The sequence below is a fragment of the Eschrichtius robustus genome, chromosome 12 (assembly GCF_028021215.1).
Source record: "Eschrichtius robustus isolate mEscRob2 chromosome 12, mEscRob2.pri, whole genome shotgun sequence".
Classification (NCBI taxonomy): domain Eukaryota; kingdom Metazoa; phylum Chordata; class Mammalia; order Artiodactyla; family Eschrichtiidae; genus Eschrichtius; species Eschrichtius robustus.
In genome coordinates, this window is record NC_090835.1 from 48,959,605 (window position 1) to 49,536,320 (window position 576,716).

General features: G+C 43.8%; 3 protein-coding genes and 1 pseudogene across 7 annotated transcripts; all 4 read right to left on the reverse strand.

The window, feature by feature from the left end:
• Positions 1 to 29,170: 29,170 nt before the first annotated feature.
• ITGA9 (integrin subunit alpha 9) lies at positions 29,171 to 383,592 on the reverse strand. Of its 2 annotated transcripts, XM_068558926.1 has the most exons (28): positions 383,147 to 383,592; positions 366,836 to 366,963; positions 364,532 to 364,638; positions 354,252 to 354,375; positions 341,260 to 341,327; positions 335,646 to 335,775; positions 332,936 to 333,021; positions 330,205 to 330,273; positions 325,071 to 325,208; positions 321,778 to 321,883; positions 320,906 to 321,000; positions 316,875 to 316,965; positions 314,604 to 314,649; positions 308,659 to 308,813; positions 298,630 to 298,790; positions 211,051 to 211,200; positions 190,714 to 190,790; positions 165,685 to 165,835; positions 110,821 to 110,907; positions 107,566 to 107,645; positions 100,151 to 100,240; positions 97,924 to 98,032; positions 92,457 to 92,564; positions 67,080 to 67,205; positions 65,185 to 65,304; positions 60,992 to 61,093; positions 45,040 to 45,159; positions 29,171 to 33,613 (listed from the first exon to the last, which is right to left on the reverse strand). In XM_068558926.1, exons 1-28 carry the CDS (start codon positions 383,329 to 383,331, stop codon positions 33,515 to 33,517), a joined length of 3,108 nt encoding a protein of 1,035 aa, XP_068415027.1. In that variant the 5' UTR covers positions 383,332 to 383,592; the 3' UTR covers positions 29,171 to 33,514. The 2 variants fall into 2 exon arrangements, with proteins under 2 accessions (XP_068415027.1, XP_068415028.1); XM_068558927.1 differs by lacking the exons at positions 29,171 to 33,613; positions 45,040 to 45,159 and adding an exon at positions 58,795 to 59,731.
• A 20,979-nt stretch (positions 383,593 to 404,571) lies between these two features.
• GOLGA4 (golgin A4) lies at positions 404,572 to 516,349 on the reverse strand. Of its 4 annotated transcripts, XM_068559245.1 has the most exons (26): positions 515,968 to 516,349; positions 501,465 to 501,554; positions 490,098 to 490,196; positions 485,999 to 486,064; positions 477,148 to 477,462; positions 473,216 to 473,263; positions 471,878 to 471,934; positions 462,834 to 462,932; positions 461,755 to 461,884; positions 460,034 to 460,221; positions 459,662 to 459,745; positions 457,318 to 457,465; positions 446,258 to 446,436; positions 443,021 to 443,149; positions 440,341 to 440,496; positions 434,342 to 438,567; positions 433,666 to 433,787; positions 433,134 to 433,264; positions 426,654 to 426,767; positions 424,477 to 424,497; positions 424,229 to 424,297; positions 422,863 to 422,938; positions 420,720 to 420,823; positions 415,260 to 415,346; positions 408,149 to 408,211; positions 404,572 to 405,276 (listed from the first exon to the last, which is right to left on the reverse strand). In XM_068559245.1, the coding sequence occupies exons 1-25, from the start codon at positions 516,037 to 516,039 to the stop codon at positions 408,182 to 408,184; spliced, it is 6,840 nt and encodes a 2,279-aa protein (XP_068415346.1). In that variant the 5' UTR covers positions 516,040 to 516,349; the 3' UTR covers positions 404,572 to 405,276; positions 408,149 to 408,181. The 4 variants fall into 4 exon arrangements, with proteins under 4 accessions (XP_068415346.1, XP_068415349.1, XP_068415348.1 ...); XM_068559248.1 differs by lacking the exon at positions 490,098 to 490,196; XM_068559247.1 differs by lacking the exon at positions 459,662 to 459,745.
• Positions 475,100 to 477,139, reverse strand: LOC137773250 (ATP synthase F(0) complex subunit C2, mitochondrial pseudogene; annotated as a pseudogene).
• A 22,728-nt stretch (positions 516,350 to 539,077) lies between the features above and the next one.
• On the reverse strand, positions 539,078 to 555,158 carry DCLK3 (doublecortin like kinase 3). Its single transcript, XM_068558836.1, has 4 exons — positions 553,308 to 555,158; positions 543,332 to 543,464; positions 541,911 to 542,078; positions 539,078 to 539,271 (listed from the first exon to the last, which is right to left on the reverse strand). Exons 1-4 carry the CDS (start codon positions 555,024 to 555,026, stop codon positions 539,078 to 539,080), a joined length of 2,214 nt encoding a protein of 737 aa, XP_068414937.1. The 5' UTR covers positions 555,027 to 555,158.
• Between the last annotated feature and the right edge of the window lie 21,558 nt (positions 555,159 to 576,716).

Consider the following 576,716-nt stretch of genomic DNA (forward strand, 5'->3'; position numbering starts at 1 on the left):
TATGATCCGGCAATCCCACCCCTGGGCATATATCCGGACAAAACTATAATTTGAAAAGATACATGCCCGCAGTCTGTGGCATGACATGTTTCACAGGCAGGTCTGGTGACATCTTGGCACACACAGGAACAAGCTCATTCGTACACAGGCTCAAATTCATGCCAGGACACAGGGCGCACCCGTGACAAGGTTGTCTCTGCCCAGGCTGGTTTGTCCCACCTTGGCACTGCCCTCCCTTGCCCTCTGGCCTTCCCTGGCCCAGAAGTTCCCCTGGAATCCTGGTCCTCTGCCCTCCTGGTCTTGGATCATCCCTCAGGCACATGAACACAAGTGAGAGCAAGGGAGCGTCTGCAGGCAATTTCTATTTTTTGCGCAAACTTCCCCAGAGACCTGGGGAAAGAGAGGGCTGGGCTGTCTCCTTTGGAACTGGAGGAGTGGAGAATACAGGGAGGAAAAAATAAGATCTCAATAAATCAGCCCATCTCTGACTCCACTCTCCCTCTCTCCCCCTTTCTTCCCGCCCCCAAGCCTCCCCCCCTTAGTTCCCTACCCCCGCATGCTTGGGCGCCTCTGCCTCACCTTGTCTTCCTGCACTGCTGCCCCTGAAGCACCGCTAAAGCTTCACCCCAGGGAACCCCCACCAACTACCCAGTCTTGTGCTCCACACCTGAGTGCTGGGCTGGGGTAGGTGGAGAACGGGGGTGGCGTGTGGGGACCGGGGCTGAGGAGGCCCTGTCTCTGCTGAAAGAGGCCATGGGCAAGTGCTCCCTCTCTCTGGGCCTCCCTTTTGCAGGCAGGAACACGCAGATGACGGTCTGTTGCCAGAAGGCTCTGGAATGAGTACGGACCACAAGGGGGCACCTGTCCCGGTCTGAGCTTGGAGCTGGGACTGAGGAAGTGAAATTTCTGGACATTTTTGGATGATTAAAATTATTTTTAAAGTAGTAAAAGTAAAATATTTTGGAGAAATGAAGGAGATACTAGCCACCCACATGGATTTGTCCAGACCTTGAGTGTTCACAAAGCTCTTTAACATTTTCTGTCTCTGTGAGTCCCACGATGAAGGCAGGTGGGTGTCCCCCATCCTGCTTGCTTACTGTATGCCAAGCTCTGGCTGGGTACCATGTGCCTCCAAGGGTGAGAGGCTCCCTTGGCTGCAAGGAATGGAGACTCTCTTGGGGAAGGATTAGCATGAGGGTCTCAGAGCAGGGCTCTCTGCCCCATCCAAGACCGCACAGGAGCCCAGCTCAGACCCTGGAGAAACCCACTACCTGAAGGCCTCAGGAATGATGAGGTCCTACTACTGACCTCAGGAAACTGGATCATTCAGGACCAGAGCCACTCTAGCCCAGCACTCCTGTTATTCCAGAATAAGTCATGTGTCATGAATGAGACTCTCTTAGGGTCTAACCACTTGTCTCCTGCTAGCAACTCACTCATTTCCCTTTTCTTTTTCTTTACTTATTTTTTGTGGCCATGCTGCGTGGCTTGCTGGATCTCAGTTCCCCCACCAGGGATTGAACCAGGGCCACGACAGTGAAAGCACCAAATCCTAACCACTAGACCACCAGGAAACTCCTGACTCACTCATTTTCCTAAGTCCCAGTTTAAATTCTGGAAAGAGAATTTGTTCAGCTTAGTTCATTACCATTGTTCAAGTTACTATAGTTGTATAAAAATTACTCTAAAACTTAGTGACTTAAAAAAATATTTCTATGCATACGACTTACAATTTGGGCAGGACTTGACACGTGTAGCTCATCTCTGCTTTACATGGTGTCACCTGGGCTGCTTGAAGGCTGGGGGCCAGAATCATCTGAAGGCTCACTTTCTCACATTGCAATTGATGCCAGCTGTAAGGCTGAGCCCTTTGGGCTCTTGGCTGGAAAACCTACAAATGGTTGTATTAGCCATGGCTTTTATTTACTATACTCTGATGTTTTGACATCTTGGGGCCTTGCTGACTCTAGAGCGACTGCCCATCCCAGGGCTAGAGAAAGCAAATAACTGGCTTATAAACATGTCTTTCATATGCAAACCGATCAACCCAGAGCCCATTCCCCCAGCCACCTCCTTTTTGGAGCTATTACACTCCAGGCCATTATTGCCCTAATCACCTTAGGATCAGGTACCAGACAACTAGAGATAGTCCCTACATCCTAGAGCCCACCGAAATTATTCTAACTAGCCAATCCTAAACCACTAACCCCGTCTCACCTGTTCCTTTCCATAGAAACCACAGTAAAGTCTCTTGCTACAGTTTCCCTTTCTCCCTCTGCCTCCTGACCCACCCTGGTGCTTCCCCACGTGGCATCCCCCTTCCTGTGGCATGGGGCACCCCCTTCTCTTGGAAATTCTGAGTATAACAAACTGTCTTTTCAATGGCAGTCTTCTTTTGGCCTTTCCAAGGCCCGATCATCAGGGAGCCTGCTCTGAGTTCAGTATTCCTGGGCTGTGTTCCCCTTGGCCTTTGGACCTACTAATCAGGAAAGTACAGTTGCAGAGTGAGAAGGGAGAGGTGGCAGGAATGTCCCCTGGATCAGTCTGCAAACTGCTTTAACACATCCTGGCTCTGGCAGATTGGGCTGCACCCTCAGATGAGACCATCCCATATACTGCACAGGGCCCCTGAAGGAGGCCCTGCTACTCAGAAAAGTTTGATGTGCCAAGAACAACATTTCCCTCTCATATATTGAAACACATTTTCTTCTTTCCTAACTTAATTCAACTTTAAAGTCTCTTTTCCCCCTTTACTGATATAAACACATTTTCCTCAACAGTGGGGTTCTGAAAGATGCTTAGATACCCCCCTAGTGCTGTGTATGACTGAGACCAGGAAAACCAGGCGACAAGTTTGCTTGCACCTCTCCAAAGGCAGCTGATGAAATGCAGGACTTCCGCGGGGGAAGACTGTCTGGACCACAACCGCTCTTCCTCGTCTCTGAGGATTGGGGCTGCGTCCAGATTGAAACTCCTTTATTAGCAAATTGATTATTTATATGAGGGCTGTCTCAGCAGCTTCCTTGTTGGTGCTAAGCTGGTTTAAAAGTTCCAGATGCAGCAAAGCACTCTCCAGCCCTGGCAATGGTAGTTATCAGCAAGACCTCACTCAAATCAACTCAAGAAAATAGCTTTAAACTGGAGACTGCAAACTAGCAGCCCAGGGGTGGCACCCAGCCTACAGGTCCGTGCTGGTGGCAAACATGGTTTGTTATTGTTTTGTTTTTGCTTGTACAGCACAGACTCTCACACATTTTTGTTTATAATTATAGACTTACAGAAACTTTGCAAGAATAAAGAATTCCCATATACCCTTCAACTAGATTCCCAAATGTTAACTTTTTATCCCCCCCTTATTATTATCGTTTGGACCATTTGAGAGTAAGTTGCAGACTTACTCCCAAACAGTTCAGTGAATATTTCCTAAAAAACAAGAATAGTCTCTTGTATAATCACGTACAGCTATCCAATCAGGAAATTAACATTGTTATACAATTATTATCTAATCTGCAGACCTTATTCACATTTCACCAACTGACCCATTCTGCCCTTTACAGCAAAAAAGAAAATATATTTTTTCTGGTCCAGGATCCAATTTAGGATTATGTTGTCAGGTTTCTTTTCTTTCCTTTAATCTGGAACAGTTCTTTGGTCTTTCTTTGTCTTTCACGACCTTGCCAGTTTTGAAAAGTACAGGCCAGTTATTTTATAGGATATCCCCTAACAAGGGTTTGCCTATTGTTTCTTCAAGAGTAGATTCAGGTTATGCATTTTTGGCAGGAATGCTCCAGAAGTGATGTTGTATCCTTACCAGGATATCATATGAAGAGGCATGTCATGTTGCTTTACTGTGGCATGATTGGTAACATTTTTGGTAACAGTTACTTTGATCACTTGCTTAAGGCAACAGCTCTAAGGTTTGTCCACTATAAATTTTGTCCCATTGTATTTTCCCATTTCTAATTAAAGAGCTTTATGTGGGGAGGTGCTTTGAGACCATTCAAATATCCTTACTCTCATCAAACGTTTAGCCTCTACCTTTAGCATCTGTTGATGATTCTTGCCTGAATTTGGTTACTGCTATTAGGATTTTCCCCATTTCATCAGTGGGAATCCATTCAAGTTGGTTTTTGTGTGCGTTCGACATCTCCACATTACTCTTTGAGCTCTTCCTCACTTTCTGGTCCAACAAGATGTTCCAGGCTCATCTTGTCCTTTCCCTGCACTACTACTGGAGTCAGCCATCTGTCTAAGGAGCCTTGATTCTTTTTAGTGGAGAATGGTATTTAGAGACCAAGATCTGGGGGCTAGATGTGTGTTCATTGCTACTGGGGTGTTATTGATTCTAGGCTTACTCAGTGGACACAGCTATATAAATTTATCTATCTATCTATCATCTACATCTACATGAATTTCTCGATCTATATCTGTATCAAGCAGTCTATCTCTTTACCAGTCATCTATCCATATTCAATCTGCTAAAACCATGAGTTCCTATCTAACACCACAGATTTCATTCTAGCCTCCCCTCTTCCCATATTTGTAACTCCCATTTATGGCAGGGAGAAACTTGACTCCTGTAATCCACCATATAGCTGTGTGCTCAATCTTAGCATACCCAGAGAGTAGCTGCAGAATTGCTAACCCATTCCACAGCAAAAATCCATCCCACTAAGTAGAGTTCAGTATTTGTTTACAGTCCTCTGTCTTTTTTTTTTTAATGTGTTTTATTTTACTTTATTTTATTTAAAGATTTTTTTTGATGTGGACCATTTTTAAAGTCTTTATTGAATGTGTTACAATACTGCTTCTGTTTCATGTTTTGGTTTTTTGGCTGCAAGGCATGTGGGATCTTAGCTCCCCGACCAGGGATCGAAACCACACCCCCTGCATTGCAAGGTGAAGTCTTAACCACTGGACCGCTGGGGATGTCCCAGTTATCTTTGTCTTTTGTCAAAATAGTTTATTCACATGTTACTTGGGTTTGTTCTTCCAACCTCAAGTTAGGGTCATTCTTTTCTGTTTATTCTATGTTAGGTTTTTTCCCCATTTGTGTAGATTTTTTTTTTTTTTTGGTAAGTGGAACGTTAATATGGTCCCCAAAGTCAGAACTATATAGCAAGGTATACTCAGAGAAGTGCCACTGCCCCACGCTTTGTATCTCACCCCTGACCCCATATCCTCTCTACTCTGTTTCTACCCTAGAGCTTTAGCTGTTTACTCTCATTAGTTTCTGGTGTATCCTTCCTGGGTTTTGTTTTCTTGTTCTGTACAAAGAGCAGATACATGTATACATGACTATTTCTCATGTCCTACATAAAAGGTAGCCTATAATACTCACTTGTACCTTTCCTTTTCACTTAACAATATAGCCCGCAAATCACTCCATTTCAGTTCATAGAGATCTTTCTCATTTTTAAAAAAACCACACTGCATAGGAGTATTTTAAGGGTAAATTCTTGGATACTTTTGACCCAAATTCTTGGGTCAAAAGGTAAACACACGTGTAGTTTTGCTAGGAATTGCCAATCTCTTCGAAGAAAGATTATGTCAAGTTGTATTTCCACCAGCAACAGATGAGAATGCCTCTTTCCCCTCAGCTACAACAATATTTTCATATTTAAAATTTTTGCCAATCTGCTAGGAGAAAAATGGTGTCTCAGATAGTTTAAATTTGTATTTCTCTTATCATGTGAGTTGAACATATTTTCATTTATGTATAAAGTAAATTGTCTATTCATGTTGCTCACCCATTTTTCTATTTTTTAAATCTGACATCCCTGAGGTTTTAGAGTTCTTTCTATATGAGGATATTGGCCCTTTATTTGCAAAATAGATTGCCAATATTTTCTCCCATTTTGTCATTTGACTTTGCTTATGGTGTTTTTTTTTTGCCAAGAGGAAATTTTTATGTAGTTAAATTTATCAATCTGTTCTTACTGCCACTGAATTTTGAGTCATAGTTAGAAAGCCTTTCCCTACACCCAGGTTATGAAGGGATCCATCTAAGTTTTTCTTCTAGTACTTGTATGGTTTCATCTTTTACAGTTAGATTTCTAATCCATTTGGAGTTTATTCTTTTGTAGGGTGTGAGATAAGAATCTAGTTTTTTCTTTGTCCCATGGCAACCCTGTTCTCCCAGCACCATTTATTAAAAAGTTAATCTTTGCCCCAGTGATTTGAAATGCTACCTTTATTGTATATTAATTTCCCATATGTACCGAAGTTGATTTCTGGGCTTTCTATTCTGTTCTGCTGGACTGTCTGTCTGTTCATGCACCAATACCACATTGTTTCAATTATAGAGGCTTTAGAATATGTTTTAATGTCTAGTAAGGCCAGTCCCTGACTCTCACAATAGCTTTTATCCCCTCAGTATTTTCCTAGATATTCTTGCATGTTTTTTTCCATATAGACTTTAGTATCAACTTATCTAGCCCCATTGAAAAATAATCTGTCCTCAAAATGTTCCTAAAAGTTTGAATTAGTCTCCAACATTTAAAATGGGGAGATATCACATGAAAATATGGATTTCTGTTTTTTTTTTTTTAATTGGGGATCTATCAACAAGGACCTTTTCTTTCCACACGATCCAATAGTGTAGAGCAGACCAGTAGCTGCAGCCTTTACACAGGCCTTGTGGTCTCCAGGACTACATGGTGCCCACTATGCCCTCTGACGTCTCACCCGTGACCTTCACACATTTAAGTTCCCTGTGTGGCATCTGAGTTGGTGACTCAGGCTTTAAATGATCAGGAAAGTTATATATCATGCCCACACTTAGTCATCTATTTCTCTGTCTCACAATAAAATATTATGAAAGCGGTATGTCTGTTTTGTTCACTGCTGTGTCTCCAGGGCCTAAGAAGAGGGCTTAGGGCATAGTTGGCACTTGGTAATTATTTGTTTAATGAATAAGTGTTTATATATAGGAAACAAGAAATGATAAAAAAATGTGTTCTCTCTTCAAAAAACCATTGAAAACACATCAAGTAGAACCATTATGGGTGGGAGTAAGTTGTTACAGTGCTTACAGAGAGCAATTTGGCAATATTTGTCAAAGTTACAAAGGGATAGATTGGTTTTCCCTGTGGTTCTACTTCTAAAAATTTATCCTAAAGTATATTTGCACACAGGCAAAATGACGATTTTTCAAGGTTATTTACTGCAGTAATAATAAAAGGTTGGAAAGAAATTACATTTCTTTCAGAAAGGGACTGATTATATAAATTATGGTTTACCCATACATTAGAACAATGGAATAATAAATATACAGTAATAAAAAAGAATAAGAATGCTTTCTGTGAACTGAGACAGAAAAACACAAAATGCAGGGTAGTGTATATAGCAGGCTGCCTTTTATGTATAAAAGGAAAATAAAACAAAGATCCATATTCGTATTTGTTTGTAAGCATATGAAGAAAATCTGGATGGACTCATAAGGAACAAATAGCAGTGGTTAGTTGAAGGGTGGAGGAAATGTGGTGAAGACACTGGACAGATGGGGACAGGGTGGGAGGGGAATTCTCTCTCTCTCTCCCTCTCCGCTGACCCTGAGGAGTAGGTTTTAAATCAGATATTTCCAGGGACTTCCCTGGTGGCGCAGTGGGTAAGAGTCCGCGCTCCCAGTGCAGGGGGCCCTGGTTTGATCCCTGGTCAGGGAACTAGATCCCACGTGCATGCCGCAACTAAGAGTTCACATGACACAACTAAAGAGCCCACGTGCCGCAACTAAGGAGCCCGCCTGCCACAACTAAGACCTGGCGCAACCAAATAAATAATAAAATACATAAAATTAAAGAAATCAAATACTTATATATGCGCACATAATGTATACATACATACCAACAGACATGTATAAAAACAACTATTAAACTAAAAGGACAGCAGAGGAAGCCATTAGACCCTGGAAACCACAGCTATCCAGCTAGGACTCTGTCTGGACAACCATGTGATGGAGACTCTAGGTCACTCACTGGTATTTCATCTCTTCTTGCTAGAAGATGATATATTGTGCCTGTTAATTCCATTTGACAGAAAGGGCAATGAAATATGTTTCCCCTCCTACTATCTTGTGTTCAGATAATCCCAGAGTGCACTTTACAAATTGACAGTCAATAAACCACTTCACCCAGTGAAGAAATAGAGCACATTTCAAGATGGAATGGTGATATCCATGCCACAGTCCCCCTTCCCTGCCAATGCTTCACAATGAAAAAGTGAAATATTTCAGCTAGTGAAATTGGGAATTTAGCAAAGAAAGAATTTATCAACTATAGTTCTAGAATGATAGAAAGCAAGATCTTCTAAAATATTAAAATGCAAAGTCAGGAAATCTTCAGAGAATATAGGTTTTGGTACATGGCATATGATTAATGTGAAATGAATTAAAAAAAGAAAATGTATTAAGTTGAGTGCTGTTACTCAAATAAATTAAATGGATGAATCTGTATTTGTCATAGAGTTTATCAAAATATTTTAAACTGGGGAACCCACAGAATAATTAGAACTAACGCTGTGGCAAATAATATTTTGGATGGATGCATATCTCAATAATGTTTCTCTTGTCCTGTTTTTTATTTTTGGTTTATAGATTTTTTTTTGTTTGTTTCTTGGGAGTAATTAGCTTCCTTTAAAAAAATTCTCAAATGGCAAGCTATTCTGTTTTACACTTTTGCAGATGTCTGATAACAAATTTTAACATTTTTGGTAGGCAAAATACTGGTGTTTTAATTCAGTATGCCATAGCTCAAGGCCATATATTCAAAGTAGAAGAATATTAATTTTAAATAAACCTGGCTTCCCTGGTGGCGCAGTGGTTGAGAGTCTGCCTGCTAATGCAGGGGACACGGGTTCGAGCCCTGGTCTGGGAAGATCCCACATGCCGCGGAGCAACTGGGCCCGTGAGCCACAATTACTGAGCCTGCGCGTCTGGAGCCTGTGCTCTGCAACAAGAGAGGCCGCGATAGTGAGAGGCCCGCGCACTGCGATGAAGAGTGGCCCCCGCTTGCCACAACTAGAGAAAGCCCTCGCAGAGAAATGAAGACCCAACACAGCCATAAATAAATAAATTTAAAAAAAAAAAACCTTAGCATAAACCACGTGAGAGTAAAGATACGTACAATGAAAAGCGTTTTCAACTCATGGGCTCAGAGCATACACTGAAGCATTCATACACACATACATAGACACAGACATGGAAAAGGATCTATATTAAACACCACAAGAAGAATATAAACATCTTAGAATCAAAGCTCGTCTCTGTTGCCTTTATAAGATGTGTTTAAAGTTAAGATTTTTTTCTGGTAATTGCAATGACATTGTAGAGAAAATGTTGCCAATAGATATCCATTGATTGAGTGGCATTTCACCCATGGTTACAAGGGGATTATGAGTGACTCGCCTTGACAGTGATATAGTTTTGGAGGGGAGTGGGGAAAATAGGTTACAAAACAGTCCACAGAGAACAGCCCCATCTCAGTAAGGATCACGTTCTATGTTTCACTGTAATTCTCAATTTCTCAACAGTTCTGCAACTCGAAACGAATGCCAAATTCAAAAATTGCTTTTATAAGTTTATGATTGAAGTATTTTCGTTGTTTGTTTGTTTGTTTGTTTATTTATTGGCCGTGCCTTGTGGCTGTGTAAGCACAGAGCCCTAACCACTGGACCACCAGGGAATGCCCTTGTTCTTTTAAAAAATGCTTGCTTGCTTTCCTTTCCTCATTACTCCCGCTAATTGCATCACTTAATTTCTTGATTATTGTTGCCCCTCAGCCCTATTCCACTGATGTTTTAGGAAGTTAAATGTTCTGTTCCCATAAATACCAAAAACATCCGCATACCTTCTGAGCAGTTGTTAGAAAGGCTGCCCTGACGTTTCCTGACCACCAGGGGGCAGCCAGGAGCCAGATTCTTTGCTTTCCTCCCAATTCATTCAGAAGCAGGTTCCAAAATTCAATTGTGTAACTATATCATGGGGATTAGAAATTTCTTAAATGTCCACTAAGACTGGAATGAATAAATAAAATGCAGTAATATCATATCATGGACTACAACATGATTGCTTTAAAAGGGAATGAACTAATTTTATACAGATATTTCTTGACTTATGATGGGGTTAAGTCTGGATAAATCCACTGTAAGTTGAAAATATCTTAAGTAGAAAATGCATTTAATACACTTAACCTACCAAACATCACAACTTAGCCTAGCCTATCTTACATGTGCTTATAACACTTATATTAGCCTACAGTTGGGAAAATCATCTAACACAAAGCCTATTTTATAATAAAGTGTTAAATATCTCATGTAATTTAATGAATACCATTCTTTTTTTTTTCTGGAGAGTTTTTATCATAAATGGGTGTTGAATTTTGTCAAAAGCTTTTTCTGCATCTATTGAGATGATCATATGGTTTTTATCCTTCAATTTGTTAATATGGTGTATCACATTGATTGATTTGTGTATATTGAAGAATCCTTGCATCTCTAGGATAAACCCCACTTGATCATGGTGTATGATCCTTTTAATGTGTTGTTGGATTCTGTTTGCTAGTATTCTCTTGAGGATTTTTGCATCTATATTCATCAGTGATATTGGTCTGTAATTTTCTTTTTTTGTAGTATCTTTGTCTGGTTTTGGCATCAGGGTGATGGTGGCCTCATAGAATGAGTTTGGGAATGTTCCCTCCTCTGCAACTTTTTGGAAGAGTTTGAGAAGGATGGGTATTAGCTCTTCTCTAAATGTTTGATAGAATTCACTTGTGAAGCCATCTGCTCCTGGACTTCGGTTTGTTGGAAGATTTTTAATCACAGTTTCAATTTCATTACTTGTGATTGGTCTGTTCATATTTTCTGTTTCTTCCTGGTTCAGTCTTGGAAGGTTATACCTTTCTAAGAATTTGTCCATTTCTTCCAGGTTGTCCACTTTATAGGCATAGAGCTGCTTGTAGTAGTCTCTTAGGATGCTTTGTATTTCTGTGGTGTCTGTTGTAACTTCTCCTTTTTCATTTCTAATTTTATTGATTTGAGTCCTCTCCCTCTTTTTCTTGATGAATCTGGCTAATGGTTTATCAATTTTGTTTATCTTCTCAAAGAACCAGCTTTTACTTTTATTTATCTTTGCTATTGTTTTGTTTGTTTCTATTTCATTTATTTCTGCTCTGATCTTTATGATTTCTTTCCTTCTGCTAACTTTGGGTTTTGTTTGTTCTTCTTTCTCTAGTTCCTTCAGGTGTAACGTTAGATTGTTTATTTGAGATTTTTCTTGTTTCTTGAGGTAGGCTTGTATAGCTATAAACTTCCCTCTTAGAACTGCTTTTGCTGCATCCCATAGGTTTTGGATCGTCGTGTTTTCATTGTCACTTGTCTCTAGGTATTTTTTGATTTCCTTTTTGATTTCTTCAGTGATCTCTTGGTTATTTAGTAATGTATTGTTTAGCCTCCATGTGTTTGTGTTTTTTACGTTTTTTTCCCTGTAATTGATTTCTAATTTCATAGCATTGTGGTCAGAAAAGGTGCTTGATATGATTTCAATTTTGTTAAATTTACTGAGGTTTGATTTGTGACCCAAGATGTGATCTATCCTGGAGAATCTTCTGTGTGCACTTGAGAAGAAAGTGTAATCTGCTGTTTTTGGATGGAATGGCCTATAAATATCAATTAAATCTATCTGGTCTATTGTGCCATTTAAAGCTTGTGTTTCCTTATTAATTTTCTGTTTGGATAATCTGTCCATTGGTGTGAGGTGTTAAAGTCCCCCACTATTATTGTGTTACTGTCGATTTCCTCTTTTATAGCTGTTAGCAGTTGCCTTATGTATTGAGGTGCTCCTATGTTGGGTGCATATATATTTATAATCGTTATATCTTCTTCTTGGATTGATCCCTTGATCATTAGGTAGTGTCCTTCCTTGTCTCTTGTAACATTCTTTATTTTAAAGTCTATTTTATCTGATTTGAGTATTGCTCCTCCAGCTTTCTTTTGATTTCCATTTGCATGGAATATCTTTTTCCATCCCCTCACTTTCAGTCTGAATGTGTCTCTAGGTCTGAAGTGGGTCTCCTGTAGACAGCATATATACGGGTCTTGTTTTTGTATCCACTCAGCAAGCCTGTGTCTTTTGGTTGGAGCATTTAATCCATTCACGTTTAAGGTAATTTTCGACATGTATGTTCCTATTACCATTTTCTTAATTGTTTTGCATTTGTTTTTGTAGGTCCTTTTCTCCTCTTGTGTTTCCCATTTAGAGAAGTTCCTTTAGCATTTGTTGTAGAGCTGGTTTGGTGGTGCTGCATTCTCTTAGCTTTTGCTTGTCTGTAAAGCTTTTGATTTCTCCATCGAATCTGAATGAGATCCTTGCCGGGTAGAGTAATCTTGGTTGTAGGTTCTTCCCTTTCATCACTTTAAGTATATCACGCCACTCCCTTCTGGCTTGTAGAGTTTCTGCTGAGAAATCAGCTGTTAACCTTATGTTAACCTTATGGGAGTTCCCTTGTATGTTATTTGTCGTTCTTCCCTTGCTGCTTTCAATAATTTTTCGTTGTCTTTAATTTTTGCCAATTTGATTACTATGTGTCTCGGCGTGTTTCTCCTTGGGTTTATCCTGTATGGGACTCTCTGCACTTCCTGGACTTGGGTGGCTATTTCCTTTCCCATGTTAGGGAAGCTTTTGACTATAATCTCTTCAAATATTTTCTCTGGTCCTTTCTCTCTCTCTTCTCCTTCTGGGACCTCTATAATGCAAATGTTGTTGCGTTTAATGTTGTCCCAGAGGTCTCTTAGGCTGTCTTCATTTCTTTTCATTCTTTTTTCTTTATTCTGTTCCACAGCAGTGAATTCCACCATTCTGTCTTCCAGGTCACTTATCCGTTCTTCTGCCTCAGTTATTCTGCTACTGATTCCTTCTAGTGTATTTTTCATTTCAGTTATTGTATTGTTCATCTCTGTTTGTTTGTTCTTTAATTCTTCTAGGTCTTTGTTAAACATTTCTTGCATCTTCTCGATCTTTGCCTCCATTCTTTTTCTGAGGTCCTGGATCATCTTCACTATCATTATTCTGAATTCTTTTTCTGGAACATTGCCTATCTCCATTTCATTTAGTTGTTTTTCTGGGGTTTTATCTTGTTCCTTCATCTGGTACATAGTCCTCTGCCTTTTCATCTTGTCTTTCTGTGAATGTGGTTTTTGTTCCACAGGCTGCAGGACTGTAGCTCTTTTTGTTTCTGCTCTCTGCCCTCTGGTGGATGAGGCTATCTAAGAGGCTTGTGGAAGTTTCCTGATGGGAGGGACTGGTGGTGGGTAGAGCTCATGAATACCATTCTGAAAGTGAAAACAGAATGGTTGCCTGGGTACAGGATGGTTGTGTGTGTATCGGTTGTTTACCCTTGTGATTGCATGCCTGACTGGGGCCTGCAGCTGCCCAGCATCTCAAGACCACACCTTACTGCATATTGCTAGCCCAGGAAAAGATAAAAATTCAAAATTCGAAGTATGGTTTCTACAGAATATGTATTGCTTCTGCACCTTCATAAGTCAAACCATCATAAGTCAGGGACTGTCTGTATGTGTCTCCAATGGGGCAAGATGTTTGCTTCTGACTACCCGAGAGTGCTCCATGAAAATGTCTTAAAAGCAAAATGTTTAGCAAAACCAGCAAGTAAAAATGATGCATACGACATGATAGCATTTTTGTAAATTAAAAACCTATAAAACATATAAACATTGTTCATAGATTCATATCTATAAGTCTCTGAAAATGTAAAAAAAGGACTGAAAAGATGCACTCTGAGCTCACAGTGGTGGTTCCCTGGAAAGGAGAAATGGAGGAGAATAGGGCTAGGAATTGGGGACAAAGGGGCTTCAACTTCATCAAGAATGTTTTGTTTTTATATTTGAAATAGCTGACACATTGGAGCAGTTGGGACTTTCATAGGCAAAATAATGAACCTTGATTCCAACAATGAGATACCACTACATACCTATTAAAAAGATGAAAATCCAAAATGCTGACAACACCAAATGTTGACAAGGATGTGGAGCAACAGGAACTCTCATTCACTGCTGGTGGGAATACAAAAGGGCACAGCCACTTAGGAAGACAGTGTAGCAGTTTCTTACAAAACTAAACCTACTCTTACCATTTGATCCAGCAATTTCACCCTTTGGTATTTACTGAAATGAGTTGAAAACTTTTTTTTACACAAAAACCCGTACACGGATATTTTAGCAGCTTTATTCATAGTTGCTAAAACTTGGAACTAACCAAGATGTCTTTCAGTAGGTGAATGCATATATAAGCTGTGGTATATCTATACAATGGAAAATTATTCAGCGCTAAAAAGAAATGAGCTATCAAGCCATGAAAAGACGTGGAGAAAACTTGTGTTAATTTAGTAAGTGAAATAAGCCAATTTGAAAAGGCTATGTGCTGTATGATTTCAACTATATAACATTCTGGAAAAGGCAACACTAGGGGGAAAATAAAAAGATAGGTCATTGCCAGGGGTTGGGGGGGATAAAGGATGAATAGGCAGAACACTGAGGACTTTTAGGACAGTGAAACTATTCTGTATTTTATTATAATGATGGATACATATAATTATACCTCTGTTAAAACTCATTGAATTCACAAGATCAAGAGTGAACCCTAATGTAAATTATGAACTTTGGTTGATAATGATGTATCAGTCTAGATTCATTGATTGTAGTAAATGTACAACTGTGCTCCAGGGTGTTTAAAGTGGGGGAGGCTTAGTGTGTTTGGGGGCAGGGAGGATATGGGAATTTACTGGACTTTCTGCTCAGTTTTGCTGTGAACCTGAAACACTCTAAAAATAGTCTATTTAAAAAGCAAAAAAGCCAAAAAACAAAAAATGCAAAAACCCCACACCTTATACAAAATTAACTTAAATGGGTCATAGATTTAAATATAAAATACAAAACTGGAAAACTTTTAGAAAAAAAACATAAGAGAAAATCTTCACCATCTCAGGTTAGATGACGTGTTCTTTCACACCAAAAACATGATCCATAAAAAAATTGATAAATAGATAAGTGAAAAACAAGTTACAGACTGGGAGAAAATATTTCCCAACTACGTAGCTAACAAAGGACTAGTACCTAGAATATAAAAAGAGCTCTCAAAACTCTGCAGTAAAATATCAAACAGTCAGTTAGAAAATGGGCAAAAGACTTGGAGAGACATTTCACCAAAGAGGATATGCTGACACAAATAAGCACATGAAAAGATGTTTGGCATTGTTAGCCACTAGGGAAATGCAAATTAAACCCACAATGAGATATTACACCTACTAGACAGCTCAAATAAAAAATAGTGATGATACCAAATACTGGTGAGAATGTAGAGAAACTACATCTTTCATACATTGCTGGTGGAAAATAATTTGGCAGTTTAGTTTTAAAACTAAATATATACTTACCTTACAACTCAGTAACCTCACTTTTAGGCATTTATCACAGAGAAATGATAACTTATGTGCCACAAAACCCTGAAATACAAATGTCATAATACATCATTATTTGTAGCAGCCAAAAACTGGAAACAACCCAAATGCCCTTCAGCAGTTGAATGGTAAAACTGGGGTACATCCATATCATGGAATACTATAGAAATAAAAAGGAACAAATGATTGATACTTGTAACCACTTGGATGGATCTCAATGGAATTATACTGAGTGAAAAAGCCAATCTCAAAGGTCATATATATATATATATATATATATATATATATATATATATATATATATATATATATATATATATATATATACATATTTCTTTTTTTTTACCACAACTGAAAGAAATGCGAATATTTTTGTTTCTCTGACCCCAGTTAGATAAAAGTTACTCCAAGTCCACACAATGTTTGGCAAAGCAAAGTTGGGCACACAATTCCAACACAACGTTTGCAAACACCAATAAACGGATTGTTTTCCAGTTTGGACTTTGGGATATATTTTTTCACAGGAACAATGTTATGAATAGTACTTTGTCTAGTCAAAAAAGTCTTTTGAATCCATAATGTGTCCACAGGATGATAATAGAATAGTAGTGCTACCCCTATGGAAACTTAATACCAACTGCATTTTCTCAGAGAAAATTAATTCAGTTTTCTCAGTGGATTTGGGAATCTCCCTCCTCCTGCTTTTCCCACCTGGCTGAAGAGGGCTTTCCACACATATGTAAAGTGGGTACTGCCTGCAGAGAGGAAAAAGGGACAATTTCTATGACTAGAAATAAATCTGACTAGAATCTACAAATGGAGAAAAAAAGTTGTATAATCAATGATTCCACTTACAAAATAGTCTCTAAAAGACAGAATTATAGAGGTAGAAATTAATGATTGTTAGGGGTCGGGTTAGGGGGTAGCATGAGGGAGTCCCTTTGTGGTGATTAATCTTTAAAAAATTTTTTTAAATTGAGATATAATTGACATATAACATTATATTATTTTCAGGTGTGCAACATTATGTGGTAATTAATCTTTTTTTTTTTTTAATTAATTTATTTATTTATTTATTTATGGCTGTGTTGGGTCCTCGTTTCTGTGCGAGGGCTTTCTCTAGTTGCGGCAAGTGGGGGCCACTCTTCATCGCGGTGTGCGGGCCTCCCACTATCACGGCCTCTCTTGTTGCAGAGCACAGGCTCCAGACGCGCAGGCTCAGTAGTTGTGGCTCACGGGCCCAGTCGCTCCGCGGCATGTGGGATCCTCCCAGACCAGGGCTCGAACCCGCGTCCCCCGCATTGGCAGGCGGACCCTCAAGCACTGCGCCACCAGGGAAGCCCGGTAATTAATCTTGATTGTGGTTGTGGTTAAAGGAATCTGTACATGTGATCAAATTGCATAGAACTATAGATCACACACATGCACACAAATGAGTGAATGTATATAAAAACTGATGAAATCTGAGTAAGATCTATAGATTGCACCAATATCAATTTCCCCTTTTTGATATTGTATGTATTATAGTTATGCTTGATGTTACCACTGGGGAAAGCTGGGTGAAGGGTACATGGGACTTCTTATTTTTCAACTGCCTGTGAGGTTATAATTGTTTCCAAAAAAAGTTTTAAAAATCCAATGAAATACTTGAAGCAAATGTGACAAAGTGGTGGTAGGTTCCCAGGCATTTGTTATAATACTGTTTGCAGTTTTTTGAAATATTTTTCAGAATTAAAACAAATGGCATCGGGAAGGTCTTTTCTTTTTTCTTTTATAGGAGTGAATTTTAAAATACCTAGGAGTTGCCCACAATCTTAATATGAGTCAACGTGGTAACAAAGCTGCCAACAAGACACAGATAAAAATTCTTGTTACTGAATTTAGTTCTATGCTGGCAGCTCAAAGCAAGGAGGGAAATTTGAGGGGTAGCTTCATTACAGGGTGACAGTTATTTTCTTCTTTATGTCAGAGATGGTACAGGATGTGGAAGCTGTCATAAACATAGTTTTAGGAACTAGAGATTTCTTTATGTAGGAAAGAGAAATTTTATAGGTTATATAGCAGCTCTTTTCATATGCTTTGAGTGCTGTCATGGAGACAAAGTAGATGTTTTACTTTTAAAGGGAAACTTGTGACAGATGGCTGGGAAGTTTGGGGATACAGAGGGAAGAATAGAAATATAGACCAATGGAATAGAATAAGGACCCCAGAAATATACCCTCACATATTTGGTCACGTAATTTTTGACCAGGGTACCAAAACCATTCAACACTTTTCAACCAGTGGAACTAGGAAACTGGATATCCAGATGCAAAAAAATGCGGTTGAACCCTTACCTAACACCATATGTAAAAAGTAACTCAAAATGGATCAAGAACCTAACTGTAAGACCTAAAACAATAAAACTCTTAGAAGAAAATACAAGACACGAGCTTCCCAACGTTGGATTTGACAATGATTTATTGGATATGACACCAAAGGCATAGGCAACAAAAGAAAAAATAGACAAATTGGACTTGATGAAAATTTTTAAAATTTGCACATCAAAAGACACTATCCAAACTAAAAAGACAACCACAGAATGGGAGAAAATATTTGCAAATCATATATCTGACAAGAGTTTAAGATCCAGAATATATAGAGAACTTCTAAGATTCGACAACAACGACAACAAAAAATCCATTCAAAAATGGACAAAGGAAAAAAAAAAATGGACAAAGGATTTGAATAAACATTTCTCCAAAGAAGATATACAAATGACAATTGGCCCATGAAAAGATGCTCAACATCACTAATCATTAGGTAAATGCAAATCAAAACTACAAGGAGATACTACTTCACACCCATTAGGATGGCTACTGTCAACAAACAAACAAACAGAAAACAACAAGTGTTGACAAGGATGTGGAGAAATTGGACCCCTTGTACACTCTTGGTGGGAATGTGAAATGGTAAAGACACTGTGGAAAACAGTATGGTGGTTCCTCGGTTCCTCAAAAAATTAAACATAGATTACCATATGATCCAGCAGTTCCACTTCTGGATATATATATATATCCAAAAGAATTGAAAGCAGGGTCTCAAAGTGATATTAGTACACCCACGTTCAAAGCAGCATTATTCACAATAGCTGATACATGGAAGCAATGCAAGTGCCCATCAACTAGTGAATGGATAAGCAAAGTGTGGTATATTGATACAATAGAATATCACTCATCCTTAAAAAGGAAGGAAATTCTGACACATGCTACAATATGGGTGAACCTTCAGGACATTATGCTAAGTGAAATAAGCCATTCACAAAAGACAAATACTGTATGATTCCACTTATATGAGGTACCTAGAGTAGTCAAAATCATAAAGACAGAACATAGAATTGTGATTGCCAGGGACTGGAGGGAGGGGAGAATGGGGAATTATTATTTAATAGGTATAGAGTTTTGGTTTTACAAGATGAAAAGAGTTATGGGGATGTATGGTGGTGATGGTTGCACAACAATGTGAATGTACTTAATACCACTGAACTGTACACTGAAAAATGTTTAAGATGGTAAAATATATGATATGTGTATTTTACCAGTATTTTTAAAAAAAGAAAAAAGGGAGACGTGACATAGATGGCTGGGAGGGCTGGGGAGACAGAGGGAGCTCCAGGGTTCAGCAGCACTGACCCAGTGGGGCAGAGAAGTATGGTGAATGTTTCATCGATGAGAACGTTTGAGCAGAGACTCGAAGAATGCAGTTTCAAGGATGCCAAAGAAAAGATTCCTGTAGCGAGTGATCTCCAGAGAAGGTGACAACTCCAAGATTCAGATTCTAGGTGTAACTGACATATGCTAGACCTTGCTATTACAAAAGCATAGAGGAGCCATAATCACACAATACCCAAGAATCTATACTCCAGCCAGAATCACGCAACCAAGCATTCCTAAATCCCCTCCTTGGCATGATCATGATTACGTGCAGCTGCATTATTCCCTGTGTGCATGGTCGGGGGGGTCCTAGGTGAGCTCATTTTCTTTCTAAGGTCCCATAAGCAAGGTTCTGGGACATGGTGGGGCTGTGGTGGTGGTGGGCATTGTCTCACCACTGACCAGGGCTCCTCCTGCTGCCAACCCATCCTTTAGGGGAGATTACAGGCACGACACTGTGGTGCTGATAGTGGGATTGTTTCTCCAATGACCAGGGCTCCTTCCTGGCCCCTCAGGGCCCTTGTGGGGGTGGCCCTCTGCTGTTCATGGGTATTTCTCTCCTGTTGGCTGTTCTCCCTATGATCTGCCCAAATCAAGAGCTCGCCCTCTCAGCCATGCCCCCATACTGCACTCACACATCATCTACCAACAGGTTTGGACACATAATGAGAAAATGATAGATATTTGATATTACAAATATCCTGGGAAAGTCTTACATGGAGAGTCCACGGACGGCCATCATTTCTCAGAAGAGGTTGATAAATAATGTGTATTTTACTTGTGGAAGGAGTTACAATATTCTAATACCTAACGTATAGTGTCTTAAGAGCTACCTCCCGCCCTAGGGTAGCTCTAAGACACTATAAGGTAAGGTAGGGTCCCTTTAGGAAGTTATACCATTCACTATCGTTGGGTTATGCAATATATGTTGTTATTCCCATGTTTCAAGCCCCCACACTAAGGAACTAACTTAGCAGAGACGAAGGAGGGTCAGAGAGAAGATCTGAGGATGAAAACGCAACCCTGCGAATCACCTTTGCTCGATCTTGCCCATCCTCTCAGAGGTCTGACTCTCAGCCCATTAGTCGGAAAACAAGTCCACACAGAAACAAAATCACATCACAGGGCACTGGTATTCTAAGATATAGACTAATTCTCAGAGGCCCAGGGCCACCCAGTCCTCATGGTCCTGTATAAATATTATTGTTTTTGTCTCAAAAGATTTCAAGGAGCACTCAAGAAATTATTTGGCTTCTGTTAGGGTGTACTTTCTCAGCCTGGTGTAGGGAAAGACCATCTACTTGTCTGAAGTTATATATCTTCTCAGATCCCAACCTTCTTAGTCATTTCTAATAAGTCTGGGTTTACAACATTTCCTATGGACACACAAGCATCATAAAAAATAAATCCTAATAATTATTGCTGCTGATATTAAGCAATGACAAGTAGGAAACTAATTTATACTTATTTCCATCAGCTCATATGTTCATACAAGTTTCAACACACAATCACAAGTATAGTAAAAATAAGTTTTACTACATAGTTACTGCCAATAGCTACATTAACAGCAGTATCATTAATAAAACCTTCAACTCAAAGGTAGATCAACTTAAATGAAAAACCCAGAGGGAATAAATAATTCATAAAAATGTTGAACAGAGCTTTTCATCTTCTTGCTTTCAGTATCTCGTATAATCAGTTTTCACATATGTTAGCGTTTAAGTGAATTCTTAATAGAGCACATGAGAATTACTTGAGAGTAGAAGTTTCTAGATTTTTCTTTTTATTAGATTATTTTAAATTATGACATATTTCAAATATATAGAGAAATACAGACTTCTATTTCCGATAGCATGGCTGACTTTTCTGCTGATATCATCTAAATGGGCAAGATGAAAATATTATAGTTGCTTTTCTTAAATTATTGACAAAATGTCAAGAAAAGAAGGCACATCCAGGATAAGCACTAAGTTCAGGGGTGGGGGGAACCCAGGTAGGGGTGGTAGGCAGAATGCTGAAGCCGACTTGTGCCTTGGAAACATTTGCCAAACTGGGAAAACTTGGGTCTGAATTTTTATAGCATCATAGGGAAGGGGGCACAGGAGACATAGTCCTGGAATCACTCAAGGAGGGTGATCTGAAAGGGGTCTCTCCCTTCCTGAATCTGGGACACCAAACAACTGTACCATCAGCATAAGGCTAAACGAGAAGTAAACTTGCTGCTGCCCCATCCCAAGGAACACCAAGAAAATGGCCAGACTAGAATACTGGTGTTGAATAGAGGAGAAAAAAATATCTCCCCAGAGAACTTATAGCCTTGCTCCTGCTCTGACATCAGTTTGCAGGCTGCCTACAACACTCCCTGGGTGGTCTGAAAAAAACTCAAGGCAAGAATTTAGTTTAAAACAGTCCCAGATTATTCATTCTCTCATCCACTTTGCAGAAGCACATGAAAATCTTCCCTGGAGGAAACTACCTCAAATTCCCACAGATAAGCTCTGAGGGGAACAAGCAATTGACAGGAAAAAATGGCAAAACACAAAGGAAACACGGCACCACAACTGAGAAACAGACAATGATAACAAAAGACATCAGCTATTGGAAATAACATACACATCATAAAATAATTAAGTTTAACATACTTTAAAAATAAAAGCTTAAACATATGTGCAGGGATGAGAGACTATATAGATTAAAAAAGAATCAAATAGAACTTATAGAAATGAAAAATATAACTGGATTAACAACTCAAACAAACATACAAAAACAACTGACATTCAGGGGAAAATGTACTAGTATATGCCACCTACTTTGAAATATGTAAAAATCAGACATGTGAATGGATGGAGAGAGGAATGGATAGATCTGTGATAAACTAAGTATAGTAAAATGCTAATGGACAGAATCTAGATGGTGAGCATACAGGTATTTACCATAAAACTATTTTAACTTTTCTGTTTGCTTGAAATTTTTTATATAACGTCACACACACACACACACACACACACACACACACACACACTCACAAACTGATGAGGAGATTAGATACCTAGAAAATAAGAAATCTAGGCTTCTAATCCATGAATAAAGGTAGATCAAGCCTCCCAACAACAAAAATATTAAAAATGAAGAATAAAATATTTTCAATAGCATGCTCTTAAAAGCACAGAAAACATGGCAAATGTAATAGGGAAGAACAAATCTGACTCCATGTTGGATCTGTTTCTTTTACTTTAACCTTTGTATTCTATTGCCTTTGCTACAAGTTAATTACTCAAGGGATGTTGCCTATAGCTCAAAGTATACATAATGGCCCACCTCTGGGAACCTGGTCTCCCAAGCCTTAGCATAAAACTAAAATACCTTTGTTTAGCTCACAGCAAACATCTTGACCAGGCCCACCTATGAATGGCTGCAGGAGAGAAGAAATTAACACATCCCCTCTGGAGTCTGGCCAGAACCAGAAAATAGTTACAAAAACTTACTGCCTTTTTGACTTTACCTCCTCACCAACCCCCCTCCACTTTGTTCTATAAAAGAAACTAGCACCCAGCCCCTGGCAAGATGGTTCTATGGGACAGTAGTCCACCATCTTCTTGGTCTGCTGGCTTTCTAAATAAGTCACTATTCTTTGCCCCAACAACTCGTCCCTCCATTTATTGGCCTGTTGTGTGGTGAACAGTACGAGCCTGGACTCAGTAACAGTATGAAATTATCAAGCCAAAATCTGAGTGAAGGTGGCAATGTGGGGAGGTAAGTGGAGGATTGCAGTCACTTTAGTCCTGAGCAGGTGTCAACCTAACAAAGTTGAGGTTGGTTTTCATGGCTTTGCAGGGTTCATGGGCCCATAAAGTGGGAGCTCAAAGGGCTACAACCTCCATGTAAGAGAAATAGAAACATCATTCCTACCAGTACTCAACTGAGGGGAGTTGCCTCAGTGCTGAGTAGGGCACAGGGTGGGCAAGGGGGTGATGGAAATATCACTGCTGAGAAGTAACGACCACAAGTTGGCCTTAACATGGATTTGTTCAAATTCACACTACATGGGTGGTCCATAAAACCTCAGTGTATGGTCCCAGACTGGCTCCTGGCAGAGGCAGAAGCAAATGCTCTCTATAGGAACACATCTCCATCCTAACTCTCAAAGAATTACCACAAATAATTTTCCAAGGAAAATAAGCAGCTAATAGTAAAAAACATACAGACCAACAAAAAACAATCAACCAAGGAACAAAAAACCCCACTATTTACACAAGGAAACAAGGTAACATGAATGAGAATCATCAGGGAAAAAAACCCCAGAAAGCAGAAAACAGAAATAGACACATAACAATGACATTGCATGTATTGGATATAAAATAGAAACTATGATTACCATGTGTAATGATACAAAAGAAACTTGAAAGCACATGTAGTGAACAAGAAAATACAAAGAATTACCAATCATATTTGAAGGAGAACCAAATAGAACTTTTAGATATGTGAATGTAATTCAAATGAAAATCCCAATAAACAATTCTAGAAGCAGATTTGACACAAGCTGAAAAGATAGTGAATGCAAAAGTAGTCTAGAAGAGATATTCCAGGATGCTGCACGAGAGATGATGAGATGGAAACAGGAAAGGTAGACAAAGAGGCAAGAAGGACAGACAGAGTCTCACACTTAATCAGAGTTCTAAAAGGAGAGAAAGTGAAAATGAAGCATGGAGAATATTTACAGAGATGAAGAGAATGGATGAAAGACATCAAACCACAGAAGCTCAGCAAATCCCAAGCAGAATAAGCAGAAATTGCACCTTCACATCCGAGTGAAACTACAGATCACTAAAACAAAGAGAAAACCTTAAAAGAAGCCTGAGAGAAAAAACAAATCCCTCTTAAAGAAGTGACAAATGGATTGACTGCCAACTTCTTAATGGTAACAACAGGAGCTAGAAGAAGATGAAATGATATGTTTATCCATCAAGAGAAAATAACTGCTGAATTCTATGCCAGTAAAAAGTCAAGAATCTGGCAGATTAAAGAAGCTTCAAATAAAACAAAACTGAAATAGTGCCTGTCAGCAGTCTCTCACTAGAGAAAATTATAAAAGATGTACTAGGCATAAGGAAAATGACCCCATGAAGAAAGACCTGAGATGAAAAAATGAACAGAGAAGGTGGCAAATACATGAGCAACATTTTACTACAGAATATTCAACACAAAAAAACAAAAACAAAAGACTTATGATGTTGAAGTATAAACTTAAAATGCATTAAAGGAGAGTTATTAACTTTAGACTGTGGTATGTTTAGGCAAGTAAACTATGGTAACTCTTGAAGTTCTAGGGTATCTGGGTATCCACTTAAAGAACATAAGAAGAAGGACTAACGGGGGGAAGAACGGAATGTGAAAAAGACAAGGAAGGACAGAAAGAGAAACTTAAGATAGGCAAAAAAACCACACAAAAATCCCACAAAATAAGACAGAAATAAATCCAATTATTTCATTAATAATGGTAAGTACAGACAAACTAAATGTTCTAATAAAATGACAAACAGTGTTAGAACAGATTTTAAAAACCCAACTATATTCTGTTTACAAGTGATACACACAAAATATAAGGATATATCAATAGAAAGGCTATAAATAAAAGAATGAGAAAAGATATATTGTATAAACACTAACCAACATAGACTTGAACACAAAGTATTACTAGAGAAAAAGAAGATCACTGCATAATGATAGAGTGTGGATCTGGAAAAGATAGATAATTTAAACTTTTAGGTACTTAATAAAATAGGCTCAGTCCTAAATAAAAGGCAAAAATGGACAGAACTAAAAGGAAATCAAGAAAAATCCACAGTCATAGTGGGTATGGACAGAGACACAGCATGGTTCTGAGTGATCCTGAAAGCTCTTAAGGTTGCCTGGCAATGAGTGCTTTACAATTTTCAAAAGATTCACACAGATGATTTCATATCACCCCATAATAACCCTTTTTTCCCTCTACTCCTATATTGTCCTTCCCCCCCTCCCCACTGGTAACCACTAGTTTGTTCTCTATATCTGTGAGTCTGCTTCTTTTCTGCTTTATTCACTAGTTTGTTGTATTTTTTAGATTCCACATATAAGTGATACCATATAGTATTTATCTTTTTCTGTATGACTTATTTCACTTAGCATAATGCCCTCCAACTCCATCCATGTTGCTGTGAATGGCAAAATTTTCATTCTTTTTTATGGCAGAGTAATATTCCATTGTATATATATGCCACATCTTCTTTATCCATTTATCTGTTGATGGGCACTTAGGTTGCTTCCATACCTTGGCTACTGTAAAAATACTGCTCTGAATGTTGGGGTGCATGTACCTTTTTGAATTAGTGTTTTTTTTTTTTTTTTTTAAGATTTATTGATTGATTGATTGCTACTTTGGGTCTTCGTTTCTGTGCTAGGGCTTTCTCTAGTTGCGGCAAGCGGGGGCCACTCTTCATCGCGGTGCGCGGGCCTCTCACCGTCGCGGCCTCTCTTGTTGCGGAGCACAGGCTCCAGACGCGCAGGCTCAGTAGTTGTGGCTCACGGGCCTAGTTGCTCCGCGGCATGTGGGATCTTCCCAGACCAGGGCACGAACCCGTGTCCCCTGCATTAGCAGGCAGATTCTCGACCACTGCGCCACCAGGGAAGCCCGGTTTTGTTTTTTTAAAGACCATTTGGCAGGGATTTCTGATGGACTGGTTGTAGTGTGGGAGAAGGCTGAGTCAAGGATGACTGCAAGCATTTTGGCCAGGGCAAGCAGAAGAATAAAGCTGCCATTTCCTGAGATGGGGACAGCAGCAGTCCAGCTCTGAACATGCTCAGTTTGATAGGCCTGTGATCTAGCTGAGCGAGTGGAGAATTCAGGGGAGAGGACCAGACTGGAGGCACCTGGGTCCTGTAGGCGACACGTAAAGCAAGGAGCCTGGATGGGGATCTCCAAGGAGTACAGATGCAAGAAGTTCCAAGGTCTGAGCCCTGGGCTCTTCCAACATCAAGAGGCTGGGAAGAAGAGTGGGAACCTGCAAAGGAGGCTGAGAAGTGGCCAGGGAGGTGGTAGATGTGCTATTCTGGAAATCTAATGGAGAGACTGTTCAAGGAGGTGAAACTGATTCCAGAAGAGGAAACCCAGATGGCCAATAAGAATATGAAGAGATGCATGTGTACGGCTGTCAAACACATTCAAACCTAACTCCATACAACACACACAAGACTGGCAAGAAAGTCAGATAATTCCGTGATGGGCAAGGATGCAGGGACATGCACTGCTGCTGAGAGCATCCACTGTGTGGTCATTTTAGAATCTGGAAAAGGAGACTGTAACCAGGTTAAGATGTAATATATGTAATATGTACCACAAGAGATTCTAACTCAGGCCCAGCGGGGGACATGGGAGAGGATGTTCATTGCAGCAGGAGGGTGCAAGCAGTCAAAGGTCTCCTACAGAGGGGCTGGAGTAGTAAAATGCGGTAGAAACAATGTAGGATGTAGTGCTGCATAACCACAGCGACATGAATACATCCTCAAAAAATGAAACACAGCCTGAGCTTTTAGGCTCAATACCATTTAAGTGAAACACACAAAATAATACTATGTACATACATTTCTAAGGACATGTATTCAATTCATTAGACTTGGTGCCTCTAGGAGAGAGAGGAATGTGAATGGGGATGGCGGGGGATAAAGGAGAAAAATAACATAAAACAAGAAAGAGCTTTTCGCGGACATTAATATGATTAACCAACTCTGTTGTACCCTAGGTACCCACCCCAAATAAAGGTGTTCCTCTTGCTCAAATCCAGTCAGACTCAAGGATTTGAAGGGTACGTATTTAGGGCTTAAGGAAGCTATATTCTGAGTATCTTATACCAATGGGTGTGGCAACTGTTAGTTGTCTCCAATATGTATTCTCCTCTATTCCTTAAAAATCCATTCCCCAGCCTCCTTTGTGGATGGGTGCATTTATATGACTAATTTCTGGCCAGTGCTCTATGGGACTTCTGGGAAGGCCAGTTAAAAGGGAGGGGGCATTGCCATTTTATCCTCTTCTATTGTTGGCTGGGAATGTGGACACGGTGACTGGTACACTGGTAGCCATCTGGGACCACGAGGTAACTTTAAGGATGGAAGCCACATGCCTAGAGAGGAGCTGGTATCCTGATCATCCATGAAGCTGCTGTTCCAGAACTTGATGGCCCACACCTGGTCTTCTTTTATGTAAGAGAGGAACATACTTCCAGCATGTTTAAACCATTGTTATTTTGGATTTTTCTATTATATGGAGCCAAATATTCTTCTAACTGATAAGGTGGGTTCTGAATAGACGTAATATTGGAGAGGATTGCATTTTTTCCAAATCTGCCGTTTCTTAGAAGAAAGTTTTCCTGAAGATCCTTTTAAAAATGCCCCCTGCTTATTAATCCATTTGGTGTCTTCAGAAGGTAGTACTTATACCTCTATTGAGATTTGTTTTAATTTTTTAGGTATTTTTTCAATTATAGAAGAATCACATCAAATAAAGCACACAATGATCTGGACTAGACTTTGAGGCGAAGCAGATGTTTGGCAGCAGGCCCAGATGTCACAGCCTCAGATTTCAGGGCAGAGCTGGCCATATCTCATTATATCCACTTTAGTTGGATGTTACACAGAATGAATGGACCTGATCTCAGGGTCAGGTGGCCTTGCTGGTGGAGAGCTGCCAAGTGGTTTGATAGTATAGACAGAGCTCTAACTAAGCACTCCCATTAATTCTATTACTAAGCAAAATACCCTGATGAATAGACAGACTTTAAGGACCAGAGGTAAAGAACAGTGGACTGCACAACTCCTGATTGAACGGGAGACAGAATTTACTAATTGGCCATTTTTCTTCCTCTTAGTTTTGTATCTTTGATTCCTTTGAGTTAGTCAAGGCCTTTTCCTGGCTGAAGGAAACAGGTGGAGCAACACAAGAGAAGCATACTTAATCAGCATTAGTGATCTGGCAGGTCTTGTTAAGCCAGGAAGCATCCGAATTAAAAATCTTGGGATTTCTCACTGGACCATCGTCCTAAGTGTCAGGCTCATCAATGCTCTTTGTTGCAAACAAAGCTCTTTCTTTCGAGACCTAGAATTTGGGATCTCTTTTGGCTTAGCAATTCATACTCTCCCAGAGGTAACTTTATTTTAAAAGTAATTTGCATATGTTTCATTGTTACAAAAGACATACATGCTCACTGTAGAACATGAAAATTCAGACAAGTAAAAACAAAACAAAATGCAAAGCAAAAACATTGACAATCCTACCCAGTTAAAGACAACCAATTTTATCCCCTTGGTGTGTGTCTTTTCAGACCCCCTTCTATACTGTGTGTGGGGTGTGTGTGTGTATGAATTTTAACCACAGGGGAGTAATATAAATCTTAACAAGTACAAAAGCAGCAATTAATGAAATAGGAAGCAAAAACCAGTACACTTGATTGGTATAGCCAAAGGCTTATTCTTGAAAAGACCAATAAAATAGATCTTTGTTGGTCTCATCTAGAGAAAAAAGAGAAAAACACACAAATGAACAATATTTGAGATAAGAACAGGGACATAACTAGACAGATGGAGGGGATCAAAAATTAAGAGAACACAATGTTTGTAAATGTGTAAGGATGCTACCAAAAGGCTTCCGGGAAAATGCTTCATGACTGGAGGACACATGAGGAAGCAGTCTACTAAAAACGAGGAATCAGCCGCATTTAATTTGGGCACATTCATCCTAAGACCAAGGTCCCAGGTGTGGCCCTGGGCAGGTGGGTGATGCACAGAGAAGGTGGTGACCATGGAGTGGAGGCCAAAGACTAGGGACAGTTCGGACACATTGAGTGGGTTCTTTATGTGCAATTAGATGAACCTGCATGGGCTCTTTAAATGCTCATGTTGTATTACACCGAAACCCCATCTTTAACAGCCTAAAAAGGCTCAAGTTCTTCAGTAGCAAAAGAAATTACAGACTGAACTCCCAAATCATTTGTAGCCATTTTTTTTTATTCCAAACACGTACTTTTGTAAACCTGCATTTCCCAAACAGTGCAAGTGAATTAGAAGTGACTGCACAGACTTGAATACATGTGACTTTGTGAAGAGGAACACCCCTCCCACTGAAATTCCTCAACGGAAACGTACATGGATGCATCAATCAAGTTCTGGAAGTGAAGTTAGCGTGGGTGCCTGCCATGCAATTAATCACACTCTTAAAGCTTTTAAACTTACTCTGCTGGTCACACCGTGCACATTAGAATTTGAAAAAACCTTAACACAGTCTGAAATCTAGATCATGCTACAAAGCATTGCATCACGTGGGACATTTGTTCATTGTCCCCCTCACATGCTGAAAATCAGAAGACATTCTAGAAGGTTCATTTTGGCCCTACTGCCTTTGTATCCTAACCCTTCAGCCATTCTTTGCTTCAGAACATATTCTCCACTGTGTATATTCTTGCTCTATATAGCAAAACAACACATGGACTAAAACACCGCATACTCGGAGCATTTCTAAGGGACGCTCATTTTCTGCCTTTTATCTGCTAAAAGGCCATTTCCCCCAAATACCAATCCTTTGCTTTGCCTCTACATTTCGGGAAGTCTGAATTAGGTGCAGGTTTCATCAGGTGTAGGTTTTACACGTAACCTGAGTGTAACTGTGTTGCCCTGCCATGATGCCTTATCCAAAAATAAAAGTAGAATAAACTTTTTAAAAAATGACATTGCTACGGTTCCACAGGTAGCATATCAGCACCCATCACAACCACCTAAGGGATCTGCTACACATCCACATTGAAAACAGGTCCCAGATGTTTCCAGGAGGCCCGCTGGTTTTGTTTTGAACCTCCTTGCCTCTGGCTCCAGGGCTGAAGGTTGCATATGATTTGGTGAAGGAGGACTTTCCATCAGATTTTCTACAAAGGTTACTCAACTTCAGAATGCTGATGGAAGTTTCCTGAAGAATTGACTGAGAAAGCCTCAGTGACCTCAGTAGCAAGTGATTCTGGCCGTGTGCCTGTCAGTCACCGTAAAGCCACTGGACCCACTCACTCCTGCCAGTGTCCCCTCGTTCCTGAACCTCATGGCCTCTTCTCTGCGACAGGTCCAGGGCTCACTTAGGCGATGTTCCAAACTCCTGAGTCCCATGTAAACTGAGCATAGGTGAATCATTTTTGAAAAGGGAGCATTATTTCACTTAATTTCTACAAAGGTCCTTTCTTCATATTTAAAAAGCACCTCAATCCTTCTGACAGTTGATTATAACCCTAGTGAATACACAACCAGAAAGCTGAAGCAGACTTAAATAATGCTGTGCAAGAGAACATCAGATAGCATTCCACAGTGAACCCACAGAAGCAGGAAAGATGGAAATTGGAAGGCACTGTGGAATTTTAAAAGAACCCTCTGGAGAAGGAACAAAGACACACCAACCCATCCTGTCTGCTTCCCCCAGGAGCCTACTGAGGGCTTCTGAACTGGATGGAGCTGGTGAACTGGCCAAGCTGAGAGCGCTGACAACCTGCTCAACTTCCCTCTCTATCTCTGTGCTAAATGGTCAGCTCCCCAGTCCCTGCTGCCCGGCCTACTCAGCATCAGGAGATAAGCAGATGTACCATCCTCCCCAAACAGGTTCCAGAGGGGCTGCCAGTATTTCCTCCAGTGGAGGCCAAGCGAGATTTTCTTAAAAACTGCCCTATTTAGCCTTAGTAATCTCCTGGGTATGTGACCACTCGTGTGCCGACCACTCAGAACCACCCAGAAGCACATGGATCCCAGCTCTGAGACTGGCTATGGAGACTGCCCCTCCCCCGGTGAGGCTTTCCCCTCTGGCTGGCAGAACCGCGTGCCCGCCAGTTATCCTGCTACACTGTCTCCCATGCGTCTGCACCCCTTGCGGGAGGCTGGCTGTGGCTATTTGTGCATTTGGCCAAAGCCGCTGATGGAGCTGTCCCAGGCCTACCACCTAAGAATCCTAAATGATTTATTAAAGGACAACATGAAACAATAAGCAGAAGTCCGTCCAAGGAAGGCTGCAGATGAGGTCTCGTAAAGGAATTCACGCTCTGAGCGCCACTGTGGGAAGATCTGCCTCCCCTGGGGCAAAATGTGGGGTGGTGTTCACTGGGGAACCCCCGGCACTTAGCACAGGGTCTGACGCACAGCAGGGGCCCCATACACATCTGTCAGAGGTGAACCCTGAGTGAGAACTGGAAGGGGAGCATGATGCATTCTGTATCTTCCTGTGTCAGAGTCAACTGCGTAAGAAACGAAAAGACACTTGTGCTCCCCGCCAGGTTTGCAACCGCCCAGCACCCTCATAATTTTGCCAAAACTTTAGATATCTTTGCAAGCATTAGCCAACTATGTGTCTGGAAAAACCTGTCTCCCCTGAAGTTGAGTTCTGTGTCTTTTCAACAATACTCACAGGCCCCTGCACATCTTAGCTCCCAGTCAACAAGGCCCTATGAGAAAGATGCCTGGTCTTGTTTCTTGTTTCATTCTCATCTGATGCCATCTGTTTGTACCCGGGGCTTGAGCAGGCTGTGATAAGTGACTAAGGACTCTGTCAGACCCTGCTCTTAGGCACGTTTTCCCCTGTACCAGATGGTTTTCCAGCAGCCAGGGCTGCTCATGGTTATTGAATGTTCACTGCGGGCCAGGCATGGTGTTGAGCTTGCTACATCCGTCACCACCTTGCCCTTTCAGAGAATCACACTGCACTCAAACCTGGACAGCACTGTGCGTCTGGTAATAAACACTGTCAAACAGAGAGCTTGGATAGCGAAGGCCATAACTCAGCATTCACCTGTACAGGGGATAGGCGAGGACGTCAGTGCTATGCCCAGATCCCTTTGCATCATTTCTTTTGCATTATTTCTGTGCGCTTCCCAGGTTGGGCGTGCAGCCCTCTTTTTGAGGACCGCTCCTGAGCTACTGGGGCTATTTTGCTGGCAGGAAGTGAAAGCAGAAAGTTTACATCTCCCCTGGGTACAAGACTATGAAAGCTCAGCTCCCTTGCCCCAGGTTGGGACAACTCTGAGGCATAACTTACCCTCCAGAGCCCCCCCTGCAGGATCAGGCTGAAGACCCCCTGCACGGGACCTGCCCTGAAATGGCTCCCTTACCTGTCTTCCTCCCCTTCCGTGTCCTGCTTCCCTCGTGTCCTTACTGGTGTGCCCTGGGGATACTTCCTTAATAAGTTACTGCATGAAAATCCTTGTCTCAGGGTCCACTTCTTAAGAACTCCACCTAAGACATGATTAAAAAAAATAAGGACAGGTTGAATGGTCATCTCTGGGAAGGACACTGCAATTACCATTAGCTGGGACAGCACGAGTGACGGGGACAATGGAGACCTCTGGACTCAAATTAACATGAAAAGATAACACATCACAGCACTCAGACACAAGTCTCTGCTTGGTGGGCACCAATTCAGTCCCGGTGGTGTGCGGACTCTGATGCACGATGTCCAGGATGAGATGCCATTCTGAGGTTTACCAGTGATGAAATGGCATTGCTCCAAGCTTTCATGTCTTAATTTAAGTGGAAGGAGGGTGAAATGTCTGCTCTATAAGGTGATGCAGAACAGACCTCAAGAATCAGGTTTTTCCATCCAAATTCCTGCTGGGAATCTTCCAATGAACGGTACAGATGAAAAAACTCTCTTGGTTCTTTAGCACATTATTCCACACTTGACTCCAGGCAACAGAGATGTGAGATGCCTTCGGGCTCAGCCCCAAACCACAGCTGATATACAGCACCACCCGCTGGGTGGATTCATCACGTGAGGTTTCTTCAGATGATTTCATCTGAGAGTCTTCTTTAACAGCAAGTTCCAAAGTACAGTAAGATCTTTATCCTTTAACATTTGTATGAATATACAAGTATTTCCAAGATTTCAGGCCAGATATCAGTGCTTGAGTGAACTATATAACCATTTAATAGAAATAATAAAACATCGATACAAATATAAAGACATAATCAGTATAAAAGGCTTATATTTATAAAAATACTTTTAGGTAACAGTTTTCCCCTGAGGGTTGACCACGCATGTTGCATCCATAAATATCGCCTGGCTCTGCAGCCGGCTTTCCAAAGTTCCGAGTTCAGCTGGAAAAGGAAGTGGTGGTGGTTCCAGTCAGGTGACCTGGCCGAAGTGACTGCCTCAGGTTGGCACCTGGGCTTGAGAGAACGAGGACGAGAACAGCATCGTGGGGCCTCCGAAAAATCTGGAGAAGATTCTTTCTTCCAAATATGGAAGATACAAAGATCAGGAAGACAGGCGAACCACTGGGCCACATGACCGGGGTGGGTTGGGGTGGCAGGTCACTGGTTTTTCTGGACCCAGTCCCAACTGTCTTCATTCTCTTTACGGTTCTTCTCAGCTTCAATAATTTCTTTGTACCTTCTGCGAAAGAAGCCCATCTGAAAGGCAGAAAGAGGAGAGGCCAGGTTAGAGATGCTGGGGAATCAACTGTTTTGATTCCCAAGCCACCTGGACCCGGAGGAGGCATGATCTATGCTCACAACTCCTCAGATTGGGCTGATTTAGAAAAAGCATTATGTGGAACCACTTTTCAAAATGCATGGACTTCCTGCAAGCTTTCTTATGATAAGTTGTTTGTTCCTTGTAATGTGCTTCTGGTGGAGTGTTTCCCAAACTGTATGCTGGAGAACACTAGTTATTGAGCTATTCATAGGTTGTTTGGGAGTAAAACAGATTCCACGGTCAAATAAGTTTGGAAACGATACACTCTTTCTTTAAGAGATTCGTAATGTACAGTAGAACAGTAAAGGATCAAATCAACCTTTTAGGAAAGGATTAAGAAAGTCAGGGACTTGATATTTCCCAAGCTTATCTGGCTTTTGATAAACCTATTAATATCCTGAGAGAGATTAGCCATTGCAGAATAATTTGATAAGTGTTGCTCTCATACAATAGGAGTTTTAAAGTATCTGCAGGTCTGCATCCTATCTTGCTGTCCTCTAGATCTTTCGCTCAAATCTGTGACCCTCGTGAGCTGCTGAGCTGCCGTGCACACAGCTGGCAGTGTGTACCCCCCTAAAACTGGCAACTCCTCCTGAGCCACGATGGCAGTTTCTTTTAGCTTAGTTCTGAAAAGACCTTTCCTTCCGATGTCTATGGCTTTTCATACAGGGTAAGATGAATTTCCATTTCTTTTCACATAGTCAGCATAGGCACTACTGCCATATAAAAGTAACTTTTTGTAGCCCAAAGCTGACCTTTTCTCCCAAGCTCAGGAAGACCTGGTATCTCTTGTCCTGTGCTCCCTAGCATTAGTGGCCTCTGTTTCTGAGATCAGACATCCTCCTGCATCTGCCCTTAAACATGGCTGATTGGAGTTGGTGTACAAATACCCCAGCTCCCTCTCTCCTTGGGTGCGAAACCCTGAGGTGCACGCTCTGCGTGGAACTTTCCCGCAGTGGTAACCAGCTTGATAACACATCCTTTATTAGCTTCCTTCCCTGCCCTCTCTTCCCTGGTCCCCTATTACTGTTTCCTGAGATTATCTTCCAAATAAATGACTTGCCCTCAAATCCTTGTTTCGATCCTCTTGAATAGGGGGAATTGAAACAGACATGCACACTTGGCTCGCTGCTGGGAGGCTGTGCTGCAGGTCTGTGGTACCACACTGTCACTGGTGTATACTTTCCATAGTCATATTTGAAAACCCTTGAGACTAATAATCTCTGCAATCTGCTGCCAATGGGGGATGCATATACAAAACCTGCCCTAAACAAATTGTCAAGCAAACCCAGGCTTGGGGGCACATCTAACTCCTTTGTGCATCTTTCCTCACACTCCTTCACCATGAACCAAGCATCCACAGTCTCACTGCACCATCTTCCTACTCCTTGAAAGGGGCTTACTGGCCCAGGTGAAAATGAGAACAGTCAAGAGAGCTGCCAAGACAGCGCTGGTCACCTCCACCCACATTGCCAAGGGAGTCCTGAGAGTTCCCTTTGAGAGCAGTCTGATGGCTGGGAGGGAGTGGAAGCTTCCACAGAACAGCTGGCAAGGGTCTTGTGCTCTGAGCTTCGATCCTCAAGGCCCGTTTCACAGACATTGAGTTCCTTGGATATGTCCTCCCAGCATCAGACCACATCTGTCAGAACCCTACTTTATGACACCCCTATATACTTTTCTCTCATTAAATCTCTTACCACCTTCTCCCTTCTGCAAGGGATGTGCAAAGGAGGCTTGGCTTGAATGTTCTGGATAATTAGAAAAAGGTCATTGTTGTCATCCTCAAAGCATACCCAAGGGAGGCCAGGAAAGCGACCCAAGACTTCATGGAAATGTCTAACTCAGAAGTTACTGCTTGAAATCTCATTCTTGAAAGATAAAGATGTGGTTGACAGGGCGAATGTGTCATGTGCACCTTCTGAGCTGAGGAGAACATAATCATAGAAAGAAGGCTGGATATAACATGAGAATAAGATTCTTTAGCACATGACTCTACCTGAGGATAGTGTGATGTTTCAGTGATCTCCAGTTACTCACTTTAACTCTAGAGAAGTAACATATCTCTAATGTGGCACCAATCAAGCAGAGCTTTAACTGTCTGCTCTCTTATCATCTTTCACATTTGTCTTAGGACTCCTACGGATTTGTGCTTTTTATCCCCAGAGCTCAGCATCTCACCGCTACTTAGTGCCAGTGATAAGTTGCAAAAATGCCCCTGTATCCACGTCCTGTACCGTGGCTTTGCAGCAAGTCCTATCAGGAGACGGAGTCTATTTTCCACACCTTGAATCTGAGTCGTGACTTGCTATGACGGTTGGGTGCATGGGAAGTGATGCCCTGTCAGTTCCACACTTAGGCCTCAAAGGCCTTGCACACTTCCACTTGCTTTCTCAGAACCCTGCCTGGCTTCCGAGTGAATGAGTTTGGTCTCGCTGCTGAAAGATGAGTCCACCCAGCTGAGGTCCTCTTAGACTCGCCAGCCCCCAACTGCTTGCAGGTGTAGGTTTGAGCCCTGCTGAGACGGGAGGACCGCCCTGTTAAGCTCAGTCCAACCCTCAGAATTGCGACCTATGTAGATGGTGGTTGTTTTTAAGTCCCTAAACTTTGGTTTGTTACATAGCAAGAGTTAACTGATACAGAACTCCATTTTTTTTTTGCCTGACTTACTGAATGAATCAACACCCACAGGAAGGGTGGCAGAGGGGCAGCCTGACAGGGCTCCAGATGGAAAGAGCATCACTGTGCCCTGTCCTGCTGAACAGACTTTTCTTGTTCATCTCTAAGGAGGACGAGAGTCGGCTCACCTTCTCACAGCTATGCTGGTGTAAGGATTTGATACAGCGTGTGCAATCTAGCAAGGATTTAGAGTGCCTGGCCCAACTCTCACAGGAGGCTCTCCTGTGCTCATGTTTATGTGTGTCATACTCGTTACCAACAAAGTGATGGCATATCATCTCCTGTAGGCATCCAAAAGCAAGCTCTTTTGTCTCAAGTGGTATGGTGTCAGCATTAGTCTTTTTTTTTTTTAAATTTAATTAATTAATTTGGTTGCACCAGGTCTTAGTTGCGGCAGGCGGGCCCCTTAGTTGTGGCTCGCTGGCTCCTTAGTTGTGGCATGCAAACTCTTAGTTGCAGCATGCACATGGGATCTAGTTCCCTGACCAGGGATCGAACCCAGGCCCCCTACATTGGTAGCTCGGAGTCTTAACCACTGTACCACCAGGGAAGTCCCTCAGCATTAGTCTTGAAAATTCTACCCCGGCTGGCAGTAACCGTAGAGCTTCTCTTAGAAACAGCCTTGCAAACTCTCCACCCCACTCCAGTGCGGCAGGGTATCCAGAGCCCTGTTCCCAACATAACCTGTGTGTAGTCTCATCTTTAGATGGAAGCTTGGAGCTGCCACTGGTGTCTGTCCTTCTTCTTTGGAGCCCATGACCGTTTCTTAAAACACAGATCACTCTCATGACTAGGGAGTGCCGGGTACAGTAGCGCAGGCTGTGCACTGCATATAAGGGGGGAGGGTGCCACTCATATCAGAGAGATCATGGACGTGTAAACTTATGACAACTATTTTCCAGCAGATGGCAGTCGGGTGTCTTTTTCTAACAAAATCAGTAGATTTTCTGAATTTTCTGACAGATGGAAGTAAAGCTTCTGGAGGAAGGGGCGCTGTTTACTCGTTTGCACAAAGGTGCCATATAGTCTAGAGGTGGTTCTGTCAAATTAATATTGTTTCTTACGTGATCAAACGAATTCCATTTCAGAAAAAGAGAATATCACCTTCGTGCTGTTGTTTAGAGCCCGGTTTTGGCTTTTGATATAGAACCCAAAGCCCAGGCTCTGAGTTTACCAAGCCAGGGTTCCCCAAACAACTGTGTCATGCCAGGCCTGCCCAGTGCCATAGGACCTACTCTGAAGGGTTGGACAGGAGAGGTGCCCCATGGCGAGCCTGGAGTTCTGAGTACTGCTCACGCTTGGCCACAGGGCAGGTCATTTCCTGGCTCTGAACCTCAGTGTCTTTGTCTCTGCCCAAGAGATCGACGGCATTCTCAGACCTCTTCTAGCTCTGAAACACAATGAAAGCTTTTTATGTTGGTCCCCAAAGCAAACTCGGGACTGCAGCCTATGGGCCATACAGCTGTGTATCCAGTCCTCACACGCAGGAGGCACAGGGCACAGAGTCCTCGCCTGGTATCATTTTTTCTCAAAGAGTTTTTGGAAAATTAAATTTCCAATTTTTATATTAAAGTATGGATATGTTATAAAGTATAAATAAGTCTAAAACTCTTAAACACTAAGATAACTCAAGACTTCAAATACATTTCTCTCCTGCAGCAGGCCTACACTCTCACCGTCACTAGTACTCATGGTTACTTTGGGGAAAACCTTGGAGAGATGCTGGGCAAACCTACATTTTCCCACTCAGCTGAGCCCACACTGAGGGTGCTGGGAAATGGGCCGTGATCAGTTAAGCCGGACCCTCAGCAGCCCCTCACTCAATTCCAGTCCAGTGGAGTATGTGTTTTCCTGCACTTTTTCTGGATCCTTCCAGGGCTTGCTTTGCCACTTGAGGGGCAAAAGGCTCTGTAAATAACTGCTGTCTGTAGCGGAGGGAACACTCATGAAAACCCTACAGGAAGAGAGACTCCAGCCAAACTTGGCTCCCCTGCAAGCTGAGGGAGCAGGGGTTTTCTGGCTTCTTGTCTGTGCTGCTCCTGAGGGGGAGCTGCGGCCCCACAGGGCAGCTCCCTCAGCCCTCCTGACAGATTCACACAACTTTCTGATATAAACTTGTGTCAAAAAAGCTGCCAGAAAACTCCTAGGGAAACAGAAGGTTTCCCCTGAATGGCCCTAATTAGGAAGATTCTGAGAGGGGCCTGGGGCCCAGGAATAAGCGAGAATGACTGGGTTCTGGGGTCCACAGCCTGCAGCACCAGCCTCCTCCTTCCCAGCCCAGTTCGGGGTGAGTGAAGGGCGGCCGCACACCCCCACGGCCTCTGGTCTCTGGGGAGATGCCCACCCCCTCCTCCCTGGCTTTTGGATTGCCTCCTGGGCAGCTATTCCAAGGGCCTTGGACACACTCCTTCTTTGGACTAACACAGAGACTCATGTTTATGGGTCCTTTCAAGTTCCTTGACTATTTACATAGCACGACTCTGTCTCGAGATGTCAACAGTGCAACATCAGCCCAATATTTACTCCCAAACATAAATAAGTCCCCACTGAGTGTCTCTGGCACATGGTCTTAATTGAGACAGTGCGAAGGGTGTGTGTGTGTGCTGTATGTCTGTGTATTTTCATTTTCTCTGCAGGAGAAACAAGGATGGGTTCTCACAGCCCAGCTGGAGGGCAGGTGATAACCCCAATGACCCCTGGAGGGGCTGCCAAACCTACCCATCCGCTGGGCCATTTCACAGATTTATTTTTCCAAGTATTTCTGCTTGAGGTCAGCAGGAATGCTCTTAAATGAAAACCAGGAGCCCAAAGCCAGCTCTGGAGCAGCAGGCTCTTGGAACAGGCCCAGATGACAGAGGGTTCGAGACAGTCCTTCTGAAGGACGGTGGCAAACCCACTGCACAGCCCACCTCTATACCACTTGTGAGAAGGCAGAGCTGGCAGGTCCTGGGCCTTTTGGGAGGAAGCTGGTCATGGGGCTGGCCAGGCCACGGCACTGCCCTTTGCTCCAGGCCATCTCATTGGCAAAAGGGGCCAACAGGAGAGAAGGGAAAGGTTCCTGGGCTGGAAGCAGTAGAGGAGGATGCAGAGTTTTCTCCTTCACTGAGTGGTGGCCTGCGTGTTTTGGCAAACTGTACAAGGGAGCAAGGAGAGGGGGAGAGAGAGGGAGGGAGAAGCCTGGGGCCCTAAATGAGGCTTTTCCTCTTGAAGGAAAAACATCCCAGCATCTCCACTCTCTCACCACTTGACTCAAAGGCTGGCTTGATGAGTTGAAGGCACTTTTTAAAGGTGCAAGTCACATATACCCTCTGAATAATGAAATTCCTCCTATAAACAGGCCTTTACGATTGTCTTGAAGAGGCACAGGGCCCAGGCCATTTCAAACCCAAACAGGAGCCAAACGAAAGGAGAGGGGACTCATTTGGATTTTTCTCCCTTAAAAGAGTTTCCTATTTCAAAGTTTTCTTCCTGCACGGTGGCTTGGCAGGCTACTGTAATCCTCGCACAGAAAGTTTAAATTATGGCTCCCAGTGTCTGCTAACAGCGCAGCTCTGGGAAGGCTGATTAGGATCCATTTCAGAATGTGAAGAAGGGTCTGGTTAGCTCGGGGCCCTCGCTGTGGATTTTGCACCGGAGCCAGGACCTGCTGCGGCCAAGCATGAGACAGCGCCTGATGTGCCACCGGCCGACCCTCTGGAAGGCCCTGGAGGAGAGAAGGAGGCTGAGCACTAGGCAGGGAGCCTGGAGTTCGGCTCTGGAGAAGGTATTTGCTGACCCTATAAGGGGTTTCTGTTTCAGATAAACAGGGGATGATGGGCATGTTGGTGGCACCACGGCGACATGTAGGAGGTGTGGCACAGGCTCTTTGACTGGCCAAGTGCTGCTTACCCCTCAGGATGTGCTTGGCTCAGCCTCGGTCACTTAACTGCTTTCCCCAGTCTTTACGACGGAGTGAGGGCTCTTGCTGCTTACCACCTCTGTCCCTTCACCCCGAGCCCGGCCACTTCGCAGGGATCTGTTTGCTGAGTGAAGGTACCGGCCAGCTCACAAGTGTAAAGCATGCTGACCCGCAGGCCTGCAGGGCACAGAAAATCCATCCGCACTGGGCCAGCTGCCTTGTTCTGTTTTTGATAGCACGCCACCATCCTTGTACATTTTGGGGAACAACCATTTTGGGCTCATGAGCTCAAGGCAATGGCAAGCAACCATAGGTAGCAGTGTCAGGAGCTACACCAAAGGGAACTTTAAGAGACGTGGTTCTAGAAAGGAAGGAGGACTTGAACATTGCCCACCTGTCTTCAAAGGCTCTAGTGAAGTGTTTACTCATTAGCAGTGGCAACTGGGTACCATGCAGTGACTTTCCCCTTGAAAGGATTGGAGGGAATGATATGTGAAATACGGTAATAAGCCAGAAGCAGTTAGACCTCCCATCTAACTCAAATATTAGGCCCATTAATCAACAGATTTCTGTGCACTGAACTGTCAATATATTACACCTCTATACATAATGCATGTTTCTTAGGTTATAGACATAGGAATCCAAGTTGACAAGAGGTCTGTAGTTGACTCACAGACATAGAGAACAGACTTGTGGTTGCCAATGGGGAGGGGGATGGAGGAGGGATGGATTGGGAGAGTTTGGGATTAGCAGATGTAAACTATTATATATAGGATGAATAAACAACAAGGTCCTACTGTATAGCACAGGGAACTATATTCAATATCCTGTGATAAACCATAATGGAAAAGAATATGAAAAAGAGTGTATATATGTGTATAACTGAATCACTCTGCTGTATAGTAGAAATTAACACAACATTGTAAATCAACTACACTTCAATAAAATAAATAAAAAAACAAAAGAGGTCTGCAGTTGAAGTTTTAGGAATATGTAGGTCTTCAGAATAATCCTACATTTCATTTGCCCTTTTCAGTGTCCTATAAAGTCATTCTATTTAGTTAGTCCTTCAGGAGAAAAATATTTTTCCTAAAGAAACTCCCTCTGCCGAGCTCCTTACTGCACTGTCGCTGTGCCTGAACAGACTACCCACTCTGAATGTTGAGTGCGTTCATGAACCCTGCACCGAGGTTTACTTTTTTTTCCTCCAAGGAGCTCAATCATAATTTTATCTATGACACGATGGAAGAGAGATGAGGTTTCATCTACTTCAGAACAACAAAACTTCCAGTTAGGCTAATCATCCTTTGCCATAGTGAGTTTTACAGAAAAGATTAAGATTTTGCCCATATTTCTGAATATCATGTATGTGATAGACAAAAGATGGCCACTAATTCTTCGCTACTCCTCCCATTGGGAGGCAGAGTCTCTTTCCTGTTCCTTGACTCTAGGCTGGCACGTGACTGCTTTGAGCAACAGAGTACAGCAGGATGATGCCATGCCAGTTCTGGGCCAGCCTTTCAGAGGACTAGCAGCTCTCACCATGCTCTCCCAGAGCTGAAGCCACCACGTAAAACGTCAGCACACTCTGCTGGAAGGGCCACATGTAGAGGCCCTGAATCTACACGGAGAGAGGGAGGGGCCTGGCAGAGTCCGGCCTTCCAGCCATCTCCACCCAAGGTGCCAGGCATGTGAATAAAACTGTCCTGTGAAGTGAAGCAGACCAGCCTAGCCACCAGGTGAATGCCCTTGTGTGACACGACTCAGTGTCACTTGGAGCAGAAGAATCACCCAGCCAAACCCTTCCTGAATTCCTGACCCATACATTTGTTAGGCAGAAGGGAACTCAATTTGGTGGCAATTTGTTGTGCGGCCATAGCTACCCAGTACCATATAAAAGACTGTAACGTAGGCAATAGCACCACTGACAACTGTGAAACCCTGCTGGAGCGAAAGCCTTTAGGGTATCTGCCTAGTTTCCTTCTAAGATTAGCCCCCATCCCCACCCCTACCTAGCCTCCCCAAACCTCCACACTGCATCTTTCTCCTGCGCTGGCCTTAGCTGTCTGGATGTGGAAGACACGTGACCCAGCCCAGGCTGGTCAGATTCTCTCTCTGCCACCTCCTGGCCTCTTGCCACAGTTGTAGACATTTGACTCGAGCTGAGCCAGTCAGATTCTCTCTCCCAGGCTTGTAGGATTGGGACTCAGAGGGGGCTGATCAGTCTGTGTCTGTGGCTAGAAGTTTTGATGGCATCACTCGCCAGCTTTCTCAGAGCTGTTCTAGACCCTTCCTTCCTCCAGCAGTTAAGATGACCTTGTCTGGTTAAGGCCCCTCGACCGCCACCACTCTGCTTTCATGGCCAGTCCATGGCAGAGGGTGATGTCTGCCTTCTCGGGCCCTGGCTCTTTGGATCACACACAGCTGGGTGGCCTCAGGGTGCTGGCCACCCCATGACACCCCCTCCTGACACACCACATTCTTTAAAGAAACACAGCAGAAGCAAAGCGAAGCAGATGGCAGTTGGAAGGAGGTGGGAGGGTGTGCTCAGGAGAGGGGACACTCCTGAGTGGCAGAGCCAAGTGGGGGGCCCAGAGGGAGGGGGTGGGACACAGCCACCCGGCTCCCCACTCTGTGTCCCTGTCTGGTCCCGTGCACCCAGCCGTGGAGGACGGTGCCCCCTCTCTTCTGATATGTCCGTACAAAGGCAGAAGGAAGTATCTCTCTCTCACACACACACAAACACACACATCCCCCCCAAAGCCTTTACTGTCTTCAGATCCCAAACACTGAGCTGGCTTTGTTCTCCACCCCCAGACCAGCCGTCTTGGCAGGAAGGAGTTAGAGTTGGAGAAAAGGGAGAATTAAGACTCTATCTGGCCACGCAGATTAAACAAACAACAAATGGGCAGGTTTTTCAAAAAAGGTAATATCCGCTCCCGGTAAATATACAGGAAAATGGGCACTTTTGATACACTGCTTGTATAACCTTTCCAGAGGGCAACTGGCAATATGTAATAAAAGGCTTAAAATACGCATTTCTTTTGACTCGGTAATTCCGTTTCTAGGGTTTCATCTTAAGGACATAATGAAGGATTTGTGCAAATATTTGGCTCCAAGCATATTCACTGTGGCACTGTTACAAGAAGTGTGAAACCAGAAGCCATGTGAATGAATCCCAACATCCGAGGACTGGGATCTGCCATACACCTGCAGCCTGAGGACAGCGCTGGACACGGGTTTTTAACAATAGGGAAAGACTTTCACAATTTTGCATTCAGGGAAAGCTAGCCTGTAAAATAGTAAATGGGATGTCCAAAAGGCATGGGAACCTGAGATAAACTAATTTTCAAGTAATATGCTCAATATATTTTTCTTCAACCTCCAATACTTTTTTCAGGTGAAGTTGCTCTTAATTTAAAGTGATGAGTCCAACTGTCAATCTGAAAAGATGTACAACAAAAACACTATTTTCCCTGTGTTTCTAGATTTCTTGGATACTCTGAAGTATATTTACTATAGTTTTTTCAGATTGATAATTGAACTCATTGCTTTAATTTTAGAGGTCCTGCACCTGAAAATGTATTGGGTATTTTACTGGAGAATTTAACACACTATTCACAAGTAAGTGGGTGCTAAGAGAATGCCTGGTCTCTGTCTATTATGTAGGGAAAAAGTTCAAGAAGAGACAATGCTGGTCTCACCACGGTTATTTCTGGGATGGGGACTCCTGAGTATTTGACAACTTTTTTGCTTACTGACATGTGTCTATGTTTGATCAATAAATACAAATTATTTTGGAATCCCAAAGAAACTAATTATTTGAATTTAAAGGATCCATCCATAATCATGTTAAGAGGCTGTTTCCACCTGCCTCTGAAACCTGGAACACTGGAAAATCAGGGACTTGGTGTCAGGAAGTCCCAGCTGTGGTCCCTGGTGCTGCTGTAGGAGCTGGGGACATGGTGGAAACAAGAACAGACAGGACCCAACTCACGTGGCACACTACCATCCCGTGGAAGAGACAGACCTTCCTCAGATAATGACTCTGAAACCATTACTGATGAATACAGAGGCCCTAAAGTCAAGGACGCCAGGTGTCTGAGAGAAGAGCGCAGGGCAAAGAAACCATCCTAGAATTGGGGGTGAGGACACCCCTTTCTTCCTGAGAAAGTGACAAGAGGCAAGATGTGAAGGATGAGCAGGTGCTCCCTGGTGAAGGAGGCAGGGCAAATCTACCCCCTGGGGCACCTACGAATGAACCCCCATGGGGTTGGGAGAACTTCTGATGAAGCTACCCAGGCAGCACTCCAGACATACGGCCCATCGCCATTACTAGAGTCTTCTGGGCAGAAATCTTTTCCATATTCCACATGGGAAAAGAACAAAGAATGGCTCTGTAGTTTCTTTTCTTGTTTTTGTGCCAAATAAAGGAGTTAACCATCCCCGTCCCAGTCCCAGCTGTTACTCCCCAAGCTTGTGCGTTGGAGTGAGGCTCCCACCACCCTGTGTTAGGACTGGTGGCAACTCTGCTAGGGAAGGCAGGAGAAGAGGGGTAAGATTTTGGGGTCCCCTCTAAAGCAGTCCAGTCCTCAGGTGTGAATGGCCTCAGGAGGAGCCTAGACTCCATTCACTGCCTGGAGGGGACCCTGTCCTCCTTCATTGTACCTGCACTGGGAAGGAAGTTCCACCAGGAAGCCTTTTCCGACGACGAGCTCTAGCCCTGCTGAGGCAGGAGAGCTGGGTGTCTGGTCAGGGACTCCCTGGCGACCTGCGCTCTCCACTCACCTTCCAGAGCAGCACAGCCAGCAGCAGGAAGATGAGGATTCCCACCAGCAAGCTGATGGCAATGATCCACCCCACGACGTAGCCTCGGGGCTCCAGGTTGTGCAACGCCTCGAAGACCACCTGGGAGGCAAAGCAGAAGTGAGATGGTTCCCAAACAGAAGCACCCACCGCATGAGGGGACCCAGCCTGGGCTTGACATTGGGACTGAACTGGAGAGATGTGTCCAGACTGCTGTTACTCTAAAACGGGCTCTGTTGAGTGCTTTCCTGGTTGTATACGGATGGATTTTTCACAAGGACCTGAAAAGGCACTTGAAATCACAGGCCCAGTTCTTCAAAGGGCTGTAACGACAACAGGCCTGATTTAAGTATCACGAAGTGAACACAAGCGTGGTGAAAAACTGAGAGGACGCACTTTGTTCTTGATTCAGGACAGTAACAGTCTCTGTTTTATTATGGTTTTGAAACAAAGGGCATGGGCGTGCCCTCCAGGTAAGACAGTACTTCTTTCTGAGTGTTCTGTGCACTGTGTAACTTAGTGTGATTACTCAATTAATGCCAGTTTCCCCAGTAGACTGTGGACCTCAAGGGCTGGGCACAGTTTGCCTTGGGTCTCATGGCGATGCCTAGCACACTAAAAGCACTCACTCGAGGAGCGGAGCCCTGGTCTCCAATGGGAGCCATAGGTCCTCAGAGCCCATGTCTCAGTGGAGCAAGTTTTCCCAACTTTGATGGAATCTCAGTGGTGTGTTGGCTCACATCAATGGTGCCAACGGTGTGCATCTCTTCCCAGCCCCACATCTAAGGATGTTACAATGGTATTTTGAACTGGTCCATCACAGGAGTATTTATACCACCAAAAGTGGCGCACAAATCAGGGCGCCCCCACCCTCCTGCCAGAGAGGTGATAGCTTAACACGTGCTAGCTCAACACTGACTGTACTCTTTGGCTCTATTTTCGCCCCACTGGTCACAGCGGAGTTTATTTTTGTAGAATTCAAAGCATCCATTGTGCCCTCTACAGCCAATCCCCTAACACCCCACCGTCCCGTTCAAGCTCCTCTTTGCTGAAGAGACAGAAATCTCAGCTCTGGGCAGCCATTGTCTCCCTTGGCTGCAGACAGGCTGGCCCAGCCACAGGGCTTTGTCCAAGCTAGGCCGTGTGCTTGGAATGCCCAGTCCCTCCTTGGAGAAGGCCTATGTAAACCTGGCTCAACCCTGAAAGCCAGCTGAGTTTTTGCCTGGCAGGAAGCCTCGCTGGTTATGGGAGCCCCTTGCTCAAGCCTCAACGGTGACTGGGCACAGGACTGAGTTGATACTAGCGCTATTTATGTTACCTTTTTAGGGCCTGGCTTCCCTCTCTCTGTAACATTTCTTGAATGCTCCTCTGTGTCAGGCTCTGTGCTTTTCTTGCAATCTCTTGTCTAACTCACACAATCACCCCAGGAGGTATTTAGCACCTATTTTACACGGCAGGACATGGAGGCCCAGAGAGGACAAGGGATTTGCTCTGGGCCATGTAGCTTACAATGCAGAGTCAGGATTTGAACTCAGGTCTAGCCAACCCCAAACTCCCAACCTAAGCTGGTCACTAGCACACCATAGAGTACCTGGCTGACAGTGGTTCTTTAAAGATTATCTGTCAATTAAATGGATCATTTACTGTCTCTTCCCTGGTGATAAGGAAAGCAAACACAATCACCTTTGTCTCAACTGTCTTCATTCCCACTGGTGGGGTGGGGGGGTGTGCTGGGGGAGGGGAGGATGGTCATCCATGAGGCAGATCCTGAATCCAAGACATTATCTCTAGGGAAATCAGAGCAGAAACCATTCCTTCCTGTGTTGGGACAGATCAAAGAGAACTGCCTACAGAACACAGTAGTCACTTCTGGGAATGGAAATAAGGCCTCTTTTCAGCACATACTCACTAGCTGTGTGACCTCGGACAGGGTACTTTCTCTCTCTGAGCCTCAGTTCTCTCCTCTGTAAAACAGGGGTAGAACAGCACCTCCCCAGAGAACTGAAGGGGCTAACGCACGCAGGGCGATTGGCAGAGCCCACCCCTGACACATGGCAGGTGCTCCCATCAGCATCATTAGCACTGCTGGCAGGGAGATTTCTTTTGAGGTTGTGCATGGTTGGCTGGCACCCTTTTTAATTTTAAAAAACTATTTATTGAAGTCTAATATACATAGAGAACAGTCTACGTAACCTAAGTGCACAGCTCACTGCATTTTCACGAACTGAATGTGAAATGCATCTGTGTAGCCAGCACCCAGATCGAGATGCAGGATGGGACCAGCTGCTGAGAAGCCCCCTTCACGCTCTCTTCCAGTCACAGCCCCCACGAAGGGTACTCGTTGTCCTGACGGCCGAGAGCCTAGATGAGCATCACTGCTTTTGTCCACGCTCTACCTGGAAGGACTTCTTTCTTCCACATTAGGTTTGGGAGATTCCTCCAGGCTGGAGCATGGCATTCTCATTGCTGTGTGAATATCCCTTGATTTATTTATCCATTCTACCCGGTTTGGGGCTATTACAAAGAGGGATTTTCAGACATGAGGCGATCCTGAAGGAGGAATACGTGGGGGTGAGAGGTGGTGGGACAGAAATGGGCTGTGAAGTCTGTCATCTTAAACCTACTCTTTTCTATCTGGTTCAGATTAGAGACTTCTGTCTTTAAAGACAGATAGATTCATGTCTTTGAGTTACTGCCCCTAAAAAGCTGTGGATCAAATCACCTCCCACGTTCAGAATCTCTTGTGGTGTCTTGCGCAGGTCAACTATGAAGCACCGTGGCTGAGAGGGGCACCCTTGGACAACCAAGACAAACTTCTCGGTTTCCTCCTCTGTGAAATGGGGAAGTAAGATAGTGTCTGAAAGTTCCTGGTCTCTGGTCGCATAGTGAAAATCTGCTGAACCTTCCTGTTGACAATGAGACAGGCTGTGGGCTCCGTGGGGTCAGCTGTAAAGTCCAGCCCCTTGGGTCGCCCCGAGAGCCGCACAGGGACGCTGCCTGCCCGCGGTGTCTGAAACGCGTATCCTGGCAAAGCCACCTCGGAAGTCTGGTTTTGTAGATACAGAGACAGTGAAGAGTATCCACTACAGTTTAGTCTGGCAAATTCCACAAGAATGCCCTGGCACTTCCCCGGAATGTGTGCTTAATCTTTTATTATTTTTAGTGATGCCGTTCATCATCTTGGACATGTGCTTTATGCTTTGGCAAAGCTGGTTCCTGCACATCGCGACTCTAATAAACTCATTAAGTGGAAGGATCTGAGCAGCCTGAAGTTCTAAGAAGTCACATCTTAGATAAAAACCCAAAGGAACAGCAGCATGGACCACAGAGAGAGGTAGGAAGCACCGACAATCCAGTCTGGTCGCCACCAGTAAATAGCAGGATGATCCTGGTGAAGCCCTTATACCTCTTTATTTTAATTCAAAAATTAAAAAAAATTTTTGAATCAGCCCATGGTATTTTTTTAATGTTTTTTTTTAAAATTGAAGTATAGTTGATTTACAATATTATATTAGTTTCAGGTATACAGCATGGTGATTCAGTATTTTTACAGATTATACTCCATTAAAAGTTATTACAAGATAATGGCTATAACTCCTTGTGCTACACAATAAATCTTTCTGGCTTATCTATTTTATACATAGTAGTTTGTATCTCTTAATCCCATCCCTGGTACCTCTTTAAATATCTTTTCTCCATCTCCCCAGTTACTGCTCCAGTTCAAGCCTGAGCTTCTGTCACCAGCACTATTTCAGGAGCTTTGGAGGAGACTTCCTGCTGCTAGAGTTGTCTTCCTAAAGCACAGGCCTCATCACGCACTTCTCAGTTTATACTACAGATGGTTTCCCTTTATACCAGATATACATTTCAGGGTACCAGGCTCTTTACAATCTGGTCTCCTTCTTACCTCTCCAGCCCCTGGCAGGACCTGTACTCACATTCTAGCTGGTTAGAGTTATCTCCCTGTGGGACCTGTGGCCTCCTGCCTCTCTGCAGCCTGCTTTTGCCACCTTGGAAGACTCTTCCATTCTTGTCCAGATGACAAACTCCAATACTGCTTATCTTACAAATGTTCATATCCTTTGATCCATTAATTCTGTACTTGGAAATTTACTCATAGGCAAGAAACATAAAGTACAGGAAAAGTTTTATATTCGAAGATGTTCACTGCAGAATTATTTACATTGGTACAGAATTAGGAATATCCTTAATGGAAAAGAATACAAAAAAGAATATATATGCATAACTGAATTAGGTTGCTGTACACCAGAAACTAACAAAACATTGTAAATCAACTCTACTTCAATAAAAAATAGAAATATCCTAAAAGTCTAAGAGATGAGTAAATTACGGCAATCGCGAAGTAGAATACCACAGAGCCGTTAAAATGATAATACATCTGGCTGTCAAAGTATGATTTTCAAAAAGTTAAAAACATGACTCTCATACAAATATGCAGCAGATACACATTAAAAATTTATTTAATTCATGACTGAGGGAATCAGCAGGATGGTAAAGCTAGTTCAAAAAAGGATCTGAGAATGCGGGTAGTTACAGGAAAAAAAGAATAGAAGAATGTTGAAATCAGACACAAAACTGATTAATACCTTACACGGCAATAAACTATAACCTTTGGGATTATATCTTCTGCCAGACGGAAGTCATTTTCATCTTTACCGGCAAAAGGCATTTGTAACTTAGTTTTCTATAAGCTAATATGTAACTTCACAGAATATGGGCCCTAGGGAGTTAGGCAGGCCTATTAGAACAGCGTTGTTTTTCTCAAATTTTAATGTGTGTAAGAATCACATGAGGAACCTCGTTAAAATGCAGATTCTGAATCAGGGAGTCTGGATTGGGGCCTGAGCGTCCACATCACGGTTACGCTCACTGGCGATGCTGATGCTGCTGGTCCAAGGACCACACTTTGAGTAGAAAGGGGATAGAGAACGCTCCAGGTGTGAAAGGACACACAAGCATCTTTCGCCTGATTTCCGAGTTTTACATACTTTAGAAAACAGGATAATAAAATGGGAAAAATGATAAATGCTATAAAGTTATACGAAAAAATCAATATCAATTTAGCATACAGAAGACTTCAGCTTTGCAGAAAAATACAGGAAATTTTTTAAGTAAATAGGTGTTTTTTGATACTACAGGTATTGTTTTCTCTTTTCTACTTTTAACTACTTTTTAAAAAAATTGAGCATTTTAAAGCCAAGTTAAAAAAAAGTTAAAAGGAGAGACTCTGCTCCAACAGCTTCTGTTCCAAGAAGACTGACCTACTCTGCTCTTTTCAGCAGAGTTAATCATTCTCTGAGCTTTTGGAAACAGCAATTTTCAACTTCTCTTAGCAGAGAAAATCTGCGCTAGCACCCCAATGTATAAAACAGGAAAAAATGGAGATTCTCTGTTTATAAAGAAGGTGGGCAGCTCGAGCCCGGTCTGATCGGTCCCCCTTCCCAAGCCAGTCCCTTCTACCCCAGGCCCAGCAGCCCCAGAACCAACTCAAGGGAACCCACGGCTCCACAAAGCTTAGCTTTAAAACCACAGTGGAGCACTTCATCATCATCCCAGTCCTAAGTCCTCTTCACTCTGTAAGGTAATGATGTATCTTCCTGTCTATGGACTCCAGTAAACTGTGAATTCTTACAGAACAAGGATTTGAATGCATGTTCTCCCGTCACCTAGACCAAGGTAGTGATTCATCATGTGATTCATGAAGGCACAGATTAATAAATTCAATGTCCTTTTTGCCATACCATTGATGAAGTATGACTATGACTCAGTCTGCAATGAAGAGAGGATGAGATTTGAAGCTGGAGTTCCTGAGTGTGCTTCTCTTTTTTCTACTTCAAAAATATATCGGCAAATGTTATTTCTTTTGGGAGAGTTCTGGCCATCCATCCACACATGCATCCATCTGCCCATCCACCCCATCTGTCCATTTGTTTGTCTATCCATCTGTCTGTTCGTCCGTCCATCCATCCATCCACCCATCCAACAAATGTGTACACAGGACCTACTATGTGCCAGGCACTGTGGGGATTCATTGATGAATAAAACAGGCAGTCTTTGCCCTCATGGAGCTTCCAGCTTATAGAGAATACTGGCCAGTTAGACATAAATGCAAAATTATAACTTTAGAAAGTGCCCCAAAGGAGAGATTCATGGTTAGAAAAGACTCTAAGATAAGCATGGCAGTCAGAAAGTTTTTTGAGGGACTGCTTGAGCTAAGAGTTAAAGGGTAAGCAGAAGTTAACTAGTCAAAGAGGGAAATGAACAACATTCCAAAAAGGAATAGCACGTGCAAACCCCCTGTGACAGAAGAGAGCCTGGCAGAGGTGAAGTACTGCCAACAGACAGTAGGCATGGAGCAAATGGAATGAACAAGAAGCCACCGGAAAATGTTCAAGGTGAAGCTGGAGAGATGGGAAGGCCTGGAGGCTGTGTTAAGAATTATATCCTTTATATTAAAGAAGCTTGTGGCTTCCATCTGAAAACTGGCCCCATCTAGCTTTTTGATGGCTGCACTAAATCAAACCAAACCTGCAGTTATTTTGATCTTAATGTCTAATTCCTAAATAATTTAGTTTAATAGGTTACTTTCTTTTCATAAAACACTGAAATTCAAGCTTCTGACTCTCCTTCTCCATTCAGGTAGAGAGGAAATCGCTCTGAAAAGCAACGTAGAACCTCTTTTGTCTTCCTGAGGCATGGCTTTGAAAATTACTTATAAATAATCCCTGAGAATCATCAGATTCATTCATAAAATTACCTGAGAAAATTGTTGATAAGCATTGGAGGAATAAGGGCTGCTTTAACTATGCCATTAAAAATACTGTGGAATTAAACCTAAAAAAAAAATAATAATTATACGCTTTATCTTAAGAGGCATGGGAGGTCAATGGAAGGTTCTAACTAGGGAGTGACATGGTTTGCATTTTGCAAAGAGCACTCTGGCTGCAAAACGCATCGGGAGAACTTTACGTGGGGGTTCAAGGAACAGGCCCGTTAAGAGGGCTGCAGTGGAAGTGGTTTCCCCAGCAGAGATCCACACTCCCAGTATGAAAGGAGAAAAAAGACTGAGGCTGAGGGGGAGTCTGCACGTTTCAGAGGGTGGTAGGAGGCTGAGAGATGGGGCGGCAGAAGTTCTCATCAACGAAGGGATAAATGATCACACAGCAGCAGACTGAAGCTGGAGGGCTCATGTGTTGGATGTTAACTAATAAAACATAAGAGAATTGAGGAGCACGAGGATTTGCCTCAATAGAGTCCTTGAGGAGGACAGACATCTGGCAGGGGCGATGGCAGGCCCACCACGCTGGGCATCCTGCCTGCTACTGTAAACTTGAACACACCTGAGGCTGGCAAGCTGGCGTCAGGGAACCACCAGGAGCCAACTTCCAGTCTGAGGCAGCTGGTAAGCCTGAACCACAGCACTTGATTCACTTGTATGTTTCTGGAAACTTTTATGTTCTGACCACTGTAAATATGCCCAATGTCATAGCTGGAAATGCTCAGGTCTCCAAAAGGCTTGAGAACATGACCACAATGGGGTACGGCTGGCCCAGGCCTGGCTGGACGGAGGGCTTCCACGGCTGAGGGGACAGCTCAGCATAAGCAGCACCCGAATGGAGGTTCAACCCCAGGCCCCACTGCCTGAAGGTCAATTACAAGGGCAAGATGCTTTCCACAACTGACATCACACACAGGTCTCACAGAGGGAAGGAATTTATATAAAATAAAAAGTGGTAAAAGAAGAACATCTGGGACAATGAAATGCCATTTTCATCTGCTTCTAATTACATCTAGCAGCCAGTGGGGAAGGGGGCAGGGATAAAGGGTTGTGGGAGCTGGAGGAAATGTTCTCAGCAGAGCCATGTCTTAAATCACTCTCAGAACAGAGCCTTTAGAAAGCATCCCCACTCAGGGGAGACTGAAGACTTATGGAGATGACATCAATGAACAGAAAATAAATTGCATTTGGCAAGATGGACATTGTAAGTCTGTGCTGTGATAAACAAAGATGTCAAACTTGCCCCTGCCTGCTAGGTGCTGGGTTTCAGGAATTCCTTGCTCTGTTAGAATTTGCAGAGGAATGAGCTGGGCTGGTGCTAATTCCTTTATTGTTAAGAACGGGTCACATTTGTTGCGAACTTACCGTGTGCCAGACATGGTGCTAAGAGGTTTTATATCTATTACTCCTGAGAAACCTCATGACTGCTCTTTAAAGGGAGGAGGGGAACGCAGCTCCTTTACCGCAGGCTACGGAGGGCCCTCGATGAGTGCTAATTCTCTTGATGAGTAGCTGTGCATCTGGTTAGTGACCAGGCCACAACAGGAAAGAGTTCCAGAATCAACAGACCACTAAGTCAGAGCATGAGGTGCTTCTGAGGTCACTGGAGCCAAGGGTCGCTCCAAGGACTAAGGGCCAGCTGTCACCACCCATGGCTGCATTCCTACCATCTGCCAGAGTGGTGCTCCTGCTGTGCGAGGGCCAGGCAACAGGACAGCAGGGGTCCAAGGAGCGGAGGATGAAGGGAGACTCGGGCTTGCAAACAGGCAGCCCTGCACCAGACCCAGCCCTTCCACTGACAAGCTGTGGCATCTCAGGCTGGTAGGTCCCTTCACCTGGGGGTCTCAGTCTCCTCATCAGAAAATGGGAGTAATAGTATCTCATTCACAGGGGTGATGTGAGAGTGATAGGCGATAATCACATCAAATGCCCAGCACATCACAAGAACTGAGCATATACGAATGAAAACAATAAAATCGTTAAGCAACGGGACGCAGAAGGGCACGTCGAGCCAAGCCCCCAGTGTCTGCGTGGAGACCACTGCCATCTGTACCCTACACTACTGGTTGTCCGCCCACATCCCTCGGGTCCCTCTATCAGTTCCCTATGTCCAACCCCAGCTTTACATGCGTTCACTTCTAAGTGGACGGCACTGTCAGAGGCCACCTGCCCCCAGGGCACGTGGGGAGAGGAGGACCTTGGCGTTCATTACCTCCTGGGCAGCCCCTGGCCAGTGACTGACACGTACAGGAGTGAGAAAGCCCAGCTCCCTCGCTTCAAGGCAGGATGAATTCTGAGGTGGTATTTGTGCTCCAGGGCTCCGCTAAGGCTGGGGCCCCTGGAATCTCATCCTTGGTCCACTTGTTCTCTTTCCCTATCCTGTCTCCTCACTTCTTTTCCCATCTCTCTGGGAGCATTTCCTTACTAAAATCCTTGCACCCACATCCTCATCTGAGGGTCTGCTTCTTGAGAATCTATCTTAAGACACCATCTGACTCCATCTGGAGCCTGACCTTCCCCTGTCCACTTAGAAAATGCTTTCAATACTTGTTCAGGGGTCACTCTGTCCATGCAGCCTCTCCTAACCTCTTCAGCTCAGGCTTTCCCAGCACAAAACCACACTACTGTGTGTGTGTGTCTGTGTGTGTGTGTGTGTCTGTGTGCTTGAGCACGTGTGTCTGCACACGTGTGCAAGTGCAGTGTTCACCCCTTGAGGCTAAAATTTTTTTTCTTGTTCATGTTTACCGGGGGGTCCAGTTCATGTCTAGTCAAAGAATTTGAGGGACTGGACAGCAGCCTTGTCCTAAAATACAACCTTCCATAGCAGTGGTTTCCTTGGCTCCACAGAGCCTAGGGGTTTGGTGAGGGGATACAGAGGCCCCCAAGGGAACATGGAAATACAAGTTGGGGGAGTTCCAGGCATCCCACCTCTGACTCAACCAAAGCACATTTCAATTTAGAAATGGGTTGTGTTGTTTAAAAAAATGATAATGATAATCATGATGACAGCTGGAAATCATTGGTTTAGAGTAAACTGATCATGACTCTTGAGGTTTTGAGGGAGGGAGAAGCTATTCTTCATTTGTTTCCTCCCATCCTTGGCCATCTCTTCATGCAAGGGGAGCCACTATTAACTGACTGCCCATGCGTAGGCACCAGGCAAAGGGCTTTGCACCAAGATGTGACCTGATCCCTCCCAACCCTTTAGGACAGATACTCCCTACATGTGACTGGCACAAACTGCTAGACCTCTACTGATATAAAGCTACCTGTCTACTTCTAGCTCCTCGGCCACCATCATCTCTAGCCAAGTGACGGTCACAACCTTCTTGCAGCCCCCTACAATCCACTGTCCACACAGTAGCCTGTGATTGTTAAAAAATATATATTGGATCATGCCATTCCCCACTCAAAACAGAAGCTTGCAATGGCTTCCCTTTGTAACTGCTCCCTGGTGTTATATGGTGTGACCCTGCCTATGTCTCTCATCATGGATGTCTTCACACGTCTCCCATCATGGATGGCTTCACCACTCACCAGGTAGCTGCCACACTGGTGTTTCAGCCTTGAACACGCTAAGCTATTTGGGTCTTCATATGGCTCTCCCTCCTCACTGGGACACTCTTCCCTGCGCTTGGCAAGCTAATCCCTCCTCACTCTCTAGATCTCAGCTTCCTTGGAGAAACATTCCTTTAGATTCCCCTCAATCTAGAGCAGGTTACTCCCATGGAACTCACCTTGATTTGAAATAAAACCCTTGTTTGCTTCCTTGTTTACTCTCTGTCACCCCCTCAGTCGCTCTGGGAGGGCAGGGGCCATGGCTACTTTGTTCCCCATTGCACCCACAGTGTCTCTACACTGCCTGGCCCGTAGCAAGCCCCCAATAAGTATTCATTGAATGAAACTGCAAATAGTGACAATCAGCAAACCACACTGGGATTTTTCTCAGTTCCTTATGGTTAGAGCTTAATTCTCACATTGGGGGTAGTGGGTGAGGGGAGAGGACCGCCTGCCATCTTTTGATGATGACAGGGAATGGCGGGGGGGTGGTGGTGGTGATGACTTTCCAATGACCCTCTTCTTCATCGTATCTCTCAGTGTAAGAAGGGGGAAAACTCTCTTGCCGGGTATAATGTAATTTTTCACATAAATGGTAAAGTACAAGTCACAGTCTATTCGGTGACAGAAAATTGTAAAGTTTGCTTCAAGATGCAGTAAACAACAAAAGAACTATAGGTGGCACCTTTCGAAGTAATCTCATTTACCACCTTAGATGATGCCCTCTGGGTTGGGGGGCAGTGGCAGGGAGCAAAACGGAGGGGAAACCTCCAGGAAGTAGAAAGCAGGTTTCCCATGTTACAGATGAGGAAATGGAGGCTTACAGAGCTTACCTGATACCCAAGATCACACCACTGGGATGGGAAGGAGATGGGATATGAAGCCAGGCTTTTCTAATTCCAAAGGGCGAAATGCAGTGCTCCCTGTTCACAGAGGACAAGGCCAAACTAGAAGTACTGACTTCCTGGAAGGGCCACGACTGGGAACTGAACTTGAACGGCTTCAGAGAAAATGAAGCTGGAACGTGCTCTCCTGATCAATTCGTGCGTGAGGGGGAGGTTTATTCAGAAGTGAAAGCGTGGCTGCAGGCTGGAGGCTTTGTTCTGGAGTCTGATTGAGACTGAGCAGGGAAAGCCTCCACTGGGGTGAGGAGAGCCAGGTCCAGTCTGAAGGGGCTGGCTGGGCTCCAAGGGTACCTGGGCAGTTTTAACAGACAGACTTTAAAACAAGTCAGTCCTTTCCAGAGTGGACACTTGCACTTGTCGGGGCCCTTTCATCCAAGAAGGCCCAGTGCCCTCCCGTGTGACTGAGTGGCTGCAGGTCAGGGAAAGGAGTACCAGGCTGGGGAGTCAAGAGCTCCAGACACTATTCTTGGCTCAGCGATGTGAGATCCAGGGCAAGTCACCTATTCTCCCCGAGCATCAGAGGCCCTTTGTTCACTAGAGGAAGAGGCTTTGTGGTTCTAATCCAGGCAGGGCACAGCAGAATCTCAGGGGACTTGTTAAAGTTATGACCCATCTCCCCACCTGCAGGGTAAGGGATGGCAGAGGAGGACCATGGGAGGGAGGTGACCGCCTCTTTGGACATATGATTCCCGGGGCAGAAGGTGAAGGCCCCAGACATTTGCCCTGTCAAATCAGCAAGGAAGTAGCTCATTCCAGCATATTCATCCTAAAAACAAAACAAAGCCCAAAGCACAAACACTCCTAAACCACCTATGGACAAAGAGTTTCATGTTCTCTCATTAATGGAGCTGACAAAGTGGTCTAAATGACTGAACAAAGACTGGCTCAGATGGGAGCTCTAAGATGCACCAGGGGTTGGCTGGCCCCATGCTGTCTTCGGTATTAGAAAAGCACATGGGAGGGGGTATTTGTCACTTTTTAGCATCCTTCCAGTGCTGGGGAGTCCTCCTCTAGGTGAGTCTTGGGGTGAGGGTGAGGCTCTACTATAATAGCCAAAAATGCCAGCCACCTGCTCTTTCTGGGGTGCCTGGTACCCCAGGGACAACGGTCTAACCTCAGCCAGTGAGAGGCTCCTGCCTGACTCCAGAGCAAGAGGCTGAGAGAAGCCAGGGAAGCAGTGTCCAGAGTACCATGCCAGGCTCTTTCTGGGGCCTGACCCAGCCTGTGGTCCTGGCGCCGCAGGTTTGTCATATCCCCAGCCTTCCTGGCAATTCTGAGAGCTACCCAATAGCCTTCTAATCCATTCTGATTCCGCTAAAATGAGGCGGAGTCAGTCTCTCCTGCTGGTACCTAGAATCTCAGCCTGGTGCCCACTCCACATGGCAATGACTTACTTATCCATCTGTGGATTTCCATGTTCATCATGTATTCCACTATTTCAAAATATCAAGAAAACAGATTTGCTCTGTAACTCATACAAGCTTCTCACACAGTCTGAGAAGGGAGTTTGGGGCGGTGGCTCTCAGGAGCAGAGCTGGTGTGCTGGAGATTCTTGGTTTGCCCCCGGGGAGTTTCTAGCCTCAGCTGTTGGCAGCACTGCCGGAAAAGCCGGAAGGGTTGGGTTGGACAGGATGGGAGTTCAGCGTGTTCTCAGCACAATCAGCGCTGAATGCGGTGACTCAGATCTCATCCACAGTTCTCAGGTTTGGGTCTGTACAAAGCCAGGTAAGCTGGTGTGGTTGGCCTTGGACACGTGCTAATTAATACCCCACCTGGGAAGGGCACCTCAAATGTATTATTAGTAAACAAGGAAAATGCCTCAAATATCTAGTACATATTTCTAGGTATTTAACTGTACGCCCTGTAAAGCACTCCCCGTACCATGGCATAAAAATAAAAGACACAGAGTCCCAAGAAAATTATTTGATTTGCCTGTCAGTTGAATTATCACCATGTGCACTTTATGTGGTTAAAAACTGGATTGTTTTCCTCTTCTCACCCACACCCTGCTCGTTGCCAGCAGCAAATACACTTCCTGTTCATTCCAAGGCCATACAAATGTGGCGTCTGATCTAAAAGCCTGCGATATTTTGCCCGATTTAAATTTGGTGGCTAGCCTCTATGGAAATTTCCCTTCCAATGAACAACTAACAGAGCGCCAGGCATTCAGAAGAAACATGTAGGGTGGAACGTGTTTGTCCTAAAAAGGCAAACCTTCCTACTCAGAAAATTTTTTTTTTTTTCCGGCTAGGAAAGTTGAGAACAGATTGTAGTACTTCATCTTGGCTCATGGATTGGAAGGCAAAGTTATGGAAAGGAGGAAGGTGGGGGCATTGTGGGATTCCGACGGGTGCCTTTTTTTCTTAGAGTACTGGAAAAAAACCAGTTGAAAATGAGAACTTCTTCCAAAGAACTCTTGATAATGATAATATTACCATAGTGCTCAAAATGGAACAGTAACCAATGGAAGTGGTATTTTGGGGGCGTACAGATGACTCAGAATCCAACAATGGGGTGTTAGGCAATGTTTTCCTGGATCCCACAGCTCCGTGTTCTAATCAAGGGCAATGCGCCCATGATAATTTTTTCATTTACCCAAGGGATTCCACCTGTAGGAAACCTGTAAATTACTTCCGTTAACTCTTAATTGGGAACACAGTGGTCTACCAGAACATTCCAAACCTCTCATGTTGGGCATGTATCTCATCCTACGAAACTTTTTAACCAGAGCTGTGACAATGAGCAGTGAATCTCCATTCTTTTTCAATCCCCAGGTAAAAGTCTGAATTAGCAGTTAAATGGCCAAAAGGCAAGGAGGAAAAGGCAAAGGCCAACTCCAAATATTTGATCTTCCATAAACACTGACCCTAGGAGTGAAGGACTCCAGCATCATTCCATTTCATCCCATTCAGTTTCTGTTATTAAAATGACTGTGTGGACAATTTCTCGATGTGAGTAGAGGAGTTAAGGTCTGCATCTGACAGTCCTTCCCTGCATCAGGCATGCAATACCCACGGCCTGGGGCAGCTTTAACATCCTCACAGATTCTTATTCATTCTGTACCAGCTGATGCTTTTTTTTTCTTGCTCAGGACTGAGAGTTCATGGAGGTTCTGGGCATTTCTTTTTTTTTTTTTAAAGATTTAATTTTATTTATTTTTGGCTGCATTACGTCTTCGTTGCTGTGCACGGGCTTTCTCTAGTTGCAGAGAGCAGGGGCTACTCTTCGTTGCGTTGCGTGGGCTTCTCCTTGTGGTGGCTTCTCCTGCTGCGGAGCACGGGCTCTAGGCACGCCAGCTTCAGTAGTTGTGGCTCGCAGGCTCTAGAGTGCAGACTCAGTAGTTGTGGTGCACGGGCTTAGTTGCTCCGCGGCATGTGGGATCTTCCCGGACCAGGGATCGAACCCGTGTCCCCTGCATTGGCAGGCAGATTCTTATTCACTGCGCCACCAGGGAAGTCCCCAGGCATTTATTTTCTATATGAACCCTTCCTAACCAGGGTCTTATAAGAGTGGGCTTTGCTCTGATCCTCATCCTAACATTTAGACATGTGGTGTCTCCATTGTTATTGGAAAATAAGCTAACCATTTTTCCTTTGTAAGTAATTAATCTTTGTGAACTTTTCACTTTTGTAAATTTGTCACAGCAATATTCACTCTTCCAAGAGAGGGTAAAGTCTCCCTTGAGAGAAGTAAATTCCAGGAAAGGAGATGCAAAAAGCTAGCATCATTGCATAGCTCATTGGCCAAACCAGTTCAGAGGCTGCTGTGTCCCCATGTGCCTAGGACCTCAGTGTGGGTGTCAGAGAATAAGCCTCCCCCCTGCCTCCTGCCCCTGAAAAATAATAAAAGGCAGAAAATTTCCAAGAGCACCCCTTCCCCTCCAGCCTCTCCCACACCCCACATCCGAGCTCCCAGTTGCCACATATTCCATCTTGAGGCTGCTTACCGACTGCACTTTACAGAGCAGGGGTTCCCAACCCCCGGGCCACAGACCAGTACCGGCCTGTTAGGAACTGGGCCGCACAGCAGGAGGTGAGCGGCAGGCGAGACAGCGAAGCTTCATCTGCCGCTCCCCACTGCTGGCATTACCACCTGAACCCTCCCCCCATACCCTGTGGAAAAGCTGTCTTCCACAAAACCAGTCCCTGGTGCCAGAAAGGTTGGGGACTGCTGTGATAGAGGATACGGGGTTAGGTAGGGAATGAAAGAGGAGTTTCTAGGACTTGGCAACTAGGATGTGACCCCTTCAGGTTACTCAAACAACTTGTTTTTGAAACACCCAGCGTTTATCCATGGAGCAATGTGACTGTGAAGGCAGATGAGGTTTCAGGGAAAGGTCTGAGAAAAATTAAAATAGTCTTGGCTCCAGAGTGGAAATGCAAGCCCTGTCAAGGGTACTTCCAGAAGATTTTTCCTTTGTCTGGTCATAGCCGGGAGCTTTCACATAACAACAGCATCCCAGAGAACATGGCTATCACAACAAGAGCAGACCGCAGAAGTTCTCCATGGGGGCCTGGAAGCCAAGGCAGGCAAGGTCTTGGGTCTACCACAAAGCTGACATCTTGGCTTAGAGACCGCCTTTACCCTCAAATGCCAGCACCAAGTCTCCCAAGTCACCCAGATTCCCTCACCCTTGGAGGAGGGCTGTGTGTGTGGGGGGTGACCGACTCACCGTCATCTCCTCTGAGTTCCCACTGGCTACCTCCACCACCCTCAGGGCAGGGTCCACCTTCACCTTGGCGCGGGTCATGAACTGGATGACAGATGAACTGTCCTGAGGAAGAAACAACACAACTCACTGTAAGACTTTTCAATCACAATGGCTGGGCCCCGAGGTCCCAGGCAGAACTGAAATTCAAAGATTCCATGTGGACCAGACAAAAATTTCTATCACTGAATGAGACAAGAGATTTCCGGTCTCTCTCTTGAGGATTCTTTCATATCATAGTGGATGGCTGAAAAGCTCTGGAGTTTTGCTGAGTCATCAGCACATGCAGGCTTGTGTGCTGTGGTTTCCAAGTGGCAGGAGCCAGATATTTGGATCTTGGTATTGACATATTCCCAAAGAGCAGAGAATAAATAAAGCTGTTAATTGTGTACGACAAATCTAGGCCTGGCATTCCATAGAAGGTATCTGATTTACATTTCTCAAGCATCTTCCTGCCTTGACCACAACCCTCAAACTCTCCACATGAGTTCCTTTTAACTCTTTCTTTGCTCTTAAATGAAGCTGGTTGGGGGGGGTCAAAGCCATTTAAGCTGGGAAGAGGGTACCTGATGGAGAGATGAGAGGGGGAGAGCATCTAGCTTATACAGTAAGTCCCCCCACATGTGAACGAGTTCCGTACCGATAGTGCGTTCGTAAGTCTAACAAAGTTAGCCTAGGTACCCAACTAACACAATCGGCTATATAAATAGTACAGTACTGTAATAGGTTTATAATACTTTTCACAAAAATATTACATGAAAAACAAACACAAAAAAGAAAGAAAACATTTTAATCTTACAGTCCAGTACCTTGAGAAGTACAGTAGTACAAAAGCTGGCATGCAGGGCTGGCATCGAGTGAACAGGCAAGAAGAGTTACTGACTGGAGGAGGGAGAGCAGGTGGGAGATGGTAGAGCTGAAGGACCGTCAGCAATAGGAGACGGAGGGCAAGCTGCAATTTCACTCACCCCTGATGCTGATGGAACGCACGTTCACGTCTTTGAAAGTTCACAACTTGAGGAAGGTTTTTATGTAGGGAACTTACTGTAATTAGGTGATGGCCCGATGAGAAAGGGGATGGGGGGAGGGAGGTTGGCCCAGGAAAGTCTCAGGAAGAGCCCACCAGCCATTGCAGGCAGAAGCCTTGGTGTGGGCTCAAAGCCACCGATCCAGATAATGAGAGAATGGCTCCAAGGCAGTGATGGAAGAGTTTGGAAGAAGACAGGCGCTGGCAAAACTACGGCTTAGGGAAGGGCCAGAACGTCGAGCCGGTGGTCCAGATGGGGCTGCACTGACTGTGGAGGGAGAGGCAGGCTGCCTCCCATGGTGGAAACAGAGGGCAGAAGGCATCCCACCTGTGGGGGCAGCTGGGCTCTGCCGGCAAGGTGTCTTTCTACATTTACTCAGCATGCCTGCCATGCAAGGAGGTACCTATCAGATGCCAGCTTTGACCCACTTCTGGTTAAACCTACCCCCCAAAAATGAAAGTAGAGGACTCTCTCTACAGAAAACAGTTCCAAGGGGCTCAGCTCATCTTTTCCAAGGAAACCACAAACCTTCCTGGGAGGACACCCGGGGATGCCACTCTGTGTACTTTACCTGGGAGTTACACACTAATTATTGTCTTTCTTTAAAATAGCAACAAAACACAGTTGAAGTGCTTCTGGGAAGCTTGTCACTCAAAAAAAACTGCTTCAGTGAGCTCATATTAAGCAGTAAATAATTTTGTATGCAGCAATCTTTTACCAGTTTAACAGTCCTGTAGATTTGTGGTTTCATGAGTCAGGATATACTGTCTTTTCAATCTTAGATCATCATCATCACCATCATCATCATCTCGGACATTGCTAATGACAATAATAATAATGATGATGACGATGATAACTGTCAAAGTTAAAGGCCGAGCAGATGAGGAGCCTGGCACAGAACAGGCCCCTTGTGGTTGTAAAAAACAAATACTTTGGAAGAAACTGGAATCCTCTGATGATTAAAAAAAATCAGATCCTACATTTCAAATGAAAACTTGTTAAGGTCAAAACAATAAAACCTCAAATTCCCTTGTCTGTGGCCAGACCTTCAGGTCAAAGGAAAACTAACAGAAGTGGTGGCTCAGGGAACCACAAGGCTGGTTCTGCTCCATATCCTTAGGGAGGCGTGGCTGGCCTTGGGGGCCCGACAGAGGCTTTCCTCTGCACCTGGGATTTCTGCTGGTTTCTGCTGAAAGGGCACCAGTAGGGAGAACGGTTCTCCAACATCCGCATACGACACCCCATGGCTTCCTGCTGTCTTGGGATGCAGACTGGGCTGGATGGCCCACGGGGAAAGCAGTCACTGGGACATGTTCCTTGGCAAAGGGTCACCATTGATCACTGAGAGAGAGAGAGAAAGCTGCACAAGACCAGGCCAGAGCTGGGGACAAGGAAGGCTTTGAGGCTTTGCGATTAAATTAGTACTAATGACTAATTTGTAAGTGCAAGCATCAGCCAACTGGGTTGAGGCTGAAAGAGAAATCAGAGTGGCTTCCCGCCATCAGTGCCGTATCAGGGTTCTGTCAACAGTGGCAAGTGTGGCACAGGGAATAAAACTGTCACCAGGGCCGTTTATCAAGAAGATGAACAGGATGGGTAAGCATACAGAATCATAATCCCCCAACCTGTCCTGGGGACCCAGGACAGTAAGGCACTTCCTGTGATGTGACATTCTGGAATCATAGGGTGACCAGGGGTGCTCTAGTTCATGCCTGGTCCTCTCCCAACACTATCCTTTTCAAAGGGAGAGGTACAACAGGGAAGCAGTGCTGTGTGCACCCAACTTGCCCCAAACCGGTTTCCCTCCAAAGAATCCAGGGAAAGCAGAACTGTTCACAGCTCTCCACCAGCCGGAGACGGAGAGTGGGTAAAACATCCTGTATCCCCCTGTGCCTGTGACTTATCAGGCCAACATGTTACTGCCATGCCTAATTTAAAAAATAACACTGGAATGACTTTTCTAAGGATATTCATTTATACACTGACAGTTTTATACAGACTAACACATTTAGTTTTTCCGAAGGAAAATAAAGAGAATCTCTGTGGCTAACATGCCTATTTTGTTTTAGCTTCACATGTGATTATTTTAGAAGCATCTTGTTGGATGTAGCCTTTCATACTCAGCAGCGTTTATGTTAAAATAAATCATAGTGAATGTGTATGATTTTTTTAAGGGCCACCAATTCACGGACTGAGGTATTTTTTATGAACCACTTTTATAAACTTATAATAGTAAAGTGATCTGAGATTCACTGCTCAGTGCTCTGTAATGGTCTATGTGCAAGGGGAATCTAAAAAGGAGTGGATATATGTGTATGTATAGCTGGTTCACTTTGCTGTGCACCTGAAGCTAGCACAACATTGTAAATCAACTATACTCCAATAAAAGCTAAAAAAAAAAAAACCCTAAAAAAACAAAAGTTATCTGAGATTCAAAAGTTGGAATTCTGAAAAACAAGGTGTCATCTAAACAAGGGGTTGGCAAACTATGACTCATGGGTCAAATCCGGCCCTCTGCTGGTTTTTGTAAATAAAGTTTTATTGGAACACAGCCACACCCATTCATTTGAGTATGGTCTATGGCTGCTTTCACAACACAATGGCAGAGCTGAGCAGTGGCAAGACACTGTATAGCCCGTAAAGCCTAAAATATTTACTACTGGCCCTTTAAGGAAAACCCCTGATCTAAAACGTGGTCCCCAGAACAGCAGTAATGGCATCACCTGGAAGCTCCTCAGAAATGCAGACCCTCAGACTGCCCCCTGAGGAATCTGTGGTTTAACAAGGTTTCCAGGTGATTCTGACGCAAGCTAAAGTCTGAGAAACTCAACTGTGCAAACAAAACACCTAGGGAGCTTGTTAAAACAGAGATGCTGATTCCTAAAGGCTGGGGTAGAGTCCACGATTCTGCAGTTCTAAGGAGCTCCCAGGTGATGCTGATACTGCTGGTCCTCCGACCAGACTTTGAATAACAAGGGTCTGGTATGTTTCCCTGGCATCATCTGCAGCAGAATTACCAATGGTGCTATCCAGGGCAGTTTTTTAAAGGGGGCAGGCAGAGTTTTTTCTGAGGAAACCAATTCAAATGCTTTTAAATGAACCCCAATAGTACAGCTTCCCAGGACTTACCTTCTTCAGTATTTCTGTGTTCAGCAGCATGTAAATGTCTATAGCACGACTTTCTTCTTTAGCCAGCGCACTAAGATTACAGTGCATTGTTAGGCAAGAAATTCCTGGCTTTTCGCAGTCCTGAGAAGAACAAACAGAGAATGATCAAACCGTATTAAGAAAAGACAAGAGCACAGCATTTATAGCACAGAGGGCTCTGTGAGCTTCTATTCTGAGGACCAAGGCCATTCCAGGTAGAGGAAATCCATAGGAAGATGCAATCATTCCTTCTTGCCACCAGAGGGCAATCAAGGGACTTCCTGCCTGGCAGGCACCAGAACATGCCTTCAAGTCTAAGCTCACTGGTGCACCCTACCAAAAAACTGGATTTGCAAGGAGAAAGAAGGGTTTTTTTTGTTTGTTTTGTTTTTAAAGAAACACATTTACATATTTTGGGAGCATTCCTCTTATGAGTTTTGAACACAAGGTGCATGTCCTAGATTATGTGATTTCTGCCTGTGAAGTGACAAATACACTTTCATGCCCAATTTTTAGGTTGGGCAAATTTAAAGGGCTACAAAGTCACATGACTCAAGAAACCACAGGAGTAAAGAAAAACACGTTTAACCACGAAAACACACGAATTACAGCTAGAAACCTAAATTCCAAATTTAAGTTACAAAGGAGGAATTCTTTTGTATTGTAGGATCCAAAATGTGCGAACATACCTTCACAATGTTTCACATGTGGGGTAAAAATTTCAGCCAGATACAGCGTTGCATCCGTCAAACAACTAGATATCAATATATCTAACAATTCTAAGGGCTTCAAAAAAATAGCTGATCATCAGCATTATGTAAGTAAAAATATTCCAACCTTCCAAATGGCAAACAGTCCTACAACTTCCACCGGAAAAAAAATCGAGGAAGGAAATGTCAGTGAGACGTGCCGTGGCCGAAATAAGGAGCTGAAGAGATGTAACCAAAGACACGGAGAAAGGAGGTTGTGGAAAAGCATCTGATTCCATCTTTAATACCTTCACTTTTTAAAAAGTTGAGGTATAACTTACATACAGTAAAGAGAATAAATCTTAAGGATCCATCTTGATATATTTTTACATACGTTTATAACAGATCAAGATATAGAACATTTCTTGCACCTAAGCAGGTTCCCTCATGCCCATGACTGTCAGTATTCCTCCAAAATTAACTGCTATCCTGACCTCCATTGCCATGGATAGCTTTGCTATTTCTGAACTTCATGTAAGTCAAATATTACAACATGTGTCCTTTTGTCTCTGGCTCCTTTCACTTAATATTATATCTGTGAGATTTACTTATGTTGTTGGTGTAGCAGTTTTTATTGCTCATAATACTCCAGTGTATGGGTACACTGCAATTGTTTATATATTCTCCTGGTGATGGATATTTGGATTGTTCCCAGTTTCTGACTATTATAAGATTGCTGTGAACATTCTTGTCCATGTCTTTGGGGGGATACAAGTACTCGTTTCTCTTGGGGATATACCTGGGAGTGGAACTGCTGGGTCATAGGGTATAGATATGTTTAGTTTTAGTATATACTGCCCAATAGTGGTATACAAAGTGGTTGTACGAGAACCATCACTCTTGATTAGACTCATACTAGTGGGAGAAATGTTTAACTTCGTGCTTGGTGGGTTGCAAAGGTTTTCCCTGTGCCAGCCAATGGAATTTGAAATGTAAATTTAACACTTTGATAGAAACCTCAGGCTGAAAAATAGGAGTTGACTACAGTCCTTGTGACTTCCTAAGCCAATTGATTAAAACCAGATTTGGGAAATAATAAATGCCAAATAGAAAACTGGCTTCTCATCTCAGACTTGCCTTCCTAATGAGGACCACCCATGTTAACCCAACAAGTAAGCAAATTCTTACCAAGACTTTTCTTCCCGACTTTGTGAAAAAAGCAAATATTGTATGGAAGATATTTTCTGGTTCTTGAGGGATGATACAGGGGGTTGGGTTTTTCTGGAAAGAACAGTTTCCCTTCTCCTGGCCCACCTGAAAATGAAAAGAAACCTGTCAGAGTGGTCCATCCCAAGAACGGATCATGAGCCTGGAATCCCTTATTGTAGTTGCGGTAGAGCCCAAAGTCAACTGTTCCCCCTGGTCCATTCTCCAGGGGACACTAATGGCTGAAAAGCTGACAGGCAGAAGTAGTAGCATCAACAAGGCCAAATAATAAAAAACGTGGATGCTAAGTCGTTAAATAATTGAGATGGCACACAACATGCAAGTGAGTTGTGACCAAGGAAGAGTAAGACTTAAGGAACAAAATAAACTTTAAAAACATCCTTATAGCAACTCTCTGAGATGAGCATTCATGTTCTTTGTCTGGAGAAAGAAAATGAGGCTCAGGTTAAATTACTTGCTAACAATCACACAGACCAGAACTCAGGTTTTAAACTGAGATCTTCTGAGTTCCAGCCTTTAGGCATGGTCCACTGCCAGAGGTTTTCAAACTGTGTTCCACGGAACCTCTAGGTGCTGTGGAACCCCTCAGTGGACTCCCTAGAGAGGAGAAGGGGCACCAAGCAGGACTGCTCTGGGCTCCCATCTCTGTTCCAACTAGAGCATCAACCACACATAATGTCATTTAAAACCAGGATTCTGCTACCAAAAAAAAATTGGCATCCACTGCATTGAGCCATACAGGAGCTTATATGCCCTGGGGAGCTCTTGCTGAGTTACCTGATTTTGCTTCTGACAGCTTTTAAAAGACCAGTGGAAAAACAATGCTGAGCAACAGCAACATTAAAAAAAGATCAAAACAACAGTACATAGTCTTCCATGTTGGTTTCTTTAAGAACAATACTATTTTTTTAAAATTAATTAATTTATTTCTTTATTTTTGGCTGTGTTGGGTCTTCGTTTCTGTGCGAGGGCTTTCTCTTCTCTAGCTGCGGCGAGCGGGGGCCACTCTTCATCGCGGCGCGTGGGCCTCTCACTGCCGCGGCCTCTCCTGTTACGAAGCACAAGCTCCAAACACGCAGGCTCAGTAGTTGTGGCTCACGGGCCCAGTTGCTCCGCGGCACGTGGGATCTTCCCAAACCAGGGCTCGAACCCGTGTCCCCTGCATTGGCAGGCAGATTCTCAATCACTGCGCCACCAGGGAAGCCCAAGAACAATACTATTTTTGATGCCTAAACTGGGGAAATGTTGAAAAAAACAAAGCCTTCTTTATATATTATCATATCACACTGTGTGTAGTTGAAGCTTTGACATGACTTAAGGTCAAGTTGCAAAATTAATCGTTAGTAATTCATAATTTAGGATTGTGTTTACAATCTGATTTCTAACCAGAATCATCTACTTAAACTACACTCTCCTTTCTTTAATGCCTTTGAGTAAAATATAGTGTGTTTACACTGATTCAAGAATGTTTCAGCTTCTCATTCATGGTAGGGAGCAAGGTCTAGTTTAAATTTTTTACATGGAAACTTCTAACTTAAGCTAACAATGCTAATCTTTGAACAATGAACTATAAAACAAGACCTCTAAATTTAATCTCTATTTTATCTTTGGTCTGAACACATATGCCAGGATTTACTATATATGCCTGAAGATAAATAAGATGAAGGTTTATTTCCTCAAATTAACTCTTAGAAAATAGAGTGTTGCCTTTAAAGGTCTCTCATAGTTTGGGGACTTACTGTTCTTTAAAATGCATTGCATTTTGTTTGTTTGTTTTTGGCTGCGCCTCTCAGCTTATGGGGACCAGGGATTGAACCCGGGGCCACGGCAGTGAAAGCGCCAAGTCCTAACCACTGGACCACCAGGGAACTCAAGGGACTTACTGTTCCTTAAAACAGTAAGTAATTTGGTACTCTCTCAATTGCTTTATTCGAACCACAAAATCTGGGAGGACACACCAGTCTGAAATGGTCTCAATCAGTGTTGGTTTTGGATGCTTTTCGAGGTCACTAGAAGAATTAATGGGAAGGAGGGCAATGAGATTTAACATAGATGTGGTGATTATTCCTGGGGTGCAACTGTAAGTTGTGATAAATATTTTAAAGCTCATTTTTGGAAAGCAAAACATTAGTTGATTATGTCGTGAGAATCAAGAACAATCACTTCTAGGACAAATGAGAAAAACAACTGCTGTAATGTTATGCAAATGGGTATTTGTGTCTTGCAATAAAATTTCAGCATCAAACATGGATTCAAAATGTTCCGCATTTCAAATAAATTAGATGAATTGAAGATGATATGCTTTGGAATACTGTCAACTAAAAAAGTGGCTTTAATTATGCTATCCATTGATCTCAAAAGATGCACATCTGCATAAAATCATTTTGTGAAATGTGTGAGTAAAAAGAGTAATATAAATTAATGTGGTATTCTTTTATAATTTTAAGTGCGCAACTACATGATTAGGTTAAGTATTACAACTAGGTATTTACTTTGCTTTTTTTTAAATTGAGGTTAAAATGTACATTCCCTAAAAATGTCCAGATCTTAAGGGTATAATCTGATGAATTTTGACAAATGAAATCACCCACATAACCACCACCCCAGTGAAGGGACAGAGCACGTCCATCCCTCCAGAAAGTTTCCCCTGGCCGTTTTCCAGTCAATTCCCATCCCCAGCCCAAAAGCAATCACAGTTCTGATTCCTGTCAAGTTGGCCAAAAAAGTCTGTTAAATTTACCTCTTTAGAAAAGTGGTGGATTGTGTTCTTTGGGGGTTGCCCTCTATTTGGGCATATATGGCACCTCGCAGATAGAAAACATTTTGTTCATTGAACATTTGAGAACTTGAATGTGTGTGCTCATGTTAATTCCAATCATATTTTACTCGGAAGCATGTGGGTCTCCGTTTTTCCTGTTTGTCTTCTGGAGTGGACATTTGCTGAAAAGCCACTGGAGAAACGGTCCTTCTGCAGCCCTGTGGGATTCATGTTCTTCTGTGGAGATGACCAGGCCTGGCCCCCCAAACACATTTGGTCTGGGTTGAGAGAGACGGAACTCTGAGTCTTGCAGGATGCATCCGTTCCTAATTAAAATCAGGGATGGGGCAGAGCTCCTCCTGGCTCTGCAGTGGGCGATTCGGGTTTCCAAGCAGGGAGGGGAAGCGTAGGAGCAGAGTCCCAACCCAGCCAGGTTCACTGTCATGCCCACAGGACACCAGCACCTTGGGGGAGGGTGCTGGGAACCACAGGGTGAGGTGGGAGGAGCAACCGGTGCCAACACGTGGGGCACAGACACAGCTTGGAGCTCCATCTTCCTCTTTTCCCCTAGAGTCTTAGGGGCCTGTGAACAGGGTGATGACAGGGACGTGATGTGATCTGATGTGACATCTGATCTGCCTCAGGGGAATCTGGAGGAGGGAAGTGGAGGCTGAGTCTGTGGTGAATGAAAGTCTCAGCCAGTCGTGCTCCCGACTGTGGTTACATGGGAATCACTTCAATCGGGGAAAACGACGTTTTTCCGGGAGGTTCAGGGTGGTCCTCTCTCAAAGGAGGCCGAAGGTTGCTCCGTGCTGCATGGGTCTGGTTCAGACCAGCTAATCTGGTTGTAGACGCTCCCTCAGCAAAAATGAGCAACTTGGTCCCTGGCCAGGGTCATGAGGGTGAGGGACTGTTCTGTGTGCATGGATAGAACGTGTGTGATGGACACAATGGTACCCGACACTTGTGCAGCCCTCACCGTGCACCCCTGTGAGGCGAGTGTTGTTACTGTCAGCATTTTACAGATGGGGAAGCTGAGAGGCAGGGGGGGCCAGGTCTCCCAGAGGGCAGGCAGCAGAGTTGGGCTGGAGCGCAGGCCATCCAGCTCCAGAGATCTGTTTGCAACCACTTCCCTGCCTCTTAGGTACAGAGGCTGAGGATGGGGCTGGGGTGGGAGTCATGGAGGGGTTGGGGGTGGAGGTGGAGGTGGAGGGAAACCATCCTTTCCTGTTCTTACCCCGGTCAAAGGGAAGGAGCCACGAGGCTACAAGCCCAGGAATCCCAAAGTCCTCCATCCTGACCCACTTCTGCTCCATGGGAGATAAAGTGCCTGCTGGCTGGGAGGCCAGGCCACTCCATGCTGTCTCAGGCTGGAAGGGGAACAGAGCATCCTGGAATGTTGTTTCTGGAAGGCAGCTCCAAGATCATACAGTCCCATGGCCTCGGCTGACAGATAAGGAACCAGAGGCCCCGAGTTCTGTGACTCGTCCAAGGTCACGTGATTGGTTGGTGGCAGCAAGCGGCACCCAGTGAAGGAATCCTCGGGCACAGATGGCCTTGATGAACTTGACGGTCCTGGGCTCCTAACAGCTGATGCAGTTCAGGTCTCTGGGGCCTCAGTTTCCCCACTTGTGAAATTAGGATGGTGGCCTACGTGATCACTAAGGTTGTCCTCAGTTGCTAAGTATGCCCCTTGAGGATTCTCCTGCATTTTCATTAGAGCAGGGGGTCACCTAGTCTCCTGCTACATAGATAAGCAATTACTAAGCATCCACCCCCCACAACTGGGTTCTAACCACCCTGTCTGGTGGTGAAATCATCAAGGAGATGCAAGGTTTTCTTCTCGCAGACAATCCAAGCACTATGGCACTCATATCCAACAGCTTCATTTCCGTGGCTGGCCAGGGACTCTGCGGCCATTGCCCCCTGCTCATCCCTGTCCACCCACTTCTCATCTGTTTTCCAGACTCTCTGAGTCCAAATGCTTCCCATGACACGGCTGCTCATCTTCCAGGACCTCTGGGAGCTGGAATAGGCCATATCTACTGGAATGTGAATAAAAGAACTTTACCAAACACACAAAAAAGGACAAGAGGATACGGGACACAGTGTTAAGGCTGAATTTGGCAAAGGCAGCTATTGAGGGTTTGCTGTTGCCATTTGGCTTCCGCCTCTCCCCTCATCCTGACCCCAAAGAAAACATTGTGCAAGTTGAAACCAAGAACTGGTGGTGATTTGGGAAACTGTGGGGAGCCCAAGAGAACGTGGACATCACTTGGTGGCAGAGTCTGGGTCAGCCTGGGTCAGGGGAACCTTCGTAGTCAGAAGTCTCCAAGGGCCCAGGCCTGTCTAAGGATGAAGTGTCCTCAGTGCACTCCAGGCAGCCTGGCAAAGCCTCATTCATGAAATACTGGGTTTCAAGTATGAACTGGGGCTGATTCATGGGTAAAATACTGAAAAAGGGAATTAACTCTCTGTGTCGAATTTATCATTACCTGCCACCAGGTGGAAAAGGACATCTAGAGCTTTTACTAAAGACTCTCTAGGGTGTGGTGGTCTGATAAAGGGGTTGTAAGAAACAGGGCATTTCCATGTTGTGGCCTCAAAAGAGGGGCCTGTACAAGGTACTTAGTGTTGTCGGCTGACCTAGAGTGAGAGAGAGGACACAGGTCTCTCCTAGGTTCCCAGAACACAGCAGCTTTAATAGAGTCCCTGTCCCTGGGCCTGAGGGACAGGAAAGTCCTCCAATGTGCTTTCTAAGTCCCTTGCTCCGAGCACATCACCTTGGAAACCAATTCCAGCTGCTTAAGGCCCCATCTCTACGCAGATATAAATGGGAATAATACTAGCTAACATTGGGTGCTATTCTAAGAGCTATGGGATACACTGAATCCTTATAACACCCACTCACAGAGGGTACTATTATCAGTAAGTGACATATAATTTATTGTCTAAACGGGGATATTTTTGAGAATGAAGTCGGGGAGTCAACCAGACAGAATAGCAAGACAGAGACATAGATCAGGTATGAACCAGGCACACTGGGACATCTGGTCTCCTGAAGTTTCACCCCCATTTTACAGATGAGAAAACCGAGGCCCAGAGAGGTTAAGGAACCTGTCATGTACCTGTCAGCTTTGACTGTGGAAGGAGTACCATCTCCAAAGTCTCCACCAGGAAGCTCCCTGTCCAGCCCCACCTTCCTTGCACCCAGGATGCACAGCCTCTGTTCCATCATCTCATGGTTTATCCTTTCACAGCCCTCAGAGCAGGGCTCCTATTGTGATTGTCAATCTTGTTTACAAATTTCTCTCTCAGCCAACAAGTCAGTCTCTGTCATGAACTGCATCCCTGACTCAGAGGAGGTGGCATTGCAGGTGAATTCTGGAGGAAAAGAGAACCTCTAGAGAGTAAAGGGAGCAGGGGAAGGGAATTTCAGGCAGAGGAGAACAGCATGTGCAAAGGCATGGAGGTGCAAACAGTAGGCTTGAGTCTAGAGAGTCTGGGAGTTCAACGTGGTCAAGCGTTGGATGAATGTTGGGGAGTAGTGGCCAGAAATGAGGCAGGTGAGGTGGGCCTGGACACAGAGGAGGGCCTTGTAGGCAAATCACAGAGGTGGGAAGTTATCCAGAAGGTGGATTAACATGTCTCAAAATTAAGGAACCACTTTTCCTTAATTATTGGTGTATTTTTGGTGTTATTGGTATATTTGGTATATTTATTATTATTATTAATTTTGGTATTACTGGTATAATTTTAACAGGCTAAAGCATGGATGTCCCCTTTCTACCAGCATCAGCCTCATTCCTTAACCATATTCCAGCTGGCTGGGTTCTAGGGATGGGAAGCGTCACCAAAGTGTCCCTGGTTTGATGCTCCCTGGACATAGTACATAGGAAATAAAAGAGAAATGGAAGATTAAATTAATAGAGGAATAAACTCAGTGACAACAGTTCTCCCCAGGAGCCAATCCTTGTGTCTCCACCAATGTGGGTCTTGGGCAAAGTTTGGTCTAGAAACTATGTTTGTTGGAATGACCTGGATTAAAGGGGGGCATAGGTTCATTTTTTAATAACATGTGTTTCATGTTAACTCACATTTATCTGTTAATCGTTGACTTTCTGTTCTCTGTTACATCCCTGGGCCACTTTTCCATATCATGTGACACCGACCACAGCTGATGGCAACTGGGTAAACATGACCCATCCCCTGACTTACCACCTGCTCCTCTGAATTCACACGCCCCTTGAGCTTAAAAAACCCAGAGAATGTTTTGAACGCCTACTTTGCTAATTCAATTACCTACTGCCTACTCTTGGAACCAAGGTATCCGAAGATAGTAAGTCCCCTTTCTGCCACGGGAGGCTGAACGTTGACCACAATGGCTGTGGCGATATTAATTTTAGGACTCCAATGTTTGAAATAAATATAGCCCTCATAAAAGGGTCAAGAAATGACACCAACTGGTTACTTAGGCCGATCTAAGATGTTTACTACTAGAAAGAGAAATAAGAGCTACATATTTTCCATTCAGCAAAACGTAAACTGTGATAGCTTTTTTTACAGTCTTAAAGAACCCTTTTTATTATCTTTTATGTTAAATCACATTGCTATGATTTTCTAAGTGTTTCTTGATATTGCCCAAAGAACAGTGAAAGATGACAACATTTTAATAATAAATCCTAAGAAAAATACTTTTATGTATCACCATTCATTTCAAGACTGTATAATGCTGACCCAGAAAAACCTAGAAGGGTTGGGTGCTCAAAGTCTCCATTTATTCACTCTGATTTCTTCAACCACAAAGACATTATAAGGGCAGAAAAACAGTGATAACCATCTTGGGTAGTTCCTTATAATGGATATGCCTAGCTCTATGTTACCTATGTATTTGAAAGGTTGAGAACACAATTTTTGTGTATGCACATCATTTAAAGGTAGGAGTTGTCAAAGGCATCCTTTGGTAGACCTCTCTCAAGAGTTATGAATTCTTTTGCTTTGTGAAAAGGGGCCCCTTGCTTATCAGTTTGGCAAGTTCTGATTTTCTGATATTTACCTCTGTGTGTAGCTACAGACTCCAATGTGTTCCTACAAATAGACAAAAAGGAGAAGCATTTTGATGATCACAACAATACAAGGTAAGTTAATATGAGGTTCTAGCTTTGGACAGGCCCTCCTAGCCTCACTCCGCAAGTGAAGAGCTGAATTCTGGTTTCGAACTGAAGTGTGTTAATGAGAACGCAGAACAGCCGTCCATAAATAAGAGCCCGGTGACAAACCTGCAGAGTTGGAAATGGAGCAGAAGGAGCAAGAAATGTAACAATAACCTAGTGCCTTTTAATTTCTAGAAAGGGAAAGACAGCAACTCAAAAAAGCCTGAAAAGACCATAACTTCAACTCCAGATGTCCTCTCTCTTTCTGGCTGAAAAGTTATCTTCTAAATAAAAGATTTGCCTCCCCAACCCCCTTCCCCATCCCTTAAGGCCATCACCACTGGGAAAAACTGTATTTGATCTGAAAGGTCAGTGTGTTACTGAGACCAAAACTGAAACAGGAAATAAAGGGGCAAAGCCTCAAAACCAACATTCCAGAGGAAAAAAGAGCACGATCCATCATACAATCTTGTCCTCTGTATGAATATGCCATTATTTCATAAAAGATACCACTTCTTATGATAAAAGGCAATGATTTTTTTCCCACCAGCTCTAGGGTTTGGCTAAAATAATGGTGTTCCTCCCCATCCCCCACACCCTTTTCCTCTGGGTGTCACAGGCCAACATGCTGAAAAGTCAAGAGTGCAGGCCACCACCAGGCTGCCCTGTAAAACAGCATTCATTTACATTTTATCAGAGAAAGCCAAGTCTCCCCCACCCCACCCCGGCCCCGCCCCATGAAGCCCATTTCAAAGCACTGGGATGGCCTTTTGCTGGAGTTAAAGTGATACAGATGGGATGTAGTTTCAGAGAAGCAGTGACACCAAAGAATTTCCAGATGTGGTCAGATTCTCTTTAGCAAAAAAGAGAGACATAAGAATGTTATCTGAGCACTTGATGTGCATGCCAAAAATACTTTCCTTCCACAGATAATGAAACATTTTGGAAGCAGAATGGTTTGTTGATTTGAATAATATATGAGTCAGTAGCCCTGATGTGGGACATAACACAGTCCCTGGAATTGTACTGGCTTCTTTAAGATCCGGTTCTAGCTCTTGGACCCATCTTATAGTGAAGAATGAAGCTCATACCCACCTTACGTTAAAGGATAAAGCAACACACCTATGGAATCACTGAGTTATCTCTGCATTTATTAGATGCATCACTTTATTATTGCTCTTTTACCAAAAGGTAAATAACAGTCATTTTCTGGATGCTATGTTTCAGGTGGAAGCATCTGTCTAACCTCTTACACTGGTTTTCTGAGGGGATACGCATCAGAGCAGTGGGAAGAGAAACCTAGATGTCACTCACTGAATCTAAAGCTTTAAGACTTCGTGAGAGGCCTGAAACATGCTTTCGGTCATGTGTTTAGGAGAAGTTAAGTGGAGTTAGCACCCTGACAGCTGGGGAGATAATGACTTCTCAGTATCTAACAGTGCTAAGAAAGTTCCTTTTGGTCAGAAGAGGCTTGGTGGGTCTATCAGAAAGGAGTTTTCCTGTTTTCGTGCTTCTGATACACACACAATTAGTCCTCGGCAGGTTCAATGAGAACCATGTGTTTCTGGGCAATGGCTGATGTGTTCTGTTTATCCTCAGTGAGATTTCCTGTTATCAACTTTGCTAACAACCCATCGCCCCTGCAGTGACAGGGCTATGTTGCTCTTAAGGAATGAAAAAAGGAAGAAGGAAAGTAAACTGCATAACCACCAACTTCTAAGGCCCATTTGTATTGGGAGACCAGAGAACACAGGCACCTCAGCATCATCACGCGCATGCTGCCACAAAGCGTTAATGCTTCCAGATGTCACAGCAGCCGTGCGCACGAGCCCCGCAACCCCTGATAGGTGCCGCCCTCAGCCAGCGGGGAGCTGGCCCTACTGCCTTGATTCATTCGCTCTGTCCACAAGGGCTAAAGGGCAGTCTCTGAACCACAGTGTGCACGCGCAGCCCAGGCTGGCGCTCATCCCCACCTTCCAGAGGGTGCGGGTCAGGTGTAAGCTTGCCCAGAAACACACACGCTTTCTCCCTCCCACCAAACTAAAATTGACCCACGAGCCCAGGAACGTAACTCTTGCTCCATAATTCCATCAGCCATCTCCCCTAAGTGTTTGGCTTCTGTTGAGAAAAAAAATTACAGCCAACCTAATTCTGACCCATTTCAGGACCTGATTATTCAGCTCACGTTCAGACATGTGCAGAAAGAAGGAAAAATTAAAAAAATGGTTTGAGGCCATCGCTGAAATCAGCAGACGTGTGTGTGTGTGTGTGTGTGTGTGTGTGTGTGTGTGTGTGAGAGAGAGAGAGAGAGAGAGAGAGAGAGAGAGAGAGAGAGAACGTTTTCATAATATCTCTGATCAAAATTTGTGGAGTTCAAGTTTGCTCTTCAAAGCCTTCATTTCTAATAAGTGATTCAGCCCCTTATTTCAAAGTTTTACATTTTTACTTTCTCCTACATTGAAATTAAAGCAACCTCTGTTGTGGGTGAAGGGAAATTGTCAAAACATCTCTACTCAGGGATTGAAATTCAGTGCACATTTTCCGAGTTCCTGGAACGTATGAGGTGCTCATTAGATGTGCGGCAGGGTGTGTAGGTGTCTAAGGACACACACCCTATCCTAACGCCCAGAGAAATATTTGTGATGGTGATACTAACAGAGTGGGAGTAGCCAATGCTTTCATTTATTTGAGCACCTACTGCATATAGTGCATATGTGCATAGAGTCCGGGCACCAAACACTAGGGATGCACAGCAAACAAGGCAGCCGTGACCTTTACTTCCATGGGGTTTTTAGTCTTCTGGAAGGAGACAGACAATTAAAAACAGTAATTTCAGATAGTGGTGAGTGCTATGAAGAAAACAGCACACAGGGTAATGGGACAGAAAGTTGATAGGGGGTTTGCAACTTTAGCTAAGGTGGTCAGGGTAGACCTTCCTGGAAAGGTGAACTTTGGGCTCAGATCTGCATTATGAGAAGGAACCAGCCATGCAAATATTTGGGGGAAGAGTGTTCTCAGCAGAGGCAGGTGCAAAGGCCCTGAGGCAGGACGATCTGGGAAGGCATCTGGGAGGGCTTGAGGGAAGAAAGGATGTGTAAATTGGGTCTGGAGGAATGAGTGGGCTTTCCACAGCCAGAGGGAAGGGAGAAGCATTAGTAAGGTCAGGAGGCCCAGGGAAGTGCATGGTGGGTGGGTCAGCAGCCTTCGCGGTCCAGAGTGGCTGGAAGACAGGGTCAGGGGTGAGGTTGGGGCAGAGGAGGTTGCAGAACATGGCCTGGAAAGGTGGGAGGATCATGCAGAGTTTTGGACCTCATGGTTTTGGCCACTAAGATCTCCTTGTTGATCTTTTTACAGAGAACCTCAGGGTGTCTCTGAGAGCTACACTGGGGAATTATTAAGAGTAGAAGCATGTTTTCAAATGGTAAATCAGGTCCTCCCTGCCAGAGTAACAACCGTTTGTTGATGAGGAGAGCTTGGATAAAAAGGCATAGTACTTGGGGCTCAGTTTTGTTTTGTTTAAATAAATTTGTTTTGTTTTGTTTTGTTTTTTGGCTGTGCTGGGTCTTCGTTGCTATGTGCGGGCTTTCTCTAGTTGCGGTGAGTGGGGGCTACTCTTCGTTGCGGTGTGCAGGCTTCTCATTGTCGTGGCTTCTCTTCTTGCGGAGCATGGACTCTAGGCAAGTGGGCTTCAGTAGTTGTGGCACGTGGGCCCACTAGTTGTGGCTCGTGGGCTCCAGAGTGCAGGCTCAGCAGTTGTGGCACACAGGCTTAGTTGCTCCGTGGCATGTGGGATCTTCCCGGGCCAGGGCTCGAACCCGTGTCCCCTGCGTTGGCAGGTGGATTCTTAACCACTGCGCCACCAGGGAGGGGCTCAGTTTTGAATTTTTATTTATTTGGAGGTACTAAGAGAACAAAGAGAATGGCTTACGATGGGAAAAAGAGAACTAAAGGAACTGTGATACTTTTTGGGAAGAGAAGTGGGAAGAATGACTAAGTAACAGCTCAACTTCTCCACAGAGGGAGCTAGGCAACTGTTTTCCATTTTAACTCAGAAAAGGTTGGGAAATTAGGGCATGATGAACTGAAGATCGTCATAAAAAATGGGATTCAAGGGATATCAGAATGGTTTAACCCGGAGAACTTGCTGGAAGCACGGTTCTGTTGTACTGGGGAGATGTCTCGACTGTATTCTGTCCAAAGGCAGAGGGTTGGATCCCATAGCACCCCACCCCCGCCCCATCCACCCCAGGGCTGGAAATCCATCTGCCCCTACTGGAGAAGGGTTTCTTCCCCTCCCCCCTTATCTCCTCATCACATAAGCTGTATTATTAACAGTTAACTTTACATGACACCATTTAAGTTACAGGATATCAGGGAAAAGAGTGAATATCACCCAAACACTTGGCATCCTGAGGAGGGTTTCTAAGCCTTGAATTCTTGTTTGCAGGAACCTCCCAACCAGGATGAGCGGTGATTTGGTTTACGGTGAGCCCTCGAATTTCTACAGAAAAAACTGAGAATGAAGGAGAGGAAGAAATTTCTACAGAAAAAACTGAGAGTGAAGGGGCTTGTGTCTCAGAAGACAAACTTACAGTTACCAAAGGGGAAAGGGGGGTAGGGGGAGGAATAAATTAGGAGGCTGGGATTAACATACATACACTACTATGTATAAAATAGATAACTAACAAGGACCTACTGTATAGCACAGGGAAGTCTACACAATATTCTGTGATAATCTATAAGGGAAAAGAATCTGAAAAAGAACATACATACATACATACATATATACATATATATATATATATATATATATATATATATATATATATATATATATATATATATGTATATATATAAAACTGAATCCTTGTGCCGAACACCAGAAACTTACATGATATTATAAATCAACTACACTTCAATTAAAAAAAAAAAAAAAAAGCATGTGTTCACCAAGAGGGAAAGTAGTAGACACCGAAAAAAAAAGTGAGTTTGCTTTGGGTTATTTGCTGGGTTGCTTTAAAGTGCCAGGCTTGGCTTATGTACAGGTTATGTCTTGGCCTCCAGCAAGCCTGCTGCAGGGAGATTTCTTGTTGCAACTACCCTCCAAACATAACTAAGTCATAAAACCCAGGACTTTCCTCATGCAAAATGTGCCTTAACAGCCAGCCAGCTTCAAAAATCAGTGTTACTGTCAACTGCTGTGGCCGGCGAGATAAGTGATTCACTCTGGGAAGAGACCTCCCCCAGAGTGAGTGCTGACGAGTACACACAAAGAGACTCCTGGTTTCCAATTCGGACACGGACACCACCACGCAGGGGCAGCATGCGGGGTTGGAATTGTAAAGGAGAGAAACCAAGTAGCGCCAAATCAAGGAAAGAGAATGATCAGAAAACACAGGCTTGGCAAGGCCTTATGAACAAAGATGATCACGTTACAAACTCCTGCGACAACTTGGGTCCTCCCCCGCCCCAACCCTGAATGAAGGTCTCAGCAAGACCTGCTCTGACAGCTCTATTTAAAACCACAAACTTCCCCACTCTCACCCCCTTGCCTCCTTTATTTTTCTCCAAAGCATTTCCTATCATGCAATGTACTATACATTTTACTTATTTATTACTTGCCTCTACCAGAATGTAAGCTACACGAGGGCTGGAAATTATTATTTTTTGTCTGTTTTGTTCCCCGTAGTAACCTAGTGCTTGCCATAGGGTGCATGCAAAGCATTTGCTGAATAAATGAAGGTGTGGATTAAACCCCACCCCCCACCCCCCAACAGCCTTTCGTGGCAAGGACTGTCATCACCATTTTATAGATGAGGAAAGGGAAGCTCGGAGAGAATTAAGTAACATGCTTTAGACCACGGCTTCTTAGATATTAATGTGCAAAGGAATCACTGGGGATCTTGTTAAAACACAGATTCTAATTCACCAAGTCTGGGTGGCACCTGAGATTCTACCTTTCTACATTTGTCACTTCCAGGTGATGCTATGGCTGCTGGACAGCTACAAGTCCAGACAAAACGGTGTTATGAGGCCTTGTAGTGGCTGTACAGTTTAGTGGTCAAGAGCAGACATCAACCTAGCTATTTACTGACCCTGTGACCTTGGCCATCCCTTTGTCTTTGCCTCTGTTTCCTCATCAAACTATCATGAAAATTAAAAGAATTTGTCCAGGTAAAGTATTTAGTACAGTTCCTCAACTATAGTAAGTTCTTAATAAAAATTTATTATCATTATTATTGTTGTTATTAATATTACTACTTTTTTTAGCCTAAACCTAATAGCTCCTTCTCAGAATACTAATGGAGTATTATTATTTTCTACTTCACCAACACAAGAAAAGCCTACGTTTAAGCTGAGAACGATGACCACTCACATCTACTATCAAAAAGTTAGCAACTTCTACTATATATACTATGTGAGAATTCTGAGGCAGGATCTGAAAAGTGGAATTGTTGGTATTCGTATTTTAAATTCTGATAGTTACTGTCAAATTGCCCTTCACACCAACAGTATTTGGGAGCGCCCATTTGCCCTCATCTTAACCAACAATGGATATTAACAGTCTTTTAGATTTTCGCCAGTTTAATGGGGGGAAAGACCTCATTTTCATTTGAGTTTGCGTTGCTCTGATTACTGGTAAGGCTAATGTTCATTTGCCATTAAATTCTTTTATATGTTTGTCATTAAAATTTCTTCTTTTGTGAATTTCCCGTTCCTATCCCTTTACCCATTTTTATAATTTTTGGCATTTTCCTTATTGATTTGTAGAAGTTATTTATATATTATTTGTCTGTGAACTATGTTGCCAGTATATTCTCCCAAATATCTTTTAGTTTTGTTTATGATGTATTTTGATCACACAAGATTTTGGTATTTGTATAGATTTAAATTTGTCAGCCTTCTCTTACGGGTTCTAGAATTTATGACTTGCTTATGAAGAAGAGCTTTCCCATCTAAAGATTATGAAAATATTCAGCACTTTCTACTAATACTTCTTCTTCTTTACATGTAACTTTTTCATCCATCTATTTTTTTTTCTAAGTGAGGTACAGGTTTTCCGTAATTTCTTCCCAAATGGATAGACAATTTTCTTCATTTATTGTGAAGGAGTTTATATATCTCGATTGTTTGGGGTGATTATTTCATCAGATATTTCTTCTGCTCCCTCCTCTCTATCCTCTCCTCTGGAACTCTAAATATGTGTATTTTGTTATGCTTTATGGTGTCCCCACGTCTCTGAGGCTTTACTTCTTTTTCTTTACAGTTGACCCTTCTTATCCACAAGCTCTGCATCTGTGGGTCCAATCAACCACAGATTGAAAATATTTGGGAAAAAAAATTCCAGAAAGTTCCAAAAAGCAAAGTTTGAATTTGTTGCCTTCCAGCAACTATTTATGTAGCATTTACATTGTATTTACAACTATTTATTACATAGCATTTACTTTGTATTAGTTATTATAAATAACCTAGAGATTATTTAAATAATATGGTAGGAAGTGTGTAGGTTATATGCAAATACTATGCCATTTTATATAAGGGACTTGAGCACCCATGGAGTTTGGTATCCATAGGGCAGTCCTGGAATCAATCCTCCACAAATACTGAGGGATGGCTGTATTCTCTTTTCTTTCAGTTCTTTTTTGGTTTTGCTCGTTTGTTTACTGACTTGCCAGGACTAACTATTCTGTGGAGCCTGTTTCTCATGAAGTGTGTAGCCTTTGATGTCTCTGCTCAGTAATTTTTTCTACACTTGTTTTTATTTTTAAACCTGTTTTCCTAGAGGTTGTCCTGGATCAGTATAGCTTAATTATCAGTCAATGTTTGGTCAGAGGTTGCAGAGAAATATCTTGATCCAGTAAGGCTTCCACCCTTAGCTGATGGACCTGTGTGTGGCTTGGGGAATGCATTCAAAGGTCAGGCAGTTTATAAGTGTGCCCAAGCTTTTACTTGCGGCATTCACAAAGCCTCATATTGAGTCAACTGATTCTCTTGGATTTTCTAGGGAGACAATAACATTGTTTGCAATAGGGATACTTTGGTTTCTTTCTTGACAATAAAGGTTATTCATTTCTTTTTATTCCTATGACGTCCAACACTGCTAAACTGGAGAGACAAAAGCAGGAACTCATGCCTCCACTCCGCAGGTGGGACAGCTCCTAATGTTCCAGCATCAGGTGGGAGTTTTCTATAGGTTCTGATAGGGGACCTTTGTCAAGCCAAGGAAGTTCCCTTCCATGCCTTCCTTACTAGAAGTTAAAAAAAAAAAAAAAAAAAAAAGTGGATGTTAAATTTAATTTTTGACTTTTTAGAAGCCCTCATCAAGACAATCATCTGGTTATATCATCTTTCATCCCTTTACTATTAATAGAGTGAATAATGTTAATCAATTTCTTTATGGAGAATCAACCTAGCATTCCTGGATTACATCCTTCTTTACTCAGGATAGATTCTTCTTCTAAAAGGAATCGATTTGCAAACATTTAGAATTTTTGTTTCTGTTTTCAAAGTGAGTTTGGCCTGCAGTTTCCTTTTTTGTGTTAATGCCCATTCTCCATTTCTAGTTTTGGAATCACGGTTATGTTACTATCCTAGAATGAGCTGTTCATCTTTTTCTACTCTCTCGAACAGCTTATATAACACAGAAATTATCTGTTCCTTGAAAGGTTGGTAGAGCTTACCTAAATAGCTATCTGGGTCTGGTGCTTTTTTAAGGCACAAGTCTTTGACTACACTTCATTTTTCTTTAATTATATAAGTTTCAGGTGTACAGCATTATAATTTGATGTCTGTATACTACTCATATTTTTTCCTGAGGTAATTGGTCTAGCTGGATTTTTTACCTCATAACACTTCTTTTAGGCTTTTTATATTTGCGGGCATTATATTGTGAAAATAATATCTTATAATTTAAAAATCTTCTCCATGTGAGTGTAGTTCTTTGATCATTTCTAGGGTTTTTTGGCATTACCACTCTTTTTCATTTCCTGATCAAATTTGCTATAGGTTCATCTATTTTACTGGACAAAAAAAAGCCCTCGTTTTTAGTTTTATTGATGTAGAATACTTTTGATTTTTTTCCATTTCACGACTTTTGCTTTATCTTCAATGATATCTTCACTTTACTTTCTTACAGTTGAATTTATTTTATTGTCCTTTTACTAGCTCTTGTTGCCAGTTTAGGTCACTTATTTTCAGTCTTTCCTGTTTTCTGTATATGAATAGTGACATTTTCTTCTGTGTGGGTTTTGTCTACAACCATTAGTTTTGATATGAACAAGCTTTCACTGTCTTTCATTTCTAATTTGTTTATTCCTTCCTCTTTGATTTCTCTTTTATCTAAAAAGTAAATTAAGATGGTGTTTAAAAATTCCCCAATAGTTCTGTTTTTGGTTGGTTGTTTGGCTAAACTTTTGTTGTCAACTTCCAAGTTTATTGCATTGTGGTCTGAGAATGTGGCTTGTATTACTTTGACTTTTGAAATTCTATTGGGATTTGCTTTTGTGGTGCAATACATGGGTAATTTGTGAATGTTCACTATGTTTGAAAAGAATGTGCATTCCCTTATTTACATACCAGGAACTCTACTAATTGCTCCATATACATTAACTTCTTCCATCCTCACCATGTGAAGTAGATAGTCCATTTCACAGAGGAGGAAAATAAGCTTGGAGAATGTAGGTGACTTCCTCAAGGTTACCAAAAGCTGGTAAGCAGGCAAGTACTAATGAAACCCAGACATTCTGACTCATTCTGTCTTGGTCTTTCTCTCTCTAAGAGATCACAATTGTTAGTTGCATTATTCAAATACTCATGATTTTTGAGCACAGTGTATTAAATTTTCCTGTAGTAACTGTGAATGTGTAAATTTCTCCTTGTTTTTCTGTCAGGTATTACTTTATATGTTTTTTATAGCTATGTGATTGGTTATATAAAAATTCATTTATATTACAAATTATCATTGGATTGTATCTTTAATCATTCTGAAATACATTTTTTTGGCCCTGTTTAACAATTTTTTTGCTTCAATTCTATTTTGTTATTAATATTCTTATGCCTGCTTTCTTTTTGTTAGCATTTGCCTTATCTTTTTTTGAATGCCTTACATTATGGGTCGTTTTTAAAGGTGTGTCTCTTACAAGTAACTTATGCCTGGGTCAAAAAAAAAAAACCCATCTGAAAGTCTGTCTTTCACTAAGGCATTTAATTCATTCTCAATTATTCTGATTATTGATATATTTGGATTTATTCTTGCCATCTCATATATATATATACATGTAAAAAATTTTTTTCTCCTTCACCTGCTTCTTCATGAGTTCTTTCTTTTCAAGTGCTTCTTATTCTTTAGTGGTTTGGATGTCCTACATTGCTTTTATTCTTCTAAGTTGCCATTAAAATTTTTGCATGTTTAAAGTTTATTTTTATCAAAGCCTTGAGTTAATTGGTACACAAACTTTTCCCCCAAACAAGACAAGAATCTTGGCTTGCTTTCACTTCCATCTTGCCAGCCTCCTAACTCTTATATTGAGAGCATTTAGATCCTCATTCCAGATTGTTAACAGTTTAACTGGCTTTTTTTGGGTCCTTCTGTACTACATTCTTGAGAAATCCCTCAAGTTTCCAGTCCACTACTTTATTCTTTTATATTCATTCTACTACACAGCTCATATACTAAGGTTTTTATTTGAATGATCAAAATTTTAAATTTATAAAACTCTTGTTTATTCTATTTCATGGGAATACTGTCTTTTTGCATCTCTCTGAAGACATCAGTCTTGTCCATTCTAAAATCTTCTTCTGTTTGCCTCGTTAATATAACCTCTGGTGTTAGTTATTCTTTTGATAGCAGTTGGTGCCTCGCTGTCCTGGGGTAGATGCTCCTCATTAAGTGGGTGATTCTTGGTGGTCTGCTCATCTTCTGTCTGTTCTGTTGACTGAGTCTACCTCTGGTGACTGGGGAGTGGGCAGTGCGCCCAGGAGGGGTGTGCACAGTAGTACAGGGGGAAGTACCTGTGCTTTGAAGTCAGACAGATCTGACTACAAACCCAGCTCTATTACTTACCAGCTGTGTGATGTTGGGCAAGTCTTTGAGTCCTGGTTCCTTAACTTGGGATAATGACCTTACCTTATGGAGCTGCTGTGTGGATTAAATTTAACAGCACATAAAAAAAGCCACTAAAGCCTCAGGACAGCAGTAAGTGGTATTCATTTTTTGTCAGTTATTCAGGAGAAATTTGTTCACTCCTTAGCCTTTGATCAAATGTGATGGATTTGATGGTCCCAACACCACTTTCATTAAGCAGATCTGTCTTCCCCAGATCATCCTTGGGGAAAACAATTCAGTCTTCCATTTCTAAGTTCAAGCTACTGTGTGGTCACTGATATATCAGGTGCATCTTTTCTTCATAGGGATACGGAGATCCTCATCACAAATTAATTAAGGTTCCAGTATCAACTGACTCATTTTGGCAGAAATTAGATCACGGGCAGCCTTGTCTGGTGCACATGCACTGGCGAGGGGGAGGGGGGAGGTTATAATTTACTAAGATATAAGTCTTGCCACCAACTTGGATATTCTAATGAATACAGGTATTGATATTATATTGATATCAATATCCTAATGGTACCCTATGGCAAAGTTATTGATGTGTCTCCTTGGAATATGATCCCTCATTCCCACCCAATTTTACTTCCTGGAAATCATGTCAGTTCTTTAGAATCACTGCCCAGTAGTAGGGACAGAACAAACCAGAGAGGTAAACCTTTTCAGATAGTTTTGCAGAAGGAAGAAAGAAGGGTATGGTATTTATTTCATGTTTCTTCTAGATTACTTTTAGAGCTTTTTGAAAGACCCAGGACTTTCACCTGGAATAAAGTGCCAGCCCTTCGCTCTCTGTAAGTCATCTGTAACTTTTTTCTTCCTGCATATTATTAGAAGCCAAACCCCTAAGCCTCCTTCTCCAGTGTTAGAAAGTTGCTCACAGACAGGTTTTCAGTGTCAACACCTGAAGCTTGAGTCCTGAGACGACCTCCCATCCTTTCCCCTGAACCTTCATCCCCTGCGAGTAAACTTAAGTTTGGAGCAGGATCCCACTCAAGTTCAAAAGGTCTTGCCTTCATGAGCCATAAAGCTTGTGACACATGTGCTACCTTGGCCCTCTCTTAGGCCTGTGCTCAGGGGCTCTGCTAAAAGGCCCATCTCTGCAGCAGGCCCACAACAAAGTGAGGTCGTTACATTTTCCAGGCAGGTTCCTATCAAGCTGTGTGAGAGAAGCTGTATCCTCAATCCAGACAGGAACCTTCCCTCCGGAGCAAGTGCCTATGGCTTGTCTCACACGGGTAGTCAGGCCCACAGAAGCCACTCTCCCCTGCAGCAGCCCGATCATTTGCCGGCAACGTCCACGACGTGTGCTTAGCCTCGGGGAGCAGGGCGCCTGGCCTTCCCCAATCCTAAGTCAAGAGAAATGAAGGTGCGGGTCCATGAGCAAACACAGATGATGCACCCCAGAATGAATGATGCACCCCAGAACCTCACCAACTGTCACGGGAAGTGACAGTGGTTTAGCACTCCCTGTCACACTGCCAAGAAATCCATCTGCTGTACGCCCTGCAGAAGGTGTAGAGAACAGTCACCTTTGCCTGTATGTATAAGAGGTGGGCAGAGAGAATGGAGAACCAGGTAGGGCCTCCACTGTACTCCTACACACGCTGACCACTCCCTCTGTCTGGAATGTTCTCATCACGTGTTCTCCTGGTGAACGTCTACACATCCCCTAAGCCCTGACTCCAAAAGCCTGCTTCGTCAAGCATTTGCTGTCCCCTCCCCAGGGTGGGGTCCACACCTCTGTACATCCCTGGGTCTGGGCGTGCCTCCATGACTGCATTAGGTACATGGCACTGCAGTTACATTTCACAGATCTGCCTCCTGCTAGACTGAATTTCTGCCAGTGTTGCGTGATTTATTCCTCTTAGTAGAGCCTGGAACATCACTGGTGCTTTCTCTGCCAGTGTTTGCAGAATAAATCAAGGATGATCTAGCACTTGTGATGATTTTTATTTATTTTTATCACTTCAACTATCAACATGCACTGTACCTCTGGGGGAAATGTCTACTCTGCTATAACTTTTAGTTATTCATCTTTATTTTATTTATTTATTTATTTATTTTTCGCCTGCACTGCGCGGCATGTGGGATCTTAGTTCCCCAACCAGGGATCGAACCCGGGCCCCCTGCAGTGGAAGTGCGGAGTCTTAACCACTGGACCGCCAGCGAAGTCCCTGTGATGATTCTTATTTTAGATGGGCCGGAGAAGTCTGTCATTCTTCCCCTCTCTCACTCTCTCTGTTATTTTCATGGTCCTCCCACTAGGCCTCCTGATGGTCTCTAGGGTCGTGGTGGCCTGCCCATGCTTTGGCTGTGCTGTGGGGAGTCGAGCGTCCCCACAGGACTCGGCACAACCCCAGTGGGTGGCGGGCAATGGAAACTGCAGGTCGTTCCTCAGGCCACCACCAAGGCTGTTTCTAAATAAAACACAAGCAGGGTGGTGGGGCTTGGAACACTTGCTCTGAGGGAAGGAGACCAGGAACCTCAGCTGGGTGGACACAGAAAGGAGTCCCACTGCACTAGGCTTCCTGTACTAATCTCTCCTACGTGAGCAAAGGCACTCTCCACTCACAGGCAGCTTGACCTCAAAAAACACTTCGGGAGAACAAAAGACTCTCTGGTGAAGTGTAGAGGCAGGTCTGTCCTGTCCAGGGACCCTGGCTGCAGCCCCAGACACTTCTGAATGAATTCTGAACCAACAGTTAGAAAACTGTGTTGCAGAGTCAGGGCCTTAGGTGGGGTGATAGCTCAGACCCGTGGGGTCAGCCAGCACGCCCACCCTCAGCAATCTATACAGATGATGGATACCACGGGCACTGTTGAAGGGAGAGAAACAATCTGAGGGTCCCGTGGTGTGTGGGGAGGGATGGAAGATATGTCCTCTCTCAATGCCTGCTCTCTGCTCCTGGGCTTCAGGTGGCTGAGGAGGCAGCTGGCTCCTGGCTGCCCAGGGGCCTGTCCAAGACTGGGGGATGGTGGTGGCTGAGGGTGGGGTACGGGGGGATGCCACCAGGCCTTAGGGGCCTCTCCTAGTGTAATACAGGGAAGGAGTACTGGTTTCTCCTAATAGGAGTGAGTCTGACTTGCACCAAACCACCCAAATGCCCAGAACAAGAGCCCCACTCTATTCAAAGTCCCGAAAGGCCAGAGTGGAGGACGTCGCGAGCTGTATGACCTGCCCCAGTAGGCATTCTCGGGCGCTGCTGAGCAAGGGAGGGGCCGAGGCTGGGAACCTGGCTGAGCTGCAGGACGCCCTTGCTCTCAGCCCTGTGGGCTTTAGGGTAGAGGGTGTGCTGCCCACCAGCCTCTGAAACAGTACCTGGGACTCTTGCCTCATCACTGCATCCATCACGCACTGGCTTTTACGTTTCTAGTCTCATCATCGCTCTGGTCTCCGGTGATGACTGTCCATGAGAACACAGTACTTCACTACTTGCTTAGTGAGAATTTGCCAGTGAGCTTGATTTTCCATACCACACAAACGCCAGGGGCCTCTGAATACGGGCTGGTGTATCCAAGCAAAGGCTTGGCCGTCCTTGAGAATTCTGTTACATACTTTTGAAAATTCTCAGTACCGGTTTGCAAATCCAAAGGGTCTGCTTCTGAGAACTCAAGAGAACGGAATGCAGGCAGCTCACAGCACTTGGGTTTTCAAGAGTCCACTCAGCTGGATGATCAGTCAGGCAGTTCTGCAAATCGTCAGAAAAACCACTTCTCATGCCTTCCCGCCAAGCCAGCTATTTACAAACACGTCCCAAAGTCCTTTTGAGTGGCTCCTGCTCGGTCTGATGATCAGTAAAGAGAAAAGGGGGTGGACTTGGTGCTGAGATACTTTCAGAATCCGAGTGACTTACATTTCTTGTTTTGCTCAATAAATAATTTTGTCCATGGGGGAGCATTTTTCTCTATGACATTATAGATGTTTATGTGAACGGCTCATAGAACATGCTCTGTGAGGAGAGCATCCCTAGCTGTGGGGACAAGGTGGAGTGGCTGGTGAGATGAACATTATGTAAGGGGGCAGATGGGAGCACGTGGGTGGCAGGAACCTCACGCTAAGCTCAAACCGTGGTAGCTGTAGGTGCAGAACACTGGGGGGCTTTTCTACCGCTGTTTCAGCAGAGCGCCCAGGCACGGGCACTTTGTGGAGCAGGAATGGAATACCGTGAGCGGTGGGGATGGCCAAGCAGGCAAGCCAGGAGGGGCACGTGTTCCGCGTTCAACATTTCCCGTGGTCCAGGGTTTCAGCCCACGTGACCCAAGAAGACAGCAATGCGGGAAACCATCATCGCCATCACATGACGCTTTCTGAGCCTCCTGTGCGCTCAGATGTGTCACATGCCGTGGGTCTTGCTGCCCTGATTTTCAAGCTATCCATGGAGAGACTGTCCCTTTGTCTGGCTAGCTGTCCCTCATGTGCCCGTGCAAGAGGAACAATTCAGTGGTGCCCTCAACGTGGACCACACTCTCTCTCCTTATGTAGTGACTCTCTCAACCATCACACACCCTCCCTCCCAGGAAGGGTCACCCTCACACCCAGTCACTCCAGACTCTCAGGCACACCGAGGCGATTTTTATCAGCATGAAACTTTTCCTGAATTCATGTAGAAAGAGTAAACGACTCTTCCTTTTGTTTTATACTGTGGGTTTTTTCTTTCAGTCCAATATCAAATATTGATTGAGCACATAATATATGCCAAGCATTGCATATAGGAGGCCCTGGAAATACAGCAGTGAGCAGACAGAAATCCCCGTCCTTATATTGTATGGGGCCAGGAGGAGGCAGATAATCTAGTCAAATAGGGAAATACATGGTATGTCAGCTGGTGATGAGGGTGATGGTGAAATACAAGCAGGAAAAGGGGGTGAGGGGTGCTGGGACAAAGGCTGGCCAGGGAGGGCCTCTTTGAGGAGGTGATATCTGAGTAAGCACCAGGAGGATGTGAGGGCGGAGGTCACGTGGCTCTCTGGGGGAGGGCGTGCTGGGTAGAGGGAAGATCCGGTGCAAAATTCAGGAGGTGGGAGAGTATCTGCCATGCTCTAGGGCCAGCAAGGAGGCAGGATGACTGCGGTAGAGAGAGTGGCGAAGAGGAGGAGGAGGAGGAGGAGAGGTCAGAGGGGGCAGGAGACAGACTGTGAGGTTGGCTGAGGTGCTGGAAGAATCTGTGGGGTAAGTGAGCCACTGGAGGGTTTTGAGCAGAGGATGACATGACCTGACTTAGATTTTGGAAGGCTGGCTCTGCCGCTGGGGCAAGAACAGATGGCAGGGGTGCCAAGGCAGGAGCAGGGACCCGAGTGAGGGGGCCGCTGCAATAACCCAGATGACAGATGACAGTGCCTTGGGCCAGGGTGCTGGCAGTAGAAGGGTCAAAAGCGGTAACATTCTGATTTGTTGAGAAGGCAGAGACATCAGATTTTCTGACGGATCAGGTGTGAATTGTGGGGAAAAGGCATCAAGGGTGACTCAAGCAATTGGAAGGACTGAGTAGCTGTTGCTGAGATGCAGAAGGTCGTGGGGGGAAGCAGGTTTGGAGGGGTACTGTTGAGAGTTCAGCTGTGCAGAAGACTGAGATTCCTGTTAGGCATCCAGGTAGAGATGGCCTGAAGGTAGTTAACTGTCAAAGTCTGGGATTCATGGGAGAGATCTGGACTGGAGAGAGAAACATCTGGTGTCATCAGCACAGACTGAATATAAAGCCATGAGTCTGGGGGAGATCTCTAAGATTAAGGGTGGTAAAAAAGAGACCCTGGGCCCTGTAGAAGTTGGGGAGATGAGGAGGAAACCAGTGAGAAAGGAGAAACCAAGGGAATGTGATGTCCTAGAAGCCAAGGAGGTGGGCGGAACGATCATATCCTAGTTGAGAGAAAATCATCTACAGCTGACTTAGGATCAAGTTGAATGGCATATTCTGCACATGAATTTGAGTTTCAACCTACATTTCTGTCCTATGAACGAATCCTTCACCCTCCAGGCATCAGTGACCCTATGAGAATCTTTATGAGTGCTGGGGATCTTCCCCTTAGAAAAACACATTCAGATACGCACAAGACTACAGACAGTTGCTGGTGGTTCCCAGAGCCAGTAAAGTCCATCCCAGAAGTCAGGTTCATAACTGACGCTTGCCCATCCCCAAAGAGGTCTTCTCATGGCATGAACCAAGCTGTCTCAATGTAGAAATTCAGGTGTTGCAGGTCTCCTGGCTTCTCCAGGTATGTTTCCAAAGGTAGAATGAGTTAACCTTTCTGGGCTCTTGGGTGGAATACAAAATGTGAATGGCCTGGCTTGAGCCTGAAAGCAAGTGTGAAAACAAATGAGAACTCACCACCATCTCCTGCACATGAAACATCTCAGCTCCTCCAGGTGACAGGCGACTGGGGAAAGAGATGCTGACAGATGACCCAGGAAGGGTGCTTGGCCCAGTGTTATAGACCTGTGGGTGTGAGACACACACGGCAAGTTTTAATAGAAATAGAGATCTTCATTTCACGTCCTGCAATATATACTCTAAAATCCTTTGAAATGATACACAGAGATACTAGGGTTTAGGATACAGAAGGTCATGACTTGAAGTGAAGTGAAATATCAAATGATAAGAGATTTCAATGAAATAGAAATTTTTCGAATATGCATTTAACATCCCCAAACCTTCAAATTACCTTCTTACCCTTTAGCATTTTCTTGTATTCTTCCAGCTAAAAATTATATTTCTTTTTACACACCTGGAAATTTACTCATAGACTATTACACTTGGTGGGGATTCAGAAATAATCTAGACCAGTATTTCTCGAACTTTAACACATATCAGAATAACCAGATGGGCTTGTCAAAACATAGATTGGGGCAAGGTCACGTCCAGAGTTTCTGCAGTTGTAGGTCTGGTTGGGAGGGGGTGGGTGGAGGCTAAAGGATTTGCATTTCTAATGAGTTCCCAGGAGATGCTGATGTTGCTGGCCCAGGAAACATACTTTGAGAACCACTTATTTGGTCCAACGCCTTTCCTTTTACAGTTTGAGGTAACTGAGACCCTCGAAGAAAAAGTGGGTTGTCCCCAAACCAAATGACCTAACTTACAGAAAGGGCTGTTTTTACTATACTATCTAGCTGGTTTGGTTTCTCCATAACTTACAGCTTATCACTTGCTAATACTGTTTGATGACACCTGTGCACCTCTTTTCTGTCCCAGCATTTGGTCCTGTAAACTTTACCCCTCTCATTCCCACCACAGTCCTCCCTATTTTCTGTTTCCAGCAGCCCATTATCTCCTGAGAAATGAGAGAAAAGATGGCGGCCACAAAAAGACCGATACAGGAAAGGAGATGGAGCAAAGGCTGAACACGAAACTCAAGGAAGAAATGGAAGATGAAGGAGAGTAAAAGAGATGGGTAGATGTGTAGAGATAGAAAGTAGATTAGTGGTTGCCTAGGGCTGGGGGGAAGGGGGAATGAGGAGTGTGGCAGGCAGAAGAATGGCTTCCCAAAGATGTCCATGTCCTAATCCGTGGAAACTGAGTATATCACATGGCAAGGGGGATTTCAGGTTGCTAGTCAGCTGACTTTAAAATCGAGAGATGATCTTGGATTATCCAGGTGGGTGCAATGTAATGGCAAGGGTCCTTATATAGGGAAGTGGGAGACAGAGTCAGAATCAGGGAGATGTATTGTAAAAGAGATCCAACTGGCCATTGTTGGCTTTGAAGATGAAGGGGGCCATGAGCCAAAGAATGCGGCAGCCTCTAGAAGCTGGAAAAGGTAAGAAAACAGATTCTTCCCTAGAACCTCCAGAAAGGAACGCAGCCCTGCTGACACCTTGCTTTTAGCCCAATGAAACCCTTTCAGGCTTCTGTCCTCCAGAACTGTAAGATAATAAATTTGGCATAAAGTTCACAGTAATTTGTTATAGCAGCAGTAGGAGACTAATGTACGGAATGACTGCTAATGGGTATGGAGTTTCTTTTTGGGTGATGAAAATGTTCTAAAATTAGATTATGGTGACAGTTGCACAATTCTGTATAAACAGAATTGTGGAAAAAGTCATTGCCTTGCACACTTTAAACAGGTAAACGCTAAGGTACGTGTCTCAAAGATGTTGTTATTTTTTAAAATTAATTTTTATTGGAGTATGGTTGCTTTACAATGTTGTGCTAGCCTCCACTGCACAACAAAATGAATCAGCCATACACATACAGATGACCCCTCCCTTTTGGACTTCCCTCCCATTTAGGTTACCACAGTGCATTAGGTAGAGTTCCCTGTGCTATACAGTAGGTTCCCATCAGTTGTCTATTTTATACATAGTATCAATAATGTATATGAGATATTATTTAAAAAAAAAAAAAAGATGGGTAGGAGCAAGAGAGAGGAAGAAATGAAACACTGCTTGGTGGCCTGGGGGCTAGACAGAGAACTCAGGGATTCAGGGCATCTCTGAAGCTGAGGTCAGAAGGGCAGAGCCAGGAGACGGGCTGGACAAGTCACCGGGTCTTCACACTTGACAGAACGTATAAGGATCTAGCTCCAGCAAGCTCTTCCCTAGAAAAGCATGTTTTCGTTTTTTGCAATAGTGAGTTCTGCTTCAGAGAACAGACACAAAAAACGGTTGAGTGGATGAGCAGTTGTTGGCAACTCTTGATTCAGAAAGAACACAATTCACCCATAACAACAACCCTAAGGCACAAGAAAAGGAAGGAATATCCAACCACGATGGAAATAGCTAATTTGAAGTGAAATGTGACAGCACAGAATTGAAGAGAAACCCATTGACCTGTCTGGGAAATCCCAACTAAAGCACAAGTGGGGGGAAGAAAAGAAGATTATGATTTTGTTTTGCATGATTTCATCCATCAAAACCAGATGGATGGGAGAGCTTACATTACCTTATTTATTTATTTTTAACAAATGTCTTAACGTCTGACTCTCTGCAAATGTTCTTGTGTAACATCTGTATTATTTTTCATCATTTTTCAGGTGAGGGAAATGACTGATGGTGCAAAAAAAAAAAAAAAAAAAAACCGGCCAACTATCAATGGTCAACAAATTATTACGTCTCTGTTAAGAAAACTCTGATGAAACTTTGAAACCAAGACTAATATCTCTGCCTTTCTTCCATCAGCATTTGCAGTGGAGTCTTTAAACAATGACGCAGCTTGTTGAATATTAGCTTTGAAAAGACACAGAAAAAATATCTTTATATGGAAAGACTTGTGCTTTTCTTCAGGAAGGATGTTGCCAGAATAAGGAAACATAGAATTTTATCCATATCCCTGACCCCATTCTCCCCCACTATCTCTACCTTTTTCTGGGGGTCACTATCACCATCAACCTGGTCAGTGGCTTTCCTGCAGGATGGTCAGAATAATGACAGTTATACCAGAAAATTAGTCGTCAGAGAATTCTCAAGGAAACTGTCAGCTTTGCTAACACAAGAGGATTTCCTTCCAATCAATGACACACACTATCTATCTTTCAGACCCAGCCAACTTTCTTAATCCTGAACGGAATGCTATGTACTTCCTCAGGCAACTGATAATCACGAGGAGAATCTAAGGGTCATGCCAATCACTCATTTCTGGCACCCCTATTCCCCAGCCTGTATCTACGTCAGGATACAAGAAGAAAGCTCTTTGCCTGAATACGAAACTTTAAGCTCCCTGCAAAAATGCATTCAGAGAAACATGATGTAACCACATGCCCTCAGATTTCTTTCTTTCTTTTTTTAAAGAGGGGGAAAAGAACATTTTGTGTATCTTTTGAATATGTTTTTGTATAATTGTTATTCTTTTTTGTCTTCTCCTTTCAACATCTATACCCTCTTTTAAAAAAAATTTTTATTTTACTGAAGTATAGTTACTTTACAGTGTTGTGTTAATTTCTGCATATACCCTTTTCATTACATGATGTGTGTCATTTGACCCCTTCTCAATAATGTTTTTGACTGTATATTTTATTGTAAGACACCTCCAAAAGTTTAGTTTAAGTAACTAAACTTACTTAATTTGTAAGTAGTTAAAATTAAAATGATTTAAGCAAAATGAAATAACTCCATCTGGCCTTTATCTGTTTTCTATCCAATTACAAAAAAGCAATGGAGAAAAAGAAACTAATTCTGAGAAGCAATTCAGAACCACTGAGGCCCTATTCCCAGCAATCACTCTAAGGTCTCAAAAGCAAGGCTAACCTCATCTTTCCCTTTTTCCCTGTAAATCAAACATAGAGTGTGACAGCTGGGGCTTAGCTGGCCGGCAGGCGCCTCCTCTCTGAGCTGGGATGTGTGCTATCCATCATGGCTTCGGAGGCCTCTTGCCTGGGAGAATGCTTTGGAGAAAGGAAGACCATTGTTTGTGAGAGGCCACAAATATTTTACTGCCTCCCTCTCTGGACCCTCACCCCATCTTTATTCGTCATCCCCTTGGTCCACCTAGGAGTGGCCACAGGGAAAAAAAAAAAATAATTATTTGGCCATAGCAGCAGATGCCAGACCGGGAAACTATCTTCTCTGTGGGGAAGGATGGAGGGGAGGCAGGGGAGGGCTTCGGGAGCTAGAGCTGGAGAGATGTGGGATGTGGATTACGGTACACTGTCTCCATCACTTCATCCCCAGCTCCTGGCAGGTGCTGAGCTACACAGGGGTGTCCAGGCAATGCCCGCCCAGTCCTGGCCCCAGCCTGGCTGATCCCAGCTCTGTGCCCTGCAGCATGTCCTCTACCCGCTGGGCCTACATTTCCCGCATTTGTCAATTGAGGAGAATGCCTGGATTCTCTAACTTTATGTCCCTCTAACTTTACGTTCAAAGACCCTCCTGTTGAACAGCACTGGCCTGAAGGGTCTGTACTTAGAGCAGGGCTCAGCAAATGATGGCCTGTACACCAGATCTGGCCCGCCACCTGCTTTTGTACAGCCTGCGAGCTAATATGGTTTTATATTTTTAAATGGTTGGGAAAAAAAATCAAAAGAAGATGAACATGTCATGATATGTGAAAATGATATGAAATTCAAATGTCAGTGTCCACAGCTACAGTTTCGTTTGTGCATGGCCTATGGTTGCTTCCATGCTACAGAAGCAGAGTTGCATAGTTGCTGCAGAGACTGGATGGCCCGCGAAGCCTAAATACTTATCTTCTGGCCCTTTGCAAAAAAAGTGTGCCCACCCCTGGCTTCCAGAAGGATGCTGTCCTTCACGGTGTCCACAGTCCACACCGAGTGGACCTGCTGGACACAGTGCTTATGTGATGGAAGAGCCAGCCCTGTTCTTTGGGAGAGCAGCGTGTTTCCCCTGGGGGAGTTCCCATCGCTCACACTGCTTTGCTCTTGTAAAACCCCACTTCTGAAAGGCTGTCCCTCTGTGGGAGGAGTGGGCTCCTGGCTGAGTCAGTGTGGAGAAGTCCAGGATTAAGGAGACACGGCAAATCCTTGAGGCTGCCCTGTCCACAATGTGAAGAATGATGGAGAACTGAAAGGGGTCCTTTGGGGCCATTTGGGCAGGGATGCTGGCCTGGCCTCAGCATTCAGAGCATTCATGCAGCTCTCCCTCCAAATACTGAAGAGCAGAGGGGTCTACACAGCAGAGTACCACACAGCAAAGGGATTAATTCTGTGTGTAGTTATGGAAAACACAAACACACACACACACACACACACACACACACACACACACACACACTGCTCCAGCCAACCAGGCTGGGAAGAGTTTCTCTTGGAAGGAGCCTGGCCCCTTCGTTGTCTTTCATAGAAGGCACATCCCTTGGGCCCTTCCATTGGTCCCCAGTGACAGAGAAGGTCTCCAGGGGTGGATACCTGAAGGGTAACATTGAGAGGCTGGAAATGACATTCCAGGTCTTCCAGCTGAATGAAGTTGGATGCGTCCACAGACTCGCCGTACACAAAGGAGGTTGGAGACATGATTCTGAAAGAGGAAAGTATGAAATCTGTCATCCCAACCCAGGGTCACTGTTATCCTGAGAACCCAAACATCTGTCCCTATTTAATCTAGAACCTGGCTCCCCCCAGTGTCCTCCACCAAACACTTCCCTTCTGGAACTGTTCCTTCCCTCTCCTGTAAATGGACACAGCCAGACCTACGCTTTCTAAACAGACATTTCCAGTAATGTCTTGTCATCTTAGGTGAAATCAACAAGCTACTTATACAAACATGTACCAGGATTACATTTCTAAAATGAGGAGGAAGACGATGGTAGCTTTGATTTCTGTTTTTTTTTTTTTTTAAACTGGATTATAAAATTACACATGTTCTGTTTTGTCATTTGAAAAACACTTTGTGGATTGAAAAAGATTATGACAATTTAAATGAATTATATATTTGGCATCCTAAGCCCCACTCTGTGACAAATTCATTTAAAAAAAATAAAGATTTTCCGACTACCAAAATTACTAGGAATTAGGTATTAAAAGTTGAGTCCTCTCAGCGATAGCCTTTTTCTTCAGATTTCAAACAGTGGCTACGTAAGATGTGATTAAGAATTCCGGTTCATTCTGTAGTGATGCTTTCAACGTTGCCCGCAAAAACAAACCCCAAGATGAGACAAAGCCAGGCTTACTTAAATTCCCAGACAAATAAATGGACTCTAGAGGAGATTCTAGAAGCTGCTCACTTGCCTAAACACAATAATGTAAGATTTTTGGTACCAAGTCTGAATGGATAGCAATTCACCTATTTTCAACTTAACGTATATTAGTTTGGAAATGCAGTGAGTTCCCAGTACCACCCAATGGCAAGAGCTGGTTCATTTAAATGAGCCCCGTTTTATGTTCCTGGAAGTATCAGCGGTTCACTTGTTTGTTTAACTGATGGCTTCATCGGCGGGGGGGAGAGGGGGCTGGCGGGGGTGGGGGGGTGCTGTTAACACCTCACAACGAGGTCTCTGAGGGCCGGATAACGGGATCAAGTGAGCCTGTGTTTTCTCTTTCATCCCCCAAGGACGGGCTTGGTCTTGGGGATATTCTCACTGTGCCTCTGAGGAGACAAGTAAATAAACTACAGGGTTAAAAATAGAGCCATGGACAGAGGCAAATCTGTGTTAATTTGCAAATATATTCCACCAATGCCTCATGTCTAAAGAACGTGCTGAAAAACGCCAAGAGGCAGGAACGCCCACCGGAGACTCATTCCTGACACCCAGCAGAGTGGGGGAGCTTTGCAGGGATGGTTCCTTCTTCAAAGCATTAACTTTTCTACTTCCAGCCAAGGCCGGGACCCAGAAGCACTTGAAAACTGAAAAATGAGAAACTTTGAACCTCCAGAAAGTTCAGCTTGCCTGTGGGGCAAGGGTTCAACAGGTCCTCATTTGATCTAAACTAATTGTGCAAATCCTTTTTCCACTATCAAAGAAGTATGTGCTCTGTTTCTGAAGCCGGAAACAGGAACTGACTTCTCATTTTTCCAGGCCTGGGTTTTGGCTGAAAACCACCCCGGGTTGTTTTGGGTGCCTGCCTGCAGCCCTGCTTTCCAACAATGCCAGCAGCATTGAGTGGCCAAGGACTTCAGCCAGGCAGATGGCGTGCCTGCTGTGATCGGCCCTGCCTGCTGGCTCTGCAGAAGGGTCGGAAACACGCAAAGTCAGCGGTGACTCGAGGCTAATCAGAAAGCAGCCCAGGCTTCCTGGGAGCCAGCCAGGGCACTGGGACGCATCTGGCCGTAACCTCTGGCCCAGGAGCCTTTGGCTAAGATTTTAATCTCAGGAATCAAGCTGCCTCCTATCCTATGACACTCTGGAGGGGTGGGCACTGGGAAGAGATGCGTGTAAAGATGTACAGAATATTCAAAGAAATTATGGGGCTTATATTTGTCATCACACTTCCTGTGTTACCTACCAGGTGGGTGGGTAGCTGGGAAAGAGGAGAAAATCAGGGAGGAGGACACGAGTCACTGCAGCTAAAGCTTCATCCTGCATTTCAAAGCTGGGCAGAAGAGGAAGTGGCAGGGCTGCTGGCTCCTGGCTACACAAGCAAACATAAGAGAAGCACAGGGTTCCGCTCCAGGCAGATCTGTGTCCCGGCTACTCACCCAGTGATGGATGTGTCCACCTCGTGCATCAGCGGCACCGTCAGCGTGAGGGTGTTGTCGTGCAGGGACTCAGAGCGCTCCATGTTGCCGCTGCGCAGGGAGAGAGGAGGGGACACTGGTCAGCACAGCCCGCCCACAGAGGGCGTCTCCCCTCCCTGCAACAGGTCTCCGTTCTGCACCTTTTTACCCTCCGCTCTGTTTTTCGTCCCTGTATGGCATCCCAGTGCCCTATGGTCTCAGTTGCATTCCCCCCACAAAGACATGAGTGGGGAGTGGAGAAGGGAGACAGGAAGGAAGGCAGGCAATCAGGGCATGTGATCCAGGAGGTCAGGGCTGTGGGCAGCTGGGCTCGGTCTGGCCGGGGAACTCTGGGAGGCAGCGTGGAGCACCAACCCCAGTCTCCCTAACTGAGGCCATGGGAGCTGATCCACTGACTCCTGAGGCCTGCTGGGGGGCGGGGAGGGGGCATTAAATCCCTGGCACCTGCCCTATGTGCACAGGTGGGGGGGGTGTGGCCAGAAAAAGCCTCAGGCAGAGGGGCAGGTGCTGAGAGCCGGGAGCTGTCCAGTGAGTGCGTGGTGGAGGTGAGTGCTGAGAGGTTATGGGTGGGCACCAACAGTGTGTGCTGCTTCTGCAAGGCTTGCTCCATGAATAATGGACCAGCAAGGTTAGGGCACTGCAGCTGGGAAGGGGTCTGCTGGACTTTAGCAGCTGTTTTCCATCTACAGGCATCACCCATCATCCACTGACAACCAAGCCCAGGAGAGAGGTCCTGGCCAACCCCGTCCTGATAAATATCATGGGAGCTCCTGTTATGGACTTCTGGCTCCAGCAGGTTCACATACGGGCCTCCCCCTCGGGGTGAGGAAGCACAGAATGGGGAGTCTTGCAGGGTCATTCTGGAAAGGTGAACACAAGGGGGCTGATGCTGTTGAGGGCTACCATGTGCCAGGCACACTCCTCAGCATGACTGAGCTGGGTCCTCAGAGTAACCCCGGAGGGAGGGGCTCACCCACCCCTGACAGGTAAGAAGCAGCTCAGACAGATTAGGTAACTTGCCCCAAGCCCCCACAGCAACCAGGTCAGTCTCCAAAACCAGTGCTTTTCCACTGTGATGTCTTCTCCTGATACCAGATTTGGGGGATTGAGGGAGGGGAGAAGGAAGAGGAGAGGAAGGGAGGAGGAGGAGGAAAAGGAGGAGAGAGAAGACCTAGTTTCCCTTCACTACTTTATGAAATTTCAAATATGAATTGTGATCATTATTGTAGGGAAGCAACCACCTTGGGAAAAAGCATGGCTACTGGGTACATGGTGCTGAACCCAGCACCTACACTTGGTTCTACCACAAAGAGTGAACACAGGGTCCCAGTTGAAAGCTAAGTTCACCCTCCAGGGGTGGAATGTAAAAGTCCCCAAGGCCCGCTGAGGTTTGGACACAGCTCATCCGGACCACTCCCCACCCATCATTCCCTGAACCTGGGCAGAGTTCCTGCCGGCTCCCTGCCCTCCCTCCGCCCCCACTGCCTTCCTCTCCCCACCAGCGAGTGCTGAAAGCAACCATACTTCAATAGCTCACATCCCCTCTCCTCCTCTCTCCTATTGTTCTGAAACAATGGTGCTCTGTGACTCTGACCCCTGACTCCTCATCTGTCTTCCGCATATGGGGTGAATCCATCACAGTTTACAGAAGCAGCAGGATCAGGTGCCCACCTGGCCTCACTTCCTTGCCCTTCCTTTCCCAGGGGGGACAATAAAAGCTGTACAATCACTGCTCAGGGCAAACCAGAGGTGACTCCTGAATGGATGGGAGGATGGCAACGCCCGGGCCTACTCCCTCCCCTCACCCAGCATCCCGCCAGGTCTGAGTAATTGGTTCCTGATGGAAGCGCCACCCCGTGCCCTGCCATTTGTCCAGCCACCTGTGGCCGCTGGCAGCTCTGGCCCAACAGTCTCATCTGTCATCGGGTGAGTGCTCCAGACTGAGTGAAGTTGCAAAGTTGAGATAAAGAGGCTGAACATCAAAAGGCCCCCAGTTATTTTGCGAGCTCGTGACTTGGGATGCTTCCCATGGTCTGCAGAGCCAGGCTGCTGAGACAGGAGCTCTTGAGAAACTGTTTAGTCTCAACTTTCTGTCCTCCTAAATCCACAAGTAGGCAAGAGATCTTCAAAGGGTGCTGACGGGAAGAAAAGGACGACTGGTATTTTAACTGTGGCTTTCAAGATAAGGAGCTTTAAGGATCTTTCCGTCACAGTAGGGAATCAAGTGCTGTGGGTGCCCTCTGGGACAGTAAGACCAGATTTTCACCAAAGTCTGCAGAGAAATGGGTGCCTGAAATATTCTGCTGCAAGTTTAATAGATAACACAGCTTCCTAAACATCTGTGATTCAAGAAATTAGAAGATTCTGATATTTAATTGTTTAAGCGACCAGTACGAGGTGTTCCCTAATGCTATACAGAAATATTAATGTACATAAAGGGATGTTCTTTAATTAAGTTATTAGCGTTTTCTTATATGCCCAGCACTGCATCTGGTAAATAGTAGGTGCTTAACAGATGTGTGTTGACTGAAAATGTGCCCAGTATAGAGCAAGGAACTACACAGAGTAATCATTTGATGAACCTTTAAAAAAATCCCAATGCCCAGATCTCACCCCAGACAAATTAGATGAGGATCCCTGTAGGGTGGACCAGGCATCGGTAGTTTTTAAGGCTCCCAGGTGATTCCAGTGGGCACCTAAGATCAGAACACCACTGGTCTATGGACATGAGATTCTAGTAGATAAAGTTTCTGCCATTGTGTTGTTTGCTCCCCTTCTTTGACACCTCTGATTAGCCCTAAATGGGATTGGGAAGTAGGTGGAGTTTCCTCTTTTTGACAAGGAAAAGTCTCTTCCATGTCATATTTCCTGCCCAAATGTTCCTTCCCATGAATATCAGCTGCTCCAGGTGTTGAGAGACCCAGACAGCACACTGATAGATCTGCCCAACAATGGTGAGTTTTCTGTGGATCCTAGAAACAGCAGGAGAATGAGAATTTTCAGGTTGGAATAAGCATCTGCCCCCCTTTATTAAATCCAACAGTCTTGTGCTCTGTGGGCAAGCCATTGCATTGTATCACTCCCCTCTTCAGAAACTTTCAGTGGCTCCCCACTGCCTGGGGAATGCAGCTGAGGCTTTCAAGGCCCTCCGTGGCCCAGCCCAATCTCCTCTTTCAGCCTCATCTTCCTTCTACTGCCCTTGTATGTCCCCCACCCTTCCTCTGAGATGGTCAGGAATCCCCAACGCACTTCAATGCCCACCAGTCACATGGGTGTGACAGAGCAGGCTGTGCCATGCACATCCTCACCACTGTGCCTAGGCTTCTTCAGCCCAAAACCAGACTCCTCTGTGTAAATGCCACCTCCCCACTGAAGCCCTTCTGGATTCTAGCAGTGGGAACAAAGTCTACCTTCTCTATGCTTTGCATGTGTTTCTATTAGATCACAGCCATGCTTTATGTAAACATGAATGATGTGATATTGAAAATAGTGTGAATAAAAAATAATCACATCTTGCACGATTTCAAAGCTGGCAAGCTCAGACAATTGTCATCTGTGTTGAAATGCTATTATTCCTGTGGCAATGCTACCCTGACAAGACAGCGGGAGCCAGGCTGCACTGGAAAGTTGTGCAGGAGTTGGGGGATTGCTGGGCTGTATTTTAACATTCACTGTGGTTCTTATTTCCATCTGGTTTGCATGTCCTATTGCAATATGTAGGATATAATTAGTGTTTGTCCCACTAGTGCTGAACTAAAGGCCAGAAAGTCATCACCTTTGGAGTGGAGGATGGAAATGACAACACAAGGTAAAGAGGGTCAAACAACCACTGTGACGTGCTGTGCTCTCATTTTTAGGAGAAAGAACATTCTCTAAAACATTAAGGAAAGTGCTAAAAAAAAAAATAGAGAAAGCAGCATTAAATGCAAAAATATGCTACAGTGGTGGTGGATTGAGGGGCTCTGAAAATGGGTACTTCCAGCTTCACAGTGGTTCCCAAACAAAAATTAATCTTAATTCTGTGAGTTTTAAATAACATTGAGACTGAGGAAGGACTCCAGTGAAAAAATAAAACAAAGCCTCGTTAAGTGTGTGCCCCACCAGTCCTGCTGCTGTCTACTGTTGGGTTGTATTTGTTGGGGCCTGACCTGAACCTCCCAAATGCCCAGTGACTTCAGGCTTTGGGGGCAAAGCCATTAATTAGTAAGAGGCAAGAATGGACCAAGGGTGATATTGAAAGATTCAGCACTTAGGAAGAATCTTAGTCTAACCTTTGACTAATTGGTGTTTTTGTGAAAATTCAAGAATCACGCAGGCTGGGGTGAGTATGACAGGGTGTTAAAATGCAAGTTTTGGCTGAGGCATAATAGATGCCAAAATTCAGAGGAAAGCACTAAACCAGGATTTACTATGTCTGGTGGCAACAACCCAAACTATAATGTCAAGGATGTAACAAGAGTCGGGAAAGGAGGATTCTTGGAGACAGATTTTGGAGAAAATGGTTTGTGGTCAGGGGAGGGTGACTGCCTTTTAAGTTAAGCTTCAGGGGACCTTGATCAGGACAGTCAGATGCAGGCCCAGGAAGCGTACGGGGAGGGGGCTGCTGGCTTTCCCCTCCTGACTCCACAAGGATCACCTGCCTTTCCAGAGACTGTCAGGGCAAAGATTCCTGAGTGGGATCTACATGCAAGAGCCAGGGTGGGGCCACCTTTGGTCCTGTCCCAGGGCACAGTCTCGGCAGCAGGAACTGAAGGCATCTTTGGCCGCCTAGAGGCTGAGGTTGGAAGATGTGGTGAGGGAGGAAGCACAGGTGAGCCTCCCCAGTAGTGGGAGGGCGGAGGGGGTCCCCAAAGGGGAGGAGCCAGCTCTGCATACCCAGACTGAGTGAGTGCCTGCAGCAGTGCCTGGTAAGTAAGACCTTTCCTGTTTGCCTTTTACCTCTCACAACCCCTGCTGTGAGCCTGGGGGGCTCTCAGGGAAAGGGGGAGGGCCAGTAGAAGCACCACTGGAGGAAAGCTAGACTATTCCTGGAGAAAGGCTTCCCTCCTGCAGCCTTGCCCTGAAAGAGGAGAGGAAGCCTTAACTTGAAATCAAGTTTTGATTATTTCATGGGACAGGAGACACTTTGATTATGGATTTGTGAATTTGCTTTGAGGCTTGAAGCGACTGTAGGACTTTGCATTAACCAAGAGTGACCTGAGAATGCACAAGACTGTCCTAGACTGTCTCCAAGGACAAGGAAAGAACAAACCCCCCCAAGTGGGCTTAAAGAGAATAGGGACGAAAATGAAGTTTCACACTTGCCAGCGAAAGCGCTGTCTCCCTCTGAAATTTATGTTCATTTGTTCATTATCTGACCTTTGCTGCCAGCACACTGCTCCCCAAGAGAAGGGCTTTTACCAACTTTGGTCCCTGCTGTTATCTCCCCTTGTCTCACACAGTGGCTGGTCGTAGTAAGTGCTCAAAGGTTTGTAGAATGAGTGAGGGACAGTGCCTGCTCTGGGCTGTTCTGCCCTACTTCCGCACTGAGCCGTGTCTGCCTCTGTCTCTAGACTGACCCTGTCTTGATGAGGTTTGAGATGGAAGACTTTCTCTCATTCATCCCTGCTCCCTCTCAGCTTCTGCTCAGTGCTTTACATTTGATGGACATGAATGGGGTTGAGAGGAGTGGTCCAGAGCAGGACCCCTTGGCTCTACCTGGGGGTCAGATAGATGGCTGAGCCAGCACCTGTTATCTTGCACAATGGGGCTCATCTGAAAAGTCCGGGAGATGACCTTCTCTCTCAGAATGTGGGACCAGGAGCTCCTTCTCAGTGCCCGAGGGTGCAGTCCTCCTTGGAGGAAGTCTTGGGTTGAGCACCCTCATTTCAGAGGTGACCATGTGGGTGGGGGCCTTAGTTTTACAACGCTTAGCCCCTTGCCTCGCTCTGTACCCTGGATTCAGTGGGTCTCCAGACTTGGCCGCATGCTAACCTGTGGCTGCACAATCGCCTTTCTCTGGTTGACTTGCAGCCCCTGGTTTCATGGTCTGCTCATCTAGTGTCTGGCCTTCCATTTTCCCGGCCTCCATTAGCCATGAGGTTCCTGATTTTGTTATCTCACCTTTTTTCTGTGGATCGTGCCTGACCTTGGGCTTCAGAGTGTTTGGTTCAGATCTCCAGACCACCTCTGGGATAGACTCAGATCCCTTGGCATGAAAGTTTGGCTTGGAGATTAAGGCAACTAGAGATAAGACACGGTAACTGAATGCCTGATCCTTGATCAGACTCTGGACCAGTAAAAAAGTGGCTACAAAGTCATTTTTGGGACAACTGGAACATGGACTAGAGATTAGATAATAGCATTGTATCAGTGTTAAATTTCCTGAATTTTATAACTATACTGGGGTTATTTAAGAGAATGGCCTCATTCTTAGGAAACACATGGAGATACTTATGGGTAAAGAGGCATGATGTCTGCAACTTACTTTCAGATGGTTAAGTGGAAAAAATCATACATAGAAAGAGAATGATAAAATAAATGAGGCAGAGTGTCAAGACTGAGTGAATCTGGGTAAAGGGTATACAGGAGTTCCTTGCACTATTCTTTGCAACATTTCTGTTAAGTTTAAAATCATTTCCAAATAAAAATTCAAATAAAAAGGTTGCCTTGGGTATCCAGCCTATACAGTCAAAGCTTGTATCTCCCTATTCACCCACCTAAGTACCTCTCCTTCCAGCCCAGCTATCGGCCAAGGGCTACCCAGATGGCACTTCAAGGCACGTCTGGATTCTGGCTTGTGGAGGCAGCTCATGACCCCAAAGTCTCTCTCAAGCACCCTTGGCTATACTGGAGAGAGAGAGGCAGGAGCACAGTCCTGAGGGAAGACATCGCTACTGCACTGTCCCCTTCCCTATCTGCCCACTCAGCTCCTAGGACAAGCCCTCTCTTGAGGACCATCTCTTGGGGGCCTCCACCAACAGGCTTGGCCAGGCCCTCAGGCTGCAGGTGCCCTGTCCCTGCATCAAGGGATGCTGGGGTACATCCATGAGAAGCCACTGACCACAGAGGACACTTGTGAACTAACCAACCACATAAGCTTGGGCTGGAATCCTGACCTCTCCAGGTCTGTCTCTCCTCAGCTGTAAAATCATTTACCTCTGACTGGATGAACCCCTAGTCCTTCCCAGCTCTGTCTGAGCTGGTGTCTGCACAAGTGGAACTAGACAAGCACCATCCTTGAGAGACCCGATTCTATGCAGCGGTTTGGGGCTTTATCACTGAGCGGTTCCTTCCTCCTCGGCATTTTGGGAATCATCATCAAAGCATGACCAGGGCATGACCTTTCTTGGTCCCATAAATCTTTCATCTTTGGAAAAAATTTAAATCCCCCTTACCTCAGAGCAGTAACGATGAAGCTGAGAACTTCCTCTTCCCCAGACAGGTGGCTTGTATCAAAGATCACGCTGAATTCATACTATGGGAAAAGAAAGTGACATTTGGCATCAGCCAGCATTCCAAACTTAAACACTACAATCTTCTGCAGTTTATGACCTCTGGATGCTCATTTGCACGGCAAGCTTTATGCTGTGTGCATTTCTCTCTGATGGTCAGGCCAGAGATACAACTTTAGCAATAAAACGCAGAGCCCACTCTGGCGAGAGGTACGCTGTCCTTTTCAGCAACTGAGGTTTTCGTTAGGAAGTGATACGCTTGAACTCTTAAACCAGGACTTCCTAAATTTCACTCACACACCATCATCCCAGTTTTTGCCACATCTGCTTATCATATCACCTGTGATATGTACTTTGTATTTTTATTGCCTCACTCTTGCTGTTTAAAGACTATTTTAAAGAGAAGAATTTATATCACTATCACAGATGGGAATCCAGGATCACTTGCCATAAAGAGGAGGTCATCATAAAAATAGACATAACGGAAACAAAGGGGTGTTGAATTCTGTTGCCTGCTGAAGGCTCTGGGCCTAAGGTCTGCTCTATTTTGATAAAAGGGAGATTAACGACTGATAGGGAGGTGTTAGAGATATTGTAGAGCTACCGGAGAATTTCTCCCGCAAAAAGTTAGGATTGAAAGAGTATTGAAAAGGTAATAAATTTCTCACCGTTAGAGTCAACGTGGTTTAGTGTTATGTCCACGTATCACCTAAAATCATCTCATGAGCCACCCAAAATCATCTCAGGTACTCCCAGTGGTGGGCACCCTGTGATTCAGGGAACACTGTTCCAAGCAAATGGTTTTCACCATATACACACCAGGCAAGTGTGGGAATCAGGAAGGACCCCTCGGGTAGGGCTTATAGAGCCAGGCTCTACCACAAACTATGTGATCTTGGCCAAGATACTCGATCTCTTTGCATTTCAATAAAAAAGAAGAGGGTGGACAAAATGATCCTTAAATTCCATCAAGTTCTGAGAGTCTATGACTTATTTAATATCTAAATATTTGTTCCTTTATGATGTCATTTTGTTCCTTTATGACGAATTCTACGCAATGGTCTAACTTTGCAACACCGGATTCTACTGAACTGAATGCTACCTGAAAGTAATGAACGCTGGATCACGACATTGGACCATCAACTAGAATGGATGCTGGGCATCCCTTTCTAGACAGAAATTTCTGTTGCAGTGAGACCTGTCAGCTTACAGTGAGGGTGGGTCATGAAGATAGGACAGGAAACAGAGCTGGAGGACCCAAAGGAAGGGAAAGTCAAGGGTCTCATTGCAGCAGAGAGTCTGAACTGGCAGGAGATCTGAATTAAGCGTTCTAAAGATCAAAGTGAGGTAAGAAGCAAAAGATTTGGGCACAAAGCCAAAATGAGAGCCAGAGGCCTGGGAGAACAGAAGGTCAGGGACCGGGCAGGCTGGTCATGAGAGACAGAAACATACGGCCAGTGAAGTAAGCAGATAGTGTGGTCATGAGGCTTAGCAGGTGGTCTGGAGCCTGATGACCCACAGGGTCTGAGGGCAGGGGAGGACAAGTCGGGCTGTGGATAGAGGGAGCCCCATCCCTGCTGGGTCGCTTCTGGGGCTTTCTCCAGGGACTCACCCCCAGAGCCCTGCCTCCAGGACCAGCCTTGCTACAGGCCTTGACTTCCGTATGTGGAGGAAGGCAGTGACATTACCAAGCTGGAAGAAAAATCCAACATCCAACATCCATACTTCTGTTGGCTCTGTGACTATTTTGAGAGAGAATGAATTTTAACAAAATTTAAGGCCCCATAAGTCAAGATTACTTTATTTTCACTGTATTCATTTATTCACTTTCTCTCTATGGGAAGTATTCCTGGATCCATCTGCAATGATAAGTTTTCCTTTTAAAGGATCTTTAAAACTAGCAAGACGCACCTTAGGTTTGAGGGAGGGAGGCTGGATTTTACAACAAAATGGCTACTTTTAAAGTGTTTCAATTAAGTCTATTTCCTGTTGCTCAAAAGATTTCAATAAAATGTGTGTGTGTGTGTGTCTGCATGTGCGTGCCACATTTTACTACAGGCAATGATGCCCAGCATTCAGGGTCCTCCTGCTGCATCCTCACCCTACCTGGAATCTCACAGGACTTGGCCCATATTCTGCCAGCTTTTCTGAGGGCAGCCACCACTTGGGGCTTCCCTTCTCCTGGGATGAATGTGGACAGAATGAGGATCAGAGCCAGAAAAAAGGCTGAGGAATCACAGATATAAGAGCCACCACAGTTTGGAGCAGGTACAGTCAACGAGGCTGAGGGATTCAAGTGATTTGCTAAGAAATGAGCAAATCTTCCTTACTAGAACATTCTCACAACTGGTTTGCAAAACAGCTACTATGTACTGAGACCAAAAAGCCTTAGAGATTAAAATGATCCAATTCTATGACATAGGCAGGATAAAAGGATTAAACTTTCTTTTTTTTTTTTTTTTTTTTTTTTTAGGAAGGGAAAAAAGGTAGACAAAGGAATATAAAATTTCCTTCAAATCATAGCAGGGAAAACAGCTTCCATTTAAAAAGGTGGAACTGGTCTTTTAGAGTCTAGTTTCACCTCCAAAAATCACATCTTCTACGTCTTTGCATCTCTTTATAATGATGGCACATACTAGAATGTTCCATGAATCTCCGAATATGCTAAACCATATTATTGTTTGAGCTTAGAAAATCTGGCTCCTTATAAATACCAAAGTGACTGTACTTTCTTGTACTTTTCTGAAAAAATGAAGTGCAATACAATTATTTATATTTTAAGAGGTCTCTTCAAAAAATTGTGAGTTCCCGGGGGTCAACAGCCAGGACTGTAGATCACTAGCCCAGACCACATCTTCTCCTATGTTGTTCCAGGGACTCAAAGTGGCATGGGATGTCCCAGAACATAAAATGTTAAGAGGCCAACCAGATGGTGCTTGACAAAGTACAAAGGCCGTGGCGTGTGTCTCACATCTGCGGTATGTCACGTGGATCAAGGGGAAGGACCACATGTCCACAGCCCCCGGAACAGACTTGGAGATGGCCATGGACAGGGCTGGCTGTGCCCAGGCAGGGCTTTGCTGGCCACCCCGCTGCAGTGGGGTGTGGACGAAACCTCGGGGAGGCAGTTGCAGAATGAGTGGCTGGTGGGAAGGGCCGGGGGCGCTGCCAAGGAAGTGCCCCGTCCCTGCCCCTTACCTTCGACTTCGACCTCATGAAAGGGAATCCCACACTGCATTTGAGGAAGTCTGATTCCAGCAGTTCACAGGAAATGCCCATTTCCTCCTGAAAGACAAAAAGTACCAACAGATGGGCTGGCTGCACCAGGACAGGTGTGTGGAGGAGCCCCAGGGAGGCAAATCCAGGCTTCAGCAGACATGGTCCTGCTTTAAGGAAGTTCTCAGACAACAGCCACTGTTGGCTGTGCTGGAATGAGGAGTCTCTGACAGGCCAAGTCCCCATCCTCCTCTGACTGCCCACTCGCCCCCCCGCCACCCTTGCCAGAGGTTCTCTGGGAAGACAGTGCAGAGGACAAAACCACTCTTCATTCTTTTTTTTTTTTTTTTTTTTTTATCATGTTTGTTCTTGTATATCAGAGTTTCCCTAACTGTGTTCCGTGAAACATTAGTTCTGTGGGTATTACATTTTAAAAAAGGGTTTTGGGGTCAAAAAGTTTGGAAGATGTAGGGATAAAAAGGGTTAAAAATGTGATTTTTTAAAAAAGCAATTATTATTATTATTTTTGGATTTTATTTTACTTGTTTTTTTTATACAGCAGGTTCTTATTAGTAAGAACACTCTTCATTCTTAATCAACCCTTTGGCTCTGAACCCCAGTGCTCTCCTGGTGAAACGGGACAGCCCACACGTGAGCTGGATGCCTCCTTAGGTTTGCATTAAAAGGCATCCAAGTTGCCTTTCTGGCTCGCACCCTAATCTTGCCTTTCGAAACCTTACTAGTTGAGGAAAAATAAACGCTAAGAAAATCGCACCAAGGAAAACACAGGGATTCTTTACAGCATGAAGCAATGAGGGCTGAGCTACACCCTCAGCAAGCCTTCCCAGGGTGGGGGTGGATGCAAGGGCAAGGAGAGGGCTCCCAGCATAGCTGGCCTGGGCTGGACTCTACAGCCAGGCATGAGAAAACCAGGAAAGGGGCCGCAGGGAGCTGCCATCTTTCCACCTGCACACATGGTTTACAACCAAAGTCAAAGGAAAGCAGGAGGCTCTTCATAACCCACAGGGCCTCTCCGAGTCACTGAGGCCAAATCAAGACTTCTGAGGGGAGACAGAATGTTTGCAGATTTGGGAAAAGGAGAAGGCACAGAACAGAACTAGCACTGGCTGAATGTCTAGAAGCTGGAGTGCTGGAGTTCAATGAGGTCATGTGACTTCCTCAAGGTCATTCTTGGCTGACTCTAAAACCTATCTCCTTCCCCTACCAAGGCCCTGATCTTCTCGAGTGCCTTGGCAACTCTGCAACAAGCAATGGCAGCCAAAAGGAACCAACCTGTGTGGATTCTGGCTCTGAAATGTCACCCATGCTCCCTCCTCCAATTTCCAGGACCTGCGCCTCAGCCCAGACCCACACTTCCAGGTAAATGGGTGAAATAAAAAAAGTTTAAGTTGTGTGTCTAATCAGAAAAAAAAAAATGTGAGCACTTACCACAACATACCTACTTAGTTATATGTTATACACATATACTATTACACTAATATATTATGAACATTATCAAACACAAAAAGTAGAAATGACAAAAAATAAATAACTCATCTGTGGGATTAGAAGTCAAGATAATAATTGGCGGGTGGCAAGTGGAAGGGAGTTCTCGGGGTGCTGGGGATGTTCTCAGGTGTGATCATTGTGAAAACTCACTGAGCTGGGCACCTAATGATTTGTGTACTTCTGTCTGTTTTTTGAACATCAATAAAACTTTATTTAGAAAATAGCAACAAAGCAACAGCAACACAAACAACCGGAAATACAAGGAAATAAAAAATAGGAGATATATAAATATAAAAGGAAACTGTAGCTTATCTTTCAGCATCCAATCTAGATATCCAATGGGGATAACTGATCTCAGTGACTGTTAAGTTTTCTAACGGTTCTCCGTGACCTTGGTCAGCATCCCTCATGTGGGCTTGGGACCTCCTGCATTAAAATTGGTTTGGGAGCGCCTTAAAAAAAATACAGATTCCCAGGCCACGCCCCAGTGGTCTTAGACCCTGAGTACACTCTGAGATTGTGGGACCTGAGATAAGCATTTTCAATACACGGTAGGTGATACAGTAAGTGTTCCACTGTGCAATGCTTTGGGAGCCACTGCTATGAGTTTGCCTTTTTTTGGTCCATTCTACAGGCTGCTTGAGCAATCTTCTTAAAATGCCTCTCTCCATTATGAACATAATAAAGCTCAAAATCTTAACACTGGCATACATTTGGCCCCTACCTCTCTGAGCACATACGTCACTATTCTACAAACATCCTTTTCTTGGTCTCATTTCCACACTTTCCACACTTTTGCCTAGTTGTTCCCACTGTCAAGAACACCTTTCCTCAGCCCTTCCTCCAAGGTTTCCTTCACCCATCTTGCCCCAAACACTCGTGGGTGGTAGGTAAGTTTGCATATCTAATATGGGCATGGCACAGGATTTGGAACAGACCCTGAGCATCCACTGAGTGGCTGAGTCATCACATCACCTCCCACGATCAGCACTGAGGACACAGGTCTGAATGACATTAGTCCCTGTCCTTGCAAGAGCTCACAGCTTAGAAGGGGGACATCTTCCAGCAGAGAAACAGACATTTACAGGGCAGTGTGAGGGGCTGCTCTTGGAATCTCGAGAACATGCAGCGGCAATCTCAATAAGGAAAACCAGTGAATAATTTCTCAAATGCTGTCTCACGAACTGCATGGCCCAAAGATTGGTCCTGATGATTCACTGTTGGTGGCCTCTTGTCACCATCCTCTTCCTTATAATTCCTCACCCAAGAAGCAATGTCCACAATTGCCCCAAGTACAAGCTACGCTAAATCCTAGCTAACTGGCCTGTGGGCATTAGAGGCAGCGAGCTCAAGCCTAGGTGACCTTAACTCCCTGGGACAGTCTTGGTTTAAGTCTGTCGTCCTGGTGTAATTACTCTCAAGAGCATCCCAGGATATACATAAATTATATTACTCAACCCAGTTCCAAAGCTCAATATCTCACTGGAAATCCCTTTCAAACCAGGAGAGAGGTTTTCTATTTAAGTCAAAGGTCTATCCGTTCTCAAAGATTTATCACCCCGAAGACTTCTTCAGGTTTTACATGGATGTGAAGGACTCATTGAGGCTTTAAAAATTTACTCTGGAACTTGAGGGGACCTCCGTTTACTCAGCTTTGATCTAAGACTGCTTTTGATTGCCTGAGAACTGCTGAACTACCTTATTTTTGTTAATTCCAAAATGCGAGGAAAAAACATTTAAACCAGCATTTATTGCATTATTCCACATCTCTCTTCCACCCTACTCAGTCTAATAGAAATGACAGAATTCCGGTTGGATCTTGGGGTGGGGGACAAGCAAAAAGAGTGAAAACCAAAGACTTCTGTAGGAATGAGAGCGCTCAGTGTACGGTCATGACTCACGCGCTCCTGGACGCTGCAACAGGAAGGAATGTCATGGATCACCCTTCTGCGCCTGTCAGCACCAGAACAGCCCTCCCATGGCTGTGTAAGTCCCCTTGACTGAAAGGCTTTAATTCCGTTTTCCACTCTTCACTGCAGCTATGAGGCAAAGAGGCCCCCAGAGCATGGGCTTCAGCAAACACTGTGACTGCTGGTGTGGACGGCACAAGTGCTGCACCCAGAACCCCTTTACTAGATGACTTCCAGTCCCTGGCTGAATGGGAGCTGCTTTGCCTGGGAGGTTATAACACCCTTCCTCTGCAGCCTATGATTGACATGGGTGCAAAAGGCTGCCCCTTTGCCTCAAGGTGAGACCAGCTGTGCTGTGCAACTCATGTTCCAGAGCCCCCGTGGGATTAGGCTGAGAGCACATCCCTGTTTGCCTCTGTCCTCTGCCCCATTCTGTTCCCTTCACTCTTTTTCTCCCAAGAGCATTTCTGCAGTAAATCATTTGCCCAGGAATCCCCATCTCAGGTTCTTCTCCGGTGAACCTGACCTCAGACAATACTCTTTATAGATGAGGCTGCTGGCACTGAGAGCTTCTGTTAAGTACTGGGCATTTGTTCCCAGGTGGGGAGAGGCAATGGAAGGGGAACCCTCACATGCTAACGAATGTTGTTCAAATCCATACTAACCAAAGGAAAGACTTTCTAACTACTGGTTATAAAGTCAGCATAGCTGCCCCCATCAGGGGAGCACTTAATCTCAAAGCAGTATCAGCATCCCCTATGCTCTGGTTTTAGATCCTGCCTGGGGCATAACCTTAAAAAACAGGGTCACTATGGAGCTAGGTACCACCCCCGCCCACCTCCACCCCCACTCCCCATAGTCAGGCAGGCATCCTGTAGTCAAAGAAGTCTCAGGGAACCTTTAAAAAATGAATGTTGGGGTGATGTGGCTAAACTAGCTGTGCCCTGGCTTTAGACAGCATCAGGAATAGTGATCTAGTGGGGGGAGGGTGCTTTGTACCTCCGCCAGGCACATGGTACCCCACCAGGAGGTACATGGGAGAGATTCTAGGGACAAGGCTTCTCCTTGGCTCTGATTCCTTCTGTGCCTCAATCATTGCTTACATTGACTTTAGCTTGGAGAACTTACCTTCAGCACTGTTGCAAGACTTATGATTACCAGCTCTCAGCTGACAGGGAATGTGGACCAGTGAACAGACTGTCTACCCTTTGTCCCTGATTGCCAGACAGTGTAGAATCTGATTATCCAACTCAGATGCAGTGCAAATCTACTAAAACCTGTTGCAAAGGTGCAGGCTTTCATGAAATCAATGAAAGTGATTCTCAGAAACTGCTCAAACCACTCAAAGCCTCTAATTAAGTCTGGATCTGGCAGAGTTAGATCAGTTAACTGTTGAAGAAGTCAAAATTATCCTTGGATGATAACACTTTAAGATGCTTGAGAAGATAAGGCTTTAAATTTAAAAGATCAAGAGAAGCGTTTGGGAAAAATGTACCATCATAAAAACGACCTTTCTGTGATTGTCCTAAAAACAAAAAAAAAGGCAAAATATGAAGCAAAGAATGTTACCTTATAATAGGAATATTCACGTCCAAAAGCTGCCTACCCAGCACTCAGTTACTTCTTTCATTTCAGAAATTAATGCACTGCTACTTTAAAGATGCTAATAAAGCAAATAAACTTTTGCCTTGGGTCTAAGTATCCTTGACCATTATAATTACAATATTACAAGAGCTGTTAAGTGTAGAATAACATAAACTTATATTCATAATCTTTAGTTTCATTTTTCAAGTAAAGTCCCAATCAAAACTTAAAGAAAAAATTTTAATATGAAATTCTGGACCCTAGTTTAAGAAGATTCACAAAACTGGCCTTTTTCCCAGTCCCACTTTTCCTTGGCTAGCAGACACATCCAATTCCATAAAATGCTATCAAGGTTTCTCCCCAGAGATTGAGTGATTCAGCTTAAATTTTCTAAATTTTTTTTTTTTATTAAGACACATTACTCTCAGGATCAGAAAAACATCAATTAACATTTTTTTTAGAACACAAGATGAAAGCCTACTTGGTTTCTGCACGTTCGTCTCTATATTCTCAGTACCGGGCACTCAGTAGCTCCTGAGTTTGCACTTAGTACTTCAACAAGCCTTGGCTCCTCGGGGATTCAGATGAAGGGACTTCAAGAGGCAGCTTACTTGCTGGTCTGCCTGGCATGGGAGATGCTTGCCTTGGCAAAGGCCCTCTCTTTTCCAGACATACCTCAGCTGTCCTGGCCCTGGGAGCTTGGCCAGCGGAGCCAAGCTCTAGCCCTGCTTGTAATATGCAGTGTGGCTGGCAGGAAGAAATCCGATCATGAAGTTAGTGAGCCTCCTTGGCCTTCAGGCTCCTTCCTCCCAATCACACAGCATTCGATTTTATTCTGGAGCCACACTTTCTCTGACCACCAACGCAGTGCCCTGTGGGAGCAGCAAATCCGCAAATCTGGTCAGGGCTTAATGCTGGGCTCCAGGGAGACTGTGAAGTTTACCTTCCCGTTTGCTACTTCCTCCTGTGTTTGTCAAACTAAGATGACCCTTCATGTTCTATGTCAGACTGAAGCTTGGTATTCATCTAAGGACCCCTTCCTTTCTTCCAGCCATGTGAGGTGTGACCCCTGTGACCTGATAAGCTCTGTGTTAACTCAGTTAATAGAGAATTCAGGTAAATTTTGGAAGCACTTGATCCCAAATTTTCTAATTAACTGAGGAGTCAAAGGTGAGCAGGGGTTCTCAATAACCTGGCCCAGTGAGTTAACAGAAAGAGTTTATTCCCCGGAAATACTTTATTGGCCCCACTCAAGGATGAGTCAGCCTGAGCCTCACCAGAAAAAACAGTGCTATTCCTAGAGAGGAATCCTTTGGGACAGGGCCCATGGAATTCCTCAGCACGCAGAAAAGCACACGGGCTTGCAGCATAGCAAGTGCACAAGCTTTGGCATCGGTGTCCCAGTTGATTTGCTCGGATAGGTAACAGCTATGGGTCATCAGACAAACAGGCTGGCCTTTCTAGAAGCCTCCATTTTCTCACCTGAAAAATGAAGCCATAACACCTGCCTTATAGGACTGGGGCTGGCCTGCCAGTGTGGATGGTTGTAAAGACGGAGTCCACAGATGGCCCCTACTCAGTAATAGCTTGTTACATGCCAGGTAGCTCCTCTTTTTATGCCCATTTTACAAGGAGGAAACTGGAACACAGAGAAGTTATAGCACTTGCCCAGGATTTCCCAGCTGCCAATGTTAAGAATGGACCAGAGGGTGCCTGAGGCGAGGAACCCCAAACAAGGCACAGACAAGGTCCCCTCTTCCCCATCCCCCAAAGAACCCACAGAAACTGAGCCTGAGCAGGTGAGCAGCATAAACCCAATGAATGAAGCGCGCGGCCTTTAAGGAACCTGGAGCACAAGGGATGCCAGGACAGATGCCAATCGTGGCTGATGGCCTGGCAAGGCTGGGGCAGCGGTTTACAGGCCCTGCCGGATAGGGGCTGGCAACCAGCAGTCTGAGGGAATAGAGGTGATTACCGGCACACGTGGGGGTTCCAAGGCAAGTGCTACAAAGCAAGTGCCTTTTTAAACTTTTGTCTAAACCCCCATTTGGAAGTGAAGGCCCAGACTATTCTGGGTTTGTTCTTTCCAAGCTTAAAAAAGTAAAGCAAGCAGGAGATAGAGTCAAAACAAATGTTTGAGACAGATGAACCACATAACTGTTAAAGCCAGAATCTCCCCCCGAAGCTAAGGAGTGCTGAATTTGGAGCGTGCACTTTGAACAACCGTGTACCCATCACAGGCAGTGGGAAGTCAGCTGTCCCAGGAGGAGCAATTTTCTTATCAAAGTGGAGACAAGGGAGGCTCCTCCCAAACAGTCCTCTTGGCGCTAAGGATGCTTTAAAATGAGTAAAAATAATATTGCATTTAAAAAAACCAACACAAATCAGAAATGACTTGAATAAGCTTATTCCTGTAACATGCCCCTCCTGTGCATTACATCAACCCCTAATCTTTGTATTTTCCCAAGATGAAGACAAATCAAAACACTTCCCCAAATGCTGATGACTGCCCCCCTTCGGGATGGCAGGAAAACAAACTTAAGAATCTAAACAAACAAATAAATAAAAATAAACCCACCATCCCAGCCCCCATCCACCCCAGCAGGTGAGCAGACAAGCCTCTCAGGCTGGAGCTGTCCATACTTTATTTCTGGTATGGAGCGATGGAGATCTCCTCTAGCACCCAGTGCTAAGGCAACATTTCCAATTTGAATACTCCATTGGTCAGGCTGCTGCAGGCGGCCTGGCTTTAGCAAGACCACCTGGGTGGCTGACAGAGTCTTGGTGCTCCAGCCGGGTGTCAGGCCCGTGCCTCTGAGGTGGGAGAGCCGAGCTCAGGACATAGGTCCACCAGAGACTTCCTGACCCCACATAATATGAAACGGTGAAAGCTCTCTCAGAGATCTCCATCTCAACGCTAAGACCCAGCTCCACTCAACGACCAGCAAGCTCCAGTGCTGGACACCCTGTGCCTAACAACTAGCAAGACAAGAACACAACCCCACCCATAGCAGAGAGGCTGCCTAAAATCATAATAAGTTCACAGACACCCCAAAACACACCACCAGACGTGATCCTGCCCACCAGAAAGACAAGATCCAGCCTCATCCACCAGAACACAGGCACCACTCCCCTCCACCAGGAAGCCTACACAACCCACTGAACCAACCTTACCTACTGGGGGCAGACACCAAAAACAGTGGGAATTACGAACCTGCAGCCTGCAGAAAGGAGACCTCAAACACAGTAAGTTAAGCAAAATGAGAAGACAGAAAAATACACAGCAGATGAAGGAGCAAGGTAAAAACCCACCAGACCAAACAAATGAAGGGGAAATAGGCATTCTACCTGAAAAAGAATTCAGATTAATGATCGTAAAGATGATCCAAAATCTTGGAAATAGAATGGAGAAAATACAAGAAACGTTTAACAAGAACCCAGAAGAACCAAAGAGCAAACAAACAATGATGAAAAACACAATAAATGAAATTACAAATTCTCTAGAAGGAATCAGTAGCAGAATAACTGAGGCAGAAGAACGCATAAGTGACCTGGAAGATAAAATAGTGGAAATAACTACTGCAGAGCAGAATAAAGAAAAGAGAATGGAAAGAATTGAGGACAGTCTCAGAGACCTCTGGGACAACATTAAGCACACCAACATTCGAATTATAGGGATCCCAGAAGAAGAAGAGAAGAAGAAAGGGACTGAGAAAATATTTGAAGAGATTAGAGTTGAAAACTTCCCTGATATGGGAAAGGAAATAGTCAATCAAGTCCAGGAAGCACAGAGAGTCCCATACAGGATAAATCCAAGGAGAAACACACCAAGACACATACTAATCAAACTATCAAAAATTAAATACAAAGAAAAAATATTAAAAGCAGCAAGGGAAAAGCAACAAATAACATACAAGGGAATCCCCATAAGGTTAACAGCTGATCTTTCAGCAGAAACTCTGCAAGCCAGAAGGGAGTGGCAGGACTTATTTAAAGTAATGAAAGGGGAAAACCTACAACCAAGATTACTCTACCCGGCAAGGATCTCATTCAGATTCAATAGAGAAATTAAAACCTTTACAGACAAGCAGAAGCTAAGAGAATTCAGCACCACCAAACCAGCTCTACAAAAATTCCTAAAGGAACTTCTCTAGGCAGGAAACACAAGAGAAGGAAAAGACCTACAATAACAAACCCAAAACAATTAAGAAAATGGTAATAGGAACATACATATCGATAACTACCTTAAATTTAAATGGATTAAATGCTCCAACCAAAAGACAAAGACTTGCTGAATGGATACAAAAATAAGACCTGTATATATGCTGTCTACAAGAGACCCGCTTCAGACCTAGGGACATACAGACTGAAAGTGAGGGGATGGAAAAAGTTGTTCCATGCAAATGGAAATCAAAAGAAAGCTGGAGTAGCAATTCTCATATCAGACAAAATAGACTTTAAAATAAAGACTATTACAAGAGACAAAGAAGGAGACAAGAGACTACATAATGATCAAGGAACCAATCCAAGAAAAAGATATAACAATTGTAAATATTTATGCACCAACATAGGAGCACCTCAATACTTAAGGCAAAAGCTAACAGCCATAAAAGGGGAAATCGACAGTAACACAATAAAAGTAGGGGACTTTAACACCCCACTTTCACAAATGGGCAGATAATCCAAAATGAAAATAAATAAGGAAACACAAGCTTTAAGTGATACATTAAACAAGATGGATTTAATTGATATTTATAGGACATTCTATCCAAAAACAACAGAATACACTTTCTTCTCAAGTGCTCATGGAACATTCTCTGGATAGATCATATCTTGGGTCACAAATCAAGCCTTGGTAAATTTAAGAAAATGGAAATCATATCAGGTATCTTTTCCGACTACAACGCTATGAGACTAGATGTAATTACAGGAAAAAATCTACAAAATACAAACACATGGAGGTTAAACAATACACTACTAAACAACCAAGAGGTCACTGAGAAAATCAAAAAATACCTAGAAAGAAATGACAAGGAAAACATGACGAGCCAAAACCTATGGGATGCAGCAAAAGTTCTAAGAGGGAAGTTTATGGCAATACAATCCTACCTCAAGAAACAAGAAACATCTCAAATAAACATCCTAACCTCACACCTAAAGCAATCAGAGAAAGAAGAACAAAAAACCCCCAAAGTTAGCAAAAGGAAAGAAATCATAAAGATCAGATCAGAAATAAATGAAAAAGAAATGAAGGAAACAATAGCTAAGATCAATAAAACTAAAACCTGGTTCTTTGAGAAGATAAACAAAATTGATAAACCATTAGCCAGACTCATCAAGAAGAAAAGGGAGAAGACTCAAATCAATAGAATTAGAAATGAAAAAGGAGAAGTAACAACTGACACTGCAGAAATACAAAGGATCATGAGAGATTACTACAAGCAACTCTATGCCAATAAAATGGACAACCTGGAAGAAATGGACAGATTCTTAGAAAAGCACAACCTTCTGAGACTGAACCAGGAAGAAACAGAAAATATAAACAGACCAATCACAAGCACTAAAATTGAGACTGTGATTAAAAATCTTCCAACAAACAAAAGCCCAGGACCAGATGGCTTCACAGGCGAATTCTATCAAACATTTAGAGAAGAGCTAACACCTATCCTTCTCAAACTCTTCCAAAATATAGCAGAGGAAGGAACACTCCCAAACTCATTCTACGAGGCCACCATCACCCTGATACCAAAACCAGACAAAGATGTCACAAAGAAAGAAAACTACAGGCCAATATCACTGATGAACATAGATGCAAAAATCCTCAACAAAATACTAGCAAACAGAATCCAACAGCACATTTAAAGGATCATGCACCATGATCAAGTGGGATTTATCCCAGGAATGCAAGGATTCCCCAATATACGCAAATCAATCAATGTGACAAACTATATTAACAAATTGAAGGAGAAAAACCATATGATCATCTCAGTAGATGCAGAAAAAGCTTTGACAAAATTCAACACTTATTTATGATAAAAACTCTCCAGAGAGTAGGCACAGAGGGAACTTACCTCAACATAATAAAGGCCATATATGACAAACCCACAGCCAACATCGTTCTCAATGGTGAAAAACTGAAACCATTTCCACTAAGATCAGGAACAAGACAAGGATGTCCACTCTCACCACTATTACTCAACATAGTTTTGGAAGTTTTAGCCACAGCAATCAGAGAAGAAAAAGAAATAAAAGGAATCCAAATTGGAAAAGAAGAAGTAAAACTGTCACTGTTTGCAGATGACACGATACTAGACATAGAGAATCCTAAAGATGCCACCAGAAAACTACTAGAGCTAATCAATGAATTTGTTCGAGTAGCAGGATACAAAATTAAGGCACAGAAATCTCTTGCATTCTTATACACTAATGATGAAAAATCTGAAAGAGAAATTAAGGAAGCACTCCCATTTCCCGTTGCAACAGAAAGAATAAAATATCTAGGAATAAACCTACCTAAGGAGACAAAAGACGTGTATGCGGAAAACTGTAAGACACTGATGAAAGAAATTAAAGATGATACAAACAGATGGAGAGATATACCATGTTCTTGGATTGGAAGAATCAACATTGTGAAAATGACTATACTACCCAAAGCAATCTACAGATTCAGTGCAATCACTATCAAACTACCAATGGCATCTTTCACAGAACTAGAACAAAAAATTTCACAATTTGTATGGAGACACAAAAGACCCCGAATAGCCAAAGCAATCTTGAGAAAGAAAAATGGAGCTGGAGGAACCCGGCTCCCTGACTTCAGACTATACTACAAAGCTACAGTAATCAAGACAGTATGGTACTGGCACAAAAACAGAAATATAGATCAATGGAACAGGATAGAAAGCCCAGAGATAAACCCACACACATATGGTCACCTTATCTTTGATAAAGGAGGCAAGAATATACAACGGAGAAAAGACAGCCTCTTCAATAAGTGGTGCTGGGAAAACTGGACAGCTACACGTAAAAGAATGAAATTAGAACACTCCCTAACACCATACACAAAAATAAACTCAAAATGGATTAAAGACCTAAATGTAAGGCCAGACACTATAAAACTCTTAGAGGAACAGAGTTCATAGGCAGAACACTCTATGACATACATCACAGCAAGAACCTTTTTGACCAACCTCCTAGAGAAATGGAAATAAAAACAAAAATAACAAATGGGACCTAATGAAACTTAAAAGGTTTTGCACAGCAAAGGAAACCATAAACAAGACGAAAAGACAACCCTCAGATTGGGGGAAAATATTTGCAAACGAAGCAACTGACAAAGGATTAATCTCCAAAATATGCAGGCAGCTCATGCAGCTCAATATCAAAAAAACAAACAACCCAATCCAAAAATGGGCAGAAGACCTAAACAGACATTTCTCCAAAGAAGATATACAGATTGCCAATAAACACATGAAAGGATGCTCAACATCACTAATCATTAGAGAAATGCAAATCAAAACCACAATGAGGTATCACCTCACACCAGTCAGAATGGCCATCATCAAAAAATCTGCAAACAATAAATGCTGGAGAGGGTGTGGAGAAAAGGGAACCCTCTTGCACTGCTGGTGGGAATGTAAATTGATACAGCCACTATGGAGAACAGTATGGAGGTTCCTTAAAAAACTAAAAATAGAACTACCATATGACCCAGTAATCCCACTACTGGGCATATACCCTGAGAAAACCATAATTCAAAAAGAGTCATGTACCACAATGTTCACTGCAGCTCTATTTACAATAGTCAGGACATGGAAGCAACCTAAATGTCCACTGACAGATGAATGGATAAAGAAGATGTGGCACATATATACAATGGAATATTACTCAGCCATAAAAAGGAACGAAATTGAGTTATTTGTAGTGAGGTGGATGGACCTAGAGACTGTCATACAGAGTGAAGTAAGTCAGAAAGAGAAAAACAAATACCATATGCTAACACATATATATGGAATCAAAAAAAAAGAAAAGGTTCTGAAGAACCTAGGGGCAGGACAGGAATAACGACGCAGACGTAGAGAATGGACTTGAGGACACAGGGAGGTGGAAGGGTAAGCTGGGGCAAAGTGAGAGAGTGGCATGGACTTATACACACTACCAAATGTAAAACAGATAGCTAGTGGGAAGCAGCCGGATAGCAAAAGGAGATCAGCTCGGTACTTCGTGTACACCTAGAGGGGTGGGATAGGGAGGGTGCGAGGGAGACGCAAGAGGGAGGAGATATGGGGATATATGTTTATGTATAACTGATCCAGTTTGTTATATAGCAGAAAGTAACACACCATTGTAAAGCAATTATACTCCAATAAAGATGTTAAAATCAATCAATCAATCAATCAATCAATCCACCAGCTCTAACTGAAAAGCCCAAAGTGAAAAGACTAGTAAGTTGTGTCTTCTGAGGTTTAAGAAGTAATCAAAGTATTTGATTTTCATCCAGCAAGTTTTTCCTCCTGTTACACAGAGGCAAATGACTTATTCTTAGATTTTTTTTTTTTTTTTACTATTAATTAATTAATTAATTTATTTTTGGCTGCATTGGGTCTTCATTGCAGCGCGCGGGCTTTCTCTAGTTGCGGCCAGCGGAGGGCCACTCCTTGTTGTGGTGCGTGGGCTTCTCATTGCGGTGGCTTCTCTTGTTGCAGAGCATGGGCTCTAGGTGTGCGGGCTTCAGTAGTTGTGGCACACGGGCTCTAGAGCACAGGCTTCAGTAGTTGTGGCACGTGGGCTTAGCTGTGCCGCAGCTTGTGGGATCATCCCGGACCAGGGATCGAACCCATGTCCCCTGCATTGGCAGGTGGATTCTTAACCACTGCACCACCAGGGATATCCCTATTCTTAGATTTTTAAAAAGTGGTTTCTATTCTTAGATTTAAAAAAAAAGTATTTCCCAGAGCCTGCAAATTCTTGATCAACATACTAGAATTCAAAGTTGAATTCCATCTCATGAATCAAATTATTTTGATTTTCTATCATTTTTTCCTTTGCCCTACAGGCTGGATGAAAACTCTACAAGGTGGCGACCTCTCCTGAAATGATCAGAAAGAGTTTAACATCATGGCATAAAAACAATTTATGAGTGGTGTTTGGATGAAAAGGTTTTGTAGGAGTCAAGTGTATGAGGAGTACTTATTAAAAGCCTGGCCAGGAATCTTGATATTAGAAATGTACTTACAGTGAAGAGTTCCATCCCACCTACCAGCCCACTTGTACCCCCGCAGCCTTAGAACTCATTTGTGAAGGACCTTGCTGCTAAGGGCCTTGCTACTCAGTGTGGTCCTTGGACCAGCAGCATCAGCATCACGTGGGAGCTTGTTAGAAATGCAGATTCTCAGGTCCCACACAGACCTGCTGAGTTAGAATCTGTATAGTAAGCAGATCTCCAGGTAACCTCTGTGCACAGGACCATTTGAGAAGCCCCGCTCCACATCACTGACCCACCCACTCAGGAAACATATGATGTTGACCCATGGAGACCAACTTCCTGTGCTCTCTGCCCTCCAGGAAAAGATATACACAGCCGATGCATTTGAGGGCTCCTGTCTTAGTGAGGACACACTTTTCTGGAGCTGGAGATCCACCCATTAACATGCCCCATTGTCTGGATCCCCACCAAAGCAGACTCTGGGACAAGGACTGGGGTTCGAGTTGTTTGGGAGGTGACCTTAGGTGCTCCCTGAAGGAGTGGGGATGAGAAAGCTGGGTCACCTCTCCGCCAACACCTGCCTCTCCTTGGTTGAGAGTTGTTCCAGGGACATTGAACTTCCCTTGGCCACAGATGAAGAGACAGGGTCTGAGAGAGGACCCTTCCCCAGCGCAGCACCCTGGAGTGCTCTGTGGGCTCACGCAGTCCTGTTTCAGGGGGCATCTGCTTACTAATCTCTCCCCCCGGGTTGGCACATCCACTTTACTACTTCTATACACAGCTCAGGACTATCCTTTCTCTTTCCTTGCTGCCACAACAGATCAGCTCCAATCTCCTCCCACCTAGGCCAGTGTAAAACAGCTTCTCTGTGGATGCCCTGTTCTCAGCTGTCCCCAGTCTGGTCTACAAGCTGCCCCAGGTGAATCTGAACACACTACTCTGTCTACTTCTGCCCAAAAGCCTTCAAAGGTTATTAACAGCCACACTTGTCACTGCTTCCTAACTGGGGTGTGCACTGGAACCACCTGGGAGCCAGAGATACCATGCACAGCTGTGCACACTGTTCACTGCACAAGAGACCTGGCTGAGGTGGGGAAGGGGCTGAAACCCACCCCATGCTGCTCTCCCCAAGCCCTGTACCCTGGCAAGAGGCTGTGGCCCACCAGAGGGGGCACTTCTCTGCAATTTGTAAAATGGTGCTAGACAGACTGTGATGATTTTGCGGAGAGCTTTGTAAAAAAGCCCCCCGTGGAAGCCCCACTGAATCAAAGCACACAGCATGGGCCAGCATTTGCTGAAAGCTCCCTGGGTGCTTCCAACACGCACCCAAACTAAGAACCCTCAGAAGTTAGGTTACATTAAAATCCTTGTTAAAGATGCAGATTGCTGGGGCTTCCCTGGTGGCACAGTGGTTAAGAATCCGCCCGCCAACGCAGGGGACATGGGTTCGAGCCCTGGTCCGGGAAGATCCACATGCCGTGGAGCAACTAAGCCTGTGCGCCACAACTACTGAGCCTGCGCTCTAGAGCCTGCAAGTCACAACTACTGCGCCCGCGAGCCTAGGGCCCGTGCTCTGCAACGAGAGAAGACACTGCAATGAGAGCCCTGCGCACTGCAATGAGGAGTAGCCCTCACTCACCGCAACTAGAGAAAGCCTGCACGCAGCAACGAAGACCCAACGCAGCCAAAAATAAATAAATTAATTAAAAGAATAAAAAAGATGCAGATTGCTGAGCCCACCCTCAAGAGTGGAATGCTTTAGAGCAGAAGCAGGGTCAGGAAATCTGGATTTTGAATCTGAGGCAAACTTTCTATACCAGCCTTTGAAACCCTGGCCCCAAGGGCTAGCCATTTTGGAGGTTAAGAGATGGAGACCCAGACAGAAGGGAAAAAAGTGCTTTCCCTGGGGTTCAAACCATGGTGAGGACAGAATATCTTTTATTATGGCCCTTCCTGCCTACAGGTCCTCAGACTGGAGCCCTGCCCACCATGCCCCCAGGGCAGTGACCCAGAGAGATGATGTCTACAGAGACCAAGACCAGCTCCCACACGGGTGCCCACCCCCTGCGGCCCTGGAGGAAGCCCATCCATCCACTCAACAAGTGTTTCTTATTTTGTCTCAAATGGGAAACAGCTTCTGTAGAATAATTCTTATGCATGAGACACGTATGTTTTCTGTTACGTCTTACATTCCTTTGTTCACGCCCTCGCTTAATTATTTTTTAAGCAGCCTCGATGTCCTGCATTGGATAACATACCTTTATAATACAGTCCTTGCTGTCTCCAGGGGATGCTCCCAGCCTACGAGGAGGGAGAAGGACCAAGCTGTTTGAGGGAAGACTCCTGTGACGAGTGTTTGGGTGAGGCGCACTCACAGGGCTAAAATTGGTCTCTCCTGACAAGAGAATCTTCACTCCCCTCAACCTCATTGCCATTAGTCCTATTTCATTATTATTACATACTTTCATTATTGTTACTCATTATTATTACCACTGCTTTACCTTTCCTTTTAATTAACTAAAAACCTCTACCAGTTCTTAAATTTTTATTTTTTTTATTTTTTGGCTGTACTGCATGGCTTGTGGGATCTTAGCTGCCCGACCAGGGATTGAATCTGCACCCTTGGCAGTGAAAGCATGGAGTCCTAACCACTTGACCACCAGAGAATTCCCTACAAGTTCTTTAATTTATGGAATTCAAGACCTGACAGAGTGATTTCCAGACAGTCCCATCAGTGCTGACTTCAGTGGGAAAATTCAGTTCATCATGTGAACACACGGGTCAAAAGCTATTATGACAATAGTCAAAAATACCCTTCATAAAACAGCAAGAGCCAGCTGAGAGTCCTCTTGTTCAGAACTGTTATCTACATTCTATGAAGCCACCATCAACCCTGATACTAAAACCAGACAAAGACACTACCAAAAAAAGAAAATTACAGGACAATATCTTTGATGAATATAGATGCAAAAATTCTCAACAAAATATTAGCAAACCAAATCCAACAACACATAAAAAAGATCATAACCACAACCAAGTTGGATTCATCCCAGGGTCACAAGGATGGTTCAACATATGCAAATCAATCAATGTGATACACCACATCAACAAAAGAAAAGACAAAAACCACATGATCATCTCAATAGATGCAGAAAAAGCATTTGATAAAATTCAACATCCATTCATGATAAAAACCCTTAAGAAAGTGGGTATAGAGGGAACACATCTCAACATAATAAAAGCTATTTATGACAAACCCACAGCCAATATAATACTCAACAGTGAAAAGCTGAAAGCCTTCCTGCTAAAATCTGGAACAAGACAAAGATGCCCACTCTCACCACTTCTCTTCAACATAGTATTGGAAGTCTTAGCTACAGCAATCAGACAAGAAAAAGAAATAAAAGGGATTCAAATTGGTAGGGAAGAGGTAAAATTGTCATTATGTGCAGATGACATGATAATATATATAGAAAACCCAGAACTGTTGTCTAGTGTACTAAAAAGCCTGAGAACAGGTCCCTGTAGTGGGTGCAGGGCCTGTGCTCTGTTACTAATTTAATCAACAGATACTATTAGACTAACTTCATGTGTCAGGCATGGAGGGACACAGGCATATCCCTGTCCTAAGCAAGCTTTTCTTTTAAATACCAGACACAGAATAATTGCCTTGGCGGCTGACCTAACAAAGAAACATATACCAGCTGAGGGTTCGAACTTTAGGGAATGTCCACGAGAAAAGGGCAGAGTCGGGAGCATGGGCTGTATCTTAGGTATTCAGACTGTGCACACATCAAAAAAAAAAGCCTGACGCCAAGAACCTCCAGGGTCAATACACAACTACAACAATTACCAGCACTGAATTACCAGCACTGAATTAAGCACAGCATAAATAAATGTTAAAGTTATGTGTCCTTTTCATATTGTCAAGGACAAAATAGACAGGTTTTGTTTTCTAGGATGATACTTGGTTTTCTCTGTATTTGGTTTCAACATTTTCAATTAATTGGTTAGTTGTTTAAAATGACTTACAAAGAGGAGGAGTTGCTTTTGGTTATTTTAATGGTGAGGTTTTATATTCAGACTTGCTAGAGTTGTTTATGAAAAATTTATGATTTTTCCTGGTTCTTTAAAAAAAGGATGGGCTGCAGGTTTATAAGACTGCCTAAGCCCTGGTATGTGTGTTCTGAACTTGTTGGAATGAACTAAATTTAGGATTGTGTCTGAAGGGGGCTTGGTTGTGGGGGGAGATGACGGACTGGTTTATTTCTTCCTTCCCAGGCTCTGAGCCTGCAGAAGTAAGTGATGGAGCAGCATTTTCTGTGTCTCTCCCCCACAGGACAGTTTCACTCATTCTCTACTCTCCTTTTTAAAGTGTTTCACTTGTCTTGCTTCCCACACCGGTTTTTAGTTCCGCTTCAGTTGATGAGGCTGACACACACCACCTCGCTCACAGCAGGGGGAGGGGAGGCTGGGGACACAGTGCTGGTGGGGCTCCGTCCAGGTCCCCACCGGCCTCTTCACTGGCATCTGGGTGTCTTTTGTCGGAGGAGGGCCCTTGGGCTGCTGGAACGCTCTTTGCCTGTGAACATGGAGAGATGGAAGGGCTTGGGAATTCAAACCCCCTTGGGGGGGGACCCTCAACCAAGCTCCCTAGTCCCTGACTGGGACCCTCTGAGGTATGACCTATATTGTGGATTGTGCCCAAGTTACTCACCTTCTTCCTCCCACCCCCCTGGACTTTGATATCATACCTTTGCTTGGCCGCCTTCCCTGTCCCCCTCATGGTTTCTTCTGGGAACACATCCTAGTAAATTACTTTGAAATGATGTCTTGTCTCAGGATTTCATCCTAGGGAACTAAGACTGAGGTAGTGGGAACAGACCATTGCAGAAACATCCAGCTCCCCTCCTTGCTCGGGGCCCTCAGGTAGGGGGATGACAACCTGGCATCAGTGGAGCATTTCAGGCTTCGAGCGAATGGCCTCCCAGGTCTTGGAAACCTCTCACCCTCTCTAAAGCACGATGCAGGGCAGAGCTGCTTCCCTGGGACTGGCAGTTCCAAGCAACTCAGGATCTTTTAAAACAAAGAATCCCAGCCGCCAAACATTAAGGATGCCAGCGTAGACGGCTGTGCAGACTTAGATGACTCACATCTTGATTTTAATTCACTTAAGTGCCTCTTAAACATGGACTCATTTAATTATTGCTCCTCAGCATTTTCTCTTGGTCCATTTGGGAAGGATGCCTCCCGCACTGTCCATGCCAGGCTGCAGGCAGGGGCCCCTGAATGGCGAGTGAAAGCTGCTTTCCTCTTTACAGAGCTTCCCAGGGGAAGGAATTGAGACCCTGGAAACTTCTCAACTTGTGATCACATGACTTTTTTCAAACCGATTTAGGTTCAAATCCTAGTTCTACCACTTACCAAGTGGTGCCTTAAGTTACCTCCCCATAGAAGCACAGATAGTAATTCCTACACCACAATTTCTCTATAAGGATTGAATGAGTTACTACGTTAGCTGCCACCACAGTGTTTGTTGATGCTATTAGGCTCCAGAGCGGGACTTTTCAAGTGTTTTCTTTGCTTGGCCACCTACAGTTGCTGGCAAATCCTTAGCCTTCAAACCACCTCCAGAATACGACCCTCAACCTGGCTGGGCTGCCTGAAAACTAAGACAGAGCTAATGTGTACCGGACTTGGACCACGTGGCAGACACTGCTTTAAGTACTTTGTGAGGATGAACTGATTTATGCTCCTCAACCACCCTACAAGATAAGTATTACTTTATCCATTTTGCAGATCAGGATTCGCAGGCCCAGGAGGGTGAAGTAACTTGTCCGAGGTCACAGAGCAGCCACGTGGTAGAGCTAGAACTCACGTCAGCAGTCTAACCAGAGCCCGTACTGCCTCACAGAAGTCAGTCTGCAAAGGGGCCTCAGGGTGCATGGTGATAGTGTGTTTTTCCTTTGCTCTGCCATAACCTGACTAGTTCTCAGACTTTTCTGCGCATTGGAGCCACCTGGAGGTATATTAAAATGCACTCTGCTGGGATTCACCCTCAGAGTTTCAGATTCAGTAGATCTGGGGAGGGGCCCGTGAATGTGCTTTTCTAATCAAGTTCCAGATGATGTGGATGCTGATGTCAGGAGACCACACTTGGAAAACACTGACGTAGATTCTTAGAAACACTGGGCCTGAGGAGGACCCACAATGGAGAACAGTCTCACAAGCGAGAGTGGGGCTTGGTCTGCTGAGCCAGTGGACACCTGAGTGGCCCCCTCTGGGGATGCTGTGAAGTCTGCAGGGCCCCTGCCACTGCTGTATGGGAACCCTTCACAGCCACCGGCTGTCACTGTGACACCTAGATGTCACCTTTCTCCAGGTTGCCTCCAATCCCCCATTCTACAAAATGGGGCTAGAAAATGAACTTCCTAGTGATGCTATGGTGAGGAAGTGCTAAAGAGGAACCAGAGGGGGAGGAGGCAATGGACAAACATTTACAGAGTGCCTTCTTCATAACTGGCCCTGGAAGTACCATCTTATTCAATCCTGACATTGTAAGTAGGCCTCATAATCCCCACTTTACAGGGGAGGAAAATGAGGCTCCGAGAAGCTGGGCAACTTGTCAAAATGTGTCCAGCTATCAAGCAGCTAAAGTGGGATTCAAACCCAGGTCAGCTTGGCCCCAAGACCCCTGCATTTCCTCTGCCCCAGGCTACGTCCCTGTGACTGTCTGGATGGTGGTCCCCCTGCCCCGGGCACAGCTGGCGCTGAGCAGGCTGCAGAGAGGCCTGCGACCCCATGCAGAGTTCCTGCCAGGGAGGGAAGTGTTTCACAGGCAGTGTTTTAAGCCATGAAACAGACTCTGGTCTGTGTGGGGTTTCCCAACCAGAAATAAAAAGGTCAGATGTTGTCTCATCGGCTCCAGGATCCAAGGCTCGTCCTTAGTTCAGACAGAAACAGCAGTGTGACCGCAAGTGGAGTGGCCCCAGGCCTTCAGAAATGGCCGGGAGACCCCTTGCTGGCAGCCAGTGTGCCCATCCGTGAGTCCCAACCCTTGTGAGGAAAGCTCAACAGGCTTTTTATAAAGAGCAAAGAGAATTTTCTTTGGCACGAGGTTCAGATTTCCTGCCCCGTTCCAGTGACCTCATGAGGGTGTGTGGAAGCAACCCCCGGACCCCTCCCCAGGGCCAACAACCTCGCCTCGCAGCTCAAGCTTCCTGCTTGTTTGGGGATAGAGCTTGTTTCTCGCCTTCTGAATGTGAGGCCCTCCTCCTCCTCTGTCTGTGGCTCAATCCGCTGCCCTCCTCCACGTTTGGAGGCAACAGGCAGCCCCTTCAGCTCGAACCTTCTAGATGAGGGGGCCTGGAAGAGGGAGGCCTTGTGTCGTGAGCGCCAGCTCTGCATCTCCTCAGCAGATGAAACTTTAACTGCTGAAAAATGACACGTGGGAAAAGAATTCTGGCTTTAAATCTTATGACCAGGCAGCACTAAAAGGTGAAAGGAAAAGTCACATGAACTTGGAGACGACAAAAGATCCCAGTGTCATTGTCCACGGGGCCGAGGTCTCTCAAGGGTTTCTGAGAAGGGGTTTCCCTAACTAGAAATTCTGTCCACTCCATCAGCGGGCCATCATCCCATGCCACAACCTCCAGCCAATGGCGTTTGAACCCAGTCACTTTTAGAGCCACTGGTCATGTCTTAGAGTTCTAAGTGGACACTTAAGATGGTCACAGGGCACTGGGGCGTCAGGACTGGGGTGGAGAGAGCCTCTTTCTCCATCAACATAAGCAGGACTGGAGGATTGGGCTCCGTCAACTGCCAGCTGGGAGACTTTTGCCCAAGTTACTTGCCTGAGCCCAATTTCTGCTTTGGTAAGTGGGGTAATGAGACTGGAGCAGATATCTGTTTCTTGCCACCTGCATCATCCAGGTTTCTGATGACACTCCCTCCCCCCCCCCCCCCCCACACACAAATTCCCTCTGGGGAGCCACCTCCTCCCCCCCCTCAGCCCAGGGGCTTTGGGTGGCATTCCACCTCACTCCCACTCCCCTAAGAGGTGGGCCACATGACCTAGGTGTAAGCTAATTAGACCAATGAGACTCAATGAAACTTCTGCTAGGACTTTTGTGAAATGAGGTTCCTTGTTCGCCATGGCTTGGCAGCCACTTTGCCACCCCGAGGGGACAGGCTGTCCGAGAACAGGGCCAAAACAAGAAAGAGAAACTGACCAGTAGAGAGAGAATCTGTGACACTGCTCTGTGGCCCAACAATAATCTGTGGCCAAGGCCAAGCCTAGGTTTTTTCAGTTTGAAAAACAATTCTTTTTTCACTCAAGCCAATTTGGGTTGAGTTTTCTATTTCTTGCCACAAAAAGCATTAAAACAGGTACAAATAAATACCTATCTCATAGGGTTGTGAGACACGAATTAAATAAAAGTCCTTGAAAGGGCCCAGCGGAGGGTGGGCTAGAGGACAGCCCGTGGAATAGGCCTCTGGGCTACAGTTCTGGGGCCCAGCTCCCCCGGGTTGGGAAGGAGGCTCAGCCATGATGGCTCCATGCACCAAGGGGGGTTGGGGGTGCTCATCAGAGGATTTTAGGAGGACACATGTGAAAGTCCAAACTGAGGCAATCCTCTGGCCACCCAAAACTCCATGGAGGAATGACCTATATCTGAAGAAGCCTCAGAGCTGACCTGATTTTCTCAGGCCCTGAATTATAAAGGTGACTTGGGTTCATTCATATCTGGCCAAGGTGCTCAGGCTTACTGCACATCAGACCCTGTCCTTGCCCATCCACATTTGGGAATGCTGCTGCTGGACCTTGGAGGGCCAAGAGATTCCTTCTGTTTTTAATGAGTACCAGGTACTGTTACAGGCACTTTATCTACAGCACCTAACTTGTAAATCTGTAACATCCATCCTGAATAGGTACAGTTGTTTTCAAATATGTCCTTAAGTAATTTGACACTCCTCCCTTCCAAAGGTGGAGCCTAATTCCCCTCCCCTTGAATATGTGCCCAACTTAGTGACTCGCTTCTAAAGAACAGAACATGGCAGAAGTGATGCTGGGTGATTTGTGAGAGAAGATCATAAATAGGTGAGCTTCGGCCTGGATCTTGCTCTCTTGGCTGGTTCCCTCTGGGGGAAGCCAGCCGCCATATTGTGAGGACACTCAAGCAACCTGCTGGAGGAGCCCATATGGCCAACCACTACCACCAACGTGCTGGCTGTGTGAGAAGCCACCTCAGAAGCAGATCCTCAAGTCTTCAGACAATGGGGGCCCTAGCCAACATCCTGACTGCAATCTCATGAGAGACCACGAGCTAGAACCACCCCTGAATTCCTGACCCGGTATGAGGGGTAATAAATGTTCACTGTTGTTTTACTAGGTTTTTAGGTAACTTTTTACACAACAGTAGATAATGAATACTGTGGGCATCTTTAGGGTTGCTATACAGATCAGGAATCAGACCCAGCAGAGACCCAGAGTCAGACAGAGGGGAGAGGGGGTTTGAATAGGGCCCAATTCACTTGGCTCCAAGGCCAGAGTCTTGCTCCTGTGTCCACTTCAGGGAGCCTACAGAGTCTCCAAGGCTTCCTTGTATTTTGGCCATAAGTAGGGTGACTGTGCATCCCATTTGCCTGGGACAGCACCAGTTTATGCCTGTATTCCTGGGGCTAATTATTAATAATGTTCCCTTTAAGTCCCCAAAGTGTCCTAGTTTGTTAGATTGCATGCTCACCCCTGAAATAAGGAATCCACCTCTAATGTTCAGGCCTCAGGGTCCCTCTTGGAGGACAGCCTGTAGCCCAAACGATTCTGTTCAGTGCCCAGGTGAGAGGCCTGCTCACCCAGATGCCTTCCCACATGAACCACACTCGTGAGCTCAACCTCCAACACTATCTTTTATTGTTATCTCTTTATTTTTGTATGGGCAGGGGAGGACAACATTTATTTCTTGACAGGATTGACAGTTCCCTGATGTCAGGATCAGGCTCTGTCCTTACTTACGAGGCAGGATCAGACAGATGGGGGGTCTGGTCCCAGACCTGACACTTACTAGCTTTGTGACTTGGAGCAAATCACAATCTTCTTGCTAAGTTTCTGCCTCTGTAAAATGGAGAGGGTCATTGTACCTCCACCGGGTCACGTTGAGTGTCCCTGAGATGGTGCAGGTGGTGATGCCTACCGCAGCTTCTGCATACAGCTGGGGGGAGGGGGGTTCTGCTCTCCCCAGCACTGTCTTGTGCTGAACATCTGTGAGAATCAATCCAGAACAGTTAAGTACAACCCTGTATGTGGTTTTCTCTCTCACAAGAAAGAGTCAGATGGAATCCTTTCCTCCTTCCTCTGTCAGAACGGAATTTTCATCAAGGGAGTAGGGCGATTCTTTAGAAACACTGGATTCTCACTCTCCACCCCAGATTTCCCAAAACCTTGCAATGGCGGGCTCCACTTTCTCCCCACTGGATGAAGCGTGAGGATGATGAGATCTCCCAGTAGGCTCTCCATCCCTCCTGCATCCACACCTCATGCAACTCAACTTTGCAGCTTCCCCCACGAGGCAGACTTTATTTCTCCACCTTGAACCTGGGTAGAATTTATGACTTACTCTGACCCACTGAATGCTGCAGAAATGATGCTGTGCCTGTTCCAATCCTCATCTCAAGAGGCCTTGGAACTTCTATCCACTCTCTCGGACCCTTGCCGAAGCCACGGGAGCCCGGGCTAGCCTGCTGGAGGATGGGAGCCTCCGAGCTCCATCGCTCCCGCTGGCCCAGACAATAGCTGGGCTCCAGATGACCCGCCAGCTCACTGCAGACACCTGAGGGAGGTCAGCCAAGGGCAGCCGAGCCAGGCCCAGAGCTGAACAACTGCTCCGAGAGTCACAAGCAATATTAAATGGTGGTTGTGCGAAGCTGCAACATTTTGGAGTGGTTTTGCTACAGCAATGGATACAGAGTCACTGTGTAGAGTAAATGAGGGCACCTGCGAGTTACCTAAGCCCAGTGGAGCCGACAGGAATTGCTCAGGAAGGGGTAGCCACGACGGTGTGGTCACCCATGTGGAGCCCGTGCAAGGGAGCCAAGGGAGGGCCCTGCTTGTCCACACTCCACTTTGTAAGAAGCTAAGGCCAACCCTTCTTTCTTGGTTAAACTCTAAAACGAGGAAGGTGAAAACAAAGGTGAAAACCTTCATCCAAAGGTGAAAACAGAAAAATTAGAGAGAAAAAGAGTAAGAAAATAACTGAAGAACAGCAGCATGGATTTCATCAGGCTGTGAGTGGTGGGACTGCACGACTGAGCCCATCTACTATCGAGGAGGAAAGATGGGGCCTGGGGTTGTGGAATGTGCACAAGAAGCCCTGGCATCACCTCATTTCACTCTTAACTGTGTCCCCTGGGGGCTGAGGAATGAACCTCTGGAACACAGAAAAACATCCCGACTCAGAAGACAGATGACAAAAAACGGCCATCAATTTTATTTACCGTCCCCAGACTTTTAAAGCACTTGAGGGTACTGCAAATAGAAAGAAATATAAGAAGAACACAAATGTAATAAAAACAAAAGAGGTGTTTCATAAATTCCTTCAAAGAACTTGTTTTCCTCATCCACTGATGGTGCAGCCACTCCCAGAGAACGCACTTTAAACAGAAATAGCTCCTTGGCAAGACTGTTCCTGAACTAAATATCTGTAAACTGTTGAAGCACACTGAGCTTCTTATTTGAATTGCACCGACCTCTCCGTTAAGATGTTTTTAAAATTTTCAGTATTAATCTCCCTGTAAACAGAAGGAACTTGTGAGTAAAGTAATCAGTTCCTTATTTACCTTTCTTGAAGTCTGGATTTTATTTTATTTGTTTAGCTCCCAGTAAGGTTTCCTGCACACTATAGTTTAAATGTCATAATTTTCCAGATATTTTCATATTTATTTATTTTTCTTAATGTATGTCCAGTGTCAAGAATAGGTAAGGAAGAGTGAGGGTCCAGACTCAAACTCCCACCCTCTTCCCTCCAAAACACAAACTCTTACTGGCTCACCTCTACTTAGAATTCAGACTGTCTTCCCTTTGGGCTCAAGGAAAATCTCAGTCAACTGATTATGGCTGAGAGAAGAGCTGACCCATGCTTTTGTTCAAATCGCCAAAAGCAATTAGGGCCTGAACTCAGGTTTTGGGAGCCTGGGTTGGGACTGGGGTCAGAAATAGGTTTAGCGGGCTTCCCTGGTGGCGCAGTGGTTAAGAATCTGCCTGCCAATGCAGGCGACACGGGTTCGAGCCCTGGGCTGGGAAGATCCCACATGCCGTGGAGCAACTAAGCCTGTGCGCCACAGCTACTTAGCCTGCGCTCTAGGGCCCGCGAGCCACAACTACTGAAGCCCCCCGTACCTAGAGCCCGTGCTCCGCAACAAGAGAAGCCACTGCAATGAGGAGCCTGAACACCGCAATGAAGAGTAGCCCCCGCTCGCCACAACTAGAGAAAGCCCGTGCGCAGCAACAAAGACACAACTCAGCCAAAAATAAATAAATAAATAAACAAATTTATTAAAAAAAAGAAGAAGAAATAGGTTTAGCAAATGCCTCAGATACCCTGTGTGGTTTCCTCCTGCCCCAACTCTGATTCCAGCTCTGGTGTGGTGGACAGTTCCATGGGCCCTCACTTTCAACTGCATCCCTTGCCAGGACAGAATAAGCCACTCCTTCGGAGGCAACGTTCAACTGGCTGGGAACAGGAGCCCGAGAATGAATGCTCTGGTCTCCTGTCCTCAAGCAAACATTTATGGGTGACTTTCTGTACTTCTCAAAAGGTCCAGGCACCACCAGCAGTGACCTAAAAACCACACACATTCATGGTGACTTTTCTTCCCTCCTTCCTGAGGCCCTGCTCCAATAAACCACCTGCACCCACATCCTCGTTTCAGGCTTTGCAAATGGCAGGCGCCAATGGCCTGTGGCCAGTAAATCTTAGGAAGAGGAATGGTCTAAAAAAACAGCACTTTGGGAAAAAGCTGAATCAAAAGGCCCAACAGTCCAACTGAGGCTGAGACGGAGACTTCCAGAGGGAGCTGATGGGGAAGAGGCCTCCTGACAGCTTGAAGGCTCACCGGCAACGTTCTCAAGGACAAATGACCCTTCTGGAACAGGCCAGTGTGTGTGAAGGGGGAAGGAGAGAGAGCAAGGGTGTAAGAAACTAACCTGCGTGGGTTCTTGCTCTGCAAAACCAAACTTCCTCTACTCTTACCTCCACCTTACGTTTCCACCCCGATAGCAAGCCCATCTCATGGAAACTGCTGGACCATCGGTCAATCTTTTCATTTTCTGTTGCTTCCATCCTTAAGTCCCCATTAAGAAGAGAACGAATGACTGACTTTGGAAAAGGAAGATACCACATGGGGCCTGGTGCTGCTAGAACACTCCTTCCTTCCTGAAGAGCAAGCTGGGTACTCAACACCTGGGTGAACTGTGGCTTTAAAAGAGTACAGATGCCCACCAGGCAGGCTCTTTCCTCTCACTGCACGATTAACTCATGAGGCACAAGCAAAAGAAAATGGTTGCTGTATACTTCCAGCCAAGTAAAAGAAACCTCATTTTCCAGAGCCAAAACTAATACTGCACGCAGAAACTGGCTGAAAGCTGATGCTGAGTGCAGGTAGAGGGGTTCAAGGAACACACAGCATAACCCTGGGCTGGGAAACGAGGGCTGGGGGGTCAGGGTTCTCACGTACAAGCTACACTTTCAGAGAAGTTGAAGAAAGAAGGAATTACGCTGAATCTGGACTTGGTTTTCTTAGACAAGGACCAAAAAATCAATATGCTCTTTGGCTCTGTGACTTTCAGTAGACCATCTCCTTCTCCAGGGGCTTGTCCAATCTGTGAAAGGTAACCTTTTTGGGCTTCTACAGCCTGAGGGTCCAATCTCCTATGACAAGTTCAGATTTAAAGCTTGGAGCCATCAACTGGCTAATGACCATCAGCAGTGACCAAATGTGTAAATGGTTCTTTTATGATGACAATTCTGGTCTCAATGAAAAAGCTTCTGTTTTCATTAAGGACAGTGTTTTATGGCTTCTCTTCCAAAGTAAGGAGAAATGATTAACTGTATGTCCTTTCTTCCCCAGATTTAATTGTTAGATTAAAGCTTTAAAGTAAATAAGTACAGAAACATTTTTATGGCATTTTATAAACAAATTTGGAGGCTCCAACATTAAGGCAAAACAGAAACTGAGACACTTGCACAACAGTCCTCCCTGCATTTGCGTGTGGACATCTCCCCGTGGGCTTGCCTGGTGCTTCCACCTCCCCTCCGCCTCTCCTCTCACGCACTCACTCCGTTGCAGCCACACTGAACTTTCCTGCAGTGGCCTGTGCTCCTTCTGGTCCCAGCATCTTTGCTCTTCCTGAAAACTGCCCACAGTGCCTCGGGGAAACCTCCCGTGGCACCCAGTGTGCTCCACTCTCCACAGTTACAATCAGCTTCATGAAGAATCCAGCAAATATCTAGTCCCCAGTGGACTGGATGCAGACTGAGGGCAGGGCCTATGTCTGCTTTGCTCATGTATCTCCTACACCTAATATGTGTTAATCACACAATTTATACCTGATGAATGAATGAATGGCATCCTCACCCTCCTCATGATTGAGCCAGCTGCCATTTACACATTCTAAGAACCCACTTTCCCATATGTAAGTTTGGTTCCTTTACACCTTTAGGATATAGGTTAATGGTTATCTCCCCAAGATCTAGTTGTAAATCATGCAAACAAGGGGCTCTTGATTCATGATTCATTTAGTGATTCATTTAGTCTCTTACTGGTAGAACTTGCCTTTGACTATTTAGAGTAAAGCAAAACAAAAACAAGGGCTTTTATCCCATGAAAATCACAGCTATCTCTAGAACCCAGCATCACCCCATTGTACACTAGGAAATTAGAACATGTCACAGGATTCCAGTTGTTATGTGATACAACCTAACCTACTGATTTCCTTGGTGCCTAAAAGAGCTTCAGACCCACTGTGACCACCAGCGTCTCTTCTTCCAGACATCCAATGCTCAACAGGTAACCGTTAAAACAGGAAGGATTGTGCTATTTCCACCTTCTTAACCCCACATAAGGACAAAGCTTTCATGTGTGATCTTCTTTTTATTTTGAGTTCACTTGGGGACAAATTAATTCCAGAGAGGAAAACCCAAGGGTGAGGCTGCTGCCAGCTCTGCAGGATCCAGGGTAGAGACACGCAGGCACCACAGAAAAGCTCGCTCCAGGAGGAACTGGTTGGGAGCTGGGTCTGTGTGCCAATATCTTTGGGATACTGAAGAGAGCCTTGTTCAGACAAACTGCAGCTGTCTCTGAAAATTCATCAATGCTTCCTTGCCCATTCCCTCTTGCATTAAAAAAAAAAACAAAAAAAAAAAACAAAACCAAAAAACTGGTGATGTAATGAAAAAGATCTAATTCATGAAGCACCTGGCACTCCAGAGGGTAAGAGCCACAAAGCCACGCGGGCAGCCCGCACACCGCATCAAACATGTAAATTAAGCCTCTTTCTGCAAAGAAGATGCATTCCAGCACCCTGGAGTCAGCCTGTCTGCGCCTGAATCCCTGCTCCACCACTTACCAGCTGTGGCTCTTCCTTAACCTTGCTAAGCCTCAGTTTCCTCACCAGGAAAACGGAGATCATAATTGGACATTGTTGTGAGGGTTAAATGTGTTAATAACAGTTAAGTACTGAGCATAATGCCTGGCACATTAATTAGTGCTCCAGAAAGGGCTAGCTCCTGCTGTTGGATCATGCCCTGTACGTCGCGAGTACAGAGAAAGAATGCAAGCTTCTTGCTTAATTTTGCAAAAACCAACAAAAGCCTGACAATGACAAATAAAAGAAAGAAAACTAAAGACAAATCTCATTTATGAAAATAGATACAACAATACCAAATAAAATATTAGCACCTTAAATCCAGCAACATAGGAAAAGAATGATACACAATGACCAAGCAGAGGCTGGAACTTTAAAAATATAATTGATCTTATTCAAATGTCAAAAAAGGGAAGCAATATGAATGGCTTAATATCTCATTATTTTAAGTGTTAATAGTTAATGAAAAAAAGTTATATCTTCAGTGACCCAATTGATCTAAAACTTTAGATTTTAAGTGAATTAGATTGAGCCTCATTCAGAAGAAATAATCACTCAGAACAAATACTTACAAAGTAGATTTATATTAGGTTGTGTTACAAAGATAAACTACTCCATACTGGGTCATTTGAGGGAAAAGATTGTGGTTACAACAAAAAAAATCAAAACATACCTGACTGGCCCAATCAGTAACTTGAGACGTTTCTGCTGTAATGAACAAAGCCTATTTATGAAAAAGAGGGCCAGCCTGTTTTAGGTCTGGGTACCCAGAAGCAGACCCCTGAGATGAGGATTCATGATCAAAAGATGCATAAAAATGTCCTCCCAGGGAGACAAGTGAGGCAGTGGGGGAAGAAGGATAGGGGCTGGGGAGGAAATGAGGCAAGGATGTGCCAGGGCAGGGGGTGGTGCTCACCTGATCCCATGGGGAGCTCTGGAGTGAGTCACACCTCAGAGCTGTCCCGACCTGGGGTGCTGGGCTTTCTTTTTTTTTTTTTTTTCTTTTTTTTACCATCCCCACCCCACCGCAGTTTTCCCCCCTTGGTGTCCATATGTCCATTCTCTACATCTGTGTCTCAACTTCTGCCCTGCAAACCGGCTCAGCTGTACCATTTTTCTAGGTTCCACATACATGCGTTAATATACGATATTTGTTTTTCTCTTTCTGACTTACTTCACTCTGTATGACAGTCTCTAGATCCATCCACGTCTCAACAAATGACTCAATTTCGTTCCTTTTTATGGCTGAGTAATATTCCATTGTATATATGTACCACCTCTTCTTTATCCATTCGTCTGTTGATGGGCATTTAGGTTGCTTCCATGACCTGGCTATTGTAAATAGTGCTGCAGTGAACATTCGGGTGCATGTGTCTTTTTGAATTACGGTTTTCTCTGGGTATATGCCCAGTAGTGGGATTGCTGAGTCATATGGTAATTCTATTTTTAGTTTTTTAAGGAACCTCCATATTGTTCTCCATAGTGGCTGTATCAATTTACATTCCCACCAACAGTGCAAGAGGGTTTCCTTTTCTCCACACCCTCTCCAGCATTTGTTGTTTGTAGATTTTCTGATGATGCCCATTCTAACTGGTGTGAGGTGATACCTCATTGTAGTTTCGATTTGCATTTCTCTAATAATTAGTGATGTTGAGCATCTTTTCATGTGCTTCGTGGCCGTCTGTATGTCTTCTTTGGAGAAATGTCTATTTAGGTCTTCTGCCCATTTTTGGATTGGGGTGTTTGTTTCTTTAATATTGAGCTGAATGAGCTGTTTATATATCTTGGAGATTAATCCTTTGTCCGTTGATTCATTTGCAAATATGTTCTCCCATTCTGAGGGTTGTCTTTTCGTCTTGTTTATGGTTTCCTTTGCTGTGCAAAAGCTTTGAAGTTTCATTAGGTCCCATTTGTTTATTTTTGTTTTTATTTCCATTACTCTAGGAGGTGGATCAAAAAAGATCTTGCTGTGATTGATGTCAAAGAGTGTTCTTCCTATGTTTTCCTCTAAGAGTTTTATAGTGTCCAGTCTTATATTTAGGTCTCTAATCCATTTTGAGTTTATTTTTGTGTATCGTGTTAGGGAGTATTCTAATTTCATTCTTTTACATGTAGCTGTCCAGTTTTCCCAGCACCACTTATTGAAGAGACTGTCTTTTCTCCATTGTATATCTTTGCCTCCTTTGTCATAGATTAGTTGACCATAGGTGCGTGAGTTAATCTCTGGGCTTTCTATCTTGTTCCATTGATCTATGTTTCTGTTTTTGTGCCAGTACCATATTGTCTTGATTACTGTAGCTTTGTAGTATAGTCTGAAGTCAGGGAGTCTGATTCCTCCAGCTCCATTTTCTTCCCTCAAGACTGCTTTGGCTATTCGGGGTCTTTTGTGTCTCCATACAAATTTTAAGATGATTTGTTCTAGCTCCGTAAAAAATGCCATTGGTAATTTGATAGGGATTGCATTGAATCTGTAGATTGCTTTGGGTAGTATACTCATTTTCACAATGTTGATTCTTCCAATCCAAGAACATGGTATATCTCTCCATCTGTTGGTATCATCTTTAATTTCTTTCATCAGTGTCTTATAGTTTTCTGCATACAGGTCTTTTGTCTCTCTAGGTAGGTTTATTCCTAGGTATTTTATTCTTTTTGTTGCAGTGGTAAATGGGAGTGTTTCCTTAACTTCTCTTTCAGATTTTTCATCATTAGTGTATAGGAATGCAAGAGATTTCTGTGCATTAATTTTGTATCCTGCAACTTTACTATATTCATCAATTAGCTCTAGCAGTTTTCTGGTGGCAGTTTTAGGATTCTCTATGTATAGTATCATGTCATCCGCAAAGAGTGACAGTTTTACTTCTTCTTTTCCAACTTGTATTCCTTTTATTTCTTTTTCTTCTCTGATTGCCGTGGCTAGGACTTCCAGAACTATGTTGAATAATAGTGGTGAGAGTGGACATCCTTGTCTCGTTCCTGATCTTAGAGGAAATGCTTTCAGTTTTTCACCATTGAGAATGATGTTTGCTGTGGGTTTGTCATATATGGCCTTTATTATGTTGAGGTAGGTTCCCTCTATGCCCACTTTCTGGAGAGTTTTTATCAGAAGTGGGTGTTGAATTTTGTCAAAAGCTTTTTCTGCATCTATTGAGATGATCATGTGGTTTTTATTCTTCAATTTGTTAATATGGTGTATCACATTGATTGATTTGCGTATATTGAAGAATCCTTGCATCCCTGGGATAAATCCCACTTGATCGTGGTGTATGATCCTTTTAATGTGTTGTTGGATTCTGTTTGCTAGTATTTTGTTGAGGATTTTTGCATCTATATTCATCAGTGATATTCGTCTGTAATTTTCTTTTTTTGTAGTGTCTTTGTCTGGTTTTGGTATCAGGGTGATGGTGGCCTCATAGAATGAGTTTGGGAGTGTTCCTTCCTCTGCAATTTTTTGGAAGAGTTTGAGAAGGATAGGTGTTAGCTCTTCTCTAAATGTTTGATAGAATTCACCTGTGAAGCCATCTGGTCCTGGACTTTTGTTTGTTGGAAGATTTTTAATCACAGTTTCAATTTCATTACTTGTGATTGGTCTGTTCATATTTTCTGTTTCTTCCTGGTTCAGTCTTGGAAGGTTAATATACCTTTCTAAAAATGTGTCCATTTCTTCCAGGTTGTCCATTTTATTGGCATAAAGTTGCTTGTAGTAGTCTCTTAGGATGCTTTGTATTTCTGCGGTGTCTGTTGTAACTTCTCCTTTTTCATTTCTGATTTTATTGATTTGAGTCCTCTCCCTCTTTTTCTTGATGAGTCTGGCTAATGGCTTATCAATTTTGTTTATCTTCTCAAAGAACCAACTTTTAGTTTTATTGATCTTTGCTATTGTTTTCTTTGTTTCTATTTCATTTATTTCTGCTCTGATCTTTATGATTTCTTTCCTTCTGCTAACTTTGCGTTTTGTTTGTTCTTCTTTCTCTAGTTTCTTTAGGTGTAAGGTTAGATTGTTTACTTGAGATTTTTCTTGTTTCTTTAGGTAGGCTTGTATAGCTATAAACTTCCCTCTTAGAACTGCTTTTGCTGCATCCCATAGGTTTTGGGTCGTTGTGTTTTCATTGTCATTTGTCTAGGTATTTTTTGATTTCCTCTTTGATTTCTTCAGTGATCTCTTGGTTACTTAGCAACGTATTGTTTAGCCTCCATGTGTTTGTCTTTTTTACGTTTTTTTCCCTGTAATTCATTTCTAATCTCATCGCGTTGTGGTCAGAAAAGATGCTTGATATGATTTCAATTTTCTTAAATTTACTGAGGCTTGATTTGTGACCCAAGATGTGATCTATCCTGGAGAATGTTCCGTGCGCACTTGAGAAGAACGTGTAATCTGCTGTTTTTGGATGGAATGTCCTATATATATCAATTAAATCTATCTGGTCTGTTGTGTCATTTAAAGCTTCTGTTTCCTTATTTATTTTCATTTTGGATGATCTGTCCATTGGTGTAAGTGAGGTGTTAAAGTCCCCCACTATTATTGTGTTACTGTCGATTTCCTCTTTTATAGCTGTTAGCAGTTGCCTTATGTATTGAGGTGCTCCTATGTTGGGTGCATATATATTTATAATTGTTATATCTTCTTCTTGGATTGATCCCTTGATCATTATGTAGTGTCCTTCCTTGTCTCTTGTAACATTCTTTATTTTAAAGTCTATTTTATCTGATATGAGTATAGCTACTCCAGCTTTCTTTTGATTTCCATTTGCATGGAATATCTTTTTCAATCCCCTCACTTTCAGTCTGTATGTGTCCCTAGGTCTAAAGTGGGTCTCTTCTAGACAGCATATATATGGGTCTTGTTTTTGTATCCATTCAGCCAGTCTATGTCTTTTGGTTGGGGCATTTAATCCATTCACGTTTAAGGTAATTATCGATATGTATGTTCCTATTACCATTTTCATAATTGTTTTGGGTTTGTTTTTGTAGGTCCTTTTCTTCTCTTGTGTTTCCCACTTAGAGAAGTTCCTTTAGCATTTGTTGTAGAGCTGGTTTGGTGGTGCTGAATTCTCTTAGCTTTTGCTTGTCTTTAAAGCTTTTGATTTCTCCATCGAATCTGAATGAGATCCTTGCCGGGTAGAGTAATCTTGGTTGTAGGTTCTTCCCTTTCATCACTTTAAGTATATCATGCCACTCCCTTCTGGCTTGTAGAGTTTCTGCTGAGAAATCAGCTGTTAACCTTATGGGAGTTCCCTTGTATGTTATTTGTCGTTTTTCCCTTGCTGCTTTCAATAATTTTTCTTTGTCTTTAATTTTTGCCAGTTTGATTACTATGTGTCTCGGCGTGTTTCTCCTTGGGTTTATCCTGTATGGGACTCTCTGCACTTCCTGGACTTGGGTGGCTAATTCCTTTCCCATGTTAGGGAAGTTTTCGACTATAATCTCTTCAAATATTTTCTCTGGTCCTTTCTCTCTCTCTTCTCCTTCTGGGACCCCTATAATGCGAATGTTGTTGCGTTTAATGTTGTCCCAGAGATCTCTTAGGCTGTCTTCATTTCTTTTCATTCTTTTTTCTTTAGTCTGTTCCGCAGCAGTGAATTCCACCATTCTGTCTTCCAGGTCACTTATCCGGTCTTCTGCCTCAGTTATTCTGCTATTGATTCCTTCTAGTGTAGTTTTCATTTCAGTTACTGTATTGGTCATCTCTGTTTGTTTGTTCTTTAATTCTTCTAGGTCTTTGTTAATCATTTCTTGCATCTTCTCAATCTTTGCCTCCATTCTTATTCCGAGGTCCTGGATCATCTTCACTATCATTATTCTGAATTCTTTTTCTGGAAGGTTGCCTATCTCCACTTCATTTAGTTGTTTTTCTGGGGTTTTTTCTTGTTCCTTCATCTGGTACATAGCCCTCTGCCTTTTCATCTTGTCTATCTTTCTGTAACTGTGGTTTTTGGTCCACAGGCTGCAGGATTGTAGTTTTTCTTGCTTCTGCTGTCTGCCCTCTGGTGGTTGAGGCTATCTAAGAGGCTTGATGGGAGGCTCTGGTGGTGGGTAGAGCTGCTGCTGGGCTTTCATAATCTGGCCCAGAGAGTCTTTGGTCAAGGGCTGCCCAGGTTGGGAAACCTGTGGCTTTTCATGACTACAGGTAGAGCGGCTCCAATAGCCTGAGGTCAACCCTCCAAAAAAAAAAAAAAAAAGGATCACAGGTGCTGGGTGTTAAAAGCAAACCAAAGCGGGGTGTGTGCAGGTGGAGTGGCAAAAACGGCAGGGAGGGATTGGAGAGAATCAGGGTGGAATGCCCACCAACATTACTGGCTAAGAGGGCCAACTGGATAATAGATTAGGGTAGAACCATCATGTCCCTGGTCCACGTTGCAGGCTTGAGACAGTAACCCTAACTCCTCTGGGAAAGTCAGTACAAGCGTAGCTCCAGGAAGAAGTCAGAACCACATTCAAAATTAGAATCAGACTAGAGATAATAAAGAAATTTAAATCCCTGGTAGCAGCACTTGCGTTAATTGGTTTTTAGTGTTAGCCTATTGATTGGTGAATCATGATTTGCTTTTTAAGGTATTGAAAGCATTTTAGAGAGACTTATGAAAAAATTCAATTGATTTAGCTTGCATTCAAAGCTAAATAGGAAAAATCTATTAGGTTGAGCCATTTGAAATTGCCAATATTCAGCTATCTTAGACCTAAAACAATATCAATTTCATATGGTTCAATGTAAACCACTTAAGTTCATGTTTTTATTACAAGTTATATAAGTATTATGTGAATATCTGTAAAATGGTAGTTCCTTCAAAATAAATGAATTGGATACCAGACATAAGACTAATAGAAGTAACCATTCCTTTTCATGCATAAAAGCTCTTCAGAATTGAATAGATTGAAAGCATATTTGACAAGATGTCAGCATCCATTCATGTTAATGCACTTCCTTAATATGATTAATAAAATGCAGAACTCAGGTCTACAACCAGCATCGTGCCCCATTAAAGGTGAGAGTGAGAAGGATGTTCACTAGGTCTGGCGTTGCTCCCTATTGCCATGCAATGAGAGGAGGAGCATTGCTCCAGAAGAAGTGAAGTTTAATATCAGAAATGACGGAGTAAAATCACTATTTGCATATGACATGATTTCTACCTAAAAAAGGCCTGGATTAATGAAACTGAAAAACTAGGATATAATTTCAGTAAAGTCACCAGTTAAACTTACGCCAAACTTGAAAGCTTTTTTTTTTTTCATATACATGTAAAAGCCAGCTATAAAGGAAAAGGACCCCATTTACAGCAACAAACATCCAGGAATAATAAAAACATGCAGGACAAGTGGAGAAAATGATGATGCTTTTTTGAGGGAGAGAAAGGAAAAAACGTAGGTGAACAGACAGAGCAGGTTCTTGAAGGAGAAACCCCAAAACTGAAAAATGTATATATATTCTTCCAAAATTACATATTTAAAATAATTCCAGTCAAATTGCTATGGAATTTTTCTGAACTTAAATGAATGGCTTATTTGAAAGAATAAGCATGTGACACTAGGCAAAAAAAGTTGAATGCTAAGGGAGAAAATTCTTCTTCCAGATATTAAACTGTCATATAAAGCTTCAGCAATTATGGTTCATGGTATGACCCCGAGGTAGAGAGATGAGGGGACAGAACAGAGAAAACCAGAAATGGATCCAAATGTAAATGGGAATTCAGAACACAAAGACAAGAGTAACTTGAGTCAGCGGTGGTGCGGGTGAGTAATGGAGGGTTTAACCAATCTTTTGGAAACATCTGATGATTTGTGACTATTTGGAAGAAATAAAGTTGGAGCTCTTGGACCTCCCTGGTGGCACAGTGGTTAAGAATCCACCTGCCAATGCAGGGGACACGGGTTTGAGCCCTGGTCCGGGAAGATCCCACATGTCGCGGAGCAACTAAGCCCACGAGCCACAACTACTAAGCCTGCGTTCTAGAGCCCGCGAGCCACAACTACTGAAGTCCACGTGCCTAGAGCCCATGCTCCACAGCAAGAGAAGCCACTGCAATGAGAAGCCCATGCACCACAACGAAGAGTAGCCCCCGCTCCCGCAACTAGAGAAAGCTCGCGTGCAGCAACGAAGACCCAACGCAGCCATAAATAAATAAGTAAATAAATAAATAAATTTATACATAAAAAAAAAATTGGAGCTCTACGTTTTTCTCCTTACACCAAAGTAAATTCCACCAACAATAGATTAAAAATATAAGTGTAGAAAAAAAAGGAAACCACGAAGCATTAATAAATACTTGGGTAGATATCTGGAGATGGGGAGGAATTTCTAAGCCAACACCAAAGTTAGAAGCTATGCATAAAGGAAAAGATGGATGAATTTGACTATATAATAGCTAAAGTCTTCTGTTGGGCAAATTGTGACAAAGTTAAAAGAGAAAGGACAAATTGGGGATAAATGCCATAGGCAAAGAGTTACTATGTCTAGTTTAACATCCATAAAACACTCCACATGTTCCTTCACATAATATATATTCAAATACATAAGTACATAAAAATGACAAGAAGAAATTTGGGACAAACATACGCCAACAATTCCTAGTGGTCATAGCTGGGCCATGGGGTCACAGCAGATCTTTCTGCCCAGCAGAACTGACACCCCTCCCAGGCTCGGGGAGCAACAGAACCTCCTCTTAGCCCCACACTAGGAGCCTTCTGGGAGGTGAGACTCTGCGGGGCACTCCCCCAGGGCAGGGCCAACATCTGATCCATCTTTGGGCCCTTGGGTGTCTCGTCATACAACCTAGGCGGCTCAGGGGATGTCTATGAAACTCTCACTGCTGAGATGGCATAAGGAGAGAATGCTTGGCCGAGGGGGACTCCAATGACACCTTTCCCAACTGCGACTTTCAGGAGAGCGGCATCCTTGGAAGGAGTGCCGGTGACTCCTTTTCTGTAGCTGACTGCATGGCAAGGGCTCCAGCATAGTCCCTACCCGGTCCACATAAAGCCCCACCTCTCCTTCCGAAATGGTGATCGGCTCCACTAGACACCAGTAGCCCAGTTTTCTTCCTTCTGCCTCTGGTAAAGCTTTAGAGAGTTGCATTTTACCTGCTGAGTTGAGTCAGGGCAAACAGGACAGAGCTCTTATCCAAAGGTTGCAGGCTCCACAAGGTCCTCCTTTAACTCTCCCGGAGGAAAACTGAGACCTCTTCACATACAGCTCTAACCACCTGGCCACCCACAGGAACACACTGGGGGCCATCGCTGTGCCACACAGACACATGTCGGGTCAAGGCAAACCTTCGTTTGGAGAAGTGCACACACAGTGGACAAAACACAGGCTTGGCCTCCAGACAGACCAGGCTCAGATCCCAGCTTCGCTGTTTCCTAGCTGCATCATCCTGGAACCACCTGTGCCTCTTGGAGCCTCAGGTTCCTCATTTTAAAATTGGGCTTAAAAATATAGTGGGTGATTATAATTACTATTATCCCCAGTTTCACAGGTGGGTCTGTACTCGCGCATATGCACTGTCAGCCCCCTCATGCATGTTGTCTGTCTTTGCTAAAAACAGGCCCCTTGAGCACCAAATAACTCATCCATTCACCCCCCAGAATCCCACCTGGGCCCTGAGCCATGCCTCTGGGGGTCCATGTGCACACATGAGGGGACATGACCTGTTCCATAGTCTTTGGGAGCTCCCTGAGAGCAGAGGCGGCCTCACTGAGGCCAAAGCTCCCAGACGGCCTGTGTGGTTTGAAAGCTGTATCTACTCTAATCTCCTTCAATCCTACAGCCTGTGGACTGCTGTTCCGTATCCTTCACTCTATCTCAGTGAGGAGCAGAAAGAAGCGAGTGAAAAAGAAAGAACTGTGGCCGGTGATTGAGTGTGGTGTGATGAGGGAGCCCATCCTCGCCTGTGAGGTTGACACGAGGGAGGGGGTGGAGGTGTCACAGCTGACCCTCTTGGTCCACATCCCCACCCTGTCTCTCCAGCTGCCGGCATCTGCATTTTTTCACCAGAGAGCTTTCTCTAGTGACAAAGCTCCTCTGTCCCCTTTGCAAGGCAGGCCAGAAGTGTCAGGGTATTAATGCCCCCAGGAGCAGCCCTCAACCAGTGACTGTTGAGAGGTGGTGGGTAAAGCCCCGGCCCCATCACCGCTTGGGTAGCATCACTCTGAGATGCTTGTTCTATGGACCCCGAGTTCCCCAGTGGGAGGAACCCAGTTGTCCAACAGTAGTACTTGGCTTCATAACCTGACCGTTTTCAGCTGCTTTCTTTCTTCTCTCTCACTTTCCCATTCCCCTACCTTCACCTCCCAAACAAACTACTTGCGTTTGAATTCTTCTCTCAGGGTTTACTTCTGGGGAAACCTAACCAAGACATGCGTGTCACTTTTGGTTCTTGTAAAGAACCCATAGCACAGATGCTTTTCAAGCTCGTGGGGACTGTAGCTCACATTCTCAGCCCTACCATAGGCCTGCAAACCTGGGGCCATTGCAGAAACCCACTTGGACAAAGGACTGCTCTGCTGGAAAACAGCTGCTGGCTTCAAATGAGGAGGGTGTGCTGGAAAACCTGCAGGCATGGCCTTGGTCTGTCGCCTGTCACCTCCAAAAGGCACAGACACAAAGCTGCCCCTCAGTGATGAGTTTTAGCACCAAAGGCCTGATCTTACACAGCAAGACTCTATCACTATGGGGGGGGGGGGGCGGGGTAGCATTTCTCCATTTCTCTGATTCTTGGTGGTTTCCCTTTCCAGGGAGATAAGAAATTAGCATCTCTCTCCAAACTATTAGTTGTTTAAAAAGAGCATTTAATACTTAAAAACTACTAGTGCAATGTAAAACCTAATGGAACTGACACAGTAGTCATAAAGTAGGTAGAAAGACAGAAATATCCTTCATTTATCTATATATACATCCACCATCCATACATTTGTTCATTCAACAATATTTAAGATCCGACTACATCCCAGGCATTGTAGGTGTCAGGGATGAATCAGTGACTAAAAAGTCATTCAAGACAATTAGCAACAATCAGTATGTCAGATGACAGGTTTGATGAAGAAAATTAGGGTACAGGGATGAGATGAGGATGTCTGGAACAGTAGGATATTTCTAGTCAGGTGCCATCTGATCGGAGGCAAGCAGGAAGTGAGGGAGTGGGCCATATGCACATCTGAAGAAGAGTCAGCGCAAAGGCCTTGAGGCAGGAACAAGCTTGGTGTGTTGAAAGGAACAGCAAGGAGGCCATTGCGGCTACAGTGGAGAGGGCAAGGAGGAGAGGGGTGGATATGTTCACAGAAGCAGCAATTGGGTTGGGTCTTATGGAGCCTTATGGGTACTGAACGGAACGAAGCTTTACAATGAGATGGGAAGCCATCGGAGGGTTGTATGCAAAGGAGTGTAACAGAGCAAGGGTGGAAGCAGGGAGTCTAATTAGGAAGGAAGCCACTGCAGCCAATAATAGGCAAAGAAGATGGTGACCTGGGCCAGGATGGAAGCAATGATGACGGCAAAAAGTGGTTGCCTTAGGGATGGACTCTGCAGGTCCAGCCAGCAGGCCATGGTGGGACAGCTGAGGGGTGAGAGAGAAAGAGGGAGCCAGGAAGAATGGAGTTGCTGTTTCCTGCAAATGGAACTGGTCTGGGGGGATTAGGATCCCACTTTGGACATCCTTCTCTCCTGATAGAAATGTTCTCACTCATGATGTGGGTGATGGCTAGATGGATACAGATATATGCAAAAAATTATTGATCTGCACACTTAAGATGTATGTATTTTAATCTATGTAAATTGTATCTCAAGGGGAAAAATGCTATTAAAGACTAAAAATGAAACCCCAAAAATGAAGTAATTAACTATACTAATAGTTGCTGATGGATCCAGAAAAAAAAAAAAAAAAAAAGAACGGAGAAATGAGCCCTGGATTCGGCCAGGTGGAGGTGATGCTTGTCTGCATGTCACCTGTTAGTCACACAGCCAGTCTCAAGCACAGTCTACTCTCTGGCTCAGGGAACCTTCCCCTTTTCTCTAGTTGTACACACATTCTCTTTATCTCAGTCTTAGTGTGTGGCAGCTGTGCTCACAGCTCAGTGACCCTGTCACCTCTAGGAAGGGGACCACCCCCCCCCCCCCCGCCCCCCGCACACTGTCCTGAGACCTTCCTCTAGAGGCCTCAGGACCCCTCCCTGTTCGTGAATTTCTCTGTTTTCTCCAGCAAACGTTCCTTTACGGAAGAGCTCACCTCGTTGCTTCCTGCATGGTGGAATGGCTGCCATTTAAAATTTAGCACTAGAGAGAAGCAGCATCACCTCTAGCCACGGAGACAGAGGCTGATTTCCCCAGTCGGCCAACCAGATTTTCAGGAAAGCATCTGAGAGATTTCCCGGCGGCTCAGACAAGGAAAGCTGGGCCAAAAGGTGATGTTAGCACCAGCTCAGCCACTTACTGGTTGTGTGACCTCAGTCTCATTAACCTTTATGAGTCTTGAACATAAAATGATTGTGTTCCCTTAACCTTGGGAGTCTCGATTCCCTCATCTATACATTGGGAACAAGAGCCCCCATCACACAGGGATGTGGTGAGGGTTCAATGAGATAAAGCCCCCAGCCCCGTGCTTGAAGGATGCTTCATAAAAGCCTCCTCCTTCCCTCCCCAGGCACTCCGTGAGCGGCTCCATGTCTGCCCAGAGGGCATCACAACCAGAGCACCACCAGGCCTCTGTTCCAAGTGCATTTAGGGTCCTCATCAATGTCTTGGTAAGTTACCAAGTTAGATGACCTAAAGTCAGGAGCTCAGACCTCCCTCAAATTTTGCTATGCAGGCAAATACCTAAGGATCTTGTTAAAATGGAGATACTGGTCAGCAGATCGGGGTAGTCAGGGTGGAGATGCTGCATGTCTAACAGGCTCCTAGGTGAGGCTGTGCTGCTGGTCCATGACTGTCTTTTGAGTAGCAAGGCTATAAATGACACAACTTCCAAACAGCATAAAAAGACCAGAAAAAATTAGAATAAAGGCATCACAAATAAATACAAGTGTGCTGTGGCTGCCACGTTAACAGAAATATCATTTTTAGACCTGGGGCAATAATAACTCTATGCTGGGCACACTGGATAACAGTGCAGGCCTGAGTTTTACATTTTAAGAAGGAAGATGCCAAACTAGACACAGCACGGAAACAGATAAATAGAACAGTAAAGAAGGGGCTGGAAATATATATACTAAACAGTCAGAAGGACAGGGGTACTGGACCTTGACCTTTCTTGCACAGATTGGCCTGGATGTAGAGCAGGAGCACCTCTGTTGGAGGCCCTGAATCCAAATACAGTGACATCTTGATTGGAATGGCTTCATCTTGTGAAAATAAGAAATGCAGGTATCAGTGATGATAGATAAGGTGGACAGATAGAAATTATCTTATACTTTATCAGGATCCAACGTCTACTATAGGAGTAGTCCCCTTGGGCACTGCTTATTAGACAGAACTGGGTCACATCACCTGCTGGTTCTCACCAGGGGCTCTGCTGCACCTGACTATGGCCAAACTAGATCTCCCCAAAAGGTATTCTTGAGGGCGACTGCAAAAAAAATCCTAAATGCAGTAATGCAGAGCTTGAAAAAACTTTGGCAGAAGGAAAATAAGACAGTAATTGTGCCGGTCACTTGCCTGTTTGGCTGTGATTCATTCCCTGCCCTTCCCTCTTTCTTCTTCTTTTTTTAAAAAATTAATCAATTTATTTAGTTTTGGCTGCATTGGGTCTTCGTTGCTGCGTGTGGGCTTTCTCTAGTTGTGGCAAGTGGGGGCTACTCTTTGTCGCGGTGCCCAGGCTTCTTGTTGCGGTGGCTTCTCTTGTTGCGGAGCACGGGCTCTAGGCGCGCAGGCTCAGTAGTTGTGGCGCACGGGCTTAGTTGCTCCGCGGCATGTGGGATCTTCTCAGACCAGGGATTGAACCCGTGTCCTCTGCATTGGCAGGCAGATTCTTAACCACTGTGCCACCAGGGACCCCTCCTTCTCCCTTTCTGCTTTGTATCTCAGAGACACTTGCAAACGACCGCTCCCAGGTTCCTGCTGTGGCTGACTCTGCCGATGCATCCCAATGCCACTCTTCTCTTCCTCCCCGTAAACAGAACCTGGCTGTGTTTGGGGTGGCAGTGTGTCCAGCCAGCAAAACTCATCTCCCAGCCTCCCTTGTGGCTGGGGTGGCCATGTGACATGGTTCTGCAATGAGATGTACATGGAAAATGCTGAGTGGAGCTTCAGGAAAGCTCTTTAAAAGGGAGCAGGCCTGTTATCTTTCTTCTTCTTATTGCCTGGAATACAGTTGCAGTGTTGGAAGTGGACACCAAGAAGCAAGGCTAAGTGGAAAGACAGAGGAACCGGGTTTCTGATGGCATCGTACAGTTACTTACCAGTCCTTACCAGTCCACTTTGAGACTTATTATTACAAAGGAAAAATCAAAATCTCATTAGGATCACTTACATGCAGCCAAACACATTTCTAACTGGTTTTTAAAATCAGCCGCTTAATCTACTTGCTTAGGAGAACAGGACAGGCTGGCTAGTTATTCTCAGGTGCCTGGGGAAGAATGATGCCAGTGGCCATCAGGGAGCAGGGATGTTCCTTGTAAGGCTGGCCTCAAAGTGATGAAATGACAGTTCTGGAACACTGGACTGCAGTGGACCACAGCTGTGCATTCATGTTCTCTCTTAAATTCCAAGGGCCTCCACAGTTGCTGATTCCCTGATTCAGGAGCTGGCAGAAATATCCTGTGTGCAACTGACATTGAGAACATCACGAAAACACCTCATGAGCTCAAAGATCTTTGTCCATATGCTTGTAATATACTTTCAGATCACAAAGAGCACCCATTGATGGTAATCCTGCTGTAGCAAGTGCTTTTAGTGGTCCACGCCATCCCCTGGGTCCCCTTGATGTGTCCACCCTCTGGCTTCAGTGCGCATTTGCTTTCACGAGCCAGCACCTGTGGGTTTTCTGAGGCCTGCCCTCTGGCTTCTGGAGCTGCTCCATCCACACCTCACCCCCAGAGAGTGGGAAGTGCCTGGGACTTCATTTCCTCCGTAACTGGCCCTTAACCAATGACCAGTGCTCGCGGGAGAACCAAAGCCCAGGTTCCTGGCCTTGAGAAGTGGCAGTGCTGAGGTGTGGCCCCCATTTCAGAGCTCAGGCGAGGCCACCCTCTTCAGGACTTCTCCTGAGACGCACCCTTTCCTGCCCTGCTCCCCCCACTCCCCACGTGGAGCTCCCTGGGGAGCACATCCCTCATAAACCACTTGACACGAATCCTCACCTCGGGATCTGCTTCAGGAAACCCAGCCTGAAACACCTAATTCTTCTTGATTTTTTTAGTTTTCTTTTGTTGGACTTAGCAGATGAATTTCATGGCTTTCTTTTTAAGAGGTGCTGTGCTGCTTTATAAAAAAGATTTAAAATCCAAGACTCCCCCTTTCCTCTTAAAAGAGGAAATTATTAAATTGCTGTTGTGCAGTTCATTAGGAAAAGAAATACAGAGGTTTAACACGTGTTTTCTAAACTCCCCCCGCACATATCTGCCCAAGTCCTGCAGCTCTGGAAAACTTCTTCCGTGAAAAATCCTTGCCGTAGCTACAGCTCTGTTGACATTTCTCAAGCAAAACGTAGCTTTCCTTCCCAACGCAGTGAATACACAAATGCTGCTTTTCACATACGTGAAAACTGAACCCCGCCGTGGAACACTGAGGCCACGGTGTGATTTGAAATGGGTGTCTGGGTTTCTCCCCCACTTCCTCGCTGCTGGCTGTCACAGAAAGGGCCCAGCCTTCCTCCCAGGCACAGCTTCACTCTGGGTTAGGACAGCTCTGATGGGGTCAGAAAAATGCTAGCGCGATGGCCACAGGTAACCCAGGTGAGGACCTGCAAACCTGGCCTGGTCCCTGCTCCCCACCACCCACGCTCCTCCTCTCCAGGAGGAAGGTCAGGGCTGGCAGAAATAAGTCAGAAACTCGAGGGGCTCTAGGGAACATGGGATTTGCCTCTGACAAGCGGGATGGGGAAGACCATTGGAGTGAGAATGTGCTCTGTGTTAAGAGCTTCAAATGGCCTTGGATCCAGGTGAGGTCTTTCTGCCTGGCATTAAGCAGGAAGTTCAAGGTAAAGCACCAGGGGGCTTGGGGCACTGGATTAAAAACAGGAAAGGGGCGGAAAAGACTTATTATTTTCTGAGTATCAATATCCACCCTCAGGGCTCTCTTACAAGGGCAAGCAGCAAGTTCATGCATCATCTTAATGGCCTGGCCAAGATGACTATAAACATCTAAGGGTTGCATTTTACTCGGGGCTACTATTAACTTGACAAGAGACACCGGAGAAAACAGAACACAATGAAAATCAGTTCCTGCCATGAATGGGGGCAGTGGCAGGGTGCAGGAAGGCTGTATGAAATCTGTTTACACGCTGAATGATGAGGTGCACGCACTTCCGCCCACAAACCCTTCCAAAGCACGATGCTGGGCTGCCCAGCTCCACTTAATACATTTCATTTTGTCCCTGTGTACGGATGCAGCTTCTGTGTGGAACCTTTTGTCTTGAGAACAGGCCAGGGCACTCTCACAAACATAAAGGTATACAAACATGGCAGGGTCTAATCTTTCCTGATCTACCTGGGTTAGAAACTGGATCAGTCTTATGGCCTGGCGCCACCTTGAATGGTTTGCCTTGAACTTTAGAAGGGGTTGCCCTTTCTGGGGTAAATGTAGATGTAGCTGGAAGAATCACTTTACAAGAGAAACAAGCTTGTTAGCCCTCTATGTGTCTTGTCGTAAAGAATAAGCCACTGAAAGCTGCGGAAGCTGCCCTGCAGCTTTTCCCCCCCGAAGCTGAGTTTAATTCAGAACTCAAAGCACTCACTCCTCAGAAAAAGCAAGACTGGGCTTCCCTTCCAGCATCTTTCTACATTATTGTCACACCTCCCATGTTAGACCCTGTCATGGAGGAAATAAACGGACACAGGCCCGTTCCTCTATTGCAGCTCCTCCAGAAAACTAGGAGGTGATGCAACAACTCATCAGTCGAATCCAGTGACTTACAACCAGTGGGTGATGAGCAGTAACTACACTTCTTACGAACAGAAAGTGCTCCGAATGCGATCAAACGCATCACAGTGGAGGGTCTATGTTCTCCCCACTTGATTCATGATCACTCATCCTCCTCACCTGTCTCCCTCCTCCAGATTATCATATTAAGTGAAGTCAGAGAAAGACAAATACCCAATGATATCACTCATATGTGGAATCTACAAAAATGTTATTTACAAAACAGAAACAGACTCACAGTCATAGAAAACAAACTTATGGTTACCAAAGGGGACAGCGGGGGGGAGAGAGGAGAGATAAATGAGGAGCTTGGGATTAACATATACATGTTACTATATGTAAAATAGATAAAGAGGGAAGAGATATGGGGATATATGTATATGTATAGCTGATTCACTTTGTTATAAAGCAGAAACTAACACACCATTGTAAAGCAATTATACTCCAATAAAGATGTTAAAAAAATAAAATAAAATAAAATAAATAAAATAAAATAAAACAGATAAACAAGGACCTACTGTATAGTACAGGGAACTATATTCAATATCTTATAATAACCTATATGGTTAAAGAATCCAAAAAAGCATAGATATATGTATGTGTAACTGAATCACTTTGCTGTACACCTGAAACTAACACAACATTGTAAATTAACTATACTTCAATTAAAAAAAACAAGGTAAGGGACTTCCCTGGCGGTCCAGTGGCGGTCCAGACTCCATGCTTCTGATGCAGGGGCATGGGTTCGATCCCTGGTCAGGGAACTAAGATCCCACATGCCGTGCAGCACGGCCAAAAATTAAAAAAAAAAAAAAAGTTAAAAAAAATGTCATGAACACCACATTTGGGTTGACCCTCTCCAATTCCCTCCTTCCCCTCAATACACACTCACACTCCAGTCTCTGGCTAGCTGATCTGCTGCCCAGGGGTAGACCTGAAGTGCCATCAAGGCTGCAGACAAACTAGGTTCTACCAGAAATCCAGGTCCATGTGCCAAACAGGCAGGCAAGACAACAGGACTAGAACATGTGGAAAACAGCAAAGCGGGAGGTCACGACTGGTGGCCTACAGGCTGTATGCAGTCAAGCGGACATGTTTTGTTTGGCCCATAAAATGTTCAGAGAATATTTTAATTAGCTGCCAACACCATGAGATTTCACATAAAAATGTGGATTTCTGGCTTTTGTTGAAAAATAGGAAGTCTGGCAAACTGGCCCTCACTCCCACCTGGCAACAGGTGACCGCTGCTGGGCGTGGGCTGCCTTCTGTGCAATAGGCTGGAATTCTCCATTTTTCCACAGTCTCCACTGCTTCCTACTGTCCCACACCCAGCCCCCTTCACCCATTTACAACACCTGCCTTGCCCCACTCCTGTAGACTGTGAGGTGTGCGCCTTCAGAACCCCAGTGAAGTGCTATGAGGCCAACTTACAACTTCTGGAAGCCTAGAAAGTGAGGTGCTCAGGGTGGAGGTGCTGGTGAGCCCTGCTCAGATGGCTTGCACCTTTCAGGCTGCTCCAGCCCACTTCCAGCTGCCAGGGTCTGCATCTCTGTGCCTGAGAACATTGTTCCAGAACCATGTAGATGGCTCTGGCCATGCGCATTATTAGACATTAGTACTGGCGAATGAACACCCAGAGAAGGCCTCAACCACTGACTCTTTGGGAGGGGGTGTAAATCCCCAGCTCCCTCACCCCTGAAGCTTGTGTTCTGTCCTGTTTCCTGAGTTGCCCTGCAGGATGAAGCCCCATCACCCACTGTGGTAGCTGGTGTAAAAGCACCCTCTTCATTAGCTGCCTTCACCTGCCTGTATCACTTCACTTCCTTACCAGTGTTTCCTGCACCTCTCAAATAAATGAATTGACCTCAATTCCTTGTTTCAAGGTCAGCATCTGGGAGACCCAAATCAAGAGTGCACGCTGTGGAGAAGAGACTAGGTCAGGAGCCTGCCCTTCCTCTCTCTTCTTTCCCAGCGTGGGCTTCCCTAACTCCAAGGCAAACTGCTGCATCCCCTTTGTACCCAAAAGTCAGCTGGGAGCTCTCCTGCACCTGCTTGAAGCTTACAATGTCCGTGTCCATGTCTGTTTCCACGTGTGCATGGCAGTCAATATCATAAAGATGTACTCATGAATCCAGCCTCTTTTTTTGAGTTTCTCTCGCTCATGTGAGTTATTCATGAGTGCAGGAGTCCTACCTGACAAGCTACTTCAGCACAGAATAGCAGGTATCAGCATTCCTAAAATGTCCTGACATCACCCTGCCACTAGGAATGGTACTGGTCCTTTGTCCCTCATGGGCAACCTCTTTCCATCTCGCTGGATTCCTTTTGTCCCTCCTCCTTTGCTCTCCTCTGCCGTCTCACCCTTACTCCAGCCCAGCTCTGGACTTCACCTCCCAAATAAATTCACGCACCCCACCCACCGACCCCAGGTCTGCAATGTTGGCACCGGCTGACGCCAACTCTTCAGAGGCCCATCCGTCTACCCCTAGCATTTGTCTAGGGATTTTGTCCAACCCAAGACTAGCTGTCACAGTAGCGACTTGCTTCACCTTTTCATCTCTGTGCTTCAAAGCAACTTCTCCCACCTCTGTAGAGCAGTTGGCATCTTGTACTTTAAATGCTGCCTGATATGTCTTTCACCCTATTAGGCTCTGAGCTCCCTGGGAGCTAGGACCAGCGCTTATTCCTCCTTGTGTCTCCTAGCAGCTGGTACAGTCCCTGGCACTTAGCGGATACTTAATCACTGCTGTCCAAACAACTCCATTCCTGTTCCACGGATGCAAGAAGAGCTAAGTCCCTTTGTGCCAAGTAGCACCAAGGCAAGAAATGACAACTCAACTTTTATCTTGATTCCAGTGCCACATAGCTGTATGACTCCAGAGGGCACCATTCATGTTGTATTCTGTGGAACTGTACTCTGAGGTGTCGCTCACATAGAGCCCAAGGTGAACGTGACCCTAAAGTTGTATGATGCAGTGGTATTCCAAACCATGTTTTCTCCATTCTTATTCTCTCTTTTAGCTTTATGTAGGTGAGAGAAAAGTCATCCCTGTGCAGCCCACATTCTTATAAGCAGTCTTCCCTTAAAGGAAGAACAAATTCATGAAAGAAGCCTCGCACGAGATAGAAAAATCCATCTCAAGGGATATTTTTTTGTTCAGTCTCAGAAACTGATATATCACTAATTGTGTGATGACAGAGAAGATTGGAGACCTTGTAGTCAGGGCCTGGGCCCTGAGTTGCTTTGTGACTCTGGACAAGGGGGACAGCTAGTCAGCCACCCTTCCACCCAACTATCCATCTACCCACATCACCTGTGCAGCCAGGCGAGGGGCCTGCATGGGTGACCCCTGAGCTGAGATGTGAGGTTGGAGCAGTTCATAAACAAACTGGGGCTGGGGTATTCCTGGGTAAAGGCAGCTTCAGTAATAAAGTATGAATGGATTCAAGCATGTATGTGGGGGATGGTGAACAACGAGGCCAGGGAGGAAGGGAGGCAGGAAGGACCAGGCCGGGAAGGGCCTCTCATGAACAGCTGAGGAGCCTGAGCTCCATCCTGAAGAATGTGAAGCAGGAGGAGTGACAAGATTAAGTTTCTTCTCAAATTTTTATGGTAAAACAGATTATAGGCTTATTTTTATTAATCTATAAAATTATGTATTTACTGAGGTAATAATTTTTTTACATTTGCTTAATATTTTCAATATTTGTAAAAATTGTTTTTGCTTACTTTTTTTATTTGGCTTTAATACACTTTTTATTCAACAATACGCTGTATCTGTAAGTAACTGTTTCTCAGGAAGAGTTTCACGGCTATTCAAGTTTTCATGACTTTTGTGGCAGATGCTGCCAGTGCCTTGCTCATGTTCCCTGGAAACGCCCGGAGGGCTGGTCACTTGAGGCCAGTCCCCTTCCAGGCCCAAAGCTGCCCCATCTCTCTGCCTGAGTTGTTTCCTGGCCCCAGGAAGTGTGGCCCAGAGCCAGGGAAGGCTGCAAAGGCTGGACAGTTAATGCCTTTGGAGTGATTCTCCATGGATGAGCAGCAGGAGTTGGTGGATAAACCCTCCAGCAGCTTCCTTACCCTGCAGAGCAGTGAGTCTGAGGGGTGTTCTAGGCTCTGTCTCTCAGAGGGTCTGCAGCAGGATGGAGCCCGAACTGCCCACAGCACCACCTGCCCCTCCGTGTACACTCTCTGGTCTCTCGTCCCTTCCCATCAAAACTCACCACTCCCACACCATGCCCCACCCCCACCCCCGGAGACCACTCTCTAAACTACCTACACCACCATCAGTGTGTCTAGGTCTGCTCTGCAGGGAATCCAAAACAGGAGAGTTAGTAGACTTTACAAATTCTTATATATTCAAGGATATCTTTATTTTGCCTTTACCATGGAGGGCAAGTTGGTTGGGTATAGAATTCTTATTTCACCATGGAACAATAATTTCTAATTATTGCTATTAATGTTACAGAAATCTGTAGAAAATGGCTTTCTTTGTTTTCTGTTAGGTACGAGTAGTATCATTTTTATACCTGTAAAATTAGAAATGTCATGAGGCTATGTGTAAACATTAAACTGTTCTTAACACTTTTGCCTAATGTCTGCAGCACCCATCCAAGAAAATGGAGATCCTTCTTTGCTATCTACTCATGTCTTCTATTCCAGTGATTCTGGAACTGTTTCTATTTGCTGATTCTCCAGCCTCCACCTTCCATACCTAGTCTTCACTGCCATCCTTCTCCACTGCTCTGTACTTTTCTCTGAATTATCAGAGACCTCCTCAAATATACCCTCTGCAACAATGAATCAACTTCCCGTACTGCCAATTCTGCTCTTTCCTGATCATAACACATATTTTTTTTCTTTTTGGCCATGCTGTGTGGCATGCAAGATCTTAGTTCCCCAACCAGGGATCTAACCCAGGCCCCCTGCAGTGGAAGCATGGAGTCTTAACCACTGGACCGCCAGGGAAGTCCCCATAACACATATTTTGATTCTCTCATTGTCTTCTTGGTTTCATTATAATATTTCCTTATCCCACTCAAAACCTTTATTTTTGCTTCTCTCAGCCCATTCCCTTTTCTTCTCAGTCTGTTGTTCTACTATCTGATCATTTGCTGGGTTCATTTTTTTCTTGAATTTTACTAAAAACAAAAGCAGATGTTCAGTAAAATTTACTTTTGTTTTCTATTAATAGTCTTTTAAAAGGTATGCTTTCCCTCTGTATGTGGAGGTATACTTTTCTTACTTAATGTGCTAGAACCTTTTTGTAGGGCCCATGTTGGTTCTGGTAGGTGGATCATGGTGGGTGGGCCCTCTCCTGTCTCCCTCATTACCCACCTGCGTGCCATTAAAATCTTGCTCTGAGCTGAGTGATGCCATTTATATTCCCCAGTTGCTTAACTTTGCAGTTGTGGTTGTAGTCACAGGAAGGGAATTTTTTTCTCTATTATTCCTTCTCCTGCTACACTGAGGGCCATCTCACCCATCTGCTTTTCTAGCCAGTCCTGCCTCTGCAGCAGCTGCATGATATAATGTCTCTGTGCCCTGCCACCTTTACTGGACTAATGCCCACCACATCCTGAAGGGCCCCTGATACCCTGTCAACTTTCTGCCAAATTGAAACCTAGTGTCCCCTGTGCCAAAGGTTTTAAAGGTTGCTGGGACTCAATGCCAAAGAGATAAAAATGTGCTCTCATTGGCTCCATAATCAGTTACAGTAGCCAGTGACACATCTGTGTCCTTCTCAGGTGCATCGTCCTTGACTGACCAGAGTCCCCTCGTCCAGGATGTTGGGGAGGCTACTCACCACCGCCCCCAGTGGTCAATGATGATGACAGGGTGGAAATGGTGCTCCCCTTCCACTTCAAGGGGGGACAATTCTGCTGAGTGATTTATGCTCTAGGACATTCCCCCACCTCTTTCCACCCCACAACCCAGACCAAGGCTGGATTTTACACCCTTACTCAGCCCTTTCTGCCCCAACCTGCTTCCCTCACTTCTTTTCTCCTGAGAACATTCCTCCAATAAATCAGGTGCACCTGGATCACATGCAGTAAGGAGGGAATGGGAAAATGTATGTAAAATCCGTGGTGTGTAACACATGGTCAATAAATGCTACCTCCCATTCCCCAAATAATTATAAGATTAAGGATATAACCATTTGCTCATACTAATCTCTGTAGAAGATATTCATCATAATATTATTTAAAAGAGAATAAAATTGGAAATAATCTAAGTATCCAATAGTAGGAATTCATAGGCAATCCATACTATATCCTATGATAGAATATTATACAGTCTCCAAGCCAAAAAGAAAAACATGGTGAAGGGAAGTAAAGCAAGATGCAGGAGGCTACTTAGTTTATAAATTATACCACCAAGTCCTATGTACTAACAGAGTGGGGCAAGCTCTGAGCTTCCTAGCAGACAACAGAGACAATGAAGCTTAGTTCGTTATAAGGATGACTGTGTCCACAGATATGAACAAGCCAAAATGCTCTGGAAAAGCAAAGTTATTCCTAATTCTGAGACAGAGAGGAAGTTCTCCCATGGGTCCTGAGTGACAGGAATACATTCAATGTGATGACCCAGTCACCAGCCACATCCTCTTAGTTACCATAAAGGTGAGTTCCACAGGTCTGGTCCCTGAGTGAACCCCTCTCCCCCCATCCACCCTCCTACGCCCCACAAGAAGACCCATCACAGCACATGACATTCTGTAAAAGAGATTCAGTGCACAGCCAGGTAACAGAACCCTGAAGATTCTTGGCTCCCTCTGGACTGGGCTTAAATCAGGGACAATTTTGGGGGTGTAGAAGTGGCTGGAAAGCATGCCCTTCTTGCATTCAGTGCCTCTGTGGCCTCCCCTACCCTGGAGCTTCAGAAGCTACGGAGCATCAGGGAGTCTGAGATGACCTCTTGGGACGTTCTTGAAGCACCTTTCAGGATGTCTCCATATGCCCCAGCTGCCCCCTAAGCCGGGCAGGGTTGGCACAGTCCTGTCCAAACAACTGAGCCTAGCAGGACCTGTGCCTGGACAGAGGCTGCCCGCCGCCTGAAGGCACACCAAACGCTCACCTGTGGGCAGGGCCAAGGTTTCCCTTGGAAAGGGATTCTGGCTCCATTTTTACACAGACATCAAGGCGCTGCAGTTCAAATCTGTGAACACTTTGAAAAGCTGCAAAACTTCCCATTGGAACAGCTGCCCACAGTCAGACAACTACCAGGTAGAAGACGGTCTATCTGAGTCCACTCATTCCTCCTGCCTCCTACGGTTGAGACCCATTACTCTTTCTTCCCCAAAGTGGTTCACTGAGGGGGATTATGGGACCAGAGAGAAACCCAGCTCCTTTTTCCTTTCTGAGACATGCTATTTAAACATCAATCATGCAAATAAATTAAGTCGCTCTTTAAAACTCACTCAATTCATGGAAATAATTTAATTTCCTCAATTCACTACAATATCTCAGGACTAAATCAATATGCCAAAGCAGAGGCAGATGTTCATGACCCTCGAATGGAAAACATCAAGGGCATCATTGGTGATAACGCGCATGATAAGCAGTGATCTGTTCTCATTTCCTATCTGGTTTTTCACAACAACTACTGACCTACAGTGGGAATACTCCAGAACATGCGTGTGCTGCAGATGATGACTGTATCATCTCAGAGAAGGGGCCAGACATAAAATTGTGCAGAGAGGGTTTCACAAGAGAGACGGGATGGGAAACAGTGTGAGATACGGATACGGCTCTGATGCACCGTGGGTATTTACGGTTTCTTCTTTGGCTTTACCAACAATGCTTTCTAAGTTCAGGAGGAAAAAATTATAATAATTCCAAACGATCCTCCACATAAAGGAATAATCTCTGCAGAATCACTGCATATTCCAAGGTACGATGAAAGTCAGCAAATGCACTAGATGTGGGTCCTTCTTACCTTCTGCCACATGTTGATGAAGAAGAGCTCCCGGGAAACGTTGAAGGACACGTTGGCATCATAGGCATCGTCCCCGAGGTTGGAGATGGAGATGTTTAGGGAGATATTCTTCACAGCCCCCAGAGCTAGATACAGGGTTCTGTCATCAACACTGCAAGGAAAAATGAACAGCAATGAAAAGTTTTCACTGAAAGCTTTCTGAAGCTTTCACTGATATAACATGAGGCATCAGGGGACAGCTGAGAGTGGGGGCAGAAACTCTACTGGGATCAGAACCACAAGTCCCAGGAAGCCCAGTAACTAGCCATGCATCTCGGGGCACTCAGTCAGCCCCCATGGGCCTCAGCTTCATCATCTAAGCACGGGGAGTTCTATGGTCCTGTGTTGCCTAACTCACTAAGCTGTCCTGTGGCTCATGTGAAATTTAGTGCATCCAACTTGGAAAATTATAAGACATTTAATAACCTATACATGGAATTTGGTCATATAGTAATTCATTCAAATATTTCTGAGCACCTACTACATGCCAATCACTACTCTATGTGCTAGAGAAAGCAGTGAACAAAAGAGAGCTCTTGCCTTCCTGTAGCTTCAAGGAGACAAAAAACACATACACAAAGAAGCAAACATACAGGTCAGATTGTGATAAGAGCAACGGAGAAAACTTACAAAAGGTAAGAAGGATAGAGGACACCAGAGTTGGAGGGAGAGTGGGGTGCAATTTTAAATAGGCTGGTCAGGGAAGCTTCACTGATGAGGTGACCTCTCAGTAGAAATCAGAAGAAAGAAAGAGAGCAAGATACCCAGATATCTGGGAACTAGCAAAGGAAAAGTTGTGTCTGGTGTATTCAAGGGCAGCAAGTAGACCCGTGTGGCTGGAGAGGAGTGAGTGAGGGGCAGAGTGGGAGGAAATGGGCTTAGAGTTGAAGGGAGTGGGGGTGGGCAGACCATGCATTGTGGGCCATCCCTAGGCCCATGGTTTGCCTCTGAGACAGGAGCTCCTGCAGGTCTCTGAGCAGGGCATGGTGTGACCTGACTTCAATGTTTAAAGGCTCACTGGATGTGATGTGAACAGTCCGGAGTGAGTGGTTGGTGGGGGGAAGGAGAGAGCCTGGTTTGAAGGTTCTTGTAATAATTCAGGTGTAAGAAGATGGCAGCCTAGACCACAGTGGTGGAAGCTGAGGTCGTATTCTGGATGTCTCAAAGGTTGTGCCAACAGATTTTGCTTATGGATTGGATGAAGGGTGTTAGGGAAAGAGAGGAGTCATGGACTCCTCTCTTTCCTCTCTTTCTTGCATAGGCTGCAAGGATTTCAGATTTAACAACCTGAAGGGAAGAGGGGTCACTTATTGAGATGGGAAAGACCATGGGTATAGAAGGTCAGCAGAGAAAATCCAAATGCCTATTGGATTTTTAAGAAGAGATGCTGAGATAGTTGAATGTAAGGGTCTAGAGGTGGAAGGAGGGGTCAGGGTTGGAGATATGCATTTGGGTGGACTAGAAATGATCAATAGGGAATGCATGTAACTAGAGAAGGGGGTCTCATGTTTAGGAGCTAAAGATGACGAGGAGCCAGCAAAGGAGACTGAAAAAGAGTGGCTAAGGAGATGAGAGGAAAACCAAGAGAGACAGTCTCCAAGCAGCCACATGCTTCAAGAAAGGAGTAATCAGTTTCGTCAAATGTGGCAGTCTAACATGAGGAATTAGAACTGGCCACTGGAATTAGCCATCTGGAGGCCATTGGTGATCTTGATAAGAACTGCTGAAGTGCAGCGACAGGGATGATCGGAGTTGGTCTGAGAGAGGTAGGAGGAGAAGAAATGGAAACAATAAGCACAGCTGACTCTTTGGAGGAATTTTTCTATAAAGGAAAGCAGAGAAATAGGATTGACAGCTGGTGGGGGAAGTGGGCTCAAGTGAATTGTTTTTTTCTTTTCAGATGGGAATTATCATGGCATATTTACATGATCACAGGAAGGATCTACTAGACAGGGGACAATTAATAAAGACATGACAGGGCACAGTTGCTGGATGGCCTGGTGAACAAACGGAGGGGCTGGCCTCAGCTGGTGCGAAGTGAGAAAGTGGAGCGCATGGCCCAGATGCATCAGTAGAAGGGTGGTAGGAACAAATGAAAGTTCCCCTGTGATTGCTTCCACTTTGCAGTGAAATAGAAGCAGCGTCAAAGACTGGGAAGGGAGGGGGGAGAGGGGAATGTTTGAAGGGTGAGGAGATGGAGGGAAATGTCAGCCCAGGAGAGCGGGGGAGTAAATGGACCATCAACGGGATGAGGATGATGGTGGTGAGGATGATGACAAGGATGAAGATGCACATGAGGCTGAGGATTATTAGATAATGTGAGTTTTGGACAAAATAAATTCACACTGGAGGCCGATCTTTGACTGGCCAGCCAGTTAGTGGCAGATGTGATCAAGCATATGAGGGTTTGAGTGATGGACAGTTGTTACTTTTGGCCACTCAGCATCCTGACACGTTTTTGTTTGGGGGGAATCTCAAGAGAGGTGGAAGAACTATCAGCGGAAAAGGGGCAGACCCTCCCTCTGCCCTCCTCTTGGTCATTCAAGTGTGGGCACTTAACTAAGTGCAGTCACGTGATCTAAGGGTGGTCAAGTGGCCTCGGTGTGGGGGGTGGATGCTGCCAACTGGGGCCACGAATTTTGAGGGCTGCCCAATGACACCAGGGCCCTCTGAGATCATCTGAGGTGGTTGCAGAGGAGTTGAGAGCCCAGGGTTGGCATCCTGGGCTAAGCCTTGCCTCTCCCTCCTGCCTAGGCTCTGAACCAACCCATATCCTTCCAATAAATTCCTTTTCCACTTAAATTAACAAGCACATGTTTATTGTTGTTTGCAACCATTAATACAGCATGAAAGAGAAGAGAACTCTCCAAAATCTCAGTAGGCTATAAAACTTTGAAATATGCATTTTTGTGGGGGAGGGGATCATCATTACCCATCCATGAAGAGAGGACCTCACTTTCCTGCATGCCTGGCACGTCAACAAGAATAACGTGCAATGAGAGATCTGATGGCCTTGTCTTTGGAAGCAAGAGCTCTGAGGATCCAAACAAGATGTGAAAAATTAACTTGGAGAAAAGTTTCAAATTCTTGAATGGCCTCCAGTAAATGAAGACCCTGACTTCAAGCTATTGTGGCAATTATTTATTATTGTTGGCCATTTTCATTTTAAACAATTGATGGGTTATTTCTGTCCTCCTGTTTGCTTTTGTAAGATTAAAGAAGTAATCCTCAGGCCTTGAAGAGTTATGAGAGAGCATTAACTTTGCGTTATCTCAAGAAGGAATTGCCTAAGCACCCACAAGTAGCCTCAGAAAGTATCCATAGTTTCCAAATGAAATATTAAGCAGAGAGACAAGACAGAAAAGCCCAGGACCACGGGGCAGGGGCTGCCTGCTCACTCCAGTTTTGTCATTCATGTGATCAGCGTCCTTCCCTTGTGTGTAAATGGCAAGGGATCAGGCCAAGGATGTCTAACCTTCTGCCAGCCCCTAAAGCCTCTGTCACTTAATCAGGCAGCAAGGTCACTCCCAGGTTTTCAAAGTCAAGTAAGGCAAACATGGCTCTATGATTAAGGGAAGCCAGGGACCTTCCAGGGCTGAAAGCAAACTCAGACGTTTTAACAAAAGAAGCCTCAAAGCTGTTTTCACACTTTCTTCACATCTAAAAATCCACGTACAAAACAGTACATCTCTGCTTCCAAAGCTATTCTTAGAAATGAAATGCAATGTAGTCTGCCTGGTGCTGGGTACTTTCAAACAAGTTGTCCTGAAACCTGCAACAGCATGACAGCATGAAAGGTTCTTGACGTCAGCTGTATTTTTAGAGATGAGGAAATCGAGATGCAGGGAGATAAGGTGGCCAAGTTGCTGAGCTTAGAACTCAGTGCCTACTGTGCCTTCAAAGCCCGTCCCTCTCCACCGTTGCCTGCGTTCTCCAGCCCCTTGCCTGTCACACCCTTAGGATGCCCTTTCTGGTCTCCTGTCTGGGTGAAATAAATCTCCCTATTATGAGCTTCTTCAGCCCCGGGGCTCCACCAGCCCTTCATGGCATTTCCCAAGGTTGTCATGACACATTTATTTGTGTGGCTGTTTGATTAAGGATGATCTCTCTCCCCACTAGGATCTAGGCACCAGGGGGCAGGGACTTCTGTCTGGTTTTGCTCATCACTGAACCCTCAGAGATAGAATGGTGCCTGGCACATAGTAGGTGCTCAACAAACCCTTGCTGAATGAATGAATGGCATGCATGACCTCCCCACAACAGATCATGAGTTCAACCTTCACATTTACAGGTGAAGATGCTGAGCCCCCCACAGGGGAGCCCCCTCTGATCAAGGTCACCGGGCCATGGAGGTGCTGAGCTGGAGCTGGTGCCAAACTTCATCATGAAGGCTGTCTGAGCTACAACTCTTATATAATCTCCAGCTCAGCCAGGAAGGGCTTTGGCAAGAAATGTCATTTAATGACATCTGAAAAAAACAGGATTCCGTGAAGACCAACCTCTCGGACGGGACTGCTAAAAGAATAAAACAATGAGGCACAGTGTTTTTGTGCCAAACATTTCACAGGTGCTTTCTGATTTATTGAAGAACAATCTTTCTAATTTTCAAGGCATTTTAGTCCCTGAGAAATTTTCCCATTAATTCTAATTTGATCTTGCAGTCTTTTAAGTGGGTCAGATTTCTATGTACACCAACGACTCTGGTGTACTTTTATATGAAAAGCATGATTAGTCACTAACATAAGGTACAAACTGTACAGTTTCTATAAAGTTTATCTTACAGCACACATACAGCCTGCTGGAAACATCTTGCTCATGTTTTATCAAAAATAATAAATATAACTGTCCTAATACATCTTACAGCAGCTGTTTGTGAACATGTTGGGTTTATATTGAAGTTTAGCGCCAATTCATTCAATACTCCAAATGTCAGATGCTGCTACAGGCGTCTTGGTGGCCGTGTGGTACCTGAGGATCACTGTAGAAACTGTACTTTGACCTCACTCATTACTGTACATTAAAAACACATACCATTCAAAGTTCCTTATTGGGTAAATGCAATACATTTCCATACCAAATCATCCTATGCTGAACCATTAAAGGTCACTAAAGCAAATTCTTCCTTTTCTACCATCACAGAAACAGATTTATGCACATAATTTTTTGGTGAAGATGCTAAGGAAAGAAACTAAAGCAGCTAAATTGGTGTTTAATAATTTTCTATTAGATCATTTTAGACCTTCCTTAAGTCTTAAAGATATAAACAATGACCTTATTTAAATAACTTGTGGTTATAAACTATCTTTTATGGAATATAACACTTTTATTTTCTTTTGTTGCTAGTTTAAATTTAGCCTGAGTAAAGGATGCTAAGACAGGGGTTAGTCAAGCACATTCTAGTCAACTGTACTTGAGTTCACAAAACTTCCTGTTATACTGGCATTAAGATTGACATTATATTTATGAACCACAACTATATTTGATAATGACAACTAGGATAATACTACAGGGCAGCCAAATCCACCTACTCTTCCTTTCCTGCCTTCCTCCTTCCATCCTCCCTCCCTTCCTCTTTCTAATCATTTATCCATCCATCACTTTTTAAAACTACCTTCTCAATTTAGGCACCAAGGATACAGGTTCCAGCCCTCAAGGAATTCACAGTCTAGTGGAGGAAACAAACATGTGTGACATAAGTTAATGTCAATATGTGCTACGTGCTGACCCTTAGGGATAAGGAAACATCCTTATGAGACCCTTATGAGACCCTGTATGCGACGAGAGGACAAAGAAGGGATTCTGCAGGGACAGTGGGGTTAGGGGAGGGCCATTGGGGATATTACGCAAAGTATTATCAAGGAAGTGAACCGTGAATCCTACAATTAATGGAATGATAGCCCTCTCAACAAAAATTTGGCTAAGATCGATTGTCCACACCCACACCCACTAGCTTCTCCATTCATGGAAATCATATTAAAAGGACATTGTGAAGCAGAACATGTTCTCCCATAGGAGAAATGTCAAAATCGGGGGCCGCGTTCCTGAGTAAGGATTCAGCATCCAACAAATCACAGATATCTTCAACGATGTCCCATAAAAGCAGTGACATAAATTACAGCCACTGCAATTTAAAATCATAAACAATTCCTAGTCTTAAAAATGAGCGGACATCATAAAATCAGAAATGGAATTTGACAGCTGGATGGGAACTCATTTGAGTCATCATTTTGCAGATAAAGGCCAGAATTAACCACTTCCCTGAGGCCACACAGCAGATACTGGCAAAGCCAGGCAGCCCTCCTAACTCCTGGGCCAGGGATTCTCCCTGTGTGCCCATTGCTCCTCTAGTACATAAAAATACAACTAAACGGTATAAAAGTTACATAAAACTTATTTGGGTATAGGATGAGAAATGAAATCGTAGTTGCCTTCTTACCATTTAGAATATTTAGAATACTTGCTGGTGTCATCTCTTTACAAAAGCTATTGTGAGTGCTTATTTCTCCTCTTGACAATTTTCCTTGAAATTGGTGGAGGCATTCAGGATGACTCCAGATGCCTTCAGCAGCTCTGTTGGACAATCTCCCTCTTGGAACTTTGTTGACAACTATCAGAGCTTTTCAACTATTAGTGCTTAAAATTACAAACATGAAAAAAACCACATAAAACCACGGTTGTTCATCGGATGTCTTCCTATGAGGAATATGAGCACAAGGCACCAAATAAATTGATTATTATGTGAAGGAGATGCACCATGAAGCTGATAAGACAAGTCATGCCAAAAGAACCGGTGCAGTATAAGAGGCAAGAGAAATCCAGAGCAAAGAAATCACTGTAGACTGACGTTGCTGTAAGAAGTTCCCTAAGAGATGTAGAAAATGAGCACATTTTAAAGGATGAGGAGCAAATGGGGGGACAGACAAATAGGAAGGACATTCCAGGCAGAGAAAAAAGTAAACAAAAGATAAAGGGATGGAAGTGACTCAGAAATAACATGGAAAGAGGCAGGAAAAGGACATTCTTAGCAATAACATGTGTAGGAGGACAATATTGATAGAATATGTAGGCTGTGTCCAGATTCCCATGGACCTTGAATGTTGAAGTGCTGAGTTTATCCTCTAGGCCAGTAAACTTAACAGTTATCTTGAGTCACCAATGCCAGGTGTGTTGCAAATAATTTGTTAATAAATAATAAGGCACCAAAGTGAAGGTATTGCAAAACATAGTAGGCTATGTATGGGTGGTTCTGCTCCTGTCCCTGGGCGTCTTATCACTACAGCCTCCAAGGCTGCAATTCCATCTGCCAGCATCCCCATCTTTTGCCGGAGGACCTTTTGCTGCAGGCCAGCTAAATGCCTAAGAATTAAGCCCCTGACATTCCCTGTAGCAGCCCTCAAACAATGACTGATGGGAACTGGTGTATAATTACCCCAGCTCTCTCATCTACTAAGTGAGACAACACAGTATGTTCTAGACCTGTGCTGTCAGATATGGTAGCCACTGGTCACATGTGCCTTTTGAGCACTGGAAAGGAGGCAGGTCTGAATTAGTGTAAAATACACACCAGATTTCGAGGACTTAGTGCAATAAAACAAAAAAGGATTTAAAAATCTCAATCACTGCTTTAGTATTAATTACATGTTTAAATGATTTTTGATACACTAAATAAAATTTGTCACACTAGTTCCACTTTAATTTTTCAATGTGGCTACCAGAAAGTTTAAAAAGTTTAAAGCCTATTGGTCAGCACTGTTCTAGATTCTCAGCAAATTCTACGTATTGTACTTTTAACGTATAATATGGTTGTCTGTAATTAATTTTCAATGGCACAGATTTGCTCATGTTACTTGCAAAGTAGAGGTCTAGGGAAAATAAACTGGGGTAAAAATAAAATTGAGTATTTAAAGACATAAAATTGATAATATTTAGCTCCTGAAATTCACTTGCTTATAAAATGCTGTAATGAATATTGTAAAATTTAAAAAAAAAAGACAAGGTGTCCCACATATGTACTTTCCTGCCCCAGAAGATAATTTTGACTTTTACCAAAATGTGATGCCCCAAGTTGTACACTGGGCAGGGGAACCTCATTGGTTACATGTGATGTGGTGGGAAAAGGAGGTAAACCACGCAGATCTAGGCCATAAGGAATGTCCTGAGTTGTCGCATCTGTGCAATGAAGGAAGAATTTATGTGCCGACTCCAGTCACTGGTTGAAGGATGATGTGGGAAAGGGAGAGCATCTATTCCCAGCACCTCTGGCCTGCTACCTGGTCTGCTACCCGGTGGGTAGAGTAGGCAGAGAGATGCAGTTCTGGGAGCCGGACGCCAGGCCACCACATAAGGGTAAAGGGATTTGACAGCGTTGACAGTGCCTGTGGTGGGGCCCTATGCCAGCTTTATGACCTGGTGAATAAGGCCTGTTTCTGGCAGGTCAGATCAGCTAATCCTGTTATCTCTGACCATCTGAAAGGGGCTCCAGGCCTTGGAGAAACCCCACTCCACTCCTTGTGATCCACATCCTGTTCACTTTCCTTCTCATGCCACTGTCACAAGGATCCACCTCAGATGCCATAGTCTCCGTTTCTTCCCATGGTTCCAGGAAACATAGGTATGGGTGACTGAACACACCCCTAACCCAGGGCTGACCGCCAGTGGGTTGCACCAGGGGCGCTGTTCTGGTTGTCTATGCCTGGCGACTGCTTCTAACAGGTAGGTATGCCTGCTGTGCAGGTTGTTAACTATTTTTAATATTGTCCCTGCCCTAAACCAGTGCACCTTAAGGTAAGTCACATAGCACACCACCCTTGCTGAATCTGAGGAGTATATATTTCTGAGCTTCCCCAGTGCAATTCACTTTGGGGAGAATGACTAGGGACCAATTCGAGAAGACACAGATGGCAGCAAGCACAAATTTCTGAACCCATTTTTGCAGGGCAGGCACTCTGTAAGGGGCTGTCCTTGGCTTCCCAACCCAGGAAGGCAGCTGTCAATACCTCCAAGGCGCAAGTGTTGACACCACTTTGTCCTAGAATGTCATTACAGTGATTGGTCTTCAGCCTCTGTTCACCTCTACAGGATGAGAGTTTTTACGGTCAAGCCTACTGCTGCATTTGAGAGTTGCTTCAAAGCCCCTGAGATTCTTCATTACAGAAGCACTTGCATTCAAAGAGCCAGACTGGAGGCCTCTCCTCTGTGACACAGGCAACTCCTTAGCAATCTATACAAAACTGTATAAAAACTCATTCTCAAAATCCCAACATTTCTATGTCTCCAAAGGAAAAAGCTGCCAACATCAGCCTTTAGAGGTAAGAAGCCACTGGGAATGCCTTCACCATATTCTGTACACATAGAGTATTATGAAGGCTAAGCCGTGTCCTGGGGAGTAAATGATAAAAAACATCTCCGAGTCAGACGTGGAGTGATACACACATTTTTATAAGATCAAAGTTTAGAGACTCATGGTCTTTTAAAGCTGAAAAGGACTTCAGAATTGATTACAGAGCAATCTCCTCCCTATTTTGCAAAGACATTGAGTACAAAGTGATATAAGTGACTTAGGAACTTATTGGGTAATTAGTGGTAGTACCAGTTTACCTAGTGGCAGTGCCAGGATTCAAACACACTGTATCAGTCAGGGTGCAGCTAGGAAAACAGAGTCCATGCCAGGTAGTTCACTGGAAGAGATTAAAACGGGGAACTAGGAACAAAGGTGCTAGAAGAGCCAAAAGAGAAAACAAGGGGAGATGAGGAAAACCAGAGATTGGAAGTAACTATTATCCATGAAGCTGGAGGGACTGAGGGAAGAGGTTGTGACCAGAGCTGGGACTGCCAAGAAGAGGCTGAGACCACAGAGGGGATGTAGCTATTACCAGAGATGCTGCATGAAGTGGGTGAGGTTGGGGAGAAATACCTTGACTCTTCTCCTTCTCCCTCCCTTCAACCTCTCAACAGTGCTCTCATCGGCCAAACTTAACAGGAAGCCTGTTGGCAAAGGGGCCTGGGAAATGTAGTTTTTCAGAGTCAGGCTCCTATGAACAGAGCAAAGAAAGCTGCGGAACAGATAAATGCACTACGTTTTTAGATTCTTAGTCCCTTACTCTCAGCTTGCAATAAGTTAGGGAAGCTATCCTTTCCCCAATTTTCATGTGATGGAACTCTGGACAAGGAAACCTTGAGTCCCAGCAAGGGACTACAAAGGATTCAGTCCCCACGGGATGTTCCAGTGTAAGCTCCAAAGTTCCTCCTTCCTACAGGGATGGGAACTGTTTTTGTATTGCTGGCTCATTTTAGTTAGTTTTACTTTGTTAGTTAGTTACTTAGTTTAATTAGTTTTACTGCCTATTCCTATAGAACTCACTGAAACATCAAAGTATATAGAATCCAAATACCAATGTTCACTGCCATGAAAAGTCATTAAAGTTTCCTGATTTTGAAGATTCTAGCTATTGTGGCAAACATTTAGGAATTTATTTTATTAACTAAGACCACCAAAAAAGATATCACTTTTTTTTTTGTAAAAACATTTTTTTTGGTCAAAAGAATCACCAAGAAATGCCCAAAAAAGATACTGTACCTAAAATGTACACTTTTGAATAGATTTAAGAAATCAAATCTAATCTTGTTTTATATTTTAATATACTCTAGAATGGTAGGAGCTGTTACTTTTGCCCAACTATTCATCTTGTCCTGTGGTTATCCTACAGCTGGCCCCACATAAGCCCAGGCCAGGGGAAACTTCCTGTGGTTTACAGCCTCACCCCACAATCATCTGCTCTAACCCATTTGATGATCCTAATACCGACCAGCTCAGGATCCCCTCATTTTATACCCTGCAACCTATTTTGCTTTGTTCAAAACTCAGTGCCAGGTCAGGGACCCACCTGCTTCTCAGGTGTGTCCAACCCACATAGCTCTGTCACCACTCAGCTTCTCCTCCTGACTTTGGTTTCCCTGGATACACACCCCAGTCACCTGGCTGGGCTGCAGCTGAAACCTTGGGTCACTTACACAGGTTGTCCCAGACCCCCATCAGCATCTATATGGGCATTTGTCTACTTTCAAATACACTTAAAAAAAATCTAAACAGCAACAATCTACATTAATTAATTTCTGCTTTTGTTTTAAATCCATAACTTTAAGGAGCTTTAATATTCATATTGTTTACATCCTCAAAAACTGCATAAACCAATAATACTCTGTTAAACAGAATTTGCTATCTGTATGGGTGTAGGTTTCAACCTTCTCCAACAGTGGGCTATTATACATAGAGTTTGAGATGTGCTTCACATCTTGCCATGCTTTATAAATCCCTTCTAATCATGCAAAACAGACCCACATGGCTATTAACTCCAGACAGAGATCACGGGGCACCTCTGTAAGGCATGTCAACTAAAGTTTACAGCGGGTCAGGGAAATGATTCCTGGGAGTGAATTTCTGCTTTGAAAACCACTTATGTGAAACCAGAAATACCTCTATCTCCCTCATACGTACCCCCTTTGGATGGTTTTATGCTCATAAAGTAAGAGAAAAGTATTTACTAAGGTGATCTGAACTAAAATAGGTTTCCTTAGCAACATTCAGATCGTTCATGTAAATATGTGTTACTTAAAAAAAAAATAACATGTCTATATTCTCACTGATTTTGCTAGCATCAATGTGGTCCCAGCTCTGGTTCATTTAATAACTCATTTAGTTATAGAATCAGTATTTGCGTCAAAGGCTACCTTCTTTCTAACAAGGCAGACATGAGAAGCCCGAGGGCCCTCCCTGCCCCTCCAAGAAGCTTAGGCTCCCTCCTCCTGCCCCATCTGCTTAACTGTGAAAAGAACTGCTGGTTTCCAGCGAACAGCGGAATTCAAATCCTCATCAGCCTCGACTTGAGGAGTAGTTTCCGGAATCACTAAATCTTACAACATCTGGAACAAATCAGGTTCACTCACTGTAACAACTGGATTAAAGACAAAGAGTACTTTGGGGGGCAGAGGAATTCCCCAAATTTGCGGGCTGCCCAGAGGTCTGATGTCATGACGGGGATGGTGTGCAGCGATGGATGACCTGATCAGCAGCGGCCCAGTGCCACCCTGCACCACACACACCGCCCGTTAAACTCGGCCACAATACATTTAAAACACAAGAAGCGAACCTGCATTTCATGACGCTGGCAGGCCAGACAACTCAAGAGAGCCCAAGTCGGCAGGGCCACCGTGGTCCCTCCAAAATAACTCTATCATGGCCATCATTTTTCCCTGTTTCTAGCTCAAGAACCAAATGGGGGATGTAAATGGTCACAGACAATAAAGTGTATTGAAATTACAAGCCTCCCTGATTTGGAACCTTCTTCCTGTGAGGTGAGCAGTCATAGGAGCCAGAGGAAAGTGGCTCTTCCCACCTGGGTCCCCAAAGGTAGAAACAAGAATAGACACTCCAGATGCAGCACTTCAAACAACCACATATGTGCCCATTTGTGCACAAAGTGGCTGCCACATTCACCACGATGCCCAGTTTCTCTGCTTTGGGCCTGAAGCGTTGGTTTTCTTGAGCTCATCAAAGCTGTGATAGACAGTTACCCGTGTCTTTAACAAACCCAAACAAGGAATGAATGTTTACTTCATCACCAGCGATCACAGACGCTGGGAGCTACAGGGTCAGGGAAACACTTCCTCCAGCGGCTTCTAAGTTTGGTCCCACGTTAAAAAAAGAGAAAAATGTATAATAATATGACACCAGCCTTATAATAAAGTCTCAGTTCTGGATATTATAATAAAAATCTTTTGTCTATTCCGGTAAGCAGAGCAAAATGTTTGTTTCTCCAACATGTATCTTTTCCCCAAATCAGGGAAAACTTCTAGAACAGGGGTTTTTAACCTGTTTTTGTCACTAGATACTCTTGGCAGTCTAGTGAAGTGAATGGACCCCTTTTCAAAATGTTTTTAAACGCATAAAATGAAAAATAGAGTTATAAAGAAACCAGCTATACAAAAATACAGTGATAACTATGTTTAAAAATATGTGGTTTATGAATATGGGTTTTTAAAATAACACTGAATAATAAGGTTTGGCGGTAGATCACATAGGTACCATAACTTTGAAGTAGAGATGAATGTGAATGATATTTTGAAATACGTGCAACATTGTAACTTGATGTGAAAATATCAGTGATTTCTATGTGTGACAGTCACAGGTCCTGCTAATGTTACTCTGTTTTGTCGTCTACATTGACAATTGACTACGATGCTAGATTTTACTTTGAAGTTAGTGAAAATAAAGCTGTGATTGTTTTCCTATCTAAATTCACAGACCCCATGAATTCAAAGTGCAGACCACCAAAAGGATATGAACCCATATCCTCAGGTTAGGAACCTGTGTCCTATGGCAGGTGAGAGGGAGGGACTAACTCAGTGCTGATGAGTCACCAATGACGATGAGAGGCCAGGTGAAGGGAGGGATGGACAGCATGCTTAGCCTCCGACACCAGGAGGAAAAGGAAGACGTGCATTTCTGAAAGGTGTAGAATAAGAGATTTGTAACTGCTGTTGGTTTCCTTCATCTCAATCCTACTCTTCCAGGTCTAACCATGAGCCATCTTTAAAATCGACGAACCTGGGGAAGCTGGAGAGAGGTGCGTAAATGAGAATTTTCTCCTTCTTGGCTCAGGAGGTTAAATGAATTGTGTTCTCCCACACAAAGAACAATTTTCTTCCAGAAAAAAAATATGAAAACTTGGGATTTCCCTGGTGGCGCAGTGGTTAAGAATCCGCCTGCCAATGCAGGGGACGCGGGTTCGATCCCTGGTCTGGGAAGATCCCACAAGCCGTGGAGCAACTAAGCTCCTGTGCCACAACTACTGAAGCCCACGTGCCTAGAGCCCGTGCTCCTCAACAAGAGAAGCCACCGCAATGAGAAGCCTGCACACCGCAACGAAGAGTAGCCCCCGCTCGCCTCAACTAGAGAAAGCCCACGTGCAGCAATGAAGACCCAACGCAGCCATAAATAAATAAATTAATAAATAAATTCTAAAATATATGAAAACTTAAAAAATGTGTCTTTTTTTTCCCTTGAAGAAACACAACTGTGGGCTGAAACAATGGCATTCACCTCTTGTTCAAATCTCATTATCACAGTAAACGTTCTCAAAAAAGAGCCAGCGCTCCTGGCAAGGAAGGCTGCTCACTTCACCCGAGCAGCATGTGACTTTTATGCCCTAAGGCCTGTATCTGCCCTCGGCTCCCACATGGAGGACATTGTGCAGTGAAAGCTGTATCTCACAGGGGGCCCCTCTCCTTTTATCCCTGCGTCTGGATAGTCCTCTTTAAAAACAAAGTCCTGGGGAAGAAGCAACCAGAAGTAATCCTAAAAGACACAAAGTCCCACTCACCCCCTGAAGGGACCTCCTACTCACCCCCTGAAGGGACCTCCTACTCATCACTCCACAGTCCTGGTTTTTAAAAATCCAAAAACCCTCCAATTCCAAGAGGGCAGATAGAAGCCCACCAGCAACTGTTTTCCCCCACTTATATCTGATAAATACATTGAATTTGGTTTCCTTTTGAAACTCACGGTTCTGAAAAAGATTCAGACTTCCTGGCCAGGAGATCTGAGAAGGAACAGATGGTGAAGTGTGAGCTCTCCAGCATCTCAGGTGGGGTCCCCTGGCAGCAAGGATTCGGGTGGTTGTGAGGGATGCCACGGGAAGCAGGACTGGAGTGGGGAAGAGTCTGAGCAAGTAAGACCAAGGTGGTCTTGGGTAGAGTCTAGCCTTGGCCTGATTCACAGGGGGCTCTGGAGCACAAAACACAGCATAGAGTTACTGGCACTTGAGGCAAGAGGCTGGCTTTTTGTACCTTAAATCAGCAGTCGTTGGAGAGGGCTGCCCAGGATGGGTGTAACCTCTCAGGCAAGGCGACTTCCATGAGGCAAGATAAGAGGAAGGGCAGCAGTGAGCCTTGGCAGGGGACACTTAATGACAGCTGGGAATGGGGCACCTGTACCATAAAACGATCTGGGCGTGGCACCAACAGCCTCCACCCAGCCTCATCATTTTTGGATCAAGATCACCTGGAATGGAGTCAGGGAGGAAGGCTCATAAAATCTAGACATTCTTTACCTAGTACCTTCCCTCTCATGGCAATTGCAATGAGCTGTGATTTTATGGGCAGCTCATGTTCTACCTAAGCCTGTCACCTTGGCCCTGGGGGGAGGGGCGGTGACCTCTGGGGAGAAAGCCAAAGTGGTCTTTGGTTTTCCACCTACCAAGAGAAGCAGGGCCACTTTCTGATTTGCCTGAAGTTATATCAGGTGGCTCTAAACAAATTTGGGAGAGATGCTAATAAGAGGGCATGTGCAAGAAAAATATGTGTGGGGGAAGATTTACTTCAGAAAACAAAACAACTGTGCATCTTTGGAATTTGGCTTTTCTTCCAGTAACTAAGTCGCCCCAGGATGGGTGAGTCTAGCGTTTGTGGCAAGAGACCAACACCACAGTCACACAGAATAAACTGCAAAAATCTTAGCAAAAACAACAAACCAAAACAAAAAAAACCCAACAGCATGTGGCTCCCCCGTTTGCTCTTGATCTGAGAGAAGTGAAGGATCCATTTGCTACATTCTTTTGGTAAATCCTTTTCTTAGGTTGAATGTCCAGTGAGAAGGAAAACGACAGCCATATCATTTTGGCACTGCTGGAAAGACGCTTACGCATAAAACCTCTGATGGTTGGCTCTATTTGGAAGCCAAGGAAAATATTTAGCAAATAATATTTTCTTAGGTACATCTGTCAGGTAGATCCAGCCTTCCTGGGTGGCTGGGGAGGGAGCTGTGAGCATCGTCCCAGCCTCTGCTATGGTTGCCATGGTTACCCCTCAGCTCTGTCTTCAAGGCTCCTCTACAGATTCCCCATCCTCTTACCATCCAGATGGAAAATCTTGGTTAGAATCTGCTCAGCAGGGGGAGGGCTGTCCCTGAAACCCAATATTCATTGGGATGGATCTCTGCTGCTCATGTGTGGTGAGGCCTCACACCAAGGCTGGTCCACCCTTTAGGAAACTACAAATCAGATCCTCCTGGAGATAGGAAGGTATTCCCCAAAGTCATTCCAACTAGTTAGCAGCGCGTCAGAGTGGGAGCAAGAAACAGGCTATTTAGAGACAGAGGCCACAGGTCTAATGGCTAGAACACTGGACTTGGCCTCAGGAACCTCCCAGCAGGTTTTCTTTCCTGCCACTGCTACTGAGCTTTCTTTCTGACCTCAGAAAAGTGACTCAAATCCCTGCCTATCAGCTTCTTGTTCTGCACCTGAAATGCTATGCTATCCGTGAGAACCACCAACCATGAAGAAGCTTCAAGCTGGGCTTCTTTCCACCCCGCCTGAGTTACTGTGTAGGACAGTGGAGTCGCTGTCTGTGCTCCTCCTGGGGCTGGGCTGGAGCCAGGGCTGCAAAGCAGCACAGTTGCTTGGCCCAGCTCCACCCAGGTCCCTCCTGGGATGATGGAGCGGGCAGAGGCCCGATCCTCTCTGCCTGGGATGTGCCGTGGACACTTCCCTCACCTGCCATTGCAGCTATCCTCAGGAAAACAGGAACAAAGCTCCCAGCCCTGTACCTGGCTCATGGGTTTTCACTACGGCCAAATGCCCTTCAGCAAGTGGGTGATACACAGTGCCGCTCGGGAGAGAAGGGGAAACGGAGTAAGTTGCAGACACATACAAGAGGAAATCAAGTTACCACAGTAATGGAGAATGTTAGGGGTTTGGAAATGCGGAAAGCAAGCATTCCCCGCAAGTTAGTGGAAAGAAGCCTCGGTGTCAAAAGGTAGTATGACACTCCTGCTGGAAATTCCAGAATGAATTCATCAACTGAGATTCTTTGAGAAAGTGGGTGTAGAAGACGTCGTCCACGCCCTTGCCACCCCCCTCAGACTATTTCAAATGATCTTGCTGACTTCCAGCTGCCAGTGTCTGAATCTCTGTAGCTGAGGACCTTTCTTCAGAACCAGACCCGGCTGCTGTCTGTCACAGGCTGGAAGGGCACACCCAAACCCAGAGTAGTGCTCAACCAATGACTCTCCATAGCTGGTGTACAAGCACCCCAGCCCCTTCACCCCTCAGAGGCAATAATTTTAAGCTGTGTGCTTCCCACCGTTCCCTAGCGTTTCCCTGCAGGATGAAGATCCAGTATCCCCTACAGCAGCGGGGTATGATGGGCTGATTGGTAGCCTTTCTCTATTCACATCCTTTGTCTTATGACACACAGCTCCTCCCAGCAGTAAGCAGAGTTTATTTCCCCATCCCTTGAATCTGGCTGGCCCTGTGACTTTGCTTTGGCTAACAGAATGTGGCAAAAAGTGAAAACAGACCAGTTCTATAATAGGTCTCATGAGGCCTTGTGCACTGTGTTCTAGATTTTGGACCCCCAAACAGAGACACCTAGCCAACATGAAGTTGGCTGCAGGTCCATGAGGGAGCCCAGGAGACCAGAAGACCCAAACAGATGAGCCACAGAATCTGGAGTTGAATAAATGGTGGGTCTTCCGAGGCATGAAGTTTGGGGTGATTTGTTACATAGCAATAACTAACTGATACACAGGTGTATGGTGCACCCTATAGGCAGGCTTCCCTGTAAACTTCTTTACTCCTCTACCTTTGTTCCCTGCACTCTCAAATTTACTCTCAAATCCTTGTCTCAAGGTATGCTTTGGAGAAGACTCAAACTCAGACAGGGTGGGCCTCTTCCCTTGTGCTTCCAGGGAACTCCCTCATGTTCCCATGATTATAGTGATCACAGTGAATTATAATTACTGTTTTCATGTGTGTTTCCCCTTCTAGACCAAGAGCATCGTGTGCAGTAGTTTGTCCCTATCTGTTTTCACCAAGCCTGGTACGTCCATGGCAAGTGCTCCATCGATATTTGCCATATAAATGAATACACCAGCAGTGTATCACTTCTTGTCAGTTGAGTAGAAGTATTCTGGAAAAGTACTGCACCCTTCAATACCTCTTCCAGTGTGTGAATGGCTCTTTGTTTGCCTTACTCTGTTGGTCACCTTCCCAGGGGGTTACATCTCACCCTCCACCTAGGTAACTCCAACAGAAGGACCACCCACACACCCATTCATCCTTGATGTGGTCCTGAAATGTGGGGGAGACACCTACTGCCTCCCTAGGGAATCCCCATCAGAGCAAGGGAGAGAGGAGAGTGAGGATGAGGAATCCTACTCTCATTCAAAAGGTTCTATTCATTGGAGCATTTCACCTTTCTTTCAAGAACATACCTTTGGAAAAAACCATTCCTATTTCCAGAGATTCCAGAAACAGCCACTACAAAAGCCAGCTGCTCCTGATCAACAAACTTCTGCACTTTTTTGCCCCAGATTTTGGAAAGACAGTGGAGGAAAAAAAATAAATAATGAATCACATGGCTAATATTCTGGTAAGGGCAAAAGTTTTCCAAGATTCTGATCAGCTCCCACTCATCTTCCTTCATAAAATAATAATAATAATAGTGATGATATTACATTTGAGGAAACTGCTGACATGCCAGCCACAAGCTCACGGTCAAATCTGAGGCCCTCCAAGGAGAGAAAAATCCAGCCTACATGTATTAAGAATAGCCTGACTCGATGCTTGGACCACCATTTTGGCCCAGCAGGACTGGAGTCTGTGGTCTCCAGCGAGAAAAGCTTTTGAACAGCGCCTCACATGTCAGACAGCACAGGGGAAGCATGACTGGGGATGGATGGGAGGCATCTTTGAGGATGGATTTTTTTACCCATCCACGTCCTTTCTGAATTGGGGCTTTTCACACAGAGGAAGACTTTTCCCCCAGCTCCCCAGCCTTGGTCCTTCTGGTTCAGAGCCAGCCTCAGCAACTGAGGCCAGTGTACTGGAAGAGAGCAGGATGCAGAATTGGACACTCCCAGCTTTAATCCCCACCCCCAGCCCCGACCACCATGAGTCCTTGAGCAAGTCACCTGCCTCCCTAAGCCTCTGTGTCCTCCACACTGAAAAGAGTGTAATAATACTTACTTCTTAGTGTCACTGACCGGATTAAATGAAATAATAATGCTAGCTCTCATCTACTGAGTGCTTACTATATGCCAAGCTTTTGGAAGCATGTTTTAATTCGTTAAGTACTCAAAACAACTTTAATAATGTGTTGCTATTATTTCTCCCATTTTACAGAAGAGGAAACAGAGGCACAGAGGTGTGAAGCAACTTGCCCGAAGCTGTGCAGTTGTGCAGACACTACAGTGGACTATAGTACCTAGAGTCCTAGTATAGGGTACCTAATACATGATGGGAACTCAATAAACAGGGGTCTCTTCCCCTTCATAAAAGAAGACAACTTTACTTCTACGCTATACTATGCAGTTGATGATTTTGGTCACTGTACCATTTTTAGGAAGGTGAATGATTTGTTTCAAACTCTAAATGGCGCTCTGGGTATAGTGATCCTCCTCTTGAAGGCTGGTTTTTCATGGATGGAGCCACCCATCTCCCAGCCAAGTGTTTTGGGAAATGCACTTGGTCCCCCACCCACACCACAAAAATAGCCTTACTAAGGCTACTACCAGAAGACCATTATATGTGGCCACTAGATGGTTCTTCCAACTTCATAAATATTCTTACTGTGTCTTTTTACCTCCCTTAAGAGTTCTTTCATTATTGGAGTTGGCTAGCCAGAAGGCACTGAAATTTCCACTGGTCTCCTATAGGATGCATCAAAGAAAAAAATTTTTTAACTTAACTGCCATAGTGTGTATTTCTCTTCTTTATCTTAATCACATGTGATATATTCTTAGGTACTGTGAGTAGTCAGACAGATGAAACAAAACATAGTCACATCATTTTACAAATGGAATTTTCAGTCCTGTTTAAAGAAACTAAACAGCTTCATCCCTATCCCTGGACATTTTGGAAATGGTGTGTTCTGGAACGAGGCTCAAGACCATTAAAAACTGTAGACTTTTAATTGAAGAGTTGGTTGTTTTAAGAGACAACAGGCCTGTCAGAATTCATGCTCTCTGGAGAGAAAAATAAAAACATCCGTGAGTCCCAGTCACAGACAGCATTTCCTGGCTTGATCCCTGGCCACTCAAGGTGACCCAATCACTCCCAGGTATCTTTCCCTCTGTTTTCTCAAGACAAAGGCTCCTCAGTCTATGGGTACTTTGACTGCTTCCCACCACAACACCTTGTACAGTGCTGTCTACCCTGTTGTCGGAGGGACTTTTCTCTGTTACCCCTTGGCTTCAACCTTATAGCACAGTGGATGACAGCCAACAGGAGAGCTAGGCTCTAAAGACAGCACGAAAGGCAAAAATTCTGTCCAAATTGTCCTTTTGAAGCCCTTGGGGAGGCACCACGGTGGAGATCAACACAATATCTCTCGTAAGCCCAACCCTGCCCAAGGTGCTCCTGCACTGAGACCAAGGGCGGCCACTCCATGGACCTGAGCCAGGGATGCAGGAACTGAGATGCTAGAGAGAGTAATTGACTCAAAACTCAAGCTGGACCGTACTTTCACTCAGTGGAATAGAGAACCCAATGACCCACAGCATCTAAATCTCAATCCCCACCCCCACTCCTCTCTCCCTACCCCTTCAGTGTGCCTACCCGCATTCTTATCAGGTTAAATCCATTCATGCTACAATCCTGCTATACCTGCACTGGCTTCAGGATGAAACCCAAACTCATAGGTGTGTCACAATACAGTGTTTCTCTCTCTCTCATCTCTTACTGTGTTCTCCTGGCCTGTGTTCAGTATTTTGGCCATAAACATCTTTGCCACAAGCATTTTTGCAGCAAATATTTTTGCCACATAACCAATTGACCATAAGGCCATTTTGCCATAAAAGATAAAAGAACTGGTTGATTTATATTACATAAATCTTAGCACTCATAACACTCTACACGGTGACAAGGAGACAGGCAGTCTTAAAGCAGTGGACGAAAACAACTACATATGTCGACTTGATTGGAAACACGGTGATAAAACTCACTGGAAGTATGAAATAAGAGAGGGTAAAGCCAGACTGCATACTCTACTAGAAAATGATAACATATCAGTTTGCAAATCCTTCGGATATTTGAAGGTGGAGAGTTGAACCCACATTTCCCATGAACTTTGGAACATCTATCAATGAACATGTGACAAGATGCCAGGAACACACAACAGTGTAGAGGCTTTCACAACACAAAGCTCAGTTACAAATGTGCATCTCAGTATTTGGAAACTGATCCCTCTCTTAATGGAAGAAGAAATCTTAGCAAAAAAGAAAAAGTGCAACGCTGAATGGGAAAACGAATCACATTTTAAATGTATTCAAATATTTTGTATTTTGCAATAAAGTCTTTTAATCTTCGTTATTCATTTTTCATGTTTCATTATGTCCTGTTTAATGATGCTCTTTTATTTTTTATCTTTTACAGGAGAATTGCCTTATAGCCAATTAGTTACATGGTGAAAATGTTTGCAGCAAAAACTCTTGTGGCAAAAATTTTACAGCAGAGAAGCTCATGGCAAAAATACCTCCTGACCGACTCCTTCACTCCAGATGCCTGCAGATTTGCATGGGAATCCTGCCTTCCATGCCTCTGTGCCTCTGCTCACATTTTCCCTCTGCCCCGAATGTCTGGACGCATTGCCTTTAATTCCTCCTCTCGGAAGCTGTTCCAGGGCCCCATGATAACCCATCTACCTCTCTTCCAGCACTGACCAGGCACTGACAGCACCCAGCTGTCCTCTCCCACCACACTGGGCATCCTGGGAGAGAGGGGCCCACATTTCTTCCCTGCCTTGAACAATAAAGAAATGTACATCCCATCCCTGGCAGTAATGAATCAAGAAAGTTACACGATAACCAAAACAGCTCACTTCTGGTTCAAGCTACCGAGCCTTCCTTTGTCAACCAAGTTCAGACCTTGGCTTCCATGAGCAGTTTACTGACTGTGCCTTCTCTCTCTCTGTGCCTGGCTCTGTGCAAAGATCTGGGGAAATTCAAAGTAATTTAAACCCTGGGCTTGGTTTTGTATCTCTACTTAGCCAATTACCAGTTAATGTTTCTCTGATGGCTCCCTTGGGGACATTTATGGGCCCAAGAGTATAATGAAGGTTTGTTTAATGGGGGATCCAGCCAAAAGGCTATTTTGAGAGACCAAGGGGCCTCCTGGGAAATAACTCATCCTAGGGAGATGCTCAGAGCTTTGGTCCAAGGACGTTACTTTGGAGATTTGGAAAATCTCCGCCCACAATCTCTAGGTCTCATGTCTGAGTTGTAGGAAGATGGAATTGCAAGAAAGGCTTAAATAGTCCTGAAAATTACAAGGCACCAGGAAAGCGACACAGAGACCCTGTTCTTTACATGGTAGAATAGATTGCATTATGGTTCCAATTTTCACCCCTCCCTAAATTTGCCTCCTTTGCTGTATGACTGCAGTTCTCCTCACTAAAAGGGCACAGAATAGTTCCCAGTCCCTTGACTTTGAGACTGGTTATATGACTTGCTGTGACCAGTAGAATAAGGCTGAAGTAAGAATGCACCAGCTCTGAACCTAGGCCTTGAGAGTTATCACATGTTTCTGCTTGCCCTCTTGCACCAGTGCCATGCCATGAGAAGAATACACCTAGGCTAGGACACTGGTTCCAGCAGGACTGTGAAAGACACATGAAGCAGAGCTGAACTGGGTCACCTGGGCCTAGCTGAGATCCACCTACCCTCTGTTGAACCCCAGATGCATAAGCAAGTCAACCAAGATCCAGTTGAATCCAGCCTGGACCAGCCAACTCTCAGCTGACCTGCAGTTCCAGGAGAATAAATGATTGCTGGTTTAAGCCACTGAGTTTTGGCTAGTTTGTTATACAGCACGTTCTTGTGGTTCTAGCTAGCTGATACATACGGGAGTCTGGGCCCTGGCCACCACACCAGTTGTTCCCATATTATTGATTACTGGGCCCAGAGAACAGACCTGGTTCTGACCAACAGTCCTGAGAGGCCAGGGTAAGGCAGTGGAGGCAGCTTTAGGGATAAGGTGCCTTACTGACCATGAGCCTCGGGTTTTATATTTTAACATATGAAGAGCACAATGCAATACAGATGGATTTGACCGTCCACTAATGGGCTGCAAGAACATCAGGACTCTTCTAATATTTAACCTTAGAGCAAGTGAACATTTTCCCAACACATGAAGTTTTCTACAATCCAAAGTAAGTTTCCACCATTTACAGTCTGCCTCAAGATAAAACAAATCTACGTATTTTTGTTTCATGTTACTTTTCCCCTAAAACACTTTTTGGAAGACCTTTCTAAAACTAAAAGTCATGATCTGATAACTTATGAACCTTCTTTAGAATTGGTTTCTCTCATAATCCCAGGAGGTCCTTCTGACTAATGTTAAAACAATTCCAATACCCACTTATCAGTTTGAAATAATTTTCTAAGCTTGGCACAACATGTGCTACTTTAATCTACTACACTAAGTCCTAAGTAAAAGCAATGCTAATTAATATTTAAGAGGTTTGGAAGAGTATCTGTGTGTGTGCGGAGGGGCGGTTACGTCACCTTTCCCCCAATAAATGTAAACAAAAGAAAAAGAATCTTATGGGATACGGGGATATATGTACACGTCTAGCTGATTCACTTTGTTATACAGCAGAAACTAACACACCATTGTAAAGCAATTATACTCCAATAAAGATATTAAAAAAAAAGAATTCTTACTATTACTTTCCTTTGATGAATAATAGGTTATTTATCAACAGAAGTAAAGGTGTCCTAGTGTAGTTTCTTGTTCGTGATGGGATATTTCTTTCATTCCACACAAACTTAACTCTCACAGTTAAGACACACAGTATGGCATTTTAGAGGATACCTATCAACACTGATGACTGTTTTTGAGAAATGGTAATAAACAGCATGGAGGCTAAAACAATCTCTCAGAAGGAATTGTCTCGAAAGGAACCCATTCTCTGAAATGTGGTTAAATGACTCAGGACCAGCACCTTCAAGAAGTCTGAAATAAAAGGTTGGCAGAGAGAAAACAGAAGTCCTTTACAGAAGGTTCACCTTTAGCTGAGGGTTCACGTTCTGTAGGAGGAAGCCCTGCTCCAGGAGACTGGCTGTCTGTCCCCTGGATCAGGACAGCCGCCCCTCTCCTCCACCTGCTCCTGCCGCAGAACCATTACTTGTTGCTAAAGCACAACGCTTTAAGTGTGGGGAAAAAAAGAAAAAGAACCTTTATAGTAGTTCCCATATTCCTTTATATAATAATAAACTGAATCATAGGGGTTGTCCCAAACAGTTAAATATTGGCAATTTCACATGGCTCAACTTAATACAATAAGTAAACCTAAAATACACCCCTCAGGACTTCCCTGGTGGCTCAGTGGTTAAGAATCCTCCTGCCAATGCAGGGGACACGGGTTCGAGCCCTGGTCTGGGAAGATCCCACATGCCGCGGAGCAACTAGGCCCGTGAGCCGCAGCTACTGAGCCCATGTGCCACGACTACTGAAGCCCACGTGCCTAGAGCCCACGCTCCGCAACAAGAGAAGCCACCGCAATGAGAAGCCCGCGCACCGCAAGGAAGAGTAGCCCCCGCTCGCCGCAACTAGAGAAAGCCCGCACGCAGCAGCGAAGACCCAACGCAGCCGAAAATAAAATAAAATAAATAAATTTAAAAAAACATTACATTAAAAATAAAATACACCCCCCAACACAAACACACATCACCAATACTCAGGGAAATTAGAAATACAAAACTCTAATTGTGAGATATGTGAGACTGCAAACAAAACAAAAACCAAACTGTCCCCCCAAATAATACCTGTTGTTAAAATTACAGTATAATATACATTTTCTTAAACTGCAAGTTTTCATTTTAAACCCACCTCTATTTACCCTCTTCGGTGGGGAAATCTGCATATGCAGACTTTGGGCCTGAAGTCAGGACAAACAGCTTCCCAGAACAAAGTCAAGAAGGGGGCACTGACTCACCTGGAGAGTAACAGGTGACCCTGAAGCTGCAGGTCGGCGGCACAGTCCTCAGATCGGCAATTCCTTTCAAACACAGTCTGTGAGGGAGACACAAGAGGAAGAGCAAAACAGGGTTAGTGGCAAATGAGTAAATAACAGCCAACCACTTCCTTCCAAATCAGTGGGAATTCTTCCCGTGTGCCTGAGGCACAGTGAGGCCAAACAATACCGAAACATCGGAGTTTGGAGCAGACAAAGGTTTATTGCAGGGCCCTGCAAGGAGTCAGCGTCTCTTGCCTTAAAACCCCTGAACTCCCTGAAAGCTTTCAGCAAACTCCTTTTACAGGAAAGGTGAGGGAGGGGCGGGGTTAATTGTTGGAAGCTTCTTGGTGTCAGAGCCTTTGTTCTTGAAGTCGGGTCATGGTCAGGTCACGATGTTCCCGTAAACGTCCACCAAACAAATGTTAGTCTCTGTTCTGACAAGAAGGGGCAAGGTCCCAAGGCTCAACTTTCGCCCTCCGAGGTCCAGGCCTCGTTAAGGGGAGGGGTCCCTGCGCTGGCCGGTCACCCTGCCCGGGTCCTCCCGCCAGTGCCCAGCCCGGCTGAGGAGGCAGATCTCAGCTGGCGGCGCCCGCAGGGCCAGGTCCCCAGACCCTGCCCAGCCGTCATCGCTGAGGGAGCCAGGCGGCCAGGACCCAGCCGGCCAGCAGGGTCCTCAGGCCGCCCAACTGGGAGCCAGGTCCCGCGGACTGCGACCCAGGGTGACCGCCACCGCCATTAGGTCGCGGAGGTGGGCATGGGGCAGAGGTTCGCCGCTGCCTCAAGGCCGGGGCCCAGTGACAAGGGCTCTGGAGCCCTGCAGGACACAGCCCTCGGCCTGTCCCCGGGCCCCCAGCTCACCCGCCGGCGGAGGCTGAAGGGCCTGGAGGTCCCCGGGGAGAAGGCCACGATCCGCCTGTCTCCGCACTCTCCGCCGCGAGGCCCGCTGCCCTGCTGACCCTGCGGAGCGGGACCTCTCACCGCTGCGCTCCGGGTCTCGCGGTAAGGCCGCGCGGCTGCCCCGCCCCTATTACAATTCCGGTAAACCCCCACCCCCATGGAGCGAGGTCCCGCAGGGTGAGGGGTCCTCAGCAGTTAACAAGGAAACCCAAGTCAGAGGTGGCCTTGACCACAGCGGGCACCCCTTGTCTGATTCTTTTCTCAGGCTGCTCAAGTGCTTCTTCAAGTAGTTGTTTCAAGAAAGGTACACGGTAGGTAGGTGTTCTTCCCATCTTTGAGATGATCTTTAAATGCTCTCAGATCGGAATGAATAGTAACCCACGTTACAGTCTGGTCATTTCCCTCTGCTGTTGTGGCGAGGCAGAAAATCCGTATTTGATATGGGTTCTGCCTGAAGGAGGGGTTTATACTATAATTTTTAATTCCAAAGGGGAAAGTCAAAGGCAATTAGGCTCTGAGGCCAAGGGCACCACAGCCGACTGAAGGGATCCTGTCTCGGCGGGGCAGCCAGTAGCTATCAGGACGGAGTGTCCTTTCTCTAACCAAGGCTGGGCCTCCTGGGCCTCCAGGGCCTCCACCCAGTGCTGGGGCCTAAAGCTCACTATGCCACACCCGACATCTTTCCAGGGGGCTCGCAGCGTGTGCCTGAGCTGGGCCTACCTGTGGAGGGCAACCAGGAATCAGGAGCGGCTCTGGGGAGGAGTTACAGTTTTCTTCTCTCTGTGGTACCCGGTGGGCTTGTCTGTCCTTCCCTCTGGTCTCAATCTCTCTGATGTCTCTAATCCGTGAACAGCAGGCTTCCTGAGTCCACACCGACAGAGACTCTTCACTAGTTACATGCCTTTGATCACTTTGGTGGGATTTTGGAGAGAAGAGCCTGTGGCCGTTTTTCAGTTGTCATTTATTCACTATTCACCTTCTCTGTCATCACTACTCATATTTGTGGGTCCCCCCCTAACACATACAGAGAACATAGTTCCAGGTGATTCATTCTCCTCCCACAGGACAAGTCCAGGCAGCTTCTCTGAGAGTCCACGTGGACTCCAGCAAACATGCTGGCCAACGAACAGTCTAGACCCAACCAGGCAGAGTAACTTTGCTTATGGAAATTCATATTCCTGTGTCACATTTCCAAAAGAATAATATGTCCCAGCCAACATTCCCTGCCGTGAGTGTGGGGGAAAAACTCATGAAAGTCTTGAGCAAAAAAAGGACATTCCCATGTTCTTTTGGACAACACTGGGGGCAAAGAGAGAGCCAAATTTCCAAGAGATTTCAATAGGAGGCATTTGTGATTTATTTGCCATCTCAGTCAAGGAGAAAACAGGAATAAGTGGATGTGAGGTCTGCATGAATATCTCAGGTGGGAAAAGAAGGCTTTCCGAGGTTAGAAATGAGGAGAAAACACCAAAGGTGACTTTACCATCAAGCTGATGAAACTTCAGGCTGAAAGGCCTTCACTGACACGCTCCCACCGGGGCCTTGCACCTCACTTTCTATTCATGATGTTACTTGATTTTCCCCAAGAGAAGCTCTCCTCCCAAATCATATAAGCTTTAGGCTCCACTAAACCCAGCTCTGCCCCTGGTGACAGGCTTCTCTTTACAAGTGTTTCTCCCATTTTACAGGCAAGAGACAGTCTGACTTCCAGCCTTTGGAGGTGGGGTGTGGTGGGGTGGGGAGCAGGTGAGAACTGACAAGGAGGAAGGGACCTACAGCCATCCCGTGGCACACAATCTGAAAAGATCAGGTGCCTGCCCTCCTCAGCTCCGTCACCCTGGCTCCCTTGTGCCAGCCACCCCTCAGCCTGGCCGTGTAACTTCCCACCTCAGGGCCTCCCCACATGCCGAGCCCAAATGCCTCTACCGGGTTCACCTGGTACGTGTCCTCTCATCCTTCAATGAGCAAATCAAAACCACATCCCTGAGCCCCTGATGAGCTTGGGCTCTGTCATAAGTTCTTGTAGTTCATGCACTTTTCCTTCTACTGCTCATCTCGACTGTAACTAATTAATTTTATCATTACGTGTTTCCTGTTTGTCTCCCCTGCTAAAATGATGCTCCAGGACTGTATTGGTCTTGTTCACCCCTGTCCCTGCCCTCAGACCCCAGCATGTAGAAGCTGCCACACTGGAGGACCCCACATGCTCTGAGAGATGGGGTGATCGTTGGAACATGGGCCAATGAGAATACACTGCTCATCAACACCAAAGCTGTAGCCCGCCCCCAGCAAAGAACTGTTGCTGAGCTACAAGCTCTGTCCTTGGTCTGACTTTCCCTTGTACTCTGCTCTCTATTTCCTGTCCCTCAAACTAACTTCTCTAGCTGTTAAGTCCTCCAGCGCTGCTGAATTTCCTTCCAACAAAGGCAAGCACTGAGTCTGCCATACACACACTCACACACAAAAATTGGGTGTATATACACACATACACACACACACACACACACACTCAGATACACATTAGTTGAGTGCTTACACTGACCAGCTAAAATTAAGCACAAACTATAGTGAGAAGATAAAGCACAAGCTTAGAAATCAGTCCAGGGCTCAATTTCCACATTTACAAAATGAAAATAACAGCATTAGTGACACTCTTGTTAATCCAGATTAGCATTTAGCTGGGAGCGGGAGTTTGTGGCTATTACGCTGTTCTTGTTTTAGGCACCACTGTTTACACCAGTGAATGTGCATCACTGTCTACACCAGCAAATGTGAATGACAATGATGGTATGTAAGAGTGAGGTAAGAGTGAGCTCCGTGAGGATTCCCTAGTGGACAGTGCAGTACAAGACCATGGAGAGAGAATCAAAATGAATCTCTCTCTGTGTAGATGACTGTACTTTCTAAAAACCAATGCACAATGTCTCCCATTGCACTCTTTACAATGTGACTCTGAGATTCCTCCCACAGACAGTGGAGTCAATACTCTACCCCTTGAATCTGGGTGGATTTGTGGCTGCAGAGAAGTGGTGCTTTGCAATTTCCAAGCCTAGTCATCAAAAGTACTAGAGGTTCCTCTGAGTTCTCTTGGGGCATTTGCTCCTGGACTATAGCTACTACCCTGCAAGGAAGCCATGGAGAGGCCCACGTGGAGAGAAACTGACCGGCAGCATCAACTCGAGGCCACGGAAGTCAGCCACCATGGAAATGGGTCCCCCAGCCCCACCAAGCTGCCATGATGTGGAGCAGAGATGAGCTGCCCCGACCAGGCCCTGCCAAATTTCAAATTCATGAACAAAATGAATGATGTTATTTTAGGCCACTACATTTTGGGATAGTTTATTTTACAGAAATAGATTACTGGAATATTCCTCAACCTAATGGCCTCCCCTAACTTGGGTAATGGTGTGAACAAAAGTGGCTGTGCATTCCAAGCCCTGGCAAAGCCTTGGCTTAGGCAAGACCCTCCCCAGGCTGGGAATGAAGTTGTCTTATAGGTAAAATATCAAGACAGCAAGGAATCAAGAGACCTGTGTCATCCACCTTGGAGACTGAAGTTGAAACTCAGAGATCCTGTGCTTGGGACCTGGATTCGTCTCTCTGGGCAAGCGACAGTTTTGTTTCCTGAGGAACTGAAAAACATCTCTCTGGGGCAGAAGCGGGGGCAGTCTGAAGCCTCAGAATGCTAGCTGACAGCATAGTTTCCAGGAGCAAGTAAAAAATATCTCTCCTGTACAAAGTGGAAAGAGTACAGGTTCTCCCTGAAGCCAATGGGCCAAACTACCAATTTTCCAACTTCTCCTCTGCCTGCTTCTCCATGTTTCCCTAACCCTCTGGGCAAACACAAGCCTGGCTGCCTAAATCAGGCAAATCCCAACCCAGCTTGGAAGCAGTCTCTCCCACCTCCTTCCAGCCTCGACCTCTGACTGGAATATCCCTGTCAATTTTTTTTTTTTTTTTTAACCTGGAAGCAGCCATTCTGGAAAATGGAAACAGAGCTAAGAAGACATCATCTCTGAGGACTTCCCTGGTGGCACAGTGGTTAAGAATTTGCCTGCCAATGCAGGGAACACGGGTTCAAGCCCTGGTCCGGGAAGATCCCACATGCCGCGGAGCAACTAAGCCCATGCGCCACAACTACTGAAGCCTGCATGTCCTACAGCCCGTGCTCCGCAACAAGAGAGGCCACTGCAATGAGAAGCCCGCACACCGCAACGAAGAGTAGCCCCCACTCGCTGCATCTAGAGAAAGCCCGCGCGCAGCAAAGAAGACCCAATGCAGCCAAAAATAAATAAATAAACAAACAAACAAAAAAGACATCATCTCTGATTCCTCTCTGTTTACAGGAGATTAAACTCCTTCTCTCAGGAGATGACTGTTTCCTGCCTTGGGCTTTGCAGTCTGGACACCCAGTGGCCTCCCCAGCCTCATGGACTAGATTTCCATGCTGGCTCCTTCCTCACCCTAGTCTTCATCTCAGTTTTCCCTGGAGAATACACTTTTCTTTTTGAAATCCTTTCTCCAGCTTCTCCTCCAATCCTTACTCTACTTGTTTTAGAGTAAGGTTGGCAGATTTTTCTGTAAAGGGCCAGACAGTAAATATTTTCAGCCTTGAGGGCCAGATGGTCTCAGCTACAACTGCTCAGCTCTGTTGCTAGAGCAAAAGCAGACATATGTAAAGGAATGGCCATGGTTGTGTCTCAGTAAAACTTTATTTATAAAAACAGGCAGCAGGCTAGATTTGGCCAGCAGACTGTAGTTTGCCCATTCCTGTTCTAGAATATTTAGATACTTGTTTCCTCATTCCCTTTAGGCCAGGGGGTTTGGGGGGAGGGTAGAAGACAATGAATTCAGTTCAATTTACATTTTGCTCTGAACCAGAGCACAGAGGCTGGAGTTGGCTGTGTTTTTCTCACAAAGCTGTGGCCACCAAGGCCAGAACAACCTTGGGTGTGTGTGATAGCTCAATGGCTGCCCTGGCCAAGGCTGACTTCAGAAAAGCAGTCGCCCAGGTGCTCAGGCCTTGGAGGGCCCATTTTCTCCCACCCAAATCTACAGTGGAAAAATCTGCACTGATCTAGCAGGAAGTAGGATTCTTAGTCTATTCCAGCTGTCATGTTCAGAGGAGGATTAGATTCTTGAAGTTGGTGATATTAGCTTTAAAAATATATAAATCATTGATGTAGGTTAGACACTGTTTATAGGGTTGCCATGGCAAACCGGTCTGCTGGGACCTGAGAAAATAGGACAATTGGATTGGGTGGGAATTAATGCTTTTCAAATCCCAGCCCAAGGCTGTTTGTAAGCTAAAATGAGCGAGATATTTCCTGATGGGCGATCTGACTTTGCAGAAGGTCTCTGCCTGGACAACAGGAGGGACATTTGTGAACTGCTGTTCCTCCCATCGTCCCACATAAGTTCCCAGAGGCCCCAGCTATAGGTAGTTCATGCCTGCAGCCCCCAGCACCTAGCACAGTGTTAAACATTTGTGTGTGTGTGTGTAAATGCCATGACCTGAGTGTAAGAGGTTTCTCCTTCCCAATTCCATTTTAATGCTTTTTCCAGAATGCAAAATTGTCCTTAATGTGGCACATTAAAGACCTCATTCCTGGGTGGTCCCAGGAATTTCAGCTCTATTGAGTCTTATACCCAAATGAAGGAAGGAAGAGTCTCATAGCTTGGTATTTAAAATCAGGTCACGGGCTTCCCTGCTGGCGCAGTGGTTAAGAATCCGCCTGCCAATGCAGGCGATATGGGTTCGAGCCCTGGTCTGGTAAGATCCCACATGCCGCGGAGCAGCCAAGCCCATGCGCCACAACTACTGAAGCCCGCATGCCTAGAGCCCATGCTCCGCAACAAGAGAAGCCACTGCAATGAGAAGCCCGCGCACCGCAACAAAGAGTAGCCCCACTCACTGCAACTAGAGAAAGCCTGCACACAGCCACGAAGACCAACACAGCCAAAAATAATAAATAAATAAATAAAATAAATAAAAACTAAAAAAATAAAATAAAATCAGGTCATGCAGACAGACTTGCTTTCTAAAGAACAGCACATCCACAAGAATAAATGAAAGACAAATACTTCGTAAAATTAAAGCTGAGAAATTCCTTCTATCTCAGGGTCTGTATAAATTGTCCTTTCAGATTTTGAAATCATGGGAGGAGTCCAGTTGGTTTCCCTCTGAACAACAAATGTGGTACTGATTTTGCTTCATGCCCCCCATGGAAAAACTGGAAGTGATAAATGCTTCTGTCTTTTGGGCATCCCTTGGTTTACTCCATGGCCCTGTGGTTCGGAGAACAGCCCCCGCTGCCTGAAGGCAACACTTTGACTATCTAGTTCAATCCCCATGAAGAACTGAGTGGGAGGAGGAACTGCTCAGGGAGGTCCTGCCCACCTGGGCCTGCACCTGGCCTCTGGACCCTCCCAGTGTCCTTTCCAGGTCTGCCTGAGACTTGGTGGCTTTTTGCAGACCATATTTCAAGTCCCTCTACAACCTCAGCCGTCAACTCTCCTCTAGGGATCTCCTGCCTTCCAGGACCAGAATTTCCTTCTTTTTTTCTTTTTTCTTTTTTTAATAAATTTATTTATTTATTTTTGGCTGTGTTGGGTCTTCGTTGCTGCGTGTGGGCTTTCTCTAGTTGCGGCAAGTGGGGGCTACGCTTTCGTTGCGGTGCACAGCCTTCTCATTGCAGTGGCTTCTCTTATTGTGGAGCATGGGCTCTAGGCGTGAGGCCTTCAGTAGTTGTAGCACACGGGCTCAGTAGCTGTGGCTCATGGGCTCTAGACCGCAGGCTCAGTAGTTGCGGCACACAGGCTTAGTTGCTCCGCGGCATGTGGGATCTTCCTGGACCAGGGCTCGAACCCGTGTCCCCTGCATTGGCAGGTGGATTCTTAACCACTGCGCCACCAGGGAAGCCCCAGAATTTCTTTCGTTTCTTCTTTTTTTTTTAAAGGGCCAGAGTTTCTTTGCCTTGATTTTTACCCTGGAATCTTTTGTGTTCTTTGTTTATTTATTTATTTTTTTAAGAAAAGGTTGCTGTTAGTCACAAGAGGCAGAAAACAGAACCAACAAGTTCAAAAAAAGGGGCTGGTGCTGTCAGAAAAAAGGAAGAGTATTCTAGCCATGCTTCTTCTTTTTTTTCTAAATTTGGCTGCGCTGGGTCTTAGTTGCAGCACGCAGGATCTTTAGTTGTGGCATGCGGGCTCCTTTAGTTGCAGCACATGGGATCTAGTTCCCTGACCAGGGATGGAACCCAGACCCCCTGCATTGGGAGTATGAAGCCTTAACCACTGGACCACCAGGGAAGTCCCTAGCCATGCTTCTAAAAGCTGGTGAGTCAGACGTAGTCAGGCAACTAGGAGTGAGAAAGATGGCTTCAAACTGGAGAGGAAGCCAGGGGGACCTCTCCTCCCCTATCTGCAAGAACATCATGTGAATGGGCTCCAGGTAACATTTCAAGTAGCAAGAGCCTGGCCTTTGATTTTCTGAATCATCTCAGAAGATACCAAGAGAGAAGCTAAGATTTCTTCCCCAGCTAGAGACTATCCACCGGATGTGCACCCTCGCTTGTTTACACACACACTCCACGTGCTTGTGTGGGCGGTTTTAAATAAAGCAGGACAATGTAGAAGAAAATCCAACAGGCGGAAGATTTGGAGGAAAACCACTATTTTCTTCTGGAAAGAGTTTTGGAGGACCAGAACACATTCTTTCCAGAAACTGCAAAGATAATGGTTGTAATTCAGTTTGCTAATATTTTGTTAAGGATTTTTGCATCTATGTTCATCAGAGATATTGGCCTATAATTTTCTTTTTTGGGTGTTGTTCTTGTCTGGTTTGGGATTAGGGTAATGCTGGCCTCGTAAAATGAGTTAGGATGTGTTCCCTTCTCTTCGATTTGTTTTGGAAGAGTGTGATAAGGATAGGTATTAAATCTCCTTTGAATATAAAAAAAAAGAAATAAAGAATCCCATGCTGCGGGAGTTCCCTAGTGGTCCAGTGGTTAGGACTTGGTGCTTTCACTGCCGTGGCCTGGGTTCAATCCCTGGTTAGAGAACTAAGATCTCGCAAGCCGCATAGCGGGGCCAAAAAAAAAAAAAAAAAAAAGAATCTCATGCTAAAAAAAATTGCAAAGATAAAGTATAACACTGAAGAAAATTGTAAAAATTCAACAGGTGACTACAAGTACAGCCCAGCCTTTGATAGTAGCTGTAACCTCTCCTTTGCTCTTTGGACTAACCTTGACGGGAAGCCTGAGAAACAGATACAGCCAGATTTCTGTGGTCAGTAATGTTGAACCACGTACTTGTTTTCCTCACTTGTACTTGAAAGTGGATGGCTTTCACAGGTGTTTCACCATGGTGCCCTTTCTGAGAAGATTAGCCAGAGGCTGATGCCAAACAGCTGATGCCTATAAAAGTAGGACTGATCAGGCTGAAATAGGGAGGGGGGTGGACACCTCCTCCTCTAACACCCCTTCTCCTCCACTGCACCAACCTGCTCCCTTGAATACAGGTGTGTGCTCTGGAACCCGCAGGTTGGATGGTCTCTGAGACCTGTCCGGCTCTGATGTCTGCAGTTACTCTGCTCTCTCCTCCCTGCCAACCCCTCAGCTTTCCATCCTTCTGCAGAGACTTTACATATGATAATGAAAATAAACCTTAGAGCTGTAAATAATGGCATTTTAAGCTGGCTGGGCACCTCAGCCAGGAAAGCATTACCTAATGTCCAGGCTGAACAAACACTGGGCCTTTGTGGGCACGGGGCTGGCATCCCACACACCCAGGCATTGAGGGGCCGGGGTGGGAGGTCCAGATGGTGATGGTTTCCAGCACAATGGAGGTTCAGAGTTTATGGCTTCAACATAGTAAAACGTTAATATTAGAGTAAAACAGTTCACCTTTCCCTTGAAAGATGACAAAGTGAGTATTTTCAACATAGCCAATGCCTTTCCTCTCACCAGCTGTGCCTCCTCCATCTTGGTCTTCGAAAAAATAGACTCACACGTGCACAAGTGTACTGTGGAGCAGGTAAGTCACCCTAAATCACACACCTTGCTCTCCTGCCTGGGAGGAATTCTTAGAGAGTTCATGGAGCACATTTCTTTTAATTATACAGCTTTGCTGAATCTGCAGTGAAGAAATTCTGATATGACGTCCAACGTCTGCAGGAGGACCTAGCCTTGTGCTCTTTCAGAAGGGCCCTTTCCACTGAGATAGGTTTACTGAGCATCCTCTATGAGCCAGGCAGTGCTAAGCATTGGGGGTCAACAGCAAAAATCAAGGTGTTACCTGGTCTGGGCCCTTATCTGGAGGCTCTGGGGGAAAATCTGCTTCCAGGCCTACTCAGGTTGTTTGCGGAATTTACTGCCCTGTGGTTGTAGGACTGAGGTCCCCATTTCCATGCTGACACTCACCAGGGAGCCTCTCTCAGCTCCTCAAGGTTGTCTGCATTCCTTGTCAAGTTGCACCACCGTCTTCAAAGCCAGCAATGGCAGGTCAAGTCCTTCTCAAGCTTCAGATCTCTCTGACTCCTTCCTCTCCTGCATCTCTCTGACCTCCTATTCTTCCTCCTTCCTTCTGCCTCCAGCTGGAGAAAGATCGGGCCCATCTGGATAATCCAGGGTACTCTCCCTAGTGTAAAGCCCATAACCTTAGTTACAACTGCAAAGTCCTTCCCTTAGCCATGTGATGCATCATATTCACAGGTTCCAGGAATGAGGGTGTAGACGTCTTTGGGGGCCATTCTGTCTACCACAGTGGGTGGCCTGGAAGTCCAGCCCCAGCCAGGTCTCTTTGGGGGCCTCCTGAGGAAGCCTGAGAGCAGTTATTTCCAAAGCTCTACTCTGTGTATAGGGTTTGAAGCCAGGGCCTCTGTCATAGCCATTGGTATGCTCACCTGTAGGAGAAACATTAGGGCCCCAATGACAGCCTTCCTGCTTTCCCAGCACACGGGCCAGCCAGAGCTTTCCAGGACTGTTTCATTTCATGCCATACTCTTTCAGCAGCTGAGATCCACTAGGAACTGATGATGAGTCAACTCTCCGAGTGTATCAGACAGAACCTTCGTGAACTGGCCTGCAAGACCTTCCTGGGGCTGCTGTGAGAGCTCCTAACTGGCCCCCCAGTCCAGGCAGACCATCTCAAGAAGATGTGATGGTCTCCTGTCCCCTACCAGTTCAATCAAGTCCAACTCCCTGGTCAGTGAACAAGTGGCCTTAGACTGTCTGACTGTACCTCCAGCCCTAATGGCCCCTCTCCTTCTCCTCACTAGATGTTCAGCCACATGGAAGACCATTAGCATCCATCACTCCCTCCTTCTCTGTTGGTCAAAGCCCTCCAGCCCCAAGTATCCAAATCCTACTTCTTCCATGAGGCTCCAGCCAATTCTCCCCTCTCCAGAGAGCATCTCCTTATCATCGGCTGGAAGAGGTCTCTGGAGTGAAATTCACACACACTAGTCTGAATCTCACTTTCTGCTCTGTATAAGTTATTCCTGTACAGTCTCTAAGTCTACTAAGGCAGCAATGTTTCATTTATCTTTTTATCCACGTCTTAACGTGTAGCAGACACTCAATTAGCTGAATTGCTCCTAGATTTATAGTCCTTTTAAATTACTCTTCTGGCTAATGGATAAAACACTTTGTTGTTGTTATATCTGTACCAAATATTTCTTGAGGCAAGAGAGGCAGGTCTCTGCTTTCCTTAAATTTTTAAGGTGAAACGTGCATTCATCAAGCTGTATGTCCTACAGAGGTTGTAGCATTAGAGCTCCAATTTTCTCTGAGTGCGCAGAATCCCAATTGGTCCTCAGCAACGGTGGCAACCCCACTATTCACTCATACAGCCTGGCACCCACCCTGAAGCCCATTTTCTCCCAAGGCTGCTCTTGACCCGGCAGAGGGAAGGCTTGGCCTCCTGCCTACCTCACTCACTCCTACTCTCTGCCAAAAGCCTGGGATCCATCAGTAAGCCTGTACTTAACATGCTCTAACCCTTAGCCAGACTCATCAAGAAAAGAAGTGAGAGGACGCAAATCAATAAAATTAGAAATGAAAAAGAAATCACAACTGACCCCGCAGAAACACAAAGGATTATAAGAGACTACTACAAACCACTATATGCCAATAAAATGGACAACCATGAAGAAATGGACAAATTCTTGGAAAGGTACAATTTTCCAAGACTGAACCAGGAAGAATTAGAAAATATAAACAGACCTATCACAAGTAATGAAAGTGAAACTGTAATTAAAAATCTTCCAACAAACAAAAGCCCAGGACCAGATGGCTTCACAGGTAAATTCTATAAAACATGTAGAGAAGAGCTAACAACAATCCTTCTCAAACTCTTCCAAAAATTTGCAGAGGGAGGAACACTCCCAAATTCATTCTACAAAGCCACCATCACCCTGATATCAAAACCAGAAAAAGATATCACAAAAAAAGAAAATTATAGACCAATATTCACTGATGAATATAGATGCAAAAATCCTGAACAAAATACTAGCAAACAGAGTCCAACAACATGTTAAAAGGATCATACACCATGATCAAGTGGGATTTATCCCAGGGACGCAAGGATTCTTCAATATATGCAAATCAATCAATGTGATACACCATATTAACAAATTAAGGAATAAAAACCATAAGATTGTCTCAATAGATGCAGAAAAAGCTTTTGACACAATTCAACGCCCATTTATGATAAAAACTCTCCAGAAAATGGGCATAGAGGGAACCCACCTCAACATAATAAAGTCTATATATGACAAACCCACAGCAAACATCGTTCTCAGTGGTGAAAAACTGAAACCATTTCCACTAAGATCAGGAACAAGACAAGGATGTCCACTCTCACCACTCTTATTCAACATAGTTCTGGAAGTCCTAGTCATGGCAATCAGAGAAGAAAAAGAAATAAAAGGAATACAAATTGGAAAAGAAGAAGTAAAACTGTCACTGCAGATGACATAATACTATACACAGAAAATCCTAAAGATGCCACCAGAAAACTACTAGAGCTAATCAATGAATTTGATAAGGTTGCAGGATACAAAATTAATGCACAGAAATCTCTGGCATTCCTATATACTAACAATGAAAAATCAGAAAGAAAAATTAAGGAAATAATCCCATTTACCGTCACAACAAAAAGAATACCTAGGAATAAACCTACCTAAGGAGGCGAAAGACTTGTATTCAGAAAACTATAAAACACTGATGAAAGAAATCAAAGATGACATAAACAGATGGAGAAATAGACCATGTTCTTGGATTGGAAGAAGCAATACTGTGGAAATGATTATACTACCCAAAGCAATCTACAGATTCAATGCAATCCCTATCAAACTACCAATGGCATTCTTCACAGAATTAGAACAAAACATTTTTACAATTTGTAAGAAAACACATAAGAGCCCGAATAGCCAAAGCAATCTTACGAAAGAAAAACGGAGTTGGAGGAATCAGGCTCCCTGACTTCAGACTATACTACAAAGCTACAGTAATCAAGACACTATGGTACTGGCACAATAACAGAAACATAGATCAATGGAACAGGATAGAAAGCCCAGAGATAAACCCATGCACATATGGTCACCTAATTTACAACAAAGGAGGCAAGAACATACAATGGAGAAAAGAAAGCCTCTTCAATAAGTGGTGCTGGGAAAACTGGACAGCTACATGTAAAAGAATGAAATTAGAACGCTCCTTAACACCATACACAAAAATAAACTCAAAATGGATTAAAGACCTAAATGTAAGGCTGGACACTATAAAACTCTTAGAGGAAAACATAGGAAGAACACTCTTTGATGTAAATCACAGCAAGATCTTTTTTGATCCACCTCCTAGAATAATGGAAATAAAAACAAAAATAAACAAATGGGACCTAATGAAACTTCAAAGCTTTTGCACAGCAAAGGAAACCATAAACAAGACGAAAAGACAACCCTCAGAATGGGAGAAAATATTTGCAAATGAAACAACTGACAAAGGATTAATCTCCAAAATATACAAACAGCTCATGGAGCTCAATATCAAAACAACAAACAACCCAATTAAAAAACGGGCGGAAGATCTAAACAGACATTTCACCAAAGAAGACACACAGATGGCCAAGAAGCATATGAAAAGATGCTCAACATCACTAGTTATTAGAGAAATGCAAATCAAAGCTACAATGAGGTATCACCTCACAACAGTAAGAATGGCCATTATCAAAAAATCTAGAAACAATAAATGCTGGAAAGGGTGTGGTGAAAAGGGAACCCTCCTGCACTGTTGGTGGGAATATAAATTGATACAACAACCATGGAGAACAGTATGGAGGTTCCTTACAAAACTAAAAATAGAACTACCATATGACCCAGCAATCTCACTACTGGGCATATACCCTGAGAAAACCATAATTCAAAGAGAGCATATACCACAATGTTCATTGCAGCACTATTTACAGTAGCCAGGACATGGAAGCAACCTAAATGTCCATGGACAGATGTATGGATAAAGAAGATGTGGCACATATATACAATGGAATATTACTCAGCCATAAAAAGAAACGATATTGAGTTATTTGTAGTGAGGTGGATGGACCTAGAGTCTGTCATACAGAGTGAAGTAAGTCAGAAAAAGAAAAACAAATACCATATGCTAACGCATATGTATGGAATCTAAAAAAAAAAAAAAAAAAAAAAAGGTACTGATGAACCTAGTGGCAGGGCAGAAATAAAGACGTAGACACAGAGAATGGACTTGAGGACATGGGGTGGGAGGGAGAAGCTGGGGCAAAGTGAGAGTGGCATGGACATATATACACTACCAAATGTAAAACAGATAGCTAGTGGGAAGCAGCACATAGCACAGGGAGATCAGCTCGGTGCTTTGCGACGACCTAGAGGGGTGGGATAGGGAGAGTGGGAGGGAGGCTCAAGAGGGAGGGGATATGGGGATATACGTATGCATATGGCTGATTTACTTTGTTGTACAACAGAAACTAACACAGCATTGTGAAGAAATTATACTCCAATAAAGATGTATAAAACAATAAAAACTAAAAATAAATTTAAAAAATTAAAAAAAACATGCTCTAGTCACTGACTCCATGTTATATACACTGTGCAGCTATTCCACCTGAACTAGACCATCAATGGGGGCAGACCCTGACTCTAAAAGATTGCCAGAATTTAACCCACTCTATTGCACAACCCTATGTACCAACATGGGCTTTTAGTGCCTTTTAGTTGAAGAGACTAAGGCACTTAAATCCTGAAGTTACCTGGCAAAATGAAGAGTTTCAATGAGTTTATTCCTTCCTAGGAAAGAGGTTAGATGCTCTTTGTGGACCTGTCACATATATACAAGTTAAAAATCAGCTCTGCTTCCTAGAGTGGGCCTAGCTCTCAGAATCTTTCCCTTAAATTAAGCTAACATCTGGAAGACACATGGAGAAAGATCATTAAATTATCTTTTTTTTTTTTTTTTTCACCATAATCAGGAAAAGGAGTAAAGCAAGGATCATTCTCCCAGAATTTTTCTCAGGCTCCTGGACAATCTTCTCAATCTAAGGACAATATTTTTCTTTCATTTTATTTTCAACCGAAAAATCACATGTTTAAAATAATAACCTCCTGCCACATACCTCCATATACTGAGTCCTCCTCTCAAGAGGAACCACTCTTAACCCATGTCCATTTATGTTTCTTTTGATGATTATTTCCATATCTCTAGAAAATATATTGATACTACTACTTCTTGACTTATCAGATTTAGACATTATCTCACTGAATTCCTTCCATGATAGACAAGAATTGAACTCACCTACATGAAGGCCCCCTCCCACCATCCACTTTCCTAATTTTGACAGGCAAATCGTTACTCTTAGCTCCTCTGCTGCACTGGTTCTCAAATGTTAGCTGCATCAGAATTACCTGATCAGCTTGTTAGAACTCAGATTGCTGGGACCCACCCATGAGTTTCTGATTAAAGGGTCTGGGGTGGGGCCCAAGAATTTTTATTTCTGACAACATCCCAAGGGAGTTTGATGCTGCTGGTTCAGCGACCACACTTTAAGAAGCACTGCTATACTGGTAACCTCTGCAATTTTAAGTAATAACAACTTTTTCTTGTTTCATCAAGTTTTACAATAACTCTTGGCTCACCAATTTGAAAGATTAAGATATTAAAACAACTTGTTTTGTTCTATTTTAAACTCTATACAGTAAAATTAAAGACATTTATACTATGTACTATAACCGTAACTGATTTGGCTTGATTGTAAATACTAAAAACCAATAAATCATGTTGTCATTATGGCCTCTTGATTACTGTTCACAGCAGAGCCAAGACAAGTGTCATGATTACATATCTTCCTCTACAGGTGCAAAGTTAAACTACTAGAATACTCAACTTTTGCTTAAGGGAGAATGCTTCTAGTATTAAGGTCCTTCTCTTCTGTATATTCTTCTATTTGCTTAAAATTCCACCACATTTTAATTTGTTTTATATTTGAACCATGACATATTGGCCATGTTTTTATTTTCCTGGGAGTTTTTGACTGCCTTTATTTTTTCTTATCCATAGAAAAAATATATTCCATCTACATTGTATCCTGAATATTTGCTACTCTCTTGTCATTCTGCTATGGCTGGCTTCATTCTTCTCGAAGTCCATTGATCCCCTGTTCTAAATTGATCAACTGTTTTTTAGACTTGCTGCACAGTTGTAATCCTGGAATTTCTTGTCATTAGACTTCTAGGAGTTAGTTCTTACATCCCCCATATTGCTCCTTCTAATTGTCACCCTTGTTTTCCTGGAGTGCATCTCAGGTGATTTCCTTGGAAAGGCTCCTAGGGATGTAAACTTTCTGGGTCCTTGCTTGTCTGAAAAATAACTTTATTTTGACCTCATACTTGACTGTTAGGCTAAGTATAAAATCCTAGTTTCAAAATCACTTTCTCTCAGAGCTTTGAAGCCCTTATTTCACATATGCTTTCTTCCAATCTTGCTAATAAGAAGTCTAATGGACAACTTAGTGTGACTCTAATTATGTCGTTAGTGGACAAATATTCCTCACTACCACCATCCTGTACTCCTTGCCCTGGAAGCATTTAGAATTTTCCTTATGTGTTAGGAGTAGTACCATTTCAAAATGATGTATCTAGGATATTTTTGGTTTATCCTGCTTGCAAGTTTGTGGGTCCTTTAAATTTAAAAAAGTGTCTCTCTGTAACTCTGGGAAATTTTATTCCATTATCTCTCATAATGTTTTTCATTTTCTCTGTTTGCTTTTTCTGATATTCTTATTAGTTGGATATAGGACCTTGCAGATTGATGCTTTAGCTCTTTTCTATTTGTCTTTTAGCTCTGCTTACTGGGAGATTTCTTATCATTATCTTCTACTACATTTTTGGCTCTGCATCCATATTGTTAATTTTCAAGAAACGTTTCCTTGTTCTTTCTTCCTTTTAAGAAGAAATAGAATTCCAACCACTTTCTAATGGATAGAATATATTCTTGAATCTCCTTGTGTTTATTACATAGAGTATAAATTGGTATTTAAAGTGTTATAATCTCTTCTATTCCTTAAAAAATTTATTTCCTTCTAGGTCAGTTATTCTGTAGGTGTATTTTGGTTTTTTTCTCCATGTACCACATTCCCCCTCAATTTCAGATTTCCTTGGTTGTCCATTCATTTTTAAGAATAAAGTAAAAGAGCTGATTGGAAAATCTGGATGTTTGGGTGGATGGTGGGAGGGGAAGCTAGCTCTTACATTGGAGGTTCCAAATGCCAGAAGAAATAAGGCTTCCCCCTGGGGAAAAAGCCCACCTACGCTATCTCAACCAGTTTATTCAATTCTTTAGAAAATAAAAGGCCTGGCTTCTTGCTATTCTGCATGGCTAGAGTATGTAGGTGTGGGGACAGGGGCAGAAAGTCAACTCTTCCACAAACGAACCTTCACTTAACACCCCCCTTCCCTGTTTCCAGCCCCATTTCTCATTCCTGTACCCCTCTGAAACTGCTGGCCTGGCCGTGGCTACAGCCTCTCTGGACCCATGGGTGGACAGGCACCCAGCCCCTCCGTGTAGAGTGCAAAGTTCACCCACCAACACTCTTCCTTCTTCTTTACTCATTCCAAAAATCCCTGGACTCTCTCATTGGCTGATGCCCCTTCCCCAGCAGCATTCACCTCCCTGTTCTGATTTACTCATTTATAATCACTATAATGGGGTCTCAGGAAGCACAGACATAAATATTTATGCTTGCTTGGCCATCTTGAACATAAGTGACCAAGAAGAGCATTTTCATACTAATCTGTCCCTAAATCTCTGCCTTTGATCAGGTTGCCTGAATCTAAAAATGCTAGTAAAGGTTCTAAGATGCTCTTCACTAAAGAAGGCCCACTCTGTGCCACTGATGGATTGGTAGAAATGAGAGTTGGGTTCATTGTAGAAGAGATGCCCAGGGCTAGCAAGATGCTGAACAGAGGAGGCCGCTACCTCACAGGGTCATTTCAGAGGTAAAACAAGCACAGGGTACCCTGAAATGATTCCCAGCACCCCAAGTTTGGACCACTCCCATAACCCAACTTTATTGGGCCAGCAAGATTCCACCTTAGAGAGCAAAGTATTAATAGGATGGGGAACTCATGATCTAGGAATTATCATAATATTCTGGCTTACTGGGTCCCCAGCCTGACCTCTTGGCCCAACTTCACTGTCAGGAGATGATACACACTTCTACTCCTCAGTCAAGGCAGGAGTCATCAGCTTCCTGTCCCGCCTCTTCATCTTATCTTCCTGTCCTCCTCATCTTCCTCATGCCTCCCCTCCACCCTGCCCCACCACTTAAGACACCCAGCATCCTCCTGGTCTCTCCCCTCACTCCCCCAGAGCCTTCTCCAAGTATCAGTGACCAGCTGGACATTCTGGCCACCCTACAGGGCACTTGTGTTTTGAAAGTTCATGTTTGACTTCAAAAGAAGCATCCAAAAAGGCAGTGTTGCCAGTAGGCTGTGTGTATACGGGTAGCAGCTTCTGCCCACATCCCTTTACAACTGCTGCCCCTCCCCCAGCTGATGTGCTACAGGCGGCTAACGGCTCACATCTGCAGCCTCCTCCAGAGAACTGTCCACAGCTGCAGGGAGTATCCTTCAAGGAGGGCTATACTCCCCTTCCATCCCCCACACGGCCAATGGCTGACCAGTAAGGGGTACAAAAGGCCAGACCCTTCCCTCAAGGAGAGGACGGCTCTTTGCTGTAATTTATGCTCCAAAGCTCCCTGCCTCAGGCCAAAGCTAGACTTTAGCTGAGACCACATACTTGCTCACCCTTTCCCCTTTCCTTACAGGGTTCTCTTAAGAGCACAGCTTCATTAGACCAAGTTGCTCCTAAATCCCCGTCTCAGGCTCTGTTTCTGGGGAACCTGACCCAAGACCACATGGGAGAGACTATGGGAGAAAATGAGGACATCTTGGTAAAAATCTTACATCTCGAACTCCAAACACTTCTCTGTGGTTCTATTTACAACTCTCATCTGCAAGGCGTGGGTCACTGATCTGCTAGTTTTCCCATAAGCTCAGAGCAGTCAGAACTGTGGAGACTGGGGCTGGTGGGTGGTTCCACAGCTTTGCCCCCACCCCACCCAGGAGTCTGGTTTAGCCAAAAAACCGTTTTGTCTGACCTTCCCCAGGTCCTGGATCTGTGATGATCTTGGGTGTTAAAGAAAGACTTAGAACCAGACTTGGGATCCCAGACTTCTTGCGTATTTCCTGCATCGTCGTCAGCACTGTATATCTCCCAGATGACTCGGGGCAGACAGGCCAGTGATGCTGCACGGCGTTAGCTCATGGCTCACTCCTACCCTGTATGGCCTCGTACGGCCGGCACCCCACGTCACCCTGCAGCTCCTCCGCACAGCAGCACAGCCCGGAATCTGCCGAGCCGGGGAGGGTGGTGAGAGCCTGTGCTCACGGTGCTCTGCCTTCCAAAGATGCCTGAGCGGGGCATTCTCAACTCAACCACCAATTCTAGCAAGAGGAAGTTCTTGCTTCTTCACCCCACTCATGCTCCCATCAATAAAACATGTACTGTATGTAGAGCACTCACTAGGTGCTGATCTGAGCTCTGGAAACAGTGTAGGAACAGGAGGCAAGTGCCGGGGCCAAGCAGCCAGTTCATGACCTCAAAGGGGTCATAATTTTCTAATTGCTTGAGAATAGCCTCAGTGAGTTTAAATTACGTGGTTGTTAGACACAAACCCCTAAATCATACATTTCATCATTCTGCAGATCGGGAAAGCAAGGCCCAGGAGGGGGTGTGGCTGGCCATGGGCTCCCAGGCCACCAGGGCCATTACTTCTGCATAGGCACCTGCCACCTGGGGTCCCAGCCATGAGCTTTCAGGTTCTCACCTGATTCTTCTGGGCAATCTTTTGTCCCTTTTTCCAGCGGAGCACGGGGGTCAGGGCCGGCAGCTCCCTTTCCTCCTCTCCCATCACATGCTCGCCCAGGCTGTAGGCGGCCTCGAACACGATGGGGCTGATGACGTCCTGCACTCTCCGCTGAAACAATAAACACACAGGCACGTGAGCGGCGGGCGCTGCTGACATGTGCAGAGCATTTCAACAGTTTACAAAGACCTTCCACATGGACTGCCCCGTGTGAGCCTCACAGCCACCCTTGTGTGGCTGGATTTTATTGCTTTCATATTTTAGATGAGGTAATGAGGCCGCGAGTGATGACTGTCTTGTCCAAGGTCACTCCGCTAATGAGCGGGGGCTTTCCCCGCTCTAACTCACATGGTACGAAATCATCGTCTCTTTAGCATGTGGAAGACATTACCTTAGTCATCTTCCAAATATTCTTATAACCTAGTTGGCAGGCAGGCAAGCATCTGTACTCATAGTGCACTGCTAACCCTTCCCATCCGTGGTGTTTTGATCATCAAAGCTCTTCTGCCTTGAGGTAAATATGGACTATGTGTTAGGGCAGGAGACCTGAAGACACTGGGGCCCGGCATCTTCCCAGAGCTGGGCATCAATGGAGCCAGGGATGAAGTCCGGCTTCTGGCCTGTGTTCTTTCCTTTGGAGCCCAGGACTCTAAGAGCCAAGGGAGTGATAGGTCCATAGTCACAATGAACACCTACAAGATGCCAGGCACTGCACTAGGTTTTCTAGAGCAGGGGTCCCCAACCCCTGGGCCGTGGACTGATATCGGTCCGCGGCCTGTTAGGACCTGGCCACACAGCAGGAGGTGAGCAGTGGGCGAAGCTTCATCTGCCTCTCCCCACTGCTCGCATTACCGCCTGAACCATCCCCCCGCATCACCCCCGTCCGTGGAAAAACTGTCTTCCATGAAACCAGTCCCTAGTGCCAAAAAGGTTGGGGACCACTGTTCTACAGAGATGAGCCACACGTCCAAACCCTGCAGCTGGGCTTATTCCCCTCCATCGTATAATAAAAGGAAGATGAAGGCACAAGTTCCCCAGGCCACAAGGCTGATAAGGATTCTGAGTCACATCTGCTCAATCCTGGAGTTCTTGACCTTTCTGGCCCAGGTCTCGCTGCCTCCTGGGTACTCTGGCCGCCCCCCGGGACTCACAAGTTAGAGTCTGAGGCAGGAATAAAGCATCAGTATCCCCGCATCCCAGGCCAGCATGCTCTATGGAAGGTGGGCTTCCAAGGGGAGCAGGGTAAATCTCAGAAGTAGCACCAACGAGCCACTGTCTGCAGCCCCACTGCCTGCGTCTGTCAGGGAGAGATGATGGGAGCTGGCAGGGAGGCAGGAGTGGGAGGCGCTAGGTGGGCAGGCAGAGGCCAACCAACCCCAAGGCCGTGAGCAGATCCAAGGACTTCACACTACGCTCCACGTAAAGTCTGGTGGAGTTGGGAGCAGACTAGTGCCGTGTTCAAAACAGTAGAAAGTTTTAAAGTTCCCAAGAGGCACACAGTGAGGAGCTAGCTCTTACCCCACCCCCTGGATACCCAGCGTCCCCTCCAGAGACAAACACGCCTGTCAGTTCCGGGTTATCCGTCCAGTCTAAGCACATGCGGGGAACTGGTTGCTTACAGCAAGCTGCACTTTGCCTTCCTCACTCAGCATGTACCAGTTCACCAGGGGGAGGTTAATGAAAGGGTCTGTGATCGAACAAGCTGGGGGGACACCAGGTTACACAGTTAAGGGGGGGTTTAGTCTCTTGTTTATTGTTTGTTTTTACTGCAACTGCCTCCCACAAAGAGTCGGGTGGCCCCAGGTCTAACGGGGCACAGGACCCTGTGTTTCCTTGGAGATCCCTGGGCATGTACGTGGAGTGGAACATGCTCAGAGACACAGAAAAATCTCCTGCAGCAGCCCAGGAAAGGAGATGGTGCCCGGGCCGGGGCGGGGAGGCAGACGGAGCTGCTGAATGTGGGCTGTGGGGGACAGATGACTCTGGGGTGGGAGCCTGAGTGACATGCTCAGGAAAGCATTCAGCTGGGAATAGATTCAATCATTTACGTAAATAAAACACAGGACCTTTTGGGGGAGTGACGGGGGAGCCTCTGGATAAGCTACTTCCACAAAATTCTCTCGAACTTCAGATTTTAGGAGCAGATCTTTAATGCTCCTGTCCTTTCTGTGAGCAAAGCACACACCTGGGATCCAGATCCCCTCCGGCTACTCACCGACTCTCCTAAACAGAATGTAAAGACTGCCTGGGCACAGAGAATAGTGAAGGGGTGCAATCTTAATGTTTTCACAGATAAACGCTTCAGTGTTTCTTTAAGGGTGACTGCCTTAAGATTTTGCATTTAAATCCTTCATGCCGAAATAAGTCAGTTATTACACGCTGTTACTCTTGCGGGAGGAACTGAAGATGGGGGTGGGGAGGCAGAAGCCACGGAACATTTCCTGGCTACCACATGTATTCCAGAGACTGGGCCAACCTCCTCCCAGACATCCTTTTACTTAATCTGCACCACACCCAAGCTGGTAGATTGTTGCTCCCATTGTACAGATGAACGCAAATAAACTGTGCTCCATCCCCAAACCAGTAAGTGGTGGAACCGGACTCATTCTTAGAACCAGAAGCAAAACTGCTTTCCTTGAAGCCCATGAAATACTGTTTAAAAATCATCCCAATTGCTTTAGGTTCTGACATGACCCTGAAATATTACCTATCTACTTAGGAGGATACAGGGCAAGGGGAAGGAAATGTTCCTCATACAAGGAAGAATGTGAGTAAATGACAAATAACTAAAGAAATAGGGACTTGAAGGGAGGGCTGTTTCTAAATGTGCAGTCATTCTGTGTCTTAGTCAGGGCACAGCTATTTGGGGTGAGTAATGAATTGTGACACCTAGCGGTACAGACGCTGTGCTCTGGCACTGACTGCATGAACCAGTTTTAACTAAGATGTTTGAGAAACACCTTCTTATGACATGTCCCAGTAGCTCTGGGCAGAAGGGGCCTACCCCACACTGAGCCATGGGTGGAGGCAAGGGAGAACACAGCAATTAGAAACAAGCCAGCAGGGCTTCTCTGGTGGCGCAGTGGTTAAGAATCCGCCTGCCCTGGTGGCCAGAAGGTGCAGGACTACAGGGCTCATGGCAGAATAGGGTCAGCAGGATGCCACTCACACTTCAGCTGGTTGCCCAGTAAGAGTTTCACCGCTTGTATATAACAGGACTTTTCTCACATCTCCATTTCTTTTAGCCTTTTGATTGCCGTCCTCAATATTCTTCCAAGGCAATTCTGGAATAAACACATTATGAAAAACTGGGCCTTTTTTTATTCCAGGAATCCCAAAGTCAACCCAGCAGCATATTAGGACTAGATGTGATTTCAAAGTAAATCCTTTGAAGGGTAGATAACATTGCCTCAGCCTTGCAGGGAAGCTGTGAAGACAGTGGAGGTTGCAGCATAGGAAACAAGGGAGCAGTGGTATTTACAGACATTGGTTAACAGCCACCATGGGGTCTGTAAATTCCAAGATACTTCCGGGATATGCATATTCTCTGTGCATATAGATAAACCAGGTTTTGGCAGCCTGGGGGCAGCCATCTAACAGAGATGCAAGTGCTGGCTGCTGGGAGAGCAAAGGGGCTGTGATAGTATCTGTTATGCCACAGTTTATATAACTGTAAGTATATACGCTTTTTTTTCAGTTGTCTTTTCAATAAATATATTTCCTTATTTAAAAAAATGGGCCATGGTGACTTTGCTTGAAGAGCTATATACCGTGGTGACATTATTATGGCCTTCTTATGCTACTACCTTTCTCTGTAGTTCTTCTTGATCTCACATTCATAATATTGAGAAACATATCTCAGGAGGCCTGATGATTCTTTTTTTAGTTAATTAATTAATTTATTTACTTTTGGCTGCGTTGAGTCTTTGTTGCTGTGCGCGGCCTTTCTCTGGTTGCGGCGAGCGGGGGCTACTCTTCGTTGCAGTGCGCGGGCTTCTCATTGCGGTGGCTTCTCTTGTTGCGGAGCATGGATTCTAGGCGTGCGGGCTCAGTAGGTGTGGCTCGCGGGCTCTAGAGCGCAGGCTCAGTAGTTGTGGCTCACGGGCTTAGTTGCTCCGCGGCATGTGGGATCTTCCCGGACCAGGGCTCGAACCCGTGTCCCCTGCATTGGCAGGCGGATTCTTAACCACTGCGCCACCAGGGAAGCCCCCTGATGATTTTTTTTAATTTACTAGAAGATATCTTCCAATAATCCCGGGCACAAAGACTGAACTAACATCTGGATGGATGGATGAGTTAACATTTTTTTGACTAAAAGATCCAAAAGATAGGGCAGGATCAATGAGATAGGCTGATCATATCTAAGAGAGGCCCAGTGGTTTATCAACATCATTTTCTTTCTTGGCATATCTCACTAAGCTCTGATACAAATTACTTAAGGTTTAATACGCTATCAAATTTATGAGTCTCCTCTAGAATATTAATTTATATGAAGTCACTGAATCATAGAGTTTTTTTTGTTTTTTTTTTTTAATTTTATTTATTTATTTATGGCTGTGTTGGGTCTTCGTTTCTGTGCGAGGGCTTTCTCTAGTTGAGGCAAGTGGGGGCCACTCTTCATCGTGGTGCGCGGGCCTCTCACTATCGCAGCCTCTCTTGTTGCGGAACACAGGCTCCAGATGCACGGGCTCAGCAATTGTGGCTCACGGGTTTACTCGCTCCGCGGCATGTGGGATCTTCCCAGACCAGGGCTCGAACCCGTGTCCCCTGCATTGGCAGGCAGATTCTCAACCACTGCGCCACCAGGGAAGCCCCATACAGTTTTGAAGTTAGAAGAAACTATGATGTTACTTAACTCAATCCTCTCATTTTAAAATGGAAGAACCCATAGTTGAAGAGATAAAGTATCTTCCCAGGAAAGTGTAGATTTAAAAATACGAAGGATGTTACTTTTGACTCTCTGCTCAATTATTTTCCTGACCCTTCTTCCTTACATGCTATTCAATTTTAATAGTGTTCCCCTCTGTCTTCCTGCAATGTGAATATGTTTTTATATGGTAGGCACTTACGGCTGTATCAAAAAGAAAGTTCAAATCGTGTTTCAAGTGGATGTGCATTATGTTGTAGCTTATACAGCTTTCTATAGTATATTTTAAAAATTCCTTCTTATTCCATAATTAGCTCATATGGTAGTATAAGATTGATCATTTGATTTTCTAAGTGGGTATAAAATTTTAAACATATATAGTGGTTCTAAGGAAAAGTACCTTTTTTTTTTTTCCCTTCAAAGTTGTTCTTCATAGTGGTATGTGATCAGGAAGGCAACAAATCTCAAATTTCTAAACAGCATACATGCACAAGAGGTCACAGTTAAGGTTACCTTGGGAGTTCTAATTCTGAATTTCCTGAATTTTGTGGGTTTAAATCACAATTTTAATGTTCCATTAATGCAAGGTGCTTTTTTTTTTTACACTGAATTGTTCTATGTCTTTTATTCTGCACTAATGGACATTGTGTTGATTTCTGTGACTATCAAGGAGAGTTCAATATTCTGGTAAAACTCTTTTTAGTTAATGTTTTATTTTTTAAATCCTTTTACTTGAGTTTGACTAAGACAATTTAAAAGCTTTTCTATCAATAACTAATTTTATTTTATAGAAAAAGACAGAGCAATATGGTTTTGTATATTTAAAATTAAAATGTGCCTTCTGAAAACTTTGAAAAATTAAAAAAAAAAAAAAAAAGAATCTGCCTGCCAATGCAGGGGACACGGGTTCAAGCCCTGGTCCGGGAAGATCCCACATGCTGTGGAGCAACTAAGCCCGTGCGCCCCGACTACTGAGCCTGTGCTCTAGAGTCCGCGAGCCACAACTACTGAGCCCACATGCCACAACTACTGAAGCCTGCACACCTAGAGCCCATGCTCTGCAACAAGAGAAGCCACCGCAATGAGAAGCCCGCTTGCCGCAACTAGAGAAAGCCTGCGCGCAGCAACGAAGACCCAACATGGCCACAAATAAATAAATAAATAAATAAAATTTTTAAGTCAGTTTAAAAAAAAAAAAAAGAAAAAGAAACAAGTCAGCACCCCCAAAAGGACAGCCCCTTCTCCCCACACTGTGTTTGTTTTCTTGTATCTGAGCTGCAAAGGAAAAGTAGCAGCAACATTTCGTGGTTTCCCTTGCATTGTTGGAAGTGTGGCCTCTCTCAGCCCAGCACTGCAATGACATGAAGGGACCCCTCAGGATGGAGAAGGAGGCTTAGGGGTTTGCGCAGAGACTCTAGTTGCTGACATTTTACTGCTTAAAAATATTGACCACTACAAACAGAAGCTTCCCAAGCTGAACACACTTACTTATGGTAGACCAAAAGCCGACAATCCACCTTCTCCTGCTAAAAATCTACTGTACCCTCCTGTTCTGAAAAATGAAAGAGGCTGCACAGAGAAGAACCCTCAGACTGGCGGCTGAGGTTTTATAGGGAACTTGACATATGTGCAATTTGAAATTTATTGGGTGCTTACTTTATGCCAGGCAATGTGCTGGGCCCCAGGGAGATGGAGATGAAAGACCTTGGAGGAAACAGGCAGGCAGTGACAACCTAGTGCAACATGTACTAGAAGAGAGGCGGCTTTGGGAACACAGACGAGAGCACCTGATTCAGACTGCAGGTTGGCGGGCTTCCCAGAGGAAGGGAAGTCCCTGGGCTCAGTCAGATGACAGAAGGACATTAGCCAGGGAGCAGGCATGGCCGGTACACACAGCAGGGGGGAGAGGGCATGGGTGTCCAGTGGATTACATGTGCTCCCCAAAGGTGGGACAGTCAGGCTAGTTGGCGGGTGGGACGGGAGAGGAGGCTGAAGCAGAGACCAGATTTCACGGGGACTTAAAGGGTGTGTTGATTTCAACCTAAAATCTAAGGAGAGCTGGGAGGGGGGTAAGATGATGCAAGAGACTGTGTTACAGAAAAATCCCTCTGGTTTCTCGGATGGATGGGGGTGAGATTGGAGGTAGGGAGGCTGTGTTGTAGAAAGATCCCTCTAGCTGTAGCATGGAAGTGGATTGATGGGGGGAGGTTCGGGGGTGAGCAGTCTAACATAGGGGTTCACAGGAAAGATGGAGAGAGCCTGGGCCAGGACACAGAAGGGGGATGGGGAACGGGAGGGAGGTGAGGCTGACTCAGGAAGAAGAGATGCTGCGGCTTGGTGACTGGAGGTGGGGGATGAGAGAAAGAGAATCATGGAAGGTACCCCAGTGTTCAGCTCAGGTGAGTGAGTGGATCTGGCAGCCCCTTATCACCACGGGGAACCAGGAGAGGGAACAAGTGTGCACGTTGTTTAGGTGTGAACATACTAAGGTTTGTTACAACACAGAAATCCTCTTCCTGTCTCCAAATGCCAACTCCACAAGCAATCTCCCAGAATACACTGATTTGGGTCTAAAACCCCATGCTACCTTTTCTCTTCCACAAAACTGCTCCCCTGCCCCAGCGTCCAGGGTCAGCCTCCCCAGCACTGGCTTATCCAGACCTACCACAGACCCTCTGTCTACACTTTGAGCTCATCCACCCGTCCTCCAGGGACGAGCTTTGCCCTCCTTCAAACCACACTTTTCTCCTCCCTCGGTGCACCTCACATGCAGAGCTGTTCTGCTGGGGCCCCAAGGGAGGACTGCAGGGCCTGGGAGGGTCTGATGACAAGAGGGAGAGAGACCCTTAGGGAAACGTGGTTGAGTACCCCCATTCCTTCACGGGGAGTCCCGGCTTTTCCTTCTCATTCATTAACTTGCTTGTGAAATCGAATTAACTCAGACAGAACATCCAGCAGGGGAGGCTCGTGACAGGCAGGGGCCACCCACTCAAGGGTTCCACTAGAGGAGGGGTCACTCTGCCCTGTTATCCTAGGGCGTCTAGGCCGTTGTGAAGGTCAGAGGCCCAAAAGTCTTCTGTCTCCTTTACTTGTGGAACCAGGGAATTTTCCCTGGTGAGCATAAGCCTCAAATCACAGACCCCCACCCACCTGGCCAAGGGAAAATATGCCTCACTATCCAGTGGACTTGATTCCAAGCCCCACGTAAGCAGGACCCGAGCACCGCGCACCCCTCGACCAGACACGTGAATTAGAAACTGACCTCATGCTGCTTTTCTCCAAGAAATGAAGGGTTTTTATCCTCCTTGGCTAACTTGCAGCTACAGAGGTAAACTAAATGAAAACAGGAAAGGATGACCTTACTTTATATTTGCAAATAACACAGAAGGCCAGCAAATAAGCAGCTAGCATTAAGCCAGATAATCGGTTTGGGAAAAAACCCTCTAAGGGCTTTTTAAAGATGCCTCAGTATTGTTCTATTTTCAAACATGTGATCTTTTTGTCCCCTCCCTCCTGTATCCTTTCTCATGATTCCTCTGCTCTCTACACCCAGCTCTATTGCCTACGATTACCTTGCAGGCAGCCCTAGAAATGAGAAGTCTTCAAAGTGGAATGCCTTTTCCTTTATCTCAATAACCATAACAATTAGAATGGCAGTTAAAGTGTTACAGGAGAGCTTAGAATTCCCATAAGCTTGAAGATTCTTCTAAAAGCAAACTGAGGATTTTGCATTTCTGGTAATAATAGAGGGACTTGCTGAAGATCTTTCACTGAGAACAACTAGAAAAGCTGGAAAACACACACACACACACACACACACACACACACACCCCTGTCTAACAGTAATAGAGGGACTTGCTGAAGATCTTTCACTGAGAACAACTAGAAAAGCTGGAAAACACACACACACACACACACACACACACACACACACACACACACACACACACACACACACACACACACACACACCCACCCCTGTCTAACAGTACCAGGGAACTATCTAGGGAACTCTTCCCTTGAGCTGTTTACAGGTCTCTAAGCAGCCTGGAATAAGAGGCTGAGAACCTGTATGAATGTGAACTGGTGGCTAAAAGCTTGAGTTCTTGAGTTTCTGAGCTGAGCTCCTGGAAGTCTTATGAGTCCCTGAAGACAAACTTAAAGCTCAGAGCTACTAAGGCGGCCAGGACTTGAGGGTCAAGATTCCAAAGAGAAGGGAAGCACCTTGAGGCAAGTCTGATTTTTGACACCACATTTATTCTTGGGGCATTGGTGGATTCCACAGCAGCATAGGGTTACGAGACTCAGAAACCAAGAAGAAAGCTGTGGCCAAGGTGCTGAGCTGACAAGAAGAGATGTAGTTAGCTAGAGACTGGACACAGCAAGAGAGAAGACCATTGATCCAGAAGGCAAGTCAATAGAAAATATGCAGATTGAAGCATGGAGAGTAAAAAGGATAGAAAATTCAGAAATTAAATTCAGAAAAGGCCGCAGTGAAAGATATGACATATTCAAAAGGATATAATAAATGGTCTCTACAATTATATGAAACACCCAGCACAATGCCAAGTGTAGTAAAGGTGGGCAATAAATAGTGGCTATTATTATTTTTACCATAATCTTTTAAGTGGCAACTTTGATATGAAAATCTGTGAAAACTGCCCTATTGCAAAATGAATCCTTTTTATGAACTGTGCATGTAGCAAGGACTTATCTCCCATTTCACTAGAGAACAAGCTGAGGCCAAGTGTGGTTTCATTTAGAGTCCTATAAATTAAAAAAATAAACAAACAAATGAAAATTTAAATTAAAACCAAGGGAGAAAATTCAGTAAGTTTCTCAGTGAGAGTAGAGATTTTAATTATGACTACATACTACTTTATATGTAATACCATATTATGGAAATGGATATCATTATTAGTCTGAAATGTGTGATCCCCCAGCAAGCATCAGTGTCCAGGAAGGGCATGAAAGCATTAATTACACTTCAATTAACATATCTGCATAAATAATTCTATTTATCTATGAAAATCACACAACCCTATTGATGCTTTTTCCTCTTTAAATATAAAACAACATCTCCCTGGATCCTTGAAAAATGGTTTGTTTTTATATTTGAGAGTTTGTGTGCATAGGTGGTGACTGCTTATTTAGTCAATTTATATGTGTGTATGTTTTGTGACTTTTGTTTTTTCTTTTTCCCTGCATCCATTCCAAAAACACACAAATGTGAGATTAGAACTTTTGACAATTTGGAAACAATCTTCTAAGAGCATGCCACAACCTTGTAAAATGTTCTTTGCAAAGAGACATGTTAATTACATCACAGATAATGGCATGCATCATTTGACAGCTACATGACACCAGATGGAACTGGCCCAGCACGGAGATTATTCAGCCAATGTGTCCTCCAGGGGAAACAGAATTTCATCTTCCAATCTAACGCTCCTCCCTTCCTGTCTTAATTTTCTCTTCCTATCTCCCATCCTCAAACCTCCAAGGTGGACCTGATAAAAATATTTGTAGGTGAATACGAAACTAACACAGAAGAAAATGCTCCCAGTGTAACCAACAAAAGAAATATGGCCCAAGCCGGCCCAGGCAGGCTTTCCTGCTCCGCCACCCTTCGCCACATTGTCTCAGCCACGAGTCCTTTATCCAGCTGGCATGTCAGCCTCAATCCTCACTTTAGGACAGAAATGCTCTGGGACCCCGGGAGCCAGCAGCGAAGGAGAAGTGGGGAAGGGGAAGGAGGACTGACTTGGCTTAGAAAGCAGTTGAAAACCCTGGAATCTCCTCTCTCTGCACCTTGACCTGATAAAGCAAGCTTTCAAGGAAGGGGGCACAACTGTGCTAAGTGCATCTGCTCAGGCCCGACTGCTGCTCCCACCTGTACCTCTGCTCTGCTGACCCCACATCTGCTGTGCCCTTATCCCCATGGAACATGATCCACCCTTCACAGCCCAGCTCAAGGCTGCCTCTTCTATGGGACTTTTCTTGAGGACCCAGCCCTCCAGCCACAGCCTCCCAGGGTCCTTATGACACAGTTCGGCACTTAATTATTTTCTGTCTTCTATTACTGTCTTTCCCTGAATCTAAGGCCTTCCCTCAGCCTCCCATTCAACGTTTCTGAAGTGGAGATGCATCTTAGCATAAAATAATAGGTTTATTATGAGAATGTTTCCCCTCTTCAACCCCTGCCTGGAAAGCTGTCACTACATTGTTAGCCGTGTGGGGAGTGAGGGAGTGTGGGGCTGCCTCACAGTGGTAACTGCAGCTGCAGGAACCAGATCTCAGCTCTGCCTGGAGCTCCCCGGGTCTCTGGACAACACTGCGCATGCTCGTGTCTGAAAGGCTGGTGTGCAGAGGACAGGACAGGACACTCAGGTCAGGGTGGGGGATGATAGGTGTGTAAGCAGGAGTGGAAGGGTGAGTGCACTGACATTGCGGTTGACCCTCTAGGGGAACATCAACTAGGTTGCCTGCAGCCAACACTTGGTTGCCATGTGCCTGCACCAGGAACTAGGTGACGCATAGGGAAGCAGAGAAGAGGCAGGCAGGACCGTGTGAGCAAAAAGCCCAGATGCAGAGAAGAAGGTCTGTGGACAAGAAGTGTGGGAACCTGATGAGAGGGAATCACCTCTGACCCAGAGAGGGGCAGGAGCGGGAGCGTTAAGAGTCCTTCCAGAGGAGGTGACCTTGGAAGAAAAAGGAGACGTTCAGCAGGCTGATGGGGGAACGGGGATCAGTTGGTGGAGATGATGTCTAACAGACAACTGCGTGTCTGAGGAACGGAAGCAACAGACAAGGTGGAAAGCAAGGACTTCGACACTGACGGTCCTGGATCTGAGGGAGTCCCAGCTCCATCTCTTACAAACTGTGACACTGCTCACTTCACTTAATCTCAGAGTCAACCTTGCATGGCTGTCATGAAGTTTAGAGATCATAGATGTCAAGCACCATGGAGAGCTCCTGGTACTCAGTGAAGGATAGCTGCATCTGCTGCATCATCACCACCACCATCATCATCACTATCACCATCACTACCACTATCACCACCATCATCACCATCACCGCTTGACAAAGGTCTGTAAGGTAAGATCACACGGGAAGGGGCAGAGAGGGGCTGTAGACTGGGAGGGAAAGCAGGCTGGAACCAGGTGGCAGGACCTCAGAAACCAGGTGAAGGTGTATCAGTCTGTGGGTAGTGGGGACTGTCGTGAATTTTTAAAGCCAGCTTTAGGATAAGAAGCCCAGAGGGGATCTGAAGGACCAACAGGATGGAAAGGGAGGAGGATGGGACCTTTGTGGGGCTAGTGCCCACACCCCCCCAGCTGCATGTTGGTTGCCATCAGCTCACGACCGCTTCTCACAGAGAGGCGTCCTTGGTTAAATGTGAGCCACCTCACTCAAGAGGTTTTATGCCCCCTCCCCTCCTCACTGGCAATGACTGACTGGCATGGGGGTACAAAAGGAAGCACTCGTTGCCTCAAAGTGGGACAACTCTGTGGTGCACTTCATGCTCCAGAACTCCCTGTGGGATCAGGCTGAGGCTGGTCTCCAGCTGAGACCACATCATTGCTCAGGTCCTTCCCCAGCCCCATCCTGCTCCCCTCATTTCCCTCTCCTGAGAGCACCCCTGCAATAAATTCTGCGCAAGCAAATCCCTATCTCAAGCTCTGCTCTTAGTGTCCTGCCCAGATGCCCTTTACCAGATGGTACACCCCCTCCTGCAGCTGCTATAGGCATTGGCTACTAATGGTTCACACCTACAACCTTCTCAGGAGGACTGCCCTTGGCTGATGGGAGCCACCTCCTCCAGAGATGCCTGCCAGGTGATGCCCTGTGATAGGCAGAATTCTAAGATGACCCCCAATGACCCATGCCCCTCCCCTCCAGTGTGGGAAGGATGGTAAACAGGACACAGGTCACTCCCATGATTATGCTACATTCTAAGGCAATGGTGAAGGAATTTGCAGATGTAAAGAAGGTCTCAAATCAGTTGAATATGAGTTAATCAAAAGGGAGATGATCTGGGTGGACCTCCTTTAAAGGAGGGCTTAGTTCTTCCCTGAGCTAAGAGACTCGAGGCAGAAGAGACGCTCTTCCTGCTGACACTGAAGAAGCAAGTGGCCGTGGGCTCCACAGCTGCAAGGACATGAATTCTGCCTGCAACCACATGAGCCTGGAAGAAGACCCCAACCTCAGATGCGATCCGGCTGACACCTGAGGGCCTGACCGGGGACATAGCTGGGCCGTGCCCAGACTCCTGACCCACAGAAACTGTGAAATAATAAATGGGTGCTGTTTTAAACTACTAAATGTGTAATTTTTATGTAGCATAGAAAACTAGTATGTGCCCCACTCCCCTGGCTGGCTGGCACAGCTGGCCTCTAGGGGGACAAGCTCCAGGGTGATTCATACTCCAGAGCTCCCTCCTGGGATCAGGCTGAGGCTAGACTTCTCCTGAGACCACATCCTTACTCACTTTTCCCCTGCCCTATCCTGCTTCCCTCACTCCTGAGAGCACTCCAACAATACATCTCTGGCAGAAATCCCCATCTTGGCTTCTGCTTCTGGGGAATGGGATGCAAGAGACCCCATAATCAATTCCACACTGAATTTGTTAGTTACAATCTCCTTAAAGAGGTGAGAAAAGCTAGATAAAGTGTGAGGGATGACCCAGAGTTCACGGCTGACCAAAACACAAGCAGATCCATGTCACCAGTGGAAATGAGTGGGGATTACACACAGACTATCATGTTGACCATTACTCTCCATTACTTTCAACTTAGGGTTTTATTTTGCCCTTTTTTTTTTTTTTTTTTTTTAAGTGGCAAATTTGACTTCATTTCAGAATAAGTCTTCTGTGCTGTTGGTTTTAATCCCAGACAGGGCCTCTTAGCAAAATGCCTGGGCTTAATCTGCCTTTTGGGTGAGCCCTTCTCCCTTCCCATAGGAGGGTCACCATGCAGTCTTGTCAACACGGGGATTAATGCACGGGAGGTTTTGATGTGTACCCCTCCAGAGAGGCCTTAGCTGGCCTCCTGGGGGTGGGGAGGGGTGTCTTAGGTGATTCAGCTGCTTATTCTTTGAATTTTGGTATTAACACATGTGCCACCTCCAAGATTTTTCCATCCTCTTCCCTCCCTGAAGTCAGTCTGAGGCTTCCAAGGAAGGGAGGAGTGGGGTATGCAAAACATGTGCTCCCTTCCCACCCACTGCCCCTTCTGGCTGCTGCAGGTTTGGGACTGAAGCCATCAAACCCCCCTTGCAGGCTGCTCCTCGTGAAGATGGGGAAACCCCCGAGCCCTCTCTCCTCCTATTCTGCTAATCACATAATGGCCTTAAAGGCTTTCTTTTTTTTTTTTTTTTTTTTTTTTTAATGGTTGGTCACATTATTTATTTATTTATTTATTTATTTTTTATTTTTCGCTGTGTTGGGTCTTCATTTCTATGCGAGGGCTTTCTCTAGTTGCGGCAAGTGGGGGCCACTCTTCATCGCGGTGCACGGGCCTCTCACTATCGCGGCCTCTCTTGTCACGGAACACAGGCTCCAGACGCGCAGGCTCAGTAGTTGTGGCTCACGGGCCTAGCCGCTCCGCGGCACGCGGGATCCCCCCAGACCAGGGCCCGAACCCGCGCCCCCCGCATCGGTAGGCAGACCCCCAACCACTGCGCCACCAGGGAAGCCCTTTAAAGGCTTTCTTACATGATTATCTTGTCCTTAATTTTAAGTGGGTCTTGCCCTTCTTTTATTTATTCTCAAAAAGACGAGAGCTAGCACTCCATGAATTAAAGACACATCGGCCCCAGGCCTCCACAAGGCAAACCTTTTTTTTTTCTTTTTTAGAGCTGCTCATGAAGCACCTTTGTCTCTTGTACACAAGGCACCATGTTTTACAAAAGGTAAAGTGTGCAAAGAAAAGGACTGGGATTTGGCCCATCCACAGAATTAATGAGCTCCTCGGCCCTGAACAACTGATGATTTATTACCGTGTACCACATAAACCACAGACTTTGTTTGTTTTACTACTTTCAACCAAAATTATATCTTAAACCAGAGGTTCCTAATCTAGAAGAGAATTCAGGGGGTGTGTGAACTTGAATGGAGAAAAATATGTACATTTTTATTTTTATTAACCTCTCACTGAAATTTAGCATTTCCTTTTGTTATAAATGTAGGCAGCCAAGACACGGAAGCAACCTATATGTCCATGGACAGATGAATGGATAAAGAAGATGTGGTACATATAGACAATGGAGTATTACTCAGCCATAAAAAAATAAATGCCACTTGCCAGCAACACAGATGGACCTAGAGATGATCAAACTAAGTGAAGTAAGCCAGAAAGGGAAAGACAAATATCATATGATATCACTTATATGTGGAATCTAAAAAAATGATACAAATGAACTTATTTACAAAACAGAAATAGACTCACAGATACAGAAAACAAATTTACAGTTACCAAAGGGGAAAGGGAGAAAAAGGGATAAATTAGGGGTTTGGGATTATCAGGTACACACTACCATATATCAAATAGATAAACAACAAGGTCCTACTGTATAGCACAGGGAACTATACTCAATATCTTGTAATAAACTATAGTGGAAAAGAATATGAAAAAGAATATGTATATATGTATAACTGAATCACTTTACTGTACACCAAAAACTAACACAACATTGTAAATTAACTATACTTCAATAAATAAATAAATGTATGTAGGCAGCAAAGCACAGAAGTATTAGATAGACATGTGACTCTGTCACCAATAGAAATCTGAGATATTTGCACATCATGTTACAGTTGTAGAGTCCTTGAAATATTGTTTATGCTCCTCAATACTTCAAAACTTCAAAAGATCTCATTATTTAATGCATTAATAAAAAGCAGGTATATTACTATGCCATAAATGAAGGTTTTCTTTTTAATATTTTGATAGCTGAACTTCAGGAAAGTTGCCTACCTCCACTTCATTTAGTTGTTTTTCTAGGGTTTTATCTTGTTCCTTCATCTGATACATAGTCCTCTGCCTTTTCATTTTGTCTATCTTCCTGTGAATGTGGTTTTCGTCCCACAGGCTGCAGGATTACAGTTCTTCTTCCTTCTGCTCAGGGAACAATTCTGAGGTCTCTTCACCTTAATGATCCAGGTGGGTGGGACAATAACAGCAGCATGAGGCCCAGGGAGCAGGGTTCCTCAATCTGATGCACCATGAAGCAGGTCACCTTATTGTGAAACGCCTGCTTGCACCAGGAACAGCTGATAGCCACAGTCTCTTTACTGTGGAAGGAGAATTTTTGCTGGAAGCCAACGTAAAAGCAAATTTTTCCAATCGGAGCCCATCTCAAACTGGTTGTGCCGTTCCCATGCAACTGCCAGCTGAATTTCAATATAATTGGTTTCTTTAGAAATTGGTGTATTTTACAATATGCACTTAAAAACATTATTCTGAGAAGGAGGCCATAAGCTTCCCCCAGCTGCCAAAGGGGTCCATGCACAAAAATGATCAAGGACTTCTGTCTTAATGGAAAACAATACAATGAGAGGCACCATCCTGTGGTTTCTGAAATGCTTCAAAATATGCTTCCAAAGCTGCAGAAAGAAATGCTGTGTTGTTTCAGTCTTCACAGGATATATGAACTCCCTGGTCTCAGCAGTTAAAAATATACCGTCCATTACATTTTATGACAGGTTCAAGGCCTGAGCTCAAAATCACCCCAGGGCTCCTGGGGTTTTAAGAATTTGGTCCTGGATAGGTATTTCGGGCCAGGGTACAGCAGAGCTGCTTCAATGCTGAGAGTTATAAGAAAGCATCTGTTTCCCTGTGTGAGCCTATAGGAGGGGGAGGGTAGTGAGAGTGGGTTCTCTGGGCTACATGTAGTGTTCACTGCCTTTACAAAAAGAATCCTGACCTCTCCAGGGCAGGCCTGCTGCTTCATGAGCCCTGAGAGGGTACCTAGAAAGCTGAGAAGCCTGCCCCAGACCTTGGTGGTGTGTGAAAACCCTGAACCGTGACTGAGATGAAGAAGAGAGTCAAAATACTGACCCCACAAGATTTCCAAGCTCCTCAAACCACAGTGGGCCTATCTGCCCAGCTTGGGGGCGAACTAAGCCAGCACAATTTCTCTGAATGATTTGCAGCTTAGCTTCACTTCATTAGCAAGAGAAGAAAGTAGCTCCCCTCAAACCTGTAATAAAACAAGGCCATTAAGATTCCAGTGAATTTCATCAAAACTCATTCACTCTTGGGTCTATTCCATTCTTCTTCTTGCCTCTCTGTTTCCACTGGTTTTGGCAAAAATCACCAACAGTTGCCATGTTGCAAGAGCCAACAGACACCCCTCCTCTATCCTCATCTTTCCAGACCCCCGCAGACATTTCATGTGGTTGAATCTCTTCTTCTTGAAGCTCATCTTTCCCTGAGTCCCCCAGGGGATGGCTCACTCCTCCAGTCCCCCCTGTTCCTTGTCCTCTAAGATGGTATCTAAAGCAACACGTGGCATTTATTGGTTAACCTATCCCCCCCCACAACTAGACTGAACTCTTTGGGAGCAGAGGCCATGTCACATTCATCTCAGCATGTTCCAGGGCATGGGACAGAGCAGACACTCAATAAACATTTCCTGAGACGTATATAAACTGAAATGGACATTCACCTCAAAAGGAAAGAACCCCCCTTATAAAGGCAGCATTATTCCACAGATCAATCCTACACCTACAGTTAATGTCTAATATACATATAAACAGCTTACTAAGCATTTACCTGAACCTTTATTTCTTTGCTCTACCATTACTTCCTTTCAGTGTTTAGATCTCACACTTCTTTACTGCTTTTCTTTTCAAATCTTCCCTCCTTCTTAACCTTGGCTATTTTAAACATCTTTAAGCTCAAAAGAAGCAATGTCACACCAATCCACAAAAACCTTCTTAAACCACTTAATAGGTACCATTTATTATACCTCTGAGCTAGAGCTTTTGGTTTTACTGGATACTGTGGGATCTTAATCCAGTAATAAAAGAGATAGACACTGGCTTCTTATTTGTGGGAAAGGGCTGGAACATTGGCAAACAGACGCTCTGAGTGAGGTCTCCTTTTCTTTTGGTCTCTTTAGCATTGGCACCTGTCACATTTGAATTCAACTGACATTGATCAATCACCAATACCCAAGACAGGGCTACATGCTTTTATAAGTTATCTGGTACAATCTCACCATAGGTATTTTTCCCCCAAATTGTGAAACTCAAGCTTCAACAAATTAAGTCTGTATATGTATCATTTTAGAGTTTACTAATATGATCCCAAGAGACTGTTAAAATTGTCAGGAATCACAGCAGAATACTCTGAACCATCACTACATTTCTGGAACCTTAGCAAACAGATAATAAAAGAGCAGAAATAATTTACCATATCCTCTCCTCATTTCTCCCTCTTCTATTTGGGTAAGGCTTATTTCCTTTCCCACCCAGGCATTAGATGGAAACTCTGTACAAATTTAACATGACCTATGAGTCTTACTTAAACAATTTAGAGAATGAAAACAAAAATCTCATCTTCTTCCAGGGCAAATATAATACTAAATAGCCCTGCCCTCAAAAATTTTAAATCTATCTGAAAAATAAAGAAAACAACTCCATTTATAATAGCATCAAAAACAACAAAACACTTAGGAATAAATTTAACCAAGAAGGTAAAAGATCTATAAGACACTGATGGAAGAAACTGAAGATGACACAAATAAATGGAAAGATATCCCATGTTCATGGATTGGAAGAATTAATATTGTTAAACTGTCCACACACCCAAAGTGATCTACAGGTTCAATGCAATCCCTATCAAAATTGCAATGGCATTCTTCACAGAAATAGAAAAAATAATCTTAAAATTCATATGGAACCACAAAAGACCCGAAATAGCCAAAGCAATCCTAAGAAGAACAAAGCTTGAGGCATCACACGTTCTGATTTCAAAGTATACTACAAAGCTATAGTAATCAAGGAACTTCCCTGGTCGTCCAGTGGCTAAGACTCCACATTCCCAATGCAGGGAGACCGGGTTCGATCCCTGGTCAGGGAACTAGATCCCACATGCCGCAACTAAGAGTTCGCGTGCCACAACTAAAGATTCCACATGCCGCAACTAAAGATCTTGTATGCCACGATGAAGATCCCGAGTGCCGCAACTAAGACCCGGCACAGCTAAATATATAAATAAATACTTTTTTTTAAAAAAGCTATGGTAATCAAAACAGTCAGGTACTGGCATAAAAACAGACACATAGACCAATGGAAGAGAATCAACTTCCCAGAAATAAACCCATGCCTATACGGTCAACTAATATTTGACAAAAAAGTCAAGAATACTCAATGAGGAAAAGATTCTCTTCAATAAATGTTGTTGGGAAAACTAGATATCCACATGCAAAAGAATGAAACTGGATCCCTATATTATACCACTCAAAAAAATTAACTCAAAATGGATTAAAGATTTAAATATAAAACTTGAAACCATAAAACTCTGAAAAGCTTTTTGACATTGGTCTTGGCAATGATTTTTTGGATATGACACTAAAAGTATAAGCAACAAAAGCAACAAAAGCAAAAAGCAAAAAGCAAAAATGAGCAATGCTAATCAAACTAAAAAGCTTCCATACATCAAAATAAATGACCAACAAAATGAAAAAATAATCTACTGAGTGGGAGAAAATATTTGCAAACCATATATCTTGTAAGGGGTTAATATCCAAAATATATAAGGAACTCATACAACTCAATAGCAGAAAAACAAATAATCTGATTTAAAAATGAGGAAAGGACCTTAACAGACATTTTTCCAGAGAAGATATACAAACAGCCAACAGGTGCACAAAAGGTTCAAAATCACTAATCAGGGAAATTTAAATCAAAATCACAATGAGATACCACCTCGCAGCTGTCAGAATAGCTATCATCAAAAAGACAAGAGATAACAAGTGTTCGTGAGAATGTGGAGAAGGGAACCTTTGTACACTGTTGGTGGGACTGTTAAGTTTGTGCAGCCATTATGGAAAGCAGTATGGAGGTTTGTCAAAAAACTAAAAATAGACCTACCATATGATTCAGCAATCTCACTTCTGGGTATATATCCAAAGGAAATGAAATCACTGTCTCAAAGAGATATCTGCACAGCCACGTTCATTGCAGCATTGTCTACAGTAGCCATGACATGGAACCAACCTCAATGTCTGTCAACAGATGAATGGATAAAGATGTCTCTCTCTCTCTCTCTCTCTCTCTCTCTCTCTCTCTCTCTCTCTCACACACACACACACACACACACACACACAGGAATATCATTCAGCCACAAAAAAGACAGAAATCCTACCATTTGCAACAACATGGATGAACCTTGGGGACATCATGCTAAGTGGAATAAGTCTGACAGAGAGAGACATATACTGTATGATCTCACTTATAGGTGGACAGTAGATTGGCAGTTTCCAGAGGTAGGGGTGGGGTTGGGTGATGGGTGAAGGTGGCCAAAGAATACAAACTTCCAGTTATAAAGATGAATAAGTTCTGGGGATCTAGCGTACAGCATGCTGACTACAGTTAACAGTTATGTACTATATACTTGAAAGTTGCTGAGAGAGTAGCTCTTAAATGTTCTCTCCACACACAAAAAAAGAAATTGGAACTATGTGAGGTGACAAATGTACTAACTAACCTTATTGTGGAAATCATTTCACAATATATCCATACATCAAATCATCACGTTGTACACCTTACACTTAACACAATGTTATATGTCAATACTATCTCAATAAGGCTGGAGAAATTTTTGAAATCTAATTTAGGAGACATAATAAGCCTTCCAACCCAGGCAGCCATTCTAGAACTGTCCCTCCTCACCCATGAATAAGACTCCTCATCACTGCTTATGAAACTTGCCTTGGACCCCTTGCTCTTCCTCTTCCCCCAACCAGAGTTCAAGGTGGATCCCAATACCTCCTCCTCCAAGACATTTTCCCCAAGTGCCTCTCTGTCACCCAGCAACAACCACCATTGGTGCCACTCATTTGGGCTTTCACTTATTGTTGCAGGTTGTATTTCCCAAAGATGGTTACAAAATATCTCCCACTCTACTTCTGCAATGTGACCCTGCTACTTCCTCCGTCAAGAGGTGGAGTCTAATTCTACTCCCTTTGAATCTGGGTGGGTCTCAGGACTTACTAGTAACCATTAAAAGACAATGGGAGTGATGCTATATGACTTCCAGGCCAGGTTGGAGTAAGCCATGTGGCTGCCACCATATGCTCTCGGGATGCTTGCTCTGGAAGAAGCCGACGGCCATGCAGGAAGCATGCTCCCCTAAACCTCCAGACTACCATGCTGGAGGTGCCAGGCCCAGCTGAGCCCAAGCCTTCCAGCCATCACTACCAAGGTGCCGTCTATGTAAATGAAGAAGCTTGGATGTATATCTTCCAGCCCCAGCTGTTCCAGCCCTGAGCCATACAAGTCTCCTCCAGCTGAGGCCCCAATATTGTGTAGCAGAGGTGAGCTATGCCCAATGTGCCCTGTCCAAATTCCTTGCCCACAGAACCTTTGAGCACAATAAAATGGCTGTTGTTTTGCACCATTAAGCTTAGGGTGGTTTGCTAAGCAGTAGATAACTGAAACACCCATATTTTGTGATGCATAGTTATTGACAAGTGTCATGGGTAGAGACCATGTCATTCTTTGATAAATCTTCCACTGTATCAGGCACAACAATGTGCACATATGTGCTGAACAACTTTCATTCAGTCATTCAACAAACACTTGTTTAGAATGCCAGAGTGCACTGGAGTTTACAAAGATGAACAAGGTATCATTTTACCTTGTAGGGAGACTACAGAATTTCTTTAGATGGAGACAAGACCTGTTTACAAATAATTCTAACACAAACCTAAAGAGACACAAAGTGTCGTGAGAATTTATAGGAAGAAGAAACCCTTTCTTATCAAATTGAAGGATGGATGAAGTATTTGATAGGAGAAAGTACGTGGGCAGGCGAGAGGTAAGAGTGGGGTGTGTGAGAGAGTGACTGTGTGGATATTCTGGATGGAATATAGGCAGAAAAGCACAGAGCGTGTCCCATGTCTCAGGAAGAACAGGAAAAGGACCAATCATGTGATTTCAGTCAAGAATTTTTGCTCAGTGGATGAAAAGTAAGGGCGTAGCATCACTTACTTTAGGGGAGTAGCAAATTTAGGGGATGACTTACATCTTAGTGCTGCATGACATGGAGGGCAGAGCCCCTCCCCCACAAAATGCCAGCCTCTGGTCCCAGGAACCTGAATGTCTGTGGTCCATCTCTCTCCCCAGCTCCCCTGCCTCCCCTTGGGACAGATGACGGGGGGACTTAACGGCCTCCACTTCAAGGACTACCCTAATTTGAAGTTTCAAAGAAAACCTCAAAGAAACAAAAAAATCCTCTAGACTTGTAAAACACATCATAAAAGAGTGGTCCTGCTAACTATATAAAACAGCATTTATGTCTTCAACTTCAGGCCACTGAAAAGTCCAGTAAAGGCCTTTTATTGGACTAGGGAAGTGTCTGCAGGAACTTTAAATGCAGCACGATTTGTACCCAGGACAAGCTCGTCTACAATGATTCATAAGCACTGATGGACTCTCAGGGGCCCCAAGGACAAACCTGTCTGAAATGATTCACACGGCTCCCATGAATTATCTGGAGTCCATGAACCAGCATTCTTGACATAACTAGAGCCAAGGATGAAGGAAAAATTTTTGTCTTTTTCATAAAGTCTTAATTAGTTGATCCATTTTCCACTAAATCTCGGCCTATTTGCATTTTTGCATTGATATTCCATATGATCACTTTTAAAAAAGGACAGAAAGAAAAAGAAAAAATCGTTAACACTTTTTGGTGTTCCCCTTCAAAGACATTGTCCCAACCCCTTTCTGTTAAAAGAAACAGCTGAATTTTATGTTCTTGAAATAGTATTTCTGCGGCATTTATGATTTCTTTGATCTTAACCTTTTCAGTGGGTAAGTTGATACCACTTTTTATATTGGAAAGGGAAACATAAATGACTGAGGCTTTTATAATAAGTTACCCTCCTCAATGAGGGTAAATTTGACCATAATCTTCAAATGCATATTCTGGAAATACAGCTATAAAGATTCCTCAGATATCCCCCCACACACCCAAACCACGTGTTTATAAACAGATCAGTTCACACCCGGGGGGTGAACAAAGATGTGCCAAGGAGAAAAAGCCAGGGCTGCAATTCGGATAATTACCTGTAATTGAAAATCCCTGCTTGGTTTTCGTATGCCTGGCCATCCTGTCAGGTACAAAAATACCTTTGAGGAATGACCACCAGTGGTAAAAAGAGGGCTAACCCCCAAATTAAAGATGGTTCCTGTTAAACTTGACTTTTTAAAAAAGAACCAGCCACCCTTTCACAGGACCACGTCTGCTGGGGCCCCAGCCTCCCTGACATCACTCCCAGGTCTGGGCTGCTCCTGGAAGTGATGCTGTTTCTACCAGATTCCATGGACTTTGCACACCTCATTACTATGAGAGACAGCACCTCACATTTTAACCCTGTTCTTTCCTAGAAAAGTTATATTCTAAACCTAGGGCATGCAAAAAACTCGAACATTCATCTGTTATCTTTCAAGTGTCTTTTGCTATGTAGAATATGAATTATTGCCCCAAATGCTGAATGCTGATGCTTTAATTTGAAGGGCAGGACTTGCCCAGACATCAAATTCCAGAATGGGAGCAAATTAGATGCCATTCACAATGAACACGCATTCTACCATCAAGCTTGGGTGAACTGTCAATCTTCCTTTCCTCACCTGTAGACTGGAAAGAATGATGTTCCCAAGTTATTTGTCCTGACACCATTTCCCCATCTGCACGAGTGTAACCTTCAACTTCTCCCTCTACAGGCTAATGAGCCGCCCGACTTCTGACCCTGAATCCAGGAGTATCGTGGTTCTGGAGAACACTGCTAGCTTGACCACCCACCCACCTGCCACTCAGCAGAGGCCTCCTGATAACACTCGTGTACCTAAGGAAGTTGGCTCATACCGAGAGCCCACTGGGCCTTGCTGTTGTCGGGGCCCTGCGCTGTGATCACCGTCCCCCAGAAATTTCTCACACAGGCCAAGGAGTGGGCGTGTGGCAAGAAGCCACTGACTTTCAAGTATCTAGGCCAGTGGTGACAGTATTAAACACCAAGAGTCTGAAACGACCAATGCCCTCTCTGGGAGTTGCTGTGTGCCAGGGAGAGAACAAGAGAGGCCGGAGCTAGGAGCAGTGCAAAGTGTGGGGAGTACATGCCCCTCCGTGGGCAGCCTTCTCAGTGAGACTCTCACAGCATCACTTTGTTAATCTCACCACACGGACAGCAGTGAAACACCGAGATGGCAAAGCGATCCAACGTAACTGTCCAAAAACAAATACGCGTTACAGCACTGCCCCAACACGGGAGGCACAAACCCTGGTGAGGATCTTGGAGGGCGTCAGGGGAGTCTTCGAGCTCATGGATTCACAGAACCCTTGGGGCTCAGAGGAGCAGTTTCCCACAAGAAGAAACATTCTCTAGAACGGCACTGTCCAATACAGTCGCCGTTAGCTGCACGTGCCTATTTAAATTTAAACTTGTTAAGATGCAATACAATTTAAAATTCAGTTCCTCTGTGTACTAGCCACATTTCCAGTGTTCGGGAGCCATGTGGAGCTAGGGCCTGCTGTACTGAACAGGACACACCAAGAACATTTCCACCATCGCAGCACCCATCCAGCAAACATTTTTAAATTCGTCTCTCTGGGAACCCGGAGACCCTCTTGGATGACACAGCAGCAAATTTCAGCATCTGCTCAGAGCCATAACAGAAAATTGCACTTGAAACAGGATATTTCCTTGTAACATAAGGATTCCAAATGGCCCAAACTCATGATGAAAGACAGAGATGTTTTGTTCAAAGCCAAAATCAGTGTTCTGTGACCTTACCCTGAGAAACTGAGGAACTTGGGGATGAGAATATAGCCATCCACTTGACTGGGGGACCCTGATGGTCTAGCAGCAGCAATAGGGTGCTAAAAGCTGTGGTCTCATGTCAGTGGAGAGTGGCCGTGGAAGACTGAATGGTCCTCCGTCAGGCATTCCTCACATTCACAGCAGCATGTCACACTACATACTTTATCACACTCGTGTGTCACCCGCAGGTGGTGACCAGAGACATAAAGCTAAAAAAAAGGCTCAGCCATTCCAAGTTATGACCTCCGTAAATGACTACATATAAATGACCACACCATGTAATTTTTAACTAGCCGCACTCCCTTAGAGATACATGGGGCAGTAAGGAAACAAAGGCATCTTTTTAGCCTCAGGCGGTAATAAAATGTTGCTCATGTGGCGACTGCTGAGTGATTTTCCCACACTGGAGGAACCCCCCCCCTTTCAATATGAATCATATTAGCATACGGTCCAGGTTTATAGAGGACTTTGTAATACTTATTCCTTCCAGAAACCACATGAGGGGCTTCCCTGGTGGCACAGTGGTTGAGAATCCGCCTGCCAATGCAGGGGACATGGGTTCAAGCCCTGGTCCGGGAGGATCCCACATGCCGTGGAGAGGCTGGGCCCATGAGCTACAACTACTGAGCCTGCACTCTAGAGCCTGCGTGCCACAACTACTGAGGCCCGCACACCTAGAGCCCGTGCCTGCAATGACAGAAGCCACCGCAATGAGAAGCCCACGCACCGCAACGAAGAGTAGCCCCCGCTCGCCGCAACTACGGAAAGCCTGCACACAGCAACAAAGACCCAACGCAGCCAAAAATAAATAAATAAATCAAAAAAAAAAAAAAAAAAAAAGAAACCACATGAGAAAATACTTGTCCCTGTTTTATTAGGGGTGAACAGTTGCATGCCAGAGAGATTAGGAGACCTGCCCAAAGCTGCACAGTAACGAAGTGGCAGGGGCCAAATTAGATTCACTCCTGTCCACTGGGAAGCACAGTGACTTCTTCTTCAAATTATTTTTTTTATTGAAGTATAGTTGATCTACAATGTCATGTTAGTTTCAGGTGTACAGCACAGTGATTCAGTTTTATATGTATGTATATATACATATATACTTTTTCAGAATCTTTCCCCTTATAGGTTATTACAAAATACTGAGTAGAGTTCCCTGTGCTAGGCAGTAGGTCCTTGTTGGTTATGTTTTATATACAGTACTGTGTATATATTAATCTCATCCTCCTAATTTATCCCTTCCCCATGACCTACCACGTGTATCTCCTCTCGGGCTCCCTGCTTTCTCTCCTGCTCCTGTCCTGTCCATTCTCCACTCAAGAGCCAGGGTAATCTTACTGAAATGCAAGTAAAACCACACACCCCACACTGAAAACCCTTCAGCTGCTCCTCACTGCTCATCTAATTAAACCCACTCACTGAGCCTGGCCCACCCGGGCCCTCGGGAACGGGCTCTGCGGGCTTTTCCACCAACACCTCCTCCCCCGCTCCCCCTCGCCCACCACACTCCAGTCACGCCGGCCTCCCAGCTGCCCCCTCAACACCCGCACCTGCCTCCAGGCCACCGCGTGTGCTATGCCCTCTGCATCCAGTGCTCTTCCGCCTACACTCAGCGTGACTGACCCTTCTCAAACACTGAAACCTGGTCGTTTCCCTCATAGCCCGTGACAATTGATTTCTCCTTATTTAATTATCACGTGTGTACTTCCCAGCATTCCTAGTAGAGGGAACCACATCTATTTCATCAGCCTCTCAATACCCAGCCCATAAACAGGCTCAGTAAACAAGCTGAAGAAACGAACGAGCTGGAGGATGACTGAAGGCCTTCTCAGGCCTTGCCAGCCGGCCTTAGCACCTTCACGGATGGGAGGAGCCCTCTCTGAACATCCAAGAACCTCCGCGTGATTTCCTTCAACTTTCTAAAATGAACTCCTTTCAGGGTTTTAAAGGGGTGGGGTGAGAAATACTGAACTCTACCAAGGCCACCTGCCAAAAACTACATCGTTCAGGTTTCTGTTCAGCAGTGAGCAAAGAAAAGAGAGGAGACATTGAGGAAAGGTGAAGCATAATTAAAGGCTGAGCAGAACTAGCACCTCACATGATTTCCACACCGTTCCCGAAAGTCACACAAAGCCCTCAGTGTGGGAACCCTCTGGCTAAACGTTTGCTTCTGTAAGCAAGGTTTTCCTAAGTGTCCAGCTCGTGCTTCTGATTCTCACAAGGAACACTTTTTCTGCTACCCTCCAGGCATACATAATAGGGAAAGTCTTCAGATTTCCATGAACTGCTTTTTTTTTTTTTTAATAAATTTATCTATTTATTTATTTTTGGCTGCGTTGGGTCTTCATTGCTGCACGCGGGCTTTCTCTAGTTGCGATGAGCAGGGGCTACTCTTCGTTGCAGTGCGCGGGCTTCTCATTGAGGTGGCTTCTCTTGTTGCGGAGCAGGGGCTCTAGGTGTGCAGGCTTCAGTAGTTGTGGCGCGAGTGCTCAGTAATTGTGGCTCACGGGCTCTAGAGCGCAGGCTCAGTAGTTGTGACTCATAGGCTTAGTTGTTCCGTGGCATGTGGGATCTTCACGGACCAGGGCTCAAACCCGTGTCCCCTGCATTGGCAGGCGGATTCTTTTTTTAAAAAATTTATTTATTTATTCATTTTATTTAATTTTTTTGGCTGCACTGGGTCTTCGCTGCTGCATGCGGGTTTTCTCTAGTTGTTGAGAGCGAGGGCTACTCTTTGTTGCAATGCGCGGGCTTCTCACTGCAGTGGCTTCTCTTGTTGCAGAGCACAGGCTCTAGGCGCACGGGCTTCAGTAGTTGTGGCACACAGGCTTCAGTAGTTGTGGCTTGCAGGCTCTAGAGCGCGGGCTCAGTAGTTGTGGCGCCCGGGCTTAGTTGCTCCACGGCATGTGGGATCTTCCCGGACCAGGGCTCGAAGCCGTGTCCCCTGCATTGACAGGTGGATTCTTAACCACTGCACCACCAGGGAAGCCCCAGCAGTAGGATTCTTAACCACTGCGCCACCAGGGAAGTCCCATGAACTGCTTTTAAAACACATCAAAAGGTAAAGCTTCACTTCCAATGCATCTGCTTCTAGAATTCACCTGATGGTTGGAACTTTCTATCTCTGTAACCAAGTTTAACACAGCTTGGTTAGAAAGTGGAAAACCAGAAAAGATTGCCTGGTTAATGGGAAATTCACCTCCTCACAATTTAGTTAGCGTCTCTCTAAGGCTAACTATTATCTACACCCAGCTGTCAGTTTCTCCATATGCTCCTTCTCCATTTAAATCTCAGATACTTTTGGGACTCCAGATGTCTCAGAAAAAAAAGTTCAGCTTATTTCTACCTGTCTCTGCTGAAGGGCTGAGAAGGGGTATGATCTGGGAGAGAGGGGTAGGGGAAGAACCTTGAACTTTTCTTAAAACTGAATTGGTTTCCTTTCTGTTGGAAATGTTCCATCTCCTGGTTGAATAGGTAGCCTGCACGAGACCTAAGGACACCCAAGCAGTTCGGACATAGCTCGGACACACTTTGAATCCGATATGTACCCGATTCTTTCATCCAGCCCTGGGCTCCCTCATTGCCTTTCCCCATCCCAACAAAATAAAATATGGCAGCATGGTGTGGTAGGAAGACAGGGCTCTGGGGTCAGCAACCCCGAATTTGAAGCCTTTCATCCGTGATAGCTTGGGTAAAGAATTCAGCCTCTCTGAGCTCAGTTCCTTCCTCTGGCAAAGGAAAAGATATCGGAACGGACACACAGCTTGTGGTGTCAGGCACACTGGGTAAGGGGAATCATCACAATGTGTTTGGTGAAGCAAAATCCCCTGTCACGTGGCCCCTTGTCAGTTAATAAGAGAATCACAGGATTTTCCAAGAAGGAAACTTAGAGGTACTCCATTTAAAGTTTCACAACAGCCCTGAATTCTCAAGAAGCATCACACGGCACTTCCCTCTTATGACCACATAACTGAAAGTTCGCATTAGGTGGGGGAAATGCTGAGCAACATAAACCCCACTTAACAAGGCCCAGAACATCAAAGATACTTGAGTGGCTGGAATATATGATTCTCCATGAAGTAATGAGGGAAATGAAAGGCTGGGTCAAGTTGGAGAGTGCTTTAGCAACTTTGTCTGCATCCAGATCATCACATCACAGGTCCAGAGCAAAATACACCATCATGAGAAGTGGACGATCCACAGAGAAATTCTAGGACGAGTGTTGCACCCTCATAAGGGGACACTAGAGAATAATGACTAAAATCACAGTCTTTGAAGTAATATGGTTCTGCCAAATAATAGCTGTGTGGCCTTGGACAACTTATTTATCCTCTTGAAACCTCAGTTTCCTCCTCGGCAAAATGACGGTAGTGGTGGTACCCGTGACACAGAATGGTGGTTCTGATTAAATGAGATAATGCACACAAACTACCCGACACCAAGCAAGGCCTCAGGATATACAAATGCCATTGTTAAAAGAGAAACGGTTATTTACAACAGTTTGAATCCATTGACTCTGTAACTAACCTCACTTGGAAGAGGCCAAAAACTAGAAAGGTACGCCTGATTTAAGACGTACAAATGAAAGGATTAAAATTTTTAAAAAAAGAGAATCTAGGGATTTCCCTGGTGGTCCAGTAATTAAGACTCTGTGCTTCCACTGCAAGGGGTGTGGGTTCAATCCCTGGTCGGGGAACTAAGATCCCACATGGCGCACAGCGTGGCCAGAAAAAAAAAACAGAGAATCTAAATCTTAACACAAAATTCATCATCTAATGAAGCATTTCAAGAGAGCCAGGAACTTACTCTGAACTTTAAAAATATATTTGATACATATACATACATATAGCGTTGTGGGGATTGCTTTAATGTCAATAGTATCAACTATGTCTATGGTTCTATGACTTCATCGTCACAGGCTGGGTTCTGGGGAAGCCAATTCAGATGGTGATTAGTGTGCATGAGGATTATTAGGGAGTGCCCTTGGGATCAACACTTATGATGGGAAGGGACAGAAGCTGACCGGGCAGATGAAGTTGAGCTGTGATGTGGTCTCAATGGAAGTCTTAGCCGAACCTATTAATTACTCAAGAAATAATTGATGATAATAATAATTAATTATTATTATTGAATTCTAAAGATGGAATGACCTTTCAGCATTGTTCCAAGTTGGGCCAAGAGGTCCAGGCTTTTATTCCTCTGTAAGGATCAGCCATTGGATGCAGGTTGCTCCAGGAAGGGGGTGTGACCTTGGACAAGGTTGGCTGAAGGTGATGCACAAGAGGAAATGACAGGTGAATGTCTCAGCTGGAGGAAGAAGTCCTTCCTGGACGAAGATCTGAACTGTGAGCTGTCCATCACAGCATCCACCGTGTTCTTTCTTCTCTTTTTTTCATTTTTAAAGTAGGATCTCTGAGAGCTTTCTATGCCATTACAGAGCCTGCTTCATTCTTTTTACTTGCTGCATATTAGATTCCATAGGATTACTCCACTATAGCGCATCTAAATCTCCTTGTGGACATTTACATGGTTTCAATTTTTCTACGGGCATAGACAACACTGTAATAAAAACTCCTTGCTTTGAGCATGCATGCAGATATTTCTGTAGAGAAGACATCAAAAAGCAGAGTTGGGAGATTGGTTCAAGATGGTGGAGTAGAAGAACATGCTCTCACTCCCTCCGGCGAGAGCACCATAATCACAACTAACTGCTGAACAATCACTGACAGGAAGACACTGGAATTCACCAAAAAAGATACCCCACATCCAAAGACAAAGGAGAAGCCACAATGAGATGGTAGGAGGGGCACAACCACAATAAAATCAAATCCCATAACTGCTGGGTGGGTGACTCACAAACTGGAGAACACTTATACCAAAGAAGTCCACCCACTGGAGTGAAGGTTAGCCCCACATCAGGCTTCCCAACCTGGGGGTCCAGCAATGGGAGGAGGAATTCCTAGAGAATCAGACTTTGAAGGCTAGCAGGATTTGATTACAGGACTTTGACAGGACTGGGGAAAACAGAGACTAAACTCTTGGAGGGCACACACAAAGTAGTGTGTGTATCAGGGCCCAGGGGAAGGAGCAGTGACCCCAGGGGAGACTGAACCACACCCATCTGCTAGTGTTGGAGGGTCTCCTGCAGAGGCGGGGGTTGGCTGTGGCTCACCGTGAGGACAAGAACACTGGCAGCAGAAGTTCTGGGAAGTACTCCTTGGTGTGAGCCCTCCCAGAGTCTGCCATTAGCCCCACCAAAGAGCCCAGATAGGCTTCAGTGTTGGGTCGCCTGAGGCCAAACAACCAAGAGGGAAGGAACCCAGCCCCACCCATCAGCAGACAAGTGGATTAAAGTTTTACTGAGCTCTGCCCACCAGAGCAACAGCCAGCACTACCCACCACCAGTCCCTCCCATCAGGAAACTTGCACAAGCCTCTTAGATAGCCTAATCCACCAGAGGGCAGACAGCAGAAGCAAGAACTTCAATCCTGCAGCCTGTGGAACAAAAACCACATTCACAGAAAGATGGATAAGATGAAAAGGCAGAGGGCTATGTACCAGATGAAGGAACAAGATAACACCCCAGAAAAACAACTAAATGAAGTTGAGACAGGCAACCTTCCAGAAAAAGAATTCAGAATAATGATAGTGAAGATGATCCAGGACCTCAGAAAAAGAATGGAGGCAAAGATCGAGAAGATGCAAAAAATGTTTAACAAAGATCTAGAAGAATTAAAGAACAAACAAACAGAGATGAACAATACAATAACTGAAATGAAAACTACACTAGAAGGAATCAATAGCAGAATAACTGAGGCAGAAGAACGGATAAGTGACCTGGAAGACAGAATGGTGGAATTCACTGCTGTGGAACAGAATAAAGAAAAAAGAATGAAAAGAAATGAAGACAGCCTAAGAGACGTCTGGAACAACATTAAACGCAACAACATTTGCATTATAGGGGTCCCAGAAGGAGAAGAGAGAGAGAAAGGACCAGAGAAAATATTTGAAGAGATTATAGTTGAAAACTTCCCTAACATGGGAAAGGAAATAGCCACCCAAGTCCAGGAGGCGCAGCGAGTCCCATACAGGATAAACCCAAGGAGAAACACGCTGAGATACATAGTAATCAAACTGGCAAAAATTAAAGACAAAGAAAAATTATTGAAAGCAGCAAGGGAAAAACGACAAATAACATACAAGGGAACTCCCATAAGGTTAACAGCTGATTTCTCAGCAGAAACTCTACAAGCCAGAAGGGAGTGGCATGACATATTTAAAGTGATGAAAGGGAAGAACCTACAACCAGGATTACTCTACCTGGCAAGGATCTCATTCAGATTCGATGGAGAAATCAAAAGCTTTAAAGACAAGCAAAAGCTAAGAGAATTCAGCACCACCAAACCAGCTCTACAACAAATGCTAAAGGAACTTCTCTAAGTGGGAAACACAAGAGAAGAAAAGGACCTACAAAAACAAACCCAAAACAATCAAGAAAATGGTCATAGGAACATACATATTGATAATTACCTTAAACGTGAATGGATTAAATGCTCCAACAAAAAGACACAGGATCGCTGAATGGATACAAAAACAAGACCCATATATAGGCTGTCTACAAGAGACCCACTTCAGACCTAGGGACACATACAGACTGAAAGTGAGGGGATTGAAAAATATATTCCATGCAAATGGAAATCAAAAGAAAGCTGGAATAGAAATATTCATATCAGATAAAACAGACTTTACAATAAAGAATGTTACAAGAGACAAGGAAGGACACTACATAATGATAAATGGATCAATCCAAGAAGAAAATATAACAATTATAAATATATATGCACCCAACACAGGAGCACCTCAATACATAAGGCAACTGCTAACAGCTATAAAAGAGGAAATCAACAGGAACACAATAATAGTGGGGAATTTTAACACCTCACTTACACCAATGGACAGATCACCCAAACAGAAAATTAATAAGGAAACAGAAGCTTAAATGACACAATAGACCAGATAGATTTAATTGATATTTATAGGACATTCCATCCAAAAACAGCAGATTACACTTTCTTCTCAAGTGCGCATGGAACATTCTCCAGGACAGATCACACCTTGGGTCACAAATCAAGCCTCAGTAAATTTAAGAAAACTGAAATCATATCAAGCATCTTTTCTGACCACAATGCTATGAGATTAGAAATCAACTACAGGGGAAAAAAGCATAAAAAACACAAACACATAGAGGCTAAACACTACATTACTAAATTGCCAAGGGATCACTGAAGAAATCAAAGAGGAAATCAGACAATACCTAGAGACAAATGACAATGAAAACACGATGATCCAAAACCTATGGGATGCAGCAAAAGCAGTTCTAAGAGGGAAGTTTATAGCTATACAAGCCTACCTCAAGAAACAAGAAAAATCTCAAATAAACAATCTAACGTTACACCTAAAGGAACTAGAGAAAGAAGAACAAACAAAACCCAAAGTTAGCAGAAGGAAAGAAATCATAAAGATCAGAGCAGAAATAAATGAAATAGAAACAAAGAAAACAAGAGCAAAGATCAATAAAAGTAAAAGCTGGTTCTTTGAGAAGATAAACAAAATTGATAAACCATTAGCCAGACTCATCAAGAAAAAGAGGGAGAGGACTCAAATCAATAAAATTAGAAATGAAAAAGGAGAAGTTATAACAGACATCACAGAAATACAAAGCATCCTAAGAGACTACTACAAGCAACTCTATGCCTATAAGATGGACAACCTGGAAGAAATGGACAAATTCTTAGAAGGTATAACCTTCCAAGACTGAACCAGGAAGAAACAGAAAATATGAACAGACCAATCACGAGTAATGAAATTGAAACTGTGATTAAAAATCTTCCAACAAACAAAAGTCCAGGACCAGATGGCTTCACAGGTGAATTCTATCAAACATTTAGAGAAGAGCTAACACCCATCCTTCTCAAACTCTTCCAAAAACTTGCAGAGGAGGGAACACTCCCAAACTCATTCTATGAGGCCACCATCACCCTGATACCAAAACCAGACAAAGATACTACAAAAAAAGAAAATTACAGACCAATATCACTGATGAATATAGATGCAAAAATCCTCAACAAAATACTAGCAAACAGAATCCAACAACACATTAAAAGGATCATACACCATGATCAAGTGGGATTTATCCCAGGGATGCAAGGGTTCTTTAATATACACTAATCAATCAATGTGATACACCATATTAACAAATTGAAGAATAAAAACCATATGATCATCTCAATAGATGCAGAAAAAGCTTCTGACAAAATTCAACACCCACTTGTGATAAAGACTCTCCAGAAAGTGGGCACAGAGTGTATCTACCTCAACAAAATAAAGGCCATATATGACAAACCCACAGCAAACATCATTCACAATGGTGAAAAACTAAAAGCATTTCCTCTAAGATCAGGAACAAGACAAGGATGTCCACTCTCGCCACTATTTTTCAACATAGCTTTGGAAGTCCTAGCCATGGCAATCAGAGAAGAAAAAGAAATAAAAGGAATACAAACTGGAAAAGAAGAAGTAAAACTGTCACTGTCTGCAGATGACATGATACTATAAATACAGAATCCTAAAGATGCCACCAGAAAACTACTAGAGCTAATCAATGAATTTGGTAAAGTTGCAGGATACAAAATTAATGCACAGAAATCTCTTGCATTCCTATACACTAATGATGGAAAATCTGAAAGAGAAATTAAGGAAACACTCCCATTTACCACTGCAACAAAAAGAATAAAATACCTAGAAATAAACCTACCTAGGGAGACAAAAGACCTGTATGCAGAAAACTATAAGACACTGTTGAAAGAAATTAAAGATGACACAAACAGATGGTGAGATATACCATGTTCTTGGATTGGAAGAATCAATATTGTGAAAACGACTATACTACCCAAAGCAATCTACAGATTCAATGCAATCCTATCAAATTACCAATGGCATTTTTTACAGAACTAGAACAAAAAATCTTAAAATTTGTATGGAGACACAAAAGCAGTCTTGAGGGAAAAAAAAGGAGCTGGAGGAATCAGACTCCCTGACTTCAGACTACACTACAAAGCTACAGTAATCAAGACAATATGGTACCGGCACAAAAACAGAAATACAGATCAATGGAACAGGATAGAAAGCCCAGAGATAAACCCACGCACCTAGGGTCAACTAATCTATGACAAAGGAGGCAAGGATATACAATGGAGAAAAGACAGTCTCTTCAATAAGTGGTGCTGGGAAAACTGGACAGCTACATGTAAAAGAATTAAATTAGAACACTCCCTAACACCAAACACAAAAATAAACTCAAAATGGATTGGAGTTTATTGGATTGGTCTAAATGTAAGACCGGACACTATAAAACTCTTAGAGGAAAACATAGGAAGAACACTCTTTGACATAAATCTCAGCAAGATCATTTTTGATCCACCTCCTAGAGTAATGGAAATAAAAACAAAAATAAACAAATGGGACCTAATGAAACTTCAAAGCTTTTGCACCGCAAAGGAAACTACAGACAAGACGTAAAGTCAACCCTCAGAATGGGAGAAAATATTTGCAACCGAATCAACGGACAAAGGATTAATCTCCAAAATATATAAACAGCTCATGCAGCTCAATATTAAAAAAAAACAACCCAATCCAAAAATGGGCATAAGATCTAAACAGACATTTCTCCAAAGAAGACATACAGATAGCCAAGATGCACATGAAAAGCTGCTCAACGTCACTACTTATTAGAGAAATGCAAATCAAAACCACAATGAGGCACCACCTCACACCAGTTAGAATGGGCATCATCAGAAAATCTACAAACAACAAATGCTGGAGAGGGTGTGGAGAAAAGGGAACCCTCTTGCACTGTTGGTGGGAATGTAACTTGATACAGCCACTATGGAGAAAAGTATGGAGGTTCCTTAAAAAACTAAAAATAGAATTACCATATGACCCAGCAATCCCACTACTGGGCACATACCCAGAGAAAACCATAATTCAAAAAGACACATGCACCCCAATGTTCATTGCAGCACTATTTACAATAGCCAGGTCGTGGAAGCAACGTAAATGCCCATCGACGGACGAATGGATAAAGAAGATGTGGTACATATATACATTGGAATATTACTCAGCCATAAAACGAATGAAATTGGGTCATTTGTAGAGACATGGATGAATCTAGAGACTGTCATACAGAGTGAAGTAAGTCAGAAAGAGAAAAACAAATATCGTATATTAATGCATATATGTGGAACGTAGAAAAATGGTACAGATGAACCAGTCTGCAGGGCAGAAATTGAGACACAGATGTGGAGAACATACGTATGGACATGAAGTGGGGAAAGCGGGGTGGGGGTGGGGGGGGTGGTGTGATGAATTGGGGGATTGGGAAGAGTTGTTAGGTTCAAAGATATGAACAATTAAAATATTTGATAGAAGTCAAATTACACTCCTATCACTAGTAAATGCAAATAACTACTTCCTTATTTTCACCAACATTTGATATTTTTAATCTTTAAAATTTTTTTGCCAATATTATGGGTGAAAAATACTATTTCATTGTTTTGTGCTTCTTTGATTACAAGTGAGAATAAATATGTAACTTTTTGCTTGTTTGTTGGGCTACTGTATTTCCTAGACTCTAAAATGCCTCCTTATATATTTTAGTTTTTTAATTGGTGGTAAATGGTTTTCTTTCTTTTTTTTTTTTTTTTAAAAGTTCTTTATATATTCTGATTAGAAATCCTTTGCCTACGATATATATTTTCTACTAATCATTTTACATTTCCACTAGTAATATTTTGTTAATGATATCAATTGTCACATAAAAGGGGTTTTAACGTAATAAAATGTATCATCCATTCTTTACAATACTGACATCTTGTATTCTGTTTAAGAAGACTTCCCCGGAGTTCCCTGGTGGCCCAGTGGTAAGGACTTGGCACTTTCACTGCCGAGGACAGGGTTCAATCCCTGGTCGGGGAACTGAGGTCCCAAAGCCACACGGCAGGGCCAAAAAAAAAAAAAAAAGACTTCCCCTACTCCAACTCTTGAATATAGTTTTAAAAATTTCTCCTGCCATTTACACTTAACTCATCGAACCATGTGGAAATTATTTTTGTAAATGGCATATGGTAGGGATTTAACTACTTTTTAATTGATAGTTATTTCTGCTTATATATATTATTATTAATTTTTTTGCTGCAGATTTGTAAGTCATTTTATAGCATATATGCATTTGATTCTTTCTACAATAATTTTTGGCAACATATAGTTAGAATCAAAACCTCAGCATGATAAAAAATTTCCAAAAAATGGTTCTAAATCTATTGGGAAAACATAATCTTGTGATATTATTAGATAAAAGATTATAAATGAATAACAGATAAATTTCCTTATAAGATAGTAATACAATTAAAAGCTATACATTTTAAAGTACAGTGATAATGGTGAGAGAAAAAATGAAGATATCAATGTACTAAAAAAGAAAAGAAATAGTTCTTATATAATTAAGACTTTAATAAATGATAAACCTTGTATCACAATTTATTTTAGAAATGTAAAAGCCATGCCTGGATTATCAAGATAAACTATTTGGAGAAAGTGAGATTATTATATTTCAATATGTGAAATAAATTTCAGGTGAATTTTGAAAATTAGCTGTAAAAAATATTTTTAAATTATTACATATTAGAGTGAGGAAAGATATTCTATGCATAAGAGTTATAGAAATCATAAATTTTGCATGGAAAAATCATACAAAAAAGAAAATAAGTAAATATATATTAAATATATATATAAATGAAAACTAAGCAATATTAAGCAAATAGAAAAATAAAATGGCTGAAGAAACATATTCAGCCTATCTATATACTCATATATGTCCTATAAATATTATAAAATATTAGAGAGTTCCTGCTAATCAATGAGAAATGAAAATACAAAAGGACTACAAATGGTCACTACACAGTTAATAGTCATATGGGAAAGACAAAAATTGAGATAAAGGTTACAATAAAAGCACATTGAACCTTTATATAAAAGCAACAGACATGAGTAATTAATACTTTTTTGGTAATTGAATATCGATGAGGAATCTGCTAATATTTAAGGCTAAATAGTTCAGCCTTTTCCCCAAGATTTGAAACATAATCTCCATCATGTACTAAAACCTCATGTATACATGTCTGTTTCTGAACTCTCTATTCTGTTTCACTGATCTATTTGTCTACTGCTGTACCAATTCTATATGGTTTAAATACTGTTTTATATTTTGTTATCTGGCTAAGCAGGTTCCTTCTTCCACTACTTTTTTCTTTTAAAGAAAGTCTGATTCTTTTTGCACATTTTCTTTTATATATGAATTACAGATAAGCCTGTCAAGTTCCATGGAAAAAAATCTTACTACAATAGTGTTTGGGGACAATTGGTAGATTTGTGTGGTATATCTATTTATTTAGCCAAATCTTTTAAGTACTTTTAAAATTTTATGGTTTTCCTTATATGAGTCTTACAAGTTTTTTATTGGGTTCATTCTTACTTTACATTTATTGCCAATGTGATTTTTTTTTTTTTTAATGAACCACAGTGCAGCTTTACTGAGGAATACTACACAGCAATCAACAAGAATGATGGGTGAAACTGTATGTACAACACAATCTCACCTGTATAACACACACAAGGCAGAAGACATAAAAATACATTTCTATGTCAGAGAAAGACAAATATCATATCATATCACTTATATGTGGAATCTAAAAAAAATGATACAAATGAACTTATTTACAAAATAGAAACAGACTCACAGACATAGAAAACAATCCTATGGTTACCAAAAGGGAAGGGGGGAGGGAAAAATTAGGAGTTTGGGATTAACAGATACATAGTACTATATATGAAATAGATAAACCAGAAGGACCTACTGTATATTTCAGGAAACTATATTCAATATCTTATAATAACCTATAATTGAAAAGAATCTGAAAAAATATATATATATTATGTATACCTGAATCACTTTGCTGTACACGTGAAACTAACACAACACTGTAAATCAACTAATAAAAACTAATCAACTAATAAAATACATACATATATTTCTAGAAAGATGCACAAGTAGCTGCCTGAGGGACTCTGCTAATGTGATTTTTTAAAAATAATATGTTCTTGCTAAGTACTGGCATACAGGAAAGCTACTGATTTTTGTGTATGGATCCAGCTAACTTGCTGAAATCTATTAATCTAACAGCTCATCTATTATTCTGTTAGATTTTTCTAGTTAGACAGTATCATCTGTAAATGATGACATTATCTTTCACTTTCTACTATTTATACCTAATTTATTTTTCTTGGCTTATTACATTAGTGAGAATCTTCAATAGACAGTAGCAATGATAGCAAGCCTTCTTGCTTATAGTTCCTACTATGATGCAAATTATTTCTATATTTCACTATTAAATATGATGCTTGTTATAGGTTTCTGGTTGATACACTTTATTAAATAAAGGAAATTTATTTTAGTCCGCAGAGTTTGCTACCTGTATTTTAGCTCTATGGTATATGTACCTCTGTTGTTGCGATACAAGGCACAGGGACCTCACTGTGTTACTCAGTTTTGTATTTCCTATTCCTTAAACAATATAGGTTTTTAAGAGACCCACAATTAATGTTAGTTGAATGAATTGATGGAATAAGTGAACAAAGGTATGTTTTGTTGTTCTGTTTTAGAACAGTAAATTGGGGATATTTTTCCATTTTCAGAAAAATAGCGCCATCTATTTTGACTCTAAGATTCTGATTAACGAGAGTTCTGATATGTGAGAATTTTGTTGAAGCCTGTGATGATGGACTTCAAGTGTGGTTAATATCAGAGCCAGTGCCCAATACTGCTTATGTTGATGGTTAGCAGAATCCGTGATGTCTGGAAATTATCAATATTCTATCTGCAATCCTTAGAACAATTCCTAAATGTAAGTAGCTCAGGAATATGCTGCTTCTGGAGAAATACCAGCAGTCAACTCATGTTAATGAAGTGTTAAAAAGCAAATTCTGATGTGATATCTCATCTCCATTTTCCCTTACTTCTTTCTGGGAGCAGCACCTGAATAGATGACAAAGGACCCTCTGCTTTCCTACTGCTCATTATTTGTATTCTCGACTTCTGCATTCTTGAAGGCTGAGGGAGCTTTCTTTTCCAGAGAGCTGCTCTGTTTCTGTTCACACTGCACCTTCCCTTCCCCATCCTCCTCCCACCCCAACAACCATGGAGCAGTTAAGGTCTGGTTAAGAGTCATTCTACTCAAGCAAAAATGCCATGGAGGGGAAATGAAAGTCTCCAAGAGAAGGTGGAAGCATGGCAGAAAGAAAGGAACCACGATTCTTCTTTTCCCTCCAATAAGCCTAGGAGGGTCTGGAATCTCATAAAGGTCTGGAAGAGGGTCTGAAATCTCATAAAGTTGCTGGTGGGTCCTAGAAGGGCTGGTGATGAGGAACAGAGGGATCCCTGAGCCCCATCTTGGGTCCATGGGGAAGTCACACTCAAGGTCACCTTTCCACAGCCACGTGACTGGTGCCCATGGACAACTTCAACTTCTTTATGCCATATACTGAACTAGTGTTTGTGTTGTGCTATATCCTACTCTTTTCATCCAATAATTGCAGGTTAAGGGAAAAGAGGATGGGGCTGGCTATGCAGCCTCCCATTCCTTCAGATATACCCCAGGAGTAAATGAGTGTGTATTTGGCTGTTTGACTGTGGTAGAGGGTTTCTGTAATCGCCTGTGGAACTCCTAGGAAGAGGTGCACTGTCAGTGGGAGGATGTTGAAGGCAGAAGAGGAAGAGTGTTTCTGTCCATGGAGCTCCTAAAGGGGGTAAGACTGGTCCACAGACCAGCATCAAGCATTAAGGCAAGCATCAAGGAGTGGCAGATCACAGCGAGTTCTAAAGGTTAGGGGAGCATCAGTAAAGGCCTCTTGAGATGGAGGTAATGGTGTCATATCTATGGACTCTGAACCCCACAGATCCCAGCCATGGGCTGGTTCGGGATCCCTACATCCAGCCCAGCCTGGCTGCTCCCTACTACTGACCCTGCAGTGTGGAGTCCATTCCTGTCCAGGGTCTATTTGGAAGTATGCAGAAGCACAGGGCATGTTTGGGGCATAGGGAAGAATCCGCTTTGACTAGAGTAAGCACAGGAAGGCAGCACAAACTGAGACCATATTGTGAAGGGTCTTGAACACCCAGCTTGAGAATTTATAACTTCAGAGGCAATGGCAGTTCTCAGAATTTTCTGAGCAGATAATGAAACTGAAATCCTTTAATACAGGGGGAATTCCTTAGTGCCTCATTTCCTTGAGTCTCTGGCTCCTAGCACACAGTCTAGTGTATGATAAGTGCTTGTTTTTATTGACTAAATAAATGATTAGAATTACTGTATTTATAAAGTTAGGATGTTAAGGAAATGTTGAGGAGGGCGGAGTAACAAGAATGAATGAAATACTCTTCTCCTGTTCACCTGAAAGCCTCATTTCATAGAGTATCTTTTTACTGAGCATTTACTATACGTTAGGCACACATGCGTTATCTAATCCTCAAAATGGTCTTTTGAGATAGATACTACTAGTGTTCCCATCTCAAGGATGAAGGTTGTGGGTAAGTGCAGAATCCTGGATTGACAGTCCCAGGTGACTCCAGAGCCCACGTGCTCTGCCCACAGCATAAGGACCCAATTTTCTACCTCTTCCCACACGTGTGTCCTGAAAATATGACATGGCGGCTCCTCCCATCAAGAGATAAGAGCCTATTTCCCCATCCTTTGAATTTACTTTGGCCAACAGAATGCATGAGAAATGACACTGTACAACTTCTGAGCCCTGGCTTCAAAAGGCCTTTCTCCCTTCCACTCTCACTCTTAGAACCTTTCCCAGCCACCATGTAAAAAGCCCAGGCTAGCCTGCAGCATGATAAGAGACCCTTGTCACCACAGCCAAGTACATGACATTGGAGTGAGCCAGCGCCCAGTGATCCTGCAAGCTGAGCCATACCACATGTGTGAGCCCAGCCAAGATCAGCCAAGCCTGGCCCAGATCAGCAAAACTGCCCAGCTGACCAAGAGATTCACAGACAATAATAAATGGCTATTGTTTCAAACCATTAAATTTGGGGGAGTTTTGCTACTCAGCAAAAGCTAACCAATACACACACACTTCTGCTCAGAGAAAGAAATGAATCTGTCCCGCAAGAATGAGGTTCTCAGCAGTAACCATTCTACTGGCCTATCAGTCTCAACTCACCTCTGCCTGCTCACCATAATTGCTTTCATTTCACTTCTTTGTTACAATTCTTTACAAATTCTTCCCAGAAGTCTGCATAAGAAGTAACAAAGGAAAGGCACCACCCACTGGGCTTAAGAGGTCACTGGTGCAGCCTTCTCCACAAACCCAGGGATCCCACAAAACATACCCACCAAAAGGTGCCCCAGCCCTCGGTTCTAGTGGAGGGATTCCCGGCTTGAAGGATCCTCAGAGACCTCTGAGCTTCCCACCCTTCAGTTACTTCTTCCTCAGCCCCCATTATGAGATGGTTTTGGCCATGAAAAGATAAAGTATTTCAAGCAGAGGGGGCTTCACACACGTGGGACCTAAGAGCAGGCTCGCTGCTTGTGGATGGGGGGAGGCAAAACCCCATGCAGTAGAAGCAGATGTCAGGGCTGGTACTTCTCCTGGCCAACCAGTTTCTCTGACCTCATTTTCTGCCCATCCTGTCTGACTTTCCCACTAGACTGTGATTAACCACTGTTGTATCCCCAGCAACTAAAAGAGTATCTTGTACATTGTAGGTGCCAAAGAAATGTTTGTTGAATGAAATAAATCACTCCCTTCCTACAGAATCTTCCATGGCGCCCATGCCAGCAAAATAAGATCAGAACCTTCTGGCACCACACCCCAAGAGCTCAGAGAGACTTCAGCCCCCCTTTCCACACTCTCCCACCTCCTCCTTCACAGAGGCTGTGTACTCTCTCACCCCCACGCCTTCTTACCTGCTATTTCTTCAGTCTAAAATTCCCTTCCTTCCCTTTGAGCTCTTTTTCATCTTGCACAAAGCTGGCCCACGGTGGGTGCTCAGTAAATGCTTGTTGACTAACCAGGTTAATTAAGGAAGGAACGGAAGAAAGAAAACATCTACAACCAGGAAGCAGTGGTCCAACCTTCCTGCCACAATGGCACAAGGGGATGGAGCTGCGGACCACCTCCTGGGCCCACTGCATCCCACGGGGTGAGAATCCTGACTGAGGGCCAGACTGGTCTTCCAGTGCCACACACGGGGACCAAGGGAACGCTCTCAAAACCCAGGCAGCAGGAAACTGCCCCATAGCTTTCTCCATACGCACACAGCCATCAGGCTGACAACCCAAACACCAGGCCAGGAAAGGAATGGAATGGAAACGCAGACTTAACAAGTTGTTCAAACACAGAGGAAAAAGCCAAGTGAGGCTAAGGGGATCTGAGTCAAACTCCGCTCCTACCAGCATTCCCAGTGCCAACTCTGATTACTAAAATAAAGAGATTAAGTAGCTGAATTTGTTTTGCAGTGTTTATGTTGTTCTGCCATTCTCTGAATCGTGCATTCTGGACAAGGAGAACGAGTTTCCCAAGTCAGAGTCTGTTTGCTTTCAATTTTGGTTGTTTTTTCTATGCAGTTTTCAGACTCCAATCTGGTCCCACGCCACCAGAATTCCCTGACATCTGCACTTCTTGGTTCTATGACTTTTTCTGTGCTTTCTCCCTTAGCCTGGTGCTTGGGTTGCCAAGCATACCGCCTGGCCTGGTGGTGGGACTGGCACAGGAGGGCTGCTGACCTGCTCTGGGGCAGACGGGCCTGTCCCCTTGCACAGCCTGGGGCCCTCTGGGGGCTACTGTCCCTCCATCACCCCAAACTCAGGCCTCAGAAGCTCCCAGCTCCTATCAGCCTCCCAGACATATCTGGAAACCCAGTTGCCTTCCTATTCCAACCTGGCTTTCTCTCAAGCATGATACCGCTGCTGTTCTTCCTGATGCCATAAATCTTCCAAATTTGAAATAAAGCAAATATACTATTGGTAGCCTTTCAATGTCATACTAGAACACTGGCAAGATGGCCTAAGGGTCATGTGACTATCTAGGAAAAGATATCTTTTATTTACTTTTTAATCTTGAATCGGGCCTAAACTATTGAAAGTTAGATGCTAATTTGTGGAACACTGACAATCCAGGAATGGTCTGTCTGGTGGAAAGGTACACCCAAAGGTTTCCATTTTAGGGCAATGAACCAATTCTAAGTCTAACTTTGCAAACTTATTCCAGCATGCTTTCTCCCCCTGACTATACAGACCTTGGTCCCACCTGTTCTTCACTCACCCACTCTGTGCATGTTCCAGTGGGCCTCCCCTTCCTAAAACCTTGCTAACCTTCAGGACACAGCCTGCACCTCCTCTCCTATTGAGGAAGCTCCCCCAACACTTTCAGGCCCTGGTACGGTCTCGCCTGGGGACTCCCAGCAACACTGCCAAGAAGGAACATGGAACTTCATGCAGTCACACAATGTTTCAGGTCATTCCTCAAATGGTTCACCCCTCTTGCATCTCAACCACTGCCTAGTCCACAGCTCTCTTTTGTTTTCCTATAGTACTCCACATTCAGCATGTATTCAATAAACACTGTGATCGGTCATTTGAGTTCAAGCAGAAGGATGACACAATCAAATGACAACTGAAGCAACCACCTTTGCAGGGAGAGGAGAAGCCTGACATCAAGGAGAGATCAGGGCCTCAGGCAAACTAGGGTTTGAGTATTGAACCCGGGATCAACTTACCAGACTCACTCTCAGGCTCAGTTTCCTCATCTGTAAAATGGACATAGCATCCCCAACCCCTCAGGATTGAGTGCTTTGTTTTAGGATTAAAGGCAATTTATGCAAACTGCCTAGCATGGCACCTGTGAGCTGTTTTTGATTCCTGTCCATTTCCCCAGCAGCTGTGCTGCCTGGTACAGAATCTAGGGACGGTACTGGAGAGGGCTATCATTAGCCCTCCACAGCTGCCGAGGGGTTAAAAAAAAAAAAAAAGGAAGCAGATCTTCTCAGAGAAGGAATGGAGAGAGTCTTAAGGGAGAAGACTGGGGAAAACTAGGAATTACCACCTTCTGGTCTATACCGCTCCTTAACTAAATTTAATTTTAAAAAATTTTACACACACTTTATGGCACTTGTTATGTGCCAGGCACTGTCCTAAGCGCTTTGTAAATATTCACCCATTTAGTCCTCCTACTAATGGTGACTGTGATCACCGTTTTACATGTGGGGAAACTGAGGCACTGAGCAGTTAAGTGGCTTACCCAAGGTAGTAAGTGGTGGAATTTAGATTCCAACCTGGGCCATCTGGCTCCTGAATCTGTGCCCTTAACCTCTGCTATGCAGCCTCAAATACTTCACTTCATGCTTTATTTGGAAGTTAGGAAAAATAAAACAAACTTCCCTAAGAGTGACCTCCCTGGTCTAAAACATGCTAAGTGCCCCCTCACAGTTGAATCTCCTCCTGAGGCTTCAACAGAAGGAAGGGAGAAGGGGCAGGAGAGTTTATGGGGAGCAGTGGGAGATGTCAGCTAGGAACTCAGGCCATAGACTGCCCACGCCCTCTGCCCAGGTTTCCTCACAGGCAGGGCTGTGAATCTCCCCAGCTCCCCCGTCGGGCAGTGCCCCTTCTCCTGGCTCCTGGCATAAAGGCGTAAGAGAAGGCTGCCAAGTCTGACCTTGGAGACAGGAATGGAGCCAAGCCTCTATCTCAACCCTCACCTGCAGAGCCTCCCCAAGTCCCTGCACTAGGGACCTACCATTGACTCAGAGTCCCATTGGCCCAGGCTTCCTGGCAGCTCTGGTGCCACCTGTGACACAGCCTGGAACAGCCCAGTGGCAAAGCTGGTGTGGCTGCAGCACGGGACTTGGCCTTCAGCCGGCTCCCCTTTTCTTTCTGATGAGGGGAGGAGGGGGCAGCCTGCTTGCTTCTGGTCAGATGCCCAAGTAATGCCTGCTCCCAGCCCTTCTCGGCATCACCCCCGCCCCCCTCCCCCACAGAGTGATGAGCCTGGAGCCAAGGAGAGCAGAGGAAGCGATGTTAGCCCAGGGCAGGAGGGCACCCCTCCTCACCCGAGTCAGGCACTTGCCTTCACCGCTCCCCCTAGGTTCACAGAGACAACAGCCAGACACTGAAGAGGGCACAAGGCCCAGGGAGGCATCCTCTCCTGGGTTACTGAGGATGCTTTATTTCCCCCTGATTATTCTTATGCTTAGCTTTGTACTTGCAAACTGGTCTGTCTGATCTTATCAGGTGCTGTGGTTTCAAACTGTGAATAGAGCTATCAGTTTTTCTCAAGTGTATCTCCATGGGGTGGGCAGAAGGGGCTCAAGTTCATTCACTACCATTTCTACTCATTCCTGCATTCACCAAATAGCCCTAGAGCACCCGCTTTCCCGGGCCTCTGACAGACAGGAGCCTTCCCTCTTGACACCCGCTCCTCTTCCCGCAGACTTCTTCTCCTTAGGTGGCCCCACCACGTGCCCTGTCCTCCAAACTAGAAACCCAGGGGTACCTCGGATGGCTGACTCTCCTTCATAGCTGCACAGACACTCACTCAACAAGTCCTGCTGAAGTCACCTCCGCACCACCTCCCCAGGACACCCACCCCTTTCTGTCCATCTCCTCCCACCGATGCCATGTGGTGTTATCACGGGGGCCACCGCTGCGGCTATCTGACTAGTTCTCACCAATGGAAGGTGATGGAAGGGATGTGGGACATCTCTGGTCTGGAGTGTTCAGGAAGAGGCTGTGCCTTCTCCACCGGCTCTTCTTCCTCCTGCCCCCAGGAAGCAGAAGACTCTGAGGCCCTGGGGGGGGCAGAGCCAGCAATGGAAGGAACCGGGGTACCAGCACTGCCACATGGAGGAAGCTATGTCCACTGGAGAAGAGACTTTGAACTGATACTTGAGCAATGAACAAACTTCTAGTGGGTTAAGTCACTGAAAATTGAGGGTTTGTTAGGTAATTACAGCAATTAGCATTGTGTTAACGAATACAGGCATATACAGGGTGATCTTGCTCTTAATGGGGGTTAATGAGCAAATTTAAGCAGAGAAATGATATGAAGGGAGACATCTCAGGCCACAGAGGGAGGAGGAGAGGGGTTGGAAAGAATGGATTTTCTACCATCTCCTAAGATGGGGGTGTGGGAGGGAAGGCTGGACCTGCACCCCCTCCCCCCCCACCCCCATCCACCCTGCTGGGGCCTCTTCTCGACTAAGATGACTGAGTTCTGGGCCCCAAATCCCACTCTATGTCTTTGCCACCCTTTAAAATCTAGAAGCAGGTTAGACTTCCAGCCCCTCATAACCCAGGACAACACCTCTCCCCCTGTCGGAGTTACTCCACGTAGACCCAGGCCAGGTTTCGGAGGAGAAAGGGGATCTTGGGCTGGAAATCAGGGCTGGAAGTGCGGCCCTCAGCCAGGGTAGGCCCTCCAGGCCAGTACTGCTGGGATGGACAGAGTGTGGAGACAGATTCCACAGGCTCAACAGGAAGGAACTTGCCAGAAATAGGTCCCAGATCCCACCAAGCCTCAGGTAAGGATGCTCAGGCTTTTTGTTAAGGCCCAGGGACAGCCCATTTGATGGGCCAGGGCTTTGTACATGAGGAGGGTCTACAGCTGAGGAAGGGGAGGCAGGTCCGGAGAAGAGCTAAGAATTCAGCCCCCGGAAGAAATCCTCCTCCTGACCCCATTCTAACAGCTGCCAACTCTCCCCTATCAACCCCTTCCTCTCCCCAGCTCCCCACCTCCAGCAGCTCACAGAGGAGCTCACCCTTCACAGGAGTGGCTAAGGGTGGGGTGCACTGGGGTCCCCAGATGCCAACGGGATCCACTCCATCCCAGGTTACATAACCTCTCGGCGGCAGCCAAGGTCTGAACTGAATCTGAAAATGGAAAATGCTCCAGCAAATAAATTCCAGGGGCATTAGGCAAATAGTCCTTTTAAATCAACAATAGCTTTCATTTTTCACACAGACATGATGAAAAGAAGGTGGGGGAAAAAATGAGGAAGAATGGATCCTTCCCTGATCACAAAGCTGATCCTCGGCAGAACCCAGGGCCCTGAAGTCAGGGGCGGGAGGGGCAGCCATACTGCCTGCTGGCAGCCAGACTCTCCCACGGGCAGGGCCTCCCCTCTGCAGGGCAGGGAGGGGCACAACAGAACGGGAGGATGGGCAGCAGGGTGAAGACTTCCTCAATCTGAGGGACGCTGATAACCCAGGGCTGCACAAAGGGAGTGGGTGTTTCCACTGTCGGATTCTTCCAGAAACAGAGCTATGGGGCTTCTCTGCATTTACTCGGAGCAGGAGTGGGAAGGGGTGGGCCTGTCAGCGGGAGGCCCGGACTCAGTGAAGAGGTCCTCTTACCCTGGGAGAGCAGCAGGTGAAGCAGGCCCTGCTTCTCCCCGCGCCCCCCCCCAACCCCCAGGCCCACCGCAGAGCTGCAAAGGGGTACATTCACACCTCAGCACAGGACCCAGGAGAGCCTGCGGCCCCAGGCAAGTCTGTCCCGCCAATGCCAAGGGCAGGGCAGGTATCTCCCGGAGGATGCCCACAGGCACATGCTGAACTAGGGCTGGTGTGGTCGTGGTTCAATGTTTGGGCTTGACTGCAGCAACCGCAGGAACAATGCAGTTTCAGACCGAACCCTGAAACCCCACGTGGTTCAATGTTTGGGCTTGAATGCAGCAACTGCAGGAACAATGAAGTTTCAGACCGAGCCCTGAAACCCCACGGCAGAGAAAGGACTGGGAACTAGTCAGAGAACAAAAACCCAGCTCTGCTTCCTGTCGGCTCCAACACACCCCCTCACTCAATGTCCTCCACCCTGCCCTCCACCCAGGCCTCCTTCCCATCTTCCTGTCCTCTAGCCCTGCTCACCAGGACAAAGCCTGCCAGGAGACCAGGGGCCCAGGGTGGCCTGGGCATGGGCCCCGAGCTCCATGGGGAGCTGGTTGCAGAAATGAAAAGAGCACCCACAACCTGCCCCACGCCGAATTCCCACCAGCAACATCACTCCTTTTTTAAAAAAGGGGCTTCAGAATACAATGCATCTGATCATTGGCATCATTGGCATCATTGGCTGGAGGCAGACATCTGGGACTTGAGGGAATGGGACAGGGCATAGTGGCTGGGGTTGGGGAGGGGGTACGACTGGATGGGGACAGTGAGCCTGGAACAGGAGATGGGGGAGGTATGGGGGCTCAGACTGACAATACAGAGGGCGCCTAAGGGCCCAAGCCAAGGGCCAAGCCCTAGCAAGAAGGTATCGAGGGTCATGTCACTCCCCCCCAGCAATACCCTACAACTGCCCTATCTCACTCAGGGAAAAAGCCAAGTCCTTTCAGTGGTCTGTAAGACCCCTGTCACTTCTTTGACTTCATCTACAATCTATACACAAACACAGCCCTCCTGGCTGTCCCTGGAGAAACAGGCACTTCTGCCACAGGGCCTTTGCACTGACCGTTCCCTCTGCTTGGAATGCTCTTCTCTCACATCTCTCCACGTGGCTCCCTTCCTCACCTCCTTCAAGTCTTTGCTCTCATGAGGCATACCCTGACCATCCTATTTAAAATTACAGCCCACCTTGGCATGACCAAACCCCTCTTCCTATCTATTTTTTTCCTTATAGCATTTATCACTTTCCATGAAATTTCCATAATTATTTTACTTATGATTTATCTTTGCCTCTGCCTATTAGGATGCCAGCTCCATTATGGCAAGGAACTTTGTTTCTCTTGTTCACTGGTAAATCTCAAGCTTCCAGAAGAGTGTTAAGCAATGGTAGGTATTCTATATATTTGTTGAATGAACGGAATGAATGGCAGCCCCTTCTCAGGGCGGCCCAGGACTCCTAGAGAACAATTACAGTAACAGCTACCATCACAACAGATGCAATTCATGAGTGCTCATTATGGGCAAAGTCATGCTCTGTAAGAAGATTTCTACAAACTTTTCATTTTCCACCTGCACTACTCTACCAGCAGATTCCATTTTACCCCCAATTCCCAGATGAGGAAACTGACTCCAGGAGTTTAAGAGAAATCAAACAGCTGGTCAGCACTGCTGCTGAGATATGCACCCCAGAAGCCTATTCCCAAAGCTCAGAGCCTTGTATAAACTGTTCTGAAATCATATCTCTGCAGTAGAGCCCATCTAAGCTAGTCACCCACTCAAGGCCAGCCCCAGGTCCTCACAACCCACAATGGCACTAGGATGATGTCTGGAAAAATCTCATCCTTCTGAAGTTGCAAGTGGCAGGCTTACTTTGCAAGATGAGAATTGCACATTGGCTAGGGAACCAGGGAACCAGGGCTCCAGACACAGCTCTGAGATTACTAGCTGGGTTCAGCTTGTATAAAATGACAGAGGTGGGTCATGTGACCTTTTCAGTCCCTTCCATCCTCTGACTGTGAAGAACTTGTATCAAGCCTGAGACCTGGGCAAGAGCGGCCCTTGCCTTGAGCACCACGTTTAAGACAACCCTCCTCTAGCTATATTTCTCCCCCAAGGGCAAGGAGGTTGTGAGGCCAAGGGCAGAGCTCATATCCTCCCCTTTCAGACATGCTCTGGGTGCCCAGGATCCCAGGATTTCCTGCCCAAACAGTCCTGGGTCTACTTTCAGGGTGTATGTTGGCTCTTCTCCAGGGTCCACACCCTCAACTGCAAGCTGCACCACCAGCGAGTATACATCTAGGCCCAAAGGCAGCCTTTTGTGTGGAGTGGGTGGATGAAGCTTAGACAGGTGTTCACACACATGCATGACTGTCTGATGGCTGAGGTGTCCCAAACCGGAGGCCCACTGCAATGTGGGGTGGAGTCAGATGGAAAGAGAAGTGGGGGAATGGGCTGGGGACCAGCCATCCTTATGCTGTCAATTTCTGCACTAAACTCCAAAGAGCCTGAGAAATCTATATTTGATCCTGGGCTTCTAGCTTGTCATAAAGGTGTAGGAGGGCAGAACAGAGTTTACTTAACGGCTACCTTGTTTTAAACTTTTCAATATTTAGACATTCACTGAGTGGACCTCCATTTGTACTTCTGTACTCTTGCACCCTCAAATGACATGGTGAGTCTGGACAGAACCCCAAGTTTCCAAGACAGTAAAGGGCAAAGCAGAGAAATAAGAGTCGACGTGCCTCCCAGGGTTTCAGTCCCATGACGATCCCTATCCCAGTTTCACTAATAAAAGGAAGATACCGCAAGAAGTGACAAATGAGGGACTGTTCCAGCTGTGAACCTGCCACAGAACGTTCACTCTACACTCCGACATGGGTCTGGGTCCAGGCAGATAGAAGAGTCTGTTTAACATTAAAAAAACGAAATGCCGCTCTGCTCCTCATGTCACAAGGATGCCTCAGGCTTGTTCCACCTTGACTGGTTGGGTGATCAGGGTAAAGGTACATTAGCTTCTTTTCTCTTATAGGCGATACAATTCTTACCTCACAAAGACGCTTTGAACATTGGAAACCATCTGAGAACAGTAAGTTCTCAATAAATTATGGTTATTACTACTGCTTTATCATTGCAACCCTAGCATGTAAACATAGTGCCAGGCACCTTGTAGGAATCAGTAAGTGTAGAGATGGCTGGATAGGTAGATGGATGGACAGATGGACAGACAGTGGACAGGTGGGTAGATTCTTGGTTGGACATTACAAACTACCCAGCACTCACAAAACTCCCCATCCAATAATGATTCACCAACATTGCCCTTAAACTGAACCTCAAATACCAGGGCATAAAACTCCTTTTGTCTTCAAGAAGAAAAACAATAACAAAAAGATTGGAATTTGTCACTGGACTTAGCACTTGGGCTTAAATGTATTCTCCTAAAGCATGTGCTGTAAGGTCATGTGCAAACAGTCACAGGCTCAGTTCTGGAAGATGCATGTTTCAGGGTTCATGGCCCAAGGGCCTCATTACCCACCATGGCCTCATCTCTGCCCTTGGATATGGAGAACGTTTTTAATACCACAATTGTTGGTTCAATGAATTGAAGCTCAAATCTAAGTCAGTGCTAATTTAGTGCAGAATGAATAAATAGATATCACTCTGTTTTCCCAGATAGACAACGCAATACATGCTAACCCAGGGATGATGATAAATCAGCTTTAATCCAAGGTTTTATCATGGCTGAGGGAAATGTGCGAACACTAAAACACATGGGCCTCACAGCTCCCCAGCCCTCCAAGTCCTTGGGCTTCTATTTTTCATTCAACACTGCCACAGATTTTGCAAAAGGCAGAAGAAAGGGTGTGGACTAGGTACGGAGAGGACTCAGCTTGGCCTGCGAGACACTTCGTTCCTCAATGGGTCACAGAAGCAATAACTAGAGGAGTTATAAGTCAACAGGCAGCCCAGGATCTCTAATTAAAATGAATAACATGATGGTTCCCCAAATGTATTAATTAATAAAGTTAGGAAACCTCCTCCTGCCCAAATCTCAGCAATCACAACGCATTTGATACCAAAGGCCGCAAAGTCATCTAGTATCAGAGTAATTTTGTTTTCTAGGCATGGCTTCCTGCAAAACTGCTACAGAAACGTGAAACAGCATTTCGAAAGGGAGACTTCCTAACCGGCAAGAAAGAAACAACCCAGCATGTCCTTTTTAGGAGGGAACATCTGTGCTCCCCTCCAGAGAGCAGTCAGTTGCCTAGAGATGTCTCTCTGTAAGGAAACCCTCCACAGAACTTCCTAGAAACTCCTATTGCACAATCCAGGCATGTGGTGAGGTTGAAACAATCTTATCCTGAAGACATGCACTGGTTCTCAAAGGGTGGGCTAAAGGCTGTTTGCTTGTAGCTTTCATGTGTATAACCTGACAACTGCTGTATCTTTGCTTCTGGTATCAATTAGGATATTTAACAAAAACCTGCTGGTACCATTCTTTCCCTTCAATTCTGGTAAAATAATGTTGGCACAGGCAATATTAGACAAGAACAAGTCCTGAAGGGGCCAATGTGGTTAATGAGACAAAATATGTAAAGTCTTGGCAAACCATACAGAGCTTTCTAAATGTTAATAGTCTTGTATACTACCCTTACTGTTATCGTCATCTTTGGATTTCTTCTTAGTCAATAGACCAAAATGTGTGAGAATTGTTAGCCGAGCCCAGTGTGGGGGATTAAAATGACTCATCCAGGGATGCACGTTGAATACAGATTCCTAGGCCCCAGCCCAGGCTCAGTGAACCTGAAACACTGGGAATCTGAATTTTTAACAAAACATCAACTTCATTAGGGAAGCTTGGGAAATACTCTAGTGGTTCTCTAACTAATTCAGGAGATTGAAATGTGGGGCCCTTTTTTTTCCTGCTTAGAAAAACAAAATGCATTGCTCTACCGAGTCAGGCGCGGCAGTGTTAATCAACCCTTCCCAAATTAATGAATGCAATCATTCCTGGTGGGATTTACACTTAGTTTCCTTATGTTCAGACTGCTTTAGCCACAAACACTCCTTACATTCCCTTCTTGGGATGTGATAGGGCATAAATCATATCTGGGAAATAAATCCCCCATGGAAAAAATGTTGCTCTTGAAAGAATCCCTAATTATTCCAAAGGGCATGCCAAAAAAACCCAGAGAAAAAAGTAAAACCTTCTCTATCTGGATTCTCTCTGATGAATTGATACTGCCAGGTTCGTGTGAGAAGCAATGAACCATGGCTGGACAAGTAATGGGGAGAGAGGGAGGGTTTCCTGGTCTGAAATCCCATGGGGTTTTCAGGTAGAAGAAGTGATCAGTGTAAAGGTCAGAGGGAGGAAAAACAAGAAGCCCTGATACTCAACCATGCACTTATTGAGCATCTAATGTATCCACGAGGGTCTTGGCCAGGAATAGATGGCTCCTGCAAACAGGGAGAAGGAGTTCAGTGAAGGGACTATTTACAAGAGAGGGGGCAGGTTTAAAAGGAGCCCTCCCCCATGGCAAAGTACATGAGGAGGGAGCTCTTGTGGCCCCAAGTCTGAAGGTTACTAGAACCCCAAGGTTATCAGAACTAGCCGCCTGGCAGAAGCTTTGGCCTTCTGCAGAGGGTCACAGTCACACCAACCTGTGGGTGGGCACACTTCCATCCCCTTTTTCTGGTACTCCCTTCATACCGAACCCAACTAAAAGGCAGAGGGAAGGTCAGCCTCCAAGGGCACAAAGCAGGGAGAATGATGGTGGAGCACAGATGTGGAGGGGAGAAATGGAGAATATCCAACATACCCACTAAGAGCCGGACACTGCAGTATGCCCACCCTGACAGTCTTCAATAGACATATTGCCTGTGGTAGACAGCATCCCCCACCCCCACCTGGTGCTCACATCCTTTTGCCACTGACTCTGAACTTCCTCTCACTAGAGGCAAACTGTTTCCCCACTGCTCTGATGGTGGGTTTGGCCAGTGGAACGTGGAAGAAGTGACAGCACTCGTTCTGAGCCTACCCCTTAAGAGGCCTCACATGTTTCCGCTCACCCCTGCTGTACTTCTGCCCTCACTATGAGAAGAGCCTGCCCTGGTAGCCAACTGGTTCCAGAAGGATGAGAGACATGGAGAAGAGCTTCCCCAGCCAAACTGGAGACCTATGGCTTGAAGCAGAACTGTCCAGACATCCCTCAGAATGATATGTGACAACGATAACTGCTTCTTGTTGGATGCCCTGACTTTTGGGGTCACTGTTATGCAGCAATAGCTGACTGATACATCACTCTACCCAGGTGAATAAGCCATCCCAATTCAGGAACAGAAGCTACCAGCGTAGAGGAAAAGGCTGAGCCCAATTGCTAGAACCAGGTCCAACATGGAGTTAAAGGTCAGTAGTGTCCAGTAGGGAGAAAGACCATGTGACATCCCAAAGCTTAGATGTGGGCTTATCCTGATGTGGGAGCCTATTTGCAGTGATACTATAAACCCTCTCTCAGAGGAACAGACATTTTGTTACTGTTGTTTTAATCTACACCTAGCCCTGTTCCAAACAGTATTTAAGGATGCTTACAAAAATGCCCACAATAAAATAAACAAGTGAGAAAAGCAGAGCAGTGAGAAACGATAGCATCTGAAACCAAATGCATGCCATAAAATCATGTCCTTCTGTTAGAAATAAGCTGCAAAGTTGCCTGAGCTTCCTAGCAGCTAAGGCAAAATTAGAAACACGATTTGTAGCATGAATAAGGTATAAATGAGCCAGGAACCCAGAAGGAGGACAACTATTTCCTGGAACTGAGGTCTAATATACATGTCTTCCCTGGGGTCCCCATAAGGCCCTGGGTTATGTAGTGAACAACATCTTCAACAGAACCCTCACAGAAAACAGGGAATGCCATGATGACAATAATAATAATAACAGCAACAACAGCTAATGCTGAGAGCACGTGCCAAGTGTATATGCAGATGTTTTCTAGAACATCTGAACATACATACAGCTGATTGTTGAACATACAACTGATTCACCCCTTTTCTTACTATCCTCTAAGAAGCAGCAGTGGCTGTTTCTCATCATGACCTACAGGAGAGCCACCTTTGGGTGGTCAGGGATCTATGCCCAGCAGTCTGGGGACTCCACTCTCAGCAGAGGAAGTCTAAACCAAGGATGTATCTTGCAGCACTGCATGAGAATCCAGAAACAAGATTTGTAAACAAGATATCCCACTTTTAAATTCTGACAATTGTATAGGTCCACACTGTGCAGGGCAAGCAAAGCATGACTGGGCAGGATCCAGCCTCCAGGCTACCAGTTTTCAACGAGTGGCCTAGAAAATGGATGGACAGCATAACCTTCAGAGTCTCCACAATAAATACTGATATAATTAATTTCAGCCGAGGTTTCAGTAAGTATTGAAAGGCAAGGGGTTTGAAGTCCCACTAATTGACAAGTTTGGGGATGCTAATTCCATAATGTTATTAAGTATAGAAGCCTGAGGATTGCCTAGGCCAGGGGTGGGGCACACACCTCTTTTGTGGGTTGTAGAGAATTGCGAAGACACCACCCTTGCCCAGAAATGGGACAAGCAAGGTCTGGAAAGCAGCCAATCGGTCTTGGAAAAGTCACACCATTATTTCTTCAACTATGGGTTGATTTCCTTACTTAGTGGGGTTGTGTGGGAACCCACAAAGACCAAATAATCAGACTGCCACCACCCCTCCTCAGACCAGCCGTCACCAAATGTGGCATCAACAAGCATCATCACCCATGTATTCAAAACTCTGCCACCCAGGCAGCCCCCACTTACTCTACTGAGAAAACCAGGCCTTCCTTCCTTTTCTTAGGGGGAAGATTGGAGTGATGCAGGAAGCAGGAAGAGGAAGAGGAGAAAACAAGAAATACCATATATACTCAGCCATCTTCCTCCCCTTAAAAATCCATCCCTATTTGGAAATGTTTGCTGCCCCTTCTTAAACAAGACAAGTGACCTCGGGGCCAGAGAAATAAAATCCCCTGCCTGTCTCAACGCAACAGGTTTCCTGACAAGTTAAACACAGCAGCACTTCAGCTGCTATTTTTAGACCCTATAAATTCTGTTCTTTTGCTCTCTGAAATATTCTTTACAGATCTGCCAAAGCCTTTTATCTGGGCTCTAATGCATGACAATCATTTCACAAGTACAAAGACCTCACTGTATGTTTGTTTGCTGCTATTGTCATTATTTTACGAATATATTCATAAAATACGTGCAAGGTTTCTTCTTCCTCAAAGGGGACGCTGCCTGCTCCTAATTGCCCCCAGAGTCTGGATTACAAACAAGATGAGGAAATACTGCCACCAAACTGATTTCCCTCAATGAAAGAAAAAAAAAAAATGGGAAGAAAAGAACCAGGGCAGGAGTCACGTGGAAACTTCCCCGCACCCAGGACAGTGTCTCTCAAAACACTTCAAAACTCAGATTTCCAGGGGTCCCCCACCCCAAGATCTACCAGGTACACGCCCTGGGTGGGGTTCTGACTCACCTACAACAGTCACACCATCAGTGTGCCCAAATTTGAGAACGCTGCTCAAATTCCAAAGTCCACCCCGAATCCAGCTCTGGGGTAGCTTTCACTTTGTCCTGACTCTCTGTTCGAGCAGACAGTACCAGTGAGGGGACCAGTGTCATCTGAGGTGGTATCAAGGTGACTATCCTGGGTCCCTAACGCTTTCAGGAGACTGTGTCACATTCCAGGCCTCGCTGGATCCTGCCCTACTTGCTTCTAGAAGCTGCTGTCTAAATGGGTGGATGGTCAGAGCACAACAGCTTCAAAGCAAGAGCAGAGGTGCACCATGGCCTGCCCCACGGTATTCACCATCCAACACAAGCACCCCCTCTTTCCTCCAGGTACTCAGGGATCTAGCCAGCCGGCCAGCACGCTGCAGCTGCCATCCATGTGCACAGTCCTCCACCAGGCTCTGGGACGGGCACCACCATCCCCAAACCCAGGACTCCTGCTTGACTGCTCCCCGTCCTTCCCTCTTCCACATCTAAGACCTCAGCTATTCCTACTGTCTTCACCTCCCAAAGGTCCAGCCCCGTTCTCCACAGCTCTCCTCCTAGCTGGGCCGTCTGGTTCCACACCCGCCTGCCCCCGCCCCAATTCGGTCTCTCTAGAGCCAGAGTGACCTTCTGGGAACACCTATCACACCATTGCCCTGACTCTCAGAGCAGCCACATCAAATCCAACCTCTCAGCCTGGCATACGTAGCTCAACACAATCTGGTCTTCGTCCGCCTCTCTGGGCTTTTCTGCATATTTCATTCAATCCTCCTAATGACCCTTTGAAGTAGGAATTAACTTCAGTTTACAGATGAGATTTGGGAGATTCAGAGAAGTGAAGGCACTTGCCCCAAGTCCACAGCCAGTGATGGCGGAGCTGAAGTTAACACCTGTGTCTCGCAGACACCAAAGCCCAGGCTCTTTCTACTCAACCTCTTAGCACGGATTCACCAGATTCAAAACCAAAACTACAGCAGCAGCCCATGGCTCCTCGTGCACGTATTTCCAAAGATCAGACCTGAGTTGATTTGGGGAGAGCAGAATGCTTGCACATAGGAGCATAACTGGAAAAGAAAAGAAGAAAAGGTAAGAGAGAGAAAGGGAAGGGAAGGGAAAACGAGAAACAGGAAACAACAGATGCTATGACCAACATCTGAAACAGAATCACAAAATGTAGCTGCAAACCTCCATCTGCTTTTGGCCTGAGCTCTGTTAAGTTTCCAAGGCCAGAGGGTGGGGCCAGTACTGATTTTTCTCCTCTCCCTAGAAGCTCCAGGCCCTGCTTACATCACCTCTCTGGGGACCTAGCAGACAAAGTGAATCAGCCCGTCACATGGCAAGGGCTCACCAAAGACACTGTCCAGCTGAGATGTCCGGTTCAGTCAGGTTTCCTTCCCTCCGAGAGCAAAAGGGAAAGCCCTTCCTTCCAACCATTCTGATTTTTTCCATCCACCTATTTTTTTTTGTGTGTGTGTGTGGTGGAACATAAACTGACATAACTAGATTTTCAGGATTACCTGCTCATTTACAAACATGAAGTACTAACACAAAGTTTCTCAGGCAACTCTGATCTTCCTATATTTTTGTAAGTTCAAACTCAAAAGAGTCAAGAAGGGCATTTTTTTATAAAGATTTCTCCCTGACATTCTACTAACACTGACTAGTGATGAAATGCTTCTCTCCTGTCTCTCTAACATCTGGAATCAGAGAGTATAATCATATGTTTACCAACAGTGCCAATTTTCATGACCTAGATTTTTCCAATTTTATTAATAATTATTAGCACCTTTATCATAATCACATATTAAACTGATAATTATGTAAAAGCCCTCTGGGAAGAAGTTAGTTTTTTTTTAATGCCTGACAAGAAATCATTTATAATCGCAGATCCACGGGGGGCGGGGGTGGGGGATTGGGAGAGGGAGGGTCTGAATTTGATTTAATTCAGCAAAGACGGGCTGAGAGCCCACCACACATGCCCCTGGGTTGGTAGCTATAAATAGTACAAAGAGGAAGAGGATAAGCTGCTTCCAAACAGCCGAGGATCTGATAGGAGGGTTAGATATTATGTAAGTAGCTAGAATGCTTGGCAGAGTATGCTGAGGTCCACACACAAGGTACTTCACATACGCTGGACCACGGCAGAGACTTCCATGTGCCTAGTGACAGGCAACATTTTCCAACCTCCTTTGCAGGAAGAGGTGGTCATGGGATGCAAGCAGAAATCACCATGTGAGCTTTCCGGGAAAGCTCCATAAAGGGAGACAACTTAGCTGAGACATGCACTCCTTTGTACTCTTCTCTCTTCCTCCTGTCTCCCATCTGGAATTTGGATGTGACGGCTGGAGCTCCAACAGTCACATTGCGTGATAAGGGTGGTTTTGAGGCTGGAAGCCATGGTCTGAGGATGGTGGGACAGAAAGAGATAAGGATCCTAGATCCTTGATGACCATGAAGCCACCGTACCAGTCCTGAACTTCTTTTGTGTAAGAGTAATAAACCTGAATCATACAAACATCTTATTTGGATTTTCTGCTACATGCAATTTGGCTTGGTCTAAAGGAGCGGTGGCGCCAAGCAGCACCAAGAGAGGAATCAAGAGAAAGGCAGGCTGACGAGGGTGCTTCCCTAGGGCGATAGGGCCTCTGGGGAGTCCCCTGCCCAGACACCAGAGGACAGGCTCTTGGAACTTCTCCTGGGAAGGATGGGATACTAAATGATGAGGGACAATGGGCAAGGATAAGTTCACTGCTCTTACCAGGATTGGGCTTCCACTCACCAGTTACAAACCACCCCAAACAACCTTCTTCCTCCTCCCCTCATCTCTGCTTGCTCTTCCTCCTCAGCCCCAGCTTACAGGTACATGGCTACATACAACTGAACCTCAGGAGCAATGGGGAGAAAGCATCCTAGGACCTTCCTTCCTACCTTCCTTTTCCCCTCCCACCATGAAGCGGCTCTTCCCTGCAGCTCTCAGGGACCTGGACACAGAAACAGGTGGGGACAGGAAGAAATAGGCTTGAGATTATGGATTACCATCTCTTCTTTTTTTTAAAGACAAAAGGATGTCAAACAAAATTCCTGATCCCATCTAAATCCAAATCAGAGTGGTGGGCTAGAGCCTAGGAGATCAGTCTCTCTTGACTGAATTGGCAGATGCAAGCAAACAAGGAGGTCAAGGGACCACTTTGGGGAAGGATGGGTAATAAGGAAGCTCTCCCTAAGGGCACGCCAAGCCAAGAATGAAGAGGGGGCAGCTGCTATCCTCTTTGAAAAGTCATCCAAAAGTAGACCAGCCTTTACATTTTCCACCAAAAAGTAGCAGCATCCAAGGATGCAGGCCCTTCTGAAGGAGGTTAAGCTTCCCCACCCCCTGCCATCTCTTAAGACACATAAATCCTTATGAAACGAGCTCATCCAAAATTTCCCACCAATGAATTAAAAGTTAGGACCACCAAGCAGTACACAAAAAAGTTCCAAAATCAAACATTTCTTTTTTCCACGGGAAACAAGTTTTTAAAGAGCAAAAGGAACAGGAGTCAGAGTATCCCCCCGGCCCCACCTAAAAATTTCTCCCACATTTTAGATGCAGCCCATCCTCCCCCTCCCCCCAATTTTTTTTTTGGAACTAAAAATACCCAACTTTATTAAATATCTTTTCTTCACTAGAAACCATGTTTGGGCTTGAGATTAAATAGCAAGAAATCTTTAAACCATTATTTTTAAAAAGTAAATAATGACCAAGGGAAAAAGAATCCCATTTTTTTCCAATACAACATAAAGATGACAGCACAAGATAATACTGAAGGCCTCCAGGAGGAAAGACCAATATGAGAATCCTCTAGGGCCCTATTTATATTCCAAGTGACACTCACAACTAAACTAAAATGTGTTTGTGTTTCCACAAATCTACTCAGATTTCTCATGTTCTGTTCATTTAGCCATCACCTCACAGGAAGAAGTTACAAAGCTTCACAGTAGATGTGGAAATGGAAGGTTTTATTAATTGTTCCTCTTGAATTACAACCTGATTAAAAACAGAACGTAAAATGATAATTCAGGAGAAGCTTCAGGAAAAAGGCTGGTCATTCCAAAATTAAAGAGGCCACTGAAAAAAAACATAACCTTTCCAGCTATCACCCATGCCACTTCTTCATGCCTTTTAAGGATACATTAGAAACAAAAGTGGCAGGGCTTCCCTGGTGGTGCAGTGGTTAAGAATCCGCCTGCTAATACAGGGGACACGGGTTCGAGCCCTGGTCCGGGAAGATCCCACATGCAACGGAGCAACTAAGCCCATGCACCACAACTACTGAAGCCCACGCACCTAGAGTCCGTGCCCCGCATCAAGAGAAGCCACTGCGATGAGAAGCCGACGCACCACAACGAAGAGAAGCCCCCGCTCACTGCAACTAGAGAAAGCCCGCGTACAGCAACAAAGACCCAACGCAGCCAAAAATAAATAGATAAAATAAATTAAAACAAACAAGCAAAAAAACAAAAAACTTAAAAAAAAAAAAAAAAATGGCAGACTGGGCTGGAAAAGCCTGTTTGGATTTCTGCTCGAGGCAGAAACAGTTGGTTCCATCGCTGATCCTGGGGCTTTGGGTGGTCACATTTTATGGGTCTCTGGGGAGCCCAAGGCCGCCCTTTGCCTCCGAAGGACACAAAAAGACCTGCGGCTCTCACAACTGTCAGCCATGAGAGCGTGAACACCCCTTGGCTCGGATGAGGCCAAAGTCATCACTTGGTTTTTATGATTATAGTCACTCAGTGTCCAGCCAGGGTTCCTTTTACACTCAAGCAAATGAAATCAATGACCCAAGGCTCGAGGCATCCCTACTCAAAGAAGACAGGGAAGCCAGGGCAGTGAGGCTGAGGGGCTCAGCCATGTACAACTGCTGTAACTGGGCACAGAAGTGTCCACCTCATCCACAGGGCAGTGGGATGGGGGGCACCTTGGGAAGTCAGTGACCTCACTGGACGTGGCCCTCACCTCTCCGCTCTTCCCACCCACACCGTCCAGCTGCTCTGTGTTAGAGGAACAGTGTTCAGGGCCCGGACTGCCTCCAGGATGTGGTCCTGAGGGGCAGGGGTCAGCCTCTGTCACCTGGACCCTAGAGCATCTTGGCCATACCTGGGTTCCTGAGCCAAACTGATTCTGTAATTTTTACTTCATACTTTTTTCTTGTTCTTTTTTTGTTTTTTTAAATAATTTTTATTGGAGTATAGTTGATTTACAATGTTATGTTAGTTTCAGGCGTACGGCACAGTGAATAAGTTATACATATACATATATTCACTCTTTTTAAAATTATTTTCCCATATAGGTCATTACAGAGTACTGAGTAGAATTCCTTATGCTATACAGTAGGTCCTTATTAGTTATCTATTTTATATATAATAGTGTGTATACATCAATCCCAATCTCCCAATTTATCCCTACCTCACACCGGTCAGAATGGCCATCATCAAAAAGATCTATAAACAATAAATACTGGAGAGGGTGTGGAGAAAAGGGAACCCTCCTATGCTGTTGGTGGGAATGTAAATTAGTACAACCATTATGGAGAACAGTGTGGAGATTCCTTAAAAAACTAAATATAGAACTACCATATGATCCAGCAATCCCACTCCAGAAAAAACCATAATTCAAAAAGACACATGCACCTGAACATTCATTGCAGCACTATTTACAATGGCCAAGACATGGAAGCAACCTAAATGTCCAGTGACAGAGCAGTGAATAAAGAAGATGTGGTACATATATAGAACAGAATATTACTCAGCCACAAAAAAGAATGAAATAATGCCATTTGCAGCAACACTGATGGACCTAGAGACTGTCATACTGAGTGAAGTAAGACAGAGAAAGACAAATATCATATGATATTGCTTATATGCTTCATACTTTTTTTCAAGCAAGAACTGTGGCTGGGGCTACGTGCTTGGCTCCCATGGGCACTCCTGCCATGCCCCATGAAGCCTTGCCCCTTCCTCAATTCCCACCTCAACTTCTCCAACCCTGGGTGGGACTTCTCCTGTTCTCCCTCAAGTTGAACTGAGATCCCTCATACCCAAATGGAGAGCTCAACATGTAGATGTAACTTCCAACAAATGCCCACTTTCCCTCATTAAAGGAAAAAACAATCAAGAGTCTCCATTCACAGGAAGTGCAGAGCAGGAAGGTTATGAATATTCCTATTAAAAGACATTAAGAGGCCGCCCCAGATCACGGCCAAATTCATCCATTTCTGCCCCCTCCTTCCCCTGCCCTGTGTGCCCCACCAGAGAAGGGCTTTGTCACCCTCTTGTTCTTCCTGGAGGAGAGGTCCTTGAGACAAAGATGCGGCCTGTTTACTTCTGTGACCCTGCCCTGGAGACCAGTAGGTGCTCCACAAACAGCAGCAGAATTAAAGCCACCTGAGGGTCCAGCGGCTCTGGGCTGCCAAGCAGTGAGCCCTTCCCAGGGGCACGGCTGACCCTCCCTTCTCTTCTTCTGGCTCCAAAACGGTCCTTTTACTTGACTCCAGGTTTTGTTTCTTGGGACAGATTTTCAGATAGTTTAAAAATTAGCACCCATCCCCCTTACCCCAAACTTAATTATGAAAACCTTGATCTTTTATCAGAATAAAAAAATGTCTTGGGTTTTAATAACTTGCTTCTGTGGTGCTCAAAGCACTTTCCAGACAGTCCCCACTTTGATGAGCAGATGCTCAAGAGGTAGGATTATCCACACAGGGCTTTTCTGCAGCCGTGCTTTGTCACCTGGGCCTGGATGGCCCTGGATATTCAACAGAACAGCCCAGGCCCCAGGGTAGGGGGCCAGGCTCTGGGGTCAAACTGGATTTGGGTCCCACTTCACTGCTTTCTGCTCATAAGAGTTTAGGCAAAGTCACTCACCTCTCTGGGCCCCAGTTTCCCCGTGAGTAAAGGGGGTGATGACAGCCCATCTGTCACAGGGCTGCGGTGAGGACTAGCAGAGAGCTGGGTAAAGAGCTTCCAACAGTGCCTGGGTGGGGCGAGTGTTCAGTAACTACTAGTCATCATCATCAGTGTTACTTCTGTGACTCTCACTACCTTCAGTTACCCCTAAATAGGAGACAGTAGATAAAGTCAAAGGAAACAGCAGCGGGATCAACATACTAGCAGGTATGGGTCTGTGGATCATGTTGATACACACCTGCTGAAGGCTGGCCGGTCACCTGGGGGCCCAGTCTCCTCACCGTGCTCTGAGCCACCTCTGTGGCCGCAAACAGGATGTTCTAGAATCTGCTACTGATAAACAGGATTGCAGGACCGTGAGCTACGCCAGTGGCGTGTGGTGTGGGTCTAGGGTTGGGGTGACAGCAGCCTGTGGTGGCATCAACTCCCTCACCAGAAAGAGCCTCACCAATGAATGTCCTTTTGTCACCAAATGCCCAAAGGCAACTGGGTCCAGCTGCCTGCCTCCCTGTCTATCAGCCTTGACGTGAGGGTCCCTTCAGAGGAGCTGAATCCAAAGACATAGTCCCTGTGCAAAAAGACCCTTGAAGGCAAGTCCAGGGTGAGGTCCTCTGGAAGGTTCTGAGAATGTGCTCCAGCACGTTACAGAAGGATCTCTGTAAATCTGGACCAAGTGGCTCCCATCCAGCTGGGGCCTGATGCCGAGGTAGACCCCCTCTCCACAATGACTTCAGACCTGCGCCCCCAGGTAGGGCAACTGGAGCCCCCCCTCCCAGGGAAGCCCTCCCCGTGTACTGAAGGGATGCAGTTGCAAAGCCTGTGACCTTAAGAGGTCTGAACAGTTAATTGTCCCCACTCTGATGGGCAATGGTGTGAAACACTGGGGATCCTTCCAAAGGCTCAATAAGAAATCAACTGTGGGGCTAAGAAGAGACAACTTAGGGAGTTTAGGAAAAGATAACCACATCCCAGGGGAGTTCAACAGCTTTACAGCTTATTGGTTAAAACCGTGAGTTTTAATTTCAGATTGGATCTTAATGTAACAATCCTTGGCTGCAAGAACTGGATGAATATGGAAAAACAGGAACGAATAATAGGGAAAAAGTCAGCAAAGGTGACTCTTGGGACTGATATTTTATTATACCACACTTGATCCTAATCCAAAGGTCATAAAGCAATAGGATTTTACTCTCTACTTAACCTGGAACTTCTCCAATCATTATTGAAAGTTAGACCATTCTGAGGACATGAAGAGGATTCAAAAATCAGAGAGAGCTTACTTTGGTGGAGAGTGGCAAACGAAAAGGAAATACACTATTAACAGTCTTAAAAGAAATACCTACCCTATGAAGAATCCCAGCACCGAAAATAAACTTCACATAAATGTAAAATAAACTTTTACGAGCAATCTTCTCCGGGTGCTGATTTTTTTTCTTCCCATCTGACTTAAATACAAGCCAGGCAGGATGTTGACTGAGATGAACTTTTCACTCTTTAGATAGTAAATGGAATGTTGTAGGTCCTGTGCTAACTATAAATAAATCTTAAAATGGTCTTCGGTAAGGTCAAATTCTCAACAGGATAAGACTGTATGCAGAGTCCTGGACTTCCCATGTGAAGTGACTGTGCAGGAGCCCTGCTCACTCTGCCTGGCTCCAAGATCATCTGAACAAATACCTGTCGGGTGGCTGATGACCCAGCACCCTCTTTCTTGCCCCACTCCCACTATGTCCAAACTGACCTGACCGTCCACTCAGGATCCTCACCTATGACCCCCTATGCTGAGAATACATCACATTCTCTGTCAATGTAAACATGTATTCCCTTCTTTGAAGTCATCTGCTTTTTTATAACGCAACCTTGACACTCCTACCGAGTGGTCAGCTCTATATGCCTTCCCCTTGAACTTGGGCAGCCGCGACCATCTCAAACACCAGAAGCGATGCTCTGGGACAAGGCTAGATCATAAAAATGCATGTGCTTCCACTCGGCTCTCTTGAGACTCTTACTAGGAACGCGGCCGCCATGCTGGGAGGAAATCCAATACCTTGAGAGGGTACATGCAGGTGCCCTGGCTGGTAGCCCAACTGAGGGTCCTGCCCCTGCCAGGTGCCGGCCAGACATGTGAAGGAAGGTGTCCTGGATGATACCAGCCCCAACGTGGCCAACTGCCCGCTGAGGCCCCAGCAAGCCCTCCCCCTGTGCTCAATCTGAATGATCCACAGAATCCACGAGCAAAATAAAACGGTTGTTTCAGACCTCCAGGGTTTAGAGCGGTTTGTTACAGAGCAAGAGTAACCAGGCTACCATGTCTCAATGAACAGAATCACAAATTTGAATGCAAACCCCAAGTCACAAGCGAGCCAGGTGTTACACACACGGGAAGAGGGTGGTCCCAGAGCAGGAGAGGAGGTTAGGATCCCAGCAGTCGTTAACCTCCAGGGGAGCCTGGGCCAGTCACTTCTCTGAAGCCTTCATTGTATGAACGATCAAATGGAACTAACAGAACCTAATAAGACCACTGTAGGTATTACATGAGACCCAGCACACAAAGACCCTTTGATGTGTGAGGCATTATTAATATCACACGTGAGTTCCTTTCAATATCACATACATCTTCCTTTTAGACACATGAATTCCATGACTCCACAAAACCTGTAAAGGTCTGTTGAAATAGAAGAACGAGAGGTGGTGATGAAAGCAGCAGCAGGTAAAAGCTCAGATGAGGCTTAACGAATTTTCTAACGAATTTTTCCTCCCTCCAGCTGATTTTCTCCAGCACATTGAGAGCCTATATAAAACATAATCTTGGGTAGGTAGGAAAACTAAGAATTCCATTCCCAGAAGCGTACACACACAAACGGCATACATTACAGGTCTTTTCATGGCTCAAGGTTAGCAGTGATAACTAAAACATGTTGACTTTTTTCTATAAGTGCAATTCTTTTTTTTTTTTTATAAGTGCAATTCTAATTGCATGACATGAATTACCTTAATTATTCCTAGCAATTCTATTAAATAGGTGCTAGTATTGATATTATCCCAGTTTTATAGGTGAGGGAACAGGTGCAGGCGAGTCACATCACACAGAGATGAGGTGACAAAGCCAGAATTCAAACACCAGGCATTCTGAACAGGGTCCTGCTTTTGACCACTGCACTGCAAGGCTTCCCCAAGGCAGTCTTCTTGAGAGTAAAATGTGAACTCACATTCAGTTCGTTTCCTATCTAATCACTGGGAACTTACAAAGTGCTCTAAATAATATTCTGCCACTCAAGTTCCCTTAAAGAAACATGAGGGAATGATAAAAAGGACTTTCAATAAACACAGCAAAGACACGTTTTCTCTTCCACCTCTAACTGACTCAGCACCTAGAGTACAGGTGTTCAGAGTCCCTGGATGTGTTCACACACCAGGACCCAGCAGCTTCCCGCTGGACATTAATGGGCCACCTTGTACAGCTCAGATCCTGGCGAAATTCTGAGGCAGCACTCAACAGGCTACCCAAATAATTTATAAAACCCCAGGAGTCTCTCTGGCCCAGACGCCACGTGGCAGGCAATCTGGTTCTCTTCTTTCTTTAACTAAAAATTCTGTGTCATGAGCCACCCTTTTGAATTTCTTTTTTTTGATTGATTGATTGATTGATTGATTGATTGATTTATGGCTGAGTTGGGTGTTTGTTGCTGCGCGCGGGCTTCCTCTAGTTGTGGCTTGCGGGCTCTAGAGCGCAAGCTCAGTAGTTGTGGCGCACGGGCTTAGTTGCTCCGTGGCATGTGGGATCTTCCTGGCCCAGGGCTCGAACCCGTGTCCCCTGCATTGGCAGGTGGATTCTTAACCACTGCGCCACCAGGGAAGCCCCTTTTTGAATTTCTGAGTCTGAAGGACAAGCGGAAGAACAGAATGAGATAAAGAATGATGGGTCCTCGGATGGTGAGCCATGAGTGGGACAGGATGCTTCCCTGTCACCTTCCAGCCCAGGTATCTGCTTGGCTGCCTAGTGTCTACGGAAGCAGAAAGCAGATCCCCTCCACAGGATCCGGACCTCCTTTGTAGTCTAGATCAATGGGCCAGTGGCATCATCATCCCAAGAAGCGGTTAGAAATGCACCTTCCCAGCTCCTACCCCAAACCCACTGAAACAGAAACCCTAGGGCAGGGCCCAGAAATCCGTGTTTAACAAGTCCTCCAGGTGGTTCTGACACCTGCCAAAATCCAAGAACCACTCCTTTCAAGTGAGAGCGACAGACGTGAATTACAGGACCACACACAAGGGCTCTAGTGCATCTTGTCCGAGTCCCAGCCCTCTCTCTGGCTAATGTCTATGCAGCGCTCCAGCCACTTGAATCAGAACACACCCCAGGACCCCTCTGAGTTTGCTAGGTGGGCTGATGGGATGGGCTCAGCCTTCTTGTCCAATCATCTTGTTTAATCATCATTTCATTCATCGAACCAAAACCACGGGCAACAGAGCTGTGGTCTTGTGAGACCCACAAGCACAGCTCAGATCTTGCATGTTCTCTCAACCTCTTAGACAACTCATGCTGTGATATGCTGTGTCCAGTTGACTGCCCTGCCCAGAGCTGACCCTTGGCTAGGGAGCAGCCGCTCTGGACACTCGGTACTGCTGTGCATCCCCTTCAGCCCTCAGCAAGTTCCTTTGATGAAAGGCTTCCCATCAGTCAGCCCTCCCAGGGTCCATCCACTGGGCTTGCTCTTCTGTTTTAAATTATCACATCTCTATGAATAGTTAATTTGTTTGACAAAGGTTCAGTAAATTCTTACCATCAAGCTGACAGATTATTTATAAATCAAGTCTGATGAAGTGATCACTGTCTACGGTGGTTCAACTTTTAAGTTAAGGAAAACACTTTTACTTTGTAGGTAATATAAAATAAAAAACTTAAAAAAAAATTATCACCCCCAAATTGACATTTCCTTCTCAGAAAAAGTAGGCCATGGTTCTGGACAGGAGAACCCCAGTTTCTTAGGAAATTGGAGAGTGATGGACCTACTACACAAGAGGCCCACTGCTGCTGCATACATTCTCAGCATCCAATGCAAACAGCTGAGCCCTTATTTGAATCACTGAACTAGGGCCTTCTGTTTCTATCCACCTCTCATCAGTGGGATTCTCATAACTTGATTCTCATCCAGCACTACTTCTGGGATATTTTTTCCTAATGTCTTCTCATCTCTCTACTCTCCACAGGTATTCCATTCCATTCTTAGTTCCCTCCTGCAATTAAAAAGAGAAAGGACGAAAAATAAGAATCTCTACTTTCAGAAACCGAAGGAAGCTCTCAAAGGTCAAAGTTTGCCTTGGTGAAAAGGTCAGATGTTCCCAGTGGTCCTCGCCCAGATCAATGACAGAGGTAGATCTTCTTCCTCTGGGAATCTCCCATGTTCCTTGATTGGACTATAATGAAATATCCCAAAGTGAGTCTGACAGATGATACCAAAGGGTGACAGAAAGGGGAAGGGAGCCACCTGCTAGACATTAGCAACCCAGATCTATCCAATTCCAAAAATACAAAGTCTCTATGTGGTTCCAAAGAAACCTGCAAAACAATCGGGTCCCCAAACTGCTCGTTGCAATTCACAGCAGCATCATTCTGCCACTCCTGACCCAAAGGGTCACACCCAGCAAGAGATCCAGTGTGTGAATCTTCTGTACACTCAATATGTAAGAACAGCAACAGCCAGAAGAGGCCACAGGACCCCAAGGCTGTCCAGCAAAAAGCTGCCAAGCACTTGAGAGGTGCATCCTGTTGGGTCTTTGCTGTACCCTTGAAGAGGTGGTGGCCAAGACTCTGGCGGATCAAGGCAGATGCTTCAGGACCTGCCAAATCACTGACCAACCCCACTTTGGGGGATCTGGTTCCTCACAACTGCATGATCCTCAGATAGTTGAAAACCTCTCACTGGCATGACTCAAAGATACACATTTTCCAAGCAGCTCTCAGTAGTACCAACATTTTGTCATTAGCATAAGGTGGAGGCCAAATCTAATCTGGCTTCATGTTCAGCAAGTACTTTGTCCCCTGGAGCCCACAATCTGTCACATCAAGCTTTCTCCCATGCATATAAACACCATGCTACAGGGCCTTTACTTGTGCTGTTTCCTCCCCCCAGAATGTCTTTGCTTCCCTTGATTCTACCACCCAACTCTTTATCAATCCATGAAACTCCAACCCATCTCCGGTGATCCAGCTCCTCTCTCAAACTTGCACCCTCCTGGCCTCCCAGCCTTGTGGCTATTTACAAAACTAACCACTTCCCCCTGAGTCTCTCAGCACCCCACACCTACGTGTATTATGGCACTTATTTATATCATAGTTGTGTGTTTGTATCATCTTCCCCACTAGATGTTGGCTTGTACTCACGATGTCTTATTCATCTCTGTACTCCAAGGCCTAGAACAATGCCTGCAATACAGAGTACCAGGATTTAACTCACATGAACTAGTTAAACCAGGGCCCGGGAAAGTGACTTGGCAACTATAATACATCAATGTGGAGTATCACCTGACTCATAGCATAATCAATGTTAGCTGCAAACTCTGCCAAAGCAATTGAGAGAATCACAGGATTTTCACTCAGGGAGCATCTGGTCCAAGCTCCCTCTTGGTGCTGGGGCCAGGGATCCTAAGACTCATGCTTGAATATGTCTGGTGATGAGAAAATCACTACCTCATAAGGCAATCAATTCCAAAGAACATGCTGGATCACTGTAAACCACAGGTGACTTGAAACGCATGAATCCCATCCGGTCTGGATCTCTCTCCTCTGTGACCAAACTTTGCTGAGGACCAGGGCTAATCCATCTCAAAATCCCCAGTGCTTATCTCACCAAAGTGGAGCTAAAGTAGGCAACTCAAAAAATTGTGCTGAAAATAGATTCCTAGTCTTGAGCTGAGCACTCTTTAAAAGAATGTATGGCATTATACCAATGTCAATTTCCTAATTTTGATTGTGTACTACAGATATATAAGATGTCATCATTGGGTAAAGGCTACATGAGTACTTTCTATACCACTTTTGCGACTTCTTATGAGTCAAACTATTTCAAAATAAAATATTATGAAAAACAGATTGTATATACATACGTATGTGTATATACATACATATATGCATGTATTTATATTATTTATTTTAATTTTTTAAAAATTTATTTATTTTTATTTTTGGCTGCATTGGGTCTTCGTTGCTGCACGCGGGCTTTCTCTAGTTGCGGCTAGTGGGGGCTGCTCTTCATTGTGCTGCGCGGGCTTCTCATTGCAGTGGCTTCTCGTTTCGGACCACGGGCTCTAGGCACACGGGCTTCAGTAGTTGTGGCGCGTGGGCTCAGTAGTTGTGGCGCGCGGGCTCAGTAGTTATGGCACATGGGCTTAGTTGCTCCGTGGCGTGTGGGATCTTCCCAGACCAGGGCTCGAATCTGTGTCCCCTGCACTGGCAGGTGGATTCTTAACCACTGAGCCACCAGGGAAGTCCCTAATTTATCTTTTATAATTATATATATATGTGTGTATAGAGAGAGACAGACAGACAGGCAGACATACAGAAAGAGAGAGAGAGATGGGAGCCGGGGTCACTGCCCTGCGGGTATGTGCCCATAATGGACCACTCTGGGCATGGACATATCGAGATTTTTTTGAGGCCCTTATCATCTATAAGAACCACTAAAAGATGTGACAGATGCCATTACCTCCATGGCCTTGTCCTCTCACCCACTCTTTTATACATCTCGAGACCAGAGCAGTCTGACCAGTTCATCTGCCAATCCCCTAACCCTACCCCACATCCACACCCCAGACACAGTATGATGCAGGTCCCCGCTCCTTTTAACCAACCCAGCCTTTAACCAGCAGCCCAGGTAACACTCCAGGCTCCCTAGGAAACCAGGAAGTAGGAAGTCAATAAAGGCACAAGAAGCACCAACCATGTGCTAAGCCCCCTCTGGGGTGCTCTGCACCAGTTCTCTCCCTTAATCTTCACTACAATCCCATGCTGAAACCATTCCACAGGATAGGAAAACTGAGGGACCCAGGAGGGAGGAAACGTGCCTCAGGTCACCAGGCCGGCAAGTGCAGAGACAGAAGTCAGACCCCAGCTGGGTCCGCACTCAGCGCTGGCTCACGGCAAGAGAACCGCTCACTGAGAGTCAGCAATGGCACCAGTCAGGTTTTCAGAAACCCAAGATCCAGCCTGCTTTGTGCCAACCCTTTAACTTCACAGATGCCCTGAATCCCAACACCCATTTCTACCCCTTTCTAGAGGTGGTGTTTTGGAATATTTGTTAATCCCATAGGCTTCTTTTAGCCCCTTTCTCCTCATTAAATCTAGGTGGGGATGGGTAGGGATGGGTGTGACTGGAGAGCCAGGCCCTGGAATTTTGTTTTGGGCTCCAAGGCCCTTCAGTGAAAGCACCAGGGCCCCAGGCCAGCAAGATGTTTGCATGGTCGACATTCAACAGATGCCTGTTGGAGTAAACAGGCAAGTGTATCCATCTTGGTGAAGCATCACAATTTTTAAAAAGATAACCACTTATTCAGTGGCTGCTTCCTTTTGTCATAAATCAGTAATAATTTAATGATGGGGTGGAGAAGTGAGGATCACATTTTCTCCCATTAAGACCAGCAATCAATCAAGCCTGCTAACAGTCCAGCTAAATTTAGCATGAGATAGGGGCTTTCAGAAAGCCCTCCACATTGTGGGCGGCCACTAAAAATATAACAAAACAATGAAGTCACCACAGGATGGAGGGAGGTCTATAAATGGTGGGGACCCTAGAGATTGGTACAAGGCCTGCCATACCTTTAAAGTGGTCTTATTGATGAAAAAAAACCTAGGGAAAAATCTCTAGATGTCAAATATCACTAAGTTCTTCTATCACTAAAACATGAAGCTAAAGAAGAGTATTTGTGTGAGTAGGGAAAAAAGGAATAGGAAAGTGTAAAGCCAAATTATTGAGAGAAAACTCACCTATGTTGTAGCAATATCTCCTAATCTTCAAGAGAAAAAAAAGTGTGGTCAAGTACATTTGGGAAACGCTGGAGATGCAAAAGGGGGAAAATGTATCCCCTTGTGTACCCTGGCTTAAAAAATTCTGGGAGGTCCTCCAATAAAGAAACATATCCAACGTTAAATACAGTATTTTCCGAAACTTATTTGAATATAGGCTTTTGTTTTGTTCTTGAACATAAAACCTGTTACCATCCTGTAAAAAATGCTTTGAGAAATGTTCTCATAAAGGATTAATATTCTTTAGGTTGTTGGTGTGATTTAAATAGGCACTTAGGTGTCATCAAAGACTGTTCCATAAAAATGATCAGTCTGTGTATTGCTGCTGACATGCAGGATGACAAAAAACACCAGGAACTGTCAGAAAACGTGTGAGAGGCCAAGCCAAGCCCAGTGTCCTGGGCACAGAAAGCAGGACTTTCAGATGGCTGTGGTGGACTTGTGACCAAAGCTGACATCGGGGGGGGCAACACAAGCAGCTGTCACATTGACCCAGCAAAGCCACAGATAGGAATTCGTCCTCCTGAACCTGACGGTCAGGTGCCGAAAGACGTTCACTGCAGCATGACAGCAACAGGGGAAATGAGCAAGAACTGAAAGATTCAATGGCAGGAGATGAGCAGGAAGAGTGCCAGCACATCCGGAATGGGGAAGTGGGATTCTCTACCCACAGACGTCCCGCCCTGAGGTAAGCCGTGTGGGCTGAGCACCACCTGTACCACAGTCCCCGGGAAGGGCTGGTTGAAAGTACACTGCTTCAGCCCAAGATTTGGTTACAACAACCCTAAATTCGGCAGGGGAGGCAGGGAGTTCTGGCTACCCTCTCTGAAGGCAAATGGAGAAGCTCTCACGTGACAGCTTTTCAAGCGATCAGGCCACATGGTCTGACAGGTATTCATCTACTTTTCATTACAATCAAAAAGAATATTTTTATTCACATCTGTTCCACAATATCTTGGACAACACAGAAATCAACTCAAAACGGATCACTGACTTCAACGTAAAAGCTAACATGGTAAACTTACAGTTGAGTATCTTGGGCATATGTTCACCTTGGACCTAGTCCAGCTTCTTCTAACATTCTGGGAACATTTATTGAACAATTAGTCAATGTCAGTTTCCCTGCTTGGTGATGACGATATGGTGAGAAACGAGACAGTCCCTGATGCCAAATCTTACAAGCTTTTAGGAGCTCTTTACGGCTTTGTCATTAATAAAATTATCCCAAACCTCTTTGAATCCATGTCTCTTTCCAACCAGGACTACCTTGGTTGTGACCTAAGTTTATGGACCCTTTTGGCTCATTAATTGATAGGTAAGGATACCCTGTGCTATAAGCGAACATGTTTCTTACCAAGTGGATGGGAAGAGGAACATCAAGCCCATGAAAGTACAGGATGAAAGAGGAACAAATGTCAGATTCAGGAGATCCGCACGGATAAATGTCATTGTGCAAACCAGACCAACATGCACTGCCTTTTGGAAGAATAATCAAGCCAGCTGCAGTGCCAGGTGAGAGGATTAGATCAGCCAATTTGAGGGCCTGGCTAACAGGAAGGAATTATCACATCCAATGGACCTCCTTGATACAGGCATCTTCCCTACACCGCTGTTGGGAAGGAGTAAAACTGGCTGGCTTGAATTTCTTCTCCTCTATTTTCCCTGACCCCTGGTTGGGGGATGGCTAAAAAGTCAGACACAGAGGAAGAAAGGAATAAAAACAAAGGATGGATATTCCACTGATGTAATAACAAACTGGAGACCCAAAGGAACTGAGGATGCTGAGCCCTGGAGGAACAGGAAGTGGGGGTTGCAGGGACAGACCGACAAATGCCTATGGCTGCTCAGGGCAGAACTAGGGGGAGGGGCTCTGGCTCAGCACACGGAAGGACTTTGGGGTGATCCATGCCTCCCAGCGCTGAGTGGGCTGCCAAGCACAGTGGAATCCTCCCACAACCAGGGTGGCCAGAGCCACAGGACACCTGAAGCAGCCCCCAGTGCCCTCTTCATGGCTCCCCGCTCTGAGAATAGGGGGCACCCCACCAGCAGAGCAACTGCAGAGGAGCTGAAGGAAGGCCAAAGCTGCCTTTCCCAGGCACTCCATACAGGTGGAGAGCAGAATTCACGGCTCACAGGAAATGCCTATCTCCTGACTGCAACCCAGGAAGCACTGAACCAGTAACAGTGCTCGCTGACTTCAGGAACCTTTTGTCCCCTCCAAAGCCTCTCGGGGTTAACAGGCCTGACAAGTGAGTCCCTGGAGGTTTGTGCTTGCGTCCGTGGGTGAGAAGCACGGACACAAGAAACGTGGGTCTCTGCAGCCCCTAGGATTTCTTCACCCACTCAATTAACCCCCCACCTCCAGGACAACCCCAGGAACCCCTAAGTGTCATCAGAAGCCAAGGAGAAGGTCTGATCAGCACGGGCTCACCAGCACTAACACCCCAGCCGAGAGCAATGATGCCATTGCTGGGTGGTGATCTCTGTGCCTCCCACAAGGCTTTCTGAAATGCTGGAAAGATTCTGCAGACCCTCCTCACCGTGCTATGGACATATGGGCCCCAGGAACTCTGGTTTAGGAAATGCAGAAGCAGGCTTCCCAGTCCAAGTATGAAAACATCCTTTATAATACTGTTTCTCAGAACCACAGGTAATAGACCGTGTCCTTTTACTACCAGTTGATGAAGGACATGCGTTCACGTACTCATATACTCAGGCCTCTGCAGCTATCCCAGCGTCCCCAAAGTGATCAGGTTTGACTCTAACCACTGCGCACACTTCCCTAATGAGCACATAAAATGTGGCTAAGATACATAGTGGATTTCAAAGACCGAGCACCAGAAAGAACGTAAATAACTCACTAATAATACCTACATTGATTACATGTGGATAATATTTTGGATATACTGGGTTCAGTGTTATTAAAATTAATCTTACTTGTTTTCACTTGTTCAACATAGCAACTAGAAAATGTACAATTCCACATGTGGCCTGCAGTCCCTTTCTATTGGACAGAGCTGCTCTAGAGTTTCCACTCTGGGACAACTCCCCTTTCTTGATAGAAGTAGAGGAGGCACCACTGCCTCAGGGCCTGGGCGCCCCTCCACCTAATCGGCTTCTTGCACCCAGGCCAGCAGGCATCCCAGAGAGCGACAGGGCTGACTTTCTACATAGGGCGACTGCTCTGTGTTGTTTTCTTAGAGATGACATAGCCTTGAACCATTTCCTGAAAAGGTCTGGGTCCCTCCCTCTCCCCCTCTGAGGCAGGTCCATTGATCTGGGAAGAGCATACATGCGGCTCCACAATCACCATATGCTGGGTCTTTGGTGATAAATAAAAAGCTAAATCACAAAGGACTAAAAAGAGGCAGGGAGAACACCTGCCTGGAAATTCCAACTCAGTCCATTTACAGAAGACTCTTACGTCTGTGTTTGCATATTTTCCATCGTTCGGAGCTTAGTACTTTATAAGCAAGGTCTCGTTTTAGCCTCACACCAACACTGTGGGGTAAACATCTGGGCCCTGCCTTCGCCCTGTATTACATTTACACCCAAGGACAGAGATTGTCCAGAAAGAATTCCTTGTTTGTTTATTTTTAAACAAACGACCCCAAAATGGTTATGGTGTGTGTGTGTGTGTGTGTGTGTGTGTGTGTGTTCATAAAGTCTCATCCACCAAATTCTTTCCAGGATCAGAAAAGTTTGATTCATTACATCAGAAAAAAAAAAAATCTCTCCTTTGAAGTTCAATCCATTAACTCTACTCAGCCCTTGAAATGGACAATAAGAAATGACACTAAGAACCTAATCACATAACATTGTAAATTAAGTATACCTCAATGTAGAAAAAGTCTTCAAGTTGGAAACAAAAAAAGAGCCTAATCAGTCATTTGACAAGCATGGGGGCTGGTCCCATGAGGTGTGGCCGGGGTGACTATGCCAAGTGTCATGCGCTCCCGGCCCCAAGCAGCCAGTAATTAACAGAGGAAGCTAAAAGCAAGTGTGAGAGCATTGTGGGCTGACGTGTGTCCTCCCAAAGTTCGTATGTTGAATCTCTGACCCCCATACCGCAGAATGGGACCAGGTTTGTAGAGAGGGTCATTAAGCTAACACGGGGTCTTTGGGGTGGGCCTAATCCAATAAGACTGGAGTCCTCATAAGAAGAGGAGATTAGGACACAGACAAGTACGGAGAGAAATCAGTGGGCGGACACCAGGAGAGGGTGGCCACCTACAAACAAGCCCAGGAGAGAGGCCTCAGGAGAAACCAACCCTGCTGACCTTGAAACCCACCTTGATCTCATACTTCCAGCCTCCAGAACTGTGAGAAGTAAACGTTGTTGTTCAAACCACCTACTCTGTGGTCCTTTGTTATGACGGTCTGAGAAGACTAAGACACCAAGAAGTCACACCAGTGGGGAAAAGGCCCACAGCTGACCTGGGGGACGGGGAGGGAGGAGGGCGGGCAGAGGAGGATCAGGTGGTGGGCAGCCATTCTGCAGAAGGAGCCTTACTAAGCTGGACCTGGAGAGGAGGGAAGGTCTGCACAGGTGGAGGTGGTGGGAGGGGGCCAACAAGAGCAAAAGCAAGAAGCCTGGAAGGCCTGGGGCTGCCTGACTTGCCAAGTCATGGCTTTCAGAACAGATGCCCCAATAGATCAAGACTTCCTTGGAGGCAGGGCAGGGTCCACCGTTCTCCATCTCCCCAGGGCTCAGCACGGTGTCTGGCACAGAGTGGGTGCTCCATAAATGCAGTGGCATACACAATTTCCCATCCAAACTGGAAGGCTTTGCAAGGGAAAGGGTAACTATTAATGACTGTGACTGGGACAACAGGTGTACCCCAGGACTGCCCCAGGCACACCTGGGCAGAGGTCACCATAGCAGTGACGCGTGCAGAAGTGAACTGAAAATAGTGACACATGGGGTGAGGGGCAAAGCTGAGCACTGAGACAGTGCCCCAAAGGCAGGGGTGAAACCATTCTCAAAGGCCAGCCTGGGTGTTTTCATCTTCGTTACCCTGCACCCAGGAAAGCCTGCACCCAACACATGCTGGGAGGCTGAATGCATGAACCAGACTTCAAGCTCCTAAAAAAGAGGATAAATGACATTTAGTTTTTTAAATAGTTGACGCCAAAGACAGACTGGGAAGACCAAAGAGCAGGAAAGAGAACCTCCATCACCCCAGGCCCCCTGCCTGCTCTAGGCTCACTGGCCCACACCTGAGCTTTCCTCTGGCCAGAGAGCACAGGCAATGTGGACGCATGTGTGCAGGAGCAGCTGTGAGTCAAGTTCTCCAACCAACATGGGAAACCAAGCACCCATTCACCCGGAGACAGGTCTCCCAGAGCCAGGGCTTTCTCTTCCTCAGATCGCCTTTTTAATAACAACTACAGTAACCATCACTTCTGGTGGGCCACGGTGCTAAGATGACATAATTTGCTCAAGGTCGGAGAACTATTTACTGCCAGATAGGATTCAAACTCAAGACTTTGCTGCTGACCAGTTGTGAGATCTTGAGTAAATTAAATGTTTTAAGACTCATATTCGTCAACTCTAAAATGGGGTTTTATTTTACTTATATCCATTACATATCATTATAATACATATAATTTTATGTATATAGGATTCATAATTATATTTTTTTGGGTTCTTATAAGAACTAAATGTGCACGTAAAACACTGAGCACATAGTAAATGTTTAATAAAAGATAGCTATTATCACTGTTGTTGTTATTGCCTATAGTATTTTACTTACACAGTCCTAATGCATTTAGAAAAAGAAGCAATTTTCTGTCACCCTCTTCACACAAAACTTCTGGGATGCATATGGATAGATCTGTCCTTGGACCCACCATTATTCCAATTCTAATGTCACGAGGCCAGGTCTGTCTTGTGAGAAAACCCCAAAAGCCACCTGCAGGCAGCTGCTTGGAAGGAATGGGTTTCTTTGGTGCAGAGGCTTCCCTGGCTATCTATGAGTAAGAGAACCCTTTCTGCCGTCCACACTCACTACAACCAGCAAATTCCCCGTCCTCAAAAACAGAGGTCACTCAGGAGGCTGGTGCCCCACTATAACCTGCCCGGGAAAATAATGCACATGACCAGCATTTGCTCATAAATGCAGAAAGAACCTATGCAGTCTCTAAGTTGGTTTCTCATTCTCTGTTTGCCCCAATGGATGGGGCAAAAAAATTCATAATTATTCTGCTTAATAAGAGCTTGTACTTCAAGAAGCTCCTAGCCTTTGGGGAAGAAAAAGATTTCTGACTTTTTTGTTTGGGTCATGCCCAAAACACTCCAATGAAGTTAAACAGAAATGCTGAAAAAATCGTGCTCAGTAAGCTGACTGCTGACAACACAGTCCTTCAAGCAACAGGCAGTGAGGCAACATGGAAGAAATCACAGCCCGCACCAGCCCTTCTACGAGGGGCATGCCCTCTGTTCACAAGCATCAGTGTGAGCCCCAGGGTTACACAAGGTCACAAGGAAGCCAGAGCATGATCATCAGAACCATGGTTCCACATCACCTGGAAAACTGCCAGACCATGGTCTTCATCCTTTGACTCTTTACCTGGAACTCTTGGTACCTACTTCTTCTAGCTCCTTGCTTCTCAAAGTGTGGTCCATGGACCAGCATCATTGGCATCACCGGTGAGCTCGTCAGAAATTCACTCCAGACCTGCTGCCTAAGATCTGCTTTTAACGAGGTCCCCGCGTAACTGGTGTACACATTAAGGTTGGAGGAGCCCTTGTAAACTGACTCAGCGGCTCTGACTTGCTCTGTTCCAGGTGGAGAAGGAGGATGTTGGCTGAGAGAGTTGTTCTCTTCCCACATTTAATTCTTGTTTTCTCCATACTTTCTATTTTCTTTTCACCATCTGCTTCTAATCATTTTTTTAAAAATTCCCCGAACACCTATGAAATGAGTCTTGATCCATTCTAACACAGAGGCAGCCAGGGAGAATAACAGATTTCCGGGTTAAGGAGAAGGGAAAAGGGGCCCAGTGCTCATCAGATCCCTACTAGGAAGTTGGTATTCTTCCCATTGTCATCTGAGGAAGCTCAGAGACCCAGGTGAAGCACTTGCCTGAGACCCCGTGGCTGACCACAGATCAGATCAGCCCAGCCCAGCCCTCACCACCCAAGCGGGAAGTGTATACTTCACGTGGGTCACAAATATGAGTTGAAAAGGAATCTCTCCACCCAGTACTAGCAAGAGCATCGGGGTGGGGGGGGCTTTACATTCTAAAAGGCAATTCTGTGATATGTGTCAAACCTTAAAATGTCCTCCCTCCTGACCCAGCAATTGTATCTCCATCTTCTATACTGCCACCTTTTACATAGTTTCAAGCCACAGAGAAGAAAATAGAAAACATCAGATGCAAGTTTGTAACACTCCTGAAATGATCAACTCAGGGTAAACCATCCAACTTTCTCAATTCTAATACCGCTCCACTCCCCCCACTGTTATGGCCTATGGAAACATGTATGTGCATGCAGATATGTGTGTGCAAGTGTGTGTGCGTGTGTGTGAATGCTCCAAAAGAACCCTGGAGAGAGAGACCATGTTCTATGGCATTCTTGAAACTCAGGTTTTAATCAATGTAAGTGCAAAATGAAACAGTCAGTTTGACTTCACCCCAGTTATTTGTTTCCACTTGGCTTGTGACATTTGATTTGTGTGACCAATGTCCTATGAAGACTCTGTGTTCTATTGTAGCAGAAATCTGCCCTGTTCAATATGGTAGCCACTAGCCACATGCGGTTGTTTACATTTAAACTTTAATTAAAATTAAAGTAAAAATTCCTCAGTGGCACTCATTACATTTCAAGTTCTCAATAGTCATATGTGGTTAGTGGCCACCATATTGGACAATGCAGATATGGCACATGTCCAACATCACAGAACATTCTACTGGAGAGCAAAGCTCTACACTGTTAGGGTTTGTAGTGTCCAGATGAAACTGACATTTCCCAACCTCCCTTAAAATATGGATGGTCAATGAGTTGTTAGTAGAAGTCATTGGAGACTCTTTAAAAGGGCCTCAGATCAGATGGCAAGAGCATTTCGCCCTTCCCCCTTCTTCCTGCATGGAAAGAAGACACAGTGGTTGGAACTCAGCAGCCATCTTGGGACCAAGAGGAAAGGTACTCCTGGTGCTGGGTACCCACGGTCCCCTTTCCTTCCCTTCTCTCTCTCTCTCTCACTACCTTGGTGATCTCATCAAATCTCATGGCTTTAAACGCTATCTTCTCATGACTCCCAAATGTATACTTATAACCCAGACCACTACTCAAACTGCAGACTCATATATACACATCTCCACTTCACCATCTAATAGGCCCCTCAAACTCAGTGTGTCTAAAACTGAACTCCAGATCTTCCTCTTAAAGCCTGGTCTACCTGCAAACTTTTTGTTGAGCTTTAATAAAAGTATTCAGTCATATAACCACCAGCGCAATCTTGCTAGAATATTTTCATCACCCCCCAAAACTTCCCTCATGACTCTTTGCAGCCAATCATGGACGCCACCACCCAACCCCACCCCTGGCCTCTGGAAACCTCTGATCTGCTTTCTGTCTTTTGAGCTGGTCTTTTCCATAGAATCATAGTAGCAGCCTTTTGAGTCTGGCTTTCTTCACTTAGCATAATGCTTTAGAGATTCGCCCACGTTATTGTGCATATCTGCAGTTCATTCTTTGTTATTGCTGAGTAGTATTCCATTGCACAACCTTTCCAAAATCTGCTTACCTATTCTGCTATTGGGCATTTTAAAAGGAAAAAGGAAGCTGCACAGCAGTGAGCCACAGCATGCTGCTGTTTGTGTAAAACACAGCTTTGTGTATTCATCGACAAGCTCTTGGAAGACACACAAGAAACTGGAACCACAAATGCCTTTGGGAGAGAAATGGGGTGCTGAGAGATGTTCTTTCTTTCTATAACTTTTAGTACAGTTTTAAAAAAATATTTAACTATGTGCATATATTACCAATTTTTAAAAAATGTTTTAAGATGACCTCCTACATCTAAGGTCTGTATCCCCTTTTGTATCCAAACCTTACAACTTTTTTTTTTGGCTATTTATTTGATTTATCAGGATGATTAAGAGATTTTATCAAGAGATTTAGCATTTTACTTTCGAGATAAAGAAGAAAACTTTGCTGTTTTCCTTTCTTCTCTTCCTCACACAGAGGTCTTCTTTACTCCAACTTAATCTTCCTTCCTTAACTGTTTCTTAAACAAGAAAATAAAAGCCTCCAGCACCTCTGAAAATTGGCATTCGATGGATCCAAACACTTTGCAAACTCACAGTCTATCATGTGACTGAAGCTGGCCCTAAGGCATTTTTTCGGATGTGAAAATGGAAAAAAAACCTACAACATCTGGGCAGAGCCCACGGCGTAACCTCCGAGACCGCCCGGTGGCCAGTGTGCTGCCCTCCCTTTGCCAGGCCAGGCCCTGCAGTAGCTTAAGGTTCCAATTCCCTTGAAGAATCCTCCAGCAACATAAGAGAACAGCCTCCTGAACATCTGCAGCTACTCAGAGAAGCCAACGGTGCTTTTATATACCCTCGTCTAGTGTGGAGTGGGTTTTTTTTTTTTTTCCTTTTTACATTAATCCTGTTGTTGGCTCCCTTGACAATGTCTGACACGTGATTTCGCTCACCAGAGGTTTTCCAGAGGCCTCTGCAGGGGATCATGGATCCTCACAGTTGGGAGTGAGGCAGCTGACCCCGTGCTCAGCCTCGCCTGGGCTTCTGCACTGTCCCTGTATAGGCTCAAAGCTGTCGCCCGCTTTCCCCACTCCTGAAGAGGCTCTCGCTTGGCCGTCAGACATAAGCACCTGACCTCACAAAGGGCTGGCTCTCTCAAGGGGCTGTGCAGGACTTGAAGAGGGAGCACAGTTACCATCCAGGTAAATACAGAGACCAGAAAACGATGGAGTGATGAGGGAACACGGCCATGCATCCAAAACCCTCCGCTCCATGACCTCCCAGCCGGAGGTCCAAGAGTGGTTAGAGGTCCCTGATCAGACGCTCCTGGTGACCCCACACTCCAGCCGACCCAATGAGTCACTTCACCGCAGTTGGGTCTTGCAAGCATTTGTTTCATGCCTATCATTCTGAAAGCGGGAGTCAGGCAGCATGGAACAAGCTCTGAGCAGGCAGGAAGCTGATGGCAGCCTCCCCAGGGCCAAGGACATCGGCTGGCTGAGGATGTTTAAGACCTGGTGACTGACTGAGCCTTGAAACACAGATAACCCTTCAGCAGGCAAGAGGGGGAAGGCACAGCCAATCAAAGCAGAATGTGTCCAGGCCCTAGGGCTTTCCAGACGGGGTTCATGGCATGGATTCCCACGGCACGTGGGCAGGGTTCTATAAAAGGACCCATACAGTTGGACAGTTACTCCGCAGTCGATACCCATTTAGTCCTTCTGATTGCATCAGAGAAAAAGTTCAGTGTGGTGCCAGCATGTCTTTAATACTTCCCCAGCACTCTGTAACTTCCCCTTCTAACACACAGGAAGAGCGGGCTGCTTCTTCAGGGACTTCAGCAAAAAATGAAGCCCAGTTAGAATTCAACAACACTGTTGTGTCTTCAGTGTATTTTTGTTTACAGTTACTTTCTCTTTTGGCAGGCAATAATTGGTGTTCCACTTACACGAGTGTACAAAGTTTCTGCTTTAAATTATTTTCAGGCAAAAGGACGATTGAAAGAAAAAAATAGGAAATAAAATACCGCAGATGGTGCACGTTTGAGACCAAAAAATGCAAAAACCATGCAGGTGGTACGTGGTTGCACAAGGATATGACAAAACCTGGGCCTCTGGTAACTCAAGTGCCAGAGGTGCTGGGTGAGCACAAGAATTAAGACTGGGAAGCACGAGGGACACGTTCCAGGAGTAAAGGGGTCAGTCCACCTTGACAAGAGCCCAGGGCACATGCGATGTGATGCAGAAATGCGGCTGGACAGGTAAACTGAGGCCAAGTTGTGGAGAGCCCTGAGGCTGAGGGGAGGTGTGTGGGCTTTCACCTGTGACCGTGGGGACCCACAGAGGTTTCTAGGCCGCTTCACTAGTAGAAGGGGGCCCATCCCCCAAACTGGGGCTTGTGTACTCTGAGGGAGAGAGGCCAAGGAAGCAGCGAAAACTGCCTCAGCTCTGCTGACCAAGTGAGGCCTTGAGAGTGGACCCACACCCCCAGGAGGATGCAGTGTATCACAAAATTAGGTACACCTCGGAGGCCCCACCAGGGCTGTGAAAGGAACAAGATGGGACAACGCAGCCAGCCTGGAAGGCAGGCGTCAGCCAGAGCAGTCTTCTATGATAAGAGATACTTACCACCATATATGGAATGAAAACTTCGGGGAAAAAGGAAGAAGGCAAAAAAAGATTGGAATGGGCTTAAAGAAAAAAAGGAAAAAAATACCTAAAGATAGCCTAAACAAAACACACCCAGCACCTAGCGCCTGCCTCCCTGCCTGCGTGCCATATGGCGTGTGATAAGCGAGAACGCTTTTCTCTCTCTTCCTTCACTGTCTATAACGCCCAGCGCCAGCCCCATCGAGAAGGCTGCGCTGTGCTCTCACGCCCTGCCGCCCTGATGAGCAGCTCCCAGCCCCCGGCCCCACTCCAGGAGGTGGCCAGGCTGCCACTCCATGCCCACAGCATTGCTGTCTGCCTCGGCCACACAAGGGCCACTGCCTTCACAGCTGTTTTCCCACAACTGGAGAAACCACAGGCCAGGCCAGCTGGGCCACATCGCGAACAGCCAGCCGGCCCATTAGCATTCACCTTCACTGGCTCCCTCTGCCAGTCCCCAGGGTCCTCTGCTATGACACAGACAATGCCTGGTAGAAAAAAACTTCCCACACGACTATAAATTATCATCCACCTTGAGCGTCTCCTGAACCATAAAGGCATCAGAGGCTTGTGACTTCCTGATGGATCCCACCACCCCGGTCTCCTTGCATGAGAAAATGGCCAAGCAATAACTATATCCAAATTTTTCTAGGTCCAAGAAGCCCTGCTGAAGCCCTGCTCTCTTGCTCCTCCCTAAAATGACCCAAATAATCCCATAACGGTGTGTGCTTGCTCTCTGCTTCTGAGCCCTGCCTTCATCCTCCAAATTCTTCTGACCCCTATCCAATGTCTCTCCTTGTCAGCAGTGTTTTGATTGATGGGAGAAGTGCCGCTTGTGGGATGGAAGGATATCGGTCAGGGTGACCCTTCCAACTGGATGCCCAGCTAAATGTGAATTTCAGATAAACGACAAATAAATTTTTTAAAAATTCTTTTAGGATAAGTAAATGCACTATTTAGGACATACTTATACTAAAAAAGAAATTGATTTGTTGTTTACCTGAAAATTCAGCTTTAACTGGAAATCTAATATTTTTATTTGCTAAGTCTGGCAACCCTAGATATTAGGACATTGCAGGACCAACAGCCTGGGGCAGCTCTGCTCTTCCCCAGTTAATCCTCAGAAGCCACCACAGAAACAGCCCTGCCTCCGGCCTGCACCTCATTATCGCTGTTTTCTGAGTGTATTTTGCAAAGCCCTGCAGGCTCTGTGTGGCCCTATTTCACAGCCAAGACCCCTGGTAGCTACATGGGAAGGGGTAACCTCTCAGTCAAAGCAAGAAGTTGCAAGAGCCCAGAAAGAAAGTATTTGTGGAAGAGACCAGCATAAAGAAACCCAAGGGAAGGGCTTTCCCGGTGGCACAGTGGTTAAGAATCCGCCTGCCAATGCAGGGGACATGGGTTCAAGCCCTGGTCCGGGAAGATCCCACATGCCGCGGAGCAACTAAGCCCGTGCGCCACAACTACTGAGTCTGCACTCTAGAGCTCAAGAGCCACAACTACTGGGCCCTCATGCTACAACTACTGAAGTCCGTGCTCCTAGAGCCCGTGCTCTGCAACAAGAGAAGCCGCCACAATGAGAAGCCCACGCACTGCAACGAAGAGTAGCCCCCGCTCGCCGCAACCAGAGAAAGCCCGCGTGCAGCAACAAAGACACAACACAGCCAAAATTAAAATAAATTAATTTTTTAAAAAAAGAGAAAAGAAACCCAAGGGAAGACACTCCACCTCCAGGAAGTGTGGAGACGCCAAGTGCAGGCACTTGAAGGCCTGGCAGTGTTTGACATGACGGCCTCATACCCCCAAGGGTGCTCACGAGCCAACATCATCTAAGACCCAGAGAGGTGGGTGGCTTGTTGGCTTAACAGGAGCACGAATTGCTTTATAAATGGCTTTCACTGCCGAGGCCTGAGGGCAGCTGGTCTGGGCAGGCCCCTGCATGCATCCTGGCAGGAGACAGAGCCCAGCCCCACTGAAAAGCATCGCAGGGGAACGGACTCAGGCTCTGGGCCAAAGTGCCATGGATGTGTGGGGCATTTCTCTATCTACAACCCAGAAGCATGCAGAAACAGCTGTTATTCTCCTGCTCTGGCACTAACAACACAATAATAGAAGGACACTTCATCTCCAATCCGCAGTCTATTTTTGCTCTCATCCAAAAAGCCACTGGTTATTAATAATGGTTGAACTACATGTAATCATTTTTGTAAGTCAAGAATGTTAGAATATTGGCAATTACGTATGGTCCAACCGAATAATAATGCTGAGTGCCTGCTGTGTGGCAGACTCCGTGCAAGGTCCTTTAAGTATATCCATCATGTAATGTTTAATTCTACAACCACCTTTTAAGGTAACTATTTTAGAGATGCAGAAACTAAGACACAGAGAAGTCAAAATTCTCATCCAACTGGACACAAACCGGGTCTGTGTGACTCCAAAACCCACATTCATCTTACCCATCATGTGGCTTGGGTCATGGGGGTCCTTCCACCTCCTTTGCTGTCTCTGCCTGGGGGTAGTGGCTGGCTGTTCCTGCAGCAGTGGGCACCAGACTCCCAACTTGACAGGACCTGCCTACACAGGGGCCTCTCTGTAACTAACTGAAGCCTGGCCTCCTGAATTAGCAGCAAAGTGTATTTAACAAATAATTTCAGTAGAAGAAAAACATTTTGAAAGTTTATTTAATTGAGGGGGAAAGGGACCATAAAATGCACTCCTAAAATAAACAGGAAGTAATCAAGAGAGAACAATGAAACCAGTCGTAAAACACCTTAACCTTGACTATGAGCTAATATGTAGTGAATCACCGAGAAATGAAGGTATCAGGCACAGTGTGATCCAGCACCACTGCTGACTCAGAGGCATGTGCTTCTGTGTCTCTCCTCTGAGAAGACTACTGAGCCTCACAGAGGGGAGAGGACAAAAAACATCCCAAAAGAACAAGGCAAGGCCAGAGAGCACTGCTGGTCTCCTGGCCCACCATCACCCCCCTCAGAGGCTAAGACCAGCACAGTAAGATCAATAAAGAGCTGCCCAACTCCAACTTTAAAAGAAGAAACGAATGTTCTCCTCCTTGTAAAATAAAATTTTGAAAGTCAGAGCATACGTAATGCACAATAAAAGTTTCCACCAGTTCCAAATGAACATCTGTAGAGATCAAAGTTTGAGGATAAAAAGAACTGACCTTCACATGGGCCACGTAATGATGACACGTCACCTCCAAATGGACCAGCTGCAGCTTCTCTGAGACCTGACCCACGGACTCTCCCAGCAACAAAAAGTAGACCCTGGGCAACTGGCTCTTTTCTTTTTTGGCCATATCAGCCGTCAGAACGTAATTCAGGCCTGCCAATGAATAAGGTCAAAACATCAGCGAGGATAGACACAGTGACAAGGCCCCCTCCAGACCCCCTCAGAGGATCACAAGCACCCTTCAGACAATACCTAGCCCCCTGCTGCACAGAGGACTGATGGCAGGCAGCCCCGATCAACACCATCTCAGAGAGAAACATACAGCCAGGCACCCCCAGAATCCAGAGACACCAGGACAGCCCTGTCTTCCTGGGGATGCTCTGGGCATCACACTTCACAGCTCCCCACAATTTAAACCTCACGAGTTATCATCTGAGCCACCAATATACACATCAATGGTTAGCTGTACCCAACACAATTAGTGTCCTGAAAGGCAGGACAATTACAAGGAACATTACAAGAAGCTGCTGAAACCACCAAGGCTGCGTGGAATACTGACTCCCATAAAGAAACAGGACATATGCCCCACACGAGGGAGGAATCACCCCATAATTCTGACTGGTTGCACAGCTGGTGCGTCGGGCTCTATAACTGCTACATCTACTGGACCGTAGCCATCCGTGGTCCACTGAGCTGGGCACTGTGCAGGCATGGGAGACACATCAAAGAACAACGAGGGCAAACCCCTGCCCTCATGGAGATTTCACTCAGGGAAACACAGGGGCGGCTAAAGCTGACTTCATTCCCAGGCCGCCATACAGTGACCAGTTTTATGGTGCCTATCGGTTCAACAAAACCATGACCACTGTGGGGTCTGTACTGGGGTGCATCCCCAAAAAGGAAACCTCATCACCTTGTGCCTCAAGGTGTAATGCCAGATGGCAAAAACTACTGTGACACAATGTGGGACTTTAAAAAATGGTCACAATAGAGAACACACATTGGATAAACAAACCCAAAGGGTTTTGCCTCCATTATTTCAGAGTCTGTCAGTAAGTATGGGACAATGTGTTTTATTAGGTAAATATGGCTTTGGTATTAACAGACCCATTTCATTGCTTTTCTGTCCCACAGAACCCTGTTTCAGAGGTCAGCCCCTCCATAACACTTTTTTACGTAACACTATCTCTTAGTTGCTTTGTGGATTCAGGGGAATGTGGTATTTTTAAAGTGAGAGAAAAGGAGCTTCTGTCCCTAAAATGACCAGGTGAGACTGCTGAGCAGTGGGAAAGCGGATGACCCAGCCCCTGCCCTGGCTCCACACACCAGCCTCCTAGAAGCTGGGCTCTTGCACCAAAAAAAAAATCAGCCTAATGCCCCCTGGCATTTAAGTATGTGAAGCTGGGGCCATGGGGATGGCTCTGGCTTTTAATAACATCAAAGGGATCAGCCACTAGGGGAGGTACGAAGGAGGAAAGTGACCTGGATTGGCATTCTGTAGCTGCCACAGGGTATATTTTTGATGCATTTAATGGTTTTCCTGGGCCTCTGCCATCTCAGGGACCTTGCCAGGCCAAGCTGGCAGATTCCTGGTCAGCAAGGGCAGGTTTGCCCCAGCTTGTTTATTTCAGCAAACAGCTGATTTCCAAGGCAAGGCTAGATCACCAGGAGGTACCTGCAACCTGGATGATCCCAGGAGATATTTTTGGGAAGAGAAGAAACCACACGGGAAAGTACTTCGACAGAGAAAACACGGGAACCTGTACAAGATTTACATACCTGCTCTGATGGCGACAGTGCAGGACATGGGGTAGTCTCGTACAATGTCAAACCTTTTGGGCGAGCCTAGGGACCATCTAGATCAAGACCCTCATTTTTCAGATGAGGAACTGATGGCGCAAGAGGGAACAAGACTTGCTGCAGGCCAGAGAGCGGAATCTGGAACTCTGCTCATCTCCAGTGTTGGGCTATTCCTACCATACTGGTTCTTGGTGCATTTTTTATATTATCAGACAAAAAACTCACATTCTTGGAATGCACAGACAGCAGAATCAAATGAGTATAGAGATCTGGAGCTGAAATTTGGCTAATTTACTTACTCCTAATCACAATTTCCCTAAGCAACAGCCAAACAATAAGAAAGAATATGTACAACATAAATGAAGTGAGTTTCCAAGTTCCATTTAGCAGGATCAGGACTGGAGATGGGTGTTGCTGGAAGATGAGCCAGAACACCTTGGTACGGTAACCAATGTGGTGGCAGCGGCTGCTGAGTGGGGTCCCCGCTACAGCCCCCCCACCTGGCCGTCCTCCCAGGTGAGAGAGCTACGGCCGCCCTCCCCTGGGTGGGCATGAAGGGTGACCAAGGAGAGAACAGAGGGTTTGAACCATCTCGTCAGCAATGAATGGCTGAGCCCAGAGAAAGCCTGGGTGGAAATGAACACAGGAAGACAGAGCAGATAGCATCAGGGCCCCACCCACATCCTCTTGGCTTTTACCATTTCCCTGCTATCCAGCCCAACTCCCATCTGCCGGCAACTGCATTCCCTTTCCCAAGGGCTTTGGTGGGCATGGCACCCACCCATGGGCATGGCAGGCCAGGAGCGCCAAGGACTAAAGCCCCTGGGGCAGCCCTCAGGAAAGCATGACCCCAGCTCCCTGGTCCTTTGGGTGGGGTAACCATGAGGTGTGTTCCACACTGGCTCCCAGACTTCCCCAGCAGGATTCTGCTCCCGCCACCCTGTTACAGTGGTAACTTGTTTAATAGCACACCTTCTATCCAGCTGCTGTGATGGTTTCTAGTCAACTTGACTAAGCCACGGTATCCAGATATTTGGTCAAACACCCATCAGGATGCTACGATGAAGGTATTTTTTAGATGGGATTGACATTTAAATCAGCAGACTTTGAATAAAGCAGATTACCCTCCAGAATGCAGGTGGGCCTCGCCCCATCAGTTGAGGGCCTTAAAACAAAAAGACCAAGGTTCCCCCAAAAGAGAAGGAGTGCTGCTTCCAGACTGCCTCTGAGCTATAATATCCATATACACACACCCGCTTGGTTCTGTTTCTCTGGTGAACCCTGACTAATATAGCTGCCTTCCCTTCCTATCTCATGGTCCTGCTTTCCTACTGGTGTTTCCTGGGATCCCCTCCTGAATCAACAATGTGCACTCAAATCCTTGACACAGCCTCTACTTCTGCAAGAATCTGCATTAAAATGGGGCAAGTCCAGAAAACAGAATGAATTTGACCCTCCATATGTGCCAAGAACTGTGCAGATACTTTACAAACAAACATCAAGCTTAGTTCTCCAAAACCCCATCTCACTGCAGAATTGTTGGCCCAACAGATTCTTCTTGCAACTCAAGGGAGGGGAGAAACAGCTGAGTTACTAATGCCAAGCTGAGGACCACAACTGCTGCTCTGCTATGGGCAGAGGGTACACATGCCAACACGCTCACCTACCAGATATTTCTAAAACAAGAAAGCGTACAATCAGACAGACCAAATTACCCAATTCACCAAGTGCAATCATTTTGGAAACGTTTCCCCTTTTGAACTGCCTACTCAGTGCTTCTCCTTGATTTAAAATTTATTTTGGCATTTTAAATTACACAAAAAGAAGTCAGCACCTTAGCAAAATCTCTCTTCTAGAACAAAACCAGAGACCCAAGATGGGAAACCCAGCCTGAGTGAGGAGGTAGCTGCCGGAGTGGCAAGAAGTGTGGACCACCCTAAATCCCTGAGCTTGCTGCTAACAGTTTTGATCAGCCCCCACCCCAAGTGTGTCTAAAAGGGAGCCCCGCCTAAGAAGCAGAGGAGATGCCAGAGAAGCAGCCTGACAGCCCCTTGGCTCGGCGGCCCACCCCGTGGGAGCATGGGAGCAACAGGCTGGTGGAGTTGCTAGCGGCCGCCCCCAGCCCAGTCAGCCGGGGCCGGGGAGGTGCTGGTTCTGATTAGGGCCTGCTCCAACAGCGCACTTCACATCCTCAGCTCTCCTTCTGGCAGCTTGTGTCCCTGCCATGTTGAATGATGTCATCTTGATGGAAAAGCTGATCAGCCCAGAGTCATGCTTCCAGCCTCCTCCTTTCCCTGCCCCCCAGCTGGTTCCCCAGGGCCCCCCACACCGGCCCGGGCCAGCATCGAGCCAGCTGTCTTGCATCAGCACGGCTCTGGTCGCTCCCAGAGAGTTTTGATTCATTCCCATTCTCCATCAGAACATGATTTCAGCTGTGAAATTCTACTAATAAGTCCTCCTTCGACCTACTCTGAGCTTCCCTTGGAGTTTTCCAGGAGAGGGGAAAAAAGGCTATTTCCACTTACCTAACTTTTCTCGCCCTCCCCCAAAGGAATCAGGTGGTAATTAGAATAGGTTCCCCCCCTCCTCATAGAACATGGATTTGCCTCATTATCCCATCTCCATGCTTCTCGAGAGACCAGAAGGAGCTCAGGGAATGTTCTCTGTGTGCAAATGCTCTCTGGAGTAGAAACGCACCCCTAGGACCAGAGGAAGGGTCTGGGGAAAGCCTGCTGGTGTCAGACTTATTTCTGCCACTGGCTTGCATGACCTTGGTGCCATTTCTCAGGACCTGGGCTCTACTGCTTGTCCAGGGGTAGGCAGGCCCCCTGCTCACTCACAGCTTCGCCAGGCTATACGAGAGCCACGGCAACATGAGGGAGCTGGGTCACAGCACAGAACACAACCACTTAGGGCGCAGCCCTGCCTGGTTTCTATTTAGTGCTCCGGGGAGAGTCCAGAATCGCCAGCTTGAGTCTCAGCCTCCAACGACTGACCAGTGCATTTAGGTTTCAGCCGGACCGGCAAGTAGGTACAGGCCCAGCCCGCGGGTAAGGGGCAGAGGCCTCTCAGGCGTGGCTTTCACCTGCCTTGCTTATGGCAGCCAGGAGGCTCCCAGGAGCCACACGCTGCTCCCCAGGCCAAGAATGAAGATTAATAAGACTTGAGATGAGCCGAACTCTTGTTTTAAATGGCTTGATGAAATCCGTTATAAATGTGTTCTGGGGGCTGAGTTGGGCACGGTGTCTGCACACCAGGACGGAGCACAGGGCTGGCCACACACGCTCCATGGGGGCAAGGACCTTGCCTGGCCTGTTCCATGCTCTGTGCCCAACACTGGGCACAGAGTCTGGCACCTTTCAGAACCTAATAACTATCTGTTGATTGAATGAGCCAACAGGAGTTTCAGTGACTCCCTGTGACGGATTTAAGAAGCTGCTGCTCTGCTCGGCTGGGACTCTGCAAACCTCACTTCTGCCTTGCCAGTGGCCCTCTGTGAGGCCCTGCAGAGATGGAGAGCTTGAGGGAGGCTGCAAGGCTGGAGGAGGGGAAGGGGCTTCCCGTGAGCTTAACCCAGGCAACATTTTTCCATGGTGGCCGCCTCCAACAGCAGTTAATTCTCATTTCATTTTTCCCCCACACCTCAGAGCCAGCCTCACTGCACCCCTCTGAGGTACCAGCAGCACCAGCCAGTGTCCCCTCCTCTGAGGTTTAGATGCCAGGTCCTCAAGGTCGCTTCTCCAAGCTTCTAGGTTCTGATGACCCCAAGAAAGTGGTCCACCACATGTATAACCTTTTCCCTTTGTTCCCCTTGACCAGAGGTTCTCAAACCTAAGCCAGCTGCAGGCTTGTTAAAACACATTTTGCGGGCTTCCCTGGTGGTGCAGTGGTTAAGAATCTGCCTGCTAATGCAGGGGACACGGGTTCAAGCCCTGGTCCGGGAAGATCCCACACGCCACAGAGCAACAAAGCCCGTGAGCCACAACTACTGAGCCTGTGCTCTAGAGCCCGTGAGCCACAACTGCTGAAGCCTGCGCGCCTAGAGCCTGTGCTCCACAACAAGAGAAGCCACCACAATGAGAAACATGTGCACCGCAACAAAGAGTAGCCCCCGCTCGCCACAACTAGAGAAAGCCCGCACGCAGCAACAAAGACCAAACTCAGCCAATAAATAAATAAATAGATAGATAGATAGATAGATATAAATTCCTTTAAAACACGTTTTGCTGGACCCCACCCTCAGAGTTTCCGAATCAGGCAGAATTCACATGTCTAACAAGATTCCATGTACTGCTGTGGCGGCCGGTCTGGGAACCACCTTTGAGATCCCTGGTGCAGACCTAGACGTGGTGGCTGCTTCCTGCAGTTACTTCCGGGTCCTCCATGACCTGCTTAACTGATTCCAAACGTTAAACGCTCTCTGTTAAAATAACTGGTGTGGTTTCCGTCTTCCTGAATGGACCCTGCCAAGCTGTCACTGGTGCCAAGGCAGAGTCACCCCTGTAAAGAACCTCTGTAGTTCCCACGGCATTGCCAGAAGCCACAGCAGCCCCTCTAGTGGCTTGGGTCATCAGCTGGCCCTGAATGTTCTGTGACCAAGTGGGAGCTTTGGTTTTTTCATTACCAATGCAGAAAATGAAGAGGCAAAAGGAGTCCCTTCTCTGTGTGTATGCTTCAGCCCCATCAGGTCCCAAGGGAGAGAAAAAACCAAAGAGATGACTATAATGTCAACCGCTTATGGCCCCCCAAGACATCCCCAGGGTGGTCCCGCAGCTGAAGACGCCAGCAGATATATGCCACTTCTGACAACTGTTCAGAAGTACCTAGCACACAACCGGCGCCTCTTTATTGCACTGCCCAGGCTGTCTTGCCCAAATTCAGCCGTTCTGCTGACAGACTCAGCTCTGGATATGCAGACACTGAGAGGTGCCTGGAACATGCCCACTTGCCAAGCACGCCATGCCAAAACCACCACTAACATGCTCTTGTGCAGCTGCCAGCAGTGAGAGCGAGGAAGGCTCGTAACTGGAGTTCCAGCCCGGGAACTCTCTCCCAACGCAGAGGCCTGAGTGATGACACTGAGCTGGCCAGCACTGGCTGCTGGGCCTGGAGGAGAGAGGAGGATGTCTGTGTGCTGAAGGTCCTCCCATCCTTACTGCATATGGAAACGGGGGACCTGATCTTCCCGGTGGTACAGAACCAAGGGGCTGCTTCTATGCCGCACTCCGCCCACATCTGGATCCACCCGGCTACTTTGCCTCCACCTGATTCCTCATCACACCATCATGACTTCCCATCATTCCCTCCTCAAACTCTCTGTGTTCCCCTGCCAGCTTATTTTGCAGCGGATTTCTACATTTCTCCCTTTACTGCGAAGACTGAGATATAGCTCATTTCCCTGAATGGCAGGGGAAGGGACAGGAAATGCCGGGGATAGAAAATTTCCTGCTTTGCCCTACGAATACCCAAAGTCTCCAGTTATCCTCTTCACGCCTGAATCTTAAATAAATGTGGGCAAACATCCCCTTAGACTGTGAAGGGATGTCTAATTTCATCAATGAACCCATGTGGCAGATGGAGGGTAAGGAAGTAACCTGCACTGGGGCAGGTGCTCCTGCTCAACATTCCACACCCTAAGGTGGACATTAGCCAAGTTGCTGCCCATGAAGGCAATACTGGATGTCATCCGACAGCCTGTCTCTTCCATCATGCCCCAGCACTGAAGGGCCATTGCTAGCCTGGACCTTAATTATAATTCTGCCTGGAGGTCAATGAAAGGGGCCCCAATGACTGGGGTCAAGGAAAGGGTCCCCGATGACCAGGGTCAATGAAAGGGGTCCCGGTGACTGGGGTCAATGACTGGGGTTCCAGAAGGATCCACTTGTTGGGGGCAGCATGAGGAGAAACCCACATCTCCTCCTGGCTCAGCCCCCGAACCTACAAATCAGAGTTTGCTCTCCCACTGATCTCATATGCTCTGAAATCACTCTTGTTCAAAACTTGCATCTTGGGGCTTCCCTGGTGGCGCAGTGGTTGAGAATCTGCCTGCCAATGTAGGGGACACGGGTTCGAGCCCTGGTCTGGGAAGATCCCACATGCCGCGGAGCAACTGGGCCCGTGAGCCACAATTACTGAGCCTGTGCGTCTGGAGCCTGTGCTCCGCAACAAGAGAGGCCGCGATAGTGAGAGGCCCACGCACCACGATGAAGAGTGGCCCCTGCTTGCCACAACTAAAGAAAGCCTTCGCACAGAAACGAAGACCCAACACAGCCATAAATTAATTAATTAATTAATTAATTTAAAAAAAAAAAAAAACTTGCATCTTGGTTTCTTCTCCTCTATTCCTGCTCTACCAACTTACCTCCATTTTCACCACCACAGTGATGTAGTTAATGAGTCTGAAAACTGTGTATGCAGCTTCAGGATCAAAACAGAAACTCCTTCTAATTCCCATTAAAAACTCCGTGAGGACATGGCTGGCCCGTGCAGGCGAACGGTAAATATTTGTCAAATGAACACACACATGAACTATTAATTGCTTACTTTTCTTAGAGTTGTAGAGTAGTTCTGCTTATTTTTAAACACAACAGAAGTAATCTTCAACTCAACAATTCTTTTAAAATGTTTTTTAATGGAGTTCAACTACATCACAAGTTGGTATTGATAAAGGACACACCATCTAATTAGGCAGCGGATATATGAGTCCCAAGACCATCAGAACATTTTTTTCCTAGAGAATGTGGTGCCTTAAACAATTAGGGAGGTGGTGGGAAATCATTTCTGGAAAGCAATAGTTTGGAAAGCAGTAGTATCATCAGACCAGAATTCAACTCTTGGCTTCACCGAGACCTGTATGATCCGGACCAAGTATCTTTTTCTCACTGGGTTGCACACAAAAAGTTTGTTAGTCCTCTCTCACTAACCAAGTCCCAAGTTCACAGTAAATTTATATTCAGTTTTGAAATTTCTAAGTTCTTTTTTAAAAATCCATATAAAAAACACAAGGTTTCATTGTTGAGCTTATTCAATCCACCTGAAGGTCAAGAGAAGTGCCAATGAAACAGCCTAGAAGGATTAGCATATTGTTAAATAAGGCAGAGCATTCAAGGTGCAGCGGAGAAATGGAATAGTGTGTGCACGTGAACTCTGCATGTCTGGGCGCCCACACACATGCGCTCCAGAGCAGAGCTTCTCAAACTTAAATGTACCAGCATCTTGTGGGGATCTTGCTAAATGCAGTTTCTGGTTCAGAGGTTCAGATCAGGCCTCCGATTCTACATTTCTAACAAGCTCCCAGGAGATGCTGATACTGCTGGTCCAAGGACTACACAGTGAGTAGGGAGGGGAGACACTCATGACACAAAAATTGTCTAAGAAATTCAATGAGTCCAGGTCCTTAATGGTGGTGGTGTTTATTGTTTTGTTTTTTTTTTTTCATTTTCCTGGAACTCTACTTTCTATTATTCAATCAGTCTTTCAAGTTAAAACAAAAGACCTCTTAATCTGCACAGCTGCTCCAGATTCATTTCCTTCAGGTGACCACACACTTTGAATTCTAATCCACACTGATCCTATCTTATTCCAGGGCTTGGCCTGGCAAGTCGCCCTCTCCCAGTCAGAGAAACGGCAGGGACAGCTGCCACTGGCCAGGGTTCGCCTGCCCCTTCTCCAACATCTGAAGCTAACAAAGCAGCTTCCCCACCTTTTGGAAGCCCGAGCCTTTGTAAAACTCAGCAATCCTAATCCCACCACCCATCCTCGGTCTCTGATTCCACAGTAAAGAACACAAGCCCCTGACATCTGACTGGTGTTGCAAGCTCAAGGGAGAGCCTCCAAAGTCCCACCACTTCTTTTTTCTAACTGCATGGAATGTTCCAGAAGGGCCAGGTTATTCACTGCATTTCCACAAGCCCCACCACCTATCCCACCCGTGGCCCAGTGAGGTTTCAGTCTGGTCCATGGACATTTGGAGAAAGGATGCTTAGAGTCAAATATTATTTGTCTGAGAGCTAGAGGTTGCAACGAATTAGAAAAACAATGGTAAGAAAAGAGGGGGAAACTCAGGGGGAAAGGGCATCTAGCCTGTGGGCCTGCTGCCTACAAAACCAGCTGGGATGCACAGCGGGAGGGAACCCCAGAAACATCCCCTGGCTGCCCATGACCCCACATGCCCACTCCAGCTAAGATGGCTATGCTGAGCCCTGACTCGGTGGCTCTTTACCTATTTCTCCCGGAACGTGCTTGCCATGGAAGCTAAAGCAGGCGGTGACATTCAGGCAGTTCACAGGCTGCTGGCCATCGTGACACTGGGGCGCCGTGATGTTGATGGAGGTGGGGAGGAAGATGGAGACATCCACTGTGATGACGGGTCTCGCCCTACAGGTCAAGAGGAAGGTGACTTAGTCACTGTGAAGAGCAGCACTCAGAACCAAATGAGAACTAAACCAACAGGACAAATCCCAGGGCTTCAGCCCAGCCTCTAATTAAAGTGTGAAATAGCCCAAGAGAGAATGGCCAGGGTGCTCTGCAAATCCTTTTCTCCGGTTTCTCAGCTTATTTCCCAATAAATGAATGGTTATCTTCCCAATAATGAAGGCAAGTTAGTTGTTAACAAAACACATCTATCTGCTTGAAGCCGTAAATGAACCACCAGATGTTGAGAGATTATTTAAAATTTCAACAGTTAAGTTCTGATTTCCATTATTTTAGGAAGATAGGAATAGATTTAAGAGGCGTCCCTATAGGGGATGCCGTGACTCAAGAAATAGATACACAAGCAGGAATTCCCCAAAGCATTTACTGCCATTACAAGCATGAACTGCAAAGTCCCATCCAGTGGGTCAAACCTACTCTCTTCATTTACTCCCATCAATTCATTAAGTATTTTTCTAAAAGACCTTGATGAATGGAGTCCCAGCTGGTAACAGCAAAGCACTTTAGAGCTGAAGAAATCAACCTGCCTGGTGGTGGGACCAAGTGAAACCCAATAAACAACCACACTCCTCTCACCGACAGGGATCACCCCCCAGGGCCTGATGGATGGACTCCATCCATCATTGCTGGCCTTCTGGGGACTCCCCGGGGGCTCCCCAACAGAAGCGAGAGTGAATCACACCTTTCTGCTCTTGTTGCAAACATCTGCTGAGGGACCGTTCACCTAAGCTATGGCTTAACCTTCTCCCCTCCAGGCCTCACAAAAAGACCCTTTTACCTCCAAGGAGCCCCGGCCTTCACGCCACTGGGGTGACATAACAAGATTAAGGGGCATTAGCAGCTTGAGAACAATGACCTCACTTGTGTTCAGTGATCCCACAAAGAGCATCCAGGGGGCAAGACAGATGGGAACCAGGACCAACACCAACTCTGAGAAAAGAAAGCGTTAAGGAAAACCTCAGAGAAAAAAGGAAGCGAGGAGCTGCATGGCCCAGATGGGGTTAGGGGATTTCACTACTGCCAGCACTGCCTTGAGACATGGGTCAAGAGAGGAACAGCTGTGACAGGTAGAAAGGAACTGCAGGATCCCAGAGCAGATACAGCTGTAGGTCTAATGGAAGTCAGACAACAGTGCTGCCTGGAAGAAATCCAATATCCGGTTTTCCAACTTCCTTCTGGGTTCATCCTTAGAAAATGCTCGAGTGTTCCTTAGCACCCCGGGCACTTGGATGTCTTCCTTCTCTGTGTTCCCGGCACTGTGTTCACACCTCACCTCACCTACTAACTAAGGTCACTGTCCATTTCCAAACCCACCCCACCCGCCCTGTAGTCCCTCCGAGGGGGGTGGGAATCCTGGTGAGTTCATCCTGATATTCCCAGGAGAGTAAGTGTTCAAAAACGCTTGTTATATGAACTTACTTACAAAACAGAAATAGAATCACAGACGTAGAAAACAAACTTACGGTTACCAGGGGGGAAAGGGTGGGAGGGATAAATTGGGAGATTGGGATTGACATATACACACTACTACATATAAAATAGATAACTAATAAGGACCTACTGTCTAGCACAGGGAACTCTACTCAATACTCTGTAATGGCCTATATGGGAAAAGAATCTTAAACAGAGTGGATATATGCATATGTATAACTGATTCACTTTGCTGTACACCTGAAACTAACACAACACTGTAAATCAACTATACTCCAATAAAAATTAAAACAAACAAAAACCTTGTTAAATGGGTGAAACCTCCTCTCAGGCCAAGGGATTGAAAACCACAGGAGGAGCCAAAGTTTCACAAAACAGGGCGTCCACCCTGTGAGAGCCCCAGCTGCCCATGTGTCCTGCCAGTCACTGCACAGAAGCAGCCCAGGCCCTCCTATCACCCCAGGGCCCCCTCGTGGGGAGGACGCCTCCTCTCCTGGCAGAGCCTGGCAGGGGAAGGCGAGGTGAGCAGGAAGCAGAAGTGAGTGGTACAGACAAAAGGACCTCCATGAGCCATTGTTAAAAAGAAAAAAAAAAAAACAACAATCCTTTGAAATGACAGACCAGGACCTTCACAAGCACATCTCCAACATCCATCAGATCAGTTCCCTCAAGCCTTTTTGTTTCAACTCCAAGTATTGTTTTTGGACCAGGAAAAGCCCAGAAATCTTTCATAAGCCTCTCTGATCACTTCCTTTGATCTTCAATGGCATTAACACCAGGCGCCTATCACCCTAACACCAGGCCTGCCCTCTTGAGCTAATTCCAGAGAACAAACTTCCTGAGGGCAGAGCTTGGCCAACCCACACCCCTGGGGGGCAGGAGACTGGGTTTCACAGTCTGAGATGAAAGCAAAGGGGCACCCAAAGACAGCACCACAAATGTGCTTGAGACTTTAAAGAAGCTGGTGGCTGGAATACTTTTTTTTAAATTGAAATATAGTTGATTTACAATGTTGTGTGAGTTTCAGGTGTACAGCAAAGGGATTCAGTTACACATATACATATATCTATTCTTTTTCAGATTCTTTTCCCTAACAGATTATTATATGATATTGAGTCTAGTTCCCTGTGCTATACAGTAGGACCTTGTTGTTTATCTATTTTACATATAGTAGTGTGTATATGTGAATCCCAAACTCCTAATTTATCCCTCCCCCCACCTTTCCCCTTTGGTAACCAGAAATTTGTTTTCTATGTCTGTGATTCTATTTCTGTTATGTAAATAAGTTCATTTGTATCATTTTTTTAGATTCCACCTATAAGTGAGATATGGTATTTGTCTTTCTCTGCCTGGCTTACTTCACTTAGTATGATCATCTCTAGGTTTATCCGTGTTGCTGCAAATGGCATTATTTCATTCTTTCTTATAGCTGAGTAATATTCCATTGTATATATATATATATATATATATACCACATCTTCTTTTTCCATGGAATACTTCTTTCTGATGCTTCTCGGATAGTACAAATTCTGATATTTGATTTGATCCTGATATTTAACTTCCAGGTAAATAATAAAACCAGTCAGAATACTTTCTGACGTGGTGTTGCTCCAGTAACCCTGGCCTTCTGTGGGGTCGTGTTGCTTGCAGGGCAGAGACAGGGGCGACACATAATGAGCCCGCACCCTGGTGAAGGTGTTAGACCACTAACTGGGATATCCCCAAAGCCATCCATTACTCCAGGGAGCTACTTCATGTCTCAACAGGTCAATGCACAGAGCAGAATAAATGAGGGAATGGGTTGCGGTAAGCTCGGCACCCCTACACACCCCTGCAGTGGCTGTCACGGCCTTCTGTGGACCTCCCCGTCCAAGCCAGTGCTCCTGGCCCTGCTCCTAAAGCCTCCCCTCCCCGGGAGTGCTTCCAGGCGTTCTCTTCGATGGACTCTACATCTGGCCCCGTTAGAGTTCACCTCATCCGATTCAACCCTCCATCCCAGGCTGGGGTCTGTGGTCTCCCATCCACGTGTAACTGCCTCGCTTTATGTTTACACCCATGTGTGAGCAAACCCCTGGGGAGGGCTGTCCCTCACATCAGAGGACAGAAGGAGACAAGCCCCTCTGGGTTAGAGCTCACAGCTACAAGCTTATAAAATACAAGAATGATGAAAAAGCAGAACCTATGAGATGTGCCTTTTGTGCCAGAAGCTCCCAGTTTGGAGAGGGCCTGGTTTCCACTAAGAGAAGTGGGGGAACACGTTTTATTCAAGGGGAATCCTGAGAAGCCAGGGCACGCTGCTCAGAAGAGTGAGGAGAGGGAAAATGACTTCGTGAGGCCACCAGCCAGAGCCCTGGCTTCACAAGTCCAACCGCAACCATCTGGAGCTATGAAAGCTGTTCCACCTGAAAAACTACCAACCCAGAAGAAGGGGTGATAAAGTAGAAATCCAGTCCCGTGGGGAGTAATTAAAGGCCCCATCTTACTGAAGTCACCACCCGAGGGACACAGCCGCCACCTTCAAATACTGAAGGGCTGTTATATGGAAGATAGGGGACCAAGAAGCAGACTTTGAGGCAGGCAAATTAAACCCAACTGATGTCAGAATTGCTAACATTTATTGAGCACTTAAACCAGGCACTGTTCTAGCTCACTGAGCTCTCATAAGAACTTATGATACCCAGTGAGGTAAGTACTATTATTGCCTTTTTAACAGATGACAATCCTGAAGCAGAGGTTACCAGACTTGACCAGGAAACTCACCTTGTAAGGGCAGAGTTAGGGTTTGAACCCAGACCACCTGGTCCCAGAGTTTACACTCTTAACCTTAAGGCTATTCTGCCTCTTTAACAATTTAACATTTGTCGGGGGGTGGGGGGATGTCATATTAAATTTATTCATTTCATTTCCAACATGACTGGCCATGTTAAGCCAACTCTTAGGAAAGAAAGAACTTGAAAGCCAAAGGCCCTTGAGGCTATGTGTCTTGATGAGAAAATATGATCCAAGTCTCTGTCTAGAGCATCCCCAGGGTGTTGTTCATCATCTTTTCTAAATCCTTAGAATATTTATTATCTATACTGTTCATATAGCAGCTATCACATATTTCATTATATAGCTGAGGTTTTATGATGTATTTATGGCTTGCTTTAACTAATCCCCTTGGTGTAGAATGGACAATGCCTGAAATATTATGTTTCCCCACAATTCTCTGCCCATTGTGGTGCTCAATAAATGAGTAGTGGTTGATATTAGAAGTATTATAATCCCTGGAGTAGCAGAGTCATTTCTGACTCAGGAATTTTATGGTCATCATCTTGAAAAAGTAAGTTATACATGGATTTTCTTAAAGACAATTCTGACTGCTGCCAATATGACAAACCTTGAAATTAGCATTTGTCAGTTAAGTGTGCGCAAAGTAACTAGCTTGAACAATTTAACATTTTTCATTACCTGTGGGTGAACTGGTCCCCTCAGAAGTTACTAAGCCCCCACCCTGGGCACTACGTCCTTCTAGAGGAGGCTGTGTGGTCCTGTGGTGGAGACTCAGAGGAAGGCCCTGCTGAATGAGAGGAATCTAGGGTGTGGAAATCCATGGCCTCTGGGATCCCTTCCAGCTCTAAGATCCTACTAGCCTATTTTAGAAAGTTCTGAAATCAGGTTGTTAACAAAACCTATGAGTTGGCTCCCGCTCCAAAGTGTAATGTTGCTTTCTCTGAGTCACAGAGACAGAAATACTTGGAGAGGGTTCATGGGTGGGCCGGCAGCCCGCTGGCCTTTGCAGGAGAGATCCAGACTGCATGGGTTTCACAGCGAGGACTGGGTCTGAGCTCATGTCCCTCACACTCTGCTGCCACCAAAGAATGAGAGGGCAGGAGGCTCCCAGGCCCTGGGGGGCTGGGGACTACAAGGTGGGGAAGCCGGGATGAAGGGTGCAGGGATGAAGAAATGGGATAGGGCAGTGTCATGGCACCCACAGGAAATGATACCATGTGTAAAGCACATCTATGGAAGGGATTGTTCACGGCAAAAGGCAAAAACCCCAACTCTTCCTAGAAGCTCCAGGGATGCTATCCTCTCACACACGTAAACCACTCAAGGCCCACTGGCTGGAAACCCTGGGATAGAGGATAACAAGGATGAAAAAACAAAGGCAGCATTCGCACTTACCAAGCACCTCTGCCTGCAAGGAACAGGGCAGAGTGACTGCTGACTAATGATGAATAACTCCCCTGGGCCCCCCTCCCCCACCAAATTCCATCCCTCACCCACGAAGAGCCAAGAGGAAAGAGAGAAGCATCTCACCTTAGGAGAACCACACTGTCCGACATGAAAGCTCCAATAGTTACATCTGAAAACCACAAGTTTACAGATTCAGAAACTTGCTGAGCCCATTTCACCCACCCGCTGTCAAGGGGCTCCATGGCAATGGAGGCCAGCCTCAAGGTCAGGGGGCCCCCCCGGGCTCTGAAATGACTTTGTAGGAGTTAGAGCCACACTGCCCCGTATGGCAGTCAATCACCAGATGTTGCTGCTGAGACCCCAAAACGTGCTGGTCTGCACCGAGATGTGCTGTATGTGTAAGACAGGAAACAATTTTAAAGACCTGGTACCAAAAAACATTAACGATCTCATTAATAATTTTTATGTTGATTGTATGTTGAGATGATAATGTGTTAGATACATTGGGCTAAATTAAACATTATGAAAATTAATTTCACCTGTTTCTTTTTATCTTTTTAGCGGTTACTAGAACATTTTAAATTATGTAAGTGGCTCACATTATATTTCTTTTGGACATCACAGAATCAGAGAGGGGGACACTTGGAATTAAATGACTCTTGGGAAAAGCTCTAAGTTCTGTAGAACATGTGAATCATCTCCGTTCCACCCCTCACTCTATGTGACCCCGGAGTCTCTCTGTGTCCTTGTCTGCACAATGGAGATAATTATCCCCACTGTCTTCTTCAAAAGTTGACAATATTTCATAATATTTAATCAGAATATATTTATTACACACTTGTTCAATATATTTATTAAATATGTTAAATCAGATATTAAAATCAGAAAACTCATGAAAATACTTGGCAAACTATAAATCAAGACAAGTGTTAGCTGGTAATGTTTATTCCTAAAAAATTTAATTTAGGAAGTATGCATTCACCCAACAGCTCTCTGCCTTTCCTCCCCTCAAATATAAACCTCTCAGCCCTGCGGTTCCCATGACTACTTCACAGAACCAAGCATCTGAATCCCTACATCTACACAACGTCCTCATTAAGGAAAAACAAAGAGCATATCTGTGGATTGCAGGGCTCCTAAAATTTCTGCACTTGGGTATGCTTGTTAATTTTGCTATTTTCTAATAGCCTTTTTAAATTGCCTGGATATTTGAAAATAAAAGAACCTGACACACTTGCCATTTCTTTCATGAAAAATGCAAGATAAGAAATCCACATCCGTCGTGAAGTATGACCATACCTGCTCACCGTGCAACTACAGAGAAGCAGCCTGGGTCCCCGTCCACAATGATGTGGTCTCTGGTGCCCTTAGTTCTCTGAGGCTCAGTATCCTTGTCTGTAAACTGGGGAGACACCCCTATCTTTAGCTACCTATGGGGTAACTATATGATGTACATTGCACGGGGAAGCATTCTGCACATATTAAGAGTGCTAAACCAATGGTAGGTATTATTTAGGGATGGCTACAAATTGCCCAGAACAAGAACTGCTTTCTCAAACCTAAAAAGACTCGTACAAGATTGCATTCATTTTCACAGATCCTTCTGAGGCATTTTAAATGGAAAGAAACACTTTCCCAAGATAGCAAGATGACCTAGAGTTTCAGGGACATTTCTTCTGAATTCCATGATGATTTAGGGGTTTTCCAAATTCTTCTCTTTGTTTCCTCACCTCACCTACTCCATCCCCTTCAGGCAGCAAAGGAACCACTACTCCATTGCCCAGTCAATTTTACCTACACCGGATATCACTTGGGATTGGGGTTTGAAATCGTACATTTTTATTCAATCAGTCTCAGTCACCACAAGGCATTAATTAACCCTGAAGACAAGCCAGCCAGCCTTGAATGGTGAAGGTCTGTTTTGTCCGTCAGGGAGATGACATGGTTTTCTTCCTGCTCCAAGTGTTTCTCTCAATACTCGTCTCACGGCGGGGGTGGGGGTGGGGGTGCGGGTGGGGGTTTGCTCAGTGCCTTCTTCATTCTCAAGAGGAAGACGCCTCTGAATATGCTCAAATATCAAGGCAAACATGAGGCTTCACTAGTTATCATTTTAAATGTGGGGAGTGCTTTTGGTCTTTATCAGAAAGACTTGCTGCCACAGAAATCACTGCAAAAATCCACCTTCCTGGTGCTTAAACCCTTTGGAGTAGAACATTTTAAAAATGAAAAATAAACTTTAACACTACTTTCATCTTAAAAGTCAAACACCAAGCAAAATACCCTATTCTACTGTATGAATTTTCCTAATCCTAAATCCAGGTCACATCTGTGATCACGCTTACCAGACTGGTTATCTTTGCTTATCTCATATGCTTTTAAAGAAAAATAGCTTACCGGGATAGCCATTTCCATCCATATCAATGCCTCCTGATATGGACTGACCAAACATCCGCAGACCCGGACTTATCTTCCGCCCAGAAAGTTTCTGAAACAGATAATAGGGAGATTGAGTCACCGGAAGGAGCACGGTCACAAATAAGAACCAGTGACTGTTTTAGGGCAGCTTCCCTAGGACACCTGGTCTTGAAGTTGTTCAAAGAAAAAAAATCGTAGTCCGAATTTTATCGGGGCAGGGGGTGGGGGGCTTTAGCAGGCAGCTGAAGACCATGCACTCCTTTATTATTACTTGCCTTAGTCAAATGTCACCATTTAAAATTTTCTCTAAGCTCAGTGCTAATGAAAAAGCCACCCAGATGAGTGTGTTAGTGTTTTGATGTGTTGAATGAAGTTCCAAATGGATCAAGGTTAACTTCCACTTCTAAGGGAGGTTCTCTTTTGTGTTTATACAGGTATAGCTGGCTGAAATTCTAAGAACATATTGTCCTGCTATCTCTCTACCCAAACATGTAGTAAACATGGAACACTCCTAAGAGGCACACGTCAGCTGTTCCCTAGGTGGGCAGGAATTAGCACGACAGCTCTCCATCAAGCCAACCAAAAGATCTACAGGCTCCTGGGCATCACAGGCAGGATGAAACAGCTCTACCTAGTACATCTAGAACTCCATGGTCCTGAACCTTCTACAAACTGTAGGAAAACCAAACACTTAGCTGAAGCCACCCTTCCTCCTAAAAGGCAGCCTTCAACTGACCATTCAGCATTGACAGCTCCTCTGCCACAGGGCATCCGTACTTACCTCTCCTTCATCATTACGTTCAACAGATGCTAACACAACACATGCTGTGTTGGTCCAAGAATATTCATTATACAACCAGCCTTTGTCACACATCCATGCTTGTGTGGCACAGTTCCTCACAAAGATATCAAACTTCCTGAATCAGAAAAGTGCCATGTTCTGGGATCTGACCTGTTCTTTCTTCCCTTTCTCTAAACAGTCTCCCTGGGGAGGCTTCCCTCCCAAGGCCCTCGATGTAGAAGGTAAGCGAAATGCTTTGTTTTCATGCCACACAGCAACCTCCATGTCAGAACCAGGTTTACACATAGTCGTGGCTCACTTGGGACTTTCTTGCCTTATCCTTTTCCTCACTGAGTCATCCTGCAAAGAAGTCACAAGTATGGGGAGGAGGTGTTCCTACAGGGTTTACAGATGGAGACAGCAGGGACTCCCCCACCCTGCAGCGGCCGATAACTGCAAATAACCCTCCGCCTGCCACCTCAGTGAAACCATCCAACAGGAAATGTGCAAGCATCAAAGCACAAATCAGAACACTGTAGGGAAACACTGAAGAAGTGTTTCTTGATAACAGGCAGAGCCCCACATCCCCGATGGCTCTGTCTAAGGAAACACGGATGTGCATCTGCACGTTTCTTAAAAGTCACATCTTGAAGCAGACCATCTCGGCTCTGAGGTCCAATGATGAGAGCAGCAGCTTGCCCTGGGTTTGCATTTCTAAGGTATGCTGTGGCTGAGACACGCAGGGAAGAGTGAAGGGGTGGTCCTTTTGGGGGTGGCGATGCAGGCTTAAGTTATCCCACAAACATCTGCAGGCCATTAGGCCATAAAGCCAGGAAGATAAGTCTGCTCGATGCTAATAACTCTAAATGAAAACCAGGAGCCTTGGGAAACCTCCACTTCACCAGGTTTACATGCGGTGTCCTGATGGCAGGAGAAAGATCACAGGGGCCGCCGTGACATGCCCGGAGGGCTCTCAAATTGAGAAAGGCGCACAAGGATCTTAAAATCAACACTTTTCATGGTAAACTCGAGAAAGAGGAATGAGTTACAGAGTTATATGGAAGAACTTTAGACCCTGATCTCACAACGCATCCAACAGAAATAACACCAATCTGGGCCAAAGAAAAGCGATTCCCTTGCCCAGACTTGTTTCTGACTTCCTCCTGTAGTTCACCCACACAATGCCCGCTCTGTCCAGGCCTGGGCCCTGGAGAGAACCTGGCGTTAAAGGATTTTTCTTCCTTTAAAATCACAAACCTTATCACATACATATTAGGAGTCTGGAAACGTGTAATCATGGTTGTTTCTTTTTTTTTTTTTAAAGAGCCCCAAACCACTTCTCTTTGTTAGAGCTAATGAGCCAGGCTGCGTGCTGACAAAGGCAGGACGGGTCCAGCTGCTGATCCCTGCTTCCTACTAAAGACAATCTGCGCTGACCACAAAATTTATACCTCAGTTCTCTGCAGGGAGTCCGCCCAGCAACACAACAAACACGAGAGGGCCGCCGGAGGAGGGGAAGCTGGGGGTCTCTCACAGGCTGCCTCTCTGTGTGATTAGCTTCCCAGGTCCGGGAACAAGCTTCCAGGAGGAAGCGTGGAGAGTGACCTCGATGGCGGCACAAAGAAGGCTGCTCCCTGGATGACTTTCAGCTTGTGACAGTGGGAACAGCGTCCCTGACCCAGGGTAGAGCAGCCCCTGGGACACGGATGTGGCCCCCAAACTGTGCCCAGAGCCCTCTTCCTCCTGCCACCTCAGCTAAATCCTCTAGGAGTTTATTCCCACCACTACTCATTTCTAATGCACAGAGGATGGTCCATGTAGATAAATGCCCCTCAGAGTATATATGCCTCACAGACAAATAAGCTTCCATAGTTCTGAGTTTTCCAACTGAGCTTCCCTGAGCGTTCCTTTTTCCCAATGTGGAGTTGAGGGCGGTGGTTGCAGTAAGAGGGTTGGGAGTCAGACTGGCAAAGGTTCATGGTCAAATTGCCATTTCCTAGCTGGTGACCATGGGCATGTTAATTAACCTCCCTGGCCTGGAGTCACCTCGTAAATAAAAGGTGGATAACCAAGGTGCCCATCTCACAGGGCTATTCTGAGGACTGAAGGCGAGAGGGCAGAGCAGGCGCTCAGGAAGCATCCCTGCTCTCGCCAGCACCTACCTTGGCATCTGCCTCTTGCAAGAGGCACGGAGCCGAGCAGGAGGCCCAGCAGAGGGAATCTGGGCTCAAGTGGCAGCAAACCAGCCAGCCCTCAACTCTTCATTAGCTAACTCATATCTGCTGCAGGAAGAACAATTAGGAACATACACCTTGAACTTACACATATGCATTGCCTCTTAAAATCAACTGGCAAAGCCTTTTCTTACCTAGAGACTTTAGTACATGGACAGCTTTCGATACTTTCCTATTTCATGTTATAGAACATTTTATAAGAACAGGACTCAGTTCAAAGTTTTGTTTCCTTTGCAATAATCAAGATACAAGGCAAGCTTCTTGGTGATGAGAAATGTCAGCATGAATAGGAGGCGGTTAGCACGTAGTAAATGTTCAGTAAATCAGCAGGTGCTGATTGGAAATTTCTCGACATGTGCTCAGTCCCTTTCTGTCGCTGACCCACTGGGAGAAAGACCCAGGCCTGTGCCACTCTACATGCAGACATCCACAAACATCCTGACCATGCTTCTGTCCAGAGAGTGACTTCCTTTTTTCCCAGGGGCTGGGCTTGACACCATCAGCAAGACTGAACTCCAAGCTGATATGGCAAAAAACAGAACTCACCACTTCCACGTTCCCAAGTCTGGGGCACGAGGCCAGGGCTTTAACCAGCTCCCCGTTTTAATGCCAACTGTGACAACAGCCCTGTGACAGCTTTCATGTCCCTCCTCCATGGACCACTGTCTTTCTAGATTATATTTTACAAGATATTCCTTTGGCTTAGCACAGATGGTTGGCAAAGCAGTAACCAGAAAATAGCAATCCACCTCTTCTTACATAAATCATTCTAACTCTGGCTAAGAATTTGGATCTTATCTTTTGTAGGCAGAATGCCTCCCTGGATATGAGCAAACTCGGGAGTCTATAAATATGTTTTGATTTAAAAAGCAGTCTCAATGGTTTGTGTCTTCCACTGGAGCGGGGGAAGGTGAAGGCAGGCACAACGCCGTGTGTTGTGTGTATCTGTGGAATGAATGTATGAACAGCAGCCACGACACTCTCACACCAATTACCATGGAGTACTGAGGGACCATCCCACCGGCACCACCGTGATAGATGTACACCGCTCCTGAAAAGTCATCCTCCTTGGGTGCGCCAATGGCCACATCTAGGGGGAGAAAAGCAGCTCTGGGTTAGAAAAGCCACGTGGAGTAACATAATGGTGGATTCTCTAATTCCTGCCATGATGTCTAGAAATTTCTTGGTTGCTGCTTGTTCAAGCATTAAACTAGGCACATTATCTCTTAGCAGCAGGAAAAAAAAAAAAACGTAGAAAGAAAATTATAGAAGCTGAGAAGAGGTTACTTCCAGAAAATTTCTCCCTCATCCTCATAGGAATAAATTATTGATCTATCCAATAAAAGAAACGCAAATATCAACCACCCACCCTAATGCCTGTCTGAGAAGGGAACTCCATAGACAATGGTTATTGCATAACTGAGAAAGTCAACTCTATTCTTGGGTAAAGGAATTATATAAAATGGTATTCCCTTTACCAAAAAAATCAACGTTACTCTCACAAACTGACAACTAGATCTTCCTCCATGCTCTCAGAGCATTGTGGAGCATCAGAGGCTCAGAAACAAGAAAGGTTTGTAGCAAGAGGAAGCTGGTTCAGACTTGGCTGCCATAGAAGCCCCTATGGACCAGCCGCAAGGTTCACTGCACCACAAACACATAGCAAAGAGCACTGAGCTGATGAGAAGGGATTTCATGGAAGCAAAACTCCAGTGGGCTCAGGGCTCAGTCCTGTGTCTACACAGAAAATGTGGTTTCTAACAGGCGTCCTCTCCCCAGTGTACGTGGATGGGCCTTGCCATGGGCAGGTAGACCCCAGAGCGCCCACGACAGGGGCAAGTTAGAGGGCAGGTACGAGCTCACTGACCTGGGAACCCGTCATCATCGAGGTCGCCCAGGTTGGCGATGCTCTCCCCAAAGTGTGCATTGTAGGCGCCATCCCCACTCAGGGCCAGCTGCTCCTCCAGGGCTCCCTGGGAAACAGGATGGAGGGAAAATGGGAAACAAAACAAACAGAATAACCAAAAAAAGAATGAAAAAACAGAGCCGGGAATGCCGCCCTGCCCTGCAGCACACCCATGGACAGGAAACACCTGGGCAGAATCCCAGGCACCCAAACTTCCCCCCCACCCACCCACTGGTGGCCAAATGAGCTCCTTCCACCTGGCTGCCATGAAGGTCTCCGATTGCCTGAGATGCATTTTAGAGGGAAGGAGACCCACTGTTGGCCACTGATGACTAAACCTCTCCCTTGTCCTAACGCTCTATACACCAACCTATTAACCAACCTACCTGCTTGTCCCCACAGTCTCCTCTCCCCGCAATATCCCCAAAGTTGTTTTAGAGGGAGTACATATTTCCATTTCTGCTCTCCTCTGCCTTCTGGTACAAATTTATAAAGCTGTTTTGTAGGGTGCATGTATTAGTAATCTTGGCAGAGGGACTCATGGTTCAGAAAACCCAACACCCAATAGTTCTTGGTTAAGGGGTGGGAGCAGTGATAACAGGACACATGACTGTGCCCATTTTCACGTGTGGTTTGGATTTCCTAAGCAAACACCAACCAACAGAGGGAGAGGTCAATGGTGATGGTGTCACTAAAAGTCACGCCCACTTTACCCCCAAATCATTGGCACATGACTATCAGAGCATTAAAACACCATCTGAGGGACTTCCCTCGTAGTCCAGTGGTTAAGAATCTGCCTTCCAATGCAGGGGACTTGGGTTCGATGCCTAGTCGGGGAACTAAGATCCCATGTGTCATGGGGCAACTAAGCCCGGGCGCCTCAACTAGAGAGCCCGCCTGCCGCAAACTACAGAGCCCACGCACTCTGGAGACCGCGCGCCACAACTAGAGAGAAGTCCGAGCGCAGCGAAGATCCCGCGCACCACAACAAATATCCCGTGCACTGCAACTAGGATGCAATGCAGCCATGAATGAATGAATGAATGAATGAATGAATGAATAAATAAAATATTTTAAAAAACACACACACAATGTTTTGAGGCACAAGAGTGTCTAACCCTGCCCCCAGGTAGAGGCACTCAGACCCACTGTACATCCACAAGCCATCCCAAAGCTTTTGTTACAACTAAATCTTTTTTTTTTCCACTGTACTCAAACAACTTGCAAACAGTAAAGGTGTGATGAGTTCTTAAGTCAACGAAACCTCTGCCCCACAACACAAATATGTGATTTCTTCCCATCAGTGTGGTGAAGAAAGAGAGAAACATTGATTCCTTGTATGTACCAGGCACTGTATATCCTCATCCTCATTTAAATCACACAGTGACTCTATAAGGAAGACCTTATGACTCTGCCCACTTTACAGGTGAGGAAACTGAGCTGCTGATTTCAAGCTATTTGTCCACATCACCCAGGCTAGTAAGTGGCAACACCAAGATTCAAAGGCAAGTCATCATTTATTCCCGCTCCTCGACACTGCCCTGCAATCATTAATCACAAGTCATCATTTATTCCCACTCCTCGACACTGCCCTGCAATCATTAATCACATAAGATGAAGTTCAACAGAAATAAGAATACCCTTGTACTTAGGGTAACCACATGGCATTAAGAAACATTGACTGGGGTTGGGATGTGTGGGTGCCAGCTGCCGCAGAAGGTCTGGGGGATTATCCTGCTCCAAGATTCCATGCCCTGGGGCTGTTGGGCTGGTCACCTTATTGCCTAACAAGTTAACACCCATGCAAACGCAGCAGTCTCCTGCATATATGGTGGCCAGCAGCTACTGAATGCCAGCTGTTCTCATCTCCATAACGACCAACTCACTTCTCCCCTCACCTGCCTTGTCCCCCCTTCCTGGAAGGTCAGTGCAGATGCAGGTGCCATGAGTTGTTGCAACAGGTACCAGGAAGCATCTTTCCTCCCAGGTTTTAGATCCACCTTCCCAAACAGTTTGCAAACATCCAAGAAAGCTCAAGGCTCTAACTTCCCCTGGCTCCTCTTTAAATAACTGCCCTTTCTTTCTGGCATCTGCCCACCTAGTTATACCTAAACACCACCACCCGCTCCCGATTAGGATAACTAACATCTTGGTCACCGCGTAAAAGTACACTTTTACTGACTTTTTTGATTATGAAAGAATTACATTCTCACAGTTTGGATAAAGATAAAGCTAAATATCTACCCAAGCACCACCACCCAGAGAGATCTATTTACATTCTCTATGTATTTTGTACATTTTTAAAGGTTGTTTGTACATGCAGTCTTTATCCTGCTTTTTCAGTGATTATCTCATAAGCATTTTCTCATGTGAGCTAAAGGCTGGTGGTCACAGGATTTATTCATTTAACCATTTCCCTCTTGTTGAATATTCTTTCCTCTAGATCCTGAAAAGATTCTACTTTCTCATTGGTCTCCTGCACCCACGGGTGCACTGCTGCCCCTCAGCCCCTGCCCCCACCCACCCTCCACTGTGCTGCAGAGACATTTCTGACTCGGCCACATCCTTTTCATGGTTCTGCAGAATAAGGGACATCGTGACTATAGCCCTTGGCCACTACGGTGGCCCCCATCCACCCCTCCCAGTCCCAACACGCTGAACTATGGTCCCACTGCCTCACACCTCAATCCACTTGCCCAGCTCCCAGCCCACTCCCGCCTGTCTACCTAGCTCGCATTCTTCTTCAAGATTCCTCCCAGCCATCATGTCCTCTGAGAAGGCTTCTCTGCCTCCATGGGCAGGTGTGTATATAGTCCCAAGGAGACAAAATAACAGAGATGAAGCATGCCACCTCCGAAGCCAGTTTGCCTACGTTCAAATCCCAGCCCCACTGCTTCTTATCTGTGTGATTTGGGGCAAGTGACTTAACCTCTCTGAGCCTCAGTTTTTTCACCTGAAAAATGGGGACCCCCGATACCATGTGCACATGTCATTGAAATCATTCACAGGAAGCAGGAGAAACGGTTCCTGGTACATAGGAATCACTCATCTTTAGTCATTAAGATTTTTCTGGACCCCTGTATGTTTGCAGTCATAACACTGAGTATAACTTTCCATTGATGGAACACGGAGCTTTTTGAAGGTAAGAAGCGTGTCTTTTTACCTCCTCTGGGTGATGGGGCTCAGTCACTACTCCCCTGGGCCAACATCCCTCTCCCACACCCTGTCCACATGTTGCCCAGCTCTGTACTCACGTTTCCCCTGTTGATGTAGACAGTGACCTGCCCTTCGTCCCTGATCTCAGAAAACATGGGGGCCCCCACGAGCAGGTCAGAGAGGCCGTCCACGTTCAGGTCAACTGCACATAAGGAGGAGCCGAAGTAAGAGCCCATCTGCAACCAAGTCAAGTTGCAACAAAGCGTTCAGTGTCCGTCCTCACACACAAGGCCCCTGCCTTCCTCCAGCTGCCCAGCCTGACAAACATCTGCTCCCAAGCCCCTCGGAGGCTGTGCCAGCCATGCCACCCTGGAAACCAGAATGCCTGGGCCACGGTGAGATCCCAACTCCCCTGGCCTCCTGGCAGCCACGTGGGCCCCCCGGTCAAAGTGAGACCCACGTTTGCTGGCTTGGAGCCCCACCAAGGGGGAAACAAATGGACTGATCCCTGGAGAACAAGGTACTGCTTTTACAAATGCAAGCTGAGGCTGCAGACATAGGTTACAGCCATAATAAAAGTGCCTCGTATATCAGACATTTGACAAGGCCGAGCAAGTTAGGAATATGGAATTTCACAACACAAGGCAGGCATGAAAATAAATGTTACATGGGAAACAGATTACCCTCGCCCAGTCCTGGGCATAGCTGAAGATTGGTTAGGAAGGCGTGAGCTGAAGTAACAGAAAAAGGTACAACTCAGAAGACCATTTGGAGGATGAGGGAAAACAGCCAGGTTACATTGGCTTAATCATAGCTTAATTCAGTACCTGTTATTTTATTTTTTACTATTTTTTTAATTGAAGTATAGTTGATTTACAACGTATTAGTTTCAGGTGTACAGCAAAGTGATTCAGTTATACATGTGTATGTATACATATATATGGAAAAGAATCTGAAAAAATTCTTTTCCATATATATACACACATACTTTTTTAGATTCTTTCCCATTATGTTATTACTATATTCAATATATATTCGATTACTATATTCAATTATATTCAATCAGGATACTGAATATAGTTCCCTGTGCTACACAGTAGGCCCTTGTTGTTTATCTATTTCATATATAGTAATGTGTTTCTGTTAATCTCAAACTCCTAATTTATCCCTCCCCCCACCACCTTTCCCCTTTGGTATCCTAAATTTGGTTTCTATGTCTGTGAGTCTATTTCTGTTTTGTAAATAAGTTCATTTGTATCATTTTTTTAGATTCCACACATAAGTGGTATAATGTGCTTTGTCTTTCTCTGTCTGACTCAGTACCTGTTATTTTAAATTGGGGGTCTCAAACACAATCCAATGGGATCCAGGCAGGTGATACAACAGGTATAAGGAAAAAGCAAACAACAGTGCAGGCATGCTTACAGGTGGCAAGTGACACTCAGCTTCTGTGTCTAAGAAACGATAGAGAATGGTGGAGACTGCAGCAAACTAGAGTCCACAGACCCAGCTAAAGGAGCAATCCCCACCCAGGGGCAGTCAACTCCTGATTGACCCAGAAAAGGCCAACCATCTCATTTTTCAAGAGAAACCAAAGCTCTAAAATTTTATTTGAATTGCCTATTTTTAAAATGCTGACAACTAATTCATATTAAAAAATAATAAACAAACATACCATGCAGGCCAAATGAAAATTTTTGTAGGCTGTATCCTTTCCAAAGGCTGCCAGTGGGCGACCTCTGTTTTTAATTTAAAAAAAAAAAAAAAAAAAACTATCCTTTTAAAATAAATGTTTTCAAATAAAAGGGCTCTGGTTTTACAGACATGAACAAGCATTTTCTTTTGCTGTTTGTTGGTAGCTAACCCAGGGGAGTTTGAGAGAGGTGGAGGGTACTTTGGTCTATTTCCTGCAGCTCAGCCTGGGAAAGGACTCAAGTCCCTCCCAGTCACATGCCGAGGTCACTTCCACCCAACCCCCATCCCCACCTGCCCCCTTCCCAAGGGAGAAGGGCATGGGGAAGTTTCAGAATCATGGGGTGGGGGGGTGGGCAGAAACCAGTTGACAGTCACCAATTCAGTGGCCTTGCCAATGTCCCTATCTTGACTTTAGTAGAAGAAACCGCTAAGACCCAGGCAAGGCCCTGAAGACCGAAGCTGCTGGCTGTTCTCTCTGGCTGAGTCCCAGGGGAACTATTTGTTTCATTCCAATGGTCTATTTAACTTGGCATCTTCATCGGTGTTCAATCAGAAATCCCCGTACGTGAAGTTTCCTATCTAAGTCTTGACATATAAACACTTCACATACTCAATTACTGCAATGAAACTTCGATAGGGCAACGACATGCTTTGGGGTGAGTGTTCCTTGATCAGAGCTCTCCCATCAGCCTGGAAATATGAGGACACATGTCATAGCAATGGAATTGCATGTGTATTGGTGATTTCTTGAGTGCACTATACGAAGGATGTCAACCAGTAAAGACCAGAACCATTTGGGGTTTTGTCTCTCTTACGGCCAGGAGACGGAACTCTCTGACCAGATTCTGGCCACACGGAAGCAGAAGTGGATCAGGGGTTTCCTGAGTCAGAACCCTCCTCTATGTGTGGCTCCGGACACAGGGGTAAAGCAAAGGCATCCTTTGAAAGCCTGGGGTCATGTCCTTTCCCACTGAAATAATGGAGAAGTCAGTGGGACAAGAATTTCTCATTTCTTCTGGCACAAGCAGAATAAGATGTCTAAAGGGAGTAATGGTTTATTTCAAAATCAGAAAGATGATGACAGAGGTAAGCTGGAAGATGGTGAAACAAGATGGCAGAGTGAAGGACATATGTTACAATGGTTCAAGGTGAGGGCGAGAAGAGCCCCAAGGAAAATGAATGGCAGCTCTGGAGCTGGGAGGTGAGACAGCTGGCCCATGGTCCCCTCCTCAGGGAGCCCTGTCGTGTCATAATGAGGACACTCAAGCCGACCTGCAGGTTGGTCTGTGCTGAAACCCACGTCATCATGTCCTCGGGAAATTTGGAAAAGCAGGTTCTCAAACCTTTCCCTCTCACATCACCCACTCTCAAATCTGCTCCCCCAAACCTGCCCATGACCCAGACACAGATGGGTAGCCATGAAAGCTATCATCTAAACAGGGAGGGTTCTGGGAAAGAGAAAGGGCCCAATTATAGACTGTTGTTTACACCAGGATGACTAGCATCACCTGGGCCTGTCCTGGGCACAGGCAGCGGGCAGTGGAGGTGGGGACACAGGAAGCAGCGGGGAGGCACGGTGACAGCTGAACATGAAAATATTCTAAAAATAGGGTGATAGGGACTTCCCTGGTGGTCCAGTGGTTAAGACTCCATACTCCCACTGCAGGGGGCATGGGTTTGATCCCTGGTTGGGGAACTAAGATCCCGCATGCCACAAAGCGCAGCAAAAAAAAGAAATAAATTTTAAAAATAATAAAAATAGGGTGATAAATGTGTTTAAGCCCCACAATTCACTTTAAGGACTCCCTAAAAAAAACAGTAGTTACGTAAGATGATAGATGTGTTAGCAAACCTCAGCGTGGTCATCATTTCACAATATATACGTGTACCAAGTCATCACACTGTACACCTTGAACGTGTTATATATCAATTATATCTCAATAAAGCTGGGGCGGGGAATAATTTCATGCTGTCAAGCCGAGGTACATTGGAAGGGGAGCAGAGGGAGGGAGGGAGGGTTTTCCACAGGAAAACTCACCCATTTATTTTTTTTGGATAAAGAGCTAAAATGTTAGGCTTAGCAGCATTTACACCCTACTTGCTCTTTGGGACTCTTTCTCAGAAATGGCACGGGGTTATTTATTTTCTAACTTTAGAGGTGCTTGGAAATCCTTTTTTTGCAGAATTGCTCACAGTCTTTTTCCAGTGTTGTTGCTTTGGGGTTTTGGAAATGTTAAAATAACACAGGCTTGCATAGTTCCCGGGGGAACGCAGAGCTGCTCTCAGGGAAAACCTCACAAAACTGAGTTTGGTGATGTATTTTTTATTGAAAAGGTTATGACAGTTATATACTAAAAATACACATGATGGTTGTTAAAACTGCAAAAAGCTCTACTTGTGAGTGGGATTTCTGGAACTCAGACTATGACTCCCCATCAGAACAATATGCAGTGGTGCCAGGCTGGCATGAGGCAGGTCTAACACAGCAGGACCTGAACTGGGGCACATGGCCCACCCAGGATGGAAACATCATTTTTTCCCCCTCTTCTTAGTGTAATGGTAGGAGAATGTCAGAAGGCAATTTTACCTATCTCCTCAAATCTCCCTCCCAAGTCCCAAGTCCTGCGCTTCTTCCCCGAGCTCACTACGGCCTCTACCAAGACAACTCTTCAAATCACCCCCTTCACCTCCCCACCTAAACTTGTCTCCTCTTAGAGCGGCCAATCTTACCAAACAATCCTGCCGATCGAAGCCATGCCAAGGTGTGCACCACTGATAAGCCCACGAAAAATGGTGCTTATTAATCAAAGGAATCTCTACCTGGCTTAATTTCAGACTACGGTACAATATAATGGAAACTTGCAGGAAATGGAGAGAGAATTAGCAACAGGGTAAGGATAATAAGATGACACAGGCAGATAAACCTTGCCCAGGACTAATTTCAGGGCAGCCTTCCCCAGCTATTTCTATTTCAAAGTTCTAAAAGGAACCTGGTGATATTTGTTTGTTTTCTGTGTGGCAACAGTCTCCATGGCGATGGTGGCAGAGGGCTTGGGATGTAAGCAGGAGGGGCAGCTTTGGGTTGGTGAGATAGGGAGAGTGAGAACCATCTATCTGCCTGCCTCCTTTGAAAGTAATCGGTCATGTATCTGTACTCAACAATGCCTGATCTCTCTGGAGCTGGGAGAAAGACAGACGGAGAGGGACAGAGAGGCAGAAAGATAAAGGCAGAAAGACACAGAGTACATAGTCATTTTGATGAGTATCTGAACCACGGACAACCTTTTAGACCTCTGTGCTGTAACTTGCCCGTGTACAAACTCATCTCGTTCCCCGTCTCAGTACGCGTGAATCCCAGGAATCTGCAGGTCACACACAATGCTGAGAAGGTAAAGGCTCCAACATGCAACTGAACATGCCATGTAAATGTAGGGCACTGATGGGCCTTTAAACCAATATTCTAAAAAGTAAGAACTGATTCCCACATGATGACATCTCTCAAACAAACAAACAAGACACTAACCCCAAGGATCTCACCTTTTTACCTGATGCCTGAAAAATCTTAATTAAGGTGCCTGATCTTCGGTCAGCTCTAAAAATATAAACCTACGGAAGGAAAAAAAAAATCCAGTTAAGATGGAAGCAATGACCAAAGATATTTATCAGCATCCTTCTGGGAGTTCTATGTAAATGCCTGACCAGACACACGCAGGTGTGCCTACACTAGCTGATGACAAATCATTTTACCCACTCTGCAAAAAACTGTCCTTCAATCCTGAGGCAGAAATCACCTCCATGCCTCCTGAGCCACATTGTTCACGGAAGCCATGCCCAGTAAGACCTAAGGAGCTTCCAAATTACTACCAAAAAGTCAACTCCTGGGAAAAGGATTTTCTTCCTCGAAACACTTCCTTCCTTCCTATTAGTTAGAGCTTTAGCAGGTATCACAATACAGTCATCCCTTGGCGTTTGTGGGGGACGGGGCTCCAGAACCCCCAGGATAGCAAGATCCACAGATGCTCAAGTCCCTTAAGTAAAATGGAGTAGTGTTTGCATATAACCTAGGCAATCATCCCTACATTACTTAGACTATCTAACACAATGTAAATACTATGTAAATAGTTGTAAATACAGTGTAAATGCTATGTAAATAGTTGGGTGGCAAATTCAAGATTTGCTTTTAGAACTTTCTAGAATTTTTTTCCCCAAATATTTTCCATCCCTGTTTGGTTGAATCCACAGATGTGGAAACCCGCAGGTAGGGAGGGCCAACTGTGTAAGAGGAGGGATGGACGTGAGTATTTTAGACAAAGTGATTCCACAGAACGTTAGTGTCATGAGATCTGCTTGGGTAAATATGTGTTTAGTTTGCAAAATGCCAGAGTTAAACATTAAATAAATTCCTTTACTGGGGACCTTTCAAAGCCTTTAGCCTGTGCATTTACACCATGAATCTCCACCACAGAAAGGACTGTTTGTGTAGAACTTGCTAAATGACATGAGTGTGGAAGTTCTTTTTCAAGTTGCATCTTAAGGGAAGAGCGAGTGTCCCATGAGAACCAGTGTCAGGGAGCCTCCCATGGGGTCAGGAATCACCATCTTAGTGTGAATGCTTTCCTGCCCCAATACCAGAAACGATAACCACCAAGATCCTGAAGGCCAGAGAGCCATCCTGGAGTCCTTGGGAAGCAAGTCTGTACCAGCTCCCATGCCTGGCAATGTGGAACCATCAGCAACTTTGCCAACTACGACCAGTCTCCCCAGCACCTCTCAGGGGATCCAGCTGAAAGCAGCATTTTTATGTTCATCTTTGTTAACTAGATCCAGGATGCCCTCTGCCTGGCTCTATCAGTTTTAAGTACCATTCTCATCCTAAGGCTTGACAGGGACCATACAGTTATCCCAACCATCTGAAGAGAAGACAATTAGATCAAGTTTTCTGTAACTGGTGATTTAAAACAAAACAAAGCTGCTGTCAGCAGCACTGAGGCATCCACACTGCTGTGAATTGGGAGGTAGGCGTGTTTACCGGCTACAGAGATGCCTGGTCACACGCAGCTCCTCCCCCAGAAGAGATTATCAATGTGGGGACAGCCCTTGGCTCTGTCCCTCCACCACGCAGAGGAATTCATGTGACTCGGAAAGACTCACCCCTTGCTGGAAGTTATCAGAGTTCATCTGCACACCTCCCCTGTGCTCAGGGCCCTGGGTTTTTAATGTGGCTTCGTTTTCAAGGAAGATGGCATTGGTGTTAACAGGGAGGGAGGTATGTGCTCCAGAAATCTGAGTGTTGACTCCTAACTACTGCCCAGGAGGATCCAGGAAAATGACCCTCATGAATGCCCAGCAGTCACGCCTTGTCCACTGATCAGACTGACATCCTGGCCGAAGGCTCCAGTTACCAGTGGTCTCGGTCTGTCTGGCCCTCTCCAGAATCCACTTTTCCAAGCCCCCAGAGATACAGCCAGATTCTATCAAAGGTCCACCCCTTATGGGCTCAGACCCAAAGACCATTCCTCTCTTCAGTCGTAACTATCAAACAAACTATGGAGCTTGTTAAAATGCAGATTCCTGACTCATCTGGACCGACTCAACTGGACTTCCTGTAGCCTGGAGCTAAAGATCCAACAAACATAGTCCTCTATACTTCAGGCCCCATAGATGCCATGATTCCCAAAGGGATTCTGACGGTCCTAGATCCATGGGGTCTTTTTAAACTCTGGGCAGATACTTTAGGGAAAGAGACCCATATATTCCCAGTCTAGCCTCTGGGCTGAACTGGTCTTGTTTCTAAAACACTGGAGGAAAAAATGTGAGAATCTAGGCCTAAAGATAAATAAAAAGGCCCCAAAGATATCTGGAACTAGACCTGGTTCCATTAAGTCAAACTTGGAAAGGATTTGGGAGAGGGGAGGGTTTGAAGTCAGGTAGTGCTGGACACCCTTCCTTTGGAGAATGGCACAATACCACGGGTCAATCTTAATCATCTCTCACACACACAGCATCAGTCATGAAAAACATTCTCAGATGACAAAGTGCAGAGAATGGAGAGGTCTGGGAATAGTATTCATAATCGGATGAAGCTTTCAAAGTAAATTCTCAAAAGAGGCTGGATGGAGATGAACAGATGATTCCTCAATATTTCATCATTTACCTGCCAGCCACCCAGCAGAATGTTCACATCAAAGTGAGTTGACAAACCTCAAAAAGAGTGGCAGCATGCTCCCCCTGTCTGACCCCGTGCTATTCCATAGACTTTGTTCCTCACCTTCCCAATGCCTTCATCCTGAGGGGCACCTCCTACCACATCGGTGGTGGACACGTGAGAAAAGTGTCCGGCAGTAACTGCATAACCTGCAGAAGACGGGGAGAAACCAAGGAAGGGGTGGAGAAAGAAGATCCATCAGAGGACAATGTTTCTCAAGCATCCCTTATCTGGACAATTATGATCCAGTTATTCTTGGAACATAAATTATCAGGGAATAAATGGCAGCTGTCAGTCTTCTCACACTGGAATGGCTCATCTCACAAAAAGACACGTTCACAAGGACTCCAGGGCAGGAAAGAGTGCTTTCTGAGTGCTGTGCTAAATACTCCACATCTATTTTTTCCTTTTTGAGATACAATTTTCATACAGTAAAGTACACACATCTAAAGTGTAGAATTTAACAAGTGTGTACACATGGACATAACCATGCAATCACCAGCCAGAGTGACTATAACCACACAACCACGAGCCCAAAAGGTCCCCTCATTCCCTCTCCCAGTCACTACCCTCCCCTGCACGGGTCACCCCTCTCCTGATTTCTGTCACCATATATTACGTGTGCCTGTTCCAAACTTCCCTCAGCATAACTTCTGTGAGGCTCATCCATGCTGCTGAGTGTGGTACTAGTTTCTTTTTATGGATGGGTATGTTCCATTGTATGATGATATCATAATGTCTTTATTCTCCTACTGCTGGGCATTTAGGTTGTTTCCAGTTATTTCAGCTTTATTGTGAATAAAGCTGCTATGAACATTCTTACACACGTCTTCAGATGCCACTGTCTCTTATAATCTCCCAACTCTATTTCACAGATACGGAAACAGGGACTAAATGTGGGTAAGCAACACACCCAAGATCACACAGCAAGATTCAAATCCAATCTCTGTGTCTCCAAAGCCCTTGCTGTGAACCATTATGCACACCCCCTCCTAAGAAGAGCCAGAAAAAAGCTGACAGTGGGTGGGTGGGTAGATGGATGGCTGAGCAAAGAATCCACGGATGCAAAAAAATCTAGAAACAACGGTAAAAGTTGTCTGAGCTTAGTCTAAATGTCTCCTGCTTTCTGAGAGCCCTGCCGGCAGTAAAAACCCTGTACAGGCTGCTGTGTATTCTACAAACCTTTTCCTCATCCTCAAACCCTAATGTTATGATCATAAGCTGCTTGCATTTTGTAATGGTGTCATATGATCAACTCTTGCTCACCAGGTGGCTGATTTCTCTCAGACTGGAGGCTCACGTTCCCTAAGACTATTATGAGTGACATCAAAGCTTCAAGTGAGCCTTGCAATCCCACAGCATGAAGGCCTCTGCTTGGCACACAGGAAGGAGCCACGGGCCCTGAGGCTCAGAGGGCCTATCGACCCTAAAGCCACGTCCAAACTGGGCTCTTTTGTGCCTTCTCTTCATTCTCTGACCTAATAAACATGTGTTGAATCCCTCCTCTGCACCAGGCACTATACCAAGTCCTGGAAATGTCAGACAAACTCCCCTCCTCCAAGGTGCTCCCAGCCCAGCGAGGGGTCCACACCAGTGGGCGGGGCTGTCTGCAGAGCATACACAGGTGGGCAGCTCAGCACCTAGACTCTGGGCTCAGAAACCACAGGTTTAAACCCCCACTTTGCTACTGATGAACCATGGGACCTCGGCAAGTTAAATGACTTCTTTGTACCTTGGTTTCTTTACCTATAAAATGTAGGTAATAATAATGGCTGCCTCATAAGGTTGCTCCAGGTATTAAGAGAAATCATATGCAGAGCCTGGCATGGAGTAAGTCCCCAGTAAATGACAGCATTTAAGGAGCTGGGCGCGCAGAGCAGCAAACACCCCAAAGACTCCGAGTAAAGGTATCACAGTTGGTGCTACTGGGCAAAAGACTTAGCGGGGAAAAGACAAGTCAGGCAGTCCCTCCTGCCAACTCACAAGCGAATCTCTATGCAAAAAGCGGGTCAGGGACTCCCCCAGATTTAAGTTAAGTGTAATGAGTGTGAAAGAACATTGTTTTCTCATCATTAGGCCTTGCTAAATTTAGCTTCATTTTCAGCCCAGATTTACAGCATTTAGGGCCTGAATTAAAGAAAAGAGCCACGTCAAATCATCTTTTACACAAGTAAAGACAGCCTCTCTCTGTTCACCAATAAGCATGGTCTTGTCCAGAGTCACTCTGGCCTGGTGGCTGCTACCTTAAGTTTTGTCTACCTTCTTTCTAGAGGATTAAAACGGTTAAGAAAATAAAAGTTTTTCTGAGCCTTTAATTAAACCTCAGGATTAGGCTGCCATCCATCATGCTAATTTCTGGTTCTTATTATTTCTACCTGCAACCAGTTTTGTGACCAGAAAGCAGAGACCTCATTCAAAGGAAAGTCATGGAAAAACAGGATTCTCTCACACTTGTTTTGTATCTAATCATCTGAACCCGAGTAATTGCTATAATAGGAAAAGAAAATGTTTGCTTCCTTGGAGGTTCAACTGTCAGCTTTTTAATTAAATCACACAGTTTTAATTCAGTCCCGTCCTTTGTTCTCCTCTCTCTCTACCTGCTATGTGTGGAGCTCAATGTTGTGGTGCCCTTGGCTAAAAGTGCAACTAAGTAGAACAGCAGTTGTAAAAGCCAACGAACTCTTCTTTCCATCAGTAAAGCAATCACTGGCAAGCTTGGTGGTAATCACTCCCACTTCCCCTTTCTTACCTGTCACCTCCTTGAGCTACTCACCCAGGTAGGTGTACCTCCTGTTCATGATCACTTCATCATTTAGTTTGAAATAGGTGTTGTCTGTGAGGTTCAGCACTTTGACTGTCCCAGCCCAATAAAATGACCCTGGGGCACCCATCACAACCAGCTCCTATGGAAGAGAAACCCAAAGGTAAACAGGGAAGGAAACTGAAGAGGGGAGAAGGCGGTGTGATGAGACCCACAATCACAACAAAGAACTCGTAATTAAAGTAAAGATGCCACACCAGAAAATTTCTTCACCTGAGCAATAAAAAAAATTTCATATTCATAATGATTTACAATTGCCAAGATATGGAAGCAACCTATGCGTCCATCAACAGATGAATGGATAAAGAAGATGTACTGACACTCCAGAGAAATCCCCTCCAGTCTTCATTCTCAGGAATGGTTCTGAAGCTGGGTTTTCTGGCCACTAAAGACTCATTGCAAGGTCAAAACAACGAAAACAAGAGAGCAAAGAGGCCCACTACAGGAAAGATGTGGACTGGGGAGAGAAGAGACCACAGACAGCAAGACACAGCACTACTATTAAAACAGGCCCAGGAAGCACCCCAATGTTCATAGCAGCACTATTTATAATAGCCAATATATGGAAGCAATCTAAGTGTCCATCCACAGATGAACAGATAGAGAAGATGTGGTACATATAGACAACGGAATATGACTCAGCCATAAAAAAGAATGAAATTTTGCCATTTGCAGCAACATGGATGAACTTGGAGGGCATTATGCTCAGTGAAATAAGTCCAATAGAGAAAGACATCATCAAGGCTTTCCTTCCCCAACCTTCCCCAACAGGAAATCCCTTCTCTTTGATTATGTATATTTTCTAAAGTATCTACACTGCAGTAAGAAATAATAAAAATTATTTTTCTAACAAATTCATTAACTTTTCACTCCACAATATTTATTAAGTATCTTCTACTTATACCAGATCCACAGATCAATCAAATCCCTTTGTAAAACAATCCCAGGGTAAGGCAACAAGGAAATGCACAGAACGTTTAGAAAAAATTCTACCCAAAAGGGTTAAAATAAAGACAGTTTTAGAGGAAACCCCTCAGCTGTACAAAAACCCCAAAGATACAGGCCTTCTGGGCTCATGGAGATGCTGGACACTGTACAGGTCATGCTCTTGTTACTGACACACACACACACCACCCTTGGCCTCTAGGGTCCCCGCACTGTTATACTTCAGAAACATCCTTCCAGGCTGGCCCCTCTCTACAGAGCTGGCCTCACCGCTGTCAGAAGCTGCTGGTTTCCAACAAGTCCCTGGAGGCTAGATCCCGCCCTAAGAATTCTGAGTTTCTGTTAACATTTCATAAAGTGACACTGAATTCCCTGGGAGCAAATGTCTGAAAAAGCCAGAGCCATCTTAATAGAACAGCAGAGAGAGGAGGACAGAGCACACAGAAAGGAGAGCACGTGTGTGGCAGCAGCAGCAGCAGGACAATACTCTGAACAACACATGTTCTATGGTCAATTCGGGTAAGAACCTTACCAAAGAACAGGGTGTGAGCATGGCTGGAAGAAAAGCCACCAGACTCCTGCCTGAATGGTTTGCTGTTGATAATTCATGAAGGTGTGGACCAGGAATGACCACTGAGAAGCACTTCACTTTAAGGTTCTGAGACCCAATCCATCTCCAAGGATGCTATGAGGATGAGAAACCAGATACCCTCAGGGGTATCTCACTGCTTTATAAAAATATATCACTTTCTGCACTTAGGACACATCCCTGGGCAAACATGGGCAGTGCATTCATTCATTCCCCTTATACTCATCTGTTCTGTGTAAGGGACTGTGCTGTTTCTAGAAGGGGCATGAGAAAGACAAATGATCATCAGAGAAGGGAGACTTTCTCCTTGGTCTTAAGCTCAGAAAGGAATATGTAATCAGTGCCCGAACACAAAGGGCACAGAAAGACAAAATGAGCAGTATCCCCAGTGCCAGCCATAGACACAGTGGAGAGCTTTCTCCACCAGCAGCTCTTCACGAGCCAAAGATTTGAGCACCACCAGAGGCCTGTAAGGCTCTTGGGGACACCAGGCAGTGGACGTGTTGTTTTCTGATGATTCAGATTAATCCAGGATAAAAGTTGAGAAATGTATGTCTAACGTATCGCTGCATCCCCTCTCTCAAACATTACAAAGAGAATAAAACAAGGTCATCCTTCTCCTCAAAAACCTTTAAAACAAGCAGCTTTTGGTTTTTTTCCCTCTCCTCTTACTGTTTATGCCCCCTTCTCCCTGCAGTTCAAACTAGGTAAACTGAGGCCCAGCCTGAGACCCTTGTGGCTGGGGGCAGGGAAACAGCATCTCCCTGGAACTCCCTCCTATTTGGCTTTTTCCATCCGCTGTGGGTGCAGCCTGGGCCCTTTTGACACTGTCCACAAGTGCCAGGAAAATGTGATCAATGCTTGGCTCCTCACCACCCAGGAACAGACAACGCAAATGTGACACGCAGAAGTGCAAGCTTCTCCAAAAGCCCAAGGCCACCACTGCCTAAATCATGTGTGCGAAACTCCATCAATCAACAGCATGGGCCTTTCTGCAAGGGGCAGAACCTCCTGAGGCACACGGGTACCTGGAGTTGCCTGAGAGAAGCCACGGGCTTTTCTCTGTGCCCTGTAGGTTGGCACAAGCAGGGGGCAGAAGAGTCCTCGGGATCTGTGACAGAAGTCTGTGCCAGATGGATTTCCACCCAGATGTCCCCAGGCTCTCACAGTGGTGCCCCGACACCAGCAGGGTTGGGCCAAGTCTTCTCTTGCTGCTTAGAAGTATCTATCTCTGTTATCCTAGGCTACAAAAATAAATATGTTCCCGGGAAGCTCTCCCTTGTCCTCAACGCTGGGCTAAAATTCATGCAGTGTCCATAACTCAAACAGCTTTGATAAACCCAGGGTCACTGACATTCAGGTCAAGCAGTCGCCTTGGGCCAGAGTAGTTTGGGGCAACATGGCCATGACCGGAAGGCCACAGAACCACATCCAGCTTGGGAGGCAGCTGCCCGCCCTGTGCAGGGACAGCCCAGCTCCCAGCAAAGGCAAACCCAAGTGACAAGGTCAGCAGGAGGGCAGGAGAGGGGCGCAGTGCTGCCTGACCCCTTCAACCACATTTCCTGCTCGGCCTCCAACAGCTGAAGTTCCAGAAACGAGGGAGACTGGCAGTTCAAAGACCTCCTGTTTAGGGAGGCCAAAAGCCTGGGAACTGAAGCAGAGGCCAAGGCCCCGAGTGGCCGGGTCAGGACTGAGCCCTCCTGCTCACCGCCGCCCGGCTCCCTGCAGTGCTCCACGCACCAGCCCCACTGCTGCCCGCACCCTGCTTCCCTCAGGCTCTGGAGTCCCAGTAGGTCCTCTGGTAATCTGGAGCTGGCACGGCCCCCCGGGTTCCCCTCCACACCCTTGTCCTTCCTCCTCCTCCCTCTTAGCCCCAGTGCTCTCGTCTTCCCTGACTCTCCGGCTAGAGACATCCCTTCCCTGGGACTCTTCCTCTCCCCTAGCTCCCCACCAACATCTCCAATGAGTTCTCATTTCTGCGATGACTTGACTTTCTCCTCCCACTGTCTACAGGAGACATTCTGCTCAGAGCCCCCCAACCCCGGCCCTACGCTAAGCACACCCAGTCCCCTCAGAAACATACTAGCGTTGGCCAAATCAAGGCTGGATTCTAAAAACATCTATGTGAGTGTCCCATCCCATCACCTCACATGGCATGTGTATACAGCAGACCCATCAGTTTACCTCTCCCAGTGGATTCTTCCTTGGGCAGCCCCCTTTCCACCAGTACCACTGTCCCCCAGAAACCTGGCATAAAACCTCCTTCCTCTCCCCCACAGTCCTCTGGTCACCCAGCCCACTGATACTGCCTTCATATTTTCTGACTCCCCTCATCATTTTTATTCCTAAAACATCCCATAGGCTGCCCTGTCCCTTTGTGGCTGGACCACACCACAGCCTCCAACCTGGCCTCCTCCAGGCTCTCCCACTTCCAGACACCTGGGCACAAGACCAGCCCAAATAGACTTTCTTACGGCACTGCCATCACTGTGTCTGTAAACTTATAGCAGTTCCCTGCTGCTTCCTGCGTTGAGTCATACTTGCTAGATCTCAATGGAGGAACAACAGCCATAGAAATTACACCCTCTATATGCTTACTGAGATGGAAGATGGGTAACCTTGGCATACGGCAGGATGGTATCTCAAATCAACGGGGATAAAGAAAACATTTAAAAAAGCAGTATCAGAACAACCAACCAGGGCTTTCTTGGTGGCGCAGTGGTTAAGAATCCGCCTGCCAATGCAGGGGACATGGGTTCGAGCCCTGGTTCCGGAAGATCCCACATGCCGCGGAGCAACTAAGCCCGTGCACCACAACTACTGAGCCTGCACTCTAGAGCCTGCAAGCCACAACTACTGAAGCCCGTGTGCCACAACTACTGAAGGCCGCAGGCCTAGAGGCCATGCTCCGCAACAAGAGAAGCCACCACAATGAGAAGCCCGCGCACCATAACAAACAGTAACCCCGGCTCGCCGCCACTAGAGAAAGCCCGCGCGCGTTAATGAAGACCCAATGCAGCCAAAAAAAATAAAATAAATTTATTTTTTTAAAAAAAAGAACAACCAACCACACATTTAGGAAAACAATGAAGTTCATTTCTCCCGTGTAATGTCTGCACACATAAATCTAAGATGGATTAAAGATTTAAATATTTTTTAACCTATAAAAGTGGCAGAATAAAATACACATGAATATTTCATAGTCTTAGGATGGGGATGACCTTCCTAACAGAGAGGTCTAGAATCCAGAAAGAAAAAGACTGACAGATGTGACCAAATATGAATGTTCAAGGCCCATATAGTAAAGACACCATACGCAAACTTAAAAATCAGGTAAAAGACTGGTGAAAAATATTGTAACACATACAAGAGATATGAGATTACTACTGAAAATACAAGATCCTAAAAATCAGTAAAACAACAGTTAAAAAATAACATAATAATGGGCAAAGAACATAAACAGGCAATTTCCAGAAAAAATAAACACAAATGGCCAATATTTGAAAAGGATACTCAACTGCACTAATAATTAGGTAAAGGGCCATTAAAACACAATGTCATTTTTTTTAATGACAAAAATTTTAAGTGTTGGTTAGAGGATGTAGGGACAATGACACACAACTGGGGGGAGTGTCAACTGGTAAATGTTTCTGGAGTGCAATTTGCCAGCATGTGTCAAAATTCACATTTTGAAGAGCTTTCGACACAGCGGTTCCTCTACTGTGCAGCTCACCTACAGAAATGTGCACTTGTGCACAAAACACCACACGTGGGGACCTCTGTAATAATGATGCTAGTAAGGATCTGGCATGGTCCAGCAGCAGCTGAAACCGGTGGGTGTCACAGGCCTTTTCTCCCCCTCACTGTCCCATCCCCTCCCGCAGCTCTGGGTTGTCCTCTGATGAGTGAAGGAGAAAGTCAGGCCCATGGGCCGAGACACAGAGTCTGGACTTTAATCTACCATATGATGGGAAGCCATGCAGGAAACGAACACCCATGAGAGAAGAGAAAGGCCCAAAGAGTGATACCCACCTCAGTGAAGAAGCCCGCTATCCCAGCCTGGCAGGAGCCGTGTTCCTCTCCATACTTCTTCTTATACTCTAGAGGGGGAAGGGAGGGAAGAGAAGCAAACCACAGCCTCATCAGTGTGTGCCAGTCGTGTGCGGAGCGCCTGAGCATGCTGGGCATGTTCTTGAGTGCGGCCGCAGGCCCGGCCCAGGGACGCCGTCCAGACTGGGGCGCGGAGAAAAGTCTCAGGAATCCACCAGACCTCAAAAATCCAAGCTCTGGTGCCATCAGGTAGTGAGGCTGCCAAGTGCCCTGATGGGCTTCCTCTGTGCATGTGGGAAAGGAGAAGCAGCAGACACAGTAATTAGGTGGGAGGCCGGTGACAATTATCTCATTCACTTCAGAAAGGACGGGAGCCCCAGGAGGAAGAAAGAACTGAAAACACGACACAGAGGTGGAATGATGTGGCCGTCCCAGTGTGTGGAGTCCCCTGGGAGACGACCAAGCCTCCCAGAAAGACACTCCATCCAGCTGGAGGCAATATGCTTTCCACCGTACAACCAGAAACCAGCCCTCAGAGCCCAGGGGCCGCGGGAAGAGGGGACTCCACCGGACTGGCCCCAGAGCACGGTGACACCACCATCACTGACACCTCTTGTCTTCCTTGTGTGGAAGGAAAAGGGGAGATCTCTTTTTCCCTCCACAAATGGATACAAATGGATCCAAAAGAAAACAAATGGATAAGTTCTCTTCCCCCACCTGTCCCTCAGTTCCTAATACTCCAACCCAACAAACGGGAACTCTGTTGCTACTGCTTCATTTTTCAGTTGGCATTTTAAGTTTAGCATGTTCCGGGCACTGTGTCAGCTGTACCCACTCACTATTTCATCAATCCCTCATCCCTGGGAGCCCGCATCACCATTTGTTAACAGGTAAAACCCCTGAGGCTCAGAGAGTTTAAGTAATTCGTCCGAGGTCACGAAGCCAGAATTCTATCCAAGTTCGGCAGACTCGGAAATTCACGTTCTTTCACCTCTGTGGCTGATCAAAGGTTTTGCAGTGAGTGATTACACAAAACCCAGAAGGTGACAAGCCACGTGAAATAATGACATGGGTAAAGGCATGGAGATGGAGTGATGTTCAGCTTAGGTGACTCTAATTACATGTGAAACTGACATTGCTGGACAGAGGCTCATGGCTGCCCCTGGGCACCTTCAGGTCCAAGAGACCCAGTAAAATAACCCAGTGACCCCCATGTCACCCCCTGGGCTCCTGACAAGTCTCTGGTTCCATTAAAAGCAATATACTTAATTCTGAAACACAAAATAAATAATACAAAGGAACAGTGAAGCTGTGATTGCAACACAGTGCCACTTCCTGTGGTCCAGAGTTATGTCCTGGAGGAGAAGTAGAAGGGCCCTGGGGAAATACACAGAGGAATTCATTTTCTAACAACACTCACTGCAGAGCCTGGTAACATTCTCCAGTAAGTGGCCATTAACCAACTGCTAAATTACAACGGAATGTCAATGGAGTTACTCCTCTTCCAGACGACGGCTAAATCAGTTCCTCCTACCTTGTCCTGTTATTACAAAGAGAACCCACAGCTCTGCCAGAAAGCAACCCAGTGACAGTAGAACACACTTCTCTGCAAAATCTTGCACCAGGGCTGGGAGCGGGACTTATGCAAAGTCATAAAGAGATCCTGCATCAAATTGTACGATGGCAAGAAATCATAAAGACTAATAAATCCTATATCAAATAGCACAATTGCAAAAGGGGTCAAAATGTCCCAACCGGAACAGTCATATTAAATGTGGAAGGTCCGGCAAAAAGCATATCCACCCACTGACCCGATTGTAAGTCTCAGACAAAAGAAACACAGAAAGGAAATTCAGCCCCCACGAGCTGAAGGAAACTACAGTGCAGGACACACAAGGTCAGCCTCATAAATTTAGGACATGAATAGGAATTATGTGGGAATCTTTCATGTTTTAAAGAAAACAGTCTCAAGGTCTCTTTTGTGACAGAGGCTCCAAAACTAGACGGGAAAACTTGTCTTTCTCTACCTCATCCCCACACTCTGCTGGCGAGCACTGAGTCAGGAGCAGGCCCCGGGTTCCTGAGGTGACCACAGCCATTCTGGGAGCTGGGAGGGTCCCAACCCCACCCCAGGCCAAAGGGCCGCAGGGGAAGCCCTTTGACCAGCACCCCTGCCTCAGCCGGCATCGTGGCACCGTTCAGAGGTCAGCCCGGCTCCCCAAGCTGGGATGGCCTCTTCCGAGGTCTGTGGGCCTCCCTCACACACAGGAAGCAGTCACCATCTCACCGGCTTTGACATTCCTGAAACCCCAGGGACTACTCCTGCCTTCTCAGCTTGCTCTAGAGCAAGGAATCAAACCACATGGGGCTCCTGACTAGCACCCATGGCTCCTGAGAGGACAGGCCATGTTCTGACTGCCCAGAAATGCCTGTACTCTGATTAACCCCTTCAACCTTGAACAGGATCCAGTCCTATGCCTCCTCGCTCCCCACAGCACCACACACTTCGGGGGGCAGCTGTGGCAACTCCAGTCTAGGAAGGCTCCACTGGTATGTGTATCTGACATTTCACATTCCACAGCCTTCCAGAACCCCTCCTCAGCTTCTGTGCCCAGGTGACCTTGTAGGTAAAAGTAAGTGATACCCTCTCCCCATCTCAAAATGTGTTTGTTCATCACATAGTTTATTCAACACCGAGATGAATTCACCCATCTCAGTGCCCCCAACACCAGCCCAGTGTAAGGTACAGTGTGTGCAGGTGAGGCTTTGCTGAGGGAAGGTGTGGGCGCTGCCGTCCGTGCCCAGACCCGAGGCCCCAGGCGGAGATGCAAGAGGATCTGGCACATTCTTTCAGCCACTGAGCACCTGGACTCTCCAACATGCTCGCCTTGGATCTCTGTGCCCCCTGATCTCCCAGCCCTACCCTCTGTCCTCCAGTCCATCAGGTTCTGTGACCTCCACCCCAGCCTTGCTTGTAGAGGAGCTGTGTCCTGGGTACCAGGAATCCTGCTTCTCCAATTGGTGGTATCACTGACCCCAGAGGCCTAAGGATGGAAGTAGGTGTGACTGGAGCAGGGCAAGGACACACAGGATGGATTTTTCTGGGCTTTCCGAACCTAGGTTGACTGATTCTGCCTTGGGCAATTCCATCTCCCTCTTGGGCCTCAAGAGAAACTGCATAGAATATTCAGAACTGGTTCTTCAATCCCTGCCCACCCCCTGGCACGATCCTTCACGGACTGTCCTCAAGGATCTGAGGACACAGATGGGACGGCCCACGCTGGGACATACTGAGCCTGTGTCCAAGCCTGGCCCTCCTGGTACAAAGTGCTCTACTTCTAAAAGCCAAACTCCTGTGAAGAAGTGACATGAGCAGGCTTCACAGAACACTTCAAAGCTACTCCTGATCAACCACATCTTAAGACTCAGCACCATTGTGCGAGCACAGCCACCCAAACCCCAAGTCAAGTTCTGTGCCTGGCCTGCTCCTTTCCAGTAAAAATCAAACACCCACATTGTGCTGGCCTACCAGATATTCAAAAATCCTGATTAAGTGAGAAGTGATCTAAGAAAGAATTTGTAAAGTGAACAAGGCCACACAACAGGTAAACTGGCACCTCAGGGTGCAGTGGTGGCCCTTAGGGCCCAGGCCTGGGCTATGGGGGCTTCCCAAGAGATGCTGGCCAGATACACTGGACCCTGGACCACAGCATGCTTCAGTTGTTTTCACTCTGTTGAGTGCTATTTGCATGAGTTAAGGACACCACTGTTATTTTAACCTGATACCTTCTGCAAAAAAAAAAAAACATATATATATATATATATAATATATATAAATATATACAAATATATAAAATACATATATATTTTAAAATATTTTATATATTTTATATGTATGTGTGTATATGTATGTGTGTGTGTGTGTATATATATATATATATATAAAGGGCAGGTTGTAGTTTCTCTCTAATCCAGTTCTAAAGTACAGGCCTTTCTTCTTCAAAAAAAAATATATACATAGGGCAATCTATCATTCCCGTATGCTAGAAAGCTCGATTTTGCTTGCCTATACTGCAGAAGGCAGGAGAGCCTCTACCACAGAGCTGTGAGAAGGGGGGTGAGCGTGGAGACAAGGGGCTGTCCCATCACAGCATCCCCAGGTCACACACCCTCCCTCTGCGGAGAGGTCCAGGAAGTAGAGGGCGGAGGGCTGGGGCAGGACCTCCAGCCTCCTGTGTTCTCAAGAAGGACTACTCCTGCACACACAGAGGCACCGGGCCACTCCTGGGCACGTCCATTCAGTCTCCAAAGGCCCCGAGGACGTGGCCGGGGACAGAGGACCACAACACGCCAGTTTCCTCCCTCTCCGCTATGCAACAAAACGTTTATCCACCTCAAAGCAGCACGGGAGAACCGGGCTTGGCACGACAGCAGCTCATGGATGCTGTAACAAACCTGACTCTGTTAAATGTGGGGGAACTGAATCAGGGAAGCAAGACGCGGTGGAACGAGGGGCCCAGAGAGCCCTTGCAGGAGCTGGGAACGGGTTGGAAAGCTCTGTCTTTCTGCGGTGGGTGGGTCTGAATTATGTGGCCTGCATCACACACTTTGATTCATTAAGTTGTATGGCTCCTCCAGTCTAAAAATGGTAGTGTTTTCCTTGGTTGAGCTGCTGGTTTTACTAAACCCTGTCTAAACAGCAGGCAATTGAGAGAGGAAAAAAATACTGGTTTCCAAATGTTCATAACCCACAACTCAATGCATGGAACGTACACTAATGAATTTAATTCATTCAAGAATTAGGCTGGGTGGAGTCGCTTCCTGCACCCTTCCCAAGACATTGGCGGGATAAAACCAACCCGTGGAAAGATCAAGATTTACATACAGTGTAACATATATTCTTCCTACTGAGCTCTCTTCCTTTTAACCATTTGAGAAAGTTTCATCTTTCAAAGCTAGTCTTTTTAACACATCAATTTTAAAATTATCTTTCCATAGTTCCTTAGCTTAGCCATGAAATAAAATATCAGAGGAAAAAAATAGCTTTCCAGTCTTAATGTCTGAATTTTTGCTCAATTTCTGAGTGAATACTAACCAACTGATAATTAAACAATTTGATTATACATAAGAACTTATATACAAAACAGAAACAGACCCAGAGACATAGAAACAAATTTACCAAAGGGGAAGAGGTGGGGAGGGATAAATTAGGAGTTTGGGATTAACATACACACACTACTATATATAAAAGAGATAACCAACAAGGACCTACTGTATAGCACAGGAAACTATACTGAATATTTTGTAATAACCTTTAAGGGAAAAGAATGTGAAAAAGAATATATATATTATATATATATTTTATATATATATTATATATTTTTTATATATATTATATATTTTTTTATATATATAATACATATATTTTATACATATATATATATATATATATCACTTTGCTGTAACCTGAAAGTAACACAACATTGTAAATCAACTATACTTCAATTAAAAAACAACAACAATTCGGAGGACAATGAAATCAGGCAGACAGATATCTAGTGATAAAAAGAGCATTTAAATATATAAAACAACCCTCAGTTACAAGAACCACAGCCTAAATGGAAAAAAAAAAAGAAACGTGTTCTGAACTTAAAAGCCACCACCCTTCTTCTGCTTAATAAGACTGTGACCTTCATCAACCTCCCTATGCTTCAGTTTTCTCATCTGTACAATGGTGAAAAGAATACTTAAACCGCCCCCCCATGATGTGATTACTCAGTAAGATCATAAATGGTAAGTACCTAGCACAACACCTGGAACCCAGTAGGTGCTTGATACATATTTGGTGACTCTGAATCTGTTAGTGTCTCTTAAAGGAACGAAACCTAAGACATCCATCACACAGATATGTAATTTTAGAAGAGGAGATTCATAACATTTGAATATCCATAAGGAAACTATTAGATGACATAGTTTAAGTAGTCAATAATTCCACACAATGTATGAAACCATGTCTGAAGTGTAGAATATATTTGTGCCCAAGATAAGAATTCTTAGCACCAAAGGGAAAGCTTGATGGGTCTCCCTGAGCTCCAAGAGCCACTGCCAGAGGCTTGGCCCTGGCTGTCCCCTCCAGCCACCCTCCCTCTCAGGGTCCCCCTCCACATTAATTGGGCATACTACAGGACTGCATCTGCTTTTTTTAATTTGCTGTATTTACTTAAATGAGATAATGTTTACGAAAGCTCTTTGGAAACCATAAAATCCTATGTAAATGTAGAGCTCTTTATTTAATAAAAATTTATGAGGCTTGTTCTTGAATTTTTAAATGGATTAACTTAGCCTTTTATGGTTCTCTCCAAAACAAAAACACAACAAAACAAAACCTCAATTGCTTTTCATTTGTAAATGGATCTTGATTGATTTGTATCCCCTGTGGAGCCACAGCCTTCAACATTAGAAGGGGGAAGAGGAATCTTCTCATCTAAATAGGGGAATCTATTTCCTTCTCTAGAAATGATCTCTGTCTTGAGAGATGCAAAAGCAATTAGGAATTAAAGGCCTAGCCACCCCCTGATAACGAAGAAAATGGTACAGAAATCTTTGGAATCAATGGGACAATTTTAAAGCACAGTAAAATTTGATAAATTAAGACCCCAACAATTCCAAACTTGAGAATATTTAAACATGGCATGAATTAAACTTCAGATCATCTACATAAAGAGAGCTTACCAAGAAAATAAATTGTGCAAATATGATCTTCAAAGGAATTTTTTAAATTATAATCTTTTCAAGGAGTCTTAAAATCAGGTTAACAATACCCAGCTTTCCACCCTCCATTATTCATTAAAGCAGGACCACTGGACGTCTTCAGAGAAGGTTTAAGGACACTATGATACTATTTTAAAAGTTAATTAGAAAATTCCCTTTTATTGAGTACTCACCCTGAGCTAGGAGCTGTGTTAGGCACATTATATACTTCAAATACCTCTCTCTTTTTTTTTTTGGCCATGCTGCGCGTCTTGTGGGATCTTAGTTCCCCATCAGGGATTGAACCCAGGCCACCACGGTGAAAGTACCGATTCCTAACCACTGGACCACCAGGGAAGTCCCAAATACCTCTTAAGTAGGGATTAATCCCTCCATTTTACAGAGGAGGGCACTGAGGTTCAAGGCTGGGGCCGGTGGGGGGGGGGGGGGTTGGGGGTGGTGGTGTCTACCCAAAGTCACCGAATCAGGAAGTAGGAGCTATGGGTTCAATCATAGGAATGAGTGAGTGGTAAAGCCAGATTCTGAAATTAGATCTAATATACAATGGTACCTAATTGCATTTATCAGTGTTTTATTTGGAATACTTTTTGTTAATTTAGCTGAGCTGCTCCCAGATTATTCCATATTAGTGAGAATAAAAAGATGACTTGTTTATAACCCCCCTCCTGCCAAGCTCTGGCTTCTTGCCTCAGTGGACATGAGGTCAAAGGATGAAAGAAATCTCTGCGCTTGATTTTATCAATGCACTGACTTCACTTCGGGGAGTCCTAAAATCCCACTGTAACAGGAAAGAGCTAAATGGGCTTCCAAGTTCGATCTGTTTCTTTGCCTTTAACCTTTGCTTTTCGTTGCTTTTGTTATTATAATCATACAGAATGGCCTGCCTCAGGGAACTCTGCCCCTCTGCCTGAATGTTAAAAGTGCTCCTCTTCAGCTCACGGGGAGACCATCTGACCCCGCCCACCTGTGGATGGCTGCAAGAAAGAAGAAATTAACACATCCCTTCACCGAGGCTGGCCATTCCAGGAGATATTTGCAAAACTTATGGTATTTTTACTTTACTTCCTCATCTCCTCCCCCTCTCTGTGCTATAAAAGAAACTGGCATCCAAACCCCGATAAGATGATTTATCGGAGACACTAGTCTGCCATCTTCTCAGTCTGCCGGCTTTCCGAATAAAGTCGTATTCCTTGTCTCAACACCTCATCTCCAATTCATTGGCCTGTCGTGCGGCGAGCATAGTGAGCTTGGACTCGGTAACACCATAACTTGGTTAATAGCAACTAATGTTTTACAGTGCATGCTTTTTAATTTAGGAAGCGTTTTGCCCATCTGTCACCCCACTAAAGTTCTCATTTTCTCATACATTCTGATATAAACCAAACCCCATATGGTAGTAATGACGATATTCTCCTATCAAATAAACGGTCTGACTTAGGGGTACGCGCCATCCGCTTATTTTACTTTGTGTCCTAAATTCATTTTTGTTTCCCATTCCCTCTACATTTCCTGGTTCCAAACAGGATATTCTGATAGCATTTCCCACCAACCAGAAACAGGAAGCACCCGAAAAGCCAGGAGAAAAATGTCCTTGTGCCAAACCAAAGACGGACTTTTTAAGAAGTGAAAAGTTTGAGACATTGTGGACAGGTGCCCACATACTTAGAGGCTCTCCTCAATTAAATCAACCTCCCAACATTCTGGAGCACGGCTGACCCTCACCGAGACCCACAATCAGGCCACAATTAGAGAACAGCGTGTGGTCTTTCTGAACACTTTCACCTGCATTTTCTCATGAGCTTCTCACAATAACCCTCAGAGGTAAATGCAATGGAGGCATCATGGTGTCCATTCCCACCGAGGGTCCAGCCACAGGGTGAGGCCATGGAGGCAGAAGCCTGGGAGATCGGGCCACACCCAGCCCCACCCTGGGGTCTTTCCACTCTTGCAGAGGAAGTGTCCATCCTCCCCTGCCCAGCACCCACCATTTGTCTTTTCCATGGGCCCCAACAGGCTGCAGACTCTAGGCGGGTCTCTGTTTTTCCAGTTGTGAAATGAAATAATCCTGCCTTAATGCCACCTTGAACGTGGATGCAGCCTGGGCCCTTGCAGAGGTTCCAGGCCATGTACACGGGCATGGAATTCTCTCCCCACTCAGCTCTGCCACTTTGGAAGCATTATGTTCCCGCTCTGTTTTCCCCTGTAGATGGGGAATTTCTTGGGCTTCATCCATCAGGCACTTGGCACAGGGTCTAACAGGTACTTAATAAAACTGAGTGGACTCTATCCCTGGTAGACAAATTAGTTGCCCTATAGTAATTAACAAACACTTGCTTGGCAGACAGTACATTAGCACATAATATGGTATATTAACATATATGTGCTTATTAGCATATACAATCTTCCCTCAGTATCCATGAGGGCTTGGTTCCAGGATGCCTGCAGATACCAAAATTTGCAGGTGCTCAAGTGCCTTATATAAAATGGCAGAGTACAGCTGACCCTCCACATCCTTGGATGTGGAGGGTCAACTGTAGTATTTTATATATATATGCATATGCCAGCCATTGCTCTAAGAACTTACAAGCTCTAACTTAATCCTCTCCACAGCCCCTTGAGGTAGGTTAGGCACAAGAGGTTAAGTCACTCATCTGAAGTCACAGCATTAACAAGTGGCAGAGCCAGGACTGGGACTCTGACGGTCTAGGCCCAGAGTCTGTGCTCTTAGCCACCACTCTACTTGGCCTCTTGATTGTGCAGCATGTGAATAACAGAATGGAAGTTAAAACTCAGCCTGAGCAAGCCACCCCACATCTCTGGATGTCAGTAAAGACAAAGAGGCCAGGCTGGGTGATATCTGAAAGGTCCGGTCAAACTCCAAAATACTTGTTGTACTTCACTACCATATGACCCCCCAACTGGAACAGACGGCCCGCGTTACTGAGTTTTTCCACATTAAGAGAAAATAATGGTTGCCTTAAGAGCTTAAGTAGGTTTAGTTTAGACCACCAAACAGGGAGATGGAGATCCCAAAGCAAGAGCACAGGCAAGGGCCCTGTGGCCTGCATCCCCCACCTGCCAGCCCCTCTTCTAGAGAAATCTGAGCATCTGCCACACCTCGCCTCTTACAGGACCAAGAACTACAGAGGCGTTCCATTCAGTCCCCCATTGTTCTAAGGGGCTGCTTATACCCCGATGCTCCCCATCCCGGCCCCACCCCGTACTCCTCCCTGGGCACTGAATGAGTTAGGATACAGAAGTGTGGGTGCCCGTGGTAAAGAAGGATTGGGCAGGGCATGACCACTTTGCTACGTTCCTTGCTGGCTCCAGCTGGTCATCATTAAGTCAAGGAACAACCATAGAAAAGAGTGATTCTAGAGGCCGGAGCCCATCCCACAGCCACTGTTGCACGAGGAATGTGGGTTCCTGTGATGAGCCTGTGTCAGTCAGCTATTACTGTGCAACAACCAGGAAATCTCCTTGCAAACAATGACAAGCATTTATTTCTCCCATGCACATCTACAGGTCACCTAGGGTTTGGATGACCTAGCTGGGCTCTGGCTGCAGGTTTAGGGTTTGGGTCTGTTCCACACGTCTCTCTCCTGGGACCAGTGAGCTATGGGGAACACGTTCAGGTAACAGTCCGAAACACCCAGAGGGGTGGTCTCAGAACTCACACTCTACTGTGAGTGACAGACATGTAGAGCAGACATGACTCAACCTGCTACCTGGCCCTGTGGTGCCCTCCTTGGCTCACGGAGGCTTGCACGTTCCCGCCAAGGTCAGGCCAGAGCTACCAGCAAAGAAGACAGGCAGGTGCTCTTGAGAACACCAACACCCAAAATGTTCATGTTCCCCTCCCTCATGACTGGACCTTTGGGACAGTCCAGTCACCCTCTCTTATTTTGAGAGGGTGAACAACTGGCTCCTATTTAAATCTCATTTAAACCAGAAACACCAAAACACAAAACAAATCCCCACTAACCACCAGGAGACAAAATGATTTGCTGAGGTCAGACAAATGAAAATTCAAAACCCAGCTCTATCCACCACGTGCTTTTGAGTGACCTTTGACAATTTACTTAAACGCCAAGTCTTAGCATCCTCATCTGTAACAGGAGAAAGGCAACACAGAACCCCCGCCGCCAAGGGGGCGCCCCCAGGTCCCCTCGGCCCTTACCATTTCTGTGACATGGCCTGACTGCCACCTGCCAGCACCTGCATCTCTCTGCTTGGGGGCTTTCCCCGCCCACACACGTGGCAGGACAGGATGTCCAGTGGATACAGACCCATCCCCTCATCCCTCAGGCAAGATAATTCTGAGGTATGTGTCCTACGCTGGCCCAGAGATTGTATCCCAGTGGCCCAGGCTGGTAACTTTGTGGGGACCACACCCCTCATGGGCCGCCTTCCCCTCCTTTTCTCACTTTCCTGCTCCCCACTGGTGTCTTATGGAATAACTTCCAAAACAAACCACTTCCAGTGATTAAGGCTCCGTGCTTTCACTGCTGGAGGCAAGGGTTTGATCCCTGGTTGGGGAACTAAGATCCCCACGTGCCACATGGCACGGCCAAAAAAAAAAAAAAGAGAGAGAGAATATATAAAGTCCCCAGACCAACCCCATTCTACTGCTGATCCCGCCCCCCCCCCCAACTGCCTGATAACAGATCCTTTAAAAGTGTAAGCCACAGTGGCTACAGGTACACATGGACATGTGACCCCAGCTCCCTCTCCAAAGGGCTGTCTTTTGCTTTCTGATGCTTACGGTGGTGTACAGGGGAGTCACTAGGGATGGCAACGTGGCCCTATTTCACAAGATAACTTCTGAGAAAACCAGAGTGCTGCTGGTCCTATTGCATAATTAGTTGGGTTCTATCCCCACAGCCTCCATCGTCCCTACTGATTCCCTCACTCCTCCCAGCCTCACAAGCTACCCAACGAGTTCTTCCAGGGCCTTTTCACTTTTCCTCCTGGAAAAAAAGGAAGCAACCAGCTGGGGCAGTCAGCACAGTCCTGGCCCCTCATCTGTGTCTTTACACGACCTATCCCTCCTCCTCTCGACTGATCACATCATCATCTATTTTTCAGATGAGGTTTTTCTTCTGATGGGGGTAGTACAGAGATAAACAGGGCCAGAGTTCAGTTGCCTAGCACGGTCCTGCCAGAGCTGATCAGATGCTGACATGGGATCAAAGAAAGGGTCCCCCTCACAGAGGAGAGGGTCCATGCCTCCTGCAGGGACCTGGCCTTTCCCAGAGCCCCTTTTCAATGGCCAAAATTTGAAACATGGGAAAACCCAGGGAGGCCCAAGGGAAAGGTGGCCACAGGCTAGTGGAGACTTCTGTCCAAACAAATAAATTAGGGGGAGAAATAAAACATAAACAGCCAAGCACTTAGCTCACTTGGAATTAGGCTAAGCAAACCCTGAGAGCACAAGCTGTAAAACTACAGTAAATGACACTGAATCCTTAAAGTTCAAATTCAACTGAGCTAAGTCATGATAGGCTCAGTGGTCCCCAGCCCAGGCATTAGAACCATCTTAAGTAGGGAGCCTGAGAAAACATTCTCCTTCCCAAACCCCAAGTGCCCCTTGGTGAGGAGCTCTTAAAACCACGCTGAGGGTGCACCCAACTCTCCAGCATCTGCCAGGGTGTGCAGACCGGATGAGAAGGAAAGCCAGACTTGGGATGTCATGACGTGACTGAACCCTGGGCCTTCTCTTCCCCCTGCCTCAGGACATCTGTCCACAGGTATGGCCAGGAGTTGTCTCGGGAGCGTTATGACCATCTGGGAGCTGCATGGGACTGTGGAGACCATCTGAGCCAACCTCTGAATTTTCATGGGGAGGAAACAGGCCCAGAGAGGGAAAGCAAGTTTCCCAAGGCTGCACAACATCTGGCATTGTCAGGAAACCAAGAGGCTGGTGAATTTCAGTCTGAGACTTCATAAAGCTTGGGAAGCGCCATGGGCTCTGTGGCACAGATGGACAAGGCTGGGCAGGGTCTGGCAACGCTGCCCCTTCCCATCTTCCTCATTACCTGATCCTCGGACACCAAAGGGCCATCTGGGGACACGGTGCAGCCCTTCTGTTAGAGTGTGGAAAGCCGGGGAGAGTGTTCGGATGGTGGTGTGGAGATGGTTGGGGGTTGTTTGGGGCGTGACATGGGGTCAGAAAGCGAGAGGGAGGATCAGTCAGAGCTCACCTTCATAGCAAGGGATCAGCGTCCTGCCTTGGGCCTGGAGGTTGGATGGAATGATGTAACAGAAGCCGTGGGGCAGGATGTGGTCTGTTTCGTAGTAGATGTTCTTCCAGCGGTGGGCACAGGCCTAGAGGACAGAGAGAGGTTCAGAGCAGAAGAGTCAGGCCCAGGAGGTCACAAAGCAGAGCCCGGCAGTGCCAGGTGGTTCTGTAGGAGGAGAGAGGTGCAGAGGGGCCAGGAAGCCACTTCCTCTCCCATCCAGCCCAGGTACTGTGCTGGGTGGGCATCAGCAAACTGCGAGAGCCTGGGGAGCGCCCCTGGGAGCGGCAGACAATCAACAAACATACAAACAAATGGGGATCCTAGCAAGTGCCGGAAAGGAAAGACGCTGGGTTATGGACTGAGAATCTGGGAGTGGGGAGGACGGTTTTCACCTGGAGGCCAGGGGCAGCCAAAAGGATGAGAAAGAGCCAAACACACTGGGCACAGAGGGAAGTGCTCCAGGAGGGAATATCAGGGGCAACAGCGAAGAAGGCTTAGAGGGTCCAGAGAAAGAAAGGAGGCCCGTGGGGCTGCTCTGGAGGGAGTTGAGGTCAGAGAGGGGACAGGGGCCAGGCCCCGGAGTCTTATAGACCTTGGGGATGACTGTGACTTTAGTGGATGTGATGACAGAGGGTCTTACACAGGCAAGTGGCATGGTCTGACTCACAGTTTGGAAAGATAACTGGGCTGCCGAGTGGAGACTGTAGACAGGCAAGGGTGGAAATGAACATCAGGTGAGAGATGCTGCTGCCTGCACCAGGACAGGGGCAGTGGAGATGGGAGAAGGGGGTGACCTCACGATATAGAGGTGGAGCTGATGGGCCCAGGGACCCACCAGATGTGGGGAGAGCAGGAAAGGACGGAAAAGGAAACCAGGCAGAGGATAAGACAAGCACCCAATACCCGCTTCAGGGCCCTCGGGCCAGGATGGATCCGCTGTGCGTGCCCCACACATGCACCTGTTCATTCCTCCATCAAGTATTTACTGAGCACCTACTATGCGCCAGGCTCTGAGCTGGGCACTGAAGAGGCAGCAGTGAACAGTCACAGGTCCATCTGGTGCAGCAGACAGACTCGAGTCCTCACCAAAGAACATACTGAGAAAAAGCCAGAGACGAGGAGTGCTGCTCCACCCAAAACAGACCCTAAGCTTCAAGGTGCTACCTGCTTGCCCACGGAGTAGACATCGGCCTCCATCAAACGTGAGACCCTTCAGAATCACGTGGAAGCCTTACTAAATCACAGACCGCTGGGCCCCACCCAGAGAGCTGGCTCGGCCAGTCTTCAGGGCCCTGAGAATCTGCATTTCTAACAAGCCCCCAGTTGAGCCGAGGCCACTGGTCCGTGGAGCACCTTCAGGAGCTCCTTTTCAGGTTCAGGGCAAAGCATTCAGTTAAACCATACGAAGTTGCTGATATTTGACTGTTTTATATCATAAATCAGAAGTAAATGTTTGTTGACGGTCTTTTGAAGTAAATTTACATACAGAAAAATGCACAGATCTCAAGTGTACCATCTAATGAGCTTTGACAAATATACTCTCCTGTAACCAAACCCTTAGCAAGATATAGAACATTTCCATCTCACCAGGATGGTCCCACATGCCAGGAAGTGGCCTGGGCCTCTCTGAGGAGGTGACATCTGAGCAGAGACCTGAAGAAAGTGAGGGAGCAACTGGGAGGGGCCCTGAGGTGGGCGAGAGCTTGGCACATGCGAGGAGGTGAGACCGATCCTCTGGTCAGCTCTGGAGGGGAGCCTCTGGGGAGCACTGGGGTCGAACATGCCAGGAGACACCTGGAGGGAGGGCAGTTCTGGGACCCAGAAGCAGGAACACAGACTCGCATCCTTCCCCACCAGCACTGGACACACCCAGCCTCACACTCGAGCGCACCCGGCGCAGCTGGTGAGGAGCCCAGCTGCTTCCTGCAAAGGTGTGCGCTCTGCCTAGCCCCGCCTGTTTCTCGTGGACATTCACACTCACTCCTGTTATCAGGTTGCTTCACTCTGGCCAACAGACGCATTTTCTTAAAATACTGCATTTTAAAATAATCAAAGTGTTTCACGTCTCTGTTTGCATCAAACACACTCTTTTTGTAGGCTGTAACATTCAGCATTTACATGGTACACATCTGACCGCTTCTGTAACCCTGGAAGGTGGGGAGGTGTCTTAGAATTCCATTTTCTGTACAGGAACCCTGGGTATCAGAGAGTGCTTTGCTTAAGTTCCAGAGCTGGTAAGTGCTGCAAACAACACAGGAACCCACATTTCAGAGTCCTCCTTGTCTTCCTAGAAAACATTTCCAACTTATAACTCCCAATACCCACCTGAGAAGCCATCAAAACCCACCCTTTCAAAAACAAAAACAAAAAAAAACAAACAAAAAAACCCCCACCCTTTGAGGCAGGTCGGGTAGCTATTGCCCTTAGAGCCTCTCCACAGGTCTCAGGACCCCCGAAATGACCTCTCTGGGGTCGAACAGGATGCCCAGGCCCTGGGCGGTGGGGGAGCTCTCCAGGGCCTGGCTATCCCTGAGGTCACTCTACAAAGAAATTCACTGCCTGCCAGCCTCTCTGGTCTTCATCCCTTCAAGCAAACCGCCCAAGGGCCCTTGACAAGGCTGCTCTCTGTCCACGGGAAAATGAGGACACTCAGAGCGGCGAGAAACCTCAGCTGACCCACACTTGCCTCCTACCCTATGACGTTAATCTCATTGTTCCTTATACTGCAAACCACCTTCAATCCTCCCCGCGTGGTACTATTCTGCGCTTCTAGCACATTTCTCAATAGACTGAAATGATATCAGGCAAGAAGCTAAACAACAGTATCACTCGGTGGATCATCACTCCACTCCACTAAGTCTTTTAATTTTATTTTATTTCTGACCAAATTCTGATAGTTTGCAAATTTTAATCACTTACCATCTAATTAGCTGGTACATTAGTTATATTTTAGTTTATGGATTTGGCAAAGCTCATGGGCTTACCATGTTTTACTGTATTTCTGGGTTAGAGGGACCGAAAAGGGTCGAGGCGGGTGCTTACCATGACGCACGCTGACTCTTGTAAGGATGGACTTTCTGTGTTTAATGTCTAGCTTATTGTCTTATTGATTGATTGACTGATTGATGGCTGTGTGGGTTGCGGTGTGCGGGCTTCTCACTGCGGTGGCTTCTCTTGTTGCGGGGCACGGCTTTAGGCGCACGGGATTCAGTAGTTGTGGCTCGTGGGCTCTAGAGTGCAGGCTCAGTAGTTGTGGCTCACGGGCCTAGTTGCTCCGTGGCATGTGGGATCTTCCCCGACCAGGGCTCGAACCCGTGTCCCCTGCATTAGCAGGAAGATTCTTAACCACTGCGCCACCAGGTAAGCCCTATTGTCTATTTTTTTTAAGTGGCATAAACTATTTAAGGAGTGATCTTGGGGAATTTCTAGAAGATCCAAAGATTGCATTTCACAATAAACTAAACTAAAATTAATGCATTCTGTGAGGTCAGAGATCAAAGCGTCAAAGGCAGTTTGCGTGTAAGAAAACAAGGAAAAGTGTCTCTGAACATAAATCACAGAAAGAAAAGACTTTGGTTAGTCCCAATTATCCTTATATATACACGCATGTCAATCTGACTCCTACATTAAGAAAAATTCCTAGGGACTGTCTCCAAAGCATTAATATCTCCATCAATCTCTCCAAATGAATTCTGCTGTGAGGGAGGCAGGGGGTGTGGGCAGAGCAGGCAAGACCAACAGGAGAAAGAGAGCACCCTCTGGAAACAGCGAAACTTATTCCAACTTGGATTCCAAAGAATTATAACAAAAGAGGGGGGAGGGTCTAGGACCACCCCAAATCTTTTTTTTTTTTAACATTTTATTGCAGTATAATTGCTTTACATTGCTGTGTTAGTTTCTGCTGTAAAACAAAGTGAATCAGCTATACGTATATACGTATATCCCCATATCCCCTCCCTCGTGCGTCTCCCTCCCACCCTCCCTATCCCACCCCTCCAGGCGGACCACCCCAAATCTTAGCATCTTACGTACTTCAGGTTATAAGGGCTGTTCTTCCTCCCAAAAGGATAAAGAGATGAGTATATTTCGAAGGGCTTTCTTGTATGGAAACACATGTCCTTCCTGGGGGTGGTGGGTACTGGGCCTTTCCGACGGCTCAGCCACAGCGGCATGTACGTCTCCCACCCCACGCGCCGCACCGCCCCCCCGCCACCGCCACTCCCGCCCCCTCACCCTCTTACACATGCATTTGCCATGCACAGATGGCCAGAGCTTTCCCATGCCTCGGGTCCATCCAGCACAGGCTGGGCCAGGCCCTGGGCCACTGAGAACAGGGGATGGAGGGGCTCAGGGCCCTGATGCCACAGATCCCACCCCCCCAAAGAAGCTTCCCCTCCAAGGGAGGAGGGAATGGCCTGGGAGGTCCAGGGAAGGTGACTTCTGGGGTTCTGGGAAACTCATTCTGAAAATGTTCACCTACTGAAAACTCATCTAGATGTACACAGATGATTTGTGCACTTCCCTGCATGGATGTGAAAGCTCAACAAAAAGTTCACTTAAAAAAAAAAATCAGGAAACAAAGCAACAGAAGTAAATGCAAAAGTGTATCCTGTGGCTTTGAAAAAATGGACAGATGAGAAGTGGTGAATAGATAGCAACTGCCCTGATGCTTGGAAAGGAAACAGCCAAGAGATAGAGCTGGAGAACACCGCTTCCTCCCAGAAGTCAGCTAGATGCTGACTTCAGTTGTTGTCTGAGGCTTGCAGACTCTGCTGAAAAGCAGAAATGTCAGACTTGAACATTGTGAGTTGCCCTCCCAGGTCCAAGAGACGACTCAGTGCCCGTACTGGGTTTGTTGGGTGGTTATGACCAGAAGTGATTTTTTCCCCCTAAACTGTCATCTGCTTCTGGGAGTGCGGGAAGGGAAAGGGCTTGCCTCTAATCCCAATGCGGTGTTCACTCCAGGTATCACTTGTTCCCTGGGGCAATGGAAGGAACCACAACGTGCGTGGATCCGAAACTGGCAGGTACTGAGCCAGGGGCAGCCTGCCAGACCAGCCCAACGTCCTGGGTCTTGCCAGAGCTGGCTGCCGGTCCATGGGGCCAGAAAATGCCATGTGTCATGGAGATACCTGACTCCCTGTCACAGCTTTCAAACTCTCCATCTGTTCTTTACTTTTAAATCAGCACCAGATGCCATTTTCAAAAAAAGCCATCCCACCTCTCCCTCTTCAAGCCCAACCTTGGAATCCAATATGATGCTCCTTGGGCATACAGGTGTCATGCCCACACCCCCGGGCACCTCCCGAGTTCTCAAAACATATTTGAATAACACATATCTTCCTGTTCTTAATTTTAAAATAAATACCTGCCTCCCAGAAAGCTTTGACAGGTAGAAATAAGACATTAAAGAAAAAGCAAATGGATATGAAGCCTCCAAAACATGAATATGGACTAGGCGGCCACTCCTTGGACCCTGTTGTCACCTGTCATTTCCTAGGAGCAACCTACATCCTTTGCCTCAAGCTTCCATCAACTGCTTAGAACCAGCCACCAAGAAGAGATGGCAACTAATTTCGTTTCTAATTGTTTTAACAGTGACGTTCAGCCCCTATATTATTCAAACACACTTTCAGACCCACTCCTTAGAAAGACCTTCTCCACGTGCTGAGAGTTAAAAGGGTAGAAGATATGGTCTCTATACCCAAGTGGTTTCCATTAGAAAGGACATATAGGGCTTCCCTGGTGGTGCAGTGGTTAAGAACCTGCCTGCCAATGCGGGGACACGGGTTCGAGCCCCGGTCTGGGAAGATTCCACATGCCACGGAGCAACTAAGCCCGTGTGCCACAACTACTGAGCCTGCGCTCTAGAGCCCACAAGCCACAACAACTGAGCCCACGTGCCACAACTACTGAAGCCCACGCACCTAGAGCCCGTGCTCCACAACAAGAGAAGCCACCACAATGAGAAGCCCACGCACCGCAACAGAGTAGCCCCCGCTCACCACAACTAGAGAAAGCCAGCGCACAGCAACAAAGACCCAATGCAACCAAAAATAAATAATAAATAAATTTTTTTAAAAAAAAGAAAGGACATATACACAAAATAAGTCATGCACATAAGGTAACGACATAATGCTGAGTTCCTAATGACACAAAAGATGCCAAGCTTGTTCTAGACAGCACCGTCACTGATGACAGGCTTCATGGAGGTGGCAGAGTCTAAACCAGGGAAGACAGAGTGGACTGGGGACAGACGTTTCCTGGCAAGATGGCACACGTGCAAAAAGCCACGAGAACAACTCAACAAAAAAAAATCCAATTTAAGAATAAGCAAAGAACTTGAACAGACATTTCTCCAAAGAAGACATACAAATGGCCAACAAGCACATGAAAAGATGCTCAACATCACTAATCATTAGGGCAATACAAATCACAATGAGATACAATCTCATACCCATTAAGAGGGCCACCATAAAAAAAAAGTGTTAACAAGGGCATGGAGAAATTGGAACTCTCCTCTTGTGCATTGTCGGTGGGGATGTAAAACGGTACAGCTACTGTGGAAAACAATATAGAGGTTCCTCAAAAAATTAAAAATAGAATTACCATAGGATTTAGCAATCCCACTTCTGGGTTTATATACAAAAGAACTGAAAACAGGATCTTTTTTTTTTTAAATTTATTTATTTATTTATATTTATTTTTGGCTGTGTTGGGTCTTCGTTTCTGTGCGAGGGCTTTCTCCAGTTGCGGCGAGCGGGGGCCACTCTTCATCGCGGTGCGCGGGCCTCTCACCGTCGCGGCCTCTCCCGTTGCGGAGCACAGACTCCAGACGCGCAGGCTCGGTAATTGTGGCGCACAGGCTTAGTCGCTCCGCGGCCATGTGGGATCTTCCCAGACCAGGGCTTGAACCCGTGTCCCCTGCATTGGCAGGCAGATTCTTAACCACTGCGCCACCAGGGAAGCCCCTGAAAACAGGATCTTGAAGAGAGATTTGCACACCCATGTTCATAGCAGCATTACTGACAATAGCCAACACGTGGAAGCAGGACTTCCCTGGTGGTCCAGTGGTTGGAACTCCGCCCTTCCACTGCAGGGGGCCCAGGTTCGATCCCTGGTCAGGGAACTAAGATCCTGCATGCTAAGCGGCATGGCCAAAAAAAAAAAAAAAAAAAAAAAAAAAGACGTAGAAGCAACCCAAATATCCATCAATGGATGAATGGATAAAGAAAATGTAGTACATACGTACAGTGAAATATTACTGAGCCTTAAAAATTAAGGAAATCCTGTCCTATGCTACAATATGGATGAAACTTGAGGACACTATGCCAAGTGAAATCAGCCAGTCACCAAAAAAAACACAGACTACTATAGAGAATATTAACCACATTGACAAAACTTTTAAAATGTAACATCGGGGCTTCCCTGCTGGCACAGTGGTTAAGAATCTGCCTGCCAATTCAGGGGACACGGGTTCGAGCCCTGGTCCCGGAAGATCCCACATGCCACAGAGCAACTAAGCCCGTGAGCCACAACGACTGAGCCTGTGCTCTAGAGCCCACGAGCCACAACTACTGAGCCCACGTGCCACCACTACTGAAGCCCACGCGCCTAGAGCCCGTGCTCCGCAACAAGAGAAGCCACTGTAAGAAGCCCACACACTGCAACGAAGAGTAGCCCCCGCTCGCCACAACTAGAGAAAGCCCGCGCGCAGCAACAAAGACCCAACACAGCCAAAAATAAATAAATAAAATAAATAAATTTATAAAAAATTAAAAAATAAATAAAAATGTAACATTAAGTGAAAAAGCAAAAGGATGTATGCAATATTTTTAGGTAAAAAATTTTAACTCACACACACACACACACACACAAAAGACAAATGCCTCATACAAATGGAATCATGCAGTATGTAAAGTTGCCAAACTCTTAAGAAAAGGAAGTTGTGGGGAGGGGGAGAGGGCGAGTTATTGTTCGATGGTTTAGAGTTTGTTTTGCAAGATGAAAAAGTTCTAGAAGTCTGCTCTACAATGATGTATATATAGTTAACACTACTATACTATACATGTAACAGTGGCTACGATGGTAAATTTCATGTTGTTTTTGACCACAATATTAAAAAGCCATGAGGAAAGCAGATGCTGCTGGATGCCCGTCCTTCCCCACCCTCCCACCCCGAGTGGCTTATTAAATAGATGATGCAGTAACTGTGTAAAAGATGAGAAAATTAGCTTTGCATGCAATGAATTAGAACAGGATAATCACAGCACCATTGGCACAAACCCTCCAGCTCTGCCTTCTTGGCTTCTTTGGCTCAACTGTCCCTGTGATCCTCATTGCTCTTCATGTCCACAGAGATGGCCCCCTCCTGATACTCATTTGCAAAAATGCAGAACCCTCTGGAAATAAGCTCTCAGCCACGTCATCCTTCCATGGGGAGGGGACATGTTTTCACGGGAGTAACCACTGGATCTAGGTTCAAGGCTCTCAGGAACCCTACGTATTTTGCTGTCACCAGGCCACTACCTCCTTTGTTCTTAATATTGACCTCAGGGCCACTGTGATTTATAGACGGATCAGCTTCTTCCCTTCCTTCCCATAGGATGGCAGACAAGCCTCCTGGGGCCTGGTCACGCGGTCAAGGTCAGGCCACCACCTCTGGGGGAAGGCAGAGGTTGGCGAGGGTCCAGGGCAGCAGGTGACAGTGATTAAAGGGCTGGAAACCGAGGCAAACTTTGGGATGGGGGCCTCCACAGGACCTATGCTGTCCAGTAGGGAGGCCCTCTGACGCTGCAACAGCATCCAGCTGCTTCCTCCCTCCCCAAAGGGGTCCGACGGCAAAAGGCTTAATTTGTGCTGACAAGGCACGTGAAATTCAGACCAACAACCCCACACAGAGAAGTCTAACACAAAATGGACTCCTCAGGGAGGGGTCAGAAACACTTTGCCTAGATCCTTAAGGAAAACCTGTTTCCCCCAGGGATTAAATGTATGTGAAACCCTCAGCTTTATAGCCTGTGGCCCAGAGAAAGCCCTCCATAAACAGCAGCTAGTATTATTTTCCCTTCTTGATCTCATGCTTTTACAACAAAAATCTTTATACACCTTCCAAGAAAAGGCCTATGTCAGATACATGAGTACATGTACATGAAAACATCCATCCAGCTCCCCACTGAAATTGTGCATGTTAAGAACTTTAGTGTTATACCTCAAGAGAGAACTGTAAAAGACAAAAATGGACAAAACAAGACCTCTGGGTCAGTGAGAGATTCTGTTGAGGCCAATACAAAGCTCTACAATGATGGAAATGTTTCCTCTGTGCCAGCCAACACAGCAGCCAGCAGACATCTGTGACTACTGAGCACTTGAAATGTGACTAGAGTGACTAAACTGAATTTTTTAATCTAATTCTGATACATTTAAATAATGACTGCTTTATTGGGCAGTCCCAGCATATCGCAAGTCTCAAGGGCAAAGACGTCTTTTTCCTTGCATCTCCCTCAAAGCACCTAATGGATCAGAATATATCACATGCACTTTGGGAGGGAAATAAATGACTATTTTAAAACAACGTATATGTATTTCATAAAATATCATACTGTGTAGGAATAAGTAGGAATGAAGTACTGATATGCACAATATGGATTAATCTCAAAAGTATTCTTTTGAGTGAAAAAAAGCCTTACACACAAGAACACACACTGTAGGATTCCATTTATATGAAGTTCCTGAAAAAGCAGAAGTAACCCACAGTAATACACATCATAACAGTGGTTGCCTTGAAGCGGGAGTAGTTGACTAGTAAGAAACATAAGAGAACTTTTGGGGACAACAGAAATATTCTATATCTTGATGGGTGGGTGGTCACACTAGTGTGTACAAATGTCAAAACCCAAACTGTAATCTTAAGATCTGTGCATTTTATGTAAGTTATACCACAATTTAAAAAGATACCCACAAGAAAATGCTTATGTAATGAACGAGATTTGCAAAGTACTTTTCACCTACATTTCATTTGTCATTTTTCAATAGCCACATCTCAGCACCCTGGACAGACACTATTAACATTTGACAGACGAAGAAAGTAAAAAGATTAATCATTTGTCCAAGTAGTAGTCCAGAAGAGGCAATCTCAAAGCCATGCCCTTATTGCCATGCCATCCAGCTTTCCTAAGGGGTCAAGGTCATTCATTTTCAGGGTGCCACCCTCTCCCCATGGCTCCCCCAGGAGGCCTTACCAGCACGCGGCCATCAGCCTTGGGCTGCCGGGCCAGGCTCACCCCCATCCACTCATCATCTCTGTCTTCCCGGCAGGTCTTTCCACAGGGCATGCCCCGATTCTTCCCTGGAGGAAAGAGAGAAAAGCCAGGCTTGAACTGAGGAATGCTGTTCTGCTGTCTGCTTTCCAGAGGGCAGTCTACAACCCAAGTGTTTGTTACTGTTACCAAACGCAGGACACTGTGCCCGATGCACAGTGAGGCCAAACAATACGAAAGTCGGAATTGGGAACAGAGAAAGGTTTATTGCAGGGCCCTGCAAGGTGACAGGTGGCTCAAGCCTTAGAAAACTCGAAACTCCCTGAAAGCTTTCAGCAAAGCCCTTTTATAGGAAAGGTTGGGGTGGGGAGGTTGGTTAGTTGTTGGAAGCTTCTTGGTGTCAGATCCTTTGTTCTTGAAGTCGGGTCATGGTCAGGTCACGATGTTCCCGTAAACGTCCACCAAACAAATGTTAGTCTCTGTTCTGACAAGAAGGGGCAAGGTCCCAAGGCTCAACTTTTGCCCTCCGAGGTCCAGGCCTCGTTAAGGGGAGGGGTCCCTGCGCGGGCCGGTCACCCTGCCCGGGTCCTCCCGCCAGTGCCCAGCCCGGCTGAGGAGGCAGATCTCAGCTGGCGGCGCCCGCAGGGCCAGGTCCCCAGACCCCGCCCAGCCGTCATCGCTGAGGGAGCCAGGCGCCCAGGACCCAGCCGGCCCTCAGGCTCCTCAGGCAGCCCAACTGGGGGCCAGGTCCCGCGGACTGCGACTCAGGGTGACCGCTGCCGCCATTAGGTCGCGGAGGTGGGCATGGGGCAGAGGTTCGCCGCTGCCTCAAGGCCGGGGCCCAGTGACAAGGGCTCTGGAGCCCTGCAGGACACAGCCCTCGGCCTGTCCCCGGGCCCCCAGCTCACCCGCCGGCGGAGGCCGAAGGGCCTGGAGGGCCCCGGGGAGAAGGCCGCGATCCCCCCGTCTCCACACTCTCCGCCGCGAGGCCCGCTGCCCTGCTGACCCTGCGGAGCGGTACCTCTCACCTCTGCGCTACGGCTCTCGCGCTGAGGGTCTCGCGGTAACGGCCGCGCGGCTGCCCCGCCCCTATTACATTACCAGCCCGTAAATAAGGAACTTGTAACAAGATGTAAATTGACTCCACCACCACGTATGTTGTTTAATTCAGTCAATTTTTTTTCATAGCAGACTTTCTCAAGGAAGGAAGCAGTACATTGATTTAGATTACAAAGTAAGCTCCTTAATTTGTTATATACCAGTAACAAACAGCCCACAAACCAGTCGTAGACACCATGGACACCTCCCCTATTTCTGCTAAAGAAAATCATGACAATTCTTCATTTAAAAAAAATAATAGAAGATCTTGAGGGGAGAGGACTTTGGAGAAAGTGAGGTCTTGAATTGATGAGTACAATAAAATATAGCTCTTACTTATTGAGAACCTACTATGTGCCAAGCACTGTTCTGTGTATTCATCTCTATTATCTCATCAATCCTCTCAAGGTAATCCTTAGGAGATAGCTATCTTCCTTCTGATTTTACAGGTGAGGCAACTGAGGCCAAAGAGGCTCTGGGACATTCCCAGTAAGTGCCAGTGAGTAACTGGCAAAGCTGGGCTCTGAACCCAGGCAGATCTGACTCCAAAGATGATATATTTTCCACCAGACCAAGTGGGCTTTTAAAAAACATCCCTCAGTCATATCTTTTCCTACTTAAAACATAAAACCTAAGATTGCTTTTAATGGCCTCCCACCTTGTACGTAGGATAGAATCCCAACACCTTACCCCAGCCTGTCGGGCCCTGTGTGGTCCAGCCTCAGCCCACCTCACCAACCTCCTCTGCTTCCACGCTCCCCTGCTCACCACTCCAGTGATGCTGTGCTTGCTCTGAATTTTAAAATGGCACAAACTTTCCTCCACTTGGAGGTTCTGCCTCCTGTACCTGCCCGGCTTACTGCTGTGCATCTTTCCAGTCATTGTAAAAGTCACCGCCCCAGACCCTCCAATCTAGATCAGATCAAATACTCACCTCCTCTCTGATCTTCTCACACTCAATTATTTGTTTAATATCTCTTTTGCCTACTAATTTATAAGGCCCAGGATAGTAGGATCTTTGGTGTATCCCAGTGCTTACGAAGTAACAGTACTCAATATGTGGTGGGTGGATGGGTGGAAGGAAGGAAGGAAGGAAGGAAAGAAAAATGGATGAATAATCAGGAAGAAAAAGAGGAAAGTGTGAGGGTGTGATACCCATTCCCATCTTGGCAGTGAAAATCCACCCACCTCGAGCCATGTCCAGTTCGGTGCATCTCCAGTCAGGGTTGGTGTGGACGCGGCACTTAAAAACAGCCCCAGGGGACTTCACTGAAGTGCTGTACTTGGAATCCGCCTTTGGTGCACCCACAAGGACCCTGCACATCAAGAAGAAAGGGCATTCGGTCACAACCCGGTACTAAGAAAGGGCAGCCAATGGTTAAATCCTTACCCAGCCACGGGTGTGTTGTCTGAATGCTCCCTGGGAGATCATACCCCAGCATTACACAGTGCTGGAGGGGGGTGGGGGCAGAGGGGAGGGACTCCTACAGTGAACCTGTTATGATTTTAACATGCCCGGAAAAAAATCTGAGTTTGGTTGGGAACACATACCACCACCAAACAGTTCCTATCCAGAATGTATAAAGCACTCCCACAAATCAATAACAAAAATACAGACAAACCAATAGAATAACAGACCAAAGACTTGAACAGATCATTGATGAAGAAAGATAAATGGCCAATAAACATATGAAAAGGTGCTCAACTCTATTAGTTATCAGCGGAATCCAAATGAGATACCACTTCATACCACCTAGAAGGCTAAAACCAAAAGGACTGAAAACGCCAAGTGCTGACAAGGATATGTAGCATCTGCGACCCTCACACCCTTCTGTGGGGAGTGTAAACCATCACGACCACTTTGCAAAAGTGATTCAACAACTCCTAAGAAAGCTAAAACAGTGCCTGCCTTCTGACCCAGCAATCTCATATCTAGGAACATACCCAGCAGAAACGCACATATGTCTACAGGAGACATGCACAAAATGTTCACAGCTGGGTGTGTAACGGCCCCAAACTAGAAGAAACCCAAAGATCCATCAATGCTAGAATGCATAAATAAACTGTGGTGTAGACATAGAATTCTACACAGCAATGAAAATCAATGAACAGTCAACTGCAACCTCATGGATGACTCTCACAAACGCTGAGCAAAAGACGTTGGGGACAGTAGTGTACTCACTGCCTGATTCCACTTATCTGATGTTCAAAACATCAGGTGAAATTTAACGGTTGTGTTAAAGGTTGGCTACCTCGGGAAATGGAAGAGGGCTGTAACCAGGAAGAAGGGCTCCTGGAGGGAGGTGCTTAAAATGTTCTCTTTTTCAAACTGAGTGGTGTTTATACAAGTTTGTGAAAATTTATTCAACTGTAGATATGTCAATGGGCACTTTTCTGGATGGGTTACACTTCAACTTTTTAAAAACTTTAGTGAATAAATAAAAAAGAAATTTAGAAATGCCTTTTCTCCCATGTCCCCCTCATGCCCCTCCCTGCCACACACAACGTGTACATTTAGGGGTGACAGGAAAGAAGTAGCAGCAATGTGGAATTATAAACCGCGTCCTCTAGCCCAAAGCAAACCAGAGATAGAAGAGTTTGGCTACAACAGGGCAAGAACATGGCTGTGCATCTTTCATCTTGAACTGAAAAGCTGCCCTGGGGATGAGCCGTCCCCAGCAGGGCCCTTGCCCACTGGAGGAAAAGAGCAAGACACGCCAAGATGACAGAGACACACATTTGGGTACAGAACATGGGGGAATGGCACACATTCCCCTCCAGATGTTACAGAAACATTTCTGACCTACAGTTTTGTGCATTGTTTCTGGAAAGCAGTCAACCAAAGAGCTGTAGCAAAGAATACTAACTACCCCCAGTCAGGAATGGCTGGTGCTGAGCTACAAGGACCTGTACAATGAAACTTTAAACACAACCCATGCTGATGTTCAAAGAGTAGACAGTGCCAAGCCACTGCTCAACGGGAACGTGAGCGGCCCCATACCTCAAGCAGCCCGGAAGGGAGATGCGATTCCCTCCCAAGGGTACCAGGCGTGTGATGAAGTAGGTCATTTCCCACTGGCCTTGGAATGGAAAGCATTCTCCGTCATGCATCTCTGGAAAAGGTGTCTAAAAGCACAGGTTAGAAGGACCTTAAACAGCCTCCCTGGGGCTGTAGAAAGCTGACAAAGGCTCCCCCCACTCTGTCCCAAAAGCCACCTTCATCTTGGGATCTCGAACGTTCACCCCGACCCTGGTCTCAGAATGACGCTGCTGCCCTCCGACGCTCCAGCTGAGCGAAGGCGTGGAGATCTCCAGCTCAGAAAACGGAGGGCTGAGACCCTCAGACGGGCCTTCAGCAAAGGCTGGCAGATCCCACAAGGGACACCACCCTAACGTGGCTCAGAGACATGGTGTCAGGTTCACAAGGAGGCACGTGGGTCCCTGAGCCCAATCCTTCAACCCCCAGGCTAGGGTCTCCTTAGTGGAACCTTTCTTTCCAGGTCAGCCTCAGAGAGTCTGGATCTGGTCCTGTGAGGAATCAAATCATACCACACCGGGGAGTGAGAGGAGCCAGGCCCCCAACAGTGAGGGGCACCCCCAAGCTGCCTGCTGCGGCTCAGTAACAGCCCAGGATCTGCAACCCGCCAGCGCTCCCCGGGCAGCTCCCAGCCTCCGCCTCACCACGATGGGCCACAGCTGCAGGAACCCCAAGCAGAAGGAGGGCTGGAACCCATCACCTTTGGAAATCCTAGCAAGCGCTTTCCCCGCAGACCACACTGCTTCCATCAACCACATGAGGGCAGCTTGGCCGGCCTGCGACTGCTCTCACTCAAATGCGGGACGACACACCAAATGAAACTCCAGTGAGAAGAAAGCCACATGAAGGGGTCCATCTCCCCCCCCAACCCCGGCTTCTGAGGCTGAGCTCCAGAGCCACCGGGGCTCGGCCAAGGGTGGCTCTCTAACGCTGGCTGTGTTTACACAGGTGAGAGGCATCAGCAGCTTGCCATCTCTACCCTGTAACACCCACCGCCTTTCCACATGGCAGGCCATAGGAGCTGTGGAACATGAAATACCTCCTCCACTAGAAAACCCCCGTGGGACACACCTGGGTCCAGAAATTCCCACCAACTCCGAATTTATATCAGCACAGCGAATAAATGCCAATTGCAATCCATGCTATTAAAAAAAACCCACAAGAACTAAACAAGGGGGAGAATTCATCATGTACAAAGGAAGGGAAATGGCTGCAAGAAACAATGGCCTGTTTCTCTATTGTGTCCCCCACAGTGGCATTGGAACCCCGGACCTTCCAGACTGCCACTGCTCCAGACTTCGCAATACAGATACACAGGTATCCAAGCAGGAAGGACCCTGGAGAAGAGCTTAAATCCCAGCACTGCTTTTCCCAGCCGAGAGCTGAGACAGAGGAGCACAAATTTATTTCAAAATCGAAAGTTGGAGAAGGGACCTGCTGAATTATGTTTTCCTTCCAAGCCCAAGGTACTCAGTGATTCTAACAAGGGCTGATCAAGCACTGATAACAACCATCTGGTTCAAACTCTTAATCAGCTGCTCAGAGGAGGTTTTTTCCCCCAAATCTAACAAGAAATGAAGCAAGAGATAAGGGGGCGTGTGTGCACTTGTGTGCATGACATTCACAGGGGTGGCTCGCTGGAGGACGAGCCCGTATCTGTGTTCACAGAACATTGTGGCTTCCTCCGCAGCCTGGCGCTGCTCTTTACCTAGGCCGCCGGCCAGCAAGACTGCTCTACAGGCCAGCCGACGAGCTTGCCTCTTCTGAAGTTAATTCAGCTGGCTATTCGCCAGGCTGATCCCAAGAGTGAGGGCAATGGCCCAGAGTTCAGAGCATGCCACTGAAAAGATGCCATCTGCTTTTTTTCTCGTTCTGAGTTACAAAGAGACATCCCAGCCATTTCAAATGTCCCCCCAGAATCTTTCCCGGAACTCTTGACAAGACAATAAGATGTTTCTTTCCTCTGTACAGTTACCATCTAAAGGAGTGTCCCCACCAACAGGCTCCCAGTGGTAAATCATCAGGCTGTTTCGGACCTTTGCTTGCTACTTCAAGTGTGGTCCTCAGACCAGCAGCATGGAAAACACCTGGGAGCCTGATGGGAATGCAGAATCTCAGGCTCCATCCCCAGCCTGCTAAATCAGAACGTGCATTTTAACAAGCTCCCCAGGTGACTTATAATCTAAGAAGTGTTACAGAACCACCTACGCTGATTACAAATAATCACGTTCATCTGGGGCCCGTATGAACTGATGACCCCAAGAAGCAAGGCTCTCCTCTATCCCATCCCCAGTTAAAGATGCACACAAACCTCCCAGACATTTTAGCCTCCTCCTTAACTCAGAACTCGGGTTCCTAATTACAAGGACAACCAGCCTATAAGGGGCCCTTGGAGTGTGCAGGTGCTGGGCTAGGCTCCCTCTGGGCACAATTGCATTTCATCTTCACAGCAAGCCTATGGGAGGCACTGATATTATCCCCACTTTACAGATGGAGAAGCAGGTGGCCACACAAGGTCATGGGACTTGCCTGAGCCCACAAAGCATGGTAAGACACCAAGTGCAGCACGCACCCCAGCAGTGGGCTGCAGGGTCCACTCCCCTACTCTGCCCACCCCACGTCAGCCAGAAAGGAGGAAAAGGGAGCCAACAGGTATCGAGAACCCTCGCTGGTGCCAGCCACTCACACATGTGACCTTGTCTGAAAAAGGCATGCGATGCTCTGCAGGTGGCCCTGAGCTTAGAACTTAGGTTGGAAGCTCTGTCCCCAAAGGACAGACAGGGGTTTGGAACTGAAAGATGGTCTTTCTCCTCCCCATCAGGCTGAATTTCGATCATCTTCTTGCTTTCCTAGAACGTTCACATGGTTGGCGTGGTGCTCCCCAGAGGTTAGCCTCTCTCTCTCTCTCTCTCTCTTTGTATTTTATCAAAGTATAGTTGATGGAAAATGTTGTACGGCAAAGTGACTCAGTTATACATATATATTCTTTTTCATTTTCTTTTCCATTATGGTTTGTCACAAGATATTGAATATAGTTCCCTGTGCTATACAATAGGACCTTGTTGTTTAGAAGAGAACACAGGCAAAACATTCTCTGACGTAAAACATACCACTGTTTTCTTAGGTCAGTCTCCCAAGGCAATAGAAATAAAAGCAAAAAATAAACAAATGGGACCTAATAAAACTTATAAGCTTTTGCACAGCAAAGGAAACCATAAACAGAACGAAAAGACAACCTATAGATGGGGAGAAAATATTTGCAAATGATGCAACCAAGGGCTCAATTTCCAAACTATACAAACAGCCCATACAGCTCAACAACAACAAAACAAACAACCCAATCAAAAAATGGGAAAAGACCTAAATAGAGATATCTCCAAAGACATATAGACGGCCAACAGACACATGAAGAGATGCTCAACATCACTAATTATTAGAGAAATGCCAATCAAAACTATAATGAGGTGCCGCCTCTCTTAATGAGCAGTTCACGCACCTATTTGGAAATGTGGGCCCATCCGTTCATCTGCCAGCCCCAGTTATGCTCATGGGTTGTCTGATTTCCTGCTCAAGGCAATCCTGTCAGGCAGCTTCTAGTGTACACTTTACTGAGAAATGGTGGGTCACACTGCTGATAAGTGGCTGGGATTTGAACCCAGGGTGTCCATGTCCAAGGGCATGTTCTTTCCAGTCCCCCTGGACTCCCACCTTTATTTATTGATCTATGGCTGCATCAGGTCTTAGTTGCGGCGCGCAGGCTCTTCGTTGCGGTGCACGGGCTTCTCTCTAGTTGAGGCGTGTGGGTTTTCCCTCTCTAGTTGTGGCACGCAGGCTCCAGGGCACATGGGCTCTGTAGTTGTGGCACACGGGTTCCAGAGCGCGTGGGCTCTGTCGTTTGCGGCACGCGGGCTCTAGTTGAGGTGTGTGAGCTCAGTAGTTGTGGCTCACGGGCTTAGTTGCCCCACGGCATGTGGGATCTTAGTTCCCTGACCAGGGATCGAACCTGCGTCCCCTGTATTGGAAGGCAGATTCTTTACCACTGGACCACCAGGGAAGTCCTTCCCTCCTATTGTGGCAGTTTAAATGCACTCCATATTTCCAACAGAGTCACTTCCTTGGTTGACCTGTGTGTGGGGAAGCAGGTTACCAAGGCTCCAGTCCAGCCTCCCATCCTACTCTGAACTCATCCTTCACCTCCTGAGAGCAAACCACCGGTCAATTCCCCCGGGAGCAGGTGGCAGAAAAGGGCTGAACCACAGCTACCTCCCCGGGGGAGGCTCGGAACTGACATCGTCCCAAGGGCTCCCTCCCTTCCCACAAATACCACAGCAGTGATTCTGCAGGGCGAAATTACAGCCAGATCGAGGACAGCAACTGGGGATTAAAAATCTTAAACCCATTAGGTTTGCTTTCAGGCATTTGATCCCCAAACCAAAACTTCCCTGGGGACCCACGTTTTAGTTACAGGAGTGGAATTCCATCACTGCGTGTCCACCACACCTCAGGGAAACCCCAGGAATCACTCCACATCCCTTACTGGGCAAAACACAGCCAAGACTTGAGCAGTGTGAGAGCCAGTGCCAGGAAAGCCACCTTACCATGCCAAATCCTTCACTTCCCAGAGAAGGAAATAGGTAAAATTCCACGACCAACAGGGAAAGAACAGAGTCACGGGGAGGGTCCCACCTCGGAGAGAAATTAACCCCCCTGGCCACCCTGGATGGGAGTAAAGGGTCCTCAGAGGCTGCTGTCCCGGCCAGGGGCTCAGGTCCTGGTAGATGTACCCGGAGAAGGAAACATGGCAAAGAGCCGAGGTTTTCCTTCCCCACCTGAGAGCATCAAGTAAACATTAAAATTCAAGAGGCAGAGCAAGCTGCAGAGCTCTGGAGACCTGAGTCTTGAAATCTTCCTGTTGGTTTCTCATGAAAGTTTTCTTCTCCAAGAAAAACAGGTCAATACTTTCACATTTACTTTCTTTTTTTTGCTAAAATTCTCGCCAGCACCTTGGAAGTGTGGACCTACCTCCCAGACTTACCTGGAGCCTGGGATGAGGGCCAGAGCTCCCCAGAAAAGAAGTGACCTCCTGCTTGCTCGCTGAGAAAAGGAAGAGGCATGCAAAATGCTAGGATTTACCTCATACCTGTCAGAATGGCCATCATCAAAAAGACCACAGATTAACAAATGTTGGTGAGGCTGTAGAGAAAAGGGAACCCTCCTACACTGTTGGTGGGAATATATTGAATAAATTGGTGCAGCCACTATGGGGAACAGTAGGAAGGTTCCTTAAAAAACTAAAAATAGAACTACCATATGACCGAGCAATTCCATTCCTAGAAAAAAAAAACAAAAAACCACTAATTCAAAAAGATACATGCATCCCAATGTTCACAGCAGTATTATTTACAGTTGCCAAGATATGGAAGCAAACTAAGTGTCCATCAACAGATGAATGGATAAAGAAGATGTGGTATGTATACAATGTAACATTACTCGGCCATAAAAAAGAATGCAAATGGCAAAATTTCAATGGATGGACCTGGATGGTGTTATTCTTAGTGAAACAAGTCAGACAGAGAAAGATAAATACAATATGCCATCACTTATAGGTGGAATCTAAAAATGCAACGAACTAGTGAATATAACAAAAAAGAAGCAAACTCACAGATATAGAGAACAAACTAGTGGTTAACAGGGGGGAGAGGGAAGAGGGGACAGGGCAGGACAGAGGAAGGGAATTAAGAGATACAAACTCTTACGTATAAAATAAATACTACAAGTATGTATTGTACAGCACAGGGAATATAGTCAATAGTTTATAATAAATTCAAAAGGAATATAATCTATAAAAATTTTGAACTATTATGTTGTGTACCTGAAACTTATATAATATTGTAAATCAATTATACTTCAATTTAAAAAAAGATTTTAAAAACTCTAGGGTTTACAATCCCACAGGTCTCCAATTAAAGCAGCCATCTCAGATCCTTTTGGAAGTAGACATACAAATGAATACACAAAAATGCAGATTTATGTAGAGCATGACCAAAATTTTAGAGACCACACATAATAGTGTCTTATGCAAGACTCTGTCATTCATTTCTGTATTGAGTGCTGACACGCGAATTTTAATAAATGTATCAACAAATGTACTGAAAGCAAAATTTTAGCATCTAAAGGCAGGATGAAGACCATTAGCTTCAAATGTCAGATCAAAGTAGCAATAGAAATAGCTATTCTTATTTATCCAGGGTTTACTATGTTCTGCATGTTATATTCCATTCCATCCTTTGCAGACATCATCTCATTTAATCTCCCCCACAGTGTGATGAGGGACAAATTCTCATTATTCCTCTTTTGTAGAGGAGGGAATGAGGCTCAAACAGCTGAAGTAACTTGCCAAGAACACACAGCTCCTAAATGGGGGCGAAGTCAGGTGGCCCCCCTGTTATGGCACAGACCACGGATCTGGTTGTTGCTGGGGAACCAGGGGCCACAATGAAGGCAGAGCTAGGTAGAACCCCCCTCCCCTGCGTCTGGAGCATCCACTCCAGGACCCAGCCTGATGGAGAAGAGGTGCCAGGACCCTGTGCAGTGCTGCCCTTGGGGTGTGCCACACACACGGCCGACTTTGCTCTGGCGTCTGTGCACGTTGCAGCATTTTAACACTAAACAGTCCAGAATGGGTGAGAGAGGTCACCTGGGCTTCAACACACCAAGGGATGAGCTGAGATGGAGGAAATTCGTTCCATGCTTTTTTATGCTCAGATTTGCTGTCATATTGTTGGCCGCCTGTACAGAAATTCTGACTCTGTGTGGGTTTCTTTAAGGATGTTACAAACCCAGGGGTAAATCCTAAACACGGCCCTCCATGGCTTCCTTTCCCATCTACTCTCCAAACAGAGCTTCTTAAATAAGCCGTGGGAGCCCGGAGGACTCAATGGACCAGGTGGAGGGATGGTAACAAAAGCAGCCCAGGGAGGTTAGGAATGCACACACGGAATAGTCCAGAATGCTCCATCTTTCCTAGGACACTTCTGTCTTACAGAGACTTAGCATGACAGCAGGACCTACAAACGTCCCTGGCGGAATCACTGGTCCCTGTCTACTGAGTGATCAAGCATCTCTGGAAAGCAGAACCTCAGGATCTCTGCACAGGTATCCAGTGGGTCCTGAATAAGCATCTGCAAAGCGTGTCACAGGGAAGCAACCACGACCGTGATTCCATAACTTTTCCAAGAAAGTAAGACAGAATCTCATGACACAGATGCTTGGGTGCCTTGCAGCTCCAAACTCAGACTCTTGACTTCTTGAGAGGCAAAGGTGCAGGCCCCAGCTCGACCACTGTGTCACCATGTGGCTTGGGCAAACACCGTCTCTGTGCCTCAGTTTTCCCCTTCATGAATGGGGCTACAATGATAACCAGCTGAAGCAACTGCAGGGAGCATTAAGTGAGTTAATACGGGCTAAGCGCTCTGTAAGTGTATTCCTGCTGCCGCCGCTGCTGCTGCATATTTAAACTCACAACACAAGTCCTTTTTGTTCTCCCAAAAAAGCAGACACTGGGGACCAAGTGAGCCTGTGGTTTCAAAGACTGGATTTTTCCCAATCTTGGATTCACTTTCACTTCCTAAGTGATGCTCAAACACTTTGCTTTGGTTGGTCGCCAAATCCACATGGCTTGAGGCTTTGCGGTTCACAAGGTACCAGGGTTGAGGTCTGGCAGCTCCCTCCAGTCAAGTGCTCGTCAGCGACTCAGTGGCTCAGGGTAAGGTGGGAGCTCTCTTCCTCCTCCGTCCCTCACCTGAGACTTCCCAAAGGTCAGGAAGAGGCACCCTGGGAGTCTGCCTCGGGGCCAATTTTAACAGCCCAGAACCCCAGCGCCCGCCCATGCTGATACAGCGGGATGAGCAGAGGCACAGATGATCCCAGCCACACCGCAGGCCGAGGAACACACCTCACATCTCCGAACACAGCCTTTCACACACGATGGGCTCCATGGCCACCGTGGAGGTAGGTGTGCACCACCTGAAGCCTTCTGGCTGCAAGAGGACAGTCAGCTGACAGCCTCCAGCTGCAGCCCCCTCCAGGCAATCAAGCTGAGGCCACGCATCTCCCAGGCAGCCCCAGGGACCGATTATAATCATGGGGTGGGGGTACCCATGTTGAGATGGCCGAGGCTCTCCCTGCCCAATCCTGTCTCCTCCCCCACCCCCAGTTCTTTCACCGGCCTTACCGCCCACCCCCATAATTCTCTTGCACAGGCCCCCAATGTGCATGCATCACCAAGGCTGGGATGGACCTTGGACAAGGTGTGTAACTCTGTAAGCCTTTGTTCTCTACCTGGCAAACTGAAAACCACTCACTAGGTTGTCCCAAAGATCCCACTGGGGACTATTACGCTTGTGAAAGCACTGGACCTCTTGTGGATGCCCAGCAAATCCTATCTGATGGGATCATTCATTTCGTTTTTTGTTTTGAATATTTATTTACTTATTTGGCTGCACCAGGTCTTGGCTGCAGCATGCGGGATCTTAGTTCCAGACTCTTAGTTGCGGCATGTGGGATCTAGTTCCCTGACCAGGGATCGAACCCAAGGCTCCCTGCATTGGGAGCACGGAGTCTTAGTTACTGGACTACCAGGGAAGTCCCCATTTTGATTTCTTAGAGTTATATGCTACTTCCTTGAAAACAAATGATTTCTGAGAACACCATGGCTGCTTTTAACAAATGTGAATATGGCATTTTCCCCAGACAAATCACAACGGGAGTTATCAGAAGGAGACCATTTCCTGACCAGCAGCAGGTCACCAGGGACTCAGAGCTGGCCAGGGCCCGGCCCTTCACACTCTCACACTCCGGGCTGTTAGAAACTGGCTGAGAAGAGTCTGCCTTCTTGCCCTGGAAGGTTCTCTCCTGAGTGACACAGCTGCCTCTCCCCTGGCCAGCGTTCAGCACTAGCTCAGGAAACAGCACCCTCGCCAGCTTCCTGAGATCTTCAGGGAAACGTCCTGGAAACCCCAAGGGACGCTTTCCGGGTCCCCTTAGAACTCGGGCCTCGTACATGTGTTATCCTTTCTTGAGTGCTTTGAGAAAGCAGGCTCTGCAGGGCCAGTAAGAACCAGGAACGAGGTTTGAAAAAACTACTTCCAGAAAATCCATATGGGGAAGTGGAGCTACAGCCCCGCCTGAGAGCCTGACACGGGCTAGAACGCGGCAAAGAGGTCACCACAGAGGTTATGAGAAGGCCCGGCTACCATCATCATTTCTGGGTGTCTCCTCGCAAAGCCGGGTGGGGCTGGGGGTGAGGAGCAGGGCCCATGATCCCAGGGTCCCCCTTCTGAAGGTTTTACATTCACGGGACTCTCCTCTCTGCCCATCACAACTCCCCGTGGCTGCCCCAGGACCAGCCTTTCCCCCACGGGAGCCCACATCTTATTTCTGCCTGACACACAAGACGAGAGGCCCACCACCTTCTCACCCATCAGACTGTGAGTGCATTTTTCATTCTTGAATACCCAGCCCTTAGCACAGAGCAGGCACAATGTCTGATGGATGAAAAGAGGCTGCCCACTCTTAATTTTTAGTTAAGCTCCCTCATTTCAGTTTTCATACTCAAATACAAGGGTCGACTTTTCTTACACTGCCTTTTGATCTTTGTCTAGCCCTTTATTTTTTTTTGCGGGTGGGGGTGGGCACCTGCACCACATGGCTTGCGGGATCTTGGTCCCCTGACCAGGGATCAAACTCAGGCCCATGGCAGTGAAAGCGCCGAGGCCTAACCACTGGACGACCAGGGAAGTCCCTGTCTAGCTAGCCCTTTAAGACACCAGTCATTGCTCCAAACCAGTACCAGAACTTTCTGCGATGGTGAAAATGTTCTGTGTACTATCCAGTACAGTAGCCACGAGGCACGCGTGGCCACTGAGCACTTGAAATGTGGCTAGTATGACTGCAGAACTGAATTCTTCATTTTATTTGGTTGTAATTAATTTTAATTTAGACAGCAATACATCTGGCTCACGGCAACTGCACTGGCAGTGCCAAACCATCTAGCTTGTTCCTTTAATTCTCAACCTTCATGCAAATTGAGGATGCTATGGTCCCCTCGGCTCTGAATCACCTCCTGTTCCTCACTGAGTGATGCTCTAACAACCTTAACAAAGCAAAACGCCGGCGCCTCTTCCATTTCCGAGCACTTGCTCTGGGCCCGAGCACAGCCGTCTTAATGCGTCCCGGGAGATGAGGCAGGAAGCACGTCTCCAGAAAGGAAGCCAATGCACCCAACCGCCTAGGACTCCAGGGCGTCTGGGGCCAAGAGGAAGGAGGGAAGGGGAGGGTGTGAAAGAAACCCGCTCTGGGGCTCTACGCCAGCAAGCAGGGCTGCATTTATTTATCTCACAGGGTGTTACAGTTGTCTGCCCTGCAGCTGAGGGACCAGTCTGTGTCTAAAGGAAGGGGACAGAAATCTGCTTTGTCCATGTTCCCTGGCACCTCCTGCTATTGTTCAAAGGGAGCAAGAAGACCCAGGTGGTGGGAGGTCTAGGGGAGGACGCTAGCTCAGGGCAGGGAGATGCCCTCGGGGTGTCACTGGAAAAAAAGAAACCGAGTCACTTGCATGTTTGCATCCAAACTGATACAAATGACATCTATCACACTGCCTGCCATATTCTGGTCCACCTGGCCATGGGGACAACGCTCACTGCCCAGAGCATGACAGACAGCAGAGGCCACTCAAGCCAAACCCTTAGAGAGAGCCTGGGTCCAGGACTCTGTTCCCAATGCAACATGGCTGCATATGCTGGACGCAGTCCCCAGGGCTCAGAAAGCGAGGCCACGCCATCCCTTACACAGAGAGATAGGACCTCTGATCAGTGACAATTATTGCTTAAAAAAGAACTGCTAGGAATGTTCAGTTGTGGGATTAGAGAAGAAGCACTAGTCCTACTGACAGAGCATATGCAGGAGCTTTGTGATGTGCACCTCGGGTCCCCTTAACCTGGGGACCCTTCAGTTCTGGCCCCTGCAGACTGTCGTGCCTGGGCTCTCTCCCTGCCCCTCCCCCTGCACGCTCTCCTCCCTCCCTTACCCTACACGCAACAAATCCTTCCACCTGTACAGAGGTGTTTAATTAGCATGAAGCAAAACTACTGAACCACTAAGACTGAATGAAGAAGCTTAAGAGTAATTTCTGCTCAGAAAGAAAGATAGCAGATACAAGGCTTAGTGAACGCTGCCTCCTTTTCCTTTCAGAGTTTTAACACATTGTCCTCTTCGTGTCTGTCACTTACCTCCCACACCCAGTTTGACTCTCTGTGATCTTTTTTAAGTCCCCCTCAGGTAGGTGGCTATGCTCTTCCATTGGACTGGAGCAGCCCTTTGGTAAATTACTCCAAAGTTAAATACATTTCCCTAAAGTGCACACTTCAGCTTCACTGGCACTCTGGAAATGCAGGGAAAATGCTTTAAAACCTCCCTCCCTCTCTGACCCAGCAATTCTAAGCCCAGGAACTTATTCAAAGGAAATAATTAAGGATGTCCGCAAGGCTTTTGTTAGAAGGATGTTTACCCTGCTGCTGTTTATAATTGTGAATAATTGGAAACAACCTGCATGTCCCTCAAGCAAAGCTAAAAGATCCAGGGCCCAAGGACTGCCTGGTAGGAAGAGACCAACAATCAGTCACTAAGTCAATCAACCAACCCCAGAGTTAAGGTAGAGACCTAGGGTAGATCCAGATTCCATAGGGCCTGAATCCTACAAATATAGGGCAACTACCTTTAAGAAAATTAATACAAAATTACGAATATAGAATTAGGCACAGGGCCTTGGTAGGGGGGGGCCTGTGCAAGTGAGAGGCCTTTGGTGGAAGTTTCATTAGCCTCACAGTAAGCCTAGCCTCTAAAGATATAAAGAAAAGAAAGAAGGAGAAAATCGGAGATGCTGAAAGTCTCTTGCTTCAAAGACCATTGGCATACCAAGACTGGGCAGCATAATCAGCAGAGAATAACCTTCAAGGTCTAAGACCAAGAATACTGGGGGGAAGGGAGAGGAGAGAGAAAAGAATAGGGAGGAAGACGCTAGGAAGAAATAACAAGAGGACAGAAGACAAGGAGATAAGCAAAAACTAAGACAGAGTTAAGGCAGTGGGGGGCAGGGAATAAGAAAAGTTGCTTTAAATAGATTGCAGTAGAGATTAGTTGGTACTTGAAAAACTATAGGGACAAGTACTCCAATAAAAAGAGCAGCCCACTCAGTATCAGAAGCAGAGAGACGCTTTTGAGACCGGAAGCCTGGCTGTGGATGGACCCCTGAAATACTTGTCCCACATCTCCACTGACACCAAGGCCGCGCCCCAGCACAACCGACCATCCTCACCACCTCCTGCCACTCACCCTGGGTCTCTTCTTGCACTTGCCAAATTTATTCATACCACACAGCCTTTCCTCATCAACTTTTTAAAACAAAGCAGGCTGGACTCTTTTTCCAAGTCAGATCTGCTCCTGACTCCCCCTGCTTCCGAAATGGGGCAGCTTTTACCCGTGGCCCAAAGAGCTCAGAGACCCTTGAGGCTGCGGAACTGCAGACCCCACGTGGTGCTCCAGCTCCCCTGCCTGCCCCTCCTCAGCAGCCCCCTGCCCAGAGTAGCCCTTCTATTTTTTTTTAATTTGTTTATTTATTTTTATTTTTATTTTTGGCTGCGTTGGGTCTTTCTATGGTTGGGGCTACTCTTCGCTGCGGTGCGCGGGCTTCTCATTGCAGTGGCTTCTCTTGCTGTGGAGCACGGGCTCTAGGCACATGGGCTTCAGTAGTTGTGGCACGCGGGCTCAGTAGTTGTGGCACGCAAGTTCTAGAGTGCAGGTTCAGTAGTTGTGGTGCACGGGCTTAGTTGCTCCGCAGCATGTGGGATCTTCCCGGGCTGGGGCTCGAACCCGTGTCTCCTGCATTGGCAGGCAGATTCTTAACCACTGCACCACCAGGGAAGTCCCAGCCCTTCTATTTTTAACAGCCCTCCCCACATGCTTTGTGCCAAGGTCACACAGTTCGGGAGCCCGGCCTAGGAGCCTGGGATGTGTTCTCCAATTGCTCCTGCCCAGGCTACCTTCTCTACCAAAGTCCACAGTGGACGCTGAGTACAGAGGACACAGAAAAGGCGTGAGCCTGCTTTGCTTTAAAAGGGGGATTTGGCAAGTGCAAGAAAAGACAGCTGCTCTTAAACTCAGCAACTGGGGTAAATGGTAGGGAGAGAGGGAACTGGACAGGAGCTACACAAAAACCTTAAAAACTTGTTCTCCTGGAGGCAGCTCTCCTAAACAGCATGATTGTTAAAGGGCTGGCTGGTCACGGAGTCCCCACTTTTCCAGGAACGCCAGAGGACTCGAATCTACAAACCCTCCCTTTTCTCTCAGCCTCTGTCCAGTTCCGAGCAGAATTGCATGCTGAGCACACACACAGGGCTGACCTCGCCCTCCCACCCTGCAGCCCCCAAGGATGTCCACACTGGTGACCACACAATAAAACCAGGCCCAGACCAGCTGTCATCTGGGGCCCCACTGGGGAACTACCCACACCCTAACTCTTTGAGGAGGGGTTGACCCCTCCTGTGGCTGTTTCATTCGCTCTTGTCCATAGGAAAGGGCCAAGGGGAGACCAGCCTCCCCTGGTGCTTCTCCCCTGGGGTTGGGCACTCAAGCTCCGTGCCCCTTCACAGGTGGTGCCTCATGGGGAGAGCTCCCACCTCTTGGGACTCTTAAGGGGGCATTCAGGGGGCAACTGGACTCCTTGACCTCTACTGGTCTCCAGGGGAGCTGCCCCAGAAATCACCCACCGGTCCCACCAGACTTGTCACTGGGGTCCAGGACCACCCCCCTTCCCTGCCTCCGGACCCTCTCAGCTCGCTTCCGCAGAGGGCCTGGTGGGCGAGGAGGGGACCACACAGTCGGCATCCCCGACCCCCGACCCCACGCACACCCAGCCCACTCCCCTCGCATCTCGGGGTTACTCCGCTTCCTGCGCAGAGCCGGCGGGAGAGGCTTAAAGCCCGGGCGAGGCGGGTGGGGTGTCACCAAGAGTTCCCCAAACTGAGGAGTCTGTCTCCGCAGCCCGGGGCCTTCGGGGTTCTGGCCGGGCTGCCTGGGGCCCACGGGGCAGAAGAACCAAGTTACTTTGCGACCTAGAGAGTTAAGCCGAGTCTGGCTGGGAGGCCCAGCGAGGGGCAAGCCCGGCGGGGAGGCGCCCGGCCCCCTCCGACTCGGGCGCCCACCGGGCAGTACGCTGGACCGGGAACCGGCGTCCTCCCTCCTCCCCGCCTTTCCTCGGCGGCCGGGCTACGCACAACGGAGACATTTAAATCGCCCCCTCGGGACGGCGGCGTGGAGAGGCCGGAAAGGCGGCGGCAGCGATGGCCTGCCGGCTGCAGCGGGACCAGCCAGGCCGGGGTCAGGGTCCGGGCAGGGAGGGCACTCACCAGCGCGTGTTGTCGTGGAAGTGCTCCAGCACCGCGTAGCCGAAAAAGGACCCGGCGGGACCCTGGAAGCGCACGGGGCGCTGCGGGTCCAGATTGTAGGCGCCCGCGGGACTCCCCGCGGCCACCAGCGCCAGGAGCAGCGCGCGGAGCCCCCCGGCGCCCCTCCGCGCCGCCGGGCCGCCCATCACCAGCCGGCCGCCGCCCTCCCCTGTGCCCCGCGAGCAGGGCGCCGAGCGTGCCGGCGGCGGGGCCGCTGGGTCCGCCGACGGCCGGGAGGCTCCTGGGGGCTGGAGTTCTGCCCTCGGACGCGGGCGCGACGCGGTGCCAGGCCGGGGACGGTGGTCCGAGCTGCCGCCGCAGGCGAGTACAGGGGCGGCCAGGAGCTGGCGGCGTCCTCCGTCCGGCCGAGAAGTGTGCGCGCTCGGAACAAGCGGGTCCCCGGCCGGTCGGCGCTGGACTGCGGAGAGGCGCGCCCGCGGGGTGGGCGGCCTGGGCGGCAGGCGGCGGGACGGCGCGGCAGCGCCCTCTGCGGGCCACGAGTGCCCCACCGCCTCCCGCGGCCGCGGAGCAGCCTGGAGACCTGCCCGGGCGCCCCACGTCCCCGTCCAGATCGCGCTCTGGGCGCTCGGTCCCTAGGCGACCCTAATTCTCCCCGCGGCTGTGTGCTCTACTGTACTGGGTCTTTATTTGCGTCTCTGGTTCCCTCTCAGCCTTACACTCACACCAAGCACCAAAGGAAGCCGGGTGAAGTTTATGTACTCTAGCCCTGCCCATCTGCTGCCCCTTCACCCAACTGTGAGATAACCTGTAGCAGGCAAGCCCTCCATAAACGCCGGCTGTTGTCAATAACAACGATAGCCGCAAGGGAGCAAGCAGAGGACCCCTCCACATGATACTCACCAGGCCTCCTAACCACTTATCCCTAAGTGTGGTCTCCACACCGGCAGCATCAGCATCACCTGAGAACTTACTGAATACAATAGAATGCCAATGGGAAGGCCAATCAGCAGATCCCACTCCAGACCTGCTGAATCAGAACCTTGGGTTGGGGTCCAGCCTTGTGTGTATGTGTGTGTGTTTAACTGGATAAAATACACATAACATAAAATTCACCATCTGACCCATCTTAAAGTGTACAGTTTGGTGGCATTAAGTACATTCACATTATTGTGCAGCCTCCACCAGCCATCTCTAGAACTTTAATCTTGCAAAACTGCAACTCTACATCCATTAAACAGTAACTCCTCTTTTCTCCCCTCCCTCTAGCCCTTGGCAACCATTCTGTCTGTGAATTTCGCTACTCTAAGTACCCCACATGAGTGGAATCATACGGTATTTTTCTTTTCATGTTTGACAATCCACTTAGCATAATGCCCTCAAGGTCCATTCATGTTGTACCACGCATCAGAATTTCTTTCCTTTTTAAAGACTGTACTTAACACACCACATTTTCTTTATCTGTTGATCCTTTGAAAGACACTTGGTTTGTTTCCACTTTTTGGCTATTGTGAATAATACTGCTATTAACATAGGTGTACAGTTATCTGTTCGAGATAAGTGCCTTCCATTCTTTAGGGTATATACCGAGAAGTGGAATTGCTGTATCACATAGTAATTCTATGTTTAATATTTTGAGGAACTGCCACATTTTCCACAGTGACTGCACTGCATTTTACCTCCCCACAAACAGTGCACAGAGTTTCAATTTCTCTACATTCTCACAACACTTGTTATTTTCTGGGGTTTTTTTTGGGGGGGGGGATTGTTTGTTTTTTAGGTAGCAAGTAAAAAAAGCAATAAAATTAAATTGGGAAAAGTTGGTTTTAGCCAAATTTCACCAAGCTTCGTTCTCCGAGTTGCCCAGCCTCACTAGTGGCGCCCCTTGGCCACCCAGTCACCTAAGAGAGAGCTCAGCACAAACTGTTACACCTATTTCTCTCCCACACCCAATCCAACCAGTTTGTTTATTCCACCTCCTCAAGCTTTCAAATCCATCAACTCATTCTCATCTACTGGGTTCAGTTCAAGACCTTGTCTTTCCTTGACCACACTATCAGAATCATTACCTTTTTAGTGTCTGTAGAATCTGTAGTGATTTCAGGTTTTTCATGCCTGTTACTTGTAATTTGTATTTTTGGTCTTTATTTCTTGATCTGTCTTTGTAGGAGCTATTAATTTTCTTAATTATTTCAAAGAACCCACTTTTAACTTTGGTGGTTTTCTTTCTATAATGCATTTACTTTTTAATTTTAAATTTTTATTTATTGATTTGTTTTTAATTATTTCTTTCCTTCTACTTTCTCTGGATTTAATTTGCAATACTTTTCTCTAGCCCCTTGAGATAATTGCTTAGATTTTTAGCCTTACTATTTTTCTAATTCTTTTCTATTATATACATTTTATATAATATATAATAAATATATTATATAAAATATATACTATATATAATACATGTGTATACACATACACTAAATTTCCCTGTAAGCACTGTTTGAGCTGCATCCTACAAGTTCTAATATGCTCAAAATATGATGATCTGACATATGTAGATTTTCATGCATCTATATGTATACACGCTCATAAAAAGAGGTCTGAGTGGGGAGGGGGGAGAGATAATAGAGGGGTGGAAGAGTGGGAGATACAAACTATTAGGTGTAAGATATGCTCAAGGATGTATCGTACAACACGGGGAATATAGCCAATATTTTGTAATAACTAAATGGAGTGTAACCTTTAAAATTATATTAACTTATAAAATTTTTTAAAAAAGAAAAAAGAATGGAAATAATACAGAGGAAATTGATGACATAGGAAATGAATAAGCAATAAATAAAATTAATAACCCCCCCAAAAAAAGAGGTCTGGATGTTTACCTGAAATATGTTCATATATATATATATATATATATATATAATATATATATAAAACTGGTTATATATATATTATATATATATGTTATATACCTATATGTCATTTATATATATATTATATATATAATATATATATATATATAACCTGTAATGGTTATAGTTCAGATCGTGGGCTGTTCTTGCTAATTTATGTATCATCTATCCATCTACCTACTTACTTACCCATCATCTATCTTTCCTTTTGTACTGCTTAAATGGTCTACAGAGAGCCAGCAGTGGATGTAAAAGATGCTCCATCCATAAAGCCAAAGCATTTATCAAAGTGAAAGCCTGTTAGAACAGCCTGGCCTCTGCTGAGGGGCTGACACCCGCTTGCACTCCCAGTAGAGGTTAAGAAGGAGAGCAGCCAACCTGTGGAAGAAAAGTATCCTCATGGTATTGTCAAAGGAGGGGGAGAAATAAAAGGACCAAGATCATTCACACACCAGATAATTATTCTCTAAATAATTGATACTTAGCTTAATGCATTTCTTGATGTTAATTCTTTAAAAGTTCTCCGACTTTATTTTTCGTATAAGACAAGCTACACTTCCACATGGTTTTGAGATCCAGAAAGTTCATGGGAAGGGCAAATATTATCACCAAACCTTCAACTATAATAGCAGGCAGAGATTTAAGCAAATACTTTCCCACTGAAGTATTTCATATGCCAAAAGTCCCACTGTTATTACTGGGTGCAATATTTCCAACCTGCTTCCATGCTCAAAAAAATGTTTTTTCCAGAGATCCAAATTTAGTGAAACTGCTTTAAGTAACAACCATCAATGTTAACATAGATAATGCCAAGGTTTTATTTATTTATTTATTTATTTAATTTATTTTTGGCTGCTTTGGGTCTTCGTTGGCTGCGTACAGGCTTTCTCTAGTTGCTGCGAGCAGGGGCTACTCTTCGTTGCGGTGCACGGGCTTCTCACTGTGGTGGCTTCTCTTGTTGCAGAGCATGGGCTCTAGGCGCGCGGGCTTCAGTAGTTGTAGCACGCAGGCTCAGTAGTTGTGGCTCGCGGGCTCTAGAGCGCAGGCTCAGTAGTTGTGGCGCACGGGCTTAGTTGCTCCACGGCATGTGGGATCTTCCCAGACCAGGGATTGAACCCATGTCCCCTGCATTGGCAGGTGGATTAACCACTGCGCCACCAGGGATGTCCCGAAAATGTCATTTTGAAAACATGTCTCACGTCAATTTAAATATTAAAACTAGCATGCCACTTTACAAAATGTAAAACTTTTCAAATGATATTTCTAGGAGGCAGTTCAGGGTGATGAGCCAGGGGCTCTGGTGCTCATAATCCCAGTGTGGTGGGTTGTCAGGTATATAACCTGCTGGGGCCACCATAACAAAATCCCACAGGCTGGGTGGCTTAAACAACAGAAATTTACTTCCTCACAGTTGTGAAGGCTGAAAGTCCAAGATCAAGGTGCCACCAGGGTCAGTGACTGGTGAGAACTCTCCCCTTGGGTTGCAGACGGCCACCTTCTTGCTATGTGTCACACGACCTCTTCTTTGGGCAAACACATGGAGAGAGAGGCAGCTCTCTGGCGTCTCTTCTCATAAAGGCACTAATCCTATTGGGATGGGGCTTCACTCTTATGACCTAATTTAACTTCAATTACTTCCTTACTCCAAATACAGCCAAGCTGGGGGTTAGGACTTCAACACATGAATTTCGGGAGGACACACACGTTCAGCCGTAACATCATGTATGTCACCTTGAGAAGTTCCTTAACCTCTCCAAGCCTCAGTTTCCCTATTTGTAAAGAGAGGCTCACAGAGGATTGCTGTGGGAGATTCAGCGAAAAATGCCTCCTAAAGCACACAGTACAGTATTTGGCACGTGGGAAGCCAGTGGTAAGTGTTAGCAATTTAATCATTATTATTATGCAATTTCTTTCACTCTTAGAAACAGCTATTTGCATTTGGATTAAAAGAGAAAAAAATCAAAACACTGTTCTTAAAGTATCTTCCTTGTTAAGTGAGCCATTTTAGAGCCTTTTTTGGCTTAAAAGTTCAAGACCTCACATCCCCACGTGCTTCAGGTACAGCTTGTGGAAGGCTGAGACGTAACCCACAGTGGTGCAGCCACGACCTCAGCCTCACGTTGAGCGGCCCACCCCAGCTGGGCTTCCTTCTCTACAATCACTGTAGCAAATTGTCAAATCTGCCTCTCACCAGTTTCCCAGATGTGAGCCATTGGTGAAGACTCCAGAAATGTCCTCCGTAGAGATTTCCTGCAGCTGCTGCCCACTGTTCACAGGGTTTAAGTGTACTGTGTGCAGTGCCTGTGTACGTGCAGCTAAAAGATACCCTTCCTCGGTGCTCCTAAAGCACTCTTTGCCAGCCATCTCCCATTTCAACCCCTTTCATAATGTTATTAACTGGTCTGTCATCTGCTTCCCTCACTAGACTGCCCTCCAGAAGGGCTTCACTGTTACAGCTCAAGCACTTAGCAGCCTGCTAAGGAATTGGGGCTTGGCGGGGCAATTCTTCAGTTCTGTTTCACGTGGCATCACCTGAGGGCCTCAGTGGTACTCACCTGGCGGCTGGGCTTGTCTACAGGATCCAAGATGGCTTCACTCACACGTCTGGTGCTTTGGTGGGAATGACTGAAAGTCTGGGCTCGGCTGGGACTGTCAACAGTAGCACAGACACGTGGCCCTTCAAGCATGGAGAGAAATGGGCAGATTTTCATTTCTAACAATGGTCATGCGTTCCCCTCAGATGGTGGGCCCTGGTAAACTTTCCCCAGCATGCAAACATCAAAGTTGCAAACCAAGGGACTTCCCTGGTGGTCCAGTGGTTAAGACTCCGCTATTCCACTGCACGGGGCAGGGGTTCGATCCCTGGTCAGGGAACTAAGATCTCGCGTGCCACGTGGGGAGGCCAAAAGAAAAAAGTTGCAAACCAAATTGTCATGACAACATTTAGCATATGTGGTCTGCACTGGTGGCCTTTCAAATACTGAGATTCTTCTACAGATGCAAATATTGCCCACAGGTTCCATTCAGGTTGGACAATGAAGCATCAGTTACAGCCTCTCCTCCCATCCCAAGTCTCTAGAAATGAGATAAATGTGTTTTTGATCCATAATAATGTTGGAAAATTGGAAGGGGTTTCCTTTTAGATAAGAAATATTTAAAATCCCTGAAATATGGAAGGCAGCCTAATCAGATTTTGAAAGGAATCCTATACTTAGGTACACATGGGAGAGGACTCTTGCATAGAAGTAGATAGAAGTTGGGCGGTGGTTCCAACGATACTCAAAGCCTGAAGGTATGTATGGGAGAGCAGGAAAAGAGCAGCTTGGAGCCCCTGACGGGGCACGAGCTGGGGCACCTGAGAAGGAGCTGTCAGGTCTGTGCCCTGTCCTCACTGCCCCTGGGACTAGGCAGCAGCAGTAGAGGTGTCTGCTTCCATGTAGGACCATGGAGTATGAGTCTTTAGACAGTGTCCCAGGTGGCTGACTGCACCAGGGAGGAGTGAGGAGTTCCTGCACCCAAGAAAGCGCCCTCTGGTGGTGCTGTGTTGCTTCTCACTCCTCATCGTCGAAGTGGGCACAACAGGCAAAGACCAGCCAACAGGGGTCCTCAAATACATGACTCCTCAGCTAAGCATCACCAAGCAGCTGTGCAAGAAAGATGTCACCCTGTTACCAAGTGTAACAATTACGCCGAGGAAACAAAGCTCATAGACTGAGCTGAACTGAATAATTGCTATTCTCAGGGAGATGTAAGATTACCATGTTGCAAACATGATGAATGATTTTTATTTTAAGTATCTGATCATTGAAAAAAATTCAACACATAGGCTGAAGAGCAGAATAGGTTGCCAAAGAGCAAATCTGTGAGCTGTAAAATCAAGCCAAGAATTCTTCCAGAAGGTACCTAAGGTTTTAAAAATATGAAGTAGAAGTTAAGAAATGTGGACTATAAAGTGGACTTCAACGGATATAAACAATAAGGTCCTACTGTATAGCACAGGGAACTATATTCAATATCCTGTGATAATCCATAATGGAAAAGAATATGAAAAAGAAGGTATATACATATGTGTAACTGAATATGTGTAACTGTACAGGTGTTGCTGTACAGCAGAAATTAACACATTGTAAATCAACTATACTTCAATAAATTTTAAAATAAATAAATAAATTGGACTTCACCAGAGTTTAAAAAAGAAAAAAACACTTCTGTTCTTCAAAAGACATTGGCAAGAGAATGAAAATACAAGCCCAGGCTTGGAGAAAAAAATCTTTGCAAAGCATATTCTATTAAAAGACTTGCATCCAGTAAGCATAAAGAACTCTCAAATCTCAGTAAGAAACAATTCTATTAAAATATGCAAATCACTTGAACAAACACTTAACTAAAGAAGATATATAGATGTAAACAAGCACATAAAAACATACTCGATAATATTAGTCATTAGGGAAATGCAAATTAAAACCATAAGAAAAGCTGATATGACTACATACCTATTAGGATGGTAGACATTTAAAAGACTGACCACACCAAGTGCTGATGAGGAGGAACGAGAACTCCCATACACTGCTAGTAAAATGGTGCAACCACTTTGAAAAACAGTTAAACAGTTTCTTTAAAAGTTAAACATATACCCACCATATGATCTAGCCCTTCCACTCTTAGGTGTCTATCCAAGAAAGCTTATGTCATATAAAGACTTGAACACGAATGTTCATAGCAACTTTATTTGTAATAGCTCCAAACTGGAAACAACCTCAATGTCCATCTATAGATGAGTAGATAAATTGTGGCAGATTCATAAGTGGAACACCACTTAGTCCTATAAAGGAACAAACATGTAATAACATGAATGAATCTCAAAAAATTATGCCGAGTGACAGAAGACAGTCAAAAAAAGAGTACATCCGGTATGATTCATTTATATAAAACTCTAGAAAGTACAACTAATCCATGGTGACAGAAAGGAGATCAGCAATTGTCTGGGATCAACGGTGGGAGGGAAAAGAGGGAGGAATTACAAAGGGGCACGAGGAAACTACTGGAAGTAATGGAGATGTTCACTATCTTGATTGTGGTGTTTCCTGCAGATACACATGGGTCAAAACTTATTGAGTTGTATGGTTTAAACATGTATAGCTTACTGCAGATCAAGTATACCTCAGTAAGGCTTTTACTATGTAGATATACACCCACACACATACACACACACAGTTTCTCAAATTTATGTGACCATGACCCCCTTTCCCTGCTCTCTTATTACCCAGTTTGCAGAACCATAGCATATGCAATGAGACAGACCTAGGACTGATCCTGGCTCTCATACTGGCTATGTGCCCTTCAGCAAGTGATTCGTGCTTTTAAAACCTCAGTTTTCTCAACAGTAAAATGGAGCTGTGGTCAGGATTCAAGTAGTGAATGTCAAATGCCCACCACATAGTACAGTCTTGAAAAACTTTAATCCACTAATCACTCCAGAAATCAAACCAGCCATACTGATGGTTTCCCCAGTTGCATTAACTTTATTTGGAGCTAGAGAAACCAGCACTCAGTCATCTGGAGTCCAAAGGTCCAAGAGGAAAGACATTGAAATGCTTAGCACTGCCCTGCAGGCCCATCTGCTCTGCATTAGCTGGTTTTCCTCGGTTTATTATTCCTGGTGTTAAATCTCCTCCAATTCTTGTGTGAAAAGTTCGGACGCACAATAACCTCTTTATCACATTTTCAAAATCTGGGCCTGTTCTGGAAAGTTTACACCTTTTTCTTGTTGCCATTGTTTTCATGTGGATTCAGATTTCTGAAAAAAGGCACTTGGAACATTTTACTGGAAACATTTATGTGTAAGCTGGATGCAGATAAATATCATTGAAGAATGAAAATGAGATGTCAGAGGAATTAGAACCACACCACGTGGTCTCTGTGTCGTTCCCCAGCTGTGGTTTTGCAAGGAGGACCCGAGGCTGAAGCTGGTGGTCAGAAGCCCAGGGCTGATCACTCCCCTCCCTCAGCCTCTCTCCTTTGGGGGTAGAAATGGAATAATACCAAAAAGAGAAACAGAAACATGCCAATGTTAGGATATGGAATAAAAAGCACACATAACTCTGTAAAAATAAATATATCATAATAACAATATTGGTAACCATTCACTGAGTATTATTTGTGTGCCATGCTTCGTTCGCTAAGGGCAATTTTATTTAAACCTCACAATAAGCCTATGAGTTAGGTATAGAGTCAGTGAGGACTCTTTGAGGCACAAGTGACAGAAAATTCACTTCAAGCTGACTCATAATAGAAAAGAATTTTTACTGGGTATGTCAATTAAAAATCCAGATTTAGTTCTGGCTTCAAGTGAGACTTGATCCAGCAACTGTAAAAGATATCCCCAGTGACAGATTTTCTCCTTCTCCTCCCTGCTTTTTTATTGGCTTTCTCTTTGGGATTCATGCAGTCAACCTAGAAGTTCCAGGATTTCCCATGATGGCAAAATGAGAGATCAAAAATACTGTGACAGAAATGAAGAATCCTTCTGATGGGATCATGTAGTAGACTGGACATGACAGAGGAAAGACTCTTTGAGCTGGAGGATATGTCAACAGAAACTTCTAAAACCGAAAATTAAAGAGAAAAAAGACCAGGGAAAAAAAAGGAACAAAATAACCAGAACTGTGGGACAACCACAAAATGTGTAATATACATATAATGGAAGTACCAGAAGAAGGAGAGACAGAGAGAAAGGAACAGAAGAAAAATTTAAAGTAATAATGACTGAGAAATTGCCCCAAATTAATGTCAGACACTGAACCACAGATCCAGGAAGCTCAGAGAACACCAAGAAGGAAAAATGCCAAAAGAAAGAAAGAGAGGAAGGAAGGGAGGGAGGGAGGGAGAGAGGAAGGGAGGGAGGAAGGAAGGAAGGACTGAAGGAAGGAAGGAAGGAAGGAAGGAAGGAAGAGAAAGAGAGAATGAGTCCCCCGGGAGCAGGCTAAGGTGTGGAGACAGCCAGGGCTTACCTGTACACTGACTTGATCAGTTCAATAAAGTGTACACCTTAAAGAAAAAAAAAAAGAAAAAGGAAAAGATAAAAGAAACCATACATCTAGGCATATTGTATTCAAACTGCAGAAAATCAAAGATAAAGAAGTAGATGAATCCACTATCAGAGTTGGAGACTTCAACATTCCTCCATTAGAAATGGACGGATCCAGCAGGCAGTAAGAATGTAGCTGAACTCCACAGCACCAAGAGGCCAGTTCCAAAAGCAAACAATAGGAGACACAGAGCAGGCAGAATGTTCCATGAGTGGGCCCCAGGTCTGCCCCCTGGAAGGGGCTCCCCAAACATTGTTTTTTGGGATCTTGGCCCCATGCTCTGGGGGATGCTTCCTTCCCCATTGTCCTCCTTGGCCATATCTAGGTTGGCCATTGCTGGCTGTGCCTTCCCTGGGGCTGCACTAGGACACAAACCCTGTGCCACCTCCCAGATTCTCTTGATGGCGTCCTTCCCCCATGGTTCCAGGAATCCACCCTGAAAACATCCTTCCAAAGCACAAAACAACATATACACAAGGCCATTCATTGCAGCCCTATTTGTAATAGCAACTCAACTGGAAACAACTCAAATGTTTGTCAGTAGGGGTCTGGTTGAATAAATTACATCTATGCAATGAGATTCTGATGCAGCTGTAAAAAGAATGAGGAAGTTCTCTGTGCAATGGAGTGATCTCCACAATATACTGTTAAGTGAAAAAAGCAAGAGATGGAACAATGCATATAGTATGCCAACTTTGGTGTAAGAAAAAGGGGGAAATAAATACATGTGCTTATTTTTGCCAGAAGAAACACTGAAAAATGGGGTAAAGACTGTCGAGAGGGAAATGAGATTTCTCTAAGGATACCTTTTAATACTGTTTTGACTTGGAACTGCACAAATGTTTAACATATTCAAAAATAAAGTTACATCAGAAAGGAAAAAATGCAAACCCCCAAACTGAAGGCAGAGCTCTGAGGATTCAGTGATCATGAGGAGTTGGTGAGCAAGGGAGAAAGGAAAGCCTTTAACTGACAGGGGGTGACGTGGCAGGAGCAGGTCTAGGGGGATCAAGATTCAGTCTGGGACACGCCAAAGTCGAGGTGCAATTAGACATCTAAATGGAAATGCTGAACGGGCAGTTAGGTGAGTCTGGGGATCAGAAAGGAGGTATAAAATGAGCATCGTTGGCACGTAGTGGGTGTTTAAAGCCATGAGACAGGATGAGGTCACCGAGGGGATGCAGATAAGAGAGGAAAGGCCTGGAGCCTGAACCCCAGGGCCCTAGGTTGTCAGCAGTCTGGGAAGCGAGGACGCCCCAGCCAGCGAGGCAGGAGAAGTGGATTCCAAGTGAGGGGAGGGGGTTCCTGAAAGACAAAGGGGCCACATGTGCGAATCAGGTGAGACCCAGCGAGACCACCTGCCTTAGCAATGGACCTGGCCAAGAGCAGTTTCCAAGAGGGGTTTCAGGGGAATGGAAGCAAACATGTCAGGGACAGTGAGTATAGTTCTCTTTTTTCTTTTTTTTTTTCTTTTTTGGCTGCATTGGGTCTTCGTTGCTGACCGAGGGCTTTCTCTAGTTGCGGACAGTGGGGGCTGCTCTTCATTGTGGTGTGCGGGCTTCTCATTGCGGTGCCTTCTCTTGTTGCGGAGCACGGGCTCTAGGCGTGCGGGCTTCAGTAGTTGTGATACACGGGCTTAGCTGCTCCGTGGCATGTGGGATCTTCCCGGACCAGGGATCAAACCCGTGTTCCCGGCATTGGCAGGCAGATTCTTAACTGCTGCACCACCAGGGAAGTCCCAGTTATCTCTTTCTAAAGTGTTCCCTAAAGAGGAATAGAGAAACGGGGCGATAGGTGGGGGAAGATGCGGAATCCGAGAGCTTTATGTTTTTTGGGGTTTTTTTTTCTATTGTATCTATTTTTTTTTAATTTATTTATTTTCATGGCTGTGTTGGGTCTTCGTTTCTGTGCGAGGGCTTTCTCCAGTTGCGGCAAGCGGGGGCCACTCTTCATCGCGGTGCGCGGGCCTCTCACCATCGCGGCCTCTCTTGTTGCGGAGCACGGGCTCCAGACGCGCAGGCTCAGCAGTTGTGGCCCACGGGCCCAGTTGCTCCGCGGCATGTGGGATCTTCCCAGACCAGGGCTCGAACCCGTGTCCCCTGCATCGGCAGGCAGACTCTCAACCACTGCGCCACCAGGGAAGCCCGAACTTTATGTTTTGACGCAGGAGCGGTATCAGCACCCAGATGGTGATGATCCAGCAGTGAGGGGAAAACAAGATGGCCAGAGAGAAGGTGTAATTATATAACCTCTACGAGGAGGGAAATGACGCTTCGGGAGGCAGTCAGCGGGGGCTGGGATGGTGACTTGCAAAGGTCGCTGGGCAGAATGTGATCCCCACCACCAACTCCGTCGTGTTACGCAGCGGGGACCAGCCTCTGGCTCTGCCCGTAAATGGCCACAGACCTGGAGCAGCTCCTGCCTCCCAGGGACAATCAAAGCAAAACCACCTCCATCAATCAGCGCCCAGATTAGATATGAACGGCTGAGGCCTTGCCAACCAGCTCCAGCTCTGACAGCTGCCTGGGAAGATCGGGAGGCTCTTAAGCCCCAGCACGCCCCTGAGAGCTTCCACCAAGCCTCTCTGAGAGCGGCCACGTTGCTCACTCACAGCCGTCCAAGGTCAGAGGACAGGGGACCCCACAGAACCCACCACAACTGGCAGGACCTATACAAAACCCAGAGATGGGATGGCCCAGGGATAAAAGTTCTCCCTCTCTCCTTACAGCTGCAGGATCTGCATGCTGGCCTATGGCGATACTGCGCTTGTTAAAAAAATAAAAAGGGGGCACAGTTACCCATATCCCCTTGCAACATGACTCTGCGATGCTTCTCATTAAAGTGGAGCCTGTGTCCCCAGCCCTTCAATCAGGCTGGCCCGGTGACTTGCTTTGACCAACAGAATGTAGTGCAAGTGATGGCGTGCAGGGTGGGAGCCTGGGCCTCAAGATCTGCGGGCTCTTACCTGCTCCCAGCCCCCTACTATGCTGCCCGTGAACAAGCACGCGCTCCCTGCTAGACTCGGGCTGACCACGCAGCAGAGACCAGCCACCCTGGCCCCTGGACCAGCCAGTCTCAGCAGACACAGAGTTGACTCCGGGTGCATGAGTGAGCCCAGCTGAGATGGGAAGAATGCCCAGTGGACCCAGCCCAAAGGGCCACCCTGCAGAGTTGTGAGCTTGATAAGTGGGGCTGCCTTAAGCAGCAAACATTAACTGATACATCCAACCGATGTCCATAGGTGACCAGGAAGAATTCAGTCACTGCTGGTTGACAACACATTTTTGGTGAAGGATTATTCAATAAGACTTTAAACCTCGATTCTTGGCACAAGAGAGTGTGGGCTGAGGCCAAGAGTGGGAATGGAAGGCAAAGCCCCGAGGGAAGGACCAGCAAGGGTGGGGTAGGCCTAGAGGTGCACATGCAGGACGGCACGCCTGGGCAGCCCTCCGAACCACACCCCGGATCAGGCCTGCGACCCCACGCCTCTGCCCACCAGCCCAACACACACAGGCAGGAGCTCCCTGGAGCTCACATCACCAGTGCAACCCCAGATGACCCCTTCTCAAGAGGTCACAGGCCCCCTGTTCACCAGAGTCTGGACGCCATGGTCCTGCAGTCTGGAAGCTACGATGAGGAACAAGGTGGACCTTCAGGCCAGTCATCCAAGGGGCGTGGGGAAAAACACCCCGACCCCCCCTCCCACTGCCAACACAAGCTGGAGAAAGCTGCAGGGGAATCAGAGTCACAAGACAAGAGTAAGGGTTTCACTTAAATCAAGAAAGCAAAAGGAGACTTCAGAGCAGAGATGGAGGATATCGGTGATTTTGCTAACGATTTAGTGTGAATTTGAGAGGGCCCAGTGGAAGGTCTGGAATCATTAAGTCCAGGGTTCAAATTCTGCCTCCTGGATTACTGGCCTACAGCTTCTTGACGTCCATGGTGACCCAGTTTCCTCACCTCTGCCTGTTCACGAAAGTTGAAGAAAATAAGGCATGCACAGTGCGGAGTGTAAAGCGAGTCAGCCAGGGCCAATTCGTTTCCATCCTACTGTTCTGACACCTGAAGTTTCAACCACTTCTGATGATCAAAAATGTTTCAATGACCATCTTCTCTGCTCTTTCTGTCTCCTGAGTGCACTCTCTCTCCTCTCCCTCCCCACCCCATCTCTGGTTATGCAGTGCTAGCAGATTCCATTACTCCCAAGGAAAGAACCCAATTGTATATCATCCACCACAAGACCACGAGGCTCCTGACATTTTCTGATCCTTGAGCATTTTCTTGCTCAAGCTTCTATCCTTGTCACGGCTCAGTAAAGCCCAGTTTCACCTTTGAAAACAACCAAAGGTAAAATCCTAATGAGTCAAATGGGACAGCAACACCTACACCCCTGGGAGGGCTTGAACGAGTCAGTGGGTCCTGAGTCCCTCATGCTGTGAGAAGAAGATGCGCCATAAATGCTCGCTTCCTGGGCTTCCCTGGTGGCGCAGTGGTTGGGAGTCTGCCTGCCAATGCAGGGGACACGGGTTCGAGCCCTGGTCCGGGAAGATCCCACATGCCACGGAGCAGCTGGGCCCGTGAGGCGCAATTGCTGAGCCTGCGCCTCTGGAGCCTGTGCCCCGCAACGGGAGGGGCCGCGATAGTGAAAGGCCCGTGCACCGCGATGAAGAGCGGTCCCCGCACCGCGATGAAGAGTGGCCCCCGCTTGCCGCAACTCGAGAAAGCCCTCGCACGAACCGAAGACCCAACACAGCCAAAAATAATAAATAAATAAATAAATAAATAAAGTAGCTATAAAAAAATTAAAAAAAAAAAAATGCTCGCTTCCTCCTCCTTCTCCGTCTTCCCTCTTTAAAGGGGAGTAGTGAGCTCTGTGGGTGCCCTGAAGCGAATCTAACATTAGCTATTAGCGTGTGTAAAAGAGAAGGCAAATAGTCTTGTAAGAGCAGGAGGGAGAGAAGGAGGGAGAATGAAACAGAGAGAGGCAGTCAAAGGGAAAGACATCAGCCCTGCCCACTTCCACGGGATGCAGAGGTGGCCCTTTCATTCAGGGACACACCTGTCACGCAAACAGATCTAGACAAATGCAAAGGGAAACTCATTCCAGCCACGAGGGCAACCTACCTTGTCCTTTGATGGTCAACCAAGGACTGCCAGCCACCAGGAACCCCACCAACAGAAAGAAAAACATTCACAAACAGGACAACTAGCCCCAAAGAAAATAGAGCTGTAGGATAAAGAAGGAAAAAAAAATTTTTTTAAATTCTAATTAGTATTTTCAGAGAGATTTAAGAGTAAGTTTCATTAGAAGACTACTTCAGTTAAAAAAATTAATACTGAATTTATTAACATCACAAATGTAGAACCTTATTTAAGTTCAGTTTATTAATCTCATTATTCTAATTATAAATCTACCAAATTTCAAGCAATTATTTTCAGAACATTTTTATAACTTCATTAAATTCTCTTTATATTTGAAGTTGCTACATTAATTTATTTATAAAATTAATTAATTTATTTATTATTAATAATCATTAATAATAATCATCAAATAATCATTAATTTATAAAATTTATTTTATAAATAAAATTTATACATTTCATGTATTCACCTGGCTCCAAAAACCTTCCAAGTACTTATTTCCTTATTTAACCAAGGCTGATAAATCTAACTGATAAAACTTAAAATAATATGTATCTTTTATCTTAAATATTCTAACGTTGTTTATAAACTTAATAAGGTTTCAGCTTAAAATCACAAAGCTGAATCAATTCTTCAATTATAACTTTTAAAATGAATCCAAGGCTAATTTATTAGCTAATTTACTATGCCAAGTTATCTTAAAAATACAAATAACCCAGGACTTCCCTGGTGGCACAGTGGTTAAGAATCCGCCTGTCAATGCAGGAGACACAGGTTCAATCCCTGGTCTGGGAAGATCCCACATGCCTCGGAGCAGCTAAGTCCGTGCGCCACAACTACTGAGCCTGTGCTTTAGAGCCCGCGAGCCACAACTACCGAGCCCGTGTGCCACAACTACTGAAACCTGCGCGCCTAGAGCCCGTGCTCTGCAGCAAGAGAAGCCACCACAATGGAAAGCCCGCGCACCGCAATGAAGAGTAGCTCCCGCTCACCGCAACTAGAGAAAGCCCGCGTGCAGCAATGAAGACCCAATGCAGCCAAAAATAAATAAACATATTTATTTATTTATTTATTTATTTAAAAAAATATACAAATAACCCCAAAATATTAGGACCATGAACTTGCTTCACTTCGACATTTATATTCAATTCTAAATTCAGAATCATCCTAGAGAATGATCATGCCCTTCTAAACAATTTTTGGCCAAGCCTGAGTGTTGAATTAACCTGTGGGAGACTTGGTTTCTCCTCCTAAACTTGGGGGTGTCCGATAGGGTGAAAATCTCAGCACAGAGACTGTGCGGGCAGGTGTTCAGATGCTGCAGGGGACTTGGCGGGCTGTGGCTCTTTCTCGGCCCGAGTCCTGCTTCCCTGAGAGCCCAGGGTGTTTTGGCATCTGACCCTCAGGCCCAGCCCCCAGCTCCAGAGTAGGCCTCCCCCAGGGCTGCTAGCTGGGAAAGACACCTGACTTCTCAAACCCAAAGACATGGAGGGCCCTGGTGCCTCTACCCCTTCTCTGCTGAGGATCTGCCCCCTATCCAGGCTGGGCCCCTAGACTGGCCAGAGGCCTCTCAGTGCCTTCACTGGGTCCTGGGAGCAGCCTCCCACACACTTCCAGTTTGGACCTAGGAATAACTGACTTACTGTATGAAAGAAAAATCGGGGCCAGAGGAAACATGTATTAGAATCAGAAGGCAAGTCCAGGGCAGAGAAAGAGAACAGAAATAATCAAGCCACCAGGGGCAGCCCAGTTGCTCAGACTCTCTGCAGTTGAAGCCTTGGAATCTGTATTTTAAAAGCTCCTTGGGCCATCCTAGTTTTAAGAGTTACGAAACGTGGGACCTAAATTTGGCACCAAGCTTCCACGTGGCCAAAGCAAAAAGGGAAACATGTTACATGATACATAAAATAGTTCTTGTTGCCCAAAAGAGAAAATATACTGAAACTTTCCCCGGCACTTGTCTGTAAAATAGATTTCTTACATATTGGTGACTCGTAAAATAGGTGTAAAGAACATATAATCGTTGATTCCCTGAAGTTCTTTCTTATGGTGGCCTTTGAGTAAAGCCTAAGGCACAGTCTGAAACACAGATGAGCAAAAGCACTTCTGCAGGGACCAAGGAAACATGGGCTAAGCGTGCTCTTCCTGTTGGTCTGAATACATCCAAAGAGAGAAAACTTTTTAAAGCCTTTTGACGGCAGAATCTGTTTCAAACAAAACCTAATGTAGAACCTCAATATATAAAACAAGTAAAAGTCAAGCAGCTCTAAGTGGAAAGGAGGCCCAGAACCCTGCCTTTTTGTCCCACCCCTGCCCCTACCGGGTTCCCTGAAGCACCCCCGTCAGGGAAACTTACAGTTGTGATGGCAAACAGGTCTGATACCCTGTATGAACTCAACTGATTGGTAGCGGCCGTACTGAGTTGATAAGCATTTTGATAAATTGTTTGCATTAAGGGCCCCAAATCTTCACACTCTCACTGCAGTCACACCCTTATAAAGTGACTTTTTGAATCTTCCTTTCAAGAGATGGTGTGATTTTCCCCACCCCTTAATTCTGAGTTTGGCTTAGGTTGTGATATAAGCAGAAGCTTCCAAAAGGGCTTGCAGGTTGCCATTTCTGCTCTTGCATCTGTACCTTTGTTACCGACCAGGGTCCCTGGACTCATTTAATCAGTAGAAATTGATAAGAGGCCAGATGAGAATTTCAGGCAAGGCTCTAATGGGACTCGTGCTGCAGAACAAGGGAGCGAAAGCAAGTAATAAGGTGCCCTTGCTCACAAGGGGGGCTGGTCCCTTAAATAGGGTGAGGGTAGGGGCAGACTGGTGGGTTGGGCCGGAGGGGTGGCTCAGGTGGTCTGCCCACCCCCTTGGTGGTGCTGTGTGCAGGGGGCATGCACAGAACCCTGCTTTTGTTCCCGGCACTTCAGAAGGGGCAGTTGGGTTTTGGCCTTTTTGTATCACATTGTTCATAGTTTGCCCCAACTGCTCATGCACACAGTTATTTTTAGTCCCTTATAGTTTCTTGTATTCTGTTGCTTGAGGAGAGTTTGTCCAGGTACAAGCACTGCAGCACAGGGTCCCAGGTCCCAGCCCATCTCAGATCTCTGGCATGGTGAGTAAACGGCCAAGCCAGGACTCGAAGCCTGGCAGGCTGGCCCCAGAGCCTGCACTCATAGCCAGCGTGCAATGTCACCTCCCCAAGAGATTAGGGGAAATTAAGCTCTTTGGACAGATTCTTTCCCTGGGCCTAAACTAATCTTCAAATCCAACATGGCTCAATCCCAAAAGAAAAACACATCTAGCAAAGTAGGAGTGAAAACAGGGAAGGTCGGGGAGTTCCCTGGTGGTCCAGTGGTTAACACTCCCTGCTTCCAATGCAGGGGACACGGGTTTGAGCCCTGGCCCAGGAAGATCCCACATGCCGCGGAGCTCATATTTCTTACATATTGGTGGGTAAAGAACATATAATCCCCTTTCCTGCTGGGGTGGAGGGATAGGAGGCCCAGGGGAGAGTGGACTTTCACTACCACCCAAAGGTAAAGAGGTCTCCTTCCCTACCACCCCTCCCATGGTTCAGTGGAGGTCTAGTGGGCAACTGTTAACTCTGCATCCCCACCCAGCAGTGATGAGGAGACCCTCCCCACCTTGGGTGTCAATGAAGGCCTAGTAGAGAATCTGGATTTCTATCCCATCCTTTATCTGACAAAGACTTCAAAGCAGCCAGCCTACATATTCTTCAATGAGCATTACAAACGTGCTTGAAATAAATGAGAAAACAAGGTCTCACCAAAGAAACAGAGTATCTCTGCAAAGAAATGGAAGATATAAAGACCCAAGTGGGAATTTTAGAACTGAAAAATACAATGACTGAAATTAAAAACTCAATGGATGGGTTCAACAGCAGAATGGAGGGGACAGAGAAAAGAGTCAGTGAACTTGAAAACAGAACAAGAGAAATTACTCAATCTGAACAACAGAGAGAAATTAGACTGGAGGAAAAAAAATGAACAGAGCCTCAGGGACATGTGGGACTATAACCAAGGATCTAACGTGTCATTGGAGTCCCAGAAGGAGAGCAGGGAGAGGAGAAAGAGGGTAGGGCTAAAAAAATACTCAAAGAAATAATGGCTGGGGACTTCCCTGGTGGTCCAGTGGTTAAGAACCCGCCTTCCAATGCAGGGGACGTGGGTTCAATCCCTGGTCGGGGAACTAAGAGCCCACATGCTCCGGAGCAACTAAGTCCACATGCCACAAGTACTGAGCCCATGTGCCACAACTACAGAGCTCACATGCCACAACTAAAGAGAAGCCTGCACGCCACAACTAGAGAGAAGCCAGCATGCCATGACGAAGAGCCCGCATACCGCACTAAGACCTGACACAGCCATAAATAAATAAATAAATAAATATTTTTTTAAAACCAAAAAAAAAAAGGAAAGAAATAATGGCTGAAAAGTTCCCAAATTTGGCAAAAGACATAAACCTGTAGACTCAAGAAGCTGGGCAAACCCTAAGATAAACCTAAAGAAATCCACACCAAGACACTACATAGTCAAAACTTCTAAAAACTAAAGACATCACTTTATCCTGCAAAAATAATTTTTTTTTGCATGTGTCAGTTTTCACTAAGTTATGCTACAGTAACAAATGATTCCCAAATCTCAGTGGCTTATAATAATAATAATTTCTCACTCTGTTACACGTCTGGTCAATGTGCCACTAACCCAGTGTCCAAGCTAAGGGAGAACCCATTATCTCAGTCTCATGGCAGCGATAAAACAGCAATAGCTGAACTATGCAAGGGCTCTCAAAACTGCTGCTCAGATGTGGCAAAGTCATGTCCACTCAAAACTCATTGACTAAAGTCACACAGCCAATCTCAGTGTTGGTGGAGAAATGTACTTCCACCCACTCCAATAGTAGGTACTTCAAAGTCAGATAACAAAGTATGTGGATGCATAATCCAAATATAGGGAGGGAGAGAAGAATTGGAAACGATCCAATCTACCACAATCTGCTCACTGGGTCATAAGGATTCATTTCCTTCCTGGTTGCCCATAAATTACATTACATTAATTAACGCTCCCAAAGACTTCCCAAAAGTCTCACCCAATCATAGCATCAGACATAATGTCCAGGATCTCATGAGCCACACCGGATCCTGAGTTAACTTTTCTTGGAAACCTGGAATGAAAAAGACAAATGATCTGTCCTACCCACTCCCAACATACAGTAGTGGAAAGAGAAATGACAGACATGGAAACACACTACACATTCCCCATTTAAAAGGGGAGGGCAGCCCAATCTGGGTGTGAGATAAGCAAGAAGCCGCCTGCCTGCAGCAGGGGAATAAGCAATTGGAAAATTATAAGAGATGTACCCATAGCTGCATTTTAACTGCATTTAATCGTCAGAGTAAAATTTTAAATGGCCATATTGTTTACTAAGTGTCATAGGTTCACATATGTTTGGCATTTGGACACTTCTGAAAAACATAATGACAACAACAAAGCCTGACTAAAGAGGATCCCAAAGGAAGGCACCAGGAAATTGTTATTATTACAATGGCCAGAGGATGGAAGGAATGTCGCGGCCTTGCCTGCACCCTCACCTGCCCCCCAACTGCCACCATGGAGAGTATGCTTCAGGCATAGCTATTTCAATTTAGCTTTAACACTTTAACCAAATATGGATGAAGCCCAGTTTTGAAACGTAATGTTCTAAGAGTGTACTGACTCTGAATGCTCACCCATGCGTCACATCTTTGGAATGTTTGGGGAAAGGGTGCCAGACAAACCTGGCACACAGTCTTCTGAAATGTGTCCGTGTTTGGCAACCAAAGGCTGTTGAGAGAAAGACAGGTGGGTCCTGTATTGTTCTTTCCAGTGTGCTTACAATATGAATAGCAAGACTGTCATGGAGTACTGAATGAAAGTGACTAATTACACACAACCTAGATGTTCAACAGTAGAGAACATGGCATTAAATGATGGAATATTGAGGGTAAAATATTAGGCAATTAAAAATGTTTTCACAGAAATTTTAATGGGCCTTAATATAAACAGAATTATAAATGTAGTTATGTGTATACAAACACACGGCCTATCTTTCCGTACATCCATTCACACATTAGAAAAATACTCAATAATGCATAAAAAAAAAATCTTTCCAAATGCTTAGCCATTCAGCTCTCTTGACAAATAGTTCCTCATTATATTCACCCAGATACACCATAAATTCTTAACTGTTTTGAAATAGATTTCAATTTAGGAAAAAACACAATAAGCACATTTTATATAGTAAATAAACTTTATTTATCTGTTCTTCTGAGATGACATTGCCAACAGTCACAGATTTGCATACGATACAGTTATGTATTGACTATTTACACTTTACAGTAGTATTTTTTCCTCTGAAAAATATAAGTACAAAAGCTAAGTAAACAATGAGGTACTGCCATTTGGATTTATCATATGTCATAGCTTAAAGAACTAGTCTTTAGCAAATATTCAACAAATCAATCTGGATAAAATAGTCAATTAAATGCTCTAATATATCAGGAAAAAAATCCACTAAGTTCCACCTCAAAATGTATTGCACAAGTCTTTTAAAAAAATCACCCTAGAAATAAATAGGAAAGGCAAGCAGTTCTTTAAAAAGAGGGACAAAAAGAATGAAAGAAAGGAACATTAAATGAGCCCATAAATCAGGTTAAGTTATTCAAAGTATCTTTTAAACAACACAAAACTCTTCCCAACAGAAAAACTGAAGAATCCCCCCACAAAAAACTATCACCGTTTCTCCACTGATATAATCTATTTTAAAGGCAGTCTGCAATCTTTCTGTGGCCAATGTCAGATTTTTCTTGGTCTTCTGGCTACATGAGGGGCCCTGAATAACAGCTTCGTTCTCTAAGAACAGCAAACGTGCACAGTTTTCCACGCCTGCCCAACATCACTCTCCCCACTTCTTCAAGATGAAGGTCGGAGCCATGACTGGAAAAGAAAAAGAGTGAGGATAAAGAAAGAAAGAAAATGACATATATACACTACTATGTATAAAATAGATACCTAACAAGAACCTACTGTATACCACAGGGAACTCTACTCAATACTCTGTAGTGACCTAAATGGGAAGGAAATCTGAAAAAGAGGGGATATATGTATCTGTGTAACTGATTCACTTTGCTGTATACCTGAAACTAACACAACATTGTAAAGCAACTATACTCCAATAAAAATTTAAAAAGAAAGAAAGGAAGGAAGGAAGGAGGGAGGGAGGGAAGGAGGAAGGAAGGGAGGGAGAGAGGAAGGTAGGGAGGAAGGAAGAAAGGGAGGGAGAAAGAAAAAACTAACTTTTAAAGCTAACTTTCTGTGAGATTTATTTTTTCAAGTTAAAGTAAAATTATATCAAGATTATATTCTATGGTCTGAGGACTAAAGCAGAAATATTCTAAATATTAAATCTTAAAGGAATCTTCTAAAAATTACTCTTCTTGGAATGACCTGACGTATAGTCAGCAGTCCTGGAAAGTAGTATTTTTAAGTGAAATCTGGAACTGCAACCTTTCAGCACATATTGAAGGCTACCAGGTCATGATTAGAGAAAGCCAGGAGTAAACGTGCTGACATGGCAGAATCTCACAAGAATGCAGACTGGATTTAAGAGGACAAAAGGTTCTTCCTTTTTCCCTAATGTAATGATTTTTCTACATATTGCAGTTCTCCCAGGATGCCAGGCATGGTGGCAGAGGACAACAGCATTCTGGTGTGAAAAAGCTATGTATGCCTCGTGAAGTTAACAAACTTAATTTTAAAACCGTAATATGCTATGAAACATGATGCTAAACCTTCCTAAAAAGGTTTCTCTAATTGATGCTAAAAGCCAGTGGTCAAATCAAGTATGAGGTTAAAAATGCATAAAAATAAAATACCAAAAAAGATTAAGTAATAGAGACAAACTTTTCAAATATATTTTAGTTCTAGAGAAAGTATCAAAGTCTTCTCAACTTGTAAATGAACAATATAATCCACCACTCATGATCTATCTCCAAGAGTTTACTATTTATAAAACTTGTTCAACACTCACGTTAGTCCTAGAAACGTAGAGAAGATAAGAAAAAGATCTCCTATGACATTTAATTATTATTATTATTTTCAAACGTTAGCTTGCACTGTTGCAGGAAAAGAAGTTCATGCATGATTCAATAATGCTGCACAATGTCAATGTCATGAGAGACCCAAAAAAGGCTGGGAGAACTTTTCTAGCTCAAAAGAGACCTGAAGAACATGACGACAAAATGCAATGTGCAATCTTTCAATGGATCCTGGAATTTTAAAAATTATGAGACATTATTTGGAAAACTGGGAAAATGTGGATATTTACTATATATTAGATAACAGCATTGTGTTAATATTAAATTTCCTGAGAGTGGTAACTGTATTGTGAGTATGTAGGAAAAGGACCTTGTTCTTAAAGATACTTGGTAAAGTATTTAGTTTATGTTTGCAAGTAACTGTCAAATGCTTGCAAGCACAATGTTTGCAAGCAACTGTCAAATGTCACAGAGGGAAAAATATATATGGAGAGGAAAGCAAGAGTGAGAGCAAGTGAGAAAGTGTGGCAAAATGTTAATAACTGGTAAATGTAGGTGGAGGGTATATGGATGTTCACTGTACTATTTTTACAAATTTTGTTTGAAATTTTTCAAACTAAAAGTTGAGGAGACAATCAATCAACGGAAATGCTACAGAGTATACCCTTCAAGTGATAAATGATACTATTTAAATGCAATAACAAGCATGATACAGTATTTATAATATTATAAACAAAGGTAAATGTTAAGACTTATTGAATTAGATTTGGGACTTACAAGACTAATGACAGTTTTAGATAATCACTAAGGCAACTGACATATTAAAAATAAAAATGAGATTCAAATATAGGCAGAAAGGATATTTAAAGCAAAAAGGTTAAAAAAATGTTATATATTAACATTTTAAAACTTGATACTGTTGGTTGAACACTAGCTTAATTAATAATCAGAGAACCTTTAATTTAATTATAATTAAGTTCTATAGATTGTGATCCAGCTTATTTGTCACTTGTGAAAATTCTTGCAAAGTCTGAGGTAAAGACATACCCTAAATTTTTAGGGGTGCTAAATCACACCAACAGCATGGATAATATGTGGAGGTGATGGGAGGGGTGTTTAAATGTGAGGACAGCCAACTGTGTCCAAATATTTTAGATGCCTCCCCCTCATTGTAATAATATGTTAATTAGAAACAGCCACATTCAATTAGAGCCGGCTGCCTAAGGGTCTCCTCAGGACAAATGTGCTACTTTGTTATACTGCATGATCCCAGGAAGTAATAAAACTGTCATTTATTTTAAAATCAATTTTACTAGTGCTCATTATTTCAGATTAGCCTTGACTCTAAGAAGGCTTTACAATATTTTACATTCTGGATTCGTGAAATACATCACTTTTATCTAGAAAATGATTTTTCATTTTTCTCTCACAATCTTTATTAACTTCAAAGACCATTCTTGAGAAATAAAAAACAAAAAGGAATGTAAAATACATAAAGATTTTTTTGGATTCTTCAGCAAACTTTCAAAGAGCAATTCTGAAACTTTCAACTACTGTTTAAAGAACTAAAATTTCCTAGAATTACGTAACATTTACTGGTGGTGATTATTAATCTATAAAGCAAAATTAACAGAAAATCCCTATATTAACCCATAGCATAATCATATTTTCATTAAACAAAAGAGCAAAAGAACTCCAGCATAATGGTTAGTATCATGCAATACATTTAATTTTCGCACAAAAGACACAAAGACATATTATTCTTCACTCACCACATGCTAACTAAGCACAGACTGACGGTTTACTCAGAAGATACCACTGCGAGGTGAAGTATACTACAAAGCCAGGAAGAAAAAAAGCTTATTGGATTAGTTTTAAGACAACGTAACACAGAGATTATATGTGTATATGAACTTCTAAGGATTAAACAGAATGTACTTAAATTTTTCTCACATCTCCCCAAATCAAGGGAGGACAGGCTAAGGAATCTGTAATAGCTCCCTCCCATCCTAAGTAAATATAACACTATGTAGTGGAGATTTTACTTGGAACTTTAATTTAAAAGTTTAAACAACACAATTATAGATGTACTTTACATTTTTTTTTTTTTTTTTTTTTTTTTTTAATAAATTTATTTATTTATTTATATTTATTTATTTATTTTTGGCTGTGTTGGGTCTTCGTTTCTGTGAGTGGGCTTTCTCTAGTTGCGGCGAGCGGGGGCCACTCTTCATCGCTGTGCGCGGGCCTCTCGCCGTCGGGGCCTCTCTTGTTGAGGAGCACAGCCTCCAGACGCGCAGGCTCAGTAGTTGTGGCTCACGGGCTTAGTTGCTCCGCGGCATGTGGGATCTTCCCAGACCAGGGCTCGAACCCGTGTACCCTGCATTGGCAGGCAGATCCTCAACCACTGCGCCACCAGGGAAGCCCCAGATGTACTTTACATTTTAAATACATATTTATATGCTAGACATAATTAAGTCATGATTATTTGGTTTATAAAAGGATTTCTTTCATAATTCCATTAAAGCACACATTACAATTTGATTTACATAATTTCAATTTACCAAAATTGGGGGGGAAATGTTGATGAATGTGAACACCACCAAAAATTTGGGGGGAAATGTTGATGAATGTGAATACAGTGTGTCTATATGTTGAATCATCATTCCTAAAATATGTCAATTTTATCAATGAATAACTCTTGTATATCAACAGCATATCAGGACTGGTTTCAGGAATGATAACCCAAACCAAAGTTTCTATTCAAGGGGACCCAATCTCTGCAAACACAGTTTTACTGTAGCAACCTTCTTAAATAAATTCTATGTCCTATTTAACATGGTCATAAACCAAGATTATTAATTAGCTTCCTGGTTTGCTTTAAAACAGCATCAGCAAAAACAGTTGTTTATAAAATCTGAGTCTATTCTTAGTGTAACCAACCTCAGAAGCATCATTTTATTTATCTTTTATATTTAATGTACAGTTAGTAAGGAGCAGCAAAATCAAAAGACAAATTAGAAAATATCTGCAACACACAACACCATAAGGCTAACATCCTATTGGAAAACTGGCAGAAGCATGTGAAATATATGTATGCTCCCTGTGTCTATGCTTGTTAAGTACTGAAAAACTGAAATAATCTAAGTGTCCATGGATAGGAAATTGATGAACTCAGCTGTAGGACATCCATATAATCAACCAATCAAAAGAGTAAGGTAAATCAGTTTGTAATGAGGTGGAATTACATAAAAATAAGTGAAAAAAGCAAGCCATTGCATACTCTCATTTTTATAAAATAAAATACTTAAATGATAAAGGAATAATTATAAATACATAATTGTAAAGCTGGGGGTGTTCACCACACCATTAGCAAACATGACCTTGGCAAGGTGGAGACAGCTGGGAGGCTGAAAATCATGAAGATCTATCTCCCTTTCTATGTAATGTTTCTGAACTGTTTGCAATGTTTTTTCGCAATGATCACACATCATGTAATTCTAACAAAATCAAGAGGTAAAACCACTTTTAAGATAACAAATGTATGTTTTACATGTGCATTGTTTTTCACTATGCATCATTTTTATGTGCGTTTGTTTCTTGAATCCACCTTGCATGCGTCTACTGAGCCCACGCAAAGGGAAAGGTAAACCTGAACTAGAATGGAGAACTTTTATACCTAACGATGCTGAAAAGTTCTGATGATTTTATTAATCTGAAAGAGATTTTTAAAATTTCAGCCAAAGGGAGAGAAGTCAGAAACATTAACTTAAGTACAAGACTGGTCTAGGGTAAGGACTGATCAAGAACTTGACACAACACAAAGGATCAGCATGAAAGCAAAGCAATAACAAAGTCAACAGAAGATCAATCTTTAAAAATGACTAGAGTGGATGAGAAATGAAAACAAGCCAAATCTTTCTCATCAGAATAGAACAATTTTCTTTTAATGGAGTCACCAAGAAAATAGCCATCTAGTTTAAACGCATCATTAAGTTTGCTAACACTCTAAAGAGAAAAGTATATTCTTAGAAACACATTTTTAAAAAGATTGCTATATAACAAAAGAACCTCTCAATTCCAAGAGATGATTTAGCACCTGATTAAAATAAACTTTCTTACTGTAATTATCCTAAATAAATAACACTCTCTTTAAAAAAAAAAAAATCTGATGGTGTACTTCCAGGGCAGTCTTATTCAATTAGACAAGCTAAAGACTTTCGTATTGGGACTTCCCTGGTGGCGCAGTGGTTAAGAATCTGCCTGCCAAAGCAGGGAACACGGGTTCAAGCCCTGTTCCAGGAAGATCCCACGTGCCCCGGAGCAACTAAGCTCGTGCGCCACAACTACTGAGCCTGCGTTCTAGAGCCCGAGTGCCACAACTACTGAGCCCGCATGCCGTAACTACTGACGCCTGTGCGTCTAGAGCCTGTGCTCCACAACAAAAGAAGCCACCGCAATGAGAAGCCCACGCACCGCAACAAAGAGTAGTCCCCGCTCGCCAAAACCAGAGAAAGCCCACACGCAGCAACAAAGACCCCACACCGCCAAAAATAAATAAAATTAATTAATTAATTAATTAATTAAAAAAAAAAAAAAGACTTTCTTATTCACTCTTGCTCCCACCCTGAAACTCAAACATCCAGTCTACTCTGGCCATTTACACTACCTAAACCATCACAAACCAGGCACAATAAGCTAAAAACTGAGAGGAGGGAAAAGGCTGCTCTAGGGAACACAAAGGTATGTGCATTTGGTATGTGCACTTTCTGTAACTTCTGCCTGCTGCATATAAGACAATTTTTTCCCACTTGAAAGAAATCTAAAACTTTAAAATTTACAACTAACTTAATACTTTAGAGGAAAAGAAACCTTAGAGATAGAATAATCCAACATACTTGCTTTACCAATAAGGGCCAGAAATATGAAAAAGGTTTGCTCAAAGTTACACAGGGGCTGAGCTGTTGAGAGCTAGCTCTCGCCAAGCAAAGCTGCATGTGGTGGCACTCAGAGGTGCTGAAACTGGAGACGGGACACGTTTTGAGCTGGTTTCATTCCTATAAAGTGACCTGACTGTTGTAGTGAGGTCTTTCATGATGTATCTTACACACATTATTAGTTTACCTTTCCAAGTCTCACCTTCTAGGAAAGACTCGTTCTACTCATCACTACATGGTGGCTCAGGAACCACCACCACCAGCCCCACCACGATCACAAAACCCCAGGGCGGGCACTATACATACTCTGGTTCTCCAACAATCCTAACAAGATAACGTTAGTTTTGTGAAGAAACAGAGGCTCTGAGACTTGTGTGTGCACTTTCTTTAACTTCTACCTCCTGCATAGAAGACAATTTTTTCCCACTTGAAAGAAATCTAAAACTTTAAAATTTACAACTAATTTAATACTTTAGAGGAAAAGGAACCTTAGAGATAGAATAATCCAACATACTTTTGTGAAGAAACAGAGGCTCTGAGACTTGTCAAATGAAGGACTAGGATTCCTTCTCTACACATTGTGACCCTCAAATAAACCAGACTTTACTTATGCTCTATAAGTTACTCTTACTTGACAGATAATGGTTTCTCATCTACGAAATACATTCTTCAAATTAGGTTAAACTCTGAAACCACTTATTAAATAATAACTGTTGTATTCTGTAGTGGGGTTTTTCAAATAAACAGTATAAAAGTCACTAAGGACAGGGGAGATACGGTAAAGAGGGGACATACTGAAAAATACCTTACCAGCAGTCATGGACAGTTTTCAATCAATGCCACAAAGCAAACGTATAATCATTAGGGTCATAAAGCAAAGTTTTTAGAATGTATTCCTCCTCTCATACCTGCTAAATAACACAAATGCTGACGTGGCTGCACACTCTCAGCAAAAAGTGCTGTCCACGCCCTCTCTCAAGCATCCCAAAGACTAACGGACAGGGGAGGGGGCTCGGCAACGTGACGGGGTTTGTTTGGTTTACTTATAGCAGCTTTGTAGCCCCCAAACCTAAAATAACAAAATAGTCAATACTGTTGATTTTTAACAGAGGGGAAACTGTAGCTGCAGTTACAACAAATTACAGAAATGGTCCATCTGGAACACATATTTAAAGCTAATGTGACTAAATAGCTTTTAAACAATTATTTAATAAAACCCTAAAAAGCTCTGCTTTCTACACATATAGATATCTTCCTATTGGATACTTCCATAGAAAAAGAGAAGTCACTATTCTTAGCAGTGTTTTGCTCTAATCAGCTACAGTTCATTGGGGTATGAAACAAGTTATAATTTCTTTAGGAGGCTTGTGCAAAGACAGTGATTCTTACCATTTATTTTATGAATGACAGCAATCATAAGGCAAATGTGACTTACGTTTCAACTTTCTCAATCAACAGTAATCTTAATTTTTCCATCAAATAAGGAAACAATCATGAGTCACTCTATCCTGTACCAAAAATCTCTTTATGCTGACAAAAGGTGACTCAAATTGATAAGTCATCTTTGGGATCTCCCTCACTTCATGCTCACTATAACTTAGTTCATCTTTCCTAAGCATCTATTTTTATTATTTGAATTACATTACTTAAGCATATCTTTTATTCGTGTATGAATGAATGGATGCTACCCCTTCCCCCTAAAATTAAAGGTTCCACAGGGTCAACAATCGTATCATCCATGTCTTCAATTTTCCTACATTTGCCATAACAAGTAAGATGTTACAGAAAAAACCCAAACAAACTTTTTGGCCAACCCAACAGAAGAGCAGTAGGTGACTGTCAACTGAACTCATTCATTAAGCAAAAGATAATGATGGATGAGACTTTGCTTAAAATAGTAGGGGAAAAAAAAAAAAAAAGTAGTGGAAAGAGTGGGACTTTCTTTCTGGGCAGGTCAGCCTCTGGGATAAGGAAGGATTATTTCAGGAAGTCAGTCACCACTTCATCCCTATCTAGAATGAATACCATTTTATTCATGAAAGAGGAGTGTTAGGTTTTTCAAAGATTTCTTTTTAATTAAACTTAAGAAAGAAACTTTTCCATCCACCTTAAAAGGTTTTTAGATGGTTCACTATTTACATGTAATCAATTCGATTAGTTTCCTTCAAGACAAACCAATCTAAGATTGTATGTGTGTGTGGGGTGAGGGGGAATGTTTCCTACCACATTTGCCAAAGCAGTGACTTAGGATGAGTCTATATTATATTCTAAATCCTGACAAAATGTAGCCCAACGGTAAGATGAGAGGTTGGCTATATCCCAACATCAAGATAAAAAAGAGGCTACAGGAGAATGAACAAAGATAATAAAAGCTTTCTATTTACATCCATCATTTTAAAATATTTTCTTAAACTGGACTATAATGACAGAATTGTGTCAACGGGCTCAAACTGCATTGGAGATTTTTATTTTCACAAAGACACAGTTGTTTACTCAGTGAAGAGGAAGACCACTCTGAGTGGACTATAGATTATAGAATTGGATGTTTGCTATAATTTAAAACAACATTCTCTCTACTGATGAAGGGCATACATTATAGTTACATACTTCTTTATCAAAAATATCTATAACCAGAAATAACTACAGAGGTATGACAGTATTTTTCAGACCACTAGATACCAGGGAGAAATGCTTCACCAAAAAAAACAATTAAAGGCTAACCAAAATAACTGCAACTGTCCCAGAAAATATACAATAGGTAAATAATACAGTATACAATGGAGTATTGGGACAAAAGTCAGGGATGCTGGGATGACCTTAGAGGAAGCCGGAAAGAGGTCAGAACATGCAATGGGTCAAAGGAGAGGAACTTCATAGATGGCTGATAAGTGCTGGGGTTATTTAGCCTGGAAGGTAAAAGCCCTCCATCCAGGCCATCTGTGGGTTCTTGGTTGAGTTCCATGGGTTAGAACCAGAACAGGTTGGTGACCACAACAGAAAGGGAGACTTGGGATCAAGATAAGCCAGAATTTTTATAAGAAACACACAGTCTGTAGAGATAAGATAGGATTCTTAAGGGTAATTACTTATTGACTTAGTCCTTCCTACCGGAGATACTCAGACATGGGCTAACCCATCACTAAAGAGTAGATCTTTGTTTGCTTTAAATAGGAGAGTGAAAAAAACAGCAGTACTGGGATCATGAAATAGGTAAAGAAATTGGGGGGAAGATGTGGAAGAGCTACAGGCTATTAGCAAGACAAGAAAAGGAAGCAGAAAGAGACAGCTAAGGGCCAGACAGGAAAACAGCACAAATTTCATACTGTGCTTAGAATGGATCTTCTTACTGTATTATTGGTTCAGCGCAAAAAGAAGTTAGGCAAAGGGAATTTTGCATAATTTATGAAGTGTGTGTTTGTTTCATTTCAGTCACAGCTGACTTCACACAAAGGTTTCTAAGAATTCAGTTATCTACATTTCCCTTGCAGGGTATATGTCAAAAGCTCAAAAAATGCTTAAACTCTTACACTCAGAATTATTGTTATTTAGAAATCAATTGAAGTAGAATAAGGAATTGTAATCTACAAAATACCTAACATCATGATATAATTCGGTTTAAAAAATTATTACTGGATATACCAGAACAAATGCCTTTTCCATCCTTCCCATAAAGAGCTCAAGTTCCAGAAATCTCATATAGCACATACTGGTGTCAACCTCATATATACTATTAAATAAGACTGTTCTTTCCTTGAGGGCATCCATTCAGATCTGCCCTCAGTTTAATTTTCTTAATGTAGTTTCACTCTCATTTTTCAGGCTATAGTACAATAAAGATGAAAACTTTTAAATTTCTCTTACCAACTCAAAGTCTTTGTAAATGAGACAGAATGTAAACAGATGAGATAAAGTTGTCTTCTATCTGTAGCCTATTCTTAAAGCTTACCATGAGCCGAGCATCTTCTCTTTCCAAAATTTTCTGAGTCTGATCATCAGGGAACTTCAGGACAGTGGTTATAACCTTTGCCATGGTCTACAAGAAAGACAAGAGACGATCACTAGACAGTGGAGCAGATGGGTCTCACCGAATTCTGACATGTTCTGCTAGTGGAATTCTTTAGTGCTCTCAATGGAAGCCACGACCAAAGAAGTATGATGTGAAGGTATTGGTCAAGGAAATAACAGCCAATGCTAGAATTTCAATTTGAAAGGATCCCTCACAAGGTCTGGGTTGATATTATTTTAAGAAGATGTATTTACAATAGCATGAAGCTATACACAGTTCTAATGCTCTTGGCCCTTTGTCTTATTAAAATGAAACTTTATTACTCATTCATTTTATAAGGCTTTTTATTTGTAGAAATCTACCTAGTAAGTGATGTATTGCCAAAACATATGCTCTAAACAATCAGATTTAGAGACTCCCAAGTTCACCTTGAACTAAATCACATCATATATCTCATAAACACGGGCTACTGCATGAACATGAACATGCTTAATAGGTATTTTTTAATACATGCAGCACATCAGCCTAATAGAAATACAAATTACATTTTAAATAAACACAAGATGTTTTGTTTGGTAGAAAACAGGATGAATCAAAACATTACACATGGTGGCTTGCAAACAAGATCATAAACTGTGCAGATCTCAATAAATATACCGTAAGTCAGACTGTCACCCATAAGCTCGTGGAAAATTCTCCTCAAAGGTTGAAATTCCCTATTTTGTATCAAGATGAGATGGTTTGAGGGAGACAGAGAGGAAAGAAGATACCACTTATGAAATAAGTAGGATAACAAGTTCAGTGCTTACATACAAATTCAGGTACTAGTGCTCTCCTGAGGATTAGTAGTAGTACTACTTACTGTAGTGCTACAGAGGATGGGAGGCTCACCAGAAAGCTGACTCTAACATTCTTTGTTCATAGTTACAAGACTGTGTGTGTGTATGGAAGGGCGGGGAAGAGTATGTGACTGCAGAAGGTCACTGAGCAAAAGATGACATAATAGAGTTAACCAAAATTTTAGGAACATACATCATTAGAAAAAAAGTATAATTATTTCCAGGAAGGAAAAGAACTAACATTTAAAAAAATTCCTATTATGTGCTAAGCCTAGGCAAGGCACTTTACATATTTCTAATACTTATTTCAACTAACAGATCAACTAATACTATTCCTCAACCACAAACCCCATAAAGAGCAAGACTTTAGTTTCAGCCCTCCTTCCTTCCTTTTATCTTTGCCTCTGCCAGCTTGATGATTAAAAAAATACCTTTAAAACAACTTAGTTCTTGGAGAATTCCAAAGGCATTTTACAAAAACCCTCATCCTTTAAATTGTATTGCCTAGATAGAACAGAATCTTCTGTGCTAAACTGAAGTCTAGAAACCAAGTGTATATGTGGCATGAAATGGGAAGAGAAATATGAAGTAGTAACTATTTCAATATTCTTTTTATTAGCACTCTGGAAATTTTAAATGGTTTCTGGTATACTATCTATGAAGACTATTTTTAGGAAGTACCAAAAATCTAAAATTCAGGGATTCACAATTATAGGGAACATTTCTTTAATTTCAATAGCTTATCAAGTTCAGAAACCCAAAAGCCCATTTATATTCACTATGAAACTGCATAGTGCACATCTATGCACAAACATGTCTGTCAAAACAAAAACAAAAAATAAAACCAACTGTGGCTAGTTGCCTCTTCACATTTCTAGACAGCGTTAAATGGGAAACCCACCTCTAAATTCATCACTGATGCCGCATTTGCAGTTGATTACCTAGTAAAGACTTAAAAGCTCTTCCCTGGCTTGTCAGAAAACACTTTAATGGAAAGCCCAGGCTCTTTGCTGAATCTTGGGAAAGAAATCAGACTGTCTACTCTACATACAATATCCTTAGGTCCTGGGAAGTAAGGAAAAGTTCAAATGAGCCACCTGGTTTAGAAGTGGCCTCTCCTGCCATGTTTTCTTTAGGGAGAGGAGTCAGTAAAGGGTAGAATGAGAAACACTTTCTATTGAAAAGGAGAACAGGCTGAATTTAAGCATCAAAAATAGCATGGAGGCTCAAAACCCAAGAAAAAGGAAGTGCAAGGACAGAAGAAAGAAGGGGAGTTTACTTAACTTCGTACTATAAGAATGTGTATCACATATGTGGTCTTAAGAAAATCATCTGCCTCATCAAATAGGGAACACTGTGTGCAAAAGCAGATGAAGAAAGACAGGTGGGATGACATACAGATCCTACTGGACAAGAAACAATGGCAGATGGTGATCAAATCACAAAGGCCACAATATACTCCGGCTCGTTCTAAAACCACAACCTGGTCTCCATTTCAAATTCTTTGTGAATGTATGGAAATTAGGCAAATCAACAAAAGAAATGTCTAAAAATAGCTCTGATTGTGTCAACCCCTGCTCAAAAATTTTCAGGGCTACCCCCCAACAACCTACAGGTAAAACTCTGAGAATACTCCAGGCCCTCCACACCCTGCAGCCCTAAGCAGAGTCACTTCCACCTCATAGAGCTGGTATTTTAGTTGGAGCGGACTACTTGTCATTCCAAAGCCCACACTCAATTTCCTGTCTTGGACTTTCTGCCTGGGCTTTCCTCCTGTCTGAGCTCATCTATCAAAATCTATGCCCCCTTGTAAAGGCCTGTATATACATCTCTTTCCCCATGATGTCCTTGACCTTCCCACAAGTAAACATGAGGACACTGTGCTACAGTCTGCATCATACTGTGCTTAGTAAACAGCTCCACTTCCTCACTATATGGTAAACACCTTAAAGTTAGGGATGGTGTCAATTTTCATCTCCTTATCCATCATGGTGATAAACAAAGGACCACATATAGTAAGTGCTCAATAAATATGCAGTAAATTAAACTGAATATCTACTGTCAATTTTCAATATTGACTTATAAAATGTGATGGCAGAATAAAAGACTACTCAGTCTTAGTAACCAGAAAAGCACACTGAATGCTGAAGATAAAGATCAGAGAGAGCCGCCTCAGCACAGATTCCCAGCCATGTGTTAGCTGGGGCTGCCCATGCCTCAAGAGCGTCCCTTCTAGCTGTCTCCCAAGTCACAGCCTAGGAGGAAATGCAGAGCCCTGAGACCTGGCTGAACTGGTACCACCCCAGAACGTATCTCATGCTGGGCTGGGCCTTTCTCCAGGACTCAAACTCTGTAGGGATCTCACCCCACACAGGCTCACAACATCCAGAAGACACAGGCTGAGGCAGTCACACTCTCTTCATTTTGCAGATCGAGAAAAGACTAAATAATTTATTTAGCAACAACTCTGGGATGATAGCCTTAGACTCAACGAATAAACCAGAGTAGTTGAAGTTCCTGAGAGGCTATTTTTCGTAAAGAAATGCCTTTCCCCCTTCCCTGCAATAACAAGGTAACGTTAAACTATCTACCCCACCTCAAATACAGGCTGCTATCCAATCAGGGCATAGTAAGAGAAAGTTACATTTCATTGGCTTTGTTTTTTAAAGATAAGGAGAAAATGAGTTTTAGCTATCCTCTGAATTAAAAAAAAAAAAAAAGTCCTTAACAAAAAAGGTACTAAATTACCGTGAATTAATATATCCCGCCGGGCTTCCCTGGTGGCGCAGTGGTTGAGAATCTGCCTGCCAATGCAGGGGACACGGGTTCGAGCCCTGGTCTGGGAGGATCCCACATGCCGCGGAGCAACTAGGCCCATGAGCCACAACTACTGAGCCTGCGCGACTAGAGCCTGTGCTCCGCAACAAGAGAGGCCGCGATAGTGAGAGGCCCGCGCACTGCGATGAAGAGTGGCCCCCACTTGCCGTAACTAGAGAAAGCCCTCGCACAGAAACGAAGACCCAACACAGCCAAAAATAAATAAATAAAAATTTAAAATAATACAGACATATACTTTAAAAATATATATATATATATCCCACCTATGATTCATGTTCAGGATCACACTAGATATTACTTTAATTTGAACTATCTGATACAGTGAAATTAGACTTCTATAGTGTCAAGGATTCAAACGACTTCTAGCCCTATAGCTCCTGGTGTTTAGCTGAATCTACGATTCATAACATCTTTTTTTTTTTTTTAAATAAATGTTATTTATTTATTTGGCTATGTTGGGTCTTCGTTGCTGCGTGCGGGCTTTTCTCTAGTTGCGGCAAGTAGGGGCTACTCTTCGTTGCGGTGCGCGGGCTTCTCACTATGGTGGCTTCTTCTCTTGTTGCGGAGCATGGGCTCTAGGCGCATGGGTTTCGGTAGTTGGGGCACGTGGGCTCAGCAGTTGTTGCTCGTGGGCTCTAGAACGCAGGCTCAGTAGTTGTGGTGCACGGGCTTAGTTGCTCCGCAGCATGTGGGATCTTCCCGGACCAGGGCTCGAACCCGTGTCCCTTGCATTGGCAGGCGGATTCTTAACCACTGCGCCACCAGGGAAGTCCCCATAACATTCTTAAGAGATTTTCTTATGTCCTAATTTTTAGGTCTTAAATATATTTACCAAATCAATCCCTGAACTGGCTTATTAGCACTCAGTAACCCCCACAGACCCATAAATTAAAACACTGATAATTTCTTAGAAAACTCATTATCCCATTCTCAGCCAACATATAAGGACAATGTAAAAGTTCATGAAGGTAAAAAGTTGAAACAATATCAGAAACAGAAATTGCTTCAAATGAAAAACTTTGAGAAAGGCTCATGAATTTCCCTAAATGCAATCAATTCAATTAAAGATATATTTACAAAATGTCTGGTACAAGGCTCTTTTAAAAACACTGCTGGGGATACAAATAACAGTAAGACAAGACTCTATACTCAAGGACCTTATAATAAATTTAACATTCTAGAAAACAAGTTAACCAAGCATTATTACTTACACAGTACGGTTTTGTTTTTTTTTTTTAGTGTGGTTATTTTTAAATGGTCAATATTCCATATGTGCAAGAGTAACTTTCTTACAGTGACTAAAGTAAAATATTTCTAAATATCCCTACATAGTCATTCTTAATTAGGACCATTTCCAATACTAGCCACGCTATCCTCAAGTTTCCATGAAATAGTCTCCATCTATTCTCCTACCTTTAAGATTTGAAGTCAAAAAAATAGGCACATGCTTCACAAAGTATTAAGTTAATGAAATTTTGATTTTTATTTTTTAGCATCATCCACCAGTATTTTCTAAATTAATATTTTATAAATGTAACAAATGTAAGCAAGATCTGCCAATTCACTTTTGCACACAAAGAGCAATAACACAATTACCTATTGCCTACTATCAGCATGTATGGTCTGCTAATAGTAAACATACAACATCAATATGTGTATTAAAAATGGGACATATTTCCTTTTAAATTAAACCACATGCCAAATCACCAGACATGATTTATACCTTAGTCTCACGACCCATCATATACTCAAAAAGCACTTTTCGCAAATACTCAAACTCGGTAGGTTCTCCAAAGAGCGAGACATCAGTATGGTACAAATTGCCACCTGTCAATAAAAAAAACAGATCAAACTGTAAAGACAAAACCAGATAAGCTACTTATTACTTAGAAAAAGACAAACTAAAAGACAATCAAAGGAACAAAGAGAGAGGCATCAATCTTGTATTAATTGTATTATATTGTATGTATTGTACTGCATTACATCACATATACACTAAGCATTCCAATTGGTATTTTTCCCTTGGAAGAGAAAACAAGAATTATTATAGCAATTTTATTTCTCACATTCCCCCCATCCTCAAACTTCTTCTTCTTCATCTTTCTGGCATGGCAATTTAAAAAGACTAGACCTAGGGAATACAAAGATTCCTCAGAACTGTTATTTCTTTCCTAAATATTATGTGGTTGGCTTCAGATATCCTGCAATGACTAAAATGAACAATCATTTTTATTTTAAGAGTTTAGTAACTCAGAATAGTATTCTAGATTTTCTAGTATTCCAAACCTGAAGGCACTGAAGTTTAAATCAAGTTTTCTAAACAGTTCTGAAACACAAGGTAGATAAAATAACTTGAAAATGCATGAAATAATAATGCCAATATAGTGGTTTTCAAATACTTTGATTCAACATCTTAAAAAGACTGTCATAAAATTTACAGTTCATCTATTAATCAAGCTCCATTTCAATCTAAAAATAGAGAAAAAATACAGTTCAGGTATATGAAGTCACACTGTGACAAACTTTAATTTGAATGAATTCATAATTATGCATTATGTGAAGTCTATACTTGCATCCACTTCCAGAAGTATGGCACACTAGGTAATCTGAAAAGCCTTCTGCACCAAGAAACATCTAAAAGCATAGCAAAGAGATTAATGTGCAAATTCAAACAGACTGCTTGGATTGTTGACAGGATTAGATGAGTTGATAGACAAAATGTGTCTTGTAACAGTGCCTGACACTTGGTATTATATATGTGTCAGTTATTTAAAAAACTGTACATATGTGTTCATTTTACAATTTAAAACTGAGAAAAAAGGAAAATTAAGTATGAATTCTTAAGTTGAAACTAAAAAATAAAAACTAAAAAAAGAATCAATACTATTCCCTATGCACTGCTGGGCACTGATTTAGCAGTTCTATGCTAAGAATCACATATGTTGACTTAGCTATGGCAAACAGTCTTTGTAGCAGGAATTTTCCCTGCAATGAGCCATAGGAAACTTCCAAGTTGGTTTTCTCTTCTTTTTGAAGTGTTTTGGAAAGAATCTAAAGAAAGTCCTTGTTTAATTAAAAACTATATAATATCTTATGTTATTTCACAACAATAAGAGCTTTCAAAAACACAAAAGAATGTGAATGGCTTAGGTTCATGCCCCAGTGCCTTCCATGAAAAAGCAGAAAAGTTTACAAAACATTTAGCAAAATAAAGCTATTCTTAATGCAGTGAGGCAGTGAAACTGAGAATGGGAAATTGTTAGATTATTCAGAGATTATTCGAAGTCATGACTATTTCAAGGGAACAACTACATAAAGACTTAAGCTCATCTTTAGAATCCTTTGTAAGTGGCATACATAACTTAAGTCAACAGAGTAATACTTCCAAATCATCCTTCGCCACCTTGAAATAAATATCTTTATGAATTATTTTCTCCTTAAATCCTGGTTAAAAAATAGCAATTACAGCATTATTGTAAAAGTAAAAAACAGAAGCATCTAAAATATGTAACTCTGAGTTTGTATGGGTACATGTAGTGGATTACATAAATGTCTGGATACACACAGAAGAGTCTGGAAAAATATATGTAAATTGTAAACTAGGTTCAGCTGGAGAGTGGGCAATGAAGTGGGAACTTGCAGTTTCACTTAAACATGGCAGCATTTTCTTTTTTAACAATAAATACGCATTAATTTTGTTTTAGATTACTACCATTCTTTCCATAAAACTAGTTGTTACTGGTGAATTACAAAGGTAAAATATATTCCTTGTAAAGAATGAGATTAGCAAAGACAAAAATGAAAATCATCCAGAAGTCCACCAATACAAGATAACCATAGATAACATGATGAGAGATCACTCCTACCTTTGTAAGGTGTCCCCACAGTTGTTGCGTATACGTTCTTTTCATATTCCTTCAAACGATCTTCTAAATTGTGAATCTAAAAATAACAAATATTCCAATCATATCATAAGATTCATATGGAAATCATATGTAAAAAAAAAGACTGCTGTAGCCACTAGATTTTCTTAATGCTGAATACAGGATATAGGTAAAAAAAAAAAAAATTAATACATATGGTTTCTTAGATATGACACCGAAAGCAGAGACAACGAAAGAAAAAACATATAAAATGTTTGTGCCTCAAAGGACATTATCAAGAAAGTGAAAAGACAACCCACAGAATGGGAGAAAATATTTGCAAATCATATATCTAATGAGGGACTTATATCCAGAATATATAAAGTACATTTATAATTCAACAACAACAAAAAACAAATGACCCAACTTAAAAATGAGCAAAGGACATTGCTCCAAAGAAGATATACAAATAATAAGATGCTCAACATCATTAGTCACTAAGGAAGTACAAATTACAACCATAATGAGATATCACTTCATACCAACTAGGATAGTTATAATCAAAACACTTGCTGGGGAAGATGTGGAGAAGTTGAAATTCTTATACATTGTGGTCAGAATGTAAAATGGTGTCCACAATGTAGAACCGTTTGATGGGTCTTCAAAGAGCTAAACATATAATTACCATATGATCTAGCAATCCCACTCCTGAGTACATAACCCAAAGAAGGAAACAGGTATTCAAACAAAAACTTGTAAACAATGTTCCTAGCAGCACTATTCACAATAGGCAGAAGGTAGAAACAACCCAAACATGCATCAACTGATGAATGAGTTAACAAAATGTGGTATATCTATACAATGAAATATTAATCTGCCATAAAAAGGAGTGAAGTACTGATATATGCTGCAACATGGATGAACCTTAAAAACATCATGCTAAGTGAAAGAAGTCAGATTAAAAAGCTCATGTATTATTTCTATTTATATAAAATACTCAGAATAGGTAAATCCACAGACACAAAAAGCAGATTTGTGGTTGTGAGAGGGTGGGGGGAGGAGGTAATAGGGAGTGACGGCTTAATGGGTATGGGGTTTCCTTTTGGGGGTGATGGAATGTTCTGGAACTAGATAATAGGAATGCAAATGTTCTTGTTTAAATATACGTGATCACAAATTTATAAAGATATGCTCTAGCACCTTCAGGTTTGGGAATAAAATTTCCTGTGTAAGACAAGATTGCAAAGTCAATTAATAAATGAGTATTAAATCCATTCTTTTTTAAAAACTAGCTAAATGAGTTCCAAGAACATACGAACAGAAATCAAGGAAGTCATCTCAAAATAAAAGGCACCAATTAGACCTGTACCTGTTCTCTGAACTCTTGCTCTTTCAACTTTGAATCACTGATTAGAGTAGTCTTCTGTGCTAGTTGTGTCTGAAAGAACAAGAAGTCAGATCTGAGATGCATATGGGTTTCATCATTGCCTGGACACATTTCTATACTGCTTGGTAAATTTTTCCTGAGAACAAGTCTCTTTGTGTTTTAACCTAAAGTACAGAATGCTCCTGAAAATGGACTACCTTCACTCAAATTCAATGAAAAACTAGTCTTACCTGTAGCTCCATAATTGTTACCTAAAAATGGAAAAGAAAAAAAAAAATTACTGCATATAATAAAATCTACAAGAAATAATAAAATAGAGCAATATGAAATTACAAGGAAACAAAAATTTAGTGTTACAGTCTTAAGAGAGTGGTTAGATTTGAGATGAGACAACTTTAAATATTTGCTTTTAAACCTGGTCTATGTTGCTATACAAACTATTAAAATGTAAATATACATAAAGATAGGTAAACACAAAGAAAAATGACTGGAAGGTCACCCACCAAACTCCTAACAATGATTACCACTTGGGAAAAGGAGGTACCCACCAGGAAGGGTTTATCTATATACTTCTGTATTATCTGACTTTTTTTTTTTTTAACAAGAATATATTCATCTATTATTTGTGCAATTTCAAAAAATTAAACATATTAACATCTATTTATAGCATATGGGCCCTTTAGGGAAAATTCTAAAGGACCATTTCTGGGAATCCACTCTACACAATAATCACAAATTATTCTTCATTGAACTCAACACTGACATGTAGTTCAAGATATCCCAGAAGCACCAAAAGATGCTCAAAAAGGAAAAGAATAAAAATTCATAAAGAATAAAATAGAAAAATATTTTTTAGAGTAGAAATAAAAGTTAAGGATAGTTTCTCCTTTCTTATGCTACAAGGTAAAGGACTCAAAAGACCTCCTGAATATTAATTTCATAATGTTTCAATACTCTATGGCATCTTGACACAGGCCTCAGTGCCACTTTATGCAACATTAATACTTAATTTGATACTAAGGAAAAGAACATGTTACAGAGTAGAATACACTTATTTGGCTCATAGGAAGCAACATTTAATAGCACCAAGTATATTCATATTGTGACCAAATGGCAAAAAAAAAAAAAAAAAACTAAAACAATAGAACTAACTTAGTAGCTAGTAAAGAAAGAGAGAGTCTACTCAGCTTTGCTCATTGCTAATAATCAAGATATATGTACCAAGCAGCACAGCATAGCAAAGCCTTTTATAAAGTCCTCTTCTCTCCATTTTGGAAAAGTGATCCATGTAATTGGTTGTCTAGAAAATTGCTATCTGGTCACTGACTTCTCTAATGAATCCTCTATAACTAAAGGATGAAGCCATGAATGTGTCCACCTTTCCCAAGACCCTCATGACAGAGCTATGAAGACCATACTGGAATGAGTGAGAACATTTTAGATGTACAACGGTACACTGCCCGGATTCTTGAATGGGGGCCCACAAGCCCTGCGGGTGTGCACTTGTTGGGGTGCACAGCAGGACAGGAAGCCACAAGGTAAACATGGCCTTTCATAGCATCATTTTTACTTAAAGATTGGGATTATTAAAAAAAGAAAGAAAGAAAGAAAAAGCCTGGATATGGAGTTCCAGATCTCTTTGAATTCAGTGCAATTTTCCAAAATAATCCCATTGCATCTACAACTGGTCCGTTAACCAAGGAGAAAAGCAGACATTGTTTTTCTCAAAGGTATACAACTAAAAACATTTTTATGTGACTACAAATAAAGATATATTATAAAGCAGGGGTCCCCAACCCCCGGGCCGTTGACCTGTCCACGGCCTCTTAGGAACCAGGCCTCACAGCAGGAGGTGAGCAAGCAAAGCTTCATGTGCCACTCCCCATCGCTCACATTACCGCCTGAACCATCCTCCCCCTACCCCACCCCCACCCCACAGAAAAACTGTCTTCCACAAAACCAGTCCCTGGTGCCAAAAAGGTTGGGGACTGCTGTTATAGAGAATGTAAAATTTATATGAATTCTTAGCTCAAAATATAAAAATCTAAAATTATCATACTTTCTATGGACCATTTTTGGCTCTGCCCCAGGGCTATGAGGTTAACTCTCCTCTGCTGTTCTTTCCACGGGAAAGACTGAGAAGCACTGGTATCACAGAAACGCCCTAGGCTCTGAAGTCTGGAAGATTGGGTTTATATTCCCAATAGAATATTTATTGTGTGAGCTTCAACATTTTATTTAACTTCTTTGAACCTCAGTTTCACTGTCTATAAAAGAGAGGCAGGAATCTCCCTCTTGAAAGGCTTTTGTTAGGATTAGATGAGGTAGGTAGGCATGTTAGTAGGCGAGCCAATGAAAACGACAATGTTTTCAAGGAATGTATGGAGCCAAGTCCAGTTCCCCTCACTTTATCATTGCCAGGGTTCTCCTCCTGCTCTAGTCTTTGCTGGTATTTCTTCTGCAGCTCCTCAAGTTGAGTCTGTAGATCTATTACTTTTGCAGTCATTTCTTCTTCACGAGCCTTTAGAATAAAAAAAATATTAACAAACATATCAAAAAGTATGCAGTAAAGAGGCAACATGATCTAGAGAAAACTACCTTTGTAGGAGAAACCAACACCTACACATTTTTGGAAACACAAACCACTGTTTTTACTGTAATTCATTACTGTGCTCTAAACACCTTCCTTCATGCCCCACTTTTAACTCCAAGTCCTTTTTAAAGCTGCTCACTCTTCTTTTTTTTTTTTTAAATTTATTATTTATTTATTATTTTTATTTTTGGCTGTGTTGGGTCTTCGTTTCTGTGTGAGGGCTTTCTCCAGTTGCGGCGAGTGGGGGCCACTCTTCATCGCGGTGTGCGGGCCTCTCACTATCGCGGCCTCTCTTGTTGTGGAGCAGAGGCTCCAGACGCTCAGGCTCAGTAGTTGTGGCTCACGGGCCCAGTTGCTCCACGGCATGTGGGATCTTCCCAGACCAGGGCTCGAACCCGTGTCCCCTGCATTGGCAGGCAGATTCTCAACCACTGCGCCACCAGGGAAGCCCTGCTCACTCTTCCTAGGATGACTTTTCCCACCCTCAGTCCTCCTGCCCCCACCCCATAAAGCTCATCAAGCTGTTTCTTTCCCCTTAAACTAGGGTTCCAAGGTTTAAGCAACACTTAGGTGTATAACAGCGTTGTGACAGAACTGTAAAACAGAATCTCTGTTTTAAGACTTTGGTCTTTTCTACACTAGCATTTGATTTCCAGAAAATACCCAATATAAACTAGTTTTATGCAAAGCACTGCTCAACCAGCTGGCAACTTACTGATCACAAGAAGTTGTGGAGGTTTTTTCTCAGCCCCTTGGGAAGGGCTGCACAAATCAAGATGGTTCTTTGTCCTAGTTAGCAAACCTGTACGTCCCCTTCACATCTGCCTGCAAACCATACCAGTGGTTCTTTGGAGTAAAATGTTCAACTAAAATCTATTTGTGAAAAAAAATTACTGTCCAATGTACTGGTAACTAACGTAATGTATCCATTTGCCCTGAACTTTGCAGAAAACAGACAGGGCTGCAAAAGTAATACATGACTTACTGGTTCAAAAATCCTTTTTATAAAATTTGGCATACAAATCATTCTCTCTTCTGTTGTGACTGCCCTGGTAAAAGGCTGTTGCCCACCCTTAAATTTTTTCATTTGTCTTGATAATTGCCATCATTTGTTGTACAAAGCAGTCCAGACCTCTCCTTGCTCTTATAAATCTTGCAATAACCTTTGTGCTAGAAGAACATTTGACATTGAAATATTGATCAGATTTGAGTAATGAAGACAGGACAAGTGTCTGCTAAGTAAGAGACTAAACAGGAAAACAGCCACAAGCAGCTATCTGATTTAACAGATGCTGACTTGCCAGAACCAAGAAACATCATTCTCAAAAACAGGCCCCAAGGCACAAAATAAAGCAACAAACCATAAGACAGCTCGAAAATCTAACTTTAAATACCACTTGTCATGAAACTTAGACCAACTAAAAAAGAACGAACCCCTTCTCTCAACATAAGCAAAGTCTCTTGTAAATAGCCTCCTTCAACATCTGCCCACTAAGGCACTCTAACCCAGCCTCCACCCCTAAAACACCACTGATCAGAAACTACTGTAAATCTGTAACTGCCTGCAATCCTGGTTTACTTACTGTTTTTATTCTACCGTCACATATCCTGTGTGGATGTCTGTGTCAATGTGGTCTAGCCTTGTTTGAAAGGATCACCTCTTACAGCTACTTATTCAGTTAGGTCCAGATTCTGATATGGCAATCAGCTATGTCTGACATTGCCTTTGACAGCTGGGAGATACCAATAGAAAGCAAGCCCTCTAAGAATTGGAAAAGAATCCTTGATGCGTTGTTTCTAATTTAAGAAACAGTTCTATAATTTCCTTTGTAAAAGCTTTCTGTCTTCTTGAAGGGGGAAAGAAAGCAATACTGCTTGCTCTGAAGTAAAAACAGTAAGAAAAACTAAATTGAATATTTATGCACATACATGAAAGTTATGTTTTAAAGACTATTATGCCAAAACCAAATCACTAAAATACAGTAAATGTCAAAAAGAAACCAGTTTGGTATCTAATGTAGCTGTAGGAGCTACTCCCTCCCAGTGAGACTGCTCTGAGGTTGGGACGAAGGCAGTCAGCTCCCTTACTTGTGAGACTCAACTCCTTTCAGATGTCACCAGCCCCTCTCCCCGAATGAATGCTCCCTTTGCCCTACCAGGTGTCACTTCCTTCAAATTTACCAAGTGTCTAGTGTGTGCCAAGCATTTGGCTAGGTCCTCAAGACTAGAGATGAACAGCAAGATCCCTGCCTACAAGATGCTAATAGTCTAGAGGAGAGGACAGATACATTAATACATTCCTACACACATATGTATGTATGACAAAAGTAACATGTCGTAAGTGAAGTAATAAAGTACCAAAGGAAGACAGGTGCAATTAATTCTATTTTCAGGGGTTTCAAAAAAACTAAGTGAAAACAATATGATGCAGAAAAGCATATTCAAAAAGCTAACTCTGGGGTAGGACAGGGAAAAAACAAGAATATATTTCATTTTTGATTCTGTTTGCATAAGGAAACACGGGAATATTATTACATAAGAAACTAATGGTTACCTGTGGAGGGAGAAGGGGAACAGGGTGTAGAATACAGAGAAAAGTTTGGATGCAATTCTCATGATAGACCATTCTCCAAGTATACTTTTTTTTTATTTGATTCAAAATTTTTTTTCTGAATACAAGATAAATTTAAAACTTTTAAAGAAAACTGCCAAAAGAGATGACAACAGCTGCAGTAACTCATGAAGTGTGAGAATGTACTCTTGAAGCACCAGGAAAAGCGTAAGCAGAGGTGAAATACAGGGAAGAAGGAGCTAAAGCTGAGCTCAGCTAGACCACAGAATGACCCGGAGGATGGGGGCACCGGGACAAGGGAAGCCACTGCAGGTGTTCAGGAGAAGGGATATGATCCCACTTTTGTTTCCAGATAGACAATAACTCTGACAGGAAGAGACGAATACTTTACGGGGAAAAAAAACAAGAGCAAGGAGACCAGGCAGGAAATTAATACAGTAGGCCAGACCAAATGGAATACGGCAGCCTAGACCACGGCAGAAGCGGTGGAGTTAAGAGGAGAGGAACGGGCAATGGGAGTCAATGAAACAGTACAGCTGAGAGTCTGTTACATGTTGGAGAATGTGCTGGAGATCCACAATTAAAAGGAGAAAGGTGATTTCTCTGCCTAGGAAATCAGGGAAGATAAGCAGATTTCATGTCCTAAATAGTGTGTGGATGTGGATGTGTGAGGGGCTGAGGAAGACGGGAGGCATGAATCGAGGATGACAAAGTTCTCAGTTTCCTCCAAGCAACGGTAAGAATGTGAGCTAAGACAGTGAAAGCAAGAAAATGAAAATGTCTCTGTGCTCCACTTTGCTATTAACAAATCATGGAATTATTTTAATGGATGAGAAAAACATAGCATTCTACAATGTCATCATTAAGACAAATCATCAATCTAATAACAGCTTTTTCAGAGGGAAAAAAAAGGACTACATAATACATACAAATCCATATAAAACTCCAAATCTGGGAAATTTTAAATGGGAGAATGATAAAAGAATATGTCTCAGAATCAAAGCAACATGGTGTTTACCTAGAATTGGTAATATCGCTTTTAGCAATATATGCTGTTTTAAAAAAACTCTTCAAGACAGAGTATATATTTGGGGTGTTTGGATGGGGACTGCTGATTTAATCACTGGCCACCCTGTACTCTGGCTATAAGCACTTGAAATGTGACTAATCCAAACTGAGACAGGCTGCCAACGTAGAAGCACACTGAATCTCAGAGAATTAATACATATATCATTTTTATATTGACTACATCTTGCAATGATAATGTCTTGGATATAACGGGTCAGCTAACATTATTATCAAAATTAAAGTCAGCTGATTCTTTTTTTTTTTTTTTTTAATGTGGATACCAGAAAATTTTAAATCCCGTTTGTGGCTTACATTGTATTTCTAATGGACAGTGCTGGTCTAAGGCGCAGGAAGGGGCCTGGGGAAGAGTCTACCTGAGTCCTCTGGCCCACCCTCCACTTCCTGCCCACTTGCTCTACTTACTCCAAGCCTGAAGCTGGGAGGACCATTTATTTTCTAATAAACAGCGGATCTTCCAGGAGGAACCATACCAGAGATTAACTGCTACCTGTCTCCCTGTTCACTCACCCCTCCACCTACAGAGGCTTGTTGTGACCTTGGAAAGTGTACTGTGTACTACCTCCACACCCTCATATACACACATTCAGAGACAGAAGTAGTTCACAAAAGGGAACACTACAGCCGTGACACAGTTTATCCCCTGTGAACGAAGCTCCCTGACTTAACTATCCAAGTTCTTTCCTTAGGGAGAAGCCTTTATAAAATATATGAAGTTAATGAAGAATCAGTGCTCTACCACTCGCCATGTGTAGTTTTAGGGAGATCATTTGACTATGCTGAACTCACTCTCCTGCTTCTGCCACACACAAAAAACACAAAAATAGAAGATGAACCTAAACTAGCTGTAATGTATCTTCCAATCCCAACATTCTCTAAGCATTCAAGAAACAACAGTATTTTTTTAAAGCTTCGCATAATATACTCTAGGGAAGTATAGGAAAATGTGAAATCGTTCAAATTTTCCTTCACAGTGAGGTCTAAAGCTCAAAAATTACACGAAGGTAACATTTAGATTCATGTATCAGGTAATTTCAGCTTTTTCAAATACATTTACAATAATTGGGACTTCCCTGATGGTGCAATGGTTAAGAATCCGCCTGCCAATGCAGGGGACATGGGTTCAAGCCCTGGTCCAGGAAGATCCCACATGCCACGGAGCAACTAAATCTGTGTGCCACAACTACTGAGCCTGTGCTCTAGAGCCCGCAAGCCACAACTACTGAGCCCGTGTGCCACAACTACTGAAGTCCCCGCACCTAGATCCTGTGCTCTGCCACAAGAGAAGCCACCGCAATGAGAAGCCCACGCACCGCAACGAAGAGTAGCCCACGCACCGCAACAAAGAGTAGCCCCTGCTCGCCGCAGCTAGAGGAAGTCCACACACAGCAACGAAGACCCAACGCAGCCAAAAATAAATAAATAAATAAAACTTTAAAAAATAAAATAAAATAAAATAAAATAATTACTACTAGAATCTGTTCCTGGCTCAGACTTCTACTGCTGCCATAGTCAGCTGAGGCATGATTCTCTAATTTATACATTCCTAACCATCAAATGGTTTTTAGCACATAGTGAAATAAGGCTTGCAGTAACTAAAGAATCTGCAGGGCTTCCCTGGTGGCACAGTGGTTAAGAACCCGCCTGCCAATGCAGGGGACACGGGTTCAAGCCCTGGTCTGGGAGGATCCCACATGCTGTGGAGCAACTAAGCCCATGCGCCACAACTACTGAAGCCCATGTGCTACAACTACTGAAGCCCGAGTGCCTAAAGCCCATGCTCCACAACAAGAGAAGCCACCACAATGAGAAGTCTGCACACCGCAACAAAGAGTAGCCCTTGCTCGCCGCAACTAGAGAAAGCCTGCGTGCAGCAATGAAGACCCAACGCAGCCAAAAATAAATAAATAAATAAATAAATAAATAAATAAATAAATAAATAAATATATTTTAAAAAAAAAAGAATCTGCAATCCAGCAAAGAATAATTTACACTGCTTTACATTAAAAAATGTTCTGCAGTCCAAATACTCACTAGCATTCATGGCTTATCTTCATACACAAAAATGACAATACTAATCCACCACTAGAAGAATAAGTACATTGAATTTAGCTTCCAAACTACATATAAAAGATTTGGCCGATGTATTCCTTTTTTTTTTTTTTTTTTCTATCTTTTTTTCTCCCTTGAGAGCAACAAAACCTATGCAAATTGGGTAGGGATGAAATAAAGTTAACTGGCCCTCCTGGAAAGTTCCCAGCTAAAGCTCATACACACACTACCTGTCCCAAGCACAAGCTCTCAATTCTTAGTCTGGTGCTCTCACAATTTGGTCTGAATTTGGGAGAAAGACATAGAAGAGAATCCATTCTTGCCCTTACTAACTCACTGTTGCTTCAAATGGCCTATATGCCTGGTTAGCAGAAACTGATCAGAAAACTACAATCCTAGCAGAAATCAATTAGACTCCTTATAAATCTGCAAACAGAAGAGAAATACTAATTTGAATAATATTGAAACCCCCCCCAAAAAAAACCCTCTACACTAGAAAAAACAGGAAATCTGACAGCCAATCTTCTTTAGCACTACCATTAAATCTATTACAGCTAAATTTCAAGAGAGAGAAAATAAGGTACATCAAGGATTTCTTCGTATCTTTTGGCTGTTCTTTTTAGATCATCTTCTTTCTCTACAATTTTCTTATATAACTGATTTGTCTCCTCCTGATGGCTTTCCAAAAGTTCAGCCTCCACTTCCTGGGCTTTATCTAATAAATAAAAAATGGACACATACAAGAAAACACATTAGGTTAAGAATTAATATCTGTATCCCAATTTCTGTAAGAACCCTTGTTCCAAATTAAATTTGATTAAAATCAATTGACCAAATTGACCAAATGTACCCTTCTCACGGAGCAGAAGTGTCTTCATTAGGTAATTAATCAGGTAATGCTTTCAGGTTCTTCCACCTGCTCCTCCCCACTGACAGGCAAGCCACTTTCAGGCAGCACAGTTTCCCATCAGAGAACTTTCTTGGGCAAGAATCATTTTTTTCTCCAGTTTATAATTACTTTAGCACTTAGCACAGTGTGAAAAGAATAAGCTTAAATTATAAATAGTCTCTGCTGATTCTGATTTGTTTTTTTATTGAATTTAAAAGTTTACTTACCAATGGTCTCTTTTATGGTCATTTCCAGCTCCTGTTCCTTTTGTGCCAGCTGTGTATGAAACTCCCTCATCAGATGTTTTAGTGTGGAATTGTGCTTCAACTCAAGATCTTCCTGCTCCTGTCTGAGTACCAAAAATAGGAAGAGCTAACTGCTGTCATACAAAAAACAAGCTGCAAAGAGTTACCTGGTCTTCATGACAGTGTATATAGTATGACCTCACCAATATCAACCATTTTTAAGGGAGTGTGCATCCACGTGCATGTGCGTGTGCGTGTCTCCAGGCACAGAAAACTTCTGGAAGGGTAAGTAAATTATGATTAACTGTAGGGAATGGTCCTGAGGATTTGAGAATTTTTACTTTCGACTTAAAATTTTTCACCATACACATCTATGTTATATAATAACAATATAAAAATAATTTTAAAAATAATTACTGGGATATGTACCTAATAACCATGATCTCATAGGCAAGAAAAGGTTTTTTTCCCCTTAAACTGATGAGTAACACTGCCTCTTGCCTTAAATTGTTTTTATTTCGCTTCGGTATTTAACTTATTATATTTATGTTCGATACTAACAAATTTAGGTTGTGAAACTTAACTGTATTAGACACAAAAAAGAGAGATTTCATTAAGGAGGACTGCCTTAAAAATATTCATACTGAAAAAAACTTACTTGATTTTCTCTTCCATTTCTTGTTCATACTCTTTCTTTATTATATCCAGTTCTTGCTGATGTTCCTTCCGCAACATTCGAAGATCTTTCTGCAGCTTAACCACCTCCTGGCTCAGCTTCTGCTGCTCCTGCTCCGCCCCTGCCAATTGAAACTCCAGGTCACTGTGCTCAGCCTCCATGTTACGAAGCAAGCTGGGTTGGACCACAGGAGATTTGGACTTTTCTTCAGCACTTTCTTCCAAAACTTCCATGGGTTTACTTTTTCCATCCATCTGTTGTTGTAGAGCCTGTAATCTTTCAAGTTTTGAGGTCAATGCTTCAATTTCAACTCTATGTCCTTCCCTCTCTCTCAATAAGCAGGAATCCAGCTCTTTTATCTTTTGCTCCAAGATCTGACAGGTCAAGTCCTTCTCCTGGAGGGCTTTCTGGACACCATCAACCACATTCTCCAAGTTCTGCTTTGCCCCTATGTTATTTTTACCTCCCTCTTCTTCCACATGATGGGATACTAACAAGGAGTATTTGTTTTTTTCTTCAAGTTCTTCTTGAAGATGCTTTATCATCACTTGATCCTCGTGTTGCTTTGCTTCAGCCTGTTCTGTCTTTATTAAGAGCTCCTGGTATTTGCACTGCATTTCAGAATGAGAAGAAATTGTGTCTTCTTTTTCCTGCTCTAGCCTCTGCAATAGCTTTTCCTTTTCAATTAAATTTCTTTGTAAAACACGGATTTTTTCTTCACATGCCTTCTGCACACAGCCTTGGGAATCTGCTTCTTCTTGCTCAGTACATGCTGCTTCATTTTCTGCCGATCTGGGTGCAACTGATGTTTCTGATTGTGGTGAACTTCCCACCGACTTAAGTTTTTCTTCCAAGACGTGAATTTCCTTCTCTCTTTCCTGCAATTTTGTATTTAGCTCACTCAGATGGCTTTCTCTGTCTCTTCTATACTGCTGTTCTTTCTCTTCCATTTGAGATAACAACTGCTTCTTGATGGCAGCAATTTTTTGTTCAGCTTTTTTCTTCAGTTCCCCTAATTTTGCAGCACTTTCTAACTCAAGTCTATCTTCCAATGCCTTTAACTCCTCTTCTTTGCTTTTCGCAATTGAATTCACATGTTCCAATTCTTTCTTCATAGATTCAAGTTCAGATTTCATGGAAGATGCTTGCTTTTCAAGGCTTAAGACTTTTTCTTCAGCCTCTTTAACCCTGTTGTCCTTTTCTTCTCCTAACTCTTGAATGTGGTGAAGTTTCTGAATCATTTCTTTCCGTTCGATATCCTTTTGTTGATTGTAATTTTTAAGAACTTCATTTAAGGACTCAATTTCAATTGTTTTCTGAGTAACATGCCCCTCTAATTCCACAATTCTTGCTGTTTGAGTTTTTAACTCCGTCTGTAAATTACGTTCCTTTTTCTCCATCTTGCTCTTCTTATCTTCCACTTCCCCCTTTAAATATTCAAATCTCTTCTTTTGCTGATCAAGGTCCTCCTTCAGTAAAGTTATCTGCTCATCCTTTTCACTGGTTTCCTTTGTTTTTAACTCAAGCTGCATCTGCAATTCTTTACTAGTATTTTGATATTGTGTAAATCTTGACTGTGCTTTCTTCTTCCATTCTGAGAATTTGTTGGCCTGTTCAAGAGCAGAAGTTTTCTCCTTACTCAGAGTTTCAACTCTCAAGGATAAATCTCGCACCTGATCCAGCAATTCCTGTTGCGCTTCATCATGTTGCTTACTTAGTAATGAAATGGCTGCTTCTTTTTCAGTTAGGCTGATGCTATTCTGAAGTTGAGTGCTCATATCAGTTAGTTGCTTACTAAGACTGCTGATCTCAGCTTTTTTTTCTTTAAGCTCTTCTTTCATCGAGGTGACAGCGTTGATGTTTTCTGATAACTCCTTCTTCAACTGAGTGATGCAAGACTCCTTTTCTGAGGCAGCCTGTTGCTGATTTCCTCCTTCCTTCTGTAAGGCTTCTTTTTCTGTCACAAGACCTTCAATATCGGCCTTCATGCTCTTAATCTGACTTTCTTTTTCTTCCAACTGATGTGTAGCATGTTGTAAAGAACTATTTAGTGTGTACTGCTCTTCTGTTAGCTGTCTCAGTTGTGCTTCTAATTCAGAAACTTTGCAAGTTTTACTAAGTAGTGCCTCCTTAACTTTAGTTGTGCGGTGTTGACAATGGGAGACCCTAGAGAGAATGGCATTAATTTTACTGCTACTAATGTTGATGAGCTCACTTGTTTTAGCTTGTAATAAGGCTTCCGTTTTCTTGGAGTAAATGTCCAGCTGAACTGCTAGCTCCTTGGACAGTTTTTTGAATTCTAAGCTTTTGTCTTCTAGGCTTTTCTTATTTCTGTCATGTGACGATTTCAAACTCTGGAATTCTTCATCTGTGGTTTTCAGCTTCTCAGTCAACTCAGAGACCTTAAGCTTATCTTTTTCTGCCAGCATCTTCAGTTCAACTACATGCTCTTGAAGAAAAGTATTTTCCTTCAGAGACTGATTCAGGTCAACCTCCAGCTTTTCAAGTTCAGCTTTCAGTTTAGCTTCATTCTGTGAGACAGAAACCATGTGAGCAGCCTTCTGGTTTAACTGTTCCTGTAATTCCTTCAACACTGCATCCTGCTTAGCACCCTCTTCCTTCAGCCATGCCATTTCCTTGTTCATCTCTTCTTTTTCACACCCAAATATGAGGATCTTTTGCTTCAGTTCTGCTACCTCTTGTTCTTTTTCCCGTAACTGGATTTCATGTTTTTCCTGAAGTTCTTCAGCTTGCTGGTTAAGTTTCTGCTCCCAGACTGCTATGACATCATTGAGTTCTCTCCTGTGCACCTCAGTAAGACTTTCTATTTGCTCCTTTTGGTTTGTCTCCAATCTTGACACTGCATCATTGATTCCAGCTGAGTTAGCCTGTGCCATTTCCAAAATTTTCGCATTGAACTGTTTTTCTTTCTGACTGAGCTCCAGAGCAGTATTTTCGAGCTCTTTCTTAAGTTTGGCTTCCTGATCCAACAGTTTCTTCTTTAACGTTTCTTGCATCTCCTTTGCTTTCTGCTTAATTTTTTCTATCTTTTTCTCCTGATTTTTAAATTTGGTTTCATACTCCTCTTGCAAAACACGAATACTGTCCTCCTTGGCTGATAATTTCTGTTTGAGTATTTCAATTTCTTTGCTCTGTCCTTCTCTCATTTGTAAAATTACATTTTCCTTTTCCATTAAGAGTTGCTTTGTCTGTTCCTGCTCTATATTATCTTTAAGTTGGGACTCATAGTGTTGGGTTAAAGATTTTACTTTTTCTTCCATTTCACTATGCTGTTTTTCAAGTTGCTGCATTAAGTCCTGTACCTTGATTTTGTGAGCATCTAACTCAGCACAAACATCTTTCTTTTGAATGTCAACTTCAGCTACCTGTTTGGTAAGAAGAATTCTTTCTGTTTCCGAATCCAACAACTTCTGCTGCAACTGGGCCAACTGCTCCTCATATGTTTCTACCTGCTCACGCGTGGTGCTCTGCAGTGACTGAAAGAGCTCCAGCTTAGCAGATGCCTGCTGGAGCTCCCCTTCAGACCTTTTAATATCTGCCTCTAAATTCTCCACATGAGCCTGATGCTCTTTTAAATGCTTGTCCTTTTCCTTCAGAAGAAGCCCAAGTTGGTTAATTTCATCTTTTAATGCCTTCTCAGTTCTCTGGATAGACATCTCTTGTTCTTTAATGATGTTGTCAACCTGTTGCTGGTGATGACTTTTCTGTTCATCCAGCTTGGCCTCTAATTCCCGCTTCACTCTATCTGCTTGATCCTTTAGCACAGAAAGTTCTTCTTCTAGCTTGTCACGGGCTTTTAATACTTCTGACAGTTCAGACGATAGTGATTCCAATTCTGTTTGCTTCACATCAAGCTTTTCTAAAGTCTTTTCATTCATCTCTTCTATGTGGGCCTGAAAGAGAACCTCTCTGTCATTCAATAATGTTACTTTTTCTTGTTCACACTTTTCTCTCAGTTTTTCCATTTCGGTCTGATGCTGTTGCTTTAAGACTTGGAGTTTTTCAGTCCAAAGGTTATCCTGCTGATGCTGCAGACTTTCCAATTCTGTCTTGTGTTTTTCAACCATGACTGTAATTTCTTTATTGTGCTTATTTTTTTCAGCTTCCAAATGAATAGTTAAATCTTCTGATTGATTTTTATTTTCTTGCAAGCTTTTTTCCAAAGAACTTTCTAATTCAAGAACTCTCTGTTAATGAAAACAGATGTGTTTTTATTAAAGTACATATTTGTTAGCAATGATATATATGACATGATGTCTACACCTACTTAAAGATTAAAATTTAAATAAACGACTTTACGTATCTTACCAAACACTAGAAAGGACAAAGAATCTGTGCTCAATTCCTAAACGAATCATATAAAAAGATTCTATTTTTTACACAACTCATAATACCAGATTCTTTCTACCTATTTGGGTAGCTATTTCAACTACCTGTTTTTTCAAGAATATTCTGAATGGATAGTGAAAAAGAAATAAGTCATAACGTAGATAATAGTAACTGCTTGTAGAAAGATGAGTATTTTTTTCTGTTTTTTTAAAAGGCCTATAATAGTATTCTATTATTTTCATAACTTAATTTTGGAAGAAAAATAACGTATCTGGCTCTTACCCCAAAAATTATTACTTAGAAGATATTTTTCAAAAAGAAGGAACTTACACAAATTTTACCAAAGTAATTTACAAAAAGTAATAGTAAAATGATTATCTCATGAAAATATCAATCTTGACTGAAAGGAAAAGAGCTAAGGAATGTCAAGGCATTGTAAGGAATGTAAGGCAGAGCCAAGGAATGTCAAAGCTGGAATGGTCTTAAGAAATTACCAAATATCAATCTCTTCAGGTGACAGGTAAGGAAATTAAGGTATAATTAATTCACAAAGCTAGTAAGTGAAAGATCTAGGCCTCCTGAGTACCCATTCCTCTCTACCATGCCACCTTACAGAAATGTTGGAAGTGGGAAAACAAAATACAGTTTAGAAATAGGGGTAAGAAGTGTGACTGGGGCTTCCCTGGTGGTGCAGTGGTTGAGAATCTGCCTGCCAATGCAGGGGACATGGGTTCGAGCCCTGGTCTGGGAGGATCCGACATGCCGCGGAGCGACTAGGCCCGTGCGCCACAACTACTGAGCCTGCGCGTCTGGAGCCCGTGCTCCGCAACAAGAGAAGCCGCAATAGTGAGAGGCCCGCGCACCGCGATGAAGAGTGGCCCCTGCTTGCCACAACTAGAGAAAGCCCTCGCACAGAAACGAAGACCCAACACAGCCATAAATAAATAAATAAACAGGAGCTGTTGTTTAAAAAAAAAAAAAAAAAAAGAAGTGTGACTGTGTCACTGTCTAAATCAGAGCAAAAAGGCTAAAAAGTCTAAATAACATCAGTCAGTTTATTCAAAATAGGTCGAACATTTCATACACTGTTCAGGGGAAGGAGAGAGGGCCTTAAAAATGTGCACATGGAGATATATATACTAACATGCTCACCACAGGACTATTTTTAATATGGGAAAACTGGGGAAAAGTTAAATGTCAAAATAGAGCAATGGGGTAACTAAACTGTGATATAAACAGAGAATGAATTATGTCCAGGGTGTGGCACGAGATGAAGCTGAACAGGCAGGAAGGTGTCAGGGCAAGTGCTGTGTACAAAATGAGGCCACTTCCTAAAGATGAAAGGTGAATAAGCAGTGGAGCAAAGATGCTGCACAGCCTGAGGGCAAAGAATCGGAGCGAATGGCTGACAGAAATACAGCCAACTAAAGGCAGGTCAGGAGCACCATGTAGCAGACATCAAAACCACTCCCATGAACAGCTCTTACTACCTAATAATGAATGGAGTGTACGTATACGTAAATCTAAAACAAAAGCTTCTCTACAACCTTATACTGACTGCAGAGATAACAACAGTTTTCCTATACAAGCAGTTCCACAGCTGTGGAACCTGAAGAGTATTTAAACTTAACAGTTCTGTAAGTCTCTGCTTCTTGCTGAAGGTCCCAAAGTTTGTTTTCGCTCTCTGTGAGGATTGCCTTCTTCTGCAGCTCTAACTCTTCCAAGGCCAAAGATTCTTGCTGTTCTTTTTCTTGAGTGATCTTCAAATATTCAGACTGACTTTTTTCCTGTGCCAAAAACAGTAACACCACCTTAGACCCACGTAGATCTTCAGCATTCCCAAAGCACTGCCACAGGAATCATTCATTTCATTTGATCTGCACACCAGCCCTGCGAGGTAGGCAGTATCATTACCTCTCTTCCCACACCCTGGTCTGCAGAAATAAGGTACTGTGGCTTTTTCCGTGTGGTCTGGCCAATCTTTGCCACAATCACTATTGATGTGAAAAATTTTGTTCCAGTAACCCTACTATGTCTATTTTTTCACTACTTAAAATGTTTTGCAAAATATCACTGAATGCGCAGGGTCACACAATTGTTACTACCTCTTCTCTGCATGCCAGTTTGGTATTTCAACTCTAGGCTGAGAAATTTATATGATTTATGAGAAATACCTCACTATAATAGGGAACCCCACACAGAAAAGCAAATCAAAATCAGAAGATTACATGTGAATATATGGATTAGATCAAGGAAATATTTATAAAAGCCTATATAACTCTTCAGATGGTCTGGCCCTGACAAGCTTCTTCTTTGACTGTCCTTAGTATATGTCAGCATTCATATTAATACTGTTTACTGTTTTGAAAAGAGAAGCTCCAGAGAGCACTTTTAACATTTAGTGACTTTAGACTCCAATTAAGTATATTTATCTATACCTATTGCTTAGGGTTCATGTGGCCAACAGTAATATTTTCAGTCCATTTCACTCTGGTGAAGCATATTGCCTTAAGTAAAGATTTTGTACCATATTATAAGTAGATTGATAAGAAAATATTAGTTTCTATAACATCAATTTTAAAACATCATTTAAAAATGTTATATTGTTTAATGTAAACTATATGTTAAATGCATCTCTATATATGTCCATAAATATAAAAGAGGACATTTTAATAGTCTGAAGAATTTTGATTCTCAACTCCAAGCTAACTCCTTTGAGAAACTAGGTAGGAAGGGGAGTGGAAGGGGGCGAGAGCATGTGCACATACATGTTCTTTACGTGTGTCTGTGTCCTGCGCTCGCTAGTGGGAATATGTCTGAATATATCAGTTCCTAGAACACAGTATTAACAAGGCCAATGTTCAAGGCTCAGTGTCCCCAATTACTCTAGCATGAAAACCCACAGCAAGTCTTTATGACGAATTTTTAGCACCATTCCCAGCTTCATTTAGGTCCTTAATGTCCCACTTTATTCCTTTATTTCCTTGTCCCTATTTTAAATGTATGCTATCGTGTTATAGTTTTTAAGTACTCTTGTAAACAACTTTAAATCCTTTTTGGACCAACAAAGAATACAAATATGTACCCATACAGATGTACATTTCATAACCACGGACTAAACCGCTAACCTCAGCCAACAGCACTGTCAAACCATGTGCCTGTTGGCCCCACAGAGATTAGAGAACTCCCTGACCCAGTTCAAGGATCACAGCTGCTGGAAATCCTCAGAGCCCCAAGTCCAGCTGAGAGTGAAAAAAAAATGTGTAAAAGAAAGGAGATTAAAGGGACTTCCCTGGTGGGCCAGTAGTAAAGAATCTGCCTTCCAATGCAGGGGACGCAGGTTCAATCCCTGGTCGGGGAACTAAGATCCCACATACTGGGGGCAACTAAGCCCGCATGCCACAACTACTGAGCCTGCGCGCTACAACAAGAGAGCCCGCGTGCCGCCAACTACAGAGCCCACACGCGTTGGAGCCCACGTGCCAAAACCAGAGAGAGAAAACCTGCACGGCACAACTAGAGAGAAGGCCGAATGTCTCAACAAAGATCCCGTGTGCCACAACTAAGACCTGATGCAGCCAAAAAAAAAAAAAAGGAGATTAAAATTATAACAACTATTTCTCATCCTTTCACACTAAAAGCATTTTTTAATTATACATATTATCTCATGGATAATAGCTTCATATAAACACAGTAAACGACATTTTCAGCATTAATACTTCACAGTTCAAGAGAAAAAATTTTTTGCTTTAAACTTCCAAATTATACTATTCCAACAAATCTTTCTTATCTTTGCTTTTCTGGTTATTGTTTTAGTTAGTTCAGTCAGTTTTCTCATTTTACTTTATCTTTTTAAACATCATATGGATTGAAAATTACTGAAATTATTCTACTTAAAATGAAAACTACTTGGTTATTTTCATTTTGTCTTCTTTAAAATGCATTCAGGCAAACTCTCTGAACCTTAAGCTCTGATACATTTAGTCTGTTGAGTTTTTAGACATTCTTCCTAAGTTACGCAGTCGCTGCTTCAGTTACCGTACGTTCCCCTTTAATTCTCCCTAATCACAGCCTACAGCCAGGGTGAGAGGAATGATAAACAAACTGATTAATGAAAGCTTGTTGGATGAGAAAATTTAATTTTCAGATAATACTAAATTAACAAGCTGTGAAAGCCTCATTCCTGCCTACGGCCAACCCTCTCTGCATACTCAAATGTCAAGGCTGCCAGTAGCGTGACCTCAAGCTGGGAGGCAGGGGTGAGGGGCTGACAACTTTATAATGTGGCCACAAACCAAAATAGGTACTTACAAGAGCTACTTTCATTTGCTCCTGAAATTCCCTTTCTTGGGTCTGAAACCTCTTACTCAGTTCCTGCTCTTTGCTGGCCAGCTCCTCTTCATGAAGCTTCTGTAATTTTGCAATTTGTTCTGAGGATTTCTGAAAAGCAACCAAATAGTTAAAGTGAGACACCCAGAATAAAATATGTAACTCTACAACTAAATAATACTTTATTATAATTAAGTTAATAGTTTCTTAAGAGGAAAAATTGGAACATATTTCCCACATAAATCAAAAGTCACCAAACTCTTGAGAGTTAAAAGAAAAACCAGTAAAGTGTTGCTCCTCATTTAAGACAAGGAGAGCTGCAGCTGCAATGGTCAGTCCTATGGGGTTGAAGCTCCAATTCCACATCATACAAAGATGTTCCCCACCAATCAGCATAGGGAAGCACAGCAGGGGGAATAAGGATGCTCTCAGAGAGGGCACTCCACCATGGTCAAGGTGTTCTGGCTACACCCATCTAATTATGCCTAGCTTTCCAGGCATGTACTACTACTTATTAAAGAGTACTGACCTTGTTCTTTCTTGAATAGGAGGACTCAATCTTATAAAAATGTCAAATCACCCTAAATATATTCAAAAATTTAATATAATCAAATAAAACAAAATGAGGGAAGGCCCACTGGACAAAATAAACATGCAAGAATAGCTGATCTCTTCTGAAAAATAAGAGTAACAAGGAGAGGCTACCAAATAGTAGAACATTATAAAACTAAAACATATTATAAAACTGGTATTAGTGTAACACCAGCACATGGTCAGACAAAGCAGTGGAACAGCACAGAGAATCCAGAAGGCCCATATGTAGCACTACAATAATTTAGTATGTAATAAAGGTAGTATGGCATGTCAGAAGGGAAAACATGGGTTATTAAAGAAATGATTTTAAGGCTACTAGGTAGTCATTTGGAAAAAATTTAAGTTGGATCCCTACCTCACTCCTCACACTAAATAAATTTCAGTTGGATCAAAGATTTAACCATAAAAAATGAAAACACAAAAGTGTTAGATGAGAGGGCTTCCCTGGTAGCGCAGTGGTTGAGAATCCGCCTGCCAATGCAGGGGACACAGGTTTGAGCCCTGGTCTGGGAAGATCCCACATTCCACGGAGCAACTAAGCCTGTGTACCACAACTACTGAGCCTGGGCTCTAGAGCCCGTGAGCCACAAGTACGGAAGCCCGCACACCTAGAGTCCGTGCTCTGCAACAAGAGAAGCCACCATAGTGAGAGGCCTGTGCACCACAACAAAGAGTAGCCCCCGCTCACCTCAACTGGAGAAAAGCCCGTGCACAGCAACGAAGACCCAACACAGCCAAACACAAATAAAATAAAATAAATTAATTAAAAAAAAAAAACAAACTTGGTGTGATGGAAGGCAAAGTTACCAGGGTCTGGGGATGGAGAAATGGGAAGATGTTGGTCAAAGGATACAAAAAAAAAAAAAAAAAGTGTTAGATGAGAAAAATAAAAAAAAATTTTTAATCTCAACTGAGAATGTGTTTTTAAAGCAGAACAAAAATACAGATAGCATTTAAGGAAAAGAAAACTTTCTGCATAGCCAAAAAAAACCCAAAACAAAAGCAAATCATAAACAAAGACAACAAATAACAAACTGAGAAAATTATTTGGATAAACGCACCTTATATCCAATGGCTAATTCTTACTATAAGTAAAAAGCTTCTATGAATCAGTAAGAAAAAGACCAACAGCCCAAGAGGAAAATGAATCAAGGATCTGATCGGGCAACTCAAAAAGGAAAACTATAAATTCCTGTAAACATACAAAAACACCTTTGTCATACTGGTAACAGATATGCATATTAAAACTACAGGACTTCCCTGGTGGCACGGTGGTTAAGAACCCGCCTGCCAATGCAGGGGACATGGGTTCGAGCCCTGGTCCGGGAAGATTCCACATGCTGCGGAGCAACTAAGCCCGTGTGCCACAACTACTGAGCCTGTGCTCTAGAGCCCATGAGCCACAACTACTGAGCCCACGTGCCACAACTGCTGAAGCCCACGTGCCTAGAGCCCATGCTCCACAACAAGAGAAGCCACTGCAGTGAGAAGCCCGCATGCACCGCAATGAAGAGTAGCCCCTGCTCGACACAACTAGAGAAAAGCCCACGCACAGCAATGAAGACCCAATGCAGCCAAAAATAAATAAACAAATAAATAAATTTATTTTTAAAAAAAACTACAATGATGTCATTATTTTAACTTAGCTTGGAAAGATAAAAAAATTCAGGTAATACCATCTTTGTGGGGGGGGAACATATTCTAATACATTGCTCATGGGGGGGAACATATTCTAATACATTGCTCATGAGTATAAACTGTCCTCTATTGAGCTTGTAGCAACTATCCAATAAGTATAAATACACGTAATTTTTTCCTAGATTCCACTTCTAGGAATCTATTCTAAAGAAACACAGATGTGAGCAAATACGATAAGGATATTCACAATTTCCAACAGTAAAAACTGAAAGGCTAAATATCCATCAGCAGAAGACTGATTAAATTATGAGCTGCTTATACAATTAAGTCCTGAGCAGTCCTTAAAACAAATGGGGCATCATTATCAACTCAATAATAAAGAACAACCTCCAAGACAGATTATTAAGTGGAAAAGCAAAATACAGATCAGTAAAAATAACATGCCATCGTTTGTGTTTAAAAAAAAATAAAATAAAGAGACTCTCCCGGTGGTCCAGTGGTTAAGAATCCGCCTTCCAATGCAGGGGACGTGGGTTTGATCCCTGGACAGGGAACTAAGATCCCACATGCCGCGGGGCAACTAAGCCCACGTGCTGCAACTACTGAGCCTGCCCGCTCGCGCACCACAACTAGAGAGAAGCCTGCGCACCGCGACGGAAGATCCCGCACGCCACAATGAAGATCCCACGTGCTGCAAGTAAGACCCAATGTAGCCAAATAAATAACTTAGTTAATTAATTAAAGAGAGGATTAGAAAACGTAAGAGAGAAATTATATGCAGAGACTATCTCTGGGAAGTATAGCCAAAAAGGTACACATTCATTTCTCTATCAAAGTGCTTTTTTCCTATAACCTAAACATCATGAAATGATCAAGGTCTCAAACAAAATACAAATTAACTCTTCTTTACTATCAAAGATGTAGGAAAAGCATAAGACTTAAGTTTCAACACTGCCGTAGCCCATTTCAATCCAGAATTATTCTTACTTTCATTACATCAACCACCTCCTGTTTCACGTGGCCTAATTCTTGTTGAAGTCTGTTACGCTCCTCCTCACTTGTTTTTTCAATGGCTTTTATTTGCTCCTCCATTTCTGCTTTCATTTTTCTCCGTGCTTCTTCTGTTTTTTGGGCTGTACTCAAGGCTTTTTCAAGTTCCTCAAAAGCTATAATGAAAACAGCAGAAAACAAGTATCTCAAGAAATACTATCATTGAGCTAAAGTGTTTTACATTCAGTTTATGGGAACTAAGAGCAGCAGTAGCAGAAGAGGTTAAAAAACTCATCACTGTTTTAAGCCAAGAGATATCTGAGTAGTTAAAAGCCACAGAAATGTCCAGTCACTGAAAGCAATTTGTCATTGAGTTCTGGATTCAGATCTTAAGATTGCTTATATGAACTTAAGCTCAGAAGTTAGAAAAAATATTAAATTACTAAAGATTGCCCACTCTCCCCTACAAGTGTCCTTATGGATAGCAAATTCAAAGAAATGAAGACTTGTACCTACTTCTGTAGTATATAATTCCAATTGCTTTTTTGTTTGTGATGCAGTTCTTATCTAATTATCTAATTATTATCAATTATCTAATAATTATCTAATTATTATCAATAATTAGGTAATACTATTGTATACTCACTAGGACATTTTTAAGAATGAAAAAATTATTCTTTGACTAATCTTATTTTTAAAAACCTCTTAACCATATGATAACAGCAGGGTTGGTTTTTTTTAAATATTTACTGTCTGAATCACATATTTAAACAATGTATTTTGATATGAAACCTACTACTTGTGTAAGTTTTGAATTAGTGTAGTTAACTAGAAAGAAATCTTTACCTGAGTCAACGTGTATAAAAAGGTACTACCAGCAGGGAGTTCTTGGGTGAAATAAGTAAGAATTCAGGCCCTTAAAAAACAATCATCTAGGCTAGAGTAGAAAGATCTTTAAGGACAGCTCACCCAGTATCAAACAAAATCAGATATGATGGGTGCAAGGGCTGGGTAACTTGACACCAAAAATATATGTGTGTGTGTTTATGTATATTTGTGTGTATATGCGTGTGTGTGTGTATATGTATTTGTGTATGCATGTGTGCACTGTATATGTGTGCAAACATACACTTTCCCTCTCTCTCCCCTTCTTTCTCTCTCTACTGACAGAATAGTATCCTGTGAAAATCCTACGGCTATTATCATCCTAGACTATTTCCTTTAGTCCTCACAGACTAGAAGACACCAGACTTCCCTTTACCAAAGAGATGAACTATAAATAAAACATCAATTTTCAAGATGGGTTTTAATCCTTTTAAAAAACATATATCCAGAGGTGACAGTTCATTGACATGTGTAGTATTTTCACTCCCAGTGGTGTAAGAATTGTGGAACTTCAACCTATGCTATCTCATTTAAAAGCCCCTTTATTAACCACAATTTGACTTAACAGACAGTGGTTTGGGCAAAGGAATTGCATACCTGAAGCAAACACGTATTCTAAAGCATTTTCTTAATGATGAACTGTAGTAGGTATAGAAAAAGGCAAGAGAAAGGTTGAATTCTGGTAACAACCGGGAAACACAACTTACTTTGCTCACTACGTTAAAAAAAAAACACTTCTCTGGCAACCATGTTTTTGATATTAAAAAAATCTACCCAATTTATTCATTTTATATGCGCAAAGTATAAAACTATAGCTCAAATAAGGTCTAAATTTCAAAGGCATATTAATTAGCTGAAATTATTTTTAAAGATTCCTACTCCAACTTTACTGATATTTGGCTGTAAACACCAAGATGATAATCCTTAGACATAAATATGTTGGTAAATAAAGTATTTAAAGGGAAATGCTCTTTGTTTTAGTTAGATATTCTTTTACTATAAATTCTGGTGTCGAGCATTAAGAAGCATCTCTTGCTAGGAATAAGAAATTAGTTTCCTAATTTCCCAAAAACGAGTGGAGTAAACCGATCAATTACAGGAAAGAAATTCTGTAACAGAGTGCTTACTGCTTAGTTTGAGCTGCAGGTTTAAATCTGGGAAAGAAAAACATGGAAAAAAGGAATGACGATATTTTTAAATGCTTATTAGATGTCATCACAATCTTTTCCTTACTGCTAATATTCGGCATGTAAGATTGCACTTACATTAGCGCTTCTAAGCACTTCACAGAAATATCTTAAATCAGGCTCTAGAGAACCTGAAGATAGTTTTGATATTCTTCCAGCAAGACAGAGTTTTAAATGAAAAACTTTTGTCAATTAAGCAAAATAAAACAAAACTGTACACAGTCAATACCAAGTGAATTTTCATTGTTTTCTTTAAATTCCAGAATCCAATATAGTATAAAAATAGATGTAGTGCTCTCACTTTCTCAAATAACAACAAAAAAATCTATGCCACAAAGTTCCTATTTGGATATAATTTTCCAATAGTTAGCTTTTCTAACCATACTCAGTAAATTTTAGTATATTCTCCTATATTATAATTTTAGTGTTTAATCCTCCAAAATAGCTTTCCTAAGTCACTTGATTACCCATGACATAATGATTAAGGTAGGACAGATCTGGTTCCAAAGTTCTTTTCATCTAAATTTAATCCTTTCTTCCTACTTTCTGCCACCTTGTCAGAGAACCATATAATTTTATACCTAAAAAGACACCTTTGAGATGTCCTCATTCAAATGCAAGAACTGAGTCATCCAACTTCTCCTTCAGATGATAAATCAACTTAAATATACAGGATTTAAGGAACAATCCTTAACTTGCATTATTTTTTAAACCTAAGAATGCTGACATTGATCAAGCTCAGCTGAGCAATAATATACCTTACTAAACCAGAATTTCTGAACCAATCGATTACTGATGGCTTCTAACTCTCAACAAAATGCAGCATGTTATTATACCTCTGACAGACATACAAAAACTCACTGCTTTTCATCTCCATCTTGCTTTATGAAAATGTTAAGTCTCCCCAAAATAAAATAAAATTTTAAAGAGGCAATAAAACACATTTCTATATCCACATACAGAAAACTTATTTCAAACCCACTCTACACTCTACCACAAATGAAGCCACTTCCTTACAGGAAGTCTGTGTCCAACAATGAGTCCCATTTCAATGTTGAAGGAGGATATACTGAGAGCTTACTTACTAACCAGAAACATCTCACCTTCTGATCTTGCAACCACCAGACATAGTAAAGTGGTGTCCTTAGCCTGTAATGTTCTCAAGTGAATTCCCCACTCCTTCCAAAATAAAACTATGCTAGGATTTTAATGTTGAGTACTAAAGAAGTATGTTCTGAATGTCTACATAATTTGTCTTCCAATTACCAACACAGGATAAGTGAGTGGGGAGAAAGAAAGCGTGCATCAGCCCCAGCTGACAAGTCTTCTGCCAACATGCAAGAGTGCACAGAGAAACCATGGTCACAGCACACATCAACAGGAAGGCTAAGCACGAACTGCCGCCAAATGTTGCAAGAACGCGTTGTGTTCTTCCAAAGCAAAATTCAATGTATCTCAGGCAATTTTTGCTTTAAAAAAAAAAAAAAAAACTTTGAAAGTATTTCTAGAAAAAATTGAATGTACCTTAAGAATGGTCCTCTATCAGTTAAGAAAAACACAGGGCAGACCTTTTATTGCTGGCTCATCACTTTCCCCTTCAGATGAGGTTTACTCACGTCCATGGGAATTATGAAAATGGACAAATGCTCACTATATGAGTTACATGAGAAAGGGTGGCAATCTACAGCTCAATAATCCAACCATTCATTCATCATATATTTATTAGATGTTTGACATCTGCCAAGCATATGTTAGGCATTGGGTGATATAAAGAAAATATTTCACAAAAAGACAGTTGAAGTAATAAGGCAGGTGGGGGGTGGGGGAGAGGTGTATAAAAGAACTAATCATCAGGCTAAGCTAGGAAGAATGTGGCATTTGCTTTTGCCACTTCACTGTCTTTCCCCCTCCTCATCCTCAACGTCCTAACCAATCATAATAAATAACCAATGCTGGAATTCTGAGATTCTAGGCAGCATTATTGTTTTGTTGCACTGTCCCAGGGGACACTTTACTGTAAAAATAACAAGACCCACTCTCTACTCCCCCTGCAGGGAAGAAGCAAAGAGGCAGAAATGTGGAAAGGCTGCCACCTCTAGATTAAAAAGCTAATTAATAACATCAAGAATGAATAAGTAAGCCAGTGCTTATTTCTTTATCCCAGCAAAAAAGCTGCTAAAATGCGTGTGATATAAAACCAAAAAAACACAGCTAGTACTATGAAATGAATGAAATGCAAATTAACAGAAAAAAACAACAAAAAGATTTATCAGAATTCCCATCCAATCATCAAGTGTCTTGTGAATAAAAGCAAAAGTCTAGAGCAGCAGTTTTCAAAGTGTGGTCCACAAATCCTAGGGTCATGAGACCCTTTCTGAGGGTCTATGAGGTCCTCCTGTTTCTAGATACACATCTGCATCAGGGCAGATGTTCTTCATATATTTTAACCAAGATAATATATCACGACAGATTGAATGTAGAAACAGGCATGAAAATCCTGCTATCTTCTATTAAGCCAAACAATAAGATAAGGAAAAATGTAAAATAATGCCATTCTTCACACTAAATTGTGTTTTGGGAAATATGGGTAATTTTCATAAAAGTATTCAATACTTACATGTAATAGGTTTATAATTGTTATTTTAAAATGAACTTTAAAAAAATTTCTTAGTTTTAATTTCTAATATAATAAATATCAATCCATATAACCCACACAAACACTCTTTGGAAACCTCAGTAAGCTTTAAGAGTGTAAGGAGATCCCTGTGATTAAAAAGTTTGAAAACCACTGGTCTGGAGTTTACATAAATGAAAATAAAATAATGCTACCACCCAGTGGCATAAACCAGATATTGCAATACTTATAAGTTGGGGCCTTCAGAAATTTAATAAATATCACATGTGCAATGGAAATCTACTTTTCAAGCCACTTCCCAAAATACATAACAGGATTCACTCTAAGGATTAACTATGCTTTGACCTTTAAAATTTTTACAGATCTATCCAAATTTCATGCACTCCTTACATTAACCATGCAAATTTAACTATCAAATACTTTGAAAACATCAGGATGATCTTGGAAAATATAAGGCTAAAGCTAAGTAAATTTAATTAAATGGAAAATATGATTCTGTAGCAAAGAAATGTGTTCCTCTAGCTGCTGGTGCTTTCCAGTAACAGTGACATTTCCAGGGACATAAATAAGTGCAGGCTGACAATGACTTTTTAAAGGTATGTATGTACAGCTACTATTGTAGAAATGTATCAAGCACCTACAAATACACGACTATGAAATAAAAAACCTATATTAAATTAAAATCTAATTCCATTTAAAATAATAAAATTTTCCAACAGGTGTTCATTCAGTGCCAAAATGTGTACATACTACTCACCTAACATGGCATACTTAAATTCAACTTTAATTCATACTCTTTTGCCTGAGAAACATGGAATTTTCTTTGTAAAGCTTATTCTAAGTACCCATGATAAGAAAAAACAGCCCTTACCCCAGTCCTGTTCATACAAGGCTTGGGAAAGGCACCATGATTCACTTATTGGCATGTGTGGATGCACAAAAATAAGATGTTTTGTGAGACTTAAGACTCCAAGAAAACTCTGTTACATAAATTATCAACAACTAACAAAGCACTTAAATACACATGTGATTTTTGTTTGTTATATAAATATGCATAAATCTTATACATTATTTAAAAATAAACTCTATTCTAAAGGGTCCTTCAAATAAATGTTCCACTGAATGTCTTTGGTATACCAGGTCTGTACTATACAAATGAAAAAGAAACTTATTTCCTGCACAAACACAACATGACAATAAAAAAGCAAAGAATGTTGTGAATTAATCTACATTTTAAAATGCAGCCAATCATATAAAACACAGAACTTCAGCAAAGACAGGGTACATGAAAGGGAAACAGGGTTTACAAAAGTCAGTGCACTCTGGAAACTTTCCTAATCCGAGCAGAATATTTTATTCATTTTGCACAGTTGTGGGCAAGAACATTTTAAGGACAGGGTATTAATACTATGATATGGGTTCTTTTTTGTAATGGCTATATTTAAATCTCTTAAAGGCAATTAATAAAAAAGACTATTGTTATAAAGCAGAAGCTAACACACCATTGTAAGGCAATTATACTTCAATAAAGATGTTTAAAAAAAAATTTTAAAAATAAATAAATAAATAAATACCAAAAAAAAAAAAAGACTAAAAGTCTATGGGTAAGACTTTATCCGGAGAAACAATTCAAGGATGGAATAAGCTGTATTACAAGGTTGTTATAGTATTCTTCAGAAAAGTGAAAGTAGAAAATAATCTAGGTGCTGATCAATAGGGAGATGGTTAATGATGTACATGCATTCTGACAAAGCCATTAAAATGTTAGTACTTTAGCAACAAGTAAAACTACTCCTAATATAATGTTAAATAAAGAAAAAGGAGCATACAAAATTATATGGACAATTATGATTACAATCGTATAAAATAAGGATTGAGAAAAGACTAAATGGAAGTGTACTGAAACAACAGCAACGTGCTTTCATTTCCTCTGTTTTCCAATTTTTGGGTAATATACTACATTAATGATTAGCCAGCTACTCTCCCTCCTATCCCAGGTAAAACATACACACACATGCACACAAAGAATACCCAAGACCTAGCGTGAACTTTAGCAGCATTAACATTCTGCACGGGTGCTGCATTGAAGAGGTAATATTCTAGACAATCAGTAATAATACCTAGTACCTAAAAAAGCACCATCACATACTTAAGCTGAATCACCAGAATTCTCCAAATTTAAAATCTGGTTACTTGAAGATATGACCATCTGTTTTTAAGTAACACCTAGAAAGGAATACTATCAACAGCTGTAGTAACAAATATATTTATTTTTGGTTTTCTTTATTCACTGAAATAATTTTAACAAAAGTGCTATAGTATTGTACTTCAGAAAACATGCCTACCAGTTCCACTGTAGAGTAGAGTAAGTACTACAAGCTGATACAGCATCAAGTAGGCATGTTACCATATTCCCATAGTCTTGGTATTTTATGACAGAACTATTCTTTTTAAAATCAGAGACACTCAGATTTCCTTTGTCCTCCAACATATGAGAAGCATCACAGTTTGTCTAGAAAAACTATGAGAAGCAGTGCAATAGACAGTTTTCTAAGAAAAGTAGTGAGGAATGTATTTGAGCCGCATTTTGATCTCCAGAATAAGTGAGCCCCCAAAAGTAGCTATTTGTCTACTAATATCCACATGTCAAGAACTGCTAAATATATGAGCTAAATTTTTTACAATCAAAAATGCATTAGGAGAGTTCAGATCCTTTGATAATTATTTTATGTAGACACATTTACTTCTAAAAACCTTAACAACCACAAACTTTAATGTTAGTGTTTCCTTCACATGGCCAGCTCTTATGTGTTTTTTAGCCTTTGAATTTTAAATCTAAGAAAGAGAAAGACAAACATTTAACAGAGCAATTGAATTCTCCAAGAGCCAAATGATGTTTATAAAAATTTATGAAAACTATTTCCTTTACAAAGACCTTTTCTTACTTTTAGTACTAAATTGGGACTTTTCTGTCAATTGGCATATGCGTTTTATATTTGAACTAAGAATCACATTATATTAGAACAATTCTGTTCAGACTTAACTAAAGCCATTAGATGAAATTCAGTTGATGCACAAAACTAACTTTCATTATAGATTTAAAGGGCAACATCTTCAATATGGAATCAGTCTGTTACAACTTTCTATCATAAACCTCAATAATTACGACTACAAATATAATTTTGAAAATATCCATAAAAGCACTCATAACTGTGTTATCCAAAGACTTTCCAAAATAAATATATCTATTAAATAACTGTAAATCTTAATTCTCTCTTTAAGTATTTATTAACTTTAAATATTTTGACAGTATTATTAACAGATAAGTTTCTCAACTTATAGGCTATGAAATATTACAAAAATATAGTTTTATGAAAATCACATTTAAAGACAAAATACATAAGAGGTACAATCTACCACGCATAAAATAAATAAGGTACAAAGATATATTGTACACCACAAGAAATACAGCCAATGTTTTGTAATAACTATAAATGGAGTATAACCTTTAAAAATTGTGAATCACTATGTTGTACACCTGAAACTTATGTAATATTGTACACCAACTATACTTCAATTGTAAAAATAAATAAATAAAGACAAAATACATCTGTGTTTTGGAGAAGCAAGAGAAGGAAGACTGTATTACAAAAGAGTTGACTGGAACAGCAGCCTGGGAAATTTTTACCTTACATATGAATTAACTGTGTATTTTGTCTGCCTTTTTATCAATCATGTGCCCCTTTTTACTTGTTATTCATGGGTTTCTACCTCCTCACAAGATGCACCTCAATTTTAAAAGGAAATGTAATCCCTGACCAGCATTATTTTCTCTCAGCTGGCTACAAGAGTCAACAAAAGCAGTCCTAAAAATGAAAAGGCTTGACATGAGAAGCTGAGACTCTGCATTAGGTTTTCTGCTCACGGAAAGCAAACCTGTTTAACAGCATCTCACGAGTCTACAGCTGCTTCAGTGAAGTCTTTAGAGATTAGAATCTAAGAGATTCTACCTATTAATGCTCTCTGAAGGGAAATCTTAGGCTTTGGGGGAGCAAATTTCTAAATTTCCCAGCCACTTGTCAATAAAACTAGGGCTTCCCTGGTGGCACAGTGGTTGAGAGTCCGCCTGCCAATGCAGGGGACGTGGGTTCGAGCCCTGGTCCGGGAGGATCCCACATGCCGTGGAGCAACGGAGCCTGTGCGCCACGGCTGCCGGGCCTGTGCTCTAGAGCCCGTGCTCCACAACAAGAGGAGCCACCGCAATGAGAGGCCCGTGCACTGCAAAGAAGAGTGGCCCCTGCTCGCCACAGCTGGGGAGAGCCCGTGTGCAGCAGCGAAGACCCAACACAGCCAAAAATAAATAATAAATAAATAAATAAATAAATTTATTTAAAAATAAATAAATAAAAAATTTTTAAAAATAAATAGAACAACTATAAGGAGATGAGGAGATATTTATGAGCACAACCAACTGCCTCTCTTATCCAGACCCATTCCTTTCCTTAAACCTTACACTCTGGTTTCTAAAATCATTTCTGAAACTGCATCCTGGGAATCAAATCCTCATGCAAATTAAAAGACATTTAAAAAATCTTCATCCTACCTCCCCCACTTTTGGAAATGCCTCCTATATTCCCCCAGAAGCATAAGTATCCGCAATTCCTCTGACTTCTCAGGTTACTTTTTTTGTTCTCATTTATGTCTCTTTGCCAAACTCAGTATCTCTGTGTTAAGAGCATAGGCTCTGGACTCAAAATGCCCAGATTCAAATACTGACTATACATTTACTCTCTGTGGGTGAATGTAAGCAAGTTACTTAACTTCTATGTTCCTACGTTTTCTTGTCTCCTTTCTTATTTGTGAAATGAGGATAACAGTAATACCCAAGTCATAGAAATTTTGAGGATTAAATACAAATACATACACAAGTGAATACGAGCAAAGCATTCATGACAGAGCCTTGCATAAAGTAAGTGCTGGCTATTAGTAGCAGCAGCCGCTAAGGCTACCACCGCTTCTACTACCAGTAAAACAATCTTTCAGAGAAATCAGCCTCTTCTACAGATCGAACCATAGGCTTCAACCTTAGGCTAACAACTCCTAAAAGATGTTCCGATTTTTTATTTCCAAATTCCTACAGGTCAATTCCATCTGGAAACCTCATGATAGGGCCAAATTCAAAGAATCTAAGCAAACTCACCATTTCACTCTATTCCTCAGCGTTCCCATTTAGACTTCCTATTCTGACTTCACCTGATTCATTCGGTCTCCTAACCTTAAAACTCTGGCGTCATCTTGGACTCCTACTTTTCTTCTGCCCCTCCAAGTTAACTGGATACCAAATTCTGCAAATTTGACTCTTCCTCTCCTTCCCAGACCCACCATCCTAGTCAAGGTGGCCAAAGCTCTCAGTTCCCAAAGCCTGTATTTCTACCCTTGCCTTTAAGTTTGACTTTCCACTTCATTTCTTTTCTACATACAACACTGGCTTCCATCACATTATGCTTTCCTATTACTGGTTTCCTTGTTTACCAAAGTCTAAAATTAGCTACTCACTTTTACAGACGTTAACAGTCAGTTCCTTCACAATCCAACTTCATTTCCCACTTCAGCAAGAATGGTTTCCAGTTGACACACACACCCCCTATGGTCACTGGGCCCGTTTATGATCTTAAATCTGAAATATGTGCTGCCCCCATCTCTCTGTTTAGGCCCCTTCTATTCATTATCTGAGGCCCAAGTCAACTCACATCCTCACTAACCTGAAGGCACCAGTTCACCCTGCTCTCTCCTCTTTCTAGCATCTCTACTTTCTTTCCGAGCATTATTCAGTATCATACCTTGCTGAATACTGGTCTCTACACTTTACAGTCTAGCATTTATTGGGTCAAAACATAATGCAGTTATGTATAACACTGAATTATTCCATCATTCTCTTAAAAAGCAGACTACATCTTATACTTTTTATTTACCCTAGAGCATCCAAAAGGTAGCAGTTATTTAATATGTACCATGCTGTGCCTACCTGGGGAGTCTCAAAGTTGTAAACCTGAATTTTGATAGTCTAAGGCAGTGGTCAGCAAACATTTTCTATAAAAGGCCAGATAATAAATACTTTAGGCCTTGCAGGGCTCTACATAAACAGGCCAGGCATGGGCTGCATTTTACCCATAGGCCATAGTTTACCAACCCCTGTCTCTTCTGAGGAACAGTCCCAGTGTCTTTATAAAGAGTCTCTACAGTTAAACATTTTTATCGATATTTAACTAATTTTTCTAAATGTTGGTTGGTCAAGCACTTTACATGACTTTTGATTTCTAACATAAAACAAGTAACCCCTGAGTTCTTACCAGCTCTTTCAGATTTTTCTTTCTGCTCCCGTAATTCCTCTCCCTGGCTAGTCATCTGCTTGATGCGACTACAAAGTTGGGCAATTTCTTCTTCTTTGATTTCCAGGGTTTCATGCATCTGACGTTTTGTCTCTGCTATTACCATCCCCTAAACAGAAGTGCAGACTCTAAAGCGTTTGTGTAACAAAACTGCATTATCAATAGCACATATCAAACTTACTTTAAAGGGCAGAAAACATAATGTCTCTTACTAAGTACAACATACAAATTATTTTAGTATTTCACAAACTGAAGTCTGTGTCCTGTGTATATACTACACTATATACTACAATAACTTCAGTTACCTGGCATATCAGCATGTTCTTAATATAAAAAATTATTTTAATAATAACTTTAATCTTTTAATTATTAACAACACATTTTAGTTAAAAGATTTATTTTATAATCTTTATAAATGTTTACTATAATTTTCCCTATCTTAGTAAACAGTTTACATTGAACAAAATATAGCCATTAGTACTTGGCTCAGAACCAGTCATGAACTACAATTACTGAACTGCGCTGTAACATGGGGAAAGCCCCAGAGGCTGCTGAGAGTATAAGGTTACTGCTGCCACACTGGATGGACCAAGACTGCGGTACAGAGCTACCTGGTTTTTCTCTTTCCTCTTGTGACAGTCTCTGGTCCCAACACCACTCTTTATTACTGTCAGTGAGGCATTCCTCCAATTTGCTAATTGCTACTGTCTTCCCACTCTCTGGATAATCTACACAAGAAATGAAGGTCGCTAGGGGGAAAATATAATCAAATAGTATATATTAAATCAGTCATTTGCAACTAACAAAAAATGGGTGGTTCAACTTGTCTCTTGAAACATAAGACTCTGTGACAGCTATTTTATGATATTAAGCAGAGTATTACCTTACTTCCAGGGTTTGTCAACCCTTGCTTTAGGGTATGACTCTTTCAGATGGCTAATATTAATGAACAGATTAAAAACCAGGTAAGTGGGGCATTATTATACAAAATTCCAAAAGAAAATTGTGGGCCTTCAGTTTCTTCAAAAACCAAAGCACAATGGAAAAAAGAGAGAGAGAGAGAGAGAGGTGAAATCTATAGATTAAAAGAAGTCTTAAGAGTCACATCAACCGACTGTAATGAAAGAACCTCATTTGGATCCTGATTCATAAAAATGGGAAAGAAATGTATGAGACAAAAGTGAAAATCTGAAACTGTCTAGGTAGTTGATTGTACTAAGGAACTGCTATTAAATTTTTAGATGTGATCATGATAATGTGGTTATATTTTTATTTAAAAAAAGACCTTTATTTTAAATATACATTAAAATACTTATGGAAGAAATGATAAGATTTCTTAGATTTGCTCTAAAACAATCCTGGGATGAGGGTACTGGGGGCTGGGAATGTACAGATGAAACAAAATTAGCCAGGAGATGTTAACTGTTGAAGTTGGGTGATGGGTTCATAGGAATTCCTTTTATTAATCTTTGTACTTTTGTAAATGTTTTAAGTTTTTCATAATAAAAAGTTTTTTGTTTTTTTTTTTTAAAGAGGGCCTTCATGAAGTTTATGGAATAGAATCCAGCAAAATGAATAGGATGAAAAAACTGCCAATATATTTCAATAGCAGAACAGCTCTAACATGTTCTTAATTACATGGCCACTTAAAATACTGCAGCTATAAAGTACCATATTAAAGAACACAGTGGATGGTGTGGAACTAACTGGAAGCTACTTTTAAAAAAAGGACCCACGAACCCAGTGCTGAAAGGCTTTGGTCAAAACTGTTTTGCCCATGAATTTTTTAGCTGTCTTTGCTTCCATTGCTAAAGTTTCTGTTCCAACTCTAAACTGCCAATCTCACCTATACATTCTAAAGTTTATTTGCAGAAATTTCTGTTTACGCTAACATATACATTACCACTTCTTTACTTTTTAGGCAATTTATCTGTGAGATTAATCTGTTTCCATTATATTTGACAGACAATACTTATATCATTCACATTTAGCAATGGCTTAACTGTAAATAATTTAACTTTTCTCTAAAAAGTAGTTATGTTCTGTAAACAAATTTCTTTTGCAACAGTATTCTAATCTATAAATCAAAATGCTGACTGGGATCAAGAAATCACAGATTCAGCTTCACATGATACAAAACTAATGCTAATGGTTATATAAATCTAGAAATTAAAACAAAAAGATTTTTCATGGAAGCAGCTGTAATAATTTTGGAAAGCAGAAGTCTGAATGCTTCCAATTGCTTCCAAAAATGAATTGGGGTGCCCCTTGACAAATTTTAGTATCATAAGTTTTGTTGTTTTACCTTATCTTGTTCAAGCTGTTCAATTAAGTTCTTTGCATCACGCAACTGAGTGATAAGTTTAGTCTTCTCAGCCATATGAAGCTCCTAAAAAAATTTTAAAAGTTCATTTCCATCTCTAATAAAGCTTCTCCTCATATGAGAACTCTAAACATTTTCTCTAACTTGAATACTCCTACAAGTCTAATAGGAGAAGAGAACACAGGATGTGTCAAAAGGATGGTAAATGCTATGAAGCCCTGGGCACTCAGGAGCCCTTTCCATGCTGTCTACGGAGGAAGGGGGAAGGCTTTCCAGAGGAGGTGCAGGCCACGCTGGGGCCTGTGGATCTAGCATCACAGGGCTGCGTTAAACCACAATCATTTTCTCTTTTACCTTCATCTTTTCTAGTTCTTGAAGTCTTTCATCTAGTTGCTCTTGCAGGGCTTCTTTTTCACTGGTTAACAGCATACATTGTTCCTTATGCGACCGAATGGTTTCCTTACAGCGCTGCAGTAGACTCTCTTGACGTTTAACTCTTTGCTGAAGTATTTCCACTGTTTTAGCAGAAGCTCCATCTCCCACTATTAATAAAGCAGCATAAGCAGGGGCAGTCAGTGAGGAATCTAAGGGCTCCCTGGGAACAGCTACTCTGTTAGTGCACAGGACTGTATTCTCATTCCAACACTCTGCTATACTCTGAGCCAGATTGAGAAGAGAGGGGTGCCCTTCCAAACCTCTACTCTGCCACACTCTGAGCCAGATTGAGAAGAGAGGGGTGCCCTTCCAAACCTCTACTCTGCCACTATTTGTGTGATCTGCTGCTGAAGAAGCTGTGTAGTACATTCACCTCTTCTTCTGTGGTTCAACCCCAACCCAAATGGCACAAAACACTCAAGAGTTAACTAACGTTAACTGAATCCACCCTCCTTCAAAGACAGTTTGATGACCATCTTTTGCTATTTACAAGTGCCTCCCATGTCTTAGCGCCAATCCCCAAAGGATCACTAAAGTATTCCTTCCAAAGCATTCTAATCTCATCCAGAGAGGAGTTCTGGCAAGTACAGCTTTCTCCATCTCCTTACATTTATGACATAGCCCAGGGGTGTTTCAGGAGCCCTTACAGGTTGGTTGCTCAGATAAATGGCTGCTCAGCACCTGACTCCAGCACTGGCTGGACCAGAAGTTTATCACAAATCTCTTTGTGATAAAGCTAGTAAATAAAAAGTGGGAAGTTTACTAAATAGGTACCACAAAGCCTCAAAGAGTAGGGAGGGCTACAATTGGATTTTAAAACATAATTTAACTATTCCTTCTTTTACAATTACAAAGCAAATAATAGGGCAAATATTGGCATCTTTGAATGTAGAAATACATAAGCAATAATACTTAAAAACTAAAAGAGACAAATAGTGACAAAGAGCATATTCCTTAATCTTGAGCAGACTTAACCTTTTTGTATGAAATCTAGCTACTGCTATCAGTAAAACAGTATAATATAATGAATTTCAATTACAATGAAAATGTGGTGCTACTCACAGACTTTCAAGTGTCAAAACAATTACTCACTTTCTCCTGGAAAACAATAAACAAAGAGCCCAAAAAACCATCAAAACTCTTGCATCTGCTAAAAACAGGTCCAAAATGGAGGCTTAAGCTAAGCCCCACATCACCAAACTGAGACTTAATTACAGTTTCAGCCTCTCCCAGAAATGGAATCTGAAACCAGTCCATCAGGAATCACCTGGTCAACACTAGGGAGGTCACATGCCTGACAGACCCCTGCATCCCCTAAAGGAAAGGGACCTTGTCACAATCAATCCACTTTTTGCTACTATAACTTCCTTGTCCCACTCCCTTCTGCCTGTGAAAGTCTTTCATTTTGTACAGCTCCCAGGAGTTCTTTTCTATCTGCTAGAAGGGGTACTGCCTGATTCATGAATGGTCTAATTAAGTCAATAAGATCTTTAAAATTGACTCAGTTGAATCTTTCTGGAAATATTAGGGTCAGGGACACTTTACTTCTACCTCAGTCCATGTCTACTACTTCCTGCCCTAGAATCACTCACCATCCTCCTCTAGTTTTTAACGTAACCTTCTGACAAGCTGAAGCTTACCTACTGGCTCTACATCACCATCTGTGTTCTCTTTAGTGACGCCTTCAGCCTCTGGTTCCATCTGCGAGAGTGGTTTTGGTAAATCAGCATTCATTGGGCCATTTCGTAACCGCTGTTTCAGCAAAGAAACCTAAAATTAAAAAATGTCCTTCATTAGAAAAAAACCAAGAGAAACTTTGGCAGTAGTGCTTTCCTTGAAACAGAGAAGGAATAGAGTAAAAGATACCCTTTTTGCTATAATGGGGAGGGGGGGAAATCAAAATAAAAAATTTACTCCCAATGCTGCTGATTTTGATATTTGCTATTTTCAATGATAGCTTAGCCAGAAGATACAATAAATCAAAAATTATCCTTAAGGGGCTTCCCTGGTGGCGCAGTGGTTGAGAATCTGCCTGCCAATGCAGGGGACACGAGTTCGAGCCCTGGTCTGGGAAGATCCCACATGCCGCAGAGCAACTAGGCCCGTGAGCCACAATTACTGAGCCTGCGCGTCTGGAGCCTGTGCTCCGCAACAAGAGAGGCCGCGATAGTGAGAGGCCCGCGCACCGCGATGAAGAGTGGCCCCCCACTTGCCGCAACTAGAGAAAACCCTCACACAGAAACGAAGACCCAGCACAGCCATAAATAAATAAATTAAAAAAAAAAAAAAAAAGCCAGACAGTTAGCTCTTAAAAAAAAAAAAAAATTATCCTTAAAATTAATTGAGGAAAAGCAAAGAGTTTTAAAAATCGGCCATTTTGGGACTTGCTGGTGGTCCAGCGGTTAAGAATCCGCCTTCCAATGCAGGGGATGCGGGTTCGATCCCTGGTAAGGGAACTAAGATCCCACGTGCCGCAGGGCAACTAAGCCCGCACGCTCTGAAGCCAACGAGCCACAACTAGAGAGAAGCTCGCACGCCACAACGAAAGATCCTGCGTGCTGCAATGAAGATCCCGTGTGCTGCAACTAAGACTCGATGCAGCCAAATAAATAAATAAATGTTTTAAAAGGCCATTTTTTAAACATCTGGAACCTATTAGATATTCCATCAAAACCCCTTTATTTTTCTTTATCCAAAAATTCCACACTTCTTTTTTTACCTGAGTCTGAAGGACACTGATATACTGATCTTTTTCCTCTAAAGATGCATCAAACTCCTCTTGGAGATGTTTTTTTGCTTGCTGGTCCATCTGGAGCTCCTAAAACGTAAACGATTCATAAGCAGTTTTCAGTATAAAACAAAAAATACAAACCTGAAATTTTCAAAGTTTAAAAACTCATCAATCCAGATTTGCATTACTCTTAAGGTAAGGTAAGAGCAACAATAATTAAAGAATAATCAGCATTTAAAACACTAGTACTTACCCCAACAAATAATTCTGTTCCTTAAAGAATATGAAAATCCAAGAAGAAAAAGTATACTTATAGATCTGTAATCACTGCTGAATTGATAATTATGTAGAGAGGATTAAAAAAATTAGTTACTTAAGATAAAGGTAAAATTTTATCCTACTTTAAGACATCTGTACTGCTTGTGCTACCTTATATTCACTTGATCTAAAACAGAATTGTTATATACTAAATAGATAATCAATAGAACCTTCCTCCTCCCAATACATGAAAGTGATCAACAGTCAAAATCAGAAGCCTCCTCAAATGAAAAGGTTGACCTAGTTGATCACCAAACAGTGAAATTTCAACTTCCTGACATGCTGCTTTCCTTAAGTCATTAATGAGCCTCCCTAACTAAATCCAATGGCCTTTACCTCTCCACTACACCAGTCACTAATAATCACCTCCTCAACTGAGGTACCTGCTTTCTGCGGCTTCAGGGCTCCTACCTATATTCCTGTCTCTCAGAGTTTCCACTGTGCCCTTCACTGATTCTCTCGGCAAATATCCCTCTGGGCTCAGTTCTGTGTCCTCAGAGCTTCTCCCTTACACTTGCTCCATTAGAATGTTGCAGATTAACACCTGGAACATAGTGGATATCCCATCAAAACCCCACAATTTTTCTGGGATTCCTACTTTTCTAATTCTCTAAGCTCAAAATATTCAAAGTCACATTTTACTTACCTTTTGTTGACCTCTGCACATAACCAAATTCTTTCATTACTTTCTCTACAATGTTTAGGTCCTTTTTCCACATCCAAAACCATAATCCCAATCTCTAATAATCTTGATGATTAATTTCCTTCAGTAGCCTTCTAGAGAGAATTCTTACCTCAAGTCTACCTCTGATTTAATCCATCCCTCACACATTTGCTAAAAAACTTTCCTCAAACACTACTTTCAAGGACTTATAAGCAACGCCTTCTTCGTGAATTGTTTCAAATTTACTAATTCTCAAAACACTGAGGTACTAACTGTCCTCTACTCTCCCCCACACCCACATGGTCCCAAGATCTCAGCACATTTACTGTTCCTCTCACTACGGACTCCTGGCTTGATCTCCCCTGGCAGTAGGAGTCTCCAAGTGCTGGTCTTCAGATCAAGACATGTTTTTCTTAGATCTAAATTTCTTTCACTAAACAACTGTACTTTATTCTGAGACTGTGTCCTTCCTAATTCTTTTTATTATTTAAAAAAAAAAACTTTCTTGCATGAAATAATGACAATAAAAGAATCTGGTTCCTTATTGTCAATGTCCTCACTTGAAAAAAATAAAAGTAGCCCTATGACAAGTCTCCTTTCCCCCATTTCTGGAAGGAACTGGAAGGTAATTTCTCAGTCCCTGAAATCCAAAAGTCTGGAAAGCACTGTCCCCCCACCCATGACTCTGCGCAGGCCAATTCTTTAGTAAGGACCAGCTGCACATCTCCTTAATAGCAATGCAGTCCTTTACTTTCTTTAAAATTCATTTCTTCCAAATAATTTCCTACATTCTACCACACTAGACTCTGTTACATGGCATCCCTACCAGCCCACAAAAACTTCTCAATTTATATTATGATTTTCCGGTTTTGAATGTTTTCATCTCCTCATCTTAGGTTAAGAAGTCCTTGGATACAATAAAAGCATCTTTTTTTTTTTTTTTTTGGCCTTGCCTCATGACTTGCAGGATCTCAGTTCCCCGACCAGGAATTGAACCCAGGCCATGGTAGTGAGAGCGCTGAATCCTAACCACTAGACCACCAAGGAATTCCCCAGAAACATCTTTTAATCATGTCCCCTTCTCCCTCCTCCTGCTACATTAGACTATTCAACCAATAAGTACTCCATAAACAATAAAGACCACAGTTATAAAGGAACTTAAGAACTGTCAACTTATATCCTGACTACAGCCCACAGGCTAGTTAGCCAGCTGTCCAACACCACCATGATAGAGATTTCACTAGCTCCAGAACTAGACCCTACTATCTGGGGTTACCTTCCACTTTCAGGAAGTTCTGATTAGACCTTTGGGGTCACTAAGAACAAATCTAATCCTTCTTCCATGTGATAGTACTTCCAAACACTGAAGCCAGGCAAAATCAAACCCTGATTTTTCTCCCAACAAACCTAATCTTCTCCCACTATACCCTGTCTCAGCAAACGATGCCACCATTCGCCATCACTCAAGCCCAAATTCTTGGGGTCAGTTTTGACTCCTCTCTTTTCCCCCATGTCCAATCATCAGCAAACCCTCAAAGTAGATAGCAACTTGACCATTTCTCACCACGTCTATCCCTACCCCCACTATAGCTGCAAGAGTCTGTTAACCACCCCCAAATTACAATGAACATAATTTTCATTTTACTTCACCAAAAAGACTGTTGGTTAGGAAAAACAAAAAGATCCTGAAATACCTAACAGAAGGGACAAGTTAGCCTTAGAAGTTGCCACTGACTGTTTATGCAGGCAAATGATACTCTATAGCTAAATAAGACATTCTTGGATCATTACAGGCACACCTTGGAAATACTGTGGATTCAGTTCCAGACCAACACAATAAAGTAAGTATTGCAATAAAGCAAGTCACACAAATTTTTTCGTTTCCCAGTGCATATAAAAGTTATGTTTACACTATAATCTACTAAGTGTGCAACAGCATTCTGCTTTTTAAGAAATGTACTAACTAACCTTAATTTAAAAAATATTTTATTGCTAAAAGATACTAATCATCATCTGACAACGCAAGGTTGCCACAAACCCTCAATTTGTAAAAAGTCAGGATCTCTGAAGCGTAATAAAGTGAAGTGCAATAAAACTAGGTCCGGTGGGGTGGACTCAAGACGGCATACTAGGAGGACACAGAATTCGCGTCTCCTCACAACTGGGGCACTGACCAGGCACCGGTTGGGGACCACAGACACCTACGGGGACAGGAGGAACCCCCAGCGACCGGTGATATCTCCTTTTGGCTTGTCACCCCCCCCTTTTTTTTCTTCGTTCTGTTGTGGTTTTACTTTACCTTGTTGCAGTTGTTTCAAGTATAGTTTTATTTTTCCTCTTATATTTTTTATCTTTCTAATTTTATTTTGTCTTCTATTCTTTGATATTGTACTGCTCCTTTTTTTCTTTCTTTCTTTTTTTTTTTTTTTTTTTTTTTACCGTGCCACGAAGCTTGTGGGATCTTGGTTCCCAGGCTGGAGGTCGGCCCCAGCTCCTGTGGTGGGAGGTCTGAGTCCATACCCCTGGACTAACAGAGAACCTCAGACCCCAGGGAATATCAATCAGAGTGAGGCCTCCCAGAGGTCCTCATCTCAGCACCAAGACCCAGCTCTATCCGACTGCCTGCAAACGCCAGTGCTGGATGTCTCAGGCCAAACAACCAGTAAGACAGGAATACAGCACCAGCCATCAAAAAAAAAAAAAAAGACAAAAAAAGTTGTTAGAGACGAAGGAGCAAGGTAAAAACCTACAAGACCAAATAAATGAAGACGAAAAAGGCAACCTGCATGAAAAAGAATTCAGAGTAATTAATGATAGTAAAGATGATCCAAAATCTCGGAAACAGAATGGAGAAAATACAAGAAACATTTAACAAGGATCTAGACGAACTAAAGCGCAAACAAACAGTGATGAACAACACAATTACTGAAATTAAAAATACTCTAGAAGGAATCAGTAACAGAATAACTGAGGCAGAAGAATGCATAAGTGAGCTGGAAGATAAAATTGTGGAAATAACTGCCAGGGAACAGAATAAAGAAAAAAGAATGAAAAGAATTGAGGACAGTCTGAGAGACTCTGGGACAACATTAAACGCACCAACATTCGAATTATAGGGGTCCCAGAAGAAGAAGAGAAAAAGAAAGTGTCTGAGAAAATATTTGAAGACATTATAGTCGAAAACTTCCCTAACATGGGAAATGAAATAGTCAATCAAGTCCAGGAAGCGCAGAGAGTACCATACAGGATAAACTCAAAGAGAAACATGCTGAGACACATATTAATCAAACTATCAAAAATTAAATACAAAGAAAAAATATTGAAAGCAGCAAGGGAAAAGCAACAAATAACATACAAGGGAATCCCCATAAGGTTAACAGCTGATCTTTCAGCAGAAACTCTGCAAGCCAGAAGGGAGTGGCAGGACATATTTAAAGTGATGAAAGGGAAAAACCTACAACCAAGATTACTCTACCCAGCAAGGATCTCATTCAGATTTGACAGAGAAATTAAAGCCTTTACACATAAGCAAAAGTTAAGAGAATTCAGCACCACCAAGCCAGCTTTACAACAAACACTAAAGGAAATTCTCTAGGCAGGAAACATAAGAGAAGGAAAAGACCCAAAAAAAACCCCAAAACAATTAAGAAAATGGTAATAGGAACATACATATCGATAACTACCTTAAATGTAAATGGATTAAATGCTCCAACCAAAAGACATAGACTGGCTGGATGGATACAAAAACAAGACCCGTATATATGCTGTCTACAAGAGATCCACTTCAGACCTAGGGACACATACAGACTGAAAGTGAGAGGATGGAAAAAGATATTCCATGCAAATGGAAATCAAAAGAAAGATGGAGTAGCAATTCTCATATCAGACAAAATAGACTTTAAAATAAAGACTGTTACAAGAGACAAAGAAGAACACTACATAATGATCAAGGGATCAATCCAAGAAGAAGATATAACAATTATAAATATTTATGCACCCAGCATAGGAGCACCTCAATACATAAGGCAAATGCTAACAGCCATACAAGGGGAAATTGACAGTAACACAACCATAGTAGGGGACTTTAACACCTCACTTTCACCAATGGACAGATCATCCAAAATGAAAATAAATAAGGAAACACAAGCTTTCAATGACACATTAAACACGATGGACTTAATTGATATTTATAGGACATTCCATCTGAAAACAATAGAATACACTTTCTTCTCAAGTGCTCATGGAACATTCTCCAGGATAAACCATATCCTGGGTCACAATTCAAGCCTTGGTAAATTTAAGAAAACTGAAATCGTATCAAGTATCTTTTCCGACCACAACACTATGAGACTAGACATCAATTACAGGAAAAAAACTGTAAAAAATACAAACACGTGGAGGCTAAACAATATGCTACTAGATAAGCAAGAGATCACTGAAGAAATCAAAGAGAAAGTCAAAAAATACCTAGAAACAAATGACAATGAAAACACAACGACCCAAAAACTATGGGATGCAGCAAAAGCAGTTCTAAGAGGGAAGTTTATAGCAATACAATCCTACTTAAAGAAACAAGTCTCAAATAAACCACCTAACCTTACACCTAAAGCAATCAGAGAAAGAAGAACAAAAAAAACCGCCAAAGTTAGCAGAAGGAAAGAAATCATAAAGATCGGATTAGAAATAAATGAAAAAGAAATGAAAGAAACAATAGCAAAGATAAAGAAAACTAAAAGCTGGTTCTTTGAGAAGATAAACAAAATTGATAAACCATTAGGCAGACTCATCAAGAAAAAAAGGGAGAAGACTCAAATCAACAGAATTAGAAATGAAAAAGGAGAAGTAACAACTGACACTGCAGAAATACAAAGGATCATGAGAGATTACTACAAGCAACTCTATGCCAATAAAATGGACAACCTGTAAGAAATGGACAAAATTCTTAGAAAAGCACAACATTCCAAGACTGAACCAGGAAGAAATAGAAAATATAAACAGACCAATCACAAGCACTGAAATTGAGACTGTGATTAAAAATCTTCCAACAAACAAAGCCCAGGACCAGATGGCTTCACAGGAGAATTCTATCAAACCTTTAGAGAAGAGCTAGTACCTATCCTTCTCAAACTCTTCCAAAATATAGCAGAGGGAGGAACACTCCAAAACTCATTCTATGAGGCCGCCATCACCCTGATACCAAAACCAGACAAAGATGTCACAAAAAAAGAAAACTACAGGCCAATATCTCTGATGAACAAAGATGCAAAAATCCTCAACAAAATACTATCAAACAGAATCCAACAACACATTAAAAGGATCATACACCATGATCAAGCGGGGTTTATCCCAGGAATGTAAGGATTCCTCAATACACGCAAATCAATGAATACGATACATCATATTAACAAATTCAAGGATAAAAACCATATGATAATCTCAATAGATGCAGAAAAAGATTTTGACAAATTCAACACCCATTTATGATAAAAACTCTCCAGAAAGTAGGCACAGAGGTAACCTACCTCCACATAATAAAGGCCATACATGACAAACCCATAGCCAACGTCGTTCTCAATGGTGAAAAACTGAAACCATTTCCTCTAAGATCAGGAACAAGACACGGCTGCCCACTCTCACTGCTATTATTCAACATAGTTTTGGAAGTTTTAGCCACAGCAATCAGAGAAGAAAAAGAAATAAAAGAAATACAAATTGGAAAAGAAGAAGTAAAACTGTCACTCTTTGCAGATGACATGATACTATACACAGGGAATCCTAAAGATGCTACGAGAAAACTACTAGAGCTAATCAATGAATTTGGTAGAGTAGCAGGATACAAATTAATGCACAGAAATCTCTTACGTTCCTATACACTAATGATGAAAAATCTGAAAGAGAAATTAAGGAAACACTCCCATTTACCACTGCAACAAAAAGAATAAAATACCTAGGAATAAACCTACCTCAGGAAACAAAAGACCTGTATGCAGAAAACTATAAGACACTGATGAAAGAAATTAAAGATGATACAAACAGATGGAGAGATATACCATGTTCTTGGATTGACAGAATCAACATTGTGAAAATGACTTTACTACCCAAAGCAATCTACAGATTCAATGCAATCTCTATCAAACTAGCAATGGCATTTTTCACAGAACTAGAACAAAACATTTCACAATTTGTATGGAACCATAAAAGACCCCGAATAGAGAAAGCAATCTTGAGAAACAAAAACGGAGCTGGAGGAATCAGGCTCCCTGACTTCAGACTACACTACAAATCTACAGTAATCAAGACAGTATGGTACTGGCACAAAAACAGAAATATACATCAATGGAACAGGATAGAAAGCCCAGAGATAAACCCACACACATATGGTCACCTTATCTTTGATAAAGGAGGCAAGAGTATACAATGGAGAAAAGTCAGCCTCTTCAATAAGTGGTGCTGGGAAAACTGGACAGCTACATGTAAAAGAATGAAATTAGAACACTGCCTAACACCATACACAAAAATAAACTCAAAATAGATTAAAGACCTAAATGTAAGGCCAGACACTATAAAACTCTTAGAGGAAAACATAGGCAGAACACTCTGACATAAATCACAGCAAAATCCTTTTTGACCCACCTCCCAGAGAAATGGAAATAAAAACAAAAATAAACAAATGGGACCTAATGAAACTTAAAAACCTTTTGCACAGCAAAGGAAACCATAAACAAGACAAAAAGACAACCCTCAGAATGGGAGAAAATATTTGCAAATGAAGCAACTGACAAAGGATTCATCTCCAAAATTTACAAGCAGCTTATGCAGCTCAATATCAAAAAAACAAACAACCCAATCCAAAAATGGGTAGAAGGCCTAAATAGACATTTCTCCAAGGAAGATATACAGATTGCCAACAAACACGTGAAAAGATGCTCAACATCACTAATCATTAGAGGAATGCAAATTAAAACTACAATGAGGTATCACCTCACACCGGTCAGAATGGCCATCATCAAAAAATCTACAAACAATAAATGCTGGAGAGGGTGTGGAGAAAAGGGAACCCTCTTGCACTGTTGGTAGGAATGTAAATTGGTACAGCCACTATGGAGAACAGTATGGAGGTTCCTTAAAAAACTACAAATAGAACTACCATACAACCCAGCAATCCCACTACTGGGCATATACCCTGAGAAAACCATAATTCAAAAAGAATCATCTACCACAATGTTCACTGCAGCACTATTTACAATAGCCAGGACATGGAAGCAACCTAAGTGTCCATCAAGAGATGAATGGATAAAGAAGAGGTGGCATATATATATATATATATATATACAATGGAATATTACTCAGCCATAAAAAGAAACAAAATTGAGTTATTTGTAGTGAGGTGGATGGACCTAGAGTCTGTCATACAGAGTGAAGTAAGTCAGAAAGAGAAAAACAAATACCGTATGCTAGCATATATATGGAATCTAAAAAAAAAATGATTCTGATGAACCTAGGGGCAGGACAGGAATAAAGACACAGACGTAGAGAATGGACTTGAGGACACGAGGAGGGGGAAGGGTAAGCTGGGACAAAGTAAGAGAGTAGCATTGACATATATACACTATGTGTAAATGTAAAATAGATAGCTAGTGGGAAGCAGTTGCATGGCACAGGGAGATCAGCTCGGTGCTTTGCGACCACCTAGAGGGGTGGGATAAGGAGGGTGGGAGGGAGACGCAAGAGGGAGGAGATATGGGGATATACGTATGCATGTAGCTGATTCACTTTGTTATACAGCAGAAACTAACACAACACTGTAAAGCAATTATACACCAATAAAGATGTTAAAAAAAAAACTAGGTCTGCCTGTAATTCCACCAACAGATGTTAGGGAAACCACACAAATGAAAACTAAAAGAATTGATCCCTGTTCTTGTAGCTTAGACTGGTTAATTTTCACTGTAACTAATGTAGTAGATATGAAACTATCCGAATACATACAATAGTTCTGATAAATATGAGAGATTGAGTTACTCTTCTCAAAGTACAAGTCACAACTTACCTCTCTTAACTCTCCAATCCTCCGAAGTGCTTTATCCTGACTCTGACTTAATATACCCTTTAATTTAAAAGGAAAAAGAAGCTGGTTCAAACAACCACATGACATAGTAGTGAAAAGTAAGTTTAAAAGATCACAAATCATTGAATTTTATCTCCAACACCCTTTACTTTTGCAACTATGCAACCAAAACTCTCTACTGCCACCTAGTGGTAGAATTATGTACATCTCGAAATAAAAATCCATAAGACAATTCATAGAAACACAAGCAAGGTACTCAAAGAATTTAGGAATAAAATGACCTTTTGAGAATGAATTTATGGAATATTAATAGTACAATGGATTAAATGGGAACTACCCCCAATTTCTATAGACCACATGTTTAAGAAAATATTAAACTAAAAACTTTATTTGTAATAATCTAATTTTCACACTTGTTATGGACAATTAGAACACTGAATCAGCAATAAGTAACTGGTGTTATCATTCTCAGTTGATTATATTCCAGACCAAAGCCAGAAAATTTAATGTTGTACTCAAAGGAGACTAATATTTATGGCAGATTCGGTATTTTAAAATAATGTACACGGGGAAATTAATTTTACCAAATCTCACTTTACAAATAACTTTCTGGTTGCATAATTAGTGTCTTTAAATGGGACAAGATGCTAAACTGTTTTAAATGACTTTTACTGTAAAAAATAAGACTATCTGCATTTTATAAATAACACAGCACCATGTGAACTGGAGTGGGTATTTCCCCTTAGCTCTGACATGCAAATTATCACCTGAGATGCCTGTTGGGAAATTTCCAGTCATGAACAGGATGACATAGAGGTGTGGAGGTGAGTCACCAGAAGAGCTATAATAGCTTCTTCTCTCCACACACTTAACCAAGGGCTTTACAAGCAGCAGCCTCAGGAAGTAGAGAGGATGCTTATTTTTGGACCCTGATATAATAAGAAACAGAGACCTCTGCAGGTTTTTAAAAAGTAGAAGGGAAAGCTTCGAAGTTGTACATCTCTTTACCACTAAAACAAAGATGCAGCCTGCACACTGGCACACCAGGAAAGATGCTTGAAAGAGGCAAACATGCCTTAAATCCAAACCTCTTAGACACTGCAGGGATCCAGAACTCAAGGAAGCCCATCCCTACCAGAGGTTAAATATCTGAGATTTCTCACTCATTCTCTTTGTCAAAATCCCCAATGGGAAAACAGCTTAAATACTTTGGTCACATGAAGAATTATTAAAAGTGAGCGTTAGAACTATCTTATTAAAAGATCCTTTCTATTTTTAAAATTATATATGAATCAATATAACAGCCAACAAATCACTTACTTGTAGCTTTTTCTTCTCTCTCTGAAGAGTCTGATAAGCTGTAACAAGCTAAAATAAAGAAAAAGTCACTAATAACATCAGTCATTCCTACATAAATGCAATTAATTATTCTAAACTCTGCTAAAACATCTCATTATGAAAGTCAGAAAATAAATCAAAGCAATCCTTTTATAGACAATTCAACCCAATTAGATGTATATGCAGTTGAAACTAAATAACACAGGAAATATATTTCTAAAAAATAAAATGTAATGACTCTATAAAGAAAGATATTAAATCTCCATTTGATTTCACCTTACACACACACCTCTTTAAATTTCAGTACCTAATTTATAGGTGGGGATTAGAGACAACTTGCTTAAAGGCTACTCAAACTGTGGTCACAGATCAATACCATTAGCAAAAACATCACCTGGGAGCCTGCTAGAAACAGAAATTCTTGGGCCCCACCCCAAACTAACTGAATGAGAAGCAGAGGGAGGGCAGAGAGACAACAATGTGTGTTTTGACTAGCTCCTCAGCTGATTTTTTGCTTTGGGCCGTAACAGACCATGTAACTGATCTCTAAAAGTTCCTCTGGTGTAGGACCTGTGACTGCAGCTCTATGAAAATCTGAAGGGAAGCAACGCACAACCAACAGAGGAAAACTGCTATGTCAGGTCCTAAAGAGATATTTAACCTAAAAATGATATTTAAACATTCTAGCAAAACTTGATGAAACTACAAAGTAATAAACCTTTAAACCTATAAATTATATAGCATTTCTCATCGGAAGGCTAAGCACATGGCTCCACCGCATTATTTGGACCCACTTTAGAGGTGCTAGTGGGCTCTGAAGAGACAGGTTGCAGCTTCAGGAGAAAGCACTCCCGATTCTGGCCTTGCCATTTTCCTTGGAAGGCTGCTGTGTGCCCTCGAATGTGTCTACTGATGTCTTGAGTCAAGAGGCAGGCAGCAATGGAAGGCGAGTCCAGTGATAGGGATAAGGATGTAAAAAAACAAAATTCGGCCTTAAACCAGGATCCTCCCCTTCTTATTACTTAAGACCAGTTAGGAAACCGGTACTCAACGTCGGGGTGAGGGGTGGGGGGAGGAGTGGGAGTGGAAGAGTAACACAACAATCAGATGGCACTTACAGCACTACCATCCTAGGTACCTACAGTAGCAAGGAAAGGTGGAGACAAAGATGATGGGCTCTTTTCATCCCTAAAAAGCCTCACAGCTTTACCTGAGGTAGTACAGAATAGCGGAAACAACCAGGAAGACCTAGAATCCATGCAGTCTGTCAACTGCTACCTGTGTGACTATAAGCAAGTTACTTAATCTCTATGAGTAACTCTCTATGAGTCTTTAATCTCTACTCTGCAAAACAGAGCTAATAAATATCTACTTCACAGAGATGGTGCAAAATTAAATGACACGATAAACATAAAATGCACAGTGTCTTGTACATTTAAATACTAACTATACGGCTGCCCGAGCTTCAAACTTAAAAGCCATGGGTTAGTGAAAATAACATAAATCTAAACAAAAAAATTCAGGACCATTATTAACTTTGATAGAAATAAAAAATAAAATTTTTTTTTAAAATTTAAAGAGAAAAGTTGCCTGATTCCGCATGTGCCTTATGAGATACATGGCCTTAATGCCCTGTGTACATCTCTGGGTTCCAGCTAGCCAACAGATTTTAACCTAGTAATTCCTTCCTATTTTGTCAGCACTTTGTACTTTTTTTTTTCTTATTAATACAGTATTCATTTGTCTTCCCTCTGTCAAACACTGAGCCAATCACTTTCCCCAGGCTGCCTGGGGAGGTACAGGAAAAGGAACATACAGGGCAGATGAGACAAAGGAGAAAGAACTATGGGAGGTGGGGACGGCTCCTTCACATGGCGAAGAGGATGAGAAAGGCCAACATCAGGCAAAAGAGCCCCATGGCTTCCGAGAGTGCAGAAGCCCAGAATGGCGCAGAAGAAAAGCTGTTGCTTCAGAGAAGGGTTCCTGGCATAACCAACGATGAGGCTCCCAAACACAGTCCCAATCCCAGCCCCAGAGCCAGCCACCCCTACTGTGGCAGCCCCAGCTCCAATGAACTTGCTTTCAGTGTCAATGTCCCTTGAAATGGCACTGGTTTGGAAGGTGCGGCTAGGAATAAGTGAGGTGGTCGGGGGACTCGGGGCTGCCAAGCTGCTGTGGCTCTCATCTGTCAGTGTCTCCTGCTGTTTCAGCATCGCTGTAGACAGTGATCAGCTCAGCAGTGGAGAGGTTCTCTTGATCAAGAAGGGGGTGGAGACGAACTTGGCACAAGAGTACGTTTTCAGAGGATGAGAGGCCACGGCAGGAGAGCTGGTCCCAGTGCAGAGAAGGCTTCCCTGGTGGCGCAGTGGTTGAGAATCTGCCTGCCAATGCAGGGGACACGGGTTCGAGCCCTGGTCTGGGAGGATCCCACATGCCGCGGAGCAACTAGGCCCGTGAGCCACAATTACTGAGCCTGCGCGTCTGGAGCCTGTGCTCCGCAACAAGAGAGGCCGCGATAATGAGTGGCCCCCACTTGCAGCAACTAGAGAAAGCCCTCGCACAGAAACGAAGACCCAACACAGCCATAAATAAATAAATAAATAAATAAATAAATAAATAAATAAATAAAAATTAAAAAAAAAAAAAAAGAAGAGATTCCTTGCTAAAAAAAAAAAAAAAAAAAAGATATTTCATCTAGGAGTTTTTTTTTGTTGTTTTTGGCTGCAGGGTAAAACTACCCATATTACAGCCAAACTGGAAATAGAAGTAATAGCTAACTTTATACTCTAACCTTGAACTTTATTATTCATTAATTAAAATTAACTACAATGCTGATTTATCAGCATTAAGACAATAAAACATTATGGGGTCTTTTTTAAATTTTATTTATTTTTTATTTATTTCTGGCTGTTGGGTCTTCGTTGCTGTGCCCAGGCTTTCTCTAGTTGCAGCGAGTGGGGGCTACTCTTCGTTGTGGTGCGCGGGCTTCTCATCGCGGTGGCTTCTCTTGTTGCAGAGCACAGGCTCTTGGTGCGCGGGCTTCAGTAGTTGTAACACGCGAGCTCAGTAGTTGTGGAGCGCAGGCTCTAGAGCGCAGGCTCAGTAGCTGTGGCGCACGGGCCCAGCTGCTCCGTGGCACGTGGGATCTTCCTGGAGCAGGGCTCGAACAAGCATCCCCTGCACTGGCAGGCGGATTGTTAACCACTGCGCCACCAGAGAAGCCCATGGGGTTTGGGGGGTTTTTTGTTTTTTTTTTTTTTAAAAAGGAAGCCACGGGCAACTTTGTCCAGAAAGGCTTTCCGGAGGAAGAACGTTTTAACTGCACAGGACAGCGAGGGCAACTAATACAATCAGCCCAAAGGGAAGGCGCCATGCTCCTAAAGGAACGAAAGGAGCGAAGGAGCAGCACCACTTCCTTCCTCTCTTAGACCAAACATTATCAAGGGGTCCAGCAGTTAAAAGATTCACTTGAGGCAAATTGTAAATGTAGGTCCAATGAGAATGCACCAAATGTGCACATAACTAGGGTCAGAAATAATGGAATCTGGTTGGCAGAAGAGGTCATTTTGGAGCCACAAACTTAGAAGATGAACAAGGCAAGGGATGTGAGGAGGAAAGACAATGAACTCTGAGCTGGGTGTCCAAGCAACCCTGGAGAGAGGGGCACAGCATGTGAGAATCAAAAGGCAATGGGCAACAATCTGCTCCAAAATTTTACTAAGAGTATTGTCAAAGGGCCTCAGTACCACTGAAGGTCTTTAATTAGATACTGCCACAAACTATCCACCATCAGTATCCAGCGTAGCCAGGGAATCGACAGTTCAGCCAACGACAGGCATAAAGGTCAGAGAGTAATATGAATTAGAGAATACGGGGAGGAACTTTTCATACCAACAAAAAAGTCATGCTCCTACCTCAGAACATTTTCCTTTGTAGCCATTCAACCTTTGTTCCATTCTTCGCAACCACTGGATCAAATGTTCTTTGCTGAGACTGTCTAAATTCCCTAGTGAATCTTCGGTCTCACTCTCCATATCAGAGGGTGGATCAAAGGTGGCAGCAGAAGAGTCCAGGTCAAGTCGATTCAGGGACTCTCTAGAAGACGTTCGTACCAAAGACTCTTTAGAGGAAGATCGGAATAGAGATTCCTTCATTGGACTCCGAAACAAAGACTCCACGGAAGGCACCCGGAGTTGGAGCTTCTGTGCAAAAGACTGCATGTCACCTGACTGCAACCAAAACGCATCAGAACATGTGGGTTAAAATACATATTTAGACTTCTATAATTCCCTAATCACCAGCAATAATCTATAGAAAGCTAACACATTTAATTTACATTCCTGACATTTTACACAATACACTGTTTTCTGAAAAACAGGAGACACCTGTTTATTTGTGAAAAGGCACTGGACCTAGAGTCAGAGGACTGGGGTGTAGGTCCCAGGTCTGTCACCGAGCAGTGGAATGACCTTCACTAAGTCACTTCCCTTCAGTTTGCACATCTGTAAAAAGAAGGAAGCCATACTTTCCCAGCCAACCTCACAGGTGTGTTGTGAGATCTGTCCACTAAACTGTAAGACCCTTGGAGGCAGTGGTCATCTATACCACCAGTATACACCCAGTGCCTAAAATGTGGTTATGTACTGTGAAGTGTGAAGTGTGTGGCTGCATCTGGAGTCTGCATGAAGGCCTGTGCAGATTCCTCATCACTCTTCTCGGGCAGAGGGTAATGTTTAGTGAACCCATTTTGCTCAATAACAGAATGCCAGGCAGAGCTGACTAGGGATATCCAACTCTGCTCTACTTATCACTGTCTACCGGCAATAAAAATAAGCATTAAAAAATCATGGAGGACCATTAAAAAGTCTGAGCTAGAGTCCCTCTACACGGATCAGTAAGTCTGATGTTAGAAACAGTGATAAGCAAGAGCTGTTCTCTTAATTAGAATATTAATATTAATAATGATGCATTATTTTGAACAATAGCAATGGAAAATAATACAATTCAATAACCTGCATTATTGTAAGCTGCATTTTTTTGTTCACGTGACAGCAGTCAGTACTTCAGGTGTTTCCTAGAAACTCATTCTCATTAGTGCAATAGGGTCACTGCAAGATCTCAAAGATGCCAGGAATGAAATGCTCAGGGGAGACTGAGGTCATGTATAGGCAAAGATTACAGGAAAACAAAAAGATTCTCTTTAATATACAAGAAAAAAAAAAAATCAGACCAGGAATACTTTACTCATAGATTTTAGAGATTTAATAATAGTATTTGGCAAGGTGGGAGTAAGAGGGGCCCACCCCCTGCATACGCACAGATTTATCACAGGACGTTCATAACAGTAAAAAGTGGTTAACAACCCAAATGTTCACCACTAGAGGATACGTTATATAAACCACAATGTATGTAACGAGGTTCAAGACATACTATTAATGGGAAAACTCAGGTTATAAAATAACACATACACTGTGAACTCATTTTGATTTCACGTAGTTACATATACTTTTGAATTTGTATGCATGTTTACACAAACACCCTTAGAATCAAGTTGTTAAAGAACAAACACCAAAAGTTAACAGTGAGTGGGTCTGGGTGGTAAGACTTTAGGTGATTTTTATTTTCATTTTTCTATTTTCCTGTACTTTCCAAAATTTTTCTTTCATAATGTGCAAGTTTTACCTTTATACTGGGATGGGGTAGAGAAAGTCTTAAGGGAGAGGAGGGACCCTCATGCTCAAAAACTTGAAGAGCCACTTTACCGCTATTCCATTACCATCCACTTCTGACCCATGAAAAAAGTGCTTTTCAGCTCTTACAGACAATCTCCTTGTAAATTGCCTTAGGAGAAACAAGTGAGGTAAGTTTGAATAACACTAGAAACAGTTATTTTAGGGTGAGCCAGGAGGTAATGAACAATTTCAAAGACATGTATTTGCAGAAGCTCATAAACTGAGTAACTGTCACATCTAACTCTGCTTGGGAGTTTGAGTGTTGTGATTCAGCCTGTGGGCTGCTGAGTAAGGCTGCCTAAGTTTAAATCCCAGCTCCACCACGATGTTCATGACACCGACCAAGTTACTCAACCTCACTAGTCTTGTTTCCCCCTCTCTAAAATGGGGGTGATAAAAATAATAATGATGGTAATAATAATACCACCCACCTCATATGGATGCCACAAGGACTGAATGAGTTAATATGTACATGCAAATTGCTTACAATGCAGCAAATACTCAATAAACATTAACAATTATCATTATTATTAGAGAATGAAGACTAAAACAAAACAAAAGACAAATACAAATAACAATGTTATACGCAAGCTTATGTGGCAGACTCTTCTGGCTATAAGATGCAGTAGCTAAGAGCACAGGCTCTGCAGCCAGGCTTCTTGGGCTCAAGTCTTCCTACCACGGTTTACCGGCAATATGACCTTGGGCAAGTTACATAGTCCCTCTGCGCCTCTGTTTCTTCATAAGTTAATTGGGGAAAACAACAGCACTCACCTCGTAGGGCGCTTGTGAGGAGTACTACATTAATACATGTGAAGCTCTTAGCATCATGACTGGCTTGAGCTGAACAATCAATACTATCTATCACCTGATATCCAATCCTCCCTTCTTCCTTTCCACCAGATGCCAGTTTCGTGCAGGGTGACAATACAGCCAGGTTAAAACATTCACCTTCTCAAATACAAATAAAAACCATAATGAGATACTACCACATATCTACCAGGATAGCTAAAATTAAAACTATGGAAAATTCCAAGTATTGGTGAGGATGTGGAGCACTCCATTTCAGAAAACTACCAGTATTTACTAAAACTAAACACACATGTACTCTCCAGACCAGCAATTTCACTACTAAGTATATACACAATAGAAATGTATAAATATGTTCAACAAAAGATATACACTAGAAAGTTTATAGCGGCACTGTTTATAATAGCGCCAAACCTGAAACCACTGCTGATGCCTATCAATAACAGATGGGATAAGTCAACTGTCATCCGCTCACTAACGGAATACTAGACAGCAATGAGAATTAAAGATTTACAGCCACAAGCAAGAATATAGATGAATCTCACTAACACTAACAGAGTATTAAGCAAAAGAAGCCAGACACAAAAGAATAACCACTTTTGATTCCATTTACATAAAGTCAGAAACAGGCAAAATTAATCTATAGAGTTAGAAGTCAGGATAGTGGTTACCCCTGGTGGGGGGAGGTGAGAGCAGAGAGCAGAGGGGAGCACAAGGGCTTCTGCGGTGCTGGTAATTTCTGTTTCTTGATTTTGGGTGCTGGTTACAAAGTTGTGTTTGGTTTGTGAAAATTCAGTAAACTGTATAAGGAATACATGATACTTTTCTGTATACATTATTACATTGTGATATATTACATTTCAATTAAAGGATTTTTTTAAATTAGCTTTTTCCACACTCTGTTTCAGCAAGGAGTGGGCCATGTGCCTAAGTTCAGCCAATAATGTACACTATAAGTGGGAATCTAAAGGATGGAACCTTCGGGAATTCCCTGGCGGTCCAGGGGTTAGGACTCCGTGCTTTCAGTGTTGGGGCCCGGGTTCAATCCCTGGTCGGGGAACTAAGATCCCACAAGCTGCGTGGTGTGGCCAAAAATAAAATGGATGGAACCTTCTAGGAGAGATATTATTTTCCTGATAAAAAGGAATATGCCTTTTGTCCTGTCAACAATGGAGATGCAATTCCTGGAGGCCAAACTTGTAACTGTGAGGGTGAAAGGCAGTGGGGAGGATGAGAAGGTAAAGGAGGGGGGGACAAGAAGCCAAACGGAGAAGGGTCCTTAATGACTGCCTGTCTCTAGCCCTTCTGCTATGTGAAAAACTAAACTCCCATTGGCTCCAACTATTGTCAGGTTTCTGGTACCAAAAACATTCACTGATTTATAACTCATTTTTTAAAAAGCTGATGGGGGTTAGAGAAGGAGAAATGTATAAACGAAAATAAATGAACACAGAGTTACTTTTAGCTCCTTTCTGTCTCCCCCACTTTACCTTGTTTGCATTCCTCCTTTTTTATTTCCCCAACAGTGTTGTTGTTCAGACCTTTATCCTCTACCAGCTGGATATCTGTAGCAGCCTTCTGTTCTCTTGCCTCAAATCTCTTACCTACCAATCTGCCCCTGCCACATGGTCACCAGGATTGTCTTCCTAAAACATAATTCAGATAATTTCATTCCGATTCCTAAATTGAACTCCCACTAAATATAAAGTTCAAAATCCTTAGCTTATACTCAAGGTTCCCACTTCCCAAGACCCATTTCTCCATAAAACCACCCCTTCATGTAACAAAAACTTGAGTTCTAACAGGTAACTTCCTGTTCCCTGAACAAATGCATCCTTGTGTGCCTCTGTACTATCACCCAAACTTTCCCTGCGCATGGAAACTCAGACATCCTTCAAAAGTGAGCTCAAGTTTCTGCTCTTCCAGGAAACCTCAGATCTCACCCATCAGAAACAACCCTTCTTAATGGCCTAAGCACTTTACCAGGACCACTACTGGAGCACATACTGCATTCTGACTCACCATTAGTTACTTACTTGCTGATGTAACAACTAACTGAATTGTTTATGCCTTAGAACAACTACAGAGACAATACAGCACAGTGGTTAAGACTCAGACTCTGACCAAAACTCCATGATTTGAATCCCAGCTTTACCATTTACTAGCTTTAGGACCTCTTTGTTTCAATTTCCTCATCTATAAAACAACACTACTCTAGTAGGTTATTATGAGGATTAAATGAGTAAAAGCATTTAAAATAGTGCCTCATATGCAGGAAGCACTAAATACATTTTCCTATCATTATATCTGCCACACACACCCTCACCCCAGACTTTATGCTTTTAGAACAGAATTCAAATTCTCTAACTCTGTAGTCTTGCCTCAGTGCTTTCCACAAAGTAGGTAGTTAGTACACATTTGTTCAGCTGAACCTTAACCTGGCAATATGATAATGATGATCTAATGGGACATCTTTAAATACTCAATGCTTGATCAAAATGATACGTATCACTTTTTATATATAGCATATCTTAATCTAGAAATCATCAAAAAGCTTTAATACATAATCAATAACACTCAAGAAGGAAAAAATGAAAACATATATCCCCAAGATTTCTACAATAACGTTTATGATAGTTTTATTTGTAATAGCAGAAAACTGGAAACAGCCCAGGTGTCCATCAATAGGTAAATAACTGCAGAATATTCATTCAAACGAATCCTACACAGCAATAGAAAGGAACAAACCACTGATAACCACAACATGGAGGAAATTTCAAAAACATAATGCTGAGTGAAAGAAGTCTTCCACAAAAGAACACATACTTATAAGGTCACTTATATAAAGTTCTAAAATAAGCAAAACTAATGTGTTGTATGGTGGAAAAAATTACAACAGGTTGCCTCTGAGAGGGAGGACCATAAGGGAACTTTCTGGTGTGTTGATAATCTTCTATAACCTGTGCATGGGTTTGGCACATACATTTGTCAAATGTATGTGTCGATGTACAAATCAGTCAATGTACATTTGAGGTTTGTATATTTCATTTTAAATATAAAATTCACTTCAAAATATAAATTACAAACACTGAACTCTAGATAATGATATACATACTAAAACATTAGTACTGTGGCCTGTGACTTACTCTGAAAGGCATCAAAAAAATAAAATGGCTTGAGGGACGAATAGAGGAATGAATATATGGACAGATTTGTGATTTAAAAAAAAAAAGTACAGGAGTTTCCTGGTGGTCCAGTGGTTAAGACTCTGCGCTTCCACTGCAGGGGGCATGGGTTCAATCCCTGGTCAGGGAAGTTCCACGTGCCGTGCAGCACAGCCAAAAAAAAAAAAGAAAAGTAAAATATCAGTGATAGAATCTAGGTGGTAGGTATACAGATGTTCACTTTATAAAGTTCTTTCAACTTTTCTGTATGATTGAAATTTTTCATAACAAACTGTTGAAAATAAAATTAAAGTTAAAAGCAGTATTCAAAAAACGGCAACAGAAATTTCAAAATTTAATTATACTACTATAATTTCTCTTTTTTAAAAAATTCCTAGGGACTTCCCTGGGGGTCCAGCGGTAAAGAATCCGCCTCCCAATGCAGGAGATGCAGGTTGGATCCCTGGTCGGGGAACTAAGATCCCACATGCTGCGGGGCAACTAAGCTCGCGTGCCACAGCTACCGAGCTCGTGTGCCTCAAGGAGACAGCCCATGTGCCGCAAACTACAGAGCCCACGCGCTCTGGAGCCCACGTGCCACAACTAGAGAGAGAAAAAACCCACACGCCACAACTAGAGAGAAGCCTGCGTGCCACAACTAAGACCTGAAGCAGCCAAAATTAAAATAAATAAATACATAAAATAAAAAAAATTTTTTTTAATTGACAGAGGTTGACTTGCTTTTAAAAAAAAATCATAAATGATTTTCAAAACCAGACTTTTTCCTATAGTTAAAAAAAATAATAGCATATGAGAATGGTCATTTAAATCCCTATGATTTGCTCTATTCAATTTAACAAAATTCAGTTGTTATTTTTTGTTTTTGCTGAAGTATAGTTGACTTACAATGTTATGTTCATTTCAGGCATAAAACAGAGTAATTCGATATTTTTATAGATTACACACCAAAGTTATTACAATATTACTGACTATATTCCCTGTGCTGTACATTACATCCCTGTAACTTATTTATTTTATAGCTGGAAGTTTGTGCCTCTCAATTCCCTTCACCTATTTCGCCATCCTCCCCACCCTCCTCAGCTCCTGCAACCACTAGTTTGTTCTCATTTTGTTTTAACAGCATATAAACTTAAATGAGGCAATACATGGCAAAAAATTATAGCGGGGTACACTAATGTTTTGTCTATCTATGATAACCCCACTATCAATAACTAGCCACTGGTGTTTGCGCAAATAATTTAACGTTTCATGCCTGATAGCTCATCTACACAATAAGAGGGTAATACTAGATCCTAGATTCATCCTAAACTGCTAAAACACGAAAACTATGATCCAATAAAACTATTTCACAGCTTCTCAGATAAGGATGAATGCTCATACATACCTGTTTTGCAAAATATATTTTTCTCTATTACATGGTGGCATACACTATTTTCAAATATCTGAGTTTTATGAGTCTGTTTGAGGTAAAATGTCAACTACCTGCATTCCTTTGGAAATGAATGAAGAATCATTTTGATTAGCTGAATTTTGTGTACTGCATTAAACAATTTAAGAGTTTACTATTTAACAGAAATTTTTCTGAGATAGGTATACTGCACTTTTCTGCCTTCTTAAATAAAGACAGTGAGTAACCCTTTTTAATGACACCCCCACCACAATCATTACACTGTGTGCCAAAATCTATCGGTTTACAGAGGATGTTCTACCCAGTAGTAAGGGGGTCACCGGCAGCTACACTTTATAAACTCTTGGGCTTGCTTTTCACCATCTCTTCTCCCTTGGTATCAACTCTGATTTCCTGCTGCCCAACCACAGTAAGCATTCTACCCGCTTTGGGGATACCCACCGTTCCTAATTTGCTAACAACAACCAACAACCAACTTGTCAGAAGTTTGTATAAAAGTAAACAGACTCTGAGTGAAGGTGTCTCCTTGTTATGAGAATTAAATGAGATCATATACATAAAATGCTTAACAATGCCTGACACACAGTAAACTCAATAAACACAATTAACTTCCTGAATGTCACCCATGTTCATTCTTCACCTTAATTAAACTTAAATCTCTCCTGAATTTGATCATAAAGCTGGTTATCTAATTAATATTCCTTCAAGATCACTGGATCTGTCCAGTACCATTTACATTGATGCCTCCCAATATTTTACCCCTACCTCAAGGCACTAAGAGAAAATGATTTATTTGTAGAGGACTTAGGGGATGCTGCTCAAGGCCCAGGGACGTCGTGGACTATGCCCAGAACCTGACCGGCCTCCCTGAAAAGAATGAGACTCTCAGCTCACAGGTAACCTGTGCATGGAGTATGGAAAGCTAGACAATACTTTAGAATGTTTAATCTACATGAGTTAGTTCAGAAATTGCCTATGTTCCTGCTCCAGGTTCACAGAAATCAGAAATGTTATTGCTCTACACAGAGACTGTTGAGAACAGCCAGGTTAATGATAATAATAATCACTAAAGCCAAAGAAAATAAATGTTCATCTCAGACACTGCTATCATTAAGATTTTTTTTAATGAATTAAAAAAATTCTTTCTTTCTTTTTTGGAAGGAGTCAAAAGAATGTTACATGAGCCCCACTCTCCAAATAACTTTTTAAAATCAAAGATAAACTAAATTCTCTGGTAGTAAGATATTCTGCATTAGAACAAACTTTAAAAGAAATCCCATTTTCTTCACATCTCCCTTCTAGAATATGTAACTCAACATGTCTTTCAATATGACTTACTCCATAATCTTTTACTATAAAATCAGAGTCTTTTTTCCCGAAGTTTTCTCTTCAGTGCCATTAGTTTTTTAAATGAGTAATAATGGAATCTTACATGACTGGTATATATATACCTGTATTGCTTTCATTTTAAACTTTTTCCAAGAAACCACCAACAAACCTGGATTTACCATAGACATTGTATCAATGTTCAGACATCACTGTTTCAATGTAAAGTCAAATGCTAATAATACAGATTGACTGACATCCTGAAATGACTTGCTCTTTCTTTTAAATAACATTAATAACAGACCTGAGGAGTTGTGGGTTCACTTCCATTAACACTGTCGGGAGATTTCATGGCTTGGATAGATGCATTCTAAGAAAAAGAAAGAAACATTGTAAAAAAAGGATCAGAAAACTAAAAGTTTAAAACTGTTAAGAACAAAGAAAGGTCAAGTACCAAAACCTATTAGATACATTTATCTGTTAAACAAAATTAGTAATTGTTCACTTATTAGAATTTTTCATGCAAGGCAAAACTAGTATGGTAAGTATTTTAGAAAATTCATTTTGCTATAATATCTGTAACTAAATAGCAAAGATTAGTATGCAGCCAAATTTATTTCAAGCTAATCACATACCTCTCCCCATTCCAATCTCCCCAGTTTTTTCCCTCAATATGAAGTTAACATCAGGGATTCAATTAGCAAAACTCATTCAAGTAGAAAACTATCCAGAAAAAGTAACGTCAATTGTTCCTTACAGTAAAATAATATTTAAAGTTATTTGGGCTAAGCTCTGAAAAATATCTTGGTAACAAGAAATGGAAATGCCTCATTCATTTGAAGCCAGCAGTCTAAATGAAATTGTTATGACAATTTTCAGAAAAACTTATAATTAAAAATAATTTCTTCCACATATGAAAGCTTTTTGTTTTGTTTTGTTGGTATGACAAATGCTCCAAGTTACACAACATTCTACTGATTACATCATACCGGCGTGAGTTCCATAATAGATGATATTCTTCGAGATTCAAAATTCTACATTGCATTCATAATACACTAAGTGTCTAAAATTAAAGCTATAGAAGCAGCTCATGATAAAATAACTTCCATGTTTTAAACAAAAGCATTCAACCAAATACTAGCCACTATGTTTCAGTAACTTGAAAATACATTTCCCCTACAACTCTAGGGCTAACCAAGAAAGGGTCAAATATATGACTCTTCTTATTCTTAAATACAAGTGGAGAAGGCACTCAGCTTTGCAAAAGTGTTCTCAAATTTTTGAACTCTCATTAGGTATTTGATACTAGGAAATAATTTTAGGTGTGATAAATGTATTGTGGTTATATACTTTTAGTCTTTATCTTTTAGAAATATATACCAAACTATTTAGATAAGATATCTGAAATTTGCTTCAAATAATGCCACGGGAATGGGCAGAGGGTATCTGCACGTGTGGGGAGGGTGGGAGTGGTGTGGTTAGGGAGGTATGAGGGGATGGTAATAAGATGGCCATGACTTATTAATTGTTGACACTGGATAATGGATACTGGGGAAGGGAGAAGAAATCTTATGTGACTCATTACTATTTTCACTCTTGCAATACATTTGAATTTTTTCCTCATAAAAGTTTAAATACCTTCTCCCTCTGACATAAAAAGAGTTATCAAATTTTATCAGTCCAAGACACTTCCTTAAAGTTACATAGGGGAGAACGGTTGGGGGAACATAGGAATTAACTTTTTTTTTTTTTTTTTTTGGAATTAACTTTTATCTTCCTGCTGTCTGCCATTTCAAAGAATTAGAAGTCGTATACATGGCATATTATTTGTGTAGCATCATAATTAATGCTTTCCAGCCCTAAAAATATCCTACACTACACACTATAAAATAAAAAACATACTTCAGAGAAATCAGCAAGTCTCTCTGCCAGGCAGTATACCGAAAAGTAAGTTACTGTTAAATTATGGAGAAAGCAAATGAAAGGGCTCCATAAAATATTTAGGTTAGGAAGAAGAGTGGCAAGAGAGTCCATATTCTATTTTAAGTAAATTACTTGACACATGATTGTGGTCCATACAAAAAAGGCTATTCTACAATTGTCTGAAATATCACCCTACCAAACAAACAGCATAACATTTAAAAACTTTTCATCTCTGCATCTATATTTCAATTTACTTGTTATACTATATATCTAAATAAATGCAAGACAGCTAAGGAAAGTATTGGCCTCTGTTACCATGTAAATCTAAGTTAGGAATCTCTAGAAACAAAATTAGAGATTTTATCACTACCTGTAATGCCTTCTCCATTTCTGCCCAGCAAATTCTTATTTGTCTTTCAACTTTCAAATGCCCCTTATTTTGTGAAGCTTCATATGGCTGGCCTGAGGGGCTAACACATTTCCTATGCCTGTATTTTGTTCTACGAAGACTTAATTCCTTTGCATTGTTAAGTGTATTCTGACATCTTTGTCTCCATACTAAACTATAAACGCTCAGAGGGCAGGAACCCTACATTTTGCCTGACTGTAGTAGAGGCTCAGTAATTGCTTGTTAAATCTTTATACAGTTACTTCCTTCAGTGTAAGGAGACTTCTGAAGGCCTCCCCCAAGAAAGAAGCCTAAAGAACTAGCTCAACACATGTCACTACTCAGTCACCAACACTTTCTCCTGGAGGCAATTCTTAGATAACAGGAAAACATTTCTAAAGTGCATTTAACTTAAAAGCACACACAGGTTCCCTGCCAGGTTTGTCTTCAATTATGGTGTTTTGTGTATGTGTGTTGTTTTTTTGTTTTTTGTTTGTTTGTTTTTAATTTTCAGCCGCACTGCGTGGCTCACGTGATCTTAGTTCCCCGACCAGGGACCAAACCCCGGGCCCACAGCAGTGAAAGCGCTGAGCCCTAACCACTGGACAGCCAGGGAATTCCCTTCAATTAAGTTTTGTTCAATCTTTCAACAACTACTTTTGACTAACGAGCACTAAGGATACAGCAACTTTTAGAATTTGGGGTAAAGAGATGCATTTTTCAAAAAACTGAATTAAGGAAAAGTCAGCAGTTGGTGAAATAAAATAATGAATTAGACGCTCACTAAATTTTCATTCTACTATAGGTTATGCTATGGTTTTATGTGAGGAGAAATAAGTTTTTATCTGAACAAAACAAAATTTAAATAAGATTAACGTAGACTTTCAGCCTACTTAAATTATTTTAAATAGTTCTAAAGCCTCCATTTTAAAATTATTAGCATTTTTCACAATAGGATAGGCACTCAATACAAATCATTTTATGTTCTAATGGAAGTGGGCCTAGGAGCTCTTTTTTGTTGTTGTTTTTTAAGGTTCTATTACTACTACATGAAGTGTAATATCCTTTTATGTTTTTAAAATAAGTTGGTAAGTTATCTCTAACTGGGACTCCTGTCTCCCTCTCAAACCAGTACTGAAAACAGTGAGGTGTTACTTGTAGCCAGAACCAAGGAGAGACCATTATACCTGAGAACCAAGCTAAGGCATTATGAGAACTCTGAGCTGCCTCCTTTTCTAAAACCAAGTTTAGAATGTAATATAAGATTGCTACTGGCCATATGCAGACCAAGTCTTTACTGGCTGCATGGATAAATACAGAAATGTTCTAACTTCCTTACCAGCCACTTAATAAATTAAACCAATTCTCACTGCTTAAAAAAACCTCAATCCCAGTTCAGTCGGTGTCCATTCTAACAACAAAAGCTATCCTTACTAAGCAATCAAACATCTCTAAGTTTTAATTTGCTAAATTAAGAACTTAGATACTTTATGAAGAAAGTCTACTTTCCCCAAGTGAAATTATCAATATATACAAGATTCAAAATTGTATGAATTCAGTCAGTTGAAAAATAAAGAGGTAACTTTTTCCTTTCAAATGCTGAATACACAGAAAACTGGTACTCTCCCAAAATAAGATGCAATTACTTGTTACAGTAGACTCCACCTGCCTACTCAATGTTGTTTAATTATGGATTTACATACAATGCATTTTTCTTTCCTAAAAATGTGAGTCACATCTCAAAATATTCTTGGCCTCCTACCAACAGATTCCTAGCAATGCATACCTCTTTTAGTTAATGAGCAAACATTCCCTAGGGAGAAAACTTAAGAGTTTAGACCAAGTGAAAGTATTCTTCACTACATTAATGAAAACAGTGTTATTTTGTTGCTGTTAAAAAGCTAGCAAAAAACACACCAGCCATCAGAATTCAGCAATTTACTCTCTGATTTTTTAGAGCGAGGTTAGCAACAGGGCACTGAAGATGCTTTGAGAGATGGTAAGTGACAAGCAACGTGAGATCTGCTTCTAGAATTACCAAATTACTTTGCTTCCCCACAAAGGGAATGCAGAAAGCGGTGGAAGGACTCACCACACCGTCAGTCTGGGTTTTAGGCTGCTTGGAGGAATCCAAAGCAAAGATAGTATACTCAGAGAGAAAAGCAGGCTCTGCTATCATCCCGGCTAGGAGCTGTCTCATTCAGTGCAATGAGCAGAGGTATAAAAATAAAACAAAGGATGAAAGACAAATCATAAGGGCATGTTGCAACGTGTTCTCACCGCACAGCACGCACAATGCTATAATGGCCTTGTGCTACCACCACTGCTGCCACCCATCACTCCACCCATAGAAACAGTAAGTTGCTGGGAAAGGTCAGGAAGGGAGATGAGGTGAGCTGTTTTGGATCTCAAAACTCAACTTTAACCAACTTGCTTATTGGCATACAAATGATATATGCAACAGGCACCACAGCACACAGCACATCTGGCAATTCAGTATGAGAGCCTATACCAGTAAGAACAATACATGGTAAAGAACACAAAGCCTTAGTATAACAAATATTGAGCCACTCATTTTTATATATTCAAAAAGACAGCATGGAAATTTATGGGGAGTATAAACACATAAAACTTTAAATAATCATTTATTTCTACTTATATACAAATACAGTTTTCTCCAATACATACAGAAGAAACTTTTGAAACAAATTTATAGTAAGTTTTAAGGATAAATTCTATTATACTAGCTCTTTTGATATATATTCTCTTCTGAGCTTCAATTTTCTTTCAGAAACTGTATACTATACACCAAAATACTAGTTATCATGAATTAGATGTATAAGAAATTATAATTAAAATGAACTTTTTCATGGTGGGGGTTACACAAACATACATATGTGATAAAACTGCATAAAGCTACACACACACACACACACACACACACATAAAACAGGTGAAATCTGAATAAGCTCTGTGGATGTCACAGAGGTTACCAATGTCAATTTCCTTGTTTTGATAGTGTACTATAGTTATATAAGATGTTACCTTTGGGAGAAACTGGATAAAGGGTACACAGAGCCTCCCTAAAAAGAAATTTTTTAACCTCCCACGAATCCGATTATTTCAAAATAAAAACTTTAAAAAACAAAAGTTTTGAAACATTAACTTAGCAGTTAATGTATGTTATTATATAATATATAATAAAGAATTACGTCATAAAATAAATGTCTGCAAAAGTTTAAAAACTGACACTTTTCATCTCAGTGCTCTAGAGTTCTGGATAACGACTAGAGCCTTCACTAACTCTTCATCTGGTCCTACATTAGAGGCCACCTTACAGATGAGACAAATTTTTTTTTTAAGTCTTTTTTGGTTATGTTAATAACTGGTACTCTTTGGGTAGGATTCAAGAATTGATCTTACACTAAACCCTAAAATTTAGTGTCAGTAGTATACTAAAATACACTAGATGCCTGTTTGGCTCTAGTTTATCATTCTATTCAAGTTTCCACTCCTGCTGAAAATCTTACTCTCCCGGAAACTCAGAAAGGTCATCTTTTGAGTGGATGTTATCTTAAGTTAAATGCTATACAAATTCACTCTTTTTAGGCTTCCAAAGTTAATTTTTGAAATGAAGTCACTCTTCATATCACATAAGGAAATAATTTAAAATTTCACAGTTAAGAGTAGATTTGGAATTTTAAGAGAAAAACACAAAAGCTGTATAGAAACCAGTATAGAAACACACGCTGACCAAACATTTCAAAAGAAGGTGCTACCAAACAACAATTTACATTCCATGCCATAGCCCAAGTAAAAAAGCAAAGTGTGTCGAAATTAGTTTCCACTGACAGCTATTTCAAAGCCTAAAGAGGCTTCCTCCCCACTTGTGGTCCTTGTCATTTGCTTCTTATGCCTATCAAAGTCTCCCAAGATTCAGTTCTCAAAAATCCTCAGTAAGTCTGTCTCAACTCTTTCAAACTTTGTTGAAATTCTAATCCAAATCTGCTAAGAATTTAATTCGCCTCTTCTGTGTGGTCCCATCAGTTGAACTAACACTGACTAAAGTTTTATGTATCTCAACATTCATGACGACTACCTAAAACTCCTATCAGATATGTGGTGAAAGCTTTCAATCTATCCTCCATGTCTCTTACTCTTAGATAATTATCTATCTCTATCTCTGTGTTTTTGGTGGGATTACTCAGTATTCTTTTCAAATTCCCTAATTTTCCCTTGAACTGGGACCAGTCTGAGTTTTATTCTGATTTACATTCTTATATCATTTTTTTTTAATTTCCAGGATTTCTAATTGGTTCTTTTTCATATCTACCTAGTCTATTTTTTGGCCTGTTTTTTCCCCACAATTCTCTTTTCTTTTTAAGAAAACTATTACTTCACTTATCCTACTGAAAATACTTGTTTCAAAGTTTTATCCAGACTGCCCTTTTACTTATTCTAATTTCACCTGGAATAAATTGATATCCCAATTCCTATTTTTATTGGCTGTCTTCTTAGCATTTATTTTAGCATTTTCATTTACAGGCTCATTTTGAGGAAGGTATTTTCCTTCTCCTTCCTCCTGTGCTCATCCCTCCTTATCCAGTCAATCTGATTCCCTGGGCCCCAGTTTGGGTTTCCTGCCCTATCGCAACACAGGTTATCACAGACTCAGTCACTAAGCTGATGCGAGGTTTGTTCAGTTGTTGGTCATGAAGCCTCCCTAGAGACAGCAGCTTCTCACAATGGGCCACAGAGAGCTCTATGCATCAGCTGGGAAACGCTTTCTTCAACCTCCTTTCACCAGTGCCATGAGCCCCACTTTAGCCTCTGCCTTGCAGCACCAAATCAAACTGTGGCAGCACAGAACCCTCCCAGTCCTTCTCAACCAGAGTTCAAAGAGAAAATTAAATCCTAATGCCAGCCGAAAGGCATCTGCTACCTAGCATCCACTGTATGTAATGAATTAATATGTCTCCTACGTACTAATGTACCTCCTATTAGGAGAGGGACCCTAAAAAGTTTCGTATCTTTTAGTATCTCTGCCTTGAAGAGAAGAGGTCCTGTTTCTATCTTCCCAGACACTGTTATATATAGCTGTTAGTAGCAACACTTACTTTTTTGAGTCAAATTCACTTCCTTCTTATTCCCAATAATGTATACCTTAAGAAGTACACAATATACTCAGCAGAAGATACGAGAAAAAAACTGCCTGTAGTAGCAGCAGGTGAGAAAATATGCAGTACAGACTGTGGTTAAATCATTTTGATCAAATCTAAGGTCACGAATTAAGGCCCTATTTTGTCTATATGGATATTTCCACTATATATAAAGTTAAAGACATACAAAGCCATTAAACAAAAAAGATAGCAAAACAGGACCGACGAGCACTGAAAAGACCAAGGCTATATAAAGATGGTAAAAAACACATATCAGGCCAGAAAACCAGGAAAGTAATAAAACAGATTCAAGTAATTTCTGCTAAGTCCCAGGGCATCTGGGACTTGAGAAAAATAAGTCCTCAAAGATCAGCTTGCCACTCCAATCCTGAGAATGCTCACTACACTCATCAAGAAAGTGGAATCAAACACTGGTTCATATTTTGTTTGACAGAGTAAAATAAAAAGAGAGAAGATTCATATTATATTACTAATATCAGGAATAAAAGAGGAAAAATTCTACTGCATTTACAGAAATAAAAAGGATTATAAGGCAACGCTACGAACAACTGTATGCCAACAAACTGGACAACATGGATGACACAGACAAATTCCTAGAAAGACACATATTACCAAAACTGATGCAGGGAGGAACAGAAAATATCAACAGAACTATAAAAAATGAAAAGATTGAATTAGTGATCAAAACACTTCTCACAAAGAAAAGGCCAGGATCAGATGGCTTCATTGGTAAATTATACCAAACATTTAAAGAACTAATACTAATCTTCAAAATTTTCCCACAAATTACAAGAGGGAACACTTCCCAACGCATTTTATAAGGCCAAAATTTTCCTGACACCAAAACTAGACATCACACACACACAAAAAAGAAAACTGCAGACCAACATCTCTTATGAATATAGACACAAAAATCCTCAAAAAAAACCCCAGCAAATCAAATCCAGCAATATAAAATTACACACCATGAACAAGTGGAATTTATCCTATACAGGGCTGGTTTAACATCCAAAACCAATTAATATAATACATCGTATCAAAAGAGTAAAACAAAGCCACAATGTCAATCTCAAGATGCAAAGAAAGCATCTGACAAAATCCAACACTGCTTCATGCTAAGAACATTCAACAAACTAGGAACAGAAGGGGACTTCTTCAACATGAGAAAAGGAATCTATTAAACACCATGGCTAGCATCATACTTAATGACAAAAAGACTGAATGCCTTTTCCCTAAGATCAGGAATGAGAGACAGCATGTCTGCTCTCACCACTTCTATTCAACTGGAGGTTCTGGCCAGGAAAATTAGGCAACCAAATGTAATAAAAGGCAGCCAGATTAAAGGAAGATGTAAAACTACCTCTATTTGCAGATGACTTGATCTTGTACAAAGAAGAAACTAAGTAATCCACAAAAGAACGGTTAGAACTACGAAATGAGTTCAGCAGGGTTACAGGATAACAAGATTAATTTATAAAAATCCAATTTTATTTCTGTAGAATAACAAGAAAACTGAAAATGAAATTCAGAAAACAATTCAACTTATGTTAACATTAAAAGGAAAAAAATATTTGGGAATAAATTTAACAAAAGTAGTACAAAACTTAAACTCTGAAAACGATAAAATTTGGTTGAAAGAAATTAAAGAAGACCTAAATAAATGGAGGAGGAGAAGGAAAAGAAAGGACCAGCAGGAGAAGACAGAAAGTTTCCAATTTATTAAACCCCTCTCCTTACAAATAGAGTCAGAGAAAATGTTAATAGCATGAGTATCAGAGAACAACGGTATATTAAAAATGCACTCTGACCAGCAGAGTTGATTTAAGGAATGAACGAATGGCTTAATATTAGGAAACCTATTAATATAATTCATATCCTATCATTAGATCAAAAGAAAAAATATGAGAATTGAATAGACACCAAAGACAATCTAACAGGCATGGCTTTTACTTTGATTAACTGACAGAGGGTAGGTAGGTTATAATTTAACATCTAACAAAAAAAAAAAAGCATATCCAGCTTTGAAAGTCAATCCATTTAGGGGCAAAATTAATTCCAAACTTAGGAAGAAACATTTCTCACCCATTACTTTGAAGATACTTCTTAATAATTCCTAAAGAACGATGCCTTTAGAAGCCCTGAAACAAAGAATAAATTCCAAAAAACCGAACAAAATTCAAAAAAAGAACTGTCAAAATTTGAGAGTATCAAGAATCTCTGTTAGGGGTCCTCACACGGAACAGTGAAAATTGACTTGGAAATACAAAGACAACTACTAAGGTAAGAGGCAGCATTTTGCTTCTAAAAAATATCTCAGATTAAGAGAATAAAAAAGAAAAAGGGACACCTTTCTTGAAGCTTGGGAAAGCATCTACTCCAAAGCAGCCTGACGCTTCATTGTTTCTTTCCCTACAATGTCACTCTTAACACAAAATGCAGTGTCCATGCTGCTCAAGAGCTGGTGAGTACAGAAGAAGCCTTTTCTTTTCTGTATAATAACGATCTTTTGTATGTGATACACAAATTATGAGTATTTTCATACTTCTGAATTCACTTGCCCTTCACAAGAACCCTGTGATAGTAGATATTCATTTCACTACAATTTAAAGTTGAGAGAGCTGAGGCTCTGAGAAGTTAAAGAAAGCTGCCTAAAGCCACACAGCAGGTAAGGGATGGAATCCTGGGATCCTTCTACTACTCCAGGCTCTCTCTCTGCATGTAGGGAAGCAAAAAAAGCATACAGTATATATGAACAGACATATACTAAACAGAACAGAATCCATCGATTAACTAGAATAGTTTATTTCTTTCTATGCATTTTTTAGCCAAAATACATATATGAAAATAAACTGATTTCTAAAGTTTAATTTTAAAATAATATGAAAAATTTGAACAGATGAGTTTCCAGGGAAAGAATGGACATGAACACTTTGACCCCCAATCTATGAGGAAGTGCCTCCACAAGAGAGCAAACTAGAGAACAGGGTAGCAGGGAAAGTGAAAATATCATTCCTTCGAAAGCTCAGCAGGCAAAGACAGCGCACTAACACCCCTAGGGCCCCAATCCACATAATGGTACATCTGTTTCCCTCCCCTCGTGAGGGGACCTACGCAGAGTAAGTGGAGCAGCCTTTCCCGTCTTCCGTGGCTGCCCCAGTAACAAATTAGTAAGCACCTACCACGTGCACGGCACAACGTGAGGAGAGTTACCTGCTGTACTACTGGTAATCCCCACAATACCACAAGGAAGGCATTATTATTCCCATCTTACACATGAGAAAACCTCAGTCACTGAAAAGTTAACCTTCAAAGATCCTTCAGCCAGCAAATCCAGATGACTCCAAAAACCAACCCCTTCTCACTAGTCTATTCCAGGTCTTACTCCAAACAAATAAACATATTCTCATTCTCTTACAAAAATCATTAGACTCAGCCATAAAAAGGAATGAAGTAGTGATACATGCTGCAATATAGATGAACCTTGAAAACATGATGTTTGAAAACATGATGCTAAGTGAAAGAAGCCAGACGCAAAAATCACATAGTCTGATTTCATTTAAATGAAATATCTAAAATAGGTAAATCCACACAGTAGGTAAGCAAATTAGTGGTGCCTGGGGCTGGGGGAAAGGGAGAATGGGAGTGACTGTTTAATGAGTAGGGGGTTTCCTTTTAGGGTAATGAAAATATCATGGAACTAGACAAATATGATGGATGCACAACACTGTGAATGTACTAAATACCACCTAATTGTTCACTTTAAAATGGTAAATTTTATGTTATAGGAATTTTACCTCAGTTAAAAAAAAAAAATCAGAGTGGAGCAGAGGGCAGGAGGACAGTTAGTGTCATTTGCCTAGTTAGCCTTTTACATGATACCACACTCCATATTGCTCAAAGGCACCCAGCTCTAGAGGCAAAAAAGATTCATCTCAAGCAACACAAAGGGGAAGGAAGCCCTATGATGAGGGTAATGAGGCTATGCCTAGGATCCCCAGGAGAGAGTACCAGGTCAACTGGACAGATCTGCCATCTGTGCAGGATGAAAGAGCGCCAGAGACCCGCAGACCTCAGGGTCAGTGCACATCACCCTACTCTCCTTTGCCTTTAAAGTCTACAATCATATAGATGATTTTTTACAGCCCTATAAGGAAGCCTGAGGCACTGCAATCAAAGACAGACTTATTTAGATTTACATATAATATTTACTAATATGGGAAAATAGACATTAGGATTTTCAGCAATAGCTGAAAAAAGGTAAAACATTTAACTGATGGAAATATCAACTTAATGAAACCATTCTACTTCCCAAGCATTCTAGATTACATAGACTTTATTGTACCTACTGGAGAGATGGGACAAATATTTATAATTTGAATTAAACTTCCACATTTCGCTAAAAAGAAACTTAAAACTAAAAGTGAGGATCCCATCACTGACAGAGTATCTTCCATCTTAGAGGTTTAACAAGATGAAAAACCTGGGGCAGGGGGTGGGGGGGGTGAGGCATAGTGACTAACAGTTTTGTGTTTTTTTTTGCAACAGGAAAAAAAATTATATTTTCATTGACTTGTTTTGTAAATCTGGATTTTTACATTAGGTTAAGATGATACATCTGTATTTACCATTTACCTTAAGATGGATTATGGTACAAGATGGATCTGTCTTAGACTATCCATCAAGCTTTTTTAGTTTTTTTTAACATCTTTATTTGAGTATATAATTGCTTTACAATGGTGTGCCAGTTTCTGCTTTATAACAAAGTGAATCAGCTATACATATACACATATCCCCATATCTCCTCCCTCTTGTGTCTCCCTCCCACCCTCCCTATCCCACCCCTCTAGGTGGTCACAAAGCACCAAGCTGATCTCCCTGGGCTATGCAGCTGCTTCCCACTAGCTATCTATTTTACATTTGGTAGTGTATATAAGTCCATGCCACTCTCTCACTTCGTCCCAGCTTAGCCTTCCCCCTCCGCATGTCCTCAGGTCCATTCTGTATAACAAGATAATTTTATGTAATGTCCTTTAATCTATAAGTTGATCATGAAATTTAGAAGTCCTTTATTTATTGTAAAATAAGTTGAACTAAAGTTTACACTTCACTTTGTGGTCAAAAATATCTTTTAGAGTTGTTAGAAAATGCTTAAAAAGCAACGAGACAAAGTGATATACTGCTTTGGCTTTCAATCAGAAACCATTTCTTAAACTATACCTATAAGCACAGGACCTCTAATATTGAAATTTGGGAAGAAATAAAAACTAACCTTTAGCTTACTTAGCCTGCTGTAAAAGAATGCTCAAACCATCCCTTTCAGAAAGGATTATTTTGTAAAGATATATTCAATTTTAATGTTTTAAAGCATCCTAGATAAATCTTTTTTAAAAAAGCAATAGTAACAATCAACAAGTTGTTTTCAAGGTTTCTACTATATTATATGTAAACCAATTACCATAATATCAACCAATATAGTAAGTGTAGGAATGATGCCATTAACACTGACTGCAAAAAGTGTTTTCACTACTCAGTACTGCAGCTTTCATTCCAACTGGTTACACATATAAACTAAGTTCAACAACATTAAACTTGAAATCATAAAGTTAAAGAATTGCAATATTGCAAATAATGCATAAGAAAATAAGATCTCAAAGAAAGTATGCATATACTTTATACTCTTATGTACTTTGTCAGATCATTTAAATACATAAACCAAAGACACAGTATATATGCCATTAACTTTGAATGCAAAAACTACTATGAAGTTTTTAAGTTTATTTTGCTATCAACATCTATTAAATAAAGGTTTTAAAAAATTATGTTTTAAAGTAACATCAAGGCAGTTTGGAAAAATCTTTCAAATTTTTTAATTTGCATACACCCTACGACCCAGCAATCCCACTCTTAGAAATCTGTCCTAAAGAATAACAGCATTGTAACTTATGCATTATGTAAAATGCTCAGTCCAGTACTACTTATAATATTGAAAAGATTATAAAATTTGACTCATAATATTGAGACTTTTCCCAAACTAATCTATAGAGTCAATGCAATCCCAGTAAAAATCTCTACAGGTTTGTTTCTTTGTTGTCAGTGCTGTATTTTATTTTGTTTTGTTTTGAGTTTGTTTTGTAAGACTTGAAAATCTGATTCTAAAATTTATATGGAATTATATGGAACGGTACAAGAATTACTAAGACATTCAAGAAGAACAAGGTAGGAGTGCTATGGAATGCGTATGTCCCCCAAAATTCATATATTGAAGCCCTAACCCCCAAGGATATTAAGTGATGGTATTTGGAGGCAGAGCCTTTGGGAGGTAATTACAGTTAAAAGGTAATGAGGGCAGGGCCCTCATGATGGGATTACTGTCCTTATAAAAGAGAAAGAGACAAGAGAGCTGCCTCCCCACTCTTCCATCTCTCCCTAGGTGCATGCAACAAAGAAAGGCCATGCTAGGACACGATGAGATGACAGCTGTGTGCAAATCAGGAAGAGGGCCCTCACCAGATACTGAATCTGTTGGCACCTTGATCCTGGACTGCCCAGCCTCCAGAACTCTAAGATATAAATGTCTGTTGCTTAAGCCACCCAGTCTATGGAATTCTGGTTTTAAAACTAAGACAGGGAAGACCTGCTCTAATGAGGGCAAGATTTAATATAAAACTATAGTTATGAAGACAGTGTGGGATCAGATCAAAGACAAAGCAAATGATAGAACAGAAACAAGAGTCCAGAAATCCACTCAAATATGGACACTTAGTTTCTGAAAAAAAGGTAGCACAGTATAGCAGTATGGAAAGAATGGAACAACTGGATAGCTATGTGGGGAGGGGGGCAGTGGTGAAACTTGATCCCTACCTCACACCATATTGAAAAAAATCTTTTCCAAATGGAGTATAGATCCAAATGTGAAAGGTAAAACAGGATAATAACGGGAAATACTCTGAAGGGTAAGAAAAGAATACTAAAAAACAAAAAACACTAGCCATAAAATAAAATATTGATAAATTGGAATGCATTAAAACTAAGAACTTCTGTTTAAAAGACACCATTAAGAGAGTAAAAGGCAAGCTACAGAGTGGAAGCAGATATTTGCAAGGCATGTATCCAATAAAAAAACTCCTATCCAAACTAAATAAAAAAAGAACTCCTACAAATCAATAAGACAAAGATAAACCAATAGAAAAATGAACAAGAGACTTAAGCACTTCGCAAAAGAAGTTATCAGTACACAGATGAAAGATGCTCAATCTTATTAGTCATCAGCAAAATGCAAATTAAAACTATAATAAAAGAACATTACACACCCACCAGAATGGCTGAAATTAAAGACTAGCAGGGATCTAGAGCAACAAGAACTTTCATAAACTCCTGGTGGGAAGATAAAATTCTACAACTATTCTAAAAAACAATGGGCATTACCTTCTAAAGTGGTAAAACTATGTATACCCTTTAACCCAGTGATTCTACTCCTAAGTACATAGCAAAAGAAATGCAGGTACATGTGTAGCAAAAGAAATATACAATAATGTTCACAGCAGCATAATTCATAATAGCCAAAAACTAGACAACCCAAAGGTTTAACTATAAGGTTTACAACAGAAAGCATACTTAAGTGTGGTACTATAAAAATTTAAAAAATTTAAAAAAAGAAGGAAGCAAATATCAAGAAGTCAGGATGATGGTACTCTTTTGTGGGGAAGGGAAGCAGCACTCTAGTGCTGGCAGTGTTCCTTTTCTTGACCTGGGTGGTGGTCACATAGGGATCCACTTCATAATAATTCACTGATTTATGCATTTATTTTTTACCCTTTTTTTCTTTTACCCTCTTTTTACCCTGATTTGTGTACTTATGTTTTACTTGCATGACTCATAATCCTTCACAGAAACAAAAAAAGTTGGAAAAAAATCTAATCTGAGTTATAGTGCCAGCTCCAAGTCACATGGAATTAGGAGTTACTTCACAGTTTCCAATCACTAGCTTGAAAATATAGGACTTCTCCCCACATAATGCTATGCTGAACAAATTGTTATCAAATCATTCAGAAAATTTCAAATATTAAAGGCAAAGTATATTATCCTCTCAAATTAAGATATTCAAAGAAAACACACTTTACAAAAGCAACACTACTGTTTGCAAAAAGAAAAAATTGTTACTAAAAAAAAAAATACCTAGGAACTAAGTAATTTCCCATTTTGTTATCAACAGTAACATTACATTTTAAATTAATAAGCTTCTTATAAAAGATTTATTGAAGAAGAAATTCCAAACTTACCTCTCTATTGGGTGTACCTTCATCAAGTTGCTCTGTAAATGAAGACGTCCGGCTCCTGGTTCTCGTTGGCGTTGAAGAATTGGAGGAAGCCTAGATTTAAAAATTATTGCACAAATTAGAAAGACTACATTGATGAGTGCACTATGTACTAGGTAGTCCTTCTCACAGTCCATGCCCAAAGAACCCAGTGAAAGGAAGGAAAAGAGCAAATACATGAAAAACAGAAAAGGATAACTGAAACATAATCAACTAGCAGACCCAGGCTACCTACTGGGTCCTTGGTCTGATTCTGCCACCAACTAGAACTATGATCTGAGCTAAATTAACATTTTGAGGGCTAACATTAACCTCAAAAATAAGGTTGTGATGATAACATAAGATGATAACATTAGGACTTCCCTGGTGGCGCAGTGGTTAAGAATCCTCCTGCCAATGCAGGGGACACGGGTTCAATCCCTGGCCCAGGAAGATTCCCACATGCCGTGGAGCAACTAAGCCTGTACGCCACAACTACTGAGCCTGCGCTCTAGAGCCCACTAGCCACAACTACTGAGCCTGCGTGCCACAACTACTGAAGCCCACACACCTAGAGCCCGTGCTCCGCAACAAGAGAAGCCACCGAAGCCCACATACCGCAAAGAAGAGTAGCCCCTGCTCACGGCAACTAGAGAAAGCCCACGAGCAGCAACGAAGACCCAACAGAGCCAAAAATAAATAAATCAATAAATTTTTATTTAAAAGATGATAACATTAAGGGAAACTGAAACCAGGTGAGAAGTATATGAAAACTCTCTGTACTATCTTTGCAACTTTCCTATAAATCAAAATTATTCCAAAATTAAAAGTTCATTAAAAAATAAGGTTGTCAATTCAATCTTTAAAGTGCCATCCAGCTCTAATATTCAATATAATGAACTGCACAGGTAAACATCTCTCTAGTCAAGGGCCTTGCTTTGAGAACACCATGCACACCATAGCCCAACACTGAGATGCCAGTCCATTTGCTCTGTGAAGGAACACATGACTTCCTATACAGAAACCCACAGGAGAAAGGGCCCCAAATTTAAACTAGGAGTCTGAGGTGTACTCTAAGGTGAGCTAAAAACAGTCCAGAAAGTGTAAAACCAAAACTTCAAGACCCCCCATCACCCATAACAAGACAGATCTAAACTCATCTCCACAAAGAAATGTCTCAATGTCTTACCCTTTTGTAGTCTGTACAGCACTACCTAAAAAGGCATTTAATAAATATTTGTTAAATAAATGATTGAATGAACAAATGGAACGCTAATCTGTCAAGTCAGTACATACTGCTGTGGCTATGCTAGAACAGAGAGGTCATGAGGAATGTTGCACACACATACACACACTCTACACACACATATACATATTCAGTTTACAATAAGTCTAACATTTTTAATCAAGACAGATGTTCAATAAGCGGTGCTGGGACAAATGGCCATCCATATGGGGGAGCAATATCAATCAGATCCTCACTTCATACTTAAGCTATATTAAAGATTTAAATGATTTTTAATTGAAATATAAGAGAAAATATGACAGTCTATTTCTATAATCTCTGAATGCGAAAGAGATTTTTATGTCAGAAGCAGAAATCAAAAGGAATAGATTAATTGGGAGGAGGGGAAAACATCAACAAAACATGACAAAGTTTAATAAGCTTTTTTTCTAAACAGCTCTTGTAAGTGCTTAAGTCAGAATTCAGAAAACTCACCACCCTAGTCTTCTTTTCATCTAGGCAGGTGACCTGAACTCCACCAATGAACATACCCACACGAGACTCTGAGTCATAAGTGGGTAATATGAGAAAACAGACATGCAAAATTAATAAGGTTCATCAGCTGGTGAACATGGAGACACGGAGCTTCATGCAGTCGTTCACAAGAGCAGTGCAGTGCAAGATGCAATGCTGCCAAACTGAGGCGGCTGCAACATTCTTATTAGTGCAGCCCCCCAAGTGTGGCTGAGCAGAGCAATCAGCCCAGACTTTCAGGCCCTCCTGAAAATTCTGTAAGTCACCAACTATTCATTAATAGATCCCTTTTCTGCTTAACTAGCTAGACTGAGTTCTGTTGCTTACAGCGTAGAATTCCAGCACACACATACCTTCTAGAAGATGAACCAGAAAAATCAACATGTGACAGAAGGAATTAGCTATGTGCAGCAGTTACCTTAGGGGATAAGATATCCCTTTCTCAATCAAGATAAAACAGAAACAGTAAGGCCTTAGAATTTTAAGCAACAAAATGGTTGAATGTGAAATAAAGCTGAAGCTTATCAATGTTTTAAATGTCTAGAAAATGTATGAAGCCAACATTGTGCTTAGAAAATGGGAAGGGAAAGCAGTCACTGGACAGAGTTTACCCAGGACTGAAACAAAAATCGTAAGTATTCAAAGCACTTCAGAAACAGTTCTCACTGAAGTTGAGGGAAGTGCAATAACCCTTCCCACACCTAGAGCCATAAATTTCAAACCATGCCAGCTTCAAAGGCTGTAGATGTTTCAAACACTACCACTATGACCGGGAGAAACTCCATTTGCATCTACTTTTAAATGGTTGTATGTAATATCTCCTTTAATAAAAGGACCACCGGGACTGCCCTGGTAGTCCAGTGGTTAAGAATCCGCCTTCCAATGCAGGGGACACGGGTTCAATCCCTGGTTGGGGACCTAAGATCCCACATGCCACGGGGCAACTAAGCCTGCGTGCCCCAACTACAGAGCCCACATGCTCTGGAGCCCACGCGCCACAACTAGAGAGGAACCCGCACGTTGCAACTAAGACCCGACGCAGCCCAAAAAAATTAAATAAATAAATAAATAAATAAATATTTTTAAAAATAGACCAAAAAATAAATAAATAAAATAAAAGGGCCACTGAGAGGGCAAAAAGTTAGGAAAGTGATTAGAGAAGTAATATTAGGCTAAAGGATATAGCTCTTAGCTAACCCTCTCTGTTGTGATGCCATCATATCCAAAAAATTTGGGGGTTAATAACTCAGCTTTCCAAATGCCCAGATGCCAGGACAGGGCTACTTCAGACAGAGACCTTGAAATCACTTGAAAAGTACACCTCCTCTGTGAATTTTTTTAAGTGGCACTATGTCTTTTTACTTTGGCCTCATGTGAGCCTAATCGTAATTGGAGCCTCATCAGCTCTGGATAAACCGGCAAAATCAAATGTTGGGGTTTATAAAGTTAAAGAATAGGTTCTAACACACACCGTCCTCCGAAAAGTAGTACCACGTGGCAAGGTTTGGCCTGATGGCTTGTAGATCTTCCTCTGGAGTTGCAAAAGTAAGGAACACATGAGGGAATGGATATGACTGTAAAGTATAAAACATGCATAAAAAACTAACTGTACTTGAGTGTTTATCCCAAAGTCCTGGATCTTTAACAGGCTATCCTCACTTCAAAATATATAAGGATTTAGATTCCTTCAAACTAAACTTGGTCTAATTAATTCTCATAGCTTAGAAATCTGTCTTCAGATTTCTCATGGCTATTTACCAAAAAAATCTGATGGCTATAACCAGGCTAACAATTAATATTTTTATTGCCAACTAACTGATTATTAATTGACCATAGCCCTCAACTTCAGTACAAAAATACCCACTTTAGTCACTGTGGTATGCAGAATTTGAAGGTGACCCCAAATGACCCTCACCTTGTGAATATGAGATTATCACTGCCCTGATTATCTTACCTTACATAGCAAAAAGGTTTCTGCAGGTATATTTAAGGTTACTAACCAGTTGACTCTGAGTTAATTGAAAGGAGATTGTCTGGATGGGTCCAACCTAATCACACAAGCCCTTCAAATGAGTCCAGAGTGCAGAGGCAGCAGCAGAAAGCAGAGAGATGTACTCCTGCTACCCTGAAAGAAAGCAAAAGGCCTGTGGGGGCCAAGCGGCAAGGAACTGTGGGCAGCCCTAGGAGCTGAAAGCGGTCCCGTTCAACAGCCAGCAAGAAATAAGGACCTCTGTCCTACAACCACAAAGGACTAAATTCTACCACAACCACATGAGCATGGAAGAGGACCCTCACCTCCAGATGAGAACGCAGTTTGGACAATAATTGATCTTAGTCTTGTGAGACCCTGAGCAGAGAAGCCAGTCATGTCATGCCAGACTTCTGACATACAGATTGTGAAACAATAACTGGGTTATTAGGCAGCAAGGTTGTGGTAATGTGTTATGTAACATTAGGAAACTAGTACAGTCACCTTTAGGAATAATAAGCCTTGAACACCATGACTTTTCATTACCCATCAAGACTCTATCAGATGTCACCCTGATCCTCTCACACTCCCACCACACCAGGAGTAACTGTCTCTCAACCCTATGGTACAGAGACTACATCTACCCTTCAAGACAAATGCAACACCAGCACAGCACCTTAGCAGGCTCTGTTAAATAAAGAAGCGTTCTATAACTACAAATGCTTTCAAATACTTTCTCTTTTGATTCTCACAACCAATCTGAAAGGTAAACAGGACAGTTATCATCCCCAATTCCCTGACAAGAAAGTAAGAAGCTCACAATGCTTATGTGGCTTGATCAGGTTGCATACTGCAAGATCTGGGTTAGCAAACAGGTCTTCTGAGCCCCTCATCCACTTCCTCAGTATTCTTTGGATCAGTGTTTCTCAAATTTTTTTCACTGGGACCCACAGTAAAACAACAACATCCTTTTCACACAGACACTTCTAAAACAAGTTTTACGAAACCTTAACCTTTACAACATAAGATGCCACATTTTGACCTAATCTAGTCTTTCATTTAAAAAAAAAAAAAAAAGCTGATCCCAATCCACAGATTCCACAACCCACCTGAACTGCTTTCATCATACCATGTTGTCTGTATAAGAACAATGTTGATAATCATGGCCACTAACTCTTAAATCTAGAATACATCAAACATATCTAATATATTTTAAATATACCACAAAACAGAAATTAAAAAGCATTAATTCTAGGTTGAACAACAAAATCTAAAGATAACAAAAACACAAATTTTGGACATTACTGGGAAGTTCTACACTAAAGTCAAAACTATGTTAATCATAGTTTATTCCATAAGGGGCTCTATTATCTAGGAGTTTTCATAGAAAGAATTACTCAAAATAGCTGAATTGTTAGATAGATATCGATCTAAAGTTACAGATTCAAGATGGTTAAACCTCACTAATACCTGAAGGGGTTTGGAGATAACAATGAGGTTTAACCATTTTGAATCTACACTTTTCTGAAATCAGGTTTCACCTTTCCGAAAATAACTAATTCTAGTTTTCAAATATAAAAGGAAATTGAATATAATTTAACATTTTCTAGGTCAGTTGTCATTCCTGTCAATATGCTACTTGTAGTATATCTTCTCTGTCCATTTTAGCCTGCTACTTGTTTAGAAGCTAGATAACTACATTTATTGGAATTGTAGACAAAATAAGCATAAGGAAGCTCTAAGTGAGGGATTTTTTAAAGTATTCTTATGAACAACATACATTAACTATGGAATGTGAAGTTAGTGACATTAAAATTTTGGCTGCTTAGAGGCCTTTTGACACTACTCAGTTCTCAAGTTATGCCCCCAATAGATGAGATGTTATTCTTACACAAGCATAACAAACATCTGGCTTCACTTCTCCCTCCCACACCCATGGTAATCAATCACGGCAAGGACATAGCCGTAGACTCCTTCTCACCACAGCACTCCTGAAAGTCTCTGCCAAATCCATCCGACATCCCAGCTATAAAGGAATGGCCAAAGTAACTGGGAGTTAATGCTTCACATAAACCTCTATATACTAGTTACCAAAACTATTAGAGCTTTCTATTATGTCTGTAATAAAGTACCTTCCACATCCTGACATCTAAATAGTGGTGCCGGAAATGAAATATTGCTATTTATGTTATAAATGCTTACCTCTCAAAAACAGCCCTTTAATGTGACGAAATCCACTCATTCAAAAGTAATTTAAGGAGACTTCTAGTTAAACATAGTAGATTGGCTACATATGTTCCTATTTTCTCTCCCTCCCAAAGAGTTAAATTTCAACCAATTTTCAGAAGATTGGATGTGAATGAAAGAATACTAAAGTAACAGTACTGCTGACACCACTACAACCCCATGGAGAAGGGAATAGTGATGAGAAGGGAATAGTGATGAGAAGAAGCCTATTTTCATCCCCAGAACCCTAAAAAGACTTAGGACTTAAAGCAAAAGTTATAAAGCAAGATGAGACAGGATCAAAACCAGAAAGATTGGCTGAAAGAGTCCCCAGGTCCCCTGTCCCACCATACGTAGCCTCTGAAGAAACAGAGGTTTATTTTCTGGAGCCAATGAGGCTTCAAACTGGATGAAACCAAGCACCACAGTAAGACAGGAGAGAAGGGCAAAGTGTGTGACTAAACTGAGCAGATTAGGCGATATTCTGCACAGTGAACAGTGGAACCTCCAGCAGTCCTTCTCAGACCTGCTTCCAGAAAGTTGGCAGCTAGGCCTCTGGTTACCAACATGTAGATATTTCTCCCAACAATAAAACCAGTTTACAGCTTGCCACCCACCAGTGAGCCCCAGTGTCAATCACATGCTACTTCCAAATAGCATCAGATTGTTAGTGCCTCGCCCTTAAATATGAATAGATAGCCCAGAGCACTCAATAAAGAACATTTCCAATGTAAGAGGGAGCCAAACACAAGAAGAAAAAAAAAACCCCAAACCAAAAAACAAACACGGCACTTCCCTGGTGGTCCAGTGGTTAAGACTCCACGCTCCCAATGCAGGGGTCCCGGTTCAATCCCTGGTCAGGGAACTAGATCCCGCACACCACAACTAAGACCCAGCACAGCCAAGTAAATAAGTAAATAAATAAATAAACAATTTTTTTAAAAAAAACCCTAACACAATAAAGATTAAAAGAAAACAAAAGAAAAAAAATCCCCATTATTCTCAGAGAGAGAAACAGTACATCAAGAGCAATGCTATGAAAAAGTAAAAGACAGTAAGAAACAGCCTTGGGAAATTTAAAAATAGAGTAGCCAAAATTAAAAATTCAATTGAAGAAAACTAACACAACATTGTAAATCAACTATACTTCAATAAATAAATATATAAAACAAAAAATGCAACTGAAGAGTTAAATTGAAGCACACTCTCAAAAACAGAACAAAAAAAATAAAAATAGACCATAAAGGGTAAAAAATAATAAATGAGAATCTATCCTGAAGGCACAAAAGTTAACTAACTGGACTTTCAGGACAGAAGAGAAAAAACAAAGGGGAGGGAATTATCAAAGAAATAATACCTAAAAGTTTCCAAGAATTTAAGCACAGGAGTCACCACACTTAAAGCGTCCACTGGGTGTCCAGCACAATGCAATAATAAACACTGTTTACTTCTCTTCCTCCCAAAAACCCAAAACCCACTGAAATGAAGGTTAAAAAAAATTAGAAAAGCAGACAGATTAACACTCTAGAACAAGAGAGAGAACACCACAGGCAAAAAGAAAATAAATTTTTGAAGACTCAAAGGCAAAAGGATTCAAATTGGTGGAAAAATCAGGGCAAAGGTAGCCATAACCCTAAACACGCACAGAAGGCTGCGGGAGAGGCAGCAGCAACTTTCTGCAACAGGAAGAAAAAGTCACAGTTTTAGACACTCTAAAGGGAGATTACTGCTCTCAGCAATGTGTTAAGTGTCTGCAAGACAAACAGGTACGTGGGGTCAGCCTCCCCCAACCCAAATAGATCTCCAGACAACAGTAACAGCCAAATATAAAGAGCAACACCTTGGAGGAGTTAGCGCTCCAATAGCAGGGGCTGGTACCACAAAGCAGCAGGGTAACAATACGCCCCAGTCTGACCAAGGCAATCCCAGTCCCACCCAGTTCATGCCAATTTATGTTCCAAGATAACTGCCAGTAGCGTCCCCGTTCATTCATAAGAACTTTTGGATAATAAATCGTATGGTCACCTTTCAAAGCAGGACTCTCTGTGTTTTGGCTGGCCCTCCACACAGGAGAGTAGCAGGTAAGAGCAGAGAAAACCCATGTTAGCTACCGAAATAAACCACCCACTAGGTATTCATAAATATAAACAAACAACCAATAATAACAAGACATTTTTCTCAAAAAAAAAGAAAAAAGATAAACGATGACAAGTATGAAGAAATATAAGTATAACAAGTAACCCAGAGCAATCAGATAAATCAAGGAAGAGAACTTAAATATGTATGTACCTATAATATATAACACTTATCCTGCAAGAGTTTTGAGAAGCTCTAGTTTCCATTAAAACACAAGCTGCTACTGAAAACTGAAACAAAGCAACAAGCATAATACTCTGGTTAAGAGAATGGGCTTTAGAGCAAGACTACCTGGGTTCATATCTCGGCTTTACCACTTAGCTGTGTCGTACTAGCTGTCTACCACAGACAAGTTACTTAACCTCCCTAGGCCTCAATTTCTTATCTGTAAAATGGGTATAATACAAATCCACACCTTTTATTATTTCATGTATTAATTTATTTAATACATGCAATGCACCAAGAAAGCACCTGGCTAAAAATAACTATCCAGTGTTGACTAGTGTTATTATTTGTGGGAATTAAATATATGATTAGGGTTTCCCTAGTGGCACAGTGGTTAAGAATCCGCCTGCCAATGCAGGGGACATGGGTTTAAGCCCTGGTCCAGGAAGATCCCACATGCCGCGGAGCAACTAAGCCCGTGCGCCACAACTACTGAGCCTGTGCTCTAGAGCCTGCGAGCCACAACTACTGAGCCCGCGTGCTACAACTACTGAAGCCTGCACACCTAGAGCCTGTGCTCTGCAACAAGAGAAGCCACTGTGATGAGAAGCCCGTGCACAGCAACGAAGACTAGCCCCCGCTCGCAGCAACTAGAGAAAGCCCGCGTGCAGCAACGAAGACCCAACGCAGCCAGTAAATAAATAAATCAATAAATATTTTTTTAAAAAAGGAGGGGGACTAAAAAAAATAGAAGAAGAAAACTGGAAATTTTCTAGCATCAAGGAAAAAAGAAAAGATTCAAAGATCAAGTAACTACCAATAAAGAAAGAACAATTTGGAATTAGACTTTTCATCTGCACACAGGATGCTAGAAGATAAGGAAGAAAAACAGTCAACGGTCTGAGGGGAATTTTTCAACCTGGAATTTAATAGCTAGCCAAATAAACGTTTAAGTGAGAACGTCTTCCTAATATTTTGTGATTTAGAAGGTGAAGAAGCCAAATGCTGTTAGTTAAAATCCTATACTTTTAAGAGGCCTGACCTTTACCAACACATTAACTGAATTTCTACATCAAAGTTTCCAGCCCTGCTTTCTCACCTGGGCCCAGGAAGATGCACTTTTGAATCTGCCTACAGCTTCCGTGGGATGTAAAGTTAAGGTATGTATAATTTGCATCTATGTCTTGGGGTCTTTGAACATCACAGTTTAACAAATTGGGTTAATTCATCCCAAAAGCTACAGAGGCAAAGACTCTCTCAGAATTTTTTTCCTCCAGCTCTTCCTATCAAACTAAGAAGCAGATGAGAGAACTTTGTATGGCCCTTACCCTATTCAAGTTTCACAAAGATTTTTTTAAATCACATGAACAAGTTTGTTTATATATATGTTTAAATTATTTAAAACATGAGAACTTAATGTATATTCCATATAAAGTAATACAAGTAGCCACTATATGCTCCCTGGTCAAAATACAGATTTATAAACACTCAAGACATTCTGATTTTTCTGATCTAAATGTTCTCTCTGGGAGTTATGCTTTCTAGATTGAGGCTAGTTATTTTGCCAAGTGGCATTTACAAAAAGCCTATGTTCCTTCAGAAGGCGACTCTTTTCTCTGCTGTCTGTGGAATTTTTTAAAAATTTCTATTACATAAACTATTATTTTGAGGCCCCACTCTAAAAAAGCTACAATTCTGCAGGTTTGGGGTAGGCCCACATTTTGCTTTCTTTTTAATTTAATTTTTTTTTATTGTGGTAAAGTATACATAACGTAAAAGTTACCATTTTAAACATTTGTAGGTGTACAGTTCAGTGATATTAATTATATTTACACTGTTGTGCAACCATCACCACTATCCATCTCCAGAACTTTTTCATCCTCCCAAACTAAAACTCTGTTCTCATTAAACAGTAATTCTCCACTTCCCCCTCCCCTCTCCAGCCCCTGGCAACCACCATTCTATTTTTTGTCTCTATGAAATTGACTAATCTAGGTACCCCATACAAGTGGAATTATCCATTTGCACCTGTGCTTTTTATAATTTTTAAGTTTCAGTAATATTTGAAAAAGGCTGAAAATGTTAAAAAATATTTTTATTCATGGCACTACATATATCCTAAGAAGTTAGAAAGTATTCTATATTACTTTTTAATAATTTTTATCAAATTCATTCTGTAAGGAATTTAAAAATCTAAGTAGATATTTGTTGTTAAAAAAATATTAAATGGAGGGACTTCCCTGGCAGTCCAGTGGTAAAGAATCCGCCTTACAATGCAGGTGCACACGGGTTCGCTCCCTGGTCAGAGAACTAAGATCCAGCATGTCGCGGGGCAACTAAGCCGTGTGCTGCAAACTACAGAGCCCCCGCGCTCTGGAGCCTGCGCGCCACAACTAGAGAAAAGAAAACCCGCACACCACAACTAGAGAGAAGCCCGCGCACCGCAACTAGAGAGAAGCCACGGGCTGCAACAAAAGATCCCACATGCCTCAACGAAGATCCCGCGTGCCGCAATTAAGACCCGACGCAGCCAAAAATAAATAAAATAAATAAATAATAAATAAATCTTTAAAAAAATACATTAAATGGAACTTGATTCGAAATTTTTAAATTTTATTCTTAATTAGTGATTAGGCTTCACGTCATCATCAGAATTGAACAAATGTTTACTTAAAATAATATCTGCCAAAGAAGCGTTCAAATAATCTTAGCACCAACCAAAGAGAAGTGACTGGGGACTACAGAAGGCTGTCTTTTTTTTAAATGGGTTTATTTATTTATTTATTTATTTTTGGCTGTGCTGGGTCCTCGCCTCTGTTCGAGGGCCCCCCCTAGCTGTGGCGAGCGGGGGCCACTCCTCAACACGGTGCGCAGGCCTCTCACCATCGCGGCCTCTCCTGTTGAGGAGCACAGGCTCCAGACATGCAGGCTCAGTAGTTGTGGCTCACAGGCCCAGTTGCTCCGCGGCATGTGGGATCTTCCCAGACCAGGGCTCGAACCCGTGTCCCCTGCATTGGCAGGCAGACTCCCAACCACTGCGCCACCAGGGAAGCCCCAGAAGGCTGTCTTTTATTGAATGCTTTCAAAAACTTAAGGGACCCTTACAGTGTTACTAACACCATCACTATTACTATTACTGAAAAGTTTTGCAAATATTATGATGCAAATCATTCATTTCTCCCATAATTATGAACACCTGACAACTCACTCTACTTGAAACATCCCTATCAGGCAATCTCCCCTCTGGAGAGCAAGCTAAGAACCAGGAAGTATGCACACACAGGCCTCCAAAATCTCAAAACAAATGTCTCAAAATTTGTGTTAATACGCTAACATACACTAAAGAATCTCTTAGGTACCTGCCCTTATTTTACACAAAATTTTAGAAGTTTAGTATCTTGTCTTGATTTAAAGCCCAAACAATTCAGAAGCTGGAAGAATGACACTGGGCAGATAGCAAGGGAGACTACAAAGTAATTACAAAAAGTAGACCAAAAACAAATAAATCCTCCTGAGTGGGTAAAAGGGAATTGTCTTTCACACCCCATTAAATTCCTGAGGGCATGGTGCCTTCATCACAAAATAATTCATACTCAAAAATGAAGACATTGATAATATTATACAAATTCAGGATCCTTTGCACAAGAAAACAAGGATATGTGTAATCTGTTATAAAAGGACTGTCCCATCAAAAAATATTTGTTTAATTCATGCTTGAAAGAAATCCTTAACTCTGAAAACAATAATCCAGAACTTCAGGACTTCCCTGGTGGTGCAATGGTTAAGAATCTGCCTGCCAATGCAGGGGACACCGGTTCGATCCCTGGTCTGGGAAGGTCCCACATGCTGCAGAGCAACTAAGCCCGTGCGCCACAACTACTGAGCCCGCGTGCCACAACTACCGAAGCCCGTGCGCCTAGAGCCTGTGCTCTGCAACAAGAGAAGCCACCACAATGAGAAGCCCGCACACCGCAACGAAGAGTAGCCCCCACTCGCCACAACTAGAGACAGCCCACGCGCAACAACGAAGACCCAATGCAGCCAAAAATAAATAAACAAAATAAATAAACAAATAAATCCAGAACTTCTCAACTTGAAGGGTTCTGAATAGCTGAGGATCAAGACCAGAAAATAATCAAGTTTCTATCAGCAGTTGATCACTAACAATTCACTCTGGCATTCTGAATAAATAAATATATGTTATCAAAGAGGATTGTTTTAAATCTTTTGTATACAAGGTGATATTATTTGCTCCACATGCACTGTCTCACCAGAGGCATCAACCCATAGAAACTGGGAGCTCTAATACATTATCTTTTAACTAGCTCTTTTACTATTATTCTAAAGACGTCCTCCCTTTGTTAAAGCTCATGAAAAAAAGATAATATTACAAATAAGAAAAAGAATGAGCACCTTGGAGCACATTCTTCTTAAACTATTTTCACTATTTCTGTGTGTATATATATACACACTTATATACATACTTTCTCCACAAAGGAAGCCCCTACACACTGTTTTTCAATCTGTCTTTTACTACAAGTTAGAGCCTACGTCTCTGTAGGCTCTAACTCTAGCTGTGTGACATCAGGCAGGTTACTTAACCCCTTTGAGCCTCACTCCATGTATGAAAGATTCTCTAAGTTGTAGAGTTATGTGAGAATTAAACAAAATAATACAAGCAAAATGCCTAGCACAGAGTAAGAACCTAATAAATGACGGCATTTTTTTAAGGCTGCGGAATAACTATCTAATATAACGTGTTTAACCAATTTTCTAGCGTTGAACATTTTTGGCCAGATTTTACCTATTAAAACAACACTGAAGTGAAAATCCATGTGGCTAACTGCTTAATACATCCTAAATTTTCTTAGAATAAATTTCTAGCGGTGGAATCCTGGATCAGTGATATGTATAGAGTTCCTTACATTCACTACCACGCCTGTTTCCCCACATTCCTCATCTGTACGTCAATTTTAGTTTTTCCTTTGTTTCTTAAATAATGGTGTTTTGTAAAATTTAAAAGCTTGCGGTAAATGATATGAAAAGTAAAATTCTAGTACTGAAATCTTAATCACTATTTACGTTTCACTTGGGAGAATGAACAAGCTTTTGGTACCATGTACCTATGTATCTCAACCACTGTTTCACTCTAGGGGACCTTTACATTTTTAGAGAACAACTTCAATTTACAGTTTCAGAATAAATTCAATAGTTGTTTGATTTAGTAGTTGTTAATTAGTTAGCTATATTTAAAAGTTGCATACGATAAATGTTATGTTAAAGATGTTTAGAAATGCCTCCAAATTAGTCAAAACTCAGCCTTTCTTGTAGAAACTCTAAAGTTAAGAGAGAGATTTGCTCCATCTGTTGAGACTCTGAAAGGCTGGGAAGGAATTTAGCAGAAGCCCTCCCCTCTGCTGAAGGGACCACGTGCTGCCAGCACCCAAACACACGATCACAGCTGCTTAGGAAACTGCTTCTGCTTCTCTAAATTAACACTACTAACACGCCCCCTTTTTCCTGAAAATCGTCATTTCCTGAAGCAACAGCGTTCGTGAAAAACAAATATTAACGAGACTTGAAGAAGCAGAGCCGAGCTGTGGACAGGCGCAAGCCCTGCTGGGCCGCACAGTGTCAGCCCCTCCGCCCGTCCCGGATCAACCAAGTTATGCGAAGTGACTAACTCGTGACAGCCGCGGGCCATGGACGCCGGCCACACCGCCACCTCTTTCAGGTCCCAATGCTCCTGCAAGCAGCCTGGGCAGGAATGGCTCGACCCCTGGCCCTCACGCCTGGACGAGGGTTTGGAATTAGACTTCGTCACGGGCCAGGGGCCCCTCCGTACTCAATCTCGGGTCGGGGATCAGAGAGGGGACTTCAGTCGAGAGATCAGATGTTACAAGGGACCCTGGTTTTCCCATTCCGCCCTCACTCTTGAGTTGGGGTCTCGGATAGTTGGTGGAACCTTCGATATGGGTCAAAAATCATGCAAGATCGGAGCCCTTCTCACTTATTCTCAGACCGGGTTAGGCATTAGGGAAAATTACCAGAGGTCAGGTGTCACAAATCCAGCCACCCCCACAACCAGAACGGAGCTTTGGGATGGGGGACCCGGGTCAGGAGTCACGGAGGACCTGGACCGCCTTGAGCTCTTTCCCAGTCCGGGGTCTGGGGGAAGCCTCAGGTTAGAGGTCAAAGGTCAGGGAACTAGGGGAGCGCGGCGGCCATAGTACCTGAGTAGAGGCCAGCGCCTGCTGGAGCTGCTGCTGCTCCTCGCTGATCTTTTGCTTCAGTTTCTTGAACATGGCGCAACGCGGGTTCCTGAATGTGAATGAGACCTGAGGGCGAGTGCTCTGAGAGACCCGGCCGCGGCGGCGACGGAGGGTTCTCTACACCAGGAACCGCAGGGGCCGGGCCTCGCCTCTCCTCCTTGGCCTCGCGGGCGGGTCGGCACACTCGTCCTGCGGGTGTCGGCGTCGCCGCCGCCGCGTCTCTCTCTTCTGGGTGCCACCGGTTGGCCTCGGCCCCCCATCCAGCCCCTACGGCGGCGGCGGCGGCGACAACGGCACCAGGTGAGCGTGTGCCCAAGGCGCCTGCGCGGCCTACGTGGAGCTCGCCGAGGGAGCGCTACGGAGCGCCGGAGGGGACAAGCTGGAAGTCGGGCCCGCACATGCGCGCTCCAGGGTCGCTCCCGGAAAATCCAGGGGTTTGCGCTGCGTATGCTCACTGCGTGCCTAGATGCCCTCAGATCCGGATCCCGGGCTCGTCGGAAAGCTACGCTGACGCACACCGGGGCTTCGGCGCTGCGAAGTCTGGTGGGGAGGGGTGCTGCTTCTTTTGAGGACCGCAAGGCTGACAATCCTGCCGCAAAGAACCGCATGTGTGGGTGTCCGGGGTGCGAGAAGACTGCCGAGGGCTCTGAAGGATAGTGTACTTTTGTTCAGTATTTGTGGTTAGGATTCTCTGCCTTCAGTATCTCGTACTCCTACTGCTTCCCAGAGGGGCCCTCTTCCCTTCGCTGCACTCTTCCAGGGTTCAAGAAGTGCCTGACACGGGGCTCCCAGGGTCCAGAAGTTTCTGGCCGATATTGTAAGATTTCAGTCCTTTGGACATCGCCTTTATTTATCTTTTATTTCACAGAAATCGTATATTTTCATATATTCCTTCAAAAATCTTTAATTCTAAGTGCCAGGTTCTTTGGGGTCTCTCTCAGTCTTTGATAGAACAAGTAGACAAAAAAATTAGTAAGGATATAGAGAAGTTGGATCAGCTAACTTTGCCTAATTGATCTTTTTCGAAAAGACCCAACAACTGCAGAATACACGGGGTTTTTTGGAATACTTATAGAACATTCCCAAGATAGACCATGTGCTAATTCATAATACAGGTCTCAATTAATTTCAAAGGCTTAATATCATTTAGTGTGTTCTCCAACCACAAAGCAATTAAATTAGAAATCAATAACAGAGATATCTAGAAAGTCCCCAAATATTTGGAAATTATGCTGCACAGTTCTAAATAGTTGATGGGCCAAAAAGCAAAGCACAAGGGAAACTAGAAAATATTTTAAAAGAATGACAATGAGAACAGAGCATAGCAAAATTTGTGAGGTTCAGCTAAAGCAGTGCTTACATGGAAAATAATAGCATTATGTGTTTGTATTACAAAGGAAATAAAGATTGAAAATCAATCGTCTAAGCTTCCACCTTAAGAAGTTTGAAAAAGAAGAAAAAACTAAAATCGAAGTAAGTAGAAGGAATGAAATAAAAGATACTGAGCAAAACATCAATGAAATAGAAAACAGACAATAGAGAAAAACCAACAAGACTAAAATTTGGTTCTTAGAAAAGATTAATAAAATTGGTAAGCCCCTAGTAAGACTCATAGAAAGAAAAACAGTAATTATCAATATCAGGAGTTAAAGAGGGCTTATTGCCACAGATTCTACAGATATTATAAGGGAATATCTGACACAAATTATCAAAACCCAGATGCCCTTAGGTCAGTGAATGAATAAACAAACTGTGGTACTTCCATACCATGGAATGCTACTCTGAAATATAAAGGACAGAGTATTGATACTCATAACAACCTAAATGGATCTCCTTAAGTTTTGTTGAGTGACCCAAAAGAAGCCATACATATATATCTTGCTCTCTGTACAGTCCCTACCTCACCTACACCCTACTCACTTGACTGACCTCCCCTCTTAATCATAGACCTTCATCAGTAAATGCCTGCATACTTGCCCCCAGCTCCAACTAGTGATTGTTCTCATCTTTAGATCAGAATCTCGCCACTATGATAGTTTACCAAAGGGGAGGTGAGGGGCACGCTCCTCTGCTGGTTTCCTTGGTAACCGATGAGCCAACCGGAAGTCAATTCTCCCTATAACTAGTAACCTCCGCTCTGCCCGGAAGCAAAGACTAGTGCCGTGTCCTGCTGCACACGGTGGGGTGTCGCTACAGGACCTTGTTTCAGACATGTAAGATCCCCCATCCATTAAACCACTGATGTCTCTGTCACTGACTCTGGACTCTCTTTGGTCTTGAAGCTGGGCAAGTACAAGGCTTGCAGGCCTGTGGGATGCAGCCCAACAGATTCCACTTATATGACATTATGAAAAGGCAAAGCTATAGGGAGGGAGAATGGACCAGTGGTTGCTAGGAGTTGAGTGGGCCAGGACTGGATTGGGGTAGAAGTGGTGTTAACTGCAAAAGGGCAGGATGAGGGATCTTTGGGATGATGAAACAGTTCATATCATAACTATAGTGGTAGATATACAACTTTGTGTGCATTTGTCAAAACCCAGAAAACTATATACCACAAACACTAAACTTCACTGTATGAAAACTTTAAAATGGAAATTAAAAACCCGAGGCTCAGAGAGGTTAAGAATTTCACCCAAAGTAACACAGCTTGGACATGGTGGAGGCAGCACTTGAACCCAGAGCTCTCATGGCTCTAAAGCCCATGCCTACACCACCCACCCACACTGCCTCTGGATCCCTTACCATGGTGGCATAGACTACCACTGACATTGATTTCGCTATGTTCTCCAATACTTTGCTCCAAAATGATTTACTGATTGATATCCAGTGTCCTCACCAGCATATATTCTTTCCTGGTTGCAAAGAAAGAAAGAAAGAAAGAAAAGAAAAAGTATTTTGTACATTGAGAGCACTTATCCACAAATGTGAAAGTGCTACAGCTGTGTTGTTCTTCACATACCAGATTTGCCAACATTTGTAAGGTTGGGGGGGATATATATGTATATAATATATATGCGTACATATTTTGGCTATAGCAAGTAACAGATCTGGAGCGGACTGAAATACATGTATTCCTATCCTGTTTTAATGTACTTCACCGGAACACTTTGAAACACAGTATGTTTTTAATATTTACTTTGCAAAAGAACATCTTATGGCTATGTAAATTAAAATTTTATGGGGACTTCCCTGGCAGTCCAGTGGTTAAGACTCCACAGGGAACTAAGATCCTGCATGCCAGGTAGCACGGCCAAAAACTTACTAAAAAAATTAAAGTTATAAAACAGTTGGAAGACCTCCCATCGAAGAAAGGTCTGCACATCAGTGTCTAGACTTTGACTGTGACTCTCCCAGGAATTTAGCTTACTTTTCAGCCTGGGGCCTTTTCTTTAAAGAATGTTTGGGTTTTTTTGGTATCTTTGTTTTTAATTTAATTCCCATTGTAGGCAGAAATAAGGAAACTAAGGAAAAGTGAAGGGCTACATTATTATTGCTATCGCAAAAGGAAGAGCCAAGAAGTGACCTTCCCGGAGTCATATGATCTCAGTGATGGAAGTGGAAACTGACCTCAGGCTTCTTGCCCTTTATCCTGGTCTCCAACTGTAGTATGTTTCACATTTCCTTCTCTTCTCTGAGACACACCCTGCTCAATTTTTTAACAGTTTTGTAATTGTTTACACATGTCCTAGGGCTGTTTACCCAGCTGATGACTCAACAATCTAATGAGAAGAGTCCTTGGAAGGGAAAACCCAACACTGGGCTGAGAAAAAAAAAATCTTATTTCAAGAATGAGGCCTCTTGGTAACAAAGAGAAGGGCTGAGGGACTGGAGGTGAAGTGTCAAATTCTCTGCTCCTACTGAATAACTATATGATAATCAGACTCCTAAGTAAACAACTTCACTCTTGCAAATGTTTGGATCCTTGCCTCATACTCAAGATACTGTGTGGGTGGAAAGGCTGGGTAGTATAATGAATAAGCACAAAGGCATTAAACTCAACTGACTGGGTTCAAGTGGCATCTTTGCCATTTACTAGTTCTGTGATGGGGGAAAATGACTGAACTTTTGTATGTGTCAGTTTCTTCATCTGTAAAATGAAGACATGTCATTGTATCCATCAAAAATTTCCCATGAAGATTAAATGAGTATTTGGATAATAAGTTAGTATCTTGAAAAAAAAAAGTTGGATTCATTCCTCACACCTGAAAAAATGAAATTTTTAAATTACTAGAAGAAAACACTGGAAGATTTATTTTATAACCCTGGAGTGCTAAAAGCCTTCCTAAGTATAGCACAAAATCCAGAAACCATTACAAAAAAACAGTTTATAATAAAGGTTTTTTTTTTATTCTGCATGCCAAAAAAATGCTATATAATAATGAAATATTGTGTAATTCATTGTTCTATAGTAATCACATAACAACATGGATGAATCTTACATAATGTTGAGCCAAAGAAGGCAAACAAAAGAATGTATACTCCTTTACTTCATGTAGGCAAAACTAACCTACAGTGTTAGAAGTCAAGAGAAATATTGTCTTGGGGTGTAGGAAAGGCGTAACAATCGGGAGGGAGGTTTGAGGTGCCTGCCAGTAGTATTCTTTGTCATTGGTGGTGATGACATAGATATGTCTGTTTCCTGATTGTAGTCGTGGGTACACAGATGTTAGAACACAAAGAACTGTACATCAAAATTAAAATTCAATTTTACTATACGTAAATTTAAAAATAATAACAGTTTGCCATGAAAACAAATAAATAGGCACAAAATTAAAAAAGAATGAGGCAGCTCTATGCATACAGTTATGGGGAGATCTCAAGATGTTTCATTAAGTCAGAAACCAAAGTGCACTATAGTGTATACAGCACACTATCATTAGTGTGATTAAAAATTATATTCATATATATCTGTTAGGTTAAATTGCGTGAAGTTGCTGATTTTTAACTTCAAAAATGGCAATTTAATATGGTTCAACATATGTGTGTATGTATATTTGTAAACACATGGATATTACAGAATATATCTGGAAATACACATAAGAAACCAGTGACAGTTGTTGCCACCAGTGAAGGAAACAAGGCAGCTGGAAGTATTAGTGGTATCCTTTTTTACCTTTCAAATTCATCCCCCACGCATGTATTTACTATTCAAAAATTAATTTTAACATGCAAAAAAAAAAAGTAGTCAATGGAGCAATACCTTCGAAATTTTGAAGAGAATGTTTTCAATCTCATTTTTTTTAACTTCTTAATTAGAGTATAATTGCTTTACAATGGTGTGTTAGTTTCTGCTTTATAACAAAGTGAATCAGTTATACATATACACATATCCCCATATCTCTTCCCTCTTGCATCTCCCTCCCTCCCACCCTCCCTATCCCACCCCTCTAGGTGGTCACAAAGCACTGAGCTGATCTCCCTGTGCTAGGCGGCTGCTTCCCACTAGTTATCTATTTTACATTTGGTAGTATATATATGTCCATGCCACTCTCTCACTTTGTCCCAGCTTACCATTCCCCCTCCCTGTATCCTCAAGTCCATTCTCTAGTAGGTCTGCGTCTTTATTCCTGTCTTGCCCCTAGGTTCTTCATGACCATTTTTTTGTTTGTTTTTTAGATTCCATATATATGTGTTAGCATACGGTATTTGTTTTTCTCTTTCTGACTTACTTCACTCTGTATGACAGACTCTAGGTCTATCCACCTCACTACAAATAACTCAATTTCGTTTCTTTTTATGGCTGAATAATATTCCATTGTATATATGTGCCACATCTTCTTTATCCATTCATCTGTCGATGGACACTGAGGTTGCTTCCATGTCCTGGCTATTGTAAATAGAGCTGCAGTGAACATTGTGGTACGTGACTCTTTTTGAATTATGGATTTCTCAGGGTATATGCCCAGTAGTGGGATTGCTGGGTCGTATGGCAGTTCTATTTTTAGTTTTTTAAGGAACCTCCATACTGTTCTCCATAGTGGCTGTATCAATTTACATTCCCACCAACAGTGCAAGAGGGTTCCCTTCTCTCCATCAATCTCATTTTTTTTGAGCCAAATTATTAATCAATCATGTATATGTCCATAAATGCTTAGGAAAACTATTGAAGGATACACATCAAACTATTAGCTTTGGATGGGTGAACTCTGAACACTGGGATTAATTAAAACAGGGGAAGTGCAAATATCGCTTTTTGCTTTGTGTGTTTCTTCATGCTTTGAATATTTAAGATCTAAAATATATACAACACCCAGCACCAAAGATGTGGATATTTTACTCCAGAATCTAGAATTTCTAGTCTAGGTTTTCTAGGGGGAACAAAAGTCATGGTTTACATTGTCTAGTGCACAGTATTTCACTCCAAATAATCTTATTAAGCATCTCTTTTCTCCTCAAACCACCCTACCTGCAGCTCTGTGGTCAGTGTCTTAATCTCCCCATGTGGACCTCAGCCTTGTTTGACCCCACCCTTCTCCACCAGCTCCAAGGCCTCTGGCAATCTGTCTCTCCTTTCCTGAAGCAGCGCTTCCCCTGCCTCACTTCCCCAGTCTTCCATCCCCACATCTATCACTTAAGTCTGTCCTGGACAGGAGAGGCAATTGTGACAGGAAGTTGATTTTGCACTTAGCCAAAAAAAGTGGTTACTAGGCACTGCCTCCTTTGGAGAAAGAGAGGACATTCTAAACACTAAGTCTTTTTCTGTCATCGATAATCCTGAAAGGATCTTTTTTTTTCTTTTTAATTTATTTTTGGCTGCGTTGGGTCTTCGTTGCTGCGCGCGGGCTTTCTGTAGTTGCGGCGAGCGGGGTAGCGCTACTCTTCATTGCGGTGTGCGGGCTTCTCATTGCAGTGGCTTCTCTTTTTTGCGGAGCACGGGCTCTAGGCGCACGGGCTTCAGTAGTTATGGCATGCCGGCTCAGTAGTTGTGGTTCGCGGGCTCTAGAGCGCACTCAGGCTCAGTTGCGGCACACGGGCTTAGTTGCTCCGTGGCATGTGGGATCTTCCTGGACCAGGGCTCGAACCCGTGTCCCCTGCATTGGCAGGCAGATTCTTAACCACTGTGCCACCAGGGAAGTCCAAGGATCATACTTCTAATTTAAGAAAATTAGAGCTAAAAAATAAAGACTTTTTACTGACAATTTTCTTAACCATGGAGATTTGTTTTCAACAAGTAAGCTAAGGATCTTTAGTTTAACCAGGGGTTCCAGGCACTAGGCTCCTTTAGGAATAGATGAAGAAAATGAAAGTGAATGAGGCATAATTCAAAGAAACAGGCTTGACTTTTCAACCCAGAGAAAAAAGGAAAGGTGGAACACATTTGTGAGGGCTTGGGATGCTCGCGGCTGCATCATTTAGACCTTCAGAAGAGAAAGAGCATGTGTGTCCACCTTCTATCAGGGGTCATTACCCACCAGCTACCCTCCACAGTTCTGACGGCAGCCAGGAGGTGCTGGGTCAACCTCCCCTCACACTGGGCAGACACCAGGGGCCTCTAGACTCAGTCAAAACCTCCACCCACTGCACCTCCAGGCCAAGCTGCATCTTCAGCTTGTAAAAGGCTGAAAGGCAGAGAAGCATTCCTTCCCCGGGGAGAGCTCTCACCTCAGACCACCCCTGGCACACCAGTTCCACAGCTCCCCAAAGGGACACCCAGGTGTGGAATCCCCACCTGCCTTGCATTCTCAGCCTCAACATTGTCTGCACTTCCAGATACAGTATAATTCTCATCCCCTGTCTTGATCATAGGACACTTGAAGGGTGATGGGTTTCAACATACGTATACAAACACTCATGAGATATTCTGAATAAATGCATTTTCTTTCTCTCAGACTTTGAGGCTTACATTTCATTACACAATCATCTTGCAAAAATCATACTCAGTAAACTGCCCTCTCTAAATGTCCCAGAAGTGTGTGATTCTAGAATCCAATTCTTTCTCCCTTTGAAAGGGCATTATTCAGGGTGCAATGGCCCGCTACTCGAACAGTCTTTGAGAGAAAGACAGTGTCTCTCTTGTATCTTTTCCCGTTATATATGAAAGAATTGCCTGTCCTCCCAGGGCCAAGGGACAGATGCCAGGGTGAGATGTAGCTCAGCTGTGTGGGATGACTGTGAAAATGTTGACATTCAGTGTCACCAATTGTGACAACTCAGCAGCTGGCCTAACCAAGACCGATCATGGAAGCGGCCAAAAAAAGTTGTCCCCAACCTGTTCCCAGATGAAGAGGTTTCTGTTGGGGACAACTCCTCTGACCCCCACCCAGCAACTGCCCAATAACACTGACTTATCTGTGACTTAACTGACAACCACCAGAGAGAATCACTCATGTGCAGAGAGATGGATTGTCCTCTGGAACTGGCCTTTTTCTCTATTCCTAAAACTTGCTCACAATCCCTAGGGTGGAGGACATTGGACTGCAAAGGAAAACACTGTTAGAGTGATGGTTGGTGAGGGCTCGTGACACCAGTGGGCTGCCGTTGCCTCCTGGTTTCCAGTATGTTCCCTGATGTGCCTTGAGCAAGTCAAGTAGAGTTCACCTATCTGAGACCGGTGTGCCACCCCTGCATGGTGCTCTCCCTACATCCAGCCCCTCTCCCTGTATATATATCCCTGTACACAGCCTGAGGTTTGGCAACAGAGGGCAGCCCCTGGCCCTGCCACACCTAGCTATTCACTACCCTTAATAAATGTTGCTTGGAATAGAAAAGCAAACATACAAAAGTTCTCAAACGTTCTTCCTCCCCCTAACCCCATTTTCTTTCTTTTTTTTTTTTTTTTTTTAAGAACCTGGTTTTTGGAGTCATGCAGATTTTTTTTTTTTAATTTTATTTATTTATTTATTTATTTATGGCTGTGTTGGGTCTTAGTTTCTGTGCGAGGGCTTTCTCTAGTTGCGGCAAGTGGGGGCCACTCTTCATCGCGGTGCGCGGGCCTCTCACTGTCGCGGCCTCTCCTGTTGAGGAGCACAGGCTCCAGACGCGCAGGCTCAGTAGTTGTGGCTCACGGGCCCAGTTGCTCCGCGGCATGTGGGATCCTCCCAGACCAGGGCTCGAACCCGCATCCCCTGCATTGGCAGGCAGATTCTCAACCACTGCACCGCCAGGGAAGCCCAGGAAACTCTTTTCTATTCTTATTACACATTGTTTATTGACTATCTTCATCGATGATATGTATGCCTCTTTGGTCAGCCTCTCCTGAAGCACATGGCTGAGAACAGAGCCACCTAAACACAACATACATCTGTGTGAGGGGGTGGGGGGCTGGATAAAATGGGTGCTAGAGAGACAACCACAGTACCAATTAGAAGTTTCTTTAGGCCAGCTTCTCCTACAATGTGTTCCGTGAACCACCTATGTGAAGATCATTTACAGAGCTTGTTACATGCAGATTCCTAGGCCTAAGGCATTGTCCGATACATGGCAGGAGCTTAAGAGATATTTGTTGGAAGAAAGAGAGGGAGGGATAGATGGAGACCCACTGAGTTAGATTCACCCTGGGATGGCTCACTAACGCTGGAGAACAACTAACTTAGGCTGAAAGCTAAAGATTCACCTCTAGTCACTTCATTACGGATCTTGTGGCAGAAGGGATACCGTACGTGACCACATTGCCACATGTGTGCCTCTTTGCTCTGATGCTCTCAGTGATGTTACAATGACAGGAGTGCTGATCAGCTGTACTTAACATACATTATTAATATGGCTTCCAGCTTCACTTGTCGAATCCAGGATTCCTGTTACGACACTCCATGAAAAATAAATGAGCGTGGTAATGCCTTCCACTCTGTGGACTAACACATTGAAAAACACCCAAGAAGACATAAGGATGGAGTTTGTGGAAAGCAGCATCTGGGCCATTTTTAATGTAATAAAAGAACTTAGGGGTGATTTTGGCATCTGGAAAGCAGCTGCCACCAACAGTAAAGGCTAGCTGTTTATCTTTTGAATAACTCTAAATAGAGTCTTACATAATGCTCCGTCTCCAGTTAACTAACATCGATTGCCAGGGAAAAGAAAGCCTGGGAGGTGACAGACATTATGTCAGAAGAGAGACTTGTTGCTGGAGAAACTAACCAGTGATCAGCTTGAATTTATTGACTGTGAATAATCAGACTTTTCTTCTTCTTTTTTTTTTTTCTTGCCAAGTGCCTGCTTAACTTCTTCATTGGATGTCTAAATAATCATTTCAAATTTAGTGTATCCAAAAATAAAATTCTTGGGGAATTCCCTGGCGGTCCAGTGGTTAGGACTCCCCACTCTCACTGCCAAGGGCCCGGGTTCAATCCCTGGTTGGGATCCCACAAGCAGCACAGTGCAGCCAAAATAAAATGAAGTTCTTGATTATACATTCACTGCTGATGTTCCTGTCTTAGTTCTGTTTTGTTCTGGTTTTTTTTGGCCTCGCCTCACGGCATGTGGGATCCCCAACCAGGGATCAAACCCGTGCCCATGGCAGTGAAAGCGCACAGTCCTAACCACTGACTGCCAGGGAATTCCCTTTTTAAAATTTTTTTGAATTGAAGTATAGTTGATTTACAATATTTTATAAGTTACAAATGTACAATATAGTGATTCACAGTTTTTAATTATACTCCATTTATAATTATTATAAAATACTAGCTATATTCCCTGTGTCGTACAATATATCTTATAGCTTATTTTATACCTCATTGTTTGTACCTCTTAATCCCTGACCTGCTTCTCTCTTCCCACTGGTAACCACTAATTTGTTCTCTATATCTGTGAGTCTGCTTCTTTTTTTTTTTGTTATATTCTCTAATTTGTTGTATTTTTTACATTCCACATATAAGTGATATCATACAGTATTTGTCTTTCTGTCTGACTTATTTCTCTTAGCATAATACCCTCCAAGTCCATCCATGTTGCTGCAAATGGCAAAATTTCCTTCTTTTTTATGGCTGAGAAGTGTTCCATTGTATTCTTCCTGTCTTAGTTTTTCTCCCTTCCTTGTCTTGCTGTCTCCACTCCTTCACTTCTGCTCCCCGATCACCTCCCTAAAAGACTGCTAGCTCCTAAGTCCCTGCTTTTTGAGCAAACCCAAACTAAGGCAGGTGACATAAAAGGAACAATGAGTTCTTAAGATATTACTAGATTGTTATTTCAAAGAAATTATGAAAATTATGAATACAGAACAATTGACATACACTTGGAAGGACAGCCATGATTAAAGACTAACAAGACACTGATCATTGGGAATGAGCTGGTAATATCTTCTCTTCCATTTTTCTTTTTCCTCCTCCCCCATCCTGCTTCAAGCCCCTACAAGTGTGCCCTGAGGACACTCCCCCAGTGAATCCCTTGCATTAGAATCCCTGCCTCATATCTGCTACTAGGGAACCTGACCTGAGAGAGAAGTACAGGATGACAGGAGCTCTGGAAAACATATCACATAAGGAGATGATGAAGGAGTTGAAATATTTAGTCTAGGAAAAAAATTGTGTGGAAATATGATGAGCAGATGCCTTCAAATATTTAAAAATTAAATACAGTAGTAGAAAAAGGACAGCTTGGATAGAAATTAGACCCAGGCAGAATTTGGATGAGTGTCAGAAAGCACTTTCTAATAATAATAATCTAATAATCAAAGCTTTACAACATAGGTATAGACTGCTTTGCAAATTGGCACCCTGCATGGGAAGTATTCACCCAGAATAGAGGACATTTGGGTGGGACATGGGAGGAGGAATTCTGGACATTGTCTGGTGGATGATTCACTGGACCAAAGGCAACGCTCTAGTTGTTATTATTCTAAGTGGCCACAAGATGGCAGCAGAGAATTCACCCCCAAAGGTGACTGAATAGAAAATTCTGGCTGTTTCCACAGATTTGATTCAGATCTTCAGACATTATAGGAGGTGTTGTGCTTACATGATAAGCCCTTGTAGATTTATGACGCACAAACTTGCAAAGTCAAAACATTTCCCCCAAATCGTGTATTTTGCTACTAAAAAAATTGAAATCTTAAGAGGTAGAAAGAGGTAAAACTTGATCATTAAGATTACACAAATCAGGGTAAACACAACACTGAATCAGGGTAAACACACTCCGTACATTCTGATACTGATGCTACTTTTATCTTGATACACAGATTTCTAGGTCCAGCCATTGTGTACCTTCCAAGAGAGGGCTGTGTGTTTGAAAAAGACTCAGCCAAGGGCCTTCATGTAAGGCCTCAGCCTCTGCTGGTTTGTGGTCCTCACAGAAAAAAATTCTCCACATTGCTGGGGGACCAGCCTCAAGTCTACAGGAAGATGTACTCACACTGAGGGCCTAATAACTATCAGGGAACCCAAATACACCTGTGATTCCATGAAGCCGATTTATATCAGAGTTCTTCTTACAACCCTGAGGCCAATTAATCCCACCAGGTCTCACAACCCTGGCTTGCCTGGTCCCATGCTGTGGTAGCCAGCCTCCAAGATGGTCCCCAATGAACTTTTTTCCTGGTAACTGTGCCCTTGTGTCACTCCTTCCACTGAATCAGGGCTGGTTTGTGTGATCAGTAGGATACTGCAGTAGTGATGGCATACGTCTTCTGAGGCTATGTCAAAGACATTGCATCTTCTGCCATTCTCTTCTCCGATCACCCACTCTGGAGGAAACCAGCTGCTATACTGTTGGGACATTCAAGCAGCCCTATGGAGAGTTCCTTATGGGGGAAGAACTGAGGCCTCCTGCCAACAGCCAGGACTGACTTGCCAATTCCATGAGTGTGCCATCTTGGAAACATGTCCTCTAGCTCTGGTCAAGCCTTCGGATGACAGCAGCACTGGCCAGCATCTTAAGTACAACCTCATGAGAGACCCCAGTCTGAACTACCCAGCTATGCTGTTCCTGAAACACTGACCCACAGCGGGTATGAGATAGTAGTTTAAAACAACAATAAACATTAAGTTGTAGAGTAATTTGTTATGAAATAATAAATATCAGTAACTAATGTAACACCCGAAACGCCAGCCTCGCTGGCCACATACACTTTCTTTTCAAATATTTTCCTCTCTAAATCTGGCTGCTATCCTCACAACGCTGGTTCAATAACACCAACCTGCTAAGTTTGAGATGCAACACACATTTTGTAGCACTTCCATTATTGAATCACTCTCCTTTATTTGCCAGTGGGGATCTTGAGAATTTCTACTCCTTGGTTCCCATTGCCTGGCTTCCATGACACAATACTGACCCGGTTCTACTGATTTTCTCTTTCAGGTCTTCCTGCCTCTTTCTTCAAAGAGGTTTCTTTTTCTACAGGCCACGTCAATGCTGGTGTCGCCTCAGAATCTATCCTTCTTTTCTTCTTTTGACCCCGAGCCAACTCTGTGGGTCATCTTGGTGCTCCCCGGCTCCAATGACCATCACTCCACAGATGGTCACCAAATCCATCTCTCCAGCCTACATCCCACTCCCCACACCCACCTGCCCACAGGCAGCGGTGCACTGGAGCCCAGTCATGGCAACTCACGAGAGCCAATGGTACACATCTCTTCCCAACTCTATTTTGCAATGTCACATTGGGAGCTTGAAATCAGCCACATGGAAACTGAAATGCAATTTACACCATGGCATTCCACAAAGGCTACCAACCAGGGCTTTGTCAAGAGTCAGCAGATAACCACTTATCAGCACATCACTGTTCAACCAGATGCCTTTGCCTTCTGTGTTGCATAAACACCTCCACTCAACGTGTCCCAAGCTGAGTTTTATTTTTTCATTCATTCAAAAATACCTGTTACAGTTTTTTCAGGTTCTAATGAAGGAGAGACATTGCCTGCCTTCAACAGACTCGTACTCTGTTGGATTAAACAGAAGGTAAACAGGTAGCATCTACCACACTGGTGAGACTGTAGCACGGGGGGAAGCTCAAGGGGCTCTGGGAGCTCAGAATTGGGAAGACTTCTTTTTCTGGGCTGTGCCATGCAGCTTGTGGGATCTTAGTTCCCTGACCAGGGATCAAATCCAGGCCCACAGCAGTGTAAGTAAGAGTGAAAGGGCCGAGTCTTAGCCACTGGACTGCCAGGGAATTCCTGGGGAAGACTTCGAAGAGGATGTCTCATCTCAGCCAAGACCTGAATCACTGATGCGAAGTTTCCAGAAGAAAGGGGGAAGAAAAGTGTTCCAGGCAAAGGAAGAAGAGCATAAAGACTCAGTGTGAAGACAGAGCACCGCATGTTTGGGGAGCAGCAAATGCTTCAGCAGGGAAGGGCCTGGCATGAGGTGAGCAGAGGTCAATCCATGAAAGGCTTTATAAGCCCTGACAATTGCCTTAGACTTTTTCTGGAGGCAGTGGTAATTCACTTAAGGTTTTTAAGCCTAATCATATGACTTGATTTGCTTTTTGGAACATTCACTATAGTTGCAATCTCGGAAGAGGGCTGAATAGGACCCACTTTCTCCTTTGAAAGATTTTCTTGCACCCCAATGTTCACAGCAGCACTATTTACTATAGGCAAGACGTGGAAGCAACCTAAGTGTCCGTTGGTAGGTGAATGGATAAAGAGGATGTGGTCTATATATACAATGGAATATTACTCAGCCATAATGAAGAACGAAATAATGCCATTTGCGGCAACATGGATGGAACTAGAGATGATCATACTAAGTGAAGTAAGTCAGAAAGGGAAAGACAAATATCATATGATACTACTCATAAGTGGAATCTAAAAGTTGATACAAATGAACTAATTTACAAAACAGAAGCAGACTCACAGACATGGTTACCAAAGGGGAAGGGGGAAGGAGGGATAAATTAGGAGTTTGGGATAAACAGATACAAACTACTATATATAAAATAGATAAACAATGAGGTCCTACTGTATAGCACAGGGGACTATATTCAATATCTTGTAATAACCTATAATGGAAAAGAACATGAAAAAATATATATATGTATAACTGAATCACTTTGCTGTACACATGAAACTAACACGTTTTTGCAGACCTTGGGGGAAAGAGCTCTGTCTCCTTTCCTGGGGTTTTCATGGGTGCCATCTGTAGGCTTCAAGAGTGTTCTGGTGGGACTCTGAGGTCAGGCTGTTCTGGTGAAAAACTTCAGGGTGAGGTCTATCAGAAAGTTAATCAGCTCATTCCCACTGACAATTTCACCTGGGGCTCCTGTGAGGAATTAGTCACCTCAAGTCCAAGGGAGCCCCTGGGCCTCTTCATTCAGAGTGTTCTTCTCTTTCTACCATATGAGAGGCTCTCGTATTTTATTGTTCTGCTGTTTTAGGGCAATCTGTTTTCCAATGTTCTTCCTCCTTACAGTAAGTGCATTCATTGTTCCTTCCCCAACGGGGACTTACCTCTCTTTGAGTTACTCACCTTCCGGGGATCCAATGCTGCTGCCAGAAAATTGGCGTTTTTGTTTTGCATCTTCTTTCTTCTGTTGTTGTTCTCTGTTGAACACTTTAAAAGCAACATCTACCAATTGAGAGGGCTTCATTCCAAATGCACCATCTAAATTTTGCAACTTTCTCCTGATATCTGAGGCACTTTGCCCCCAAAAGGTCAAATTTAACCTCTGTAATATTTTCAGGGGCCTTGGGATCCGCATTAGGTTGATGTCTGTAGGCCCGATAAATCCTTTGCAAAAATTCAGAGGGGTCTTCATTTGGTTTTTTGCTGAATTTCTTGAATTTTGTTCAAACTCTTGCTTTGGTTCCCCTTTTCAAAGCCCGGCCAAGATGCACTCATAAGTCATGCTCTAATAAGGGCATTCCTCCCTCATTGGGGTCCCAATTTGGTTCAGATTTGGGTGCTGCCAAGTGGGCTTCAGGTGTAGAGGATCCTCCCTATAAGGAGGGTCGTGATCTTTCAAATTAAACAAGTCTGAGAAACCCAGCTGGCTGATCATTTGCATTTAGGTTCCCTGTGAGTTAATGGGGGAAGGGAAATTTCCCTGCCCTGGGAGTGGCTCCTGGCCCAAGTTGGGTGCCCTGTCTGGTCTTAGATGGCAATACCAGACCAAGTCCCTGTGCCCCAGAAACTAACACAGGATTTTCTAATTGATCCGTATAAGCAGGGACAGTCCTGAGCCCCAGTGTCAGGAATTGGGGCTGAATAGGAACAGAAGGTGATGAAGGGGTAGATATATTGGTATGGCGGCCAGAGCAGCTGGGACAGCCAGCTCACCTGGAGGAGTGAAGGTTTGAAGCAACACAATCTCACTCTCATTCCCTTCCTTTTCTTATTTTCTCTGATAATAGTACAAATGCTTGCACGTAAAAGATTTCGTCTTTCTTCCCTTCTTCTTCACAAAATAGCTATAGTCATTCAAAAGTCACTGTAAAACCATAAATAGCAATTGATCATCTCTAACCGTTAAAAGGATGCCTTTTGGAATTAATATTGTTAACAACAATCATTGTTCCATAATCTAGATTTATAAAGAAATTAGAATCCATTAAAAAAAAAAAACTAGAGGGACTTCCCTGGTGGCGCAGTGGTTAAGAATCCGCCTGCCAATACAAGGGACGTGGGTTCAAGCCCTAGTCCGGGAAGATTCCCACATGCCGCGGAGCAACTAAGCCCGTGTGCCACAGCTACTGAGCCTGCACTCTAGAGCCCACGAGCCACAACTACTGAGCCCACATGCCACAGCTACTGAAGCCCACATGCTTAGAGCCTGTGCTCCACAACAAGAGAAGCCACTGCAATGAGAAGCCTGCGCACCACACCAAAGAGTAGCCCCTGCTCACTGCAAGTGGAGAAAGCCTTGGTGAGGCAGCAAAGACCCAACACAGTCAAAAATAAATAAATAAATTAATTAATTAATTAAAAAAGAAAAAACTAGAAATGTTGTCAAAAAAAAGGACGCCTTTTTGCTTTGGCATCAACCCACTGGCATTACACTGTAATTGTACTTGATTACTGCTGTGACACAACAATTTAAGATAATTACTAAAATTATGACTGATATCATTTACCAAGATATGCAAGAATTTTAGGAGTTCCATATAATTTCTAAAATGTGTATATTAATAACATTTACCCATGTGATACAATCTAAGAAATTTTACCACCACTTATTTGACAATGCTTCCCATGTAATTCAACATACCAAATAAGCCTAATTAGTTTACTATTTCTGAGATGGAGAGAACACAAATAATTTGAGGGCTTCCAGGGACCCTTTGAAAAGCCTCAATATTAGCTAGAGGTCAAATGAACTTCATTTAGAGTTTGATCTTTGGGAAGTTTGTCAGAAATATCAAAAAGCTTTAACCAGTGATAAAAGATCAATGACAAATACAGATCATTTAAAGAAAATTACCAAACACAGTTCAATATTTCAAGAAAACTTTGTCTTCTTAGAGAACCAAATTCAGGTTCTGTACTTTACCTTTAAAATTCATTTTCTTAATTAAGTTCAATCTCATCTTAGCCAATCCCAACCATGCACAAGACTCTTTCAGTGTTCCTCCTCCACAAACCTTCCACAATTTTCTGTGTCCATATTAATCTGCCCCTCACTTTCTTTTCCATTCAGAAACAACCAGCTCTAGGACAAAACCACGTTTTTCCCTTTAACAAAATGCATTTTCATTCCTCATGCTCTTTGCTGAAAACAGACATCCTACATTTTTGCATACTGAAATGTTTCCCTCATAATTCTTAACCTTAAAACCTTAATCTCTAGTGAAAATCAAGAAGCAAGCAATCGTAAACTGTTTATCATACCTGCATTTCTTGACTAACAAGCTTATGCTTTAGTCTTCCTCTCCTGAGAAGGCAAAGGTAGGTAAACTTAGACCTGCCCAGCAAGTAATGTTCCAATATTTTATCCTATTTGAAATGACCCAGATAGTCAATGAATTCTCTTCATTTAGCTTAGTTTAAAGTTACGAAAATCTAGAGAGACTATTTTAGACAGACATTCCCAAAACATAATTATTCCTATAGAGTTTACCTAAAACTCTTACCTCATTTACCTCTATTTTATTTACTTAACGTCTTTGTCATGGGACTTCCCTGGTGGTCCAGAGGGTAAGACTCCGTGCTCCCAACGCAGGGGGCCCGGGTTGGATCCTTGGTCAGGGAACTAGATCCCACATGCATGCTGCAACTAAGAAATCTGTATGTCACAACTAAACATCCTGCAGTGAAGATCCCACATGCTGCAACTAAGACCCAGTGCAGCCAAAATAAATAAATATTTTTTTAAAATATTTTCATATTGTTATTTTCCTTGCTGACAAACTTTTTAACAGGAATAATAAAGGTCTTATTTGATTTCTAGTAAACTTAGGTACAATGAAAGTATGATACTTAATGTTGATAACTCTAAAGACACATCTGTACTAAATCAACAAGTTTCAGCTAACTTTAACTCCAGATATTAAAGCAATACTGAATATTTCCTATATCACGTGAACCCAAAAGTCATTCTGGTCCATCCCTTCCATGTTTGAGTATGAATATAAGCACATAATTTCCTTCAAGCCAATCAAATAGAGCCCCCCAAAAATCAATTTTGGCAATGTCACACATCTATAACTCACATACAAACTCAGACACAGGTACCTCTCAATTCCCATTCCAAAATGTCAGCCATGAATCAGGTGCAGCAACGTAAAACCCACCAGTTACAAAAGAGGTTGGATTCAAACAGGGTTTCTGGCAGATGGGACAAATCAAGGTCACCTGTTCAGATGGCTAAACCCTTTTTACTAATATTTATGGAAAAGATACTTCTATTTCTATTTGTAGCATTTGGTGACTTTAGGAACCAAGTAGAACCTTTCTCTTCTTCCTGGGAATGTCCCATTCTTGGACAAGAACAGACAGGTTTTTGGGTTTTTTGTCTGTTTCTTTCCTCCATTTGACATCAGTAAAAGTTTAAAATATCACAAAGCTGATTTGGCTGTAAATGGAGAAACAGTACCAAACAAAATGAAACAAAAAACTCGAAGGACAAACAAAATCCTAAATGAACCCTCAAGTTTGGTCTTGGGTTTTACATATGCCAATGACACAGGAGACCATGAACGACGTAATTAACACAGCAAGGGTACATGGTGCATAGGGTCCCAAGGTAACCCTGTCTAAATCCCTTGTGGAGATCCTAACAGGTACTATGGCCACACATGGTTACAATGATATAAAGTATCATCTTCCTCTCACCCATGGGTTCATAGCTGTAATCAGATCACTTATCCAAAAAGCGCCTCAGAGGACTTTCTTTAGGGATAGTTGAAACATTCCTTGTTTTTCAAGACAAATAAAACACAAACGGCACATACAAATGCTAGCATCCAAAGAAACAAGTTCACAAATTGGGTAAAAGTCCAATAACTCTTTCCTCTCTCCAACAAGGTACATGAACAAATTGGCTTCTTCTGGAGAAAAAGCTCCAAACGGAGAGGAAATAAAGTTCCCGGCTGTATACACCAGCATGACTTACCCTGCTGTATCAAGCCCATCAGCTACCAAATGTGGATTCCTTGCCCCAGCTGGCAAGAGCTGGGGCAGCCGGTACTGCTTTGGAGAATTGTGAAGGGAAAATCCTCAGGACAAGTGGTCCCAGTGGCTGCTAGGGCCTTACCTGAAAATTTCCCCACCAGGGCCAGCTGGCCACAAGTAGAAAGGCTCCTGGCTGGCTGGCCTGCCAAAATTTGTTACTGAGTCCAAGCTTGTACTGCTCACTGCACGACAGGCCAATAAATCGAGAGACGAGTTACTGGGGCAAGGAATAGTGCCTTTATTAGGAAAGCCAGCAGACCAAGAAGAAAGTGGACTCATACCCCCAAGAACCATCTTGCCTGAGTTAGAATTCAAGCTTCTTTTATACTAAAAGGGGAGGGAGTAAAGTTAAACATTTCCTAGTTCCCGTCAGCCTCCGGAGTGGGTGTGTTAATTTCTTCCTCCCTGCGGTCATTCACAGGTGGGCCTGGTCAGGATGTTTTCTGCGAGTTAAACAAGGGTATTTTAGCTTAACACTCATTACCTGGGAGGCAGGGTTCCCAGAGATGGGCCATTATGTATAAGTTAAACTTACAGGCAACATCCCTTTCGTGATTACCTTGTAATAGGATACAAAGGTTCTTCCCAATTACACTTTCACTTAGCCTAATTATTTTGAGTTTTGTCCATTCTGTTGCATGTATCAGCAGGTCATTCCTTTTTATTGCTGAAGAGTATTCATTGGATGGACCTACCACGATTTTTTTATACACTCACCAGTTTAGGGACATTCAGTTTGTTTCCACTTTGAGGCTACTACAAATAGAGCGCCTGTGAATATTTGTGTACAGTGTGTGTGTGTGTGTGTACATATGCTCTAATTTCTCTTGTAAATACCTAAGGGTGGAATAGCTGGATTATATGGTAGGTGTATGTTTAACTTTTGAAGGAACTACCAAATTGTTCTCCAAAAAAGGAATACCATTTTTACATCCCCAACAGCAATATACAAGAGTTGCTCCAAATCCTCACCAATACAGGGCAGTGTCAATCTTTTTACGTTAGCCAATTAATTTTAGCCATTCTAATAGCTGTGTACTACTATTTCATTGTGGGTTTGACTTGCATTTCCCTAGTGACTAATAATGGAGCTACAACTTTTAACAAGTGGAAGACTAAACCTACTCAGAAGACCCAAAGGTGTAAAAAGAGATGTAGGGGGAACACCAAGAAAATGCATGACTTATGGAAGCCAACTGGAGAAATGATTCAAAGAGAGGTCAGTAGAATCAAATGATGCCCTATGAGGTCTGAAAATTCTCTTTTGGATTTAGTGCCTTTGGTGACACTATCGAAAGATGTTCCAGTAGCAATTGGTTCCAGCTTCCAGCCTCTTTCCCCATTTCCAGAATGAGTCCTACTGTACTGCCTGCAGACAGCACCCCCTCCTCAGGTGTCTGGGTCCCAGCTCCATGGGGCCCCTCTTCGGACCCCTGAGATCAAAGCACCAGCTGATACCTCTTTGCAGTCGTTCTAAGTTCCCAGGGGGTGTCCCAGGCTCTGTTCCCTGGGAAGCCAACTCTGAGATGGAGATTAGCATGCAGAAGTTTCATTAGGGAGTGATCTCAGGGCCATCACGTCTGGAAGAGAAGGGAAAGCAGCAGGACTGGGCAAAGGGCTCAGCCAACCCCCACAGGGAGCTGTGAAGCTGGATGGCTCTTCAGTGTTGTCTGGCTGAGCCCTATATAGACCCATCATTGGGTGCAGCCTATTCCCAGGAGGGGCGTGTGATCCTGGGTGAGGTGACTCCTGCCAGCTAAGGGCAGTTCCTGTCCCTGGTGACCGCTGACGGCTATCAGCCAGCATCACCCCACAGCTCATTCCCTTCAGCCTTGAGGGGGGATCTGGGTGGCACAGTCAGAATGTGCTGCAAGGGTTTCTCCTCCAAGCTTCTATATTCCAATCGCCCCAGTCTCTTCCCTTGGCTCCTCATCTAGGAGTTACCATCTCTGAATTACTTCCTGTGTGCTTTCTGCATTTTCCAACACCTGTTCCAGCAATTCCTTATACTAAACTCTCGTGCTGTTCCTGTTTCCTGTCGGATGCACTTCCTCCACTGATGTGACACCTACACTGTGAGGGAAGGGATGGGAGGGGTGAGAAACCTGCACTTTGGGGCTGATTCTGTGTCCTATTGACCAGGTTACATATAACCTAGAAAGGTCAAGCTGGGAAATACCAGGATGATGTTTTGCTATCAGCTCATACGTACACCAGGGTCATCTGTTGGTACAGAAGTCCAGAGTGAAATAACCAACATGTCCTATGCCCTCCACAGTCTGCCCTGCAGATAGGAACATGCCTGAACATTCTGAGCTCCTTCCAGCCCGGGTGTAACACATCAACTGCGTTTCTGACATAGTAATGCACTAGATGGCTCCCTCGTGATCTGAAAACGTTAACACAGTCACACCTGAGTGCCTAACTTCACGTAGACGGGACTCAGACTCAGGGATCATCGGCTGAAACGCAGTCTAAATGGGTCCTGAAGGGGTGGGAATAAATCAATGATTTCTTTTTTTTTTTGGCCATGCTGAGCAGCATGCAGAATCTTAGTTCCCTGACCAGAAGGCGAACCCGTGCCCCCAGCAGTGGAAGCACGGCATCTTAACCACTGGACCGCCAGGGAATTCCCAATGGTTTCTTTTTTTTTTTTTAATTTTAAAAAATTATTTATTTATTTATTTATTTATTTTTGGCTGTGTTGGGTCTTCGTTTCTGTGCGAGGGCTTCCTCTAGTTGTGGCAAGTGGGGGCCACTCTTCATTCCGGTGCGCGGGCCTCTCACTGTCGCGGCCTCTCTTGTTGCGGAGCACAAGCTCCAGACGTGCAGGCTCAGTAGTTGTGGCTCACGGGCCCAGTTGCTCCGCAGCATGTGGGATCTTCCCAGACCAGGGCTCGAACCCGTGTCCCCTGCATTGGCAGGCAGATTCTCAACCACTGCGCCACCAGGGAAGCCCCCAATGATTTCTTCTTTCCATTTCAGGCTGCACCAAATCTGATTTTCAGTAAGGCTAAAATGCTAGAGACCAAGACCAGCACATCCTAAACAGACCTGGCCAGTTCATCAAGGGTCCATCAGCACATTTATACATAGTCACAGTGGTTTCGGGAGGCATGTCTGAACTATAACTCCCTGGCTCTCATCACCAGCATTAAGAAGTAATCAGAATACAGTTACTTCAGTCATCCAGAGCACATTTTATTAACACAGAAGGACCATGATTCAGCTTATTAATCTCACAGGGGGAGTTTAGACCCTGGTAAGCACCACTCATGTAGTATACTATGAACTTGATTACAAGGAGGAAGCAAAACACATCATTATTACCAAAAATTCCTCACTGAGAACAAGTCTCCCCCTCACCCCCCAAAAAATGTATTAAAGTCTTCAAATCTAAAAATATGTTACAACATTTAACATTGAATCAAGTTTATTTTTTAAAATAAGCTTTAAAATATACTGAGTGTCTTCTCTCCTTCCCCTGATTCTCCAGTTATGGGAGGAAGGCTTTTTCACTGTTTTTCTCCTTGACATCTATCCTTTTCTCTGTCCCCGAGCAGAACCGAGGGCTGAGTGAATGCTGAGGCCGTGACTATGACGCCTGCTCTGCAGCCCTCGAGTGCTGGCTCCGGAAGTGGTTCTCGCTGCTGGGGGGCCCCTCCTTTTGTAGCTTTGCCCTTTTGGTCTTTCCAGCAGTTTCAATCCAGGGATGCTGAAGGACCTGGTGGGCCGTGTAGCGCTTTTTGGGGTCTACCACCAGCAACCGGCTCACCAGATCTTTGGCAGCTGTTGGAATGAGAGAAAGATGGAAAAATGAGATGGATGCAGGTGGTTTGGAGTTTTCCTTCCCCATACAGGAAATAAGGACACAAACTTTCCTGTTAGCACCATGGCTGGATCAGAGAACTTTCTGCCACGATGGAAACTTTCCATATCTGCGCTACCCACTTGGGACTACTGAGCATTTGAAATATGGCTGGTGCAACTGACGAACTGAACTTTTTTTTTTTTTTTTTTTTTTGGCCGCACCGAGCGGCTTGCAGGATCTTAGTCCCCTGACCAGGGATTGAACCCGGGTCCTGGGAAGTGAGAGCACAGAGTCCTATCCACTGGACCACCAGGGAATCCCCTGAACTGAATTCTTATTGCATTTACTTTTAATTAATTTACAGTTACATTCAAATAGCCACATGCAGCTAAGGGCTACCATGTTAGACACAGAGTCATGAGGTCAGGCCTGCAACTAACACCCATGGTGCCGCCCAGCCCAAGAGGACACATGGAGGCCACATAGCATACGTCTACATATTTAAAACTTGTAAATCAAACTATCAAGTTGTTAAATAAAATATGTCCAATCTTCCTTCCTAAATTGATAAATATACCTCCAGATTGACAAAACTGAAAAACATGGGCAAAGTAAATAGTAAATAGTGCAAATTCAAAATGAATTTCATTTTTTGCCCAAGACCATGACTGATTCTAGAGAGATGTGGTGACAGCTGGTGGGTCAGGTGGCAGACGGGGAGGAGAAGAGATTTCTCCCTGGCTCGCTGGCTCTCCCAGGCCGGCTCCCTGAGCCTCTTAACCAATTACTCAAGAATACATGGGAGGGAATTCCCTGGCGGCCCAGTGGTTAGGACTCCGTGTTTCCACTGCAGGGGGACACGGTTTCAATCCCTGGTCCGGGAACCAAGGTCCCTGCAAGCTGTGCAACACGGCCAAAAAAAAAAAAAAAAACCTGATGTAATAAAGGCATGAATGTATATATTTAAAAAAAAAAAAGAATGCATGGGGAAAAAGATACCCATGTTTATTTACCTTTATTGGGGGATGCCTCTTGTTCAAGGTCAGCTGTTCACCCACCAATTGCCCCGCTTGTATGGCCACTGTCCAGCCACCTCTTGAGCACGGAGACCACAGGATTTCTCCTACCCCACCCCGTTCAAACTGGGCAAATTCGCCCACAATGTACCCCTTCCCCATCCATCCCAGCATCACTCCTTCAAGGTGCTCGGAGGACTCAGGGGGTAGAAGCCCAGGTTTAAACGGAATTCTCAGTCTCACATGCCTGTGTGTGGACAGTTGGACACCCCACCAATATCTGTGCTCCCACTACGCCCCCCAAACAGCTGCTCCTTGGCACCCTAGGGCACTGTGGGGAGGGGCTGGGAAAAGAGGTCTCACAAGCCTTGGAAGTGGGCTTGGGCCATTTGTGCAGGAAATTCTGGGGTCCCAGTTAAGTGGTCTAGAAGGGGGAGCCTGGGCTCTGGCGGGGGGCACAGCCTTTTGTCCCCAGAGTGTCCTCACTTCTGGGGAGAGATGTAACCAGAGCAGGCCCTCTAAGGCATGGGACTCAGGGCAGGGGCCACCATAACCAAATCTAAGAACAGTGTTGCATAGAACTTTCTAAAATGATTTTTAGTCCTTCAATTCCCAAATTGCCACTGCCTTGATCAGCTCAAGACCCTTACTCTACGGGCAGCAAGCTACCCTCTGCCCACCTTATTTAAGTGGAAAAAAATGAAGCTCTTCCCTTCCCGCAAGTCCCAACCCCAGATTAGGAGCCAGAGCTGAGGACAAGGGAAGATGAATAACTTATCTTAGATGATGTGTTTAGGGGAAACTGGGGAAAAGTTATCACTCCTATTCTACTTTTTCAGCTAAAGACTCAAAGACTCAAAACCCCCAATGATCTAGTTCTCAATTTTACAAGGGCAGTGGGTAGTACATACAAATCAGTAGAAACAAGGGGGAAAATTCCACTTGGAAGGGCCAAAAAGAAGGAGGACCACACATGCTTCTGCTTCACTAAAAAGTACCTGAGACCTTCTCCCTTGACCTTCCAGAGCCCCTGTGCCCCAAGTATGCCCCCATAGGACCCTGATTATTCACAGGTAAAATAAGCATCTCCAGTCTGTCCAATTCCCAAACACTTCTGTATGTGAGATGGCAGATGGCTTTTCTTTTTTTTTTTGGCCGCACTTCATGCCTTGTGGGATCTTAGTTCCCCAACCGGGGATTGAACCTGGGCCCTCGGCAGAGAGAGCGCCAAGTCCTAACCACTGGACCGCCAGGGAGTTCCCTATGAGATGGCTTTGATCTTTCCAAATGAGGATTACACATTTCTGATATTTTTCAGTTTATTTTTCAGTTCTGAGGTTCTTTAATTGGCTTCAGGAAAAGTATTTGGTGACTACAACTGGTGGTGAGAATCTTTCGTTATATCTCAAAGCAAGTCTTGTTCGGAATGCTATGGAAATCTACACCAATCTAGCAGGAAATAAAGGATGAAGCACAAGATGCTGACAGCCCAGGTACCAGAGTGGGTTCTCTGGGTGGCGTTTTACACATCTGACCTGATCCCCGGAGGGGCTCCAGCTCTCCATCCCCTTCCCTCCTGCCTGGGAAGCCTCAGTTCTCACCGTCAGAGATGTTGTCCCAGTAAGGAGCCAGGAACTCGAAGTGGCCCAGCTGGATGATGTTAAAGAGCTCATCCTGGTCCCTCTCTGGGCTGCGGAATGGGGGGAAGCCGCACAGGAGGATGTAGAGGATAACGCCCGCAGCCCACATGTCCACCTCCAGCCCATAACCTGTGCAGTAGAGGCAGAGACACATTATCTCACCACTTTGGCTGCCATCTCTGTATCGAGGGGTCTCAAAAGCACACGTTCAGCCAACCAGACAACTCTGTGTATCCACCTTAATATCTCTACAGAGTCAGTGTGTTCAAAGTTTAACTCACCCCATCCCCATCTCCCAAAAGAGCTTACCTTTCCAACACCCTGTGTTAGTTGGTGCGAGCCCTACCATCTGACTTCCCAGAGTTCACGTAGACTATTTGCTTTCATTCCTCTCTTATCCAGCTCAGTAGTGCCTCCATTAAAATGTCTATAGTCGCTCAGTACTCTCTTGTCCCACTGTCACCACGTTACCACAGCTACTATGCTGGTCACACCGAGTCCAAACTCACTTGTGGGGAATCCAGACTCAACCTACCCATCCAACTGCAATTCCCTCTGCTCCACTGAGGCTGGTCTTCTCAATGTCTCTACCACCCAACCTCCATGCATAGTCTAGTCTCTGCATGTTGGCTTCCTTGATGCTTCTGCTGCTGGGACAAAATCTCTCCCTCCTCCCTACCCCCAACCCTACAACCCATCCAGAGCCTTCCCATCTTTAACCATCATAGGGTGGCTAAACTGATTTCTCCTGGAGTGCAAGGATGGCTAAATAGGCATTCACATACTTGGAGCCATATAATAATAATAATAATGCTAATGATTTCCTTGTATATCCTTTACAGAGTGTGTCACTAAAATAGTCCATTGGACCCTCATACAATATACAGGCCTGTAATAAATATTATTCATTGGGTTTGAAACGGGACCTCCTTTTCCTTTAAATGCAAGGTTGGTAAAGGACTTTTTAAGCCAATTACCATAAGAACTGTTCCAATTGTCTCCATTAGAGGTAACCTTGGGTGAGTGGCCAAATGGCCTTGCTTGCTTGCGTTCCCCACCCAATTCTCCACCATCTTCCATCTCACTGTCCTGCCAACACACGTGCATGCGTGCGTGCGCACGCACGCACACACACACACACACACACACATACCACAATCCCTTCTCTGTAATAAGGGCAGCCCTGGTGAGGAAAAAGTTCTCATGCTTTGGTCAAGAAGACCTATTTCAAATATTTCCATTAACATCCAAGTACAAGCTTAGTGCCAACTCTCTGAGACTTTTGACTGCTCCATGTTGAAAAATGTAAAATTTAAATATTAAAAGTTAAACCTTGGTTAGTAAGTGAGCTGGAGTCCCACAGAGCAACGTGTAACCCTTACCTTTCTCAGAAAGAATTTCAGGAGCTACATAAGTCGGAGTCCCACACACAGTAAATATAGGTCTCACCACATGCTTTGCAAGACCAAAATCAGCCAGTTTCAAGGTGGTAGATTTGTCCTCATTTCGCTGAACCTGTAAGAAATCAAAATCCCCAAACCACCAAAACTGTGATGAGAACAAAGAAGGAAAACTAATAGGACAACAACCATGCAAGTTCAGGATAAGCAAACAATAAAACACAGGACCTTATAGATGAACCCAACACTGACAAATCCAACTTGATCTCAGTGACACGTGCTCACTAAAGAACCAATGAGTTAGATTTTCTCTGCTGTCCAATATGGTAGCACCATATTGCCACAGATGGCTATTTATTTTAAATTAATTAAATTAAAATCTAATTAAATTAAAAATTCAGTTTCTCAGATGCACTAGCCACATTTCAAGTGTTCAATAACCATCCATGGCTAAGGGCTATTATATTGGACCGTGCAAATCTACAACATTTCCATCAGTACAGAAGGCTCCCCTGGGCAGCACTGAGTTAGAACAAGGATCAATGATATTTTTGAGCACAGACTAGCTTTAATGAGAACTAGAAAATGCCTGTGGGTAATGCAAAGTCGGAGCAGAGGAAAAAAAGAAAGGAAAAAGAAGTGGGAATTGGAATGAAAAAGTAGACAAATAAGCAGTGGAGGCTAAAATTATATGGTTTACCTAGCAAACACTTCTGTCGTGCTTCTTTGATGCCAGGCGCTGTTTATAACATCTTACAAAATATTAATTCAGGGCTTCCCTGGTGGCGCAGTGGTTGAGAATCTGCCTGCCAATGCAGAGGACACGGGTTCGAGCCCTGGTCTGGGAAGATCCCACATGCCGCGGAGCAACGAGTCCCGTGAGCCACAACTACTGAGCCTGTGCGTCTGGAGCCTGTGCGTCTGGAGCCTGTGCTCCGCAACAAGACAGGCCGCGATAGTGAAGAGGCCCGCGCACCGCGATGAAGAGTGGCCCCCGCTTGCCGCAACTGGAGAAAGCCCTCGCACAGAAACGAAGACCCAACACAGCCAAAAATAAAAAAATTAAAAATAAATAAATAAATAAAAGATTACTATTAAAAAAAAATTAATTCATTTAATCGTCATTGCAGTCCTGTAAGGCCATGCACATTCCCATTTTACAGATAAGGAAATGGAGGCACAGTTACATAGTAAATGGTGAGCTGGAGTTTGAACCCTGACACTTGGGCTTTAGAGTCTGTGCTTGTAACTGGTGTATGATGCCGAATCTTCCAGCAAAGGGTTATTTCTGTTGCAGGAGGCTGAGGAGGTCTCATCCAAAGGCCCCCAAAGAATCGGAAGCAGGTGGAACAGAGGCAAACCTCCACCATCAGGGGGCACAGCCAGCCATTCTCGACCCTGAGTTTTACCATGTTGTTACCAAAAGGGCTTTTGCAGTAAATCCCTCAGGCTGTGCTGGGCCCAGGAGTGGTCCCTCTTGGGGGAGAGATGGCCTTGTCCCTGGGAGCATTTCTGCTGTGTGGCCAAGACCTCCAGAGCATCTGCTGGGCTGTCTGCGTTTCAAGATTAAATGAATTAATATCATAATTTTACCCTCCACAATAGTTCACCTCTGCAGAGCAGGACTGACTTCATGCAAAATAGGAAGTATTGATAAAGAAAGTCAGCCTTGCTATCTTCCTCCTCCCCTTTTAGGATCTCCTCATCCAAACTGAGGGCCTCCTTCCCAGGCACGGCCCTGGTCCATCCTCTGCTGTCAAGGCTCCATCCTCCTCCCCTGCTTTAACTGGGCCCGCATCTCATGGTAGAAGCTGATGGCTCAGGCCAAGGTGAGCTGAGTGGTTAGTTTCAGCGCTATGGGAAACTCACTGGGATTAGCCTGGGTGATCTCATCCAAGTGAGACTCACTGGAGCCACCAGGGCTATAGGAGAAATTATCAACCTGTCTGCAGGTGCACGCCCTTGCATCCTGACTGGAACGGGGGCCAAGGTTCCCAATGCACCGACCAGCACTTGGGGGGCTGGAGGGCATTAGGCAGGGCTCCGGTTCTCCCTGTGCTGCATCAGACCCACACCCGAAAATGCAGGGCGGGCAGCCACTCCCCGATGTCCTCAGCCAAGGGTAAGTGCTCCAAACCTGCTTTGGCTCCTGCCAGAGAGTTTACATCTCTGTAAGCAGAATGTGTCTTAACCACTGAGCCCAAGTCACTGCTAGGCAATCTAATCAATATCTCCATAATTAACCTAACCTAATGGAAATCACAGATGTAGAACTAAAACACACTTCTGCTTTGGTCTGTGTATCGAGACAGACACAGCCCTAAAGGAGACTGGAGAGGTAATTATTAGAATAATTTACACTAGAAAATCTACTTTGGAAGGCAAGGACAAAAAAAATGTGTGCTGCCTTAAGTTTCCAGATGGACCACCTACATGAGTCCCATTTGCTGGGTGACTGCTGAAAAAATCTGTCCCTCACAAATATTTGTAAATATTCCCAACCAAATGATCAGCATTAAAAGCATTTGGCTGATTGAATACACCAAAATAAACTATGAATCCCTATGCAAAATGACTAGCATTTCCTTCCTCAAACCCCAACATCCCCCCAACCCCCAATTCCAAAACCCGGCTCCACTGAGTCAGGAGCAGATGAAACATGATGGAGACTTGGTCTTTTATCTATTTTGAAAATGTATTATGTTAAATGTCCAGATGCTGACAGATACATTTTCAAATACCAAATCTGTTTTTAAAAATTATTTTATGGCCTTCCTAAAATAATATTACGCTGCTTCTTGTCTCCATAGCTTTTCTCTTTGAGTCTCAGGATGATGAGACCCGTAGCAGAACCCGAGGGTGGTTAGGATCCACAGAGTCATTTGTTCCTTCCGGAAAGTGAGAATGTTCTGTGTTTTTAATTCTTCTGTCTCCAGCCTCTGCTGTCCGGAGTTATGTAACATTTTTTAAAATTTATTTTATCTTTTAATTTATTTTATTTACTTGGTTGCGCCAGGTCTTAGTTGCAACAGGCGGGCTCCTTAGTTGCAGCATGTGTGCTCCTTAGTCGCGGCAGGTGGGCTCCTTAGCTGTGGCATGCGAACTCTTAGTTGCGGCCTGCATGTGGGATCGAGCTCCCCAAGCAGGGATCGAACCCGGGCCCCCTGCATTGGGAGTGTGGAGTCCTAACCACTGCACCACCAGGGAAGTCCCGGGATTTATGTAAGATTTTTCAGAGCTGTCAGTGTGACTTGAGACTTATTTACTTCGCTTACATGAACAGCTTAACTACATTTAGGGTCACACACTGACAGTGTGAATTTTGTTTTTGGTTTTTTTGGTTTTTTGTTTTCCAACAGGCACCTCACATTCTTGGCTTCAGAACAGTTCTTACCTTAATCCTTGAATTCAAATGACTAACATCCTCCTGGAATAACTCTTGCTTCTGGTATTCGTGAAACTTTTTTTTTTTTTAATTTAAGTATAGTTGATTGACAATGTTGTGTTAGATTCTGGTGTACAGCAAAGTGATTCAGTTTATATATATATATATATATATATATATATATATTTTCTTTTTCATATTCTTTTCCATTATAGTTCATTGCAAGATATTGCATATAGTTCCTTGTGTAGGACCTTGTTGGTTGTCTACTTTATATATAGTAGTGTGCATCTGTTAATCCCAAACTCCTAATTTATCCCTCCCCCCACCCTTTCCCCTTTGGTAACCATAAGTTTGTTTTCTAAGTCTGTGAGTCTGTTTCTGTTTTATAAATAAGTCCATTTGTATCATATTTTCGATTCTGCACGTAAGTGATATCATATATTTGTCTTTCTCTGTCTGAATTTCTTCACTTAGCGTGATCATCTCTAGGTCTGTCCATGTTGCTGCAAATGGCATTATTTCAGTCTTTTTTATGGCTGAGTAATATTCCATTTTATATATGTACCACATCTTCTTTATCCATCCGTCAATGGACATTTAGGTTGCTTCTTGGCTACTGTAAATAGTGCTGCTATGAACATTGGGGTGCATGTATCTTTTCAAATGAGAGAATTCATCTTTTCTGGATCTACACCCAGGAGTGGGATTGCTGGATCATATGGTAGCTCTATTTTTAGTTTTTTAAGGAACCTCCATACGGTTCTCCATAGTGGCTGCACCAATTTACATTGTGTGGAACTTCTGAAACCATCAAAGTCTCCACCCAAACAGGAAACTTGTCTACAACATCTTCCCACCAGACTGTCGTTCACCACTGGTTGAAATCTCAAGATGGAAAAGATCCCATAGCTTCACATGGCAGACCATCCAGATCATACTCAGATTAACTTGTGGGGAGGTTCACCCCACGTTGATCCAGAATTCCACCTCCACCCCTTTTTTCTAAATCTGCCCTCTGGGAAGGACACACCACTTCCAAAGATGGGAAACAAGTACCAGGATTCCCCCCAGGGTGCTTCTGGTTTCTCTAACAGGCTCCCAGGTGGTACCAATGCTGCTTCTCGAAGTTCACATCCGAGAATCCTCAAGCTTATCCTTATAGGATCAGGTCTCCTGACCCATCATCCCCTTCTCGCTCCTCCCTACGCTAAGTATGGCTCTTGAACCAGCAAGACCAGCATCACTTGTGAGCTTGTTGGAGACCTCAGGCTACCCCAGATCCACGGAACAGAACTGCATCTCTATGAGACCCCAGGGCGATTCTTGTGTACTGTAAAGTTCTAGATAATCCCTATTTCATTGACGCCTCTTTTAACAAAGAATGCCCAGAAATGAACACCATATACCACGTATGATTTGAACAAATCAGTGAGCCTCGGTACCCTCAGCTGACAGGCACTGGGTGGCCATCAAGGCAAAGACCCCACTAAATGACCCACTTCGACGCCACAGCCCCAGTGCACACATCTGACCTTGCCCTCACCCCACATCTCCGTTTCTCTATCTACAGGTTTATCTAAATTCACTGCTCTGGGTCACATTCCTTCTGGGACACGTCTTCAATTGCCCTCTAACTGAAAGTGTGTTAGAGATTAATTTACATGGTACTTTAATGACTCTTGGTCCATCTGCATCCATCATCCCTTTTTCCAGCCACACCAAAGTACCCTGCTTTGAATCCAGACAATCTACATTTACATAAGCAGCCAGATCACATCTGGACAGTCTCAGAGCTTCAAAAGGAATCTTTCCTTTTCTGAGCCATTAACAGCCTCCTCTCCTTCAAGGGCACAACAATTTAAATGTGATCTTGATCAATGATCATCTCTGAACAGCAGATGGAAGCAGAGTACAGACCAAACAGCAAGCGGCTCCCCCTAAGAAAAGTGGTAGAGCTTATTTATCTTTGTCGACTTCTTACTTCATCCTTCATACTTCCTCTGGCCTTCTCCCTCCAAGTTTCCATTTCCAACTGGCCATGAGGACGGAAATGATCTTAGAAACCAATTCACATGGAAATGCCAATGCCTAAAATCAATTTACATTTCAACAGCAAAAGATAGCGTAATACAAAGAATGACTGAAAAAATCAGTGGGGACAAAGTTTTCCCAGGACCTGTCACATGACCGGCCTGTGACATGCCTTTGGTGTCTACACATCATCACCTCTCTGGCTCCTGTTTGCTTCTCCCAGGGCCCAGTCAACACCACACAGCACATTCCAACCTCTCCAAGGGAGCACATGCTGGCAGAAGAAGCAATTAACACTGATATTTCTTCAAGCTGGAAATTCTCATAATTAAAACTTTTTTTGCAAGGTTTCAGGAGTCTAAATAGCCCTAAGGGAAGAGGGGCACTAGCATCTTATCAGGAAATGTGATCACTAGAAATAGATAAGCTCAGTAATACAGGCCTAAAATTTTACTCTAGGGCCCAATTATCAGATATAAATATTTCTGCTGGTGAAAACAACATGGTAAGCTTGTTAGATCCATTAAGAGCTCCTAGCACATTCTGGAAGTCTCTAAAAGCAGCCACAATCAGCCATGTAATCAAAAGTTAGTTCTAACATCATCAGTCTCCTAAGTTTAGCGAAGTATTGATACATGCAGTAGCCATCCATTAAAGGAAGAAACAATTACTTTGATAATACAAAAGTCAGCACAAGAGCAGAACACTAAATTAAAGTCAACTAAAGAACATTAATTGATGGACAGTAGTCACCATGGTGATATTTACTAATATTAACTCTCAGAAGACCAGCCAAGTTTGCAACATAATTATCCTAACAGCAGGTTTAGAGATGACACCTTTCTAAACTCAGACAATGAGTCTATTGTCAAATCCAACACTCCCCAGATCTTTGCCTGAAAAACCACAAAGAACTGATGTTAGGTAGCATTTAAAGTCTGACATAACAATATATTCAACTTTACTCATCTGGAAAAAGGACAGACACGATTTAGAAATGTGACAGGCCCACTCATTCTGAAAAACACCAGCTGACAGATTATCCACAAGACAGAAAAGATGTTACCCTATGCCACCAAAGATGGCTCAGATCTGTAGCTTTTTGCAGCTTCTGAAGGAGACTTACCACCACGAAAGAAAGTTTTTTATTTAAAAAAACAAAAAGTGGGCTTTCTTGCTTGGTGCTTTGTGACCACCTAGAGGGGTGGGATAGGGAGGGTGGGAGGGAGACAAAAGAGGGAGGGGATATGTGGATATATGTATACATATAGCTGATTCACTTTGTTATAAAGCAGAAACTAACACAACATTGTAAAGCAATTAAACTCCAATAAAGATGTAAAAAAAAATGATACAATAAAAAAAAGTGGGCAGGAAAAAAAGGGTCGAAATATCAATTACAATTAACACCAATAAACAACTCATGTATTAGACTGAAAAATTATAGCTCCGCTGCAGTTTTTCCTCTCTCTCAGGACACACACACACACACACACTTCACTGCCTTTAAGGGCGCTAAAACACATATGAACTGACATTTAAATCCATGAAGGTATCGCCAAATGACTTCTCATAGGCAGCTAGCTTGTCCACACTAAATGTATTCCTTGCAATTTTTCATTTCCTGAAGCAAATCTCTCCATGCCATCTGCAAGTGCTGACTTTCTCCATTTTAAAAATTGCTGACAAGTCAGTCCCTTAACACAAGTGAGAGTCTCCATTGCCCAAGAGATGGGCCAGCTCGACAGATTGGTTCCAAGACCCTGTGGAGAAAACGCAAGCTCAGATGACTGTCCCCAAAAGAAAACAATCCTATAGGGTAAAGGATCTCACTCCACATCCTCGAGAACGTGTATCACTGTTCTGATGCTTTATTAAGCACACGCCCAAAATGTGCTGCTCATGGGACCCACCCAGGCCTCTAGTCAGAATTCCTCCTGCTTACACAATTTGGTGAAAACATCAGAGGATCCATAAAGAACACCGCTCTGTCACGATTCCAAAGTGCCATTGTAAACAGGGTCCGGCACATCACACATGGGGAAAACCTGGGCTCAGACCCAAGAGACAGAAACAAAAAGCAAGTGAAGAAAGGATGAGGACACTTAGCTCATGCAAAAATTGAATTCCTGGGCTTCCCTGGTGGCGCAGTGGCTAAGAATCTGCCTGCCAATGCAGGGATAAGGGTTCCAGCCCTGGTCTGAGAAGATCCCACGTGCCGCGGAGCAACTAAGCCCGTGCTTCACAGGTACCGAGCCTGTACCCTAGAGCCCCTGAGCTACAACTACTGGGCCCAAGTGCCACAACTACTGAAGCCTGCACGCCTAGAGCCCATGCTCCACAGCAAGAGAAGCCACCACAATGAGAAGCCCGTGCACCGCAACAAAGAGTAGCCCCCCCTCGCCGCAACTAGAGAAAAGCCTGCACACAGCAACGAAGACCCAACACAGCCAAAAATAAAATAAATAAATTAAAAAATTTTTTTTTAAATATGATTTAAAAATGGAATTCTTAGGGAATTCCCTGGTGGTCCAGTGCTTAGGACTCGGCACTTTCACTGCCGTGGGCCTGGGTTCAATCCCTGGTCAGGGAACTAAGATCCTGCAAGCCGCGCAGTGCGGCCAAAAAAACCCAAAAAACAAAAATGAAATTCTTCAAAGGGAGATTTATTCCCTGGTAATTCAGACCATTCAGGCAACCAGTCAATGATCTGCAATTCTATGAATCTGGACAAAAACAAGACTGCTTGATTTAGGGGTCAATGTAGACCTCACTTCACCAGATAATTAGCTCCACTCACTCAGAGTTTCATTCTGCTTGTGGGAGCAGCTTACAGGCAGATGAATGTACTGGGATGATGTTTCCAGGCTGGCTCTACAGCCATGAAATTAAAGGAAACAGGTTAACTCCTTTCCCCTCCACCGCCCTCCCCACCAAAAAAAAAACTGTGGCTCATGAAGATCACTGTCTCCATTTACTACGGCTTCATGTGCAGCAATCTGGCTTTGGATTCTTCCTCATGATGTCCACCTTAATATCAGACTCATTCCTAACATAATAATAATGAGAGTAGCTGCCACTGATGGAATGCTTGCTACTTGCCAGGCAGCATGCTGGGGTCTGTATTCATTCTTTCATCCAACTGATATTTATTGAATCTCCACTATGTGACAGAACTGATGTAGTTTTCAAGGTACAGTCTGAATAAAACAAGGTTCCTGCTGTCATAGAACTTTCCAGGAGGAGGAAAAAGAAAATAGAAGAATAAATATGGAACGCATCAGGCGGTGATCGGGGCTACAAAGAAGAAAGTGGGACAAAGGGGCCAGAGAGTGAACATGTGAAGTGCACTGTCCTAACAAAGCCCACCAGCAACACACTTGAAATTCAGGAACACACTGGGTTCACTGACTCAGTGCAACAAGGGAGATCCCCAACATCTTGGGGATCCAGGCATCTAAGTGAGAGGGTGTTCAATGAACTTGTTGTAAGAGCTGGGTTGTGTTAGGTGATTTGGGAGAGGGTGCATGAAAGCAGGATTTTGCTCTGAACTGGATACTGTCAGGAAGTGAGGGTAATTCTATGATTGGGCATCTTGGTAATTCTTATCTAGAAGGTGGGAGGAAGGTGGGGCAGTGAATCATAGTCACCCAAAAGGGAAAATGTAGCCCCATTTGTGGTCTGGACAATCTTGTTCTTATCTGGATTTGGACATGACGATGAAGAGGTCTTGCTTTTGTCTGGATCCATCATGGTCCTAGAGTGTCCTTATTTGATGTTGGTGCTTTGGGAGATTGTTTACATCCAAAAACAGAACAGCTGAGCTGTGTGTGCCAGGCCAGCTCCTGGTAGTCTCAGGCTGCTTTTCCCTTTGCCGTGCTCAATCCTCCCTCAACCTTCTAAGACAGGTACTATTACTATTTCTCTTTTATAAGTGAGGAAAGAAAGGCCCAGAGAGATGAAAGGACTGATGCTAGAGGCTTTCGGGATCTTAGTTCTCCGGCCAGGGATCGAACCCAACCCAGGCCCCCTGCAGTGGAAGCTTGGAGTCCTAACCACTGGACCGACTGGGAATTCCCAGTACTGAGCCTTTCGAACTCCTGCGGCAAGACCTCTTCTGCAAAAGGGCCAGGGGGACTTTTGGTGGGAGGGTGGGCTCAAAGCCTGCAGGGGGAGCTGCTACCAGCAGACACCCCTAGCACCTAGGCCAGAGGATGTGCAAACGCCCAAGAAATGAAGTCCACCTGATGACTGTCAAGGTGAAAATATTTTTCTCCCAGGCTTGAGGAAACAGTTTCTATTTTGTTTAAATTGGAAGGCTTCTTTCTCAATAATTTAATCAAAACCCATTTATCTCTGCAATTTATGAACTACAACCAAAGTTTTAAATACTGAAACGAGTATGTTAAAAAAAAAAAAAAAAAGACCATAAAGGTAATGCTCTAGCGCACAAGAGTACCAGAGTAGGAGCCCGTTCCGACTTCCTGTATCCCATGTTTTATGACCTCCCTCTTCCACCGCAGCCAGGGCGGGGCTTACCAGCAGGTTTTCCGGCTTGAGGTCCCGGTGGACGATGCTCTTGTCGTGCATGTGCACGAGCGCCTTGCACAAGTCCATGAGCATGAGGGCAGCGTCGCGCTCCGGGAACTTCACACTTTCTATAATGGCATCGAAAAGGTCCCCTCCCTGCACGTACTCCATGATCAGGTAGATCTCCGCGTCCGTTTCGTACACTTGATGCAGTTTCACGATGTTGGGGTGAGAGAGGCTCTGGATGATCAGGATCTCGCTGTCGACCATGTCCTCCTTCCCCTTGAGCTTGGACTTGTCTATGATCTTCATGGCGTAGGCCTGCTGGGTGCCGCGGTGCCTGCACTCCTTCACCACCGCGAAGTTCCCGTCCCCGATCACGCGGCCCGGCTCATACTGCTTGCGCACGTCGGCCGCCAGGATGCCCGGGGGCCGCCGCCTCCTGCCGCCCGGCCGCTCCGCCTTGCTCTCCTCCGGCCTCGTCTTGGGCTCCTTTTCTACCCTGGCCGGCGGCTCATCTCGGGAAACCACCCTCCTCCCTCCGGACGCACCCGGCTTTTCCCCCTTTTCCGCCTCCTGCTCATCCCCTCTGGTCCTGGGGAGCTTCTCTGGGTCGAGGTCGGCAGGATGCTCCCTCCGGAGCCAGCCTCCCTGCTTGCTCCTGCCTACGCTCCTGCTGTCTTTCTCCTCTCTTATGGGCTGGGCTTCCCCGACGACGTCCCTCTTGGCCTTGGCTGCTGCTGGGCGATGACCTTCCTGGCCTCCTGGGTCCCGGTCCTCTTTCTTGTCGGTGCTTTTGCTGGGTCTCCTCGGCTCCTGAGGCGGGTGCCCGGGGCTGCTCCGGGTGCCCGCCTTCCAACCTTCCTCCCCACCCTGGGGCTTCTCCTCAGGGGACCTCCTGCAGCTCCTGGTCCTCACCAACCTCTCTACGTCATAGCCGGGGCACCTGCCCAGGTCCAGCTCGCTGGTGCCCAGAGAGAGCCGCTCCCTCTGCAGGCTCTGCTGGAGCTCTCTTTCCCGCTTACACTTCTCACACCTGATTATTTCCCCTGACGTCTTTTCAATCTCCACCCCCAGGTGCTTCTCTCCGCTAGCATGTCTCTCCAGGGTGGCATCCCTGGGCACCTTGCTGCTGGGTTCAGGCTCCCACTTCCCCCTCACCCACTTCTTCTGGGCCCTCACCCTGTCCTCCACGGGGGTCCTCCCCTGATGTCTGATGGCAGCCTGGGACCTGGCAGCCTCACCGGAGCTCTTGGTGGTCTCGGTCTCCCCACAGTGGTGACCCCCTTTCAGAGCCTTGCTATAAAGCCTGCTTCTCAGCCTTGGAGAGGGGAGCCGGCTGTGCTGGGTCAAGGTCAGGGCCCGGGCTTTGCTGGGGTACAGTTCCTCTATAGCCACCTGGATGTTCTTCAGCGTCAGTGGCTCTTTGCCCATGGCTATGAAAGCATCCCCTTCCCTGAAGAAATCAGACACACTCCTGATTTCCCTGCCCTTGAGGCTGAACAGCTTCCGCACGCGGTCACTCTTCCATCTGGGAAAGCCCAGGGCCTCTGAGACGTCGGCCAAGAGCTGCTCGAAGGTCTGCACCGACCGTCTGTTGAGGAGCAGCGCGATCTTGCGGAGGGGGTGCCCACCCAGCTTGACCACGGTCACGACCCTGGGCTTCAGCAGGCTGCTGTCAGCGTGGATAGGGTGAAGGCCACCCTGGGGGCTGAACGTGGGCACCATGGAGCCTCGAGGCCCCAGGAATGGTTTCTCCAGGCTCCCTCGGCCAGCAGGCAGCCACGTGCCCTGCAGCTTCCGCTCCGTGATTCTCGAGCTTAAACATTTTAGAGAATGTTCACAGAGACCTCGATGTCCTGCAGGGGAAAAAGGAAAAAACAGTATTAGTCCAAGGGGTTCAAAGAGCCTTCTGACCTTCACCAAACCTTTACTAAAGATGACTGATGCTGGGCTTCCCTGGTGGCGCAGTGGTTGGGAGTCTGCCTGCCAATGCGGGGGACACAGGTTCGAGCCCTGGTCCGGGAGGATCCCACATGCCGCGGAGCAACTGGGCCCGTGAGCCGCAACTGCTGAGCCTGAGCGTCTGGAGCCTCTGCTCCGCAACAAGAGAGGCCGCGATAGTCAGAGGCCCGCGCACCGCAATGAAGAGTGGCCCCCACTCGCCGCAACTGGAGAGAGCCCTCGCACAGAAACGAAGACCCAACACAGCCAAAAATAAAAATAATAAATAAATAATAAATTAAAAAATTTAAAACAAAACCAAAAACATAAAATCTGGAAAAAAGTTGAACACCTATATACCCACTGCAGACTTTACAATTAGTATTTAAAAAAAAAAAAAAAAAAGATGACTGATGCTGTTACAAGTTAGAAGTGTGCTCGTTGAGGATCTGCTTGAAACAGTGGAGCCTTTACCGGTTAGGTGTAATCCCCAGTCTCCTCCAAGAGAGACCTGGAGTGTAGAATGGAGTCGGCACTGGGCCTGAGGTGGCTCCTCAGGTCTTGCGGGGAGCAGGATGGACCACGTCTTGGGGGCCCCTGCTAGGCAAGGCCTAACCCTGAATGCAACTCCCGCTACCCTAAAGTAAGCTGAGCTTCAACAATCTACAACTGAGATAAAAGGTCCAACGTTTGCTGCCCAGGAAATACCAAGAAGAGGTCAGAACTTTCTGGAACTTTAAAAAACCCAAATCTTTTTTTTTTCCCTGCTAAGTCAATAAGCCTTTATTTTTATTTTTTCCATTTTTAAAAAATTAAAGTATAGTTAATCCACAATGTTGTGTTAGTTTCAGGTATACAGTAAAGTGACCCAGGCACACACACATATACATATCTATTCCCTTCCACATTCCCCCTCACCACTAAAGAATCCAAATCTTATCCACTTCTTTGCCAAGAACAGTTTTCTCAGCTTGACTTTCAACCCACTCAGGGTGAGGCAAGATGTGAAGAGGTTATGATCGCAGAATTTGAGACAGATCTGGATTTGAATCCTGGCATGGCCACTGATTCTTTGCGTGAACTTGGACAAATTACCCACGTTCTGTTTTTTTTTTCATCTATGAAGTGAGAATGATAACACCTTCCTCCCAGGATTTTTGGGAAGAGTAAATGAGAAAATGATTACGATTCACCTGAATGAGTGCTTGACACACAGAAAGGGCACAGTGATAGCCAGTTATTAATATTGTCCTTATGATTTTTTTTAAATATAGATTTTATTCCTACAGTTCAAATTTATTTCCCTTTTTTTTTTTTTTTGCAATTACTTTATGTCAAATTTTTTGCTGCACGGCATGTCGGATCCTAGTTCCTCAACCAGGGATCAAACCCGCGCCCCCTGCATTGGAAGCACAGAGTCTTAACCACTGGACCACCAGGGAAGTCCCCTGTCCTTATGATCGCAATATCTCTTTTGTATGATCATTTCATTTTGGTAGCAAAGGAACTCATGGGCCAACATGACAAGGTGGTCTTCTCCAAATGGTTTTTCCTCTTGGTATTAAAAAAAGGAAAGAAAGAAACCAAAATCATATTAATAATGAGAATGTGCTCATTCTCATGGTGTTTCCTGATAAACTGAATAAATGAATAAAACAAGACTCTGTATTTCCTGGTCAAATGTACCCAGCCTTACCGCATTTTATTGTGTTTCACTTTATTATGATTTGAAGATATTGCGTTTTTTATCAGCTGAAGGTTTGTGGCAACCCTGGGTCAAGCAAGTCTATCGGCTATTTTTCCAAATAGCATTTGCTCCCTTCGTGTCTCTATGTCACATTTTGGTAACTCTCACAATATTTCAAATTTGGTCATTATTGTTATATTTGTGATGGTGATCTGTGATCAGGGATCTTAGATGTTACTCCTATAACTCACTGAAGGCTCAGATGATGGTTAGCATTTTTTACCAACAAGGTATTTTTATATTAATGTATGTACATTGTCTTTTTTCCCAATTTATACTTTCTTTTTTTAAATTAATTTTTGTTGGAGTATAGTCGCTTTACAATGTTGTGTTAGTTTCTACTGTACAGCAAAATGAATAAGTTATACTTATACATATATCCCCACTTTTATGGATTTCCTTCCCATTTAGGTCACCACAGTGCATTAAGTAGAGTTCTCATTAGTTGTCTATTTTATACATAGTATCAATAGTGTATAGGTGTCAATCCCAATCTCCCAATTCCTCCCACCCCACCCCCTATCCCCCTTGGTATCCATACATTTGTTCTCTACGTCTGTGTCTCTATTTCTGCTTTGCAAATAAGATCATCTATACCATTTTTCTAGATTCCACATATATGTGTTAATATATGATACTTGTTTTTCTCTTTCTGACTTACTTAACTCTGTATGACACTCTCTAGGTCCATCTGTACATTGTTTTTTAAGACATAATGCTATTGCACACTTAATAGACTATGGTAGAGTGGAAACAAAACTTTTATATGCACTGCAAAATCAAAAAATTTGTGTAACTCGCTTTATTGGGATATTTGCTTTATTGCAGTGCTCAGGAACCAAATCCGTGACAGCTCCAAGCTGTGACTATACTTGAGACAAAAGTGGTTCAATTTTCTTTTTTGTCCAGGTCAGGAAATGAAACAGGAAAATGACAGATGTGGAATTCAGTTAAACCATGAGAGTGGTTAATTATTAAAGTTGCCCCACAGGATCCGTATGTCATATCCTACGTGCAGCAATCTGCCATTTATGCTTCCTTTAAAAAGAAGTTAAAAATGATAATTTTTTTAACATCTTTACTGGAGTATAACTGCTTTACAATGGTGTGTTAGTTTCTGCTTTATAACAAAGTGAATCAGCTATACATATACACATATCCCCATATCTCCTCCCTCTTGCGTCTCCCTTCCACCCTCCCTATCCCACCCCTCTAGGTGGTCACAAAGCACCGAGCTGATCTCCCTGTGCGATGCAGCTGCTTCCCACTAGCTATCTATTTTACATATGGTAGTGTATATATGTCCATGCCACTCTCTCACTTCGTCCCAGCTTACCCTTCCCCCTCCCCGTTTGCTCAAGTCCATTCTCTATGTCTGCATCTTTATTCCTGTCCTGCCCCTAGGTTCTTCAAAACCAAATTTTTTTTTTTTAGATTCCATATATATGTATACGGTAGCATACGGTATTTGTTTTTCTCTTTCTGACTTACTTCACTCTGTATGACAGACTCTAGGTCCATCCACCTCACTACAAATAACTCAATTTCGTTTCTTTTTATGGCTGAGTAGTATTCCATTGTATATATGTGCCACATCTTCTTTATCCATTCATTTGTCGATGGACATTTAGGTTGCTTCCATGTCCTGGCCATTGTAAATAGAGCTGCAATGAACATTGTGGTACATGATTCTTTTTTTTTTTTTTTTTTTTTTAATATTTATTTGTTTATTTATTTATTATTTTTGGCTGTATTGGGTCTTCGTTTCTGTGTCAGGGCTTTCTCTAGTTGCGGCAAGCGGGGGCCACTCTTCATCGCGGTGCGCGGGCCTCTCACTGTCGCGGCCTCTCTTGTTGCGGAGCACAGGCTCCAGACGCACAGGCTCAGTAGTTGTGGCTCACGGGTCTAGTTGCTCCGCGGCATGTGGGATCTTCCCAGACCAGGGCTCGAACCCGTGTCCCCTGCATTGGCAGGCGGATTCTCAACCACTGCGCCACCAGGGAAGCCCATGATTCTTTTTGAATTATGGTTTTCTCAGGGTATATGCCCAGTAGTGGGATTGCTGGGTCATTTGGTAGTTCTATTTTTAGTTTTTTAAGGAAACTCCATACTGTTCTCCATAGTGGTTGTATCAATTTATGTTCCCAAGAACAGTACAAGAGGGTTCCCTTTTCTCCACACCCTCTCCAGCATTTATTGCTTGTAGATTTTTTGATGATGGCCATTCTGACTGGTGTGAGGTGATACGTCACTGCAGTTTTGATTTGCATTTCTCTAACGATTAGTGATGTTGAGCATACTTTCATGTGTTTATTGGCAATCTGTATATCTTCTCTGGAGAAATGTCTATTTAGGTCTTCTGCCCATTTTTGGATTGGGTTGTTTGTTTTTTTAATATTGAGCTGCATGAGCTACTTGTAAATTTTGGAGATTAATCCTTTGTCAGTTGCTTCATTTGCAAATATTTTCTCCCATTCTGAGGGTTGTCTTTTCGTCTTGTTTATGGTTTCCTTTCCTGTGCAAAAGCTTTTAAGTTTCATTAGGTCCCATTTCTTTATTTTTGTTTTTATTTCCATTACTCTAGGAGATGGGTCAAAAAGTATCTTGCTGTGATTTATGTCATAGAGTGTTCTGCCTATGTTTTCCTCTAAGAGTTTTATAGTGTCTGGCCTTACATTTAGGTCTTTAATCCATTTTGAGTTTATTTTTCTGTATGGTATTAGGGAGTGTTCTAATTTCATTCTTTTACATGTAGCGTCCAGTTTACCGAGCACCACTTATTGAAGAGGCTGTCCTTTCTCCATTGTATATTCTTGCCTCCTTTATCAAAAATAAAGTGACCTTATGTGCGTTGGTTTACCTCTGGGCTTTCTATCCTGTTCCATTGATGTATATTTCTGTTTTTGTGCCAGTACCATACTGTCTTGATTAATGTAGCTTTATAGTATAGTCTGAATTCCAGGAGCCTGATTACTCCAGCCCCATTTTTCTTTCTCAAGATTGCTTTCGCTATTCGGGGTCTTTTGTGTTTCCAAACAAATTGTGCAATTTTTTGTTCTACTTCTGTAAAAAATGCCATTGGTAGTTTGATAGGGATTGCACTGAATCTGTAGATTGCTTTGGGTAGTAGAGTCATTTTCACAATGTTGATTCTTCCAATCCAAGAACATGGCATATCTCTCCATCTGTTTGTATCATCTTTAATTTCTTTCATCAGTGTCTTATAGTTTTCTGTATACAGGTCTTTTGTCTCCTTAGGTAGGTTTATTCCTAGGTATTTTATTCTTTTTGTTGCAGTGGTAAATGGGAGTGTTTCCTTAATTTCTCTTTCAGATTTTTCATCATTAGTGTATAGGAATGCAAGAGATTTCTGTGCATTAATTTTGTATCTATCCTGCTACTTTCCCAAATTCATTGATTAGCTCTAGTAGTTTGCTGGTAGCATCTTTAGGATTCTCTATGTAGAGTATCATGTTATCTGCAAACAATGACAGCTTTACTTCTTCTTTTCCGATTTGGATTCCTTTTATTTCTTTCTCTTCTCTGATTGCTGTGGCTAAAACTTCCAAAACTATGTTGAATAACAGTGGTGAGAGTGGCCAACCTTGTCTTGTTCCTGAGGTTAGAGGAAATGGTTTCAGTTTCTCACCATTGAGAACGATGTTAGCTGTGGGTTTGTCATATGTGGCCTTTATTATGTTGAGGTAAGTTCCCTTTATGCCTACTTTCTGGAGAGTTTTTATCATAAATGGGTGTTGAATTTTGTTGAAAGCTTTTTCTGTATCTATTGTGATGATCATATGGTTTTTCTCCTCCAATTTGTTAATATGGTGTATCACGTTGATTGATTTGCATATATTGAAGAATCTTTGCATTTCTGGGATAAACCCCACTTGATCATGGTGTAGGATCCTTTTACTGTGCTGTTGGATTCTGTTTACTAGTATTTTGTTGAGGATTTTTGCAACTATGTTCATCAGTGACATTGGCCTGTTGTTTTCTTTCTTTGTGACATCTTTGTCTGGTTTTGGTATCAGGGTGATGGTGGCCTCGTAGAATGAGTTTGGGAGTGTTCCTCCCTCTGCTATATTTTGGAAGAGTTTGAGAAGGATAGGTGTTAGCTCTTCTCTAAATGTTTGACAGACTTCGCCTGTGAAGCCATCTGGTCCTGGGCTTTTGTTTGTTGGAAGAATTTTAATCACAGTCTCAATTTCAGTGCTTGTGATTGGTCTGTTTATATTTTCTATTTCTTCCTGGTTCAGTCTCGGAAAGTTGTGCTTTTCTAAGAATTTGTCCATTTCTTCCAGGTTGTCCATTTTATGGGCATAGAGTTGCTTGTAGTAGTCTCTCATGATCCTTTGTATTTCTGCAGTGTCAGTTGTTACTTCTCCTTTTTCATTTCTAATTCTATTGATTTGAGTCTTCTCCCTTTTTTTCCTAATGAGTCTGGCTAATGGTTTATCAATTTTGTTTATCTTCTCAAAGAACCAGCTTTTAGTTTTATTGATCTTTGCTATTGCTTTGTTCATTTCTTTTTCATTTATTTCTGAACTGATCTTTATGATTTCTTTCCTTCTGCTAACTTTGGGGGTTTTTTGTTCTTCTTTCTCTAATTGCTTCAGGTGTAAGGTTAGGTCGTTTATTTGAGATGTTTCTTGTTGCTTGAGGTAGGATTGTATTGCTATAAACTTCCCTCTTAGAACTGCTTTTGCTGCATCCTATAGGTTTTGGGTCGTCGTGTTTTCACTATCATTTGTTTCTAGATATTTTTTGATTTCCTCTTTGATTTCTTCAGTGATCTCTTGGTTATTTAGTAGTGTATTGTTTAGCCTCCATGTGTTCATATTTTTTACAGATTTTTTCCTGTAATTGATATCTAGTCTCATAGCATTGTGGTCAGAAAAGATACTTGATACAATTTCAATTTTCTTAAATTTATCAAGACTTGATTTGTGACCCAAGATATGATCTATCCAGAGAATGTTCCATGAGCACTTGAGAAGAAAGTGTATTCCGTTGTTTTTGAATGGAATGCCCTATAAATATCAATTAAGTCCATCTTGTTTAATGTATCATTTAAAGCTTGTGTTTCCTTATTTATTTTCATTTTGGATGATCTTTAGCACTCCACCCCTACTATGACTGTGTTACTGTCAATCTCCCTTTTTATGGCTGTTAGCATTTGCCTTATGTATTGAGGTGCTCCTATGTTTGGTGCATAAATATTTACAATTGTTATGTCTTCTTCTTGGATTGATCCCTTGATCATTATGTAGTGTCCTTCTCTGTCTCTTGTAATAGTCTTTATTTTAAAGTCTATTTTGTCTGATATGAGAATTGCTACTACAGCTTTCTTTTGATTTCCATTTGCATGGAATATCTTTTTCCATCCCCTCACTTTCAGTCTGTATGTGTCCCTAGGTCTGAAGTGGGTCTCTTGTAGACAGCATATATACAGGTCTTGTTTTTGTATCCATTCAGCCAGTCTATGTCTTTTGGTGGGAGCATTTAATCCATTTACATTTAAGGTAGTTATCGATATGTATGTTCCTATTACCATTTTCTTAATTGTTTTGGGTTTGTTATTGTAGGTCATTTCCTTCTCTTGTGTTTCCTGCCTAGAGAAATTCCTTTAGCATTTGTTGTAAAGCTGGTTTGGTGGTGCTGAATTCTCTTAGCTTTTGCTTTTCTGTAAAGGTTTTAATTTCTCTGTCGAATCTGAATGAGATCCTTGCTGGGTAGAGTAATCTTGGTTGTAGGTTTTTCCCTTTCATCACTTTAAATATGTGCTGCCACTCCCTTCTGGCTTGCAGTGTTTCTGCTGAAAGATCAGCTGTTAACCTTATGGGGATTCCCTTGTATGTTATTTGTTGTTTTTCCCTTGCTGCTTTTAATATTTTTTCTTTGTATTTAATTTTTGATAGTTTGATTAATATGTGTCTTGGCATATTTCTCCTTGGATTTATCCTGTATGGGACTCTCTGCGCTTCTTGGACTTGATTGACTATTTCCTTTCCCATATTAGGGAAGTTTTCAACTATAATCTCTCAAATATTTTCTCAGTCCCTTTCTTTTTCTCCTCTTCTTCTGGGACCCCAATAATTCTAATGTTGGTGCGCTTAATGTTGTCCCAGAGGTCTCTGAGACTGTCCTCAATTCTTTTCATTCTTTTTTCTTTATTCTGCTCTGCGGTAGTTATTTCCACTATTTTATCTTCCAGATCACTTATGCATTCTTCTGCCTCAGTTATTCTGCTATTGATTCCTTCTAGAGAATTTTTAATTTCATTTATTGTGTTGTTCATCATTGTTTGTTTGCTGTTTAGTTCTTCTAGGTCCTTGTTAAACGTTTCTTGTATTTTCTCCATTCTATTTCCGAGATTTTGGATCATCTTTACTATCATTACTCTGAATTCTTTTTCAGGTAGACTGCCTATTTCCTCTTCATTTATTTGGTCTGGTGGGTTGTTTTTGTTTTTGTTTTTGTTTTTAAAGCCAGTTTTTTTTTTAATTTATTTATTTTATTTTTGGTTATGTTGGGTCTTCGTTTCTGTGTGAGGGCTTTCTCCAGTTGCGGCGAGCGGGGGCCACTCTTCATCGCGGTGCGCGGGCCTCTCCCTGTCGCGGCCTCTCCCATTGCGGAGCACAGGCTCCAGACGTGCAGGCTCAGTAGTTGTGGCTCACAGGCTTAGTTGCTCCGCGGCATGTGGGATCTTCCCAGACCAGGGCTCGAACCCGTGTCCCCTGCATTGGCAGGCAGATTCTTAACCACTGCACCACCAGAGAAGGCCTGGTCTGGTGGGTTTTTACCTTGCTCCTTCATTTGCTGTGTGTTTCTCTGTCTTCTCATTTTGCTTAACTTACTGTGTTTGGAATCTCCTTTTCACAGGCTGCATGTTCGTAGTTCCCATTGTTTTTGGTGTCTGCCCCCAGTGGGTAAGGTTGGTTCAGTGGCTTCTGTAGGCCTCCTGGTGGAGGGGACTGGTGCCTCCACCAGTGTTCTGGTGGATGAGGCTGGATCTTGTCTTTCTGGTGGGCAGGACAGTGTCTGCTGGTGTGTTTTGGGGTGTCTGTGATCTTATTATGATTTTAGGCAGCCTCTCTGCTAATGGGTGGGGTTGTGTTCCTGTCTTGCTAGTTGTTTGGCATAGGGTGTCCAGCACTGTAGCTTGCTGGTCATTGAGTGGAACTGGGTCTTAGTGTTGAGATGGAGATCTCTGGGAGAGCTTCTGCCGTTTGATATTACGTGGAGCCAGGAGGTCTCTGGTGGACCAATGTCCTGAACTCGGCTCACCCACCTCAGCGGCACAGGCCTGACACCTCGCTGGAGCACCAAGACCCTGTCAGCCACATGGCTCAGAAGAAAAAGGAGAAGAAAAAGAAAGAAAGAAAAAAGTAAAATAAAAAATAATTTTAAAATTATTTAAAATTAAAAAATTAAATTAAAAAAAGAAAAAAAAGAAGAAGAGAGCAACCAAACCAAAAAATAAATCCACCAATGATAACCAGCACTAAAAACTATACTAAAAAACAAAAACAAAAACAAAAAACGGAACAGACAGACCCTAGAACAATAACTCTAAATACTAAACTAAGTTAAACATAAAACCAAAAACAAATTAGATGCAGAAAGCAAACCCCAAGTCTACAGTTGCTCTCACAGTCCACCGCCTCAATTTTGGGATGACTCGTTGTCTATTCAGGTATTCCAGATATGCAAGGTACATCAAGTTGACTGTGGAGATTTAATCTGCTGCTCCTGAGGCTGCTGGGAGAGATTTCCCTTTCTCTTCTTTGTTCGCACAGCTCCTGGGGTTCAGCTTTGGATTTGGCCCCGCCTCTGCGTGTAGGTCACCTGAGGGCATCTGTTCTTCGCTCAGACAGGACGGGGTTAAAGCAGCAGCTGATTAGGGGGCTCTGGCTCTCTCAGGCCGGGGGGAGGGAGCGGTGCGGAATGTGGGGCGAGGCTGCTGCGGCAGAAGCCAGCATGACATTGCAACAGCCTGAGATGCGCCATGTGTTCTCTCCAGGAAGTTGTCCCTGGATCACAGGACCCTGGCAGTGGCAGGCTGCACAGGTTCCCGGGAGGGGAGGTGTGGATGGTGACCTGTGCTTGCACACAGGTTTCTTGGTGGCTGCAGCAGCAGCCTTAGCGTTTCATGCCCCGTCTCTGGAGTCCGCGCTGGTAGCCGCAGCTCGCACCCATCTCTGGAGCTTCTTTAAGCGGTTCTCTGAATCCCCTCTCCTCGTGCACTGCGAAACAAAGAGGCAAGAAAAAGTCTCTTGCCTCTTCGGCAGTTCCAGACTTTTTCCCGGAATCCCTCCTGGCTGGCTGTGGTGCACTAGCCCCCTTCAGGCTGTGTTCACGCAGCCAACCCCAGTCCTCTCCCTGGGATCTGATCTCCGAGGCCCGAGCCTCAGCTCCCAGCCCCCGCCCGTCCCAGAGGGTGAGCAGACAAGCCTCTCGGGCTGGTGAGTGCAGCTCGGCACCGATCCTCTGTGCAGGAATCTCTCCACTTTGCCCTCTGCACCCCTGTTGCTGTGCTCTCCTCTGTGGCTCCGAAGCTTCCCCCTGGCAACCCCCCATCTCCGCCAGTGAAGGGGCTTCCTAGTGTGGAAACTTTTCCTCTTTCATAGCTCCCTCCCTGAGATGCAGGTCCCGTCCCTATTCTTTTGTCTCTGTTTTTTCTTTTTTCTTTTGCCCTACCCAGGTACGTGGGGAGTTTCTTGCCTTTTGGGAAATCTGAGGTCTTCTGCCAGTGTTCAGTAGGTGTTCTGTAGGAGTTGTTCCACATGTAGATGTATTTCTGATGTATTTGTGGGGAGGAATGTGATCTCCACATCTTACTCCTCCCCCATCTTGAAGGTCTCCCCCAAAATGATAATTTTTAAGTGCATTTGAATTGTAGCAGAAAGTCCAGTTGTGCCAGCATGGGCAATTTGGCCCAGCATATTGACACAGAATGTTTTTTGGTTTTTAATTATAACATACAATCTGTTCTGAGATGATTTCCATCTAGACACAGGTGTCCGATTAGATGACAAGTGGTGGCCGGTACTGATCTTCCCACAGGATTTATGAGCTTACCAGTCATGTTTACAGTTAAACTATTTATTTGTGTACATCTGTCGTTCCTTTCTTCTCATAGTCTCTCTGATCTGCCTCCATTTTTGGCTGAGAGGGTTGATGCTGAGAGAGGAGAAGAGAGGTCTCCAGCAGTCACACTAGTTCATGTTTCCTCAGGAAACAGGAAGGATGCCAAGGAAGGTAACCTTCAGATGCACGTGTGCAAAGGCACTAAGTCTTCTCATTTGTTTTCCTTAGTGTGCTTCTCACGGAGTGGGACCCTCAATACATATTTGTCAGGCTAAGGAAAGGGAAAAGAATTCTCTATTCCAGGGAAGGTTCAGGGGAGAACCAGGAGGACAAAGGAACATTCTGTGAATACCCTAGGGATGCAGGAGAGTTTAGCATGGAAGGCGGCTCAGGAGGGGCCCAGAGGAGGTCCAAGATGGGATGTCAGGAGACACACACCAGTACTCTTGGAACAGGACAGACACTGTGGGTCGCATGTTGAGTGGTGACTTAGGACAAAAGAGGCAAGTCGTGATGAGACCTCAGGGTCCCAAATAGTGAACCTGCGCAGTTTGAGTGTAATGACAGATGACTAGGCCCTGTGGTACCCAGAGTCTGAGGGCAGTGGGGGGGGGAGGGGTGGGCACGCTCTGGGATGCTTGTGCCCAGCCAGTTTCTGCAGACCCTAGCTCAGAAGCTGTCCTGATTTCCGGCGGTTAGGAGAGCACTGTGGGCACACTCCACCCCTGAATCCAGGAGAGGCTCCACAGGAGTGGCCCCATCCCAGGGCGCAGACACAAAGGATGTGAAGACAGCACAGCTCAGCCTGTATCACCGCCGTCACGCATGCGCAGCCCAATGCCCAGGCGTTCTCAAACTCACTTAAAGCCTCTGTAATCTGGGGCCAGAGTGAGAACTTGGTCCCTCTCCTTCCCAACATAATTAGGAGCTACAGGAATGGCACTTCTGGTTCTGTCTGCATCGTGCTACTGGGGAGTCCTGGGAAAACACAACCTCAAGATGCAATGATTATTATTATTATTATTATTATGGCCGCACCGCGGGGCCTGCGGGATCTTCGTTCTGCGACCAGGGATCCAACCGCACCCCCTACAGTGGAAGTGCAGAGTCTTAATCCCTGAACCACCAGGGAAGTCCCAAGATGCAATTATTTTTATCCTCTCTTCCACAAGCCCTCCTTCCTCCTTTAAAGTTCTTGGTCCAGAGCAAATTTTTCTCCTTTAGAAAAAAAATCAGGAGATTCTGAATGCCTGGTCCATAGGCAGGGAGAGCAAATATTAGGGAGAGGAAGAGCCTGGCACGTCCCTGGGGCCCTGGGCTCAGTCTCCAGGACCAGTCCCATCTCCCAGGGAAAACAGCACCCTCAAGGCCTTTGGGGCTGACTGTAAGCAGCGCTATCCCAGGACCTACCCAGATAACCTGTGTCCACTCGTCTCCAACAACAACTTACAAAATCGATTAAGTGGAACCATATGAAATTACCAGTAGTTCTACCAATTACCCCAAAATGGAAATTTCATATGGCTCAACCTAACATGATCTAGGATAATAACTCCTCCTGTGTCCCTACACCAACAATCAATAGTTAATTGAGGTATAGATAGTAAAAATTAAACATCCTAATTCCCAGTCCTCAGCCACTAGCCAGCAGCTTCCAGGAAAGGGTACAGAAAAAAAGTGCTCTTGTAGCATCATTTTTTGATTAATTTCCTACAGCAACGTAAATTGACTCAACCTGACAATACTGCTGCTTTTGCCTCAAACGCCCCCAATACAACTGTCTACAGGGTTTTCCCCCAGCACCCATCAAGCGCATGCATGCAGCAGAACTTTCACGAAGCCACTCCTCTGCTCAAGAGCCTATGGTGGCTCCTTATTAACATCTTTGAGGGCCAAACCCTTGACATGGAAGGCGCTCCCTCATCCAGCGGCCCCTCACCCATCCCAACCCGACTCCACTGTCACTCTCCCACCCATCCAAGCCTCACCATCATGTAAGACCTAAGACCCGTATCCACCACCAAACCCTCCCTGACTTCACAAGTTCACAGTCAGAGCTCCCTCGTCTGACGCTCTGTTCATTCATTAAACATTTCACATGAATGCTTGAGACCCTTCCTTCTGCACACCTCAGCTCACTGTTACTTTATCTTCAAAGGTGTAAGTATTCTTAACTAAACTCAGGCTCTCCAAAGGCAGAGACTGTGGATTATGCAAACTCTCTTCTCTGTCCTAGTACATGAGATTTGGGAAACCCGTTTTCAGTCCTAACATCAGCACATATATCATGTCTCAGGCTTCTGGCTCTCCTTGTAAATAATTGAGTGTCATTAGTTTCCACATTGGTAGACATCCCACAACAGACCTTAACTAGATGAAACAAGTAACGTTGACAGAAAACACAATCACAGACATCCACTGACTACCAGTAAATGTGCCAAGGTAGCATGTGTCAAGAACAACTAATACAGGTAGGGAAGAGCAGTGTATTTCTTCAGAGTTTTGTGAAAGCTTCATTTTAGAGTGGCACAAAGAATGTGAACGTGGGGTCAGAAGCTCTAATTTAAATCCTGGTCCTACCAGGCTCTAAGTAGCTGTGTGACCTTGGGAACATTATGTGATCTTTCTGAGCCTCAGTTTCTACATGGGCTAAACTTGGTACCTCACCCCTGCCTGCTGCTTAGCATAGAGTGGGCACTCAGACTGTGTTTATTTTCTTCCCTCTCCCTCTCCAACCTCTTGTAATCTTGGGTTTCCCCCAAATCCACGTATATATCAAGGGCAAAGAGGACACGATGCTAAATGTGACTCAGCAGGGTGAATTTGTCATTTATCTAGTGACTGAAATAGAAAACCAGTAGGGACAGGATATTAAGAGAAACACTTGGGCAGATCTAAGCATACGGCTCCTGTGGGGAGAGAAACTTCACGTTCACTGATCCTAGAATTACCTGACTGGTGTGAGCCAATAAGCTCAGTTACTGCATAAGCATTTTGCTGTTATTACCTCTAATGGGTTTGGCTCCTAGCAACTGTGCCTCCTATCTGATAGCACAATTCAGATGAATTAACATAACCCAGTTTCACAACGGTCATCTCTATGTTTTTCCACTGAAAAGGTTACCAAAATGACTGGAAATCACATGAACCTAGTTTCTTTTCTAATCATTTATTATTCCTTTGTTCAGGCTGCTAATCATCAAGTTTAGGGTCAAGACAAAGTAATGAAAATATATGGCTAAAATGAATCTTTTCCTTATCTTCTTTCATCAGAACAAAGGGAGTATACCTTTTCCTAGTCATTTTTTTAAAAATATTTATTTATTTATTTTATTTATTTGGTTGCGCCAGGTCTTAGTTGCAGCAGGCGGGCTCCTTAGTTGCGACACTCAGGCTCCTTAGTTGTGGCATGCAAACTTTTGGTTGTGGCATGCCATGTGGGATCTAGTTCCCTGACCAGGGGTAGAACTCAGGCCCCCTGCATTGGGGGCGTGGAGTCTTAACCACTGCACCACCAGCGAAGTCCCTTCCTAGTCATTTTTTAACCATAACCCATATGCCTAATTACACCACAAAGAAAAACTACGTCCAAGGTCAGCATCCACTTTGGAATTCTTGCCTTGGCTCCTATAATAACATGCTAGAAAAAGAAATGGGAGAATCACACCCAAATTGCTAGAGGATATAAATAATACATAATCACTCTTTAAGCATTTACTAATCCTGAGTATTAAAAGAAATGGAAATTGGTGTTTTAAAACATCTGGTAATATGCAATGCAACAACACAAAAATGCCTGGAAAATAAAAGTCAATGTAATGCATCTAATGACATGTAATCCCCCTTCCTAGCAGGGAAGCTCCACTTGAAATACTTTCCCTTTTATCAACCTTTCATTCCTTAATGGTGTCACCAGACTTATGGCCTCAGTAGGCAGTGCTGAGACGATTCACCTCCATTCATGCGTGGGAGATGGAGTGGAACTGGCTGAAATCATTTTCCTTTTCACTGAGTAATCATTTGTCCTGGGCTTTTTCCAGGGCTCTGTTTGGGAACAAACTCATTTTGCTCATATGCAAATCTGAGGCAGGAGAAACATTTGCGAACTTACATTTGATTATGCAAACATCCCAAGGAGGATTTCCTAAACGAATAAAAAATTGGAACGCAGCCTTTTACTAAGCCTCGAGAATGCTACTGTTTCGTAAGCGGGAGGCCTGGCCAATGGCTGTATTGATCAAAACTGGGGAAATTAACAAGGGTAAGGTAATAAAATGAAATGCCATGCTATTTATTGTCTGTCATCACTGATGACACTCTAAGTAATGTCATCGCTACCTAATCTTCTTTATTACCAGCAGGACATCAACCAAGCCATCAGAAACAGAGTAATTAAAAAGACGTTTTCCAGTTCTCATCTCAGAAGTGCCCCAGTTTTGGGTTGCATTTTATCTGCTGACCTTCCCATGCCAATTCCCCAAGTGCCTCTCAGCATGTTGGCACGAGAGCCCTCTATGGTCTCTCGGTGAGGGATGTTTGCCAGTCCTTGTTACAACAGATGCCTGATACATTTTTTCTAAGCTATTCGCTGATTTAAAAATGACCTTTACTGTCCCAGCTACCTCGAAATTGTGATGCATTTTATGCTTGCCTCTGTTGTTTACAAGGGGATTCTAAAGTGAATCAGCTTACATGTTGTTCCTCGTTTTCAAAGCTAATCTCTGACTACCCTCAATAGTTCTCATCCTCCCTCACTCAGTTTTCTGCTCACCCTGATCTGGTCCTGCATACGCTACCCATCTCATAATCACATCACAGTTTCCACTTCCTCCTCTGCTAGTTTTATTTTGTCTGAAGAATCTTCATGTTCCATGCAAGCCAGAAGGTATTCTCCTCTCTCCCCAGACATCCCAGGTCACACCAAGACAAAAAAGACTGACGACCGAAGTATGAACTTTTCCCTGTTGTCACTCACCTGCCTCCTTTGAGCATCCTGCTAAAGTGGCAAAGCCAGCACCTCCCATTTCTGATACACCATGTTCTACAGGGCAGGGCTTCTCAAATGCTAATGTGCACACACACCACTGGGGACCGTGTTAAAGTGCAGGTCCCAATTCAGTCAGTCCAGGTCGAGAGTGGGGCTGAGATTCTGCAGCTCTAACACGGTCCCATGTGATACAATGCTGCTGGCCCAAGGACCACACTTTGAGAAGCAAAGCTACAGAGCTAAGCTATAGAGAGAAGTTCCAAGTATCCTTCCAGGAATGCTGGTCAACCATTAGCATTTTGAAAGCGGCCCATAAACGATCCCCTAAAGTAGTGTTATAACAAACAGTGTCTTTATTTTCATAATGTGAATAAGTGATGTGTGATAGGTAGTCAAAACAGGACATCACCCGTGCAGTGGAACACAAAATCCACTCATGATTTCCTTGCCAAACGGTTTTCTTTCAAGTACGGCAAAGAGAAACGGGGGAGGGCGTGATGAAGGATTTGACTACCCAGAGTAGACCAGCAGCATCGGTATCCCCTGGGAGATCATTAGAAATGCGGAATTTCAGACCCCACTCCAGACCTAAAGAAGCAGATTCTGCATTTTAACAAGATCCCCAGATGATCCGATGCACACTGAAGTTTGAGGAGCACTGCTTTGGACTGTCTCTTACTTCATCAAACCGGTTAGTGGAACCAAAATATACAGAACACAACGGGAGGGATCAGAATGTCCTTGGACTAGCACGTATCCATTTGATTAACCCCGAGAGCATGGCAGTGCGACCCAACCAAGTCCAAACTGGGATCCAAGGCAGCCAGTGGCCCAGGGCCGGGACCTATTTGCACCAGTTGCCAAATGGGCAGGAAGGGAGTGGGCGAAGGGGGCAAAGGAGATGTTCTGTGTCCAGGTATAATGGACACCTGGGAGGAGATCAGGCCGAGGGGCAATGACAAAAGAGGGGACAGCTTGGCGTCTATGCCCTGCCCTCCAAGCCTTGGAGCACAGGGTTAAGGATGGACGCTGAGGGAGATGTGTTTTGAAAGCCTGTGAGGCACTGGGACCCAAATGCGGAGGTACAACAGAGTAAGCAGAGAACCAGCCCCCTGCCTCCCCAGCACAGCAGGAGGGGGCAAGGCGGTGCCCTGGGGACACATTGGCAGCCAGGGGACAGCAAGGCCAGGGGAAGTGAGGAGTGACATCATGACAGGAGGAAGAAGAGGAGCCACGCTGCACCTAAGCACAGGTGACGTCCTCCCCGGGGGACTCCAAGGACTCAGGCTGAGGTCCTGTGAGAGCAGGCAGGGCCGCTGGGACTCCACGCTGGGCATTAATATTAACACGGCCTCATTTGCCCCCAGGCTGGTGAGGCTTCGGACATGCCAGTGACCACGACAATAACCTTCTCTCCAACTGCTGGTCCTCCAGATGAACCCTTCTCCCGCCTTCTGATTATTCCGTCACACGAAGCCTTCATGCTCCTCTTTTTGCTTGCTGCCCTGTGTGCCACTGTTGTCCCTCACGTTGTCCTCCTCTGTGACATCCGATACAGGTTTGCTTTGACTGAGGCTTCCCCTGGGGACAGCTTTTCTTTCCGTCTGACCCCTGGGTTTAATGTTTCCTCCCAACAGTTGCCAACTCACCCACGATCGCATCCCTGGGGTGTCACCACTCACTCAGTAAAATTCCAAGAGGGCACGGCTCCCAGGCCAGGCTGTGGTTTCCTATGATGTGGATTTTTAATCCCAATTGTCTGTTGCAGATCAGAGATTCATAATAACCTTGATTTGGGCTGAGTTTTGCCTTTCTCAGTACTGTTCAGGGAGGCTCAAGGGGGTGTGTTTATTTGCAAAGGGAGCACTAAAGTACATCCCACCTTTGGACCTGTCTCCAGCTGACTTGATGCCTGCAAGGCTTCCTATTTTCCTTCTTCTGTCTGATTATCGCACCCCAAGGCCTTCACCAGCCTACTGATCTCCACAGGACTGTGTCACAACAACATTCAAACACTGGGCTACACAGAGCTTTACCACACTCCATCCCTATAGGTGAGGCTGCAGAAATCATTCTAAAAGCAAACTCCTTCATCATCTTTTTTCTAGAGAGATGAGCACTTCTCATTCATTTCTACATCTCTGTGCTTTGGTTGGACGGATCTTAGATTGATGTAAAGATGCTTGGAATATTTGCACCATCTGCCAGTGCCTCTCTGCAGACTCTCACCCCTCATTCTCAGATGCTTATCTGAGGGGCAGGCACAGAGCTCCACTATCCATTATTGGGACTTCCCTGGCAGTCCAGTGGTTAGGACTCTGCACTTCCACTGCCAAGGGCTCAGGTTCAATCCCTGGTCGGGGAACTAAGACCTCACATGCTGTGCGGTGTGGAAAAAAACAAAAAACAATAAAAAAAAACCCTGCCATTATTGTAAGGACAGAGGAGGCAAAGAGCTTGTGGATTCTTCAGAAAGTGGTTTTTAAACGATTTTGACTTCTTGGTAAGACAACCTCCACGTACAACGTATAATTAAATAGCAAGCGAGTAAAACAATTTAAGAAGAAATGTTACAAAAATATACATAGTTTTCATTCATATTCAGGAGAAGTGACACATTTGGAAAACACTGGGGCTGCTCATGTAAAATAATAATAAAGGAATGTGATGAATAATTTTGAGCCAATAAATAAGACAACTTAATGAAATGGATGGATCCCAAGAAAGATACATATTATCAAAGTTCACTCAAGAAGAAATAAGTACCCTAAGTATCTGAGGTTTAGATACACCAGGCTGCGGAAGAACTTTAAATAAATATTTAAGGCATGGTCATTACATGATTGATTGGATTTACTGGTAAATTGCTTATGTGGAAATATGCATCTTTTGTAAACAAAAGTAATGCCATGGATCCAATCTAAGAAAGAGGCAAAGGAGGATCTTAAGAAGGACCCGTGTGTTGGACGCAAAGGCTGTGTGGGTGAAAATCTTTGCGTGTTCGATCTGAAAGGGCCAGTAGCCCAACACCCGCAAGTTTTAGATACAACTGCTGACCAGAGAGAGTAAGTAATTAGCCCAAGGCCACACGGCTAGTTAGTAAGAACTGAAAGAATTCTTCCACAGATCCTGAATCTTTTGGAGCAATGGTTCAGACAGGTTTGGGGGAGTCATTTGTAACCATGGAATAAAGCAAAGCTCCCGGGATCATCCAGAGGAAATGGAGCCGGACTCAGATTCATCAACAGGCAACAATACCTACGCAAAGCAGCTTCAGTTTAGCTTTACTCCAATTATTAAGCCATCCAGCATCCCAACCTGGCAAAATAAAGTCACCCAGTGTTCCTGCAGCTGGCAGTAAACAAGTGAGCTCGTCCCTGATATCCCCGTAGACAGGATGATCTAAAAAAGCAACTCCCTGAAGTGAATTAGGATTCCAAACAAAGAAGAGTGATGCTAGGGGAAAGCAGATTAAGGTACAAACTTTTCTTCCTTTAGGGAATTAAAACTGGGTTTGGTTTTCCTCTCATTGGAAAGTAGGGGAAATCACAGTGCCAAGACCCTGACTGCATCCAACAGGTTCCGTAAAGCTCTACCAGTGGCCCCAATATCCACCCTGAGGGCCAGAGCCACGGGGGGCCTCGCCTACACCTCTGCTGGCAGAGTACCTGGTGGTCCTCACTGCCATGGGAGCCTGCACGGCCACCACCAGCCCTGCCTCCCAGGATGGCTACAAAGACCATAGCAAGATGACAGGCAGAAGGTCACCTGCATATAGTAAGCATTCAGTCCCTCGTGGTTAAATCAGATTGACAACAGCGGCACCAAGGCAACAGCTCTTCTATTAAGAAGCCAATCTTGGGCTTCCCTGGTGGCACAGTGGTTGAGAATCTGCCTGCCAGTGCAGGGGACATGGGTTCGAGCCCTGGTCTGGGAAGATCCCACATGCCGCGGAGCAACTGGGTCCGTGAGCCACAACTACTGAGCCTGCGCGTCTAGAACCTGTGCCCCGCAACAAGAGGGGCCGCGACAGTGAAAGGCCCGCACACCGCGATGAAGAGTGGCCCCCACTTGCCACAACTAGAGAAAGCCCTCGCATAGAAACGAAGACCCAACACAGCCAAAAAAAAAAAATAATAATAAGCCAATCTCAGTGCGCAGAAACTTAGGCGGTTCACTCAAACAGACCGACTGTTGCATCTAGGCTTTTCGAGAGCATCATTTACAAATATTTCCACAAAGACTGCTGCCTTCCGAGCCTTGATAGGGGTAGACCTTGGCAGCTCTGGCTTCTCTAGCTGTGGTTAAGCTTCTTCAGGATCCCTTGCAATGCTATCTCTTGGCGTTTGCCCAAAAATATAGGATTTGCAGGGATGGAGTCTGCTAAGTAAATGGGCCTTGCTTGGCAAGATTCCAAACACCCTGCCCTGATGCCAGGCACGTGTGGTAGACTGTCCATAAACAGGTATTGCATGAATGAACCCAGTAAATCCATAGCCGTGTGCAGGAAAACAGCCTCGCAGTTGAGTTCACAATCCTCAGAATGTGCCGGGTGATCAAAGCAATCCTGTACTCAGGATTTTTCAGCTGTTTCTGCCCCCAAATCTATCGAAAGCTACTCAGTCATCAACACACTATGGGGTCAGCACAGTCATGGACACTGCAGGTGCCCACCCAGATGCTCTTACCAGGCAGCGGCTGCCACCCACCAGCTCTTATGACTGATGGCGACAGAGAGGGTACAAAAGACAGGCTCCTTACCCCACGGTGAGACCAGCTCCTTGGTGCAGTGCAAGCCCCAGAACTCCCAGCTGAGATCACATCCTTGCTTAGCTGCGTCTCCTGCTCACCTCGCTCCCCTACCCCCTTCTCCTGCCAGCCCTCCCCCCAAAATCACATGCACAAGAATCCCAGTCTCAGGTTCTGCTTCTAGGGAACACAGACCCACACCACTGCCCCAAATTATGAGAGGTCTTTATATTTTATTATTTTATTTTATTTTATTTTGGCGGAGGGCCACGCTGAGCGGCATGTGGGATCCTAGTTTCCCCAACCAGGGATGGAACACTCACTCCCTGCATTCAAAGCGCAGAGTCCTAACTACTAGACCGCCAGGGAAGTCCCAAGGTGTCTTTAAATTTGAAAAAAAGAATGAACTCTAAGTGTTTTGTGTTTCGTGGCATTTTCCGAATTCGTAAGTAGAAGGCATTCCTTCTCTTGTGTTTCATTAAAAACAAAAGGCAATTAATTACCCGGAGATGCCCGGAGTGTCTTCAAGCTATTTCTTTCACACACCATTCTTATCTTTGTTCAGGTCTGCGATGGATCTAATATCATTTCTCCAAGAAGCCTTCAGCCCACTCTCAATATGTATGAATATGTATATGTAACATGTATGAAGACCCTCAATCGGCTCCATCTCCCTTCTTCACTTATCTTGCTTCTTCTTCATGGAAACTTACCACTATTGGTGTTAAAACATTTGCTTTTGCTCTACAACATTTACAGATGCTTTAATCTGTCTCCCCAGCTCTCTAGGTCTGTTCTGATACAATAGCCCTCAGCTATACGTGGCTATTTTCAATTTAAATTGAAATTAATAAAAATTGCTGTGGGGGCTTCCCTGGTGGCGCAGTGGTTAAGA

Coding starts and splice junctions, on each gene's coding strand:
- ITGA9 (XM_068558926.1), bottom strand. CDS start 383,331: ATGGGCGGCCCGGCGGCGCGGAGGGGCGCCGGGGGGCTCCGCGCGCTG. Junction 298,791..308,658: donor GCACGTTCCGGGAGAAATAG/GTAAAGAGCCAC, acceptor ATTCATTGGCAG/GCCTGAATTACGTTCTGACG. Junction 211,201..298,629: donor ATTACGTGGCCCATGTGAAG/GTCAGTTCTTTT, acceptor TTATTGTTTCAG/CGGAGAGTGCAGGACGTCAT.
- GOLGA4 (XM_068559245.1), bottom strand. CDS start 516,039: ATGTTCAAGAAACTGAAGCAAAAGATCAGCGAGGAGCAGCAGCAGCTC. Junction 446,437..457,317: donor AGAAAAATCTGAAAGAGCTG/GTAAGAACTCAG, acceptor TTTTCATTATAG/CTTTTGAGGAACTTGAAAAA. Junction 424,298..424,476: donor TAACAATTATGGAGCTACAG/GTAAGACTAGTT, acceptor TTGTTCTTTCAG/ACACAACTAGCACAGAAGAC.
- DCLK3 (XM_068558836.1), bottom strand. CDS start 555,026: ATGGTGCCCACGTTCAGCCCCCAGGGTGGCCTTCACCCTATCCACGCT. Junction 543,465..553,307: donor TCAAGCCGGAAAACCTGCTG/GTAAGCCCCGCC, acceptor GATTTCTTACAG/GTTCAGCGAAATGAGGACAA. Junction 542,079..543,331: donor TGAAATTCTTTCTGAGAAAG/GTAAGGGTTACA, acceptor TCTACTGCACAG/GTTATGGGCTGGAGGTGGAC.